Source organism: Molothrus ater, chromosome 1, assembly GCF_012460135.2.
Source record: "Molothrus ater isolate BHLD 08-10-18 breed brown headed cowbird chromosome 1, BPBGC_Mater_1.1, whole genome shotgun sequence".
NCBI classification, from domain to species: domain Eukaryota; kingdom Metazoa; phylum Chordata; class Aves; order Passeriformes; family Icteridae; genus Molothrus; species Molothrus ater.
Genome location: NC_050478.2, coordinates 78,854,549 through 79,330,416, shown reverse-complemented (window position 1 = coordinate 79,330,416; position 475,868 = coordinate 78,854,549). Strand labels below are relative to the sequence as shown.

Below are 475,868 nucleotides of genomic sequence, written 5' to 3'. Positions count from 1 at the left end.
ACAGCCTGAGTGGTGCTAACACATCATGAGAAAGAACAAGACTTTGTTGGATAAGGAAGACCAGGCTGGTGATGGAGCAGCACTTTTCCCTGGGAAGGAGCCACAACACACTACAGCATAAGTGCAGGAATGAGTGGCAGGAAGTGAGCATGAACTATAACATGGGATAGTGTGACCCCCAAAGCCTTCCAATGCCTCTCCAGAAAGGCCTGCACATGATAACTAACTTACATAGAAAGAGAAACCTGTCCATAAAAAAAGGTACTTTTCCAAGCCGGGGCAGTGCCCCCCGGGACCCCTGGATGTCTCACTGGCAGACTGACACAGCTAGATCAATTCTTATCTGCTGGATTGATGCTAGAACCAGAAGTGATGATCATTTTCTCTCTTTTTCTCTGTTGCTTTCTTTCTTTCTTTAATACATCTCCCGCTCTTGAATTTTTCTTGCTTTTCCTCTTTCTTTTCCTTTACCTTGTCTTTTTTTTTCTTCAATTAATCTCTCCCTCCTTAAATTTTTCTGTCCCTTCTGCCACACTCTTTCATCCAAACCCCTGTTGGGTGTTAATATAGTAGGTCAGAGACTTACACACCAAATTCCATCCAAGTGTGTAATGCACCAATAAAATTTTCTAATTGTTTGCAGACGCTCTTATATTTTTTTGTACCTGTTGACCAAAGAGCATTTGTAAATCTTAGGTGCTTCCTTCCCCTTAAGGATGGATCATCACAACAGCACTAGTAAGAGCTTTAGAAAAACCAATGCATCTTCAAACTGGGGAGCCAGTAAAAGTAAGATAGAAATAACCAGTCAAAATAATTAAATCTTTCCAGACAATATGTAAACTATTTAAGACACCATACTGAAAACAGAGTGCAATTGCACAGCTTCTACCATGGAAAAACTTGAAAAAAAGCATAAGCCAGTCAGCATAGCTAAAAAGTAGAGCAAAAGCCAGCAGGTATCCTCCAAAAAGCTGGAACAACAAAGACATGGGAAAAATCCAGATAAATTAAAACCTGACAGCTTAGACAAAGATGCAATAAGGCAAGACAAAGGAGACTGAATAATAGCTGATAAGAAATACAAAGTGGTGATAATGAGGTCCCTGCCATGGCTCACCACAATAATAGGAAACTTCCCACAATGTCTTCAAAAAAACCATGAAATTGCAAGACTTGGGAGGGCTGGTGGGTGAGAGGCTGGACATGACCCAGCAGTGTGCTCTTGCAGCCCAGAAAGCCAAATGTATCCCTAGCTGCATCAAAAGCAGCGTGGGCAGCAGGAGAGGGAGGGAATTCTGCCCCCGAACTCTTCTCTGGTGAGATCCCACCTGCAGCGCTGCAACCAGCCCAGGAAAGACATGGACCTGTTGGAGTGACTCCAGAGGAGAGCCAGCAAGATTATTAGAGGGATGGAGCACTTTTCCTAAGGTGAAAGGCTGAGAAAATTGTGTTTGGTCAGCCTGGAAGAGAAAATACTTTGGGGAGACTTAATTGTGGCCTTCCAGCACTGTTATCATCTTACTGCAAAAGTTCCATACCTTCTCAGTTATTTCTCATGGGCATCTCCTCACAGCACTGACTCCTCTTCTGCACAGCACAGCCAACAAACTCAAACTCTCTCCTCACCCAGCTAACCCACTCTTTTGTAGCACTTTCTTCTTACTGGACACAGCTGTGGCCTATTAAGGGCAGGCCTGTTCCTGATCTTTGGTGATTCATACAGCTGCAGCTCCTCAGGTGTGAGACTACCTTCTGCACTATCTTTATTTTCTTACATTCTATCCCTCCACACAGCACCTGAAGGGAGTTCACAAGACAAAGAGGGAAATTTTATAAGAGCATATAGTGACCAAACAAGGGGAAATCGAGTCAAACTGAAAGAGGTTAGATTTATATTAGATATTAGGAAGAAAATCTTTACTGTGAGGAAGGTGAGACAACAGAACAGATTGCCCAGAGAGGCTGTGGGTTCCCCATCCCTGGAGGTGTTCAAGGCCAGGCTGGATGGGGCTTTGAGTGATCTAGTCTACTGGAGGGTGTCCCTGCCCATGGCAGGGAGGGTGGAACTACATGTTGTTTAAGATCCCTTCTAAGTCAAACCATTCTATGATTCTATAAGAAAACAATAGGAGAGTACTAAATTTGTATATATTTTTGCTGTAGAATTCAGTATTTTCTTCACAGAAACCTCCCATTAAGGAGGCAATATATTGGGGCCAGGTGATGAGTTTACAAGCTAAAAAGGGATGAATAAAAGTAATGCCTCAGATGGGTAGATGCCCAAAAATTGCAAAGGAACTCAAAGACAAAAGAGTAAGACTTCTTAACATGACCTGTACTCTGCATCGGTATCAGAGGACTGGGCACTGGCTAATAAAATAAATGCACACCTTCAGGGCTAGTTGAATGAGAAACACCTGATGAGGAAACCTTGGTAGGTAAAGGGCATTATAATAAAGCATATCATTAAGAGGTAGCTCAAATTATTTAATTTCCAAAGGAAAACCCAAAAAGAATTTTGTGAAAGAGAGGAACACTCCTCATGAACTGCTGAGGTTCACAAAAGAGGTTAATAAGCATTAATGTAAAGAAGATTGAGCTAAATTATGGATTTGCAAATAAAGCTTTCAAAAAGATCAATTGTCAAGTGCTTCTAGGAGAGGCATAAGGGAAATGACCTTCAAAGATAGAGACTTGATTAAATGTTGGAATGGAGAGGATAGGGAGAAAATGAATAGTTAGATCTTACAGCAATAGTTTTAAGGTATAAGTGGAGCACTCCAGGCATCTGCGCAGTCAGGTGAAAAAAGGAAAAGCTACAAGAGTGACATCTGCAGACAGAAGTATGTTATTCAAAGTAATAAGGACAAGCACAATGAATTACAGAAACTTCCAAGACTGAGCAACTATGGTGTGTTTGAATGACAAATGAAAATTCAGTGTAAGCAAATGGGAAAATAACAAATCTAAACCAAAATTCAAGCCAAAATTATAGTCTCTGAACTGATCATTACTACAATGAAGCCCATTTCTACCCTTGTAAGCAACTGGCTAACATACAGAAATTAGTAATTATCCTAACTTAAGATATCATGATCACTACTAGTTAAAATTTCCCTTTTTCATTAAGCCTAAGACAAATGCACAGTCAAAAAACCACAAAAGATTACTGGAGACAATTTTTTAACACTTCCATTTTAGGCATATTAGATGATGAAATAGAAATTTGCGCAAAATGGAACTTCTTCTATCACTGTAAAGGTCAAAAAATTTATTTGTACTTTTTCTAGATCATTATGGGAGGCTGGGCAAACTCATTATTTATGTCATTTATCACTTTTTAAGGTGGTAAATACTTTCCTAGATATTAACTACTTTCTAAGAGCTGTTTTGTTATCCTTTTAAGTGAAGGTAGAGATGTTTGTAGTTGTTTGTATTTTCTGTTCCACTGCCCTTGATTTCCTTTAGTTGGAAGGGGATTCAGGAGCACAAGCCTTAAAGACACATGCCTCATTTTTTTTCTGCTATGCATACCACATAAGTAAATCAATAACTAAAAGCTTGGTTGTACCTGAGATGTTTCTGAGTAGCTTAGCAATAATAAGCAAATGTCCATTTGGATAATTTGTTTTCCATGGAATAGCAAAAAAAAAAAATTGTCAATTAAAAGCTCACATTTTTTTCTGGTTAGATATCAGACAAGTCCTTTGAGTCAGGTCCTGCAAGTTGTTCCATGTCTCAAAACTATCCTAACCTTAGTTGCCAGCACCAAAAGAACATCTGGATCCACACAGAAGCAACTAAACAGATATGGAATCTCTTTTCCCTTTAGTATAGTAACATTTGAAGGGGTCTATTGCTGTGCTGAATTGAAGCTTTTTCACCACACTCATTTACAGTCTTTTAGACTTTTTCAGATACAGCTGAACTAAACTGGCCTACAGCTTTTTAAATCTCCATTCACAGGTGCACTGAGCTCACAGGAGTAACTCTTCTGACCTACAGGTCATGAGAAAAGCACTTCCTATCCTCCAGAGACAGAAGCCAGCTCTGCAGCTGAGACATGATGTACTCATACTAAGTGATAGAATCATTTAGGGTGAAAAAAAACTTTAAGATACGGTCCAATCATAAAAGTTTGACCATTTAGCGAACAGGATCTAAGTAACTTGTGCACTACATATCTATGGCATTAAAGATTTTAATAAAAAGCTATTTCCATTGTACTTACTCTTATACACAATATATTCATTAAAACAGTTCAGTAGCTATGCTGAGCTTGCTGGGTTTTTTTTTCTTTTTCCAGTCACTTAGAAGTTATTTAAACCTCCAGCTGTCCTTTGGACCACTCCTACCAGTCTTAGTTTGAGGTGTGCCTACCAGACCATCTTTGAAAAGAGCTAGATGCATTAAGTAAAAATAGTAGTTGCATGGCACTTCTTCCACAGTAACACAGGAAGAGCTATTTGTCCAGCTCTGTTACTTGATCATACAAGAAGTCTTCAGTTTGAAAACATTGAAAGTAAAATGTCTTTTGTTTTCTTTCTCTCCTCTAATTTACTAATATATGCACAACTAAAGGAAATTAAATTCTTCCACACATAGATTTGTAAATGTAGAAAATTATGGAGGAAGTGTTTTTATTTTGTAAGGTTATGACATTTTAAATTAATATTTACTTCCAAGTGGTCTTTAAGAATGCCTTACTCATTTTTCAGTCTATTGGGCTTAATTACCACCAAACAAGATTCCATTTAATGAATTTTTACTTACTCATTTCCTTAAAATTTAAGTTTGATAAAAATTTAATTAAACAGAGCTGCAGCACTCAATTTAATTCGTGATACCAAATTCTTTCAGTAATAACAAAAAGCACCCACTTGGCAATTTTTAATAGTAGCATGAAAAACATACTGCTTGCCAACCAGCCAATGTAGTGGTGTTGGCTTTCATACCAGTTCTTTTTCTCTTGAGAAATAAAAAGGTAATAAACAAAGCCATAGATTTCTATTTTTTTTTCCACACTGTATTTTTTTTTCTCCTCTCTTCTTAATCTTTCATCCTTTCTCAAACCAGTCATCCTCTAACAAGGCACTTCCCTATGCTCTAAGCATTTAGAGACTTTTTTAATTGATTGATTAACCTAAGATTTCGATTACTACCTTTAATTGACCTCTGGAGGCTCTCCCCTAACAAACCATTGTATCGAGACTTCTCTTTCACTTAGTACTTCCAGTGCCTTTGTCCCCAACCATGATCCCATGACTGCAATGGAGCAAGCTGGTGCAGGGGGAAGGTAATATCCAAACCCCTTTATTCACATTTTTCTTAAGATTTAAGATTATTTGTAATTGAATACTGTTGTAACAGTGCTCCTGAGAAAAAGTAAGATTTCAAAAGCTTTTCCCCAAAGTTACTGCATTGTCTGCATGTGGCTAAACCAACACTCTTGGAAAGTGTCCTTCTCAGCTTTTAGCAGGAATTCCCTCTTCACTACAGTTAAATAATTGTCCAGAGGCCTGTTCATATCATCTGGGAGGGATATAAAGTAACTCCACCACAAGTGAAGGTTAAACTCACTGTTTTGTTGACACTGTTACAGTCCCTTCATGTATTTCAGTAGATTTAAACTTCAGCTTTTACATTCCAACAAATTTGAAAACAGCCTATGACATGGTACTTTCAGGTGCTTTCACCTCCATAACACCAAAGGCTTATAGTTCTCTAGTCTTGCACCCAAGCTGTTTTCCAGAGCCTCTGTGGGTAGAATTTTTCCCTTTGCTGTTCCAGTACTAATATTCTTGTGTTGTTATTCCCTATGGCTTGCATCTGCAAACCCCTAAAGTGTTGTTGCTATGGTTCATAGGAGGTCATTCCCTCCAGCAAAAGGATCACCCTTCCTCACTTCCTCCTTTCTTTGCTTTTTGTCTTTGAAGATTTTAGTTTACATTAGATAAAAACAAACATAATTCATAATAGAGTAGAAAAGAGTCATAGAGATGCTTGATAACTATTACTGGATAACATGGGTGCAAAGAGATTTAAAAACCAGTAAGCAACATGTACATTTGATTGGCATACTCCAATGAGATGTAATCATAGGGAGTTGGACAAGTCCCGAGGAAAAGACAGTGCCTAGTATCCTTCCTAATCTTTATTGCTGCCACATGTGCACTGGAGGCATAGACAGACCAGTCTAAGAGGATGCCAGCAGGCACCCATCACCTGGCCACACTGGGGGAGAGCACTCTCACCCTCTCCCCCACCATTCTGCTGGTTTTTTACATTTCCCTCAAAAAAAAATCTTCCATCTTTACAGCCAATGAATGCCATCAGCTAAAAATCCTGCTAATAAATTCTTACAGAAAGATCTTCTTACTTATACATCCTTTGTATACGCACAACATTTCATAGAAAACCTAGAGTAAAAGAAACTATTTCATACAAAGGAGTTCTGTGCTTGATTTATATCGATCCATCGACCTGATTTATATTAACAAACAGCTCACAACATAAAATAAGCATTTTTCTTGAAGAGGTCAAAAACTTTGAAAAAAGAAAACAATTCAGAGCAGGAAGAAGGGAAGTTTTAATTCGTTATTATACTAAAGATCATTAGAAATAGATTTGAGAAATCTCAATTTCCACATTTTACATTTTTGCACCTTAAAACATGCCAAATGAAGTTCATGAGAGGCAGAATGCAGTTATTTTCTCCTAGTGCTCAACATTTAAAATGCTTCTGGTATATAGATTTTTAGGAATAAAATGGTAAAGCAGGAGAAACTACTGACTCAAACTTCTGGCATCTGATCATACATCCAAATTATGATCTCATAATCCCTTAGCAATTGGAGCTTGAATACTCCACCCTCTATCTGCTAAACAAAGCACTTCTTTTCCATAGTAAAAATCTGATTTTTCTTTAAATTTTTAGTGTTCATGGAACACTATGTGTTCCGTGCTGTGGGAAAACCTGGTATATTTTCTTTTGAAAACTATTATCTAAAATACAAAGGCTTGAGTCACATATTTCAGTCAAAAAATCCCAGCTTCTTCTTCATTCTGATAATAGAAGTGAAGTCATTATAGTTAGTCTAGAATTTGAAATTTCAACCATTCTTCAACCAGCTGTAATGACAATTTCATTCATAGGTGCCAGTCACAACAACAATATAGGAATCACAAATGGAATAAGAAAATATGATTTGGTGCACAGATTAGAAGACATGGTTCCAAAATCAGCAACATGAAGGATTTATTGCTCCAAGAACCTAAAGTTTCTAATACTTTTCATACTACATACACACATTTCTCCTTTTTTGTCATAATACTTGAGCAGTGTCTTCAGCTTTTCTAGGAGCTCTGAATGCTTCCAACATCCTCCTTTCTGTTCCCTCAGCCAAGCAGGAAAGACACCTGATTTGAGTACAAATAGAATAGATACTTGAGGGCAAACTGTACTCAAAATAGTAAATTAAGAGGGTTGAGGTTTTTTGTCCTGCAATAGTCTCCAAAAAGTCTTCTGTAACTCAGCCTGCCTTTCCTTAATCTTAATATAAGGAATGTCAAGTGCCTCTCTCTGCACTTAGCCTTTTTGTTCACTTTTAATCCGGTTCCCCTAGTACCCTGTGTGCTGGGTTTGGATGAGGTAAATTTCTCCCTAGTAACTGGTACAAGGCCATGTTTTGGATCTGTGCAGGAAGCAGTGATGATAATTCAGGGATGTTTCAGTCACTGCTGAGCAGTGCTTAGCCAGCACCAAGGCTTTCTTACCCCACCAACAAAAGGCTCGGGGAAGCACAAGAAGTTGTGAGGGAGCACGGCCACAACAGCTGACCCAAGGGGTATTCCAGACTACGTGGCATCATCCTCAGTTTGTAAAGCAGAGGGAGAAGGAGAAAGGGGGGACATTCAGAGAAATGGTGCTTGCCTTCCCAAGTCACATTACATGTAATGGAGCTTATAGGAAGTGGCAAATGCACTCCTTAACCTGCTTTGCTTGCATGCAGGACTTCATTTTCCTTATTAAACTGTTTTTATCTCAACCCATCTTCACTTTTAGTCTAACACTCTTCCCCCATCCCAGTGCAAGGAGAGATGTAAGTGAACTGTTGTATGGGCCTTATTTGCCAGCTGGGCTAAACCACGACACCCTGCAATCTACTGGGTACCACAGGAACACGGCAACACAGGAGGCACGCTGTTATTTCCCTGAGCTTTTGGTGTTCAGTCCCTGTTGTGCAGTTAAACTGGATCAGCTGCAGCCTTTCATCATGAGCAGTTCCACTGCACAGAGGCAGAAGGTGTTCATTGTTATCTCCTTCACTGTGGTTCTGGTTCAACCCCAGGTCCCCATCCCAACACCCCCTTCAGGTATTTTAAATATCTACTCAGAAACCTAAAAGCAAAACCAGCTATTTGCCAATAACCAAGCATTTCTCTTTACATAACTTTAGCAATAGAGGAAGTATAGATTGCATATTTCCACATTACATAAACAAATGCCCAAACCTATTGAATTCCACTGAAGTGGCAATAATGCAAAGTTATACAGTTGTCCTGTGTCACAGACATATTTTATGAAAAATCCTTTTGCTAGGATTTTTTCTCCTGAGACGCTGAGAGGCCTCAGAAACAAAATGTAAGCAATGGTTATCTACTGCTGTGGAATGCAACAGGTGCATCTTTGATCTCACATGGTTGTTTTTAATTAATGGCCAATCACAGTCCAGCTGTCTTGGACTCTCTGGTCAGTCACAAGATTTTATTATCATTCCATTCCTGTCTATTGCTTGCTAGCCTTCTGATGAAATCCTTTCTTCTATTCTTTTAGTATAGTTTTAATATATCATTTTTATTTTAATGCAATATATATCATAAAATAATAAATCAGCCTTCTGAAACATGGAGTCAAGATTCTCATCTCTTCCCTCATCCTGGGACCCCTGCAAACACCACCACAATCCTGGGCTATACATGAGCAGCCTATGCCTTCCAACCATGTCAGAGAGGAATTGGCTCCTTGGTGCTAAATCAATCCTTTCTGGAAAAAGCACGACTGCTAGTGCCTGCTCAACACATGCTCACAGTAAAAAGCTGCAATTGTTGCTGGGCAACCAGAGCTGTGCTACTGCTGAGTCCCCAGCTTACCATCTCTCCCTGTACATCAGACTGGAGGGGGCTGGACACAAGGCCCTGTAGCTGCTGGCTGTTAAACCTCTTTCTGCTTCTGTGGCACACAATTGTTATTTGTCATGAAGTGTCATCATTCTTGATGTGTTTGGAGTATGACACATTGTCTGATCTAGGTTAAGTGACAAAGGTCTTTCTTATTTGTAAATCTTCTGAATATTAATTGTAATGGTGAAATATTCCCTCATTACCAGTCACAGTTCCTTGGAAATGTTCCTTGTGTCTATCAAGCAGTTTGAAATATTATTTGGCTACTGAAAACTGAAACCAGTAAGGACCCACGACGTTCTTTTAACCAGTCACAGCCTGATTGTGCCTAAGAAAAATCCTTCTTTCCCATTTAAACATATGATGTCACATTTTATCCAGATATATTTGGTAAATGGAATCCAAATCAATTTATTGCTCATTCATCCCTGTATTCCAAACAAAACAACATTATTAGGCTTCTGTTTTCTTTTCATTAGAAAGGCTGCTAGACAATTCATTAACTCTACACATAGTTCTCATGCTACTACATCAATTCCTCCCTCCATTGCTGCATATTCTTTAATTTCTGGTAGCATCCTACTGGTGATGAAAACAAAAGACAGCTGTTTTTCCATCTTTCAGCAGGTTAGCCATCAGCCTTTGCTAAGCTTACTTCAGCCACCTTACAGTACAGTAATAGCCTGTTTCATGCAATTCACTGCATGCTGTGACATTCAGAATCAGTATTCAGTGGTTTCTGCCAGCAGCAAGCAAGTGGATACTTTTAAATCTGATTAAATATGGCCAATCATTGCTTAAAAAATTGCAGGCCCAAAAATCAGAAAATGTATCTCTCACTGGACATCAAAGAAGCAGTTCCATCTTTTCACCCACTTTTTCTTTCCAGTTCCCACACCTTAACCATCTCTCCTTGCAACTTGCATCCATCCTCAGAAAAATACACACTGTGTAGCTTCCAGCTCCTGTTCATTCTGATGTATGCTGCTGAGTGCAGGATTTTTCTTAGCAATGACTTTCAGGGTTATAACTGCTGCAGTGTGTGTACATGAATTCAGCAACCTATAACAACCTGCCATTGGCAGAAGCTGAAATCATGGCCTCTTCTATATATTGTTTCAGAAAAGAAACACTAATAAAATTGAAGAATTGTTTTCCATCAGGACAATACCAAAATCATGGCATATAGAATAAGGCTGAAGTTAAACCTTTTACTGACAAGGAAAGCATTTTATTTCTTTCAGTAAAGTTATTGCCAAACAGCTGTCACAGTCCTAAACCTTTTCACATATTTTCACTGACAAATCAAATGTTTTTCCCTGTCTGCACTTCTGGTATTGAGCAATTATTAGTGTCCTAATTTTGTTTCCCTGGGAAACGGCCAATACCCAGAGAGAGTTTGTTGCATACTTCCAATTATTATTTTAAAATTCCAATATATATCCACTGGGGAGGCAGTGGAAAGGGGATCTGCCTTTCCACATGGGCTACTGCACCTGAACATCCCAAGAATTAAGGCAGAATTTAAAAGGTTAACAATTATAACAGTCTATTTATTAAAAACTCTTATTAAGGCAAGTTACACTACCCAAGAGAAACACAGCTAGCTTTTCATCCTTAGTGGTTGAACTAAGTGAATTGCTCAAGTGTAGAACAGGTTCTCTTATCTCTGTCTTCCTCCATTCCCTGCAAAACATAGGCTGCTAAAATGTAGGAGGACATTTGGACACTTTTCATTATTGAAAAGGTACATCATCAAGCCACATTCTATAAAAGAGGAAAAAAAAACAAGGCACAGACTGCATACTAATATAGATTTCATAGCCAAGTTGCACAAAAGAAAGTTTCTAGCACAGGAAGGTGTAAAATAATAAATGTAATCAACCTACAATTTTTTTAAAAGTTCTAGATACATCATCTCATATCCACAAAAGCTAAAGGAAAAAGTAAGAGTCAAATTCTCAACTGAATAATACTATTATTACAATTCAAATTAATGTCAAGAAGAAAGGGTGTCTTCATTTTTATCCCTAGCTTCACATATCAAATACCTAATTAATTACATTTTAATTAAACTCTTGTAAACCAAATAATATCTTTTTATGAGAGTTTAATATGTACTCTGAGTTATGTTAACACAGCATTTCACTGACTCTCTTTGCTTGAAAATTTTAAGTTTTGGCAGGACAGCCCTCCAGGTAAACAAGTTATTCTTGTAAGAGATAAGCACAACTACTTTTAAGTATGCAATTGTACAGAAATAGCAGCTCAAATGCATCTGGTAACTATTGCAAAACTTAAGAATGAGGGGCGCTTGTATTGCTTTAGCATTATGGGAATCTATATGGAATCCCAACTATCCCTAGCATCTATGAACCCACACCCCCTCCAGGAAAAGGCAATCAAGTTAGCTCCCGTCAATAGTGAATGACCTTACTGGAAACTTGTCTGCTTGTAGATACATCGAGGACTCAGCCAAAACAAAGGGGAAACAAATAGTTACCAAGAAACAGTTTTATTAACTGTGTTAATCCTGGAAATGGTGTTGAAGCCTGTTTCGACTCAACAAAGCTAGTGATAAAGTAACTATCAGAATGGATCTGAAAGGACCAGACTTCCAACGTGATGCAGGAAACGGGAATTTGCACGTCGCCTCTTCTTAAGAAATCGTGCGACTTAAGTGTTCCTAAGTCTGGAGGACTTCAGAGCACCGTATGACGCTGGTACTCGTGAAAACACACCGCCTCACCGCTTTCATTCGTGAAGTCTTGTCACAAGACAAATAAGTGCCATTAGAAACACCTGCCCTCTTCAAGACACAGCAACGCGTACTTTGTTTATGAGCAGTAAAAGTCTGAATTTCAGCACAGATGAAAATACCGCCGAGGAGGAGTCAAACTACGCCTGCTTATCTCCAGTTCTGAGCGCACCCCTCAGCTGAGCAGAGGGAAAAGCGGCGACCCGCACAGCGCGGGTCCGCACCTTCGCGGGGCGCCTTCTCCTCGCACACCTTGGGAACAAAAGGTACCGGCGCAGCTGCTCCATAGAGATCCCTTTCCCATAGCGCCCTTTCCCACGCGGGCTGCGAACGCGGGACTTTCCGCACCCCCGCGGATCGCCTGCCCCGGGGCTCCGCGCTCCCTCCCTCTCCCCGTGCGCGCAGTTCCGCAGCCCCGGGCGCCCCCGCACCTGCAGCGAGTCCGCTCCGCGCTCCGCCGGCCCGGGGGGCTGTGCCCGGGCCCCCGGGCAGGCAGCAGCGGCCACGGCCGGGCCCCGCGGCTGCCCCGCCGCCGCCTCCATCGCCTGCCCTGGCTGCGTGGCGAGGGCTCCCGCCGCCGCTCCCCGCCGCCCGGTGGGCGCTTTCTGAACTTCCCCTGCCAGCCCGAGGTCAGTCCCGCTTCCCATGGAAACGGGCTGCCGGTGGCTGGGAGACTCCGCTCACAGCCGGACCGACGCCAGAGCCCGCAGCGGCGCAGAGTTCCCCGCTGCTAGCGGCAGCCGGCTCAGGGAGCCCCCGGCGAAAACACCCTCCGACTGTCCAGGGAGTCACACCTTATTACCGCCATAAAAGCTGAAAACTTGTGTCAGGTACAGCGTTAATACTTCAGACACAGCGAGATGATCTTACCTTTAACATCTCGTTCTCAGGAGTTCCTAAATGTTTGAGTTTATGCAGCTCTCACACCTGGTACATCTGAGGGAGGCAGCAGAATTAAAAGTTCCAAACGCCGCTATTTTAACTGCTTGCCAAAAGAGCAATGAAATTTAATACAGCTGGGTGCTACAGGTGCACATCTTTCTACTAATTGGATAATGCAGCGAGGGTTGCCCTCTTAAATGACCAGAGAAACTCCTGGTTATCAGGTTTCCTGCATTCCTTGCTCCCAGAAGGCAGCAGTGAAAATAAAGAGTTTGCTGATGCTCAGTTAGACGTGCTGATCATTCGTGCATAAATCAGATTCCAAAGGTGTTCATAAATGAATCTGTCCCCAAGAAAATCTCTTCCTCCTTAGCTTCTGCCAAAAGACAGATACAAATCAGGGTGGTAATTGCACTATAGGCAATGGTTACAATGCATCACGGAAGTACTGAGAGCTGTCCAAGATTAAATATACATGAAGGAGAGACTAAATATGTACAACCTGACACCGAGGCATCAGCAGCTTTTGTTCACCCACAACCTATGGCAACCCATCCTCGGGAATGTGAAAATGAAATACTAGGAATAAAACACAGATAATTCAGGAGCAGAAAAACTGAAATTCTTTACAGAATAGTGTAAGAAACCCAATGCCCACACTTGAGGCAGGTATTTCACCTTAGAATGTGTTTCTCTTCTGGTCCTTTTGATGTAATTTGAACTCTGGATGAGGGAGTCTCCTGCTCATCTTTTACGGAAACATACACAGCACTGCAAAAAACCTGCAGAAACCCCAGGTCTCAGCCCAAGAATTCCTCATCATCCCCTAACAGGATTTTCCACCTATTCTTTAAACTCTCTGGTAGGCAAAGCATACACAAACCTCCCAGGGGCATGGTCGAGTTCCCATTTGCCCATTTCATTATTTTTTTACTAGTTGCAATTATTACTTCAAACTACACTTTTTTTTTCTCATCTATCCTTCAGAGACTAAGCAGAAAAAGTGACTTTTCTAATAATAGTTTTAATCTGTTTGTTGTGGATTAACTATAGTAGACAGCTAAAGCTCACACAGCCTCTTGCTCACTGCCTCCCAGGGGGAAATGTTTTCTTAGTCAATTTTTTCTCTCCTAGAAATAAGATCATTGTTTCAGATAAAAGCTATTTATTTCACATTCCCTTGGAACTTATAGGTTCTGTTCTTTATGATTTTCCAGTTTGTGTGTACTGCTGCCAAATTCGGCATGCAAAACTGGACATAAAACTCTTTCAGTGGCCTTAGAAGGCACAGAGCAGAAAAAGAAGTTTTCTACTAACGGTTCCAACAGAATTTTTTTAATTTTCCACTGTTTAAACACCCTCAAGATAATTCTATTTTCCACATGCTTTAGTGGGATTTCCTGTGTTTCAGTTTAAGTCCAACCTGTCAAGCTGGTTAAGCACAACTTCCACTTCTTAAATCCACGCTGAAACATGACAAAGACATGAAATTTTTAGATTTTCAGAACTGATAGTCATGCCATGAGGTAACCCTTTCTCAGCAATGCAATCCATGCATATTTTTGGTGTGTACAGAGGGTTATATAGGTATGTCCAAAGATAAAAAGCCTCAGTTTGCATCACACCTGAGTCACTACAGTCACCTTGGTCCCTCAATTCTCCTGTGTCACTTTTGACTTCAACCACATTGGTTATTGATTTGACACTAATTTGACACTACTCACCTCAGTCACTCACCCAAGCCTGCCTGTCACTCCATCAGCTCCTCTCAGCTCATTTTATCAGCCACTTCACTCCTGACAACTCCCAAGTTAGTCAGCTCCTTCAGGTGGACCTGCTGGGCAGTCACCTGCTGCCCCCAGCATCTCCCTCAGCTCCACTAATGGCAAAGTGTATGACAGAACAGTTGTCCAAAGGGATTTGTACAAAAGCTTCTTTTGAATTTCAGATTGTTAAAAAAAAAATTGATACTTAAAAAATAGAAAGACATTTCACTGAAATAGTCACAAATACAAGTTTCTGTAACTGCAGGTTAAAGAACATTTTTACAGGTGATTGCTCTATGATGGTTTAAGCATAGAAGTGTTCTCTGTTTGCAACTTAAGTCACAGCAAAAACAACATTCCTGATTCCAGCTGTTGCTTGACTAATTCAGCGTGGAACAAAAGGATTATTCACATGTCATGCTCTTATTTGTGTGTCTAAATAAATTTAGGAGAATGCTTTTGGGAATACTTCCAGAGTTTGAAATTCTGGTTCCAAAAGCAGTGACAAGACACCTTGGGGGAGAAAAGAGCAAGCTTACGTGATATTTTTGCATAATATTTTCCCAGGCTCTGACCATCTTTACTTTAGGCAATTTTTAGAGCCTATTGTCATGGTGCCACCATGACACATCAGCCAGGGCACCGGGGGCCCTGTGGGTGGGTGGGTGATAGCAGCTCCTGGCAGCCAGACCCTATCCTGCTGCTTCAGCCAGGAGCTTGGCAGCCAAGGAGCCCTGAGGCAGCCCCAGTCCTGGCACTGGGCACCTCTCTGGGGACAGGGATGGGCCAAGACCAGGTTTTGTCTGCTCAGGACATCACAGTGGAAGCCCTTTCAGATCCTTCTCTAGGCTCCCACTAACCCCATGCAAAGTTGTTGAATCCACAGCATTGTTCAGCAAAGGGATCCACAGTTTTTCTGCCTGTTGCATGAAGACTATCTTTCAGCTCTTTGTTTTGAACCTGCTCTGTGTCATTCCCTATAAGCATTTGAAAAACGCAGTGAACATTCTATCTCTATCCATTTTCTCCATGCCACTCTTATTTTTGTAGTCTCCTGACATATCTTCCCCTGCAGGAACACTTCTTCCCCAGCCAGTTCAACCATCCTCCTTATGGAAGTCATTCTAATCCTTTAGTCACCCTGCTGCCCTACTCTTCCTTTTCCTAGCTCTTGCATATCCTTGTTGAGATGGAAGAACTGCAACTGTGCAGGATATTCAAGGTGTCGGCAAACAATTTATACAGGGGTGTAATTACATTTTCCATTTGCTCTCTATTTCCTTCCTGAAAATTTGTAGTGTGTTCTTTGTTTTGCTTACTGCCACTGATTACTAAGTGGAGATTTCTGTGTAGTTGTTTATTATAACTGCAGGGTCAGTGATAATGTTTTAGCTCAGTTTTAAATATTTTTACAAACTGATGTTGGAGAGCAGATAAGACTTCTGACATGATAATATTGTAATAATATTGCCTCCCTTGGCAGTATTGAAATGCATTCAGCTTCCCCTTAGCAATGCCAACAGCAGTAATAATTGTTCACCCAGCACAGATAAAACCCACAACACCTACCATGAAATTGTAAAACATTGAGGACAAATTTTGAGCAGCACCAAATAGAAAAAGTAAAAAATCACAGTGAGACAAAAGAAATACATTATTGTACACATCCAAACCCAAATTTTCATATTTTTATGGGTTGGCCTGTGATGTATTTAATGCAAAGGTTGGATTCAGTGGTCTCAGTGCTATTTTTCAACCTAATCAATTCTGTGATTCCATGATATCCAAATCACTGTTGAGGTTTTAAAAAAATCATGAATTTCAAATCCTATTCTGGTTTGTACTGGCACCCTTTCACTCAAATCCAGTGCAGTAAAAATAATCAATCCACTTTGGTCACTTCTATCTGACCTAAAATTTCTATGAACCCTCCAAACATTATAGTGTATCTAAGATAATCGCAGTGTTCACAGTTTTGCATAAAACAGCCACTAGAGGGGGAGATAATCCCAAACACTTGAGAATTTCTAATCCTAGATGGCAGAATTTAAACATTTGAATCTATTTTCTTTTACCATGACTGCAGTATCTTTTTTTTTTTTTACAGTACAAGTATTCAGCTACAATAAATCATATTGAATTATTTGTTAGGTTATTATTTTTTCTTAGGCCCAGCAGATGAATCAGAAGTACCTTGCCAGAGCTAAAGCCTTTTCTTAGAAGGCTCACTCCATTTATTTAGTAATTAACAGGTAATTTTTAAATTACAATTTCTCAATCAGGGTGATTTCATTTTGGGATGCTAAGGTTCAGGAATTTTCCTTTAAGGAACCTTAAATTCATAGTAACTTCAGTAATCTTTGACTCACTAATTCTAACAGGTCACAAAACTCTGGCATGCTGTGCTCAACAACAAGTACCCTTACTGAGACAATAAGAATATATGTTACATATTCAAGCAGTTAGGTTATGACACTTTCAGCAAATGTCAATTTATAAACCAAACAGAAAATCAATCTGTACTATCTATTAGAGCATAAAAAAAAAAAATCCCAGTGATTTGTTAAGGTCATAGTGACAGTCCTGACTGCTCCACCTCCACTCAGATCAATGTCTCTACAGCTGTTAGGAGCCCATGAGTCAAGGTAAGGAAGACCTAAACTGTGCTGTATCACAAAGCAATCAAGACCTATGGTTCTCCATAGGAGAGGAACACAGTAATTATCCACATCTATGATGTAATAAACATTGTTAAACATTGTCACACACAATACAGCTATGATAAAATCTTCATCTGTGGCAGCCACGGTCACACTTGATTGTGGGGGGAATTGCTTTGTATTTTATTGTGACTTATTAGGCAAATTTGTGAGGCTGATGTGAGACAGTGTGTTATTATAGTTCTGAAAAGGTAATCTGTCAGGCAAAACCAAGGAAGATGTGTCCCAGCACAGGCCTGTACATCCATGTAGCAGCTCCAGGAATTCCCTGATCACACTTGCTTCTCCCATCAGTCACAGAGGGGAAGCAGAGGGGCAGGCCTGCAAAGACTGATTATCCACCACAACAGCAATTATAACAAATGTGAAGAAATAAAAGAATGTTTAATTTCTTTTAGCATCCCACATGAGGGGTCAGGCAGAATCACATACTGAGCTGTAATTGGTTTTCTGTGACTTTTGCCTGAGTGATGTAAGCAGCTGAAACTACTCTATGTTCTACCTGGTTATAAACCAGTATTTTACAGAAGGCTTAATATTATTAAATAATACATACATATAGATATAAATGTGCATTATAAAAAGATATCCCCTCAGGTGTGCATTCATTTCTCAGAAGAGGAAAAATCAATATTGAGAAAAATTATACACCCAGACAGGAGGTCTAAACAGTAATAAAAAAGAAATGTTATAACTGTGATATGGATCAAAAGGTCAAGAATTGGCAACTGGAAATAGAAGGTGTAATGGTCAACCACAAAAATAGGAATTTTTCCATGGATGAAGTTTGTCTCACAGGGAGATAAGTAACTCATGGAACATACTTTAGAGAAGAAAAAGAGAAACTAAGCTGTTGTTGTAGTTATCAATCTGACCTTTTTTTAAAAAGTAACAAATGAAAACTTTATCCAGTTTTCTGAAGGCAGGAGATCAAGTGTCTGGTTTTCCCATGCTCTTTGGTGGTGGTGTGGGCTATGCTGAGTAAATGTGATGTTGTAGGAGTGAAAAGCATTCATAAAAATTTAGAGAGGCAGCAGTGCTGTGAGAACACATTCTCCTGTCCCTTCTCATGGGTTCTCTGCAAAGAAGGTACAAACAGCTGAGGAGAGGAGAGGCAGTAGAGCAGTGGCAACACCAGAGGAGGACTGATCCAGAATTGTCCATGCTGAGAAAGATGAGAGGAAGCCCTGAAATCAAACAGTATTGTTCATGAGGGGTGGAGATCCTTTTAATTGGGAAAACTGGTAGCTGGAATGACTAAGGTTATATTATATAAGTGTTTGCCTGCAATTGCTTTCCAGCTGCTAAAGGAAACCTTTAAAAAATGAAACATATCAACTTTTAACAGAGAAAAAGTAGTATTTATGCATTTACATGGCTGTGGCCATGCAAACAAAACCCTAAAACATCATTAAAATCTCAGTTCTTTTTTGCTAAGGAAGGTCATATGAGAACAAAGAGGACAAAGTACCAGTTAGAGTGAAACTCAAGAAGCCCCCAGGAAGTTAGACTTTAAATGGAGATAATTCACAGAAAGTCACAGAAAGGAGTTCATCTTTGATACATCAGACTGCTTTTGAAAAATATAGCTGAGCAACTATGCTCCTTTTCAACTGTGCTCCTTTTTTGCCTGGTCTTTTGGAGGCCTTTTGCCTTACAACCCCTTTAAAAAGCTTGTTAAAGATCTTTTTACAAAGTAGGTAATTAAATATTGTAAGGACATATTAATTGCACAGATAAAGGACTAGCTTGGAAAGCAAAGGCAGAGAGCACTAGTGTAAAATAAGAATTTGGGCTAGAGAAACATGAAGAGCTGTGTGCCACAGAGACCAGTAATGGCTGGGAGTGACTTCATTCCCTATATGCCGATCTCTGGCCAGGGGGAGGAAATGTGGCTGGAAGGGAGCAGAGGCTGTTCATGACACATAACTGGGCAGAGCTTCAGCACAAGGGAAAAGAGTCATAAACATCAGAAGGTCCTGGACAGAGCAAGAGGGACAGGATATGAGTTAACATGCTTGAATTGGGAGAAATGCTGTTATTAGAGACCAGCCAAATGAAAACGCTACAGCACTGCCCTGACACTGTGCTTCTCACTGACTTTTTACTGACCAAGTACAGCGAGAGAGGAGAACTGCTGGTGCTGAAGCAGGGAGTTTACAAGTGCTTAGCACTAGACAGAACTCAGGGCAGATACAGTCATCTTCAGCAGCACTTCTAACTTTTTGAACAATATTACAGATGTAAGCCTGATTTTTTATTTCAGTAGCAAAGGCCAGACTGAAGGAGAACATTATGTAGGATTAAGTGGATGCTTTGCGATAATATTTATTTTTCATATATCTAATACATTACACAGATGAGGCCACACCAAAACTGAGCAAGATGTTAAACTAAAGCTAAAAACTTATTATTAAGGATGCTACATTCAGGCTGAAGATTCCATAGCTTTTGCTATTTAAAACAAATTTTATTTAGCAATTTAACTTCACAACCTAACAACTGTATGTAGAACATGTGCCACAGACTTTTGAAGGTTCGTTGTTTGCCACAGAGACATCTTTGTTCATATTTTTAGATCTTTCAAATATTTGTTTACACATTTCCTGGGGAGGACATACCTTCTGTAATACAGCTTGTGCATCAACCCACTCCCGATTTATTTTAGTATCCCCCAGCTGATGGGGGACAGATGGGTGAGGGCTGGGAGCAGAGGAATGCTGCCCTGCCTCTGATGGCCCTGGGAGGTATGCAGCTCGCCTCCCCCAGACAGCTTCCAGGAACCTTTGGGAAAGGAGCTAGCGTGACTTTTGGTCACCACAAACATTAGAAATCTACAAAAGATTCAAGAGGAATCAGCTTTCTGTCTTGCTCAGCAGGATAGAGGTCACCAAGATGCTGTTGCTGAAGATTCCTATCCCAGAGAGACTCTGTAATATCGAGGGAACCAGGACACTAAACTACAAAGTAGGCAGCATTAATTTGAATAGTGATGTGTAGTTTGCGATCATAAACTTTTCCTACAGTTCCCAACTTCACTGTCTAGCTATGGAATTGGAATTCAATTCTTGTCTCAGCAGACTGGGAATTACAGTTTGGATTAACATATTTTAGATTAACACATTGTAAAATTAATAGAGTCTAATCTGCACCAGTGTCTGCAATGTTTTTTGTGTGCAATGCAAGCCAGTTTGTACTATGCTCCTTTTTTCTGACCACGATGACACAAAATCCCTTCTGCTAAGAAATGCTCTCTAAACCTCCTGATTCAGAAGCCACATCCTCACTGGTCCCTCAGGAGGCTGCAGCCACCATCAGAGAGTGCCAGCCACAGAGACCATGATGTGCAGATGGCACTGGCTGGACATCAAAAGTGTCCATCAAAGTCACACCATCACTCCTCTCCTCAGCTGGACAGGGGAGGAAAAATAACAACCAAAGGCCCATTGGTCAAGATAAAGACAGTGAGATATCATTCACAAGTTGCCATCACAGGAAAAATGGACTTGACTGGAGGGAATTAGTTTGTTAGCAATAAAATAATAAAAAATAAAACCAAATTAAAAGCACCTTCGCTCCTTCTTCCCAGGCTTTACTTTGCTCCTCATTTCTTTGCCTCCTTTCATCATTGGCACAAGGGGACAGGGAATAGGGCTGAGGTCATTCATCACACATTGTCTCTGCTGCTCCTTTCTCCTCAGAGCTAGGAGTCCTCACACTCCTGCACTGCTCCAGAATGGGTCCCTGGCACAGGAGACAGTCCTCCACGAACTTCTCCAATGTGCTTTCTTTCCATGGGCTGCAGTTCCTCAGGAACAGCTCCAGCACAGAGTCCATTCCACAGGGTACAGTCCTTCAGGAATAGGCTGCTCCAGTGTGGGTCCCCCAGAGGGTCACAAGTCCTGTCAACAAACCACCTCCAGTGTGGGCTCCTTTCTCCCAGGGTCTACAGGTCCCACTAGGAGCCAGGTCCAGCATGGGCTTCTCATGGACTCACACCCTCCCTCAGGCACCCACTTGTTCTAGTGTGGGGTCCTCCATTGGCTGCAGGTTGGTCACTGCTCCCCCATGGACCTCCAAGGGCTACAGGAGCACAGCTGCCTCACCATGGTCTGCCCCACAAGATACAAAGGATTCTCTGCTCCAGTGCCTGGAACACCTCTTCCCCTCCTTCTGCACTGACCTCGGTGTCTGCAGGACTGTTTCTCTCACATATTCTCACTTCTCTCTCCAGCTGCTGCAGCACAGGAGTTTTTCTCCCTTTTCAGGTATATTATCCCAGAGGTGCTTCCACCATCACTGGTGCGCTCAGCCTTGGCCAGTGGCAGGTGCATCCTGGCATAGGCTCTGTAAGACATGGGGGAAGTCTGTGGCAACTTCTCAAGGAAGGCACCCCTGTAGCCCTCCCCAGCTACCAAAACCCTGCACACAAATCGAATACAATGACATAGGCAGGGCAGTGAGCAAAAGAGACACTTCTGAAAGCTTCACTCCATACAGATTGTTTAAATGCAGGCCACTAAATTCCCTCAGTGTAACAGAGTCAACACAAAGGGAAAAGACTCCAATCCCACAGTTTTCTTGGAGAAATGTAGATAATCTCAAAGATGAAGTTGTGGGTTTAGAATACAATGTTTTAATGTAGAAATTTTTTTGTAACATTGTTTGCAAATTTGTTTTATATTCAGTGATGCATACACTGTATTATGCTTACCAGCAAATTTTTCACCTATAATGAGTATAACATATTACTGTCTTTTTGAACAGATGGATGGGATAATCCTCTAGGGAAGAACCCTAATATGAATGCAGGCAGCTGTTAGTTCCCAGTATGCAGGATGCACATCATGCCTGCCTCTGTTGCAGGTATGGTAATTGGTATAAACCCAGGCTACAATTAGTCCAGGTCCTCTGGGAGTGTCTCATAATTCTGAACTTTCTCACCCATCAATAAATATGTTTAGGACTTGGACAAATTCCTGGTTGATACCTTCCCTGTTTCTGCTGTACCCTCTGGAAAGCCAGCCAAAGGCAGCTATTTCCCCTGCTACGGTGGCTTTGTCCCGCAACAAATGACTCAAGTTTCTTGCTGTCTTCTCCCCTTGGCTACAAAATTTTGGGGCTCAAACAGGAACTCCTTCTGGCTGGTTGTGCTGTTGTCCATGTGTTGTTCTGTCTCCTTCAGGACTATGCAGGGAGTGAAAAATCCCCATTTTCCCTCACAGCTTCTCCCTTTAGTTAGTGTGTAGAGACAGCAGTGGAATGACCTGGGGACAGGAGACTGCGAAGTCCAGCAGAAAGAAAAAGCTGATGAGCTAATGACAGCAGATTCTCTGCCACATGTCTAGTGGGAAAGGATATTTATAGAAAATGTTTTTGTGAGAAACAGGAGGAAGTAATTTGGGAAGGACATAAAGCACTCAAAACCAGAAACAAAAATGGAGAAGGAAAGATTTCCTTCCTCACATCTTTCATGCTTTCCACTGAGAAGAAAACATCATAGATGCTCCATACCACCAAACTGGAAACCCACTGGAAATCAAGCACTGGCTGATAAGTGATTCTAATACTAGTAAGACCTTTTTTTCCTAAAACAAGAACATAAAAAACTGCCTCAAAAGCTAAAATTGTGTATAAATCTCTTTACAGTTTGTATTTCTAAGAGAATTTATACCAGAAAGCTGGGTAAGTCTGAAACCCTACTGTTAATTGTACATTTCACCAGCCTTTAGTACTCAGGATTGCTGATACAAAGTACATAACCATAACAAAACAAAGCTTACAAGAATATGTGATTCTCTCTGCTATTTTGTCTGTTTCTGTTAATTTGTTCCTTCAATTTGTCTTATAGTTGCTACTATTAACATCACTTCTGTTTTTCTACTTGAATAATTTGTTATTCCCTAGACTAAGACAGCTTTGAAAATAAAAATTGAGTCTTGGTGAGTTTAATATTAATTCCTTATTATTAACCAACTAAGATCTTTATATGTCTGGAATAAAAATGCATATTAATAATGCCAGCATACCTTTAGGAAATTACTATCATCATTATAAAACACTCCACTAAGTATAACAGTATATTTGCAGGGTAGTACCAGGGTAAAAAGTGTAGATATTTGATTATATTAACATTTAATATAAAATGTTTAGAGGCCATAATTTATTGTATAAATGTTCTTGAATATTAATGAAGCATTGAAGGATTGACAAACAACTCACATGAAACCCTAATGCAGAAATGAAATCCGTGAGCAATTCCTTTTCGTAATTCTCTTTGATTTTCCAGGAGTAGACGTGTGAAGCTATTCACTGAACAGCAATATTTCAGACTGAGGGCAACACAGGCTTTGAATACAAAAACACTTAGGGTTAACCTGTATGAAAAAATAATCCATAGTATATTTATAAAGCTGACAATGTATGTATTGACCATACAGTTAAAAATCTGATTCTATTGTTTGGGACTGACAGAAATATAGTGAAAACCAGAAGCCTGTCTTGAAGCCTGACATCTGGCCTATGGGCTCTGTGTGTTGGTCTGACCAGAAGCATTGTCCTAGAAATCCCATCACTATGTGAAGCTCCACCCTGTGATCTCAAGTGTTCTGAGAATATGTAACGTGCAAGAAAGGAAAAGGAAAGCAGTGTAAGGAAAGCAGGTCAGTGACTAATAACGTTATTTTGACTGAGTCGATGTAAGTTATACTATGCTAACATTTTTGTTTCACAGCAGCAGAAGGATAAAGCAGCCCAAAATTTGCTAGGTTTCTGTTAAGCTTTCCTTATTGTTCTTGGCTGGGACAGGAAACAAAAACTAGTAAGTTATCGTCTCAAATTGCGCAAGCAATTGCATTCTTTGAAAACCATTATCTGCATGAAATCTCTTATGGCAGGAAATCACAAACAGAAAGAAATTCTTTCACAATGAGAGAGAAGTCCAGACTACTTTAAATACTTGTTTTAAAGTACAAAAGTTGCCACAAAAATTGATTCACTAATCGCTGTGATTCCAGATACCTGTCTTGACAGTAGACTGATTCCTTTAGAAAGAGCCTAAGGATATGAGGTAAGGAAAACGAGAATTGTCTGAAATGCTAACAATTAAATTTTTATCAGACAGTCTGTAATTTGTCACAACTGATCACTGAAGAGAAATACAGAGAACACAGAACAGGTGATCATAGATGCATTTCAAGTTCATACTTTAAAACAGTGTTGTGATATAGTGAGAAAAAATGCCTGGCCATTCATAACAGCATTTATGATGTAGCAGAAGCACCTGAGAGGAGCGATACAGGAAAGAAATCACTGGCAGCTTACATGCTGAGCCAAGCCATTTAGAGCCTGTTCACACTAACTGGCAGGATGATAAAAAGTCACATCTTTTTCTTTTTTTTTTTTTTTGCTTTTCCTTACAGTATTCACATGTAATCACACCAGTTCTGGAAGCTGCTGAAATCCCTCAATAACTCCTCATTTTATAACAGGATTGTATGTTAAATGTCTATAGCATACTTATCTCAGTGAATTAACTGAAAGGTAACAAAAACACCAAAAAAAAAAAAAGCAAAGTAACAGTTTGTGTCTCTAGATGAGCCCTCCCCAAAATACATCCTTTTTAGCTCTATTCAAAATGAGTAGAGAAGATTGAAGGGAGAGGAGAGGTGAAGAGCTCAGACTGCTGCAGCTAGTCAGAGGCTGGCTGACCTCCTTGAGCTCCAGTTGGATATCCCAAGCAACTCCACATTCCTGAAGAAAAGAAGCTTGGTGATTTTCAGAACTGGGTGGCATCCTCCTCTGCCATGCTGCAGAGACAGCTACTCAAATGATACTTTTAAAATAATAACAACAGATATTAAGAATGCCACATATATAAAAATACCTTATATATCAGCTTTCTAGCATTTTCTCCGAAGCTGAAACAGTCCTTGCTGTATCAAAGAAACCTGCATCTTTTAGCCTTTTTTCTTTAATTTGACTCTCTATAGATGATAAAATGAGGAAGGCATCTCAGTTTGCATTTTTCCTTGATATGCTGCTTTTGCATAGCAACCTCCCTTCCTGACTGTGATAATCTCACCCTACCCTTTCTAACCCTGTCTGCTAGTACCAGCTATTACCTTTTTTAATAGTACTGCACATTACTAGTAATCATAAACTGCAAGTTTGACATTTAATCATTACTTCTTTAATTCATTTCTGTCAATGTCATAATTTAGATCACCCTTTTTACCAGCACAAGTGTCGTCTCAATGTATAAGGAACAGATATTTTGCCAGACTTATTTCTTATCCAATTATAAAGCTAGGATAAAAATGAGAAAACAGAGATTTTCTCTGCCACCTTTTTTCTGCTGGCTTTGAGGAACCTTCATGCTTGTTGCACTGCATAGCAATTCTTCGTAATCATTTATTTTGTGAAAATTCAAAGTGTGTCAACAATTTGTAGGAAGGTGACAAAGCTAATTCTGGAGGAATGCATTCAATCTACTTGGCCAGGCTCTGCCAGCAAGAAATGCCTCTGACACACCTGTGTCAATGATAGTTTAGACATGTGTGTTCTGCCCTCATACATCAACAGAAGCTCACCTCATCATGGATGTAATTAACTTAGCCTTGCCCGTGGCAAAGAACACAGCAGGTATGTCAATCTCTGCATGACTGAGCTGGCTAATTCTTGTCTTGTCATGATGCTGCTGGACTTGGGAGTGCACACCCAGAAAATGTATTTTCATGTTGTGCTTCTGGCCTTTCTTGAAGACAATGACCTCTGAATTGACACCAAGGCAGTGCAGACGACAGCATTTAAAGGCTAGGAGTGCTTGTGTTCTGAATGGATAAGTTATGAGTTAAATTTCTTGTCTCATGCAAGCTTTCAGGAACATATTGAATTAGAAGTTTGTTCTCATTTTACATTTAGAACCATTTTGCATAAACACAAAATTACCTTACCATTTGAGAGATAAGGCAGTAAATAAAGTACTGAACTTTAAGATACACAGATATGCATGTTATTAGATTGTCTTCTAGAAGTGGTGCCCACAGTCTACGTCTATACTGTTCTCCTTGCTCACTCCCAAGAACCGCACCAGTGTAGACATGGCAATGTGAAACATAAAGACTATCATTCATTCATTCAGTCATTCTTTCATCCGTCCATCCATCCATCCATCCATCCATCCATCCATCCATCCATCCATCCATTTATTCAGTGCAATGTGTGGCTCCAGACAGCTGGAACAGCCCAGGGAACTCAGAGGGGAAGAAAAGTTAGTGGTTACAGAGTGGGAACTGGCACTATTTGGTGCCAGCTTTTTTGGGACAAAACCCCCAAAACAAATGCTATCACTACAAAGGCATAAAGAAAATATCGCATTCAGCCCAGTAGCAAATACATCTTACTGTGATCAATGTCGGTACTCAGCTGATATGGGAAAACTTTAAAAAGTTGTCTTACTTAAAAAAAAAAGTTTTAATAATTAAGGGCTTAAATTTATTCAGGGCTCAAAATACAGACATTTCTCTTAAAGGGGAGAGTGAGAGATTTTCAGAAGGACATAACTCAGTTCTCTGGCTCTGTCATTTGAAAGGCTGCAGAGAAATGCAGATTTTTAAGAGGAACAACTCTGTACTGAGATGCTGACACATCAGTGAGGACACAGGTACAAAGACACTTCTTATCCCATCTTTTCTGTACCTTAGCAAGGCTAAAGTGGTTATTTAATTTGCATATTTAGGAAATTATTATGTCCTTCTACAACTACAAATATTTCATTTATATACAAGAAGACCGTTATTTTAACATCCAGAGAAAAATTCCTATGGGACAGTAATTCCACAGACTGTGGAATATTGGTAGCAGGGATAAGCACAACTTAGAAATCCTGCTTATTTCTTTAAGCTGTTAAATTAGATGGACAAATATCATATAACATGCGCCATGTAATATAATAAAAAAAAAAAACTGGACAAAGTGCTAGGCATTTGATACACATTTTTATTTCAGAAAGGTTTCCTTGGCCAAAGGGTAATATGAAAATTAAAAAAAAAATAAGTACAGCAGTGCTCATTTATTTAAACTGGCACATCAGTTTGTAACTATACTTCAGGTCATAAGTAATTTGTTTAATATATTTATTATCCAGAGAATCACATATCAAATATTATGATCACATGTTATACAGCAAATATCACTCTTATTCTCTGCTTGCAAAAAAATGAAACAATATAAAACTAAAACTGGGATAGACAATAGATAGATAGATAGATATTTACATAAATACATACATAGTGTTTGAGATCTATCAAACAACAGGTCCTTTCTAAAAGAGGCACACACAACTTCCTTTGTAAAGATGTGGTTGTTTTGTAAATCATGAATTTCGGAAAAAGAAAGAGGAAGCTATGTAATTCTGATGGTTCATGCATGGATTATGCCAATAAATATAGAGCTGGGCCAATTTGCAATCTCTTTTTTCTGGGTTAAGAGAGACCCAGTTGATCACCCAGCCAGTAAGGGCTTCACTAATCCCTAACTCCTGGGGAGTAAAGGAATGCTCCAGAGCCCTGCATGGTTAGGAGGGAGGATGAGGACATTTTGGCATCAGCTCAGCTGAGGATGAACATTTTTGCCCCAGACCTGTAGCAAATGGATTGACTACACAGCAAATGCATTGCTTAGGTTGAAGATGGAGCTGAGAACTTTTGTATGGCAGCTGTAGCAGCCTGGGCCTTGCAAAACCCCTAGATTCTCTAGATCACTAGAGTTGCGAGTACAAGTGGAAACCCAAAGGATTGTGATCAAATTTGCAACCTGCCAAATCAATACCATACTAATTGTTACTCTTATCCTTTGGCTATAGGTAGAGTTGATGTTGTTGAATGCAGTATCTACTGAAGTTTTATGCTGAATGCTTGCTCTTCCTTGTTTTCTTAATTGTCTGTGTTCATTTCCTTTGGACTGCTAGCCCTCTCATGGCATGAATCAGCAAAACACTCAAACACCAGCCCTGACTGAATTCACAGAGATTTAACACTTGTTTGATGTCAGCCCCATCAGAACAGTTCTGTCCAACAGTAAGCTCTGAGCAGAAGCCCACTGACGATGTCAAAGAGTACTCAATGCCCCTGTGGTGTGAAACACCGAATTTTATATTTCCACTTTCTGCCACACTAGACCCACAAAGAACTTCATTTGGCAGTGTTTTTATAACAAAGAACTGTGCCAGTCTCTTACTAGAACCAGAACTTGTAATGATCTGGCCTCAGAACTAAATGTGTCTTTTCAAATGTACTTAATTCAAAAAGTTTGTTCATGAATTTAAAAAGTCTGTCTCTTTGGTACTGCATTCCAATACAGATTGTAAGCAAATAGACAAATTAAAGTGAATTGTAGCTTTCAGTTCCTTCTCCTGTGTAGCTGTCCCTGGTGAATTTAACTGAATCCATGAATAAACCTCTTCTTTTAAATGAATGTTGGAAAAGAGAAAAATTTTAAAATAGTACCAGCGACCAACTGCCATTCTCCCCTATTCAGAAGCAGCCCCTACTGAACCCTGAAAGTATAAATGGACCTCTATGTGTTTCAAAAAGGACTCTTTAAAACAATAAGGAATTCACACAATACTATGAGGTCTAACCACGAATACAAAGAAAGATATATGGGATGTATTTTCATTTATTCTGTTGCTCTTTTACATTTTCCAACATTTAATAGTGCTTGGGCAACTGTGTACATCCATTATATGTGGTGGTGTACAGATCCCTTTACCTACCCAGATTGTAGCAAAGGGAATCTAGAGTGATAATGAATAATAAAAAAAAAATTGACCACATGCCAGAGGCACACTGTGTTTCGGGGTTGTAGGTGTTGTGGCAGATCTTCAACTATGACACCCAGATAATTGCTGATGACAAACTGTATATTCTGAAGCTGCTGCACTCCCACAAAGGGACCTTTGTTTGGCTCAGTGGATGTGTGCAAGACCTCCTGCTGTTCTGCCGCCAGCACACTGCCATCACTGAGCCCACATTTCCAGCAAACACTAACCCACCCTCCCACAGAGCAAGAAGTCAGAGGACCTCACACTGAGAGTGCACAGAGAGCAGCTGTACACAAAACTCTGAAGAGAAAGTTTGCTGAAGCCTCACAGTCCATTATTTGAAAAAGACAGCGTGAATCAGCCTGTGTGCTCCTGAAGTGATGCTCCAGAAGCAATTCTGCAGCAGCAAATGCCACCTCCCCATAGGCACTGGTGCACTGCCTGCCTGCACTCAGGAGACTGAGCCTGTTTCTTCAAACTCTCACTTCCATATGGAAGTCTTATCCAGAGCAGTACCAGAAATAACCAACAAAAGCATGAGGCTAAAGGAGAGGCTCTTGCTAAAAAAACCTCCACTATTCTGGATGTCTCTCAAATACATATTTGCAACTGGTTTGATTTTTAGAAGGTATGAGTGTGTGTCAGTTTTCATCCAAGAGACTGACTGCAGGGCATTCTGCTTTTTGCAAAACAAGACAACACACATATATGTGTATATATATGTCTCTACACAGACATACATACATAGGTGTCTAATTTTATGCTTCCAGGTGCAAATATTTTGGCTTATGTCTTTTTGTATCCACATATCCCATGACACGTATCTACATAACACACATAGGCTACATAAACATATGGTGCTGCTAAGAGCCCAAAGGTGTTATTTCCCATATAATAGGTGTTATTTGCCACTCCATATAGAATGCCTGCCCTAAACCCAGTGTTTGCTTTGTGTCTGTGCTGCAGCAAATCTATCTCACAAGGCTGAGGACGGGCAGCATGCCATCCTGACAGATGGGTCTGATGGCCAGGAGACCATGAATGTGCATCCAGTGTGGGTGAGACTGAGGAGAGCCTTTGCCAGGGAGATTTAAACAGCTTTCTGCTGTTTCAGCTACCTACTGCAAGGAGAAGGGTGTAGGCTTACATTACACGAGGTCTATGCAAGTGCAGAGAGTGGAGAGGGAGCACCACGTGTATAAAGAAAATCCCTTCAAATAGCTACAAATCAAAGACATCCACTGAGAAAAAGTGAGGTGCTGTTGTGGAATCCACACCCCTCTAGCTCCTCTTGGGAAGACCAAGCACAACTCGTCACAACAAGTTAATTTGTCTGAACATGCCGGCAAGGGTGCCGAAACCTGTTGCACAGGCTTTCTTCCTGTCCCAGAGGCACATAATATTTGGTAAAGCAAAGGCCTAGCTTTCAAGTAACAAGAAGATACTGCTCTTCCATATGGTATAAAAATCTTCTCAATAAAAGAACAAGTCCTTTTGGTACAAAGAATGTGAATTTAGTTTGTATCTTAAAAAAAAAAAACAAACCAGCATTAAATGCCCTGTGAACAAGTTGGCAATTGCATGAGTAGAAGTTAAAATACTGCTTTCGAAAATGATCCCCTTATAGAATTTGCATCCTCAGGTCAGGTCTGTGTGTTTGTACAGACCTGAAGAGAAACACTATACAAGTTCTGTTATTCAGTGCTCTGAAAACTTGAAGCACAATCAGCGTCATTTTCTTCACAGTCATGCATTTTATTCATACCCATACCCAGAAAAATCTACATAAAAATAAAGTCTGCCATCTAAAAACAATTAAGTAGTTCTTCAACTGTTGTCTTGAACTACTTTTCAATTAAAATTTAGGCAATGATCAAAGATTTCGTGCAGTATATTGACTGACAAGTGAAATAAGCTTATGGAAAAAACATACTTCAGTATAACACACACCTTTTAAAAAACATTTTATCTGTTTAGCAAACCAAGTTGACAGTACATAGCAAAAATTGCATACAGAAAAAAAAAAAGAGGGAAAGCATAGCCATATTAAGATGAGTAAGATATATGAGGAATTCCTATACACAAGCTTAAGTGCCAGGTAGGGCAAGGCAACTAGGAATCACCAAAAAAAATTGGTATAAGGTGCTGGCAGTTTTGAAAACATCCACTGGGCATTCTTTTCAATTAAAAAGTCAGATTCCTGTCCTTACAGACATTAAAGGCAAATTTGTTATCATGCTTCCTAGGATGGGTGTTTTCCTCCACCCCCAGTGATCACCCAAAAAGATGATACTTTCAAAGGAGAATCCTCCCACAATGAGTGGATCAGCAATGAAACTCTTCTGACCCCCTCCTTCTCCCACTAGAAGGGCTCATGCTTTTAGGACTGATGTGCTAAATCTTAATTACTTAGTAATGGTAATAATTTTTAAAATATCAAAAGAAAGTTAAATTCTAAGCCAGCTGCAGCCACTGTGTTGAAAATGGCAATTTCTTACACTGGCAGCATGGGAAACCAAGGAGCAGTAAGTCAGCTTCCTTCCTGCTCCAGACTTTCCAGTAGTTTTTATTGTGTTTTGTTTATTGAATTAACCCTTGAGAACAGTGAAAAGAGGGGTGTTTTTGGAATGCACTCAGTATTAAAGAACTCAGCCACAATGCAAACACGTTGCAGCAACAAATTTGGGCTTGTGCTTAGCCTGAAGGTGTAAGAAAAGGGCAAAGGTGATGTAGAGAATCTTCATGCCTCCCTGTTTGGTGTATCGATGTAGCCACAAACACAAGCTACCCTATGCCTCAAGGGCTGTTCTGGCATCTGTGGACAGCTGAGATGTTTACACATATTTTGCATTGTTGCTTCCTGCATTGTGAAGTATGGAGCTACCATGGGAATACTCCAGACCCACTTACTCCTTGTAGAGCAAATTCTGTCAGAAGAGAGTTGATCCTTGTGGATGTATTCTGCAGCTTCATCAGGGTGCAGCAGTCACATGTGTGTGTGTGTCCATATCATCTCTTTCTAAGTACACCTTTTAAAATCTAAATGTCCTTCATAACTTTTTGATACCTGAAAAACATATTCATTTTAGTTCTCAGAGTTTCTGAAGACTCTAAGCTCAGGAACACACTGTATTATTATCCAGATGGTATCAATACATTAATATCCTGCCTTCTGCCATCTCAGATATTTTTCATTTGGTCTTTGGAGCCATTTTGTAATAAACTCAATTCATCAAGTAAAAAAGTGATCCTCTCCATGTACCCTTCCAAATTCTTAGTGTTCTTTTAAAGGAAGGAAAAGCACAATCTAAAAAGTGTTGCATTTTAAAGTATATTAAGTGTACTGCCTTATGGTAATTAGAGAACTTGCTGTCTAATATAGACATTGCATATATGTAAAAATTACTTGAAATATTAATGTTTAGCTACATATTATCACTCAAATTATAAATCAATGGTTACTTTGGGAGAAGGAAATGAGAATGTATTTTCAATCAAAATCAACCACACAGGCTAACTGGTTGTATCATTTAGAGATTCATGTAAATTGCTTTTCTCTGGACTTGAACATGTTTTAGAGATTACAAAGCACACATGTTAAGAACAAGCCAGTGGTGTAATTCTTTGATGTTTAATTTAGGCTTTCATATGTAATTCCTAGAATACATTGCATTATTCAATAAATTCTACTTTAAGGTGCTGCTTTTTATAATGGAATTCAAAAAAGGAAAAAAACTCAGATTTTATTTTTTTTTAATTTCAGTGTGAGTCCAGTACATTCTTTCTATCAAGAAGAACCTCATTACTAAAGTGCATTCTTGGACTTTTGCAGGCCTCAAGATACTCTGATTTAAAGGATTGGCAAATTGGCAACCTGTGAAATAAAAAGTTACAAAAATTACCTGGTGGAATAAAAATAATTTGCAAGCTGCAGAGGGGTCTACAACATTATCTTTGGCAGTCTTTCTTGCTCCTCCTAAAAATGCAACCTTGCAGTTCCTTGATGCTGTTCTCCAGAATCTTTGTTTTAATTCTTGCTTTTATCTGTAGGCAAATAAGCCCTTTCTTATGGCAAGTGTTTTTAATAGGCTGCATATTGAACAAGTGATGCTTTCATTGCTAGGGGAATTGCATGGAAACCTCCAAAATGTAACCAGAATTAGACCTTGATCATGGGTGTGTCAGCACCTTCCCTCTCTCCTGTCCCAGGGATGTGCATGGGGGAACTTTGTAAATCCGATTAGAAAAGCTCTGAAGATTGTTTTTTTGTTTTGAGAAACAAAGTAGACTTCATCTCCTGAACTGCTTGTAATAGATAAAAAATTTAATAATTATTTAAAGGAATTCTTTCATATGTTTGCAAATATGGATTTTTTTAATCTTTCTCACTGTGCTGCCTGAAAACAAAGTTGAAAAAAATACCAGAAGATAAGAGAAAAAAAAAGTGTCAGAAACTGGGAACTGAATGATGTCATATTGTAGTATAACATGAAATGCACACAGTTACTATTCTTATTTACCTTATAAATTAAGGTAAATAAGAATAGTAACTGTGTGCATTTCATGTTTAACTGAGTTTCAAAAAACTTAATTTATTTTCTGGACAAAAACTGGTTCTTCTTCACATTCAAAACACATCTTTATTCTTCTTGTTTGCCCAGCAAAGTGTGAGTCCAGTACATTCAGAATAACAGAAATTATTTTTTTTAGATATTCTGTTATATAAAAGAAAGAGAGGAAGAAAAAGTTAGAATAAAAGTGAACATTATAACTTAGAGGAGAATTTATAAAAACAGATGTATTTATTTTCATGTTTTGTTTTGTAAATATCCCATATGTTCATATTAATAAAAGGCAAACTCATCAATTGAACTTGTTCATAATTTTTATTCTGCTACTCATTTAATCATCTCCAGTTGCCATTTCCTGAAAAGACATCGCTATGTCAATTAAGAATGGTAGTAATTTCTGATGGAGTGGAGTAATTAGTAACAGGAGCAAAATTTAAAATACCACACTAAAACTATCAAAATTCATAAGGTACCAGATGTTCATCAGTAGGCTCCCTGTGTAGTAAAGCAGAACCTTACTATAAAATCAGAAAGTGCATAAATAATCCTGAAATAGTGAAAAATTTAATAAAGATATCTCATCAGCAGACTGATAAGAGTGGGAGTAATGTTATGCAAATTAAGCTCACAGTTCTTCTACATCAAAGGAACTATCAAAGCCAAATGAGAGAGGAAGGAACCACTACCATCTGCAATTCAGATCACCACTTCTGGTCCCATCATTAAACTTAAGAAACATTGGGAGCATCATACTATTAATTCTTAACATTATTACCTATTCTGGCTCTCATGCTAGAAGTTACTGAGAGCTTCTTCAGACTAGGGTCTACATTTTAAAATGGCAAGACTATCCCTTTCTGGGACTGCAAAGGAGAATCGCTGCTGGCAGCTCACTTTCCTTTCTCCTTTTCCCTTGCCAGGTAAGAACAGATAATTCTTACAGTCTCTTTTAAGTTCATGTCCAAGCACAGCAGCACCTATGCAGCCACATCCTCTGCCATGAATTCCAGCTGCCCAGAAGTGCTGCCACATAGCAGAGCCGTCCTGCAAACCATAAACTTGTAGAAAACAAGAGCTTAGTCCACATCATGGAGGTAAAGTGTCCTATGCCTCGTAAAACATCTGAAGAAGATCAGCTGCAGAAAGATAGGAACCTAGCTGGGAAATTAATACTTGTTCAAGTCCACATAATTAAGATGCTTGGAGAGTTTGACAGTGGCTTCCAAGTTTTGCCCCCCTACATTTTATTTCCATATGGGCAGTGCTGTGCTTCACAAGAACTGTGAGAAGGAGACAGGTTTTAGTTCTGGAAGGATCTCTCATGTTAGCTGGCTAGGTAGCTGTGTTGAGGAAGCAGTTCTTTGCTACAAGAGGAGTAAGGATCTGCTTTTCAGAGTGTTTCCATTTCAAAATGAGACTCTCTCAGCTTTTCCCTGTTGCCATTAATTGCTTAGTGATATTGCACCCACTCGAGACTAATGTAAGGAAGCCCTTATTCTGAATTCTTATGTTAATAGTGGCTCTCCTGTGGCCATGAAAGAAAGTATTGATTTATGTGTTCTGCAGCAAGGTCTCAGTGGTGTCAATAAAAAGGTAACTAAAAGTGCAAGATCCATCACTGGTATCTTCAGCTATCTAGTAGAAATTGCCTCTGCCTGAAATTTTTATGTGCCCATTTGATCTATACCTTATCAGATGTCATCTACCTCTATTACGATTCAGATATCATTAATTAAAAGCTAAGCAAGGAGCATATTCTGACAGCTGCTAACTCAGCAATGTTCAAATATTGATAGTAATCAGTGAACAAGGCTAACTCTTATATGGTGCTCTTGTGAACTACAGAAGAGGCAGCAAAGGAAGACCCTTTCATATATATTGGTACTTAGATTATTTTTGGACCTCTTTAGACATCCTTTTGTAAACTGCCCTTGAATATGGCAGCTTACTAGAGAAAGACAAAAGTGTCCATGCAGCCACTATGATGGCTTCTAACCCACTGTCCCCTCAGTGCCTCAAGAGCAGACAACCCACAGACCCTTCTTCAGCCTCTCTTCTCCGTAGATGACAAGAGGCATTGAAGATTAGTGACTTTCAGATTCTTCAGGATCACAAATCATCAAAAGGTAGTCTGGGGAAAAAACCAAGTTGAATAATAAAAAATCTGAATATACTATGCCTGGATTCCCACGCAATCAGATGAAAAAAGGGGATAAAAATTGGAGTTTTAAGTGACATATAAATTTTAAACTAATTTAATTTGGTTGTAAGTGAAGGCAGTGTAATATCTTCATAACTTTGTCCCTGGCTTAAAAAAAAACAAAACAAGACAAAACAAAACATGATCCTTCACTTTACAAAGGTCCAGGAGCCATGGGCTAGAGGACATGGATACACAACCCACACAGATGGATTTTTGGCTGTGAAGTTTATATGTAGCTTAGAAGGTTTCTTCCTTCCTAGGATTTAGGCAGAGGGTCTGGTAGCACATGCACAGTTGAAGGAAAACAGCTCCCCCCCAATTACTCAACAGTTAAGAAAAAAAAATAAACAGGAAAGCTCACTGTGAAACTGATCTAGAAGAGCATTAAAATTAGAAATGGACTTTGACAGCACCCAAGCGTACACTATCTGAATTTACCTATAGCCAAAGTTTGTTGTGTCAAAGCTTCATTTTGATCTCCTGTAAGAGTATAAATGATTCTCATAAGCTATCTCAATACTTAAATACTTTGCTGTTGTTGTTGTTGAAGACAAATACACCCACAAATGTCTACTGAAATATTTATTTATTTAACATTAACGTAAATAGATTCAGTCATATAGTGGTTCTAAGGTATGACTAGCTTTCTAGAGCTAGCTGGTCCAAAAACTTCTATAACAGAGAAAGGTTCTGTCTCTGTTGAAGTATTTGACTGTTTCTGCAGGAATAGTTATATCACTGTATATTTTATAGTGGCATTGTTAAATCAATATACAGCCATTAAAATGTCATTCATCTTTCCATAGCCATGATTGTTCTAGATTAAAAGAAGTCCTTTTACTGTAGTTAAAAGTCCTTACAAAGCAATGTAGTATAAAGCAAAGAAAATTTTCTACAAAAGGAATGATGCTGATATGAAAATTACTGTATAAATGGACATGTTAGCACATGCAGTATTATTTTCCATGCAAAAAAATTTCTCAGATAAATTCCTGTAAAGGAGAGAAGAAGCACATCACAGAGTAAAGGGCAATTAGAAAAGATAAAAGGAGGAAGAGAGAGAAAGAGCAAGAGGAGTCATTGTTCTACTTCTGTTGCATTCTGATTTGAAGGAGGAAAGGCTACTAAGATCACTGCCATGTACTCAACTTCTTTGCAATTTGGAATGAAAGTGAAGTGAATTGTAAATATTCATAAGCTACTTAGACTAATGCATGTGCAGGGAGGTCTAAACATTTTAATGATGCATTTCATTCTGTAAGATTACAGGCCTGGAAGGTACCTTCAGAGGTCATCCAATTTAGGACACACTCCCAAGGAACTAAAATCTGTATTATTGCTTATGCATACTTGTTCAACCTTTTCCAAAACTTTTTATGCTTATATAAGTACAGATTTGTGTCCATACTTCTAATTAAATTAGTTCTTTTTATTGTTTTATTTATTTATATGGTCTCTGACTTTGTTGGTATTACCATATCAGAACTAAAAAAAAAAAAATCACCAAAACCTGAACATATGAAAATTTAAAACTTAGTTCTTCACTAAGCTGAATGTAATAAATCCCGATTTTTGTGCAACTGTAAGATAAGGATATTATAAATTGACAATAAGTGTATTTCTGTTACATCAACATTTTAAATAGATTGACCACAAATCACAGTTTAATACTGTACATATGGGAATGCATGTAAAATTTTAAGACCATTTACTATACAGAGAATGATAACTGCAATTATGGTCAAAGTTTATTGCGGTAAATGGCATGGGGAGAATAAGAAGGACTCATACCTCTACAATTTTCTCTAAGGCAAAAGGGGAGAAAAATAACCTATTTAATTAAAAGCAGTATGTTCAAAGCAATCACGAGAAAGAACTTATGGACTACATAATATTTTGTAGCCATGATTTTCTAAATATGTAGGAGAAACTCAAGGTCGAATGAGAACAAAGTCTTTTTAAGCCAACTACTCTTGCTAGCAAAAAACAACTTCATCTGCTTTGAGGAATGTGTGTGTCTGAAACCTTGCCTGGCTTTTCCAGTTGTACCAGCTCATCTGATCAAAGATACAACCTTTTCCTACTTAGTTTTTCAATTAACTTTTATCACATGCAGACACAATAGTCACAATATATATGTTAAAGGATAGCAATATTTGTGGTTTAGGGTATATGGTAGCAGTATGAGAATGCAACTTCAGTAAAGGTAAAAGTACTATTTTGTTTCTGTGTAGCATTTGGCCTCTCCTGCACTCTGAAACAAGATGGGACTACACTTCAGGTCAGCATTTTCTTTCTAAGGCGTGTGTCTTGTGTTTGACGAACAGAAAACAAACCTTCCATTGTAAATATACTGCTCACAATTTCACATGAAGGTCATCAGCCATGGACAAAGCACAGACAATTTTGTCATTTATAACATTCATTCTATAGAAAACATGGATATCAGTTGATTGCATATTCATCCCAGCACTGCAAGCTACCCTTTCTCCCTACTTGTTTTCCCATCCACTTCATAAATTGTCTCAGAAAGTGTGTTACGAAAAGCCTTCCAACAGCTTTCTGAGGCAGTTCTGCATCTTTGCTGATGGTCCTTAGTTTTAGCTGCCAACAAAGTCGTCTACTGGCAACATCTTTGTGAGCAGTTTTGTTTTGTCTATTCATAGTGCTCTGACTGGCCTTGTTCACAAAGCCTCAGTATTAAGAAAAGCAAAATTTCCTTCTTTGAGATGTTTGCAATATTCATTTTTATCACAAGATAGTTTATTATGTGATCTAATATAATGCAAAAAGCTTATGAAAAGTAAAGATATTAGTCTCTGATGCACTGAAATATTAATATTCTTAGATACATGAAAACATTAATATTTAGGATATAAATATTTTCAGAACATCATTTAGAAACAAAAAAACTGCTGATGAATCAATGCAAAAAACAACATTTCTAAATGTACTACAATGAACAGATATGCCTCATGAATGGATGATGAAAGAGTCAATTCATTTAATCATATATGAAAAGACAGAAAACTAGATTTTAGTCCTGCCAAAGCAATCGCAGTTGGAGAGAACTGATGGCTCAAAGCTAGTACCGAAAAATTGATACAAAAGGAACAAAGGCTTGATTGCTCTTACTTTACTATAAAACTAAGGAATGAGCTTTTTAAAAACCCCCTGTATACAAATCTTCATTAACAAAGATAGGAAATTATTTTGAATGCTTCATTGCTAGCCTTGATATCATAATTAGGGGAAGCCCCTAAAAAAGCTCAGCAGATATTTTGAGGTGTTGCTATAAGTATTTCCATCTTTATATGTAACATATAACTTCAAAAACAGAATAGCTCTCTAATAGCAGTTACTTTTATGAAATACAACACAAGATATCACAGTGAAAAATGCATGATGAAGCACAGAAATTGGCAGATGAGAGAAATTATAATCCATGTAGTAGATGTTAGTATAGAGTGAGATGAGTTGACATACATTTTTTTCACCTCAAAAGAATAAAGCCACAGGCTTACTTCCTTGCATGCTATGAAATATGACAAAAGTTAAGCCATTGACTTATAAATAAAGGAATTAATGAGTACACTGCACTGTGATTTTATCATAAAAGTTCATCTGGGTTCTAGTTAGTCCCCAAGTGACACTTGCTGGTCAAAGTATGATCGCAGTAGATCTTCCTGTAAAGGTCTTGCACCTTACAGCCTAACATTATCTTCATTCATAAGAAAGAATTTATTTTTATGGCATGATAGATTTGTCAGACCTGTGCACTATCTTTTGATATTCAACCAACTGAAAAGGGCAGTTTACTCAGAAATTATTAGTCCTCTGTGAACTAAAACTTTAATGAAACTAATTCCACCTACAAGACAGCTGACTGGATTGGCTTCTCTCTTGTACCATAATAATTGTTTTTATACCACATTGCTGTTAGGCCTAATATTTAATTATTACAGAAGCTAGATGTCAGTCCTAGTAAACAGCAGTAGAAATAGACAATAATTCAAAGTAATCAAATTCTGACAACAGACACAAATGGAATACAAGAAAAGTGACTAAATGCAGTATGTATTTCGGCAAGCTCAAAAAGAATGATTTTTTTTGTAACAAAATGTAAGGGCAGGTTGAGATAGCAGTGGTATTCATTCATGGCTCAGCACAGCCACCAGAGTTTATTATAAATGTTCAAAATGAGCAGAGAGAGCTTGAAGCAACATGTAGCTGAAATAGACCCAGGCAAAGGAAAAATGCTTTTGTAATGAAGTTGTTGTTTGTCATGCAATCTCCACAATGTGATGAAGATATTGAAACTTCATATTTGGCTAGAGAACAAAATTTGGTCCTAATCTTCACTGTATGCTGCAAAGACAAGGCATCACATGAGCGTTGGTACTGCTGTAGTTCCTATGGAAGTCCCTTCTGTAAAACCCTTGCAGCCATTACAAACCAAATCCTTAAAAGTTGTGCAAATTTCCAAATCTATTGGGCAATAGTTTAAGTCTAGGAGAACACCTGAGAAAATAGAATTGGTGAGTGTCATGCAAGAAATACTTCTGTTAGGTGAAAGCAGTAAATAGGAGAGAAAATTAGGCACATAATTAGAAAAGAAAAATTTCAAGTCAGTATTTCCTGATACCTAATATGAAATCTTTCACTAAGAAGTATTGATAATTTAAATTTTAGCACTTAAATAAAAACTTTAAACATCTCAATTGGGTTTCCATGACATCCCACATGCTTCTTATCTGACTGCACTATTGCGATAGATTTACTGTCAAAAAGTCATTGCCCACCTTTGATTGACATGAATGAGACCATTGGTGAAACTTCAAGTCTATACACTAATAACAATGGCAGCAGGAATGACTGGATGTAGTTTTTTACTTGGAAAAGTATTATTTTTGGGTTATTAATTGGAACAAAAGGGGCAGAATCATTTTAGAAAAATGCAAAAATAGCTTGTTTCCTACAGTTATGCTAAGATCCAGAAGTTTGTAGGCATTTCCTGGGAGTCCTGCCAACTGAATACAGCTTCTATCCCACATTATCTGCTCCTCCTCTGTGAGGATTGAGAGGTAAGGATACAACATAAGCCATGCTGAGCACATGATCTGTAAACTTGCTTCATGTACAAACTGAACAACCCTTTATCCCAGAATGAAAGCGTGCACAGATGATGTGTTCAGTCTTGTGTACAAGTATTGGCAAAGGGGCTACAAACCAGAAAGGCTTGGAAGCTGAAGTCCTTCTGCATTTCTGTCTTTAGAAACAGCAGCTGAGACCCTGGTGGGAATGTGGAACACCAAGTGACTCTGTGAGTCCTGAATGGTTTCCCAATGGCTGAACATCTGAGGAAGCAGCTGGCTCCAGCTGGGGTTAACATGCCAATAACAGTATGTGCAGGATACCTTTCAGGGTCAGTATCAAAAACTTACCACTGTTATGCCCAAAGCTTCCACTCCAAGTAGTCTATTCAATTAAATAATTCGACTGCCTGTGAAATCAGCTGCTAAATAGAAAAGAGGAGAAAGGAAGCACATGGAGTGAAATGCAGGCAACAGTTGCTTTTTGCTCAATTAGCTTACCAGTATGACGGGAATAAGTAGGATGAAGGCAAATAAAAGAGGGCTTGTCTTACAATTGAAAAATTGAAGAGTATAGAAAAAAATAAAGCCAGTTTATTTACTGCCCCATATCCATAGAGCAATGCTGCAGCTGCTGCTCTTTTGCCGCTGAAAGCCAAGCGGCTTCCTAGGCGTGGCAAGGAATTTAACTTCCTGATTATAAGCAAAGGAAACACTAGGAAACTTTGTTCCACATTGTTCAGTTCTTTCCCATAGCAGCAACTCCTGGAAGAAGGCAAGGCTGGCAATTCATGATTGTGCACCATCACAAAATTCATTCTAGGACTGAGATATGTCAGGAGTAACACACGCTACTGTCTAGCTAATAGCATAATTGACTAGGATGACAATGTTGGACAATCGGTGCTAAGGAGTGACAAATGCTCACCTAGGATCTGACCTCCCTAAGCAGAGCATCTGACTCACTGATCAGAATAAGTCACGTATAATGTCTAGAGACCACAGGCAGTAGTGAAATATCTACAGAAAGGATATGATAAAAAGACCGAATTGGAGACAGTGCCTTGACAAAACCAAGGTACAGGAGAAATCATTATAAATGTTTATCCCTAGAGATAAATAAACATGTTTGTAAAATGTGGCTTTGATTACTGAGATCATCTCTTGCAGCAGGAGGTGGTGATGGGGGAACCATGCCATGGGTTCCAAATTCCTTGGTAATTTGGAAAGCCTTTTTCTGAGCAAATCTGTTCTTTCCAAGTGAAAAAAAATCCACGGGATCTGTGACCATGGTCACAAGGGTTTTCACGATGAAGAAGAGACGAGAATGTTGACTCCATGATCAGAAGGCTTGATTTATTTTATGATATATGTTACATTAAGACTATACTAAAAAGAAATAGAAAGGAAAAGGTTTCTTCAGAAGCTAGCTAAGCTAAGAATAGAAAAGAATGAATAACAAAGATCTGTATCTCAGACATAGAGCAAGAGCCAGCTCTGCCATGAGTGGTCAGTAAATCCAAACACCCACATGGGTCTACCTGTTGCATTCCACAGCAGCAGATAACCATTGTTTACTTTTGGTTGCTGAAACTGCAGCTTCTCACAAGGAAAAATCCTAAGAAAGGATTTTTCATGAAAGATGTCTGCGACAGGGATCCATTTGGGAACTCATGCAGTTTAGATCCACTGCAGCAGAACAGACTTTACTAGTACCCTGGCTGAAAATTCTGTATCTTTTGGAAGTGTCTCTTTAGTGAGCTCTCACGTGAACCTGGAAAACTCAAGATTCAATTGTAAAAAACACTTGGTTAAAAAACTTACACTCCTCTTTCAAAGCAAAAAGTCAGCATGGATTGAACATATTCTTAGGGAATCACCAACCTATGAAGACTTAAGTCCTATAAAAACAACAAACTTATGAATTGCGTGGATTGCTATAAAGCTAGCTCCCTAGCACTGGATGCAAAAGTATTGTAAATATTTTTTTAAATTGTCATTTTTAAATGACTCAAATTAAAATTCAGTTTTATGTATTGAAAAGAAACTATGCATTTCTGGTTTGTTTGTTGCATAAGCAATTACTCAGATTTCTTCAATCCCTGTTACAAGATATTGATTGACAGAAGTGATACAGACATAGGCATCCAAGATGCTTTCCAAACTGTGCAACTCTAAACCAGCATACAGATGAAGTTATATGCATAACAAAAAAAAAAAAGCTACACAAGCACAGTGGAACTGATTTAAATGCCCTCTTCTGGGAGATAAGTCTTCAAACAGGGTGCTATTTGTTTTAAGCTTCACTTTTGATTGACTTTTCACTTTGTTTAGGCTCATAAATTAAAATATTCTAATTTACATATGGCTCTTTGTGTTGCCTTATGCCAATTCTTGAACACTATTTTGACATATAATTGTAGGCAAGCCAGTACAATTAACAGATGATTACTGTTAAGGCAGAAGGGTAATTGTCAACTGGACTTAACACTGATTTGATACTGAGTGAAGAGTTTTCTCATAAATCAAAGGCTTGGTAAAAGCAAGCAACATAATGTAAGGCTGTCTGCTGATCTATTGGCAATCACTGGTGTAATAGCTTAGCTTAATTGGTGACCTATTTTTCTGAGTTTCCATCATGATGATACAAGACAGTGGTCTTTGTTTAAAGATACATATGGTACATTTTTTCTGTACATATTTTCTTTCCTGTGGACATGCTATTGCTTTTTTGATATGAAGGGCAGAGACTGTTCTGGCACAAGCTGTCTGTATGTCATGATCAAATAAGGTCCCACTAATGCCTCCAATGCACAAAATGTCCTCAAGCTTGAATACTCTCCAGTAGTAATTATACACACACACATATTGTTGATAGCATAAGTGTGATACGGGCCCACCTTGCTGTTGGCAACCTTTTATTCTATTGCATCCCCTGAACAGGAGCAAGAAACAGGCAGATCCATAGAGAATGCCAGGCATGATATAGAAGCTTTCTTTTGAGGCTTAACATCGTTTGTACACAGAGGGATTTGGCTGTATGGTACATGCAGAACAATGAGAATAATGGGACATGGCACAAGCCACTGAGTAGGTTGTACCATTCAGGTGCTTAGCTTAAAGAGCTGAAACTAGGGAAGCAAGAATCTTGAAGGCTAGGAAGGAAATATGTACAACATTAAGCTTTTTACACTTTCTGTAGTGTAAGCAAAAACTTTGTCACAGCTTTTGCTTTAAATCTAGTCATGCTGTCTTCATTTTTTCAGTTGATCTGGATTATTGGAGCCCAATTTAGCTTAAACGGAAAAAGACTTCAAACTGGATTAACACGTGAGACAGTAAAAGGTGAAATTTAGCAATAAAAAGAAAATGCTGAATTTTTCTCTTGAGTTTTTTCCTGAAATGCTCTTAAAGCTAAAGAAAGATGGAGAAGATGTATTCAACGAGTCATCAATTACACTGAAGTCAACTCTTGTCATCAGTCTCCTTACCCAGGGAAAATAAAATCACATCCCTCTTCTTTATTTATCTGGAACCATACCTTATCAAAATCTTGTCTTCAAAAATTCAGGGATGACAAAGTAAAATGATCAAGAATATGTAATCTGATCTGTTGTGGAGTGAGGACCCCACTGCAGAATGTCTAAAGGAAAGTCATGCCACCTGGTGAATAACTGATTGAAAATAAGAGGAATTAATCACTCATACAGGCTTTAGCATGCATTGTCCTACTGTTATGATTTCTGGATTTGTTCCTTCCAGGATGAGATCTTGTAATGCATGTGCACCTTGCTTTCAGTCAGGCACACTAAGTTCAATTCTTTCAGAAAGCCTCTGAAGGACTGCACTCATTTCTGCCTGGAAAATTTTGGACAAAAAGGAAAGTATTCTTTGAAAGTCCAGTACAACTGACAATGTTAATGATAGCAATAGAAAATCTGAAATTGGGGTGTGCATGTGTGTGTGCATTTACATGTTTGCATACTTCCTGGTGGAGAGAACAAGCGTGTCTGAAAACCTGAGTAGAAGAGGCAATGGGATGACCTTTCTGAGATTCAGTTGAGTGGTTCAGCCACCATCAATTGCACAATGATGTGGAATTATGTGTGTCTAAGCATAAACATTAAAACCAACACTTCCTCAGGGTGAAGGTAGTGAACAGATGGTGTATAGACCACCAATAGTCTATAGAACATCAGGTGTCTGGTATAATTTCTACATGTAAGTGTCCTTGACATTGACAAGTCAGTACATGCCACATAGCAGAACTGGGAAGTGGATTTTTATAGCGATAGCACATCATCGAAATGGTGAGAATTTTAAAAAACAGTTTGGTTATAAATAAAATCAGGATGGTTAGTATTTTTGGTAAGCAATATGCAAAAACACACATCTTGGTCTGTAAGCTATTAAAAACCTGCTCAATTCTTTGCTAAGATTTGACAGTCATGACCACATAAGTAGTAAAACTTTATTTGTAGTTACCATCAAATACTGTCCCTTTACATTGTTTTGACTTAGGTGTACTAAGCCTCTCCTTACAGGTGCTCAGAGTGTTTGTGAAATGTTGTCCTAGGGAGGACTGGCAGTGCTGCTTTAAGATTATAAGGACATGTCAGAATCACAGAATCATAGAATGGTTTGGTTTTAAAGGGACCCTAAAGTTCCAATCCCCTCCCATGCGCAGGGACACCTTCCATCAGACCATGTTGCTCAGAGCTCCACCAAGCTGACCCTAAACACTTCCAGGGATGGGGTATCAGAAACTTCCATGGGCAGCCTGTTTCAGTGTCTCACCATCCTTACAGTAAAGAATTCCTTCCTCATATCTAATCTAAATCTATTCTTGTTGAAGTTTGAAACCATTCCCCTTTGTCCTGTCACTCCGTGCTCCTGTAAAAAGTTTCTCTCCGTCTTTCTTGTGGGTATCTTTCAGGTATTGGAAGGCCCCATTTAGGTTATGTGAAGCCTATTCTTTTCCAGGCTGAACAAACACAACTCTCTCAGTCTTTTCTCATAGGAGAGGTGATCCATCCATCCATCTAATAATCTTCGTGTCCCTCCTCTGGACTCACTCCAACAGGCCATGTCCTTCTTGTGCTGGGACCTCAGATCTGGATGCAGCACTGCAGGTGGGGTCTCAGCAGAGCAGAGCAGAGGGGCAGAATCCCCTCCCTGGTCCTGCTGCCCACGCTGCTTTGGATGCAGCCCAGGACACAGCTGGATTTCTGGGCTGTGAGTGCCCATGGCTGGGTCATGTCCAGCCATTCCAGCACCCCCAAGTCCTTCTGGGCAGGGATGCTCTGGATCTGTTCATCCTCCAGCCTGGGTTGATACTGACCAGCAGCACCTTGTACTTGGTCTTGCTAAAACTCATGAGATTACCATGGGCTCACTTCTCAAACTTGTACGTGTTAGGTTGTACCAAGGAAAGTATGGAGAAAATATTTTCAATTAGACTGACAATACTTTACACAGGTGATAGGTACATCATCTGCTAAAAAAAAACAACAAAACAGTTTTGCAAAAAAATAGAAAAAATTATGAATAAACAAAGATCCAAAAGCTGCCAGAACTCATACAATGAAATGAGAACTTAATTTTGTAGGATAAGGAAGTAGAACACATAAGCTTAGTACTGTTCAAGAAAACTTTCTAAAAAGACTTGGATGCTTCTGTGGAAAAAAGGGCAATAATAATGATAACGGTTGGAAAATGCCTCAATGCCTGTCTACAGATAGAAGAGATACACCATGTGCTCTGAGAACAATTTGAAATTGACGAATGTTGCTATAACGCAAACGCCATTTAGATGAGAAACCAGATAGCGACTCCAAGGTGGTGCACATTAATAACTCTTGATTGCTTTCCTTAACTGCTGCAAACTTGAAAGAAGCCTTATCATCTTAAAAGCACAGTAGCACCTGATATGGCCTTCTCTATTACTTACTGTGTTTATAACTTGTTTTATAGATTCAAGTCCCCCAAAACCCTGCTGCAGAAAAATAAGGGTTGCAAGAAACAGTTCTTAGAGACTGGCTGGGCTGAAGTCCATGTGCATTTTCCCTTACAGTGTTTTCCATGTGGAAGCCTTGTCCCCACACTACCCCCTATGTTCTGTGTTTTTGTTTACAAAATGAATAGTGAAGCTTGTAAAACAGCTACAAGAAGAGAACTCCATTGTAAAAATCTAGTTGCTGGCTGGGTTTTGTAGTTGCTTTGCATTTTTGATTTTTTCATAATTGAAGTCTCTTTTTCCATGACTCTTTTTCTAAGTAAGACAACTCCGATTGATGGCCCCAAGTCAATACCATGTTCTGTGTCCTAGTTTGTCCAAACTAGTGAGTTTCTAGTTTATTTCTCAAAAGCTTGTAAACATTAGTGATTTTTAAATCAAGCTTGCCCTGCTTTCATTAATGTCTTATAGAAATGGGGGAATCTTTGTTGTTTTCTTGATCGAGTGGGCAGCAAATACTGCAGGAAAAGAACTCAAGAAATATCAAGTCTGCAAATTCCTTTAGGGATGAAATATGAAGTGACATGTGACACTTCTCAGCCTGGATACACAAGGCTGGGCTCTGGGCAAGCTTCTTCCCTCATAAGACACCTCTTTGACAGGAATAAAGTTTTTGTGTTTGGCATTCTGATTTTGGAGTGACCATTCAACCACAGTTAAGACACAACACAAGTAAAAATAAAGGGCATTCAAATTCTCTTTAGGCATTTATTTTATTGGGGTATAAATACTTTTTAACAATATGCTTACATAAAATTAAATGCTTTATATACATATATAAAAATACAGAAATTAAGCACAGAACTTGAACATCATTAATATTTAAAACTCTTAGTGTACAATCTAAAACTCTAACTTGAACCTGTGCCTTAACACTACTGGTATTTCACAGGTCATATTTACTGCTAAAGTATGTTTTACACCACAAATATTTTTTCCATTTCTGCAATTTCCATTGCAATTGGTGCAAAAACACTTGCAGGCTGACAAAAACTGAGACAAGCAATGCAGGAGTTGAGGAGAATATGGCTATTCCCTAATGACAGGCTTTCAAATTCGCACAAATTTCTAATGTGGGACATTCTCCATATAGACAATTCATACCTGGTTTGTTTTTGTTTGAAGCCTAAAATGACCAAGAAGAACCAGACACAGAAACTTAATTTCCTAATGTCAAAATATTAAATCTGGTATTTGATACTTAAGGTGCATAACTGTGAATTAAATCCTTGTTTTATTAGAGTGTTAAGTAACTTTGTCATAATGTAATTTTCCTGTATTTGCCTCTTTGCTTTCACTTACCCTTCAATAAATATTGCATCCTGAACATTAGCATGAACCCTATTTATTACTATAATCTTACGAAATCGTGCAAAGGATATGGGCATTTTTGGCTCTTGAAGGATTTTCTGTAAGGGCCACCTTCGTTGCTGATTACAACTTCTCAACCACTTGCACAGTGATGAAAGGCTCCGTACTGGGGGACATCTATCAGGGCATCCATGTCCCAAGAAAAAAGCAAACCCAGCATCTCTTGCAATTCAGCAGATGGAGGGGACAAAAGAAGGGACAAACTTGAGTCATATATCCTTCAAAAGTGTTCAAGCTAACCTTGCCTTTTTAGTGCCCACTTAGAATTTGTACAGTGTGCTGGAAGAGCACCTAACTGGAAATGGAAAGTCAGAGTGTTCAACAACTGATGAAAAGCCTTCTAAAGCTTTTTCCAGAGTTGCACAGCATATTGATGTCTTTTTTCAAATTTGGAAAACAAGTAATCTCAAGCACTTCTTGCTCTCTACTCACTGAAAGCTGGAATGATGGATTCCTATTTTTTTCTTTACTAATTACATTAACACTTTCCATGCACTTACCCAATTTTCTCATGTTCTTATGCAGTTTTGTTTTTTTTTTCTGGGCAGATATACAATATCCTATTCCCACCCCTAGGTCAACTCACTGCTTGCTAGGGAACAGCAGCATTTGTTCCATTCATACTTTTTGCTAAGTGGATGGTGTCAGTTAGAAAGAAATTAATGTTGAAACCATTTCTGCCAGTGGGATGCTAATTTGGAAGTCCTTCCTGTGTCTGCTGACTGAAAGAAAAACATTAAAAAAATCTTTTCAGTCAAACAAATCTCTTCTCTCTAAGAGAAATTAGGGCAGGCATGGCTGCACAAAAGCTTTTCATCAAGCTATACAACTTCAGATAAATACAAACCTTGGAAACCATGCAGATGACTTCCTCATCATCTGACTGATAAACTAACAGAACCTGTCAGGATTCCCATAGGACTCAGGGGAAGGACATGAAGCTGTGCCAAGGGAGGTTTAGGTTGGGCATTAGGAAAAGGTTCCCAGAGGCTGGTTGGGCACCGGAACTTCCCCAGGGAAGTGTTCATAACCCACAGCCTGCTGGAGTTGAAGAAGTGTTTGGAAATGTTCTCAGGCACATGTGGGATTCTCGGGGTGGTCCTGTGCAGGATCCTAGCATGATCCTTGTGACTCACTTCCAACTCAGGATATTCTATGATTCTACAAACCACACTTCTCTTGAATTTACCTTCTTTTTAACACTTACCAAAGGCTCAGGAGTTTAATTCTTGAAGCTGTACTTCTGCATTTCAAGTGTGCTAACGATTTACTATTTACCACAAGCATTTCAGATATGTTACTCAAATTCATCAATCTGTACAACCTCTATGATTCCTGCTCTGACACCCTCTCCTCAACGTTACTTGGACACAAACTTATACTGCCTTAACATGAGGAGCAGGATGGTGGTGGGGCACATCATAACCTCCCTATCGTGAGCTGTTTGCTTATTTGATATTAATTGAACCAGTTCACAGCATCAAATCTTTTGAAGCGTCCCCGTGATAACAGAAGAAAAAATATCCACAATACAGACAGCAACGTAACGGGTGCCCTTTAAAGGCACCTTTTTAAAGAAATCTAGCACCCCTTTTCCCCTGTGCCTTCCAGAGGCAAGCCAGGCTTCTTCCGACCTCGGGCAGGGGTCTCTTCCCGAGCACGGTCCCTCGGAGGCCGGCGGCCCCTGGCGCCCGGGGAGCGGCAGGCAGGAGCACGGGGCACACGCCGCTTCCCACGCTCCCGCCACTCGCCCCCGCTCCCGGGGCGGACTGGATTTGCTTAGGTTTTTGGGGTTTTTTTCGGACCTCCACTCCGACCTCCGCACACCGGCGAGCTGGCAGTAGGGCGAAGGCCAGCAGGAGCGCCTAAAAAAAATCCCCAACCAAACAAAAAGAAACCCAAACTCGAACAACAAACGCGCAGCTCCCGCCGCCGGGAAGCCCCGGCCGCCGCGGCCCAGCCACGGGGCGCGGGCCCGGCGGGAGCGCTGACGTGCTGCGCCGCCCGGCCCCGCCCCATCCCGACCGGTGCCGGACGCAGCCGGAGACTCCCGAGCTCCCCCCACTCCCGGCTCCACCGCCCTTGTTCCTCGGGCGGGGACTCGCTTCCTTTCCCGACTCCCCCTTCCTACCCTCCTCCCCTCCTCCTCCCAGTCAAGATGGAGGACGGTGGTTGCTGCGGCCACTGGCACCGTGGTGGCTAGGGCAGCTGCTGCTCCTCCGGATCGCTCCTCGCTCCTTCTTAAAAAAAAAAAAAAAAAAAAAAAAAGAGAGAAAAGGAAAAAAAAAAAGGTTGGAAACGTTCCTTTTTTTTCTCCGCCCACTGGCTGCTCACTGCGCGGACCGCTGGTCCTTCCCATGCCGTCGTCGTCGTCGTCGCCCTCCTCCTCCTCCTTCTCCTCCTCCTCCTCCCGCGATTGTCTGCGCTCCGGCTGCCGCCCGCCCGCCCGCCCGGACGCCCTGCATGCACACGCCGCCTCCTAGGTGGCTGCGGGGGGTGGGCGCTCCCGGAGCTGCCATTCCGCACATACCTTCATGTCCCTGCGCTCGCTGCGGCCGCCCGCCGCCGCCCCGCATCGCTCGCCCGCTCCGGCTGCCGCCCTGACGGCCGCTCCCGCCCGGAGGTGAAGCCGGGATCCGCGGAGGGGGCGGCGGGGTCGGCGGCAGGTCTCGCCCGGTGGAGTCACCGCCGCCGGCACACGCAGCAGCAGCAGCAGCAGCCATGAGCAGCGCCGCTACCGCCACCTCCGCCGCCACCACGGCCGGCAGCGGCGCGGGGGAAGGGGCCGAGGAGGCGGCCAAGGACTCGGCGGACATCGCGGCGTTCTTCCGATCCGGTGAGTGCGCTCTCGTCCTGGGGGAACGGGGAAGAGGGGCCGGCGGCGAGACCGCGGCTGGAGGTAGAGGCGAAAGGTGGCCCTGGGGAGGCGACGTCTTCCCCCTGGAGCCGGGAAAGGAGGAGAGGGCAGCCGGCTTTGTCAGGTGGCCTCGGGGAAGGCTCGCCTGCCTCTCGCCGCCGGGGCTGCCTCGGCACTGCCCGTCTGTTCCTCGGGGAGGCGGCGGGGAAGAGAGCCGAGCCGCCCCGTCCTGTGCCGGGGACAGCGGGGCTTAGGCACAGCAACTCGCGGGCGGGACGCCACCCTTGCCGGCAGAACCGAGGCGTGAAAACGGGGGCGGCGGCGGCGCGGCTCGGCCGGGAGGGTGCGGGGCTGCTGCCGCCCCGGGGCGGTGTCGCCGGTGACAGGTGCGATTCTGCCTCCCGTGCCGGCCTGGCAGCAGGCGCGTCACTGGGGCCGGGCGGCACCACCCAGCGCCAGGTGGACCCGAGCCCCCCGAAAATGTCCCGTCGGGGGTTGCGGTGCGGGAGGGGGGTGGAGGAGCCGCTCCGATCCGGGAAGCCCAGGGTGTCGGAGGGGTGGAAAGGGTGAGCGGGGCTGCGGGGAGCCGGTTGCGCCCGCTGGGCCCCCCGGGGAGGCCAGTGAGCAGGCAAGGATGACACCGCTATAAAAGGCAGCGCTCCTCCGGTGCTGTGCTGCTGGGTGGCGGCACAGGGCAGGGATGGAAGAAGCGGCGTGGAAAGTGGATGTTCTAAGGAGAACCGAAAGAGGCAGACAAAAAGCGAAGCCCATGTTAAGGGGGTGTCCCTGCCTCGGCTGAGGCGGGGAAGCAGCGGCTCTCGGGCGCTGCCGGGCTGGGAAGCCGGGCTCGGCGCGGAGGATCGGCAGGGGAAGGGGGGGAGCCTGTTGACAGGCTGCCGGGATGAAAAAAAATGGTGGCTGCCTTCTCCCTCGGTGTTTACTCTCGGCACGCAACCGGGCGGGGAGGACGGCTGCGCCCGCCGCCGAGACACTGTGCCCCGGGGGATAGCGGCGGGGAGGGCAGGACTGCCCGGGCCGCACGGACCGCCGGCGGCGGGGACGGAGCCCTGCCGGCAGCCTGGGCGGTGGCGGGGACGGAGCCTCCCCCCGGTGCCGGCTGCCCTCCCCCGGGCGGCGGCGGCTCCTCCCCTCCGTCCGCTTCGCCGGCGGCTCCGCGCCCCCCGGGGCACCCCCGGCCATCGCTCCGGGCGGAGCGGCCGGGCCGGGCCGGGCTGGGCTGGGCTGGGCTGGGCACTTACTCCTTTTGGATGCCTAAAAAGGAGCGGCGAGCAAGGGAAATGCAGACTCACCGCAGGAAAGATGAGGGGGTTGGCCGATTTCGTGTGTAAAAAATAATGATGGCAGTAGTAATAATAGTAGTAAAAGCTGTGTTCACTGGGTTTTTAAGGAAAGTCCGCGAGGGAAGTGGGAAACGGCGTAATCAGTGCTACTTGTGGTCGGTGGTGCTGCTCAGTGTGCTTGGTTTCATGAGGATGAAGAAGGAGGTGTGATTTGTGGCAGGCATCCTTGAAGCAGGGCTGGGAGCTGCGTTTGCATAGATGGATAGAGGGTCCGAACAGGGGGCTATGACCCCTCTGGAAGGCTTGATGCTCCCGGGGCAACCTGCTTCACAAGAGAGCCATTGAGTATGAAACTCCATGTCAGGATGCTGGCCTTGGTGGGCTTTATCGTGGAAAAAGGACTGACTTTTACCGTTCCCAGGAAAAAATCCCAATTATAGCAAAATGAGAAATTATAACAGTAGGCTTACACACAGTAATCAGCCTAGTGTAGTTACAAATGGGTGCTTGCGTAGTAATCTTGCAGTTTTGGAAGACCCTGCCAGCTGTATTAATAATCAACTTCCACATTTATGTGTGGGTTGAGGGATGCTACAGCTGGTAAGCTCGTAAGTGGTGCAGTGATGACTTCTGATGCTGATAACTTCGGATAATAGGGAAGTTGCACTGAGCTCAGTCTTGCAGCATCTGAAAATCTTAAAGCAATAGAAGGACGTGCTTATCAAAAAACTCTTAGAGCAGATTTAACGACTGGCATTCTCATTTCCATATTTACATGTGAAGGTTATTTGGTTCAGCCTGGGCTCTAACATACACTGGAAAATGTTCTGGCATCTCCTGTGGGTGTTTGGCATTGAGAAGAGCTCTTTGAATTACGCCTCTGTGCATGATCCACTCTTCTATAAGGAGAGGGTCTATTAAGAGATCTCCGGTGCTTCCCTTTGTTTGAACAACAGGCACTTTTTTTTCAGTGGAGCACAAAGGCACAGAGATCAATGAAGAAGGAAAAAACTTTGTTTGGTGCACTTAGGAGCAGACAAAATATTTTTCTCTTTACAGAATTTACAATGACAAATGCTTCCTCTTTCCTGTCACATGCAGAGAATATTAGCAAAGCTCTAGCTGTTACTTAAAAAGAAAATGAGTAAAAATGTTGCAGTGTTTTCCAGGAGGAAAAAAAAAAATAACCCCAACAACAAAAAGCCTGCCTAAACAATCAGTTCTAATCTTGGGTTGGTTAAATTGGTCAGTTGAGCTGCCAAGTGGGGTTATTGGCTTTCCTCCTGTCCTTTTGTAAGACTAAGCTTGAAGTAGAATTAAAGTAGCCTGAAGAATGGAGTTTCATTATTTGGAAGATTTTGTTAGGATATTGAACAGCAGCTAGGTTCACATCACTTGAAATGTGCACATTTCCAGTTTTCACTTTGGTTATGTAAATGTAAACTCACTCTTGAGTTGTTGGGGAAATAAAGTTGCAGTTGAAATGTGAGGAAAGCAGCTGAACTGGAAGTGAGGTGGTGGTAGTAGGAGCATATAAAGACTGTGTGTCTTGGATGTAAATGAGGAATCCCTTTATTGGAATAGGAAGAAATTCAAGCAGCTTACTTTCTGTTACATATTTGGTATATAAATATCATTATTTGGAGTTGAAAAGGAAAGAGTACTTTGTTAGGTCTGTCCCCTTTATGGCAGGATTAATAGTAAAAGAAGCAGAGTTGAGGCATAGCAATTACATTTTGAAGGAGAAAACACAGTGGTTGTAGGAGGTGCCTTTCTGTCCTATATATAAGTTAGAGATTAGAAATGACTGTGTAAACTGACAGAAGGATACGTTTTGAACTATAAATGTATAGACAATTATCCCTTTTTTGAATTAAAAAAGTGCACTGTTGTGACCTGAAAGAACTGGTAAAATATCTTGGAATTATGAAAAAAGACTGTTACCATACAAAACCCCAGCAGCACAGAGTCTAAGTGGCTGTGTAGAGTGGTGTTAGTACATGTGTTAAGTATACAAGATCTATTTTTTATGAAAAGTTATTAAGATAAAACTTTTCAAAATATGTTCTAAGTTAACCTAAAATTCTGTGTATCTGAAAGGTCTGAAAACAGCTGACATGTGCAAAGTTGAATTTGAGGGAGTGCCATCAAGTCATGGTTTACAGGGCAGTAACCATACAGAGGTTTTGTTTGGTTGTTGTTGGTTTAATCTTCATCTTTGCAGCTGTGAGTCCTCAATACTTTGGTAAGGGGACTCAACTTACATCTTCAGGATGCAAGAATGAGGGCTGTCTGTTAAGTTTAATGTTATTGTAAGAGTGTTTTTACAAACTAAAGTATTTTTGCTAGTTGAAGTTCGTGACTTTAGTTTTTAGGCATAAAGAACAAAACATTTTTCATCCAAGTAAAAGACAAATGTTGATGTTGGTCAAACTTTTAGTAATTAAATTTACCCTTCTGGTATGATGGACATGAATACAAAAGGTTGCAGAGAAAAAGGCTTGTAAGCACTTCAGTCAGCCCTTGGCTAGACAGTGTAGGGAGTGCCTTTGTAAATTACTCTGATAAGTCTTCATGGAAAAAAAAAAACAACGGACTGATAATTCTTCACAGTTATGAGATGAAAGTGGATGCAGTTATTTCCTGCATGATACATTTTTTATGAGTGGCCTCTACAAACTGCAGTAACTTCATTCATATATGGACAAACAATACAGTTTTCAAAGCCGTTGAGGAGATTAGTGTTGTCACCACCTGTTTATGTGAACACCTGCCACATGCCTGGAAGGAACACAGTTTGCATACTGAGCAATGGGAAGGGTTGGGGGAACAGAAGTGTTTGAAAAACAAAGGAAAAACAAGGAGCTCCAAAAGTCTTGTCATTAAGGTGAATAACTGTCCAGGCTTTGTCAGGTCAAATCTGAACATAATTGTTAATTGTACTTCATCCCTTGATACGGGAAACAAAAAAGTGGAGGATTCTCCATCTAAAACCTAATCTACACAGGCAGCAGCAGTCCTCTCTCAGGAGAAGGACTAAGTCTGAGATGAATGTGGGTCTGGAGGAAGTGGTTGTTCCAAGTAGAGAGTTCAGTGTGCCACCTCTCTCAAGGTGAAGTTAGAGAACAGGCTGGTAGCCAGAAGAGCTTTAAATAGCACCTAGTTCTAATGTTATACACTTAGTGTATCCTGCTTGTGCATGTGTTTCTTAACGTAAGCTTAATGATAAGAGAATTTAAAACTTTGGTTTAAGATATGTGTGTTTAGCTACCAAAATGAACATGTGAGTATTTTAGGAAAACAGAATGCTGAGATTTGTTGTGGTTGTGGACATTTGAAGACTTCTGCAAGTGCCAGTAACTTGAGACTTCAATCAGTCTGGGTTCCACTAAGTCTGCCTATAGCAATCTTTGCTGATAGCTGCTTGTATAGTTGAGACCTTAGAAGAAGTATTAATGAGTGTCATGAAAATATGGTTGATTTTCTTATTTTTCGTTTAAATAGTGATCTTGTTGTTTGCTTAGTTTTCATGAAAATCACTTAATACTGTAAAGATAAAAGCCAGCATTTAGGAATGTGTTGTTTCAAGTTTACAAGGAGGACTTATGTTTTATTTCTTCCTGATTATATTGCTTTATATACTGTTGCCTTGCTTGCTTTATATTGTGTCCTGTGTGATAGTGGCCAAGATACTTGACTGCATGTAGTAGACAGCATTAAAAATGCCATCATAGTAGGGAAAGGAGGGAGGGTTGGAAAGGTTACATGGTAAAGAAAAGGCAAGCATATTATTAAAAAGAGCAGGTTTTTTCAAGAATACTACTAATAAAAACAGACTATCATTTAGATCATGGGCAAACTAGCTTTCAAGGTAGGCATCAAATGTGAAAAACAAGCCAAGTTTCTGTCTGAAAACCATGAAGTAGAGCACACCATCTATAAAGTTAGGATAGGTGAGTCTTCTTAGGAAGGCACTATCTCCTGGTGATGTGTACTAGCTGACTTACAGAGAAGGTAGTCAGAGTTGTTGCTGCTTACTTGGCATTCCAGTTGGAGCAGCTACAGAGTTGTTACGAGTGTCCAACAGAAATAATCTACTAGTGAAGCCAAAAGTGAAGTTTTGCCAGGCAGCACTGGTGGTAGCTCACATGGCAGCTCCCTGCTGTCCTCTGCAAGTACTGGTTCTTGGCCCTGTGGCTGTCAGGAGCTGAGGCGCGTTTTAAGAATTGGTGGGCATGCAGAGGATGTAAAGTATGAACCAAGTTGTCCATTCTTTCATGTGACCTAGTGTGATGACAGCATTTGTATTGAATAAATCAACGCAACAAAAGTTCACAGTGCTGTGTAAACTTTTCAAGAATCTGTTACCTTGTGCTTTGAGTTGCATTAGTAAATGAGAAGGTTGCAGCAGTATTGCTGTCATTAGTGCTGGTTGACCTGAGCTGAAGAAGTGGGCTCTTTTATGGAATTCTGATCCAGTTCTAGAAGTATCCATTTTAGTAAGATGGTTGAAGCAGAGTGGTGTGTGTGTAAATGATATTTTGAAAAATGCCACAACTTGATAGTTTCTGATGAGCATATGCAGAGCAAAAATAACTACAGAAACAGTGAAGTTACAATGGAGAAGTTAGGCTGGGAAATAGCATTGTTGAATTGACATTCCCTGGAACAATGAAGATGAGGATAGAGAGCTTCAGTGTGAAATGCAGCAGCTGTTGTGCAATTTGGCCTACTGTGAAACAGCCAAGCTTCTCTTCGGATAGACAAGGATAGATCAAGTTAGAGGTTAGGTTGTGTTTGAAACAGCTGGAGGCAGAAGTCATGAATATTTCTAAGAGAGGACAGAGGACAATTACTGGTAACATCTTTGATAGCTGCCAGTTGATAAACTAAATGCACATTTGGAATGGAAGGTGAATGGGAGTTAGAGAAAAGCCAGGTCCATTCTTGGGAGGAGTACATTTGAGCTGGCATCAAGTGCTCATGTGCCCAGAAAGGAGCTGACAGAAATAGGAAGACTTGGTAGAGCTGAGGCTTTCATCAGTTGCAGAGCTCAGTCACTGTGTAGAAGATGGGTAGTAATGTTTCTTATACAGGTGGTGTGTCCCACAGCAACCTGACAGAAACAGGTGTGAATTTCAACCTAAAATATCACATGACTTCCAAAAGCTTTTGCATGTAAAATCACTATCTAGGTAAGTAAAATCTAGAGAAAGACGGGAAAGACTTTCCTTACCCAAAATATACAGAGAAAATATTAATGTTTCTCTACTCCTTTTCAATTGAAAATAAAAACTTAAGTAATTCTAGTGTCAAAAATGCTTAGGTGCAGACTGCTAGGTCAGTTTAATAGGGTGAAACTGCGTAGTGATTTTTGGTCTGCATCTTGAAGAAGGAGGTAAAATTACTGAAATAGCTATTCATGGTCAGCAAAAGTGTTAAAATAGTAAAGACATATTGAAATTTTGGAAATGCAGTGGTGATTGAAGGAAAGTGGGTAATAATTTTAAAGAGAACAGGGGAAACAATTTTTTTCTGCTTGATATTGGTAATAATCAAATTTGATCTTAAAAAAAATGAGGTAAAAAACCCCATGAAAGTCACAGCAGGCTATTTTAATTTAATGACTAAGATGGTTACATCTATTTGTTGTTTTCATGAGGAAATTTGCCTGATTTGGAGAAGGATCTTTGTTTAACTTAACATTTTCATTTTTCTTGGTGCGGTAAAATCAAAAAGTAGACTACTGGTGAAGTAATACTGATGATCTGCAAAGCTGAGTCATATTCCTTCAGGAAGGATACTGCTGTTTTGAGAAAACAGATCACTTACCCAGTAGTGAGGAGGAGGAATTGAAATGACAGGGAACAACTCAAGTGCTTTTAGCAGTAGACACTACAGTACATTAAAGCATCTGATTTTCAGCCTCTAGAGTAGGTTGTTGTATGGATACACAAAGAGGGGGGTCATAAATGGGTTGTGTCCACAAAGTTTCACAAAACAGTCTGAGTGACAAGACTGTGCTTTAAAGATACAAAGCCTGTTCTAGTGGTTTCTCTGCCAAATAGCTGCTCTAAGTCATCTGAAATAGCCTAATTGTGCATTTGTTTAAAAAATAGGGTTGTTTTTCAAGGCTGTTGAGTGGAGTCTTCTGAAATCATTTAGTCAAATTTGTTTAATCTCCTCTGCTACTGCCTTGCATAAGTGGCAGTAGCACTGTTTAATATACACAACTGCAAATATGTTACAGGTTTTCCTACTGAGCAGTACTGAACCTGTGTCTCTTGCTGGTATTCTGAATATGGTGTTTTGTAATCTGGACCTTACTGAAGAACTGAAATAGGCATTGGTGTTTTATAATTATAGTGAGAAGATAAAGCAATCTTTACAGGGAGATGAGAAATTTTTTTAATTTTTTTTTCCTCTCAGGGCCCAAGATGTTGAAGAAGCAAGATGGCAAGTATAGGGAGAAAAGTGTGGACTTCCAGCATTCAAAATATGTCAGGGGTTTGCTTCATGTTTTATACTATAGGTGTAGTACAGTGTGCTTGGATAATTCCCACAAATCTGTGCAAGAGTCAGGACAATGTTATTGGTGTGTGTAATAGTCTGACACGAGTCTGAGATTCAGGAAGGTTTGTTTTGCTAGTGTGCATGAGGATACATGTGTGCGTGTAAATACTGTCAAACTAAATAGTCCATGGGGCTTCAAAAACTTGAGTTTGCATGACAAATCTCTTTGTTAAAAAGTTGCAGAAAGTATTCTGGGCAGCAGGCACTGAACAGGGGTATTGTGAGTAATCCCAATGCGTTCTAGTCATCTGTGAAACTACCCAGAGCTTAATTACTCATGTTTTCTTGTAGTCTTAGTGTGTGTATGAGCAGTAATAGTTATTCCTGAGGTGTCTGCAGACTGTGTAAACAACCAGTAGTGATTTTTGTGGTTAGATTTGTACATGACTGCTTAGCAATTAGAGTCTGAGGATCCAGGGTTATAGTGAAGTGAGATTTCCTAAGTGCTAAAAATGAACAGGAAAATATACTACAGAAAGATAGGGCTCACAGGGACCTATAAGGTAAATACCTACTTATTTTTGTCTAGTCTGTACCTCACTTATTGCATAAAAGAGTAATTCAAAATCCAAAGCTTTTAGGCTTTACACAGAATTTCTGCATTTTTGTGGGTAATTTTGTGGAAACGTTCAGCCTTATGACATTCTTTATCAAGGCATTTGGTCAAAGGCTATTCACTAAGGTCTGTGATGGTCACATAGCTGGTTAATAATTTTGAAGCCACCAAACAATGAAAAATGTTATTGGTGAAATTTAATGAAAGCAGAAGTGTTGGAAGTCTTGGGGACTGCTTGTTTTCCAGAGCCCAAACAGATGTTAAATATTGGGAAGAAATCGGGTAACATTTCTTTAAGCGTGTCCTAGATAATAAAGGGAGGATACATCAGGAACATCCCAAGAAGTGAATTAGACTAAATGGAGTGTTTAAATACCAATATTTCTTGGCTAACCTTCTATGCTACGTGGTGGACTTCACCATATCCATTGTGTAGTCTTGGCTGTACAGTGTTGGTTGGATATAATTTTCTACTGGCCTTAAGGTAGTAAGTTCTTCAGTTTCTAAGTGTTTATCATGCCACTGACTTCTGGGCATGTTGGGTTAAGCAGCATTGAGTACAAAGATGATACCATTTTCTAAGATCATAAAAATACTCCATCCTCTTTTAAAAACTTTAGGCCAAGGTCAAAGTGTCTTTGCCCTTTGTAATGCTCCTACTCCTTGAATTCCAGATATATGCAGCTGAAAGCACAGGAAAAAAAATGTAGAAAGCTGTCAGCAAATCAAGGTGATTTGAAATATAAATTGCGTGGATTGTCCTGTACTATGTAGAAGTTGATAGCACATAGTATGTTGAATATCAGACTTAAGAAGATGCCAAACCCCATCTTTAGAGTCCTCTGTTGTCTTTTACTATAGAGTAATAAAATAGGTTATGATTTCTCTGCTAAAGAAACTGAATAGCCATTGTTGTTGTTTATTTTTTTAATAACGTGTTAGTCTCAAAGATTTTTTGCCTGTCTTTATTATTTGCTTTATTAATGTTAGTCAGCAACTTCATTTTGGTAGATACTGTGCATAGGGTTGGTCCTAAATGATTGGAAATGGAACAGCTACAGCAGTAGCTTATGGTCTTTACACATCTTAGTCACATTTCCTGTGCTTGAAGTACTTGTTTTCTGCACTTAAAGATAGTTGTTAGGCTTGAATTTGCCATAGTTTGTAAAGTTCAAAGAAGAAATCAGTGCTATGCATTGCTTAATTCACAGGGATCATGTGAGCCAGGCTTCTGTAAGGACAGCCAGGCTTCTGTAAGCCAAACTAAAATTTATTAGAACAGTCGCACCTTTTCAGATGGAAAGATGATTATGACTTATCTAATGGCTTGTTGATTGGCTGTCGTGGTGTAGGAATGGTGTTCCCTCACTCCACTTACTCACTCCTGCTCTGTATTCCCTATTGCAGGATGGAGAGGAGAATTGGAGGCACAAAAGGTAAAGATTATGGGTCAAGATAAGAGCAATTTACGGGGAGCAGTAATGGGATAAGAAAACAGACAGTAATTATACGAATGACAGCATGTTCAAGAAAAGAAGTGTTATTGCTCACCCCTTCTGGAACGTTGTCCTTGTGGACATTATCTGACCGCTCCCTCTGCCACACTGCCCTGACACGGGAGTGAGTCCTTCCCTTTGTTCCCAGAAAATTACATGAGGTGGTACTCCAGGTCCTCATCATGCCCCGTCCAGGCCAGAACCAGGACACTGGCTTGTTAATGCTTTACATTAAATGAAAAAATAAATAAAAACTAAGATACTAGTTTCTCCACAGATAGTGCAAGGCTGTCTTCGGAAGAAAAACAAGGAATTGTACTTGACTGAATTTCTTGCCTTGGCAGCTGAGCAGAAAGTTAAAAAACTGAACTTCATTTCTGCCCCCATTTTGGGAAAATTCTACTGTTTGTCTGTTGAATTACCAAGGCAGGAGAGTCAAGTCAAGCCTGCTTATAGAAGGTGATAAAATACGATTTATCCTGTTGTGATCCTTGTAGAGTTTAACCATGGCATGCTTTAACCCATCAGTGCAGAAGGAACAATATCTTTTCTCGTACAGTGTGGGGATTGCAGTCAAATTTGCCTATGCTTAACTCAGAGCAAGGGTGTAATTCTGCCAACAATAACCACTCGGCGTGTGTGTGTGTGTTAGCTTTTTTTTTTAAGCTTGGAATCAGATGCATCCTACCCTAGCCAAAGGGAAACATTTTAGAAGCTCTGACGCATTTACACAGATGAAGGAAGGAAATGTCCAAAAGAGTCAAAAGCTAAAAATAGATCAGTTTACTGAGTTGAACTCTGGGTGGGAATTGATGAACTAAATATAAATCTAAATTTGAACCTTTGTGACTTACATAACTGAGTGGTGTAACCCCTTTCGAATATTGCTGCTTTTTCTTGCATTCAACTTTATAGTAGACAGCTTCAGAGGAAAACTTGTGTCAAGCTGTGTGAGTTTGTTTTGCAGTGCTTTTAATAGACAGCACGGAGAAGTCTGATTCTCTGTTGACCATTATTGTTACAGCCTAGTTTAACTCCCTGGAAAAGTGGATTGTGGGTTGTGTTGGTTTTTTTTTGTTTGTTTTGAAGAACTTCTCGGTGGAAATGGTATCTCCTGACTCTACTGAACAGAAGTTTTAAACCAGTAGCAATTAGAACCAGTGTCTGTGAGGGGGTGTAATTTTTTTCCCAACTTCCTCAAGAAGCAGTAAATTTGCCTGTCGTATCTGTACATAGAAAGGAATGATAACCCGAACATTTAAGAATGGATGTTTGACTGTCTAAAAGCATTTGCTCTCTGCCTTGACTCAAATCAAAGTTAGAAGCTATCAGCTTTCCCTTGAGGTAAAGTTAGCTTGTTTGAGTGTGTAAAATTTTTGTAATGAGAAAAAATATAGGAAAAACTGTTAATATGTGAGTGTTGTAGATTACTGTTTTTAGATGACTGTGGTAGTGCCATGAAAATGGAGATAAGCAAATTTTCCTTCTTCTTTAAGTAACAGTATACATTTTTTGTATAACTGATAGCAACCAACACAATACTGCTAACTAAAAACTGGCCTTTTCCAGTGTGTTGAAGCAGGGACAGTGCAGTTGAATCCCTGTGGTTTAGCATTTGCCAACTGCTAGTGAAGAGCGGTTCTTTCATAATGTTCCACTAATTCTAAAGCTTTGCATTGGAGAGGTGAAATACATGTATTAATTCATTGACTTTGTCGGAAAAACAAATGTTACCATTTACAAATATAGTAAATGTAATAGAATATTAGGGGTAAAAATGGTAGCATTGATTAGATTGAGTTCAAGCAGTAACTCTCCACCCATCATTCCCACAAGAACTGAGGGTTGGTTTTTTTACTCAGTACCTTTCCTTTTTTTACTATATCATTTGCTGTAGAATATTTGCTTGGCAGATGTATAAATAGTTGTGCTCTTATTTGCTTTATGTTTTTGTTTGGTTTTCCAGCAGAGCCTGGGAATGTTTGTTTTTGCAAGGTTGTTTTGAAAAAATTTGGAGTCTTTGCTTACTAAAAATAGTATTTGTTCCAAGCAGCAGTTTATCTGTTAAAGCAATGGGCAGTTGGTAGCAAAAGGACCTGACTACCTACTGTCATGCTTATATACCAACATGGCAATTTAAACTTTGTATTTATGGAAGATCTTGTTACATAGCAAAGTATGAGAACTACTCTGTTTAAAATCTCATATTTTTCTAGAATATGCTTTTAGAATGGATTTGTCCATGTTGCTGTCTCCATTGTGTTAACCCACTGTTGGGAAGTTAAAGCTGTAAAAGCCTTTTACAAGAGCACTTAATTAACTTGGGTGGCTGTGCAACCTGTGGTGTTTCTGCTTGTAGGCAAGTTCATGAGCAGGAGGTGACTTGCAGTTCATGTCCACTGAGGCAGCATGAGTGGCTTCAGAGAGCAAGAAGGTGCTGCTCTCCATAATGCTGTTATATGTCCTCTAGGCAGTGAAAAGAAGTGGCAGAGCCCTGTCCTTGAGTGTGGTAAGCAAGGATGGATATACCTTGATACTTAGGTGGAACACTTACAGTGCTGTCTGTAAATTGTCTGGGCTGCCAGAGCTCAATTCCATCTGTGCATATGCTGAAGCTTTGTTACGTGTTGATACAGCAGCAAATGAGAACAGGGATTTTTGTGGTCTTGAGCAGCCAAAATAGTATCTTAAGCTTTAATTTATTTCTTTTTGAAGTGATTTTACTACTTGGGGTAGAAATCTCACTCCAACTTGTCTTCTTTGCTGATACTTTAGGCTCTGGCTTCTGTTCTGACTTGAGAGGTGGGATACAAAATCTTCAGATTTGAGATCTGGTAGTTTACTGTTTAACTACAGGAAAGAGGAATGTTAGAGGAGGGATAGGCATCTTTTTCCAGACTGGCTTTTCACTGTCTTAATTGTCACAGCTTCCGTGATCCCTTCTTTTGTTCCTTTTCTTCAATAAAAAAGACAGAGGTCCAGCAGACAATAAGCTCAATCACGAGGCATCAGTGTTCATCTCTACAGGAGGTCCATTATGTGCACATGTATAAGTAGGGGGTTCTGTGGAAATGCCCTGCAGAGTTTGAGAAATACAGCATGTGTGCTGTGCTGACAAATAAGGGTTGCACGGGCAGCCTTAATGCTGCATTACCTGGTTTTTGAATCCTCTTTGTGGCAATTTCAATCACACCTGGTCCTATCTCACTGTTGAGATGAGTCATTGTTTAGAGTTTATGTAAAGTTTTCATTAAATGCCTTAGTGGATGATAGTAGATGGCATTGGTTTTATCTGGGTGCAGTGTGAGGTATTTGGGGAGTAGAAACGCATTAATTCACTGTGTAATATTAAAGAAGGCAGATGTGTAAGCTGCTTTGTTAGATAGATATATTGAGGACAAATTAGATACTTTAGTACTTCTTTTTTTAACTTTTCTTTTTTTTAGTAGACCCAAATACACTCTAGTGTTCAATTTCTTAGGGATTGATTTTTGTCACTTGATCATCATGTTAATTCTGCCAGGGTAATAAAAGTTAAATGAAGCAAGGTGTAAAAATTATCAAATATCAAGGAGGAAAAAGGAACCAAATGATATATTTTCCTTTCACAAGCAATAGATAATTAAGATTGAAAAGAAAAAATATGTTCTCAGGTGAGGAAAGCGTACCAGAGCATAATAGGTTACGATTTACATGCAGAACACCCATGGAAGAATATATGACACTGAAGGACTTAATTGGAAGTTCATAGTGATAAGTGACCTAAATTTTTGCACTCTTTATTTTGCCATTTATGTGGTCTAAAATTGCTGCTTTAATTAGAGGCTTTCTGAACTGAACTGTTGTGTAACCTCCAAGAAAGGACCCAAAAGGAGATAAAGGGATGCGTCTTCACAAGGTATGAGAGTTGTAATGGTGCTGTGTACAAGCTGCATTCCTCCTGTTTTGTGGAATAGAAATTGACTGAATATATGAAATAACTTTTCCATGTCAAGCTAAATATCATAATGGAATGAAATGTATTCCTTATTAAAAGGTGACTGGTAGAGAGCTAATTGTCAGAAACAAAATAACCCATATCTCCCTAGTGGAGTTGAAAGTCAAAGGTGACAAACATCTGAAAATGTTGGAGTTATGTTTGAAATGTCAATATTTATTGGTTTACAAGTCCTGCATTAGGGGTTGGTTAGCTTTTGAACAGCACACAGTGTAAGGGCAGTATTACCAGCCACATTTAAGTCAAGAATGAATTAATATATATAAGTGGTGCATTTCTCATCCAGGCATCAATTTCTTTTGCAGAAAATTTGGGAATAAAGCCAGGATTCAAGTCAATGTCTGTTTATGTTGCACTGTTGATATGCAGGGGAAAGGGAGGGAGAAATGAGTAAGACGGTTGCTTGTTCTGGAGACAGTCAAGCAGTCTCTAACAGTGAGGTGGGACATCTCTGTGAATTGCTGAGCTTGTAGTAGTTGAAGTACAGTTCTGGAGAATAAGCTCTGCTGTCCTTGTCGTGGTTCTGCCCAAATATATTCAAGTTTGGCACTGGTACGAGATGTAATCTTTGAGAAAGCAGCAATCGCTGGCTTGGGGCAAGCAGGAGTATATCTGAGACAGTGAAGTATGAAAGAGAAAATCAAGGAAGAAAGTAACTGACAAAATTAAGGGTGAGGGTCACTTTGTTTACAGAAATACTGGAAATTACCACACTACCTACCTACTACAAAAGATGCTGTTTCTGTTGTGGTTAGCGTCTTATACTGAAACAGAGCTAACAGTTCTATTAATGTACACAGGCAGCTTAATAGATGCAAGGAGGCCTGAATTTTCACAGGCCATTTGACAGAAAATGTACTGTTTCCCTGAAGCAACCACCAGTTTCAAGGCCAAAAGGAAGCCTTTCATGTTTTAAAGCACAGCACAAGAGGGACAATCCTAGGCAGAAGAATGGAAGGGAGATAATGGAAATATGATGCAGAAGACTTGGGATTGGAAGTGCAGTGAGGTCACGAAGGGAACTGACCCTTGAAAGAAATGTAAAGGTGGGTTGTGTTTTTATGTACCATGCTGCTCAGATGTTTGCTTTACAGGGATAATGTCCTCAAATCAGAAAGACAAGCTGTTAATAGTCCCTGCCCTAGATATGTCTGGTTTTTTATTCCCTGAAGAGAAGAGCAAGAAAGAGGAAAGGAACTTGGATAGAATTCCTTAATTTTGTAATTCAAAGCCCAACCATGATGATACAACTCAAGAAAAAGTCACTGTTAACTATTTTGACCTTAAAATTTCCTTTTTTTCTTACACTCTTCCTCAAATTCCTGCCATTCTCAGTTCAAATGTACTTACTTGTGTTTCTGTGGAAAGAACAGCTTAGTTGTGTGAGGTGGTCACTGACAGTCTTAGCTCCACAAGGACCCCAGCAAATAAACACATTTGTGGTTAGTCCCCTTGCTGTAGCCTCTGATCTGCCAGGTCTGCTGCAGAAGATACAGTGTACAAGGCCAACTGATCTCAGGAGATTTGTTGAACTTTATCTCTAGGTAATCGTCTTGTTGTGTTCGGATAAGATTACTAATCACACTCTTTAATTAAAGAAATGTCACAGCTGTAGGAAAATAAAGCTATTTGGAAATGGTGGTTATTTTGCTGAGAGTTTTCTCTGCTTCAGGAGGCTCAATCAAAACTTCCTGCACTGGCAAATGTATGCTATCTAATTAAAATGAATTGTGACTAATTTGAGGGGCTGACTTCTTTTCTTCCCAGGTACTTTTTCTTCTTTGTGGTCAAAAGTTGTTCTTAGTGAAGTAGTTAGAGATGTGAAGCATAAATTTTGTATTAAACCTTTAAAGAGAGCCAAATCACCTAAATTTTGGTTGTTCCCTCCTACTAAAGTATGTTGAAGGAAAAGCTGGCATTATTAATGTAAAGATAGGTTTTCAAAAAGGGCAGTTCATATAGCTAAAAAACTGAAGCAGAGTTAAGAAAGAGCTAACTTGAGTTTACTCCTTGGGCTAACAGTAATTTCAAAGTTAACATATTCTGAAATGTTGCTTTGACAGCAACATTGGATTTAATTCTGCAGTATGCAATTACAATTATCATTCCCTGTGATATTTAAAATGCTGCCTTGGGTTTGGCATAGAAAGTGAGCATGGTTGAGTGTTTTTTTTCAAATGACATCTACTTCAGTAGTTGCTAGTGTGCAGTTTATCTAGTGTTAACAGCATTCAAGTGTCTAAAATTAGGAATATATATTGCCGTAAGAAATAAGCAAACCACAACCTATATGCTTTGCTTATTGCCTTTAATTTAAGCATGGTGTTACTACTGGGTGCCTTGCTTTTGTGGTTGGTTTGGTTAAAGTTCTGAGTCCATTGGAAGTATTTTGGCCCACGTTCTAGAGTTAAAATAAAAATTGGTACTGTGACATTTCAAGCTGGTGGAAATGTCACCAAATGTTATCCAAGTGTATGAAACTGGTAACTGGCCCATAGCTTGAAAATGGTTCTGAATTAACGGGAATAAGTTTATAAGGATAGCTGTGTAGTAATGAGGTAATTTTGTATTTTCCTTTAAAATTTGCCTTGCTAAAGGGAGGCTTTATGATGGCATCTGATAAAGGTAGGAGTGGAAAAAAATGGTTAGTGGAATGGAGGGACAAGTAAAAAGAGGCTTGTGTTTATGTAGTTGAAAAAATTAGACTTAAAAATGATGTGATAGAACAGCCACACTGATTGGGCTGAAGGAACAGAAGGAACTGAAGAATGAGGTTAGTAATTTGCTGCAGATAGGCAAAGTTCGAAACAGGATCAAAGAAGTCCTTAAGAGTAGGCTCTTAGACTTAGACAGAAAACATGGAAATAAATACTCTTGCACCCTTGCTGTTCCCAGTGCTTCTCCCTGTCAACATGTTCTGATCTGACTTCTAAGTTGTAGCTGTTTCTAAGGTTAGAAATGGTTAGTTAAGTTGTGCAGAGGCTTGCTGTCAGATAATATTCACTTTCTCTGTCTCTGGATATCTGTAGTTATTTTCCTATTGACTGACTTTTTAGAGCTGGTGTGAAAGTTTTTCGTGATGTAGCAGCTGTATGATGGAATTTACTGTGCTCAGAACAGGGAACCTGTGGTGTGACTGGCTCCTGTGTGTTGAAGAGAGTTAAATGTAGGCTACACAACTTGAATTCCTCAGAAAGAGGTCGTACTTGTGTTCTTTAAAACATTTTTAGTTACTACGTATCTGCCTTACCCTCTAGCTTTCAGAGACATACCTGAATATAGACTCAATTAATTTCCTGTCCTTTAATGAAGTCCTTTGCTTAATGCGTAGCTGATATGCTTGGAACATCGGGGCATCGGTCAGGATCCAAAATTAATTGCCTCTTGGGGATGGATAGTGCAAAGTGGGCACCTGAAAGAACGGTGTCTCTTTCAAAAGCCTTCTGAAATGGTCAGCTTTGAAAATGAGGCACATCTTTATTATGTTAAGGAATATATTTGAGTCTTGAATCCTGCTTAACATTTTCACTTTGTAACAACAAAGGCAAATAAATATTTTGTCTATGGAAGATGGCACAAGTTGAAAGAGGAGAGCCATAACTTCCTTACTTCCTGCCTTCTAGTAGTCACCCTCCCCTCCACCAGCCCCCAAATGTAGGAGGGAAAAGCCCAAACCTGGCATAAAGGGAAGAGGGCATCTCGTTCCCAAACCAGTCACTAATGCGTCAGTCTGCAGTAAAACAGTATTGTTTTAACGTGGCTAAGGCCCTGTTCTTTCCTTTGTATTGAATTCCTTCCTGTTTAAGAGCATTGTCTTTAAAGTACACTTATATCAGCTTGAATGGTAGGAACTTTGTGCTTATTGCTACAGTACCTGTATTAATTAGTTACTGCAGCTGTTTCAAGTAAAAAAAAAAGAGTTATGAGGCTTTGGCTGTGGGATAGCAAGTGTGTTTGTTAGCAGAGCTGCTAAAACATGCTAGCTGCATGTGGAGGTGAAAGAAGGCAGAAGTGAGGAGGAGCTGAAACTCCACTTGGCTTTGCAGGCTCAGCAGGAGAGGAAGATCCAGCGACTGGGCAAAACCATGCTAGATGACATGGATCCAAACATACAGCTGTCAGTTAAATAGCCCAGAGTCTCAAAGAAGTAACTGATGGGTGTTAAGTAACCTGATGCACCTTTCATATTCAATAGAGAATATTACGCTCCATTTGCTCAATTAAAGGAAACATGTAATTTTCAGTACTGCTTGAGCTAATATCCATTTATTTCTGTGACTCGTACAAAATAGCTACCTCCACTTTTGGTTTTGAAGTTCATTCTTTCTGACTAATTCCTGTGACTTGTATTGGACTGGTTGTGGGCAAGCAGGGAAGGGAGAATGCTGTGTTTTTTTCAATAATTGTGTAATTAAATTCATTGATGGTAGGCCAAGAATACTGATCACAAGGGTTGGTGCTGAATCAGAAGGAATACTTTAAATGGCGCTCTGTTGAACAGAGACATAATTGCCCTCTCTTTCCCCTTCTTGGCTTATTGGATGGCTGAATTGCTCATTTCATACATGACTTTGAGTGTGACTGGAGCTGTGAATCAGTGTTTGTTGGAGTTTTGCATCTGGCTTATGGTCTGACTTCCCTTTTATGAGCTGGAGAGGCTGCCTCTGTTATTACTGTGTAGTGAAAATCCTCTTAAACTCTCCTTCTCGTGAGTGGGTGAAAATGTTTGCCAAACACATGAATCAATAATTGCTTATTTGCCTCAGTGCTCCTTTTCAAAAGCTTCACTGTCCTTTTCTGTGTTTGCACAGATAATCGATGTCTGTCCCCACATGATAATTAACAGGGATAGATAACTTAGGGGCCTTTCCTTTACAAAGTCATCTTAAAACTGTGCCTCTCTGAAACCTCTTATTCCATTTTTGACCTTTTGTCAAGGCTTTTATTGAAATGGCAATAGCTTATATGCAGTGAGAATGACTTGATGATTATTTTAGTTAAAGGTGTTTGCTAGTTATCGTGCTGCTGAAATGCCTGGAGCTCTGTGTGAGACAAAAAGAATAAGTAAACTGTCTGAAGGCTATTAAAAACGAGATAAACACTTGTCTCAGTATGAGGAAGAACACTTCATGTAGCTTGACCTGGTAAGTTTTCATAAACTAGAGACTGGCTTTTTAATGGCCTTGTCTAACATGTCCATTTTGTTCTGCAGTTACTGACTGAAATTGAAAATTAAAATGAGGGAAAAATAACCTTCATGATTACAGTTTTCCCTTGGGAACTATTTCAATTGTGGCTTTCTCATGAGAGAGATTGTGGCTTCCTTTCTATTTCTGTGGCATGAAAATTCAGATTTTTGTAGCCTGTTTCTAAAGTTGAGAATATTCTAGATGCCAGTTTCAGAAGATACAAATAACTTCCAGGTGCCTGCAATTTGAGGAAGTCTCTAGCTGATTCAGATTGCCATCTTGACGTGACCTTTGTCAAAAATAAGCACAGTTAAGTACTACAAGCACAAACTGTCTATGCAGTAAAGTAAGGAAAAGACAAACTAATCTGTTTTAATGGATGAGATTTGTTTGCTGTTTTAGATTTGCATTCTGTAGTGGGAAGGCAAGCTTTTAAAACTGTCTGTTTTACTTTGTTTGCTATTCAGGTCAGTGGCTTCTTAGTCCACTGGAGGACTGCAAGATAGACTTGAGCTGTTTGCACGCTTCCAAATCAGTTGGGCTCCCTGTCACTGGGTGACTTGTTTTGTTCCAGTGCTTGACTTTGTCATCCAGTGAAAAACCACTCTTGGTGCCTTAGCTTATGCCACTGAAAACCTGCTTTTTGGTACCACAATTAGCATTAGCTGGATGATAGCACAAAGCTTTAAACTGTATTGCTCCATAGCTCGACATAGATGCTATGCCTGTACCTGCCTAAACCTTAAAGTCAGTTCAGATTATTTCTATTTCAGTGATGTGATCTAATGGTAACAAACTTTCTTCAGTGGACAAAAAGTAGGGGGAAAAGAGGACTCCATCCCTCATTCTGGGGCCTGAAACTATGCAGAATCTCTTTGGTTATCTAGAGCTTCTTAATGGTTGTTCCCATTAGCAATTTAGTTCAGATCAAAGTGTTCTTTTGGAGTGCATCTCTTGATTGTCCCATTTCACAGTTCTTTGTTCGATGTGAAGCATCTCAGGCACACAAATAGAATTCCTTTCAGATGAAATTGAAAGGAATTACATACACCAGTTACAAATAAATATTAAGTCCATAGAACCAGACAACAGCCAGTCAAAAGTAAAACTTCCTGTAAAACTTCATTCAAAATGCATAGTTTGGCCATTGAAGTTTCTGCAGCAGGATTTTGCTGTGTTGACCCTCTTCTGTTGCGCTGTGCATGAGCTCAAGTGTAGACTTAACCAAAGAGGTTTAGCAGCTAGGTCCTGAAACTCAGGAAATGCTCTAATGAAGTAACACAGACCCTACAGTGACAGAGAGTTAGTTTACTGTATGAAATGAATGATCACTCTAAAAAAGTGGATCATGTTTCAGAAACCTTTCTCAGCATCGAAATAGTCCTGAGACTGTGAGGACTTGGAGAGCTGAAGGAAGGGAGGAGATGGCTGCTTTAGTTACAGGTGTGAGATGAGGGGCTGGTGTTGCATGTGGCACAGCAGCTGTTGCATTTGTGTTTTCTCCTGTGGCAAGGCACTTAGATTACCTGTCAGCACCACCCTAATGCAGGTCACATTTTTGCCTTGGACCTGTGTGTCAACTTTTGAAGAATTCTGTGCGTCTAAAAAGCACAAGTTCATCACTAATGCTCTAGAGAGAAACACATATTCAAGGTTCCTCTCTACCAAATGCAACTGGATGGACAGTGTTTTCTTCCTCCACCCATTCATTCCTAGAAAAAACATGGTTGAGGTGTGAATGGGATGATAACCATATATGTCCCGCTTCTTTGTTGGAAACTACAAGTTCTTTTGATGTAGAGCTTCCTAGAGCCAAGAAACAGCCTCTGCTGTAGGAAGAGGACAGTCAGAAAGTAGGCATGTAAACTGACTCTATGATGCAGATAGGCTGGAGAAATCCTTCTCGTGCAAAAGCTGCTCCAAAGTTATTTATTCAGAAAGGAATTCAGAAACAAAATCATCAATAATTGAGCACTGGTAATATGTCTTAAAAAAATTGAAATGTTGTAGTAGAATTCATCATTAGTTGAAGTATTTTGCAACAGAGAAGTATAACTTCCAGTGGGTAATGTTATCCTTTCACTGTCCCTCTTCTGATGAGCATAAATTGTTAACTCCCAATTCTTAGATAAATTTTTGCGTGCTATTAATTGGCCTACTGTAAGACTCATCAGTGTCAGGCTTAGGGCTCAAGTAGCCTTCTTGTGATAGCTAGAGTTTACTTATTTGACCATCTCCCAAAATTTTCATCTCTATCATAAGAGTTATCTGGAAGAATGTTTTCTGAGGTTCCAACTGCTTGTTTGCAGCATCATTGCAGCTGGGTCCAAATGTTGTTTATGGGTCTGAGAGGTTTTGGTGGAGGTGTTAGCACATCTTTTCTGTGGGTGGCATCTGGAGCACAAATATGTCAGGATAACTCCAGGAGAGAATGTTGGAAACTGAATGGAATATGAAATTGTAGGCAACATTGATCAATTTTGATTAAAAATGCTGCTGTGGAGCTCTTGTACTTAGTGAAGATGTGCTGAAGGGCTTAGTGAAGGTCACTGCTAGCCGTAAGGATTCGTTGAGATCCTGTCTCTTTAAGGGCTGCTGCCAACTTAAAGAAAACCTTCCAAGCCCTCCCTTCTTTTGTTCTTTTGGCTACTGAGAGTGTTTGCATTGCCCAGGAGCAGGGACAGGAGACTAAGACAAAAATTTGGATTTCCAAATACCTACTGCAAGTGAGTTCATTTGCTTTTGCAGGCTTGTCTGGAGAGATGGTGAGCTCTGGTAGATGAGCAAGACAATTTATTTTTAAATCTGTCGTGAGTTGTAAGTTGATATTATCACACAAAACCAGAAAAACTCTTTTTTAAAAGAGTTTATCTAATATCTAAGGCTTGAATTGATGACTTTAAACAAGTCTTCCAGTCCCTCCAAACTCCAGGTGTAGGCTTCATGTTTAGTTCTGGTGTAGGAAGACTTAACACCGAATTTAAAAAGTTACCAAAGTCTTTGGTACTGTCAGTAAGGTTGCCCGTCTACTCAGAATTAAATATCTGCTTGGCAATACATTCGCATCTTTCAAATTTGTGTGTAATGCATCTCTTGCTGCCTTGTGTTCAGTGCCTTAATGGTGACATCCTTTTGCTAGAGGATGGTGTAAATCTTGATCCTCTAGTGACTCTTTAGGTGTTTGTACATTGATGCATCAACAACCAGCAGCCATCTGCTTCCTGCTGGACTTTAAGCCTAACCTGTCAGCTCTAAGGAGATCTGGTTATACAGCTTCATTTCTTGAGAGGGAGGATAAAGTCATGATGATAGTGGGTATGTGAGAAATACTTGCATTAGTAAATTAGTTTGAATTTTATATAAGTACCACTAAATAGCATTTGTGAAAAGAATCTTTATTATGTTTAAGATGACAGTATTATCAATGATTTGGTGGAATATAAACTAAGTGGCGTACGTTTGTCATCCCAGAATCAGAGATGTTAAGGAACGTGTACAAAGGAAGGTAGCAAATCTTGTTTTAGGGAGGGGTTTCAATTTTACTTTGCTTTCCTTAGCTGCATTTACAGGTTGACTGCTGCTTTCATAAAGCTGTTTGTAGGATTCAACCTGGCCTTCGTGTATGTTGTCTGACAGCAATTTGAGGTGACAGAAAAATCCAGGCACATCTTTGCCTCTTCCCTTCCCAGGGAGAGGAAAAGGTTGTGGCTGACAGGCTGTGACCTCTTGAGGCAAGTGGCTTATATGGGCAAACATGCCTGGATCTCCTTCAGAAGAGAACATTCTCAACCAGTCTGTTACTGCACCTCTTTGTTTAGAGAAAGTTAAATAGTATTTCTAAGGTGAAAGAAATCTGTGGCTTAAAAAGGGTACCTCAGCCTGCAATGTATTCTGGCTTCTTTGTATGGCTCCATACATTACTGTATGGCAGTGCCCTGAACTTTGGTGCATTTTTCTCTCCTCTAATGGATACTTGTAAGGAGTTGTAGTCATTTGCGTGACTCTGATAATAGACCACTTGTAAAATCAAAATTGTCAGGCGTGATTGAAAACACTCCCTGCAGAGTCAGAATTGCTATATTTGGAGTTGTTGTGGGGTAATTTTCCTCTCTCTTTGTACAGCCTCTTTCCCACACTACCACTCCATTTTGCAGTCAGTACTGTGGGGGCAGTGTCCCTTGGTGACAGAGCTACTGAATTTTACAGACATGTATGTCAATGTCAAGAAGGAGATCTCAGAAGAGGTATTGCTGGAATATACAGAGCTCCTATGGGAATGTTGACTTAGGCTCAATTCTGATTCTCCCAGGTGTAATTCCAGTTAGAGATTTTCAAGTATTCAGTGTTGTCCCTTTCAAAAGTAGCCCTTATCCCCAGTTGCATATTTGACTAGCAAGTTCACATGTGTAAAAGGACACACATTGCTTTCATTGCTTTTGTCTAAATTATGAGCAATCAAATGAGAGGGGCAGTTGTTCCTCTAACTAGAATACTATAGTACTGTTTCCCAGGTAATAGCAAAATTACTAAAGCAATCTTTTGGTCAGCTTTCATTTTAGATGATAAACTGTGGACGTGAGTTATCACAGAATACTAGTTATTTCATGGTATGGTGTTTGGCTGGTGTTCTGACAGTGCTGCTAACTATGAAACTTGTTATTAGCACCTGAAATTCCTGTCTGGAAACCTCTTTGAAATGTCTTCAGGTACGGAAACATGAAGAGCGGTTGTCCCTCCAGGCCAAACCAAATGTTTATCTGTCCCACTATCCTACCTCTACCAGTGACCAAACCAAATCCCCAGGAAACACCCCACAAGGCTGGGATAAATATCAGTGAAGCTTCTCCACTCTCATGCCTCAGCGTGTAACTGGGTCTTCCATAGCTAAATGATAGTTCTATAATTTCTGTGACCTGTGGAGTTCTACTTTTCTACCAACTTGTTCAGTGTCCCATTGGGCTTTTATATCCCCTATATGCTTTTATATCTGGAAAATCCAGTGGTACCCTGTTGAATCACTTTAACCATCTCTTTGTGTAGTTTTGAGCCTGCTGCTCTAGTTTTCTTTGAGAGAAATGAAAACTCTTGTGTTGAAAGAGTTTGCAAACAAAAAGTTAGCCCTGACCAAGCCACTCATGATTTTATAAACCTTTGTCATGTTCGTACAATTTTCTTTGCTAAAGAGTCTTATTCTGGTTAGCCACTTGTCATGCAGCTGGATTAAAATTATCCCTCTCATCGTCTTCTTGGCCCTTGTCTGGACTCGCTGCAACTGGTCATGTCCTTCCTGTGCTGTGGGGTTTCAGAGCTGCAGGCAGCATTCCAGGTGGGGTCTCAGCAGAGCAGAGGGGAAGAATTCCCTCCCTCCCTCCCCTGCTGGCTACACTGCTTTGGCTGCAGCCCAGGACACAGGTTGGATTTCTGGGCTGTGAGTGCTCATGGCTGGGTCATGTCCAGCCTCACCAGCGCCCTCAAGTCCTTCTGGGCAGGGCTGCTCTGGATCTGTTCGTCCTCCAGCCTGGCTTGATACCAGGATTTACCCTGATCCAGGAGCAGCACCTTGCACTTGGTCTTGTTAAACATCATGAGATTCCCATGGGACTACTTCTTGAGTTTGTCCAGGTCGCTCTAGATCCCATCCCCTCTTTGCAGTGAGTCAACTGCACCACTCAGCTTGGTGTAATCTGGAAATTTGCTGAGTGTGCACTTGCTCTCTTTGATTAATTTTATTTATCCCTGTTGCTCTTTGTTGAACTTTCTGAAGTTTTTTTACCTTATATTCAAGAAGGTGGAATTAGATTATGTTGAAAATTTAAGCATATTGCAACTTTACACAGTTGTGTCATTCTCTCTTAATGTGCAGTTAATTCTGAGCATTTAATCTTTTTTTTTTTTATGTTCTTTTCTCCCTATGTGGATGCTTTTGTTTTTGTCTTTATTGAGCATATCCTTGAAGGTAGGGTTACCAGAATACTTAGTTGGCTTATAAATCATGCTGATGCCACTACCACATCAGAGCCAATGTAGTTTAGGAATTAGATGCAGAGTTAAATAACATCCCCTTGTAAGGAAAGTTCAGTATTGACAGGCCAGTTGTCCTGAAAGTGAAGGTGTTCATGACCTTGAATTACCTGATAATGGGTAATGAGCCTCAGGTCTAGGACTGTCTTGAAATAAGTTTTAAATCTTTAAATGTAAGATGGTTTATTTCTAGTCTCTACAAATACTCTCATTAACTTCAGTTCTAAATTATTGACCCTGAGAAACTTTTGGGAGTCGCCTATGAGATTTTATTTGCAGAGGGGTAGTGTGAGTCCTCATCCCTTTTGCATAATAGCTCTAACATAGATTGATTGCCTTGTTTAGCATGCCTTTTATGGGATGCAAGATATTGTATCTGTTGGTGGAGTCAATTAACAAGATGATGATGGTGTTAGTGATTGTAGAAATGTAAGGTGTTGTTTCATTCTAAAATAAGCTTATTCATTCATTGTAACAACTGAAGGAAAATACAAAATCTTACATACAAAGACAGCTGTTGTTGTTTAATTTGGTATTGACCAATGCTGTCATAATTTTCTCTTTGTATTTGAGTGAGCCTCTGTGCCTGGTGACACGTGCATGTGACAGCGTGATTAATATTGACATTCAAATAGGTCTTGGAAGTGGACATTGTATTTAAGCTCTGATACCAGTACACAGTGTTGAAATTGTTGTGGATGGCCTGAGCTTCCAGAAAGATGTACTGTGAAATCTGTGTATACTCATGGTATCGCAGGTCATTTGATTGCTGAGACTGAATGGAGCTTTTGTGAGTACTGGCTGGCATTTATGCATGTAAATACATGTAAATATGTGGACATATTTGAGGAATGATTATGCGTGGAAGAAAGCGGTAGTTTGGTCCAGTCCATTTCAATTTGGAAGATTTTTCCATTCTATTTAATTTTTTTCCCATTGATGCAACTCCTTGCAAGGAGTTTGAATGCCAGAACTTTTTGGTGAAACACATGAAACCAGTATCCATGAATAGTTAGGAATATGCTTCATGCGTGTGGGATGGTGCAGAGGAGAGGAGCGCACAGAGGCTTGGAGCTGTGCTGGCCGTTCTTTGGTAGCAGGAGCCAGTTCTAAGAGAGCTTACCATTTGTTTTGTTGGAAGAACCAAGAGCTGATGTTGCACACAAATTCCACTTGTAGATAATGCTTTATACTGCAGAGGTGTGAAAATAGAGTTCTTTCCAAGGGATAATAAAATGAGACAATCCTATAATCATGTTAGAGCTTATGCTATGTGTATTATTTGTCTTAGCCAAATAAAGCTTTCTCTGCAACAGTTGAATTAACTGGTTATTATCTGAGGAACTTGGTATTTACAACAATGAATAATGATAAATATACATTATCACTATTTCATAATTTTATAATTTTTGTAGTAGTTTATGATAGTGTAATTGTACTGATATCAGTAAATATATAAATTGTCAATTTAAGATAAATTGTACTCTAAATGCCTTAAAATACTAGTTATAAGACAGAAGCAAAGGCACCTATAATCTTCCAGACTTTTCCAATTACTTCAGCCTCTAGGCAGTGCAACCTATATTCACTTTAGTCCTTCAAAGTTATTTGTGCAGCCTAATGATGACTTAAAATACCAACAAATTGAGTTTTAATAATCTTTATAGTAGTGTTCTTACATAGAAGAGAAACCAAGAAATCTCTTAAAAATTCTCATCCAAATCCAAGTTTTTTTATCCATACCACCTGCATTTGGTGGTGAAATGACAGTGCTTAATTAGCTGCTTAGATACTTAAAATTTGAAGCTGAGTTTTCGGTCTCTTTTTTTAGTCAAAATGTCACTAGCTTTAGAAAATGCTGCATCTTTAACTGTACAATGCAAAGCCAGTAAGTGCCTTGTAAACTGGAAGGATTTAAATTGGATTGTGGATTTATCTTGGGAGGGAGAGTGGTCTTTTTCACAGTAAACTAAGTGTACAGGTTATATAGAATTCTAGGATTGTAATACTGTAAAATAATTCGGAATGCATGCGTGAAACTACTACATTGTTTCATACTTTTATCCTGAGTGTAGGATAATGTGACTTTGTTTTATGAGGAAGATGCAAATAACTAGCTGTTTCTATTTTTAAATACTTGTTCACAAAGAACTTTAAAAAATTCCGTTATTATCCTTAATCATACTGTGGTCCTCATAAAATAAGCTTAATACCAAAGCTACGGTTCTGTTTGCAGAAGAGTATTTTTAGATTAAGATTGAGTGTGAATGCACATAATTACAGAAAGGGAAATGCCATCTCTTTTCTTCTGTGCATGTTTGGAAAGCTACTGGTTCTGTAAATGAGAGTTGTCAAGACATAGGTTGGATTAGCACTTACCAGGGTTGTGACTTAATGTGCCCACGGCTGCTTTTCTTAGGAGATATTTGGTGCTGATACCAGTTGGATTTCCATGTTCCTCCAAGTAATAAATCTAGGAAAACTTCTGTATACCCGTGCTGAAATGTGAATCTACCCAAAGAGATTTTAAGTTTGATTAAAAAGCGCTTGAATCCTGAATTTAAAATAGACAGGTGTCATTAGCTGTACAGTTACAAAGGATTGTATTTATTATAAATACTGTTGTATTTATTCATTGGTTGTGTGCGCTTTTCTTAAATATTTACTTCAAGCTTATAATTATATCTGTAACTGAGATGGATTTAGCAAAGGTAAACAGTGTTATTTTATTTCAAATTCCCTTTGTTGAAGTTGTTATAGGAAGGGGTTTGGATAATTAGATATGCCAAATAGCTCAAAAAGTGCAGGAAATGTCCAGTTAGAATCAATGGTAACAAGCATTCTTTTTAAGTGCCTTCAAACTGAGTTGTTCCTGGAGCTTCCAGAGCAGAGGTGCTTTTTTAAGCAGTACAGGAATTGTTCATACAAGTCATACATAAAGGTTGGTTTGTTTGGAGGAGCCACACACCACCCTCAGTCCCCAGTTTCCAGTACTGAGGGAGGGTGGTGGGTGTGTGTTTATGTGATTTTATTTTTTAAATTATTCAGAAACAAGCATGTAGCTTCTCAGAGAAGGTTGAATAAAAACTTGGTATATGTGGATAACATAAACAGTTATTTTGGATGTTATTTCAATATCAAAACTACTGATTAAATCTTTATTCTCACAGCACACTGACATCCTCTCAGTCAGGCTTTAGCTGTTATTTGAACTTCTTAGTTGCCTCTAACTGCACTTCGTGAAAATTTAAGCAGCTTTGTTTAAATTAAATATTAAATTTTAAATACCAAATGAAGTTAGTCATTAGTTGACATGCTTGAGTCTTCTCCAGAGGCAATAGGCAGTGTTGTAATAATGAATTTGTTAGTTCTAATTGGTGAAAAGTAGTCAAGTAACTAAAAGGCTGTTATTGATCAAGTGCAATGTATATAGACCCATTTGAATGCTATTTAATTAGAATAATGTCTATACTGTTTATAAAGCACAGTCTGTTACTGGGAAGTGTCTTAAACATGGGTCTGCCATGTGTCATGACAGACACTTCTCTGTGGCTTGGAGGAAAGACCATCACTTTTGAATTTCTCAGTCAGGGGAGAATGGGAACACAGCAGAGGTCTCAGAACAAGTCCAGAGGTTGGATGGTTTAGTGGACTAAATGCTCAGTTTGTAAGTGTTGTCAGCCTTAATATTCGGATCTGAAGGAACAAATGCATATTGAAAATGTATATCCTCAAAGAGGAGAGGAGCAAAACCCACTAGCATGAAGACGCAGAACTGTGGAGTTGGATGTCCTGCTTAGTTATGTAAAAGGAATTTTAGCTTGAATATTCCATGGGCATACCAAAAGCTTGTAAAAGTTATGATTAGATAAGAATGTATCTTTATTTTTACTAACAAGTAAAGGCCTGAACATTCTTTGAATCAAGGAGGAGTGTTATTTTTATGATCTGTTACTAGGTGTTCCATGTTACAGGGTGAGACCCCTGAATTTGCTCTATGGATTTTAATTTTGGTTTAATCATATAAAATAAATCAAAGCACTAATATTATTTAATAATTTTTATATTAGTTTACCTCTTCTGACATAAGTTCATGGCAGTATTGTCACATTAAACAAACCAAAATGAATAAACAGAAACAAAGCTGTGTTGTGTGTCTTGGAGTTATTAACTTACCTTTTTTCATGTTCCCAGATGTGAAAAAATTAGGACATCCTAAGTATTTGTCCTTGATCTCACTGCCTGGGATGTTAGCAGTGGATGTAACATTTGATTGCATTAATAGCACAGTGGCTTAGTGCAGTCTGTCTGGTAATAGCACTGCTGTAGCCAGCACACAAATAACACTGCTGAGTGGATAAGATCTCATTTAATGGAAGTGACTTAATCCCCCAAGTTTGCCCTAGGGTTTGGATTTATAGCAAAAATGTTGGTTTCTTAGAGCTGTTGAAGTTGGAACAAGAACTGCTCTCACTAAAAACTCAAACCTTAAAAAAAAAGTGGTTTGTAATGAAGTTTTTAAGGCATTTGATAACTTCAGTGTTTAAAATGTTACAAACAATTTCTGTTGCTTTTCAGATAATTTTATCTTTATGTACAGCAATAAAATTATTGTTGTACATAAAGATAAACATGAAGATCCAAACCAGAAATTACTTAGAAGTACATGAGAGAAATTGCATCCCGGTCCAAAGAAGAAATTTACTTTCTAATTATTTCCTCTTGTTGGCTTAGCTAAAATATGTGTTCTACTAAGAAGCATGTGTATATACTTAACATAAATAAAAGCAAACGGTCCATAACTAAGAACTTTAGTAAATTGAGTATGAATAAGTGTGAGTTTCAATTGCTTTTCCAAATACTCAGTTTTAAGACAGACTGCATGAAGAAATGAAAATTATTTAAATATCCACCAAGATGTTTTGGATTGCTGAGTTAATTAATCTTCCGTGATTCCATGTGTATTGGGAAAAACATTAAACCTCAGCAATTGGTATTTAACCACTGTGTGATTTGACTGACAAGTAGTTAGCAGGTAAAAATTAGTGTTCACTATTGTTAGAGGGTTTGTTGTTCTTTTGGGGCACTTGAAGGTTGAGGCAAAATCCAGGATACACTTAGAAGATACTGCAGAAGATACTTTTCTCTTTAAACAGTCAGTACTTTTGAAACAAATTGAGGGTTATTTACTGCACCAGGAATGCCTGTTTGTGATGTTCCATGGTAAATGACTTAGGTAAATTAAAATTAAAAATTCTATTCAGGAATCAAAATACTTACTGAAAAGAAGTAATTCCTTTAAAGCAGAGAATGAGGGTTTCCTTACATTGCTGAAAATTCTGCAGATTTTTAATGTCTTACCTGTATTTTTCATTGACAGACTTAAATGTTCACAATGCTGACATGCTGCTGGGTAAAGTTTTAAAACATGTTTGCAAGTGCTTGAATATTACAGCTCTGAAAAAAATAAGAAGTGTGCAGAATTTTTGTAAAATCTAGTCCATACTTTTAGAGGAGATGAGTACAACGTTAGATTCTGAAGTGACTTTTGTTCTTGTTTTGGGTTGTTGTGGTTTTTTTGTTTGGTATTGTTTTATTGGGGGGTTTTTGTTTGTTTTTTTTTTTGGGGGGGGGGGTTGGTTTGGGGTGTTTTTTCTTTGTTTTTTATATATAGATTCACAAACATGTGAATTGAGATCAGTGCAGCCACAATATTGAAATAACATGTAACTGAAAGCGAGGGTGATGATTACTATTTAAGGAAGAATACTAGCATGTTAAATGTCAATTTGAACAGCTCCAGATGACAGGGGGAAGAAGAGCCAAACTTGTGTGTGAGAGCTTTTGGTCAATCTTTGAGCAAAGAATAAGAAACATATTAGAAGGATTTTTGTTAGCAATTAGTACATGAGATTTTATAGGTAAAATGGGGGCATTTTGATGAGTACTTAAAAACCCCCAACTTTTCTCAAACTGAACCATTTGGACTTCCTGGTACTAGAGTGAGGAATGCCTGTCATTGACTTGTCAAACATTGGCAGCTTTTTGGGTGGCGGTTGGAAGGATAAGGAAATAAGTACAAATTTGTAGCAGTCTTTGGTGGTTCATAGCCAGAGAAAAATAATGATGTACTTAAAAAAAAAAAAAAGTGTTACTGCAGTTCATTAATGATATCTTTGAATTGCTCAGTCCTGGCCTGTGATCACAGTATTAGCTGTGAAATAAAAGGACTGGGAATCTCAGAGTTGCTAAGCTGCTCAAGTTGAGCTGAGTCAGTCACCTGCTATTTTATGGGCTATAGAAAGTAGGTGATGAGGTGCTTCAGAGAGAATAGTTACTAGTGCTTGTAGGGATTTTTTGGTAGCTCCTTTTTCTGCGTAGTAACTCTGTGGTCAGATAAAATGGCACGTTGAAGCTGTAGGCAACGATACACTGTTTCTAAGCATGCAAAAGCTCTTTTCCATCCAATATCACCTGGGGAAAGTACTCATCTATGTCCAGGCATTCCTTGCCAAGGTGCTGTTCTTTGTCTTGTGCTAGTAAAGTAAGAGCATGGGATCCATGCTTGGTAGTGGTTTTCTTGGTTTGTTTTTTATAGTCTGTTTTAAAGTCCAGTAATTTCTACGAGACATAGAAGCTGCTCAGTTGTTCAGAAAATTATAGGCCAGATGTTGTTGAGCTAGCAAGGACATGGGTAAGAGAAAAATGGGTAGAGGAAGAAGGTTAAATTCTGCAAGAGAAATTTGGACATACAAATGAACACATTCCTTGCTGCTCACAGGTATAAGGTATACTGCCTTATATTGCCTGGATTTTCAATTTGTAGCTTAAATGTGCAGTTTTGTGGCAGTGTGAATATGAAAATATTGATGAGGTTGACTCAGTTCAAATCACCTGTCTTACTTCCTTAGGATTTAAAATCTAATTTTGTGATTGCCATAGTACGCAGAGTACAGATTGTGGAGAGTAATATACACAGATGACCTGCTGGTTGCTCAGACACTTGAGGAAGAGCTTTGTGTTAATGTTACTGTTATGAGATACTCTCCATGTGAAGGCTTGACCAATGCTGTGGAGAAGAGAGGTGTTTTGACTGGAGGAGTGGAGAGATAGCTGTACATTCTCAGGAGTTTAAGAAGAAATGGAACCTTGCAGGCTTTTGTTTCTGATAATTTGATTAAAATTTTAACTGACTTAAACTAATAATGAGTTCTTATTGTTTAATAAGCTGTTCCTTGTCTCTTTGGTTAAATAAAAAATAAAGGAGGGAAATTTAAGCACAAATAATTGTTGGTTTGGCACACGGAATAATGAAAGTGTAGCTCTGATAAGAGGATGTTAACGATTTTTTAAACAATTTGTTAATCAAAAAGCAAGGAACATAATTTAGCTTGGTGTGTGCAACTTAATTTAAGCCCTGTGCTTTCTTCCTCATCTTATACAGAAATTCATAATGCTTGGTACAAAACACATGAGGTTGCTTGGTATAGAGGGAGTGAGTTTTGCTAAGGATGCTTTTTGGAATGATTTTGAATACTAATAACACAGAGTTTTTAGTCTCTTGATTTGAACATTAACTCATTCAGGCTGAACATAGTAGTTGCTTTTGGAATTGTTACCAAGTACCCACTGGAGCCACAGAAGCAATGCAGACACAGGGCTTGTGAGGTGAGGATACAAATGATCCAGGTTGTCATTGGAGATACAAATATAATTTGACTGTCAGTATATAGGTATTAAGATAAGCAGTGGAAAGGAAGTAGCAAGTTTTTTAGAACCAGGAAAAAAAGTAAGAGATTGTTGGTAAGGAGCTATATTTTTATTTGTAGCCAAATAGCTACCATTTTGGTTTAAAAATTATGAGTCCTGCATCCTTGTGAGGCAGTCTTCTGCCCACCTCTGAATTCTGTTGCTTTTGATTGTGTCAGCAGAAGATTGAAGATTATTGCTGGGAGCTACTAGACCTCTCTCTAGTTGTAAACTTGCTCATAGTTCAAATCTGCTTTTGAAATAATAAAAGTTGCTGGTATTGGTGGTAATCTGCACTCAAGAGCAGTCAGTAGTATTATCAAGGCACTTATGAATGCTTTCCAAGGGGATTTGGTATGACTGGGAGAGTTCTTATCTTGTGGAGTGTTGTTAAGCATGTGCAAATTGCAGTATGGCCCAAGCTGCTGAGAGTAGTGATGGTACACCCAGGTTCTGTCCGATGGAAGCACACTGGAGCTGAAGATGCCGAGTGCTGTAGTCATAGCTAGCGGCTTCATAGGAAGGGAGGAGAAATGTGTGGATTGTGTTGTGAAATACACAGTCAGCTCATTGCTTTACTATGTTACATGGTCAAATGCCTGTAGAATCAAATGGTATCAGGTAGCCAGTTTTGATTAATGATATTCAACCTTGATTTTTTTTTTTCACCTACATCTTCCCATTGTAGTAGTCCGGTCATGAAACAGAAGTGTATGCCAGAGTAACCCTCTAGAAGGGCTTGGCAGGGGATGAAGTAACCCCTATAAAATTAAGATTTGGGTGGGAGTGGTATGGTGCTTACACAACACAGCGGCTATTTTACATCTAGCAGAATTTTATTTGTTCTTGTTTATAAAATTTCTCAGCAACCGCAGACTTGGGGCTACTGTGGCGCTTTGAAACTCATGGAGATCTCAGTGGAGGTGAGGCTGAGCCTGTACTAATTAGCATGGTTTGTTTCCAGGTGTGTGGTGTCCTCACACAAGGTACTTGGTCTGAGACCACAGGGTTCACAGCAAAGCTGGGTTTTGAATGGAACCTGCTGGTGTCTGTAAGCTGTCATCAGATAGGCATTGCATGACTTAAAAAGGCTGCTATTTCTGGATCTAGCTGACCCTTGAAATAATTGAGCACCATTTCTGTGATAATGTGTTTATTTCGTCCATTCTTCACCAGAACTTGATCCTGCTGGTTCAGAGCTGGTTGTTTTACCTGTGACACCATTGACCTGCAATCCCCAGTAACTCATACACAGTAATGTGGATTACTGCTGTTTGGAAACTGATGGTTGGCACAAAAAGTGTTTAGTGCAAGAATGAGTAAGACAGCTGTCTTCCTCTTTCTTTAAGATTGTTTGCTGTTATCAAAACCTATGAAGGTCTTCTAGAAGGATATTGAAGAGAACTCTGACCAAGTGACAAGCTGGGAAGCATTTGTAGGTAGAAATTGCATGTAGTTCAGAAGACAAAAACCAGAAAATGCTCAGTGACTTAGTCTGTGGAAGGAAATTTAAATTTCAGTCTTATATCTTAAAATTGCTGTGATTTATAACGTGAAGATACAGTGCAAATCAGAAGTGACTTGGAAAAAATACTAAATTTGAGTGGCTGAGTAGAGTTGAGGCATATGGCTTGTTGTGGAAGCGTTGGCTCATCGAACTTTAGTTTTGTGTTTGGTGACAGTACATAGAGATACATCAGGTCTGAGTTACTGGCAAACAGCATGTTAGAACTGAATAAAATATTTTCTACAATCCAAAGAGCAGGCAGTATTCAGCAGCAGCAGGTTTACTGAATTTTGTTGACAATGGAAACCCAAGTTTGGTGTTGGGGCAGGGAGGAAGCTATGCATTTCTTAGCTACAGTAGAGTCCTCCATCTGAGATCCTTATGTCAGCAGTAGGCACAGTCCAGACACAGCTGTTGGTGTTCTGGCTGCAGATAGCATCTCCTGCCTCCTAATGCATGGTATCCTTAAACCTGGAAACCAGCCGAGCACTTAAACAGCTAAAGGGGAGTATTTGAGTAAAAAATGCAGCTGGGCTGTTACCTGTTTAGAAACTATTGCAGTACCAGTGTGTGGGGAGCAGTTTTCAGTGGCCCAGTGACAATTAGTAAGTCAGCTTTTCTAATCTTGCAGTTGAAATTTTAACAGAGCAGAAAGACTGCAAGCAAATGGGTAAAATGGTTTAAATTTTTAACATCTATTCTTTTAAAAGGGTGGCAGATCCTTGGAAGAGGAAAAAGGGTTTCATCTTTTAGTTGTAAAGGTGGGTGGGAAGCAGGTGCATTGTCTTCTTGTAGATGGTTTGGCTAATTGGAGGTGCTTTAGATTGACTAGCAGCCTTCCTTGTTCAAGTGGAGCTAAGGATTTGGCACTGTGATTGAGAGAACTTTTTATACTTTGGGACTTTGAGAAGCTTTCCCCTCTTAAATGACTTGATTACAGACAACTGTAAAAAGTAGTTAGCCATGTATCAGTTCTTCATTGCTAGGATAAGGTGACTTTATATTACCCTTTTAGTTGTTTGGAGCATACAACAGAGTGATTTGCTTGGTTTACTTGTTGAGTACCCTTAGAACAGACTCCTCAAGGCCTGCTTCCTGAAATGAGCTGCCTCAGTTTGTCATTTCAATGCATTACTGTTCAGCTTGCAGGGTTTCAGCTGAAGATGTTTGTAGGAGTACTTCCTCCTTACCCCGTGCTGTTTGGATTTGTTTTAAACTTTCTGTTCTTGGTGTTCTCATTGAATTGGGATAGTGATTTTTACTATGACAGATTGGGTGGTTTTGGGTTGGGTTTCTTTTTTTCCTTCTTTTTTTTTTTTTTTCTTCTTTTTTTTTTTTTTTTTTTTGTGTTGTACAGGGCAGGACACTGAAGTTCTTACAAAGAAAGATTTTGTTTAAATAGATACACTTGCAAGGACAAAATGAGAGTCATTGAATTGTAGTATAGAGTTGTCTCATTCCTTGTAGAATGATGAAACAGCAGCAGAAATAAGCACAAGATAAGTTTTATATTTCTCATTTATGAAACCACAAACAAACAACTATTGTCACTTGAATTTCTGGCTTTACATTATGTTCTTAGAATACACAACTGAAATGGAAATTTATGAATTAAATTAAGACCAGAACTATAATTTATTGTAATGGAAGGGAAATCTGAATATGTTATACAAAGAGTATTTTTAGAATTGGTTGATTCTAAAAAGCTGATAGCTTTTTCTACATTAAGATTATTTTAGTCTGAAGAAGAAAGTAGTGCTTTATTAGTAGAACAAACCTGGTATGCAACTCATATTGTTGCCCTTAAAAGTATTTTTACTGTTGCACCAAGATATTTCTTTTCCTCCAGTGGGGAGGTCTTCTCACAGACTTATTATAAGGTATGTAAGGAATTTTAGTTTTGATGTAAATAAGAAGATATTCTGAAATGTTTCTACTCAGCCCTTCTGAAATAAGAAATTGTACATGTGAAGAAGAAGAATGTAAATCTGAGGTCAAGTATTATCTTGCACAGTAACTTGTAAATACAGGAAAACAGGAGAAATATTGTAGTGCCTGTCAAATAGTGAAAATACTAGTTTGTGAGCCTAAGGCTAGCTTAAAATATGTGGCAGAAACAAACCACAATCAGAAATACCCCAAACGATTGCCACTTTACAACCTAGCTCTCTCTGGCATCACACAAGATATTGCTGAGCAGCAATTCTGTCAAGGCCTGGCTCAACACTTGCCATCTGCTCTCACCCCAGCACCTTCAGTTTCTGTGTACCCCCTTCATGCTTGACCTCTTCTGCCTCTCCTTAGGTGTTTCACCTGCCCTGCCCCACACATCCACTGCTTCCATTGCACTTTGTCCTCTTGCCTGGATGGAGGCTGGATGGACCTGCAGCCCTTGCCCTGGCTGCTGCTGATTGTCTTCTGGTGCTGCCCAGGTCACAGAGGGGAGCCATCATCCAGCGCTGCATTCTTCTCCCTTCACTTCTTCCTGGCTCTTTTTCCATCCTGAGGGGGACAGCTTCTGCTGTGCCTCTGCTCTCAGTGTGACAAAACATTCAGCGCTGGGTGGCCTCATTGTGGCCCAGGGGATGTTGTGTAGGTAAAAGCACTGTAAGGATCTGCTAATGGCGCTGGTGTGAGGGCTCTGAGGCACTCCAGGGGGATTGCGCAGGATATGGCCTTGTGATGTGCAGCCTTGGTGTAATTCTGGAAAGAAATAGGGAAAGCATGTGGCCCTAGATTTTGTGCCTTTTCTGCTCTTTCCATAGGTTTTGAAAGATTCTTCATTACACTTCGTTGTTTTAAGTTTCTTAAAATGCATTGAAAACTTATTCTCAAATGTTCCCGATACTTCCTGGTATTAATTGTGGTGTTCTGAAGTTGTGTGCTGCTCAGCTCTTGGGTGGACTGCATTTAGATAGTGTTTCTGTGATCAGTTTCCCCAGCCTCTGTTCATCTACTCTTACATTTCATAGCACTTTTTTCAGTCTTGCAGGAATAAAAAGAATCTTTGCATTTTTTCATGTCTACTTGAGGACTAAATGGCTTAAATAAAAATTATAAAGGTTTCTGCTGATTAGTAATTATTATATCTTTTTACCACCAATACATAGTTCCAAAAATTAAGCTATAACTATCATAAGTTGAATACTTGCAGTCATACGTAGGGAGAGCTGTAAGTGAATTTTAAGCATTGTTTTTGGATTATTGTTAAGCATCCTAGCTGAAGTCACCTGCAGGGAAAAGCATTCCAAAAGCCTTCTTTTGTGACACTGGCAAGAAAGCTGTTGGAAGGATTTGGTTAACATCGGAGACAAGAGTGTAGCCCCAACTAAACTAGCTCTCCTAATTTAGGGTAGCAAGAAGTCTTAAAGCTGATTTGGCACTCAGCAGAAAAAGCCTGCTGAGAAAGAGGATAGAAAGGATCTTCACCTTAGGCTGTAATTCAGTTTGCAATTCAGAAACAGTGCCAGATTGAGCTTCCTGGCCACTCATGCTGGTTCCTATGCATGCTGGATTTGAACAAACTGAGTCAGTATAAGACCTTCCCCCCACACCCCCATCTTTTCAGCAGATTACTCTTTGGCTGGATCAGTTCCCTGCTGCTTTTCATCATGCAGCTGCACAAATGCTTCTGTTGGCACAACAGTGGGAGCAGTGTAGGGGCAGGAATGAGCCACTGGGAACATGGGCCCTTTGGGTCATTTTAGGGATCCATCAGCCACAGTCTGCATCTTCACTGTGTTTAAGCAGAGGAAAAGTCTCATGGTGAGGCTCGTGTGAAAGCTTGGCTTCCAGGTCTAGAGGGCTATGTGAGCAGCCAAAGATTTTACCTTGCACAGGCCTTTAAGACATCCATGTATTTCAGTTGAATCTCATTTTAGGTGGAGATGGCTGGACATCTGAAAATGCCAGCCATTACTGTGACTTGATAATAGCTGAGACGCCCTCTGTAAGCATTGCTACAGCCCTTGAATAAAACTATCTGTGGCATGCAGAAGGTATTTTGGATTCAGTCTTGACTGACTGCTGCAAAATGTCCACAGATGCTCTTAGTTCCTCTGCAGATAGAAGAGCTGAAGATTGAAAGCACCCAAACTAAGCCTATGTTCTTTCTGCTTATGTAGTGAAAACACAATTGTTTAATTGTATGGAGAGCTTAGTTTGTCTGAGCATTGAGGGGAGTAGAAACTGCTGGACTAGAGCACCGTTGAGTAGGACAGATTTCTTCTTGCTGTAAGAGTCCTTGTAAGCTGTGCTTGTTAGGGTGAGATCCTTCAGAATAAGTTCAGCTAAGCACGCAATCCATTACTCAATCAAATGATGCATTTAGATAAGATTCCTTGATAATTGATGTCTCCGATGGCTTTAACAGTGACAACTGGCTTTAATTTGTTTCTGCACTGTTGGTGTCCAAGTGTGTTCCCATTTTGTTCCTTCAACAGTGGTAGTGCTTTTATTATGGGTTTTACTCTTTCTCTTTTAGCATATTCTTTCTTTTTTCAGTAACTGATGAGTGGAGATACTTAAAGGGATGAAGCAACATCAGAACACATGGGTTTGCCAGTGGGCTGAATATGGTGAAAGTAACATGAGAGGACAAGACTGAGACATGGAAAGTAACACTAGGGCATCTGACAGTTCAGTATCATCAAGTTGAGTGGAAGTAATATGTAACATGCAATTGGCAGGAACGTGGCTGGTCAGGTAGCCAGTGAAGAGGCATCTTGCAAAAAAATGTTTCCAAAAAGTCACTTGTGATGTTCAAAATGGCATGTTTAATTGCTCGTTGATGACTGGATTGTTGCACCTCTTTAGCTGGTGCTTAGGAGCTCCTTGGGAGCCAGTAGTTGTGACACTTCTACTTGCTCTGCTCTCAAAGGGCATTAACTTTCTGGAAATAGATTTTAGAAAGAATGTTCCATGTAAATTTTAAGTGGACTCTTGAACGGTATCCCTACAGTGATGCAAGATGTATTTTAAGAGACTGACTCACTTTTGAAATTCTGCCAACATTCTGCAAAGAAGAAGATCTGAGTAATATTATGAGTTAGAAAATATGTCTACAGGGACAGGTAATAACAGAGAAATTTTTTCCCTATACAGTGTATCTCAAATAAGTTGGGTGTTGTCTGAGGCTGAGGCTCCATTTCTTCTTAAAGGAGAAAACCGAAGTTTTTGTCTAGGAAGTTGTTTTGTTGGTTTTTTTTGTTTTTTTTTTTTTTTTTTTTCCCAAAGAGATTTCGGTGTTTTTTGAAATTAGGTTGTTATTCAAAAAGTATGGAAAAGTAAGAAAAACATTTCTCTTTTACTTAAGAAACCCCACTTGAAAATGCAGTCTAAGCAGACTAAAGAGTTCATCTATCAGATGAAAATTGATATGGAAGCTACTCAAGCCAGTGAAACAAAAAAGTAAAGTGATGTCAGTTTAGCTTAATTTGAAATTTAGAATTTTGTGTTTCTGCCAGGCTGAAGTGGAAGTGGAAAACAGTTTTGTTTTTCATGTTTTGTATTAAAGGAGAAGCATAACTAATACTACCACTGCCAGCTGCTACCAGCATAAATACCCCTGTGTGCAGTTTTGGATGTGCATCCTGTCCAAGTACTCGCCTTCTTTTTCTTGTGCTCTAGGCTGATGCAGTTTGTAGCTTCCATGTTGCTGAATGCTATGGGAGAGAAATACACAAAGTTTTGGCTCTGTGACCTATCCAGTGTATGGTTCATAGACAGTTCTTTTGGCTGTGAAGCCTTATTTTCAATTCAGAATTAGAAAAGGAGAAGACTTTGGTGCTGTACTTCGTGACCCAGAACTGTACCCCAGTTCTTATTAATAAAAAGAAGAGCTGGGACAGCCTTATTCCCTCTGATATTTTCACGTCTTCCCTCATTTCATTTTATGCTGAAACTAGTTTAAACATCACTTTAAAGGATTAAACTTTCTTAGGCTGTATATCAAAGAAAAATTGTTAGTAGCTTTTTATAATAATCACACTGGTTAGACAGAAGATGATTCCTGCTGATAATTAGATATTTATTACTCAAGACAATGGAAATTTGGCTGTGGGGAGAGGTGAGGAGGGGGGCTAAGAAGTATTTCTTGTTTTCCCTACCCATTTGTTATACCTCCATTCATGGCCTCTAAGTTCCTCAAAATGAGAATAGTCTTCATGGAATTGTTGACATTTTGGCTTTGAACTTCTTGAACTCTTATGCAGTGGTATGGAAAACTGAAAAATCGTAGTCTGTATGTCAAGATTTGCTCCATGTACACAAAATGTGTGGGTAGGGAGGGAAGACAAAAAGTTGAACTAATACGTGGCTTGTGGTGTTTAGCTTCTGCACCAAGATATGCTAGGTTGGCAATTTCAGGTGTTCTTTATCAGGTGGCATATGTGTATCAGCTGCCTAAATAAAATTTTCCAGAATTCTGTTTGTGTTTGGAAGCTTATGTTAACATTAGGTTTGAGCCTATTACTGTGAAGGGAACTCTGATTCTGTTAAGAGTAACTCAACTTTCTTTAACACATTACATGATCTAGGAGCGCTGTGAGAACTTGGTGAAAGCCACAGGAACCAATGTTGTGAGTGCTTTAAATTGTCTGGCAGTAGTAGAAATTTGTCTCTTCAGAGACAAATAGTAGAAATGTCTCTCTCTAGGCAGTTGTAGAAGCCTAGAAGGGTAAGTATCTAGTGTGTATTAGTACAAATCAACATGAGCAGCCAGGTAGCTGTGGAGCCACTCAAGGATTGTTGAGAAAGAACAGGGTGTGGTTGGAGAAGGGGGCCACACGGAGGTAGGACAGCACTTTTCCAGGACAAATGTCCTTGTTCTAGCTTCAGGAGATAAGCATGACACACAGTACAGTACAAGCATAGGAATGAGATTGAGAAGGGGGCATGGACTGTAAGGAGGGATCAAGATTACCCAAGACCATCCCCAAAGCCCTTCAACCCATTTCCAGAAAGATTTAGAGGAGTGTACTGTGATGATAACTAATTTGTGTAGAAATCTCCAGGGTGGGGAAAACCTAACTATAAAAAGAGTCAAATCTGTGCACATGTGCTCCTCAGGACCCTAGACACCTGGCTAGATTAGCACTGAAGCCAGGACTGGTGATCCCTTTTTTTCTTTTTCTTCCTTCTTTTCTGTGTCCCTCCTTCCCTCCCTCTAATTCATCTTTCTTCCCTTTCACCCAGTCTCTTTATTCAATACCTACTGCCATGAGCTTATGTGGGAAATCAGGGACTTACATACCAATTTCCATGACAAGTGTGTAATTGCTAATAAAACTTGTAAAGTTTTTGTGGCCCTTCTGACTCTTGCCTTTCTTTCAACCACAAATATCTATGAATCTTAGATGCTCCCATCCCCTGAAGGGTGCTATGTCACAGTGGGTTGACAATAAGGAAGGCTTCAGAGGAAACCAGATCTAAATTGTTTGGGTGCTTCCTTGGTCACTTCAGTGCCTGTGTACAGTTTGTAGGGCAGGCCTTGTTTTACTTTTTCCAGCCTAGCTTTAGCAGATTGAATCTCTGTATGTCTAGATAGGTTAGTTTGGCAAACTCTTGTTTGACTGTATCATGAGTGGAACAATAAAAAGAAGTTCTTATGATCTTTTAAGTCTAAACAAAAATGTTTTAAACTGAAATAAAATGAACTGAACAGCAGCTACTGCTATTATACAGTTGCTGTATAAGCTAAAACCGTAGAAGATGCTAACAGTTCAGAATGTATTCAAGTGTGAAAGACATATCAAACCTTAACAGGGGGAAAGGACTGAAGTCTCTGATTGGGCTTCACTGTGTCCAATGGGTTTGTATTTGCAAGATTAAGCTTGCTGCTGGTCTTGCTGGCTCATGGGTGCGCATATGTGACAAAGCTGCTGTTGAGATGTTGGAACTCTGGAATAGTCAGTAGTAACATTATCAAGTAGATAAGTGGCCAGTTCTGGAAAAATGAAGTCCTTTCCTATGCTTTTTGGCTTGTGTTATAGACTCTTTTGAATAAAGAGAAGATAAATATCCAAACCCCACCTCTTTCCCTGGCAGAAATCTGGGTGGTTTATATTTATTTGTTTTTAATTTTACTGTTTTTTACTGGAGTTCTCTGGACTATCTCACTGCTGTGTTTGTGGGCTCTAAGGGTCTCTCACACAAACAGAAAAGGTATGCACCCTCTTCCTCTATGCTGTATGTGTGCTGTTAATGGTAAACAGAATTCTTAGTCGGTTTTTAATAGAATAGTTTAGAATGAAGTTTGTAAAGCAATGCTGTTTATCAATTGAGTGTAAGAATGTATAAGAAGGAATGATAGATACAGGCAAGAGGTGCAAAATCCTAAGTTTATAAGTGTGCTTTCCACCTGTTCATAATGTGTAAGTTCATCTTAATGGATTTAGGTTTCAAACGGGTTTTAATGTGTCCTGTAACCAGGCACCTTTTCATTTTTGCAAACATCAGTGAATTTTGTGTGAAATCCATTGTCTTAAAAGGAATTGTTAGCTATTTAATTCAGCTGGGAGTTTATGTAGGTTATCTAATGGTTATCTTGATGACTTACAGCAGTCTGGAAAGGTGCATTCTGGCTATAGGTGGATAAAAATGCAGATTCACTATTGCATTTGTTTTACAAATCTTCTAGACTTGATAAATTAATATTCCTGTAGGTCTAGTATAGTATGATTTTTTTATTTTCAGTGGAATTTCAGAAGCTTTTCAGTTGCAATACAGTGGTTGGTAAGCCAAGGAAGAAAAATTGCTAATAATTAAAATAGAAACTATTGGGGGTGGATTATATTTGGGTGCAGCTCAAAGGTAGGTGTTTGGTTTCTCCTTGTGTCCTGTTTCTCATGTGAACCATTTGAAATGGAGTTTGTTTTTACTCAGATGTCTCTTTGTGTAAGAATTTGTCATGTTGAAATTGCTTTGTGGATTTCTTTTGTTCAGGTCTGAGCCTCTCAGTTGACTGGTGAAAGCTGGGATATGGAGTTCATTTCTCTCTTCCAGGAGTTAAATTTGTTTTTCAAACCTCTGTTTGCCTTAAGCAGTCTTGGTTCCACAAAGTGTGGGTATGGGCTAAAAATCCTCCAATTTATTAATTGACAAGTAGGCATTAAGAACAAAATCAACCAGTCCAATCAGTGACAGTTTTTTTGGAGAACTGTGAAGTCCTTTTTAAGTGGATAACCTTTTCCATTGATGCAGTGGCATGAGTTGGGTGCTCTAACATATCAGAAAAAAATGAAAGCATCTTTTGGCTCTTGTCAGTCTGATTGCATTGCTGTTAGCCTGTCTAAAAAGATTTGTTCTCCTTAGGCTTGCTTACAGTACATGCATAATTTAATAAAATGGTGCAACTGGCACAGCTGAGAGCTGAGCTGCACATAGAGGCTGACCTGACCTCTTGCCTTTTGATGTGCCTGATATCACCAGAACTGCATTTACATTATAGGCTGTATTTGGTGCTTAATTGGTGAGTGTGGAATGAGTCTATGTAGTTGTCAAATCAACCCTGTTGTGGATGACTTTTAAAAGTCCCTTAAAGTAGATAGTTCAGAGAATGGTGTGTGCTTGGAAATCGGGGATCCCTTTGTAAAGGTTAGGAAATTATTCCAAGAGTACATGAAAGTTCAGTATTTTACTGCCATAAAAACATAGGAAAATACTATAGATTCTTGTTCTCTGCTTAAATCTCACATCCCCTCCCCCCACAAGCCAAACAAATAAACAAAAACCAAAAACAATATCAGATATTTACGCTGTGAATATTAGGTCTTGAACATCAGCTAATATTTGATCAGGCGGAGGATACCAAAGGCATTTTATCTTAGAAGTTTTTTAATTTAACCTGAGATTTGGTTAAGTGTAGTGTGCCATTTCTAGGTATGTTTGCAGAGAATTTTACGTGTTTGAGACATTTTCTTTGAAAAACTGGAAAAGAATTATGTAGAACTTTTTAAGTCTACACAGAATTGTTAATCATTAGTGATACATACTGATCAGGCACGCAGAGCTGAATCTTAGATTGTATGTTGTGGTTGGCATTTCACACTCCAAAATTAGTCTCTCAAAGTTCATTTTAAGTGTTCTGCATGGTATGTTTTTCAAGGCTTTAAAGAATTTGGTTAATGTAATTTTTACCTCTAGTCATAAATTCATTTCTCTGAGTAGGAGTTTCACACAGAAATTGATGTTTAACGTCATCTCTGTTACAAAGCATACCTTTTGCCAAGAGGGTTTTTTTTGGATGCAGGGTGGGGAAGAGAAGTCATAAATAGTTGTTATACTACACCTCTGTTCCTGCAACTTTAAGACATTCCTGTTAGTTTATCTCCTTATCTGTTTAAAACAAACAAACAAATCTTTGCTAATTTCCCTGAAACACATCCAGAGACAATCTGTCATTGCAGTTTAATCTGAAATTTACAATAAAAATAGTTCAAACATTAAACAAAGGAAGCTTTAAAGGCAGAGAGATCATTGAGAGATTCAACTGCTGTATTACAAAAAGCGGTGCCATTATCCCTTGGCATGTTTTAATTCTACCGTATTACTTTAAAGCATGTTCTGGAGGCTGATGTTAATTTTCAATGTTAAATATATGTCACCTTAGTGGGATAGAAATGAAATGGTTATTTCAGCCCAATTAAAATATTTGTGATGGCTAAATAATGTGTGTATTTAGAGAATCGTATAATATCTAAATGCAATTAACCAAAGCTTAAGCTTCAGGGTGCTAGAAACATTTAATGTGAGGAACAAAGTCAGCATTTATAGCATTCTTAGAATTGACAAACCAGTTTTAGAAAATGAGTTATTATCAACACATTTTTAAGTCAGGTCTGATTTTGCTGTTTGAAAAGATTTTAGCTGGACAGAAATCATATTTCCAGTTATATAACTTCTGCAGAGAGAGATGCATTTCAGTGGCAGATGAAATTGATTTTTTTAAAAAATAAATCAAATAAATGTTTGTGGCTGACTTGGTGGACTGACCTTCTTAATGCGAACCATTGTCATTTTAATGGAAAGGAAATGAAATGAGGTTAGTTGCAAGTGGATGAAGAGGAAAGCTAGATAGTGGAAACTTTTCTGCTGAAATAAAAGGTTTCAAGTATACAGAAGTTGGAGGTGCTTAACCAGAAAGTTAATCATTAAACAAGGATACTGTTTTTTACAGGCAGGATTGTTGTGCAGAGCTGACCTGGTAGTCAGCTGTCAGTTCTCAAGGAATACAACTAAACTGCTAAGTCCCCCATCACCTGAGCATTATAGGTGAGGATAGTGTAATCTGTTGGTTTGTCATTACACTTCTGTAGACTTGAAATGGATCAGTTTGTCAAATCAGGTAAGCAGAATGCAGATACCGGTGACTACCTCTGTTTAACTGGCAGGTTAAAAACCCCTGGCAGTGTAAAAACCCCTGGCAGTGTAAAAACCCCTCCAACAGAGCCACTGGAGTAAGGGAGATGAGATCCCTTCCTTTGCTTTGGGCCAGAGCCTACAGTTACTGCATTGTAGGGATTGCCCCATGAAGGGAAAAGCTTCCTTTAAAAAACTGTACTGAGAAGTTTTACACTAAGATGATCTCTTGAGAGGATAAAAAAGTTGAGTAGTGAAAGGAAACATTACATTAAAACATAATGCGAAACATGACTTTTTTGTAATGTTCAGAACTGTAGTAGTATCACTTAACTGACTTCCAAAGATTGATAAAAATAATATTTAATGGCTGGTGTTTTGAAGAGTTTTGCCACATAAAGTCTGCTACCATGTGTTCTCTGTGATAATAAAGCCTGCCAGGTATAAATTAGATTGGGTATTTGCTCACCTGCAATATGGAAGGATTTTCCCAACACTGAATTGCAGTAGTTGGAAGACTGAAGTTTCTCTCCTGTGTTAGCAAGTCAAGCCATTTGAATCAAGTGCAGCTAAACCTATCACAATCATAATAGCTAAAAATACTATAAGAGTATTATAATGCAGAAGCATTTGTGAAATTATGTTTTCTGTGATACCTGCACTGATTAATGCCATGTGATTCATTAGGAATGGCAGTATCACAACTGATCCCTCTTGGGCTACTATTGCTTTTTTACATATAGGAGTAGTAGAAGTCACTGTGGTCAGAACCAAAACAAATGCTTGGGTTCAGCACCTGACTTCAGTTGTCTTTATTTGAAGAAGAAAGTAGTTTCACCTATTTGGAAAAATCCCTTTTAGAAGCTGTTTTACTTAGCTTCCAGTCAGGGAAGATAGATGTGTTCCTGGAAGGATGATTTATTGTGGGCTGTAGTTTGCAAGCATAGCACTTTTCATCTAACCATCCATTATGCTTATTGTATTTCTCAGCCTCCCAAGTAGAATGCCTTATTTGTCTGAAAATTCACTACAATTCCCCTAACAGGCTGTGACTGTATCTGTTAGATTTTTGGCTTGTTATACTGAAATATGTAAAAAAGGCACAAACAACATTTCATACATTCACCTTCTGGATTGGCCAGTTTTCTTGGATAGAGTGTTTAAAATTACAGAGAGCTGCCATTCTCTGTTGACCTTTGGCAGAAAATTACTAAAGGGAAGTGAATGCAAGTGGCTAAACTGCTGGCTTTCCATTGACAGGAGTAAATAACCCCAGAGTAGTTTTTAATGTTTTACTACAGCCTTACAGTTTTGAACTAGATGACTGGTTAGCTCAAAATGTAATTATTGAAAGCATTGCTATGATTTAATGGTCAATAAAAGAATGTTTAGATCTTCTTTATATGTTTACAATGCTAGTGTTTCCTCTGTCACTTTTTTTCAGAGATCGATTTATAGGCCTGTGATACTGTTGGCATTTAACTATGCCAGTCTATTGCCAGTATTGCTAATTTATGTATCTACATTTGTTTAACAACGTGCTGCAATCACCTGGATTTCTGACAGGAAGGTTAATAGGGTGATAAATACATGGGGTTTTCTGGGATGATTCACCATTTCCTCTAATTGTTCCCTGTTTTAAGCATAAGCTTGTTTCTGGGTGAGCAAATAAGAATATAACAATGAGAAATACATTTAGGAAATGTATTTCTAGGTGCTCAGTGTAACTGTAGAAAGCTGGTCTGTAGACTTGGACTGTTGGAACAGGTTGTGGGAACTGAGCAGCAACAAATATCTCCCTGCACAATGAAATGGTCATGTTGTACTTTCCTTTCCACATCCAAAGATAAAATAGACTTTAGGAGCAATCAGTTCAAGGGGAAAGCTCTTGAGACAGTGAATTAGGGGATGTCCAAGAAAGTTTAAGAGTTTATCTGCAGAAAAAATGCCAGGTAGTAATGCAAAGGAAAGCAAATGTCCAGCTAGACTTGAAATAAGAGGTGGACATTGAGGGCCACAAGTAGTGCTGCTGCAACATTAACAAAAGGAGATTAAAGAAGTAAAAAGTACTGCTGCTGAGTGGAATGGGTGGTTTCATTTCCACTGATGCAGAGGTTGAGTTCCTCAAAGCCTTCTTTTCTACCACCAAGATCTACCAGCTGTTTGTACCTACCAAGAGGATTCAGGGAGGAGAGGATCAACCAGTAGTGGATTGTTACAGTGTGGGGACTGGGTGGTTGATAGCAGCTCTCTCTAGAAATTGCTGGCTGTCCTGTTGGACAGTAGGCTGAAGATGAGCCAGCAGTGTGCTCTAGCAGTCAGGAGGGGTACCAGTGTCCGGGCTGTGTCCACAGGAAGGTAGCTAGTAGATTGAGACTATCAGTTTTCACATGGTATTCACTATCTGGAATATTGTGTTAAATCCAGCTGGTGAGCCACCAGCATTGTTGGATTGAACACATTGCCATGTGAGGAGAGGCTGAAGTTCAATTTGGAGACCAGGCAGCTTCAGGGATACCTAATCATAACTTTCTAACCAAGAAAGAGGGAACTGAGAAATCAGGTTCTTTATACTTGTGGTGGGAAGAACAAGAAAACTTCATGAGCTGAAACATGGCAGGTTTTCACTACAAGGGTAATTGAGCTCTGGAAGAAGTCACCCAGAGAGGCTGTGGAATATGGTTCTGAGAGATTTCCAAGACTCAACTGCATAAAACCCTGAGCAACCTAATCTGACCTCAGAGCTGATCCTGCTTTGAGCAGGAGACTGAGCTGTGAGCCTCCGAAGGTTCCTTCCTGTCTGAGCCATTCTGTGTTTAGATCCATGTTATGCAGAGCCAATGGGACCTGCTTTGGCTTTCAGGGTCCTAAAATGTTCTGGGTACCCTTGTAACTGGAGAATTTTTGGACTATTTGTTTAAAGTCACAAGCTTCCCTTCACTTAAATGATGAATTCACTTCACTTCACTTAAATGATGAAGGAATTTGGATATTCACTGACATTTAATGTTTTTAAGCAAGAACAATTCACAGTACAACAGCAGTTCACAGTACTGAGAATTAAATTCAAATAAGATTTAATATTAAAAAAAAGATTTGCAGAATGAGAATTGTTTCTTTGACTAGTAAAAAGTGTACCTGTTATCCCCAAATCCAGTTCTCTCTAACCTGCTCATGTAAACTAAAAAGAATGATTTAGAAATTTTATTTGGAAAAATGGAGTAAATTCTAACTTGATGATTTAATACTGCAATGATGCTTCAAAAAAAAAAAAATAGAAAACTAGTATGGGGATGAGACTCGATGAAGGGATACAGAAAATGAGGACAGTGGTCAGTTTATAGCTTCAGCACGTGTGTTGCTGCTTTCGTTAGGTATGCAGGCTGTTGCAACAGGATGTGGGTTTGTGCCTTGGGGACTTGTCTGTGTGTGCTGAGGGGTGAGTGCATGGCTGCTGGTGGTCTCTCAGGGTTCCAGGCAGACACAGCTGGGCTCCTTCCTCCCAGTCCCCATGGTGTGAGCACCAGGCTGTGCCAGGCAGTTGCTGGGTAGAAGTGAATAGCTGCAGGCCTGGCCCAAATGTGCCTGCCACTGCAAATGAAAGAGTTTGCTATGTGATCCGTGTTTAGCTTGGAGTTAGGTAGGGTGTATTAGACTCTCTTTCCAATTCTTTGGGGCAAAATAGTTTCTTTGATAGGTTTGCCCACATGATGTTGGCAAGGCCAGCTGTAGTACTACACAGATACTTACTGGCCTCTCACAGTGAGCTGCATTCATGTTTAGCATTAAACCCTGGCACCCTGTTCTAAGTTGAATTGCTTACATAGTTGGCATAATCTTACTGAAGTAATTGCTGATGTATGGAGCAGTGTTTCATGGTAAAACACTCTTTCAAGTGCCTGAGTCACGTTAGAGGCATGTTGTCTGGAAACTGCTGAAAGAGATTCCTTGTTGGTTTCCTTTGTACTCTCATTTCCTGAAGAAGAATGAGGGGTTTATTAATTTTCCTTTTGTGTAGACTGACATGGAATTGTGGTGGCCCTCAGTAGGACAGGCTGTGTCCTAGGTTAGCTGGGAAAGGTATTAGTGCTGTGGATTGACACGCTGACTGTGACACAGATCAAATGCTTTCCTCTTTGTGTAGCTGACTGCCAGTGACACACTTTCTGGTCTGTGCATCAGGAAGCATTCTGCTACATGATGAGCACAGGAAAATAGTAGAAGGAGATTCTGTCTTGATTTGCTTAAAAAAGGCTTTTCTTAGATCAATTTTCTTTTTTATGAGCTAATATGCTGTTAACTGTTTTAACAAAATCATGCTGCTTTGTTTGGAAGTCCTGGAAACCAAAGGCAGGATTTGCAAAGTATTGGCAAATGTATGCAGGAATTATCTGGCTTGTTCTTAATTTTGCTGTATAAGTTGTCAAACAAGTCTGCAGAAGACCAGTGCTGACAGGAGGCTGGAGTATTTGTCTGCCAAAATACTTCTGTACAGTACAGCAGTAGTATTCCACAGAGCAGTGTGAGAGAAAGGACTGTTTTAATTTGAGGTCATCATCTTAAATGTCTTTGAGTTCTATAAGAACTGAAGTGGCAGTGCCTAATTTAAAGCAAATCAGCATATTACTTTTTTCCGTGGTGTAAACTGGGTAACTTAGGTAATGCAGAGGCCAAATCAGAATTCTGCTTTTCCTGAAGCATTCAGACAGCAGCCTGTGAATAGGGCTTAAACTATAGCCTGATAAGATGTGGCACTTCACAAGAGCTGTCCTGGAGTAGAGAAGTGGAGTAGAGACATTGAGTCAGTTTGCCTGAAATGCTTCAGTTATGGCCTGGATTTCTTGTGCTAGCACGCGTGTTGCTCTTGGGAAATGACTGAAATTTTTACATTGTTTTTCATGTTTTGTCCTTGTCAACCTACCCAAATGAGCCAGTTTCTTTTGTCTGAGTGCAATAATCCCTCATTCTCCTACATGGCATTAAGAAGTTTAAATCCATAGGTTATATTATTCAGGTATGTTGAATTTTGATTAGAGATGTTGAAAGAATAAACCATTATCTTTAAGGTGAAGTCAGACAGCATATTTTGTTCTTCACTGTACTTTATCTTATGTTTTATCATCTGGTGCTGTAAGCACGAGTTGTTACTCACCCTACTAATGCTTAGTTTGTTCTTAATTAAATTGTTGATGGAGAGTGTTATCTAAATCTTAGGTATGTCTTACGTTGAAATGATGAATTTATCAGCCAGTTAATAATTGTGCAGGTTATTGGTTTATAACTTAGAGTAGTAACTAGACTGAATACTGGGGTGTTGGTAGGGGTTTTTTAGTTTTCCTTTGGAAAGGAATTTTTTCTTTTAGAGATCATGATAAACGTAAAATATTTAATTTCAGTTTTCATTTTCTAAGGCAGTGTGTATGTTGACCTTAGATCATGGCAGCATCTTTTTCAGGAGGATAAGCATTTCAAAAACTGGGGTAAGAATGTTCAGGGATAATTGAAGGAATCTATTTCAAGTAAATTTAAGCAGAGATGAAATGATTAAGGAAATAATTTTAGATTTAGTTATATACTTACGCAGGATCTCCTTGCTAGCAAGTTCTTGTGTACACTGAGGTATTTTGAGTAACAAATCTAGATCATATAATGCATAAAAACAAATCATTTTACAATCAATTTACAGTTGATCCAAGTATAAAAAAACCTGCAGATCTTGAAGTTGACAGCTGTAAAGGTGACAGTAGTAACTGAGAATTGTTAGTGGACATCCGGCTAGTGTACAGATTCTACAGCTGAAATAGTAGGCTTGTGTGTGATGAGTGGGTTGACTGTTGAGTTTGAATTACATGGCATGCTTTGCTGTTAGTGGTGGGTGGCTTAAGTCCAGACACTCAGGTGGTGAACTCTGGTATTCAGTTTTATTGGAGTGTCATTGCCTGAAGAAAAGCATTAGAAAGTTCAGTTTATTAAACTGAAATTTTAGATAAGGAGTAAGGAAATGTATAGCAATAATAATAATATTTTTCTTGCCACAGATAAATACACAAAAGATTAACAGCTGTTTTTTACAAGAGTGATCCTTTCTATTACTGAGTTTTGCAGTTACAAGATTTCTAGCACATCTCCAGGCTTGTATGTAGCCAGGAAGGAGACTGTGTTTTTAAACTGTCCTCTGATCTGGGAACAGTTGCATCTGGGTATTACATAGGATTAAATAGCAATCATTGTCAAAGCCTATTTGGTAGTAAATCCAGGCAAAGCAACTGTTAAGCAAACTGACAGTCAAGCAAAGGGTACAGGCAGAAGATACTCATTGACAAAGATGACTTGGATTTGGAACATGTACTGTACCTTTTTTCATCTGACTGCTCAAAAAGATGGAAAAATGTTTTGACTTGGAAATAGAAACCTAGCATTTATGGAAACTGCATCAGATTTACTGGGGTCTTGAACTCAAATCTGAGCGTTTTGAAATAGGGATTCAATTTTCCTGATAAGGCATAAGGATTTAAATTGCTGCTGTTCCCAAGCACTGTTTAGCTTATCCATTCTGTTGGCTGCAGACGTATGGAGTCTCTGGGGGTATGAACAATGTGTTCTTATAAATGGGATGCAAAACAAAAAAACTGGTGTACTGATACTTCTGAATGGTAAGTCACTTGAGTATTTCTTGAACTTTGTGTTGTACTAGCATATTATTGTATAATACCCAAAATGAAATTGAATGTGTAGCTATAATGTGGTGAAATCATCTCTAGTTCTTAGTTAATGACCTTGTAAGATGGAGAAACAGAAAACATAGCTATGGTGGGTGAATCTTGACAGTGCTTGACAATGTGTCAAAGCAATTCTGTATTCTTTTACTCTCCAAATAGATGTGGGTAACACTTCATGTTTTAGTATGATGTAAGTGATAATGGCAGCTATGGTATTAGGTGTCAATCAAAATAGTGTGCTTGTAATATTAGTCATCCACTGAAGGGAGCATAACTGCAGATACTGAACTCATTATGAAGAAGGAATGCCTGTGGTGTGTTCAGGGCGAATACCACTTCCAAGTAAAGGAAGAAGACTCTAGAGATAAAGGATGTTCACAGATAAGCAAATAGCTGCCTGTGTCAAAATAGCATTGCTCACCTGACAACTATTTGCTTAAAGATGATCTTTGAGCCAGTTGTTTTCTTGCTCTAATGCAATTCTTCTTCTAGAGAGTGAAGAATTCAGAGGATGGCATTGTAGCTGGCTGGTGTTATGCAGTAATTCTGGCCTTTGTAATTCGATCCGTGGCTTTCCGACAAGTGCTCCTGTCTGCTATAGGTTAATATTATTGTAATGCAGGGTTTCCATGATGCTTCCCTTAAAAAGAAAGAAGCATATCTTGGAAACAAAGAGAGCCACTGAAGATCTTTGCCATCTGAAGACTCTAGCTGGCATATGACATACAGTTAGCTTTACAGGTAAGATACTGGGCATGCCACAGTATGTTGAAGTCCAAACTCAATTGAGCTACTAATGTGTGGTACCCCTGAATAGAAATACATGGGTGCAGTTGGTTTATGTAAGTAATTTCCTGTGTGTTTAATGGGCTGGAATTTCAGAACTGGTTTAGCTCAATGGTCAATTACTAGAACCAGCTCTTCACTAATGCAGTGCTGTCCTACTGTATTTTATCAGTGTGCAGAGATACCAGGCATGTATTGAATAAATAGACCATATTTTCTCTTAGTTTTTTTTGATTGTCAGTTTACGCATAAGAGACTTTTTTTTTTTAAATCCATATTATATTTATCTTTTGCTGTGTGATAAGGCATATGTGTTAATTATAGGCAGTCACTTTGTTGATATCCCTGTGCCTTCCTGCTAGAGCTGCACATATCCATGTGGATGGAGTGCCCTGATGTTGACCAGTAACTGTCAGTCTGTCCCTTAAGGAAGACAAAGATGAGTAATTCAGCCTACATTTTTTTAAACAATATAATATGTAAAGTGAGTTACAGATATTTGACTTAACATGGTAATAGTAGACTACTAACATGGTACTGATTAATCAAATTAAGAATCCCAAACCTGCTTTTGGTAATTACTGTAAAACTCTGGCTTAAGCTGGCACTGCCACCAAAAGGGAATGTTTGCTGTATTATGCTTGTGACAGTGCAGTGCATGGAACTTGATGGAGCCCATTCCTTGGCTTTTGGTGCATACATTTGCCCCCACAACCATTTCATGAGCTATCTATAACTGTTTGCACAGATGTTTGTACCAGAAAATATAAAATATTTTAGTTTCATAGTGGACTTCTGAGTTAGCTTTTAATGGTTAAATCTTAATGCTAATAATTAACTACCTCATTTTTAGAAAACTACAAGTAACTTTCCTCTAAATTTTTGTCCACTAGCTGCTAATATTTGCTTCCTGCCTGCCCTATCTGTATCATATTGCATTAATATGTTTGCTAGAAGTTGTTACAGTGTCTGGTATAATGAAGCCTTCAATTCAGTTGTAATCTATCTAATAAACTACCAGGTAGCAACACTGGGCTGAACTGGTGAAATTGAAGCGCACTAGAAAGTTTTACTTCCTACCTAGAGGCTCTGTAGCAATTCTTTCTTGCTATAACTCTAATCTAAGAGTGATTCAGTTATTTGGGTATAGCAAAGCAAATATTCAGTGGAGATAAGGGGCTATTGTTCAGAATCATAAGCCATTTCAAACAGTTCAAGAGCATCAAAAACCAGGAAACCACAATAAACTTGACTGTCACATTTAATTGGAAGTCTTTATGAGAAATCAAATTTTTAAATACCAATGCCTTTTAATGTGGAATAGTATGATCTTAATTGGAAAGGTAAAAAAAAATCTGATAAGGTCAGGGAGCTTATATCCACAGAAAGTCATTGAGCCAAAAGCCTGATGGATGACACTTAAAAAAATCTGGATGCAAGAACAGACATTTGAAAAGTGATTTTAATGGCAGTCAATTACCCAAAGAGGTCAAAAGGAGGCCTTCTGTAAGGATGGGATTATCTCACATCTGCCATCAACCCTCACATTTGGTAGGCAACTTAAGCTTCTGTTATTGGCCCTGTTTCAGAACTCTTCTGGACTCATTCAAGGTATTTTCTCATAAATCCAAATAAACTTCAGCTTTGTTGATTTTTGAATCGTAAGTGAACTTCCTTTACAAAACAAAGCTCTCAAGAAGGCAAGCAGAGATGCTGAATTGTGGTGCTGTAATTTAGGTTCTTAATGTTATCATGCATATCATTATTTCAAGCATGAATGACAGAGTAAGTCCTGTTAGTTCAAAGTTTTGCTTCTTACAAGTCTCAAGTACTTCTTCATTGCTTTCCACAGACGTTGAGATGACAGTACCATTTTAGGTCTGCTTTGAAACCAGGGCATTTTTGTTGCTGCTGATAGTATTAGTGTTCTGACTAACATATCCTGCTAGCTTGCTTGCTGCTCCTTCTTTCAAGGGTTAGAAGCCACGGAGTTTGTGCTTGATGCTCAGTTACTAAATTCAGAACTCAGTTGACGCTGGAAATGTACTGATTGGATAAATTGGGATAAATTTGTATACAACTCGGTTGTGTGTGCTACTGGACTAAGTCTTGTTTCTGGTTCTTGTAAGAATGGAAGCACACCAAATCAGAGCATCTGCTGGAGGAAAGGGTCTCCAGACATCTCGTACTGCTGTACATATACTTCAGGTTCTGTTTAGTAACTTCTGGACTACTCCTCCTGATACCTGTAAATGGAGAGTAGATAAAATGCTCCATCTGCTTTTATTACCCCTACGGTCAGGTACTGCCAATGAACTGACCTGTTGTCAGCGTGAGCAAGGTTGATGTGGTGGTAATGAGGATAAAGTATATCAGGAGAACTGCATGTAGAAAGGACTTGGGAAGAAACGTTTTTGAATATCAAGTGTATTATGTGATGCTGGTTTTATACACTTGTGCTGAGTTAGGGAAGCATAAAAAGGAGGCTGTTAGATGTATCAGCTATGAAAACTTTTGGGGGAGTCTCTCCTGGAGAAGTTGCAGTCCAGGTCTTGCAGTCTAACTGTGCTCCGGGTACACTTCCCCCTGTGTTGAGTCCAGAATATATTCATTATCTGTCTACACCAAAATGGTTTGTGCTGAAAAATGATGTGATGCTACTTCCTATTCAAGCTTACAATAGCTGCCAGGCAAAAAAAAAGACTCAATAAACCTCTGACATGAGTTAATATCACAGGATTTTTCTTTTAAATAATAGTAGATATGAGAGTTGGCAATTTGAATTGCATGTCAGGGTGCTGGAGCTCAAAAGCAAGTAAGAATGACTTGTGTACAACAAAAGTGGCTCTGTACCAAAAGCACTTTAGTAAAGAATGCTTCTTATTTAATAATGTGCAAAATTTTTTTTTTTGCCAAACTAAACAATACAGCAACTGTTGCTGTACTGATGCCACAAACTTGTGTTTTGATGGGATGAGGAGGGTTGGGTATGTAAATAATAAAGATGAAAACAGCTTTAGAGAAATTCAACTAATTCCCCTTTTGTTACTGTTCTACTCTACAGAAGTTAATATTTCTAATTAAGCTTGCTAGGTCACTTAGAAATACACCTATGGACTGCTAATTGGTTTTAGAGTTTAAAATCTTCAGAGACAACTTTGTGAATCTATAATGATGTCAGGAACTGAAGACATGAAGGCAGAGGCATTGTTAAAATCTTACCTAGTGCTTTTAAAATACATTGTAGACTTCTGAAGTAATGGATTCATACACATGCCAAAGTACTTTGCTGCTTTTTAATGCAATTAAAATGTTAGCTCCTATTGTTGTCTCAAAGAGCTTTTCCAGGAAATCATATGCATTTAGAATTTTTTCTAGAGTGAGTCAGTGTAGTAGAAGACCAACAAACCCATTTTAATTGAGCTTAAATTAGGCCAGTTTTGTGAACTTAATTAAAATACTGTAACTTTCAGTGGTTGAATCATTGTCATTATCCTGATTTGCAGATGGTATCACATGGTATCTATAGGATACTGTGTAATGCCTGGTAAGTCTCAGCATGTTGTTTAAAGGCATGGACCAGAGGAGCTTGAACATGCCCCTCCGAGGAATGCCCTCTCTTGAAATAAAATAATACAGAAAACATTTGCTAGTGTTGATATTTAGCAGGTAGTTTATGGAGGTGAATGGCTGGATAGTTTGGGCATGTAGCATCTTTGTGTTACCCATGCTCTCGAAAACTGAAGGCTAAAGCTGATGGATGAAATCTTGTTGTCTGTGCTAGCAGAAAATAAACTATATTTGTTACTTCAATGGGAGCAACCAGATCAGCGTCCATAGTTATGGTGTTAAAAATTTGAGCATGCAGTAGTGAATGCTCACAACTCTTAGGCTGCATTTATTGTGTCGGCAAGTAGCTGGAAGTAGTAAATTGCAGTCAAGTTTGAATAGCTTTTTACTAGTTTGGTCTATAAATTGAGCAATATTTCATACATGAGAGTTGAGAATTTGATACATACATGAGTTGAATGAGAATTTGATTAGTGTGCTTGGGAGTACAATGCAGTGTGTTCCTACTTTCAAATAACTGTTGTTCCCAAAGAAATATTAATGTAATTCATTGTAAGAAACATTATTGTAATAGATTCCAATTGCTTCACGATGCATGTGAATATTAAAGCTGTAGAAACAGTTATCTGAATGTCTTTGGAGCATTATATGTGCAGACTTCTGTCCTAAATAATACTGGGAGCTGCTTGCTTTGTTTTGTCTGTCTTGGTATTGCACATGCTACATATCCTTAATAAAAATGAGATTGAAGCTTATTTACTCATGACATGAGGACAGATGAGCTGCTGAGAACTACTGGATTTGGGTGCTGAGTCTGGGACTGTGCTTCTGACCAGAGTCGTGAAAGTGCATTTATAGTAACATGTAGCTGTTTGCAGAAATGGAAGAAAGTGAAGGCAGGATGTTAATCTTTTCATTGCAGTAACGTGGGCGCTGAGTAAGTTGGAGTTCACGAAGAAAACCCAGCCTTGATTTAGCTTAAATTTGTGTACTTCGGTAGCTGTGTTAAATAGAGCTCTAATGAGATTCAGGCTGCTTGCCTTTGTCATCTGAAGGAGATAATCTGCTAGAACAAATTTGATAAATGAAGAATGAAATCTCCCTTTCTTAGTCGTGACAATCTGCAAAATCCTTTCTGTTTATTCTTGTCTGGAGTCCGTTCATAAAGCTAAACGTGCTATGGGTCTTTTTCTTCCTAATGAAATTTCCCAAAGGGATCAGGAGGGGAGGATTTTCGGCAGTGCGGGGAGAGGAAGGTTGACGTGACTCCAGATCGCTTCTTTTTCTGCCTCCGTGCGGTTAGGGGGATGGATGCGGGGATGGATGCAGCTCTGGCAGCGCTCCCCCGAGCTGCGCGGTGGCTCAGCCCTGCACAAAGGCGGTGATGTAATGCGTGCTGTAATGCGCTGCCGGCTGCGGTGCAGGGGAGCCGCGCTGCCGCCCCCGCCGCTGCCCCGCGTCCCTCCCGGGGCGGCCATCGCTTCCTCGCCTGCTGCTCTGCCTTCTATTGTCTTAAACGCATTTTTCTTTTTTTCTTTTTTTCTTTTTTTTTTTTTAATTAATTAACGCGGCATGTATGGTGAGAACACACACCTGCTCCGAGTAATTCAGGCTAGAATTTCTAACGTAATCCTTGAGCAAGCGAGACGTGTGTTGGACATCCCTTTTGGCGTTCCGTGCTAATCTTGCTCTCCCTTAAAGGCAGGGAGGGAGGGAGACAGGTTGCTCTTAGCAACCGCTCACGTACTGAAAGTGAAATACCCAAGCTTTAATTCCCCTGCGGACTCCTCATTGCTACTCTCTTTTTTTACAAATTGGTTCCTTCTAACGAGTAGCATATGTTAATCAGTGTTTTAAGTAAAATCAGTTCAGTAAAGAGATATATCAGAGCATCTCCCTGTTCTAAAAGTTATTTGCCCCCTTCTAAATGCTTCTAACAGCCACACATTTGAAGTTTAAGGGCGGTATAAAACAAGCTGGGGACAATGCTTTTTCTCTGTCGTTTGGCTGAATAGGAACTTGACTGTTTTTGAATGCAGGATGAAGAAAAGCATCTCCCCCTTCTTACTCACATAGATCTCATGTATGTGCATTGTAATGTGTTAGAGAAGCTGGGATTCATCCTACATTTCCTGTGTCTCAAGGCATTTGGAGCTCAAGCTACTTACAGCTGCAAACTAATAAAATGGGAATTTGAAGGAGTGAAAGCTCTGCACAAATCACATTATTTGGCATACATCTTGTTGCAAATGGCTAGTTTTTCCACAGAAGGAATATGAAATATCCTGCAGAAAGAAAGGGAGGGAGGAGGAATATTTAACAAAAATAGTCGTTTAAGTACTAATGTCTCAAAATATGAATTTAACTGAGTATAATTTTTGCATATGTATTTCCATAAGGTGATGAAAATGTTGTAAAAGTGTGTGCATATTTAAAAAGAAAAAAGGGTGGAGAACAGGAAAAATACCATAACCAATAAATGCCTATTCTTGGATCTGTGAATGATAGAAAGCTCAAAAGGAGTACTTTATGGCATAAAAAGGTATTTTTACTGAAGAATATGCAATCTGGTTTTGGGTATTTTGATTGATTTCAGGGCTGATGGAAATAGTTCTTCCTATTGTTGCTCGGGATGAAACAATACAGGATGATTTTCAAGCTGTTTTAAGTTGCTTATTTTTACTGCCCTTGCTGTAGTCTTCATCAATTTCACTGTGGAAAGAGATTTCTCCAGATGGTGGTTTGGAACAAGAGCCAAAGGACATGATCTAAAGTGTTATGTTCCAGCTGTTGCTGCACAGAATTTAGAAGCTACTGCCTTCCACTTGATCTGTGTTTTGAACAGCAGAATAAGTAAGATTGCTTACAGATCTTGTTGTTTAAACAACTGTGTGTTAAACCCATTTTTTATAGGAGGCTGGGTACCCTCCTGATAGCCCTGAGAGTGTAGCATGACCCCTAAGCCATGAGTGTCTGTAGCAGCAGTGAGCAGGGTAAGTGTCTGACTGCAGTGAGAGCTGTGGGCTACTGATGGACACCCTGACAAAAAGGTTTGCTACCTCAGCAGGGCAATGAACTGAAGTATCACAGCACTTAGAGATGGATGAGCAGTTCCCACCAAAACAAATGAACTTCCAACAATGTCAGCAGGACAGCAAGAACAAATTGAACATGGCTAAGGGACAGAAAAATTTAGGAACACAGCTCTTCTCATTTAGAAGGGAAAAACTGGTCAGATTTTGATTGTCACACCTTAAGTTGCAGTTGGAAAATGGACTCTTGTACTTCTGTCTTGCACGTTTCATAGGATCGATGGGTAATTCAGGTTGGAAAGGACCTCGCTACATGGATAACTCTAAGCTTCTTGTTGCACACTTAAAAGGAAATCACAGATTTTTAGCAATGATTTAGCATTTGGAATTTTCCTTAACTTAGATTCTTAAGACAGCTCTTCAACGGGTTTTTCAGCATACACCTGAAGTCACTAATTTCCTGGTAATTGCTCCTAACTGAGGAATAGCTGAGTATGCCAGCTTCCAAGAGAAGCAAGGTTATTCAGTCTGTGAAGTTGATCTTGTCTGAGTATTTGCTGTCACTATACTAGCAGTCTTCTCTTGGCCCACATCTCTCTACATGACATTGTGCTTCTCCCATAATTTGTGGAGATGGGAGGTGTGTCCTCCTGTCAGGACAAAGCAGAGAGCTGTTGAAAATGGTAAGAGAGAACCTCTTAACGCTTAGCAAATATGCCAAAACCTGAAAGTGACTTAGAGCTAGTGTAACCTTCTAATGAATCTCATTTTCTTATTTCAAGACAATTTCTTAGCTGTCTGCTTCTGTAAGGTCCTGGTTGCCACTGCATACCGACTGGGTACAGATGTGGTGCAGTTCCCCACAGCACGTATAGAGAGTGCATAGAATGCAAAACAAAATGGGAATAGGAGGGACATTTCTGTGAGCTGTTGTGATTGAAGTCAGAGTTTGAAGGTACAATGTTTTTTAATGAGTGGGTCTTTAGCCTGATCAGAGGTGGAGGGAGTCAAAGGTGTACTGCTGGAGTTGCTTTGAATTCAGTACCAGGATCTTAACATTAAATGACTACATTGAATACTTTGTGTAAGCTCATGACTAAGGCTGCTGGCGCAACTCTGAAATCATGCCACTTCGATGGTATGCCCCTAAATTGTATCCTTGTTAAGTCCCCCAGTTTAGAATCTGGACTGAGAAAAATGAATGAATAAATGATGAATGACAAGGTTACTAATGTTGCCCAGTGATGTGTATGCCATGAAAAAACCTTCTGATAGTTCCTTGTTAGCTCTAGGAAGAAAGATCTGCAGTTTTAAAGATGCCATAACAGGTTTACCTAAAAGTTAGTGTTCCTGAGATGATTTTGAAACTGGTCATCTGCAAACTCATGGAGCTTGAGAAAAGATAGGAGAATTGCAGGATTTGCCATAATTTTCCTGAATTCTCTTGCTTTGTTGCAATGTGAAAGATGGTGTGAGATTTCTGAGCAGCACTGCATGTAGGCAATGTCTATAATGGGAAGCGGTAACAGTGCAGTTGGTGAATTGACAGCTCTGATTTTCTCTGAATCCTTTACTTGCATCCAGAAGTTAAGCCTACCATAAAACTGAAATTGGCACTTCAAATACTTGAGTTAAAATCAAAGAAAGCTATCAGTAATCACATAAGTGAAGTAACTTGAGTTACCTTTTGCTTGCCTTTGCCACTCCTTTGGGGTACATTCTCACAGATGGGTTTTTGCCATTTGCTGCTTATGAAAGTTCAGTTTTCTTTATCACCCTTGTCTTAGTAGTCTGATTTCATTTATAAATCCAAAGACTTAGGGAGTTCAGCAATCATTTTTTCTGAATGTGATTGAAAAAAAAAGAATCTAATGGTTCTGCTGACTTAATTATACTGGTTTCTCTGTGGTAACTTCAGAATAAGAATATTAAAGTTTTCATAATGGCTGCTTGTTGAATCTCCTCATGTCTTCTTTAAAATTATTTCTCACTGATTAATACCTTATTTAGAAATCTACTCACTGGTTGATTTTTAAAGCCTCTCCATATTAAAATGGAGAATAGGAAACTGCTTTGTGCTTTCTTTCTAGATACTTGAAAAATGTGGGACATAGTATGTAAGTTATTTACATCTGAGGTTTATCATAAACAGTTAACTGATAAACAAAGTTGAATAAACCTGTAGGATTCTGGGATTTAAGATCATCTTTAAAATTTCTGGGATGTCATCATCTTGTGATATGGCGAATGAATAAGGGCAAATGATGAAACCCTAATCAGTCTGTAATGCACTAATATAATTATGTTTGAGCTTCTCTGTGCCTCTTTTTTTTTCCCCTCCTCTTCTTGCTTGATTAACTAAGAAGCAATTTGTCTTGAAATGTAGTTAAGATAGTTGTACAAATAAAGGGAGAATAGCTCAAAATTCAGTGTCATGCCACTGATGTAAGTCATGCTGTGAAACAGAAAAAATGCTAAAGACATCAACATATTGGATTCTTTTTGCTTAAATGTTGATTAGCTACACTTTAGAGATTTTCTTTTCCGAGATAAGGCTTAACACAAAGGGACTGACCAGTGGATGCAAGGAGTTGTGGAGAATGGTTTGCAGTTATGACTGCCTTGCCTGGATGAAGGACATTGGTGCTTTGGTTGGGAAACAGTGTCCTTCCCACTCATAGAAGTTGTTCTATCTCTTGATTTTTAGCAGATATTTCTTTTCACTTAAGACTAACCTAGATCAGTCCAGTTGTTTCCTAGTAATAGGTAATTAGCAGTTCTGAGTGCAATTTCTATGTGGGTTTTCTTTTTTCCTTCCTGTAGATCTTAGCATAGCATGTGGATTTTTTAGCAGAAAATCTATTGGATTAGGTCCATTGTAGTGAATAGAGTACTCTGTTGGAAAATAACTCACTGAAAGATGTTTCTTCGATTCAGCATGGGATTTCAATCAAGGAAGAGGTGGGGATTGAAGTCTGGTGCTAGAGTTAGCAGCCTGGCAGATGAGGCACTTGCTTTCTGCAGATGACACGACAGGGAGTCATCCTGAAGTCCAAAGAGAGCCTAAAGCATCAAAGTAATCTAGGTTGAGTCTGGCTTTTTTTGTTGGAGCCTGTTCAAAGGTACTGTTTTTATTTGCAAGGTGAAAAGCAGTTGTGTTATTAGGGGTGTGAATTTTTAGGATGAGAGCATTCCCTTTTGGCATTTGTGTTTTTCTTCAGCAAAATTTCAAGCCAGTTTCAGAAAAATTTCAAGTCAGTTGTGTGTGACAGCGATGGACGAGTGCTTGGTCAGCATTTTGGCTAAGAGATGCTGCTCTTAGCCTCAATTTCTGAGTCTTTTTGTTGTCCTAATTTCTGTTCCCATATTTTATGTTTCTTGCCATAACTGAACGATGCACATCACTGAAGCTACCTGAAGTAAACACTTGAGTGTTCTTGGGGAAGCTGTTTTCAACGTTGGTTTGTATCACAGTTCTGTAATCAAGTTGTTACCTTAAAAGATGGGCATATGATAATTTATCTGCTCCCCTGAATTGTGTGGCTGACTAGTTACTGATCTTTGCAGTGCAAGATGATTAGCACAGTTACCTCGTTTCCTTCAGCCTCGCCATTAGGCTAATCCTGCATTTGTCTGGGTTGTGTGAATTGCCACACTGAGTGCCTATTTCCTGTTACCCCTCTAAAGGTGACTTTCTCGATGTATTTCAGTGCCTCTGGGAAGTTTCAGCAAGCTGGGTATCTGGGGAGCAGCTGAGTTCCCGGTATGCTGTCATTTCTAGGCAAAAGGGGGCCATGTTACACAGGGTTACTCTCTGTCCTCCAGGACAGATGGACGGGCTGCTCTGCAGCCAGGTTGTCACCATGGGATTTGGGAACGCTTGCAGTCCAAATGAGAAGGGGCTGTCCTGGCCGTTCATAAGGGTTTCTCTGAAACCTCGTAGGGTGATATCTCTATCCCAAAATGTTGTCTTTTCATGGATCTTTTAACTTGGATAAAATTATATATTGCAGCAAAATATCTTAGCTTCATACAGCATGAGAAAAAAGGTTAATATAGACAAGTCTGCTGAATCTGGCTAATTGATGGTGTCTTCAGGCTCTGAAGTTGTGGGGGCAAAGAGAAAATGGTGTGCTTGTGGGGTAGACTTCTTAATTTTCCAATGTATAAAATGTTTAGGTGACTGTTTCTTGATTCCATGTTGTAAAGATCTCTTTAGTTGTGTGATACAGCATTTAAATAGCTGTTTTTTGATAAGATTCTGTTTAGTAGGAAACTGTATATGATAACTCAAGGGATTGTGTAATTGTGTAATTCTTCATGAGGACTGGGGGGAACCTCCTATATTGAAATGGAATACATAATTGTGTGTTACTTATTCTTCTGAATATACACAAGTAAATAATTAATTAGCATAATTTGAGCTTCTTTCCTCTTTGCTGGTAGTTAGGCAAAAACACGTGTAGGGTGTATGTTACAACAGAAGGGCATCTACTACCTATTAAAAATGCAAAACTGTAAAATGAGTATTCCTTTAATAGGTATTGAAAATATGACGGACGGTTTTCCAGTTTAAGACTGAAACGGTCTTTAAAAGATGTAGGACTTAACATTGAAAACAACACTTTTAAAATCAGAGTGCCTCATTTTGGGCGGAAGAGCATAAGTACCATAGGCGCGCATTGTGCTTCCAAAGGAGAAGCGTGTGTCGTGGGAGCGGTACCCGCCGCGGCGGGGGTTGATGGGGGCCGGGGCTTGGCCGCGGGCATCGGGGCTGGCCGCGGTGCCCGCCCGTGCGCGCGCGGGGCGGGAGCTGCGGGCACTGCGGCGGCACCGCGGCGGCGGGAGCTGCACCGCCGGCCCGGCAGGGGTGACGTCACCCCAGGAACATGTGATGCAGCCGGCTGGCGCGGAGGATGCTGAGCTGTGGAGGGAGAGATTGGTGCAGATATTTATGGCATTTCATTTGAGTGTGGTAAATGCCTTTTAATTTTTTTTTTTTAATTAAATCCTCAAATCCTCACATCCACGAATGTTTTGTGGAGAAGAGGCTTTGAGAAGGGGGAGGGAGGACCCACCCCAAGCCCTTAAGACCTGCTTATATTGCTGGTTTTTATTTTATTTTTGCTTCGTTGGAGATAAAAACGATACTTTCCTGCCGTATTCACCCTCTTTGCTCCCCAGCATTCTTTCATCTGTTGTAATCCCTACAGTCTTTTCAGTTAAGCTTTAACACTGCAGAACTGGAATAAAAATAGACTGTTTAGAGCAGCAGGAATATGATAATCCAAGGCAGTCAGCCTTAAGGATATGCAGATGCAGAACATGAGCCAAGCACTAACATATTTGCTAGGGTGTTTACCTTGAGCGGCCCCTTAATAGTCAGAGAAATGTTAGCTAAATGTTTCTCGATTCTTACATGCCACAGGCAAAGTAAAACGTGCAGCTACTGCGCATCATCATCCGAGGTGAAGTAGTTTAAGGGCTTAGAAATCTGAGCAAGCAATTGCGGTAACATCAGTGTCTTGGGTAATTTTGAGCTAAGAGAGACAGCAAAGTACAGCGCTAGTTTCTGCATGCTTTTTAGGTGAGGAGAAAGTGTTTTCTACCTCTGAATTTACTGTAAAGAAAAAGAATTGCCATGGTTGATTTGAAAGCTGAGCGTGCTAAATTGGTATTAAGCTTATGGTGGGTAGCTCAAAGCACATTAAAAAAACATTACCTCTGGAAGTGTGCCTGTATGCCTTAGCAGTCAACTGAAGCCCAAATATATCAAGGTGGGAAAGGGTATTTGCTGTCTTTTTAGGTGATTTATTTAAGCCCAGGCTTTTTCTTAAAGCTATTTAGAATTTTAGTCTATAACAAACAGAAATGTAGTAGGAACAAAACTGTAGGCAGTTTCAGTAAAGGGCTAATAACCATAGCCAGTTCTCTGGAAGAGTAATAATGCATGAGGTTCTTTTTGCTGTGTTTTAGAATCTTGAGAGCCTAGGTGCAAACATGAAAGTAAACCCCGCATGCTTTGCCAGTCTGGAGTTGCTGTGTAGTTGCAAAATACTGTCCATCATGTAGAAACCCTCATGCTACATGGTTACCCAAGGAACCAGTTTTCCCAGTCTAGCCTTTCTTAGAAAGTGTACTGAATTTTGGGATTATTTTTGGTCTGTGGTGTCCATGGAAAAAACAAAGAACTAGCCAGGGAACATCTGGCTGGAAGTTGATTTGTTTTGTTTTCTTTTGTTTGCATTCTGTGAGTGCTGAGACAATGCCCTGGTTGAACACTTCAGTTATGCTGAACTTGAGGCACCCGTTGCTGACATTTGTCTGAACACGTTTTAAAAATCCCCAGTCATGGATAGGCCATAGTCTTCCACAGGCAATCCCATGACCTGTTCACAGTTCTTTCCTTTACAAAATTTCCTGCCGTCTAGTAAACCTCTTGCTGTAATTCTAAGCTTTTAAATTCTGTGGGTTTTTGTCACCAGTAGGCTTTATGTGTTCTGAGGACTGCCACCACATGTTCCTGAAGTTCTTCATGCAAAACAGATGCATAGATGATGACATGCAAATACCTGACCATCTTTGTCCCTTGGGTGTTGTGCTTGGGTCTGTTTTGAAGGGTAGTGCCCACAACTAGATACTGTACTGGCACAGGAGTCTCAGTGCTGGTGCTGCTCTCTGGAGTAGAAAACCTCTGATGTAATTTACGTATGGGATGCCCTGAAGTATAGGTCTTATATTACTTGATGACACTAGTTTGATGCCTTCAAGTTTTAGTTTAGAAATGCACAGCTTTTTCATTTAAGCTCAGAACCTGAGACCAAAGGGTATGAAGCATTTGGATATTTTTGAGGAAGATTCTTAACAGCACTTTTGTGCTTCATTAGTTATAGAGAAGCAATGAGCTTCCCCCTTACCCCAGCAGAGGTACTTTCTTTGGATATAGGATTATTTTAAACAACACATGAATCCAAACAGACCAGGAAGGATTGTACACATAAGTTAGTTGAAGATTTGTCACCCAGTTCTTCTTGTAAGATGAAAAAAATCAGCTTAAATATGACCAATTCTGTATTGTACAGGTGAAAAATAATGGAAAAATATGCTTCCCAAATCTTCCTTGTCAAAGAAGGAAGAACTTCTGAATTTGGCCACAGAATTAGAGTAGTAGAAATAGGAAGCAGAGAGGGAGGGACAAGCTGGTGATGTGCTGCTTTGCAACACTGACTGTAATCACTCACCTTGGGCACTGTATCATACTCCATGTGTGTACAGAGTTTGTATGATAAAATGTCCTCTCAGTTGTGAAATGCTGCTCCTGTCAGGCAGCAGAAAAAATTTCTGCTTACAGAAGTGATTTAAAAAGAAACATTTCATGTAAATAGTGTTGGGGATTTTTGATGGGTTTTTTGTGTTTTTTGAGTGGGTTGGGGTTTTTTGATGGGGTTTTTTGTTTGGGTGTTTTTGTTTGTTTGTCTTTGTTGTTGTGGGATTTTGGGTGGGGTTTTTGGTTTGGGATTTGGGGTTTTTTAAATGGTAATTGCTCTAAGCATACCTACTTCTTATAGCTTGATACTCTTCATCCCTACTGGGAAGAAAAAAAAAAAAAGAAAAAAAAAAGAAAGTGGGATTTGGAATGCATAAAAGCCACGGGATCAATATGATAGTTTTTATTAACTGATGAAGAAGGCTAATTCTGGAATCTTGTTTTCTACTGAGGTTTGCTAACAAGCCATGTTATTTGTGTTAAGCTGGTCAAAGTGATGACTTGTCCATTAATACATCTTTAAAATTTAGTTTATTTTTTGACAGACTTTTATTGTAAGGTTATCTTAATTCTTGTAATCATAACATTCAGAATATATTCAAAAGATAAATGTTTTTCAGTGCATTCATTAAATTTAGAAGTTGGGCTTGTCTGTATTTTTGACTAATCATCTTCTCTTCTTTTTTCAGGGTTTCGCAAAAATGATGAAATGAAGGCTATGGAAGTATTGCCAATTTTAAAGGAAAAAGTTGCATACCTTTCAGGTACAGTTATTTTCTCTTTTAGAATGCCCAGCTGTGTTGTTAGTAGCATGTAAAATGATATTTTAAATAGCTTAAATATCATTACAAAATTCATGGAACGCTATGGCAGCACTGATTCCTGTTGGATATCTGAAGCACAACATAAGCATTTTGAAAGGCATAATAAAGGAGGTATTTGTTTTCTTGAATGTGGAACATTGCTAGTTTTTGTCTTGGTCATGTTAAGTCCTGCATTCCCCCTAGCCACTCATCATTATTTACAGCAACTTAGAACCTGCTGTACCAATGTCATACTCCTTTTCTTCTGGTTCTTCTGATGGGGAATTTTACAGACATGCCTTTGTTATTGACCCATCTGCAGCATATTCTGGAGAAATATCTGTTGCGGAAGTGAATTACAGTTGCCTGTCTTTTGAAGTACACTTAGTATTTTCTTTGTGAACTGACTTAGCATGTAATTTTAGGAAATTCCAGCATGCACATTGAACTGGTTGGTTACTGAAGAAGTTATAGCAGGAGGATTGAAAAGTGGGATTTATATGAGTTAGTATCATAACATAGTCTATAACTTTATAAGTAACTTTACTTGGTGGAATGATGGGCTGAGGTGCTTATTTTTTTAAACTGCATTTTGGTGTGACTTTCTATTGGGATTAAACACCATCATTCTCTCAGCCATAATCTTAGTGTCAAATGATTTAGAGGGAGTCTCATATTTGCAAGTGGTTTTTTGGACAATTTTTCAAGAATGACAAAAGTAAAGCTTTTGTCTTAAATATTAAAACACATAAAATTATTCCTGCAGTTGTAGTCTTTAAGAGATTTGCTGGGCATGGATGCTGATGCTTGCAAATACAGCCTATAGTACATGTTACTTTATCCCGTCCACTCTGCCAAGTTAAGTAGAGGTACAACGCAAAAAGGTGTGTGGATGAAGGTTTTTGTTTGTTTGTTTTCTTCTTTTTTTGTTTGTTTTTTTTTTTTTTTCTTAAAAGTTCCTGGCAATTGTAATGAGCAAGACTAGTTTTCCTGGCAGCATAGTAACTTGGGAATTGTAGTGCTGGTGAAGACTTGCTTAGAACTCTTATTTTTAGTAGGAAAGAGGAGAAAAGGGGGTTAAGCACAGTTTTTCAATCCCTCATTACTTTTTGGACCTAGTCTTATGTCGTTGAACAAAAATGAAGTCAGTTTTTACTCCAAAACCTCTGAATTTTTAAGTTGTCTGGTACTTAGTTTAGACCCCTTAAAAGGGATCTGAAAAATGATGGGTTTTTCTAATGTTAATTTGTAAGCAGATGGCATTCTGAAAGGCATTAATTCAGTGAAAGTGAAATGGGCCAAATGAAACATGAAGATAAATTTAAGGAGAGATGATAAATTGTGAACCAGAATAGCGGAGGTGTTGGCAGAAATAAATGGTTGCCAACTTGCTTGTGTGAAGGTAGCAACTCCTAATGGAAAAATGGAGCAAACAGCTGTGGGCAACAAGACTGGCTGGAACTGGTCTGCCAGAATCCATAGTTTGACATTTCCATTGCAAGTGAAGCTCAAATGGAATGAGATACATTAGTCGTGCAAATGAGTTAAGAAGCCCTGAAGTACAACAACCTGCAACTATACTCTTCAGTGTGTTCTCCCCCTTCCCCCAAAAAAGTACCACCACCACTAGGACCTAACCACTGTGCAACTGTCAAGCTTTATACCTGGGAACACAAAGATATTTGTTCATTTGGTTTCATTCATTGGTTTACTGAACAGATTTTCACCTAACTGAGAAGTAAACTGCTTGAGTATTGGATGTCTTACCACCTGAAACAGTTACATCTCTAGGTTTTTCTATGAAGTCCAAATACAGTCTTGGAATAATAATAATAATAATAATAATAATAATAATAATAATAATAATAATAATAATAATAATAATAATAATAATATAATTTTTTGTGTTAAGTTTAAACTGAAACATGTCAAAGTACAAATATTATAATTCATATCTCTACACATACCTCAGCAAGGAGAGCATTTTCTTACAAGGTGCAGTTATCTTGGTTTCATGTAAGGACGTAGCCCTTGGTAACTTGTCTTGCCATAAAAGGCAACTGTTTAGCTTTTTTTACTGGAGTACTTTATAACTAGGTTAAAAGGCATTTCTTTAAAAAGCTGCACTACTCAGCCTGTTGGACTTTAGTGCCATTTGGAGGCCATTGAGAATACTGCTGTTAGTGATGTGCACTAGACAGAAATGATGTGTGTTAGGTGACTCACGTGAGTTATCGGATAGGTGTTTGTGTGACACACTTTGGCATAAACAGAATATCTCAATAGTGGGGTGGGGCAGTATATCAAAGGAAATGGATTAAAATGGAAGTGTTACTGATGAAAGCAGTAGTAGTGTAGTATGTTTTTGTTAAACATTAATAGGTGGTTTAGTTGGACAACAACTATTGCAAGACAGGAAATTCCCACTGATGCCTCATGCATTGTTGCTTTTAACTTTCCCGTTTGTGTATGACACAGGAGCATCAGGAACAAAGGAAATGAGAGTTAGTTATTGTAAGAGGCCTAAGAAAGCTGTCATTAGAGCTGATGAAAAAACCCCAAGTATTAGGGACTTTTTAAAATATTATTATTTGCAATTTTGCCACCTGTTTTAAGATGGATAGTCAAGTTCTTTTCATCTAAAATCAAGGCTGTATTAATTTATTACTCATCTAGGCCTGGAGTTTGTAGAACAAAGTTTGTCTCTGATGTACAAAAGTTTCAGGATATGATATATCAGAAATTCAACCACCATTTCAAAAAATGGTCTTCTTCTGTGACATACATGGAGCTGGAGCCAACTGAAGTGGCATCCAGAATGACTTAAAAGTGCTGTATTGAAAAACTGCATGATAGAGGAGTTGCAATGTGGGAAAGGCCTGGAGGACTGGTCTGAGGTGGCTGCATGTAACAAAGCATTTGCTTAAAAAGCTTAGAGTGTTAAAGACAATTCAGCTTACGCTTTCACCTGCTAGCTGCTGCTTTTTAAAGAATATCCACCCTAAGCAATTGAGTTACTTTTTCTGGGAGGCTGGAGTTGGTAGCGCTTACCAGTTGAAACTGGTAGATCTAAAGGTAGTGGCCTGTGGTGCAATGAGGAGAGAGAGCATTAAGGGCTGTAGCAGACTATCAACTACTCTTGGTGGCCTTGGAGCCCAGTGATGGCTCTGGAGCTCAGCAGGGGCCTTGGCTTTTGGACTCTGTCTTGTCATTCATCATTCCTTTCTCTTACGGCTGCTGTCTTGGTTTTTTTTTCCTTCTTTTGCTGTGTAACAATCCTCAAAACTCTCTGTTTGGCAAGTGAGTCAGGATGGTCAATACTTGCCTTTCTCCATTAGAATGAAACAATTCTGTTTTTCATCTTATGTCTCACTTAAGAGGGTCATGGAAGATAAAAATATGAATTTCCTTTTAAATTTTGCTTTCTGGCATTGTAGCTTGATGGAATTCAAAGATGCTTTTGCCTCTTTTGACTTTCATTTAGTGTCTGACAGGGAGCATGTAGACAATCTCTAGAGACTTTTACAGCCAGGTTTGGTGTCTTTGGCAAACTCACGCTATCTGTGTTGGAGAGGATAGTGATGAATTTTTGAGTAACTGGTATCATTTATTGTTTTTGTATTTATTTTTGTCTTCTCTTGGCATTCCTTTCTAAGTGATTTTTGAAAAACTCCGTTTAGCAACATGGAATTACAATGAGAAGCTGATTTGAAATGAGAAATTCTGGGCTGAAGATAGTGTTTTTCTGTGTTTCCATGGGACAGGAGAAAACAGTCCACACATCTGTGGTTGAAAACATACATGTGAAATTTAGCTTGCAAGAATCTGTCTGTGCTATTATAGATGTGTTGATAAAGACATCCTACTGGGCTTGAATTTGGTGTTTAGCAATAGTAACATTTTGTTGTCACTAGCAAGGGGTTGGATATAAAATTATATTTTACTATTTGACTACAGCAAGCCTGTGTATTTTTATGGCTGAGATGAATGCATTTAAGTGGAACCATTTACGTCAGATTTTTTGCCTTATATATTAAGTGGATTCAGAATTTCCTGTGTTGCTTACAAAATTAAAAACTATAAACTGACAATTGGGAATCTGAAAATCAGAACAGGATAAAAATACAAACTAAATGCTTAAATAGTTTCCATCCACTCAATCTACATATTGAGTGTGAAGTATTATACATGTAAATTCTCCTACTAATTAATTTAATCATTGAATTACAAGATCATTGAAGTTGGAAAAGACCTTTAAAAGGTCTCAAAGGTCTTTGATTCCAGCCCTTTACCTGGCACTGCCAACTCCACCACTAACCATGTCCCCAAGTGCTGCATCTACACAGCTTTTAAATGCTACCAGGGGTCACAACTCAACTACTTCCCCAGGCAATCAGTTGTCTAATGCTTGACAACTCTTTCGGTAAATAAATTTTTCCTGATATTTAAACAATTCCTGGTGCAACTTGAAGTAATTTCTCTCATCTTGTCACTTGTTACCTTGTAGAGGAGACCAACACTCACCCCATTGCTGCGTCCTGTCAGGGCATTGCAGAGAGCAATAAGGTGTCCCCTGAGCCTCCTTTTCTCCAGGCTAAACAATCCCAGCTCCCTCAGAGGCTCCTCATAAGCCTTGTTTTCCAAAGCCTTCACCAGCTCTACTTCCCTTCCCTGGACACACTCCAGCACCTCAATGTCCTCCTTGTACTAACTGGGCCAAGAACTGAACACAGGATTTGAGGTGCGCCCTTACCAATGCCAAATACAGGGGGACAGTCACTGCCCTGGTTCTGCTGGCCACACTATTGATACAGGCCAGGGTGCCATTGGCCTTCTTGGCCACCTGGGCACACTTCTGGATGCTGTTCAGGTGCTGTCAGTCAGCACCTCCAGGTCCTTTTCCACTAGGCAGATTTCCAACCTCTGTTTCCCCAGCCTGTATCACTGCCTTGGGTTGTTGTGACCCAAGTGCAGGTCCCAGCACTTGGCCTTGTTCAACCTCATAGTACTGAGCTTGGCCCATCAATCCACTCATGCCCAACCTGGCATCACCTGCAAACTTCCTCTTTATTCTTACCCAAACAGTCTTGTCACTGTCATTAAGCTCTAGACAATCATGACACTCCTAACGTTCAGGGCTACCTTGCCAACTCTCCTTCCTTGCCTATCCCTTCTGAAGGGTTTACAGCCATCCATTGCAGCACCCCAGTTGTGCAAATCAACCCACCATGTTTCCATGATGACAGCTATGTCACAGTTTTCCTGCTGCCTAAAGGCTTCCAGCTCCTCCTCTTTGTTGCCCAAGCCATGTTCATTGGTGTCAATGCACTTCAATCGGGCTATTAATTCTGTCACCTTTTTTGGGGCAGAAGCCCTAATTCCTACATGACCATTCTCAGGTGCTTCTATGCTTTCTGACACATCTGTATCTCTTACATTTTGGCTGCTGCATGGATCTCTGTTCCTACCTCCTGTGAGATGGCAGACTGAAAGACCTTCCTAGTTCACCATTCCTCAGACACTGGTGTTCTGCCTCCATGCTGATCCCTAGTGAGCATGGCTTTATCAAGTCTAGTCTAAAGGTCTTTCAGTGAGCCCTGATAGTTCCTGTGCAAAAATCCTTTTCCTTGTTTGAGGCCGGTGTACCTCGTCTGTCACCAGCAGGCTCAATGTCATGAAACCAACCCAGGATCAGAATACCCAAAAATGTCCCAGTGACACCAGGCTCAGAGCCAGGTATTGATCTGATGGCTCTTCCCATTTCTTCCTTTATCATTCCCTGCAACAAGAAGCACAGAGAAAGCACTCCTGCTCCTCCAACCAGTCATCCCAAGCCTTTCAGGGAGAGACTTCAATCATAATCTCTCTTGATTGTCCTTGGGCTTCTTACTGCAATTTCTTGCTTTTTCCCTGAAGTATGGGGTTAATAATAATGGTTTTTCCCAAGGGCCATACCAGGGTAGGAAGCTTTCTCATCACATCTTTAACCTTGGGTGCAGGGAGGCAGCAGGCTTCCTGAAGAAGTTGGCACACTGTGAAGTTTGTTCACTTCAGAAAGGAGTCTCCTATGACAATGATCCATCTGTCTTCAACTACTCACCTCCTCCCTGAGCTCTGTCACTGAGCAGAGGAGCTCTTCTACCTGGGCACACCTCCCACAGCTGTGCTCTCTGCTGCCATATCACCTAAATACTTGCCTACAAAGTAGCATAATTCTGTATTTAAATTAAATCGTACAATTGCTGAGTCAAAAGTTAAATACATAACAGAGTGCCATTGCTGGAGATGTCACACTACCAGTCAAACTTGAAGGTGACTGTAATGTCTCAAGTGTAATGCTCTGGTTATTCTTAGTTTCATTTTTTTTTGGCATTTGCTTTCTCACTGTAGGAATTGTGGCAATATGCTGATCAATATCCCCAAAATTCAATCTTAAGTTGGTCTCAAAATGGCAATGTTGGCATTTAAGTTGAAATCACTTTTTTAAAAGTAGATACTGAGGACTAGTTCTGCAAAAAGGAATTTTATGTTATGCTGTGAGGTCTTCTAACATTTTTAATTTTTCAGGTGGCAGAGATAAGCGTGGAGGTCCCATTCTAACATTTCCAGCTCGCAGTAATCATGACAGAATACGGCAAGAAGACCTTAGAAGACTAATTTCGTATCTAGCATGTATTCCTAGGTAAGCAATCACCTGTTAACCTCTAAGGCTGCATAACAAAATAAATGGATTATGTTGCAGTACTCCCACAAGAAAGCAGGCTGAGCGAGTTAATAACATGAGCAAATCAATGCCAAGTTTTGTCATTTGCTGTTTTCAAATGGCTTTCTGGAAGAGAAATAATTACTCTGCCTTGTAAAAGGAAGGCAGCTGGCAGAAGGGCTGGTGTGCTTTAGCTAAAAGTAGTTTGTGTCTCGGAAATGGCACTGCCACGCCACATTGGTGTCGCTGTGTTGAAGACTGCAAATACAACTCAAAGGCTTTCAGTACATCAACAACTAGAAGCGTGCTGGTCATCCTTCACCATGTGCCTTGTGTGGAGTGCAGTCAGCACAGGACTCCTAACTGTTATTTGTATTTGATAAGTCATAGTGTCCTGATATCGCATGGAAATAATGAGGAGAAAGGTATGAGAAATTGCTTGTAAAGGTCTCAGATAAACTGTGGAGTCACCTGTGAAAGTACTGATATCATTGCATTATCAGCAATTCAGCCTATGAATTGAGCTGTTTAAACAAATTGGCAGAAGTCAAATCCTGTGCTATTGTGTGTGTGCATATATACACTCCCATATGTGTATATATGTATATATATACAGTTGTGTATATATATGAGATACTTCAAACAAAGTTATGTATTTTGTGTCTATCTAAAAAAAGTTCCTCCATACAGAACTTTGCTTTCTGTAGTAATCAAGTTGGGAACAAAAAGGATCCTAAGACTCTGACTTTAGGTCCATCTTGGAACCTTCCTGCATTTGTTTCAGGCTGGAGCAATGCTGACTGTGCTTGACTCTGTTTGTCTATAACCACAAGCAGCAGTTTTCATTACAGTTGAAAAAAATTCCTTGGATAACATCCCTGAGTTATCCCCACAATATCTTCCATGTTTGTGTAATGGGCTAATTTACTGAGAGTCTTTGCACTTGATATAATCCAATATCAGTTTTTGACTGAGAAAGATGGTTTCATAAAAGTAACTTCAAGGCATCTGTCTGAGAGATTAGATGGCCTCCTTTTTGTAAAGTTAACTGGGGGACTCAGGGGACTTAGAGAAAGGAGAACAGGAAGAAGGCTTGAAATTTTTACTCTCAGATTTGAATGGTTGTGCAAATCATCCCACATCATCTAGATGTATTCTCGCCATCTAGAGCTTCAAGTTGCTAGATAAGTTAATAGATAAATATGCATCAAAACGTATCCAAGAATTTTTTTAGAGATAATCAGGGCAAGAAACAGTCTTTCTCTGGCAAAAGGTGTATGTTAGTTAGCTTAGATCAATAGATATAAAATTAAAAGAAAGTTAGTGCATGTTTTGTACTCTTTAAGCATGGCAAACTTTTGAGAATAAAGGGAGTTTTATCAAAAGTAAGACTTCATACAAGTCATGTTTTCATACAAGTCATGTTTAAGGGACTGATTATGCAACTCTAGCTTATTACAAGTCCCAGTTGGTACAAATATCCCTGAACTTTTGGGTTATCTACTATTTGTTGCACTACTGTTACTTGATGTAGCTCAAGAATCACAGGTATCAGTTGTTTGGCAAGAGATCTAAAAACTTAAGTTGACTCAATCTCACAATTTTACTGATTTTACAATTTATCTGATTTAAAAACACGGCTGAACTTATGTCATCACCACAGAGTGGTGGACAGATATTTTAGTGTAGTTCAGGCCTACCAACACATGACCTGGCTCCCGAGAACAAATCTTGTGATCCTTGACCAAAAGACATTGGGCTTGTGTGAGGTGATGTGGCTCCACGATGGAGCACACAGCCGCACTGTCACACGATGAGGAACCACTTTGGACACCCCAGTAGATGCATGCCTTGTGAATTAGTGGCAAGCACTCCCTGTCCAATCCTCAGTTTGGTAGGATAGGGATGGGCTGAGCAGCACTCCTGCTACCATTTGGCCTTTCAGTGAAGGATCTATTGTTAAGACAGTAGTTGTTTTTTTCCTTGAATTCTGTGACAATTTTAGAAAACATTTTCACCATGGTCAGAAAATTGTAAATTGTAGCCTACATGCATGCCAAGCTAGTTACTACTAATATATTTTGCTTCTGCTATTGCCATTTTTGGCATTCCTATGGGCAGGTGGGAGAGCCAGCATTTATCATGATAAACTAATTTTTTGAAATATTGTGGGATGTTTATTCTCTCTTCGTTTCCATAGCTTTAAACTTTTCAAACTTAAAAAAACCTTCCCCTTCTGAGGAGCCCATGTTACCACTTTTTCCAGATCTCCTATAGCAGTCATAATCTATCTTTCTGCACTGTGGCCAATAAGACTGAGTAAAATATGCCAGTGAAGCTTCCCTGCCTCTTGGACACTCCAAAAACCTCACCACATGAACTCTAGAATGGCATTTGAATTAGTCACATCCCTGAAAGTGACTCATACTCAAACAATGGACATTTGGTCCTTTTTTGATAGTCTGCTGGGTATGATGCATTAGTTTTGAAATGTTTTCCTTCCTATGGTCATACTACAAGGTCACGTAGCAAATTCTGCTGGAAGAAAAGCAGAGTTTCTGGTGGTGGTGATTGTCAGTTTTGATCAGTAGCAAGAACTAAATGTACGGAAGATATTGATGAAAAGAAATTAAATTTTCCATTCTCAGAGGGAGTGCTGGAGAATTTGAGTGTAAGGTCTGTCAACTTTTGGACAACAAAATTGAGCTCAAATTTTGTAGAAACAGATTGATGTGGTTTTCTTCCCAACCATAAAATACTGTGTTGTCCTTTAACTATTCACAAATCAATCCTGTTACAAAAGAAATTGTCAATAAATGGGTGTCTTTCCTCTACAGACTCTTAACTCTCAGATAAAATGGTTCTAAATCTGAGACAGTTTGAAAAAGTTGTGAAGTGGTAGGTAAGAACAATTTGCCATCTTCTGTCTTTTTAGAGGATCCTCTCAATCATTAGAAAGACATGAATATTATCATCAGTCAAATAAGTGTATGTGTGTTCTGAAGAGTAAAATTTAAAGGTACTATATATTGCTGCTTTAGGAAATGGTAGGTTTACTGTGTCTAAGGTGAAGGAGAAACAAGACTGGATGATGAATCATCATGAATATAAGCAGGGAAAATGAAAGTGAAGATAATGGCAGAATATCAACTTAGCAACAGATATAAAGCTATTCCCCACAAGGAGTTTGGCATGGGGGTGAAACAAATGTCTTGAGAGGTTTGTGAGATTTGCTGTATATGGTCAGCAGTGAGACCCTGAGGAGACCACATTCATTAGACAGTGTGGTGCAGCTGAGGGTTGTGTTGGAAATTGAAACACTTGCTTGATAACCTTTCCTTCTGTTTTCTGCAGTGAGGAAGTATGTAAACGAGGATTCACCGTCATTGTAGATATGCGTGGGTCAAAATGGGACTCCATAAAGCCTCTGCTGAAGATTTTACAGGAATCCTTTCCATGTTGTATTCATGTTGCACTGATAATCAAGCCAGACAATTTCTGGCAGAAACAGAGGACTAACTTTGGCAGCTCTAAGTTTGAGTTTGAGGTAATTTCCCCTATGGTATACAAATTTATATTTATTTTGTGGTTTTAAATGTTCTCACTAATGATCAGCACCTTGAAAACTCTCAAATAAATTATATTCTGGCTGAAAGGAGAGGAACTTTAGACCAGTGCTAGAAGAAATGTGGTTTTCTTCATGTATTTAGGCTAGGTAATTGTGTATGTTGTTGTTTATATTCTTTTGGTAAGCTCAAGAAAGATTGAATTAGGTTTTCTCCCCTAATGATAAAAACTTAGGTTTTGTCTCTTTGTTATCTTAGTTTGCATTGTGGTCATATTGCAATCTCCAGAATCCAGAGGAAATCAACTGAATGAACCTTGCTGTTATCCTCCTGCAGCTTTGCAATATACAAAGTCAAAACTTAAAACAGTAATCAGAAGAGTGGTTGCTGTTTTGTTCTTATATGTAGTGAGGTAAGAAAGAAATGTGGGAAAATAGCTGCAAGACCTCCTGTCTTCTGCTGATCTGAATTGATACTTGAAATGTGTGAGAAAAGTTGTCATATGGAATTCATGAGCAAAATTATTAACTCTTACGAAAAGAAAAGCAAAAACTTGAAATTTGAAATTCATTTCAGTAACAGCATTTTTTTCTTTCCATTTTTATTTTTTTAGACAAATATGGTGTCTCTGGAAGGCCTTACCAAAGTAGTTGATCCTTCTCAGCTAACCCCAGAATTTGATGGCTGTTTGGAGTACAACCATGAGGAGTGGATAGAAATCAGAGTTGCCTTTGAGGACTACATTAGCAATGCAACCCATATGCTGTCCAGACTGGAGGAACTGCAAGATATATTGTCAAAAAAGGAAATGCCTCAGGACCTGGAAGGTGCTCGCAATATGATAGAGGAGCATTCACAATTAAAAAAGAAAGTCATTAAGGCCCCTATCGAGGACCTTGATGTGGAAGGACAAAAGCTGCTCCAGAGGATACAGAGCAGTGATAGCTTTCCCAAAAAGAACTCTGGGTCAGGGAATGCAGACTTACAGAATCTTTTACCCAAAGTGTCCACCATGCTGGACAGGCTGCACTCAACACGGCAGCATCTGCATCAGATGTGGCATGTGCGGAAATTGAAATTGGACCAATGCTTTCAGCTCAGGCTGTTTGAGCAGGATGCTGAAAAGGTAAGGATTGGGCAAGGAGACTGTAAATGGCTGATACTTGACGGGCTTGAAAGAAGTACCAAGGGTAACTGAAAATAGTAATTTTTGTCTTTGGAGTTAATCACTAGCCTTTTAATGAGAAATAAGGGACTTGTTGATTGAGAGGCTCTCAGGGTCTTCTGGAGTAAGGGGCATGGGATAGTACTTCTAAGCTGTAAGGAAGCTCTTACCAAAGAAAATTGTAACTGCTAATGACTTCAAAGTGCTTATTTTGTTAAACATTTTTTCCAGGCAGATGCTTTTGTATGCAGCAAGTAAAGAAGAATGCTGTATACTTTATAAATACAGCTGATTACAGACTACATTGGTCTTCTTTTGAGTGAGCTTTGGGAAGTGAGTGACAGGCAGTCAACAAAGCCTGAAGAGGCTGACATGGGGAACTGCTTCATTGATGCAGGGTTTGAAGTCCCAGGCTAAAAACTGATGTATCTCTTCTGACAGTGCATATGTCATTAACAGGGAACTGAGTGATTTCAGAATGTTTCGGGCTAACCAGTCCCTTCAGATGAGAAAGCCCTTGATTGTCATGGAATTTGAAGAGGAAGTATGGCAGGCAGATCACTTTTAGATGAACTCAAATTAGATCTATTTTCATGTAGAATGGTTTTGCAATCTCTTATTATTGACTTGTTACCATGGAACAAATAGCTTTAAGGAAGGGTGGGGATTTTTTCTCTGGGAGTAGTAGTAACTAGACTATGCAGTCAAGTGATAAGTATGTTTTTTCTCAGAGCTTGAAGTACTCAGATTTCTTGAAGTATTTTACATAAGATTGCCTGAACTGTGTGAGACCAACAGTCCATGTTAAACCAGTGTTCTGCTCTCCAGCAGCTGTCACTAGCAGATGCATAGAGAAGAGTAAAAGCAGAACAAACATATAAAAACTTAACTTCTTCTTGCTTCTTTATTTGTGTTCTTCACCCATACTTTCCCTTACCCTCATCATTGCAACTCAGGGACTTTGTTTACACTACTATAATGCTTTCCACTGTGTTTAAAAAATAAATAATTTTTTTAAAGTACCATTTAAAAGAAATGTTTTCTGGATAGTATAGCTGAAAATAGTAGGGACATGTAGAGAGTAGGAAAAAAGATGAAATTATTATCTATTTCTAAAATTATTTAGAAAATAATGCAAGCTGTTGCTCTAGTGTTGCTCTTTCAGACCCAAATGCATTTTATCAACCTTGCAGTCACTTCATTACAGCATTAATTTTTCTGCATTATAGCACATCTTTCAGTACCATGTGAGCACCATCAAAATACATTTTGTTAATTTTCTCATATTTTATCAAATTGATTACATAACCTGGGTTTTAACACACTTCTTGTGAAACACTTGAGCCTGTAGGATTGACCTCTGTCCTGCCATGTGGTTGCATAAGCTCCTATCAGTGTTTTCTATGTTTCTGATTCTATATTAAAGTCTATATTGAATGAACATATCTTTCTTTTAAAACCAAATATTAGGCACCTCAAAATGAGGTTGACAGCAGCTATTATACCTGGGACAGGTTTTCTCTCATTAGCCAGTAAAAAAGATTAAAAAGAAGGTTTGTGTAGTATCACAACTCACTTTTGGATTTAGACCCTGGCCTTAATCTACTTGCAGCCTGTATTTTTACTGCTTGTGTCAGATTAGATTTCACAGCTCATGACGTTTTTATCAGTGTAGGCCTGTATTTTACTGAAATGTGGGAAAGGATGGGATCTTTGTTGGAAAGAAAAAGGGTATTGCATGGGGAGAAATAAACATGTTCTTTTTGGAGGACTTGCTCAATTCAGTACAAGAATTTTGGACTGGTTCAGAAGAAGAGAATGCAAAAAAGGGACAAGGTGGGAGGGAATCTGATTGAAATTGCCCCTTTAAGCATCTGAAGGCAGCAAATTCAAGTGACCTAGAGGAGGATGGTCACAAGCAGTACCAGTGTATGTTTTGAATAATGTTCTAACACATTTTCACTGAGTTCTAGGTAAGAAGCTTCAAATTTTAGGAGTGTATCATCAACTGTCTCAGTTACCTAAACTTCAAAAGTTTGGTTTACAGTTCTTACCATATTGTGGTCTGCTTATAATTTGGTTTGTCATGGACTTGGGACAAATACTGGATTTGATAATGTTGTTCTCTTAGCCAGCATATTTGGAAAGCTCTTTAAATGGGTACTTCCTGCTTACTGCTGCTGTTTTTTCCTGGAAAATCTATTTCAGCTTATCCAGAGAGCAGGTGGTGTGTCTCTTTTGCTCAGATATAGCAAAGATTTCAAGACCATTATGAGCAGGTGGGGTGTTAAACAGCTCTTTGCTGCGTTACCTGGTCTTTGAAAATTTTGTCTTCCAGTGCCACTGTTAACATACCTGTGTGCCTTTATTGATGGCTGTGGTCATATAAGGTTCCTCCTAAAATTTTTTTGAATATTAAAATATTCCTTTTTTTCTTTTTAAAAACAAGCATATTTAAAGATTTTTCTTAAATTTCTCTGGAGGAAGGTAACTCTGTGCTCACATATACTTTTAATAATTCATCTAGAAATAGAATATTTGTTTTCAAATCTGCTGTAAACTTATGAACTAAAAATATTAAACTAGCTGCTGAAGTACTTGATCAGCATGAAAGAATTTATATTTAATTTCCATGAGTTGCCATTTTCATTCTAAACTGCTAAGCTGCTGATGTCAATAAGTGCTGACACTAGAGAATGTATAAGCTTGGCAACTCAGGGCTGTGCTCCAAGTCTGTTTGTTTACTATGACTTCTTTGTAATAATGAAGTTTGTGATTATGGCATTACAGTAGCTTGTTGAGATAAACACCTATAGTAAAGATAACAGTTACAGCCTCATCTGTTTGATCCAAAAAGACAGGTTTCAGCAATGATTGAGTTAAAATATACAGTAACTTACAATGGAAAGAGCATCAGTGTTAATTTTCATGGCCTTAGACTCTATATTCTGTGTTCATAGGTATCTTGCATTACTTGTCTATGATTTCTGCCATTACAAATTATTGAACTTTCTTCTTTCCTTAATATTTTTGTGTAGATGTTTGACTGGATCACACACAACAAAGGTCTGTTTCTGAACAGCTACACAGAGATTGGAACCAGTCACCCCCACGCGATGGAACTTCAGACACAGCACAATCACTTTGCCATGAACTGCATGGTAAGGACAGGCCTCCCTGCACAGATGTGCTGGCTGTTTTTTCTCTGTTAAGGTAGAATTTGTAAGTTCATAAACACAGATCATCCCTTCTTTACAAGTAGTGAGAATTTGGTTTTGAGCAGTGAGGTTATAAAACACAATGGAGGAAAATAAAAGGTACAGAGGAAGTGTAATAAAGCAACAAAATTGTTTTGACAAATGGCAGTGTTCAGCATGACCACAGCACCTCTCAAATATAAGTGTCCAAGCTTCTTGAACCTGGGATGTGTGTCTTTGAGTACTACCTTGGGTCTTGTACAGAATTTCAGAGAATCATGTGTAATACACATTTTAGCTTTCCATTCTGAAAGAAATAGCTCTAAGGATCTTCTGAAGAGATATCAACTCAAGCAAAAAGTTCTGAGAAGAAACTGAGCCTGGTATAATAATTCTCTATGGTTTCAAGAAGATATTTCTCATTTTTGGCACAGCAGAATGGATCTAAGATAATTTTTTTTGTCAAATATGATCAGTAGGCTATAAAAAATTTGGATTTTAACTGGCAATGAGAGAAAGTTGTTTACTTTCAGTTTAATGAATTGCTGTTTGAACATGAGAACAAAATTCTGAAGTACATTTTAGATCCTTAACACATTGTAGGTGTTTAAATAACCTTGGGAGTCTGGGCCTAAGTCCAGTTCCTGTTTGTTAGATCAATGAAGGAAGAACACTACCAGTTCTGTTACAAATTAACATTCTTGGCAGTCCAAGGATGGGAATTGAATTAAAATATGGCTGAAATAATGAACTCTTGCAAGGGGATTTTTTGGTAGAACAGGAAAGTGGCAAAATAAACTTACCCAGGTTATGTGTCTTGCAGAAATTTTGGAAAAACTAGTAAGGTAGCTCTTGTGTATCGTGTAGCTGGAGGTAAGACAATAGGAGACACTGTTAAAGCAGACACTATTTCTTCTTTTGCAACTCAGATCTGTTTCCAAAAGTTTAAAAGAATTAAAATCAATACGAACTGTCTAAAAAGAGTAAAGCAAATGCCACTGAACTTGGCAATTAAGTTATGTAACATCATATATGGTTTTGACCATTAGGTTTGGTTCACAGCATGGGGAATTGCTGCCTTGTGGAGCACCTTGTTGTTGTTGTTGTTCTTCACTGCTCTGCATATGAAGTAGAGCAGAAAGAAACAAAGGATGACAGTAGGTGTCATTGACATGAGATGACTTTTGGAACATAGTAATTTTGAGTGGCCTTCCACACAATTCTTGGGGTTGCATTCTAAAGGTTAAATTCTTCTGTAAGCCTGTCCTCATATTAGTCACTTTTCTTCAAACTGGGTGACTTTTTTATTATTTTTCCTTCTTTTAGACTGTTCAGATGCTATCAACAGTAGGAAGCACTTGAGCAATGCAGCATAATCCTTCCTGCTCTGTGTTTGCTATTAGTCTTTTCCTGTTAATCTCTCCTTTGCCTTCAGTTGTCAAATGCATTAATTATAGGGGATTTTTTTCTCAGCCTGCAAAATGTTTTCTTAAAACTTAAAAGGCACAGCTTAAATTTGGGGTAAATTAACCTATCCAAACATTCAAAAGGGTAAAAACAAGCTGCATTTTTTTCTGTAGCATAGCCCCCCCAGCAGGGGTTTTCTGCCATGGAATAGGAAAATGTAAATTCAGTGTGATTGGTCCCTGATTTTGATTTAAGCAGCACTCGGATTATCTGGGTTTTATTTGGTTAAATGGCAAAAGCCTTTCATATAGATTAAGGGCAAAGATTAAACTGAATGTGACATAAAAAATGACGTGAACTGATTGAATTTTGGCAGGCCTTATTTTTCATTAGCTTTCAACTGGAAAAATGTGGGGCAGTCTTAACTCCTGCAACCATGTTCAGTTTCACCCTGACCACTCTGCAATATGCTGTGTACTTAACAAGTTGCTGTTTGTTCACTCTTCCTGTCAGTGTAACTCGTCAGTAATCAAAGTGCATTTAAGGTGTCTTGTGTGAGTGCTCTAACATCAGAAGTGAAATTTAACTTTTAACCTGTCTGCAACCATGTGAAGTGATTCACTGGGATGGAATAGAGGGAGGGAGAGAGACAACTATGTATAAGCTTTATTTATTGCAGGAGATTTTCGAGACTTTTCATTGTTTCCCTAATTGGACCTTAATAGATCTTGCCTTCTAGTCAATTTTCTTATGCTCACTTGAGATAGGGAAGAACTATTTGAAGGATAAATGCTCCCCAAGCAACTAAATGCAACTGCTTGCACATGCTCATGGCTTAACTCTGATAATTGATGTTGCAGCTGCTTTTCCCAACATATTGTTGTTGTTGCAGGGCACATGCTCCCCTCCACAGCAGGTGCTACCCTCTGTCAATAGCTGGGTCTCTCATGTCCCCTTCCTCCCCAAGCAGCAGTTTGTTTCCAAGAGGTGGAGGGCAACTTCTACAGCTGCTTATGCCAAACTTGGCTGAGAAAGAGTGATGACCTTTGGGTGAAAAGCCAAAATTTTGATCTGGTCTTCCAGTCTGAAGCAGGCCACCTGGATGTAAACCATTGTGAAAGCTACTTATTTCCTGTCATGAACAAGAGTTAGTTACATCCAGGACAAAGAGGATTTGCTGAGTTTTTAAAAAAAAAAATTCTTGTAATGGCTTTGTGCCATTTTTAGAATGTTGGTTTTCAGTAAGAAGAAAAAATAGTTGGAAGTGTTAAACTAAATGCTATAAAACAAAAAGGTAAAGAATACATCTGGGGAGGAGATTTAACTATACTTTCACCAGTTTCATTAGCAAATGGTATATCTAGGAATCTTTTGTGTTTCGTGTTGTTGCACTTTACAAGGTAGCAAGAATAAGTTCATGCAAGTCTTAAGCTAATACACAGACTGGGTTCTCACTGCAATAAATCTGTCCAGAGAAAATCTGGATAGGTGTAGTGCTGTGCATTAAAGAGGGACATATATATGGTTGCCATGGATTAACACACAGGTTGATGTGGCTAAAGGAACTAATGACTGAAGGATAATTCCCATGTAGGAAGGATAGATACGTGACTTCCTGTTATTGAATTTGAGAAGCTGTGCACTGACAGAAGTCAAGGCTGTCTCTTTATAAGGCAAGTAGATTCCATAACTGTAGGGAAAAACAAAATTTCAGTGATTCTGCTCTCTGAAAATGAGGATGGATTTTCAGTACAATTTTAAAGGTCTGCTTTCAGCAACAGTAAATTGCTGTTGTCAAGTCCTGAGATTTATTTGAGTTAAGCAATACTCAGTTTCAGCTTGACGTTCCTATTTGGGTGACTAAACCAATGCTTCACTTCTCAAAACAAGTTTTTAGCACCTTGTAAGGGAGAAACTTTCAAATAAGGCATCATAGGAGTTACAAGTACAAAAATTATACATTGAGTTTTTAAACAGCAAGAATAAAGTACCCATGATTATATGATTAGTCTGTCTTGTATGGAAAAGTGGAAAAGACTGATTTTGTGTCTGTCCATTCTTTTTCCTGCCATTTTCTATACATCTGCTGAGACACAAGGAAGACAAGAAGTCATGTGAAATATGGGTAAGGAGGAGGATGTTGTCTGCTTGAACATTTTCTGCTCTTTTTGCTAGATCAGATGGCCTTGCTTTCATTACAGTTTAACTGTGCCTCTCCTTGCACTGAGGAGGGTTAAAATGCTTGAAGAGTGATGCAGGCTAAATGAAACTTTGTTTGGAGAAAGCTGACACATGCTACTATTAAAGGATGTGCTATGACTGCTTCTTGTCTCAGTGTTGATAGGACCATGAGTAAAAGTTACATTTGTTAACTATAATCCAAAAACTCCTATCTCAATTGTAGGCATATTGCTAAGTTGATTAATGTTCTCAGAACAGGCTGTTTGCATACACCAGAACATCTTATCAAGGTAGTAATCAAATCCTGAATGATATCCAAAAAGAGAGTGTCAGAGATGAACACTGGTGAGAGCTTTGGGATGTTAAAATAAAAGTATGAGCACAACAATTGAATATCCCCAGGTTTGCAGAGTTAAAAAGATGTCTTGCTCAAATCCAGCCACAGGGACTGGTACAAATGAAAACATGAAGAAAGTCAGGTGATGTAAACTCACCTTTAGCTTAGAGGTAGTGTAATTATTTCCTCCTCCTTTGTACTGCTCACATATTTCACCCCTGAGATTCTTTTTACTTTAAATATGTGTTTTTGTAACTATACAGATTTGTCTCTTGTGATAGACTAGAGCACCATGTGAATTCTAGACTGCCCTTGGTTCTCAGGATTTGGGCAAATGAGAGCAAGACCACAGGTGTACATCCCTAAGAGAATCTTTATGGTGCCTGAACAGTTAATGCTTCGACACAATGTCTGGATGCCACCAGCCTGAGAATAGACTGAAAAGGTAAAATGAGTTCAGGCTATTTTCAGCTTCTGAGGAGCACTCCAAAGTCAGCAAGACTAAATAGAACAGGCTAACTGTGCAATCCTTAAGAGGGAAGAAGCAAGTAAACAGATTTTAAAAAGCAGTCAGTTACTGAGGTGTTAATACAGCAATAAGTATGTTCATGTTAATGAATCACAAACTAAGGGAACAGACAGTGGTGTTACTGAAACGAAGCAAATCTTATTTCACTCTTGGTACTTATTAGGGTAGCTGAACTTGAGATTTTTAAAGAAAATGCTCTGATTCAGTTGGTCCTACTAGAGAACTAGGTCCAGTTTAGAGCCCCATGCTTAGTGCTGTAATGGGAAACATACATGAAAGCGATGTGGCTGTAGGGAGAGTTTGGAGGCATGGGCATTTACTATGATTAAGTAAAGGTGAGAGAAAAGTAAAGAAGGAAGGAAAGTAATGCTGGTGTTGGACTATATAGTCTTGCAGTAAGATTCCTCAGGTCCACTGCGAAAAATGTTGGAAAGAAATTAGATATTTGAAGAAAGTTGGAGTGAAATTATGTTGCACATGTTCCAGTGCTGATAGCAGTGTTTAAATGGTTACCTGTGAATATTTAGAGGATCCTTGTAGTTGAAGAACATGTTAAACACTTTCCTTAATTGCCGCTTGGATGTTGCCAAGTTTATATTTTTTCAAGGGTCAGGTTTTACCTTAGTTGTCCCACATCCCTTGTTGTTGAAGTTTGTATTCCCAAACTGACAGTTTTACTCTTGCTCCAAAAATACGACCAGAAGAAATGTTAAGAGAACGTGTAAATCATTAAAGCAGGTGTTAATTCATACATTAATACTACACCAAGTTTTGGTGGTCATTTATTTGTGTGTGAGGTGGCAGATGGTTTGAAAATGCCATTGCCTAATTGATGGTATCACAGTAAAATAGATCAAGCTCACTACAGTCTATATAGAGGTGCCAGTTATGATGCTTATGGACCATGTCAGTGAGTTTGATTGCATTTAAAACTGAATGCCTTATAGTCTCTGTGTCAGAAAACTGAAAACTGCTGTTGGAAATCTTGGAGCTAAACAAACATTTTCTCAACGGATCTGGGAAAATCAGGAAATAAAGTGGAACTTTCAGGTCACCTGCCTGCTTTATTTTGTGTGTGCGTGGCATAAGTTCAGGTAGCTGATAGGCTGTCACCTTTATTTTTCCTGTGTGTTTGCCTTTCAGGCACACGCCAAAGAATAACACAGCTCAGTTAGGCAACTAATCTGTATTGCTTTGCTGAGCAATGCCTTTTTTTTTATTTGTATACTCTCTTAAGAGGAGAAATCTGCAATGAGGAGCTTTCCAGATATCGTAAGGTGTCCTTTCCGCTTCTGGCTAAAAAGCATTTTAGAGAAGACAATCACGCTAAGTACGCTTGTATCGTAACTAAACACTTTATAATGCAGTGACTGAAATTGTTACCTTTTAAGTCTTGTTACAATAATTGTGTGTTACACAATTAAAGAAATGCAATCTTGCATTACCCTTTCACCTTTGAGGCAGTTGATACACATGTAGAAGCTGCAGGTGGTGTAAATGAGGTCACTGAAGAACACTATATCAGTTATTGCGTCCTAGCTGTTGCTTCCTTAACTAAAGCCAGGTTGTAAATGCATACAATAAATAAGATACCGGTCTCTGGTAAATGAGCAACAGCTCACTTGTAACAGTGTTTCTTATCTCTCAAGCAGTGTGCAAAATATGCAGTTGTCTTATAATAATGACACTGGAATTGCCTGTCCTTGTAGGAAATGGAACAAAATTTTTTGACCTTCAAAGGTGAATTAAAGACAGTTTGATTGTAGTGAGTTGCTATTAGAGATTCTTTTCCTCCTTAACTAAATCTATTTCATTTGAGTCATTTCATTCTAAAATGAATGAAATGACTCAAATGAAATAGATTTAGTTAAAACTTCGGTAGATATATCACACTTAAAACTTTGGTAGATATATCATGTAGTGAGGTAAAAGGTTCAGATTATTGTAAGTTGTTTTTTGGGTTTTTTTGTTTGTTTGTTTTGAGGCAAGGAATGTGGTGTACATAGCTTGGAAAGCGTTCAACTGTCAGCATTTTAATTCATATTCATACTGCTATAGGCTGTATTCGTCCAGACGCGTGAAGCCTGATTGCCATGGGAAAATGAATGCATGTTAACCACAGCTCAGTATCAATTTGTTTTTCTTCATGTTTATAGTGCTGTGTTCATTTTTAACTGCTGTTTCAGAATTTCCAAAATTGCTTTATTATGCTACAGAAAGAGTTCAAATGGCAGTCTACTATAGCCTTTATTCTTTTCTCTTTTGGCACTTTTTTCTTCTCACAACTGTAAAGACCATCTAAGGGCTTTCTGTATTCATTTAGCAGTCTTGCATTTATGCTACATACACTTTTAGTAGGCCTAAATGCTCTCCAGTCTTTTAAAATTTATTGGAAATAGCAGATTTGTAGTCTGTACGGTTGTTTGGCTGTGCTTAAAAAGTAGAGCATAGATGTGTGGGATAATGTAAAAAAGCAAGAGGTAGTATTGTGCAGAAAGGAAAGACAATCAACTGTTGTGCTAATTTAGTGAGCAGAGCAGCCTGAGCTGTAAGCTGTGTCACGTGTGCTCCTGCTTGCATACATGCATACTGTTTACAGTCAATAGGGATCTGTCCTAATTGCCACTCAGATGGGTCTGGACAGTGAAGCTTGGAGGAGCTGTAACACTTGCTCCAGCCAGTCAGTGTCAAGCTCTGGGCAATGGCTGGATGCCAGCAGGTCATGGTTCCACCTGACTTGCTCAATGTCTGGTGGTTGGACTAGGTAATCTCCAACCTCAACAATCCTGTGATTCTAGGAACTTCATTCTAGATGTATGGGAGTCTGCCCAATTTGAAGAAAGTATCAACTCCATATTACACGTATGTAGCTCTGAAAGAATTACTCAAAAAGTTTTTGGTGGTAAAAACTTTCATTCTTGTTTTACTTCATGGGAATCAGAAACTCTTGATTGAAAATTAGATTGCCTAAGAGCCATCAATGACTTATGCCAGTATGCTAGAGAATACTTCTGATCTTGGTCTTTGTCTAATTTTGAACGCTAGTTCTAAGGCAGCATAGCAGCAAGAAAATAAAATGTAAAACTGTTAAACTTCTTGTAGCTCAGAATTCTTTATTTTGTTTCTTTAAAAGTTACTTTTGAAGTTGATATAAAGGTTCACAGATGTTGCACACTTGCATATTGTGGATGGATCAAGAACTTAGTAATGATACTTCAATTTTCCTATATTGTGTGTGTCTGACTATCTTGTTGACTTGAATGTCTGTAAACATTTTTATTCAGGTTGTTGTAAAATATGATTATTTCTTGCTCTTTATTGTAATAATGTGTCTTCATATAATATAAATTGGCTTAAGCTGATTGTTAACATGAGTTTTAGCCTGATTATTTAAAGTCATCATTCTCACTTGTCAATTATGGATAGGCTGCTACATTATACACCTAGATGCCAAAGTTTGGCATGCATAAGCTTACCGAATGAAACGACTACTGATCAGTACTGTAATAAAGTAGAACTTTTTAGGAATATGCTTCTGTATTTAATTGGTCTGCTGACTAGAACTAATTTTCCCCTCCTTCTCCACAGAATGTGTATGTAAACATAAGCCGCATCATGTCAGTAGCAAGCCGCCTGATCGAGTCTGGTCATTACGCTTCACAGCAAATCAAACAGATTGCCAGTCAGCTGGAACAGGAATGGAAGGCATTTGCTGCAGCCTTGGAAGAACGTAGCACATTACTGGACATGTCCTCCATCTTCCATCAAAAAGCCGAACAGGTTAGTAAATGGGGAGAGCATCAACAAAAGTTTATGTCCTGGAATGGGAGTTGTGCAGTTTGTTTTTGCTTTGGACAAAAGTGCAAAAAGTGATTGAAAAGGTTGGCAAGAAAGCCAGAATATTTATTTCTGCCAATTTCAATACTCAAACAAAACTTTGTTCTCCTCACTCTAGCCCATTGGCCTTAAATTTTCCATGGCTTTGCCTACATCAGTGCAAGATGAAACAACCAAATTAGCTATATGAATAAAATGAAGTGGACTGAAATGCTTAAGTATATAAGGCTTTTAAGTATCTATATAAGGCCTTTTCTACATCTAGAAGCTTTCACTTCTTCTACTGTCCTCACCATTCAACTCCCATCAGTCCTTGAGTGTCAAGATTTAACTCATGATAATTGCTTTTAGAAAGCATAAGTTGAAGTGGCCTGAAAGTTGAGAAGTTAATTAACTGCCTTCTGAATCTGAAATTGTGGTGGGAGAAGTTTACTTAGTATTCCATAGGAGATTCCTGCTATGCTAAAAAAATATTTTAGCTTTAGGCCTATACCAATTATTTTAATTAAGTCATTAACCATGTGTAACTGCCAGAGAAGAGGTATATGCAGGGGAAATAGGAATAAATATCCCCAAGTTAATAATCTTAATGGCAAAAGCATGTTTTGTCCTCAAGGGAGTTCAGTTCTGAAGGAGTTGCTGTGTGTGCGCAGTTGAGTCACCCACTGATCTTGCAGAGTGTCTGCTCTGGGCATCCCTGGTGTGTTCGGAGAGCAGAGGTTCTTGGATGGGTATAGGTGATGTACTGTATGTAGATACTTTTCTTTCATTTTGCCTTGCTAAATTATATCCAAGGAAAGGTCTCATGTCAGATATAACTTTAATTTGGAATGAATGAAGGAAGCATTTGGGCACTGGAAACTTCAGAAACAGAGAGAGGCAGTACAGTTCATATTAAGATATTTTTTCACTGATTTCTACTTCATGGATATTTAACTTGATAAATGTCTAGACATTAGAAATGGGAGTGTATTAAGATGCAAACTTTCATTATGTTAGTGGTGGCATTGGCTTCATGTCCTTAGACAGACTAATATAATAAAATGATGTCACTGCAACAGGTCCTTTCAGCTGGTTTTACAGAAAAGCTACATAAAAATGAGAATGAAGAATTGTCTTCTGATAGAAAAGTTGGCAGTCAGCTTGCAGCTTTTGATAGACACAGTTCAGTACCTTGTCAATGTTGATGCTTTTCTAATTATTTGGGTCATTTGGGTTTGCATTTAAGCCTTTGAGCTGTACTTGTAGAAGAGAGATGAATGAAATTTGAACAGGTAGGTATACCTTGACTCAAATGTGGTTAATAAATTATGCTCATCAGAAGTCAAGGGATTTAATTTTTTGTGTGATTGTGTGCTGGGCAACTATTGCAAGGGTCAGTGTTACCTTCTTTACTACTAAATATAAGTGTAAACAGACGTAAAGATTAAAATGAGAGAAAATAGTGCAACATCTGCTGGGATTAATGTACTTTTATTTGCTCCTCCTTGCAGTTTTCATTTTATGATGAGCTGCGATGGATTGCCCTAGTTGATTTGTAAGATACCTGCCTGTGATATATTAGCTGTTCCATTAACAGTGGAGAGCAAGTTCAAGGATAGAGGGTTTGGAATGTGAGGAATGACCCCTTTAGAGACTGGTGACGCTTGACCTACATAAAAAAGATTAAAATGTAGGCAGCCCAAGGAAAAAACTCACCCTTCTTGAATGCATGTTTTCTCTTGCAAGTGACAGATAAGTGTCACTGCCTCCTGTCAGGCACAGTGAAGGCTGTACCAGCTATCAGGGCCTGCTCACTGGTGCACATGGAGCTTCTGTTAACGTTCAGTGCTTAACCTTAGAGATTTTTTAAACTGGCCCTTAGTGAGAATTAAAGAAGTATTTTAGAGCTACGTACTCCACCACCCTTCTGCCCAGCTGTCAAGCAATAGAAGAGTACCAGAAGTGATCTATTAATTAGTTTTTCCTCAAAGACTACTTGTGCTCCAAGAATTAAGATATGTATGATGAAATAAAAGGCTTGGTCTCATAACTTTTGAGTCTCAAACTTGATATGAATAGAGGAAATTTACTTTACAGAGCTCACATGTGTTTGGCTGTACTAGGTTCAACACTATGAAAACTCCTAGAAAAACAGATTGTTTTTCCTATTTCCCTTCCTAGCATAACAGGGGTATAAAATTCATGCCCCCTAGCTGCGAAAAAGTAAGTTGGCAGAACTTCTGCTGTGCATATAGCTGTGATGGCAGTTTCTTGTTTATCAAGACAGCTTTGCTTCAGAGATAAGTTAAATTGTCTGCAGAAGAGATTTCTTTTGCAGTATCCTTAATTTCCCCTGAAGGGCTTGACTCAAGCAGCTATGCTGATATAGCTGTGTGCTCAAAGTTCAATGCTAGTCCTAAGAGACCTCCGCTTAAGTTGTAAATCCCTTACATGCTTGCTGCTGTAGTAGCTTGCCAAATGGATTTAGTGCTTCTCTGCACATAGAAGTTAGTTCTTTGGGGACTGAGGTGTGAATTCACTGTGCCCTGACACTGCTTTTCTTCCTTGATAACCTCTTTCCAGAAAAAGACAACTATGGAGTGTTTCAGTGAATAATTCACCAATTCTTTGTGTGCATGTGCAAAGTTAACATGGTTTTCTCTGAAGATTAAAAAAAGGTGAGGTGATAAACCTCATGATACCATGAGTATCTGCACAGGGAGCTGATGGGTAAAAACCAAGGGTCTGGACTTGAAAGCTGTAGCATGTTTTACTTCCTTGTGTAAACAAGACCTTAGTTGGCTTTTGTGTTTTTGAAGTGCTAGGTGCAGGATGAAGGAAACTTCTTAGCTGCAAAGTCAAGAAAAGGAGCAAGAGTAAACTTGAAGCATCAATGTTGCCAACAGTTAAATTGGTTCTGAAGACTGCCAACATCTGGCTAAGCCTGCCTGTCTCCTAACAGCTCAATGAGTTTGATACCTAAAAGCACAATTTTCAGATACCTAAAAGCACAAGTATAATCAGACTTGAATATTTCTTTCTATTCTGATAAAAATTTCTGGTTCTTTCAGAGAGAAATACTGTAAAGGCTTTTTGCTTAAAAGAAGCCTTTTCAGTGTGTGTCATGCAGATGAATGTCCTTTTGGATGTTACCATCATGTGTGTACTTAATGGTAGTACCCGAAATCAAAGCCGAATGTTTCTTTGTTGCAGTACATGAGCAATATGGACTCATGGTGTAAAGCCTGTGGTGAGGTGGAGCTTCCCTCAGAGCTGCAAGATTTAGAAGATGCTATCCATCATCATCAAGGGATATATGAGCACATTACTTTGGCTTACTCTGAGGTCAGTGTTTTGTTTGTTTCCTTAGATAAAATTGTGTCGTGTTAAGTTTGGATCATGATTCAGTAGCACTTGTTGCATTAGGAGTTAGTTGGAAACTCAAGTGGTGAACTTCTTTTTAAATTTTATATACTGGATTTTGCTATTGTTGTTCAAAAGTGAAGTGTTAAAGTCCTCCCTATGACCTTCGGAAAGAAATTAAAAGGATAGATTTAACCATGTGTGGTACAAGCAACCCTTGGAGCGCTAAAGTACGAAATATGTTTTAATTTGCGTTTCCATGTTACTGCCTTTTAATAGCAGTGGGATACTATTGTTTAGGCATTTACTTGAAGGGAAGTTAGCTGGGCATTCTTTGGGAAGGTATTCTGTTGGCATGGATTTCTCTAAGTGTATTTTGAAAATCCATTTCTGAAATTGCCTCACCAAAAAACCTTAACTACCAAAGGATGTTACTTGAGAAGCCAGAAGGTAATGCATTTAGTCTCATCAACCTCACAGACACTTAAATGAGCTAAGGATGCCTATGTAGTCAGCATTTGTAAGATTAGCATATCCTATGCTGGTGCTCTAATCTTGGACTCAGCACACACTATTGTCACTATTTCTAGTAGTTGTATTTACAGCTTAAGATAAAAGATAAGATAAATTTATTCTGAAGGTGATCTATAAAATGATGACTCAACTATCCTTTTGTTTTCTTTCAAATTTGGAGTTTTTTGTTGTGTGTTACTTAGCGGAAATCAAATTGGTATTCACTATTATTAGCTAACAGGTATTTTCTGCATTTCCTGTTTTACTTGTCTTTCCTTCTTCTGTCAGGGTTGTTCTCATTGTTGGGTAAAACTGTTTTTGCTATTCAATTGGACTGATGTTTTTCTGGATTAAATACAGTAGTTTTGTACTGAAATTCTGTGTTTGGTTAAATCGTGGTAAAAATGATCAGGTGACACAGGATAGCTTAGGCCACAGCTTGCACCTGTCTTTAAAAGGAGGTCATGTGGGTTTGAATTAATGGTTGTGATTTATACGTTACATTAAAGTTAAAACTACTTTCTGATGAACCAGCTTTATTATAGGAAACTGAATCCTCAATCAGGTCACATTTCATTTGGCAGTAAGGGAGGGTAAGTTTAGTGCTGATCATCCGTCCTATTGGTGGTGTATCAAAACCAGGTTTTTTTAATACCTGCCAACTTAGGGCCTGCATAAACTTTGTGACCTTGAGTTAGATGGCCAGAGTTCATGAATTCTTGTTCTTCTGTGTAAAACACACATTGATATCCCTATTTTTGCTCTATGCCACACTGCTGTGTCAATGATCTAATGACATACTATCACACCTGATAATATTGCAGTTTTACCTACATGTAACTCTTTTAACTCATTCTTGAAAGCATGTTTTGTAGTAACGTTTCTTGTCTTCATTATAAACTTCATCATTAGGAGAGACAGAGAAATAACATGATTGTAACAGATTTATGTGGAGAGGCAGTCTGGGATGCATGCTTCATGAGAGTGCAGCAAGGAGGAGGAAAGCTAGATTTCTCAAGAATAGTGATTATAAAGGGCTCAGGTTGAATTTTTTCTAGCTGGTTCTGTTTGGTTTGAGTTGGTTTTGTGTGGGTTCTTTGCTTTTTGTCAGGGATGTGACTGGATGAGCCTGCTGTTAAGTGTAAATAAGTACTGTGGATTAGCATGTTAAATAATGTTTGCTTGCTGCTGATGCATAAAGAAAATAAATTAGACTGGTAGATTATAGGATTGCTTTGGGACGTACCTTGGAAGTTTATTTAGGATTTCAAAGCTGTAGCTTTTGACTTTGGGCTAGCTAGATATTTTAACAAAATCTTCACTGGTACTGCTCAAAGGAAAAAAAGAGTACTTAGTGCCTTTCTACTGATTTCTGGTCATTACTTTTCCCCATCTGGTAAAAAACCAGTTTTGTCTTTAGCAACCAGAATTGGTGCAGAAGGAATAACTGTATTTGTATGTACAACTTGTGTTCCTCCTCTGGGCAGAAGGTTTTATTTTGCATTTTTCAAATGTGCATTCGTTTTTGAAGATTGATGGAGGCGTCTTTCTGTGTCAGGATATTACAGCACTATTGCTTATCATTACTAGATGTATGACTTCATTTCTATTACAGTATGGAGCTCCTTTTATTTTGTGATGAATGAACAGTGGGGGAAGAGAGAGCAACACTTTAGGAATCACAACACTGTCATTCACTTTAGATTGCAATGTCTTGACAACACGGCTTAGTTGTAAGGTAGAAGACAGTAATTTTAAGAAAGTAAATGCTTTTAAGACTAGACAGTCTGATTTTACTGAGGGTAATTACTGTATATTACTAGTAAAGCAATTTACTAGCTTACAAGATGAGACAACTGGTATGCCTGAAAATCTGACAGTTGTGCCTTAAATGAAGTTATATAAATAAAGTTATACATCTCACTGAAATCTTAAGGCAGTCATGCACTAGGAAGGAAGAAAATTTTAGTGTATTAACTCCAAAGGAAAATCTGTGCAGTCATTTGTTTTGTAAAGCTAATAAACTAATAGGATCAAGGGGCTGTCACAGTTACTTTTTTTCACCTAGATTTTATGGACTCTGAATGAATAATTGAAGTCCATTATCTTGAAATACTTGAAGGACTTACTAGATAATTCTTCTGGATACAAAAAAGAAAAAAGATATCATTGTAACTATGCTATGGACTATGCATTTTTTTCTGCTGACCCGACTTTACTAGAGCTAATTTCAGAAGTGAGCATCATTTTCTGTGTTGATACTCATTGCTAAAATGAAAGAGCTTGAACTGAAACTGAGAAATAAACTCCCTTGTAACCTAATGATCAGAAAAGAATTTTCATTTGGATTTGTTTGACTACTGAATAACAAATTTAAAATGTGTCTAGACTTCATAAAAATTGTTGAAAAGAGCCACTGAGGGAAGGCCTTGGCAAGTTTGGTGTTTCTGACATGGTGTGAATTTGATGGATTCAGGCTATTGTTTATACTTGTCTTGTGGTTTCAGATGATTTTTGTTCCTGCCTCCTGGATGAGCTGTTAGGAAAGTTCTTTGCAGGTAGCACAATGATAGTGGATTGTAACAACTCTCTGAGCTTCATGCTAAAAGTGACAGGGTAAACACCAATGAAAAGTGTTTTTATTTTTAACACTAGATGTTGATAGTGATCAGATAAGAGAGGATTTTTGCTTTTTAATTAGCATGCAAGGTAAATCTGGATATTTCTGCTGTGATATAAATCAGAGAAGACAACAGTTAGAAATGACAAATGCTTCCTGTCAGTATCAGTAGTTAAAGACATTTTGGAAACCAGTATCTTTCTGTGCTACATGGAAAGGGTTTAAGTGATTTAATCAGAATTAAGTCTGCCATAACAGCAGTTTTCCCTTGGCTTACCAGTAGCAGTAATAATTTAAAAGTTGTAAATTGTGTCAGATTGAATCATGTACTAAGTTTTATATCTGCTGGTTTAAATGTATTTGTCAAATACTAACCTACAGAAAGTAACCTCCCTGTTCACCTTTACATCAAATGAAAAGGGAGATTGTTTTGGAAGGCTAATTCTGGACAAATGCTTAATTTTAGGTGTTTCGTTGACTAGGGAAAGAGATGAAGAATATTTATTCAAAGTTAGATTCAACTAGTTTTTTCAAAAAAGCTCACAACAACAACAAAAAACTCAAACCAAACAAAAAAATCCCAAAACTGAAGGAACGTCATTCTTAAAGTAATGAAGAAATGGAAAGACAGGCTGTTATTTAGAAGAGTGATACTTGTTAAAATTATTTTAAAGAGAAGGAGAATATAATTTTTTTTTCTTTCCTATAACAGCTGCATGTAGGTATTAATTTCTGCAATATAACAAGTCTTCATCATTGCTCCCTGAGTTCTTGAAGACATTTAGAACTGGGAGAAGGGTTGGGATACCAAGTAGTAGCCCAACAAGCTTTTGGCAAGACATGTAATTCTTCATCCTTTCTGGTGGTCAGGTGAGCCAAGATGGGAAGTCACTCCTTGATAAACTTCAGAGACCTTTGACTCCTGGGAGCTCTGATTCCCTCACTGCATCTGCCAACTACTCCAAAGCAGTTCATCATGTCCTGGATGTCATCCATGAAGTGTTGCATCACCAGCGCCAACTGGAAAACATCTGGCAGCATCGAAAGGTCCGCTTGCACCAGCGGCTTCAGCTCTGTGTTTTTCAGCAGGATGTTCAACAGGTAGGTTTTGTTTCACTTGGTCTAAATGCCTTTGTATTCTGTCAGCCTGATTGCACTGGCAGGTGAGTTTTGACTGCTAATTCCCATGTTTTTTTGTACAACAAGTGAATAGTTGCATGGGGTTGACTGAATGATACCAAGTTCTGTGTATTATCAGAACTTGGCTATTGGCTATTATGGATAAAAATTGTAGTTGAAAGTTAGTTCTACTTTGTATTGTTCTGATTTTAAAGTAATTTATTTACTTTAAGTTATATATGATGAAAAAGATTTTTAATATAGGCAGCTGTTCTCAGTTTATGCTGGAAGCTGACATTCACATTGTAGGTAAAATTCTGGACTTGAAGTGTCAAAAAGGCTTCTTGTTGTAACATGCAAAAAATTAATAGTGTTATTCTGTAAAATTTTGGTTTTAAATCCTCACTGATAATTAATTGACTTAATAGTGTTTCTTTAAAACCTGAGAGTAGTTATTATAAAAATTACAAAAATTATAATTTAAAAAAAATTAATTATTATAATTATAAAAATTACAGATGAGATTACTTTCTGATAATAACACTGTTCTTGAATTAATTGTTATTACCTGCTATTTTTTTATTATCATGACAATATCTGTAAAAGTTAGTAGTTACCTACAGGCATTAGTATCTCTGACACACCTTTGAGTTTTGAAAGTAAAACAACATAAAATTCCTTGGTTGATGGGTTTTTAATAAGCATAAAATGTTGGCTTTGAACTTCAATTAACAGAGACATGAGTAATTTATCCTTTACGAGCTCATCTTCATAAAAAAGTAAAGATGGTCAGTATTTGCTGATCACGGTCTTTCATTTCAGTGTAATAGTATCCACAAATCACAACTTGTGAATGGAGTTTTTTAGATAGATAGCCATAGTTCTGGTTAAACTAATCTTTTTTCATCAGAATTAGTTGCACTTTAAGCTAAATTTCTTGTACTTTTCTGTTTCAAGAAGATACTGGATGTGAGCAGTTGGGAGTGAAATAACTGATTTTCATCATTTACAGTAGTTGAAAAAGGTAATTTAGGCAGATGGTGGGGAGACTGAGCAATCCTGATAACTGAACTTTCTTTGACATCTGGTGACTATCTCTTCAAATACTTAAAGAAAATAACTTAAATACTTAGCAGTAAATTTTGTAAAATCTTCAAAACTTTATTACTTTTTTTTTAATCTAAAAAGAAGCATACATTGAAGGACAGACTGTTATCCAGATTGTCAATGCTGAGATGTGACAAAGGATGTAGAAAGGCCTGAAAGTATTAGCTGACAAAAAAGTAAAAGAAAGCAGAGGGAATGTTATGAATGGTCAGTAAGGGCACAGAGAACAGAAGATTCCATTCATTATGCCATTGTCTAAGTCCTTGAGGCTCTCCATGAGGATTACAGCATAAGTAGTGGCAAGTAAGGAGGGTCCAGTGCTGGTACTTGCATGAGTCATCAGTGAAGGGCCAACCCAGAATATGCTGTGATTCTGTGATGAGGCACAGCCCACAAATGAATCACATCCTAAATTGAAAAGGCTTTGTAAGGAATCTTCAGAAACTGAAATTAACACAGTAGTTTGATTTTCAGGGGAAAATGTAGGTCCTCTCAGCAGTCTGGTGCCAACAAGTATGGATTGGATGGTGGAACTTCCTCCTCTAGTTTGAATTGAGTTCAAGTAGGACCTACTTAGGCAATCTAGGCCAAGGGATCTCCTGAGGTAATTTGCCAGGTGCATAATTCAAGTTTCAGGCCTGTAGGCCAGGCTTTAGGCAATTTAATTCCTGGGGGAAGGTGTTCATTAAATGCTGCAGAGAGTCTTACTGTACTGCTCCTACTCTTTACTTTTAATATCTTGGGAGCCCTAAAATGCTTGTAGGAAATTTTCCTTTTCTGCTCCATCCTAAATCATGGCTCTCGGTGTGGAGGAGTGAGCTCTCAGACTGCTTTGTTCTTTGAAGATGGCAAATAACCCATCATTAGTCACCACCAGGTTCTTCAGCAAGATGCTGGATTTTCCTTCTCTGTATTGGACTCATCAGCCTTTGGAACTGCTGCATTTAAGATGAAGTAGTTGCAGATTTGAAAAAAACAAAGTGGACAACAACATATTTTTATAACTAGTATCAGGAATGTGCTATCCAAATAATGGATGTGGATTGTGAGTACACCAGAAGTTCTCATTGTGAACCAGTTGACTCGAGAATGTTGCTCCACATTGACTTATTATTCAGCACTTCATGCCTTACCTACTGGTTGGAGAAATTTCTTTCATCCTGTTTATGCCTGTGGTTTCTTTATATGCTTTGCAAGACAGACATTGAATTAAGGTAGCAAGAGATTCTCTTGGCACTTTGAAGCTGCAGCCTTGTGCTTAATGCACATCTTTATCAACCATATGCAATTTCAAGCTAGATCTGTACAGAGATGCAGCCCTTGCTTGCTGTCTTCCTAAGCCCTTCCCTTAGTATGCAGTAATTACCACTGTCAGAGATTTAGTCCTTTGGTTTATCTCTGTAATGGCTGTTAATTACTGAAATGTTGCATGTGGAAGTATAGCTCCTTATGTTGCTTTAACTTAACTTGACAGATATGGAGTATTTTTGGCACTGCATTATGAATTACGGTGTGAATTTTGGTCACTGTTCCCTTTCATAATTCAGCTTTTCATACTGGGATTTCAGTGCAGGTCAATCTGTAGGACAATGACCATTCGACATCCATACCAGACAGACTACTTTAATAGCCACAGCAGATGTCTTTAAAGATTTTAACTCCCTCAGCTTTGAAAATTTATCTGGGGGAAAAAAGTGACCTCAAATAAAAAGATTATTTTTTCTTGCCAAAAAAAAAGGCAAAACAACTTTATCAGATCATCCTAATTTATCTGAGCAATGTCAGTTTTTCATTTGAATACTCAATAACACCATTCAATGCATGACATTACTTTGGTTTGAGGTATTAGTTTTAATTTATATCCAAGACAGTTCTGGAATGGTTTATGTAGAGCTCCAAAGCAACTTTCTTTCTAAAATACTTGAATTTTTGTTTGCTTGTTCTCTCTTTGTTCAAATGTTAAAAAAACTCACTTAAGATTGATTGAGAAGATAACATGAAAGCATAACTATTGCATTTAACTAACTATTACTAACTATTGTATTTAACTAACTAACATACTAACTATTGTCAGTAAAGTTAAATGTGGTGGGTTTTTTTTTTCCATTTCAGAATAAGCTAAGTGTGGCCCTCTTCCACTGTTTATAGTTAGTTTGCACATAATGGCAAGCAACCAAGAGTATTGTAAGTGAATCTGTAACTGTCCTTTAGCATGAGTCTGTGATTTCCTCCTCCTCCCTCTGCTGGATTAATGAAATAACTCAGTTGATGGAAGTGTTAAGTGAGTGACAGAGTGGACTTGGAGGAGGGAATTGGCCATGTTGAGCTGGTACTTCACTTTATGTTACTTCCACCTTAGAAAGCTCATTGGGTTTTTTCTTCTGTCTTGCATGTTCTTGTATACTGGGAAGCTGCTTCTAGTGGAGCTTTCCAAATCAACAGAAACATTGTGGTGGTATCTTGAGTACACCAAGAATCATCTGCTGATCTTTTGAAGCAACTAGTAAGGAAAGTAGTGCATGAAATAATGAAAATAGTAGATAAGAAGTGAATTACAGAAAATCTGAAATTTGAAATGTAAAAATGTATGACAGTCTTAAACTGAATGGAATTCTGAGTTTGACTTTAGGCAGCAGAAACATGCTAGGAGATCTAGTTCCCAGTTAGTTTGTATATTAGCATCTGAAAAATGGGGTTTTATTTTAATTTTTTAAAAAAGTCTGGCCACTGCCACTCAGTTGTCTTTGTAGCCCTTCTACATGCTAGTAGAAGTATGATTTTATGTTTAAGAGTTAATAAGCTTACAAGTAAATAATAGTCAGCCTTTCACCTAAGGAACGGAGCTTACTGATTCTGATATGAAGCAATAAAGCAGACTTGGAAAACAGCAACATGTTCTGCTTTCTAGGCCATGAAATGTCAAAATTGTGCATAAAGATAATGCTTGTGGTAGATGATACTGCTGACATTTGTATGATCAGAGTTTTGGTGCCTGAAAAACTCTCCTGATAGCTTGCAAGCCAGAAATTAGTAAAACATGCTGGCAGGACGTGTTTTGAGGGTTTTGGTTTTGTTTTTTGTTTTTTTGGGGGGGGTTGGGGGTGGGGGTGGTATGGGGATTAGTTAATTTTGTTGCTATTGTTTGGGGGGGGGTGTTTTGATTTGGTTTGGCTTGGGTTTTTTTTCCCCAAAAATACATTTATTTGATCATAGTGAGTGTCTTCTCTGTCCCTTCTGGATAAATGTGTGCTTCCTGCTTCATCTGCCTGCCTCAAGACAGGTTACAGTCACTGATTTCAGCCTTGAGTAATGAAGGGCGGGCCATGAATGCTTGCTACTTGCTAGCATCAACATGATTTCACTGTATGATTCCCATGTGGCTTTTGAAGGCGGTTCCAGTGTAAAATGGGACTTTTTTTGAGAGAGTATTTCCACATTTTAACTGTCCGAAGATCAGAAATGCAGATATTTCCATCTTCCCTTTCCGAATGCTATGTCAGCTGCAAGTAAGTGGAGATCAGAAAAGTGAATGTATGCAAAGTAGGTAAAGGGGTGGGGGGGTGAGGAATGGACAATATTGTGGGAAAGACTGGTGCAAATGAGCACAATGAATCTGCAAAAGATCAGGTTTACTTCTACAAGCAGCATATACCACATATTTTACAGCCATGAGCAATGATTTTTTTTAAATGAAGCTGTCTTTCCATAGTAGTTTCTTCTGTCATATATTCTTTTGGGAGTTAGAAAAGTAAGCATTTTTCTAGATCCTGGGCATAAGGATGGTTTTGCTGAGACTGCAGTAGAACCTTAATTGCATCATTAAAGCAACTTGCTGCAGTGGAGGATGATACTATTCACCCTTTGACTGAAAAGTGTTGAGCCTCTTAGACTTTTATGGATTACTTAAGTACCAGACTGAATTCAATTTGCTTTCAGTATTGGTAGAAGAGTCCTGAGTCTCTCAGTGTGATGATTTCTGTAACTCTTACACATTTTCTTCCCCTTCTTGGGAGAAGTAAGTTGCTAAAAGGCTAATATCAGTGCCAACTAATGGTATTGTCCTTTGAGGGGTATGTAAAGCACTTACTGATGAGAAGAGCCTAACTTTACTCTGCCTCTACATGCTGTAAAATTCCCAAGAGTACTTCCTCAGTTTTTTTAAGAATCAAGGTGTGAAGATTGAACACTAATGAAATGTATTTTCATACTGATTTCACTTAGAGACAGTAATTTTTTTCTAGTTGAGTGGTTTATGTCATGATCTGTGTACTGGATTTCTATGACAATTTCTTCCCTTGAGAAGTTATTCAGCATTATTCGGAGCAAAAATCATTCTCCCTGGGCTGCTTTCTGCATTTCATCCCATGCTTTCTGGGACTGATTTTACTGTTGATTTCATTTGTTAGCTTGTAGCTGTTAGTAGTCTCCAGAGTCCAGTCTAATTATTTCATCCAAACATATATCTTTTCAGCTCTTTTTATAATGGGAAAAGTAGTCTCCTGAAACTAATCAAAAGTACTGGTAATAATAACTGAAGCTATGTTTATCTCCTCACTCTCCTTTGTCTGATCAATATTTTACCTTGAAAGTAGAAAATGAAAACTTGCATTGACCTAAAACACAATAATATTCTTTTGCCAATACTGACTGGGAAAACAAGTATTGCAGAAGTTAAGTATGGAGATTTAATGAAGTGTTGGTGATTTGAAGTGGCTGTATTTTGGGGTATTAGGAAATTGTTTGTTGTTTTGAAGATGTTCAGTAGGAGAGAGCTTGCAAATGGAAAAATACTTGCATGGTCAAGATAAATGAGAAAACCATGTTTTCATTCTCTTTCTAAAGAAAGCATGGATGTTTTTCATGGGAATGGTGTGTGGGATTACATGTGTCTTGAATGTGATCAGGAGTGGTGTTGCAGGAATGGCTCTCAAATCTGTGTGGAAGAAGAAGAAAGTCTTTCTTTAGTTATACTCAGTTATACTTTCAGTAAAAGAAAACTGAGGAAAAACGTCACCCAACTTTAGGAATCAGAGTAAAGGACACTAGTAGGTAAGAGGCACAGTACAGGCTTTTGCAAGTTACTTTCAAAACCAACTAAAATACTCATGTTTTAAAGAAAAAAGAACGCTGAAGGTGAATGTTAGGTGTAAGGTATTCTGCACCACTGCATAGGTGCTGTGTAGATATGTTTAGCTGACTTCAGAAAATTGCTTATGTGCTTATGTGTTGTTTTTAATTCTGAATGTCATTCTTAAGCCTTTTGAGTGTCTTCCAAAAAACTAAATATTATATGCATACTGAAGTAATGGATTAAGTTATGGCTAGGAAGTAGTAGTTTGAAGAGAGGTTAGATGTTTTTGTTCATTCACTCATCAGAACTTTGGTATGTGTGCAGGAATCTTTTGTGTTAACTGACAGGAGCTAATTACATGTACAGTTTTTACTATTTATAAAGCTGTCAGGCCAGTCATTGTGGTAGAAGCATCAAGGTCCTTAAAATGTATTTTGTTCGCCACGTTTTCAGCTATAAAATTTACAATAAACAGTTATGTCTGATGTTTTGAGGTGATAGATGCTTCTTAAGAACTGGAGCATATTTCTTCATATGCTCTGAATACAGACATTTATCTCATAATGATTTCAGCTAATTTTTCTTGTGTTAATTGAAGTCAGTTACTACTGAATCTTACTTCTTGGCTTAATTATATGTAGAAGGTTAAGTGATTTCTCATCTAAAGTAGAACTTCACTGTGTGATTCACCAGCAATATGCAAGCTTCATTAGTGTTACCTTGCAGAAAAATGTCAGCTGAAGGTGTAAACAGATTAGAGAGACCCTCACAAGGGGTCTTGCCACTTGGATCAGATTAGTGTCAAACTGATAAATGTGGAGAAATGGGGATGTCCTTGGTAGGCTTCAAAATGCAGATATAATCTTGAATCATACTATTTTGCTAGTTTGAGCTAATTACTGCCTTGAGAAAAGTTAAATTAGATGTAATTAATGTCCTTCAGTGGCAACATTGTGTTTTAATCCAGCAGTTCAGTTCTTTTTAAGCAGTGCCTTTGCAGCTTCTCAATTACTTGAATAATTGTCTTTTTGTTGTAACATTCAATACAGCCACTCAGGGTTTCTGTGTGTCTCTCTTCTGTACCACAGGTGTTGGATTGGATTGAAAACCATGGAGAAGCTTTTCTTAGCAAACACACTGGAGTGGGGAAATCCCTGCATCGGGCCAGAGCTTTGCAGAAACGCCATGAAGACTTCGAGGAGGTTGCGCAGGTAAAAGCAATCACATGAAGCAATCACATGTACACTTGTCATGGAAATAAATGAAAAATTCCTGCTTTTGCACTTAAGGGCTGTGCAGAGGGAGCCCCACTACAAAACATTCCATTCCAGGAAGAGACTGTTTTGTTTTTGTTGCAAGTTTTTATTGCATTTCTCCTTTATGCTCCAGCTTTGAGATGAAAAAGACAAACTTCCATAGTCCTAGAGGGTGTGAGCCTTAAAGTAAAATAGAACTGCTTTGGCATCATCACTATTATTTTTTTTTCAAAAGCATTCTTTCCAATATTGATATAAAGAAGAATGAAAATTCTCCTTTTAAAAGTAGCTTAGTTCCATGGGATTCTAGGATTTTAACTTTCATGCAGCCTTTAAGAGAGGATGGAGATGAATTGAAAGTCCTGCTTTCTGACCTTAAGCTTGGGGAGCTCCCACATTATCAGTGCAGTCTCATGGAGAGGAAGGGGGACTCCTAAGAAACCAGGTGAGCCAGCAAACTGGCCAACCTGGCTTGAGTCTTTTTTTCTTTAAATACGATTGAGTTTGTAAATGTCCTCCTTTTCTGAATAACCCTTAGTTTAGCCTTAACTGCTAATACAACTTCAGAACACATTTTTCTGTGAAAAAAATCAAAACAAATAGAGATACAAAGAAATGCAGGGAAGTTAACAAAGAGCTGGTGTAGCTGTTAGCCTCTAAAAGGCGGGATGTGAGGTGAAGAACAACCCTGTGTTGGGAGCTGAAGGCTAGATTCCTCCCCATTAGGAACATGCACTGTCTGTCCACTCTTAATGATTGGTAAGAGAAAACATTATTTCTAAGATTAATGAAGAAAAATCTCCAAAGGGGGAGGTTGATATAGGGGTGCTTCAGTCAAACAGAAGACAACATTATTAGGTAATTGTGGCATTGTATGCAGGAGCTTGGCAGTGGCACCTGCTATGGGGAATGCATCACAAGTGTTGTTTGCAGTTTGCCTGTCTAGTAGAAGATTAAACTCTTGATAAAATTTTATTGTAAATACAGTCTTAGAGCGCTCCAGTGGCTGAGGACTTGAAATAGCATCAGAAAATTTCCTCAGTATTGATTTCCTGTAAGATTTTCAAAAAGAATAGGTTTTGTTACTTTTGTATACATACATGCTGGATTTTCTATATGCATGTCTGTTACTTAATTTTTAGTAAAAAGTAATATTTTCCATGTGGAAATACTTATTCTTCTGGGTCAGACAAGCAGGAGTCTATTTCTGTAAGATACTTAGAAAGCCTGAATGATCTCATACTTAATACTGCATTATTTGGGCAAAGAAGAAGAAAATGTTTGAATAGCTGAAAGTGGGTGAAGTGCATAGTAATGTTACTTGGATGTTAAAAAAAGTATCTTGTTAATCTGCATTAGACTTTAAAGCAGAAAATTTTAAAGCAAATGTTTACTAAAAACTTCCTAAAACTGAATGTTACTGGAGTTTGAAATTATCTCTTCAGGGAATGGGTGTAAGTTCTATTTTTGGAGGTCCTGAAAACTTAGATTAGTCAAAGAACTTAAATATACTACAGGGGACTATCTTCCACTGACAGAAGGATGGACAAAATTATCTAATGAGTATTTTTTTCATCTCTAACTCTTGAATGTGAAGTGAGTTACTGCCAAGAGAGGCACACCCTCTGAGTTGTTCCTCTTACTTGCTGTAAAAATGAATATAAGCAGCCCAAAAGGCATTCCTGTTGTTGCTGTTACAAGGAAGATTATGTTCAAGTATAAAACAGCACTCTGCAGTCCTTGTTAAAGCGTCAGTAACTTTTGGCTGACTTATTTTCTGCCTACATTTCTGGTTGGTCCAGGTCTTTGTTGTGTTTTCGATTTTGGGCTTTTATTGTTGTTGTTGTTGCTCTTTCTGTTGTGATTTTGGTTTTGTTTGTTTTTAATAGCACTCTGAGCATTATTAGGGGTTTTCAGTCAGTTCCAGCCAGAAGTTGAAAGTAATGTTAAATGAAGTGTCACTGGCATGGCAATGTTCTGGCAAGTCCAGGGAGCCAGCAGTTATGTTGACATGTTTCTGGTCAAAGGCTAACTCCTGATTTTGAGGGGAGTGAAAATTATTTTTTTCTTTTTTCTTCCTTTCTGCTTTTTCCCACATTCTTTTTTTAATGTGAATGAGGTGCCATTTCCTCAACAGCATTCAAAGAGATGTTAAAATAAGCTGTGTGTCAAATAAAATAGACGTTCCAGTCAATGGGCTGTAGTCTCACAAACTATTCACTTCTAAATTAATGTGAAATGAAGGTTTGTTTCTCTTTATTTAACACTTTTTATTACCACTACAAAAGCTAGGTAGTCAAAACTCAGCTAATAATCCTCCTTAAATTCTGATTACAAATTATTTTTGTAATCACACATACATACTTTGACTTGCACCCACTATTGTAAAATCGTGTTTTTCTTTTCATGTGAAGCCTGTCCAGTTCAATTTCTACTTACCCATCTTTTCTTTCTTTTTTGACTCTCTCTCCATATTCATCTTTGTGTCCATAAGACCATTCAGTGAAAGTGTCAAGTGTCCAAATTTTGACATAATTGAGTCACTTATTGGCATGAATTTTCAGCTTACAAGCACTGGATACAGGTCAATATTGTAGTTGTACTTCTCTGCGCATTTTTGTCTGAAAATCTAAATCAGCTTTTTGTGTTTCAAATGTGATCTGTGTCCCCTTTTTGACAGTAGTCTATGCTCAAAAACCACAAAAGGTGTATGGCAACAATCAGTTAGTGGGTTTTCCACAGGTAAGTCTTCTTGGTGCAAGAGATGCACAAGAAAGCTTATTGCAGACCTTGTCTGAATACACCGTTCATTTCCCTACCAACACCTGTTCCCATCTCCTTTAAGGTTATAAAAATGGGTTATGAATTTGGACTGGTTGTGAACTTTACTGATGAAATGGTTGCAATACATCAAATTAAAGGTCCATGTCTTACACTCGTTTGTGGCTATCGCCAGATGCATAAAGAAAAGGGACTGTATGCTTAAAAAGTTACCTTTACCCTCCCAGTTATCTGAGCCTGTTTGATGTTGGAACTGAGGGATGCATCTGAACCAGTCACTGATGGATTTTTCTTTCCTTAATTAGGCTACTTTTTCAACCCCTTTACGATCTTGGAATGTATTCCAGACCCTGTGGCAATGAGTTATGCAATTTAATTGCTCCTTAGATGAAAAGTACTTTGCTTTTTCATTTTAAGTGTATTGTCTGATGCTTAAATGTGATAGTGTCCGCTGTACTTAATGAGTCATCTATCTTATTTTCTATACCTTTAATGATTTGTACACCTCTGCTGGTCTCCAGCCATCCATGTGTCGCTCTTCCCTTTCCAGACCACAGTAAACTCCAGGTTGTTTGAAGTGCAGTCCCTATCTCCACTTACTTCTATTTCTGTGTTTATTGTCAGTAGTAGTCATTTCTGCACTAGCGTCTGAAATTTAATCTTTGGGTTTTCTTTGATGTGTCACTTCATATGCTTTCTAAAAATATGGTGTTGTTCTTTGTGAATAATATTGAGAAAACATTATTTAACGGAAAGATGGGAAAAATTATGGATTTTGTAGTTGGGGAAGGTGGTAAATTCCATTATGGAGAATTTTTCATAATTTTGGAGAAGAATGCCTATTGAAGACTTGCACAGAAGGATGGGACTACAGGTCGTCTTGAAGTTCTTACAGGGCTCCTTCTTCTCCCCTGGGATCTGAGGAGAATGTGCTAGTGAAGAGATCCTGAGGAAGTTTGTCACCCTGAAGGCTCCTTTCCTTTCCTTCAATTTAGGAAATTGGCATAAGCACCATTAAGGAAGAACTCTTGCTCTCTTTGCCTAACTTTCAACTGGAGGCTGCCCCTTGGGACAAGTATTTTCAAAATTTTTGCATGACTGCTTTTTTCCCTTTGAGCATTGTTTAGAAGTGAGCAGAGAGCTGAGAGAGACAGTAGGTAGTAGTGAACACCTAGTTGATGTGATTTCTATCCAAAGAGCAGTATATATTATACTCCAGCTCTACTTGGAATTGAAATTGAGCAACAAGGCATGTGCCTGCTGCTAGGTTTGAGAATTGTAGGTTTGAGAATTGCAGCCCCTTTTGAAGCAGCATCCAGGCTGTGATCTTTTCTAAATACAGGCAGCTCACCATCCCCTTTACAGAAAGAGAAGTCAGATGTGCCTGGGCCTGTGTAATGCGGAAGATACTCCTGGAATTCATAAACAATGCTTCACATGTGAGATAAAGTTTTCATTAAAATGGGAAACTTCTGTTTCAGCCATCTGCAGCTGGGTGTGGTGCTCTGGACTGGTGAAGTAGTTGTTGTTTGAGGAGTGCCTTGAGGCTCTCTGGCCTTGCCCCCTGAACACATGTGAGCTGCAGCCATGGAAGGCAGAACACCCAGGCACTGCTCAGAGTGTGTTCAGGGTCAGCCTGGCCTGAGACAGTGCTCTGGGGCTTGGAGCAGCCTGCTCCCCACTGAATCGGATAAGCTCGTGTTTGTCTCTGCAGGCATTCCCAGGGAAACCAGGAAAGAGTTCTCTATCTCTCCCTGCAACTAAAAAGCTGAGAGTTAAGGAAGGGCTGAGAGTTACATAGTCAAAGTCAAGGAACAGCGTGGATTTAATTCCTTGCATAAATAGATCATAATAAATTAAGAGGGAGCTCCCCCCAAATATGTGAAAGCTTCACTGAGTCATCTAATCTGTCCTGGGCTTGTCTGGTAATTTACCTTGATACCCTGGGGGAGAGCTCTTATTTCCTGCCCTTTAGTTCAGTTTTAGGGCTGGACTTGGATTTAATTTTTGTGGATATTATAATGTTAATTAGAGGTGTGATACTATATTTATGGCAAAGAAAAGCACATTTGCATAGGCTTAATTTATCTTAGCAAGGATTGTTTTTACCTGATGTAATTGAGGTTGGGAGGACATGGAAGGGCAGAAAGGAGAAGGAAAAGATGTAGTTTATATTGTCAAGAATGCTTTCTTCCTTTTTTAGTCTGTAGTGCAAACCTATCAGAAGACCTAATGGTGTGACATGAGCAAAGGTTCTTTAATCTAGACTTGACTTCAGTTTTTTCCTTCAGTGGTTAACATCCTTTTAACCTTCTTTGACGAGAGTTTTGAGAACCATTCTAAAACATGAAAACCCAAGTTAGGCTCAAAAAGAGCGCCCAAAGTATAACAAAAGTTTGGACTCAGTCCTGTTCTAAATAACAAGATATTAAGGTAGGCTGCAAATGCAGAGCTTTAAGAGTTGTTAGACACCTGTCTCTTCTCTGCACCATGGGACTCCTAGCACATCAGAGACCAGACTTCTTCTGTTGTTTTCTGCTTAGTCTCAAGTTTCTTACAGGCCTTCTGCTCTGCATTTGTTAATCCTAGGATGTATTGGGACACTATTCCACTACGACACTTGGCCATAGCTCACTTCTAAATCTTCCTATGCTGTTGCTTTTTCACAAATGATGATACACACTTGATGCATGAATTTTGGATGCCTGACTTCTTTAAGAATGGAGAGAAATGTTCTTTTTCTGTGCTTGGTCGCTTTCCACCTTCCTGCTGGATGTGTGGACTTGATGTTAAGTGTCTCTACCAGCAGTTAGAATTTCTTCAGCTCTAGTAGTACACATTTGAAAAGTCTTCTGTCCTTGACTGTAGTGATTTTTCCAGTATTGAAGTAGACCAGTTGGCATGTGGTGGATTAGGCATTTAGGCTGATCTTTATTCTAGATGTGTATATAAAATACAAATTCTAAGTTTCGTGTCCAGGAGACATTTGAATAGACATAAATAAGGAGCTAAGGAATTTATTCACGGTTAAGTGGAAAATTATATAGAAATGTAACAAAATCTTTAGTAAGATTATATTGTGCTGCCTTTAAGAAAATAAGAAAGACAAGTACATCCCAGGGGCCTTTTTGTAATTTTGTTTTTATTAGTGGAGTGGCTTTAAAATGTAGTGACTGACTTTTCTTTCATTTAATCCTGTGAAACTAACTTATTTCTCCCCAGAACACATATACGAATGCAGATAAGCTCCTAGAAGCAGCAGAGCAGCTTGCTCAGACTGGGGAGTGTGACCCAGAGGAAATCTATCAAGCTGCCCATCAGCTCGAAGACCGGATACAGGATTTCGTCAGGCGTGTGGAGCAGCGCAAGATCCTGCTGGACATGTCTGTGTCCTTTCACACTCACGTTAAAGAGGTAAAACTTCCACTAATTGTGATGATAACTTCAAGTCCTAAACCCAGTATTATCCAGTGTTGCTTTCATTGTTAGAACCTTGCCATAGGACACCATGAAAACCTGTGTTGTATGATGAGTTTTGGTTTGTAATTCACTGTGGATTGTGGGCTGGGGTAGTGTGTGGTTCTGCTTAAGGATTTGTAAAATTTGAGTTTATTTTGATTTTTTTACTTTCAGAAGCAGCTTTTACCTCCTTTGCTGCACAGGTACACATGCTTGTTCAGTCACAGGGGAGGGAGAAAGGTTGTATCAGGGAAGTGGTACAGGTAAAAGTCAGGATTATGGAGGGAGATACTGTGCTCTTTTGGTTTTTTTATCCAACCAGCTTTCCTGCTGGACTTGCCAGACCCATGGTTGGACAGACATGGTTCAGGAGACCAAAATGTGTCACAGAAGTACAAGGCTACTTAAGGCAACCTTGTTGCCCCAAGAGACTTGGTTTATTTCTGTGTTTTGCACATCACACTTTCATCTGGTATATTGACAGTTCTTTGCAACCTAAAGGTCTTGATAATGACAAGATCATTAGGTCATGATAATGACAAAGGTTTGCCTCATGTTTGCAATTTTTAGTCTTCTTCCAAGGTCACCAGGAAAAAGAAGATTCTGCCACACTAATTTTTTCAGTAAGATTAGTTTTTTGCTCCAATTCAAAATACAGAACGTGAATTTATAAGCTCATGGGAGAAGGTGGAACAGGCTTCAGCAAGGTGTTTTGGTTTTTGACAATCTTAGGTTTCTTGGTTTTGAGTTCATGTTAAATCTCCTCACTGTTCAAACTCAGTGAAAATATGAAAAGCTTCTGGATCACAGCATGTTCCAGTGTGCCTTCCTTCCTCACACTGTACATTGTGAAATGGTCTGTTTAGTGGCAAAGTATAGTATTCAAAGTAGCTTCTTCAGCAAAACCTCCTAGAGGATAAGAGTGGGAGTTTTTTGTAAGTGAAACATCTGCTTTGCACTTGAAACAAAAGCACAAGGCAATTGGTCTTTGAAGAAGATCAGGACTGAATTACTTTTTAGCTTTAGACATGAGTACATAGCTCCCCCATCAGTTTTCTGCGAGATGGTTCTTTGCCAATACTCTCACAGGACACTGCTTGTTCAAACAAAATACAAATACTGTTTCTTAAACTATTCTTAGGGAGCAGCTTTTTTGTTTCACTTTCTCAAGCAAATAGTACTAGTCCTTATCTGTTAGGAAGCACAGGAGCAGTCAGCTGCTGAAATATGTTCTTTTTTTCCCATATCTATCTCTTCGTTACCTGTTTCTCTTAGCATTAAAAACAACAGCTGGAATGGTATTTAAATAAAATACAGTTGGTTGTAGTGGTGAAAGACCAAGAGTGTAAAAGGATTTGCTTTCAAAAATGAAAAAAGCCATGAAAGTCAGACTGATATGTGAGTCACTGTTGAATAATTCTGGGAGGCTGATCCAGATGTGCTGGCATATTGCCACTGCTCCCCTAGATAATAATGTTTTATTGAAAAGAAAAAAAAAAGATATTTGGTATTTTGATTTATTTCTTTGGGAAAAAGGCTATTACTTTGAGTCTGTAAGCACACACAGCTGTTACTATGGAAGCCTCTTTGCAGTCCAGACTTTGGGGGAAAAGTACTATAGTGGCTAATGTTGATTTTTTTTTTGTTTTGGTTTTTTTTGGGGTTTTTATTTGTTTTTTTTGTTTTGTGATATGAATGACCTTTATACCTAGCAATGCGAAGAAAAATTGGAATACTACCTAGTTGTGAAGGATGTATTTTTATATGTTTGCAGTCCACTTAAAAATACAGATGAGGGAATGAGGCAGGGGGCTCATATTTAGTAGACTAGTCCTTGGTTCAGGTGCAAAGAAACAGCAAGCTCAAAGCTCTCCTGTGCTTTCTGTATTCTGATCTATTTTGAAGAGCATGTTGTTTGTTATCAAACATGCGTATGGAGTGCTGAGAAGGCATCACAAAGCAGATGGAAGATAAAAATGCCCTAACCTGAAAGCCATCCGTGCTTATTGGCAGGAGAATTGTGTTCCTCCTGCGGGATGTGGGAAGTCGCTGAATAAATTAGTGCATACCTGTAAGCAGCATAACCTTTCTGCTGTATTGTGAAGACATTAATGTGCACTTGTAGCTAGTGAAGAGAGGAGTTCTAGCAGTAGGATAATAGGTTAGTTGTTGAACCAGAAGGAGGTGCCTTAGTTGTTAAATAAAAAAATACCTTAAAAAGAGCACCAAAAAGCCCAACCACCAACCAGTCAACTCCCAAAACACAAAAAAACCCAAACAAAGGAAAACACCACCAATGTATTTTGCCCTTGAAATACTCAGGGTAAATTCTGTCTCTAGTATCTTTTCTTCGTATTTTTTCTGGTAAAAAACGAAGACATGAACAGTTAAATTCCTGTTTCTGTGTGACAGTTTGGAGGGAGCTGCAGAGCTTAGAAAAGCTGATTGTCTGAGTTATTGGCTGTTTGAGATTTTGAAATCTGGCTCCATATCCTTCTAGTCCCTCGATTTCTTTGAAGTAGGATGTTTCAGTATGTTTTATTCTTTTCCCCAGAAATACTTCACGTTGAATGAATGCTTTTCATTTGGATGAGAGTATTCCATTACCACTTCTCCCCTGTAGATTTACATAACCTTTATACCTGATGCAGAATTTGCCTGCAATTTTTCTCCGCTTCTCTAGGAAGCAGCAGCCCTTCAGTGACTGCCCAGTACTCCCACTCTGTTCATGCTGAGTAAATCAGCACAGTTTCTGCTTTCAACAGTGTGCTTGCCATAAAAAGCTCTTCCTGAAAGTAACAGACTTTTGCTGTCCTTATGCACAGAGCAGCTGTGTGCTATGTGTGCAGCAGCCTGTTGTGATGCACATGGAAAATACTGTCTGTCTTTAGCCTTTCCAGAAGTTTTGTAGTGAGGTAGTTACAAGCTGGTAGAGCTCCCTGTGGCTTGCAAATATCAAAAACCCAACATACAAGTTCTCAAACTCCTCACAGACTAGTTTCAACAGACAACATTTTTCACTGGGGAGAAAAAGGAGCTATTCAAAAGTAACACAAATACAGTGTTATGTAATGGTATCACTCATTTTGCTTAGTGATGGTCTAAGAAAATAAGTTGCTTGCTATTTGTAAATTGTGATCACATGCTGCTGTCTTATTATTAGTTTTAAAATTGTAAAGCTTGAATATTGATTTTTGGCTCCCGTGCATACAGTGAGAAATTTCAATCTATAAGCCAGACTCTTCAGGGAAGTGATGTGCTGAAGTTAAGCTGTGCACCAACAAGCTTTAAAAGTGTTTGGGATCATAAATATCCCTGTCAGGATCTTCGCATTGGAAGTACTATGTCTTGACAGATGCCTGGCCTGAGGATGGGTAAGATGCAACTGAACACCTGAAACAGACCATTGAAAGACAGTGGAACCCTTATGGCATCTGTGCCTTTGGGCATTTTTTAGGATGGCAAGGGATGAGGTGAGAAAAAAATTGCAGAGGTAAAAGATAACACTTAAAGATAGCATTAACAAATAAGCAGTTATCAAAAAAGGTTGTGTGCATAGCATAGGAGCAGGAGTCTCAATAGTCTCTGCTGTGAAGTGTGGCACAGACTAGAGATGAACAGCATTTTGGTGTGAGTTCAAATTCTTCCATACACGGACATACACATGTGCACACACACTCTCTCCAAAATGGCTCCCTCAGCATCTGTGAGTGGGAAGACTGAAATCCTTTCCAAGCCAGGTGTTTGTTGTAGTGCCAAAGTAGAGCAACAGTTATTTTCCTAACTGAAGTCAAGTGTGGGAATGCAGTTCAGGCTGACTGTATGTGGAAGAGAATGATCTCTTAAGAGCCTGTTGGTTTTTTGCATATAACCTTTTGTGTGTATTCTGACAAGTTGATTATAAAATAGCTCAGAGCGCTTTTTATGTAAACACAGTATGCTTAATGGTGTTACTAGAAGACATGAGTCTACTTTTTTCATTCTTACTCCAACTAAACTTTGCTCCAGAATAGACTGAGGTTGAAACAAGGAGAAGGGAAGTGGAATTGGCTAGGTTTTCAGATACAAAGCCATCATTACCAAAGTAATGAAACAATGGTCTATGCCAGCTTTGGAAGGAAGGTGGCGTCATTTTGAGGGTGCCAGTGCAAGGGAGGGCAGAGGAGGCCTGGCTCTGGCCACAGTGCTGCCCATTCATTCACATCTACCTATGAGGCATGTGCCTTTGATTCAAAAAAGCTTGTTGATAATAGTCTCACTTTGTCTCACAATTCACTGCTGGAAATACACTCTGCTCTGCATTGCCCAGTATGGGAGGTTGTCCATAGCACAGCCTTGCGTTAATTTTATCTTGAGGTAGACCCTGAGATGGCAGCCCTGCTCCTTTGGTTGCATGTCCCTCCTGGGTATTTGATCTTTTTGTGCTGGTGGTCTACAGGTTAAATTTGGATGTCACAAAAAAGGCTGCTTTCTCCTCTGCAGGCTGTTTCCAGCAGCAGAGCATCTCTTGGATGTCCCCATCTAAGTGTAAAGGCTTTATGTATTTGGCTCATGCATCTCTAATACTTTTATTGTGTCATTATAGCACAGCAGTGATCAATGTAACAGGTCTGGTAAAAGATATGAAGTGCATTCTGATCAGTATTTTGATACGCTGCTCATCTTGTGAGAGTTGTGGAGACACTTTTAAATCAATAATGAGAAACATTCTCAGTGGCTGCACACTCAAATGTGTAGTGGCTTACTGCTGGTAGGACTGGAATTCAGTTTGCCAGCACAGCTTTTCTTCTCTCTTGAGTTTTTTAATACTGGTAGCTTCTTTGCTTGGAAAAAGGATGAAATGTAAGTCCCAGTGTTACTGAAATAGCACAGAGTGCTTGACAAAAGTGAGGCAGAAGTCAGCCTTGATGCTTTATTAAGCTATGTATAGACATTTTTCTCTTGTTCAGTTAAGAAATAGGGCAAATGTTAACAGGGTAGTAGTAGTTGATGTAATTTTATGAACATGTGGGAAACTTGGTTTTGCTGCAAGGATGAATTTATTCGAAATCAGAAATTAATTCCTTTATAACCATAGGATAGATAGGGGTATTTGAAGCTTTTAAAGATAATTATATCTAATGAAAAAAAGCAGACATTTAACATCTTAAATGCCACTGAAAGGCCCTGGAGGATAAACCCCTGTGGTGTTTAACATCTTAAGGTTTTTGTTTTTAAAAAGGCACATTTTTTGTACATATCCTCAAAGCCAAAGCTTTCAGGCAGACATACACACACTAGCCACTTCCTATGCCCAGACATACTTGTTAGGGAGCACCATTGCAACATTTGGGCCTGTACAAATAATAGATCCTTCAACAACTGTGCCTGTGGTAATGCACATACTGCAGTACTGTGCTGGGGGACGGGGACAGAAAGAGGAATTTGCAGTTTTTACATGCAGAAACCACGTGCATTTCTTTGCCTGAGCCTGCTGAAAAGGCAGACTGCATATCCAAAAACCAGTATTATAAAAATGAAAAAATAACTTGTGAAAGAGTGTGATGGATGTTTTATCCTAATAAATAACTCTGTGCTCTTGGTTGAAGTATTTACTCAAAAACAATTGTTCTCTGTTTATATTCTGCAAAATACAGTAGGGTCTAATTTAACTGCAGTCTTTGAGGAGATTGCAGAGATGGGACTTAAATGGATAGAGGCCCATGATGGAAACACTGAAACTTCAGGATGTTGCAGACAATTGAAATAATACCATCTCAGTGACTAATGGCATGCTCCCAAGAACTTAGGAAAGAGGTACTACAGGATGCAGGCTCACTCAAGCAGATGTTTCTCAGTCTGTGCTATATTTAGATCAAGAAAAAAAATCTGCTGAGTGAAACATTTGCCTGTCAGGGATTCAGAATTTTATTTCCCTCTCTAATTTTAATTCTGATAAGATGCAAAGAGCAGATGAAAAGAAAAGAACCTCTTTCTGTGACTGGATTGAGTTTTGTATGCAGTTTTTCTCACCGTATGTTAGAGCTGTCTTGCCGCTGGATAAAGTTCTTGCTGAGATCAGAGGATTTGATGGTTTGTTTAGGGAACTTCACGCTAGTTCTTTTACAAAGAATAGAAAAAACATGACTGGAAGTTGCTCAAAAATTCACACCAAGAGAAAGTTAATAGTTTTTTAATGATGAGTTTGTGGGTTTTTTCCCCCACTGGATTTTTGTTGCCAAGCTCTCTTTTATGGAATAACGTGTTACTTCAGAAAGTCATTGCACTGTAAAATCTGTAATTCTGCACTGCTGAACATGTATGGGTAAGCTCTAGTCTCTGTTCACCCCCTGCTGTAAACTGTTTGCTTTCTTTTTGCTTTGCTGTGCAACCTTGTACAGTTTTCAACCTTAATTTTGTATCTGAAAACAAGGTAATTTATGTAATTTCCAGGGTTCATTCTGGTTTGAAAGCTGCAGAGAAGCCAGCTGGCTACTGCCACCCATTAAGAATTAAGCTTCTCTCAGTACACTGGATGAATTTCTATCCAGCTTTAGTAACATGACAGTTTTATTCATCTATGGTGGCTTTATCATAACTTTTGTTTATAAACACATAGATTATTTTGAGGGGAAGATTTTTGTCAGAAACTTACTTGGTGCATAAATGTAAAACGTTCATTTGGCAATGTATTAGAGTAAATTCTGCTATGGAAGTGTCACAGAGCTATTTATTCACTTCAATGGCTTAACTTGTTCCACTTTCAACAGCGTATGAATCACAGCTAGGCAAGTAATGCATACTAATTACTCTCCTTCTCTTTCTGCACTTTTCATAAAATGTTTTTGCTTCCCAAGCAGTGCGCAATTCAGCTCATGGGCTAGGCAAACACAACGTATTTTTGAGCCCTTTGGTACCTTGGGGGCCAGATACACGTTTATAGTGATGCCGTGCTGACCAGGCACTAAGCCAGTCAGCGTCACACTTGGTTGTGCTGGTGCCCATGTCCTTCTGCTCAAGTCAGGTGGTGTTGCCTTGAGCTGGCTGTGCAGAGAGAAAGGTCTGCATGTCTGTCCTCTGTTGGCTTGGTCTCCAGCATCCAGGGTGAGCTCTGAGGGAATTATTCACATGCACAGTACCTCACCAGTCCAGCGCTTGTAGGTTCTGTTGCTTCTGCCAGATCTCCATCCAGTTACAGAAGTGGCTGAAGTGTACGTGAAGAATAAGAAATGAAGAGGTGGGGTGTGTTCCTTGTAGAGGTCTGACACAGCCCAGCAGCAGAAGGCATGTTGTTAAAAATTGAAGTGGCTCTCAGACCTGTCTCGAGCTGCAGTACAGATACTTCTGAGGGACCCAGGGGGCAAATTTGATACAGTCTGAGAAACTCAAAATTATTAATTCCCAGTTTCTCTGTAGTAAATATCTGTGTAAATTTGGCCTTTTTGTAGGCAGCACAGTAAGCATGGAGTGTATGTAAGCATGTAGAGCCAGCAATGTCTTCCAGCCAGCACCAAGCACATCGCAGAAAACAACAAAGTGTTGCTCTCAAATGTCTGTATTTGCACGGTTACAAGCTGTACTGTACATACAGCTCCTTTGGAAGGTCTCTGACTCGATGCCCTATTTTTATGGCTCAGGCATAAACTTCACAAGCTAAGAGAGGAATAAATGCATGTCCCCTGGGCCCTGAGTAAAATTTTCAGGCTGTATTTTTCGGCTTCTTGCTCTTAAGTTTCATTAATTTCCCAGTTAAAGTTGCATTCCGAAGTACACATTGGAAAAAAAAAAATTGGATTCTGCGTTGGGTTATGCTGGAATGAATGTTGACGAGTGCTTCTGACCCACTTGTAAAATGCTATTGATTTGTGGTCCTTTTAATAAGAAAGACTGCTGTGCTGTGGTGTTTACAACCGTGGAGTTGCATTCAGGTTTGTGACAAGCATTGTCTTTGAAGCATATGAGTAGTCAGAATAACAGTGTGTATGAACACACAGAGCTGGTTTGAGGAGGAGGGGTAGTAGATTCGTAGAAAAGAGTCTGGTTAAATCTCTTTAGTTCATCCCAGTTGTGAAAACTTAGCCTATAGCTTGGTTTACTCAAAACCTGCAGGAGGCATATAAAGCTATGAGGTGCCAAACCTGGCATTTGATTTTAAAACAAACTTTCAAAGGAGCTAATTAATCAAGACCTGGAATCATTCACTGAGTTTTCTATTTTAATGTTTTAGTTAGGAAACCTTTATGATCAAAATATACATATACAAACAGCAGCATGAAGTGGCTATTTCTCTAGAAAATGTTTAGCAAAGAAATAAAGAAAACATTCAAGTTTCTCTCTTTTGAATTTAAGCCAGTTTTGATTGCTTAGTTATGTATTTTAGCAATGTTAACCTTTTAATTAGGTTCAAATGTCTCTGAAATTTTCAAAGGCAGAGATTAAAATGTTGTCAAAAGACCTTAATACTTTTGATTGGATCAGAGTTACTCTTTTGGGATAAAAACCAGAGTCTTGTTCTTGGAATAGCAGCATTCGGGATGGGTTGGTAAAATAGACAGGAGGGACCGGGTTTGAGTGCTTCCTGTAAGAGCAGCTGTTCCAGTCTGATGTTGTTGCTGCTCATGGGAGTGTTGCAGGACACAGCCGTGCTCCTGCTGCTTTTTTCAGTTCCACAGTAGATGGCTAATGGTTTGCTGATGAGTGACTTTCACAAAGAGCTTAGAATGCAACAGCTTCCATCATGATATTGTGGAAAAGAATACTGTAGGATTCTTCACGTGACCAGCAGTGATACCTGTCCAGCAAATACCTAGGGATTTTTGTGTAAGCCATGGTGCATGGGCATTTTTGAGCAGGGATATGTGCACATGGCAAGCAGGGAGGAAGAATGTAGAATTAACTGGTAGAATTGCTTATGATGATTTTTGTTGTAATACTGTGAAACTGAAGCTGGGAGGGCAAACACCATCATGATAGAACGATAACTTCTCACATCTGATTTGTCTCTGTATTTTGTTTTCTGAAATGCCCTTTCTTTTTCCTTTTTTTGAAGGCCACTGAAAAGTGTTATGTTGTCTGTGTGCAGTGTCAGCCTGGCAGTGCAAATTTGATGGTGGCTACAATACATCTCCCTTCCTTCCTTCCTTCCTTCCTCCCTTCTCTCGGAGAGTGTTACCATAGCATTTCTCTCCCAGGGACTCTCGCGCAGAACTGCAGATGGGATTCTCACTATGAACTCTGTGCTGCTCAGTCAGATACTCTCAGTTCTGTAGAAGCAAAATGGGGAAGAAAGGGTGACTTAGCAACACGGATAAAGCTTTCCTGGTATTTCCAAGAAGCGAAAACCTTTTTTGAAACAAAGGCTTGTCTTCATTAATATGAGGATGGGATTTTTCTATGAAGAAAAACAAATCCTCTTTCTTCCTGCCACCTCAGTCTGTTTCTCTTGTCCACGGAGATGGATTCAGAATAGTTGACTGCCTGATCCTCGGGCTTATGTTTCTTGCTTTTTTTCCCTTTCCTTTAGCTGTGGACGTGGCTTGAAGAGCTGCAGAAAGAACTGCTTGATGATGTCTATGCTGAGTCTGTGGAGGCTGTCCAAGACCTGATTAAACGTTTTGGTCAACAGCAACAGACCACTCTGCAGGTTACAGTCAATGTCATAAAAGAAGGTGAAGATCTCATCCAGCAACTAAGGTAAGACAGATTTTTATTTAAATCTCCTCTGGTGTTTATCTGATATTCTGTGAGGTTCTTTCTGTTTTGAGGGTAGAGATGATGAGTACAAGATATGATATAAATAAAACTTGTAAATATTAGGACTACAGGGATCTCTCATGCTGTACTGATGGTCTCTAAACCTCTGTTTACAGGAAGCTCAGCTTATAAACACTGCTGCCACAAGAAGGAGATTTTGTTGACATAAGCTACCTTTTTGATAGAAGCAGTTGTGTGTTTTTGTAGTCTGACATGCAGGGCTCCCACTGCATTTTGAGTTCTGAGCAGCAGCCTTTTTATAAAGAGACACTTGAATTTGTTTTGCATACTGACAAGTAACTTCATTGTAGTAAAAGCCAAGTTTATGGTCCATTTCATTCCAAAATGATCTGAATAAATAAACTTGGTTCCCAGCTGCTCTGGTACATGTCTCCTCTCCTACAGGAGATTAACAAATCTGAATTTGCAGGTTTTATACTCAGGTAAAATATTAAGTAATTTTTTTAAATGAACTAATTTTGATTTTCTTTCCTTGCCAGGAAGATTCAGGAAAGTAAATAGTTATCATATGCTACTTCCTTTCCACAGTGGCAGCATTGTCTCTGGTTTTAAATTTTATCCTTCCTGTAAATAGAATGTCTTTAAGTGTTGAATTGGGGAAAAAAAATGAAGGTAATTAATTTCCTAATGTTTTTTTTTGAGTACTAGAACATAGTTTGACTTTTTATTTACAAAGATGTACTGACTTAACTTTCATGCATTATGGTTTGCAACAACTTCATCTGAAGCAGGCTTATATCTTGTGCTCATATATATATAGTGTCCAAATTGTATGGGGTTTTTTTTTCAATAATGCTCTTTTTTCTTCCCCCTCCCCTCTCTCTGCTTTGAGTAGGGATTCTGCCATTTCTAGTAACAAGACCCCCCATAACAGCTCGATCAACCACATAGAGACAGTCCTGCAGCAGCTGGATGAGGCCCAGTCTCAGATGGAGGAGCTTTTCCAAGAACGCAAGATCAAACTGGAGCTGTTCCTGCAGCTCCGCATATTTGAAAGAGATGCAATAGATGTGAGTCTTTGCTCTCAGACTTCACTGCATGCATTTCTCCTCTTGTCTAGGAATGTTTGTGCTGACATTGTGTAGTTGCATTGGCATGTGGCTCAAATGGCTGATAGACTTAATTCTTACCTGAACTGAGGCTTTTGTCCTGTGTGTGAAAGTGTCAGAAGACCTCAGTGCTCAGCAGAGCTGAGCTTTTGGATTTGCTCTTGGTGCATCTTTAAGGAAATGTTAGGTAAAATCATAAAGCATCAGTTACTTCATCTGCTAAGTTTAGCTTGAATATCAAACTACCTTGATATAGCTAGTATGCCTGCAGTTAATAAGAATAGGACTTGCAAGATGGTTTTGTACAAACCCTCTAAACTGATGCTTTGTAGTAACAACCCTCTTCTCTTCCTTTACCAATCAGCAATTTTCAGTTAGCAGCTGCAAGTGGTATTTGAAATTCTGTCTTAATTACTGAGAATGTTCTATGGGCTGTCATTTAAAAAAAATAAATTCTTTTCCACCTCTAAAAATAATTCAATAGCACTTGTAGTGCTTCACCCCTGCAAAACTTCAAGAGGTTTTGAGCCTGTCCAAACTTCGAAGGGGAGTTACAGCTTATCAGTTGAAAAGTTTCTGCTTGTGTGTAGGAACATGTACACAAACAGACATGAAACTCCACAGGGAACTTAGGTTAGCAGAGTTGCTAACCTAAAAAAAAACAAACCAAACTTCAGCTAAGTTCATTTGACTTAATAAAATTACTAGTGCTGTACACAGTGACTGAAAAAAGTTGGTGCCTTATAAGGTTCAGGGTTATTCAGTGGTAAATGATCTTGTTTGAGTGTATAATGACTTACCTCAAAATTCTGAAAACCAGGAGTTAAATGATAAGTTTGTCCCTTTGCTTGTGTGTAGTAAAAGCTGCCACTGTTGGTTATGAATGTCAAGGTAAAAGAGGCAGTCAGCAGAAAGCTTCTCAGGTTTTTGGTGATAGTGTCCCGGGTTTTTAGTGTTTTGATTTGGGTGTTTCTTCCCTTCTGAAAATCAGGATTTGATGTCATGGCTGAAGTCTGGTTTAGCTAAGCACACTGTTAGGGGCAGTGCAGAAATAGGCAGACACAGTTCCTTGATCCTTACCCACGGAGGAAGTGAGAGTGTGTGCTCACAGTAATAACAACTTTGCTGTAGAGGAAGACTAAGAAGGGTTTTTTTTTTCAATTTTTCAATTCACACTAGTCTGCATAGAGTTTTCTACTTTGTCTATGTGGAAGTAGCTTTTCTTCTTTGATCATAAGAGACTAGCTATCTCACATATGCTCACAATCTTTGCAGGAGTGATGAACAGTGCTTGATGTCTGAGGTGTTCTTAGAACACCTTTTTGAAGGAATGGGGCAGTGCATACCAAGAAAATTAATGGAAGAATTAGAATAAAGGTTTGAGTGAAGTTCACTATTAAGTTGATTGCTCTCTGTTGTAGGTTGCATAAGCCTGGGATTCTACAGCAGCAAAAGGCTGTTTGCAGGAGCCCTGCTTTGCAGATGTGTTCTAGTTTTCAGTTCAGGACAGCATCTGTATAGGTTGGAGTACTTCTGGTACTGCTACTTGGTGATGCCCATAGGATTTTGCATCAGAAAACTGCAAACCCTAACTTCATAGAATCATAGAATAGAATATACTGAGTTGGAAGGGACCCACAAAGGTCGTCAAGTCCAACTCCTGACCCTTCATAGGACATCCCAAGAGTCACACCATGTGCCTGGAAGTGTTGCCCAAACACTTCTTGAACTCTGTCAGGCTGCTGCTGTGACCACTTCCCTGGAGAGCATGTTCTAGTGCCCAACCACCCTCTGAGTGAAGAAGCTTTTCCTGATATCCTACATTAACCTTCTCTAGCTCTGCTTCATGTTGTTTCCTTGAGTCCTATCACTGGTCACGAGAGTGAAGATGTTGGTACCTGCCCTTCCCCTCATGAGGATGTTGAAGACTGCCATGAGGTCTCCCCTCAGTCTCCTCTTCTCCAGGCTGAGCAGACCAAGTGACCTCAGCTGCTCCTCATACAGCTTCCCCTCCAAAGCCTTCACCATCTTAGTAGCCCTCCTTAGGGTTCTCTCTTATAGATTAGTGTCTTTTTTATATGGTAGTGCCCAAAACTGCACACACTTGACAGGTCTTGCTTTTTCTAAACCTGATGATGCTTGGCGTGCTTCACACTTTGCCATGTACAACATAAAGCAAAGCACCAGTTAGCTTGTTGAAGGAGTTGGTATAGTTTGTCTGTATAGCTTGGAAATAGAAATCACGCCTATTTTTGATTGATGGACAGTCCTTCAAAGAAGAAAATGGCCCTGGCTGCAGAGTGATTTCAGCAAAATGTTGATTGTTTTGCTGTCTCTGTACCATGTCCTCTCTGCTTCTCAGCAGAACACGCATCTCTTTTCCCTCTCCCTGAAGGCAGATGTCTGTTCAGAAACTTCCAGGAAGAAAATGTGGGGACTAGTTCCAGGTCAGTTGTTTTAAAGCTGAAGCTCAGCTGAAGTAACTTGATAATGAGGAGGAGCCAGATGCCAGCTAGGAATTTGCAGACCTTGTTTTGACCTTTTCCTTCCTCCAGGATTTTGTGTGATTGGTCCAGTCAATTAAGACTTGGCTGTAGGGACAGTTAATTCAGGGGAGCATCCTGTGAGGACAGCTTTTCTCAAAGGCAAGTAGTGGTTCTAGCTTCTCTTACTGCCTGCAAAATTACACAGGCTAAAATGGGACAAAGGGCTCCCCTAGCGCTGCAGGGTTATAGCCATGCAGCTGTTCTTCTGGGGACAGTGGTAAGATTTGCAGGCAGGGTTAATTACTTCTTCTCCTTACTCTTCCCTTATAATTTGCTGATAAAATACTTTGTTTCTTTACTGGTAAAATACTTTGCTTCTTTTGTCCTACAACTTTTCAGATACTCATGCTCTTCTGAAATGGGTATAACTGCAGTACTGCCTCTGTTTTGCCCCTTGGCTCTTGGCATATAAACTTGACCTTCTCTATCTTCAGCATGATTTTTAGTGCCATTATTGGTGAGCTATTTGAAGGACTCCTTTGTAAATGCCTGTATTAACTGAAGGCAAGAATGAGCAAAATAATATAGGTGAATATTCCCTTGCTAGTGTGATTAGAAGCATGAGGAAGGTGTGTGTGAACCCAGTGGGAGGGTAACACTGGTGGCAAAGTACGCAGTCTGAAATGTGTTTGTCTCATCTGTGTCTGAGCATTTTTGCCTGTCTGTAACTTACATACCAGGGCTCTACACAGAGCATACCGCACACTTTTCAGCTCACAGCTTTATCTCAACTCTATTTTTGGACCATATTTACAAGATGCCTGTTAAATCACATTGCTGAAAAGATGAGGATGTAAAATGCTGGGGTATCATGTATCATGGAGACCTAGGAGACCTAGCTCCTCTCCCTTTCCCATATTCCTTTTTTTTTTTTTCTCCTAAACACCCAGTATTTACTGGGTCTTGATAAGCACTCAGTTGGTACCATGAATGGTAGACACTTCTGAGAAGAGACCTGTGGTTCTTTATTTCTTTCCCACTCAGTGTGAAAGCATCCCTTCCATATTATACCCTGCTTTGTTTCCTGTCAGCGTTTCCTTTACATTTAATAGAATGTAGTGATGTCAGGCAGCTCAGAATCTGCACCAGGAACTTCTTGAACACATGCTATGGTAAATTGTTAGCCTGTGTTTATGTTGGGTTGTCCATTTCCTGAGAGCAGTATGAATTTGTGATTCAGTTATTTTAGAATTCTATTAGTCATTTGTTCTGTTTGTTTAGTGCTGATTGCCTTGACAAAACTTTACAAGCAAAATAGGAGCCTACTTGCTTCGAATGTGTTGTCTGTAAAGCAAAACTTTAGAGGAAGCACTGAAGAGTGTGGGCAGAGAGGGCTTAGTCAATGCTATTTCTGTATTAACTCTGCCTTCAGATTTGCACAGTGGGTGCAGTGGCTGAAATAGACCACCTTGCACCACCTAATTACTCCTGATAAAACATGAGAATTACTGCCCTTGTTAGGAAACTTCTCTTTGATGGTCATTGACTACTTACCTTTTGAATCTGTGTGGAAACATGCTGACATTATTTATTTGAATCGTGGCTGGCCATCCTGATCGTTTGAAGGGGAAAGGAAATATATTGGTCTTGTTCAGAGTGTTTCAAACTGCTTTAAACAGTATGTGTGCCATGATCCTAAATATGGGGTTGGTTGTATGAAATAGCATGGGAAAACCTATAGTTCTTCCGGGCTGTTTGTGGCTGTTCTTTGGAGGCATTATCAGTGAAACCTGTTGGTTGAGGCAACACACAGTTTTGACCCTCCTGAAACTAGTTGTTTTTCCTATCAAGTAAAGGGAATCTTAGGAGCTAGTGGCTACAATCTATTTCATGATTATAACAATACTGACACAGCCACAGCAGTGCCATATTGTGAGCTTGCTGTGTTTTTTACTTTATTCCCACTTAAATTCCCAGTAAAAGAGAAAAGGTTTATCATCTATTCTGAAGGGAGATGGACTAGCTTTCCTTTTAAAACAGTGTTATAAATGTGCCGTGTTGAATCTTAATCCTTTGTATGATGGTGTTTGGAAAGATGGTGTTTTAATAGTGGAGTTTTGCAATCTTTTTTAATGCTCAGATTTCTGTTTGACTGAGTCCAACTACAGATACTTCTTCAGGGTAACTTTTGAATGTTGATAACTGACCTGGATAAAAATAAGATGGTAAATCTGTTTTCTTAGAACTTCCCTAGTGCAGTGGATGAAGAAATAAACATTAGATGACCTCCATTGCTTTTAATAATAAATGAACATGGAGTTTCAGAGAGAAGCTGGGAAGAGCAGAGCTGAGATGCACAAGAGCAGAAAAGAGAGGTAGCTGAAAGTAAGCAATTTCTCTGGCTGGACTGTCAGGAAAACCTGAAGTTTCTTTAAAATTTCAGATCACTTAAAGGAAAGTGAAGAGCAGAGGAAGGTGATGAGACATGTTGGGCATGGACCAAATAAAAAGGAAATGAAGGGAACTTGTTAACAGTTTTTTGTGACGGGAAGCCTGGGTTTGTGGGTTCAGAGACAATGCTTAGAGACTGTGTGATGTTTAGAGCACGTGGAAGATGAAAGGAGCTTCAAGCAGTGGCTAAAAGCCTTGTCCTGTCTATCTTCCTGAATACTTTGGTCATCGACTTTTCTGTTTTCAGTGTTACCCAGGGCACTTGAGTTTCTGCATGTTTTCACTTCAGCAGAGGTAGCTGAGTAGGTTTAGGGATTGCAAATAGCTACTTTAATTGTTTGGTATTTCCCATCATGACATGATGTAAAACTCAAATACTTAGTGATTCAAGTGGAATTTTTTTGCAGAACACCTTTAAAACAGGAAGTAACTCACTGGTGCCACAATTTAATATTTATTGCTTCATGTGTCCATTTTTTTATGGCATCATGTGAGTGGAATGGAAAAAAACCTTCACAAGAGATTGTAGCAAACTACAGAAACTTTATACAAATGATTTAACTTTTGTAATTTCCCCAGTTCTGCTTTTTTTTTTTCTAGAAGGCCTGTTTTCCTGGAATTTCTCTTGTCATTTAACTGTCTCTAACTTTGGAGCTATTTCAGCTGCTTGAAAAGGGGTAGGGGCATCTTTCTTTTGCTGACAACAAATGACTTTGGTTAAATATTTATGCACTTAGATACTTGATTGCTAATGCCCATTAAGTCAGGTCCTCTTTTTGTTAAGTCTTGCTGCATAAATAGATACTTTCTTCTCATTTAGCACCATTCACATAAATTTGCCCTACTCCTGAAATTGTAGAACATTGGAACTAAGCCATACTTGTTTTTTGATACCTATAATTTTGCTTTCCCAATGAACTGCACTAGTTGATGCTAAAACTGTGCTGAAAATTTTTGAAAAAATTTGATTATTGGCTTGAGGGATTAATGTGTTAGACTTTTCAGAAGTAACTGATGCATCAAATCTGTACGAACTCAGCCCACTTTGATAATGAGGATTGCAAGTACTACATGTTAGCCTTAAAACCAGTTTTGTACCCTAATTAAAAGGTATATTTTATATTTCAGATAGGCTTTGCAGTATAATTTGGGAAATACACTTATGTGGACAGACAAGGAGAATTTACTGTTGTGATACATGTGTTGAAAAACCCAAGAACTTTTTTAGCTACATTTCTTGGGAAATCCTGCAGTGAAGAATAAAATCCAGAATTAAAATGTGAAAACTGAAGTGTAGCTGAAGAATATCAGCAAGCAAATTTAGTTCTGTCATTGCAGTAATGTTGTAATAAAGTATGCTTTTTTGTTTTGCTGGATTCACTGAGTACCCAGGCTTTTGTAGTAAGTGCTTCTCAATTGTCTGGCAGAACTCAAAGGTGCACGTGGCCTGATGCTTCCTGCCCACAGAAGGGTAAAGCTGGCTTTCTTGGAAAAGGGCTCAAGATTGGTATAATTGTAAGATCAGCTGGCTGTTGATGTGTGAATTATTATTGATGCACTCTGAAGAATTAAAAAGGTCCAGATCCACATTTTCCTTTAAAAGGGGTATTATTGATGCACTCTGAAGAATTAAAAAGGTCCAGATCCACATTTTCCTTTAAAAGGGGAGATAAAAAGATGTTAACTTATTCTGTTTCACAAGTAAGTGTTGATGGAGTACCTTGAATAAGGCAGAGGCACATACCCATACTGTTGCATGCACTGGTTGAAGTACTGTAGCGGTTCTCAAAGAGCTTCTTTTGGATTATTTGCCAAAATCTAAAATCCATGCTTAGATAGCCTGTGTCCTAACCATGTCTGATTTGATCAGTGATGTCAATCAACAACGAACAACTTGAGTTTCCTACCTCAATCATCAGTGCAACATTGGAAATAAACTGTTTTCTGTTGTGTAATGGGTAATTGAACATGGTCTCCTTCCTTTTTCCCCCAGATTATTTCAGACCTTGAGTCTTGGAATGATGAGCTCTCTCAGCAGATGAATGACTTTGACACTGAAGATCTTACAATAGCAGAACAGAGGCTCAGCATCATGCAGACAAAGCCCTGACCATGAATAACTTGACCTTTGATGTCATCCACCAAGGGCAGGATCTGCTGCAGTATGTCAATGAAGTGCAGGCGTCTGGTAAGATGGCTCCTTTGTGCTATTCCAGGCTTTCTAAGAATTATCCAGTTGTCGCTCCATGGGATGTGTGAAAATAACAGGGATGCTGGTTAACTGTAAACTGGGGACATGTGAACTCCTTTATACTCAAATTATTCAATGGTGTTCATAAGAACATACTGGCACATAAATGTCATCCGAGTTGGTAGCACATGAAGGTGTTTAGTTTTTAGAGAAAGGGATTTCACTCAGGATGTCTGTAAAATTAGACTAAATAAGGGAACGTTAGTTTTTTAGGTGGTCAGATCAATGCAGTCGAGCAAAGATTGTCAGCTTTCAAGTAATGCCTTCCTTTTTTGTTCCTTATGCCCCTGCCCCTTCATTTGATATTTTTCACTGTATATGATTGCTTAGGGTAAGTATCATACTTTAAAAACATCCCCCTGTTGCACTTCTTAAGAGTGCAAACCCCTATACTCATGTAGGCAAATCCTCCAAGAACTTGAGGATTGAATTTGGAGAAGGAACTAGGAAATTAGGTGTAGAGCAGTGGAAGCGGGCAGTTTGTCTCAGAAGCTTTGCGAGTCATTCCTGTCTGACCGTCCCGACTGCAGGTGTGGAGCTGCTGTGCGACAGAGACGTGGACATGGCCACTCGCGTGCAGGACCTGCTGGAGTTCCTGCACGAGAAGCAGCAGGAGCTGGACGTGGCGGCCGAGCAGCACCGCAAGCACCTGGAGCAGTGCGTGCAGCTGCGGCACCTGCAGGCAGAGGTCAAACAGGTACGGCCACCCTGGCAGCCGCGCCCTCCTGGAGAGCTCTGCTCCCAAAAACACGCGCGGGAAAGCCCTCCTGCTGCATAAAGTCTTCGTTGGGAGCACGGGAGGACTTTGGTCACTTGAGAAACCTCAGCTTCTCTTAACATTAAGTGAATTCTTTTAACTTGCATCACCGCTCGATCTTGCTGCGTGGATCTAGAGCAGAAGTCCTATGGAGAGAGAGCTGGGGATGTTTAGCCTGGAATAAAGGAATCTCAGGGGGGACCTTATCACTCCTGCAACTACCTGATAGGAGGGTGTATCAAAGTAGGAGTTGGATTCTTTACCCAGGTAACAAGTGATAAGACAAAGAAGGGAAGTCCTCAAGTTGTGCCAGAGGAGGTTTAGATTAGATATTAGGAAAAATTTCTTCACTGAAGAGATTTTTAAGCACTGGAACAGGATTGATGGAGGTACCATTCCTGAAGATATTTAAAAGACCATGTAGATGAGACACTGAGACACATGCTTTAGTGGTGGGTAGTGCTAGGTTAACGGATTTGATGGTTGTAGAGGTTTTTTCCAACCCAAGTTATTCTGATATTCTGTATATACAAGTAAAGTATTTGAAGTATAGAGTGATTTGAGCTATTGTTAAAGCCTTGCATTTACCACCTGTATGGTGATGAACAGCAATGCTCAAAGGCCCTGCACACTGACCTAATACTTCTGGGTCTGTTGTTCAAAACATCTGCAAAAAGTAATAAAATAATATAGAAGAAAAACAGTTTTGCTTCTCCTGGCAATAAAGTAGCAAGTTTTCAGGTGTTTATCTGATACACACCTAAACCTTTGATGATTTGAGATGTGGGCTAAGCCACTGAAGTTGGTAGAAGTTTAAAAAAGAAAAAAGGCAATAGAAAAGGTAAGAGTTTATCTTGCTCACACTTGGCAGCATCACAGAAGTTTGCTATAGTCTGTTGTATTACTGTGTCCCATAATGAGACTGAATGACAACTCCCAGATTGCAAAGTAATATGAAAGGGGTCCCGCTAGGACTAGGAGAAGTGAATAGAAGGTTCCCAAAGTATTTTCAGGCAGTGGTTGGTTGCTCTACAGTAGCAGATGAAAAGTTTCTGTGTGGTCTTGAATTAAAGGAATGCAAAAAACTGATAGTTGTCTCCTGTCAGTGCAATATAGACATCAATCAAATACTTGATGTTCTATTTCAAGGCTTTGCATACTCTACTGAACTGTGCTCTATCTGCCTTAGCACTAACTCATCTTAGTAAGTGCAGATTGCAAATTCCTCCTTCCATCTGAGTAATGGTTGAGATAAAGTTGTTGCAGATCAGGATAGCTTCTGTACACAGTTGCACTTTATCTTGAAGATGAAGGAAAAAAATGCACATCTGCAAAGGAAGGAAAAAATAAAAGAAATAATGCCAGCTGAGGCACTCTCATCCCTTTATGGTATGTCAGTGAGTTTGGGTAGGATGGGTTAGTAAGAAAAAAATTTGTTAGTATCCATAATACTGAAATAGTACTCAGTAAAAGAACAGAATATAGCAGTTTGGTAATATTTCAAAGAGACACTAAATAGTTATTTATATTGCATACTCTCACAATAAAGTGAGTGCTTTGGTCCACTAGCTTTTTTGTATGCAAGTTAAATGTTACAAAAAAGACACGTGTTTTAAACCTGTGTTTGAAACAAATGTTCTGTATTTTGGCAGAAACAGGCAGATGATGAACATCATGGATTTTAGAGGGATACCTCTATTGCACATAGTGATTACAAATCACTATGTGATTTGTAGATCATTCTTTAAGAAGTTTCTAACTTTTTTGAACCACTGCTAGCCCTGACTGAAACTGAAGCTAAAATTTAGATTCTTAAGAAAGTACTGGAAAAGTTTATCTTATAATAAAGGTATAGGTAGTACATAAACATAGGCAGCTGCCTTTTCTTGGTAGACTGGGATTTGGAAGAAAAAAGCATATTCTATTTTGTATTTCTAGAGCACACCTCTATCAAGTGGGATTTTATATTGAATTAAATGCCATAATATGTGTGAACTTTCAGACAATCATACATGAACATGTAGCTGACAGAAGGTGGTTTTGTGTATTACTTTTCCAGATTTTACTGTACAGATTCATCTGCAATACTTGCCCAGCCTGAGGCCTGAAAATTGAATGGAGCTCAATCTGAGTGTTAATACATTGTCTCATAGGATTTCTTTTGAGCCCTTTGGAATGCTTTGAGGATAATAACTCTTAGTTTTGAGATTACAGTTGCCTTTTCATAAAACCACATCTGATTTATTTTTATTTTTATTAAACATGATTAAGGAAGCATGATCTTCTCCTGTCTCTTCTGCACTAGGAAAACTTTATAGGTCAGCAGGTCACAGTAGGTGCTTTACCTGAGTGTAAAATGAAGTGGTAAACCTCCTCTTCAGTCTGCTTTATTTGTGTTTTGTTGCCTGAAGCAGTCAACACATGGTTTTCTCGTTCAGTTACTGTGATTTTCTCTTAGATTTATTGTTGATGAACTGGGTGTAAGCATGTTTATTATGTAGATGGGATACTGTCTCCATAGCAAGAATTCTAACAGTATTTCCATTTAAATTCTTCCTGCCAAAGCAACATTACTGCTCTTGTATTTTCACACACACGCACGCACGCGCGCACATGCGCACACACACATACATTTATATAAAATACATAAAAATATGTAGCTTGTCATGTGAAGAGGTTAGACTGGAACACTGCAGGAATTTAGACAAATACTTGTAAAGATTCTCTTCCATACTAGGTAGTAAAACCTTATGCTTAATGAATTTTTATCAAATAAGCACAGAGAGTAGATGAAAACATTCAGTATTGCTTCTTCCTTAACTCTTGTGCCAGTTCTACTTTGTGGCATTGAAGTTTTGTTTATCAAGCCTCAGGACTAGGAGGAAGCAGAAGAGCCAGAAGACAAACAGAGGTGTAAAGAAAACCTGCAAAGAATTTGCTTGTCAACTTGAAGTGTAATAGGTGCAGAAAGGGCAAAAGCAGCAAATTACAGTGTAGAAAAACCATGGAAAACAGGGGGAAGAGAATGCTGACTGAAATAAAAGAGACAGCTGTATGTGGGGAAAGCAACATGGAAAGGAAAATGTGAGCACTTTTTTACAGGTCAGGGACATATGAGTAGGTGGAGGCAGAGTAATATTTATGAGAATGTCTGTCTCATGCAGAACTCCAGCTGCATGTTTGCCAGACAAGCCTTCTTTATTAATCACCTAACATACAGCTGTTGGATTACTTACTGCTGCAATCACTCCCACCTACTCACTGTATAGAGTGAATGCTTTGCTGTGCTTAAGGTCAAAATCCCTACCAAGCTTCAAACCCAGTCCAGTTGGTTTCAGTGTGCTCGTTAAGCCTTTTCAGTGCAGTGTTTTCTGCTGTTCTGATCATGGTGTATGTTCTTGGATATATAACTATGTATCCATATATGTACCATGGTGTACAGATACTTCAGCCCTCAGGAGTACCTTAAGCTGCTTTGTGTTGTCACTGGCAAATCTTTTAGCTTGGTGCTTGAGCTCTGACTATCCCAAAATACTACTCAGGAAGGGTATCCTGGCACTCCATGTAGTGCCATATGGATATGAAAACATAGCTAAGACAGCAGACTGAAGCAGGTTGTCTTGTGATCATGTTTAGTTACAGTCAAAAATCTGTCCAAGAAACTAGTTCTAAATCAAGCATTTATCTCACGATCTACCTATCTGACCTTTTCAAGTGCCCCAAGTGACCCAAATTTTGTCTCTTTTCCACACCTTTGCTGATGTTTTTCTAGCCTGTTGAAGGCTGTGAGGGGAAAGATGGGGGTTGTGATCCACTCAGACAGGGAGGTGGTGGGAACATGAACATGCCAGCAAACCCTGAAGGCAGCACCCCTGGAAGGAGAACAGACTCTCTATTTCCTAATGCTTATACTTTCCCTTGAGTCAGAGCAGAAGGAAGGGGAGAGTACTGCTGGCAGATTTCCTCCTGTGAGTTTCACCAGCCTGTGTACTTGCACCCTGGCCTGCACCAAGCAGGAGGACAAGTCTTTGTGTTTGAAACGGCATGTTCTGTTCTAGCTGTTGCTGCTGTAAATAATGGGATGCCAAGTCAAGAGGAGCTTTCAATTGGTGCTCCCTAAGCATTCTCCTTCATTAAAATTCTCTGAAGAAGGCTACATGTATAAGAACCCTAAAAAGGTGTGTTTTGTTACACCATACCTGGAAGAATTACTTTTTAAGGTAGAGAAGGAACCTAGAATAACTTTCTTAAGACAAAATAAAAATAAAAAAGGAATTTGAAAAAAAAAAATCATCTCCCTCTGTGTTCTTGCAATTTATTTGTCCATGTATAGTTTCTATCTGCAGTCTGTTGGACCCATCTGCTTCCCTCAGAAGCTGCTGTTTTTCCTGCTCCTGAGGCTTAACCAGGCCTTCTCCTTGAGTGTTAAAAATCTGCTGGTGTCTTAGCAATTTAGGAACTCCCAGTTTCTTTCGTACTCCCTTTTGTGTGCCCCCAAACTGTGATCTGCAGGTGTCACCTTTGCAGTAGGAGAGGTTGTTCCAAAGCTGAAGCCATCTTCCCCTTGCTTGCAAGGCTGCACCTGACCCAGTGCTTTCTCCCCAGAAGAGCAGAATGTGCCCCCAGTTACACATCTGGCATGCCCTCCCTTCTACATTGTAGACTTACTCTTTTCTACAGACTTGCAGAATTTATATAGGAGAATTCAAATACATGCTATCAGGGTGGAAAAAATACTGTTAGCTATTCATTGTGCAGACAGAAATGGCAAAACCTGCTGCATTAATAATACAACAATGTCACAATCTGGATAAGTGTAAGGGTGAGGTTGTGGTGCAGATTTGAGGGAACAGATGTTGTGTCAGGATGGTTAGACCTCAGTTGCTTCAAGCTGTCAGACACATTAGAGTGTACTTTGGATGTAGACCCACATGTGGCTTTCAGGTTGTGAGGAACTGTGTTTTAATAGGTCATTTTCTTGGGTTCTGCCCAGGTTCCCAGTCTGCAAGTGCAGTCATATCACCCTGATAACTTAGTGCATTAATGCTATAATTGATAGTTAAGTTAATAGATAAGATAGATAGTTAATCAGATAGTTAAGAACTAACTGATTTGGTAGTTAATATATTTATTATCAGTGGTTAAAGGCCTAAAATCAATTAGTAGGAAAAAGTTAGAAAAGCTGGAGAAGTTCAGATCAACTGGGCCTGAAGAAATTCACTCTAGAATACTTGAAAAGCTGCTGTTGTTTCCAAACATCAGGAGATCGGATGAGATTCTGGAGGCCTGAAACTCAACATCTGCTTCTCAAAAGTGGAAAAGGACTAGCTGAGGGAGGATTATAGGTCAGCTAGTTTAACACAGTTCCCAGGAAAAATATTGAAACAAGTAGATCAATAAACTTGAACAGTGTCAAAAGGAGAAAAGGCTAACACAGGTCAATTAATCATAGCTTTCCATTGATAAACCCCCCTTTTTATCTGGGGGGGTGGGAAAGCAGTGTCAAAGCTTTTAAAATAGTGCAGCTCAGTCTGTCTGGCCGTAACTTACTATGAGAATGTCACATGAGACTAAATTACCAGGAGTGATAACTTGCTGAAAAAACATATTGAGTAACAAAAGTTATTAACAGACTCAGTGGATTGGAAAAGATATTTAAAAATGAAAAAAAATTGTATTTGTCTGTATTTGGATACTACTGGTTCATGTTCTCAGTCAGAAAATCTACGTGTTAGCAACTATGCTATTAAATTTGAAGTTGAAAGCAGGAGCAGCTGGAAAAGGGGTTTGAGTTCATCAGAAGATGCTGGATTACAGTTCAGAATTATCTTGATGGGAGAATGGAAGAACTGTGCTTTAAGAAGGATATGAGTTTGAATAGTGAAAAATACAGAGCATGATGTACTGGAAAGAATAATCAGCTGAATAAATACAGAGGTAATTACTGGCTGGGCAGCAGTTCCATAGAAGAGTTGTACAATGACAGTGAATAACCTGAATTATGTCCCATTTTACTCAGTATTTGAAAAATTATGACCAAGTCATGGTTATCAACTGGAGAGAGCTCATAAAAGAGCAGTGTTCTAAAAAAATAAGGTGACTGACTTCACATGGGAGAGATTGAAGAGACTGTGGTCAAGAAGATAAGAGGAGTCTAAAGGAGGGAATCAGATAATGTTCCTGATAGAGAGAGGTGAGGGAAAAACAAAGCTGATGCAAAGAGGGAGAAAATGTCTTTTTCCTTCTTCTTGTTTTTTTTTTGGGAGAGGTCTAAAAAGTTGCATGTTCCTGCTGTTGATAAGGAACGTGTAAAGTGGACTCCTGAGGCTTCTGCCCAGCCATGGATTCTTCTGATTTCACTGGACACATCAAAGAAGGCGCATTCTGAAAAATTAACGTCTTCAAGCAGTTAGAAGGGCACCCAATGATCACATTTTTCTCAACATTACTGTTCCAAATTATATGCATACTTTTTACTAAGCTATAGATCCTCAGTTTGCAGTACTGACACTGGCATTCAGGCAACTACTACTTGTAACTTGTTCCAGCTTTTCAGGTGACAGAAGCAGTATTCAGAAGCACAACCTTCTTCAGAGTATGAACTGAAGCCATAAGCATGTAGTAGTTGACTGCAAGCTGTGAGTTGATAGCTCAGTGAAATTGTACTGAATGTCACTAACTGTGCTTACTCAATATAAAATTCACTCTAGTATGTAATTAACAAATTATTTAGTTATCGATTCCAGTGCTAATGTGACCCTAAATGTTTTTGCCCCTACAGTGGTGCTTTTTTGCTGGTTGGCAGTGGAATTGCATATTTCATGGTCTTCTCTTTTGTTACAGGTTTTGGGCTGGATTCGAAATGGAGAGTCAATGTTAAATGCTGGGCTCATCACTGCTAGCTCTTTGCAGGAGGCAGAGCAGTTACAGAGGGAGCATGAGCAGTTTCAACATGCAATAGAGGTAAAAGCACCATTTTAGTGACCATGGCCTTGTATTTACAGTCCTCTGTAAATAGTACTCTTGGATTTGTTCTACAGTATTTGCAGTTTAGGAAAACCTGTTGAATTCATGGCAAAGAGACAAAAACACTTACTGAGAAGCTGGTATTTGTTCTTATTTATTTTGAAGCTGCAGTTCCAGGTGAACATCTTCTCAGTGCCTTTTTGCATCTTTATAAAGTGGTAGCTGTTCAGAGCAATTTTGCTGATAGTATTTTCATTTGTTATTGCTTTCCTAGAACATAACTTGTAATTCTAAATGTAAAATAAATTAAGAATAAGTGGACCAGAAGCTGCAGTTTTGTGTATTCTGAGATCATCCTTTAATATTTCCATTTTTGTTTGAGAGTAGGTTTCAGTGAAACTTGTATGAGGTGGCGTGTCAATCCCCCTGCCATGGCTTCAAGCTAAACTTATCTGATTGGTCATATTGCTGCTAAAAAAATAGACAGGGTTCTTAAGATTGATTGAAGTGCAGTATTATTTGCTTACATGCCCTACTGAGTAACTTAGTGATAATATTAGCAATGTTATGATTGTTTGGGTAGACTATTTTCAGAAGTACTCTGCCTTGCAGTAGCTCTTTGATATTCTGTTCCTGTTTGGTAGAACTTTATGCTTCTCCTCTCTTGATTTTTTTTTTTTCTTTTAATTAAAGTTTGCACTATATGCCCCATCATTTTGAGGAGCTTTGGTAACTCTGAAGTATAAAAATTATGAGACCTCTAGGTGTTTGTCAGTTTAAGAAGAAATTATGAGGAAGCTTAAAAATCTGTGTTTCCTTGGCCATTCTTTACTCAGATATAATAATACTTAGTAGTATTAACCCCCTAATACTTTTATATTATTTGGTTTTAGGCATGTATTTCTCTGCACAGAGAAATACAGTTTAAAAAATTTGCTTACAGTCAATAGACAGTTGTCTTTTTTACTGGTCTGCATGCCTGCACCTTTCTTTGCTCAGTACTGATGTGCAAAAGACTGAAGTTAAAGCTGTAAAGATTGCCCGAATAGATTTCTGGCATCATAGAGATAGATTTTTGTCATCATCTTTTTTTCCTCACTGTGAAGGGAAAGAAAATCAAACTGAAATTCATAATTGCAACATCATGTAATGCAGCATAGATATATCACGTGTAGCTTAATGCCAGACAGTTACTATTTGTTGAGAACTGCTATTTAATGTTGATTTGATGATAAATCTCTACAGGATTTATTTCCTTTGTATTTGCATAGAGAAGTCACACAGTATCAGACAGTCATTTTTAGTTAATGGGTGTTTGTGCGCAGATAGAAATGTCATTGACACAGTGGAAATGTGAGCCTCTGAGGTTTTCAAGTAAATGAACTGAAGTGCTCCACTGAACTCGTGACTTTTCACCTCTTGTCAGAAAACACATCAAAGTGCCCTGCAGGTTCAGCAGAAGGCAGAGGCAATGCTGCAGGCTAATCACTACGACATGGACATGATCCGGGAGTGTGCAGAGAAGGTCGCTTCCCACTGGCAGCAGCTGATGCTGAAGATGGAGGATCGTCTCAAGCTTGTGAATGCCTCTGTTGCCTTCTATAAAACTTCTGAGCAGGTACAGAAATGCAGAAGGTCTGTCTTGGTTAATTCCTCAGTGTGGCATTAAACAGCATTACTTCAAAAAAACGGTTGATGAGGTTTGGTTATCTTTATTCATTTGATGGCTAGTTCTGGTTTTTGTGTGGGAGTCAGAGAAAAATCAGTTTCATCTACTTGTCCACAGAAAAGTTTGGGGGGGAGTTGGCAAGGTTGCCTCCTCTGCCGCCATTACTTAAGCCCATCCAGAACTATGCAGTCACAGAGGCAGAGAAAGATGAACAATTTTAGGAACTGCCTCTGAGCAGTTCCACATAAGCAGGCCAGTGCTTGTAAACCTGCAGCCAAAGTTCGTTGCCTTAAGTCCCAGTCAAAACGTGTCAGAAGCTAGGGGGTATATATAAGGGGTAGATGAGTTTTCTTTCATCGAGGCCTGAATTTTGATTTTTTTGCCTTACTGAATTGGACTTCTTTTTCCTGAAAGGTGTGCAGTGTGCTGGAAAGCCTGGAGCAAGAATATAAGCGAGAAGAAGATTGGTGTGGGGGAGCAGACAAACTGGGCCCCAACTCTGAAACAGATCATGTTACTCCCATGATAAGCAAACACCTGGAGCAGAAGGAAGCGTTTCTGAAGGTAAGGTTGGGGATTTTTTGCGGTCTCCTGTGTCTTGGGAAGCATGCAGGCAAACAGCTCTTACAGTGCTGACATGGCTGTGGAAAGCAAAAGTGCCCCTTCAAAACTACAGGTATGTCCCCAACTGCAAAGATGTGGGAAGTGGTGTGTTAACTGCTTCTGACAGTGATTAAGAGAATACTGCCAAGTGCATACAATTGTAGCCAGTTTTATAAATACATTTCCTGTTGAACTTGAGTAGATGTCAGATCTCCCAGTGTGACTGAAGAGGAATTGGAAGTCGCTGCTTTGAGCAACTGTCACTCTAGAGAATGCTTAAAGGCTGCTGCTTTGAAAAAGGAGTGAAAGTCACACAGTGCCATTGCTGCCTGTGCATCAGAGCAGCTCTCAGATGTACTGGGACAACAGAAGAATACGGAAGGAGGAAACGGGTAGACAGGCATCTGGGATTATTGGGTTTTGTGTATAGTCTTCAGATAAATGAAAGATTTTTGTTCCAACTACTGTCCTAGTGAAAAAGATTATTGATCATACTGAATGAAATGTGCAGCATGTGCTTGCAGAGCAGTATAACTAACTTTGTGGTCAAAGGCATTTTCCAGCATCACCATGAAAGACTACTAAGAGAATAAAACTTTTTTGTTAGAAACCTTCTTGTTCTCATTATGCAGATTACAACACTCCAAAACATATTAACGGAACTCAAAGTATACAACCTAGTAGATCCTTCTGCAGCTGGCATGAATTACTAATCTTTGTTTTAAAATGGTATGAGAAATTACTTAGTATCTTTGTTACTGTATCAAACCATTCTACCTTCATCTAACCTTTTAAAGTGGCATGCTATAATTTGCATGTTAAAAATGAAGCAGACAGCCCATATGTAGTATTTGATATTTGTTAAGATGAAGATGACAACTGAGCTGAGTGCTTGCAATATAGTGGCGAGGACTGAAAGCTCTCAAGGCTTTGCCTTCGTACTTTAAGAGCAGATATTACTATTTTAGCACTTCTGGTTTCACTTCAGCAAAACATTCACTTTTTGTTAAAAGTACTGATGGATGTAATATGGAATATGCAGGTAGCTACACAACCATGTGCACTGTTTACACAGTAAGGAGCTTCAGGTGGCACATGGCACATACACTAAACAAACTTTGTGAACTCTGAGTCATGCTGAAAGCCCTAGAGCAGATAATTGCTTTTCAGGTTCTTCAGAAAAGAGGAATAGCATTTTATTAATTTATTTTATTTATTTTATTTGTATTTGTTTATCTGCTTTGTTTTTTCTCTGCCAGGTAAGTTGTAACTGCTATTTGGCAGAATATCTGTTCTAATAGTTGGCTTGGCTTGGCTTGTTTGTAGAAGAGATTTAACATGCAATGTTTTCCAAAATTGAAGAGGGTAACAAAATGAGAGTTAGGAAGATCTTTAATTTCTCCTGTATGTTTATTTGTGCATCTTCAAATAAACTTGTACCTCTGACTCTCTAGGCCTGCACACTGGCTCGGAGGAATGCTGATGTCTTCCTGAAATACCTGCACAGGAACAGTGTCAACATGCCAGGGATGGTGACACACATCAAAGCACCTGAACAGCAAGTGAAAAGTAAGGGGCTTCTTGTTCTCTTTCTTCTCACAAGAATGTGATCATCATGTGCTGTGGTGTGTGTGGGGATAGGGTTGTGAAGCCTGCCCAAGTGGAAAGAGTTCTGTCAGGCTTAACAGGAAACAAATTGCTTGCACACTTTGAAAGTGCTGACAGTCTTCAAAGTCTCTTATACTCAAATGAAGTTGCTTGGAATTCTTTTATCTGCTACTTACACCTAGTCTTCTTTCTATTTGAAACTCAAATGTGTTGCTTTTATTGAGACAATGAGGTAGTAAACTTCCACATGATAATGTTTGGTCTGAAGCCAAATGAGAGCTGATCAGTGTAAGCTTATTCAATGTGTTGGTGTCAGACATTCTGCAAGTTCCCTGGGAGTGCCAGAGTGATACGAGGTTATTGCTTGTATGATGCCCTTGAGCTCTTCAGATAGTTTGAATCAGTGTTGAGGAGCTTCATGAAGTATGGGGTAATTTACAACATGTTTAAACTGGATGTGTGGAGAGGTAGTAGCTGAGGTGAAGCTGGAAGGAGCTACTACGTGAGGCTTGGGTTTTGCTAAGATTAATAATACATAGTACAGCTTTAAGGGGTAATAAGCACTCCAGGAAATGGAGAGAGAGAGAGAGAGACCTGTGGGGCTTTGAGGGACAAAAGTGCAAAAATTAATAGGGTATGCATAACTGCTGGGTGTGGTAGCAGAACAGAGATCAGTGAGATTCAGAAGTAAATACTGCATTTTAATAATTTAATTGCCAGTCATATTCTGCTCTATGCATTTTGAAACTGAGACTGAACACTCTGGCCACACTACAGTCTCAAAACCAGAGAAGTCTAATTTTTAATTAAATGCTGTTTGCACCTACCCAAAGGGGAGTTATGCATATGATGTAGCCAGACTCAAGAGGAGCATGGCAATAAGTCCAGAGAAAAAGTTGCAGCAAGAAAAATTCTGAATGGGAGAGTGTTAGAGCAAGATGGATTAGAGCAGATAGCCCAGAGAGGTAGGAGGATCTGTACCCCTAAGAATTTTTAAAACTTAGTTGAACAAGCCCCTGGAAAACTTTAAAGTTATTGGTGCTTTGAAGAGGAGATTAAAACAGATGGCCTGCAGAGGTCACTTCCACACCAATTTACTTGATGACTCTATTAGAAAAGGACATGTTCACTTTAAATACAAGGGGTAAACAGCTCGTTGTTTTTCCTCTGTCCCCAAAATTTCTAGAGCTGTACAAAACAAAATCTCAACACAAATGCCAGCAGTATCAATAACTGAGGCTGACATTTGTCACTTAGTTCTTCTTTCAGTAAGAGACAAAGAAAACAGAGCAGAAGAAAGCAGGAAGTTGTAGCTACCACACTTACTGAATATTAGACAATTTTTTTTTAAATTCAGTTTTGAAATCTGTAAAGGAACAGTCATTCTGAGAAAGGCAAATGTGCTAATATGAGGAAAGAATAGAAAGATCTCTACTAATGTCCTTAAGAGTAATAATTACATATCAGAACCATAGTGTTATGCATGTTCTGTATACATTTAAAATTCTGGATGAGTGATGCATGTTTAGGAAGCAACAAAAAACCAATAAAAAATCCCCAAGTAGAAAAAAAATAAGCTGTTTCTTCCATAAACCATGTAATTTATGCTTCTGAGAATTAAACATGAGTTAAGATAGAGCTAGTGGGGACTCCTTCCTGTTAGGTCTCAATGGTATGGTGGTAACTGACCAAATGATAAAAATGTTCACTCTGTCCTTCCTGCTCAAATATGCGTGTCAAGAAAAAAAGAGATCTCCTTTCACCTCTTTCCTAAATTGAGAAAAAAAAAGAGTGTTTATTTTAGTGAAAGAAAGGTTACCTATGTTCTAATAGAGCATTACAACTCAGATGTATGCTTGAGACTAGCAGACTGCAATCAGTATATAGTTTATAAATTAATGCCTTAAAAACTTGAGTAAGCTTTGAGTTCCTGCAGAACTGCTGAACATTTTTCAAAAACTTCATTCAGTGGCATACTTGATCCTTATTCCCAGATGCAGATTAAGTTACCTGGAAAAGTGATGTCCTAATCTAGGCAAAGTTTAGCTAAGCATATGCTTCATGGGGAACAGGAATTGCAGTGGTACTGAACTCTGAGAGGTGTCCTTATGTCCCTGCACACCAGCGTAAATAGTTTCTGTGATATGCAGTTAAGGGTGCCCAATCATTGTCTCACTTAGGAAGGAACTGTGGCCTAAAACTGTGCTGTGGCAGGTGGGTTGAGTTGGTGACAATTCCTGTAAGCTCAGAGATGAGAGCATCTTCATCTTTGTTTCTGCTGCTAAGGTTGTGTGCATCTGCTTTACCTGTCTCTGCTGTGCAGGCTGCAACTGAGCGTGGTTCAGGAACTTGTCCAATGGCGCTTATATTTTTAGATAGGTTGCTAGAAGGATGCATAGAGACAGCTGAGAGCTCTTTGAGCCTGGAGAAGAAGCTGAAAATTTAGGGAACAATACTAACAAATGTTGGAATCAAAGTAAATAACAGCAACGGGGACTGTAGTTCAGGTGGCTTGAGATACAGAGATGCTTTTCCAAACCTAGCATTAAATATTGATGTTTTGTAACTTCCTTAGAGTAGTTTATAGAATATTTTTTCTTCTATTTGCCAGTCCAAGAAATTAATGGCACTAACACTAACAGTGCCCAGCCAAATATCTCTCACTGCCTTGCCATCTGTATCATGTCCTCACAGAACAAATGCTGTTCCAATTTGCTAAATTCACCTCACTTGCTCTTTGTCAGAACTACTTTGCTTGCGTCACTATCAAGATGTCTCTTTTTATATGGCGTGTCCAGTTGGGTGTGTTGCATTGTATAATGATAATTGTGTCCCACCCACTCCACCTCCCTGCCTCCTGAAATCTGGCATGTACTCTGAGCAAGTGTTTTGGAGGTGACATAAGGCAGAAATTAAACTGAGAAAGCAGGGGAGGCTCACAGCAGATCAGCTCATAGCTTGGCATATGAGGGGAGCCTGACCAGCAAAAAATAAAACCTTGGCCACAGTGATCACATTCCAACCAAAAGCAAATTCTGGGTGATCTCAGCACCCTGTGGCAAGTGGGAATATGGTGCTTGTAAGCAGAAGGATGTTGGCAGTGATGCAGACAGGTTTCATAATCCTCAGGGAGGCTGTGACAAGTGGTTGTGTTTGATCCCAGATCTCTGATGAGGTAGACAAAGATGCATTTCCCCTCAGGCTTCCTGTTATTTGAGCTTCTCTTGTCAAACTGTTTCTTGGAGTTGTTAGCTTTTGGGATGCAAAGCATGGTGGACTTGCACAGTGGGAGAGCAGAATGCAGAGACCATAAGACACCTAGCCCCTGATAGCCTTCACTTGTAATTATGGATCATGGAAAATAGTCAGCTCTGGGTATAAGTAGAAAAGCAAGTAGTGTTGGTGTAAAAAGACTTTTTTGTGGTCTCTTCTGCTTCTGCTGGACCTCTCTTTTGGCTCTGTGCAATTGCAACAGAATCACCTGGTAGAGACATTGAGTGTCCCCATTCCCCTCTGCTCAGCTTGCCCTCCCAGGTTTGCAGTAACTACAAAGTCAAGTAGGGCTGCTGCTCTGGAAACAGCTCTGGGTAGAGCGAGCTTCACAGGAAACTGCTAGTATTTCTTTTTTCTTTTTTTGATGGAAAAACCATAAGCATTAAAGAAACAGAATTCAGGTAAGGTCTTCTGCATATCGTAAGCACAAGGTCTTTGCTAGGAAGAATTAAGAAGGTTGGACATGTGGGATTTGGATGTGAGTTTTCTGATACTCAGGAATAACAAACTGTGGAGTTAATTATTTGATTATCTGGAAGTTCTGTCAAGGTTCAGTGAACATTCATATTTAACAAGTCAGCTTACTTATGCTGCATTTGATCTTGTGGTGACCTGAGGTTGTGCATTTGTTCATCTGTATTTAATCATTAAAATACTTTATAGGAGACTAATTAAATTTATAGGAGACTAATATTTAAAATTCCCTTTTTTTACTTCAATATAATATGGTAAGCATGTTGTGATTACTTTTGTGTGCTTATTCTTTCTGAGGAAACCCCATCAAGTGCCATCTTTATCAGCCTACATTTTCAATCCTGCTATAAGCAGTAGCAGTCCCCTTGTCAAAAATATTTGAGAAGAAAAAAATATGTCAGTAGTAAGTTTTAATTGCATCTCTAGTTTCTTTAACCAGTAGTTCTGTAAGTAATGAAAAAGGGACATTCCGTGTTTCATTAGTATCAGGAAAAAAAGCAAAACAAAGACTAACAGAGCAAGTGTATAGTAAATTCTACAATGTAAAGTACTTTATTCTCCTGATTTTAGTGTGATATTTTAAATTTGATTGTCATAAGTTCTGTTTTCATTTCTTCAGATATCTTGAATGAACTCTTCCAGAGGGAGAATCGTGTGCTGCATTATTGGACCATGCGTAAAAGGCGTCTTGATCAATGCCAGCAGTATGTGGTGTTTGAAAGAAGTGCCAAGCAGGTGAGGGTTTCATATAAAAATCCTCTTTGGCATGATCAGGGGTTCACTGTCTTCTCACAGTAACAAATTTGTCATTCACTTCAATATTTCAAATGGTTAAAACATGAGAAGGATTGAAGTAGCAAATTGAATTCTTTGCCTCCCCTTTAATACAGAACACCTAAATGTGGTGAGGCAGTGTGTCTGTAGCTTTTGTAGCTTAGAGGTGATGTTTTGCTTCTGCCAGCTTCATCTGGTACTGGCAAATCTAATTTCTGCAAGCTTGTGTTTGACAAATTGTTATGCTTGTTAACTTTTACACACACACCTAATTTGTCTGGGGAAATTACAGGCAGCAGCATTTTTCTCAGATGTTGGAGGAAAAATATCTAATTAAGTTGATTGGCAGTTCTAGAAATCTGACAAGTTGGATAACTCATTAAACAATAATAACTGAATTACTTCGGTTTTTCAATTCTTTGTATTTGGTTTCATGGTTTCCTGCATGATAGATCCACCTCTTGGTATTTTGTTGAATTTATCAGTCTGAAAAGAACTATTAAGTAACTACCTCACACGCAAAAAAAATTTCCTTCACTAATCAAAACACATGCCTTAAAAATAAGTAGGGGGTTCAAGGCAGAAGTGGTAAGTAGATTGATCTGTGATGGTTTTTTTAGTTGTTGGGTTTTTTTTAAACTGGTTATAAGACAAAGAAAGGAAGCTATCTGTTCCTGTTCTGTGGAAAATGACACAATGCCCATAGTGCATTGTGCATAGTAAAATATAGTCAGATCCTCTTGAAAGGGCTCAAAAACCTAATCTCTTATTTCTTTCTGACAGCTAATTTAGACAAAAGTTTGGTCTGGTTTGCTCTCTTGAAGGAATTCTCAAGTCTTCTTTTCGTGCTTTCACAAAGAAATTAATGCAAGATGCATCTTGGAGTGAATTTGAAGTCTGATACTTCTTTAAAACAACACCACCATCTCTTCCCTGCCCCCCTGTCCTTGCCTCCCTGCCCTACTTTTGAATAACCTTAATTTAAACCTCTGACAAGCACATGATCTACTTGTTTTTGTATAGAGATTACTAACCAACAGTCAAACACTGGAGATAAAGATCTGTCAGCATTTTCATTGTAAATCCCATTTTTCAGCAATCACCAGTTCAGTCATCAAAAAGCAAAGTGAACCAAACCATATATGGGACTCCACAGTGATTAGCAAAAAAATGGAAGTGTTGCTGTCTTCATTTAGATGTCTTTCTGGAATTTGGAAGAACCTGTTCTTTGTCCTTACAGAACTTGATGCTCTTGTGATGGAAAAGATACCATACCAGTTTGCAAGAACAGTGTTAGATTCTCAAATCCTGTCAGAGTTAAGGGCTTACCTGATCCCTAAACTGATTCCTCCAGTTCTTGTAGTGATACCTCAGGTGAAATAAAAGCTGATCTAAACTGTAGGAATTAAGATCAAGTTGAACTTTCTGTCATACTGTGCCTCTAAAGAGCTGCCAGCAAGTTATGAAAAAACAGCATTTTCATTCTCATGGCGGGGGGATTGGAACTACATGATCTTTGAGTTCTCTCCCCATCAAAACCATTCTGTGATTTGGGGAAGGGCAGCTTTTTGTTTATCATTCATTCCAGCGTTAGGTAATAAACCCACTAAAAAAAGGCAGAGAAGTATTAAATGTTGTTGGTAATATGGTAGCCATGCTGTGCCTGTCCATATCAATCTTCACTTGCAAAGATTGACATTAGAATGACAACATGTGTCATAGAGGTGGTTGATTGCAATGTTGCTTTTTTGACAGAAGTCCAACAGTTGTTCCATCAGCAACTTTTAAAAGTACAGGCCCCTCTCCTCAGGCTTGCACCTGCATCAGTATGTGACTAAGAAAATGGCACCCTGGCATTCACATTCATTGTTGAATTTTGAAGGCTTTCTACTCATTTCAGGTTTTGCACCAAGAAGGAAAAACATTTGAAGGGGAAGTAAGGGAATCAATGTTGTTTCATCACAGCTTTGATGAGTTTAAATCATTGGTGAAATTATAGTAGAGACAGTGCCTTTTCTGATTCAGTGTAAGGATATGTGTGAAACATACATATCTACTCTCCACCAGGATAAATCTTTTCCTGTTCTTGCTACTGTGGATAGGTAATGCTCATAATTTCAGGTTATCCTTTCAGGGGAAGAGTGAACACCCACCAGCATTCTACTACTTTTTCTCTTGGGTTATTAAATTTTTGCCTCGTGTTCAGAAGCTACACATGCATTTAGTAATAAGGTGGTTCTAAGCAAGCTGTGTAAAACTCTTTGAACATCTGCTATTGGCTTTTTCAGAGACGAGAAGTTTCTAAGCTCCCATCCCTCTGCCTGCTGCTGTAGGAAGCCTGTATTGAGAGCTGCAGAACAGTTGTCAGTTAGATTTTCACTGTTATGCAGCAGTTGGAGACAGCTCTTGCTTTTTTCAGGAGCCAGAGATTCCTCACGACCACTGAGTTATGCTTTAAAGGGCAGCAGGTAATGTGGGTAAATCATAGATAATTACCAAGATCAGCATTTTTCATAATAGTGAGCAAATGAAGTGTCAGGATGTGGAAGGGAAACAATCTTCGTTTGCAGTTCTTTGTTCTTGTTTTTTTCTACTTATACATGCATAAATTGATTTAACTGAGACATCTCACTGTTCCTTCTCTGCTGCAGGTTTTATTTCCAGGAGCACAGACCACACTTTGTGAGGTTGGAATACATGTCAGCAAAAGAGTGAAGTGATAGTTAAATCTTACATGCTTGGAAAGTTTAGTCTGTACACTTATGCACATTTTTACATGTTGGAACTTGTATATTTCTGAGCATGGCTGTCCCATGTGGCACAAAAAAGTGATGTTTTTCTTTTTCCTCAGCTGAGGAAAGTATACTATCAAACTGTGAACACAATTAAAAACCTTTCAATAGTGGACTGCTGTAGTCCTGCAGTAGTGGACTTCCCTGAAGTGTTTGGATTCATACATCATTTTTAATTCTCTAAGCATTGCTTCATAGTCTTTGTGAATTATTTCAGAGTTATGAACTATTTGGTATGGTAGAGGTATTAGATGATTGCCACAAGTGACAAAGAGTAAAATTCACCTGTGGCCAAATTGTGTGTGTGAAATATTGATTACAGATGGTTTTTGTTGGCAAAAATATATTGTCTTTTCTCTTACTTTTCTTCATTAATGCTTTATTTAGGCTCTGGAATGGATTCATGACAATGGAGAGTTTTATTTATCCACGCATACTTCCACTGGTTCCAGTATCCAGCACACTCAAGAGTTGTTAAAAGAACATGAGGAGTTTCAGATCACAGCAAAGGTAAAATACATTTTAAAAATTATCACAAAATACTTAGAGTTGGAAGGAACGCCTGGAGATAAGTTAGTCCAATCATCCTGCCATGACAGGGTCTCCAAGAGCAAGTTACACAAGAATGTGTCCAGGTGGGTTTTGAATGTCTTCCCAGAGGGAGAGACTCCATGGCATCCCTGGGCAGCCTGTTCAGTGCCTTGCCACCCTCAGTGCAAAGAAGTTCTTGCTCATGTTGAGATGGAACTTCTTGTGTTCTAGTTCATGGCTTTTAGTCCTTGTCCTGTCACTTGGGCATCACTGAAGAGTCTGGCACCATCCCCCTGATAGCTTCCTTTGAGATATTTTATATTTTGGTGAGATCCTCTCTCACTCTTCTCCAGACTAAACTGGCCCAGCTCCCTCAGTCTCTCCTCGTTAGAGAGGTACTCCAGACCCCAAACTATCTTTGTGTTGCTCTGCTGGACCCTCTCCATTGGCTCCTTGTCTTTCCTGAACTGTGGAAACCAGAATTGAACACAATACTCCAGATGTGGCCTCATTAGGGGCATGTAGAGTGTCAGGATCACATCTCTCAACCTGTGGCCACATCTTCCTGATGCACCCCAGGATACTGTTGGCCCTCCTGGCCACAAGGGCTCTTCTGGCTCATCCACCAAGGCTCCCAACTCCTTCTCCACAGAGCCGTTACCTAGTAGATCAGCCAACAACCTCTGCTGGTACTGGGGTTATTTCCCAGCTGGTACTGGGGTAATTTCCCCCAGGTTGCAGGACCCTGCCTTAGTCCTTGTTGAACTTCAGTAGATTCCTCTGCCCAACTCCCCAGCCTATTGAGCTCCCACTGAGGCAGCACAGCTGGTCCCGCCAGTTTCATATCATCAGCAAACTTGCTGAGGGTGCATCATGTTCCTTCTCCAGCTTGTCGATAACCAAGTTGAGTAGAAGTTGAATTATGAAAGATTTGAAACACAACAACTGAATTCCCCTTGCCCATCAGAAATTCCCCCAAGGATGTGTCCATCAAGATCTGTTTACTTGCAGTGGCTTTCTGTCTGTATTTCTGCTGAGAATAGAATAAACCAGAAGATAATGAGCAGATATTCATTGTTACTGGAGCTCCATGAGCCCCATGTGCTGTTGATTTCTCATGACAAAATCGTGGTGAGCTAGCTTAAAAATGTTTTCAGTACCTACAAACATTTCAGGGCCTTTGATTTCCACTTCCATATCTTCATGATTGTGGATTACTGAATGTTCATTTAGAATATAAAATACAACAAGCTGTATTATTATTCTGATTATTACTTAGAAGATATTAGAGAAACTAAAGCTTTATTTGTTAGGTAACTGATTTTATTAAAATATTCTGTGCTTCTCCTGTAAAACTTTTTGAGTCAGGCAGCAGAATGTTATTCTGCATCTCTGGAGGCCTTTACAGGCCTGAGGCCATAAAGTTGTCACTCCTGAGGCTTTCCAGTTTTCACATGTGAAAGACAGACAACCATTGCATGACTGAACTACCTGAGTTTGTAGCCTTGTCTGTCTCTGGATTTTTTTGCCACCTGTTCAAACTGTCACCCATTTCTCCCTCTGGTTCTCCAACCTTCATAGAGAAATAATCAAGCCCAGGAAAGTAAGCAAGTGTTCATTTGTCTGAAGGATCACCTCAGAAGAGACTTGGAGATGGAGATGGTCAAGGGACATGTGGGAAGGGAGAAAAGAAAATCCAGAAAGAACAGAGATCACTTTTGTTGTTCAAACCTGGATTTTCTCCTGTTTGATCTTTGCTTCAGACTTTGATTTCCTGGATCCCTTCCAGTTGCAGAGCACCACTACTCCTCCTTATTCCCTCTTTCGGCCTGCAGATGACATTGGTGCCCTTTTGAAAGGATGTTGTTTGTGTCACTCCCTTGGCATTTTGCTACCTGTTGGGAGGATATGTTAGCCCTTGCTAATTCCATACTGAAAAGAAATGCTTGGATGAGGGACCATTAGGGAACAGAAAGAATTAAGAGAGTACAAACTTGATTTTTTCAATATTGTAAGAGTCAAATTTTTATTGACTATTTTGCTTAACTCCCTGCTAGTAAGGGCCCTGACTGTACAATCCACTCATGACAGAGAGGTCGATGTGTAAACTCATCCATTGTGGATGATTTATGATTTACATTAAAGAAACTGCATAATCTTAAGCAGACTGTCATTTGGGAAAAGCATTTAGAGATTTTGTGATAACTACTTGTTTCTCTTAGTTTCTCTCAAACAGTTCTGTGCCAACAAAGCATAACATAGAAAAGATTTAAAGAATTCAGTCTTCATCTGTTAAAGACTAAAGCATATAACAAGACTTACTTCCATCTCAGCATTTCTGTGGTGCCTAAAGGAGGTAGATTCTTGGGACTGTGGACCAGGTCTAATATCAGTGCTTCAGTGGTAATAAAAAAGTACCCTCTTTGGCATCAAAATGCCTTTGTATTGATGCAAGAGTACTCATGCTGAAAGGCTTGCCTAGCAGAATTTAATCTCTGAGTCAGATATGAAGGACATATTTCAAAGAAAAATAAACAATCTGCTTCTAGTCATGTAATAATAAAGCCTAAGGAAACCTACATTAATCTTGTGCTATTTTTAATAAGTAAAAGGTATCTGTTTAAAGGAGTTCTGGGAAGAGAGGGGAAGAAGGTAGCTTCTTCAATTCCTTCTCTAATTGCACTTAGTAGCAGTTAAGCAAAATGACCCCCTGCATGACAGGTAGAGCTTGTAACTGTTCAATATTTTCCTGTTTTCATAGCAAACCAAAGAGAGGGTGAAGTTGTTGATACAGCTGGCTGATGGCTTTTGTGAAAAAGGGCATGCTCATGCAACAGAGATTAAAAAATGTGTCACAGCAGTGGATAAGAGGTACAGAGACTTTTCCCTGCGCATGGAGAAATACAGGACCTCTTTAGAGAAAGCTCTGGGTATTTCCTCAGATTCCAATAAATCGGTAAGAGAAATTTGAGTGTGATGACAGACAAACAGACTTTACTTGCATTTGATTTAGCTACCTTTTTCTCCTATCTCCTTCCTTAATCAATTCTTCCTTTCTTTAATAAAGAGCAAAAGCTTGCAGCTGGATATAATCCCAGCCAGTGTCCCTGGGTCAGAGGTGAAACTGCGCGATGCTGCTCATGAGCTTAACGAAGAAAAACGAAAGTCTGCCCGCAGGAAAGAGTAATACATTTATTTATTTTTAATCAATGAGAATGCATAAATCAATCCTGATAATAAAACAACTGTCATGGCTTGTCTGGCAGCTTAGAAATTGTATAAATGGTAAAAAGAGAGTGGTAGTACTCAGTATCTCTTATTGCCATTTAGTCACATGCTTGTTCTCCTAGATAATTCTAGTATGACGGAATCTTAAACTTTCAAAACTGTTAGACTTCTTTTAACATGCTTTTTTCCTTTTTAGAAATAATGTGAAATAAATGTGTAAGGGGAGGAAGCAACACAAAAGTTAAATGACTGTAGCAGTGAAAAGTGTTAGAGAAAAAATTGCATCTCCTTCCCCATTTCTTCTTGTTCTGGTTAGTAATGGAGGGTTGTTACCTTGTAGGTTTCCTTCCTCTGTTGTCTCTCTTCACATTTCACTTCTCAGATTTTTCTTGCTGCAGTGGAAAAGCAAAAGCTGATGAGGAGAACGATGTGTTCTGGTTATTATGTGTTCACAATGGTCTAACAGACTGAGATTTGATTATTCTTTCTGTTGTCACCTAAGGTTCATTATGGCTGAGCTGATTCAGACAGAAAAGGCTTACGTAAGAGACCTCCGGGAATGCATGGATGTGAGTTTTCTTTTTTTCGCTAATCTTTGAAGGCAGGACTCAATCCGTTGCTCTGTATTTTTTTTCTGGTTTTAACAGCTGAGCATGATTGTTTTGGAATCATAGGATCAACTTAAGTAATCTTACTGCCATTAAGAAGAAACTTAGAATTACATCTGATAACAGGCATTTCAGAATTCACCCTATATGTTTTGGTTTTGTTGGTATGAATTTCAGTATTTGTTCCGTTCCCAATTCATAATCGTATGTGGGGTTTTTGTTTTAGAGAGAGGAGGGAAAAAGGAGGGGTTTACTTTATTTGCTTTGCTAGCAATAGGGGAGAGCTTGTGCTAATTCTCTTATTATCTGTATCACATGTTCTGCTACTAGCTGACTTTTTGAATAGAAATGCAGTGAGATTCCATGGAAAAGTGCCCAGTAATTGTTATGCTGAAGCAACTAATGTTCAGTGGTAGCTGTTGCACAAAGCATGAACTTCTAGACTGCAGACATGACCTTGATAAGGAATATCCTGAAGCATTAGAGGTTGTCAAGAACACTATGCATTTTAAATTATGAAGTCTCAGGGACTATGTTAAATTGTCAGTTTTAGAACTTGTATTTCACTGTCAAAATCACAAGGTATATTTGACACAACAGGCACTGTCACAATTGGAGATGATGCTGCTGTATGATCTTTGCCTAGTTTCTAGTTTAATGCATACTTGCAAATACCTGGCTGTGTCTGTTGGGAGTTTATCATCACTTTTCACACATCTTTTTTTTTTTTTTTTTTCTGGGCAGACATATCTATGGGAAATGACAAGTGGAGTTGAGGAGATCCCACCTGGTATTGTAAACAAAGAACACATTATCTTTGGAAACATGCAGGAAATTTATGAGTTCCACAATAAGTGAGTGACTTATCTTCCATTTCCATACTACTGCTAAATCCAATGATGACCTGAGGGATTTCCTAGTGAAAATACTGTGTATTTCAATAATAAATGCTTTCCCATCAAAAAAATTGAAAGATTTTCCTCTTGCATTGCTAAATTATTTCTGCTGTTGCTTTTTGCTGAGAGATAGGTACACCATTAGAAATTATATTTTTCAATCTCGGGTATCTTTCAGCATATAAGAGATTTTTTGGATACACCAACATTTTGTTGTAGGTTTATCAGTTGTTCTAAAGAGATGAAAACCATTGAACTCAATAAAATACAAACATAGCACAAACATTAGGGCTCTGTCATTGTTTCAGAACCCTCATTCCCAATATCCAAGGGCAGCTGTTAGTGGGAAAGAGTAGGGCTCCAGCTCTTCTTGGCTCTTCTTAGCTTCTGTGGAGATGCTCCAGCATCATTACATTTACTGGAGTACAGAGCATAAAAGAGACTTGTCCACTCCATTTCTTCTAAATTGAGTGGTTCTTAGGGGGATCTGTGTACAGAAGTCTTGCTCTGAATCTTCCTTCTTTGTTATTTCCTGGTTATGTACACATTTGTATTGGGTTATGATTCTTAGTAATAAAATATACCTAGTGTATTCCAGACCCTGATTTTACAGTTCTTTGTATGCTTTGTGTTAACTTGAGAACTTGAGTATCCAAAAAGCAAGGTTTGGGGTTTTTTTTAATTTGAGATGAAGGTTTTTCTTGAAACTGAAAACAGTAGGAAACCTTGGTGGAGAACAACAGCAATTACTAAATTTTCGTGTATTCTTATGTATTAACTGCATGTCCACTGGTTCAATTTCTGATCTTCTCATCAGAATTTTTACTGAATTATATTTTATATTACTACTTTTATTGCACATTTTTATGTATTCGTTATCTTTATTTCCTTAGCTCATACATTTGGTATTACAGAAAGTTTTCTAATGGCCTTTGTCCACAGACAATAGATCCAAACAAGCTGCTGTAATAAACATGTTTCATATGCCTTGTACTACTTGTTTCTTTTTTACCCACAGTATATTTCTCAAGGAGTTGGAAAAATATGAACAGTTACCAGAAGATGTTGGACATTGCTTCGTGACTTGGGTAATGAAATCAGACTTACATTTAGAAGTAGAGGAGGGGGTAGGATGCATGACAGGCCAAATGCTTGCTCTCCAATCCCTTTTTGATTTGTTAAAGTACCTCTTCCTGCAAATTAAAGTAAAATGTGTGTATCTTTAACTGAGAAAACAATAATTAGGGCACTCCTGTCAGATGCCAGTCCTTAGCTGCTCTTGAAGTGTATGCAAGTGTATGCCTAAAGCTGTGTGCAGATTTGGTTTGTCTTAGTTTGAATAACCTATTTTTATATACATTGCTGCTGTTTTCAGTCTTACTTGCCTGATGTGTATTTTTACACTGCCAGTTTGAGTGGAAATGTAATTCTGTACAGCTTGGTTTCTTGGTAGGGAAGATTAGCTCTCTGATAATGACATAAAAACTTTGAGAGAGGAATGATCTCTCTGATAACCTTTGTAAATTTGCATTTTGTTCTGCAGGCAGACAAATTCCAGATGTACGTTACCTACTGTAAAAATAAGCCGGATTCCACTCAGCTGATATTAGAACATGCAGGAGCATACTTTGATGTAAGTACATCGTGTCCATCTTAAAAGCTAAAACACCTTGGCTGCTGGACTCATATTTGTGGTTCTGCTGAGTGCCTAATTTGTTAAGAAAATGCACGTTTCCTGTTAATAATGCTGCAATTTATTAAGCTGTCAGCTCAAGAAAATCAATCCTGTGTCTCACATGGTTACTTCCATTGCTCAGTTGGTGTTACAGAGCTGTCAAATCAGATGTGAAAAGCTGCTGTCAAATACCAGAGCGGTTCAGAACTGGAAGCAGGTTCTGGCAACAACAACCGAGACATGAATCTTCAGCTCACACAGGCACATCCTGCAAATCTTAGCATTTTGATGTGCTTAGTTTGCATTGTATGTAATAGAGATAGAAATGTTGTTTGAGTTTTTGCAGTGCTTTTAAACTGTAATTGCATGTAGTGGTAATTCAGTTCACTGCTGTTATTCAGAAGGGCTGAACCTCCTTATTCAGTCCCACGGTTCCATGGCCTATATGTGTAATATTCTGCATAGAAAAGCAACAAAAATTTAGGTGTGTTAGAAGTTATAGGGAGGAATTTTGGCCATGGTGACTGAGTTTTGGTTGGACATGTATTAATAGATTATTCAATTAGAGTGCTGTCTTTTTCCTCTTTTTCTATTTTTTCCCCACTAGCTGTATGATGACACCACAAATTTTTTATGATGACACCACAATTTTTTTTAGAATTGTTTGTACAAGTAGAGGGAAATAGAGGAAATCCCTGAAGCCCTTGAGGTTAATCTCAAAAGTCTAATCACTGAGGAAATGAGGTTTCTAACCATTGTAAGGCAAAGCCTTTCTGTGAAACCTCTGTTAAGTTTTCAGTGTTTGAAGAAGAGCCAGGTGAGTTACAGAAAATCAGGTAGATACGACCAAAAAAATTCCAAGAAAAATTTAGTAAATACCATTAAAACAATAACACAGGGCTCTAATAAAATTACTAGAAATAAATTCTTGCCACCACCTCCTTTGATAGATCCAGAGCTCTCCATCCCCTAATTCACCTAAAGTATATTAGGAGTGTGAAGACTTAATTCTGTGCACAGAGACCTTGAGCGCTTCCACTGATGACACCACTGGTCCGTGTGAAAATATCGTGTGTATCCCATTTTGGGAATTTCTGATACTGTAACCATGGTTTGATGGCACATAGCTGTGGGGCATAACTTGCTGTTTGAAATTGGTTGGTTGAAATAGATACAATTCTATGATAAATGGCAGACCCGATCAGTGGAGTTCAGCCTCAGTCAGTACCTGAAATCTGTAATCATCCTAGTTAGCTATCCGATAATTCTGGTTTCCACCTTTAGCTTCGTGGATGTAATTTCTTTTTCTATTTGTAAGTGGCTGCTTTCTTTTCAAGTGCTTGGTAACCTCAGAAACTGTTACTCGGTGCTCCCTCTGGTGGGGGATGAGGCCGTCTGTGACTGTTGACACTGAAATAGCAGGGGATGCTGAGAAACCTCTACCTCAGCCTTCCCGGCACTCCTGCCTCTTCCCTGCAACACTGGAATGTCAGGGTTTTTCCTCTCTTGCAAGTAGCAAAAGAAGTACAGATCTTAATGTTTTTTTTAAAAAAGGTGTTGCCACACATTTTGTGTCTCTAATTGTTGCTCTTTGTATTTAGGTTTGTTTAAATGTTTCACAGGTACTCTTGGAGTCTTGGAGGTAATCATCTTCTGTTTGTACCAAGTGAGCAGGCAGATGCACAGCATTACACATATTCATTGTGCCTGGAATATCTGGTTATCCTGTTTTTTTGGGTTTTTTTCCTGCTAAAATAGAATTGGTAGTTAATGTATATTATTTCATAATCCCTCAAAACAGTTTATATCTGAGTGTTGGTGCTTACAGTCCTCAAATGTTTGCTTTTTCCATGTAGGAGATACAACAACGACATGGACTGGCCAACTCTATCTCCTCTTACCTTATCAAACCTGTCCAAAGGATAACAAAATACCAGCTTCTTTTAAAGGTCAGTATTTATTCAGTTCTTCATCTGATTTTGCTGGTCATAAGAAGGCAAAGCTCTTGCTAAAAGCACGAGGGTTGTTCTACTCTACTCTCTGAGACTCCGGCATCCTGGGCAGCCACAAATGCTGCTGCAAAATTTCAACTGAAAATGGTAAAGAAGGCATAAACAAGCAGCTTTTTGTCCAGATTTCTGTAAACCAAAAAAAAGATTCCTGAATACTGATGTTTACTTAGAAAATATAATTTGCATGTGCAGGGTAAAAAAGTAATTCATGGCTATAGGACTATAAAACCATTTTTGTAATGGTTTCTACACCAGATTTTGGCAAGACATTAGCTATGCTGATGGTATTAAATACTGTAAAATAGATATTTATATATAAAACTGTAATACAGATATCTATGAGGCATTTAAATATCTGTGTGTATTGGTAAATATTTACACATAGTGACTGTTACCTGTAGAGCACAAAGAGTTTATTTGTAATGTTGCCTGGAAAGTCAAGTAAATAGTAGCTGCCAAATAAGCACAACTTTTGGAACCCTGTAGTTAGAACCTCGACTCAGTGGACAGATGTCTTCTCAAGTGGGCAGCAGTGTTCTTGGACTGTGCTGATTCACTGTTAGGTGGCAATGCTTGTTTTGTTGTAGCAGCCTACAAAAGCACTGTAACTGATCTGTGTCTCCCCTTTTTACTTGAGAACAGCCATGTGTAATTGCTTTTGACATTTCTGAAAAACATTAGAGGCTATTTCAGGTCACTTTGGGTGGAAACAAATCTGTCATTTTTGACTGAAGTTTAGTGTCTGTTTTCCACTTGCAAGGAGTTGCAACTTAGTCAAGTTATTATTACAGAAATACTCTGGGCTGTGCTGTTTCAGAAATTCTGAGGAACTAATTCCAACAATTATTATTATTTTTAATATTAAAATGCTTTTGCCTGCAACTTTATGGAAGTGGTGGGATACGTTGGTTTCACCAGTGTTTGCAGAGCCAGATGTCTTTGCTGTGTAGTAGAATGGATTTTGTCTGGTGGTTCCTGGGTTGTCTTTCCTTTTTTTTTTTTTTTTTTCTGTAATAGGAGGGAGACATATAGCATAGTAGGATTAAGAGCCTAAAACTTGAATGATAAATGAAACATACTATAGTTCTAGAAGTTTCACTTGTTTTTCCAAATGTTATTGAAGCTGCTCCTCTTCTGTGCCTCTGAGAGATACTTAGTTACTCTCACTGTTCTGTGGAGTTGTCATGCAAAATTTAGGTGGAATCATGTAGAGTTTTGCTGTGATAGTGGTATTGGCAGTTGAATAAAAATACTGTAATGATTATAATACTAGAAATCACATGGCTTTCTCTTTAAAAAGGGGAAAAGGAATTTAACCTGAGGGAATGAATTAAGTGGGCTTTTTGAATAACAGAACTAACATAATATGCCCTTTTGGTTATGTAACCTACATTTTATCTTGATACTGTTCAAATGCTTGAAAGCTGCCAGGAAATTTGAATACCAGCTGAGACACTGTTACATTAAATCTCTGGGATGTTGAATGGCCAGAGAACTGTATGCCCTAAATTCTGCTACAGCACTTCAGCATGTTAAATTCTCTAACTTCTGTCCATTAGTTAATGCTGGTTTGTATTGAAAAGTTTTGCCTGTAGGTTGCTTTTAACTGTATGAACACAGAATAGTCATTCATGGAATACTTAGAATAAAACAGTGTAATCTTTATCAGCAGTTGTACAGAGCAGGTGTTTGGTGCAGTGAAGCAATGGCTGACATGGGAGGTGGGAAGGGTCCTTTTGTGCTGTCCTGCTTTCCTCCATCTTCATGACTTGGCAGCTGCATTGTTCTGGGCCTTGATGTAGAGCAGCATCTGATAACTGTGTCAAGAAGTTCAAAAATATTTTACGTGTCAAGAATGATTTTTGGTTTGTTAGAACTACTCTTTGGTTGTCTGTCATATTAGTGTAAAAACAAATGATAGAGAGTTGTTTTGCCTGCTTGTCTTTTGCAGGAGCTGCTCACGTGCTGTGAAGAAGGTAAAGGTGAGATTAAGGATGGCCTGGAGGTGATGCTTAGTGTGCCAAAGCGAGCCAATGATGCCATGCACCTCAGCATGCTGGAAGGTAGGATTCAAGCTGCCTTTCCAATTCTGTGTGCTGCAGATGAACTTGGTTTTGTGAACGTGTTCTTTTCTCAGGGTTTGTATTTTTCATACCATTTTGGCAGGGCTATATGAGATGAAAATTTATTTAGGAAAATAATTTGTTACAGTCAGCTGCTAGAGTTTTAGTAATTCTTGAAGTGTTCTTTCACCTTGATCTATAGTTGTGCCACTGCAGATTTGAAAAACCTGTAGGCCAATGAAGTAGTCCACTACTCACCCAAAATGCAATAGGTGACTGGTCAGATAGGCTGGCTTTGGCTGCATTCTCCAATCTTAGCTTCTTTGTATGAGGCTCATAAGTGTGTTACTGGTGATTTTGCTGATTTATGTATCAAATAATTGTCTCCAAGAAGTTTGTCTTTTCCACATCTGTTTGCTGCCTGTTCCATAACAGACTTCTGGTTGAAATCTATCTTCTGGCAGTAAAATGTCAGCATAAGCCAATTTAGCTCAAGCCTAAGCCAGCATAATCATGTTCATGGCAGACAGTGGAGGTTGGATGTAATGCATCTATGTGCTTAGAACAACTTCGTGCTGAAATCTGTTTTGCAATTGGCACGTTATCATTTATAATGGTGCAATCATACATTTAGTAATAAAAATGTTTTTCTTGGGTGTTTAAAGTTTCTGAGAAAAAAAAAGCAGGGCCCTCTTACCCTACAGTTGCTGAATAAATACTTTTAAGTGCTTCTAATCAATATGCCTTTTCTTCCCTTCTGCCTTCTGGGAGTAGCATGTTGCTTGTTGTGGAATTTCCAGTATTGTGCTAGATACTGTAAAATGTGCCTTGGTTTGACATGTGATCCTTGATCGTATAAATGTTCCAAATCACCTCTGTTCCTTGATTTTAAGCAGTAAGGATGTCCGGCAGTTTACAGGATCACTTCCAAATGCTTGTTCAGGAGGTGGTCTTAGTATAAAGGCTGACCAGCTTTGGTAATAATCTTTTGACACTGGGAATGTGACTCTGGAGAATATCCTAATCTTTCACATAAGTTGGTTTTACAACAAATCGTGCGTGCATTGTTGAGTCATCCCATGCTGGACAAATATAGTGAGTGAGCACATTTCCTCTTTATGTCTCTGGAGGATTTTGAATGAACATCCTGGCGGAACTTGCCTCTGATCCTCTCCATACTCTTGCCTTGTTCAGAACATGAGAACTGGCAAGCAGCATCTATTTAAAATACATTTTGATACCACTCAGAAGAGTATGGTAGACAATTTTTGTTATCCTCCAACTCTAAAACTTGTATTAAACTGGGCGAACATGATACCATTATAATGGAAGTAAAATTGTTGGTATTCTCAGTCTTCATCTTTTTTTCATTATGTCTCAATACAAATGATCCAGCTGGTAATTACTGTAATGTGGATCAATTCTGGCAGGACCAATGGTAGGCTGATTGTATGCCAACAGCTCCAAGCTGCCATGTTTCTCCCTCCCCAGTTGGAACACAGTTCTCTGCTCATTGCCCACATGGTAGAGAAGGTATACCTCCAGAAAAAAGTAGCACTTGGGAGCTTGCCACTCTCAGAAGAACCTGATTTGCTTGCTGTCTTTGCAAGTTGCTTACTTTGTACAGTGGCAGAAAGCTCATAAGAGAAAAAATTTTCATCACGAAGAGGTTACTTGAAGCTGACAAATTTGTCATTTGTTGGTAAAATACTGCCAGAAGAGTTGATTAAGTTAACAGTTAACAGTTGAATGTCTAAATTTAGAAGTACATTTGAGCTGCAGTTACATTTAGTATATTGCAGTGTTGTCAAGTCTTGTTTTTAGTATTGTTTTCTTGGAATCTCATCTTTTGGAAGCTGTGTCAGGGAGAAAAAAGTCCTATAGTTTAATGAACAGAAGCTGTGCTTCTTATGTTACTTGTATTACCAACTTTTCATGGTGAATCTTTCCTTTCACTCTGTTTTTAGGCTTTGATGAAAATATAGAATCTCAGGGAGAGCTCATCCTTCAAGAATCCTTCCAAGTGTGGGACCCAAAAACTCTGATTCGAAAGGGAAGAGAGAGGCACCTTTTCCTTTTTGAGATGTCCTTGGTTTTCAGTAAAGAAGTGAAGGACTCGAGCGGAAGGAGCAAGTACATTTACAAGAGCAAATTGTTTGTAAGTATGGGAGAACAACTGATCATATCTACAAAACTGTCTAGATTAGGCTTCAGCTAAGCTCAGGTGATTGAAGTGTGTCTGAAAAACTTGAACTGTTACTGAGCACTGCAAGAACAGCCTTGGAATGTATAGACTGAAGCTTTGAAGTTTGGTGCTTTGTCTTGCTCTTGAGGAGGAAGGATAGGCTCAAAGCAACTACTGAAGGGTCCATGTCAGTCTTAGTGTGTCAGGTCAAATGAAAATCAATATTGAGCTAGACTGGTTTTGTCTTAATTATGCGTTGGTTGCAGATTCTTTAACACTTATTTGTATAAAGCAGAAGGATGGAAGGAGTTGATGAGCTGCCTTCAACTTCCTTGTTTGCTATTGCTGTTAAGGATTCGTTTTAGTCGATATTCTACAACTACTGATCGGGGAAGGCAAGGACTTTGTTTTGGAAAAGTTCATTCCAGAATGTTTGCATAGACCAGTAGTCTTACAATAAAGTTCTGCGTATAGAATTACAGTATTTATGATCTACTGAGAGGATATAAAAGTGGAAATGTTTTTATTCCCATCTAAAAAAAAAAAAAGCAAAAGGAAAAAGCAACCCCAAAACCTCCACTCTTACTTTCCTTATCTCTAGAATGCATGCTTTACAAAATGTGACTCTGGAATTCACATCCTTACCTTCCCATCTTGTTGGATGACTGGGATGAGAGCAGTATTCACACTCCATAAATTTAGGTAGCCAAGTGGCAAGACAGTCTCCCATGGCTTGCTCTGCACCTATCAAAGGCAAGATTAGCTTTTATGTAGCTAAAATAGTTCAGAGCAAGTACAAAAAATTACTTCCTTTCTCAGAACTACCCTCTAGAAAACATTATTCTCGTATTGATCCTATTGGGATATGTAAGTCTAGATGGTATAAATACTAAGTCTTTTCCTTGTGCTTCTATTCCTTTTCCTTCATTCATTCCCACTTCCCACTTCTGTGTCTAAACTGGTAAAACAGGTTGGTGAAAAAAAACCTCTTTTTTTCCCTATCTTCCTTTGCATATTCTGCTTTCCTTCCTGATTCTAAATATCTAGCAGGTAACACAGCTGCAGCTGTTTGTTGATCACACCATTCTTTGCTGCTCTTAAAAACCCAACATTAAAAAAAAAAAAAAGCTGGTGTATTGGAGAATATTAATAGCTGCTAAGGGATTATGTGGGAGAGGTGACAAAACTGAAAAATCAGTCCTGTTAAATTGTCATGTCAGTTCCTCCAGCAGGAATTTAGTAGTAGCCTTAGCTCTTAGAGAAGCTGATGGAAATCTTTAAGACTCTCATTGTACTAATCTTTTAAAATACAAGAATTCTTCTTGTTGTCATATTTTATCTGGCAAAATATCCTGTAGTGCATTTTACTATTATAGCAGCTCTTACAGTTTGGTCTTTAGAAAAGGCATGTTGATTTGAGCTAAAGATCCTTTCTGTATGCTATCCTGTGACTTCTATAAGGTAGCTTTACAAAAATGAGGTCCTTCTCTTTGCTTTGGGCATGATGACTTCAGGGTTTCCCCAGCACAGGATACTCAATGGCATGATCTAGAGATATAGATATATATATGTATATATAAATATATATAGATAGAATGTGTTAATGAGCTCCTTTGGCAAGAGATTAAGTGTCCAGGAGCCTGAGGAGGGCTGTGGGAGAGAAGGCAAGCAGGTGTTACTTGGACAGAACAGTCTCCCAGTCACCAGGAACTGGTTGTTTGGGAGCTTCCTTACCTCAGTGTGGTTTCCATGCATCCAGTATCCCACAATGGTTTCTGTTCTGTGAGCCTGTCCTGGAGAGCCACATGCAGACTTAGCATCCTTTGCAGAGAGCTGTGTTGCTCAACTGCCCATTGGGCAAAGACAGTTGTGTGTGGAAGGGTAGATGTTGGGACGGGATTATTTTAGAAGAAAAAAATAACTAAAAAGCTTTCACCCACCAACACCAAAAAAAAACAAAAGCCAAGTTAGCATCCAAGTGAGACAAGAAAAAAAAGTACTTTTACTCAGGTATTGAGTATCCAGCATCTCATGTGTTGAGGTGTGTATGTGCTAATGATGACGTGTATGAGGGGAAAAATACAGCTTCTAATCATGTGAGAATACTTAGCAGCTGTTGGGGAGTGAGGGTTCTTTTAGTTTGAGCTGTATTTCTTAGTTGGTAATTTTTTTTGGAATAGAGCCTTTATGAATTGTTTAAAGTGGAAGCCAATTCATATGAGTGAGATGTTCCAGTCAGAAAGTGAAAACATTTTGGATGATAATTAGCTTTTAAGGTCTGACATTAGAACATTCCCAAAGACTGATTGTTCATGTAGTTGTCTCACAAAATTCTCCAGGGAAACTGCGTTTCTGAATTATTTCATCTGTTTCAGAGGGAAGGAAACACTAGGAAAGGCTCATTTGACAGGAAAGAATCCAGCGTTTTACAAGACAGCAAGAGAATTCTTAAGCATATCTTATCTGAGAGGGAGCATAAAAATGAGTAAATAAGGGAGTGTTCTCCAATGGAAATGAACAGGGAGAGAAGCCAAAACTTATTTTTTGCCAAGCATTACCTTTAGAATTATAAGGGTTTTCATGTCAAGTCCAAAAACTAAAATCAGTAATTCGTTTTTGGGATTGTGTTATTGTTTATTGTCACTTTATAGAAAAGATTGTTAAGCTTGCAGTTCTTACTTTTTTGAAGAGACCTCACACTGCCACCAGAATAAAGGATTCTTTCTAGCCATATGAGGTAGCCTTAAGCTTCTGAAAATCTCTTTAAATAGCAGTGCTCAATTTTGTAGATTATTAGCATGCCTTTGTTGGCTTCTGAGAAGAAAATTCTGTGTGGTCCTAACAATTTTTTCTTATTCCAGACTTCTGAACTGGGTGTCACAGAACATGTAGAAGGAGACCCCTGCAAGTTTGCTTTGTGGGTTGGAAGGACACCAACTTCAGACAACAAAATTGTTCTCAAGGTAATTTTAGCAGATGTGCTTTTAGTCTATAGCAAGTCTTGTAGTTGTTGTTATTTGTTGGGAAAGCAGGGAGTGATTTCCTGCTTTGAGAGGGACAGCTGCTGACAAATAATTTTCTTTAGGTTTGCGGCAGTGGTGGTGTGTATATATCTAACTCATGTGGCCTGAGAGCAGAGAGGAATCTTTGCAGCCTACTGAAGGATTAGACAAACATGCTTTTACAAATTGTGGTGGGGAGAGGTTTGATCCCATGGACTTCCATAAGCTTGAAGACTTCAGCAAACAGCTGACAGGGTGCTGGTGTCACAAAGAAATGATGGCATCAGTGTTACCTTCCACACTCAAGTCATTGCTGCTTGTTGGCCATGCCGTTTTTCATGACCTGTATTTTTATGCAGAAAACAAACACTGCAAAAGATTTTATGTCTTTCTGTGGGCTACAAGTTTTTCTGAAGCTACTTGCCTTTGGATGAAAGTGCATGTAATTCCTATAAGCTTTGTGTCTGTGCAAGTTATAGGTGTCAGTAGTGCTGTTTGCCTAGCTAGAAGAATGACTAAATCAATATTTTCTATGATTATGGTATGTAACCTGGGACTCCTTCTCAACTGAAGAACCAGTTTTGTAATAGCATAAGCAGCTAAAGGGTAATCTGTCATGTTTTGAGGAGCTCTGTTGAGCTGAAACAAGGTTCATTATTCCCATTTATAGATTAATACACCTACTATTAAACTTGTTTGTGATTTCACATATATTCATAGCAAATAATCAATAATGTCACTTAAAAATGGCCTTTCCAATTCACATTCTTCTTCACATCCAAGTCACATTCTTCCTTGTGAATTACAGACTAACAAAAGCTTACATTAGCTTTCTGGCAGCAGTGAAGGAATGCAAGGAAATTAAGTGTAACATGAATGCATACTAGATTTTCTTTCAGTTTTTAATGTTCCCATAATTTCACAGACAATGCTTTGCAGCCTGACATGATCCTCCCAGGGCAGAACAGAATAAAAGGTTTTAATTAAGGCTTCTCTACATAAGATGACTTTAAGGTGTTTCTGTTCTGTGCTTTACTTAGTGCATATGATATTTAGAAAACTTCTGTGATGCATCAAGCTCTTCATCAAAATTTTGTGGACTTTGTTTGCTTGTTCAGTTTTTGAAGGCTGGAAACAAACACTTCCTTACCTCATTAATATTAGAAGTAAATTCCTTGAAAAACTAAATAAAAGATTTTTTAGAAGGCCATGTTTACATTCTTTTCCTAAATGTTTTTGTTTGTAAAAGAAAACAAAATTCTTTTTCCTACCTGTCCATCTGTTCCTACAATTTTCTTCATTCCTTTAGAATTCCTGGTTATTATATATTTATAATATATTACATATTTATAATATATTTGAAGCCAGTTATTTCAGGAGACAGCAATTAAGAGAAGTAATATATAATTAAGGAAACTATATATAATAATTTCTTTAGATCTGCAATAATATTTATATTTAATAGCATTTCAGGTGCAGGGTTAAATTGGGCTAAGCAATCAGATTACAAGTTGGGCAGGATATCAAGTAATTTCTGGAGTATTTAAAATAATAGATATGTTGCAGGTAGTAATTAGAATACAATCCCTAAATTAGCTTTCTGCCTCAAGATATGTATCAAAAAGTGGGAAGAGTAATACGTGAAATGCGTTGCAGTAAAAGTTAACTTCTTTTGCCAGTAATAGTTGGTTATTATTCTTTCAAGTTAGAATTGACCTAAAATGTAGGACGAAATTAAAATATCAGTATTCAAGGTGTTATTATTGGAATTCATCTCATTCTCATGAGATGCATACAGGGCTTTAGTCATCAAGTTAAAAAAGTAAACTCTGAATTAAGGTTAAAATGGTTTTAAGTTACCGATATTAATAATGTTGAGAAGTGTAAAGTAGTGTTGGGGATTCAAAATAAGACTGCTAGAATTTCCTTTTCTCTGTTTAGGTTTTCAGAAATTTTTCACAAAGTCATTCTTTATGTGATCCTCTTTGTGTTTATTAGCTGACTGTATGTGTGGATCTACTCAGCCATAATGGTCCTTTGTGGGGGTTTTGTTTCTTTTGCATATCAAAGGCATCCAGTATAGAGAATAAACAGGACTGGATCAAACACATCCGGGAAGTGATACAAGAAAGGACTATTCATCTGAAAGGAGCATTGAAAGAGCCCATCCACATTCCCAAAACTGCACCAACAACAAAACAGAAAGGAAGAAGGTAAGTAGTATTTCAAATAATCAGAGATCTCTAAGTATACAACAGTGCTCTTTCCTCTGTACTGTTGAATTTTGAATGCTTTTAAGTGAATTGGACAAAAGCAAGAGTCATTTGGTCCACCTTTATCTTATCATTAATTTACAGTTTCCTGCAGTGCTGAATTTGTTGAGATTTCTGCTCTGAACAGTCCCTGGCTTGTGTAAATGAGCCATTACAGAAGGGATTTGAAACTACAGTACAGAATAGCTGTACATTTTAGATTTTTGCAATTCTGCATGTGTTACTCAGGTCCTTCGTTTTTCTTTTATGAAGCTTGAAATGTGTCACCAAGTGTCCTCCTTGCTAGCTTTGCCTAAGTGACTGGGCAAGTTTGTTGCCATATTTCTGGCTCACTGGTTGTTGCCTTAATTCCACACGATGTATACCTTGCAAATTAATCTCTTCTCTTACAGCAGAGAACAGAGTATTAAGTACTGAGTATTTGGTTCTTGCATCAGTGAATTTGGTGTCTGTTGCCACACTGGGAGTGTCTCACTTCCTTAACTAGCATGTTACAAACACAGTACCACTCTTGTAATGAGAACTGAATTCTTTGCAGAGATGGCGAGGACCTGGACAGTCAGGGAGATGGCAGCAGCCAGCCTGATACTATTTCAATTGCCTCACGAACCTCCCAGAACACACTAGACAGTGATAAGGTAAGTTTCCTGGACATTGCTCTGTGCTGAGAGCAGGTGATTGTCCCTTAGTGTGAATTAGCACCCAAGATTAGTCCTTAGTACCTTCAGAGAAGAGGCATGGAAATACCCAGTCTCTTAAAAATAGCTGTCTGCAGTAGAGAAAATACCTTGATACCATGGGAGAGCAGGAATGATTGTTTAAATATAATAGGTCATGAAGAGATTGTTTGTGCCAATTTGAAACCATTTTGGTCCCCTCTGTTCCGCAGTTTGCTCAAAGATTTGACCCAGTTTAAAATGAAAGTTTTATTTTCCATAATATTGGATAGCAATGGGCAGAATTTTTCTTCATGTTAATCTCAGCCTTCCTGAAAGCATGCCATCTGCTTTTCATGTTGGCTTGAGGCTGGTGATCACCACAGAGTTACTGTTGTAAAGGAAAAGTACTCTCCAGTGTTTATGGGTTAGGGAGTAGGTTTTCACTTTCTGCATGAAAGCTGATGGAATTGTCCAGAGGTAACGCACCAAACTGTCATTTCGTACTAGTGCTGGTGTTTCCTTTCCTCCCTCTCTGCCCGTAGATTCTGGCTGGGTTGTACCATAAGGATGCACAGCCAGAGTTTCCCCTGGGTGGAAGAAAGATAAGTGTCAAAAGAATAAAAAAGTTTCCAAAATGTGTGTGTTACTTGGAATTGGAACAAGTTTTTTTGGCAAGTGAGAAGTGTTAGGACCCGGGAGGGAGGTAGAGATGGATAATAAAAGTTTGTCAAACAGAAGAATGAATTAAAACACTGACGATGCCTACCAAACTACTTTAAAGTTTGGCTAGGGATTTCTAGTCAGTTACCTCCTTGGGTAAAATTGTTCTGATGAGCCATTCAGAATATGCAGATAAATAACCAGTATTCTTCAGGGTAGCTAAATTAATATGTTCTCAGAATAATATTTACACCATTTCCATCATCACCTAAACTCAGTGAGTTTTCTCTATTTTCACATGTTGCTCAAACTCTATAGTTTGATTTTTCCATGTAGAGAAGCAGACAGGAGGAGGGAAATACTAAGTGCTTAGATTGCTCTTGTATTTGTCAAGAACAGCCTATGTTTTGACTTTGTGCTATTTGTAGTGAGTTTGGTCTGTAGTTTGGTAGTGGCTTCTTCTAAAGATACCTGTGAGAAGAACAGTTGGTTAGAGGAAGAACTCTTTTGGTGACTTTTATTCTGCTGTCTTATTCTTAGCATTCTTACTTAACTATTTAGGGATTTAAAAACATTGAGTTTTGTATGCTAGCAAACAGTTCTTAAGAGAAGAGTTTAGGTAACCTGTGACCCTAGAACAAGACTGTGATTTCCCTGGTTGTTGGCTGAGACACCAGGCTGTGTTCACACAGGGTGGATGTGATGCAGTCCATCCCTGCCATGCAGAGCCAACACCCTTCTGCTTGTGATGCACTGTTCACTAGGATGCATAGCATCGTCTCCTGATGCCCCTCACAGGAATATTTCATGCGTAGTCTGAGAATTGCTGAGAAAGGTGGCCAAGCAGAATGCCCTCAGGATTGTTTTCCGGTCTGACATGAGGAGGAGTCTTACCAACAACCTGTTCAACAGGAGTTAAAAGTTAAAAGGAGGAGGAATGGAAGGAAGGAGAAATGGAGAACACTTTTCAGTATTTTCCTGACAGGTTTTAGGTGTGATTAGTGACTGTAGTGTTGCATTTAAAGTATTTTTGAGATCTTGCATTTGTGCATAAAATTTTTGTTAGACTTTTCTTTGCCAAGAAAAACAAGCTGATGACTCCCTGGAAGTTACTTGGGCTGTGTTTTATGTCCAAGGAAGGAATTTACTATTGTGCACTTCTAAAAAGTGTGTGAATTAGCAGGGTAGCTTTGTTTGATGTTTCTGTTGTATGCTTTGGTTTGCTAAATACATGGAGAAAATCTTTAATCTGTTTAAAAATACAAAATAAAAATTATTAAGGAACAGTAACAAGAAAGTGGCCAGAGAAATCTGCAGGGTGTCTTAACACCATTGCTGAGTCTGAGGTAATCTCTCATGTTGGATGTTGAAAATTCATTAGCTGCAGTCCACTTGGGGTTTAAAATCGACTCTGCCCTCTTAGCCTAGAAGCTTCAAGTGTGTGTGAATATCTTACAGAAATGGAGTAAAACAGTTGTACAGATTTAAAGTGCTGTTGATGTGGTTAGCCAGAGGAAGCAGTGGAACTCCTTGGTCAAATTTGGAGCAGGTAGCTAACTGAGATGGGATTCCAAACCAAGAAACATTTAAAAATATCAAGCAATTAAAACCAGTAATAATTAAGTATTAGAAGTGTTTAGTGCTATATTACTTATTAAGCTCTTGCTGAACAGTTTTCTGTTCATGTGTATCTGTTATTGAGGTTGAGAAAAAGACAAAAAATATCAAACATGTTATATTAATCACCAGCCAACTAAAACCATTCTTTACTTCCTCCAATTATATGTTCAGACAGTTCATTCTTTTAAAACAAATGTTTTGATTAGAAGTGCTAAACTGCTATACAGGGAGTATATCAAGAATGAAGTCCTTTATCCAAATGTCAATATTCTTTCTCACCTCCTCAGAGATATACTTTGAAAGAGCTGAAAATCCTTAACCATGATAATAAGTGGTTGAATATTGTCCAGATGAACCTCTTTCCTTGCATCCTGTTTTCTGACATAATTGTAATTGCCATAACAATAGAGAATAACTTTATGATTAGCATTTTTCTTCTCCACCCTTGCTTTTTAGGCTAGAATTTTAACTTTTGATTGCTGGCTCCACTGTTGCAATGCTGCTTTTCAGTAATGACTGGGATGATGCAATAGACCATATGCTTATAAAGCTGACATTGATATCCTTCCCAGCCTCATGTCATCTGAAAACAGTGTTGGAAGGCAGAATTAGAATTCAGAATAATCTTGGCAGTGGGGAAAATTAACTGCTAAAATTCTATGCAATTTAATAGGAACACATTTGAGTTTATATTAATAGGTAGAAATAGTTAACTAATGAAAACTGAGAATTTGAAACAGTTTTCGAGAGGATGATTTAGAAGCTACAGAGGCTCACAAGATGTTTATTATTTTGCTGTGTGATGCATCTGGGAGGGCAAGGAAAGCAGCAATATATTGGCTTATAGAAATGGGATGTTGAGGACACTAAGTCCTCATTCTTTACTCAGAACTCATAAAGCTTACATTAGACACTGTAACAATTGAGTTACAGTTTAGAGTACAGAATTTTGGAAAGTCAGTGGTCCATTGAAAGAATTCTGAGGGAAAGAAGAGAAAGATTGATTAGAAGTCTACTAAGCCTAACTTACAGGGCAAGGAAAAAAATGGGGGCTAACAAGTCTAAAGGGGAAAAAAAGGCAGGAGGAAGAACTTTAGGTCTTCAGGTGGGGAAAAAGACTACTGCACAGAGTTACTAAACATAGGTCTTTTACCTATGTTTTAAGTGGATGGGATGAAATTGAATGACTTATTTTTAAAAAAGATTGTAATAATACTTTTTATGGGTATGAAGATGTGAAAACCTAGAGCAGAGTAATTCTGAAGGCTGGGGAATCTCCATAACTGGAGTTCTGTGAGAACAGTTAGGATGAATGTTAAGGATTCACACAGTTGTGGTTGATCATGCTCTAGAGGATGGAATGAAGTGGACTAGGTCATTTAAGATCCCTTTCTGGACTTTTTTATTATTATGGGGTGTATCTTCATATTGCAAGACATGCTAAATATTTACATCAATAGTGCTGACCCATCCTGAAGCATTGGAAGCTATAATGGAATCCAGTGTGAAATACATAAGTTTTGAGAGAGGGATTTCTAGTCCATCAAAGCATCTCAGTTTTCTGCATGAGTGCTCTCTCATTGTACCCTTCTCAGTAAATATTTTGCCCTTCACCTTTCACAGCATTCCTTCCATTCACATTCTGTAGATGTGTAGCCAGCATTTTAGGTGGCTAACAGATAAAAGAGATTCTTGGACCATTCATTTGGTCTTTCATCAGCCTCATCTCATTTTTAACATTGTCTTTTGAACTTGATCCAGTGCATAGGAAATTAAATAGGGAGGCTGAGGAAACAGTGGAGGTCTGATAGGTTTTTTTCATGCTTTATTCAGTGATCTGGTAGAAACATGAAATAATCTAAACTAATATCTGAGAACATGAGAGGCTTTCAGAAGAACTGTCATAGATTGCTATCCTAAATAGTAGGAATCATGCTAGCTGCTGTGGGTGGTCAGTAGAGCAATACTTAATTTTTAAGAAATTGTCTTTTGTTCCCAGCTGGTAACACTTTGTATTACTGTCTTTGTGAAGTTGTATTTCATTTTCATGCTTCTTTAAGCTTGTGTGTAGTTCTTTGAAAGACAGAAAAAGGACTGAAGCAGCAGGAGACGACCAAGTATTTAGTTCTGCCAGCTGAGTCTCCGAAGAGAAAAGGCTCCAATCAGTAGAAAAAAATGTCAACAAAAAAAGCAGACATGGCTCTGAGCATACACCTCTTTTCAGAGTCGGAAACCAAGTCTGGACAGCTACCTGGTCAAAGCAAATTGCTCTTTATTTGAGGCAGAACTTTTGTGCTGTCCCATTTATTTTCTGCCAGACTGCATTTGTTTCCATTTTAAACAGGGATTAAAGATTTTTTTTTTTTGCTTGAAATAATTGAGAAATCTTGTTAGCTTCTCTTTTCTTTCCCTTCTTCTTAATGTAAAATTACCATGGAAAATTAAATTTCATTTGCAGTCCTGAGAGGATGTTGTATGGCCTGATGTAAAGGCTCTGGAATATCTAGTCAGCCGTGGTGCTTGCAGGTAGTGGTGGTAGATGGACTTAGTGTGGTGTCCCTGACTTCAGCAAACCTATGCTAAGAATGTACTCAGTCAGTGCTCACGTGTTTGTGTCATTTGGTTTTTTCTTTCTCTCTACCAGCGACAGTGACTAAAAGGCCCCAGAGACGTGAATGTAGATGGTTAACATTAATTTCAGCAACTGCAAGGCACTATGTCCCATGATAAGCTGTTTAATTAAACCTTGTGCCTTTTTGTAATCTTCAGTTTCTGTCTGGCTTTTGTGTCTCATCTCGTCTCTGCCTCTCCAGTTTCCATGTTTCAGACATAGCATCATTTATTTTTATCATACATGATTAATTCAGTTTACATAAAAGGTTTCTAGAGACGGATGGATAAAGTATATAAAGCCTTTGTTCAGCCTAAATTTGGATTTTGATGGTTTGCAACTCTTTTCCCTTCAGTGCAAGTCAGTCTCCCAGTTTCTGCTGTGCCTCTCACTCTTCCCTGCAGCTAGCCTGGAGAGCCTTGCCAAAGCTGTCCAACAACAGCTGTTGAGCAACGCTCTCAATCACAGACACTCCCTGCCGTCCAACTGCATTTAATCAGTGTGAAAGATGAAACTGCTTTCACAAAGTGTGCTATGGAGAGAAATTGAGCAAGGAAACAAAGAGGAAAGAAGTGTTTCCTAACCACTACTGTAGTAGGCAGAAAGAAGGGAAGTTAACCCAAAGGAAGGGAAAATTGGTAAATGCTTTTTTTGCTCAGCTCTCCCAAGTGCCATATGTGTGTGCTGGGTACAGTAATCATTGGTTTTAGTGTCTTAGCAATAGTGGAAAAGTTCTGCACTAAGTTGCATGTAACAGCATAGGTGCATGTTTGAGGATGGTGTGGACCTAACAACCCTGAGCAAGAAGTGTCTTAAATACTATACTGAAGTGGGAATGAGTATTGAATTTCAGTGGAACACTGGCCAGCTAGGATATCTGATTATAACATTATCTGAAAAAACTAGGCATTTTGTGTACTTTGGCCATCTGACATGGCCACTGACAACCTTCATTTGCTTTTTCCTTTAACTTAATATTGTATAAAATACTTATAAAATCTGAGATCCTACTTCTTTTGTTTTATTAGGGGAAAGAGAAGAAAGAACAACTATATTACCAAAACATGTGGCCATTGCAACAGTCACAAAAAACAGACCTTAATCTCTATTTGTAGGAAGTGAGGGGTCAGGAAAGCAAACAGATCACCAAGGATATGCTCCTGTAGGTATTTAGGAGGAAATATAAGGATGAGATGATGTTTCTGGAAAGTGTCAGCTTGTTACTCTGCTTTCACTGGATGGGATATGGACTCCTGAGAAAAATTTGGTCTGCCCTATACACCTTGTGAAGTCATACTTCATCAGCTTTTTTGTTAGTCCCCATCAGGCATACAGATGGTTTCAATTGTTTCTGAGTTGGTCTGACAAAGGCTGTAACATAAATCAATACCAGAAAACAAGGGAAAGCTCTTTACTTTTTCCCCTTTGCATAGCTTTGCATGGACTGAAAAAGGGAGTGTAAGGGAACAGGAAACATGTTTTAATGAGGGAGGAGGTTACATGTTTTGAAGGTGTACCCCCCCTGTAATTTGTGTATTGGGGCTGTCTGAAGAGACAGGGTAGATGCAATTTTTAGCCTGTATCTAAACAGGTACAACCTGATTCATCTTCCTTAAACACTAGATGTATGAGGGTTTTCTGCCCTTCTTGGCCCCAGCATTCCCTCAAGAAAACTTCTGCTCCTCTGTAAGCGCACACAAGCAATGCTAGCCAGTGAAATTAGCAGGCAGACACCATGGGAAAGCTATGGAGTTACTGCAGCCCATCTGCTAGGAATTATGTCCTGTCATTCATTGCAGACTTGAGGAAGAGAAGGTTGAATTCTTACTGGGTTTTGCTGGTTTTGTCATTTGCTCTGAAATTCTTGCTTGATAACAAATAGCATTTTCCCCAAAAAGTTTGTCCAGTACTGTTTCCATTCCAAGCTTGTAATGAAAACTAATAAATAAGAAACAATGCAGTCTCTTATCTCCTATTTCTGAAGCTCATGGGATATAGCTGGCAGCCATGAAACAGTCAAAAGCAACGTGGCAGGGTCTGTTCAGTGTGTTGGTGTGGCACTTGCTTCTAGATGTGATGCAGCTGGAATTCTCACAGGGTATTGGTCCTCCTTTGTCAGTGTAGAGCGTTGCAAGATTACCTCACTGAGCTGAAGGAGTTTACTGGCTTGGTTCAAAATTACTGAATTCACAGAAGTTGAATACCAGCTGAGATCTGGTATGAATGTTGCCCTGAAGCAGCCAGAGCTATAGAAATGGTCACACATGAAAAACTGAAGTAGCCTGGAATGCTGTTGCCATAAGGAAGAAGGAATACTAGGACTGCTTGCTTAAGTTGGATGGGTGCTTTGGCACTGAGCAATCTTGGGAACTTTGCAAAGTTCTGATAATAATTTTCATTTCACATCAAAGCAGATGTAACAATCAAAGAGAGAAAACTAAAGCTTAGGCAAAGTTATTCTAATGAAGTGTTTTGAAGAGGGGGAGGAAAACCCTAAGCTCGCATGATTTTAATTCAAGTTTGTGCAGTTTTATTTGGGGAAACCAACAAAAATGTGAAAGTTGTAAGCCTGTGTGAATTTTCTGTTAAACAGTTAAGTATTTGGGAATGTTTTCTGAAGAACTTTATGATGACTTCTACAATTGTGTATGATGTGTCCTGGACAATTCTGTGACCTGTGTGTGTAAACTGTGAGTAGGGTAGGAATAAGGCAGTAAGCTCATTTGAAAAAACTACCTCTTTCTCTCTTGAATTTGAAAGATAACAAAGCTCATGGGTGACTGCATTTAGTAATATCTGACCTTTTTTTTTGCTAATTATCACCCATAAAATATATTCAGAAGCGACTGCTACTTCAGCTTTTGGGATACGGAGCAGTCTAGCAAGAAAAGCTGCTTAAATCCTCCGCCCAGCACTGTCACAACCAGTGTGCTTTGAACAATAGGCAGAGACAAGCAGAGTTAGAAATCTGTTCTAAAACACCAGAACTGCCTGATTTTGAAACGCTCTCTTCTTGATGTGGAAAGTTCCAGAAGCCTGCTATCTCATCCAAAATACAAATCCTGCCAGGAGTCCTAAATAGGTACCGGTGCGTGACGGATGGTTTGATAACGAGCGTTCATCTGGCTTCTCCTTGTTCTCTCCCCTGGCAGTTGTCTGGTGGGTGCGAGCTGACAGTGGTGATCCACGACTTCACCGCCTGCAACAGCAACGAGCTGACCATCCGCCGTGGGCAGACCGTGGAGGTCCTGGAGAGGCCCCATGACAAGCCCGACTGGTGCCTGGTGCGAACCACAGATCGCTCCCCAGCTGCGGAAGGCCTGGTCCCCTGTGGCTCCCTCTGCATCGCCCACTCTCGCAGCAGCATGGAGATGGAGGGCATTTTTAACCACAAAGGTAAGGAGTGATGGGCACAAAGCCTAGACATCAGCAGCGTGGTGTGACGGTGTTCACAGGGGCCTTAGGATGAGGGAAGAGATGAGGATCTGACTCCATGTTTCAGAAGGCTTGATTTATTATTTTGTGATATATATTATATTAAAACTATACTAAAAGAATAGAAGAAAGGATTTCATCAGAAGGCTAGCTAAGAATAGAAAAGGAAGGAGTGATAACAAAAGTTTGTGTCTCAGACAGAGAGTCCGAGCCAGCTGACTGTGATTGGCCATTAATTATAAACAACCACATGAGACCAATCACAGATCCACCTGTTGCATTCCACAGCAGCAGATAACCATTGTTTGCATGTTGTTCCTGAGGCCTCTCAGCTTCTCAGGAGAAAAAATCTGAAGGGAAGGATTCTTCAGAAAATATCATGGCTGCAGCGTGGGGTTTGGGTCATGGACAGTGCCGTGCATATTGCAGCTTCGGTGTTCTGCACTGCCTCCTTTTCAGCAACCCCTCTGTCTTTTCCAAGAATAAGCAGTTGGCAGTTCTCAGCATTAAGGGAAAATGTGGCTGAAGATAGAGAAGAGGTTTAAGCAAATTATATCTTGGTGAAGAGTTATATATCATATTAGATCAAGCTGCAGCTGATAGGAAAATCTATACCTGAGAAGTGCTGAAAGTGGGGAGGGAAGAAAATCTCTGGAATGGATTATCAATGTTTCCTGAGAAGTCCTGCAGTAAGAGGTCATGAAGGTTCAGCAATGGAAAAGGTAAATACACTCCTCCATATGCCCTGGCACACAAATTGTTCTTTTCAGAGTAGCACTGGCACACTTTTTCCCATAGCATCTCTGAAATCTTACTTTGGTTTTTTTTCAGATGCATGAAAGAATATTCCCCTGAAGGGTGCAAGAAAAATCTGATGCTTTTTGAAAGGTTTTAGGGTTTTAGTGTGCTCTAATCTTTTGCCTCTGTAAACTATCCAGGCTCAAAAAGTAGATTATTATTAGAGAAAATGCTTGCTTGCCTCATTTGCAGCTACTTGAGTTTGCAGGCTGTGAACAGAAAAAAAAAATGTAAGCTTACAAAAAGAGAGGAGGGGGAAAAAAACAGAAAAATAGTTAATTAGAAGACATTTCATCACATGGGAAAAGATGCATTTCAAAGAGTTTCTTATTGCAGGTAATAAGGTTAGTAGACAAGTGATGTTGGGGAAAACTTGTCCTCCAAAACACAAAATTCTTGGTTTTGGAAAGTTTTTCATAAATGTAACTACAATTTTTTGAATTATTCAGTCCATTCCAGCTATTACAATTTTTTCCCCATTTTTTAAGTCACTGTATAAATATGCTTGACTAAAACAGGGGTGAGTCTGTGTTTCTTACATTAGGGGCAGGCACAGCAGGAGCTTCCTGAATGCAGGGTGACTGGGGGCTTGGGGGGGGCAGTTTGAAGGATTGAGCTGTATAGTTGGAGTAGTCTTTTGTCATTTTGTGTCCTACAATAATTTGGATAGGGAAAGCTTGCAGATGTTCTGATGATAAAATCGGAAAATACAGTTGAGTAACACTAAAACTTTTTTCTTCTTGGACTAGGGGGTGAAATCTGGATTTTTTTTTTAACAACACAAGAACAGATAAATCAAATTTCCTTTGGAGTTTAGGGACTTCACCTTTGAATGCAATTTTATTAGGAGAGGCAGATTGTATTGGACTATATGTATATATGTGTACATAATATGAAATACCTTGAGCCTTTCAGAATCCCAATGGACAGACAGAGCTGGTTTTGTGTTTGAGAAGTTACAAAAGTAACTTCTTTAATCAAATCAGTGGACATGACCTGTATTGCTTCTTTTTCTTCAGAGTTTGTTTAGGGAAAGATGGGGCAGAGCATTTCAAGGATACTTTGTTTAACATGGTGCTTTGAAGTAAAGAGCATTAATTAATTAGATTAATCACTGACACTGAAGAAGAAGAGAAAGCCATTGCTAGAATGAGCATAATTTGCAGGGTTGAATGCAGCCTCAGAAGTGCCTTCTGTCCCTGCCACAGGCTTCCTGAGGGATGTTTTGGTATGCCATCCTAATCCCAACTGATAAAAAGCAGCTGCTAATTGTTTATTCCCACATTGCTGGGTGTCAGGCTTTAGGAGATGGATGTTTCATTTGTAAAGCTTCCCCTGCGTGTGACTGAAGGGAGTGTGAACTGCCTTGAACATGCAAGCTGTTACATAATGTTAAGTAGATTGGAGGGGGGGGGGAAGGGTAGACAAGGCACTTGAAACCACTGGATTTGTTTCACTTTGGTCCCTACTTCATATTTCTATTGCTTGAAAGAGATTGATAGTCTTCATTTCACTGAAGGATTATAAAAATTAAGCAAAACCAGTGGAATGCTTTGATTTTCTTTTTCCCCCCATAGTGAGAAGTACCTCAGACAATCCCACAAACCAATTATTCATTCTTAAGTGCTGCATTTCATTAAATAAAGCATCAGGGAATATGCTAATCAGAAGAATGGAAAAACAATTAGATGATCTTCTCAGAATTGTTCATTGTGGGTATTGATTGAGGTATGAATTCCTAAAAAACACTACTAATCCTCTAACAAAGAACAAATGAGCGACTTACATAATTTTAAGTTAGTCCATGTTCTTGGATGGATAATTTTTCATGTCCTCCCTAGATTTCTAGTACTTTATTAGGTACCTTCAGTCTTTACAGTAGAGATTTTCTTTTCCTTTTTTGACAATAATTCAGTAAAACTTCAGAGTTTTTGAGAGATTAAACAAATTAGGATTTTTTTGGTCTGAAAATACATGTCCTCTGTGAGGCTTACAGTGTGAGCACCAAGCCTGAGTAATTCTGTACAGTTCGTGGACTGTGAGTCTGGAATTTTTGCATGTCTGACATGACAAGCTCTTAGGAGAGGCTGAGGCAAAGAGAGGCTTTATGTATTGCAGGGGAAAGGAGGAGGTGATCACCATCAGAAGTGGTGGGGTTGGCTACTTGGGTGTAGAGTGCTTAGGTTATACAGATAGCGTGCTAAAGAGTTTTGTACTCCTTTCTGTATCTATGGACCCTACAGTTTTGATCTTCTCAACAGTGTTTATCAGTAGCACCACTTGGCAACAAAACAGGAAAAAAAAGGAAAAAAAAAGGAAAGCTGCAGCATATCAGAGGTGAAATGAACTTCAAAGTTTTGAAATGGCAAACTTCTCCTAATTGACAGCTAGTTCTTATGGTGTGTCAAACCACATTTCATCCCTGAGTACAGAAATGTTGGGTGATACTGAATACCTTAAATAATCTCAAATTATTATCCAAAGTAGGAAAACATGCATGATTATTAAAGAAGCAAATATGTTCAGTGAAGCCTATTTTCTAACAGTTGGTTTGGCCATTCCTTGTCTGTCCACACATTATCTGTCAACCATGAAAGGTAATGTTGTTTTATTCTCAGCCTCAAAAATGACCCTCATTACTTGCCTAGAAGTGTAGTTATTGCTTCTCCTTTAAGAATGTGTATTAGTGAAGCCATGTAATCATTTAATGTCTGGATTAAAAAAATACATTTATAATATCTTCCATCTTTAAAATTTTATTGTCGTTAAGGTAATAAACACTTTGTTAAGAATATGAGGAAAGCATTGCCCAGAAAAGATATTCACTACATGAATAGTAACTTAGGGGGAGAGTTGATTGCAAGTTCCTGACCTCTTGCTCCGATGGACATCAAATCTATTTTTGCAAGTTATTTGGGTCATTCAGTCAATTTGATGTGCAGTTCACAGATGAATATAATTTTTTAAAAAATCTAAATCCCTTTTATAATAGGGGGAAAAGAGAAACAAGGGAGTAGTGAAGAGGCTGAGTAACAGTTGGTGCACTCTACAAAAATAAATCACTAGCTCTGGAAGAACATGTTTTTCACAAGTAATGCATAAGGCAACATTTTTTTTGTAATGATTTCCCACATGTTTTTGGGTGTGGGGGAGAAAGATCATTCCTGTTGTTTTATTTGGTGCTTCTCTGTTTTTTAACATGGGTTTCTTTTCCTTCTAGGGTACATGCTATTTAATGAGTGCAGTCCTCTTCTTTCTTTTCAGGGCATTTACATTGCCACAGAGCTTTGGGTAAAGGGCAGGGGACAGGATTCAGTGTAATGAAAATGAACATGCAAGATCAGAAAAACTGGCAGCTATTTAAAATTGTTTGTGAATTCTTGCCTGTTTAGATCACAAGTTTACTGTCTTTTCTGAGTCTGTGATGACTTCTGAAGAATTTGTGATAGTCCATCATACCCATTCTGTTGGAGCTACTATTTGGAGAGATACAAAGGCTGCAACAAGCCTCATTGATTATGAGGCTTAAATTAACGTCTCCTTTAAGTTACAAGATTTTGGGGGGACCATGTCTAGTTACCAATTCACATTACTATCTGTTTGTTTCAAAACTTGACCACAGAAGTCTTTTGTTTACTTGAAGGTACAGTGTTTGCCTGTTTTACACCATCACAGAATCCAGAAATCTGTATAGGTTGGTTCAAATCTGAGAGGTAGATGATGTCTCAGTAACATGGTGCCAAACCACACACAGTTCCTGTACTGAATACTGGCTTTTGATTTTGCTCTGAGGATGCCATCCTGACTGCAGCCATAAACACAGAAATGAAGTCTCTCTCAAATAATCTTAAAATAATAAGGCAGATCAAATGCCTTTGCAAGACAAAGGTTGATAAATTTGTTCAAATTACTGTGGAGTGAGCCATTTTCTATATCTGCAAGATGGGAAGGACTGATGTAGGGCAGGTGTCAGGGCTCTTCTTGAATTGCTCTAGGGACCCTCTATTCAAGAATTAAGGAAGACAGAAATAGTGTGGGTGACCTAGAGATATTTCCCAAGAAGAAAGAGAGATTTTATAACTGAGGCCACTGAATGGGCTTAAATAATTTTGAATTTGTTACATTAAGTAAGTTTGCTGTCACACAGCTGCATCCTATTCAGAATACCAGTTCTCAGTGAAAGAAGGGACAGAGTAAAGGTAAAAGTCTCATGTGTGATTGAGATCTTTGAAAACTATGCTTGAGAAAGGGAGTGTTTCATGTTGAGTCTAAATACTGTTCAATACAGGAAGAGGAAAGCTCTATGTATCAGGAGGAGAATTTGATCCAGCAAAATGAGCATCCAGTTCGAATAACTGAAGAAGGACTCCTGGTTTGTAGTGGAAGAAAAGAAGGATGACTTGGGCAGCAGCAATTGTTTGCTTAGGAGCAGAGGGAGGCTGTGGAAGGGGAGGATTTGCTGTTTTGAGACTGCAAGCAAGTGAAGCATAGGCCATGTGCAAGGAAAAAGGATCCCCACCCGTGGCTCAGAGCCAAAGCTCAGCCTGTGAGACTGCCTGACAGCGTTTGCAGCTGCAGGAAATGAGTTACAGCCCAGGCCAGAGGGGAAAGTAACTCCTAACAATGAGCTGCTGGGGGACGTGCTCTGCTGTGCTGCCTGGGGGCCAGGTGGCAGAAGGTGGGGACTGGAGTTTCCAGGGCACCAAAGCAAGAGGGATCTGCTGCTGCTGCTACACAGACGGGTGTGATTGCATGCAGAAAGTGATATAGAGGAATATGCTGGAGTTCTACAAGACACCAAACCTTAATCTAAAAATTCTGTTGCTTGATGAATCAATTACTTCCTCATAAAAACTTCCAAGTAACAGGCTGCCCATCCAGATAGCCAGCTGATAGAAAGCCTTTCAAGGAGCCCATGAGAGGCTAAGCTGAGCAGTCAGTCTAATTTGACAGTCCACATGTTTTGATTAAGAAAAAGATTGTAAAGGCTGTGCTGCAGTGTCAGTTCAGCTTATTTATTAGCCAGACTTGAGCTTGAGCAGAGATACATGCATTTTAATAGCTGAAGTTCAACTTCACAATTACCATTTGTTTTGAAAGTGTAATAAATCATAAATTTTCATTTAGTCACAAATATTTTTCTCAAAAGCACTGCTAGTTTAATAGTGACAGGGATGGTTTGAATTTAGGTTGTACGTGTGTGATTTTTCAAACATGTTCTCATGCCTTAGTCCAGGTAAATAAAGTAGCTGAAGTATAAAGTAAAACAAGAATTCTCTGTCCTGACTTTCCCACCTTGTGGTTTTAGTTGAGTTTGCAGTTAAAAACATCATCTGAGCATAAGTAAACTTAAGTAAAATGTCATCAATTGACATGGTCCATTAGATAATAATCTTTGCATTGAGTTTTATAGCCAAACTGTGTCAGATAGAGTTAATAGCCAAATTCCAACTGAGCCTTGATAAATAGTAAAGTCTCTATGAATTGCTTCCTTGGCATTGTGCAATCTTAAACTAGACAAGGAGGTTTGGTGAATCTCACAATTTGAATTTCTACTTCAGTTCTCTCTACCAAGTTCACATGTACTCTGAAACATCATAGGATTGATTTCTGCATAAACCTGCCTCTAACTCCTGCATTATTCTTTTATCATAATGCAGCCCAGGAAGACTTGTGAGATATTTCCCATGCTGACTTCTATGTGTGAGCATAAGTACGTGGTTAATTTGTCTCCAGAGTTTTCGTACATAGCTAATGAAAGGATTTTGCCCTGTTTGGGAGCTCAGTATTACAGTTGAGAAAAAGAAATTTTTATAATACTGACTTGAATCTACTTTTGGTCCCAGAGAGCTGCCAAATATATTTCTCTTATATATTGTAGTTGGAAAGGAAATCGGTGCATAAAAAGTATCTGCTTAGAACAGATGTATTTGCACAGCTGATCTTTGGGAGGTAGAGGGTGGATATAAACCAGCAATTCTGATGGCTTTAGGTTTCCCAGGAGAGTTGTTACTTTGCTTGCAATTAGCCTTCCTTTGACAGCAGTTTCTTTTTCTAACCAAGGTTAGAATATAGTACAAACTCAAATCATATCCTGCAAATGTTGTTTTTATCTTGCAATTGAAGAAAACCATCCTGAAGTGTTGTTTGCTTTCTTAACTTGTCCCTCTTCAGTTCTAACAAACTTTGAAAAAAATTGCTGAAGCCTTGAGAATTACTTTGTTAGGGTGCCTCTGTTACCCATATTTTGCTTGCTGCTTCTTTTTCCTTAAGGAGCAGGCTAAAGCTTGTGCACCTTTTGGGACATCCTCACATTACATTACATCACATCATCTGTCATCATCAGTGCCTGCAGGTGGAACCAGCAGGATTTAGGGTTCTACTGACTTCCTCCAATTCTGTTTTTTTGAGGAGGCTGCTGAATGTGTTCCATTGACTTCATTTCACTTTTCCTGCAAACAGTAAAATAGCCTGCTAAACTAGAAATGTTGCATCACTTTTAATATAACTATCAGTCACTTTTTTACAGAGGCCCTTGATATCTCTTAAATTGATGGCATTATTATGCAATGTTTCACTTCTATTTTGAATGCATATTCACTGACATTGGTATAATTACAATTCAGGACCTGCTTGTGTTTTCTTCTAGTTTTGAGTTGAGTCCAAATAGTAATATGTTTTTCTCTAACTGAAACAACTAGTGAACATAAATTCATTATTGTCCAACAAGGAAGCAAAAAAGCAATGGAATTCTTGGAGCAAACTGTGTAAAAGAGACTGTTGTGATAAGTTAATAAAACAATTTAATGATTCCAGGAAAACATACTGATAATGCTTTTCAGAAATTTGCAGTCTGCATTTTCTAGGATGCATATATAATGTTTAACCCCTATAGCAACAGAAGGCATTTGCATAACTGACATGCAGGCATAAATAGTAAATATCATCTTAGGTAAACCTGATATCAAATTATCCTTGATAACCAAAATCTTGTAATTTTTCCCTGTGATTGTAAGCCCGCTGTGGCCAACCTCTACTGTCTGTTAACCATTTACAGTGCAGCAGAAATAGTCTCCGTTACAAGAGGAGCTTAAAAGTGTGTCAGGTTTTCAAGAGCAGACTGGACAACACCCCAGGTGTGCTGGTCTGATCTCATAACTGACCCATCCTTTAGAGCAGAAGATTGGACTGCGCGGGGTTTTGAGGCCACTTGGAACTTGAGTTACCCTGTTATCCTATCCTAAAAGTTAGAATTGCTAGCAGAGACTTAGTATGTTTTAAGTAATTCCTGGAGTCTTGGACTCCTCTTAGTGCCTTTGAGGCTATCAGAAATGCTGAAGATTTTTGCCCCCAGATATATTTATTCCATGTAAGAAATGGCATGGAATCAAAGAAAGTATTTCTCCTTGTGAAAAACTCCAGTTCTGCTTGTTGCACCATGCTGGGTGTGGTCATAACCTAATTCGGTGTGCATTCATTCTTTAATATAAGCTTCAAAGTCTCAGTGATAGGGAGAGGCTTTAAACATGGGGTCCAGGGAAATCCAGCTGCATGTAAGAACCTACAGATATGCTGGAGGTAGGAAAGCTGCTAGGGTTTAAGATCATCAAGCCTACCTGTTAACCCAGCACTGCCAAGTGCACCACTAACCATGTCCCTTGAAGGAAGAATCACCTCCCCATTGCTGAGTTGAACCCTGGTCTCCAGCATGACAGGTGGGCACTGATTGACTAGATTGAGGTATTCTTTAGGTGGTATTAAACAGGAAGAACTTGACTGGTGAAAACCACCAAATTGCTAACATATACCTTAAATTTTTTATATCAGTTGCCAGTCTGTTTTAGAGAGTTTGTCATAGCCTAACTTAGTTCTTGGCTGGTTCTAGTGCATTTTGTGCTGACTTCTCTCATTGTCTCAGGAGTAACAAAATACATGTATTTTAAATGCTGGTTGATACGGTAGAACAGGCTTAGGTGTGTTTATCCTTTCATCCTAAAGATGTGGCAGGACTACATATAGTCATGCCAGAATCAGTCTGGAAAGCACTGGCTCAGAGCTGTGTTTACAGTCTCAGAGTAACATCTAAAGAGCTGGTGTTTACAGCAGGTGGTACCCTGGAGCTGTGTGATGTGTTCTCTTTGTGTCCTGGTTGCTTGCTTGAGTAAAAGCCCAGGCAATGGGATCCAGTGCCCATTCACATCACCTCTGTAAGACCATGTGAAGTTACAGTCTTCAGAACTGGAGTAAATTAAAAGTAGCAGCATTTGACTGTCTTTTGCTGTTTGTGGAATAACATAGCTTTGCTCTGTTATTGTTAACATTATTAGCAATCTAAAACTTCTACCACAATGGCATGCTTTATTCAAGAGAAACTAACTGGAAAAAGAGAATGTGGAAAAAATTTTGTGTCAATTAAAACAATCTTCTGGCAGCTGAATTTTAGTTGCTGTCCTAAAGAAGTATTGTTGTCTTAACTGAGTGTAGTAACTTACTGAAATATCAAAAGTACAGATTCAGAGTGGCTATTTCATAACTACATTTTCACAGTTCTGCTAAGGGGTGGTGATGTAATTTGAAGGATGTTTGCACTTTTCAATTTTGTCAATGGTGTGATCACATTAATTTCTTTGGCTCAGAGGTAATTTTCTTTCAAATAGGTGTAGAACACATTCTGTGTAACCCAAACAGAAATGTCTTACCTTTTTCAGGACTGAGTTATTCTAATTCAGAGTAGATATAAAAAACTTGTTAATTACAACACAGAAACTCTCACATTTGTGGAATTGTTTGACACTATACAATCTCAAGTGTTTCTCTGTTTAATCATCTGTATAAGACAAAGTATAAGAAGTCCCCTTTTTTTTCTCCTGCTATCTGTTGTGCCTATGGTAAAGCTAGCCTCTGAATGTACTTAAACATACTTAGTAACAAATCTGTGGTCATGATTTACAAAAACAGGGCATCTGAAATCCAGGCTTAGAGTGAGAGAGAAAATGCCCATTTCTGGTTTTGCTCTCCTGTTAGCTGCAGTGCAGAGGAATTGAGGAGGCTGCTTAATTTTGCTCAGGTATCTTTCAATATAATAAAGGAAGCTGTGAAAGTATTCAAGTTTTTTTTTTTTTTTTTTGTGTTAAATGCTTCTCTTTGAAATCCACTTAGGTGCTTTCAGAGCCCACGTGCTTTTCTTGCTTTCTGGAGCAGCAGAGTGTTGGATTGTGGCTGTGCTCCATCTGCCACACCTAGAAGGGCCATGTGACATAAGCTGATCTCTCTCAGGGGCGGGTGGTAAACAGCACTGAGCAGAGGCAAAAGGAGGAGACACAGCAGTGAGGTAAACCTTTGTAACTAACCAAATAGCATTTTTACAATTTAGGAACTTAGGAGAAGTAGAATAAGAAAAGTGTTTTGGTAATACCAAGCAGCAGAAAGAAGTAATTTGTCCAGATGCATTTGCATGGAACTTCAGCATCAGAACTTCTTACGAGGAGTATGCGTCCCATTTTAAAAGCTTTGCTTTTCTTGTTTTGGGTTTTTAATGACCTGGTTTGATCTGGTAGAACTCCTTTCATTCTCCTTTCAAGTGCCTTAAAAGAGATTAATTTTAAGTCAAGAGCAATTCAGTATTCTGAGCATTCTGATGAATATATTCTTTTGTCTTTGACTGCATGCATTTTTAGTTAAGATAATTACATAAGAAATTTATGCTAAAAAGAATCCAAACCCACTGTATGTGCAGCTAAAACTGGTTTGGAAAATTAAACCTTGTTTTGACCAGATTTCCTTTTCACACCAAGCGGCTGTTTCCCCTTGTGGAAACAAAGAAAAAAATGAATGATGAAGGGTGACTTGTATAATAAAATTAATATAAAAAACTGAGTGTTTCTTCAGTATGTCTCATTAGGACAGCAAATATTTCTTGCTTGGAACACTTTCTGTATTTTTTCCAAAGTTCAGATGATACATGGCCTATTCCTTCTCCCCCTCCCACCCCTTGCTAAGTACTGAATGTATGTGAAACAAAATTCCTTACACTCATCCAAAAGATTTTGTTTGAATTATCTAAAGCTGGTTTGTTGTGGTTTTACTGACAGTGGCTGGGATTTTTCAAGCTGGTTTGGCATGCTGCAGTGGTGACTGTGTTATGGAGTCAGAATTTTCCCAAAGCTTTTCCAGATAAACAGAAGACCAGGGACACTGAACATCTAACCATTTATTTGAAAGGCTTCTTCACTCTTGCAAGTGGTATTAAGCTCCAATCCCTTGGCTACAGCACAGAACAGAGTTAAAAATTCAAGTAAATAATAGCCAAATGATTAAGATGGATAGAGAATTTACTGTGTCATGTGCTTTTTGATATTCCTTCTTACTGTAGGCATGAGCAGCAGCTAGGGCATGTTCTGCAAAGCTGGAGACAGGAAGGACTTGTTTAGATACTAGCCTGGATGACTGAATAGTTGGATACATGATTCATTTCCCAATATTTTTAATTAAAGCCCGAGCACTTCAGTGTCCTGCTATCAGTTACTCTTAACAAATGTTTTACCCAAGATGTAGAATGGAATGCTGTAAATCACCCAGATAAAAGTATCTCTTCACCCTCAGTCAGAAAATACTTCTCTCAGGTTGGCCAGGTGGTGGAATAGCCAGTGTGTTTAGTTGGAGATGGCTATTGGTTGCAAGATTTTGTTTCTTTTGGGTTTTTTTTTTTGGTTTTTTGTTTTTTGGCGTGTTTTTTGTTTTGTTTGTTTGGGGGTTTTTTTTGTTGTTGAAAAATACCAGTATTTTGAAGGGAGCTCTTGGAAATCTCAAATTAAGAATGTTCACACAATTCATTGCACAATACAATTTCTGACTGATTGAGTTTCAAGTGTCTCTGGCAGCTGGCAGCAGGGGTAGTAAAGAACAGGAAACAACACTCTGAATGTTAAGTCCAAAGAGCTGCTGTGGTAATGATTCCACTCCTTGCAGACTGGCAGTGTTATTTATCTGAGGAGCAGCGAGGCTGTTTTTTGGGAACAGGATGATCTTTGTGTGTGGAGCTAAAGAAACCAGATCCTAGTGGTGCAGCTGTACCCCAAGCAGTTAAACTGTGCACACATTGTACACTGAGGAAAAGGCAAAGTTAGGCTCCTTTCAGAATTTTCATGGTCGTGTGGGAGCTCACCTTTGAAGCTTCAACCTCAGGTTTATTTATTGATGTGGTTTTGCTGTCTACAACTTCTCGATTGTGTTAGAGTATTCTAGTGTGGGGCAGAGTGCCTAAGCTGCCAAAGATAGGATTTGTATGGAAAGTCAGCCTGATTTATTTTTTTTAAATGCAAAATGCATATTGTAAATAAAATTCCTATTGATTTGTGCAATGTTATTTAGTTCAAGAATTTTAATAGTTATGGATTTATGTCTGACTTTGACTCCTAGGTCTGGGTGGTCTTTGGTCTAGCACAGTTTTAGAAATCTGAATCTTTTCTCTACCACATGCAGAAACATGACTCAAAATTGTAAGAACTATGCAATACTAAATCGTGGAAGTATTCGTCTCATAGATCACTTCAAAAATTGTTTGGGACATTTAGATCCTGGCCGAACTGAATAAAGAATTCACTTCTATTAATTTCAGTTATCTAGTATTAGTTTCTCCCCTCCTAAGATGAACAAGAATTTTTTATGTAACTTTGTAGTATTGTTCCAAAATCTATTAATTACTTTTTTAAATGGAATGTCGGGAATATGAGGGGCAAGATTCTGGAGAGGACAGATTTAGTTTTGCTTAAAAATTATATTGTAGCTGTGTTTTCTCATGCTATAATCTTTCAGACACAGACACCTCCCCACCCTGCCAAGATAGATATTAAGGAAGAAAGGTTGGCTCTTTAGCTTCTTGCTCTCAGGCAACTCAGAATAGGTATTTAAATCTGGAATTTTTGTATTTTATTAGCTTCCCTGTCTTGTTCTGCTTGTTTTCACTAAGATGGTGCAAAATGCAATGGGGCCTTACAAAGATTAAGTTGGAATGCTGTTTATCTGTGTTTTAATATAATTCTATTATATATTTCTATTGCCATGCAAGTATCTTAGGAGTATGAGAAATGCAGTCAGCTTAACTCCAGTTGTCCTGTTAAATGAAAGAAGGGGATGAATGTTTCCATTCTTACATGCAAGACTATTAATAGAAGCCTCACACAAGGTAGCATTTCCATGAGGAAGTTAATACAGCAGCAAATGGTGGGTGCAGATGCTGCAGTTAAGAGCTGGTACCTGTGAGAAGCTGAAGCTGTAATGAGCTAATTTGTTGACTGTCAATGGCAGAGAGTGGTGAGCTGTTACATCTGTGCTGGGGTGAGCTGGCACAAGGTTAATACCTTAAAATGGTTTTGGGGGGCTGACGTTGTCCATCAGTGATCCCTGAGATTAATTGCAGAAAGCTGATCCCGTCCCTTCACTGTGGTAATAGATACAGGCATCTGATGCTTCATTTGCGTCTATCATAAAAAGTATGTGCTACCTGATCTACTTGGGATGTGCACTGAGTGCTTTACTAGCTGGGCTTTTTCCTCTTTAGTTTCTTTGTTTAATCACTGGGATGCAGTCTTTCTTACAAAATGCTGTCTTAAAAATGAGTGGGCTTTTTTGGCCAGGAAATTTAAAATCTTCAATAGACAACATATTCACCTGGACATTTATTTTGTCCCAGTTCTAAGTAACTGAGAAATATCTTACATTGCTAAGGGCCTACTTTTCTTTCAGAAATGAAGATAACTATTGATTTCTTTAAAAGAATATTATATAAAGTGTATAACCAAGAAAACTTAATTTCAGATTTACACAGGTAAGGTAAAAAATGAAACATTATGAAAATTAAAAGTTAATTTTACTTGGAAAAAAAAAAAGAGCCACAACTATTCCAACTTTAGTCAGCTGGCACAGATCAATATATGAGTTTTTTTCATTAGTAATTTCATCACAGTTTGTTTTCCTGATGGCCTGTGTTCTCAAGTACTGAGCAGCAGATGAAGCAGGGGCAGCTCACTGCTGCTGTGCAACACCCTGTGCCGTCCAATCTCTTGTGCACTGAGCCTGTGCTCTGTACCCAGCTGGGTTTTTTCCTAAAGATGTTTTCAATGTGGACATATTCCTGCCTGCAGAATTAAGATTACCTGACTGGTTTGTTGTTACCAAGGATGGGTTCCTACAAAAAACTGCTGATGCAAGGGATTGCAGGAAGAGCTGTCTAGCAGACAGGGGTAGCTAATGCAGGATATGGCACTGGAATACAGAAAACCGGATGGAGCTAAAAGACAAAGAGAGCTCTGTGGTAGAGCCTGAAGTAAACCATGGAAAGACATTAATAGGCTGCCTGTTTGGGCATAAAATTACATGTATTGATACAGGTCCCTGTCTCAGAAACTGAGATTTCTGATACATCTTGAGGTGTTTTAAGTGGGATCTGAGGTGACAGTGGTACTGCATAATGGTCTCTGCCTTTTAAATTAAGAAATGTTGGATTTGTGATATAGAAGCCACCTGCCTTTTGCTTACATTCAGAAGAATTTACAAGTCAGAGCTCTCCCCCTTGGATCATAAGGAAGTTGTAGCTATTGTTTCAGCATATGTATTTGAGATGTTTTTCAACCAAATTCTTACCTAATGTGCCCAGTGACTCTGCACCACATTCATGTGGGGTTTGTTGTCTCCAGTGTTGCTGTGAAGCAATTGCTTCACAGCAATTGTTGTTTTACAAAAACTAGGTCATCCAAGACAAATGTGTATCCATGATACTTTCTTCTTAACCATGTAACCTGTGAAATACGACTCTGAGATAATCCATGTGGTCATTCCCTCCTTCACCACCTTGATTTGCTTGTCAGATTTTTCTCTGAGAAGGGGTCAAAGCAAAACCTAAAAATAACAGTGTTTGCTTTCAGTAGGAACGGAAGAATTTTTTGCAATAGCAAGCTGCAAATGATGCGGTTCCCAGAGCATTTATAATATCTTCCTGCATATATTATCAGTTTTATAAGGGCAGTATTTATGCAGTTAAAAAGCAAAAGAAAACCAATCTAAAAACAGTTTTCTGTATAAATTTTGCTGTCTTTTGGTCAGAAGTTTTCTTACATATGGAAAGCATTACTTCAAAGCTGTATTGATAACCTATCTAACTAGATGTTGGTTAAAGCTGTGAGACTTTTACCGCAACAAGAATTGCTGGATATTCTTGATAATGCTCAATGTGCATGGGAATGGTTGCAGAGTAATAGAAATGGATTGTTTAATTTATTATATTTTTTCTTACTCAAGTAGAAACTAGAATGATTTTCAGATATTCCACAATTTCACGACAAGTAAACTAGCCTTAGTGGAAGTCTCACTGTAGGTGGTAAACCAAAAAGATCACTTACCCTGGAGAAAGAGAGGGTTTTTTCCTCTGCCTTGCCTGCCCCCCTCACAACAGCCCCACCCTTAGGAATTCAGTGTCATTTGAAAGTTGCTTTGGGTCAAAAGAAAATTGATCAAGAATGAGAATTAATGGTTTCAGTGCAGGAGACTATGAAGGAAAAACTGATTCAGAATTTAGATTAGCTGTTCTTAAAAAGCACAAGATTATTCTCAGATGCAGGGTGACTACGACTCTTCAACACTGCAGACAGGATAAGGTGTGTGTACCCAACTTGTGTTACATGCCAGTGGTAAGCTTGCTCTGACTCTGGGACCCTATAGACTCCCAGTTCCACATAAAATTCCTATTTATCCTTGCATTACATGCATTTGTTTGTGCTAGTGTCATTGGCAACCCCTTCACTGCTTTATTGTCTTCTTACCCTCTCTACACGTTGGTGTACTGTACAGTATTGTTCGTTCAATCTCATTTTTGGGCTTTTTTTCCCAATGATCATAGAGTATTAGAAATAATTTCCTTTTTGCTTTTACAAAATGTAAATTCTTGCTTTGGCTGTTTATCTATCTAGTAGAATGTAGCTTTATGTAGCTCCTTTAAAATTAGCTGATAATGTGTTCAGGGGAAGAAACCAAACTTCTTCTCTAGGTTTGCATAGCAAAAAAAAAATTAAAAATGCAATTTAATATTTATAGACAAATGCTTTTGTGGCATGCTAGGTGAAGAATGCACGTACAAAACCTAAAATACGTGCCATCTCAGTTTACTGAACAGGAAGACAGCTTAATGAACTAGAAATACATCTTGCAGAATATGAGCTCAGAGGTGAAATAGATCTGCAATGTAGTTTAAAGCAGGGCAAGATCTTAAATTTTCAAATGGTATGGATTTCCTAGTATTGTGGGGTTTGTTTGATTGATTGATTATCACAAACAAGGCTCAGGAAAAGGTGAAGATGAGGACAGAATCTGTTGTTTGTCAAGGAAAATTAGAAATTCCAGAGAAAGCACTGCATGGTTTAGCTGACCGGAAAATGTCGGTCGTTTTTCTGTTTATGCCTTTAGCTAAAGCATTTAAAACTAACTATGCAGTGTAAAATAAAAAGAGATGTTAAAGGTCCATTTAGTGCATTCGGGTTACTATAGAGCTTTGTAGGGTACTAGACTGCATCTTTTCTGAAGGCTGAGAGGGAGAATTGCTGGCTTGTTGTATTTTTTAAGATCACCCTGAGCCTCAATTAGGGTAGTTACGGTAGAGTGTAATCTGCTGCATCTGGCTATTCCCACATGTGAATTTAAAGACTGGAATTGTGTTCAGTGAGTCAGAGGAGAGCATCCCTGCTCTGAGGAGAGAGGAGCTGCTCTGAAGGCAGGCAGGGGTCTAAACCAGCCTGAGAAGATAAGAGTGACTTCCTCATTCTGATGGCATTGCCTGTAACGTTATCTGGGTGACACTTCAGGAGAAGCTGTAACCCATCCCAGGCTGCAGGCGAGTGGGTTCCTTGGAAGCCGTGGGGATCGGAGCAGCTGACTGCTCACCATGCCGAACAGGATTAAACAGATTGACACTCTGGGATCTCTGCACTCAGTAAATCCTACCTGCTGCAGCAACGGGCAGCCCAGTGGCTGTAAATACTGGATCCTGGATTTAGGTACAAATATGCACAGAGCAGATACAATGGGAAGGGGGAGGCAGGTTGGTTGGTTGGTTGTGGTATGTTTTCAAATCACGGGAGTTTAGTAGGATGCTTTTCTTTTTCCTTCATCTCTCTCTGCTCTCCCCTCCTTCTGATCTGACCCCAGCCAGAAAACGCAGAGTATTACAGAAAGGACCTCTGTGGGAAAGGGAGCAGTGTTGGAATTAATCTTCTCTGTAAACTACTGAGATACAGTAAACTCTTTCAGAAAAAGCTTTTAAGGGGCATGTGCTACTTTATGGGGGTTTTTTAATTGATCTAGGGAAATGAGAAATGGTAACTCTTGCTCTGTGAAATATTATTAATGGTAGTATTTTAAGAGATTAGCAGAAATTTTCTTAGAATGTTGCTGCTAAACCAAAGAAATCATAGATTATTCAGTGTGTGTCACTTCTGTTAAATTGTTGTTGAGAAGTAATGCTTTTGGGGAAATAGAGCTTGAAAAGAAAGGGCAGTTGGGAAATAAATCAGTCTGTGCAAGTTATTTAGAGGCAGCATTGATTCTGAAATGGAGGTAACATGGAGGTAAGCCATGCTCTTTCAGTCTCGACTGGAGGAGCACAGAGGTAAGGGTAAGGATGTTCATGTTAAACTTATTCTTGTTGGGTTTTCTCCCATTCCTCCTTTGTAATTTTTAACAGGAAACAATATTTGTGTTTGGTATTTGCTCTATTGCAAATGAACGAGTTTGTATGATACACATTAAAATGTTGGAAATATCTCCAGGACAAAACAGTGATAACCTTTAGTGTCTGGAGCTGGTGCACCTGTTGGGATGCCTTCTTACATACCTCCTGCTGTATGCTGTGTGCATATACTCAAAAAAAGCAGCAAAAGGCAAGGTACAATCAGTGTTATTTGATAATATCCAAACTACAGTCACAGATGGTTGAGAGGAGAAGGAGGGTGGTAGAAGGCTTGCAAACATGAAATCAAGGAGGTAATGGGAATTGATCTTATCAGAGACCCCTGAAATAGGGTCGTGTGTCAGTGGATGGTTGTACCTCTGAGCAGATCCTCAAAAGATAACGGGGTGTTGGAGTTCCAGCCAGTGGGAGTGAATGTTAGCAGGCTGTCATCTCTGCTCCAGCAATAGAGCTGTGTTCTCAGAAGGCTGCTCTGTAGCCCCCAAGCGCTGCACAGTCGCTTCCTTAAACAGCAATTATTACAGTTTTTAGAAGTAAGCAAGTACAGGTTTACAGTACTTCTTGCAGGAAGGTGGGAGTGAAAGGAGTCGATTTTAAATAGTAGTTGATAGGCAGAATGTTCTGCAGCAAAATATTTTTGAGCAAGTGCTCCCCCAGAGCTGTGACTACCCAGTCTGCTGGAGGTCTGTCCATGGCACAGCATCAGTCTTCTCCCCTTCATATTGCTTTGCATTCTCCTCTTTGCTGTAGCTCCCTTGCTTCACTTTTAAACTCTTGGTGTTGCAGTGGTTAGTTTACTTCCAAATAATTTTTACAAAACATTTTATAAAGTGCTGGGTGTAGTCTGTTCCTATCAGTGAGATGCTTTCCTTTATTACCATAAATTAAGATCATAGACACATATGAAGTCTTGCTTGGCAAACATGCATGGTTTCACAAACACTCTTCATTGTTCCCTTTCTCTGTCTTAAAAACAGATGTCCATGCACACAGACCATGCTCTAAGGAGGCTCAATAGTCTTTCATAATAGGGGAACAAAGCTTACTTGCATAACCCAACATAACTGTAGCTATGCCATCTCTTGAACTGGAACAAATAAAAATTGTATCTGTAGTATCACTGGCTACTGAAAAGTTAAAACTGGTAATGTGGGATTCAGGCTTAGTATTCAGAGTGTACTCTAGTGCATGATTTTATTCGTAGAAGACTTCAACATTGCTTAAAGATTTTTTTAAGGAATTACAAAGTTTGGTACATTTTTCATTAAAATGTTAGAATACATGTACAATTAATAATTATGTATTCCTGCATAATTAAATGATCTGAGGTTTTGCCCCACTTATGCATCAAGTCTGAATGAAGAAAAACTTGTTCAGATATAGGGAGAAAGAAAATAGGGCTTTGAGTAATGGATTGGCAAGAAACTACTAAAACTAATATGTAAGTATTGTATTTTTGCCTTTATCTGACATCAGTTGGAGAAAGCAGTGGTGTTGGTTGGAGGAAACCAATTCTCATGGTAATTCCACCCATTTCTGTAACTCAAAAATGCTTTGCATATGAGACAAGAGAGACAAGATAAATACTAAAGTTGTTTATAGTTATCTAGCTGGAGAGATTGTTTCAATCTGGAACTGAATATTGAAAATAACATATTTTTTCAGTTACCTTATGAGCTGGAAGAAACAATAGCATGTATGTGTTTTAGTCCCTAAGTGGATCATGTGAGTCTATATTTCACTTGGGAAATTTAAGAGGCAAATCTCATGGATAAAATCCAGGGAATAAATGTGCAACCCCCAAATTTATCCTGAAGTTATTAACCATCTGGGAGCTGGGTTTTGAAGGAGGAAAGGTGGTTGTAGGAGTAGAGAAAGAATAGACAATTAGCTTTGAGAAATACTTTTATTATATGTGAAGTAGATTGCTTAAAAGAAGGTATGTGAGTCAAACTATCTTTCTTTTTTCCTCTTTCATAACATTTTATGATATATCAAGCCTCAGAAATAATTCATCCATAAAACAGGATGCTTTTACTGTAAAGTAATTGCTAGCAAATGGTGTCCAAGAGAGGATAAGAATCTCTGAGGACTGAACTCAGAGGATGCAGTGGGAGAGTCCAGTTATTACTAATGGGTTGGTGTAATTCTTGGCATAGATTCACATATACACTTTGAAAGTCTATTCTTTTAGAATACAGATGGAAGCTGTTAAGTATGTGCTGTGTGTGCCTTTCTATCTCCACAAAGAGCATGCAACAAAAATCCTCCTTAAACTGAGCTCATGTAGCAGCTATAAAGTTACACATGCAAAGGTGCTGCTTCCCTGACTTCTGTGTCCTTACTCACTTGTTCTTGGCTTTTCCAAATCATTAAGCTGCAGGACTTGCCACAGTTAGCTGGAGGTGCTGTTTCATGGTTAGTAAAAAATGAGCTACATGTCAGGTACTGCTAGTTTATTTACCCTGTGCTTGTACATATGATCCAGCTGCTTCTTGTGCATCGGCACCAGCAGTCACACAGACAGCCAGACCAGGAGTAGATCCTGTGGAAAATGCTACACCTTTCTCTCCTCCCACACCCCAAGATCCCCCTTAAAAAACCACCACCAACAAAAACAATAACAACAACAGCAAAATGTTACGAGGTACAGGAGTTTATGCAAGAAAAATACTGATGTCCTTTCATAATTGCCACCCTGCTTGTGAACCTAAAGATTTGAGATTTGGGTTTTTTGCTCTGAGGGGGTGGACAAGATCCACAGCTATCCCCATTTTTGTCTCAACTACTCCTGACTTTTTTCTCCTTTAATTTAGATATATTGCACTGGACTTTTCAGTCCGTTGGAAAGGTTATTTTTGTAGCTCTTAGGTGGGTTACTTGCTTTTTGAAATAAGCCAAGACTGAGCAGCAGTGTGGATTAGAAGTGTGTATGGAGTTAACCCCAGGCAGCCTTCTGCCTCTAATTCTTAAAAGTCTGCTCCCTCCACTGCAGCACTTTCCACGCAGACTTTGTATAAGTAGTGCATGAAAACAGAGTAATTTAAAATGGTTCTTTTAGCCCCAGCTCATTCTCAAACCAGCTACTCAGTTCTGAGTTTTAACTTTATTTTAAAGATCTAAAAGAAATATGTATGCTTTAGGTTTATAATACAATCTTCATGTAATAAGGACTTGTAACTCCATTTTTATATTAAGAAGAAAATGTTTATATATAAGCATTTTTTGATTTTGCTATGATGTCTCTATTCCTGTGTATTGCTAGTGAAGCATAATCAAAATACTTAGTGAAGAATTTCTAGATTTTTCTTCAAAAGTATGATGGAACATCATATGAGCAGTCAATACCAAGAGATTTAGTATTTCCCAGAGAAAGACCAGAAGGAATATTAATAAAACTTTGGAAAGAAATATTTTTGCATCTTTTCATACCAGAAATATATTTGCATCTTTACCTCCTTGTGAGCTGTCTTAGAGAATATCTGTATCTAAGCATCTGATGCATAGGGTTTTGTATCATGGTCAAAAGTCTGTGTTGCATTGATGGGCTTAAGCTGAGCAAAGAAGAAATGTTCTGACTTGCAGTTCAACTTAATTTCCCTCTTGCTGTGTTACAGCTCTCTTTCCAACAAATACTTCAGTGAAGCAGCGGCATAAGAATGGTCTGTCACTTACTTAATGAAAGTTTCCTCTAGGTGCTCATTGCAAGACTAGTAATGAGCATTTTGTTCATTATCTGCTTTTGAGCAGAGCTACAAGCAGCTGTGACAATCAATTGCATTTCCTCATCTAGGCTTGTGCTGACTCTCCTTTAGGGGAGGTAATGAGAGGAACAGAATTTGGGTGATAAAAGTACATCCATCCTGCTTTGGAAAGACAACATCAGTAACATTAACTATCCTCCCCTGTGAAGGTTGGTTTTCCTCACAGAGAATAGTTAAGTATGCTTGCTAAACCAATTAACCTAATTTTTTGTTTCCTTGCATTTGAACATGGGACTGGACACCTCCAGTCAATCTTCTTGAGTAAGTGGTTACAAAAAGACACCAACTTACACATTATGTGGAGTAGTTTGCCCTAAGAAGACTTTCATAGAGATCAGCTATCTAGAGGCACTGTAGGAAATGCTGGGGACTTGATGAAAAGAAGAAATGTTTTTTTCAATAGAAAAATTATTAGATGCTGGTTAAATTTATTAATTTCCACCAGATAAGTTATTTGCCCCTAAATTTAGGCTTACAGTTGAGTCTATAACTTAAAAAAGCAGTAATTATTGTTTTGTAGAAATTATTACAGATTTCCTTCCCTTCCTCTGCTTCATGTCTAATTAAAGCAAGTAATTAAGAATTCTGGTTTATTGCCTTTTAATTGCCTTTCAAAAGAAGTTTACTTTTTTTTTTAACCCTTTTTTTCCTTTTGTTTCCTACATCCAAACCAATTTTGGACAGCTCTCCCATGATCTTATCATATCATTTTACTGTGGCAACCTAAGTAATATTAGATGGATGGGAGCTGGCGAATGACATGAGGAATTGGAATTTAGATGACTTGGTAAACAAGGCAGTTCACAGCATCACCTTCCTCCTGAGACTTTATTGGGAAAATTCAAGGAAACAAAAACAATGGAAAATTTGCATGACAAAATGTAGCTTTTTGTATGTGTATGATAGGGGCTTGATCATGCCAAAAAAAAATTCAGCAGCGCATGTTATTCCTGAAGAGACTGTAATCAAGTTAGCAAACATGGCCATGATTCTGTTTTTAGTACTCAGTGTTTTACTCCATATTCAGTGTATTTGAATTGCACATTGAGATAAAATGTAACATCTTCCATTAATTTATAGTTTTAAAATACTTTATTATGAACTCTATACTATATATAATATATTTTTATATACTTTATAACTATATATATAGTTTAAAAATACTCTATATCAAGGAGTTATCTTTCCCCTTTTAACTCAGTCTGTATTCAAAATTAATAGATTTGTCAAGCAGTATCTTCCCCTTTCCTAATCCCTTAAAATGTTTCATCCTGAAAAGGCATCTCTGCAGCAGATAGGCATTATGACTTCCAATAGCTCTCTGCTAGTCAACCTTGATGGTGAGTCTGTTTAAAAAAACCCCTTGTATTTCCAGTGTGACTGACCTTTATTAAAATCACATGTGCTCTCATTGTATTGCTCAGGTTACATTCCCATCTGAAGAGAAAAAATATAAAACCAGTTCAGTTTCTAATCACAGTCATCTAAGTCTGCTCTTGGTAATGTCGGTATTGAGGTGGGATTGCACTGGGAGGAAGTTGTCTGTCATCACCTACAGTCATCTCATTACACAGTGGGGAGGCTGACAGCAGTGGCATGGCCACAAGGCCTCCAGTGTGTGCACCAAAAAGGTCAACGTTTTACGATGCAAAGTAATGTTTGTACAATGAGTTTCTATCACTAATATAAATTAATTGGGAAAGGAGCAAACATCATTGTATAATGAATCTCTATCACCAATATAATTAATTGGATAAGGAGGAAATACCATTTTTTATCTATAGGAATTTTAGAGGACTCATTTTTATCACTATTTTAGCAATTCCCTCTTGGCTCCCAATTCCCTAAATGTCTTTCTCAATGTGTTTTTTGAGGGCTACAACAGTATAACATTTGGAAAGAAAAAATGACCAAAGTTACTGTAATAGCCCCAAAGCTAAACAGTGTGAGTATATTATTATTATTGAGCTTATGGCAGAGTTCCTAACTTGAGATTGATGTGTTTGTACAGCTGTTGCTAAAGCTGTGGCTCCAAACAATTGCTAGTTGTTCTAATGAGCTCTTCTGCTTTGAATCAAGAGGATGGGCGGAAAAGAAAAAAAGGCTGTTAAAATTGCTGTTGGATTATTATGTGTATTTAGGTTAATGTGTAACTGCAGTAGGTGAACAGGAAACAAGTATTTTTTTAGTACAAGTAGTCTAATAACTTAGGGGTTTAAAACAAATGAAATTTGATAAAGACATGATTTCTTTAAGTTCATTTGTTTTTGTAACTTAATACTAACACTGTGTACCGTCTCTTTATGAACTTTACTGGTACACTTGAAGGTATGCTTAGCAATTGTTAATAGTATCTACCCTTTGTGTTTTAAAGTGTTTTTAAAGTTTTAAAGTGTTTAAAAGTGGCTCATCATATATTCTGTCAGTTTTACTAGAGAATTTTTGGAGGTTTTCTCATGTGTTGGAATTTTTTAAGGCATTTCAAGAGAGAATAAAATGTATCTACTTCCATTTTTAGAGGTCACGCATTTGTAAATACATTGCAGAGTACATTACTTGTTTGAATTTTTTTTAAACTTCTGGACAGAAGGAAAAAATACTTCTGGCTCAGCATTTATACAGTTTTTGTGTGGAATTAGTTTTTGCCTTTGTAGTTGTGGGACTTGTTTATACTGACTACGTAAAGTGGTGGAAGCTAATTTCCTCCCTATCTCTGTGTGCATTCTCAATTTCAGTAGTACAGCAGAATTGTGTCTCGCTATTTCCTTTGGAGATCAGACTTGCTGAAACTTGCTTTTGCAATATCTTAGCAATATACAACCTTTTTCTTGATGTAGTGGGGGCTGTTTTAAAATCTGTGTAGGATAAATTCCTTCCATTGGGATGCCCTGCATTGCTGAGCTTTTGCACAGGAAAGCATGCCATGTGTTGCTTTAAATAACATCTGAGATCATGATTCTTCCTCATGCAATTTCTGCAGACTTACTTCTCTCCCTCCCTTCCTCTAAAGCTTTCCCTGCTTTCAGCAGAGCTGAGGGTTTGCTCAATGCATCCTTCTCCACTCCCTTTTGGTTGGCTATTCTGTTATCTGTATTGACACGGACATTTTTGTTTCATGTCTGTTCATAATCTTCCTCTTCTGGACTGATGCACAAGGCATATCAGATGAGCTGCTCTGCTGCTTCAGAGCAGTATTTCTGGGACTGGAGTTTATTTTTATCCATTTCTGAGCAAAAATTTACTTTCCAGCAAAAATTAGAGTAGCAGATGATAAAACCCCTACAGCTCAGTAACAGATGAGCAGAATTAATTGTGCAGTTGCCCCAATTAAGATCTGAAACTGCTCATCACGAATCTTGTCAGGAGGGGTTCCCATTCGTAGTGTGTGGCATAAAGCTCTCTGCCACGAGCAGAGCTGCAGCTTTGCTGCTGGCATCCCTTGGCATGGCTCCTGGGGGGTGGGTTCCACGTGGCAAGCACGAGGCTGATGGATTGTCAGCAGCCAGCTAAACTCTGTCTATTGTCTTAAGCACCAATGCTGCCTAAGAGGCCCAGGCCCAAAGTTTCTGTTTCCCTTTTTTCCATTCTTTGTCTCAGATGTCATTTCTCTGTGCTGGGTGTTGTTTCTGTCAAAGGCAGGGAGTGCTGTGCCATGGAGCAGTTGGAAGGGAGCGAGTGCTTCCAGCTCCCGCTGCTTCAGTAGCTGCCTTGTGCCCTCCACAGCTCCCTGAGATCTTCAGCTCTCCAGCAGCAGCAGCAGTGCTGGGGAGCAGGGGGAGCAGCTGTACACAGCTCCTTCAGCTCAGGGTGCTGAGGAGGCAGCAGCCCTGGGCCTGGAATAGTCATTCCTGTGCATCCATTCTTCTGGAGAGAAGAGTGGTTGGGCCTTGCCTTCATCAGTTCTTCTACTTTGGTCATCCTGTAATAGCTGGATGTATACCTGATACTGGCATCTAGCTCAAATGGCATATACAGACAGTTTAAAATATTTGTATCTCCGTAGTAAAGCTCAAAAATGCTATGCTTTGGAAAAGAGTAATATAGTAGAGTCTTTGTGAAACTTTGATGAATTTGATCTTACAAGGTACCGTATTTAAAGCAAAACAGGGAAAATACGTTGGTACTGTGGGAAACCTGCTTGCTAATATAGAAAAGCAGGATTTCTCTCATTTTCTTTCACTGTTTACTCTGAAGAACTTTCTCAGCTGTTTAATGAAAGAAGGGTGTCACCTTAATTTTCTTATATTGCATGATATATGTCATCCCCTATGAGGGAGTTGTTAATATGCAACTTAAATCTGTCACTGAAAATCTTGCCTATTGTAGGTCTGCAGAGCAAATAATCTTCTGTGCTCCTTCACACTGATGTAAAATGATGTCTTATAAGGGGAGGCAGAGGTGAAGTGCAACAGATGAGTAACTGGATGATGGCCCCAGATGGCCTGAGGGAACTTGCTGGAGGTTGTGCACGAAAAGGAGAAACCTTTGCCTGAAAATTAGAACATGTTTCTGTTCATTAGCTCTTATATAAAAGCATGCAAGTGCCTGTGCAGTTAGTGTTTAAGGGAAATGCACCCTTCCTTCCATTGGGAGACAATCATATTTAAAATAACCAAGGCACTTGCTTTGATCTCTAAAGAGGATGGCTCAGTACACAGACATAGAGGGAGAACTTGACTGAGAAACACTGCTAAGTTACATAAATCTGTCCTTGGCGTGTCCTGCCAGGCACATGGATGTAGCTGTCTTTAAATCTGAAGAAACAGGTGGCAAAAGAATAGAGTTGAAATCCAGACAGTGCCTATTAAAATATAAGCTGCATAGAGGGGAAGCTGAGATTTAATCTATTAAAAGCTTGTGGTTTTCACAAACTGTGAAACTAAACTTCAGCAGTCTGTCTTAATACTTCCTACTTGTGACACAAAATGTATTTCTCTCCAGAAATAGGAGAGAATAGCAACTTACTGCAAAGAATGAAATGCCCCACAAATTCCACTCCCCCTTTCTGTAGTGCTGCCTTGTGCTTGTAGCAGTATACAAGATTTAGATTTGAGGTTTTATTTCCCTCTAGTCCAAATTCCAGGAAGCACAAACAGAACTACTTTTGTTAACCTGGGAGAGTTTTTTCTGCCACACTCTCATGCCTTCTTCCTGCTTTAAAACCCCAAAAAACAACTACACAAGTATGGGATGCAAAGTTGTCCAGCAGTTCTAAGAGGAGGTTTTTCCCCATCTGAATTTTGATGGTGTTTAGCTCACAGATAGGAGTTGTAATTGCACCGCTCTCTGTGTACACTCTGTGATGCATGTGAAACTAGTTAAAAGCTTGAATGGAAAACCCTGGTTTGTTTTAAATTTATAGGGTAGGAAGGCAGGAGAAGGTATTAAGAAAAAATAAGAACATGACAGTAGTATAAGTGTGTTAAACCTTTGAGGCATACGCCACTAATTTTTTAATTCAAATGAACAGTGTATTCTTTTTGCTTTTACTCAGAGGTTTTTGTGATTCTTTTCTATAGAGCAGTTGCAAGTATGTCTGTTGAATAACTTTTCCCAATATTAGAAAGACCTTTGGAAGTCATTAAGATGACAGTCTTAGGGGCAGGGTTGGGGTTTTTTTTTTTTTTTTGATTGCTTGCTGGGCAGTTTAGTATCTCATTAAGAGAAGCTGAAGACTCTCTAGCCTCAAGCTTAGAATTCCAGTCTATTTGATGTCAAGATAATCAGCTTTTGATGATGTGGAAGACTTAATTATTGCATACATGTAAATCATAGTGCTCTGGATAGTGCCTGTATCAGTCAAAATTAATATAGATAATTTATTAATCAGGGAACATATGCTAAGGAGTTGAACTCTATTCACATACTTAAAAGATTACTAACGGGTATTTCAGCATAATTCATAACTTGAAATAAATGACAAGAAGGGTTTACTGACCAGAAGTGAAGGCTCTGTTTGTTCCACTCCAGACACAAATATGATTGAGGGATTGTCTTCCATGTATTGAGTACTAGCTTTCTGCATTTTGTGATTTTTTTAAAAATTATTTTTTTAAGAAACTAGCTTTATGCAAGTTATATCAGTCTACCTTGCAAGTGAAATCGGTGCTTCCCAAAGGGCATGGTGGAAATGCCCTATTTGCAAGGCTGATAATACTTAAGCTGCATTGTCTTTAAATGGTAACTGCTGTTATGAGGGCTTTTTAAAAAGCTGAAACACATCTAATGCCTTTTGATGTACATTCCAGTACTGGTTTGCAAAAAATAGGCAGCAAGGATATTTTTAAGAGGATTCCCAGCAAGGAGAGAAGTGAAATTCCTGACCCTTACAAAATTATCTGAATGGTCTTGTACATGGCAGATTGGTAACCTCACTCAAAAGCAGTTCCCAGGCAGAAACTGCACTTGTGTCCATGACTAAAATAATCCTTGCACTCTTTTTTTTCCATGCCTTCCTTGTCTTATCTAACAACAAGTGATCACTGTGTATGCAGGCAGGTTTTTATGAAGTTTTGTCATTAGATGCTTGTCAACTCTACCTTGCATATTAAACTTTAAAGTGCATCACCGTAGATTTGTGTTCTCTGTGCTTTGTACCAACAAACAGCCCTTTTCCCCAAACACTCATAATGTACCTGCAGCAGATCTTGATCAGGTGGTTGGTTGGTTGGTTGGATGAGATTTTGTTCCCTAAAGTCCATGGTGTATGGCAAATCTGCAGTGGCGGAAAGTATGACCCTGACATGCCAGTCAGGGTTACTAAGTTTGCTTTGCTCCACTTTTCAGTCTTTGCCCATCACTGTTTCAGAGTCCAGAGACTGTGAAATGTTCTTATTTTTGATTTTGGAACATTTTGTGTTTAGAGGTGCAGAGCATCAAGCAGATTTAGTTTGATTCTGTAGGTAAAGGAGCCATGGGTTCTGTAGCCCCTTGCAGTAAAACTCAAAAAACAGCAATATGGAAATAGTTAATATGAAGCAGAGTCTTTCAAGTCATCAACTAGCTTAACATGGCTGATTTATTTTTTAGGGAAAAAAGCAGTTTATTAATCACAGATGTGCATGTTTCTAGTGTTAAGAAAGCTGGGACTAGAATGAGAATTCCCATTTCCCTTCCCATTTCAAAACTTTGCCTGTTTGTTGGAGGTAACTTTATCTTCTAGTTTGAGGGGGTCAGAACCCATGCTGCCTGCCCTTTAGCTTCAAAAATATATTTATGGACTCTGAGTGAACCCTCTGACCTCACTACCAGAGCAACATATGTGGTTTTTACTTTCAGGGAAATGGCAGTTAAATGCCTTCTTTTCTTATTGTGGCTATGAATTATAAAACAAAGCCCATCCATTAGGGCTTCACTTTATTGAACTTTATTGAATTGCGAAACTTTCTCTACTTGAACAAGGAGTGGTTTTATTAAATTCAATGGTTTCTTGTTGGGTTGGTGTTGCTGTGTGTGATCTCTATATGTGCATTGGGTTTTTCTTCTCTCCAAGATGTCCATCTGTTTCATTTATCTTTTTCTAAAAGGGAGTCTGATTCTCACTAGAAACTTTACTGTACTTGAAACACATTTGGGGTTAGCATACCCCAAATTTATTCCATCTGTTTTGGTTTTAAAATTCCATATTGTTCTCAGTTCAATTTTGAATACTCCTTTTTTCCTCTTAGCATGTCTTAGAGATAAAATATTCTTGAGCAAGGCTAGAAAAACAATTTTCTATGTAGTCATAAAGGAAACAAAGCTGATTTAGTGTAAACAATCCCAAGCATGGTAATCAATCAAACCAAGTCTGTATCCCTAATTATATAGATAGAGTAGTTTATAGTGATGGGACAGGGAGAAATGAGACACTCCTGTGGGGCCCTTCTCACAGTGAAGGTGAAAGGTCTTTCTGTGCTTTTGAAAATGCTTGTACTGGATATTGATATTCCCTAATGCTTCGATCTGGCAATGCCTCTACATGAATACATCAGCATGGGCACCCAGGTTTTGTACATGACTGTGCTTTAGTATTGTTAACTGGGGTCCTGAAGAAACAGATGGGAGTGAGTAAGTGGAAAATCTGGATGCCTGTTGGCTGGGATGGGATGGGAAAATAGATGGTATAGGGTCTCACTGGGAAAACGTTGACATGGAATATTTCTAGCGAGTGTTAACTCAGCTATGAGGTTTTAGAGATGTTTTCTGCAAATTTAAGGAAGGGCAAAAAGTCATATCTTATCTCTTAAGAGACCTAGTGGGCTGGTATTCTTTTCAGGTTAACACTAATGATTTTAAATCTCCATTTTTAATGCCCTATTTAATAAAATTTGATCTTTGGGCTGGTGCTTTTATAGCAATGAAGTATTTTTATTTATTTTAAGAAGAGATGTTATCAATGCATACAAGTATCTTAAGGATGGATTTCAGGAAGATGGGTCCAGGCTCTTTTTGGTGTCCAGTGACAGGACAGGGGGCAATGGGCTTAAACATAGAAAGGTCCATCTGAATATGACAAAGAGCTGCTTTACTTTGGGGCTGGCAGAGCACGGAAACAGTTTGCTCTGAAAGGTTGTGGAGTCTCCTTCTCAGGAGATACTTAAAACCAGCCTGGATGCAACCCTGTAAACCCTGCAGTGGGCAGGGATTTTCCTTCTCTGAGAGATTTCAGGCTTTAAAGAGCAAAGTGCTATCATTTCAGTGTACTACTTACATGATGTCCACTTTTGTGATTCCCTGAAGCCCTAATAATACATCAGTAAGGATTTCTTATTAAGTCATGCAGAAGGGAAGATAAGAAGCAGTTACATGCTGCACGCCAAATGAAAACTAATGTTGTGTGGGAGGATATGGCTGAAGTATGTGCTGCAGAACATGTCTGGTTTACATTGTTTTGTCTCTTACATCCTCTCTGCTTGTGAGCACAGTCTACTTATTTCTCTGTGCTCTTTTCCCCTCTGCTGCCCACAAACTCTTGGCTGACTTGGGTTAAGAGATAGGAGTGGTACAGCAGAAGTACAGTCAGACAAAAATACTTGCCTTCCCCAGTTTCAGGGCCTCTGTCCTGCACTGCTTGGTTTTACAAGAAATTGAGTAGTTGCTAAGTGTAGCTTGTCAAAAGGATGTGTGAAAATCTGTGGAGGTGGAACACACTTTATAAAAAGAAGGGGTTTATTAACTGGAAGCATGTTACGTGCTTAGGAATAGGCACATTTATGTAAAAGTCAATTGTATGCAATCAGTTACTGCACCACCATGCTGCCTTTTTGTTAAAAAGAAATAATTGCAAAGAAAAGAAATGCAACAGATATACAAAACAGTACATGGTGGACTTCTGCAAAGGCTTAATTTTTTCTTCTTATGTAAACGAGTGAATGTTCTCTATTTTATTTGCGTGGAAGGAACCTTGTATGAACTGTTATTGAGAGGAAAACTATATACAAATGAAAGAAAAATTTGGCTGAGTAGTTATAACATCTTCAAGCTTGGTGTTTTGGAAACAAGGCATTTAGTTTGTTAGCTTTAAGAAACTTACAAGTACACCACCACTGTTTTCCCATCTTCTGTAGTCCGCTAGCAGAGTAGCAGAAGGTTATTTATTGAAATACCCATCAGCTGATGTTTGCTGTGATTTCTGAAACAAGGCATCTGATAATAATTAAAGATGCATGATGCAGTAAAGGTAAAGATAAGTTTGGTGAAAGAGCAGTCAAACTAAATTCTTACAGAGGTTTTATAGGAGATTGTTTGGATTCCTGTGGAGAGATTGCAGATGGTTGCAAGTTTTGTTTGGAATTTTTTTAATAGCAGATCAGGGTTTTTTTAATAAAGTCAAAAATCTCTCATGATGTGGATGCTGATGGCTAGTAGGCTTGCTTTTCTTGCATGTGTGCTGAGAACCCTTAAGCAGTAATCCCAGTGCCTTGAGGGATACTCAGATTGAAAGTTGAAAACCATTGTTATAGTTAATTAATTTCTTCCTTATGCTTTCCACTTCAGCAAGAAAATAATGTAGCAGTTCTTAGCACTGCTCTCCCAAGATTTAGAGACAAAGACATCTAGTGTTGCTCTGCATCTGCTTTTTTGCTGACACCCATCACTTAAAGCCTTGAAGCCAGGTTAATGGCACCATGTGAACTCTCCTTACCTATGTGCACAGCAGCTACAGCTGTTAGTGGAGGATAATTCTGCAGGTGTGACTTGGTTTAAAGAGTTAGCAGCTAGCTTGTTAGACTGAAATTATGCCTTATAAAGTTTGTTTATCTTCAGCTTTGTGGAAACATGATGAAAGTGGTGGTTAACAGCAATTAGTATGTGTGTGCTCATACACTATAAGCTACAAATGTTCTTGGCATCCAAGCTGATGTATCTTAATGGTGACATGCCATGGGTTTTACTGGAACAGAGAAGCATTTTCATAAACAGCATGATAGATCACATTTTGGATTCCTAGGAAAGGGTGTCCTTTGTGAAACAGCTTGAACATGAAGGAAAAATAAAAAGTCCTATCTTTTTATATCCACATTTTATGTGTCTTTCCCCATCTGCATTTGAAACCATCATTTATACTTAGTGCTCCTTGGAAATGGAACAGCCTCACATATTTGTGTGTGGATCCAAGCATTTGGATGTTTATGATTAAGTGCATTACTACATCAATGTGACCATATTATTCCAGAAAATTCAAACTATCTCTGGTCAGACTGGCAATACACCTCTTAGGGAAAAGCAGCCAGAAGAGGTGACCTGAACATCTGTGTCAAGCTTCAAGAAGGAGCACAAGCACTGCATTGAACTCCCAGCAGAAACTCCCAGTAGAAACATTCAACAAAACATTTTTATGTCATCCTTATGTAAACTATCTGCCTGCAAAAGTGCATGCACAGGGAGGGAAAAACTCCCATATTTAACAACCTAGTATAGCTTTGCCAATACACAAGTGGTAGACAATATTTATAAGAGTGGTGCTACAAGAATGTTTCCAGGCCCCCACTTCACCCCCCCCCAGAAAAGTGTATTTTTAGGAAAAGAGAGTTGCTGTGGGGAGCAACATTGTGCTGCATGGGGAAGAAAAGAAATCTAGTCTCACAATAGCTAAGCAGTGGGTGTTCATCATAAGTATACAGTCCTGGTCAAGTGACAGGAACCTTGGTGGGAAAGTGTTTTTGACCTCATGCACATTAAACTATGGCTTGAGAAAAGTGTATCCTTTGTTTCATTACAGAACTTCCAAGTGTGTCATGCTGAGAACTACTGCTGATCTTGATATTTCAGCAAGTGGGCTTTTAAACATTGCTTTGTGCCTTTTTAAGAAACAAACAAAATAAAGCCAAAACTCAGAGAGAATTTAAGCAAAAGACAAGCATTTAACTGTCTTCTGGTTTCTTCTTCCCTCTATCGCAGGGGTAGGGGAAATACATAAGTAATGGAAGTAATTGGAGCATTTGTAATTAAATTTGGTGTTTGAAAAATGATTTGCTTATCTCATTGAGGCAATTATTGTTACCCTTCATCTTTGCTCAAAGCAATAAACATTAAAAGATAAGCATATCCTTCCATAAAGTTACATCACATATGGAAAGTATAATTCACTATCAAATAAGTATCAGCAGTGGGAAGTAGGAATTATAGTTGAGGCAGGAACAACTTAATGAAGCTTGACTGTTCTAAACACATCAGTGGTGCTTAGGCATGGATGGCCACGTGCAGCATGAGCACTGATAGCTGCGGTGTCATTAAAGGCCAGGTTACCTCAAAAAAATCTCACTGATTTGTCCATAAATTCAATTCCATATCCATTATTACATACATCCGTTTGTCTTGTTTCTCACTTGCTTCAGCTTTAAAGTGCTCCCCTTGTTCTTTTTTCCAGACTCCCTTTCAGTCTCCAGCAATGACGCCAGTCCTCCCGCTTCCGTAACGTCGCTTCAGCCCCACATGATCGGTGCTCAGAGCTCCCCAGGCCCCAAGCGCCCTGGCAACACCTTGAGGAAGTGGCTCACCAGTCCTGTGAGGCGCCTGAGCAGTGGGAAAGCAGATGGGCACGTCAAAAAACTGGCCCACAAGCATAAGAAAAGCAGAGAGGTGCGGAAGAGCGCCGATGCAGGCTCTCAGAAGGACTCCGACGACAGCGCCGCGACCCCGCAAGATGAAACTGTTGAAGAGGTGAGTGCTCGAGGCAGCTTCCCAAGACTTGTGTGTATGTTTTCCAGGGAAATAAATGTTGGCTGGTGCAGGTTGTCTCCTCACCTGACTGTCCAGCAGTCAGGAGCAAAGTGTTAGGTGCCCTATGCTCATCCTGGATCCCTGTACTCTGTGCCAGGGACAGTCTGTGCCCTGTGAGACTGTTAGTGAAGCTCTGTGAAGCACCTATAATTTAAAAAGAGAAACTGGAGAATAAAAAGTTGTCCTTTGGCTTTACTCTCCTACACTAAATAGTACTCACCTTTACATGTGAGTAAAGGTGCTTCAAGGTCTGGGAATAACCAGGTAATTTTGTATTTCCTTTGCTTTTCTTGTTGATGGATCAGGGAAAGTGTAGGGAGAGCTGCTTAACTGCTTAAAGCTCTAACTGCACCTTGCATAAGGGTCAGATCACAGAAAAATTACTGGCTCTATGATGCAGGCCAGTTACCACTAGTCAAATAATATGCATGGCAGTTTTCATTGGAGAGAAGGAAATTGTAAACTGTTCCAAATTTTGCCACCAAGGATGTCTACTGAGGGCTTCCCTTCTTCCCACAAACATCTGCCTCTCCTTCCAAATCTGGGGTTCTTGTATGAACAAAGCTGGCCTCCAGTTAGGTGCAGACAAGAGCCAAATTCTCTGTTGCAAACCTATGGTTCAGGCTGAAATGAATGTGATGTTATTGTTCCAAGGGCACAGCTGGGTGCATGTTATTCCCTTTTATTAGATTGACTCTGACTATTGGTTTTGGTACTTAACCATCCAGAAAAGTGGTCTCAGTTGCCCAATTTTTTATTTATTGCTGCCTTTTTTTTTTTTCTTCCTCCCAACATATTTTGGTACACAGTTGGAACACTAGTGAAGATCCACAGTAAGTGTAGGGAAAGGGAAGACAGAAGACTTGGCAGCATGATGAATTGAGAGATGTTGGTTAGGAATGAATACTGGCCTCTGACCTTGAATGTCAAGCTGTAGAAAGAGACCCTCTGTGCTGCAGCTGTAATATTGTTTTGGCAGTATCTGTTGTTCTGCAGTTCTGTGAGTGAAGGGGAAAATTTAAGGCCAGTGCCTTAAAGTCAGGAATAAAAAGTAACCATCTATGCTGTCTGCCTGTAAAGGCAGATAAATTATTCTGTAAGACCAGTACATTATACTTTGGGTACTTGAAATCAGAGTTCCTTGTGAAGGACAGAAAGGATAATTGATTAAATACTTCATGTTGTAATAGGTTTTTTTATGTCCTCCAAAAGTCTTGCTGTGATACAGAGCAGAGCAAGATACATATTTCAGAGAAATACAGATTTCTCTTTGCAGAACTGAACTTGGAAAACAAATACGGCTTTCATAACACTTTCCTGTAGTAAATTTCAGCTGAATGTCTTTTTCTTAGTATTTGAATTCTTTTGCTTTTACCAGACATTGAAAACTGTCTTTGGCATCTGCATTTTCCCCCTCTGTTAAGGAGTGTTTGAAGGAGCATCTTGACTTGTTGGGAGAGGGCTGAAACTACAGAATAATCTTAAAACGAGCATGTGATAACAAGCTTCACACTGGTGAGATAACAGAGCTTGAACATCTTGATGTTGTTTACAGAGGGGTCGGAATGAGGGGCTGAGCAGTGGCACTCTCTCCAAGTCATCCTCTTCAGGCATGCAGAGCTGCGGGGAGGAGGAAGGCGAAGAGGGAGCAGATGCTGTGCCGCTGCCTCCTCCCATGGCAATCCAGCAGCACAGTCTGCTCCAGCCCGACTCGCAGGATGACAAGGTAGGAGCAGGACCTGGGGGAGGCTTCACGTGATGAGATAACCTCTGTTTGCACAAATTTTTCTTCTCTTCCAAAGGTCTCAAAAATGTACATAACACAGCTTCATGGTAGACAGAAGAAATCACTTGTGCCCTCTAGACAACTTTAAAAGGGTGTTCTATGATGAGAGCATGAATTAAATCCTTCTCTATTTTAAAAGCACAAGTGTAGAAATTTTTCTGCTAGCACTTTAAATGTGGAAATGAGCTGCTTTGTGTGCTCACAGGATGATTTACATCACTTTGGCTGATGCCATATTTACTGATTAGAGTCTAATTGTTTTATAATCGTACCTTTTCTTTTTCTTGGTTTTTGTTGTTTTTTTTTTGGCAGGGGTGGGGGACAGAGGGAGGGAAGGGGGGGATGCCCAAGAGAAAGGAATTACCAAATAAGAATAATAATTGTCATGGTTTAACCCCAGCCAGCAGCTAAGCCCCACACGGTCACCGTTCCACGGTCTCTGGGAGAATCAAAAGGGAAAGAGTGAAAAAACTCTTGGGCTGAAATAAAGATAGTTTAATAGGTAGAGCAAAAGCCATGCACACAAGTAAGGCAAAACAAGGAGTTCATTCACCAGTTCCCATAGACAAGCAGGTGTTCAGCCATCCCCTGGCGAGCAGGGCTCCATCACGTGTAGCGGTGACTTGGGAAGATAAATACCATTGTTCCAAATGTCCCTCCCTTCCTTTTTCTTCCCACCAGCTTTATATGCTGAGGATGATGCCATATGGTCTGGAATATCCCTGTGGTCAGTTGGGGTCAGCTGTCCTGACTGTGTCCCCTCCCAACTCTTTGTGCCCCCCCCATTCTCATCACTGCTGGGGTGGGAAATAAAAAAGGCCTTGGTGCTGTGTGAGCTCTGCTCGGCAATAGCTAAAACAACCCTGAGATATCAGCACTGCTGCCAGCACAAATCCAAAACGTGGCCCCATGCCAGCTACCGTAAAGAAATTTAACTCTGTTCCAGCCAAAACCAGCACATAATCCATCTGTTTTTCACAAACAAAGGCACATTAAAATTGACGCTAAAAATTTTGCACCGGTAATAAAACTTTGGATGTAGGTAGTAACTACATGAAGCAAATCTTACTTGCATATGATCTGATTTTCTTTCATGTTATGATGATCATACATTGAGAGAGTTTATTTCAATTTTGAACTGGGATCAGACATTTAAGGGATAAGTATCAGATCTGGAAATAGAGGGGGTTAAAATGGAAATAATCCAGACTTGTGCAGTAAATCTGCACATTGTTTTCTTGCCATTTTGCTCCTTAAAATTTTTAATTTTGTAAAATTGTAATCTACAGCACTGAATATTGTTAGTGAATTTTGTGATTGCTTGCTGTCGGTTCTCAGTGGTGCTGATGTTATTCATAACTTTAGTGGATCTTATTTATTTTTTCTTTCATTTTTTTTTCTTTTAAAAACACTGCCTTTCAGTGGGAATCTCACTCCTTCCTGAGGCTGTTTGTAGGGCCAAAATGGCTGGTTCTTATACTCTGTGTGTATTCAATTCCTACGCGTCTTTTGATTTGACAAAGTGTAACATAGGAGTTGAGGAGTTAGTATATTGGGAAATATTCCTGAAACAAAACAAGCAAAAATAGGCCAGCCTTCAGAGCTTGAGAGAATGTTTTCTTGCTAGAGCAATCTCAGTTTTAGATTTAGAAAGAAAATGAAAATAATGTTGGTGAAAATATGTTTAAGCTCTTGCTGATGAGCTGCCATATTTGCATGTTCCTTCAGTGACAGAAAACAACTGTTATACAAATATTATAACAAGTTTTCCACAGAAAAATTAACTTGGTTATAGATTTCTTCACAAAGCAGGAACACTGACATGAAGGGATATGCTTGTAAGCTACTGTCTGCTTACTTGTGTATTTCTGGTGCAAAGTGAGACCCGTACTACAGTAGAGAAAGACTCCTTAAGTACCGTCCCATCTCCAGTTTTATTTTAACTGCTGCTGTAGTGGTTTAAACACAGCCAGCCACCAAGTACCACCCAGCTGCTTGCATACTCCCCTGCCAGTGGGATCAGGGAGAGAATGGGTCAAGTAAAAGACAGAAAACATGTGGATTGAGGTTAAGCAAAAGCCATGCACACAAGCAAAGCAAAACAAGGAATTAATTTACTGCTTCCCATGGTCAGGCAGGTGTTCAGCTATCCACAGGGGAGCAGGCCCCCATCAGGTGTAACAGTGACTTGGGAAGTCAAATGCCATCACTCCAAATGTCTCCTCCTTCCTTCCACTTTGTACACTGAGCATGATGTCACATAGTCTGGAATATCCCTTTGCTCAATTTGGGTCTCCTGTCCTGGTGAGACCCCTTGGTGTCTCCTCCCAAGCAGCCCCAGCTTCCTCACCAGCAGGGCAGTACAAAAAAACAGAAGAGGACTTGGCTCTCTGTGAGCCCTGCTCAGCAATAACAAAAACATCTCCACTTATCAACACTTTTTTAGCACAAATCCAAAATGCTGCCCCATACCAGCCACTGTTAAGAAAATTAGGTCTACCCCAGCCAAAACCAGCACAACTTGTTAAAAGGTTAACATGCAGCCACATCAGTAAGTGCATGTTGGGACAGTTTTTAAAGAAGGTGAAACTACATTTAGAGAAGACTTCAGAGAAGTTAAAACTTGATAAAGTTAAAATTATACCATAATTATTAATATAAAATTATACAAAAAAGTATTAACATATTTTTTCAAAGCATGTAAATAGGGATTCTTCTGCAATGTGTTGTTATTATGCAATATTTATCCTTCATGGTGGGAGGCAAAAGGTCCCCTCATGGGGCATCCTGGGAGGTTGCGTGCCTCTCTGAAGTGCACACACCACCAACTTCTAGCACCTAAAGTAAATGCTTTGTTGGAACACAGAAGTGAGAAGCCAGAGCAAAGTTTTACCCAGGAGAAGGTAGTTGGCTCTCTTGATAGAGTTACTGATTAATAAAAGGCTTGCAAACAAGTTCCCAGTTGTCTGTCTTCTGGGTGGAGTCCTTCTTCACATTCCTGCCATGCTGGGTGGTTTCTTGGGCTGCTCAGCTACTCCGGATCTCAAGGAATGTCTCCTGCTTTCTGTGACCTCAGAGACTTGGCGTTCCTCTCTGCCTCCCTGCCAGCATTTCTTCCTCTCCAGAGCTCCTGCTCAGTGCTGAAAACTCCCTGTTTGCTGGGGTTTCTCCTTCCCTTCCCAGCCTGCTGTGGGCTCCTAGCAGCATCTCATACCTGCATGAGCTCAGTTGCTCCCTCCAGCTTTTCCTTCTTTTCTGGGCAAGGGATGTGTTCTGTTCCCAGAGTACATCATCAGGAAAGTCACCAAGTAGTTGTATCTATGCAGCTCCTTCTTTTTCAGATTATATGTGATATAACCACAGGCACTGGAAATCACAGTTCTGAAGTTTTACTTCACATCCCACATACCCCAACAGAGCAATAAAAGAGACCATAACCAGAAACTGATTTCAACACTGACAGTTGTTTTATGAGACTAAGCTGAGCTCTACACCCAAAGTGGAAACCCACATGCAGGCACAGTTGTGGAAAACCTGGTCAACAGTCAGATGTCAGGAGCATGTAAATTGCCTAAAAGACAGGCCAGCTTGTGGGATTGCTCAGTTTTTGGTGTGCATGCAAACATCATGTGTTAGGCCATGCTGGTTTGTCTAACAGCACTAAATAACACAACCATTTTCTCCCCTAAGAGCTCATCTGCACACTATATCCATTCTTTCATTCAGCAGAATCATTGCGCACGTCATGGATTTGCAATTGGTGGCAGTTTAAAAGTTGTTTGCATTTAATTTTTGGATAAGCAGTATTAAAAGTTTCAAGATCAGCTGTGTTAATATGAAACTAATTATTTTCGCTTTTTGTTTTCTCTTTTTGTAAATTCTGATGCAGCATTATGTTGACTTGTGTTCTGTCTCTGCTTTGGCTCAGTTCCCGTATCTTTCCGTTTAAAGTTATCTGTATTTCCTTTGCTTACCCAGCCCCTGTTTTCCTTTCCAAATAAGGCAAATACAAGGCAAACTACCTAAAATCTGTGGTTTTTTCTTTTTTTTTTTGTGTTTACTTATGGGGAGTCTTGCTACACCCATGCTTGATTTGAACAGAACCTCTTGTCTTGAGTCATTATTTGTGCCGTTTCTTTGTCTGGTTTGTTGGAAACGTTTGCAGGACAGCTTGCCCTGTGCTGCATGATGCTCACTGTGCTGTTCGTAATATGAAGTACAGTTCATATTACACCCTGTTTCCACTTTCCAGTTACTAAATGATAAATGTAATATGCAAACAACTCTGTTTGCAAATTACTGAGGCTGAATTTAATGGCCTTCCCCCAGAATCCTTTACTGTGAACACCTTTTACCTTCAGTTGTATCTATAAACTGGCATTTTATAGCTTATGAGGCCAGAGATCTTCTGTGCTCTACACATACCATTGGGAAAAATGGATGGCACAAGGAATGGTGAGCTCAATTTCCCATCTGAATCTGGGCAATATACTCCAGCTCTTTTAGAAAAGTAAATGCCCCTGAGTTATTGGTGTATATTTTCTTAATATAATAATGCTTACTCCTTTATCTCAAGTCTTCTTGATTTCTCTTAGTGTTCTTCAGTTGTTGCTTTGTTTAAGCAGCAACAAAATAGGTTAACAAACTGTTGTCCATTGGGTCAGCTCAGGCAATTTTCATAGGTATTTGCCAGGAATTATCAGCAATTCTATTGCCTGTAGGAACAGGAATTTTTATCCCAGCATTTAACTTCTGTGGGGTTTACTTGAAACTTACAACTCCAGCTGCTCAGGTTGGAAGGGAGGATCTTAGTGTTGTATGACACTGACAGTACATATCAGGTACCTTTGTCTGACAGAGAAGTGAAGGAAGTCTCTTGATCACTGAGCATGAACCAGGCTAACTCTGGGATTCTTCTTCCTTTGTGTCCTTGCACAGACATCTTCTCGATTGCTGGTGCGGCCAACAAGCTCCGAGACGCCCAGTGCTGCAGAACTCGTCAGTGCCATTGAAGAGCTCGTCAAAAGTAAAATGGTGAGACTGACCAGCAGGTGCACAGGTCTAAAGAACTTGTGTCTTCAAGTCTCAGCTTGCTATTCAAAGAAAATCTGCATGTTTTACATTGACTTAAAAAATTTGCTGTCTGTTTCAGAAGTCACTTTGTGCACACTCAAGAAGTCATTTTGTACACACTCTCTTTTGTAAAAAAACATTTCCTGAATAGGTAAATGGCAATGTAGAGGAGCAAAAGGTAATAAATAAGAGGAAGAGAGGAAATGGTGCAAAATCTACTAAGTACGTCCTGTTTGTCAGGAAAATGTCCTATTAGTAGAATGAATGCAAAGACCCAAGGTCTTAAATTAAAAGACCTTTATGAGAAGAACCCCTGAAACTAAATTTATTGCAAATTTTATGAAGTTAGCAGTAAAGCAGGTAACTTTAATAGCAGAAATATTTATGTTACCTGGTTGTTCTTTCGGCAATATACTAATGAAGAAATAAGTAAGAGAGTGAAGGGATCATTTTGCATGTCAGTGCCTCCATCCTTGCTAACAAATTAAGTAGGAGGAATTTGTGTCAGCTTTTTTTAGTTTTCTATGTTTTAATTTTTCCATGTTTCTCAAGATTATCATTGACATGTTTTAAAGTTTTCATGTTTCTGAAGATTCTCATTATATGCATAATTCCAGGAAGGTCCTTTATAATCAAAATCCAGCTTGACCCAGTCTGGAAAAAACTTCCCTGGCTAGCCCTATTTGAGATTGGACTATATAGTCTCAAGAGGTCCCTCAACAATTCTGAATTTCCTCAAAACATTTGAATACAGCTTTTGCAGCATAGCCCCTCTTGGGCTCAATAGGAATTGCCTTTGTGAAAACTGTAAAGAATTGCAGCATGGCAGCCCCATGTTATCAGAGACTGATATTTTCCAGGTTCATTCTAAATTGAAGCAGCTTTAACTTTCAGACCTAGAAATCTTATTTTCTGTTCTCTCATTCAGAGAAAATTACATTATTGCATAAAATAATTACTGTACTCTCTTGGGTATTAACTTTGCTTTTTACTTCTCTTACACCAGGAGAACGAATACAAAGTAATCTATGGGAAAATTCAACAGTCTTTTGTAAATGGGAAGTTAGGTAGTCCATACAATGCCATGTGTCTTTCAGGCTGCCTAGCAATGGTTATAACTTAATGATCCATGCATAAAGTCCTTGCGGGAGTTGTTCTCATTGCACAGTTTTAGCCAAGGTTCAGCTTCCCCTGGGTTTTGGGTTAGTCGTATCATTATTGATTTTTACTTTTTGTGAGGAAAGAAAATAGATTATAGCTGCACCCCACCCTGGTGAAGTAAATGTGCCTGCAGTAAGGCTCTGTCACATGCAAGGAAAATGTGATACATAGCTGTAGCCTGATCCAAGATGAAGGGCTTGAATTAAAGAAATCCAATGAATTCTTCATAGAAGATGTTCATATTATTTCCTCCTATGGCTTTTTCATCTTTTATACAAACAGAAGCCTGTGGAGTCCATGCAAGGAGATAGTGTATCTAGAAAAGGATGCAGGGACTTTTTTCCTAGGATCTGAACAAGCTCATAAACAACACTGACAGCCTAGAAGTCATTATTTTCTTCACTGAGATGCTATTTTGGTTTTTATTAAGATAACCAAAACATCTGACAGAGAACACCACTTCTCTTGAGTTAAAATTGTAACATCATAAAAATCTCCTTTAAAGTTGTCCTATTTATTGTTGAAAGTAACTTGTACATGCCAGAAGTCAAATATGACAAATACAATTTAATCCCTGGCCATGAGGACACATTTGTGCCACTCCCACCATAGAAGTACTTGCATCCTGAGCAAGAGAGTCTGACTTTTAGCCATTGCTGCTCAAACCAGTGCAGCTCCTTTATTTTCCTGTGAAGGGAAGACTGTCATCTCAAATGTGCTTCAAAGGCTCAGTTGTCATGGAATGCCATGTTGTTGCTTGGTTTCCTGGAGGCTTGTGACTTGTTTTCCCAAGATAAATAAAAGTAATTGATCTCCTATAGATTGCTATACAGCAGCTTGTAATGTCTCCTGTGAATAAAGGAGAAATAAATCATTATTGCTGACTCTGGAATACCTTCCCAGGCTCTGGAGGACCGTCCAAGTTCCTTGTTGGTAGATCAAGGTGACAGCAGCAGTCCGTCCTTCAACCCTTCAGATAACTCCCTTCTATCCTCCTCGTCACCCATAGATGAGATGGAGGAAAGGAAATCCAGCTCCTTAAAAAGACGACAGTAAGACCAGTTTTTTACAGTTTTCCTTTTTTTTTTAATTAGTTTTTTTTTTCAATGCTTATTTTGAACTGGTAGCAGAAGCTGTTAGTCTGAAAATGGGTGGACTTGTATTAGATGTCATGCATGTGGTCACATTTCTCTGTGACATTCAATCTGTGATTTTGAATTCTAGTCATACCTGTGTTTGACTTCTGCTGCTTGTCACTTTCATTTATTTGGGAAGATGCTGATCTTTAAATGTCCAAAGGTCTATTAGGCTTGAAAAAAAATGGTCATTCCCCTCATTCTATTCCAATCCATGCTTAATTTCTTTATGCAGTAGTAAACTGTTACCATGGTAGAATAAAAAAATGTCTGATTTCAAATTTCTTAAACTTGTGTGTGGAAATAACCATCCGTATAGCTAAGAGTCTCCAGATCAGAGACATAATAGCATTTTATTTTAAACAATAGTTAAATGTTTAATTTTAATGTCATGTTTAAGAAAACATCTGACTTTAGATAAACAGAAGCCAGCCTTGTCCAGTTTCAAAGTCAAAGCAGTATCTTAGTAAGAACCAATGTACATTAATTCTTCCCTTTCAGTTCTGTCTATCAAACATATGTGACTGCAAATGTTGTAAAAGTTGTATGCCATTAATCCTCTTGAAAAATTAGTTTCATTTTTTAATATTTGTTCACCTTTTTCCTTCCACTGTAGCTATGTCTTACAGGAATTAGTGGAGACAGAGAGAGATTATGTGCGAGATCTGGGCTATGTAGTTGAGGTATGATGTTTTTAATTCTCTTGATTTCTTCTTTTTTTTAAATGTCTTACTAACCAGCTATGCAGCTTGAACCTCACTATGTTTTTCAAAAAGATACACAGGAAGAGACTAAAACTGTGAAAGCTTGCATTCTGAGTTTTCCGTCCTGTAAGCTTTTAATGTATAAAAATGCTACATCACATTTTACTCCTTTTTCCTGTTACTGTGTTCACCTTGTTCTTTTGAGGAGTGTAGTTCTTTGTCTTATTTTTTTTTTCCAATTCCTACCGCTGGCCTAATGTTATCCTAGTAGATAGTAGGTTTATTTAGCACATCTAAATTATAAAAAAAGAAAAAATTGTACCTCAGCATACAGAGCAGCTATCCAAGATTTGAAAGTCCTCCTTCCTCTCCTACTGCTAGGATTCTCTTAGACTTCCTAGCTTTCCCTGCTGTAAAATGACATAACATCACATATCTCCCCTCACTTTGCAGCTACCAACAAAAAACATTTGGAAGAGTAGGAAGAATGAGCATGACAGTAAATTTTAGCCTAATAAAGTTTAATTCTTAAACTCTGTTTTGGAGGCAGGGAGGGACAGAAAGATCAGCATTGTGATAGTGTTTTTACAGTATTTAAATGGTGCATTAGGAGTTCGAATAGATGTGGTTTTGTAAATAATAACATAATTTCTTATGAAAATGCTGGACATCAAAACATACACTTGGTAAACCAAAACCAGGCCTGGCTATTTAGGAATAGAACTACCTGGGGGGGAAAAAGAAGGAATAGTATTACATGAACATTGCAAAATGTAAAACACTCCCAGTCTAACTATATGGTAGAATTGCTCAGTGAGACAGCTGTGTAGACATCAAAACTAAGACAGGACTATGGGAAAATGTAAGAGGAACTTTACTGCAGCGAGAATTCTAGCTAAAGGAATTGATTTTTATTTTTTTTGTCTTTGGTTTGCTCATACTGCAAGCATTAGTCCATGGAGTGCAGTCCCATGGGCAGTTTCCTCCTCAGTGCACTTTGGTGTGGGGTTAGTGTAAGTGAAATAAGAGACACAGAGCAAATCAGCACAGAAGGCACTTCAGTGGCTCTGACATTTCAGGCAGTAAGGAGAAGGGCTGTGGAAGTTTCCTTTGTGCTCCGAGCCTGTTCACGCAGGCTAAATTAGACAGAGTGAATTAATTTTTCTAGCACTGTTGTGTAGACAGCCTCACCTCAATTTGTGATACTTTGTGTCTGTGCTTTATGTTATGCTGTGTTATAGAACAGTTTTCTGGTTTGGCTTTGTGTCCCAAGCAGTTGTTGCCATTGGACATCTTCTGGGAAAAGGGGGATTAGAAGACAATTCGTTTTTTTAAAGTAAGAATGTTTACAGTGGATTCACTTGGACTGTTGCAGGGTTATATGGCACTTATGAAGGAAGATGGTGTACCTGATGATATGAAAGGCAAAGACAAGATTGTATTTGGAAACATTCACCAGATTTATGACTGGCACAGAGAGTACGTATTGTACCTAAAAAGTATTAGATTGACTTTAGGAATTATTTCCTCAGATATTCAGATACAAGGTAAATGAAATTGGTTTTGTGCTTTGAGTTGTAGGAAATGTATCTTCAGCTTACAGATGTTATTGTGAAGATTCGCTTTAAAGAAGGATGCATGTGTATATATAGATTTAGATATATATATATATAAAAATATATATATAGCAAACACTTCAACTGAGGATCTCTTATATTGACATAACTTTGTACATTGCTTTCTCTCTAACAATACAGTCTTAAGAATTTGTTGGGGTGGTTAGCAAGTCAGTATTAGCATCTCAAGCATTCAGTTTAGGAAGGGGAAAGCTTTCAATCAATATATATGAAATTTAATAACTTTAATAGTGAATGCCAGATGTTTTTTTCATCTTGGCATGGATTCAGCATGTCCTTTTAAAAAGCTTTGTTGAAATATTACACTGTTACCATTGTCAGTTTGGACATACCTTAATATCCAATGCTGCTGACAGGGGACACAAAAGTGTCTTGCCTTGCAGTAAGACCACTTTGCCTTGCAATTACCTGTTGCTATAATGTGTGATGTCAGAAAAAAAGTATTTATTCTGTTTATTTTCAGCTTCTTTTTAGGAGAGTTGGAGAAGTGCCTTGAAGATCCAGAAAAGCTGGGATCCCTGTTTGTTAAACATGTAAGTACAAGCGTCTTTTTTGGCAAACTCTATCGCGGCTGCTGGCCAACATGATTGACTGTTAAGTACAACACAGTTAAGAAAGTGCTATACAATGTTCTTCACCTGTAAGAGGTGGAGAGGTAGCTTTTAAGAGCTTATAAATAGAAGAAGTAAATGTTGTAGTCTTTGTCCCCAGTACCTTCTTACAGAGAGGGAATGTGAATGTGGGCCCCATTTCTCTATTCAGTTACACTTTGGTGCAAGGGAAGCCTTCTAATCCCAGATATTCATGCAATAGCATGGAATATAGGAAATAAAAATAGGAAAGAGGCTCATTCTTCTTCAGTTTGAGTGTGTTCTAGTTCTGTATTCTTTCCCCTTATGGGAATTTGTTGCTGGCAAAGTGGGAAACCTGTAGGAAGTAGCTCTCCCTGTTTCTGATTGCTACTTTACTTTCTCCTGGTATTATTTGTAATTGAATTGTCTTTGAAAGGCACCTTTACCACTCCAGATGGAAAGGCAAGCTGTGATGCTATTACAGCATCCTCTAGCAAAACCCTATCGGCTAGAGCACAATGATTCAGTTCCTGTTCTTAATCTGTGTCCTGTGTCCTTTCCAATCTCCCTCTTATTTTTTCATTTCTTTCTTACTCTTTATCTTCACTGGTCAGTACTCTGTAAGTCTCTGGGAAGCAAAGCCTCTAACCCCAAACAAATCCTAGCAAAGTGATAGGAAAGATTTTGGAGGAGGTATGTCTGTATTTCTTAACCTGCAATGTCAATAATCAAGAATAAATCTTAAAGGCAGAAGTTATTTCCTCTCTCTTTTTCTGTTGCTTTGGTGTTAAAAGCGCATTCACAAGATAAAGGATCAGAGATAAAAATATGCTAGTGCCTCCATTTCCAGGCTTCATCACCTACGTCCCCATCCAAGCTCCAGTAGGACAGCCAATATTAAATAAAAGACATGAAAGTTTTCTCCTAACTGTTTTATACATGTAAACAGGAGAAGGTAATTATTCTAATAAATTTCAATAATAATCACATTATTAAAATAGAATAAAAAGTACTATCTTTCAAAGGCTCCATTACAGAATCACAGAATGGGTAAGGTTGGAATGGATCACTGTGGGGTCATCTTGTCAAACCTTCCATGGCTCTTGGTGAAAGAAAAATAGAACCATTTTCATGCTTAACTTTATTGTGGGACCTGCTGAGTTATCATCTCTGAACACCTGTCCTTCAGGAGGATTTATAGCTGTGGGAATTTTTTTCACTTGCATTGCCTTTCTGAAATCATAATAATGTTCCCAAATAAATGTGTTTTCAGGTCTGTAATTTCTGCATATGTAACTGTTTCTTTTCCTTTAAGGAGTCTTTTTAAGTTCATACATATAAACTGCCATACTTCTGAAAATAATACTCCATTTTAATCTTTCATGTGTTTTTCTTGATAATGATGTATCATTTTGTGTCTTTGTTCCTCTAGGAGAGAAGGTTGCACATGTACATAGTTTACTGCCAAAACAAACCAAAGTCTGAGCACATTGTCTCGGAATACATTGATACGTTTTTTGAGGTAAGTTCATGAGAGGCGATATGTGAGGTGAAGGATTATCAAATCTGTTAATCAAACCAGAAAAAAACCAAAAAACAAATGCAGCAGATATTGTTGTTAATGTTTGAAATGGCAATTTCTTGCCATTTCTGTTCTGATTTCTCAAATCTGATAAAGACTCCTAGAGATGTAAACTAAAGGTTAGGTCTAAGATATTAATTAATCAGTAGAGTCTTATCCTTAGTAGCCTTAGCCCAGGCAGTTACCAGTGCATTTTATATAGCAATAAATAGCAATTCTGGATAAGCAGAAATCACTGTTGCAAATAGGCTGTATGTGACTGAAAAATTATATTTCACTCTGAAGCCTTGTCAAGAAAGTGGTGAAAGATGCTTGCAGAAGGGAATACCTTGGGAGCAACAGTGATTAGGGGAAGGACTCCAGCTTTTGCTAACTAAAGATTATATTTGTTTTACTTTTGCCAATTTCTGATGTGATAACAATTAATACTGATATATCCTTGTTTTTATATATATATATATATATATGTATTTATCTCCATATACTGATACATATACTGTTTCTAACTCAACAAAACAAGGGTCTTTCTAACTGAACAAACAAAAATGTTTGTTTTACAACTCTCAGGATCTAAAGCAACGCCTGGGCCACAGACTTCAGCTCACAGATTTGCTAATAAAACCTGTGCAGAGAATTATGAAATACCAGCTGTTACTAAAGGTAAAGGGATGTTGAGATGAATGAGTTGTGTTAATAGATATGTTATAGATGTGTTAACAGATAGGTTTTCTTTTTTAAGAAAATTTTTAATGCTGATGTTTTCCCACCCCTTTCCCTAACAGAACCCAGATTTGTAAGCAATGCCCTTATGATTCTTTTCTGAGCACATTCAGATACAAAAATTACAGTAGATGGCTTGGGCAGAAATTTGTTTTTAATTTGAACAGTTAAAGACAAAATGTTTAGGCCATGGAGATGTTTAAAATTTGTACCAGTGTCATAGGAATGGGAGACGGAGCTCTCAACTGTTTCCAGATGTAAACATGATAGAAGTTGTTGGGACTCATCACAGCTTTTCCAACTACACCTGCAATCATTTTAATATCACATAGGTGTTTACTGAAGAGCAACCCCGTGTAGCACGGCGGTCAATGCCTTAGCATATATTTTTGTATGAGTTAAATCCAAATGGTTGTCTTCTGCAGTCTGTCATATTCTGATAGAGACTATCAAATTCAGATTTTCTAAGATTTCTTGTTGATGATTAATGAGAAAAGAAATATTACTTGATATTTTTTTATTTTTCAGGACTTCCTCAAGTATTCTAAAAAAGCTAATCTTGACACAACAGAACTAGAGGTACTTGAGACATTTTCTCTTAGTGATATGAATTCTTTTAACTCAGAACTTTTGTTTGGGCAGAGTCACTTTCCTTTTCTGATTTTCCTGAGAAAGCAATTATAAGTGTTTACTTCTTGCATTTCTGTTCTAAAGCAACCATATAAAATTAAACAAAATTTTATGCTGCTAACTCATTTGGAAAATAAAGCTTTGACTTTTTTTTTGTTTTGAACAGAAAGCTGTAGAGGTCATGTGTATAGTACCAAAACGGTGTAATGACATGATGAATGTTGGCCGCCTGCAAGGATTTGATGTAAGTTGACTGGAGTTTTGCTTAGAGATTTTGTCAGGTTCTCTAGAAATTAATCATTAATACTGTGGGGAGAAATGTGTGCAGTGCTTCTTCACTATCTGGTTAGCTGGTGCAAAAAGCAGTAAGTGAAAAATCGAGTCTTAGCCCTGCCAAGGACTTTTTTCCTGGGAAACATTACCTGCTGTATCAGTCTCACAAGTTAAAGCCCTTGTGCAAAATCAAAAAAAGGGCCAGTCTTACTACAGTTCCATTATTGGCTAAAGGCTTGCAAAACAGTGAAATAATCAGTGATCAGCAGGTGAGCAGACCTGACTTCAGTAGTGTAGACAAAGGAGGAGTCACTAATGTCCATCATGTACTTGAGGCAACTCTAGCCCTCCTTGTTTTGCTAAGTCTAGAAGAGATGGAAATTGGCTACTGAAGCAAGATGCATCAGGCAGGCCACAGTCACATGTTTTACTTGCAAAGCTCTTTATATTGCGTGATGCAGACATGAACTTGAGATCTGCCCCTACTCAGCACCCTGGAAGATTATATGAGTAACTGCTGGAGTTATTCAGAATAGAGAAACTAAAGCCTTAGTGTTCCAAACCTCAAAATGAAGGATGAATTGAAAAGGGTGGAGTGGATTTTTGGAGTTTGGTCTGGGTTTTTTTTTGTTTTGTCTGGTTTGGGATTGGTTGGTTGGTTGGTTTTGGGTTTTTTGGGGTTTTTTTGGTTTTTTTTTTTTTTGTGTGTGTGGTTCTTTTTCTTTTTGACGTTTGGTATTTTTGAGAAAGAGCACAAGAATATCTTGTGTATAGGAGGAGAAATGAATATAGAGTGGTCAATAACAGTTGGAAGGTGGGAAATACACAAAGCTATTTGTCATGAACTTGTGCTCAAAAAGGTTGAGTGGGGAAAGAAACAAAGAGCTTCACTAAATGTGTTTTTTCTTGCCTCTGTGTGTAGGGTAAAATTGTAGCCCAGGGTAAGCTCCTGCTCCAGGACACATTCTTGGTTACAGACCAGGATGCAGGACTTCTGCCACGCTGCAAGGAAAGACGGGTCTTCCTGTTTGAGCAGATTGTCATTTTCAGTGAGCTGCTAGATAAAAAGAAAGGTTTCTCCATGCCCGGATTCTTGTTTAAAAACAGTATCAAGGTAACTGTTGTGTGTGAGTCTTTTGTGTCCCCTGCACAAACTCTGCTAAGGTAACAGTTTCTCATTCTGTGGGCAGTCAAGAGTGACAGCTAGGTGTGCAACCCTAGAGCACAATGAGGTGCCAGTCATTTCCTGAAATTACTTCCTACTGAATTTGTTCTCACTCCAATGTTAGGTGGAGATCTTTGGATCCCAGTACTCTGATGCCTCCTGTGTGAAGCCTATCAAAGCAGGTCTTCTGGCACAAAGTGCTGGACAAGTATTCACGAAGTTTAGTTTTCAGCTCTGTGCTGTGTGTATACCACATTGCAAAGTCATTGCAAGTAGAGATAATAACTCTTTTTGTATCCTTTCCAATACCCAAATATGTAGATAACATTTGTAAGTAGTGCGACCTTCTTAGATATTCCTCAAACAAAGTAAGTGTTTCCCCACTTCAAGATTTTCCTGAACAAACCTGATCATATTAGAACTCAGCAGCCCTCATGAAGTGTTTTGGGTGGACCCTGCTTCCCCTAATTTGCCTTGGTGCTCTGCCTGCCACCTGAACCTGTTCATAGCTCTGGCTGAACAGCCAGGTACAAGGCATTGCTCTATCTGCAGCTGAAGCCTTTAGCAGGGGCTGGTGGTAGAGAGAGCTCCATAGCAGGCTCAGCATTTTAACTAATCTGAAAGGAAAGTGAGGGGTGGAGAACATTGGGCCATGCTGACCTGCTGGAGATTGTTCAGGCACAGCGTGTCAGTAAGCTGTACACTAATTCTTAGTTTACTGGAATTAAGTAACTTCATTTCATGCTATTATTTTACTACAGGAATGAGTGGTTATCATTTAAAGATCTGACTCTACACTCCTGAGAAAGAGATTTTAAAGGTATGTTTCCCATAATATACATGTTATTTTCTTTTCATGAAGGTGAGTTGCCTTTCTCTGGAGGAAAATGTGGACAGCGATCCATGTAAATTTGCACTAACATCAAGAACGGGCGATGTCACGGAGACCTTTATTTTGCATTCTGCCAGTCCAGGAGTCCGCCAGTTATGGATCCATGAAATTAACCAAATTTTGGAAAACCAGCGCAACTTTTTAAATGGTAAATTATTTTCTTTTACTGAAAGTTCATAATTGGATGACTTTTCGCTCATCTCTTTTTTCTTGGCTTTGAAATGTTTTGCAAGTTGCCTTTTTCCTGAGCTAATACAGAACAGTTGGGGGATATGTGCCTCATTTCTGCTTCAGAACAGATGCTTGCATTTATTATAAGAGTGGTAGTCTGAATTTACATGGTGTTCTCTTGGTGAAATTTTCCAAATGTTTTGTAGGAGTGAATCAAGATAGGTGCCATCCGTTGAGAGCTTGTGTACCCCTTTTAAGCAACTGCAAGCCTTTAAAGGCTAAACCCAAGTAGAATTTTAGGCATCTATCCAGAATATGTTTTGCTTCTATTATTTTGGTGGCCATTGTTGTTGCATCTTAGTGTGGCAGCAACATTCAGATTCTGCAGGAGAAAAGTAGAAGGTGGTATTGTCCTCTGTGACACTAAAAGGTTTTTGCTCTATTTTTATATCTATTGGTTGTTGTTCCAACCTAGATTTTTTTAAACGGTTATAATGAGTAACAACAAGCAGAGGATGTGGAGTGACACCTGTTTTTTTCCAACTTGGCTGCTGGCTGACAGTGTGATCCTAGAGGAAGAGATCTTCTTAGTTTTAGATTTTTAATCTTTAGTATAGGTAGATGCAGCAGGTCATGAAGATAGATGCAGAAAAGTGACTTGAGGTCTGTGGCGTCTTTCCACTGCTAAGGAAATTTATTTGAACAGCACTCCCCCTTTTGCCAGTAGACATGTCTGTTTTAAACTGTTCCTGTTCCCTCTCCTGCCCCCTTTCCCCTGACCGCCTCCCCCCTCGCCCCCACTGCAGCCTTGACATCCCCGATCGAGTACCAGAGGAACCACAGCAGTGGCGGAGGCGGCGGCAGCGGCGGGAGCGGCAGCGCTAACAGCGGCGGCCCCAGCAGCTGTACTGGCATCCCCAGCTCCAGCCGTAGCCGGCCATCCCGGATCCCCCAGCCTGTCAGACACCATTCCCCAGTCCTGGTCTCCTCTGCAGCCTCGGCCCAAGCAGAGGCAGACAAGATGTCAGGTATGTCCATTCACAATCACTCCCTGCCACACTACAACACTTCTTTAGAAACTGGCCTGAGCCAGCCAGACAGGCACCCTCCCAGTGCAGAGCCGGATGGTCCTCAGAGAGAAGCTGAACAGATTCCCAAGATGAAAGTTATTGAAAGTCCCAGGAAGACAGCAGGAAACATTTCTGGCTCAGCTGATGGAGCCCAGAAAGACTCACGTGGAATCTCAGAGGACAGTCGAACAAGAAACAGCATAGGATCACTGACGCTTGGGAAGCCAAGGCCAGGAGCCATCTCTCCAATGAACTCTCCTCTGTCCACGACTTTCCCTTCTCCTTTTGGCAAGGAAAGCTTTCCACCCAGCAGCCCCCTGCAGAAGGGCTCCTTTTGGAGCTCCATCCCAGCATCCCCTGCCAGCCGCCCTGGCTCCTTCACTTTCCCTGGGGACAATGACTCCCTCCAGCGGCAGGTCCACCGCCACTCTTCACACAGCAAGGACACAGACCGCATGAGCACATGCTCCTCGACCAGCGAGCAGTCAGTTCACTCCACCCAGAGTAATGGGGTAAGAGCGGAGCACCTCTGTCCTGCGAGCTCTTCTAAAACCTTCCATGCTCCCTTTCTGTGCGTTGCCATCATTCTCCGTACTAACTTCTGGCTCTCCGGTGCTGTTCTGCTCTGAAATAATCAACTGTTCCGGTATCTTCTGCGCACTAAAAAGCCAAGAGTGTCTACCTGTGTGTGTGTATACATGCCAACATGGCTATGCATACAGACACAAAAGCAACTGCTAACATTAGATGCAGTTTCTGCCTCTGCTGAAAATATAGATCACTAGGCTGATACCTACTAACTTGCTGTCCTTGCTTTTTTCGTCTCTAATTTGAAGGCACATAATTAACATGCTGAAGCGTGGCAGCCAGAGCACCTTGGGGTATGCATTGTGCCAGCACTTAAATCTGACTTCAGGATTTTGGCAGATTGCCTTGGGGCTTTTTTCCCTTTCACGCACAAATTTGCCACCATTGTCCTGTTGAGTTTTAACTTCGTGGAGACATCTACGTTCCCTGGCCTGCTTGAGTTTTATTTTTTTCTTAATTTATTTTTTCCCCCTCTCCTTTCAGCCTTAGTTGTTATACATCAATCTCTTTTTAAATCCTGTGTTTGATCAAGGAAGCTTTCTGCAATCCACTCAAAATAGGCCAACAAAACCTAGCGACAATAATCCTACTTCTACTACAACCAAAACGATTACCCGCTCCACTTGTCTTTTCTCCTTTGTAAGAAGAACTGGTTTCGGTTTTCTGGAGACTCAGCCTCTTAGTGTGCACCTGGTTTGTTTGTGTAGAAATCCAGGCTGTCAACAGAATCTACGTTATTCCTAATAACATCCACCAGGAAAGCAACGCAGCCAGCACTGGGGCATGTGCAAATATAAAGCAAAAATGTTGAGGCATTTGCCATGGAGGCGGGTTATGGTGCCTTTCTTTTATAACTCACATATGATTTTTTTCTCACTAAGCATTGTGTTCATGAATGTTTGTTTTTCTACTCTCTCACAAATGGTATGCAATACCAGTTCTGCAAATCACCTAACTTGCTGGACCTTTTTTAAATGCATGTGTTTCTTTATAGAACTGTTTAACACACAAAGCTTTCTTGACTTCTTAGTTCTTACACTTAATTTTACAATAGCTTCAGAAGAAAAAAAATTATGCTTTGCATGTTTTGTAATTTTATCCTGATCTTCCTTCAGCTTTTTATTTGATTTAGCTCTGTCTTGTGTTTATCTTCAGTCTAGCAAAATGTGATGTAATGTAATGCAAAATCTGGGGTAATTTGAGTATTTTGCATTTACTGCATAATAGGTGAATTAAGATGGTGGTACTTGCATAATACTAATTCAGGTTGCTGCATTCAAAAAGGAGAAGGAGAAAGATGGGATGGCACCGAATTTTCAAAACATTTGGATTTCGATACTATCTCAGCAAAGACACCATTGCTTGTTTTTATCTCACTATAAAACGTAATGTTGGAATGCGTGCATTCTGCTTCACAGCTCTATGTTTACAGCTCTGTAACTCTTTTATTTGGTAATTGAGATGAGCCATAAATCCTCATTTATAACCTCATTTCTAGACCAATCATTAGGATTCTACACCACATTGAACAAGCTGGAGAAAATGGGTTGTGAAGGTTTATTTTAATTTAACTATTTTGTATGTATATACCCATGCACATATGGCTATAGTATTTAGTATATAGATTATTTAAGGACAAATTACTTCTAAGAAGAAAAAAGATTAGGTTTTGCTAGTTGAGGAATATGGGAGGAACTTTTTATATTTTGTTTGTAGATCCTCTAATCCCATAGTTGAGGTCAGTGATGACCAGAAGTACTTTCAGTAAGAAAACATTACTATGCAAGAATAACTACTTCCTTGGAAGGCAAAAGGAAAGGCTGTCTCTCTGTGGTGAGAATGAATTCTGGTATAAACACATTCTCAGGAACATTTGTCACTTAGTAGTTACCAGACAGTTGTTTATTTAACAGATTTAACTGTCCCCATTGAACATAAGAAATATTCAGAGTTTATTATGATCCTACAAGACTTAAATGTCAGAAAGAATTGTTATGTTATAGAAAGGTCAGTCTTGCAGTTAGAGAAATTCTGCTGCATCCTAAGAAACAGTATGTTCAGGAATAATGTGTGGGGCAAGGTTTGAGGCTTAGGTTGATACTGCAACTTTCCTTCATTTTTCCCTGAAAGTCTTAACAGGAGGAGTCAACAAAAGCTGCTTTTTTGAATAGAGTTGTTTTTCATCTAGGTCAAAGAGTGTAGCAAGTTGTCATCCTAATTTAAATAATGACTGAAAATGAGACTTAATTTCTTGGGTTCAGCTGTTTTCAGTTTGCCTGAATCATGGAAAGGACTTACTAATACAAAAGGCCATGCAGGCCATCTTCTAAATAGAGAAAAAAATTAGTTCTCCCACTGGAAATACAGCATCTGAAATTAATGTCAATATCCTTTAGTAGAGTTAAAATCCACAGTGAGATCTTTCTCACTTAGGTAGCATATGCTTCATCATTCTAATATGGCAAAAAAGAAGCTTTGAGTCACTGATTTGAATATAACAGTCCAGCTAGAATAAAATGTACAGAGTCACTGGCACTCCAAGCATCAGGGTGTTAAACATGCTATGAAATTAGTAATCTGAGGCTGTTCCACTCCAAATGTCTTGGTTTCTCAGCCAGAGTCCTTAGGGAAGCACAGGCACAGAGGGATGGAGTGACTTATTCAAGGCCTTTAGCAGATTGCAAGAGAACGCAGTGTTCAGGGCTCCCAGTGCACCAGGCTGTTAACTGAACCCCTCTGTATCTCCTCAATATTTGAGAAATATTTGACAGTTTTGAGAAAAAAAAAAAGATGCTGTTTTAATCCTGTGTACCAAGCTTTCCAGTGGCTACTAGCACATGAGTGGCACTAGTGTGGTTCTGCTCTATAAGCAATAGGGGTACCCAGGACATGGGTACTCATTTCCTTCTTCAGCTCAGCTTCTACTGAGCAATAGTGAGCCCTCTCTGGCACTGAGTGACCTGAAACAGTCTGAAGTAAGAACAGAGACAAAAGGCAGACACACACACACACACACACACACACACACATTTCATGCCACATCATTAATAGGCCATTCACCTTGGTTTAAACTTGTTTCAAGAAAGAAATAATTATTGCGGGAGTAGGTTGTAATCTGATAATAGTTTTCACATTTCCATTTATTAAACCTTGTATAAGGAATAGATGCAAATGGACAAAGTAAGTCTTACTTTTAAAAAAATAATAATTTCCAGTAGGTTTGTTGTCAGCAGTAGGCTTTTTGTTCTTCAAGTAATATGATTTTGAATGTACACCTTCTCAGCCATAATTAGCTTTCCACAAATGCTTGCTGGGGAAATGAACAAAATCATGAACAGTAGTTGAAAGTGTATGATAAACAGGTAACAACGCTCAGCTATCTTAGTTACTAATCCATTAGAAGGGATTCTTACAGTTTAGTGGGTCTATTTTGACTGTCAAATTAATAATTTCTTATTTCAGTAATTTACTTCATTCTTTGCATTTAAAAGAATAAATCTGATCATACAGATGCAAGCAGAGATAAATCTTGTGGTTTTTGAGAGATGCTGTCAAAACCCTGTTTTGTTCTTTTGTAGCTTGTCATGTTTTGTGTGCACAAGGGCAGTGTCTGAGATCTGACAGTAGTGCTAGGAAAGACTACATGTATTTTTCATTGTTGGAGTTTCCAGTGATTATGAGCTAATGACTATGATTTGGAAACTGAACTTACAAGATCATGAAAAACTGTCTTACATGCTTGTACTGTAGTTTTGATGCCTGATGAAGATGCAAGGTTCAGTGTCGGAGCCTGAAAGGAAGACAAGTTGAGATTTATGAATAAAGTGACTCCTAGTTAATGGAAATTATATTGAGTAACTGTATTGGGAATAAATTTGTTGAGCAGCACTACAAAAAGATGTTCAAATATCAGACTAATGCACAAAGATAAACAGACACAGGCAGCTGTACAAGAGAAAACATTGCTCATTTCTTTGACTACAGTTTAAACCAATTGGATTAGGTAGGTAATGTAGCAGTCCAAGAACAGCCTGTCTTCTTCATGAGTTTTAAACTTGATTCTCTTTTTTTCCCTCCTGCTCTCTCTGCTTCTGACTGATGCTTGCAGAGTGAAAGTAGCAGCAGTAGCAATATCTCCACCATGCTGGTGACACACGATTACACGGCAGTGAAGGAGGATGAGATAAATGTCTACCAAGGAGAGGTCGTGCAGATTCTAGCCAGCAACCAACAGAACATGTTTTTGGTGTTCAGAGCCGCCACCGATCAGTGCCCCGCAGCCGAGGGCTGGATTCCCGGCTATGTCTTGGGGCATACCAGTGCAATCATCATTGACAACCCTGATGGAACCATCAAGTGAGTGCCTGGGTGTGAGTAGAAGGGGGAGGAAGGAAGAAAACATCCAATTTAGAGAAGACTTTAAACCTTTAAGGCCAAAAATTCATGTGATCATGGAGAAATAAATGAGCAACAAGCAGAACAAGTACTGGAGAGGTCCTTTAGCAACCATCAAAATAAAGCTAGTGAAAAAGATCCCAGAAGCACATATTCTTTATTAAAGTGTTTCAATAGCCTAGTCTTCTGGGAAAAGAATGCCTTATCTAAGAGCAGAAATCATTTATTTTAACTTGTTTATTTGATAGAATGAGTTGCCAGTCTAGACACTTTTGTCTGGGAAAACAGGGAATGTTTGTTCAAATAAAACAAGATTTCAGAGTTCCTAGATATCTGCTTTAAGCCACAAACCTGTTGAAAATTACTGTATGCTAGGAACAACTCTCTCATCTCTGCAATGGAAGAAATTGTATCCAAAATTCAAGTTCAGTTTGAATTTTGTGTAAAGCTTTTGTGGGGCTGCATTTGGTATGGGCTTCATACTGTTAGTCGCTCCGTTGGATTGCCAGTTTGCATTTTCATATAGAAAGTTTACCATTCGAGCAATGATTTCAAGGAATACTGAACTTCAGACTACATTACTAGCTTGTTCACAGTTTTAGCCAAGGTGGCATTCCTTATGGAATACCTAATGTATTTCATTTTACACTTTAATACATAGAAATAACATTTTGACATACTTTTCCAATGGCACGTGAAAGTAGATAGTATAGGTCATAACAGGGAGTTGAAAAGAATTGATCAGAGTTTCGTGTTCTGTGTTCAGGAAGTCAACGTCTTGGCACACAGCACTCCGATTAAGGAAGAAATCTGAGAAAAAAGATAAAGACGGCAAAAGGGAAGGCAAGCTAGAAAATGGTTATCGGAAATCCCGAGAAGGACTTGCCAACAAGGTTTCTGTAAAAGTAAGTCTTCAAAGGTGTCACTTCCAAAAGAAGTTGGGTTGGGATTTCTTTAAAAGTAGCTTCTGTCAGAATTTCACAGGAAGGAATTAAAGGCAGCAGTGGCTTTAGTGGACAGTTTCTGCCAAATCTGGAAACAGAAAATCTGGAAATTAGAACTTTCGAACCTGAAAGCATCATACAAAAAAAAGATACCTGAAAAAGAATAGAGTGGTGCAGAAATTGAGGTATTTAGATGTTTCTTGGATTCTGTAGGTACAGCTAACTTTAATCCATCTCTGTGCTTGGTTTTCTACCATTCTTTAAGTTATTATAAGATTATCAGGACATTAATTCTTTAATTTCTCCTTTCCAGCTTCTCAACCCCAATTACATTTATGATGGTAAGTTGCTTTAATTTTTAAAATTTTCAGTCAATAAATTTGATTAAAACATTATTTACTTGATATGAATTATGTCAGGAATTGTGTGCTTTCTACAAAAATATATATGGGCTCTTTTTAGATAAGGTAAAATGAAATAAGTCATATTTCTTTTTTAAGATGCAGGAAATACTTTTTTGTTCACAAGTTCAAAACAACATAAAACACAAAGACCATATGATGTGTTCTGCATGGAAGTGGGGCCTTGCTGAATTTGCAAAGTAACAAGGCCAGGAGTTGGAGCTGCTTTATTTTCAATCTTGCACCCTAGGGAACCTTCAGGACCTCTCCACTGCAGAAGCAGATCAGGACAAAGATGGTGGCCCACTGGGGTCAGAGCCAAACTGGGCTTTTAGTTTAATAGACAGAAACAAAGTTTTTGAGTTTCACCTGTGGAAAAGGGAAAGCACTACAGTGCTTCAGAGGATGAAGTGTTTTTTGCAAATTTGCCTGGATATAAAGATAGCCTAACTGAGCACATCCTTAAATACTTTTCAGTGTAAACTTTCCTCACTTAGCATAAACTGGGTGTTTGGTTCACCATGGTAGGCTTCAGAGTTATCTGTGGCACAGCAGTAGTGTTGTGTCCAAGTTCACGTAGAGAAAAATTTACTGGCTCTCTAGAGCCCCAGCAAGGGGCCTAACCATGGGTGTGCTCCAAGGGCAGGGGATAAATACACCTTGGGAATCTAAAGTACTGCTTCATCTAATAGAAAACAGTGCAAGGAATAGAAATTAAATGTATTTACTTAAGTTTACCTAATGCCATTACTTCTCTTTTTCCAGTTCCCCCAGAGTTTATAATTCCATTGAGTGAGGTAACATGTGAGACAGGAGAGACCATCGTGCTTAGGTGTAAAGTCTGTGGTCGCCCCAAGGCTTCAGTTACTTGGAAAGGTCCTGATCACAATACACTGAGCAATGACGGTCATCACAGCATTTCCTACAGGTAATTTGTGCCATGGTCAACAGGAACTGCTCAAACTGTGACTTTCTTAATTTGCACCCCTGGTGTGGGACAGCGTTTGGCTTTGAGGCATGAGGATAGGGTTGCTCTCAGACAGAAACGTATCATCACTGAGATTTTCCAGAAATGTTGTGTAACTTCTGCATATGGCTAAGGTAACAAAATGTTATAATCAGTTGATTTTTAAAAACAAAATAAAATTAATCTGCTCTTTCTCATTAGCTATTGCAGAAACCATTGTGGTCTGTCACACTGACCTGGTCATTGAAACAGACCAGTGTGTTGTGACATGCCAGTACTGTGACAGACCCTGCCAGTCCCTTCTTTCCATCAGTGACTTTCAGATCACACTACTGTGTTTTGCAAAGAAGCCTCTGCTTCCTGTTGATGTGACAACATCACACTTGATTGTTGAAGCGTGGATATTAACACTTTTCTCTGGTTTTAGCTTTGCTATGATAGAACATAACAGAATAACTGGTAACTCAAACATCAGGAGAAATTTTTCAGGAGACTTTGTTATTTTGGAATAGGAAGCTGCAGGTTAATTTTTTTTTCTGAAAAAGCATCTTTTACACACAGAAAATGTAGTTTAATGAGTAACTTCAGTGTGAAGAAATGTCACATTTATGAATTATACTCTTAATTCAGAATGAAGGGCTCTTTTGTGAAAACTTAATGACATGTTATACTGTTCTTTACTTCTGGTGCTCCTGCTTTTTCTTTTCATTGGGTTTTTTGTTTCTTTTTAATGGAAAGACAAAGGCAATGTGGCAGCTTTACTACTGCATCCAGGGCTGTTGTGAGATGTGTAAGAGTTAAATTTGCTAGGTTTAATTCACTGTTACTCATTACAGTATTATATCCAGTGAATAATCTTGGCTGTGGCTGACAGATCTTTAGAAATAATCCTGAAATGTTCTTTGAGTCTGGGAAGGGTGTCATCTTCCTATGTTTCCTAAAATTTACCTTTTTTTTTTTCCCTGAAATTGTGTGGTGAAGACATTGCAAATAGGTTTGGGTCAGTCAGTAAAATGACTTGCAGCAGCTGAGATGAACCCAAAGGAAAGTCTGATAAAAGATCTTGAAAATATGCATTATTGTGAAAAAACAACACACTAGTTGTTAGTATTGGTTTGAGCCTAGAGGTGAAAACTGTAGGGAGGACTTGCCAAGTATTCACATTTGTAAGAGACTTGCAAATTAAATTATCTGTTGTTCATATCCATGGCAGATAGTCAAAAGACTACTAGAAATTTACTGCATAGAGGAAAATTTAAGCAGACATTTAAAGGCAAAGCATCAAACAAAAAGGGTGGTTGACCTGTGAGAAAGATTAAGGAAGAGCCTGCAGAGTTTTCTGCTCTGGTATTACCTAGCTTAATGCTGTCTCTGCCCTGGAGCAGAGTGTAAACTTAAGTCCTTTCTAGTTTCCTTCCATCCTCATTCTCCCAGATTCTGAGATCTCTAGAGCTGTGGTGAAGTGTGCCTTTTATGTTGAAGGGCTCTTACAAGGGCTGAATGCTCTGAAAGCACAAATGACAGATCAGCTGACACCCCCTGGAAGTCATGGATGGAAACGAAGCTTTCAGAAAGAACAAGGATGGATATTTGTCTCAATATGGCCTCTGAAAACTTGAAGTAGGTAAAGGAAGCAGGAAGAAACAGGGGAAGCACTTGATTTTTTCAACAGTAGAGCCTGAGACATGGTGAGACAGAGTGTCAGTTAGGATGTTTTTCTAGTGTTTTGTAGGACTTGCAAGATACTGGATGAACACAAAGTGCTCAGGTTCTGGTGGATGCTTCTGAGATGTGTTTTACTATGTTCAGAGAGAGCTAAGAGCTGGAGAATAAGAAGTATGAAGAATATCAACCTAACTTTGTCTGATTTTCACAGCCTAAGGTCTGTGCAGTTACTGTAAAGTTAACAGCTGCCGTTGTGTTTGCAGTGACCTGGGAGAGGCGTCGCTGAAAATCGTAGGCGTCACTGCGGAAGACGATGGTATCTACACATGCATAGCTGCAAACGACATGGGTTCAGTTTCATCCTCCGCCAGTCTACGAGTTTTAGGTAGGCCTGGCTCTGCCTTCTTCTAAAGCCTAGACACAGCTGATGTGCCTGGTACCCATAGAACAGTAAAAAGAAAAGCTCAGCTCCTGGGCACCCCTTTGTTAAAGGAGTATTGATAACGAGCCTTTTTATCTGTCATATAGTGCCTGTTTCAGCAGGAATAGATGCAGTTTTAGGATGTAACGGATTAGAGGTTCATACACACATTCCACAGTACTGTCAACGTGCATTCGAACACACTGATAAAATCATATTTTATCATCAGCATTCTTAGCTTAGTCTCAGTGAATGCTGCCATGCTAACATAATTTCTTAAGTGTATACAGATAAGAAAAGAGTAGCATTACTTTGTAATTTATTTTTCTCCTTTGCTTGAACTGTTAAGCCACAATTTTTACAAGAACATACAACTAGTTCTTGTCTTTGCATCACTGATCTACAGTTGAGCTATTTCAGTACCTGAAGCAAGGTAACCTGAATGTTTGTGAGGAATAAAAAGGAAACATGCAAAGATAAAAAAATGCCTGTGTTTTGGGGGCAGACAGCAAAGGGAAAAAAAGATTTTTACTTGATGTGTTTGATGACATAGGGATACATTTTGGAGTGTGTTCATACATTCACTTATTCTTCTCCTAAGCATTCATAATTCTCCATTTTAGAAACAGGGTAAATATAGACAGCAGGATCAAAAATTTTCTTACAAAACAGCTCATAACAATTGATGCCATCTGGGTCCTTTAGTCTATTGTGAGGCCCATATATTTTTCCACTGGTGAGAATTAGTTAATAGATTTTAGCAGAATGTCTATCTCAAACTGACTCACATAAAAAACCCCAAGACATGAAGTTTCTCAGCTGATACGGGGATTTGTCCCAAACCTCTTCAAAATACAGTCTTTCTTCCCTTTTTTTCAAAGACCTTTGCTGCTTTCTTGGAATTTTAAACCCTCCAAATCTCATCTGAAATTTTTGGGTGTTTATGTTTAGTGGTGCCACTTTGAGCTCTGCCTGTGGGTAGCCGCAGTAAGTGCCTTACTGACAATGTATTGAGGTGATGATTATTTCAGGCACTTCCTGCTCACTGACCCAAGACAGACAGCAGCTAAGCCCTTGGATCAGTGTGTTGCAATATATATAGAAAAGGCTGAAAGGGAAATTTTGGTCTTTATACTAGTGTTTCCTGAAAAATAAGAGTTGCTCTCTAAGGTAGCTGCTACACAGCCTGGCCACTTCTTTTTCCAGTGGCAGGTGTATTATTGATTATGAGGTATAATGTAAGATGTCTTTTCTTTTCACTGTTTCCCTCAGCTTGCTAAGGTTACTCATTCCTGTACAGACAGTTCCCACTGTAACCTAAATTGTTTCCACTATAGAATTGGTTCTACTGCATTGGCTAGGCTGCCCTGGTGTATAATCCAGTTTGTCCTCCTGCCACCTTGTGTGTCATACGGGGATTAATAAGATGGGGTGATTCCCCTTATAGCCAAGAGATCTGAGTGTATTAAATCTTGGACATCCTGTCCTTCTCTTTTTTGTTTGTTTGTTTAGGTCCTGGAAGTGATGGGATCATGGTAATCTGGAAAGACAACTTTGATTCCCACTATAGTGAAGTGGCTGAGCTTGGCAGGTGCGTTCTGTATGCTGATCTTCAAAGCTGTCTGTGTCAAAATACTCACTTCTCTTTCAAAAATTAAATTCTCCTTGATAAATACTTAATGTATGAGCCTAAAAGTCCAGAATTTTGTTGGATTTAATAGAAGTGAGGAAGTAAAACTTTTACCAGCACTAGATGGCACTAGGCACTACAGAAACAGAATTCAATTAGGCTGAAGGGGTATTGTTGATGAAGAGATTTATTTTTTAAGCATCCCTTACAGTGACTGACAGTGCTTCTGTAGTGAAGTTCTCCTCAACCTCCTTATTTAGGGAATGAAAACTACAGACAGAAGGAGTCTGAAAATGGGCAAAATAACTCATGTAGAATATGCAGTTTGCCAACTTTATAATGACCTTTGAAAGCTGGTTATTACTCTGACAGGTTGTCTGCAAGTGTGATATGACAGATATCTGTCTAGTTTCTACAGTCACAATTTGTATTAGACGCATGCACTGAAAATTCTCATGCCCAGAACCTTCTCTGTAAGGGCAACTTATTCAAGATTAAAATTAGATCTTTTGGAGTATATCTTTCAAGTAAAAGTATGTCCTTATTGCATCTCTTGGTTAAATCTTTCCTTTCATTGTTGTGTTCCAGGGGCAGATTTTCTGTCGTTAAGAAGTGTGACCAGAAGGGAACCAAGCGAGCAGTAGCCACTAAGTTTGTGAATAAGAAGTTGATGAAGCGAGACCAGGTTACCCATGAACTTGGAGTCATGCAGAATCTCCAGCATCCCCAGCTCATTGGCCTTCTTGATACCTTTGAGACCTCCACCAACTACATACTAGTGTTAGAAATGTGTGTGCATTTTAAATTACCTGTAAAATGCAACTTTACAGCTGACTTTCTGGGGCATTTATGGTGGTTAATGAATAAGGTGCTCTAAAATTTTGTAGCAGTTTGAAAGTACCTAAGTAAAATACTGCAGTTGTCTAATGGCATTACTAAAATGTTGAGCTTAATATTCAGAAGGGAGCAAATAGAGATATTAAATATACATGTGGATGATTATCTTAGTCTGAAGAGTCAACAGTATTTTTGTATCAAATGGCCACAAAAGTGAATTAGGAATGTTGTGATCTGGTAGCTAGATATGATATCTCCTCTTCATATCCCATGTGTTGTAAGTTTTGCAGACTATAGTTACTGCTGTAGTGTGTAGCCTCTTGAGGTTTTTTCAGTTCTGATGCATGGATTAATCCAAAATACAACCCTTGTAATTCCAACAGGGCTGACCAGGGTCGCCTTCTGGACTATGTCGTGCGATGGGGAAACCTCACAGAAGGGAAGATCAGACTCTACCTGGGAGAGATTCTGGAAGCTGTGCAGTATCTTCATAACTGCAGAATAGCACATTTGGACCTAAAGGTGAGGTGCTAATGGGATTCTGGGCATAAAAATCTCCCTCTCCTAGAAAACTTGCATCTGAGAGAACTGTGAAATGCTTTGAGGGTCATAAAAGACTCCCCAATGGCTTGGGGCTCCATTCCTAAATGCTTTAGGTCACTCAAGCAGCAAAGCAGAAACTCTCAATTCCCTAATCTTTCTCCTTACAGCTCGCTTGCCCATTGTGGCCCTTTGTGCTGGAAACAATTGCTAACAGGAAATTTTGCTTGGTTATTTATTTATTCATGTATTTATTTAATTTCTGATAAACTTGCACCAGAAATCCATTTCTTTCCCAAGAAGCATCGAGTTTATTGTGAAAGAGACTGCTTTTTTTCTTTTGTTGCAAAAATGTTTCTCATCTTTGCACTTTGAGGGCTGTAATACCTAAATGAATGGTGCTTCTTTGGGCCTTTGTTCTTCCCTTTGTGTGTTACTTGAGCCACAAGGGTTTAATGCATTGTAGTTAAAAAAACTATGTGAGAAGGTCTCAATGTAAATATTAATTAAAAACTTACTCCTTACACTTTTTTTTTTCCGCCTGTATATGAATAATAATTTTAGCATTGACAAGTCATCTTTGTAAGCAGGGTCTTTTTAGCCAGATGGGGTCATGGTGAGAAAAGGCAAAAAGCCCGAGTCTCTTCCCTCCATGTACTTCTGTTTTCCAAGCAGAACCAGTTTGGGTCTTCATACCATTAAATTTTTTCTAGTGTGCTATAAAGAGTTCACCAGTACTTTTTCTGGTCTCACATACAGATGAATTAATTAAAAACTAGTTGTAGGTAAGTTGCTCTTACTTAGCAGAGATTAGAGCTACAGCAGCAGTAGCTTTAGAAATAGAACTGTAGAAATCAGTCCACTTTCAGCTCACCAGTAATGGGGCAGCTCTCTTGAAGTCATATGCATCCAACAGGATCTTCTGCTGCCATAGTCTCCTAACAGGGTTTGTCTTCCATCTGTACAGCTGCATTACATGAAAGAGTTTCCAAATAAAGCTGGATTCTGTTGAAAGCATCATGCAAATATTTACAGTCTTCCAGTCTAAATGCAAGGGTTTTGTTGTCTCCGATGTAAAACAAATGGAACAGTTGCTTCATTCACCCTCTATTCATAATTGTTGTTCCTTAAGCTTAAGTTTTGAAACACAGTTCCTGTGAAGCTTTGCAAAGCTGCTGTCATGAATAACTGAAGTATTAACTGGCAGAGCTATATTTCCTGCAAAAAATGTAGTGCCAGCAGCTACAACAGCTAAAGCAGATGCATTGCATGTTACAATAGGCAAGAACCCACCTGCTGGTTGGTCAGGGGAAGCCTTGTTAAGACTGCCTCAGAGCTTTGCAGAGCTGGCCTTTTGCAGTGATCCTTATAGCGGGCAGCTATTTATGTTCTAGGGCTGACCACACTTGCTAGGAAGCAGTTAAGTTGGAGCATTAAATGTGTCTTAGACTGACTTGAAAAAAGACATTTTAACTTTTGCTTTTATGTTTTCTAGCCTGAAAATATTTTGGTGGACCAGAGTTCCACTAAGCCAACAATAAAACTGGCTGACTTTGGAGATGCAGTCCAGCTCAATACCACGTATTATATCCACCAGTTACTTGGAAACCCAGAGTTTGCAGCTCCTGAAATTATTCTTGGAAATCCTGTTTCACTCACTTCAGATGTTTGGAGCATTGGAGTGCTCACTTATGTCCTTCTTAGTGGCGTCTCTCCTTTCCTGGATGAAAGCGTAGAGGAAACTTGCCTGAATATTTGCCGCTTAGACTTTAGTTTCCCAGATGACTACTTCAAAGGAGTTAGCCAGAAGGCCAAAGATTTTGTATGCTTCCTACTTCAGGATGACCCAGCTAAGCGTCCCTCGGCTGCACTGGCCCTCCAGGAGCAATGGCTGCAGCTGGGGAATGGCAAAAGTGCTGAGAGCATTGATATATCCAGACTGACTTCGTTCATTGAGCGGCGAAAACACCAGAATGATGTTCGACCCATCCGTAGCATTAAAAACTTCTTACAGAGCAGGCTCTTGCCAAGAGTTGGACTTGCTTGAAGTTCTCTCTCATTCTCTTTCACCTGCCAATCAATCAGACTGGAGATGGACTCCTCCTGCCAATCAATCAGACTGGAGATAGACTCCTCCTGCCAATCAGCTGTTGACTTGAATTTTGAGGAAAGCAAACCCCAAGCCAACCAGCTGCTAGTGAATGTTCGTGTGCAAATGCATTCCACAGGGACCCGCGCGGGGCGGCGCGGGGGACTGGAGATGCAGACTTCACGGGGGTGGAGGACAATAGCACTGTACTCTGCAAAAAGCAGTCACAAGCGATACAGCAACAGTATTTTATTCAGGTTTCTGCAAAAAAAAAATAGTTTTTTTAATAAACAAGAGTTGAATTTTGCAAGTGAACTTAGCTACCGTTTTCAAGATTTATTCAAGGAAGAAATGCCTATGTTTAAAGCACTGGTGTTAAACAAAAATCAGATCATGCCTGGAGAAGACTCACCAAAATGGCTGCCCATTGGTACAGCCTCCATTTATAACATCTGGTTTTCACTTGGTCCTAGAGCTTTCCAGTTGCCTCGCCTGTATGTATCTCACGTAGCAGTGCACTGAGATCAGACTCTGCTTTTAAGTGCATCCAACCTCAAAAGATTTTGCATACAAATAGAATGAATCGTTTTGCTCTGATAAAATGTAGGCCTTACTTGTATATAGACTGTTACCTGCCTTCAGTCTGTAATTTTTTTCCCTCTCCTCTCATCCTTTTTTCCCCCCTCCTTCCTAAATGGTGGTATACCACTGTGCGGGTCTTCAGTTTGGGGCAGTAGTCACTGTCCCCCCAGAAAAGAACTTTGGGTTGGTGCCCAGCTTGCTGACCCAATTGTCAAGCAGTATACAGCAGGATGAAATACTGTAAATGCACTCATTTGGGATTTTGTTTTCTTTCATATCATGTGCAATGTTGTGGCTTTAACATTTTATGCAACTATTTATGAGGACCTCTGTTGTAACTGTAATAAATATATAGAAAAAGCACATAGTACGGCGAGCTTTATGGTTTTGTTTGTGTGATTGGGGGTTCTGGGTGGGCATGGGCGGGTGTGTTGTACCACACTGTCATTATTAGTTTAAGATGAGGATTAGCATGGAATTTAGTCAAGACTAGTCAGTTTTAAGGATTGTTAAAAAGAAAAAAATGAAGAGAGAGAGAGAGAGAGATTAGTATCCCAAATGTCAAACTGGTTAAGAAGTAGAGTGACACTTTTTAAAATTATTATCATTATTATTATATTTAAAATGCCAAAGTTTGACTTTCCCCAGATCAGTCTCAACACTTCACTACTTTTTAGAATTTTCAAATCTGTTTTTTTACTTCTTTCTGTGAAATGAACAAATTAATCTTGTGGTCTTTGGTGAAGAATACATTCAGCAAGTAGCAGTCAGATGAGGAGAATTGGACATGTAATGTAATTGTCATAGTAACTGTTTTTAAGGTTGAAGTAATATTAGTGTGAGATATTTAAAAAGACAGAGATGGTTTTCTGTGCATCACTGAGTTCATGTGGGTGTGTTGTCATCTATGTTTGTGTGAAATGCCATGTTTAAGGAAACAAAGCTGACATCCCACAAGAGTTAGATATATGGGTGTTAAGCCATAACCTAGCTTGGGTTAGTTTTGAGATTTTGAGCTTTGTGGCTTCCACTGTATCCTATTTATTCTTTTTTTTTTCTTTTTGTTTTTTCTTTTTTTTTTTTTTTTGTTTGTTTGTTTTTTGGGTTTTTTTGTAAAGTTGTACAGAAACTTTTTAAAAGAAAACAACTGACTTCGAAACTGGATGTGTATTCGTACCAACCTCATATCATTGTTTGTGTATTATTTTCCTTTATTGTTTTAGTTAAATTTTTTGCTTTATTTTGCATGTATATTTCTTTGTACAGTGATGTTACATGTTTACACGGTATGACATGATGTAAATATTTTATTTTGCCATCAGTTATTTTGAAAAAAATTAAACATATTTGACATAATTGTCTGATCTCTTGCTTTAAGAAGTTTGACAGATTAGGTTTGGCTATACTTTAATTTGGCTCTGTATTTTAAAAAAGTATGTTACTTTATTGCCATAAAAACCATTTTAAATTGCAATGATGTATCTTTCCTTCATGCCTTACAAAATAATATTTGCCTTTGCTTTAAGTGTTGACTGCTTTGTAGTTTCATGAATGCTTTTATATAAAACATGCGTAACTCCCTAACTGTGGAAATGTATTCTGGTCTTTATTAGCTGGTAAATTTTGACCAGTAGAGTGTTCTACCAGATGTTCCCAGTTAAAGACCACAGGATTGTATTTCAATATTTCAGAAGAACAGATTTCCCACAACTTTTAGGCATTTCAGATTCATTATGAAGAAAAGTTACTTTCAAGCATAAAGATTTGGGATTTGCAACTATACTCATAAAGCAGAAAAGTTTCTTATGGTGTATATTTATCTTCCTCCCTTTTCTGCCATCAGTAACTGTTTACAATTCAAAATTAAGTGAAAGGTCAGGGAAGAATACAGAGTGTTTATGTTTGTTGCTGCATTGTGTACAGAATTATTTTTTTCCCTGCTCTTTTCTGCTATTCCCTGTCAGGTGATAAAAGCAGTCCCTTTTTTACTTAGTGGAAGAGACAACAGAGAGAGATGTTTTATGTATAGAAAGGCAGGTAGGGCCTGTTCACAAGGATGAGCCACTGGAAGCTTTTTCCATCACAGGGAAGTAGATGGCTTTGTGGAATGGTTCTTGCCTGCAGATGTACTAAGTTAGGGGTAAGTTACCCAAGTGCTTTACAGACAAATAATGCACTTGTAGGTGTTTCAAGTAGCAGAGATGGATTCTTTGGCTCTCATGCAAACCAGGAGTGTGCCTTTCTGGTCTTCTCCATCAGCCCCTTACTTGGGACAGCCAACGCATTTCACAACAGAGTGAAGTTTTGCACAAAAACCTGCAGTTTGGTGCAAGAGCTTCCAGCTGCACAAAGCTTGAATTATGATCTTGAGCTTCAGATCTTCTACTTGTTAATCAATTGAAATGCTTTGAAGAGATAATACAAGGTCCTTCTGTTTTGCCAGATTGTGCAGTTGAGGCTGCAAATGCCGCGTGGACTTGTTTGGGCACAGTTGTTGCTGACTGTCCTGCACACCACAAAGCAGCACTGCAGGCTGATAGAAAGTGGAGACCAAAAACATGGGTCAGAGCAGCTGGTGTGAGGCCCTGATGTGGGAATATTGTAGAGCATAGGGAATGGCAGTCAATGTCACAGCTGAAAGGGGGGGAAATAGCCAGGGAGATTGAAGAGAAGACTCTTCAGTGTTTCTTCTTGATAACATACCCCAATCACTTCTTACTGATAGTTTAGGAAGAGAAGAGGTTGCCAGACTATCTCAGTGCATGAGATAGTACTTTTAAAGTTGAGTTTGGGAGCCCCATTCTTGCATGTGTAATGAGCACTGATTAACTTGAAGGCCATTGTGTAACTGCTAAGCATAAAGCCTGACTAGATATTTCCATGATCAGGGAAGCAACCTACATTGTCTTCCTAATGGGCAGAGCCCTATCACATACCTGCCTATGCTCCTGTTGTCATTCTCAGATGGGACTATTTATGTGTTGATGAATAGAAGAAAAAATGATTTTTTCTTACTCCAAAAGTATGGTCAGGCCAGGGTGCAACAGAGATCCTTCAGAATGACACAGCAAAAACATCTGGCTTCTTGAAAATGTTTCAGTAACCATGCAAACCTGACCGGTTGTGGAAGATGCCTGAAAACATAATGGGATGTTCTTTGCATGTAGCACACTGCATTACACTGCCAGGAAGCTTTAAAACCCCACCACAGAGGGTGTCAGTGTGGGACTCCATTTCAAATGGGGCTGGTGAGTAAGAAATTAATGTTACCAAGGATGCCTGACTTGAGGTTAAGCTCCATGGTTCCCAAAGATATTAAGAGAAATGAAGACAGGAATATACTGAACTGCCAGCTGTGGGTAGTGAAATCTCAGAGCAGTTGGTATTTGGTGAAGTATTTGTTCAGGCAACCTTTGCTGCTACAGCAGTGTATCCATGTGCTAGGGATTAGTGTAGGGAGTGTTACCATGTCAGCTCCAGTCCAGAAAATGAGTTAAACTTTATATACATTTTCCATGCATGAATAGAGTCACTGTGGAGGTGTTACTAATGTCTCTGCTATAGGCATTCAGGTGCATGGGGAGGTAGGAAGAACCAAAGACCAAGTTTCTGTATTTGTTTAGATGAGCTCCAGGTATTGTGGTGCTTTTGTCAGAACCACTGCTCTATCCCTCAGACAAACTTCTGAATTTCTTCCTTTCCTAAAATTAAATCTTGATGAAGGTTATATTGGAGAGCAACAGACAGGTTTTCCATCTGTAGAATTTCTGCTTCCAGTATTTTTTGCACATTCATATCACCTCATGCTGGCAAAAGACAAAAGGCTCTTTCATTGTGCATTATAATGCAGGAGCATGATGATCTCTGTGTTCTCTCTCCTTCTTGGCAAGTAGATACCCAACCCTGCTTCACATGCCTGGTGGTCACCTCAGCATTTCCCAGGTAACTGCACTCAGTGGTCCTCAGTGCCACACCATAACACTGAGCATCAGCACAGGAATGGCATCTCCCATTTCACTGACCTGCCACAGGGACTAGGAGCCTGTAGTGCAGGAGCAGGAGAATATACTTCTCTCATTATGTTGTCCTCAAAACAGGAACGCTTCTCATCTCCTCTAAGTCACTGCCCTTAGCCCTATCCAGAATTCTGGGGGAATGGGTCTGGAGGGGCTGTTTGGGATATTGAGTAGAGCAGTCTGCTCTCCCCCCAGGTAATGTCAGGAGAGCCGGCACCAGGCCTACTGATCATAAATTCCCACCAGCCAGTCTGTGCCTTCCCATAAAAGACAAAGCCATTATCAACCAACCCTCGTATGAGAAGGGAGCACAAGCTTCCAGTTTTCTTCACTGGTTGTAGGTTAAAGTGATGAAACAGGCTAGAGATACATTTGAGGTTTAATACAGAGATTCTTTGAGCTCTGTACTGGAAAGATCCTTTCATTGTCTAATTGTCATGAGCAGTAATCTGAATGCTCCTTTTAAAATGAATTTTAATATATGCATTTTCTTGACTGCTGGCGGGACATTTTGTCTTTGTTGCTCAAGGAAATGTGAAGATGAGGTACTTGAGACTGCATCAGTTGCTGCTGCTGAAGCTTCAGTTTCCATCATTATGCCTGTGGTAATATATTGGTTCTCAAGGTTCACATTTTCTGAAGGAAAATATCTTCTATCCAAAGAGGACACATAGCTATAGAAAGGATGAAATCTTAACACCAAAACAACACTTCAATCTCTGCAGGCTGAATTTTCAGCTCCCAAAAGACATTCTGTTCATTAACCACCCCAGTGTATCCTCATCTGTCATACTCAATGGTCTTCCTACAAAATCATGACTTTGTATCTCATGGAAGAAAAGTCCATTGATATTTACTTAACACATAATTGTTGGTTTAGAATAGAAGTAAACCAGTGGTAGCCACAACTTTGTGTAACAGCAGGTTATGAAGTTGAGCTGTATATTGTGCCAAGAACCCACTGGCATCTTTCTTTGATATCTCTGAAGCTTTTAATGGTCAGTTCATCCCCCCAACTTTTGTGTTCTACCTTTGCTTTTATGTCTGCTACTTACTTTTCATTTGGTCATCTGTTTATCAAGCTGAAGAGTACCAGTCTGTTTGCTCCTCATGGGAAGGTGTTTCTCATCTTAATTGCCCTTTTCTGAACTTTCCTAGTTCCAAGTTGTATATTTTCTGTGATGGGAGGAGGCAAATTTCATACAATAGTTATGATACAGGTGCATCTTTACTTACACAGCTGGAAAATGGCATTTTGTTCTCCATTCCTTTTCTAAAAATTCCAAGTGTTTGACTTCTTTTGAGCTGATGCTTTGTAGATTAATAAATCCTGAGATTATGTTGCCAAGTTGAGCTTCAATGGTTCATTTAGAGTCCATGACCATTTGTGTAAGTCTTGAATTACCCCTTCAGCACATCCCTCATGACTAGTAATTTTCTTTTGTTGAGCCACTTTATTTCCTAGACAAAGCTGAGGTATTACAGTTGCCTTGGGGAGCAGTTGTTCGGATGGAACTGAGTATAGAAATCTCTTATATTAAACAAATAGAAGCTGACTACTGCCAGCTTTCTTTTTACTACTCAGATAACCAGCCTAGCTCCCCTGACTTTTTTCAAGTACTCCTTTTGCAGAACTTTTCTTGCCAGCTCCTGGAGCCATTTTTTCTTGTCCTGAGAGAGGGAAATGTAACCTGCCTTGGACTTGATTAGTCTGAAACTCTGCCCCTTTCCCACTAAATGTCAGACATTGATTTTAGTGACACTAGCACCTCAATTCAACAGAAGTATTCATTTGGGTCTCAAGCAGGAGGCTTATTTCTCCAGTGAACTCACTCATCAGGAGTATCTACAAATATTACTTGCAGAAATTTCACATTAAGTTTCCTGAAGACTCCACTGGCAGTAGTCAGCACCAGGAATTCACTTGGCACACCCTGGACTCAGTCTCTGTGCGGGCTTGCAATCCCAAGGGTTATTCCCAAGGCTGAGGAAGAGCTGGCAGCAGATGAAAGCTTGCCTTGTACCACTGGGAATCTGTCTAATCACTTTTGGACAATTTACATCACGTATCCTGTCTGTTTTCACACATCCTGCCTGTGTGTCTCTGAAGACCCTGTGATCCCTTGAGATGGATGGTTCCTCAAGCTCTCAGACTTTCCCTTCAGTGATGCCAAGATCCACTGAGTATTTGCAGAATGATGTCATTTAATTTGCCATCTCTCAAGACTGATGGTGAAAGAGTGCTTCCTTCTTTGGTGATGGAGTGTTCTCCTGGGCCTGGCAGGGTTCTGGAGTCTTTGCTTGCCAGGAAAACTCAAATCTGGGAATCTGTGCTCGTCCCAGTTAGTGCAGTTAATGCAGCCATTGTTGTGTTCTGATTTTGTTGCTGTTGTTGGGATTTTTAGATGCTAGTGGACAGCCCGGGCTGATTCACACATGGAAAAAAACATCATGATATATCATGAAACATTAAGGGGAGTGTTTAGGATGGGGCATCCTGAAGGTAACTTGATCACCACCAAAAACTGCCTGAATGTCAAAACTTCTCATTGCTCATGGAGTTTCTTGGAGGCCTAAACTCATTTCTCCCAAGGATCCTTCACAAGGCAAGGCAGGGTATAATTCTGGTGGTGAGTGCTGCCTTTACCCTGGCTGCTGATTGTGACAGCTCAAAATTGTACATTGCTTTTCAGACCTCCTTGCAAAGAACACGAAGCTTGTTACTGCACTTCTTCTCACAGCTCAGGTGGGTAATTGTTCTCCAGTCTAAAGTGAGTCTAATTGTTATTTGTGTTTTTGGATTAAGTACTGATTTTTGTAAGGAGACCTGATTTTTCATTTAATATTCAGCCATCCATTTCCTTTTCAAGACCTTTACCTGTTTAATAGTCTATTATTTTTTAAAATATAAATATGATATTCTCTATGTAATGAAGTCTGGGTATAGTATAAGTAATTTGATATGTGATACAGTACAAAGTTGCAGAATAGGGGTCAGCATCTCTACTGGGGAAGTCATCTTCTTGTGGTAAGAGGCTCTGTTTTCTCTCATCCCACTCTGGGGAATTTTTAAGTATGAAAATCCTAGCTGAATTCCTATTACACTGGTAGTCATGATATGGATGAGGCCATCATCTGTAACAGCTTTACCTTTTCTCAAACATTTTTTCTTCCAGGAGCATGAGAGAGATTCCAGTCTATTAACTGTTTCTTCTAATGTTTTCTTCCAGTTAATTTATCGGGGAGTTTTAAGAGCTTATGTTGGGACAATGCTGTGTATTCTGTCTGCCAAGACTCAAGAAATTACTGTAATTGTTTTAGCACATTTCTGTGGCCGAGGGCTTGCTTCATAACTCACACAAAATGTTATTATGCTGAAAATCAAACCTTTCAGGACAGTCTTGATACATGGTGATTGCCAAAACTAAATGATCTGATAGTGTGACCCTGAGGAAGTAGTCTCACTGGTTATCTGGCAGTTCCATGGCTTGCAGCAAGATTGTCAAGGCAGATCCACAACCTTTGCTGAGAGGTTGTCTTTTTCTCTGCACTGACACAGTGCTGTTTGCTACTTCTTTGTACTGGTTGTAAGTTATTTGTCACTAGGTCACCACTGGTTTTAGAGAGTGCACTACTGTCCAGCAGTTCAGCCATGAGCAATGCACTGCAGACAACTTTCAGCATCTTTGGAGCAGCATGGGAGAAATGCTGAAGAGGATGGTAATCCCTGGAGATAGGAATAGGAAAGAGGAGAACTGACTTGGAAACCTGCTCAAATATGCAAAATAGTAATCAATATTTTTACTCTAAAAAGTATTTCCAGTTATTTCTGATAAGCTAATGGGTCCAGTGGAGGAGAGATAAGAGTTTACTGAAAATACATGGCATCCCTTCAAAATATGCTGCAAGTTAAAAGTATTTCCCTAGAAGCATCTGCCGCTTGACTTGGAAGTTACTATCCCAAAGAGACTGTAGAGATAAAGTTCAGAGAGAGGAAAATATCTTTATTTGGCATTTAATAGAGATACTATATTTGAGTAAGAATGTTTTGGGATAGGCAGTACATGGCTGATAATCCATCCTCAGAAGGATTTATGCCTGGGTAAGGATGGCATTTGTTTGTGGAAGCCAACATCTGTTTCTGTTTGCATGCTGTCACTTTCCCAGCCAGCCATTCGTGGTTAGGTGAGTAGTGCAAGTGCTTGATCAACGTTGAATCTTCCTCTGTGTTTGCAACGTTTGGTTTGACAAATAATCAAGAAGTGTACTTTTCTCTGTTAGTCAGTTGCAAGGGTTGAGAAGAGTAACATTTTACAAGGGCTAAACTCCATCTGCTGGTTTGAAAAAAAAAAATTATGAGGCAATGCTCTTTTCCATTAGTTCAGATGTCAACTGTTTCTGTACTCAAGTGCTCCATACAAGCTCCTCATCTGCTTCACAAATCTATTCCCAAATATAACCTGAGTATTTTTTTTCTAACAATCTCACTCGTCTAGTTTATAATTTCTATCCCACATCAGTCCCTATATTAGCAAGTAACCATTTTGATGTTAAAAAAAAGGCATTGAAACTACATGTATATACTGTGGAGTCTAACAGTGTGGAAGCTGCAGCTAAAGCTGTAAAGTTTTTCAGAGCCTTGGTATTACTGTCCTGTATAAAGCAGGGTTTTATTTTCTATAGTTAAATTTGCTTGGTGTCAAACATTGACTTTATGCCCAAGTCAGAGAAATACCAACTTTTACCGTGTTACTTGAGCCTCCCCCTCTGTTGTGTTTTAGAGGTGTAAGGGAAAAGCTTTCCCATTGGATAAAAGGGCATTAGATGAAGAATACCTCTCTGTGTAAATATTGGAGGTCTTCTACAACAAAGTAGTAAAAGGGGCGACTGTCTTAAATATCAACAAGTGTTGTACTTCTCTTTTATGCTGTAGTGAGGCATCTGCCATCCTGCGTTATTGCAGCTATTTCTTGTCAACAAGGTGGTTTGGGTTTTTCCCCCCGTACATTTCTGCATTTCTCCAGCCACTGGAAGTGAAAATGATGTTATTTCATTGTAGAGAAGTGTTACTCTGAAAGATGTTACCTTTATCAGGAACTGCTGTTCTGATGTTTCTGCAGGAGAACACAATTCCCAGAACTTTGTATCACTCTAGGGAGCTCTGCTCAAGCTGCTCTCCGAAATTGTCTTGTATTCAACTTCTTCCCTTCTGTCCATACTTATGATTTCTTAAATCCAGCAATTTGGGAGAGGAAGGTGAAAGGGCTCTTTGCTAATTATGGAACAGTTAAAAATGTCTTTCTGAGCTGCTCTTGGCAGAAGGGGTGTAGAAATACTTGTGTCGGGGGGAAAAATGAAGAGTTACAAATGGCAAATCATGACAGCTGTGTGGGAATTCCTGCTCTTCTGCTGACTTGTTATCCACATTTATGGTCGTGAACATCCAGTAATGCCCAGGGGACACATGGAAACACATGCCAGGGGGACACAGCTTTATGCCCCAAGTACCCTGTCCTAGAAACAAAGAGCTCAGCTGTAAAACAATTTTGTTGGGAAGAGTCTATGCAGATATATATGAGAGATCAAGCACTTAAGTTATCTATAAAAATTTGTGTGTACCAAAGTTGTTGCCTTGCAGTGTTTTGATGCAGACTGTATGTCCTGGGCTCCCTTTGAGGAGCAGGAGTTACATCCTAAATCTGTCACTGTGACGGGCACACCTCAGCTTCCTGTTTCCAGCAAGACAGCTGACCCACACCATGGAACTCCTATGTAAAACTCAAAACTGCTTTAGCTGTTTGTGACAGTGGTGCCTGGCAGAGCAAATCTATCACAGCAGTCAGGCAATTGAGGGAGGGTGATAGCAGAGACCTTTGCTTGGGCTACACTGTGAAGTCCCATCTTTGATTCTGATGAGGAAAATACAAGGTATGGCACCTGTCTAGCATTTGCCATTCCCTCAGCCACATTTAGGCTGCTTTTTAAAAATGTTTTGATTTATTCCCTAAATAGGGCAAATCTAATGTTATATTTAGGCATGGGGAGGGGGAGGAGGGCGGAAAGCTCTCAGAAGCTATAGGTAGGTACATGCATGGAGACTCAGCATGTTCAGTTTACAAAACCTACTACCATCTGCAGCCTTAACTTTGGCATTTTAGGCTCCTGCTAGTTTGGCTATACAAATGTTTTGGCTCCTCTCATATTGCTCATTTGCAGCTGACATATTGCCACTTAAAAGTAGTGGCTCAGCTCTGGCTGAGCTCCATGTTGGACTTTATAACATCTCTGTATTTGTTTATTCAGCACAAATTATTTTACTACTGGGTGTAGCTCTTTATGAAGCCTGTCTCCTGGAGATATTGCCAGAGGAAGGAAGTATAACTATATGGTATTTACCTTACCATGATGCTGTTGTAGTCATACTGTTTGACTCATGCTAATACATTCTGTGTTAGAGTAATACCTGAAGGTCAGTGGAGGAAGGACTGTTCCTACGCTCACTTGGAAAAAACCAAATGGAGCAAAACACAAAGAATCATCTGCTTGGGGGTTTTTCACTTGTAATACACAATTGATGGCAGAAGGGAGCCATTTCAGAGTTACATTAGACCAAATAAAAAAAAAAAAAACTTTAAAAAAATCCAGCAACATTATTATGCTTGTATCACCTGTAGAAAACTGCTCCAACACCTTCTGGAACAACTTACAGAAGATTAAAAAAAAGGCAGAATACCCTCATCTGATTCAATTTGTGTCCTGAATATGAGGTGTTTTGAGGACATGAGACACCTGTTAGTTGCAAAGACCCCAAGAGCAAGGCTCTGCACTGCCTCAGAACTCAGGATCTATAATTACAGCAGTGATGGCTGTACATTCTGTTCCTCACTGGTTTCCTGCTATGCCCCCAACATGTCAGATTCCTTCCCCCACAAAAATGAAAGTTTAGATGGTCTCCTTTTCATTTCTCCTCCAAGGCAATTTGTCACACATTTGTGCTCTCAGTGCTAAAATAAGTTTATTAACATACGTAGACACCATTTGAGCTTTCAAACAAAACCTGTAACATAAGGATCCAATTATGGGATCGTATAGTTAATGATCCTTTTAAATGTAAAACTCCCTATAAAATTTACTGCCACTTCGAAAGTCTTCAAACTGTCATCCTGAATTGCCACAGAAAATACCATTTTTCTGCTGTAATGAAAATCCAGATTGTTCACAGGAGATGATTAAATCTAGAAGTAATTTTGAGGAAATGAAAGCAGAATCCAAGACACACTTCTCCTAATCATAGGAGAAAAACCTCTGCTTTGTTCTCCTATAACTACTCAAAACCCCCACCTTATGTGAATGGATGCCAGAAGCTGAAATGAAGCACCAACTCCTGACTCCCCTCACCTGTATGGATCACGCTTGGACTCCAACATGCCAAGCATGGACCCAACCTCCTGAACTATGCTGTGCTGTCTGCTCAGTGCACACCCATGGGTGGCATCTGGGATCTCTGCATGCCTGACATGATGAGGGAGCAATTCCTGCAGGGGCCTGGGCTCTACAGAAATCCTATAAGCATGGAGAGGCAAACTTCACTGAGACAAAATTTCTGTGGTGGATGGTGGGTCCAGGGAAATTTGCATGTACATATACATTTGAAAAGAACCCATATGGAAGCAGCCAGGAAATTCCATTCTTACATTCTCAACACTGGGAGTTTTTAAAAGAAAATATATGTCATTTATTTGCCAGAAAAATAGAAATCCTAATAGTCACTGTCTAAATAGCAAAATGTCAGAAAGGGTAAGATCCATAAAAAAATTACAGAAAGAGAAATCTTTGAATCCTTTGTCAGGAAGGTACTGACATCCCTTGCAAGTAGAATTCTGTCTTTATTGTCACAGACTGCAGAGGGAGATGAGAGTGCTGCTTGTTATCACAGCGGGGGCTGTATATTCAGCTGAAGAGTCTCCATCACCATGGTATTTCCAGCAGCTCTCAATTTTAATCATCAAGCTCCACTTTACAGATGGAGAAAGCTTTTTAGTTCCCTTCCCCCTTTTTAACAGGTGGTAAAAGGATTTGCTGAAGATACGTAAGATTCTGGAAACTGCAAAAATAGATGTTCATCCTCTGAATTCCCATCCCCTATCCTAATTAAAAGCAATTGATGTCATCCTTCCTTCTGTGTTGTGAAATACATAGTTAAGTATAGCCTATATTAGTGTAGCAGCAGGTTGTTTTTCTGATAAATGAAGAAGTACATCTCTTAATTTCAGCTGTCACCATGGATGGGGATTGCTGGGGGATGGGGGAAAGAAAATGGCCAATAGAACCAGGATGTTTATCTTTGAAATTCTGAATAAGCAACCAGCTGCACAAAGTGTCTTTCAGAAAGGAACATCTTCTGTTGCTATTTCTGCTAATCAAAAAGACATTTAGATCAATAAGCTGCATTATAAAGGGGGACATGTGTATGCTCAAGCCCTTTTCTCTCCATGACTTTTCCATTGTTGTTCCTATGTGTACAGGCTACTACTTTGCCTTAGTTTTTACATGGTTTTTATGTGTATTTTATTTTCCTGCTTGTTACTAAGTCTCCATCTGAAGAAAGTTTGTTCTTTTCACTGTTGGCATTTGATGTTTTTGGTTGGATTGACTCCTTCCTCTGAAAAGAATGAGCTCCTTTCTTCCCCTCAGTGACCCCTTTTTGCTGTTCCACTACAAAACAAGCCATCGCTGGTCACTGCTGTGGCTCTTAGGGAGGGGCAGAAAGCAGCTCCTCCTCCTACTTCAGAGGAGAACCCCAGGGGAGGGGGTGCTCACATCTTTAGTCCCAGTGAGTCACTCATAGCACACAAGTCTTAAAACGCTAGCTTTGGTTTGCTGCTATGCACTTTTGGCAGTGAAACATAAATATTTAGTCACTGTTGCAAAGCCAAGGATTGACGCTTGACACACACACAAAAAAAAAAAAAGAGGAAAGTGCCCACGAATAGGCTGTTTGTTGTTTCTTCTGGCAGTAACATCTTTCAGCATGAAGGAGAAACAGCTGAGCCTTTGCATGTTGACTTCTGAATAAAAATAAATCATAATATGGACTCTTATTCCAAGTAAAAATACTTGATTTTAAAAGAATTGTTAACAAGCAAGGTCCATCACAGATTTTGTAATAGGAATTCGTCCTCTCCAGGAAGCTGATTTTCTCTGCCCAAGCCCAGGCACTAGGAGGCAATTCTGCACTCACAGTGCATTTCATGCTTCCAAAATCCAGAAAGTAGATTGTATTGATGCCTCTCCCCTTACTAGTCTTCAGAAAGTAAAGGCTACCTGTTGAACCACTAAGTAACCAAAGAGCACCTGCCTAGGACAGCACCTCTCCTGCCCCCACCTATCCAGCTGCAGCAGAAAGTTGTCAGCAACAAGAATATATTGCCAACGATAATAATAATTATTCTGAAAAGGGTGATTTTTCTTCCAGGTAGCAGATGAGATGGTAGGACAACCTGTTACAGCAGAACAAAAGTGACTTCATGCATCTGGAGATTGGGGATATTTGTGTCTGTAACCTAAATCTGCTTCCATAGAAAGAGAGAAAGCAGGAAGAAAGTGAGAAGTTGGCTCTAGGGCTCAGCAATGTAGATGGAAATGGCTGCAACTCCAGGACAAACTCAGGTGGCCATCTTGTGTTTACAACTCCTAGAGAGCTGCGTGATGTTGTGCCGTGTCATGTTTGGGTTTCCCAGCTGCTGCTGCAAACCAAGAGCTCTCCTATCAGTGGTGGGCAGGGGACCAACCCCACTGAGCTGTGGTGAAGTCAAGTGCAGAGCTCTTTTGCTGCATCTCACAGAAACACAAGGGAATGCCGCGGGGAGGAGAGGCCGTCTGATAACACCCACCGCAGAAGTGTGGGGGTGGACAAAGGAAATTTCCTTGTCAGCTTGTGAATGTGATAAAGAGTGCAAATAGGCAGGCATGCAAACAAACACCAACTATTTAGTAAAGCACAGCTATTCTTAGTTTGTGGATTCTATCAGCCCAGGTGCCTCCAGCATACCAAACTCATCATCTCTGCTTCAGGTTTGTCTTTCTCTTTTCCCCATAACCTTGCACAGACCTCTTAGCTGTTCCTAATTTAGGAAAAAAGATTCATGGTATATATGGGGAATTCATCTTGTATTTCTTGTAACTTAATGCAATTCCAAAGTTCAGCTGGGGCTTTCCTGCAAGGAAGGGGTGCAGAAGGTCCTGGTTTTTTCCTCTTGTCCCTTCTGGAGCCTTTATTTGCCTGTCACCTAATCCTGTTGGAGCAAAAACATGATCACTTTCCCAAACTCCCTCAAGTTCCCTGACACACAGAGTGTTCAGATGTCCCAGCATTTTCACCATGCCCTAAAGATGCTCACTGGGGTATGGAAGAAATTCAGATCTTGGGCAAATATTTATACCCCAGCACAGCAGGAAAGGGAGGTAATCCACCCTTTTCCTGCTTGGATAAAGCGTAAGGAGATATTAAAGAGTTATCCAGGTGAACCAGTTATGCCTTAGTAGGGAATTAGGGTATATGGGTTAAAGAATGTGGAAACTGTAAGAGACAAAGAGTAGGAAGTGTTAAATATCCAAAACTGTGGCCAGAGCAAACCAAACTACCCAACTAAAATTAAGTAAAAAGTACAATAGAGGAATTTAGGATGACTAAAGGGAATTCAATGCAGAAAAGAAGGTTAATTTTCACTGTAAAGTTAAAACTAAACAGCTTCCCTTTTTTAGCTTTATTAAAAAAGCCAAAACAAAACAAAACCAAAAAAACCCCAGAACAGCAACCAAAAAAACCAAACAAAAATAAAAACACAAAAAAACCAATGAACCAAATACCCAGTGCTGAGCAAGGAAGGCAAAAGAGGGCATGTGCAGCATTTCTTTCTTCTGTCCTACTAATTTTCTTTCCAGATCTTACCTTGGAGATGCACTGGTCCTGTAGCCAGTCCACAGTTTTTCTGCTCTTGGAACGATCTTGTTCTGTTAATGGGAATGGAACACAGACCAAAAAAAAAAAAGCCTATATACATATAAACATGTGCCTCTGTGTGTGTGTATGTATATACACACATTTAAACACTGTTTTTAAGAGTTCACTTGCTGCCTTTGGATGCTCATGGCATGGAGCATGAATATCATGAGAGCATTCAAATGTAGCTAGTGAATATTTTAGGAAAGAAAATTCTTTTTTCTTCTCCTTCCTCCACAGTAAATGGTGAAATAAGAAGTGTTAGTGGGCCTGAAGTCATGGGGCCCAAGGCTTGGATTGGAGCAGGGAGAGCAGATTGCACCTTCAGCTCCTGAGGTGCCAACAAACAAAAATAATAATGTAATATAGAAAACAGTTATATCGCCAACACCACCTTTCTTTTTTTTTTTAATAAACACTCCTGATCCGAGGTGATTATGGAAAAATAGCATTTTAGAACTAAATTGACAAAAATACTGCAATAAAAGGGGTAGAAAGGGAAGCTGACATTCTAGTGAAAGGGCAAATGTGAGTCAGTAATTGTACTTTTTTTTTAAATGCATGTGAAATATGAAGCAACTGTTAACAGAGTGGAAATCTCTGGGAGACAATGGCAAGTGGATTCTCCCTCTGAAACAAGAACTTGTGGGTATTTTCAGACTGGGACACTAGATTTAATGAGGTTGTAAGCTGTGGTATTATGATATATCTTCCAAGAGCATCATTAAGAATGAATTAATAGACTGTAAGAAAACATTTTTCTCATTTAACTTAAAACAGTAAGTTAGGAGGGAAAAGGAAAGACTGTTTCGAAGGACCCTTTGCTTACTCCAGTTAAAAAGCCCATACCTATGAAGTGATTTAACCATATCTGTGTGAACTTTGCTTTTACATAGCATGGTCCAAAACCATAGGAAGGGATGTTTGTGTGGACCACCTGTTTCCTCTTCATGGTCCCACTGTTTCTACAGGAGGCATGTTGATTGCATGATAAGTAATGTTGAGCTTAGCAATGAAACGTGACATTGGAGCTGAAAAGAAGAAGCTGTGACTCTGTGTACTGCCACTGAGATAGTGCCATGTACGGGTGCTACACCACAGTCTGAAAAGCACCCTGCAATCTCCATCCCTCCAACAGCTTGGGAGATGCAGGGGGAGATAGCAATGTGACCTTTATAAATAGCTGAGTTATGCTCAATTTTTTTCTTGTGGTTTGGATATGGAGAAGCATAGACAGCCTGTGTGACTCTGAAGACTTTAACGGAAATGAAACAGGAAGCCAGATCCTTTCACAGCTTGTTGGTCTGTGAAGACAAGCTGAGTCTGTAGAGACTCCTTTTCTAACCCCAGAAAAAAGCAACCAGGGGAGAGAAATCCAACCGGGGGTGATACTCTGGAGAGGAGATGCAGAGGCAACATGACAGACGGACTAGCAAGAACAGAAACCACTTCATTGAACACAAAAACCGAAGCAGAATTAGCTCAGAGAGAAGAGTTGGTAAGTTCATTCTGCTGTGCTATAAATTTTGGCATGTCAACAAACTGGTGATCAGCTAGAGAAAATCCTGTGTTGCTGATTGCAGCTGCATGGGTGCTACTTTTACCTATGTGTCGGACTACCTGACCTTGATAGTAGTAATAAGTTATGATAAACAAGGAAATGGTTCTTGACTGTTAAAAAAGGGCTTGAAAAACCAAAGGAGGAAGCTGTCACCAGTTCTGCACCTCAGCTTCCTACTTTTACTGGGTTGGATGCTGTTGCCTTTGTCTCAGCACTCGTTTGGAATTGCTTACATTTTTTGTGCCATGATTAAAATGCTGCTGCTCACCTGCAGATGAGCACAGCAGTTGCTTTGGCTACTGATTTGTGGGTTTAAACAGACCCAGTCAAAATGTCTTCACACTTGTTTAGCAATGGCTTTCAGTATAAGCTTTTGCAGTAATTGCTGTGCACTTCTCACATGGATACAAGCAGAGGGAGGTTGGAAATGTCATGAGGCTGGCTGCAGCTTGGAAATGCCATGACCTGCAAAAGAACCTGGAGGTTCATATTGTGGGAAAGTTCATAATACTCTCCTAAAGGAAGAAAATGCCATAAATATCCCTAAGCAGTATAACTTTTCCATCAGCACATAGCCCTGTTTGAGTATCAGAAGCATATGCAAAATGCCATGACCAGGAAGTCTGGAGGAAGATAATCCAGTTTAGGCTGCCTCCAGTCTGAGCTCCCTGGAACTGTCCCCTTGTCCCTGCAGAGCTGCTGCCTACTCAGAGGCAAAGCAGAGAATGCATTATTTCTGCTGAAACCTACTGAATGCATGGGCTGTGTAAGGCCTTCTCTGTCTCCCTACATTGTTCTGTGGGAGCAGGTCCAGAGAAGGACCATGAAGTTGATATGAGCACTGGAGCACCTCCAGGAAGACAGACTGAGAAAGTTGGGGTTGTTCAGCCTGGAGAAGAGGAGACTGTGTGCAGACCTCTTAGCAACCTTCCTGTGTCTGAAGGGAGCTTGCAGAGAAGCTGGAGAGGGACTCTTTGTCAGGAGCTACAGTGATAGGACAAGGAGTAATGGGTTCAAACTGAAAGCGGGGAAATTTAGGTTAGACATTAGGAAAAAATTCTTTACTGTGAGGGTGGTGAGATGCTGGAACAGGTTGCTGAGGAAGGCTGTGGATGCCCCATCCCTGGCAGGGGGAGTGGGACTAGATGATTTTTCAAGGCCCCTTCCAGCCCTAAACATTCTATGATTCTCTGAAATATTTTAGAGAAGTTGACATTTTCTGAAGCTTCCTGAACCTTTGTAGCAGCATGTTTCCAATTCTGCAGAGTCTGTGAAAGAAACTGCCTTCCAGTTAGCTGCTATTTCCATTTCTGCTGTTGATCCCAGCTCAGATCTGGATCTTGCTTGTCCTCTCCAGGATTATCCTAACCCACATTAATCTAACAGGAACAGCACACACAGACCAGCCCAAAAGTGCAGGAGGGTTGTGTGTTACCTGGCTCAGTCTTACAGTGGTGTATGTATCCAACACCAAGGAGGGAGGCAGGTAGAAGCTGTCCCATCTCACTCATAAGGAGGAGAGACAACATTTTCCTGCCAAAGCCTGCAAAGGTTCTAGAAACCTCTTCTTGACTCAGGGAAGAGGTCCAGAAAGAGCTTAAGAAAAGGCACTATGGACAGTGTTAGTTTAAAAAAGTCTCTCAAGAGGTTTCAGGTAAGTGATCTCTGATTGACTGACTGACTGACTGACTGATTGATTGATTGATTGATTGTCCCAGGGCTTACTCCCATGCATAGAGGCCCAAGGCCTTGCTCCAGACTGCAAATGCATGGAGGAGAGAGCAGAGAGCTGTGAAGTGGGAAGGACTCACTGATACAGGGCTTGATCTGTAGACATTGTACCATACATTTCATCTCCTCTGATGAGTCAGCAGCCAGATAAACATTCACTTTCAAGCCTGCCTGCACAGATAAATCAATTAAATCCTAAGATCTTAACACAGGTTAAGAGAAGGTAGAAAGATGCAAACCTGAATTTAGCTGTAATGCTAAACCATCTTCTGCCACCAACACTGGCCTGGCCAAGGCAAGAAAAGAGGTGGAAAGGGAAGTTGAAGGATGCAATAACTGCAGACAAGATGTGGAAATAAAACAAATAAATTCCAGCCACCTTCAAGCCTTTGCAGGTAGATGCCATGTGAGCTGTACCCTGGCACCATGTCTCTCAGCTGCAGCTCCTGAGACACAGCTACACTAAACACAATCTGCAAGTACAGACAGAAAGCACCAGGTAACTGGTGCTGTGGAGAGGCACAGAGGTGGAACTTAGGAAATTTTTTTCAAATGGATTTTTTGATGGAGCAGCACACAGTGCTACTTACACAACGGACAGCTTTAGGCCTCTTAAATCAACTGTTTACTTTTGCTATTTTTAGCTGGGTTTTAAGCCTAGTTTTTCTTTTACTTGGATAAATGTGGCTATGACATTCTGCAAGTGCAACTAAGTGAATGCTTGGCACACCAATATTTAGCAGGTTTTGCCTATTTTGTTCCTTGCCCAGATTGTTTCTCTCTCCATCTCAGTTAATCTGATATACATGCCAGGCAATATAAATCTCTTCAGTGTTTCATGAAAAGTCTTGATCTTCAACCATACCATCTTGTGGTATTTTAGGGGGAAAAAACCAAACAAAATCCAATAACAGAAGACTGTGTAAGTTTGTCTTGGCTCTGTAGGGGAGTAAACTGTTTGTAACTCTGTAAAAGATTTAAGTCTTTGTTGGGACCATCACAATTCCTTTCTGTTTATCCTGCAAAGTCCTTAACGAGATGGAAGAATACTATTCTTTAATGTGTAACCAGAAAAGAAAGTATACCAGTCTATGCAAATTCTCTACATACCTCTGTGAGAAATGACACATAAAAGTCTATTATAAGGGAAGGTACTTGGCAAAGGGGAATTTCTTTTTGGATGAATGCACACTGTCTTGTTAAAGAGTGAGTTGGTGAGGAAATCAACATTTAATGGCAGGGAAAAACCAAAAAACAACCAATAATTTCAAAGTTATTAAGTTGTGGTTACATTTAATGGCTATATTTCAAAGAGATGATGATGGTGTTGGTCTCCATTCAGGGAGCTGGAATCCCTAGCACCGTTTCAGGCAACCCCATCCCTGGAAGAGTTCAGTGCCAGGCTGCATGGGGCTTTCAGCAACCGGGTCTAGTGGGAATCGTCCCTGCCCATGGCAGAGGGTTGGAACTAGATGATCTTTAGGGCCCCTTCCAGGCCAAACCATGGCATGATCCCATGCTGCTACAAAATGTAAAAGAGCATGGTGTGACACCCGAGCACAAACTGTACCTCACTGCCGGAGGAGCGGCAAGAGTTGCTGTGGAAATGGAGAACTCCGCTGGGAGGCGGGCCGAGAGACGGTGACAGGGGTTATCCCTCCTTCCCGGCTCCCGGGCACGGCCGGGTGGGATCGGGAGCGGGGCGTCCCCGCGGGATCCCCGCCCCGGGCGGTGCCGGCGCTGCCTTTGTTGCCGGCTGGGATCCCGGGAAGACGGGAGGTGCCGGCGCTGCCTTTGTAGCCGGCTGGGATCCCGGGGAGGCAGGACGAGAGCGGCCGAGCGGGTGAGGCGCGGCGGGGCTGGTGGGCGGGCTCGGGGGGCCCCCGGAGTCGCGACGAGGGTTTGCCTTTATTTGCCGTTTCTTTATTTTTTCCCCCGCTTTATTTTCCACTTGACTCTTTGGGGGCCGTTTTCTAGGAGGGGCGGTAGCCGGAAAGCTGCTCCTAGGACCATCCCGGCAGGACCGCCCGGCTGTGCCCCCGCCCGTGTGTGGCCGGGGGCTGCGGGCGTGAGGGGAAATGCCGGCAGCGCCACGGGGCTGAGCTGCCCTGGGAACTGCTGCGTCCTGAGGGCGGAATTAGCGCCGGCATGCGTGGGGATCGGGCTTGTAAAACAGCAGCCCGCTTTCAGCTCGGGCGTTCGGCCGGGCTTTGGGTCTTTGCTTCGGGGGCGGTAATTTTTTTTTTTTGTTTTTTTCTTTTCCTTACTATGTGCAGTGTGAATCTACGCGTTGCAGACTGGTTTGTATTCCCGTCAGAAAGGTGAAGGTCTAGGAAAAAGGGGCTCATAAATGCAGGTGTGTGTGATTCAGGAGGACCCAGGACGGGGCCGGCTGCAGGTGGTTCTCGGTGTCAGGAATCCTGAACATGATCCAGGTGTGCCCAGGTGGCCAAGAAAGCCAAGGGCATCCCGATCTGTATCAGCAACAGTGCGGCCAGCAGGAGCAGGGCAGTGATTGTCCAACTGTGCTCAGCACTGCTGAGGGCACAGCTCAAATCCAGTTCTGGGTCCTTCTCCACAGTAAAGACACTGAGGGGCTGGAGCATGTCCAGAGAAGGAAGGGCAGCTGTGGTTGTGAAGGGTCTGCAGCGCAAGTCCCGTGGGGAGCAGCAGGGGGAACTGGAGCCTGGAGAAAAGAAGGGTCAGGGTTGACATTTTTGCTCTCTACAACTACCTAAAGGAGGTTGTAGCCAGGTTAGGGGTCAGTCTATTCTCTCAAGTAACAAGTCATACCAGGAGAGATTTAGATTAGATACCAGGGAAATTTCTTTGCTGAAATGGCGTTCAGGCATGAGAATAGGCTGCCCAGGGAAGTGGTTGAGTCACCGTCCCTGGAGATATTTATTAGACATGTGGATGTGGCACTTGGGGACATGGTTAGTGATGGGCTTGGTAGTGCGGGATTAACAATTAGACTTGATTTTTAAAAATTTTTTTCAACCTAAATGATCCTGTGATCTATTATGTCACTGAGAAGTGATTGTTCAGACTGAGGATCCTGTGCCCTACCAACTTGCTTTTCTGCTGAACATTCTGTGGTACGTTTCTGCTTTGATGGTTACTCATCCCGTTCTCATTTTGCACTGCCTTTCTTACTAAACCAGCTTGTTTTCTCTTTGGAGGAGCTGTACAAATTGCATGCAGCTCATACTTTCATTTTTGCAGTGGAGAAAGAGCCAGATTTCTGTGGTATTTAGTGGGTGAGTTGAAGCTAGCGCGGTGCTACCTGCTCCATTGCTAATTCGTGCAAGTACCGTTATTCCCACTTCCGTCCTCTGGCCCACTCCAGTTTCAGCAAGTGGTGAAACAAAGAGGCAAAATATGTGAAACAGGAAGTAATGAAAGGCTAAGAAAGCTTTTGTAGTCACTGAAACGTGCTTCTTTAAGAATTTCATTTCTTTGCTAGTGGACAGATAATTTGATTAGAAACTGAGGGGGGGGTCTCCTGGTGGTAGGAAGAAAAGATGCCATTTTCCTATCTCTATAAAACACTACCAGGTGAAGGGTGTTAGAATTGATTTTGGAGGGGAGAAGCAGCATGAAAATGCTTGTCAGCACTTAAATCTAAGTGCTTTTATGGATAAGTATCTGCATTTGGGAGTTTAAAAAAAAATTTGTAGTTCTGAGATTTTTTGCCATTTCTGGATATAAGAGTTTTTTGACTTTAACTGTTTGGAATGTGTTAAAGTGAAAAAAACACCACCACCTGCCTAGGTGGTATTCATTTCCCATTCAGCATCAAGACTTTCTGTCCACCTGTTTCTTAGATACAGTTTCCAGTTGAATCTTCACATTTTATCTACCAAGGATCAGACAACAAACGTGAAAGGGTTTTCCAGAAATGTATGCAGTTTTTCTTCAGCTTAATGTATGAAACTGTTTGATCTTGCATGACTACCCAGGCAAATGAGTTTGAGATTGCAGAAATACTTCTGCTGAACCTCCTGACCCCACACAGCTGAACTGTGGGAGTCACGGTGCCAGACTGTCCTAGGAGAGATGATTATGGTTATAATTTACTTGCTTTAAAAACACAGGGAATAACCAGTGCTCAGGAGTCATAAGGTAATATAATTACACTGCTTTCATTACACTTGCATAACTAAATTTGGGTGTGATTAGAATGGCATAAGGTTTACCTTAAGGAACTTCTTAATCTCCTCTTGTTTTAGGCTGTGAAATTATTTTTTTAAATTACCTTTGGGCTGCCTAAGTCAGACTGCCATCAAGTGCCATTAGAATATGACTTCTAAAAGAGTTGTAGTACTCTTAAAGTGAAACACTAATCTGAGTTGCTGTCTGACATCTGGCCCTGAGTCACTTCAGGATCTGCTTTGATGGAATTTGGGGAGGCCTGGTGAGCACAGGGCATCCTTTCCTCACTCCTGGGCTGATGCAGCTGGCCTGGTGCCAGCGTGTAGCAGCAAAAGGGAGCTCTGCCCATGTGCTCCACTGCTGGCATTCCCAGCATAGCAGATGCCAGTTCCTCAGTGCATGGTTGCAGTGCTCTGGATCAGACAACAATGCTGTACCTTTCAGAAAGACAGAGAAACAGCTACTTGTTAATGAAAAGGTCAGAGTTTCATGGTAGAAAACAGGAGTTCCATTTCTTCAGCCACAGCAATGTAAAAGCAGTCACTGGCTGTTTTAAGAGGGCTGTTTGTTGCTAGGAATCTTGCACCAATTCTGAGGTGTTTGAGTTTGGTTTGTATATTACAAAATTTGGTTTGATGAAAAGTTTGATTTTTTTTCCCATGAACAATGTAACTCATGATTGGACTATCTGTTGCTTGATAACATAAAAGCATAACAAAAAAACCATAAGAGTTGTGTCCCTGCATAAATGAGGACATAAAGGGAATAAGGGGACTACTGTCCACTTCTTGAGAGGGCTCCAGTGAAGGCAAACATTGTAAAATACTTCAAAACTTCTACAGCTTTCTTCATTAATTTTCTGAGAAATTTTGAAGTCAGCATCTTTTGGTTTCTTTTCAGCTTTACGCTGTGCTTGTACCTTCTTCCTGTTTTTTCACTGCTCTGCACACTATGCATTTTTGGCATCTTCCAGATCTGAGTGCTTGGGATTTCTCTGTAACCTATGGGGACATGCTGGAAGCTCCTGACAGAGAGAGGAAGTGTGTGTCTCTGGCTCCAGTCCCCATGTCACCAGTGAGGACAGATGTCACTATGTACCTGTGCAGAGGGATGTGTCGAGCAGGGCAGCTTGTACTGCCCACACTTATCTTTCAACAGACATTTTTCTGAGGAGAATGCTGCAGGCTGAGCAGTAGACATGTGATGTCTTACTTGAGCCCTCTTCTGTGATGGTGGAGGGTTAAAGGTGTGGCAAGATGTGGCTGTATATGCTCTGATCCTTTTGCTAGTTCTTCTTCAGCAGGACCCCATCTCAGGTGCCTTGTCCATACATAATACATTGCTGAGGTTTTCCACATATTTGAAGTGTTCAGCATTCATGTTTCCAGGGTAGTCACATTGGGTAAATGATGCTATGAATGTGAGAAATGTGTACCTTAGCATAAAACTAGTGCCTTGATACGATGTGGTGTCCCTGAGGCTTTGACCATCATCAAGTCTGCCCTTGTATCTGTGCAGCAAAGCAGCATCAAGGCAAGGTGCTTGGCACTGCCTGAAGGTCAGATGCCACCAGGAAACCACAGAATGGTTTGGGCTGGAATGGACCTTGCAGTCCATCTGGTTCCATCCCCCTGCCATGCACAGGGACACCTTTCACTAGACCAGGTTGCTCAGAACTCCATCCAACCTGGCCTTAAACGCTTTACGGTGTGGGACATCCACAGCTTCTTTGGGCAGCCTGTCCCAGTGCCTCACCAGCCTCAGAGTGAAGAGTCTACCTAATATCTAAGCTAAGCACACCCTCTTTCAATCTAAAGCCGTTGCCCCTTGCTATGTTACTAAACTGCTTTGTAAAAAGTCCATCTCCCTCTTTCCTGTCGGCCCCTTTACGTACTGGAAGGTGCTATAAGGTCTTCTAGGAGCCTTCCAGGCTGAACAACCTCAGCTCTTTTAGTCTGTTCCCATAAGAGAGGTGCTTCATCCCCCTGATCATCTTCACGGCCTCCTCCATGGACCTCGCACCATTAGGTTCACATCCTTCCAATTCCAGGGGTCCCAGAGCTGGATGCAGTACTCCAGGTGTGGTCTCAACACAGTGGAGGGCAGAATCACCTCCCTTGAATGGTCAGCAAGGTTTTAATTGCCAAGTTTGTGCAAAATCAGGCTTTTGCAAACCTAAATACTTGTTTCAGGTCTATCTGTATGACAAAAGAGAAGCCCTACCTGCTTTTCCCAGTTTTGCTTTGAGCACAGCACCACACCAGGGGCTTGTCTGTGAGCAGCTTGGAGATATGTTTATTATCCTTCAATTGAGGTTTCATTTTGGGTCATTTCCTGCACATGAATTTCAGCTGTGACCTTCTTGCCAGAGGCCAAGGCCTTAAAAATAGAGGTTTTCATATAAATGAAGAACTTTAAAAATTATACTGGTGGGCTCCATGACAGAAACTATCCAGGACCCTGTATTTCATTTTCTTACTTTACAAGTGAAAGTAAGTCATGCCTCTGCCAAGGGCCAGCCCCTCAAAAAGAGCTCAATATCCAAGGTCACACTTAACTGTATTTTACAGGAGTGCATGATTAGTATTTTATTTAGTCCTTGCCACGTAGCTGTCTGGCTTTTAGGCAGTTTGAGCAAGTGCAGAGGTGTCACGGAGCTGTGGTCTATTGATCCCTGTGACTGGTGTCTGCGTGCTTCACTTGAAAGTTCTCTTGCATCCAAATGTCTGTAAAAATACCAACTGTGCATTAGCAGTGACAATAATGACAGTGATATTATTATGCATGATAATACTAATAATAATGTGCTTTTACAAGTAGAAAGCTCTTGCACAGAGAGCTTTCTGAGCTCTTGGATCACATTTTTATGAAATATTTCTGTTAGCTATGACTTTGGTATTACACTGAGCAATAACTTAAATTTCAGTGACTATCTTGATGCAGTCAATTTTACCTTTCAGTATGCTTTTTTTGTGTAATATTTTGGGCCAGAAGTGCCTGGTAATGCACTCTCCCAAAAAGTCAGAGAACTCCTGTGTGGTCAGCTAATTAAAATATGCCAGTTTGGCAGTGCTGCCCTTGAGATGATGAAGAGAGAGCAGGCTTTAAACACTCCAGCTACTTCCATACAAGTACCATGAGCTCTGCAGAATAAAGCTGAAGTTTTGGCTTTTGTCAGACTGGATACTGAGAGGCAGAGGGGAAGAGATGCAAGACCAATTTCTGCCATTTGCATTCAGAGTGATGGCTTTGATATTTTGCTTTCTTTGGCCTTGCTTTGTGCTTCTAATTGATCTTGAAAAGAGGGAAGACACAAGTAAAACACTGCTGGAATAACCTCTGCACATACCTGCTGAGGAAGCACAGGCTTTGTGATCCGGTGCACCACCAGGAGATAGGAATAATTTGTGATTATTAATCATAAATTATATGTAATTACTAATCCACGTGAAAAATGCACAGCTCTGCACCGTCTGCACACAGAATTGGGTACACTCAGGAGAGGGCCATGCTCTGAAGACAGACACAAAATCTTTGTGGGTGCAGCAGTCAGACCCAGTACAGAGATGGGAATGCTGAGCAACATGGATGTAGTTTGGTGAGATGGGGCTGGCTTTCTCCTTGGACAGTAAACAAGCTCAGAAGAGTTGATTTTTTTGTTTGTCATGGGTTACTTGATCCTGCTGTTTTCCTGGATATCAGCTGGGATAACTTTTTATCAACAGATAAATTAAAATTCCTTGGAGTGCCCTGCATTGTGTGCTTACAAAGCATCCAGGCAGAGCCAGGGGCACTTCCTGCACTGGGAAACCCCAGGAGTGGGGCAGCTGCCACTGGACCTCTGCCTGGAGAGACCAGGAGGAATGCTGGCTGTGGTATCCCCAGCCACCTAAGGATTGTGCATCCTTGGAGGGTGGGGTGGTTGGTGCAAGTCTTGTGCTGTCTAGCAAACAAGATTTAAAAATCAGGAGAAAAATGACTGTTATTGATAAGAAAGACTTCTTTTTTCCCCCTAACAAGGTTTCAGTTTTCTAGGCATATTAACATTAAAAAATATGCATTTGTACTTAGGATGCTCAGGAGGAAAGTATTTCCTTTATTCTGATATTCCTTCATTCTATTGCCTTGATAGTTTGGATTCAGCATGGCAAAAAAAAAAAAAAAAAAGAAAAGAAAAGTATTTTGAGAATTGTGAAACAACCATGAGTGGCATTAGGGGTGACTCAACATGCAACTCTGCAGCAGGCAGAATAGGAATTCTTAGAGTGGGCTTCTTTCAAATAATAGATTTAGTGCATTTATGTAAGTTCTGTTTGAAGTGTACAGGCATTAAATAGCAATTCTGAATGGGAACAGATTTTTTTCCACATTAAGAAAAAAACAGCAGATATTTCATAGGCTCCTTCTTTAAAAGGAGGTTATTTTATTTTTTATTTTTTTAATAGGAATAAGAGTTTTAGAGAGATACATGTTTTTGTAATGGCATGAAATGCTTTTCATGTGTTTCTCATCCAGTATTCTGGACTGCAAATTCTCAGAAGGCTTCTGTCATGCTTTTTCTTACTTAAATGGAAGTGGGGCTAAGCATTATTCATCTTGGATGAAGCACCCTGTGCCTTAAAAAGGAAGCTGAATTGTACAGGAAATGAAGAACTGAACTTTCCTTTTGTTCTCATAGGCATTTGTAGAGAGAAAATGGTATGTGCAGGCTAAGGCATGCATTAATATCTTGATTATATAGCTGAAATTGGTTTTGTAATTCTAGTTGGGTATATTTTAGGTGATCACCCAGTAGGTAAGAACACATTATGGCTGTTGCTGCACAGTAGCAATAAGTTGTGTCACAACTGGATAGATACATTAACTCCAGCAGTTCCTGTTGATGATCAGGGTGTCTGAAGAAGGCTGCCAGCTCTATATTCTCTATATTTTTCTGAAAAAAAAAAAAAAAAGACTGAGGGAGCTAAGAGGGCTCTTGGGAAAGCCCTATGCAGAAGATTTGTGTAAATAAAACCTTTCTTGCAACTGATGGGCCTCAGTGTTACCAAAACTATTCTCTTTTCTAGATAATTGTGTGATTCTACTTGTGGTTTGGGGCTGGCATTCTCATTTGTTTTTTGGTTTTTTTGATTAGAAGGTATCTGATCAGCAGACATGGTTGAACTTGTGATAAGTCATTGACGATTACAATCTTTGTCTGTAAATTATTTTCTTTTCCTTATTATATCAAGGAGAGATCCTCATCTTTCATGTTTGTTAGAGCACGTGAATGTTGCTTAACAAGATGACATTGCTTTATTCTGTAAAGGAAGGGGTTTGTAATGGAATAGTTACTGAATTAAGCAGTGCTTCTCACATATCTTGGTATGTGTTTGATCTGTTTTCAGTATTTTTTATTTTTTTTGTGTGGTGCTGATAATAAACTGGGAAATCAAAGAATTTGTAATCCCTTGGCACCACTTAAAAAGGCATATTTCTCTCTTCTAAACTCTAATGTGATGTAATCTTTTGTAGGTTTTGAATTTGTATAATTAATAACTTTTCTGTGTCTCCCTCTTGGTTCATTCAGTTGAGGTCTATGTACACATGTGTCTCATGCTTGAGCCTGCTCTATGAGGGTAAGTTTCTTTGTTTTCCCTTAAAAGAGGGACTTAGCCTTTTCTGTAACATACTTTGGTGCTGATGGTGTAAAATCTGAAAATCAGCAATGTGCAGCAACGTGAGAGAACTGCATGCACACCTTGAACACAGGCAGACTTGGGCCTCCCTGCCAAGCCTTACATGTCTCAGTTGAGGGTCTCCCTTCCTAGCTCTGCATCCATAGAGGAGGGAGAAGGAGTGGCTCAGGTGGGGCAGCAGAAGGGCTGGCACAGAGGCATCCCACATTCTGCCTCCCTCTTTGAATGAGGGTATACCTGCTTTTTGGGAACTGGGAACATAATTTTGTGTGATGGGAGTATGAAACCTGGCCACTTCATGGTGACAAGTGCTATGTCCTGCTTTCAGTACCAAAAAGAAATCATTCTGTCAGGTTTTAATTTGGGAAGATGCTCTGCTATCTTTTTGATGGCCTTGTTAATGGTCTGGAGAAAAAGAGTAAAGGGTGATTGCACCATCAGCCATGCTGGGATATTCAGTAATGCATACAGTGCTGCCTGCTTGTTCCCAAGCTGATCTCTGACATTTTGCATTTCATCAATTATGCATAATTAAGGAGGCCACCTCCAAAACAGTTGTGAGGGAGTCACATGTGAAGCAAATCCTATAGAGACTCTTCCTGAGTTACTTGAGAATGAAACAGATGCTTCTTACTCATCTTTTTTTCTTTGGCCTTTTTTGTTGTTTTTTTCCTTCTGCTTGTCTCTACTGCTGACTTTGCAGGGGGTAAAAGCTTAAGGCTTGGCACTAGCAGGAAGCTGATGTGGCACGAAAAGAAAACATGGTGAACTACTTGCTCTGTAAGATAAACACTGCTATCAGCTCCTGATCAACTCCAGCACTGTTCAGCCTCTGTTCTTCCAAATTTCTGCATGGCAGAAGAGTCAGGCCTCCCTGTCATGCTGACACTCGCAGTCAGTCTTCAAGAAGATGAAAGCCCAGCAGCTGGTCACAGCACCAACTGCTCCTGTCACTGCCTCCTGAGGAGCAGGATGAATTGTTCCCGTATCCCAGGGAATGGATTTCATTTAAAAATCTGTGGGTTTATTTTACTCCCCCCACTAATGTGTTATTAATTTAATTGCTCATTGGTTTCTGAAGACTTCTGAAAGGTGCAGGGAGGGGGGTGGCAAGATCTATTTTAAGCTGCTGCCTTCTTTAATTTATGCTTATGATGTATTTTTACCAGCAGCACTTTGTGATCCAACTGCTACTTCTAAATGTCATTTGCTTGAATAAAAAATGTAATTAATTTCTAAGTGTGACATAAGCACTGAAAGTATTAACTGAATCACAGAGTGCTGTTTAAACAGCAGCTTTCCCATGACAGGAGGGAAAGTTCATGAAGTCCAAGGTACGCTGCAATACAAGTGTAGCAAAAATACTCAAAATCACTTGTTTGCAGGTTTTTCCATTGTCCATTAGGCTTTCTTCTAGGGAAATACCCATGTTGAATAAAAATGGGCGAGCGTTATTTGGTTATCTCGTGTTCTCTGACACTGATTTGTGTTTCTGATGGAAACCAGTAACCCTGTGCTTCCCAGCACTCCTTGAAGAGCAGTTGCTCCATAGGCATTGAAAGAGAGATTGTTGAACTCCAGTAGCCTGAGGTTTTTTCAGGATTATTACCATCAAAAACTTTTTCAAAAGATTGCTTGATTCAGTTTAAAAACTGATGTGGAGCTGTCATCTTTCTGCCTGTTAAAAGGGATAAGGGAAGAAATTTTGCATTCACATGTATTACTTTGTTCTCCATAATGCAAAGTATGTAATTTTAACAGATGGAACAGCTCATGATTTTTTTATAGAGCCAGTTTGTTCAAAATCAAATGTGGGAGTGGACCGTACAGTCCTTTTACGTAATGAAATTAAAGTCTGCTGCAACTTTCCTTTGATACTGTATATTTAAACTGGTGTTAATTTCAATCATCATTGGTTTACATACAACAGTGTAAATCCAGAATACCCTGGGCTGATACTGATCCATGGGCTGAACAACTGCGAGCCATCAGGTTCCATTCTAGTGGGCAGAAGATTCAGTTATTCAAAGTCCACTGAGTTTTTTTTCCAATGCTGATGCCTTAATCTTAAAGAGGAGAGAGAAAAAATTGCAGTTGCTTGATTCTGCTGGGATTGTCATTTCTCTAGGTAGAAGTTTGTGTGCTTATTGAGAATGTGCCTACCAGTGTCCCTCAGGAGGAAGTGGGAGTGTGTTTATCTGTGCGTGTGAGCTGTAAGTGGGTGTGTCTGGTTTTTCTACGAAGTTTTCCATTTCCAAACCTTACAGCTGATCTTTTGTTGTCTGTTACTTGGCATCAGTAATAAACTGGAGTTTTCTGGAGCTTCAGAACTAGCACCCCAACCCCACCTCTGATTACTTAAAATTTATGGACAGCTTTTCATTTACAGCTCTTAACCTGCCTTTAGTTCACAGGAGAGAGACAACGTCTGTGTCTCACCACCAGATGACTGGCATACAAAATCTTGTAATAAAACTTCTTCAAACAACAGAATATTGGGAAAGGCCAAGTATCAGCGCTGCTCTGTGTATATATGTAACAGTGCTTGTAAAAATGAGTGCATCACTGTTTATCTTGTTGCTAAGGTTAGAATTGATACGTAACTCTTTGACTGGATTGTTGTCCACAGTGCATGGGCTTAATTTACTTGGAAAACTTAAGCCCGTCTTAAATTTCCTGTTAAAGCCAGGAGGGGCAGAAGTTCAGCTGACATAAAACTATGTGGAATGAGTAATCCCCTCTGTAGACTCCCTGGAGAAGGATCTTTTCAGCCTTCTCTGTGGATGCCTCTATAAAAAGTAGAATTCTTTTAAGGTTTTGTACTAAATCAATAAATAAGTTAATAGCAGAGCAGCTGTTCATCATGAGTTCTGGGAATTTCCTATATTCAAATTTCTTCCAGGGGACAAATTTCTTACTTAGGGAGCAGCTGCTGCCTTTGTCAACTGTTTGGTCTCCAGGCCCTCTTTCACTTGTAGGTCTTCTTATCAACAGTAGACAACCATAACCTTCCCTAACCTTGTCTGTAATGCCAGGGGAGCAACAGAATCTTGTCCTTGTTCATGTCTGTGAAGTAAGCATGAAGCCTCTCTGTGATGATCTCCTGAGCTTTCTACCAAATCCCTGGGGAGGATCTTTCTCTGGAGTTTTAAATTGACTTTAAACTTACCCAAATTGAGGCAGGAACATTCCTTTAATTCCCCAAGCAGTCATATGATGCTTAGTCAGCTAATATTGCCTTATATGGCCCATTTGTTGACTACAAGTAAGTCCTATGAACCTTTAAAGTCATGTATTTAAAGCCAAGACTGAGAGACAAAATAATGACAGTACAGGTCTCTAGATCAGCACATCCTGAAGTAAAAAAAAATAACAGTTTTGGGTTTTTTTTGTTATTGAGTAGTGTGTTTGATACCAGTCTTCCTGTGATTCCATTGTAACTATATATGTAGCCTTCACTGTGTGCAGGATATTGTGGAAATGTGAACTATGTGCCCCCAAGCCCTTAGAAACTTGAAAAACTTAAGTATTAAGTAAAATATATAAATCTTTTGCATGTCATGTTTTGTGTTTCATTTGAAGTGATGTCATGTTTGGATGATCTTTCTTTTTGCAAGAAAACAAACAGAAACAAGTACTTAAAAATAGTGATTTTTCCCTCTCTCTTTTCATCCCTGTTTTAGGAAGGCATGAGGTGTGGTCCTGGAAAACAGCCAGCAAGGAATCCCTGTGTCTCATGTGGCAAAAAGTGAAAGTGCAGCTAATGTTAAGCATGTCCTTCCTCACTGCTCTTTTTTGGTATTGTAGAAGGCTCTACAGCTTTTTAGCACAGCTGCTGAAACGGTAGGTTTTTATTATGCAGACTTTAATCTTCCACACTGTTGCTTATTTCAGTAAATACTGACCTTCAACACCTCCTCGTTGACGCCTGTTCCATCATTTGTGTTTCAGGTGGAGCAACTACCTTCAGAGGCAACTCATAAGTAAGCTTTTTGTTGTCACTCCACATTCATTAATGACCCTCACAACTTCCCTTTAGATGCAGAACAGCAGAACATAACTAATCTGTGAATCAATCTCAATTTAGGGAATCTCAGTGTGCTGCCAGAAGTTGATCTACTTGGTTATAGTGCAAGAGAATGGAAAGGAGAAACAAAGCAGGCCAAACAGATGAGGGAGGTAAGAATTAAATTTTAATCTCTGCACGAGGACAGGGGAGAACCAGCACCTGGGAAAGGAGTAGCACTCTCAGCACAAACAGCTGCAGCAGCCATGAATGCCTGCTGCACTGGCTAGTGAAATGAAAAGCAAAAGGGACAGCACAAACATAGGTCTAAATAAGGAATGCAGCAGTGCAGGTCAAAATGTAGATCAGGTTTTAGTCTTGTATTTATTCTAAATTCCCTCTTCTAGCACCAGCAACCTTGACAGGAAAAATCATCCCCAGTGCTAAAGCCCAAATAATGTGATCTTAGGCGCTGTTACTTGGCCAACCTTTGATTTAAGGTAAAAACTCTTACTCCAGGGAGGAAGGAAGCACCACATCCATTTCTCTTCCAAGCTCTGACGGTCCATGCTTGGCAGCCTTCCCCTCTCCAGCATCATCAGCTGCAGCTGGTGGCAGGCAGGGCAGGAGCTGGCATCTAACCTGTGCCAGCTTGGGTGCTGCCCAGCAGGCAGGGGGCTGGGGTGCTGGATGGTGGCTATCCCATGCCTTTGGGTACAGTCCCTCTGCTCCAGCTCTGCACCCCAGCCCAGGTGCTTCTGTGCCGGTGTCTTCTCTTCCCCTGCTCAGGGCGCTGCTGGCAAGACAGGCAGTTCAACTGCACTGGTGTATTTGCCAATAATACTCATGTATTGGCTTTTGGTCATGGTATCGGAATCTCAGAGCAAATGCATACCAAGAAGGACTCAAAGGGTGAAAAGAAGCTGGTAAGGATAAACAGTAGCATAAAGGCATTGTAGAAAAAAAAAAGACAGTTTTCAGAAATTGGAATTGCATTTAAGTGATGAACAGAGAAAAGATACAGTTTTGCCACAGTAAATGCAGGAACACAGCAGTGCCAAGAGTTCACAGAACAACACACAAGGGCAAAAACTATTTGGAGGAGCAAGTAACAAAAGATAGCAAAACTTCTAATAAATTTGCAAGCCCATACTGGGCAAAAAGCCTTTTAGAAAATCTATCAGCCTTCTGGATGACCAGGCCTGAAAAGGAGACTCCTGTGTATGGAGCAGTCAGTGGTTGCATCATGTAGAAGTTGCCATGGTAAGGAGCACGTTTTAGGATTAGGTCTTGTGAGATCCAGCATATCATGCTTGCTTGTTCCCAAAAGGAACAATCCCATGTTTGTCTTGTCTCTCCCCCTTTCTCTCCTTGTCCTAGCTAAGCAGTCCTTCTCCTCTTTTTAGCTGGCTCCTGTCCTCTTTTGGATGTGGTACACCTAGATGGTGAGCTGATAAGGGAGGTCATCTAGAAAGAGGCTTCTCTGAGGCCCTCAAGCTTGCTGAAGCAGCAGGAAACTCCCTCAGCAGAAAGAGTTTAATAGGCTTACTATCTCAGTAAGGGTAAGGGGAGAGAGTGCAGCTGAGAAGTGGTGGTGGGATGGAGTGAGGGAGTAACCAAGATAAACCAAGGATGAGGAATTGAGACCGTCCTGCTGCCCCCTTCAGGAGGCAAACTGGAAGTGATGGAGCAGCCTGTGGGACTTGTACAGTCCTCTCCCTCCAATTCTCTGCAAGTCTGTTGCTCAGAATTGTCTCAGCAAGGGCTCAGATGGCAGCCAGTGGTAATGCAGAGTGTGTAGCTGGACCAAGGGCCATCCACTTCAGCACAGAGCTGCCAGATCTGCCTCAGGTCAGTGTTGCATGATGGATTCAGGTCAATGTAAGGAGATGGTTTTTGCCAAAAGGAGTTTTCTCCATATACTCGTTCCTGTCCTGTTGCTGCTACATCTCACATGTCAGTGCAAATTGTTAAAATGGTTGAGGTTAAATCTGTGCTGATCTGCTCTAATTTGGTTGACCATGTGAGTGTTTACAGTAGCAACAGCGCAGAGATTTGAACGAGTTGCTGTGTTTGGAAGGAATGCAGAATCGCTCCTAATGGGCAGCAACATTCTAAGGTGTTTACAAAAACATGGTGTTTAACATTTCTGTGTATATAAATCTTAAAAATATACTCTCTTGTTCCCCTAGCTCCCTCTTATGAGTGGTTTGGAATTGGACTTCAAATAACATGGGTTTTTTTCCAAGGTTTAATATTTTTTATTGCTAATTTTTCTTGGTCTGTTTCTAGGCATATGAAGAATTGTTTAGGAGCTGTCATATCAAATACCTGAGACAAGTCAGGAGGGACAACTACAGTGTAATAAGAGCGGTGCTTTTTCAGATATTCAGCCAAGGCGTTCCTTTTCCTTCGTGGATGAAGGAAAGAGATATATTGAAGGTAAAATACATTTCCTAAATTAACACATTTTAGCTATCCATGCACAGCAGAAGGAAGCTGTGTTCAATGTGAAAAGTGGTATGCTGGCTGTCAAAGTGGAGAATCATTACCAGAATTCAAAGAGAAGTTTTTCAAACCCATTGAACTACATTTAATTGCAAAAACTCCCTGATCTAAATATACCAATGTGAACATGAGTCTAAATGATGTTAAAAAAAAAAAAAAGTAAAAGTGGATGGATGAATGTTACTGCTACCCTGCTACATGTCACTCCCTTAACACAAGTTATTTGCATCCTCCCCATCCACATCCATGCAAAGTTCAGTGGCTCACTTGGGAGCTGCTGTGTTGCTGGAGTAGCAGGTAGGTATCCTGCCCTGAGCTCCAGGAGCTTTATCAGGAGATAGTAACAGGGAGGTGAGATCTATAGCTTTTGCCTGTAGAGATGTGTGCGCAGATTGGAAGATGTCTGTATTCCTAAATGCCTCACTGAATTTGGAAGTATCCAGCTTTTCCAGAGTGTGGGTTATATATTTTGCTCAAAGCATATTTTCATCTTTTTTTTTTTTTTGGCTGGCCCTGTTTTAAAAGTTTCTTAAGGACTTGGCAGTTAAGTGGATCTTCTTTTGTAGCATTTGAATTGTAAAGTCCATTTATTTTGTTGTTTGAATTGAACAAACAGCTGATAGAACCACATCGTAAATTGTATGTAGACAAGTTTATATAACCTTATACTCTGCTTCTTGTTATGGTTATGAGTAGCTTGCCTTTTGTTTTTTTCCCAGCTCCCTGAAAAGCTTTTGTATTCTCAAGGTTGTAACTGGATTCAGCAATACAGTTTTGGGCCAGAAAGATACACAGGTCCCAATGCCTTTGGGAAGCTGCGCAAATGTATGGAGGCCTTAAAGACAAACGTGAGTATCTAGGAAATGGTTGGGAGGGATAAAAGCCTTGAGAAATGGGTCCAGACAGAATTAAGGAACTTCTCCTGGTTACATATTTGTGGAGTAGCCAGCCTCCCTCCCAGGTTCACACTGCTGAGTTGCTGGGAAGGCCATCACCTCTCCTGCAGGGGAATCCAGGTTTTGGTGATTCACTAGGCCAGGTACTCAGGAGTTCTCTGCAAGTTAGGGAGGCCACCATCCCCACAGCTAGTCCTTGCCATCAAGTGGTCCTGAAGTATCTCATCATTTTGATTAAAAGTAAACATGGTATATGAGATGCTTCTAGATTCCCTCTCCAGCTGGAAAGGAGCAAACAAACAGTGCATTTTCTCCTAAAATGATTGTATTTTCTTTGCTTCTATCCCCATTAAATGTTTTAATTATCCATTTTTGCTATAACTTCTCTCTGTAAGCTTGCACTTGATTGCAAAGACCTGTCAGCCTCACTGCCCCGTCTGCTTAGCATTGCCAGATTGCCATCATCCCCAACCCAGGACTATAATTTTTATTTAATGTAAGAATTATAATATAGTGTTCTTATTTAATATAATTAATATTTAAAATGTGGGGAGATTTAGTAGCCCCAAAGCTTTCTGAAAGAGAGATAAAGAGTTGGCCTGTGAAGACCTTGCACATTTCTTGAGTTTCTCTGGGTTTTCTGAGCATCTGCAGTGATAGTAGTTGTTAATTTAAAGAAAAAAAAAAAACAAAACAAAACCCCAAACAGACTCATTTAAGCTCTAGAAACAAAGCATGAGAAAGAAAAAGAGGGGATTAAGATAGATTATTTGGTCCCTTGCCTGCACCCTTGCTGTGCCAAATGACAGCTGCATCTTCTTGAGATGGGCCTGGTAGTTGTTATGTGCAGTTTCCATTTTGTTCTGGTTGCTCTTTGCATTTCCCAGTGTTGGGTTATTTGGCTTTCATTTTTAGCTTGTTGTAGTTCTTTTAGCTGATGTTAGTGCATGAAGCATTTAATCTGCATTTTTAAGAAAAAAGTTTCAAGTTAAAAGAATGAATAAATCCCTTACAATTAACAAATTGTTTCAAAGCAACTCTGTGATGACTTATGCTATTACTGGCCATGAGGTATAGCTCCCAGCTTCGTTTTTTTTTTTTCAGTAAAGATGGTGTTTGGCCAGTGAGATGGATTTTTGCCTATTTTTACTAACATGGGTCTTTGCTGTCTTTCCCACCTCCATCATCATAGAATCATTTAGTTTGGAAAAGACCTTTAAGATCATTAAGTCCAACCATTAACCCAGCACTGAACCGTGTCTACAAGTGCTACATTTATACTTTTGAATACCTCCAGGGACAGTGACTCAACCACTTCCCTGGACTGCCTGTTCCAATGCTTGACAACACTTTTGATGAAGAATTTTCTCCTAATGTCCAATCAAAATCTCCCCTGGCAAAACTTCAAGTCTTTTCCTCTTGTTCTATGACATGTTAGCTGGGAGAAAAGACCAACCCCTCACCTGGCTACACCTTCCTTTTAGGTAGTTGTAGAGTGTGATAAGATTTCCCCTTCAGCCTTGTTTTCTCCAGGCTAAACACCCCCAGCTCCCTCAGCTGCTCCTCATCAGACTTGTGCTCCAGACCCTTCACCAGCTCCACTGCCCTTCTCTGGACATACTCCAGCACCTCAATGTCCTTCTCATAGAGAGGGACAAAAAGTGAGCACAGGATTTGAGGTGTGCCCTCACCCCCCTCCCCTGAGTGTGGGGGGACAATCACTGCCCTGCTCCTGCTGGCCACACTATTGCTGGTACAGACAAGGATGCCCGTGGCCTTCTTGGGCACCTGGCACTCCCACTTTTCCACTCTTTTCCTCTGAGCCACTTTCCAGCCACTCTGCCCCCAGCCTGTAGCACAGCCTGGGGTTGTTGTCACCCAGGCAGGGCCCAGCACTTGGCCTTGTTGTACCTCAAACCATTGGCCTTGATCAGACTGGGGGCTGCTGCCTGCAAATGCTGTTGTGCCTGGGCTCTGTCAATTAATAGCTGCTTTACTCTTAGACCAGCTTTTGTTCCTGTTTTGCAATCTTTTGTGTTAAATAGAATTCTTAATAATTTTGCTAATATTCTTCTTCTGTGTGCTTTCCAGTGGGCTGAAATAAGTGCTACAAGAGATCATGAAGAAAGAGGAAGCATGTGTAATACACTATTTTCTGATGAAAGCAAGGAATACAAACTTTATGAGGCCATAAAATTCATCATGCTCTATGAAGTTGTCGAAGCCTATGAGCAGATAAAGAGCAGGGACAAACCCGTACACAACCTTTTTAGCCTTCTCTTTGCTCGTGACTCTTCGTCTGACCCTCTGAGTTTCATGATGAATCATCTGAACTCCATAGGTGACTCTATTTGCTTAGACCAGGTGAGGATATAGATGAAAAATCACAAAACTTACTCCATCTTTGTAGTGATTAGGTGATTATATTCTACATCATCCCTGATAGCTGGCCCATTTTTTTTCTTTGATATGTGGGGAAGTGGACTGAGGATAACCATTTATCTTCCAGGAAAAAAAAAAACCTGCAGTAAGAGTGCACCAAAAATAAATGCTACTGGTTATCAATAGGACATAGTTTAGAACAATAATAACTTTGATATGTAAAATAGTTTTAGATGATGCTGTTTTGACCAGTTGTTTTGCTTTTCCTATCTGTTCCACTATGCCAAATCCTGTAGCATCACTCTTTTCTTCCCACCCTTTGGTTCTCATGAGATCTAATGTCTATTGAGAGTAGGTAATAAGACCTCTGCTAATCACCTCTATATGTTAATGTTTTTGTTTCCTGTTTTATAATTAATGAGAAGTTCAGTGCTGACATATAAACTCTGCACTGCCACTCTGCAAATGGTTTCACTTTCCGATGGCTGAAATTATTTTTTACAATCAGTTTCAGTTATCAAGTCAATTGTTACGTGATGCAGTCAGATTTAGGAGCAGTTTGATTATAACTGGACAAAGTTCTGCTCTTTCTGGCTATGCCCAAGGATATGAACTTTTCCCAAACCTTTTTTTTTCCTGATTAGGCAATCCATTGCAAGAAGTATCAATGAAGATGCCAGTTCTCCAGTTTCAGATATGTGAAGTACCAAGAAACTTTTTGCTTTCACAGTAATGTTTTCCATATGTAGCAAGTGATCACAAGGTGGCAGGCTTCCCATTTTTTCAGGGTGTATCAGTGTTGGTAACAGCTATTCCCTTCTTGCTCTCCAGTCAGCTGTGTGAGCTGGCTTGGGAACAGGTTTTGTATGGTGTCAGGCAGAGGACGAATGTTTCTACATGCAAAAGAGAAGTGGAAGGGCTGTTGGGAATGCCCTCAAGCTTTTAATGTTTTGACTCCACTAGGAAAAGGGCCCTTTTTATTCCTTGTCTACTGTTTTGATGCTAAATGACTTGCCTTAACTTGCATTATCTTCAGCTTAGTTTTTGAAGCCTAGAAATAAATGTCTTACAGATTTCTTTCATTTTTAGGTTGACCTGTTTCTTCTTGGATACTTACTTGAAGTAAAGATACGAGTTTACAGACTGCATAGGTTTAATACAGAGGAATTTCAAGTAAAGTATCCAGATGAATACCGAAGGGAATGGAATGAGATTTCTCTTCTGACTGAGGATGACCACTACTATCACATCCCCCTTTTCAGAACGTGAAGGACCAGTGAAGTTGTTTTTTTTCCTTTGTATAGTATAGTGAATGACCAGTTCCAGTGAATTAGGTTTCTAATCAGCAGCAGTAAAATCTTAAGAATGCTCATTAATGATTACAAAATGGTTTATGGGTTTATTGTGTAAACATTTTGCTTTCCCATTGCAGCTCAGTTCACCATCAGTCAGCCATAAAAACCATAAAATATATATATTGCTATATTGTCTGGGGCAAAAAAATGTGATGTTTGAGGACTGTCAGACAAAAAAAATTGGACTGCCTGACAACAAAGGCAAAGGTTATGCTGGGTTTTCCATTGCTAGCCTAAGGGTTTACTCTGACATCCATGGATGGGTTAAACTCAAGTGCCTAAAGCAGTGACTGCCTTTCCCTACTCCTGACTGTCTCTAGCTGGGTAGGATGACTCACAGAGGAGGGAAATCCCAGGATCCCACAGTTTATATTCCATGCTATTTAGCTTGCATTGGATGGGAGGAGATAAACTGGGGTCTCTGCATGGCTGCTTGAAATCCACTTGGCTTCCCTTGTTGCTGGAGCACCTCTCTCCAGGGATGGGCACAGCAAGCAGCAGCAGGTTGCTCTTAAGTTCAGACATGGGAAACAGAGCTGTCTGCACCCAGTGGTGCTCCCTGAAGGGGAAGAAGTGTTACACAAGGGGAAGAATCAGCACCTAGGAATACTGTGCCAGATGAATGGAAGATGTTCTGTGTAAGTGAGTAAAGTACATTGCTTTCTCCAAGGTAAAAAGGGCAGCGTTAATAGGTAACACCCTACAGAGCCACAGCCAGTGGCTCTGTATGGCTTTGGTCAACTTGTAAATCCTTTAGGGGCTGATTTCTATCAGCCCCTAAGACATTACCTGCCACAATTTCCTTTGCAATTCATCTGAGAAAGCTGTGCATGGAATACAAGTCAAAACACTGCGTTTTCAGAAAATATTATTTTTTAATGCATTATATGAATTCAGCAGTGTTGCATATATGTTTTATCCGCTGATTATGTATTAATCTCCTTGCCTAAGATTGATATATTTAATTTAGACCTCTGTGTTTGAAGAAGTCTGTCCAGGACGAGTAAATGAGATTTAACCTCCTACATGGAACATTTTGCTCAGTTCTGTTTTCTAAAAGAATCAATGTGTTTTGATTATTTCAAAATAAGGGTCTTTAACTTGAAGAAGTATTAGATCTCACAAAATATTTGTGAAAAGCTTACAATGCCACAGGCTAATGGTTATATTGAAGAGGGTGGGATTTATTAAGAAACAAAGCCTCTCCTTTCCTTATCCTAGAGATATAGAGGGACAGGAAGATTTGTTTTATTAAATCTGCAGGATAAAATGCAAGCCCATAGCAGAAATGGGAACAGGGCCTGCAGGAGCCAAAGCAGCTGCATGAAGTATCTTCATGGTAATGCTTGGAGTCAGTGGAGTGTGCTCAGTTCCTTTGTGTAAAGAAAAGCTATTATGCTCCTTTTATTTGTGTGTATGTGTATATATTTATATTTATAAATACAAACACCTGAGTTCTCTATTGTAGCTATTTTGTTTTCTGAAAGTTTGAGTTCAGTTTTGTTAAATGATTTGTAGATTTTAATTAAGAAGGCTTTATAGCTGTAATAACTTCATCTCATCAAAACCTGCATAGCAAGTACTTTTATTTATTAAAAGAAAGTTTTCTCACTGAATGAAATAATTTTCTTATTTTAGATTTTGTTCTGCTCTGCATGGGGAAAAGTTATAATACTTAAGTGTAGAGTATTATTATCTATTTTGCATCAACAGTAACATTGACAGTTATCAATAAACTTGTCTATGTTTTATTCTTGTTTTGGAACAAACAGACATACCATAAATAAGTATGTATTTTTGTAGTGGGCTTTTTAATGATTTGCATATTATTTGTGTTTAGGAATACAAAAGTGCTCCGTCTGAAAGTGCTAACTTGTGAAAATGTACATTTTTGTGATCTTGAGCATATTAATAGCAGGGAATTAATAAAAATCTAAAACAGACAGTGGAATTTACCTCTCCAGTTTGGATGTTTGCATCTGAACCAGGTCACCTGAGCCGGGGCTCTCTGCCTTGTCAGTGGAAGTTAGGGGCACATGGACAGCCAGAGGGGTGGGTCTCTAGAAGGGACTGGTTCTCTTCACTGACTGTAGTGGGAGCTGGCAGTGATCAGCATAAATCTCTCTGCTCTAGATATCTGAAGTTAGGTGAGATTAATGTTGTCCCAAGAATCCGGAAAGGACATACAGAAGTAGATCTGCTGGCTTATCAGGTGTCAGAGGTGCCAGCCAAATCATGCCAGGAACAGAAATGGGAGGTGAAAATAGAGGAGCTTCAGGTGAGGATAATCACAAATCTTAGAGATAAATGCAGAGAGGCTCATAAGAAACACTGAGACAGGTTTGGGGCTGCACTGAGTTTTAACCATATATATATATATACACACACACACATATATATTTGTATATAAGAAAAATCCATAAGAAAAAAAATCATCGTCAGTACAGTGCATCTGAAACAAACTGGTACCTATGTAAGTGACAGGTGCTGCAGGATATTTTCCAGTCAGTGGCAGAGACAAATTTTCTGTTCAAATCCAGAAGTAGACAGTCATTACGAATATTTTTAAGAACAGTGTTGTAGACAGCTAAAGTCAGGATGCACTTCTTATTTACTATTTTTAGTTTAGCAAGAAGAAGAAACCATACTGAAGCCTCAGCACTGCATTTGGATTTTCCCCCAAATTTGAAAATGTGTGTTAAGAGTTAAACAGAGCAGCTGAAGAGAAGTGTATCTTTTATTGTATTGGGATAAAAAAGTCTTGCAGTTTGAATGTCATCTTTTTAAAAAACTTCATCTCAAAAAATGTATGAACCACATCCAATATTTCATTTTAACTCCAAAAGAAAGACTGTCAGTCCTCATTCTTCAGCTCTAACACTGAAATTGCTTCTTGTCTAGTTTGTGGCCACTAAGTTGAAGCTAATTAAAAATTGCTCAGTGTGGTTTTTTTGCTGCCAACTTCACCTGCTTAGGCTCAGGATGTTGAACTCAATGTCTAGGAAATAGTTTTCAAAATAGTTTTAAACTTGTGTAAAGCACAGATTTAAGGCATATGTATGTTTTCAAAATAGTCCAATTGACCAGAAGAAAAATTTGTCCAGTCAAAGCATAGAAAAGACATAGCTTTCCTTTTTTTTTTCCCTGGGATTTGGACATCACTGTTTCTTTACATTTCATCAGTACAGTACAATACAATAGTCCCACCTCTGCCCCTTTTATGTTAGTGCTATTACAGCACAAAGGTTTTTTGGGGGCTTCATTTTTATGAAAAGCTCCTGATTTTGAAGAAAACGTAAAGCTGGAATTTTGGTGCCACAGAAGACCTGGTCTCTCCCTCTTTTGTGAGGGTTTCAGGGTGCTTGAAGGCATCCCTGGCAGGAGAGGAACTTTCATTTTGGGCCTGGTTTTGTCAGAGGGCAGGATATAACTCTGTGGTGGTCCTTTGAAATTATTTTGTAGAGGAGCCCGGCATGGTCACTGGGCTGCTCCTGCCTCACTGAGTGACGTTTGTATTCACAGCATCCTTTGTGGTGCTAGTGCATCCCTGATTTTGGCCAAGGATGGAGCAGGGAGCCTTGCAGAGGCTTTTTGAAAGATTTGTCAGAAAATATCCAAGGAGACCCACATGCCTCAGAGGCAGGATGCGATATACCTGGAGGGACAGGAGATAAATGCAGAAAACTTCTTTCCTTGGGGCTTGGCTGATTTGCATGTCTCTTGATGAACCACAAAGCTTTGGGTCAGCTCTGTGTCAGCCATGGCCAGGGAGTGAGGAGGATGGCTGGAACATTGCTGGAAGCTGTATGTGCTGAACAGTGCTGCTGGGAGGGAAAAATGAAAAGCATGAAAGAAATAGAATGGGTCCCAGATGCTTTCATCTTCTGACATAACCCAGTTTGGCATAATTCTGAGGTTAAATGCCTTGGGAGGCCAATTAACCAAAACATTTTCCTCTCTTAGTGAAGCATTTGGCCATAGTTCAAGGCTTTACTGAAATGGGGAGGCAACTAAGTTCACTAAACTTGTGCAACCCAAGCTATTCTGTGATCTTAAAAATATTGAGAATTGCCATTTTTAGAGTTTCAGATAACAAATACAGCATTTAGTTATGAAGGAATTTTTTAGCTATCATTTAGATGGCCTCCAAGCATTAGAAAACACAGTTCAATAAGCTCTGTTCTCCTGGCAATTCTTTGGTTGTCACACTTGCCTGCAGTGGTGGATTCCACCCAGCCAACAGCTAAGTAACTCACTCACTCACTCAGTTACTCCCACAGCAGCAAGATGGGGGCAAAACCAGGAAGAAGAGGAGCAAGAAAATTTTAGGCTATGATAAAGACAGGGAAATCACTTCTCATGCACTGTCATGGGCAAAAGAGACTCAAGTAGGGGAATTTAACTTAATTTATTGGCAATTAGCATTAGTATTTAATTACAAATTTAGATATTGGGAAACGTAAAAAACAACAAACATTAGAATGCTTAGGGAAAAAACACCCCCTCCCCTTTTCAAGGTTCAACTTCACTCCAGACTCCTCTCCCTTGTTATCACCACAGGTCATGCTCAGTGCCATCAGTGAGGCAATGAGCAGAGTGAGGGGTTGTGAAGTCAGAATCTGGTGATTTCTCTGCCTTTCAATGTGTCAGTGTGAATCCTTCTATGGCTGCAGTCCTCCTTTTCTAGGGTGTACCAGCTCCAATGCTGGCTTGAGATAAAGAAGTTCTAAACCACTTGTTATGTTACATGTTAATTACCAATTTTATAAACATCTGTTCAGCTCCATATAGTTTCTATCCATGCTACTGGAAGGGGGAAAAAAAGGGAAAAATTAAAGTAAAATCTATATTTTGTTGTCTTCCCTCTTGGGTGTTTTAATGTGCTGTCATACATGCCTGTATTTCTGCAGGACATGGATTAGAACAGAGCAAAAGTGTCTGAAGGAAGCAGCCCAGAAGGTAAGATATTAAAATCAATCCTGTAGGGATTCTGGACCTCACACAGGAGTTTCATGGGAGCTCAGGCAATGACCTAAGGGCAACAGGAGGTATGGAAAAGACATGCCTAGGAGAAGTAAGCAAATTCATGGAGGAAGACTTACCAAGTCCATGGATACTTTTTATTCTGAACTGCCAGTCAATGATTGGAGATGTGAACATTTCCCTGGGTAATAGACACAGAAAGTGTACTTGCAGCTCTTCTTCCCTGCAGCCTGTAACATGACACATGAATAGACCATGACTACTCTAACTGAAGCTGCTCTCAGCTGCTCCTTCAAAACAGAGGACTTCACCACTGTGAGGTTTCTCCAGGAGAGAAGAGGTGTTCCTTGCCTTTCCTGTATTGATGGCTTCCCCTTGTTTGTTGGTTGGGTCCCCATGTTTGACATTTTCAGTGCTTCTGTTGCTGCTGGAGCAGGGATGATACAGCCAAGAAACACTTCAGCCACCTTCTGTTGAAGTTCTGAACGAGACATAAGTGAAGCCACATGCTTTTGTTTCACAGGCTGTGAAAAGCCCATCACCATCAAATCTGACCACATCTCTGTGTTCAGGGTCCCCAGCGGTCTACTCAGGGAAATATTTCACCCCCTCATTAGCCTTTGCAGGTTAGCTTTGAGCATGGGAATTTGAGTCCTCAATGACAGACATCCAAACCTCAACACATTTTCAAAGTAAGGAGAAAAGTGGGAATCAAACTTACAGGCTGAGCAAACTCAACAAGGTGAATTTCTTCACATCTCAACAAGTGGTGTGAGCATAACTCAGGAAAGCTGCAGGTAGAGATATCTGGAACTGAGATGTTCCCAGAGTCATGGGAACATGAGCAAAACTGTTCAGTAGCCAGCAGGTGCTCTACCTGGTTTAGTAGCACAAGGCATCCATGAGTGCTGGACAAAAGATGTGGCCACATCATGTTTGGTTTGGTTTTTTTCAAGAGCCCATGCAAACTACACAAGATATTAGTTCTGTTCTGGGCAGCTCCAGAGGTCCTGCCTTTCTATATAGAACTGCTCTTTGAATTATTCAAAGGCAGGAAGAAAAAGTGTGATAGTTCAAACTAGAAATGTTATTACAGGCATATCTGTAAAAGGAATGAAAGACATTTTTTCAGACTGTAAGAGAGGCCTAATAAATGCAATTCTCAGCAGTGCTAGTCAGGAAAGATAGTTTTAACATTTGGTCCAGCAAGTGTAACTCATCTAGAGCTCCAGAGCATACTGCACAGAATAAGAATGATACATTTAAGATCAAATTAGGGCTGTTAGAGTTACAGCTGGTAGGAGCCCAGCAATTTGGGAATGCAAGAAGAGGGGAAGGAAGTAAGATATATGATTTAAATAAAAAGAAAAGAGAATACAATTTGTGTGGAAAGCCACCAGGCTATTAATCATATTGTCCTTTTTAAAGCAAGACATAAACCTGAACAAAATTCCAGTACAATTAGGTCCATAAAATACTGGTTTTGATGAAGAGTTTATTACATAAATGAATATCAGTATGTTGACTGTACCTTTGTGAGTCACAAATGCAAACTATTAATAGAAAAATGCATGGATATTAACAGAGTGGCTTCATGACAGCTATATTTTTGAAGCTGTTAAAAAAAAGGAATTATAGTTGTAGATAATTTTGGTGCCCTAGATGCATGCAATTTAGTAACAAAGCAAATGTTTCCTCTGAAATGCTGCCAGCAATTAGAAATTCCCAGTTTCTTGCCAAGCATTAAAATCTGCAGCCTTTGAGTGGAGTCCCTTCTCCTCCTGCACTTCTAATTTCAGTCAAGACTATAGAGTTGACCCTTTAATTTTTTTTTCTTTAACAGTTTTTGGGGAAACTGAGGGGGAAAATTTTAGGTTATTACCTATATCTATACTTTTAGAAGCATATGCCTTTTTTTAGCTGTCTGGCTACTTCTACCTGTCAGTGAATCCTGATACACCTTTTTCTGTTTGACTAAAAGGCCAGATAGCATGTATTGATTTTCCGAACCAAACGTGATCAAATCACCCTTAACTTTTCCCTGGGTAAATGGAACAGATACTGCTCATTAATTTTAAGGTTCATCTTCAGTCTTCTAATTTCTCCCATAGTGTGATTATCAATTCCTCTTTGTTTTACAAATATTAGCACAGGGCTTAGCTTTTCATCAGTCTTGCAAGAGCACTTTGTATAGGGAAAATTATAAAATAACTCCATTTCTGTCTGGCATTCCTCTGTCTCTACACCCAACAAATGCAACAAGATCTATGTGTTTATTCTCAAAAGTCCCGGGTTTTAGCTGAAATGTAAATAAGCATTTTCCACACTCCCAGGCAAAATCTATCCCTAGGTGCAAGGTTGGCCTGAGATGCTGAAGACAGATTTGACAGGCAGTGTTGTCAGACAGTAAGATGGATAGGGGAGCACCAAAAACTGACAGTACTTTAGGTCTGGGATACCCCAAAGCCTATGGCCACTTCTCTACACACATCTGGCTACAAACCATTAGGCACTATGGCTGTTCTTAAGCTTGAGAGCAGCAGCCACCTTATGTATTTGGTGTGTTTTGTATCTCCAGATGATTTGTGTTACCATAGGACCTTCCATGTAAATACCTGCAGAAACTTGGACTGGGTAAATTGATCAGCTAATGAAAACCACATTTGCATGTCCTTGATGTGATAGCACAAATCAGGGCAATAGGTGTTGTTTAGCTTATTCTATGATCTGAGTAGGGAGATCACAGATTAGGTTTGGACCTGGGTTTTTATGATTGATTGATTCCAATAAAGATAAGCCTTGGATAGAAAAATTATCTGACACTGGCAGTCAAAAAAGAAATACCTGAAAATTCAGAGAGAAAAGAAGAAGAATCCAGAGGGAAAAAAAACCATCAAAAGCAAACACACAAACACAAAAGCACCCCCAAAACCACAGCAAAAAAACCCCAAAACAAATAAACATCAGAAGAATAAGGCAAAAAACAACAACAGGTTAGTTACTTGTTGCCAGAATAGAGAATCACTACAGATGACTAGTTTTCCCAAGGGCAAAGAGAAACTGAAGCCCACTATTACTGTACCACTCATCCTAGGCATAAAAAATGTACCATGACAAAGGATGGAAAGGATTTACTCCAATGTTATGGAATTACCAGTGTTTTTTATGTCTTTGCACTCCCTACATTTCAAATACTGTAAGCTCCTGGACCACCACACTGTTTAGGCTCAGTCTGGTGAATCATTCTCAAGTTACAAGTAGACTCCTTACCCAGAAGATTTAAGAAAATAATAAAAAATCTTTTAATTGGAAAAGCTTCTCAGGAAGCGTAGAGATCAAAAAGTTTTCCAAGTCTTTCTACAAGACCCTGCAAGCCTTGTTCCAGAGCAATTTGTCAGTACTGAACACTGTAGATGTGAGGTGAGGATAGCCCTGTGACCAGACTGAACTCCTTGTTGTGAGCTGGTGTTCAGCAAGAAGCAGGTGGTTAAGACCTAGGGACAGAGGATCAGATAAGAGTATCTGAGTCTGCCAGCTCCAAATGTTTGCAGATGATGACAGTAAAAAAATGGCAGAAACATCCTGAAGTTTCTTCCTTTCATAAAAATATCCTACCTGAACAGGCTTTGGACATTTGTTTCAGAAGGTTCTAGAAATATCAGCTGCCTTTGGATTTTGTCTTTAGACAATGTTTAAATTGTCTTTAGACAATTTTGTCTTCAGCAATGAGGATTTTGTCTTTAGAAATTGTCACACATTTATTCATGTATTATACAACACCCAAAGTAAAGACCTCCTGGAAAAGTTCCTGTGGAATCATAATACTTTTATTATTTGAATTATTTTTATTATTTTGACAGAATTTCTTTTGTTTGATGTGGCTCATACCAATAATCCATCAGCTTTTAAATAAAGCCTGTCTCATAGGGAATGTTTCTTTATTGTTTGGGCAAGGTAGCTGCCTCTCTTCTATCCATAAAAATTTGCAGCAACTTCTAAACCTAAAGTGAGAGATGGGACAGGGTACAGTAACTATGTGCTAGGTAAATATATATGCTCATTATCTTTTAGATGACAATGATAACCCCAGAAATCTGTAACTGTAAAACGGAAAAAAAAAAAAAAAAAAAAAGCAAAAAAAAAAAAGCAGAAGAAGCATTAATGTTTGAGACAGAATTAAGGAAAATTAGGAACAAGTGAGTTTCACTGCCCACAGCAAATTGTGTCTGTAAATAAAATCTTTGTTCAGACACCATGTGGATCCCCTGGAGCGCAACAATATACTTCATGTAAAGGATCTCAAGGTATTTCCTGGGCTATCTTTGCCTTTATTCTTGCTCCTTTGGCAGTTTGATGAAAGGATTGGATGAAAATTTCCCCTAAAGACAACGGCAAGATTAATATACCCCCTTCCTCAGTACAGGATGAAGAGCTCTAGAAAAGGAAAGCATTAATATTATGTCTTGTCTTCCACTGTGTTGAGTTTCCAGAAGACCTCTTAGATAAACTCCCCCTTCAGAGATAGAGAAGACTTAAGAACTTTTCCCATCACAAAAGTTCCAAAATCAAGCAGGCCATTACGCTTCAGATCCAGACACTAAGTGGATCAGAATTGGGTAAGGCCATAGCGTTTCCAGTACTGCTATGTGCCTTTTCATACTCAGTAATGTGAGCTATATGTACTTTAATTTTGTTGTTGTTGTTGTTTAAGGAAGTAAGCTGCTGCCCAGAGACTAAATCCTAGTGCTACAGCCTCCAAAGGATCTCTGCTTTAGGGATCTCTCTGCTCTATTTGAGTTCAATATATCTTATGGATCAGTTCAGCCTTCCTATTGATACTTTTTTCAAGCTGAAAATTTTCTGTATGTTTTGAGAAGTTTAAGAACAGTACCATGGTAAAGAGTTTATGCTGTGGCTGAGGCTGAAGGTCTCCTTTGTGGTGGAAGCCAGCGGATGTTGCCAGCTGCACTGAGAAGGCAGCGGCTTATACCATCCCCAAAACCAGTTCAAGAGCCAAGCTGGCAGAGGGGTAATGGGTGAGAGCTTCAGTAGCCTGGTCTTGCCTCTTGAGGAAGGCTGGTGCAAGGTCAAACTGGAAATGGAGATCTGCTTCTCATCAGGGAACAAGGACCAAAGGCAGCTGACAGGAACTACCATCAACAAGTGGGAGTCTGAGGAGCTGGTCAGCTGGAGAGTAGCTGCACAGCAGGCATAAACACATTCCTTGTTCCAAGGGCAGCCACATCCAAGCAACTCCAAAGGCTTATTCATTAGGTAGACTTATGAACATCAGCTGAGACGGATTTGTTCCAAATGAGTGGATTGAGTCCACTTGATTAATGAACTGAAAAGGACCATGAGGCTGATCTGTTGACTTATTAGAGCAAAATACCAGTTCTATTCTCTTTTAAAAAACAGTAACATAGACAAATGAATTTGAGCATTGTAATAAAAAATCCTTAGCTTCTTGATTTTTGATACGAAAATACAATTTTACCATGGTGCTGGTGTACTCTGAGATGTTCTTTGGGATGTTTCATTAGTTCAGTAACCTAATGTAACGTTGCTTCTCTTGATGTCTTGACCTTCATGGCACACTACCTCACAAAGTACATCTGACTGCAAAAGACACCTCTCATTAGATTTTCAGCCAGGCTTTCCACCTGTATAACTGATGAGAGTGGTCTCTCTGTGCTCCTTGGTAAGTGTGCAGATGAGCTTTTATCACATGACCTGGCAAATGTGTTGGATGCAGACATGTCAGAGTCCCTGGGCAAAATGTGACAACTCACCACTTGACTTCACCTTGATCTCTTCTCCAGTCAGGCCATACGGTGGGCTTGCTTCTTACAGTTCATCTTTCGTCTTCTTTGGTACTAGATTAGATTAGGGTAGATTCATGACCATAAAAATGCAAGCAACTTTCTCAGACTTAATGTAAAAAATGGAACAGTAACTCTAATTCTAAAATTTCTCTTTAAACTTAAAGAAGAATGAATATTCAATCAATCAATAAAGGAAATACATGCTTCATACTATGGGTGGAGAAGATGAGCCAATCCATATTTGTATGTTTCTTAAGTTTCTGTCTCATAAAGCCTGCTAGAATTTTGCATGTAGTATCACTATTTGCCTTCTGTAGAGTATATATCCTCTCTTTTAATTTTTTTTTTTTTTTTTTTTTTTTTTTTTTTTTTTTTTTTTTTTTTTACTGCAGAAACTGGAAAGGAAAAAATATGTAAAATACACAAAATGTATTTAGCTTTAGGCTTAGTTAATTGATTGAACCACTAAGCTTGTCTGTGGTCTGGGCAACAGTCAGGACATACTGCTTGCATAATAACTATTACTCTGACATAATAATTTCTGAGAATGTTGGTTTACTGACAGCACTCTAGAAAAACCTTTCTGTAATTATTTTCCAATTAGAGCACATGAGGTACTCTTAGTTTAATAATAATAAAAATAGTTACATCATACTGTAACATATTTTAATAAATATTTTTATCAAATTCATAGGCAATTTTCCCATTTTAAGAATGGTTTTTTAAATGGACAAACTGAGCTTGTTAAAAAGAAGTGAAGCAGGTTTTTAAATGTGCCTTTGTTTTTTCTTTTTGTGAAAGCTTGTAACTTTAATTGTTTAGACTCGTGCATGTGAAAAAATAATGACAGGCTTTTTACTTGCAAACAGCCATAATTTTTAGCAGTGATGTATAGTTTATACTGATATGACTCACACAGTCTCCATTTTCTGTTTGAGGGACTGAAAAACCCCCACTCACTGCACCAAAGCCACAACCTACATATTTTTCTCAGTCATTTAGAAAAGGAACATAGGGTGCTAGAAACACACTTCTGCTTGATGGACAGCAGCATGCCAGTTTAGAGCTCACTCTAGGGACAAATAAAATTAGAAACTATAAAAGTGGAAAACAGCATCTCTATATACCTGTCTTTATGTACCAGGGAGGAGATGTATGTTCTTAGGAATACATGTCCAAAACCTCTAATAAATTCAGGGATGCTAAAGGAAAGAAAACATCATGGGTAATGTGTAATTACACAAGTATATGGTGGATATTGTATTGCCCATTTGACTCTTACTGGTGGGTTTTCCCCATCTATTTTTCCATCTATTTTTCTGTCACAAGAACTGATCACCCAAAGGTTTCTAATCATAATCCTGAAAAATGTGCAACACTTTTCAAATTGTGCAATGCAATTAACTTAGCAAAGAAGGTAACAGCTGCTGGTAAGCACTAAGATACATTAAATAAGGTAAAAAATATACTTTCTCATGGTGTTTGATAGGTTCTTTTTTTATCAAAATCTGAGCTGCTAGTGTCCTTCACCAGAAAGTACCAAGTACAGAAATATTTCAGACTTACAAAATATGATCTCCTGTATTGCACTGCATGTCTTTGTTGTGTATTTTCACGAACTTTGTTAGTTAGCTTAGTGGCTGTACCTTACACTTAGTAAAAGATGCAGGGAACTTACAGTAGGAATGATCAGACAAAACATCTCTGCCCTAAAGCAGTTGAGAGAACAGCAAAGGTGAGTAAATAACAAACAAACAAAGTACCTAGTTTTTAAAAAGTGGCAACTGTAATGGCTCTTAAATGCTACTAAATCTGAATTATTTAAATGATGGGAACTCAGGAAACAGGTGTTTATATTTCAAGTGTACTAGCTGTTTGATAGTGAGTAATTCTGGAATGGCCAGTGAGAAACAAGAATGCATATTAAGACAAACCTGTCAGGCAAACAGCTGATCAAACAAAGAGATTTTTCAAAGGAGATGTCATTGTCAAGAGCAATCCAACATGAAGTTGATCCATGAGAAGAGCAGTGATTAAGGGACCCAAAGTAATGGATTTTTTTTTAATTTTTCTTCAAACATTCATGATACTTCCACACGTCTCAAGGATAAAAGAAACAGAAAAGGTTTGTTTACAAAACATCTATCAGTTTTATATTAAGTTTCATGATGTTGCAAATTACTTATCATTGCCATTTTAACCTTTTAGACATTCTACTACCTGACCTCCACCTTTAAAATATTCTCCCAATAATGTTTGATACTCTAAATACACGTTAAAACTATTTTTACTTTGCTGAAGTTGAAATAGTCTGAACAGTTGGGGCTGTTCAGATTGTATATTTGTAGTAATTTGCCTCCAGTCTCAGTATCACTTGTCATACTCAGAGAAAACATTCTTATGACAGAAATTGCAGAAAGAAGACAAATATTTCATTTTCAGGCCCAATTTCAATGTGAGGACCACCTCAAATGCCTAAACTGCAGTGGACTTTCCTATCACGGTACAGATTATACTATTCTGACTTTTGGGGGCGTTTCTTGTTTTGTTGTTGTATTTTGTTTATTTGGGTTTTGTTGTTTTGGTTTCTGTTTGTTTTGGCTGGGTTTTTTTGGTTGTTCTTGTTGTGGTGGTGGGTGTTTTTTTAAAATAATGGGTATGTTTCAGAAGCACATAATGTTTAAAGGCTTCTCATCTACTCTCCGTGCGCGCTTCTCTTCTGCCTGGAGTTTCATAAGGATGTATCATCAGAACGTGGTGATATCTCTTTGCCCCCAGAAGAGAGACTTCCAGCCTCTCGCAAGCTCCAGACGAGCTGCAAACACACACAAACACAAACATACACACACACAGACATACACGCAAACACACAAACAGAGATGCAAACACAAACGCACACAAACACACGCACACAAACACAAACAGACGCTTTGCATTCTTAGAGCACTTCCTTTTACACGGGCCGTCTGTCAGCGGGAAAACAACTCTTATTTCCACCGTATTTTCTGTTAACGAGAACTTATTGTTGCCTTCCACCTTGGGGCGGGGGGTGCGGGATCACTCTCCCCGTTTCCATTCCCCGGGCAGTGGCTGAGGGCTGAGGGCCCGGCGGGGCCGCCCTTTCCGGGGGGCGGGGCGCGGCCGGTGCCGGTTCCGGCGGGGCGGGAGCGGCTGCGGGGCCGCGCAGGAGCCGGGCGGGTGCCCGGGCAGTGCTGGGTTCGGCACTGGCGCTGCCGGCCGTGCCCGGAGCCCCGCCGGCATGAGCGGCGAGCGGCGGCGGCCGGGCCGAGCCCCGCGCCCACCCCTCGGGCCGGGCTCGGCGGCCCCCGCCGGGGCTCGGCGGGGCGGGCCGGCTTCGCGGTGCCGGGCGGGACGGAGCGCGGCGGAAAGGTGAGGCCTCCCCGGGCTGCGCACGGGTGGCCGTGCCCTGCGCCGAGCCTGGGCCGGCCTTCCCCGAGGAGCGGGGACGGGAGAAATCGAGACGTGGAGTGCGACTGTGCTTCCAAAGCAGCGCGGTCAGCGGTGTCTGAGGAGGGGATTCTGCCCCTCTGGTGCGCTCTGGTGAGACCCCAGCTGCAGTGCTGTATCCAGCTCTGGAGCCACAGCATGGGAAGGACAGGGAGCTGTAGGAACGAGTCCCCAGTAGGGCCAAGTTGTTGAGGAGGGATGGAGCTCCTCTTCTATGAGGAAATGCTGAGACAATTGGGGCTGTTCAGATTGGAAAAATGAAGGGTTTGGAGTGATCTAGTTTTGGCCTTCCAGTACCTGAAGGGAGCTTCCAAGAAAAATGAGGAGGAACTTTTTACAAGGGCAGGTAGTGACAGGACAAGGGGGAAGGATTCCAGCTGAAAAAGAGTAGGTTTGGATCAGATATTAGGAAGAAATTCTGTACTGTGAGAGTGGTGAGGCGCTGGAACAAGGTTGCCGGAGAAGTTGTGAATTCCCATCCTGGGAAGTGTTCAAGGCCAGGCTGGATGGGGTTCTGAGCAGCCTGGTCTAGTGGAAGGTATCCATGCCCACAGCAGGGGGCTTGGAATTCGGTGGCCTTTCAAGTCCCTTTCAGCCGCCTCTGTGGTTCTGTGAACTCTGGTCTGAGCTCCGTGCTATGGGACAGCTTGGTACGTGTCAGGGCTCAGGTGCCAAGGGGCTGTAATGCTAGTAAGTAAAGATATTTTTCAGGTGGGAGGCTTTAACCTAGACATAGAAATGGGTTGTGCAGCTTTAAGGTTTATAGAGTGGATATTAAGTTTGTGAGCTCTGAGGTGACCAGCCTGGGTAGCCACCAATTGTCCAGAACATTAATGTGACAACTGCCAAGCAACCCATAACTTTTGGGCAGGATTATCTGTCAATTTAAGATAAATATCCCTGAAAATTTACTATATGGGCACATCCTAAACTTTTGGGGAGCTTGTTAGAATGAGTTGTAGGCATCCTGCCTTGATACCTTGATCATATTGGAATATACAAATATTGGAAATTTTTGTACTAAGCAATGATCCTGGTGTAGTGGATGTTTCAGAGAGCACCAGGTGAGTTTGTACAAACTGTTTTCTTGCAAGACTGAAACTTGTTTCCTTAAAATTTCTGTTAATTCTCGGGGTTTTAGGTGATAATGCACACCAAGGATAGCAGGTGTTTATTCAGGATACTAATTCTTGTGCAGGTTGTGTTTGAGGAACTGGCACAGCTCAGCCTTCGTAAAAAATGATGGTTATGAGAGTGAGTTAGAAAATAGCTTGGATGCTGTCTTATTTTACCAAACTGTTCTGGATTTTATTCCTGGTTTTGAATAATTTATATACCCCCTGAATTCTCAAAATATAATGTAACTCTTAAAATATTGTAACTTTCCTGAAACACATGATTTTTTTCTGGGAGAGAAACTCTTCATATATCTTTTCATTCTTCAAAGTCAGGATAATCTTCAAGGGTGGATGACAGAACCAACTGGCCTTTCTGCAGGTGCAGAAGAGAAAAAAGAGAGTGTTCCCACACAGCTGATGAAGCATAAAAATGAAGTTGGTGTTGCTTCTGAGGAACTTGGCTCAGCAAATGCACCTGCAGACCAGACAGAGCAAACTACGTCAGAAATAAGACAAGACTGTGTATACAGAAGTAGTGGGAGACCTGAGAAGACAGATATGATTAAATCTCTTGTGATGGATCAGGATGCATCCAGAAACTGTGACCTGTATGTACCTTGGTCTAGTAATCGTTCAGTAGTGGAGTCATCTGAGGAGAGGTAAGGATTAATTTTTTAAAATATACTAACAATTTTCCTATAGAAAGGGAGGGTACTTTCAGTTCATGAAGGTAAATTTATGATTTTTTTCCTTGGTATCTTTGGTTCAGGAAAATCCCATTAACTAGTTCAATAATTTAAGTATTTGCATGAAACTTCTTGCTCTATCATTTTCTTTTGTGCATGCATGTTTTCATTTAATCATTCTTTTCCACTCTTACTTTATTTTCACTATATTTTCCAAATATTTATCTAGACATTAATGGAGAAAGGCATGAGTTCCCACATTATTGTTTCCACAGATTTATTTAACAATTGCTATACTACAACAGTGTTATGAAACACTTTCATCTCTGGAATGAGAGTGCCTGTGCGGATGGATTGCACCTCTTGCCTACCTGGGTTTCAAAACAACTCTCTTGAAATGCAGTATCTTGTTTACTCTGGATGTTAATCTGTCATGTTCTCAGTCTGTGCTGCCTCTGTTTTGTCAACTCCCAGAAAGAAGGTGGTTTCATAAAATCTGCAGAAGGGACATGACAGTGCTTCCTTTACACCAAACTTCCTCTTTCTTGAGTAATCTCACTGCTTTGGTCAGTTAAACACTTCTTTCTGCATCTTATGCTGAGTTTATTCAAGGCTGTATGGCAAAAGAACAATTTCCCTGTCCTGACACAATTTCTCTCCCCATGGGATCCCTTGTAGCAGCAGGTTTCTTCATGGTCAGAGGGGGAGGTTGGTGCTTTATATTTTAGATACATGGCTTATACAGAAGATAAGCTAGAGATTGCTGCTGTCACATACCAGGCTGTGTGTTTTTTTAAATAATGTTTTCAAGGTTATTAAGTATTCGTTCAAGTCTTCAGAAACCTTAATGGACTTTAAACTCTGCTGAGAAATTAGGCTTTGTCCAGCATCATAGTGTAACATGAATATGGACTTGAAACAAATATTTCTATGATGTTTCTTCTCACCAGATAGTACTGTGTTTGATACCTACTATATCTACTGTTTCTCTTTTAATTAATGATTATTTAGTGTTGCTAAAAATGAGATTTCGTGCAGCTACTTGAGCACTTGAGTAAAAACATAACTAGTTTTATATAGCAGCCCAGTAGATGAGTTTCCTGGTATTAACCTAGCTCTTTATACTATAGATTTTTTGTTCTCAAGGGAGATATACACAGATGGTTTGAGTAAGCTGGTTTGGACATAAAGAAAAAGAAATACAGAGCCATCATTTAGTGGTTTGTCCTTTCAAGTTTAATGAAAGTAATCCAGTTACCATCTGGCTACATTAAACTCTTTCTCACAGTCTTCCTAATTGCTTGTCCTGTCTTAGTGATGTAAGATGTGCCTTGATTTCCTCCTAGTCTTTTGGAGGCAGGCTGAGATTTGGGGTGTTCTTGAGGAGTAGATTAGAAGCTACTGATAGTAGTGGGCAGTAAGCAATAACCTTGCAGCCTTTTTCTGTTTATGTACTTTCTTTGTAAAACAGACTTCTAATGTAAACCTCTTTAGTGCTATGCCTAAATGATACTAATATGGCTGGTAACACTTTTTTTTTAAAGTATTTTAATTGTGAAGCTGTGATTATTTTTTAGAAGTTTACTTGCTAGATGTAATTATATGACAAATGCCTCTCAGGAATGGAATGTGAAATTTGCAGTCAGATTTTTGAACATTGTATGGACCTTCATTTTCAGCAGTAATGTTCCCATCCAAGCTGCAGATGCTGGTCTATGCACTATTCTTGTAGGGCATCATTTCCCCTCTCATGGTCATAACTTGACTTCAGAATGTTGTATGTATGCTCAGGTGCAGGTTCTTGACAGTGTACCTTGGCCAAAAAGCCCACATTATTTGAGGAAGAAATGTTTCTCTGGTTTTCAGCTGGTCTGTAAGCTGCAGTTTGGATCATGGTGGAACTTCTCCTTAGATTTAGTAACATTCAAACTAAATGCAGGTAGTTTGCCACTTGTCATTGTATTCTGTCATGTGTTCTGCTTAGCACGAGGCAGGTTGGTCAGTCCCAGTGGTGTGTAGATACAAAGCCCCCTTGGGCAGAGTGTTCTTAGCTACATTATTCATATGTGCAGCAAATAGACATGTTGGCTTCTTTCTTTTGCAGATTTAAACTGTAAAATGTAGAAGTACTGTAGAAGGGACTGTAGTATTCATTCAACCACAGAAGAGAAATTCAGGCAATAATTTATCACCAGCCTGGTGACAGATACTGGAGGGGAGCAGTTGAGAGGGTTTTCTAAACTTTTCTCTCTTTTTGAGAGCTAATGTTGCTATGAAAATGGGTAAGATGGAACGCAAATTGAGTTGAAAATAAAGGTAGAAAGACTTAAATACTTTCCTGAGTTGTAAAAAGGGGAAAAGGTTGAAAAAGAGAGTAGGATTTGTGCTGTTACTTGAGGTATGTGTTGATTTTTATTGCAGTGAGGAGGACATGTATCGTGATGAAGAAGAAATAGAGAGAGAGAAGATACTACTTAGTGAAACAAACTCATCAGGTACAATCAAACTTTGTGTGAAGTTTCAAATACAGTATTGCAACTCACTGTAGCACTGATGTGTGATGTCCTAATACTCTTTCTTCCAGGGACTCCTATGCACAGATGTCCGTGTTCAATAGCAGTTACTTGTGACTGAGTACATTGTACAGTTTGATTCAAAAAAAGATCAATTCTCTGGAAAATTAATTGCTCTCAATATATCATTCCCTTTGTTTCTGTAGTTACTTTGAGTGAATGAGAATTCTTTGGAAAGCAGTCACATAGTCTATGTTATGAGTGTTGTGCTTGAAAATTGCTCGTCATAGTCATCATAGCAGCATCTGTTGCTGGCATGCCTTGATACCCTCAGTACTACCTGGTTTTGGGATGAAGGCTGTTGAGATTCTGAGGCAAAACTGCATCTCTTCCTTCTGGTATTGTTACTGACTTACTGAGAAAGATCTTTCTCCCTTATAGTCTAGCTTCTATATGAAGAAGAGAAACTTGTCAGTGTTTTTCTGCTTGCTAAGAAAATGAGAGTACTTGAGTAATTTCTCCTCTTTGCCAATTAATTTTTGCAGAAGAGAGGAGCAGAGTGTTCCCTGTCTTGTTGAACTACATCGTAACTTCAGGTGTAATTTTCAGAACAAGCTGATTTTATCCCCTCCCACAGCAATAATTACTTAGTAGCTACAGGTTGTACTGCCAGTTTCATTTGGCGCTGAAGTTAATTTAAAGTGATAGTGTATTTAGAAATTTGATGTGCTTTGTACCTTTTGTTTTCTTTATAATGTTCTGTTGCATGTAACATGTTGCACGTTCTGTTTTGACAGATTATAAATTAAGTGTTTCACCTGAAATGGACATCATGGAGTATTGCAGGAAGGAATGGAGAGGAAATACACCAGCAGCAAAAAGGATGAGAAAGGTAGCAGTTCTATTTTTGTTGAATTTCATTAGGTTCTTGGTTTTTGTCTGCTTCATTATTTCCTATGCAGTCAGTCTTTTAAGACAGGAAATGCAGTAGCAGTGTTTTACATTGTGAGGTCTTATGAGTGGTTTACAACTGGCAGATGCTTTTCTTTGTTCTCATTGCAAATGTGTTTTTAGCAAAGCTACTTGCTGATAATTTAGGGGTTTGATTAATACTGTCCTTTGTTATTGTTTTCAATTGAAGTTTTATATTTTGTTTATGGACATAAATTGCTAATTTTGTGGACTGTTGAAGTGAAGAGAAGATTACCACATTTTTGGCTGGAAGGCAGGTAACCTAAAGTGGCAAATTGCATGGGTTTTTAAACATTTTTCCTGAGGTTTTTACCAGTTTTTGGACTAATTTTTTTAATATTAATCTTGACCTAGAATGGTAGAAAATAAAGTTGTTTTGTTGCTTGAGAAATTTACTGCTATGTGTGTGTAAACATAAAGATACCTTACAAAAGTCAAAACCTCCCCATGCCTCCCTGTGGAGAGATTACTGTGAGAAGTATGGACACACAGGACATGGGCCCTTGCCAGGGTAGCTGAGCTGCAGAAGCTGCATTTCAACATCGAGGCTTCTGCTACAACTGCGAGTGTGGGAACAGCAGGGAGGGAACAAATGTGCTGAGGCAAGTGTCAGGATATTTCAGTGTAAACACAAACTTGCCCTGAGGCAGAAGCAAACTACATGTGCCATGTTTTGGGTAAGTATCATCAAATAGTGTTCAAATTTCTTTTAAGCATGATGTGTAGTCTTGTATGTTGGATATTTTTGGAAATCTAGGTGAGTTAGCTACCCGTGTTTCAATGATGTTTATGTTCTTCAGTTTCTTATTTGTTTTTCAGCAGAATTAAGTTTTTTGGGTTTATTTTTCAGAGTATAATTTGTGACCTAAAAGTATTTGAACTTCCAAAAGGGGTAGTGGGTCAAGCTTTTTTTTTTTTAAATAGCATTAGTATTTGGGTGATAATATTCCAATACCTCTTATGTTAACAGTGTGTGACCTTAAAAGGTTTTATTAGTGATTTCATGTCCTTTGGATTTTGTGTTTTTCTAGGGATATGAAGCAGTTGCTCAGAAGTTTGCATCTATAAGGAGAATACGAGGTGATAACTATTGTGCTTTTAGAGCAACTCTTTTCCAGGCATTAAGCCAAGCTACCCAGTTACCAAGGTGGCTGCAGAGTGAGGATTTTCCTATGGTATGTGTCACACTGATCTGAGAATAGACTAATATTGGGTCTAACCTATTTGATCATTTTATGATCTCATTTCTCTGTTATATAGTGTATATGCTCACTTGTCAATATCCCCTGAACTGAGAAGTTGTAATGTTCAAGATGATTGTTTGTGCACAGTGATTCTTTCAACTTGGAATTGAGTCCAGGTGCCCTTGGTTTCCAGTTTATAATGGATATAAATTTGACTGTAGTGCTTAATGGAATGTCACTTGTCTGTCTTAATTCTGCTCTCTTGGTTTCTTCTTACTGCCTATAATGTGGCAGAAAGAGATTTTCCACAAGACATTTGGTAATAACAAAAAATACAGACAATTTATTCTAACATTTGCAAAACCCCCAGCTTTTCAAAATTATATCTATTCTTGTGTGCCATATATGGTTTCTCTAGAAAGTGGAATAGCAAATTGGATGCTGTAGGCTTTGCAGAATGTAATTACCTGTGTCTTAAATGTTGCTTAAAATAAGTGTAAGAGCAACTCCAACCTGACATGACAAACAGTTTTTCTGGAGCACTGATGTATGAGAAGAGCAAGGTATTCCCCTACAAGCAGAAGAAGAATATTCCAGAAATTTTCTTGTGTCAACAAAGTCCATTTGGTGGTATTGGTGAATATGGAAAAACATATTAAGTAAGAAGCTGCCTATACAAAAGTGAGCCATTTGAAAGAGTAAGGTTCCAGTTGTCAGGGTGCTGCTGGAAATGTAAATGGTGAATGTCTGATGCACACCCTGTCTGTAGGGTAGCAGTCCAAGTAGAATCACACTGCCCTTACTACCTTTTTGCATCACTTTAGAGGACAACTGAAAAGTTCTTATTCTGGCCACTGTAATTTTTAAGCAAACATCTTGTGATTATATTTTTGTAATTACTGATGAAAACAGTTCTGTGAGGTGTTTTACAGCAAGTACATTGCTAAATGGTGTCCTTTTTGTAATAAAACACATTCTTTCAGCTCTCAACCATTTCCACATTATCAGACTAAAGAACATAGTTTCCCAATCATCCTTTAAAGAGGAAACTTTTTAAAAATTATGTACTTCGAAGTTTTTAATAATGTTCATCTCTCTTTTTTTTTTTTTGCTGATTCATAGAGGAAAATGTCATATGATAATGAACATTTTTTTGAAAAGGGTGTAAAACTACAAAACAAACTGAAATGATAAATTGTTAGGCATCAAAGCAGAAGACATGTAAGAGAAATGCGTATACTGACAGCTGGCAGTACAAATATAACATTTTTTTTCTTGTTTTTAATCTAAAATGGTGATTACATGCACATTTGTAGTTGTAGAAGTTACTGGCATATAATCTTTGATTGTTTAGCTCGGCCAGGCTGGGGTGGGAGAAGATCTGTGCCTCTCTGAACACAGACTTGGTTGCCACTAAGGAGAACACATTACTAATTTGGAGTCCTAATAAAGTGAAAATGGGCTGGTGGTGGCTGATGGCATAAGTGCTGCTCTAGCCAAGATTTACTCCATTGTAAGACCCAAGTTGCTCTTCCAGTTTTAGCAGTAAAATGGATTAATAGATGAAGGTACAAAACTGGACATGCAACTGCCAGAGTGTCCTTCAAGGGAGGTGTAAAAGCTCAGAACTGAACAGGTGTAGCACATGAGCAGTAAAAGAGGCAGTTCTGAGGCTAAAACATGACCTGATGCATCAGCAAATTCCCAAGTTGTTTTTTTCTTTAATAAAAAAACTGTCCTAGAGTGTTTGGATTGTGGTCCTTGAAACAGATTTTTTTGGTGTGTTCTGGACAAAGTAGTTTGCAGTCCACCAAGACTTCAGGATTATATGATGAATGTAATTTTCTCTTCTGTTGGTTCAGGAACACTTTCAAACAAAGTCACTGTCATATATCTGCTGTTGGAGGAGTGTTTTAATTAAAAAAAACCAAAAACCTCAAAACAAAATAACAAACAAAAAAGAAGCATGAGTAACTTGGTGGATAATTTTTTTCAGTGCTTATGTGTTAGATCTGGAAATAGTAATAGACCAGTATTCTTACTGTTACCCAGCAAATATAAATAGCCACTTGTGCTTGGTATGGTCCTCTTACTATGATATCTGTTCAGAAGGATATATGAGGTATTGTTTTAAGGTGAAAACTGTTAATAAAAATAAAATATGCAGGTTGGTGGCTTTTCCTTTCCAGACTTTTAGCTTAAGCTGCCTTTTCTTCTCTCAACTTCCAGCTTCCTGAAAACTTGCTGAGCAAGTATGACTGGATCAAGCAGTGGCAGCTCAGAAAGAAACCTGGCAAGAGGATGGGAGAAATAAGGGATGAAATAAAAGAGTATTTAGTACTTCTAAGGCAAAAGGTTGGAAAAGTATTTGTATATTCTTTTGTCACTTGCAAATAAGAAAAGTGAAAAAGATTTTTGAATGTGGAGAATTTAACATAAGGATGCTTTCAGTAGTGAAAGTCACTTTTCTGTATGTATATTGCAAAAAAGTCAAGTAAAGAATGTCTGTTCAGATACATGAGAAGCATCTGGTCTTTTACTACTTGCAGTAGCCTGATGCTGGAATTAACTTGCAAGCAGCTCTGCAGAAAACTATTAATTAGACAGATTTCAATGTAAAAATTAATATAACAGAGTAGCTTTCTGCCTCTGTGTTTTCTTGTATTTTATTTGAAGGAATGATGTAAACTGCAGACAAATCCTTTTGCTATCTGGACAAGATTAAGGAAAGAAAAACACAACAGCTCTGAAGTAATTTCAAAGGAGTAGTTTTTGTTCCTTTTTTATACATTTATTTCAGGTCATAGGAACAGGATTGTGCCCTTAAATATTCATACTATATTACCTGGCCCCGTGCTTTCTCCCTCTTGGAATTCTGGAACCTATTAAAAAACACTTAAGTTGTTCCTGTCTTACTGTGACTGCAAATTCTCTTTATAAAGGCTTTAAAGATGTATTTGGAATACTGCATTTTTGCAGTTTGGGGGCTGGAATGAAATATGCATTTTGAGTAACAGAAATGTAAAGAATATGATGTATCTAGGCTTTATGTCACAGCAAACAAAAAAGTTATTTATTACCTTAATGTGTATTGTCCCACCACAATATTTCTTCTGCTACCTTGCAGCAATTTTTAGCATCCCTTCCTTTTGCTTTGCTTATGGATCAATTTAAGCAAAATCAGGCTAAATCAGCCTGACCTTGACGGGTACAGTTGTGGAAATATTCTTCATTGTTTTTAAAAAGGCACAAAGCCCTTCATAAGTTAAATTCTGAGTGCCTGTCTGAGCATCTGACAACTCACAAGTGATTTTTGCAGCTCTGGCAGGGAGATGGCTGTTGATTTGTGTTGTGTCTAATGGTTTGTTTGTTGTTTTTTTTAGTGGAAGAATATAAGTGAAATAAAGGGTCCTCTTGAGAAACAAGAAGCTTGTGATAAATTGTTTAAGAATGAAGAGGAGGAGTACAGTCTTTATGAAGCGCTCAAATTTTTGATGCTTAACACTGCCATTGAATTATACAATGCTGATAAAAGTGGAAAGAGAGTGCCTGTCTTCTCCTGGCTCCTGTTTGCACGGGATACATCCAGCAACCCTTGTCAGTTAATGCAGAATCACTTGAATCATATTGGACACAGTGGAGGCCTTGAACAAGTAAGGAGAGGCTGTTCTTTAAAGTGTTACTTTCCTGTTTTGGAGTTTTCAGTTTCAAATGGTTTAAGAGATTTCTCAGCTTTTGTTGGGCTGACTGAAGCATCTGGTCTTTTGTTAGGAGGAATATGTTAGAACTGCTTGCTTATAATGAGAGTCTGTAAAGGCCCTTCTCTGAAACACCACGTTTTGTCTGGTGGCTGGCAGGTAGCATTCTTTGGAAATAGGGTTTGCTATTAATAGAACACTTGTATGGATCTCTTTAGTTGTTAGCTTTCTAAAAAATACCACAATAAAAGCTAATACGCAAACTATGAAGACCATGTGTAGCACATACACAGGTGAATTCTGATAAGCTAATGGAAGTTACTGTTTTATACATGGCATAAATGGTATACATATTACAAAAAAAGCCCCAAACCAAAATGAGGAGTAGTTAATGAGCTGAATAGACTGAAAGATTTTGGAAACATCCATTAAAAAAAACCCATTGAATACATTACAAGTAGAACACTGCAATGAAGTTCACAACTTAATTGTAGATATTAGAAACATGGAAGTATTATGTTTTGGTTTTGTTTCTTATCTTAAAAATCTGACAACTGCAGTATAGATAAGACAGTTTGCTGTTTCTATGAAAATAGGTGATTAATTGGTGACTTTTTTGCTGCTCAGTTTATGTCAAGAAGTTATGTTGCCAGTTTTTTGTGCTGACTATATTTTTATTTCAGTAAGATTCTTTGTAAATTGTAATGTAGAACAGGATGCGCTTGTCACTGTAGCAGATGAAGTAGAAGCTTTTCACAGCTTCTTTTTCTGAATTTCTTCTCCCGTCAACAGGCTCTGTAAGGGCTTTCCATTTACTTTTATTTGGCTGGAAAGTTCAGAGTACCCTGTAAGAGTGAAAGGATCATTGTCTGAAACCTGCACTTGTATGGTTTTAAGTGACTTAACAGGATGAACACTGATGCAAGAGAATGTCTTTCCTACTTGCTTGCAGCAATAGGACACTCTGTGTAAAGCAGTTTTTCTTTAGGGTTATTTTACTAGTATGCCATTGTGGATTTGAGGACTTAGTTGTTAAATGCATGGTGTCATAGAGGGGGGATGATGGAGATGAGAGAATGAATGAGAGATGCTCATGTATAGGACTTCTCATGTCACAATTTTTGTCTTTGAAAAACGACATCTGATAGGTATTAGTTTAATATTTTTATGAGGAAAATCTTGTAGAAGGCATGTTGAATTTTACACCAGTATTTGCTGTTTCCAATGTAGGTGGAGATGTTTCTCCTTGCTTATGCTCTGCAGTACACCATCCAAGTGTACAGACTCTATAAGCACAGCACTGATGAGTTCATCACACTTTACCCCAATGACCCGGAGGAGGACTGGCCTGTGGTGACTCTCATAACTGAAGATGACAGACACTATAATATTCCAGTCAGAATGTGCCAAGAGACAGTGCTGTGAACAAGTGATTGTTTGGCAGACAAACTTGTGCTGCTTATGGAGGTTTCCCATGCTGTTTTGAAACAGGACAAAATCCATGTGATTAAATCAACAATTTGAAATCTGTGTTTTGGAAGTTGACATCTGAAATAAAGTGTCAAATAGGTACTATCTTAAATAGTAAAGGTTTGGCAAGCATGGCTTTCTTTTCCATCAAAAGAAATGGATGCTTCTGCAGTCCTTTTTTTTTGAAGGACTTACTCTGGATAGAATTGCCAAAATGATAGATTTATTAATTTTATTTCTTTTAGTGAGGCTCTGTGGTAAGACATGAGCTAACTTTTTGCTCCCCAAAGTAATGACAATTGAAATATCTGGGAAAGTAAGGTGGCAGTGTCTTGGCAGATCTTTTTAAAAGTGCTTAGAAGCCATTTATACAAAATTGGGTCTTGGGAAGTAATACAATTCTTTTGCAGTTGGAATTTAATGCCTGCCATGATTTATGCTGTAAGAGAGATGTTACTTAAGTTTTCTAATGCTTTGGGTTGTTTCTCCTACATACATGTCTCTTATTTAGAAGCCAGTTGTCTGTTACACTGAAAATGAGCTGCTCTTCGCCTTTCAACTCATGGAGAGGAACATGGCAAATGTGATAAGGGAGTATACGACTTGTTTGATAGTCAGTCATGAAGTCAAAGAGTACACAGAATTCCCACTTCAATTATGACAGGTGATAGAGGGTAGCCACATGCCAGTTCACTTCCATGTCTTTTCATGTTATTGTTCCTGTACTGTCAATCCTCTCAGGCAGCTGCTCTAGACAACATGAGGATTTTAATTTGTCCAGGGAGTTCAGTAGTTGGAAATAAACTTTTGGTGCAGCTTACTCCTCCCAAGAGTGGAGATATCAGAGGTTCTGTTTCTGCTTAGTTATTCATTATGCTTTAAAACTGAAAGAATACAGAATGTATCAGATGCTGGAAGTGCTGACAAATCTTTTAAAAATAATTAAATAATGAAGCATTCAGCTTTTAAGTTCATGTAGAATTTTGTCCTACAGGTGACTTTGGAACAAGAGAGTGAAAGCTGATTTAACCAAAATCAGCTGGTCATACACAGGTCACTTTGAAGGCCTTCATTTGTAAATGGGGTAAGGTTATAAAAACTTTTTATTTGAATATGTTGGAGAAAGTGGCGTGCAAAATTCTTCTCTTCTAGTTGACATTTGTTAACTATTATTGTGGAAGGTAATATATACAATGAACATGTGTTCTAAAAGTTCTGTTCTCTTCTAAGATGTGTTTTAAACACATTAATAAGGCCTATCATGTACTGTGTTATATATGTCATGTTTTCGTTGCCTTCTAAATCAATTAGTTTGTTACTGAAAATTTCTGGGAGCTACAAGGGAATAAAAAACTTTTCAAATTCATCTGGCAGCATTTTGTTTCTTGTTTTATGGCCTATACTTTAAATTTTTAATGTTTCAGTTTTTGTAATCCACTTTGTTGAAGTCAGTTTGTTCAGGAATGCTGTGAAGTACAGTAACCTGTGTAAAAGAAGTAATTATTGTCTGCTTGCACACAGGCAGCAAAACCAAGTAATTCCCTGAATTGATGTTATCCAAGAAAAGCTAAAGAGGAGGAAAAATAAATTAACTTCTGCAATTCATAACTCTGATAGAAAAGTTGTAGTTATGATTTAATTAACTGAAATTATTGAATTGTCATATATTCTTGAGATTCAACACCTCTTCAAAAAGATATTTTCACACATGTAGAGCATGGTTATGAATGTATGACAAAAACCTCTAAAGCAGAGGCTTTTTAGGGGCTGAGTTCGTAGCCATTATTAGGGCTGGAAACAATTCACATAATTGGCTTGTATCTTGAACTGGAAAGGTGGGACTGGGCACAAGGTGCTTAAGTCATATGTGGTTTTTGCTAAAAATTTCTCCTGTCTACACCAAGCTTTTATTTTGCCTTTATTCTGTTTCCTAGTAAGTTATAAAGTGTGCCTGATGCTGCAGCAGGCAGTCTCTCCAAGCTGAGGCTGGGTGAGGCTCGGAGAAGCCTCAGGATGGTGTCCTGTGGGAGCTCCCCAAGACCTGGTGTGTTTGGTTCAGGACTGTGCCTTTATTCAGACTGCTGAGGCCAAGCTCGGCCATCTCTTGCAAAGTGCGTTTCTGTGTGACAGTGACAGCCCTCTCATCCAGAACTAGTGAAGGAGGCTGGAGAGCAGTGTGGGAGCTCCTGTCTCGCCTGGATGGCAGATGTGGTCAGGGAACCGTGTAGATGTGAAGGAAGTGGGGAGAGGGAGCTCTTGCACTGTGTATAGAGTGCAGGGCTCAACTTGGCATCTTGGTCCCTGGTGTATAAATAGTGTTGGTTGTGCAGCTCCTGCATCTTGTTTTCTTCTGGACAGAATTGCCATTTGTTTTCCCACTATGCTAGCTGGCAGGACAGGACCAAGAATGTCTGAAGGTGGCCAAATGTTCTTCATGAATGCTCCCTTTTTTGCTTAATGCTGGAAGATGACAGGAGCCGTGTTCTCAAGCTGGCTGCAATGAATATTTGTGCTATGACATTGACTAATGTGCTCCAAGCCAGACACATTCAAAGAATATGTCCATTTATGAATTTTTTGAGGAGAACTTCAGCCTCTCAGAAATGGAAATGTTATTAATTCCACAGAGCTGAAAGTGAAGCAGGAAGTTCAGCATGGTAGAAGCCTCCTAAAGAAGGCATCTCTCTAGTCCCCTTTTCCCAGAGCACTCATTTCTGCCTGGGTGCTGATGAAATTCTCTTATTGCTATTCATAATGCCAGTGTAAGTCATTGGGATGGCAAAACAGCCACCCTGAAATGTACTGAGCCATTGAAGAACTGGTCAGTACTGACTAAAGATTGGTTTATCAGGGATGTTGCAGGATAATTTGGCATGCTGAGGAAGGAGGGGCACACTGAATGTGATCACCAGGTGTCTCCTCTAGGGGGCAGTTTGCCCAATTTGCCCCTTTTTGGAATTGTGGGGTTTGGGGTGGTGTTTTTAGACACCTGCCTGCAAGGTCTTTGACAGGATCCATTCCCTTTGGGCTGTTGCAGCAGTCAGTGCTGCAGGGGCTGTAGTAGGTGGCCTCTACATGTGCTCTTCAGTGTCAGGCTTTCAGTCTGAAGAACCCCAAACCTTTATTTTATTGAAATTATGTTTTTATATAGGCTGAACACAGTGGGTACTTTCCTCCCCTCCCATCTCTCTTACTTTTCTAGAATCAGATATTCTGCAACCGCTTGTGGCTTCCTGGGGTGGGACAGAATTCAGACACTGCCCTTGTTACGTAATCGAAGATGTATGGTGCCCTTCTGCCTCATACATCTTAGATTAAAAAAAAAAAAAAAAGACAAAGAAAAGGGGAAAAAATAAGAAAAATGAAACAAGTGCCCTCCTTCTGAAACAGTCTTACGGTGTTTCACAGACCTTTCACTGGAGATGCTCACCTCCGGCCCGCAGCTGCCCCCGGCTCGCAGTGCTTTTGCAGGGGAGCCCAGGAGCGCCTCAGCCGGTCCCGCACCACCGCACGGCGAGCCTACCCTCCCTTCCCGGTCTGTCACCAGGTGCCCCTGCAGGCCAGGGGACAGCCCAGCTGGTGGCACCCGCAGCCCTTCCTTGCTTTCCTTGCCGAGACACAGCCAGGGCTTCTGCTGGCTTGTCACTTCACCGTGGTGCTCCCGCAAATGCAGAGCGCGGTGCCGATACACCAACACCGACCGTGCTGAGGAAATACGGTATGGCCAAAATGCTTTGCCTTGTGACCTAGTGATCTACTGATCTTTGCCTTGTGATCCAGTGATCTCAAAAGACCCGGGTTTAGCAGCATCAGCCTGAGAGACTTGCATGGCAGGATATATAAGTCGAAGTTCTTAGTGCATAGATAGGTGAAAGACATTTTGAAGACGTGGAAGACTGTGAAATGAAGTGATAAGAAACTTGAGATTTTTCATGCCTTTACATTTTTAGCTTTTTGAATATCAAGTAGTTAATCTGTTTTACACCTAGAATAAGAATCTGCTAGTAGGAGTTGAAATTTGTAGCAAGCCCTCTCTTTGGCTGCTGAGTATCTGGCTTTTTTTAATGCATTCATCCAAACCTTCATGTGATGTTTTGAGGCATGTGAGTCTTCACAGTCAGAATCACTCTGTGACAGTGAATCCTGAGCAGTGGTTCTGGGATAACCTATTCCTGCTTCACGAACATGAGGCTTCATAGTGTCAAAAATGATGTATGGTGAGAAGTGGTGGGTTGGATTCTCACATTATCCAAGAGTGAATCAAATAACTTTTAAGATGTAGAAACCTGTTAGTTTCCAACTGCAGTTGAAGGTGCACAAAGCATAATTTATTTTTACTGTCCTTATTATAAAGGGAAAAAAAATTAGTTGTAGCTGAGATACAAAGATTTAAAGTACCTTGAATAACAGAATATTATTGCCTGTACTTCTGTTAATGAAATGATAATTATTCCTAGGTAAAAGACATACTCAGTGTAAAACTGAATAGGCTATATATTTAGAGATGGACCACTTGCTGAACTATTACTGTTGTCATTACTGTTTATGAGTGTCTTCTGCATCATAAGAATTTTTTTGGTTTTGTGTAAAGGGTAAGAGAAATAATAAATTACATTGAGCAAGGAGGATGTACAGGATGGGACATAACCTTGCAAAATGTGTCCATTTCACTTAAACTCTTTCCAGGCCCTTGCAAAATGTGTCCATTTCACTTAAACTCTTTCCAGGCCCTCTACTTTAATTTTTTTTTCAGTATTACATAACATTTTGGCCTTTGTTTTGTACAGGAGACCTGGTATTTTGCTCAAGGAGTGGTTCTGCAGAGCTGAAGTAAGAGCTTGGCTGAGACACTGCTTCTTGCCCCTCCTAGGCAGGTTCATCTCTTGCTGCCAAACTTCAGCTTCTGTGCCAGTGAACTGCATCATGAATGCACTTGCATTCTGGAGGATTGTGTTACTTTCAGGAAGCCAGCAAGCAGCAGTTTAGAGCAATTTCTGTTCTCTCACCTGAGCATGTTTTTTGAGTTCATATTCAAAAGGGAGACAGAAGAGCCAATAAAATTTCTTCTCAGGGGTCATTGTCGAGCTGCTTAGCTAATAGGGTTGAAAACATAGAGGAAACGGAGGGTTTACAACTAAACCAAATTTCAGTGAGTTCATAGTTTATTTCCCTTGTTTAAATAACATTTGCACAGTGGCAGGACAAGCTGTCTCCTGTGAGCCTCAGATTCTCATCTTCCATTCAGGCTCCCTAAGATCCTCCCCAGCAAACACCCACTTAGAGCATCACTGGCCTCCTGCACCTCCTGCAGATACTACCCCAGGGTAATATCACATGACTGTTGTGTACTAGCTTTTAGTACCTAATATTAACATTGCTTTTAGACAGCCAAGTTCTTCCTCAGAGTTCATTTATAGAGGAGCCCTCTTTAGAGCTCCCTTTGCTCAGATGTTCTGGATTTTGTCTCATCAAACATATATTGCAAACATAAAACCTCTTTTAATTACACAAAATAGTGCATTCTAGAAGGTATTAAAAAAAAAAAGGAAAATGAAAAATTAACTGGAGCAGTGCTTAGGGATGTTTAAAGCAAATCTGTGATAGCTTCAACAATCACCTTGTTTGTAAGGCATGAGGTATGAAAGGTCCAGGTATCAATATAATCCCAACACCCCATCCCATGGAAGCTCATTTGGGTGTGTCTGCCTTCCCAGAAATATGTAAAACAACAGCATGGAAAATTCAAAGGAAATAATGGTGTGAAGTTTCCTTTGAGGAGCTAGGAGAGAAGGTGTAAGATCTGCAGTTGGGAAGGCATCCTATTTCACTGCGGGGACTGTTATCATGGGTGGGGCTTGCCACCAAATCTCCATGTACTTTAAAGAAATGCTGCACTGGAGGGATTTACCACCTGTGTATGGCAGGTGGGCTCAGCACAGAGCAATCTATTCTGGCTGTAAGTTTGGGAGCACTGGTTCCAGCTGCCAGGAAAATGTCTGCTCACGAGACACAGCTTTTATGTCACCTAGAGGAAGGAGGCCCATTTCTCACAGCTGCAGAACAGCCAGTGTAGAGGCTGCTTGGCTTTCTCCTGGGTTGTCAAGCAGCACTCAGGCTTCGGTTTTCCTCCCTGTGGCTCTCCATGCACGTTGCAGGGACTGGAACGTGCAGGGAGAGTGTTTGCTGTGGTCATCCAACACATCCTCATTCAGAAGTGTCACTTTCAGGCAATGGTGAGGTTTCTGCTCCCTTCTGCTCTCATACTGCATGTCTTACTTTTTCCCTGCTTCAGATCAGGCCCTAACTTTCTTCGGAAGAGTGAAATAAAGCCTACAAAGTCCCTGAAAGAGAAAGCTTCGTTTGAGAAAGGTCAAACTGGCCACCATGTGACTCTGTGTGTGCTGTTTGGCCTTGCTCAGTCTGCTCAAGAGGAAGCAGTGTGGCAGCAATTCTCAAACCTGTTCCAAACAGGCTCTGGCCTCCCGAGCCATGGGATGTTTTCTCCCTTGGTCTGGCCTCATGAACAGCACAAGGGCAGTATCTTTTTCTGACCCCTATCCAAGCTCCCTTTTCTTTTCCTATTTTATTTTATTTTTTACTTTTATTTTTAGCATGGCCTCCTACAGGGGCAGTGCTCTGGGCAGGGAGAGCTCGGGAAGGTCAGGGACCGCTCTGTGCATGGGACAGCTGTGCCAGCAGCCAGTGAGCCCGTGCCTGGGAGTGGGGCAGAGACAGATCATTTGCTGGTGTAGGTACCCTGAATGTGTCCTCTGCTCTGCTCAGCCCTCCTGCTCTCAGACAGGAACATGACTAGACATAAACAATCCTCTCTGCAGCCATGGCTGGAGAGCGGGAAGGGGGAGCTGGGCATGGTGAGAGCCAGCTCAGGGCTCTCTGAATGTCCCCTGGACAGCCCTGCACCAAGGTCCAGGAGAAAGAGAGCTGTTTCCCAGCCCTTCACAGATGCCAGGGACATGAGAGGGTGGTCATGGAGTCCCTAAGGGAGGAGACAAGGAGAAACAGGCAGGAACTGAGGGGCCGACAAGGGCAGGAAACCCGAAGGCTGGATTCTCTGCTGTGGGCCAGTGTGAGGAGAGCTGAGGCACCAGGATCTCAAGGGGTCATGGGCAAAGTCTTACCATGGAACCTCTCCAAGACCATTTTAAAACCAGTGGCTGCTCAAGTGTCAAAACACTAAAAGCCAGTCTTCTCACTGGCTCTGAGTGGCTCACATTTGGTCATTTAGGAATACTTAAGGAATGTGATCAAAATTAAAAAAAATATTTTTGATTAAGAATGCTTTTGCAGCTTCATAAGGACAGCTTTGGTGACCAGCCAGATGGATGAATCTTCTCCTGACACCTGAGTTTGCCTTGGCCTGATGAGAATAATGCTCTCCCTTTAAATACTAAGTGTCTGTTTTAACAGGAATGACAAAAGTATTTGATTTGGTATGGAAAAAATATTCTGGCCTTGGTATTTCCATATCAACGACACTTGGAGGCTTTGTAGAAATAAAGAGCTTTTCTTGCATCATTTTATGGATACCTTTGGATTTCATTAACTTCAAGTTAAGACCTTGTGGTTGGCAGCATCATGCTTGTAATTCAAAAACAGTTTGAGTGTTGGATTAATTTCTCACCAGGAGGTATATTTTGCTTGTTCCAAATGAGAAGAGCATTTTAGACCATGTCAGGTTATCAGATTTAATAAAACAGAAGAAATCAGAATCATGAATCATATGCAAACTGTTAGAACTTTAATTAAAGTAATTAGAATATGAAAGCTATCAGACAATATTGGAGCACAGATCCCCCTCAAAGAAAGCATGGAATCATTCTTTTTAACAATGCAAAAACGTACATCTATGTTAAATACATAAACAGCACTCGATTTTAATGCAACATATACTTTTATACTTCTGACCTTAGCAGTCATTTTAAAAATGTACAAAGTTTTAACCTTCATTTTTGTTTAAAGAAAACCCACATGTTTAAAGCAGAGCAGAACAGTCATTAAAAAAACATACCAGCAGCTTTAGCATGTGTACAAATTACAGAAAGCAACATTTATTTTGAGATAAACTACCTGGAATTCTACAAGTATGATAGAAAATGATGCATGAGGTAACATTTAATTTAAAATCTAGGATCCCTGTACTGTAGTTCCAAACAGTGCTCTGGCTTGACAGCTACAGTCCTTGCAAAATTGACTTGTTTAAGTAGTCGAGGATGGCTATTAGGCACACTGCTTTCATAAAGACAGCTTTATCCTAAGAAAGAATCTGATGTTGATGCTGAAAGATATTCTAAAAGAAATTAAAACCCACTGATACCTCTTAGGTGAAATATGTATTTGCCTAGTTCTCAGATTTACCTTCAAATTATAGGAACAAACTGAAAAATGAGGCCTTTTCTCTGCAGAAGTGTGTTGATAGAGAATTTACCCTAATCTCAGGGCAACTTTGGCCAAGTGTGGCTAGCTACTGCTTTTGCCTCTTTCAGCAGTTTGCCTGCTGAGAACAGAACAAGATGTTGTCCTGCAGAATAATCCATGGTCAGAGGGCCAGGCTGGGAAGAAATGAGGCTCCCAAACTTCCTTTCCCCTCTTTCCTGAGCAAGAGTCTTTAGATTTTGGGTTGCCTTTGTTTAGGATACTGCTTCCAGACACTACTTCTCACTCTCAATTCCAAAAGTATTTCTATAAAACTAAAAACAAGTCAATTTTAGAGAACCCAAAGGCACAATTAGAACATGCAAAGATGAATTCAGTATTTTTAGGCATTTCTGTGACACTGTTCCCTGTAGTATCCAAGCATATTTCACCAGCATTAGTGACTGTTATCCTTATAGCACCCCTTTGAGATTGGAAAACCCTCTGTGCTTGTAGTATCATCTTACAAGTGGTGCAGTCTGACCTCGCATGATGTGGCCAAAGCTATCTTTGCTCAGAAACTGCCTCAGAACTGAGACTTCCTGGGAGTTATGCAGGGAGCTACATGGTTTGGTTCTTCTCCATGATGACTTCCTGCTGGGAAGAGAAAACAGTTCTTGGCTCCTACTTTAGGTTCTGCTCAACATTGGTAGTTTCCTTCTAGACTGACCTTGTGGCTGGCCTGCTCAAGGGTGCAAAGCTGGAGAGAGAGGGCTGTGTGGCACTGGCTTCTGCACTGCAAAAGGTGCAGCAAAGTTTGCTCTCTGCTGTGCTCCTAGCACTACAAAATTTGTGTTTCTCTAGTAACTGGGATCTACTAAGATGCCCAGTAACCTTTAAATGCCAGAGAAGCTTTCACTAAAGATGACAGATGAAGGGCTTCTTGCTCTCTTTGCCCTCCAGTATGGTCCTTGCAGGGTAACACAGTGCAGGGTGCTTGCAAAAGACACTTCAGCTCTTTCATTTGCAGCCACCTGTCTGTCTGTCCACATGCACACACTCAGTCCTCTGCACTCACATGTGCTCCTCCTCAGGCACTCTCAGAAGCTTTCTGTCCCATGGAGGGGAAACAAGTCTTTCTCAAAGGGAATGCTGCTGGGCTGTGCTGCCCAAGCCCCATGAAATGCATTTCAGCCATTCCACCAGAGAGAGTCAAGTCCACTTTGAATTTCTGTGGTGTGTGGTGGTAAAATCCCTGTCAAACAGCACAGGCATTGCAGGGGGCTTTGACATTGCTTGCAATCCCAACTTCAAGTCTCTTATCACAAACCCTCCATAGGTGTTTGGCTTCACAAAACTAAGGCAGAGGCAGTAACACCACAAAATAACCTAAATTATCTAAAATAAGGGAGCAGACAGAGCAATGTTCTGAAAGATCAAAACCTGACATGATCTGAGCTTGATTGCCTCTATGATAGTGGGGGCTGTTTCTGCCATTTGAAACACAAGCCTTGCATCCTGTGCATTTGCTTTTTAAAAATATACAAAGATATTGCAAATAATTTTATTAAACCAAGTGAAAAAGTTGCTGATGGTAATAAGCAAGGAAATGTCATCTACAAAAATAGGTATCTTTAACTTTTTTCGAGATTTTGCTTTTGCAGTTTTGTGGTGCCTGCAAAGTTGGTGGATAAAATCAGTTGATCTAAGTAACCAGTTAATTTATTGCCTGTAGCCTTCCAATTGTTTCATTACAGCTTAGGAGGGATTTTTTGTTCATCATAATAGGCACAAAAGCAGAGTTACATTTGCTTTGGAGAGCAAACTACAAAGTTAAGTAATGAATGTTAGTTCCAGGCTCTGTTTTCTGCATGTGCACATACACCTTACTTGCCACCCAGGCAATAGTTTCCTTAAAAGTTAATGAAATTTTTTTCCAGTTCTGCAATTTTTTCTTTGCATTTTTGTTGTGGGTTTTTTAATGAATTATGGATAAAGCTGCTGTTCCAATTTTTACAGCCATTCCTAAGAGGGGATTTATATGCTCTCATTTACAGGCAGGCCAAGCCATTCTATTACATAAATGTAAGTATTTACTTTGCATTACCTTGATTACAAAGGGGAGTTATGGGAAAGGGTAGCTTTTTTTTAAATGCTGAGTAATGCACATGAAGAGAGGTGGGAGGAGCAGGTAATAAGTGCAATTGCTTTCTGTTTCCAGGCAGTTTTGCTTAGAGAGTTAATGGGAGAAGTGCAGTACAGTACTCAAAGACTTTGTCTGCAGATACAATGTTGTCTGTTTTTGTTTTGTTTGTTTTTGCTTTGCTCTCATTGTGGGCTTCCAGAGGGTGGGAGGGCACTGTAAAGCTGGCTCTGCAATACCAGAGTTTTTTCATCGGCAAAAGAATCTGTGCAGCTCAACATTTTTGCTTACATATCTACATTGAAGGCCCCTGTTAGGCACTGTCTCTCAATCCTGAACTAAAAGCCTAAAAAAAGGCAAGCAATCTTAAGTCCTTTAAGATGAAGGGACCTCTCTAGGTTCCTGGTTGAATCAGAGAACAATTTAGGTTGTAAGTGGATTGCAGGCAGTTTTCTTGCTAAGTCCCCCTCCATTCAAAGCAGGGCTGCCTTTGATACTGGACCAGGCTGCTCATGTCCAGATGAATTTTAAACATAATGGATTACCCCTGTTAATCAGACTTTTCAATTCATTATACATTCAGTTGTGAAATACACAAAACCTGCATGTCTCAAACTATTCTGTGCTGTTCCTGGATGCACTGCTAACTTTGCTGGAATAGTCTGGATAAAGGTTTTCACTAGGAAGTCACAAGGTGGCTGGAGTTAAGAAATTAACTTGAACTAACTCATTTAATTCTTGATTTTAGCAAAAGATTTCCCCCAATTCCTTCTACTTTTTGACTCTCCTTTCCAGCTTAGCAAATGTGAAGTAAAAAACAGTCCATCAAAGAAGACTTTTGTTGTAAGCTACTTTTTAATCACAGCATTAGTTGACATTCAGTCAGCATGACGATTACATTTTTCTTCTCAAAATGCCAACACACAAAATAAGCCTAGCAGGAACCTTCAGAAGAAAATGAGGAAATATCTGAAGACACTGGACTTGGAATGACAGAAAATAATGAGGTAAAACTAATAAATTGATTTGTGCAGTGACAAGGTCTGGTAAAACTAACGAAAAGTTTCCCCTTGGGATTACAGACAAAAGAGCACCTAGAAATAGAGGGCCATCCTTCTGTTTTACTGAGATGGATTGGATGTCATGGTTATGAAATGTGGAGACTGAAGCTCATTCTCTAACCCTACAATTAATTTGCAGGAACTGCAGCCAAAATGCCGTTCTGTGCAAGTCTGTGCTCCAAGCCGAGCCTAAAGCTCAATCTCTCTGACCTCGTACTTTGTCTTTGGCCTTTTTGTTCAGAAGGTGCCAATTACTGAGAGGTCTGGCACTGGTTTTGCTGAGGATTGCATCTATGCACTGACAATTGAACTTGGCTCTCCAAAGCAAATCCACACAAGCTGCTTGAGCTTGGAGCCAGGGCTGCCCTGCATCCCATGCCCTCCTGCTGCTCTGCAGGGCTGCTGTAGCTTGTGACCATGCTTGGACCCAGTTTGCTGCTAAGCTGACAATTCTGCCTGGTTTCACGATGCTGCCAGGCTCCTATACAGTGTGTTGCAGAACAAATTCAGAGCTCCTCTTCCTACCTGGGACTCTACCACAAGTCCCCACAGCCTGTTCTGCACTGCAACACCTCCACAGGACCTTACTCCCTTCAAAATAGATGGTTTGCTGTACTCAGTAGAAAGCCAAACATGAACTAGGGAAGGGAATCCTATCATTTTATGGTTAAGCTGGTATTTGGGACATGCCAATTTGCTACCAAAATTGCGATCATTTTCTCATGTTTAATTAATACTTAAGTAACATTTCCCCAGTGCAGCCCTGTCAGTTACTCAGAAACTGGAAGACACCTCCCTACTGCACATTATAAAACCTGTATGCAGGTTTATTTCTGCTTGAATCATCTTCAAAGGTGTTTCACACTCCTGTCTCTGAAGGCTCCTCTACTGGGAAGGAGGAAGTGGTGTTACACAGACACACTGCTCCTCATACTCAGTCCTCTCCAGGGCAGCTGAAAGGGAAATGGTGTTTTCTGCCCTTTGATTCCCTCCTCTCCACACCATGCTGCTGTCTTTGGGAGGGATATGCAATATCTGTACAATTTTCAACGTGTCCTCTTTCTCTCCCATTCCAGCTCACTAACTAAATCATGTTTTAGCTTAATGGTAAAACATGATGGTCTGCTGTTTCGTTTACTCTTTTGTGTAGCTTAAATTGCAAATTTAAAAAATGGCATAGTATTAGTCCCACATCATGTTTAGACTTGAACTCTTGTTCCAAGGAACTACTCAAAGGTCATAACAAACTTGCCTGGGCAGCACTCTCCTATACACACCACACCCATACACAAATCCCAAGGCTTTCCAAGGGTTACTGCCACTGTCCCCAGGAAGCAACCAGCTGCACTCGAGCCTCTGCCAACCCTGCACAACCACAGGCCCTGGCTGAGAGGCGGAGCCCATCCTGCCCTGCAGTGTCCTGCACTTCTCCAGCAGGGGGCTGGGATGCCGAAAGTGCGGGATGCTCCCTTCCCCTTGCCAGCCTGCAGCCCAGCACAAAGCCGTGCCCGACGCCTCTGGCTGCCCTGACTGAAAGCATCCATCCTTTCTGCCTTTTTCTAAGCACGAGGCGCCATCCCATAAAAGAAGGCGCTCCTGCCTTCAAAGGGTTTCTGTTCGTGGGCCGTGGCCTGCCCTGAATCAGCTGTATTCATCAGCCAAGCCTCCGTCTGGGGCTGCTCCTCCCTGGCTGCAGAATCGGTGGAACACCGAGCAGGAGCCAGATATAAATCTCCTGCTCAAAGGAAATATTTAGCAGTAAAATGAGTGGAAAACAAAAAGACTTCTCTGTTACTTACCCAATGCTCTCACTTAGGGCGGCTCTATCTAAAGAAGCAGGGATCTGAGCCCTCCTGTGTAGAGGGGCTGTGCCAGGGGGATGGGGAGCAGGATGTCCCAGGCCTGGGAATGCGCTGCTGCACCCACACGGCTTCGGGCACCGGCCCAGAGATGCAGAGCTTTGTCCATCAAGTCTGTGCATGGTGAGCATGAGAGCTTGCTTAGGGCAGGGAGGGGGAAAAACCTGCAATGTTTTCTCTTAATTCTGAAAAAGGAAAGCTCAAGACACATTAACACAATTTTATGTACTTATTAAAAGCTGAGGAACATTAATCCACAGCTTATCTGTGTTCTGCCCTTATTTCCCTCTGTGCGAGCTGCTCTGCAATACAAGATGTAAGATGCAGATCAACTTTTTTTTCTCTTTTTATTGTAACTTTGATTGTGTAATGCAGTCTGGAAAGGCCAAGTCTCCACATGAATTCACTGAGATGACGGTGCTCCAGCTCTCTGACACAGAAACAGGACAGGTTTCTATTGCAAAATAATTACCACAGAGATAGATAACCATTTCATAAGCAACAGCACAAGAGAGACACAGCTAAGCCATTGCACTAGAACTCAAGGAAGTACATTTGGAAAGGAGGAAGTGCAGGACAGGGCATGTGCCAGCATCTCCTGACAGAGACACTGTCAGTGATGCTCTGACGGGGGCTTTGGCCACAGAGGATGTCTGCCCACTCCCAACCTGCAGCCCATCACACTGGCTGCTTCACCAGCCCAGCTCAATTTGCCACTAACAGGCAGCAGGAGGTTTCAGCAGCTTGCTGAAGCTCCTGCCAACAGTCCCAGAAGCAAGTCCAGTGTCTGCCAGGGACAGAGGGAGAAATCCCTCCTCGCTGACACCCTGCCTGCCCACCAGCGGGACCAGCACGAGGGGCTGGCTGGGACTCGCTCCCTGCAGAAATGTCATCACATTTTGTTAATCCAGCAGAGAAATGTAAAGAAATACATGACCTGCAGGAAGCAGAAAGAGATGCAATGCACATGTCCTTATGTCTCTGCTTCAATTCTTGCCCAAATTTCACCACTCCTGTGCTCACTCAGTATCTTGCAAAGTAAAGGACAAGTAAGTATTACACACACAATTGAAAATTTATCTTTTATAGTGCCATTAGTTTAGCTCTGTATGACCAAAAATTAATTTTTAAAAATCTGGTTATTTTTTATCTAAAGTACAAGCCTCAGTGTTATCCTTTGTTTTCAGATTTTTACTTTATGGTGCAATCATGACCTTGAAACCTACACTGGTAAGGCTCAAAATTCTTCAAAAGTACTGCTGTTTGAATTTTAGTCATGTACCAAAAGAAACTCACACATTACACAAAAATATTTTCCTGCTTCATCTCTACAGTTCCTGAAAAACTGCATCTTGTGGACTTGGAGACAAATGTACTGGAGAAACCAAAACTACATGAATAGAGGAGACCTCAAATGGTCACTGTGATCTGTGACTGTCTATATACACCTTATATACATATGAGAACCTGTCTGAGAACCTGTATTCATGACTGTGTACAGTTTACATCCTGCACACATTAATTTGTCTGAGGGTTTTTTAAAAAAAATTGTTTTACTCTAGTGTCAAAAAGTATTTACCCTGTGGTGACACAGCAAACATGGTTACTGATTTTAGTCTTACCCTCCCAGCACCACTGCTCATTAACCATAAACTGATTTAGCAAATCTGTCAGTTAACACAGTAATTTCTGAATTTTTTTCTTATTGTATTTGCATATGTAACAAATTGGTACAAATCTTTCCAATAAAATGTAAAGTTCATTGATACAATGTCTTTCATGACGGCCATAACTGGTTACTAGTCAACTCAGTAGTTTTGTAGAGACATTTTTAGCTGAACCTGGAAAAATAGGAAACGTATTGTAGTTTAAAATAAATGTACATAATATACAATATATATATATATATTTATACACATGTGTATGTCTACATACACATATACTGATAAAACATTTAAAGTAATGTTTAGTTTTGATCAGTTCTCTGACTGCTGGGACTACCTGGCAAATAAATCTAGAAACAGAATTTGTCCACAATTAAATAATAATTTCCACAACTTAGAAAAATATAATTTTACTAAATAAGGTTAAATTAATTGATTTATGGATATAGGATGGAGGATCATGGTTTCCAGACTCTGACATGATTAAATCTGAAAGGACTCAAGCTACTACAGACCAGTAACAAGTGCTGCCCCGCAGCCAAACACAGAAGAGCACAGAAACACAAACTGCTGCCACAGCAGCATTGGTGGCTCCCAAAACCTCCCTGCTTCCCTCACCTCTTACAGCCTTGATTTCCACCCAACCTGAGTCTCCCTCCTGACCTCATGCTGTATTTAAGGCGCACTCCAGCCACAAGCACAGCTCCGCAGGGCTCGCGTGGATGGCTCCTGGCCCCCACACAACGCTGCCTTGAGAGCCAACAGATCATCAAAGCCCCTAATTTTCAGCTTGGAGGACCATCAGTACTTGAGCTTCACCACATGGATTTTGACCTACTGCATAGGTAAATACATTATAGCAAAACATACATTTCTCTGTGCGTGTGCGTGCATGTGTATAGAAGTATATATACACATGCACACACATGTGAGTACGTGTACAATCTCATGGAACTATGTCTAGTAATGTTATCTAGCACGGTATCCTGCATATGTTATCTGATCTTACTCTTTTTTAATATAGAGGCACCAGAAATAATTATAGAGAACAAATCAACCTTTAAAAATTAAAGTTAGGTCAGTGGACAAGAACTTTGGTAAAGCTTGTCAATATTTATTTTTGTTTTATTCAAATACAGTCAAAGTCTATCAGTTGCCATCACCCTCTTCACAAGAGGAAAGTGCATGTTTTTTTCCTAAAGAAAATTATATGTAAGGTGGGACTTAATGATTCAAGAAAATTCTGAATTAAATGTTTATATTTTTCAAAAGATTACTATCTTTCTGATGGAATGAAAGCTAAATAGAGTTCTTGTCCTGTGATTTTATTTAACATATGCATATATATATATATAAAAATATATATATATGTCTCTGTTCATGTACCTGTGTGTGTATATACACATCCACACACTTTCAATATGAGAGAGGAACCTGTTTTTCTCCACTATTTATGTGGAGACTCCCACGTTCCTCCCTGTCTTGTACCCTGTCCAGTATAAGCTCTAGTGATGAGGCCAAACAAAAAGATATAGTTCACCATAGTATATTAGTTTATGTAGCAAAGTCATTTTCAAGCGAGTAAAATAAAGCTCTGTATTCCAAACTTCTTTTCCATTTCTCATCAAGAAAAGGAAGGAGAAGGAGAGAGGGGAGGGAGTGGGGTTATGGCAGTAGCATTGAGCCAGTGGCATGTGGCAGTGCGCGTGTGCGAGCGCAGGTCCGCACACACACAGGCGCACAGGAGCAGGGCTTTGGTTGACAAATGCAGATTGTCCAGAGAAGGTGGATGCATAAGTAAGGAAGACTCTACAGTGATGCAATTGTATCTTTTACGCTTGCATGGAGTGAGAAAAAAAAAAAATCAATTGGAAAAAAAAAAAGAAAAAAAAGAAGCAAAGACCTCTTTTTAGGTCCCTCATCAGTGAGAGCATACTCAGTATGCTAGAGAATTTATCTGAAACCTTTTAAATCAAGGCCTCTTTATTACAAAAATAAAAACGAACAAACAAAAAAGTATGAGAGACGACAAGATGCTGAAGCGTCACTCCAATCGTCCCTGCAGAGAACAATTGCATCCCATTTATTATTCATTCTCTTCTCTCATTTCTACGATGTCTGTCATTTCCTCCGTGTGAGGCATGTCGGTCATTGCAGAGTCTTCACCTTCTGCAGCTGTCTCATTCTCATTCCTCTTCTTTTTCTAGATTGAAACAAGCATCCAGAAACCTATCAGTAAATTGTGCATGAACGCACTCCCATCAGCTTTGGACACTGGGAGAAGTGAGGTGAGAATATGGTTTGTTAGAGTATGTTATTAAAAACTAGAATATTTGTGTCATATTTGTGGCTTGCCACTAACGACTTGGCTTAACTTAGAAGATTTCTGTAGCCTTTCTGGGGCTCAGTTTTCTCCTTTCTAACATAAATGCAATCAGGCATTTCTTATGCTAAGCGACATCCAAAACAGGCTTCAGCAAGACTGGAGGGAAGAGAGCATCTGGAATCTTTTACATCACAGACTTCTTATTTAAAAAAAGGAAGGAAAACAAAATGTGAGAGAAGAAAAGCTTCTCTCGGGAGGGAGGTGAGGTGGCAACCTAATTTCTCAAATGTCAAACTTCAGGAATTTTACAAGATCTGAGCATTCCGGCTTTTCTTAGTGTTGCTGATCCACTGTGATCTCTTGCCTCAGCAAAGCAAAGTAATATTAGAATATTTTTGGCCAGCAGGAGCAGGAGGTCATTCAAGAGTCCTATGATTCATCCAGGATGTCCTGGATTAGTAAAGCTAAGAAGAGTTCAGGCCCCTAAAAAACAAGTTGAAGCATCTGTTCCTTATTACCCATTTCTCAGCAGCCTGACTAGTTTTACTGAAAACAATTGTACAGCTGACAAAATATTCCCACAGGTATTATTGATTCAGCTGAGATGGGTGTATCAGAGTTCCAAAATTTCAGAGGTGTCTACATAACATTTGATCTGCAGCTCTCCAACCGCAGGTCAGAATAACCTGGTGTAATAGAGCTACTGGTTGGCTCTGCCACTGTCACACTGAATAAAGAATAAATTAGGCTGGCACAGTTATTGCTCCTACTACCTGCACTCACCACTGAGAAAAATGAAGCACAATCTCCCTGGCCAGAAAGACTCTGTGAGCTACTATGGTAACAAACTAGCAACGAAGATGTTGTGAAACCAAAGGTCAAGACAAGCCATTTCAGTGTCTTAAAGTTTTACTCTTTGGTCCTCAAGGCAAACATGATAAATTAATCATGACAGATATTATGATTCTTCTGTTGTCTTACGAACCTTGTACATCTTGAACTCTAGCCATGGCCTGCACTGTCAACACATATCAAAACTGATTTTAGGTTGTTCCAATAAAGGCTTTTAGATATTCCATCTTCTGTAGTTTGGTTTTTTGTTTTAAATAGAAGTGGTAGGTATTTCCACTTGGCACTTTCTAAGAAGTCTAATTTTAAAAAAGTCACTGCATAGATTATATTTTCTGTTTCCATCCACAGAGTCCTCCTGTACTACAGAATGACATACACACCTTGCTGGTTCTGCTTGGAGCTGGACCTAGTGCCCTACACGGTGCCTTTGAACGCATAACTGAAAGGGAACAACATGCAGGTACTGCAATGTACCCAGACACCCAGTCAATATTTACCCTGTGTTTGACCTAATTTAGTAGAATCGTCTTCAAAATCCATATTTCACTGCTACTCCACACATGCAGGATTGTAGTGCTTAAAGTACGTAAAAAGCACCTGTTTAATTATTTGTAAGCTCTTATTGTCAACTGCTGCAGAGTATGTTTTGTTTTAAGCCACTCCTCTGGATAGCAAAAAAACATAAGCATCTGTACTTCTTGTTGATTTTCAGCAGAGCTGGTTTTATAAAGAAATAAAAGTTTATATACAGAGATATATGTACTACATAGTGTACACCTACAGATGTAAATGTATACACTATGTAACACTACATAACACCTTCCATGGGAAAGAACTTGGAACTTCTTGGAACTTTAAGGTTTCTTCCAATCCAAACCATTCTGTGATTCTATGATTCTATATACATATAGATACACATATTGTAAGCTTGGATGAGTAGTTCCTGTGCCTACATAAAGATGCTGAGTTGTACTGCAGCAGCAAATATACAGCACAAAACTGCTGGTGGTAAGGACAGGATATCCATGATACACGTGTTTTCAGGAGCAAGAGGCTCTCTGACTTCAGACCAGCATGTCCCATGGCCTAGATGCCCATTAACAGTTGGAGGGCACGTTTTGGTTTTATTTCAACCCAAAGACTTTCCAAGCTGCACACTTCTGAGACTTGACAGGGAAGCAAACCAAAGTGAGGATTCTGGGGAGTTTCGTTGCTAAAGTGTAACTTAATCTGAACTAAAACCCACTCTATTCACCACCTGCTTTCATAAGATGCCACAGAGACTAATTCTTACCTGTTTCCTATAGACATAACAGGCTGCTATTGCAACCATGGTGGATTCTCCTACAAAACCAGCGAGAAGGGATCCTACTCCGAGAGTGGCTCCATGAACTCTGTTGGAGGCATAGAAAGAAAGCAGTCATTGTTGTGTGAGAATGCATGATTCATAATTACATTTTCACTGGCATATATAACCAATCTGATGATAGAAATATTTTCTTCAAAGACACAATATACTGCCTAAGAGAATAACTGGTATTTTAAAGGACTCGTTTGTTTTTAATGGCTACACTGTTTAGTAAAAGAAGCACACTGAATCAAATTATGGACTAAGAATTTAAAGTCTTGTACAGAGTGCTGTAGAATAGATTATTAAGCTTATAAAGAAGATATCGTTCCATTAGCTTTCTTAACAGTGAGTTTAATAACATGGAAATAAATTCCCCTTAGGACACGTTTTGCCTCTTTGACATTTGTGTATTTTTTCCAAAGGGACATCACAATTGTGCCTGTCTAGAGCAGTCATGCTTGTAAATTTGTAAATGTTTCTTTTCCAGATAGTGACACTCTTTAGGCCTTGTATCGTGGTTAGTATTTGGAGAAAATGTTCCCAGCTATGCAAATTCAGCTATCAAGTGACAGGGAAGAGGAATGAAGAGGAAAGCAAATCCAGGGGTTCTGTGAGGAATAACGATTTACCCTAAGTAAGGCAGCACGATGAGACTGGTGATGAGGACGATAATCCGCAGCACTGAGCTGGGTGCCAACACAAATGTCTTCTTCAGAGTCATCAGCCAACCAGTCAAGTGTGCTCTGACAGTCACTGTTCATAAACAGGGGAGAAAAAGAAGCAAGAATAGTAAAAAAATAAAGTCAGTAATTTCATATGCAGCTTTGCCATGCAGAGAGCACTGTTCAGAAATAACCAATGCAAAACTTACTGCTGGTAACTTTGCACCCTACTAGTAAGCAAGTAGATCTTATGTTCAAATTGCCCTAATATACTGATTTGGGAAAATGAAGGAACAAAAAAAAAATCAGTTATGGACAGCACTTGGTCCTAAGAGCTGTTCTCTTAAAACCAATTTATTAGTCAGTCCATTCTGTTTTCTTCATTAAAAAACCCCAGACTATCCCCTTCCTTAAAGAGAAGTTCTACCAAGGAAAAATTTCCATCTGGCTCCTGTGTGGCACATGGTGTAACAGGCACAAAAAGGGTATCTACAGGTACTTATTACTGTATTTGTAGTTTACCTTTATTATGAAACTGTCTTGTCATATAAGCAGAAAAGACTAAAAGATGTTGCATTTAATTACAGAGCTAGAAATCTAAAACCTTTTGATTATTGTTGTCCAGCTTGTCTTGCTCTTTGATAGAAGTATTAACTTTTATTATATGATGCTTATGCTCTGAGGAGCCACCAAGGTTACAGAACTTTTATTTTCTTTATATTTTTTTACCTGGAAGTGGAAAAAAGGAGAAGATGCGCAAAGGAACGACACACAGCTCTGCGAAAGCGAAGTCTACTCCAATTATGTCAACTAAAATCTTCTCTGACACGTTTGGTGTCCAAAACATCACAAAACAGAGCTAGAAAGAACAAAATTAAAAAATCTTTATATTTCAGAAGGGAAGCACATGAAAAGGTAGGCCCTCCTGGACTAAAATATTTCTTTACTTATGAGTAGATAACTCTACTAATGGTAAGTATACATAGTATATATTTATATTTAGCTTTCATTCGAACACATGTGTACATAAGAGAGATACCTTAACTTCAGAAGCAATTCCTACTCTTAATTTTCCTCACATACTAAGAGTGATGCATAGAGAAAGAATTTTTATGCTTTCTGCAAGTGGTTGTACTTGAATGGTCTATTGTTATTCAAACAGTAAACTCCCAGATTTTTACAGCACTTGATCTGGTTAAAACACTTGTACTCCTAAACAGATTATCAAATTTTTCAGTAACTGAAGATTTGAAGTCCTCCAAGACCCAGAGATCTGACCTGAATCTAAGACTAGGGGTTTAAATTTGCTGCTGGAAAGAGTACTGTTGGTATGCAGTAAGTCTGATAGCAAGGCAAAGGTGTTCAGCACAGTCCTGCAGATATGGTGCTCTCAGGCTACAAATCCACTAAGTCTTCCTGTTTTCATTAAAGAGTGTGCTGTTTACTCCATACAGGAAAGGAAGATTTTAATGAAAAACCCATGGCAATTGGTACAGTGGTAGTACATGCTGTTTAATTTTTTGGAAAGTCCTGAGGTTTCCATCTGAGCTGAAGGGGCTGTTGGCAGCTGCAGGTCTGGCTTCAGTTCAAGGCACTCACTGAAGAACAGTCCTGACAGTCCTTACAGGACTTTCCCTATAAGAAAGCATACCTTCAGGTATAAATACTTTGTTATTTAATTTGATTTTGTGATCTTAAAAACTACTTCTTAATGTTATTCTTGTAACAATATTCTTGTAATATTCTTGTTATTCTTGTTATTCTTATAGTGTTATTTATTGTTAAGTGAATATTAAGGAAGTAAGCTGACTGAATGGTGCAAAACTGGGGATCTTAAATGCTCTGGCATTTAACCTGACTCCTCTTGTCAGGTTACAAATCTGTGTACCCTGTAAATTATGCACATTGGCTGTACAATAGAGTCTGTAAGACTCTATAACCACTCTGCTATACTTTAGCCTACCACCTAGTATCATAGCAGCTAGCTCTTTTCTTTTTATCCAGTCACACCCCTACATGTTCAGATGACTTTTCAAACTAGTCTCTGAAGTCCTACCACCTCTAAGACAGCTGGGATTTCATTCTCATTCTTTGGTAGGGTGTCAGAAATCGCCCTTCCTGCTCCGCCTCCAAGCACCCAGACTGCAGGAGCTTCCCAAGGCTTGTCACTGAGTGGCCTGTGGGAGGTCCCCATGTTCTGACCCTCTGTGTGGTGAACAAAACATTTCACGTTCCTACCTAAAAGTCCATCTTCGTTTTTTTTCTCCATTTCTTAGGGTAAGAACTACTATTTTTTTTTTTTTGTTGTTACAATTGCATGTTTTACTTGACTAATTTGATGCTGTCTTGCAGTGTATCTCCAGCACCTCTACAGAGAACAGTAAGTGGAGGAAAGTAAGAGCAGAAGACAAAAGAACTGAGCATTTCTTGTGCCAATCTACTTGTAGAGGGTATGACTGAAGCAGAGGGGACAATCTAGAGCAGAAGGGGTTGTGTGGTTGAGAATTCAGTTATTAGAAACTAACTGTACAACGACAGAATGAATTCTTTTATTGCTGGAGACACCCTTAGGCAGACTGCAGTCACTTGCACTCTCACTGCAAATGACCTGTAAAGCAGTCATACAGGGAATATTTTGTCAAATCTTTCTTCAAAGCCCAGAAAATAAAGATACAAACATGCCCACTCTTCATTTATAATTTGCTGTTCTCATGAAAGCAAGGACCTTTACACTGTTTTCACTGCACAATGCCATTTAGTGTCCTAATGAGCAGTATAGTTGCTGCTGCTGCCACATTCCATGCGTGTATGCTAACAGCAGTGCCTGCCCACTGCCAGCAAAAGGCAAACAGAGCAGTCTTTCCCTCCTCAACAGCCACTTGAAAGTGTTGAATATGGTTAGAGAGGCAAGCAAATGAGTGACCAAAGGTACTGTACTCAATTCTGCTCTCTCAAGGTTTCCTTCTGGCCCTAATAGGAACAGAGTCAATCTCCACCCGGCTCCCACCAGAGTAAGGTCAGTTTGCCAGTCAGGGAGAATGACTCACACCCAGGTGGTGTGTGGTCATTCCCCCTCAGCTGTTGCAAACTGCAGTCTTCCCCACCCCTGATCAGCAGAGAGTTGTGCTGGTAAATGGCTTCAAAGAGTACTTACACAGCAGCTGGTGGGTAAATATTGCTAAGCTCAAGAATAAGCAGTTTGAGGAGGTGAGGCATGGCAGCAGAAGGACCTTCTATTTTTGTCTCAGCATGCTTCCATCTTTTTGGTTGCAGTACTGATAACTAATTTCATTTTGCTAAGAGAGCCCTCTCTATCATCTTATGGGATGATATTCTCAATGCCCAGAGGGAACAAAGCATCAGGAAAATAAATTATTGCTTTGCATCATTCAAGCCCTCTGCAATTCAAATCCTAGAGTGCTTGCAACCTTGCTGTTTCAAAGACAAAATGTAGTGGAAAAAACCCAGGCTCCACTTCAGGCAAAGAATAACACTAAACATGCAAAGCAGGAAGGTATTTCAGTTGCTAATTTTGTTACAGATGTCATGTTCTGAAAATAGGATGAAGTCAGCTTTTTTGTGATTCTGAATTGTCTTTAGGATGTTTGCCATTATCTCAGTAAAAGGTGATGCCTGACAGAAGACTGGAGAAGATGGTAACAGTAGTCCAGGAAAACGTGGCACAGACAATTAGAGATTGGCTCTACTGGAATACACAGTGCTAACTTCTGTGACTCAGATCAGGAAAGATTTTAGGAAGTAGATTTACCAATAGGATGTTTCCTATCTTTCTCCTAATTTAACCCTGTTTTCTCCCCCTACTTGCATTTCTATGCATGTCTACAAGGTTAAATATAGAATAAATGGCTTGGTTAGGGTTACAGCTATACCTTCATTTAATCTAATCAAGAGATGAAGGCTAAACAGCGAAAGCTTCTGCAGAGGCAAGCAATGTGCATGCAGAGTGGCACTGCAGCTTCAGGCTGCAGTTGCAGTTGGCTTTTGAGTGCAGTACCTGGCAACTCTGCTGAGGCCAAAGCATTTCAGGGTTTTGAGAGTAAGGATTTTTCTTGTAGAATTCTAGCAACAGAGCTTATTTGATTTTCTGATGCCTTATGGTATGAGTACAGCATGATATTAAAGGATAGTTTTGTTAAAGACTGTGATTATTTAACTGGAACTTCAACTGACCAGTGATGAGTGCTTTAAAAATACAGGAAGAAACAAAGGTGCAAACAGCAGAGTGGAATGCTACAGAGAATAAGCAGTTCTGCATAAAGACAGTTGTACGTATTATCAATTATAGTATCAACAACAGTTACCTAAGCATTTCTGAAGATGTTTTAGTAATTTCAATTGATCTGAAGGGTTTTGAGTTTTGTTATTTTGCCCTCAATTGTTCTACACTAGTAAGATTTGAAAAAACTTTACTAAATATGTCAACAACTCACAGCACCATAAGGGAACTAGTGCAGCTGTACTAGCTCACATCAAAGCTCCAGCTAGATTAGTACTATCATCTCCCTGCTAAAGGTCACTGGGAGATGCCGAGGGGAAGGGCATAAAAAGCAGGGCAAGTGCAGTGTAAGAGATCCCTTTCCCAGTCTGCATGGGAGTTATGGCTTCAGAAATTCAGTAATCCTGGTGCACCTTCATCCCATGCAGGTTTTATGCTCTGTTATCTAATATTAGTGATTTTTTTCAATACAGTTGTGCATTGAAGTAGAAAATGCTCTCACTTGTGACTTAGACACCCTCTTCAAAGAGTTATGCCTGTTTTTATGTGGAACCTGGCTATCTTCAGCTAACAAATTCCATGTCTAAGCATATTCCAAAGTCAAAATTAAAAACTTCTGCTGCCACCAAGCCTAAGAGAATGCACCAAATCTTTTTTTTCCAATAGGGAAAGTACAGAACTGCTAGTGTTCAGTTCAACTTCTCTTTATTCTCTTAAGTACAATTATAGCAGTTGACTTTCACAAATGATTGTGATGAAAGATTGTTCATGAGATTTTGTTTCAAAGGCTGCATGTGTGAGTCTGAATGCTTCTAGTTCTTGAAAAATAACAGTCTTTTCATAGGCCTTGCATCTCCTGGAAGCTATTTCCATTTATTCTGGTTGCTGACAGGGATTACTAAACCTCAGAGACCCACTACATAATGCATTATAATACATTATGCTAACAAAGGCTATTGTCATGTGTATAGCAATCTGCAGGGTGCCAGACTGATTTTTTTTTGGCACTTGTAGAAAACTGCCTATTTTTTGAGACATCCATTGATAAATATAAAGCAAAAAATAGTATCCCAGTGAGCTATGAACAACAGTACAACTTTTCTAGACTTCGTGCAGTCTTCGGTAAGAAGAAACACTGGCAGATGACAGAGACATGGTGTGGCTCCATGTTCCTCAGAAAGAAATTAAGGAATCCAAAATGGATGTTTTTAAAAATAGGTTAGACATATGCCAACCTGGAATGAGTCTGGAATAGCAGATTTTATTGTGGAAGATGGTTAACCTGGTAAAGGTTATTCTGTGATGAAATCCAGTTCCTATTTTTCTCCTGCAAAAAACCTCTCAGCAGATGGTTAACCTGGTAAAGGTTATTCTGTGATGAAATCCAGTTCCTATTTTTCTCCTGCAAAAAACCTCTCAGCAGATGTTTCATATAATTTGTTGAACCTGATATATTTGCAGAAGTATGGCTGTCCAAGCCACGTGATTTACCCTAAAGATATTGTTCTATGTGTGTATTGACGATTGCAGCTTAATTTAACCCATGTTTTGTTCATTTCCTATTACCATTTATGCTACATGGTGCCCAGTGAGGGCAGAGGAAACCTACTTTGAAAATTATTACACATCTCAGCTTTGAATTGCACCTCGGGTCTTTGGGATAGTATCAGCTAAGTTTAGAACTTTTACTACTATGGAGGAATATAAATCAGATGATTTAGCCTTTTGAACTGTGCAATAAACAAATGAAAAAGTAGCCTGAGTCTTATGTGGTTGGATCTCCTGATTTGCCAAATGTCTCCATGGTCTCCCTCTTTCTGACATAAACAGAACTTCTATAATTCTGTCTCCTTTCAGAGCTTGTATTGCACAAGATGAGCTGATTTCACAGATACATTTTTGAAGTCAAGATAATATCTTGTTCTAACTAGCATCCGTGTCAAATGCTGGATTTCTCTTCTCTGTTCAATAATCTATTTTGTAAGATGGGAAAAAAGTTGTTTAATTGTAAGTTGGGAAAAAAGTTGTTTAATTCGTTAATGCTAAATAGCGTTTTTACGGCTACTTCAAATCCGTACCTTCATCGACATTGAAAATTTAGTTCTCTAAATGACTACCTAGTACTGGAGCTTTTCACTCAAAATCTTACTGTAGCATCTTACTGTCAAAAGAAACTGCACTTCTGTATTTTTATGAAGAGTAAAAGTAACAACAGTTTGTAACTGTTAACTGCTTACAAGTACTGAAGCAACAGTAAAGTTAATAGTTACCCCCTTTTCAGATTCCCCTTGAGGTGTGCTTCCGTGTTGCACAGAGGTGTGGCACAGAATACAAAGTTCTAATACCTCCTGAAGCAACCATGCACCTCTCAGGTAGTTGAAAAATACAGGTGGAATTCAACAGGGTTCTTATGAAGGAAGGCTATGCAGCTGCTCATTGATTTACAGAATGAAGAGCTTTTGTGTTTTATTGTGAACCAAGAAATCATGAAGTCTAGGTTTTATCACAAAGGCATGATGGCCTCTTGATGGGAAACTGTATCTAATTTACCATGAAAATAATCAAGTAAAAATCTTGCTGTCTTTAAAGACTTAAGGTTTTTTGTTTCAGTTTCGTTGGTAGCTGTTTTCTTTTTTTGAAGCACAGTTCCATAAACAATCATAAAGTTCTTTGGAATCTGTGGAGGAATTACTGGGTTTCACACAACACCAGAGGCCAGCATCACTGCCTGGCTACAGAGGCTTGCTGCATACCATAACCTGGTCCTTGCCAGAGTGAGCCTGCAGACTCGTGCTATCTTTGCTGTATTTCCTGTAAGACAGCAGTCTTTGCAGAGACACACCTGCAGTTTTGAGGAAATTTTGATACACAGCAAACAACCTAAATGCATCATCCCAAATTGTTGGAGTCTCTGAGGCGTTAAGTCACGGACCACAGAATATTCTGAGCTGTAAGGGACCCACAAGGATTATCAAGTCCAACTCTAGAGTGAATGGCCCACACAGGGATTTATCATTATTTAACAACCTTAGTGTTATCAGCAGCATGCTCTGAGCAACAGAGCAAATCTCAGGGCCAAGGCTGCTGCAGTCTGATGCTCTGTTGAGACACATTATGATGTGTGTTCATGGGCCATGTAACTCAGATGTCAGAAATTGGGTCCTTGTGTGGGAAATGTAAAGTTTTCAGGAACAGACTGTCCAAAGCCCCAGGGAACTTGTTCTGACTTCAGAGTAGACACTGCTCTGCACAAAGGCTGGACCTGAGGCCTTCCCAACCTGAAAAATTGTGGGGTCCCATGAAACAAAAAGCCCTGGATCTGTGAGCAGTAAAAATGTCTGACTGCAGTCACATCTGAAACTGATTTATGATAATGACTTGAATCAAAGGACATTCTCTGACAATGATGATCCCTCAGGCACATGCAAGTCAGTATAGATTTCTGTGCACTTTCTGTTCTGTGCAGGGGGTGTAAAGCTGCAATCAGCCTTCATAAAATTTGTCAAGTGGCAGGGGAACCAGAGCCTGTTGTGGGAACATCCCCTAACTTTATATCTCCTCCTGAAATAATTGGTTTATACATATCTAAATCTCCCCCCACCTCCCCCAGCTTTCCAGAGTGACAGAGCACTACATTCTTTAGAAATAAAGGCATGTCCAGCAGCTGCACAATTCACTGATGCTCTGATAGCATTAACACAATGCCACATCTGCTTTCTCCCCAGCTGCTGCTGAAAGTACTTAGGTGGTATTTTCCAGGCTGGGTTGGGTCACTAAATTGTTTACGGTAGTCATTATATCTTCCCAATGAATTATGCTGCCTAATTTTTTTACAGAAAGAAGAATATTTTACTTCACTTCTAAAAAGCCTCAATAAACCAAAGATGTCAGATTTCTGGTCTCCTTTTGATAACTGTCCATATCCCATCGTAGTAACCTTCTTCTGTCCCAAGTTTTCTGCACCCCTTGCTGCTCTTCCTACTGTGAACATGGAGTCTGAGCAGAAACATTGCTGCAGGCACAATTTTTGATGCTTCCTTTTCTGCCTGCTCCAGCCACTCCTGCAAAACAGACCCTTTGTGTGAAACCTGAACAATCATGAAGGAGACATTAATCTCCACCTCACTGGGGCAAACAAGAAACCTTTGTTCTAGGACAAAGGCTCAATGCAGTACCATGGATAGGACAAGGCCTTTGGGAGGATTTCATAAAGTCTGCCTCTGGTGGTTCAGCATCTTCCTGTGCAGGCAGGAATGCTTCCATTCGTGTCTGAAACAATTTTTACTGAAACGGGAACTAAACCTGACCTTGAAAAGGTGAAAAGCTTCTTGAGCAACTATCTGCCAATATGCCCTTTTCCAAATGTTATTCTTTGCCAATATGCCATTTTCCAATTGTTATTTTTTTGTGCCAGCAGCCTGAAGATTAAAAAAACAGTCTTGGAGTTAAGGGATGGGCAAAATCAAAGAAGTCAAAACAAATTGCTCCACTGGATGAGTAGATGAGTTTTTATCACTCTAAAAGCTGTCCTTGACCTTGGTCTACAACAGTGTGGTCTACAACAGTAAAGTCAAAATAAAACACATTAAGTCTTAAAAGTTAATGCTGATTTTCAAAAGTATGGATATTCTTGATAAGACTTGTGAGATCTTTTTAATACAATAAGGCTATAATGAGACCATTGGTGAAGTAAGATTTGAGAGAGTTGGGGAAGTTTAGAGAGTTGTCTGTGTTTTTCATGCTCTTTCTTTGTATACTCACAAGAGATAAGGACACTGAACTCTGTCACCTAGGGGATTTCAAATACTGGTGTGGTCAGCAGCTGGGGTTGTGTCCGCTGAGAATGACCAGATTCTTGTTGTGACATTTATTCCTGTGGATTTTACTGTCTCTCAGTCCAAATTTGCCATGACTTTAGTAAAGCCAGGTTGTAACCTTTGATAAGCAATGCAGAGAAGCAAAACAAAGACAGCCAACAAAAGATAAGAAAAAATCAACACAAATCCAGTGGCCTCTGCAATGGCTTCAACTTCTGACACAGAATGTCACAGGTAGATATGGTGGCAGCAAAATATAGTTCCTAAATACATTTCATAGAATAACACAATATTCTTAGTTGGCAGGGGCCCACAAGGATCATGGAGTCCAGCACTGAAGTGAATGACCCACACAGGGATTGATCCCACAACCTTGGCATTGTTAGCACTCTGACCAGCTCAGCTAGTCTCATCTTCTTACATTTATCTTTAAACTCAGGAGGAAGCACTACAGAGAAGACTAAATTAAGCTATACAGGACTTCAGTTCTGAGAAAAAGACAGTTTGTACTGTTCCTTAAAGAGTTGCTAGCCATGACTAAGCTCTTCTGTGTTATAAAAAGGTATTCCTGAAAGTAAGCAACAAATACCAGGAATGGAGATACATAGCTACTCTGAGATCTTCAGGGGTAATTGCTTATTCTCACAAGCAGAAAAGGAGATATTCAGGAAAAATTCCAGTTCAGGAGAGCTGTAATGCATGTAATGCATAACCTTAGACAGGGGAGGATCCACCACTGCTTCAACCTGGATGAACTGGACAATATAATATCAAATTTGACTGCTGTAAACTATGTAGAAGGGGAATGAGGATTGGCAGTATTAATCTGCAATTTGACATTGTGGGATGCATCGAAAAAAAATCAATTATAGCTAAAACTCTAAAATTCTGCAGTCAGAATTCCTAAAAAAAACCTTCCCCCCCGCCCCAATCATATAACCTTGGTCAACCTTAAAAGACAGCAAAGGCTCGCCCTAGTTAATGCAGTAACACAAGCCACTTTAAGAAATTTGGCCCTAACATAACCTTCCATTTATAAATTCTAGTGCAGTGGTTGGTAACTGACCTTCTGGAACTACAACACCGCAAAACATAGTGCCAAAAACATTCGTGCTTTGTCAAAACACAAGCATTTCAAAAACTGAAAAGCATTATTGCCATCAGAAACTTTCTGCTCCAGAATTGAAATCTGTGATTTCTACAAAGTAACTTAGTTTGTGCACATGAAAATGTTTTAGTTTGAGCACATGAAAACTGATAAATCCACAGATTTCCTTGTTCACATGAAAGAAATCATCGTGATCCTTTTTTTCATGGTGTGCACAGCTGTTTCTTCTGGTAAGGCAGAAATGCTTACAGCCGCCAAATCCTCAAGACAGAACAGATCAATGAGGTTCCTAACTGGACATCACAGATGCATTCCCCATTTGCAGGGAAGATGTTCAGTATCTGAAATGCAAGCAACTTAAACGTATGGCTTGTCATCTTCAGACCATGATCCTATTCCCTAGGTCATGAGTCAAAAATTTGTGAAAAAATGAGGCTTTGTGAATTTCAGTTCCTTTTGTATCTACTTGTTAGCTGGTCTTCTGCACCATCAATGCACAAAGACTTCCTATTTAGCTCTCTCTTTAGTATTAAATATGTTCATATTTCACCACTTCTCCAGTACTGTCCCTTTTCTGAATTCAGACTTTGGTCCTTGTGGGCCATCTTCAGAATGCCTGCTATCTGTCATTTCCATAGAGTTGAGATGGGGAAGTGAGGAGGTTTTAGCATTGCATGCAGGTGAGATGTAAAGCACAGAGAAGAAGGGCTAAATTAAGGATCTCAGAAATCCCCACTTTGTTCAAGATTTCAGCTTGTGAACTAAGAACCAGTATTAGCAGCCTGGAATGTTTATAGCTACCAGAGCTATCCAAGTTGCAATTACTGGGTGATTTTTTTCTGCTAGCAATCCTCTCTATACACTGAGGGAAATACATGGCATCAGTCACAAGGAAACAGTTGTTTTTTGTTTTTTTTTTCTTGCTTCCTTTTTCAGCATCTGAATCACTTGAAAGCATGGGGATGGGGCAGCAGGTACTTGGCTAAAGGGCTTGTGAGAATGTAAGAGGAATAATGGAGTAAAAGCCCCAACAGTTTCTTGCATAGGTCAGAATTGCAAATCACTTTGCTCCTCTCTAGGAGCAAAGATTGTGTGTGCTCATTTGATTAATGAGCCTTACTAAACTTAATCAAATGAGCATACACAATCCTTCTCCCCTGTTTGCTCAAATGCATGAAGGTGAGGGGATAAATTCAAGTATTTCTTCATTTTCTTGCTACCTGACAGTCTAATAGTAGTAATGCTAACTGACCTTATTTTCTTTTGGAAAGGAGAAAAACGATCCACTTTTTTGTGAAAACATGTTCACATGTACTGCTTGTGGCAAATTCTATTTTAAAACACTCCTTTGCATACCCCCTGGCTACAGTGAAGCTGTCTAAGGCATCTAAAAATTAATCTCAGGTCAGGCCCTGAATGCAATTTTCTGTCTCTTGGCCTTCCAGGTATTTCATCTCCAAAGTTGGAAAGAAAGTGGAGAGCATGATACTCCTCTAGCAACTGCAGCTCAGGAAGTGCATTCAGGGTGGCCAAATGCCATGGGACTCCTGGGTGGAAGTGCAACAGGGCGGCTAAATGCCATTGGACCTCCTCTCCTCCTGGGACCCAGTGGGAGCTGTGCACTGCAGGGATCTGCCATGCAGTTGTTTCATGCTATGGATACTCCCACCTTCAAAAGATTTCAGTGAAATGGGAACATGTTCCTTGGCATTTTTCAACATGCAAGCCTAAATCATGTTATCCTGAGTGCAAACTAAGGGTACCTACTAGGCCAGCAGTCAGGCTTGCTGCAGAGATGCAATGAATTCTTTAACTTTTCTCCTTTACTTCTGTCAAGAGTTGCTTTATGTCTCATTATTTAGCAGACAGCATAGTTGAAACCATCAAATACATCACTCTAATGCATGCAACAGGATAGTTTATCAAGTGGAAAATGAACTTATTTGTAAGTGCAGAAAGGGATATGAAATGGCATATTTATTACACTACAGACTGAATATTTGAGAGCAAATGGGTCTATGAAAACTGTACGGTCTTTGGTGTCCCTCATGGGAAAAATCAGCTGCCAGACTTAAGGCTGGGACATATGATTTGCTGACTTCAACTGGAAATTGAACAACTATTGAGTATGGAGTGCTTTCACAGCATCAGGGAATAAATCAATAAGGCAATGCTGTTGCAATAATACACTGAGTTGGTATGAATAGTCTCCCTTTATTCATTCTGACTCCAGTATTATCTGCCAGTGCTACATTTCACTGGCTGGTGGAGCCTTGCTGATAAACTGGACGGAAGAGTCAGCAGTCAGTACCTACTTGGCAGCTCCTAGTCTGGCAGAACCAAATCCAAAGCAGAGAGCAAAAGCTCAGGCATCTCAAGTTGTCTTTTAATCAGACAAGGTTTTCCAGCCTGGATGAAACACAGCTGCTACTCTTCCACAGCGTTTGACTCTTGCTCTAACAGAACTAAGCAGAAGCAGCAACTACTGAGTCTTGTCTTCTGTGCTTCTCATTTTTTCATATAGGGAATTTTCCCTGTTACACTGGCTTCCTGGTTCTTGATCAGGGTTTTCTTATCTCCTAGGTGCTTGATGATTAATATCAGAACATAACCAAGTAGATGATGACTGAGAATTAGGAAAATTATGGGATGGCTTGCAGTAAACTCTTGTCAAACAGAACAAAGACTTTCCTCCTCCCCTCTTCAGGCTGAAACTGATCCCATCACAGGGATCCAGCAAGAGAAACCTGTGACTCTGGACCTCACCCTGCTGTTTTCAGATGGAGATGGGGTCCCTCTATTGAATCTTTCAAGTCCACGGTTCCCAGCATCTGTCCCTCTTTTTTGCCCATGGTTGGGGGGAAATAAAAGATACACAAGCAAACAGGTTAAATGCTGCAGCTTAAAACTTCTGATGGTTATGATATAATAAGATATAAAACCCCTCACTTAGAATGGTACTGAGTATGATGACATGCTTATCAGGTACATACATTATACATTAATCTATGAGATGAATATAAGTGCCAAGTGATGGCAGTTTATGCTGCTGTGCTACAAGTTATAATCACTGGGCAGCTGACAAAATGTCTGTGTGCTTCTCTTCCTAAGGGACTGATAACTACCAGCAAATGAAAGAAACAACACTTGCCAGTAGTAACTCCTCAAACTAGAGTTGCTCATCAGCAGGAGTCCTTAGAAATCAGTACTTTTTAATCCTCCGTCAAAAGAACAAGTTATGAATCTAAATACTGCACTCTATTTACAAAAAAGAAAAAATCTAGCTTTTTATTTATAGAATCTAAGAGATCACCTAACAAGTAAAATAGAAAATAATTTTACTTGTATTAGAAACATTTTAAAGTTATCATTAGACTCCTCAGTTATGAGCAACATAATTGAGGAGTCAATAAACCAACCCTGACTGTAAAGTAGCTGACATTTTAACATGTATTGACACACACACACTCAGCTCTCAGGGTTAAGCATATAAGCCAGTAAACTGACCAGCTGTCTGCTCCTACGTACATTGCATTTAAACTTTCACTGAGATTTAAATCTAATGCAGGTGATCTGGAATTTGAATTTGATTACTGCAACACAATGCACATTAATCTGTTCAGCTTAAGTGCCTGAACCTTCAATTTCATTGAAACTTCATGGTGATGGTTCTTTTTATGTATTTTTAAAGAGATTTAAGGTTTTCATTAGTATGTTTGGAACAAGTAAATATGAAATTTATAAATCTTGCATAAATCACACACATATGAGTGTAAATGTGAACACTTTCTCTCCACTCTCTTTTATCTTTATTCTTTTGGAATAGAAAGGAATGAAAAATCACAGGGCAAAACTGAACATCAAAAAACCATGGATTTTGTTTCTTAAGCAGTGTTTAAATTAAATATAAAACAGTATTCTATACAATTAGCTTCTCCCCTTAATCAGTCTGTTTATTCATGAAAACTGCTACCTTCCCCAATTGTCCATAACCATATGTTCATTAAAAAAAAAGCAAAGCAGGATTGGAATTCCTTTTAAATAGCTGGAAAGAGCTTCGAACTGTTTCTAATAGAACACATGTTAAAACTTAGAGGTACTGTGCAGCTCTCCTGCTGTACATGAGCTTGGTGACAGATGGATGAACATGGTGTGGTGTACACAGTGTGTCACCCTGGCACCTTGAGCCTGTCCTGTTGGGAAGGGAAAACCTGTTGCAATCCACAGAACACTAGAGAATATGAAGATAAGTGGCCACGTGTCTTGCTAACACTTCAGCTGATGTGAACCATGCAGCAACAGGAGCTGGTGTTTGGAACTGTATCCCAAAAACCACTGTGGCCTGTCCCAGCTGAGGCTGCTGGGAGACAAAGCTGAACCAAATTGCACAGTTCTTGAACTACTGCTGTAAGAACTGATTGCTCCTTCCCTGCTGTAAATGAACAAGTAAGTGCAGACTATTCAGGGTCACTTTCAGTGCTGGTGGGCTGGGGAGCTTCCACAGTGCTCTCTGAGAAGCTGCTTTCTCTCACCAGCACCCTGTATGTTCCCCATGCAGTGACCTGCTGCCAGCCACGCTGAGCTGGTGCTGGCCATGCTTTTACCCCAGTGGCAGCTACTAAACGAGGGTGCTCAGACCTCGTGTTAACTAAGACATGACCTGCCTTCCAGCATGATTCTAAGATGTGAATGCTACTGCTGCCAGTCCCCTGGGAGAGCTGACTGTCCCATTTCCCAGTGTGCACAATCGATGGCTGCCTCTCAGCTCAGGGCACACGGCCTCACACGCAGACATGGGTGAGGGCACGGCTGTGGCCACACAGATGAGGCTGCAGTGGCTGCAGGAAAGCAGCCTGAGCCCTCTCAAAAGAGGCCTCTCTTACTTTTGTACAGCAGCACTGATGACTGATGTTAAATCAGCCTGCAAAGCCTTGCAGTTCAGAGGCAGATGACCAAACACTAATCACGTGGCTGATTAGTGTTTGATGACCAAACACTAATCAGCAGCTAACATTAGCTAGGGAAAAGGATTTTAACTGACTGCAACTTCTGTGTTATCACAGAAGGCTTAAAAAAGAGCTCAGCTGGGAAATGGGGAGAAAATTGGGAAAAAAAAAAAAAAAGAAAGAAAAAGAGAAAAAGAGAGAGAAAGGTAATTTGGCAGTATCTGTGCCCCATCACAGGCTGCCTTGGAAAAATCCCTGAATTTTGCACTCTGGTGTCCAAGCTCAGAGACACTACCAGTATTCTAAGAAATAGAATTTCTTAGAATTCTAAGAAATAGAATTTTGCTAAAGCACAGCCTGTTTGCTATTACTCCCCTGTGTATGGCAAGGTTCCTTTGAGAAGCTTGCTCCTCACAGAGCCTGCCCCTCTATGCACAGCTCATATGTGAAGGAGTGCTCTCCCCTGACAGAGCAAACCTTTGCTGCAGTGGAGAAATGCAGTAGATTAGCACCCAGACAAATTATTTTGGCACTTCTGCAGTGTACTGAGGCTGACAACCCACAACCAAAGGGATATGGGCTACAGATGTACCACTTCTCTCTTGAGTCTGTGTCTTCCCTTAGCTTACCACTGTGCAGCAACCTCAGGGCTGATCTGCAGAGCCATCTAAACAGCACTGAACTAAAATGTTTAGTTCTTCAACAGCCGGATCTGCAATGGCAGCAGCATTGGCATTTGGAGCAGTATCTCTGCTTATATATGGAAAGAAGCATTTTTCCTGAAGTGCCTAATGGCCGTGAAGTAACAGATAATGGCAAACAGCATTATGGACACCCTTTAAACTGCATGCAAATTACCAAGCATGACTTACTTTTTAAAATCAGAATGGTCCTTTATTTGTATGGAAAAAATTCTACAGCTGAGTCCCTTCCCTCTGCTACACAAATTTCACATTCAGTTGCACAGTCACAAAACACGGCTTTGGAAGGAATCCCCACTTACAACAAAAACCACATCAATGTGACTAATCACAGCAGCTGTCTTACCTATCAGGAGTTTAATGTCTTTTACTTAAAGCCTTTAAATAAAACAGCTTGTCTACACATTTTTCACTGAGCAATACAACTAATTCCCATTTTTTGAAGAAGCAGCTTTAATACCCTAGCATTAATAGCAGCTTCAAAGACATGAGACAGTACTTATGATCATCCTTGACAGAGCACATGTGCATGTTGCAAAGTTAGCCTGGAAAGGCTCAGGTGTAGCCTTTCAGATCCCATGAGGATTTAAACAACCCATGAAGTTATGTTTCTTAACAAAACTATGCCTTTTTTTTCTACTCTGACCTAATACTGTCACTACCAACAACAGTGACAAGGTGCTTCTGTTGCATTAGTAGGATTGCAGTACTTCTTGTGCAGGCATGACTGGTCTGTGGAAGGAGGTAGGACATTTTCCTCCCAGTTCTATTGGAATAGCACGTCTTTGATGATTGAAAGCTTCCCAAGGTTTTACATTGCTTGTACTTAAAGCTTCACTGTTATTTTTTCGAGTGGTTAATGGACTTTCTTTATCTTTACATCTTCTGGAATCCTTCTACAGATTATCCACTGGAAAATGCCTTTACATTACATGTTAAAGTACTGGATTTGTTTTGTCTTATCAGCCTGGGAGCCCTTCCCTCTGACCTGAAAGAACAAGATGGTACCGATGGTGATGCCACTACTCTGACTGCCATTTGTTGAAGTAGAGTCCCTGGATAAAAACACAGCTATCACCAATGGCCATGGGAGCTCACCTGGCCACAACAGAGGCAAATTTGAAGTCTACTTCCTTAGAGCCTGTGGCACACATTAACACAAGTCATCCCAACATCTGCTGAGTTTGTGTGCTGAAGCATTTGCAGGCTCATGCCTTTGAATACAGCCTAATCTTTAGAGCTCGTGTCTATTTTTCTGCTCTGTCTGTTGACAAGCAATCCTAAGAATCTGTCACTAGCTGGCAAAAATAGAAATGGGACAGGAAAAGCTATGGACCTCAAAAGTGTTTCTGGAATTTCATTGTGGGCAGATCTCTCATGATGATCTCATGAAAGAACTGCCCTTGAAAGTAAAACGAGAACTTTTGGATACAAAATCCCAGGAAGTCACAAAACAAAAGCTAATTGAGGTGATTAAAAATTACTCTGAAGAGGATAGTGATGGTAATGTGAAAAGCTTGTAATCTATCAGAATCACAGTAACCTGATAAATATCATGGGGGATTAATAATACAGTCAGTTCAGAGAAAACTCTTGAGATTGAAATAGTATTCTCAGAACGATTTAGAACAAGGAAAGCTTTCCCCTTTGTGGATCTGTAACAACACACAGACTTTGAGGGAGGCTCCAACTCTAGAGAACATAACTTTGGTCTGGAACAGGACACAAAAGAAAACCTCAAGGCATGTGATGGTAGATAACGAGAGCCAGGGTCTCATGGAAAGTCTCCAGACAATGGCCAATTCAGTGGAGGCATACGTCTGTTTCTTGCTCTAGGAAATACAAGTAAGAGCAAGAGCTGCTGGTCTCTAAGCCACATGAAAAAACGTCAAGCTTAAGGAAACTAAAAGACAGAGGAGATGACACATTGGTTCATACAATTCTGCCTTCGATGGTGGCCAGTTGTAGCTGTTTAGGGAAAAAGTATAGGAAACAAAGAACAGAAGAAACGTAATTCAGCTATGGATGGATTGAACTGCTTCATTTTCAACTGTGAAATAACACAGAGTTCTGTATACTGCATTCTCAGGTGGGGTGGAGATGGTTACAAATACTTCTGGCTTGTGTGCTGTAACATTTCCTTTGACATAAGTTAGTTTCTCTTCATGCATAAGCTGTTTCCAACCCAGACATAAAGGTTCTACACTAAAATGAAGGGGAGAGAAATTCTGTCAGCGCTCCCATACTCAATAATAAATTTGTGAATGTAGGGAGAAGAGAGTTCCAAAGCAGCCAGGTACTCCATGAAAAGTATGCAATGCTGAGGGTAAACAGCGAACCTGTCTGGGGTATGAGTAGTTTTAATTGTAGGACTTTGAGCATTGTATCCTAAAACAATTGCCAGATTTCCCAAGTACTTTTCTAGCCTAATGAAGGACTTCTATGAAAAACTTATTTTCTAGGTTCTCCTTTTCTTTTGTCCTTCTAGTGCAGGTACTGTGTTGAGACCATGTCCTGGCCCTAAGCACTAATATAAATTCATCCTTTATAGAAACAGACATTGGATTTACCCTGGTCATCTGCTCCATTATTTGCTATGATTCCCACCAGCTGCAGTTTTCTTCCACAACTGCCTGTATGTTGCTAAGAAGACTGCAGAAACAGTGTTCTTGGGGAAAATGCACAGTATTTATATGTGCAAATTGATCATTTTGAAACATGGCAGGCTCAGCAAAATTTCTCCCTGAAAATCATCCCCATGAAATGACACAGATTTAGATCCTTTAGTCAGTGTCAGTACCATCTCTGAGATTGCCCTTTTTAGTTAATTTTGAGAGCAAACAGAACAAATGTGCATCAAAGTACCCCCACATGAAAACCCAGTGCCAGGAGAGGCAGCAGGGAGCAGCTACTGCAGGGTCAATCCATGCTGCCTTTCTCACCATTCACAGTACATGAAAAATGCTCAGGGACAGGCTGCCATCCCACTGCATGTGACACAAATGCATTCTTTTGTCTTCCTGACACACTGGTTACATGAAGTTTTGTTCATTTTAAAAAAGAAACAAAAAGAGATGAAAAGAAAAGCAGGTCTCTGATATCTTTTTGCACAGGAGGCTGATTTGAAATGAAAAGTAGTGAAAATAAAGTGGAGTACCTCCAACCTTTTTGATATCTAGCCTGAGCTAATGACAGCTGATTTTCTTGTTACTCCAATACTATGATCACACTCCCTTCTCCAGATAAAAGCAACACAGCTTCCCAAGACAAGACAACTCACCTTTCTTAAACTGCTAGTGCCTTTAGCATTTGGTAGAGGAGACAATTTTCTGGTTGAGACGAAAACCACTGAGCTGAACAAAGGTTTCTTACCGTTAAGGACAACGCCATGCAGACAAAAGTGAACTTCTTGATATGTGTGGCTGTGACGGTGCTGTTGGTGTTCACCAGTTTATTGCTGGGGTTATTCTAGGGCAAGAGAGAGAGAGAGAGATAGAGAACATTAGCCTGGCTCCAGACTACCAGGAGCTGCTGGCACCAGGGTCATGTGCTGGACCTGACTGTCTGTGCCTGTCCGTGTCTGACTTGGCTTGTTTGCTTTATAACCTAGAGCTTTCTGAGCACTTGGTACCACTACAGAACATTTTCTGCTTAAACTGACAGCAACTGCTGCTATGGTCACTGAGGGCTGAGTAATCTCCCTACTTTTCCAAATAATAAGTCCTATTTAACAAATTCAGCTTTGAAAAAGGTTGGTAGCTCTTTCTAAGAAAACACCACATGATTTTTTTAAAACCTTATTTTACTGTTTGTAGCATGTTTTCACAGGAAAAACTGGATTTGATTCCCTTTTACCACAAATTGGTACCAAATCAAGAATGCAAGCATCCTTACTGATCCAATTAGACAAGCAGGTAATATAAACAAAGCTTCTGGAACAGCTGGCTCCATTAATGCAGTTTAATGAACAGAACATAATTAGGACTATTAAATGTTCCACCTTGAACATGGGCTCTGTACTCACATGGCAGCAAAGTTTTATTTAAAACAACAAAAGCCTTCTTCCAAATGTCTAATATAGCAAATGAAGCTGAAGATTTAAAATTGCCCTTGGGGAACGCATAAAACCAAACTAAATGGTCTGTGAAAGGAGAGGATGGGATATCAAAGCAGGTTACCATTAGGAGCCCTTAAGGAAGAGGCTGTTAGGTCATATATTGCATTTACCCTGGGACTGTTTGATACACAAGTTTGTGCACCTGCTGATAAAACCTGTACCATGAGATGTACATTTATACACCCTAGATGTAACTGGGGTAGAGCAGCAGTACCTGTCACAGAGTCAGCCTTCTCTACTGGAGGCACTTGTAAGAGAAATAGAACTATTGCAGACACATTTGGGGAGTGGAGCACTGTAAACAGTACCTTATTTCACACACATTCAGGTGCTTGATGGAATTTTGCAATTTAAGGCTTTTGTTCTGATCAGTGCAGCAACTGCACCTAGAGAGCCCCATGTTTCTGTCTAAATACCTGCTTGGAAGTTTGCTTGAAGATGTAGGCAACCAGACCCTAAAGCAGGAAGTCACTCCATCTGACCTTTATGGGAACAGGTTATGAAAACACCCTGTAAACATTTTTTCATGCATCTACTACTATTAATTGTGTTTCTGAAGAAATACTTTGCTTTGCTGTTAGTTTTCACAGATGTGAGGATAAGCTTGGCTTACATCACTCACCCCTGTTTAAATGAACTTTTTGCTGCACAGCTCAACTTTCTAACAAGCCTAAAATAACAAAGGAGAAATAAAGCACACCCAAAACAAGCCATCCAAAAGGGCTGTTAAGAAAAAGCTTTCTCATCTGTTTGTATCTCTCTGCTGTTATCCCTGCCTTGCCATACTCTGCCCTTTGCCCCAACTCTTGACCACATACTCTTTGGTCATAACTCTTCCACACTATTTAGTTCTCAGAACAAAACACTATGGAGCAATAAGAATTCCCATCTAGTCATCAGATAAATAGCATTCACAAATCTCAAAATTGGTGTTGTACTGAGCCAGGTGGCAGGGTCCATTAGCAGCAATGGCATTATCACCATATAAAACAGCATAGAGAGCACAGAACTAGCATACACCTGCTCTCTTCCATAATGTCAGTAGTAACCCTCAGCCTGAATCTAACTGCTAGGCCATGGGGCTGCTTTGGACACAAAGTCTCATTAAAGACTGAAGTAGGACCCTGCATCTCTCTCACAAATGTGAAGAGAGATAATGATTTCCCTTGTGAAGACAATAATCTGGCTTCAGCAGTAGAACCCCTGAAGAGGGGCATCTCAAATCCCATCAGTCAGTGCGCTTCTGATGGCCATCAGCATTGCCAGCCTCCTGAATAACTAACAAAAGAAAATGGGAGTTTGAATGCAACACACTGTTTTGGCTTCTGAAAATCACAATGGACACCTTACAGGGTCCAGAAATAAAAAAGTGTTTCTATTTGGGCTCTTCTGAGAAAATCTTATGATAAGGAAACAAAGCTTTTGGAAGGCACAGTGACACAAGGTGATGCATGACCAAGGGAAAAGCAATTCTCACAGCAATCTTCAAAAACCCACTGTGGGTTTCAGGTTTGGTATTTATTGTCTGAAAAGTACAGCGAAGGCAATTACACATATGGTTGCCAGGATGAAATACCCTTTATACTGCTGCTACCTAATTTTGTACATTTTATTATATATTGCTCTTCAAACATGGAACTAAAATTCCCATGAGTACTTTTCCAGCAGGTGGATAAACTGTACCCATCTGTGCCTTATCTTAGCATTTTCTTCCTTACAGTGTCCCACAAGAGCCCTGTAAGAAGCCATTTAACTGAAATAAACAAATGGACAAATCCTGGTCTAATCCTGTCACCTCTGCAGTTGTCAGTGTATCTTTAACCAGCTAAATCAGACCTGAATTTAGGAGTCTTAATTGCTGTTACTACTGCTTGACAATAGTGCATTTGATTGTGGCTTGCATCAAATGAGGTTAGCAGCTCCTGAGTTTCCTGTCCCAAACTATTTTTATCTTGCAGTTCACTGGGTTTGCATCTGCAGCTCCTTTTGAGCAGCATGGCCCCTGAGAAAACCTACCTGTGCTATTTTATCTGACAGGTCAATTTAGTTGTACACAGGCAGGTTAGGAAGCTGTGATTGATTTGATTTCGTGTTGGTTTTAAATTCTCCTTGTAAATATGGTGGATGATATTAAACAGGGCTTGCTCCAGTTAGATACATTCCAGAGAAAACATATTTTTCATGAGTATTTGGAACCAGAAAGTTCAGTTACTAATTGGTAAATAAAGGGAAGGAGATTTTCTGGCATTTGAATTCTAGAGTCACAGGACAGAATTGTTCTTTGCATAATATAAGGGGACTAGAAAGTATACCTGTCATAAATCAGAGCAAAAAAAGAGACTAAACAAAATTAATTTCTGCTCTGTGCCCAGTTCCAGGAGCAGTCCTTGCATTCTTACATAATTACATGATTTGCAAACAAAAATCTTCATAGCCTTGGTCATTTAAGTCAGTACTACTAAAAGAATGTCTGTTATCTCTGTTAGTGTCAGTCTATGAAACACCCTTTGCTAAATATTAACATAAGCAAATGAACCCAAAGCCACTTGGGAGATAGCACAAAATCCAGAGCGGAGACGTGAGCTTGCTCATTCAGTGATGACACTTTGTGAGAAATCACTTCATTACCTGAGTAGCTACCTCATTGTGAGGACTTTTTTTAATCCCTAAAATTACAGCACCTATCTATCCAAAAGGCAGCTTAATACCTTGTAACACAGAGCTAAGGTTAAAATCATAAATCAGACAACAGCTTGAAGCCACTGAAAGCCAATTAATTTTAACTAGATTTTAAGGAAACCTATCAGTGGAACAACAAACAGAGAGAACTAGGAGAACCACACATGCAAAACCCCACAAGAGGTATTTATGACAGCACTAACAGGGACACTCACCTTGTCAAAAGCAGGGTACACAGCTCTGATCTCTGTCAGCCAGCCATAGGGCATGTGTCCCACTGGATATGTAGCTGTCAAAATTGCCACTGCCTATGAACAGAGACAGAGAAACATGAACCTTAAATCTTCAAACACAACAGTGAAACTAACACAGGGTGCTACTGCCCACCAGTATCACCACATTGACCTTGGCACAATGCAAAACCAGACCAGGGACTGGAAGCTTCTTGTTTCAGGAAGACCATCAAAATGACTGTCATTTGGCCTGGCATTTTAAGCTTATGAATTTTTTTTTTGTGCCATGAAGTTACCAAAATCAACTTTGTCATTTCACCATCACTCTGATACTCTGAGATAAGAGTTAACTTGAGCTGTGGTGCACCCCTTACCAGGCCAACACCTTCCTCCCAAATTGCCCCTGAGTTTTTTTACCTCCAGATAGCTGAGCACCAGAATGCCTTGCAGCTCACAGTAGTTTTGGATCATACCACATAATTTCAATTTATATACCTTTTACTTGGTTATCCATAAATAAGATAGCTTCAAGTAAAACAGACTATATATGTTGGATTGGATATATATAAAACAGACTATATATATTTGATTGGATCTCAGTGGCTGACTGAGTTTGGACATCAAAATGACTGCTTGGAGGCAGGAGGCACTTAACGAGACCAAAAAAATCTACCTCTGCCCACTTTGGTGCTCATCAATGAACACCAGACAAAAATAATCCCAGGTGAACATTTTTATTATAAGAAACAATTTACTGCCTGAAATTTTACCAATTCACTGCCCTTTTACTCTCTCATAAGTACAGTCCAAGAGGTTTATCAAAGACATAAACTCCCCCCCATAATAATGTATGAAATATTTTGGTGATTTTTCTGGCTGCTGAAGAAAAAGTCCAAATACATGTCCTTCATGTAGGAAGAGTGTTTAGGAGCTCTTCCTGTGGCTACTTGTAAATCTACTGTCACTCCAAATTTTCTAGTCCTCAGAGCTGAAGTATGCATCTGAACTGAGAACTGCCTGACTCTCTTAACTCTAGAAATCAAAGTACTTGGGTGCCTTTTGTCTGCAGGTTCAGATCTGTTACAATCCACATATTTCTGATTCATTTTACATCTGGCAATGGTAGTGTTAAGAAAGACCTTTTTTAACTACTGCTATTTCTGTTTCACTCTCAAACTTTCAAAATACATTTTCCTGATTATCTGACCCCATTTTCCCATTATAAATGTAACTGCTGCCTTTGCTTGGTTAAAAGATCTATACAAACACAGGACCATGTAGCAAGCTAATTTGTTCCCTGTGCTGTTTAAAAAGGGAGTGGAATGTGATGATATCCACAGAGAGGAAGAGAGTGGTATAGATCCTTCCCTGCTAATAATAGCACTAATAATGTTTAATGTACCTTGAAAAAGTAATTGGTTCAAATAAAATAAATTGGAATTTTAAGATAGTACCCTTTTTAATTGCACACCCTCCCATTATTGTATTTTCATCAGAATTTCCATCTATATGAAACCTAACTAGGTTAAATCAAGTAAGGAATATAAAAGCTGTTTTGCTTATTTTCATTGTTAAATCCAAAAAGACTACAAAGACACAGTACCTGTTAAGGGAAAAAGTATTTCCCTACCATATTGTGTATGCTAGATTCTGATTGGATGAAAGTATTAAGTTTTTAGTGTTGATTTTTTCCCAGTGTTTTTCCTCAATTAGTGTTATTCCAACATACATGCGTGAAAGTTTTCCTAAATGTCTAGCACCTGTGTTTGACAGATGAGAAAGGCCCCTATGAAAGCCACCACCAAAGGGATAGCCCAATCACCACAACTGTACTGGCAGTCCAAACAAAGCAGAGGGAGCTGGACAGTGCAAGTGGATTTGTGGTCCTCATGAACACGTTACAGCCCAGTCCTTCACAGGGACTCCCTGCCCACAGTGAAAGCTGCTGCTATTATTGAATAGGGGACCTGTAAAAAGTCCTGTGGATACAGATGCTCCAGACACTGATGTTATCTGTATTGTCAGCACCTCCCTTTGCAAAGGCAATTATTTCAGAAATCAGAGAAAGCTGGGATGTGACCATTACTGTAAAACTGCCAGTAAATCCCAGATATGACATGTATTTGGAGTCATCTTAATAGCAACAAAATGGAACTGGCTAGCCATGAAATGTGATGCATCTAAAATTGAAAGTCACCAAGAAATGTAAAACTGATCTTTGCTAATTTTTGGCTCCCCTTGTACAAAGGCCACTGTTAACACAGACTGATCCCTGAATCACATATGTAAAAGTGTTAAGCTTCCTAAGTTCTTTTCTCACAGCTGTTTATTTGCAGTGCCTGGCACCTCCTGAGTGAGTGAAATACACCATATCATGTATGACAAATTTACAGCAGTTCTTTGAACTTCTCTTTTAATTTAGTATCTTACAGCTTTGCTTATCCTATGGCTATATGCATCTAGACATCCTTGCATGAAACTGGCAGCAGAAATTCCCCAGACTTCTTAGGAGAATGGGTCAGCTTGTGGTGAGCTTTGTTAAAGGCTCTGCATCACAATCAGAAATCTGTCTCCCAACAGCTGTAGGAGACTTACTGGACTATTCTGAAATTCCTCAAGAGAAACACGGTGCATTTCATATCCCAACCAGGAGTCAATTTTTTTTATATGTACTTTTTAATGTCTCTGTTCTGTGTGATGCACTGACTGTTAACAGTAGTTTCACTTCAATTTGCACAGCCATAAAATATGCATGACAGGAAAGAGTAGGACATGGGACTACTGTCAACTGTCCTAAAATTTCTGGGATCTAAATGCTCCAGACTATATGTTCTTACGTGTAGAGCATGAAAACTTGGGATGCAGGCACTGTTCAGCAAAAAAATTTTACTAGTCTTGTTGAGGGTGAGGTCCCAGTAGAGCTGGCAGAAGGGCTCATGCTGAGAGTCCAATCAATCTTCTTTTCAAGCATAAAAAGGCACTAAAGAGAAATGTACTTAAAACAAATTTTTCTTGTCAGCTTGGCTGAAGAGAGAGGCGCAGAGGTAATGCCATGGAAATGATCATTTGCAGTAAAGGAGAGCACTGCCTTTCTTACCTCTGTGGCTGCAGAACTGCCACCTAGGTCCCGGGAGACAAAAAGGTTGACAATGGGCCTACTTATTCGCTGAGTTGCCAAAATTAATGCCAAAGGCCACCAGAAACTCAACATCTTCCTTATTGTAGCTTCTCCCTGCAACACAGGATAAAAAAAAATGAAGTGAGTTTGGAAAAAACCTGCAGCACACGAAGGAGTGGAGAAAGGTTTTCTGCTTTTCCCATCCATTGTCAGTTTGGTACATTAATTTCAATAATTTTCAGTATGAGGAGCCTAAAATATTTTCACTCATGGTAGCAATACTGATTCAGAAGAAGATGTGTCATGGATCTCAATAAATAATGCATAGGGTACCTATCTGCATAATTTTTTCTGACTACTAGACAAAGCTACATGAAAAACAATATGACATTTGAAGAAAAAGAGAAATTTTGGTATCTTCTTCCATATGAACTAAGGTGTTCCCTTAGTTCATGCTGTGCTGTCTTACAGCTCAGTACAGAGGTCCTCAGCAGACACATCCAAACTAGGGAAGGCATTGTGTCACATGTGCTGTTGTTGGAATAATTTCCACCATGCCTCTTTAACTGAAAATGCTTTTTCCTGCAGGACAAAGAGAAGGCCCTACATGCACAGTGGTTTAATGCAGTCTTACAACACAAAAAAAAAACCCCACATAAAATTATTGCGTTCAAAAAACCACAAGCATGAAGACATACCCCCATTTCAGGCCCACTTCTGTCAGGAATAACATCATGTATGTTCCTGTAGTAGCCCAGGCAGAGCGTGGTACACCGGACAAGTGCTCCCATGTACAGGGACAAGATTGGGATCAAGAGAGGCTCCCTGCACTCCAAGTGACTGTGAAGCAAAATGGCTACAAAAACAACCTGCAGAGAAAACAAACAGATGATTAACAATTTGTCTGGGTGCTTCTCCCGGGCCAATACACCTTCTGTCTGGCTCCTCCCAAGTCGATCTGACACAACAACTTGCATGGCTACAGTTCTACAGAAACTTTAGTCAGGATCACCCAGTATTTGGTCATGTACATGAGGAGAACAGGAGTTAACTTCATACTCTATGACACAAGATTTGAAGTTTGGGCAGGTGACAGACTAGAACCCATAAATAGGAGAAGGCTGGCATGAAAGTCTGGCAGGGTCTGGCAGCAGGCATGTGGCTGAGAGTCACCCTTCCCAGGAGAATGTGCTATTCTGATACATGGCCCTGCTGTTGTGGGGGTTTTTTGGGCAGTAGGGAGAATAGTGACAATTAAAAAGCCAGATTTTTTAAATATTCACTTCAACATTTAGGAGCAGGAAGTCTTATGTCAACCTAATTTTCAGCTTTTTCAAGTGAAATTTCACTATTTCATTATTTGCTTTTCAGCTGAGTGCCACATTAATGTAAATTAAATGGAAACTTTCAGACTAATGAACAGTTCATAATTCAGCCTTTTAAGACTAAATGCTTAATCCATAAAATGTAAAGGAACTGATTAATATGATATTATTCTCTTTGTTAAGTACAGAGTGGATGAAATGCCTGTTAAATTCCAAATGATTCAGGATGGGGGGCACAACTGGAAAGCCAACTGTGTTTGGTGAAGAGCAGAACCAGGACAATCCTGCCAGGATGTGCTGACATTTCAAGTGAGTTACAAGAAATAAAATACACATTGTTCAGAAGCAGGTTCTCTCCTTCATTGCTAGAGCTGTAGAAATAGTTAAGAAAAACCACACTCTGCAAATGTTCCTGAGGCAGGCCACAGTGCTTATGAGGGTTTTCAAACCTACAAAAACATTGCTTTTCAGTAAATAGAAGCAAAGTCAGTCACAAAGAGTGTGCACATGAAGCTACCCAAGAAAAAGTGGCTACTGCCTGTGCCCCTACTCCCTGTTGTGGGGTGCATATGTAGGTGCAGAGTTCTGAGCTATGACAGCCACAACTTTTTGTGTTCTGGATTTGCTCTTGCTCTGTGTAGTATTTTGTTGAGAGAAGATGACAGGTGTCTTATTCTTCACAACCCTGGCACCCCCCTCACCAACCGCTCTGGAAAGGGCACGGCCAAAATAAGAATCTGTTTCTGTATTTAGCTCACATGGCCTGACAGCCAGGGTCAGGAAACTTTGTGGGTCACATCAGAACAAGAGCAGGCCCTGAGGGTTAAGGTCATTTGCAGTAATTGGTATTATCTCTGGGGATTTAGTGCACTACTGTAGAGGGGCAGACCTGACAAATACAGAGTAGCAACTGACTGAACAGCTCAACCTGGTTTATGGTTTCCTCATGTTTAGTGGAAGAAAAATGCTACGGAAAATTGAACTGAGTGCCATTGACTTCATATTTCCTTTGATGTTGTACTGTTCTATCCTCTTATCCAGTCATTACACCATACAGCTGGTAATGGGGCACTACAGCAACTGTTTACAGTTGCTGGGACTCTTCATTTCCAAATATTTTAATATGTTTTCAAATGAGGGCTGTATATTAGTTCTTAAATGCTACAACACAGTGTGTATGAATGTTGTTTTTTCAGTGTGCCTAATACAAAACAACAGGATAGTTAACAGCTCCCTTTTGAAAGTTCAAAAAAGATTTTGTCTTCTCTGAATCACCCAGGGGTTATCACCACAGACCCCTTCTGGAGCACTTCTGAGCCTTCACCTTTTGGAACAGTAACAAGTACTCAAAGGTGGCTTACACTGCATTTCCTTGGGTTAGACACCACCTGCAAAACTGACAGGTCAGCTGGAGAATCATGCCTTCACCTCCAGCTCAGGATTTCACTGGAACTGTGCAAAGTGCTGGGGAGAATGTACAGAGAGAGAAAGATCTATTTCAAAGCACTCTCTCAGCCTCAGGATTGGTAGCAGCCCGTGGTCTCCTTGCCTGACCTTTCTTTCCCCCAAATGTACATGTGTACATACAGAACTTGTTTCTCAGCCATTATGAACAGGGCTGTGGAAGGACATGACCCTAAGGCAAACAGCCCTGGGAACTGACTTGATCCAGTCAAATGAGACTGTCCTAAACCACAGCTGCCAGCAAATAGCCTTCACATGATGAACAGTCAGAGGGCAGCACACAAGATTGCCTCCTCTGGTGTCTTGCTTATGGAAGAGAGAGAAGGCACCAGAGATACTCTGTACTAGAGAGTTCCTGTTTAGGAAAGCATTTGCTCCATAACACAATCGGAACAATGACTTCTATGAGGAGCCTTTACCTGAGCTATGACATCTGAGATGGAGGCACATCCCACTAGGAAACTGTACTTGTGTTTCAGCAGAATCCCTGCATGGGTCCATGCCTGAAAAGAAGACAGAAAAAAGTTTGGGAAGTGATTATGATATTGTGAATGATTTCAGGTCCAAGAATGCTGTTTTCTGGTTGCTACAGTGTACACAAACAACCTGCAGCAGTAGCTGGTGTGAACCTGGGCAAACATTAGGCCATTAATGCAGAGAAAGTACTGCTGCATTGAGTTCCTCAATGTTGTCAGGCTGGCAGGGAGAATAGGGATAAATTTACAGACTGTATAGACATTTCTGAGCACATCTAGTAAGAAAGCAGCCCTTCACAAATCAGATGCTGCACAGGATGAATTATCATAGTAAATCTAATAAATTTGATAAATCTAATAAATGATAAATCTAATAAATGCACCTGCTGGATGCACCTCTGAAGTGTAATATTCATTGTCCCACTGAGTTACACTGCATCCTGTCTGGAAAAGAAATCCAACTTCTTTTAAATGATTCCACTTCTTTTTATTGTCAGCGACTGTTTCAAGCAGACAGAGTGGTGAGAAAGTGGTGGAGGCATTGGCATGAGAAGGTTCTCCTTTACCAGTTTTACACACAGGTAGAGGCATTAAAGGGAGCTGCCACATTTTCATGTTGTGCAGGCCACAAGCAATGAGTCTGCTGATCTGGGAAGCAGCAGCTCTCCCCAGGTATGGCTCCCTTGCTCAAGCATTTGAGATATAACTGGAGTTAGCTGTGCTTGCAAAAACTGATGGTAAGAAACATATTTTTGAAAAATTTGCTTTAAGAAATTCTCGATTTTATTCCCTGTGAGCTCTGTAGGTCTGGGAATGCATGGCAAATCCAAATCTTTCACTACAAATCAGAATGAGGTCACATACAGACAACCAGTACAGCTCATCACAAGACTACCAGTGCTTTCCAACAGGCACATACTGTTACTCTGACAAGGCAGCTGAGGTTTGTGACATTTGTCATGATCTCTGGATGTTTAAAGTCCACTCAGATGCTTTCTCCATGTAGCAGGAGATGAGTCAAGGTATGTAGAGAATTACTGCTTGCCAAGGACACACCTTACTTCTGCATACTTCAATTTCCCATCTGGTAACAAAGTTTGTGAACTAAGGTCATGAAAACATAGCATTAACATTAAATTTCAGTTCTGAATCGGGCACTCACCATGGCATCCATAAAAGGGAAGGCAGCAAGATAAAGGAAGGCCCTCCGAGTTTTACTTCCCACTGATTCATCCACATGGTGCAGCTTATTGATTATGTAATACCCCAAATCACTATATGCTGTAAAGAAACAAGATAAGAATGAAAAACAAAGCTTGCATATGGACTCTTGGGTGAGACATTCAGAAGTACCTGAAAGGCTGTAATGCCTTGGAGCTCAGTCACACATCCACTTAGCAAGCAGCTGCAATGGCTCCAGATATTGCAGCCTCACCAGCTGCTGTTTATGACTAAGAAGTGCTCTCATGGTTCTTTTTAAAGTAACCTTTGGCAGAGGCGTGATAACAAATGGTTGGATTGGGAGATGAGTATAGTAAGTGCCACATCTGTTTGCTAAATGAACACGCTGGTACTCCAGAAAATCTACTGCTCCTTCATTAAATCAAGGCTCTTTGTTAGAAAAGCTTTTTCACCAGGCATTGTGTATTTCATGGGATATAGTGCCTTATAAATGCTGAAACCATCTATTATCACTGCGTTCTCATGACATTACCTGTAAACCTGCCCAAAGCTGTAAAATGATACTGTGATTTGTGATGGCATGCAACAAATCACACTCATTATGTCTCTCCCTTACTCTGCCTTATGACCACCTCTGCCAGGACTGTCAGGACACTGTGCTTTGCTGTGCAGTCCCTGGGCAGCCTTGACCTGCCTGAGGTTCTTTCCTTATCTAGAGCCAGCACCTCCAGAGCCACAGGTCAGAACAGGGCACCTCTGGAATTCAGGGGGCTCCCACTCCTGATTGCCAGCGTGTTCTTCACTGTCCTGTTTGAACCCAAGACAACTTTTAGTGTTGGACAACTCTCTCTTTCCAGGCCTCTCTTCTCAAAGCCTTGGGTTGAAGGCTGCACAGACATGGGAAGTCCCCACACAGCTCGCTGCAGAAGTGCTTACAGTTCTGTTTGTACCCATGTTATCCAGCTGTTTTAAAAATCCCAGAGTCCTCCCAATACCCAGGAATAACAAAGGCTAGCTCAGACTGGAGTCTGAACTATGGAGACAAATACAATATGCATAGGTAAATAATCCAAATCAGTTTTAACTTTTTATAAACTATGTTCTAGATCTGCCCATCATTACTCGATTTCCTCTATACACTTGCAATAGCTGTTACAAGAATTATTAGGCCAATCTCCCCTAAGGCAAGGAATGGTAGAATTATTTGTGTCTGGGGAACCTTATTTCAGTTCTCTCCTACCTGTGTATTTTCTAAGTTAACTATTTCAAATGTGAACATCTATCTAATTTTCCATTTATAACAACCCTACTATCTTTGTACAAACCTTAACACAGGGTATTTCAGGAGAGATCCTTTTCATGCATGCATCATAACTGGATTGACAAATGCTAACATTAGTCATCAAATTCAGTCCTCTTAGCCTAAAACTGCCTTTCATAACTTGTAAACAATACTTGGAAGCAATTAAAGAGGAGTTTAAGTTGTCATTGTTTTGTGATGGCTTAGAGACACAGCAGTTAAATGGTTAACAGAACTGAAAAGACTATTTGAGTCCAAATAAGACAGTGTAAACAAGATAGTAAAATAAAAGAAGGTGGTATGACAGCACTGTGAGCAAGCACAAGCCACATTCCAGATAACCAGGACTGCCCAAAAGATGCTAGAATTGTTAAAAACTTCTTCTTTCCCTATGCTGGTCCCTATCTATGTCTTTCACCTGCACTGTAACTGTTAGACTCACAGTCTCCAAATTCACTCAGTAAATCCCAAGTTGCTTAGCCATCTTCCTGAGGCACTCCCAGCCTTGTTTCCTTTGAAGAGGGTTGGGGAAGAATTTTAAACCAGGACTCCACCTTTTCTTCAGTTCTAAGAAGGCAGTTTAGTCCCTTAAGTGCTCAGGTGCTTGTTGCAGTTCAATCAAACATCAAGCACAGCCTCCTTATATTTTTGCACGAATAGCCATGTGCCAATCTTCACTTGGTGTTTTGAAAACTCTCAGCTACGAAGGATTTTTTGCATGGTAAGTCCTTGTGGAAAGCTGCTTTTATGGCAGGGCAGTACATGGATGTTCTTGAATCAACTTATTTCAATGAAGGAAAGAAGTCTGGAAGGTTTGTGAGGCAAGCCATGTGGGAAGGTCAGATTCACTGAACTTTCTCTTAGGTTCCAATGAGTGTGCTTTACACTTCTGCACAAAAACTTAAAAACCAATGCAGGTGACACACCACCTATCCTCCACATAGGGACTGGGAATTGTAGTCCACGTGCTGAGGAACCTGCTTCTGTGGAGGGGTCACCTCCAGCAGAGCAGTGCCAGAAGCACAGCACGCTGCAGAAGTTACCCTTCCCTGATCTCCCTGTCCTTCATCTGTTTTAAATGAGACTTTTAAAGTGTTTAGAATGTGAGTAATAAGTAACCTTTTTGTCTCTAAAGGCCATTGTGGGTTTTTTGGTTGTTTTTTTTTTAACCTAAAATTTGCTATTACAGAAATATTCACAGAGTCAAAGGGTCAGAGGCTGAACTACTCTCACTTTTAAGAAAAGAGTCATAGTTTATTGGCAGGGTACTCTCTAGGCACTTATACCATTACAACTCATAGCACCACATTTTTAAGGTTTCTAGGGATATCAGCACTGAGCTCTGTACTCATGAAAGATTTTCTTTTTCCTCTCCCCATCACAAAAAAGTTTAACTGCACTTTTTAATGTGATTTTGGTTTTAAATATGTAATGGTTGTACTTAAAACATTTTCAAATGTTATTTTCAAAATAGTCAACTATTTCATATGTCAGTGAAAGCATACAATCACTTTCACTGATGTCCATGAATGTTTCTGTCCTCACAAAGAAGGATTTAGCAAGCTGAGATTCATTGACAAACATACAGGCACGTGTCACTGAGCCATGAATCAAGCAATTGCTGATGCAATTAGAACTTAACCTTGGCCAACCTTACAAACTTATTATGAAGAATGGTACAAAATTAATAACACAGACAACAGAGCTAGAGAGTATTACATAAATCTAAAGCAGATGGCACTTCCCACTTCTTGCATCATTTCAACTAAAACAGAAAAGTCAAGACAAGCTGCTTGTTTGCTCTTCTCTAGTACCTCATTTGTTTTGCTATGTCTAAGGATCAGATTTGCTCCAGAAGCTAAGCAGGAATTCTTGCTTAGCAAGAATTAGCTTTTGGTTTTTCCAGCTGAGTTTTAAGACCCAGAAGGTCAAGAATTGACACTGAAAACTGTACACCTAATTGGATCTCCTGGTCCCTACACGGATTTCTCTAGCAGGCCAATTACTACCACACAAACTTCAGACACCCTTAAAACAACACACTCGTAATGCTGCCAGCAATCTCAGACAAATACCTGTACTGTAGTTATTTTGGAGCTGACTGCTACTGAGCATGTCATACTTCAATCACAAAGAAAAAACTCTCAGAGGAAGTGACACCATTTACTTCCAGACACGGAGCTACATATGTCAAAAATAGCTTTACCGGAAGAAAAAAATCCAAAACATGATTTTGGGTAAAGTGTGTTCTTTCTAGACACATTCCATTTACATACTTTGCTGCCAGTTTTAAAAATGAACTTGGAACCTTGAGAAGTAACAAATCTATTCTGCTGCTTGTCAGAAAGATGGTTCACATGGCCAAAATGGATGCTCATGAGTTTCTCAACCACAGAATGTTCTGAGTTGAAACAGACACACAAGGACAAAAAGTCCAGCTCTTAAGTGAATGGCCTGTACAGGGACCAAACCCACAACCTTTCTGTTATTAGCACCATGCTTAATGCACTGAGCTAATTTGTTCAACTAAGGGATTTGGGCAGATAGGAAAATACCAATGTGAAAAAACAATAGCAAAACTTCATTTGGAGATGCCACAGGGTATATAGATTTCCTTATGTCTTTGGTTAGCTTGAATTTAAAACAGAGGAGAAAGCCTCTGTTTTCCCATGTGAAAGCTCAGATGAGTGTTTAAGGTGTTGAGATTTTTCTTCTGTGCTTATTATAGTAATACATAAATTAAAGAAAACCGAAACAGCTTAGGAGCATCTCAGTGAAGACTGATTACTGCAACCATATTTTTCTGTGCTTGGATCTAGCTCCAAAATTGCATTACATAGATTTTCCCAAATCTATGAATGACTTTTAGTATCTGAAATATCTTTATATAAGACAACATTTTGTAAGTCTCAAAATTATCCTGTTGTAACTGAGACACAATCACTGCTATCCAGAAGTGCTTTGGTCATAGGCTTTCTTCTTTTGTCCTGAGTAGCTTGTTGAAAAGCAACTGCCCCTGTTGTGGGAAAAGGGTGGGGGCAGCCAGGGAAGCATGTTATTGCTTTTACAATGATCATGCTGAAGTAGGACAAATTTTCAATGAATAACATTTTATTTTTATTTAGAGAGGAGGAGGATGGAGAAAGCAGCAAGCCCAGATAATTCTGATTTGTGTTCCTGTGCTGTCCCTTTTTTCCAGGGCAAAATGTTTAGTACACCCCAGTAGAGTAATCTTGTCAGAACAAGACTGACTAAAAGAAATACCTCAGCTTGTTGTAACCCACTCTGTAATTCCTAGTCTCTGGAAAATTCCAGTAGTGTTACACTGGAATTGGTGGGATTACACCCATGATTCAAGTCCCATGGAGATTTTTAACGTACATGCAGTGATCATGCATGTGGAAGTTCAAAAGTATCAGTGGAATTGCCAGGAACTGCTGAAGTGTTGCCCTGTGCAATCTATGGCCCATGCTCAGCAGCCTGACAGCAATAAATGGGCACAAAACAAATCACTCATGTGTCTTGGCCATCCAATCCACCATAGATTACTGCAAAAGTTAACCTACAGGTTTACTGGTTACTAAAGTTCCAACCTTTTTCTCCTGGTGATGACAATGATCCATCATGTTGTTTTTAATCAGGGATAGCAAAAAAGCACAGAGGATATTTCCTCAAAGTAACTGCTGTCCTGTCGTTTCTGGAACTACTGAGAATTATTCAAAAGGAAATAAACTTTCTCAGTAAACTAGTGAAAAGTTGAACAATGCTGTTTTATTGCCAAAGAAGATGTGCATATTCTTCAAGACACTGATGTTAAAAGGTTCACTTAGTATGGAGGGCTTACCAGCAACACTAAGAAATGCATTATGTTAGCATATGTTATATAAATGACTTTTCTCCTCTGTCAAGCTGGCAATTTAGTAAGATGTCAAAAATATGCAGAGACAGGTTTAGCATCTTGAATTCCTTCTCTTACAGCCACCAAAAAGCCAGTCTGAAATAACAGGACACTTTAGACCCTGGCTCCATAGTGACCTTCCCACCAGGAGACTAATTGGTGGCAGTAGCTGCCCTCAAAGTAGCCCAGGGCAAGGAAGGCAGAATACTGTATTCCAGATCACATCTGAAACAGCCAGTCCAGGAACACTGTACTGACAAGGTCTACAGCAGTTTTGGAAGTAGGATGAGAAGATGGCTCTGAATCTCTTTGGCCAACTTGGTTCTCAGTTGTTACTGCTACCAGTACAAGGGAGTGACAGGAGCTGTTGGTGAGGACTTTGCAGACCTTCATAAGGATGTGGCTGGGTGATGACTGAGGGACCCAGAGCTTGCAGCTGTGAGTTCAAGGGGTTTAGCTCAGCCAGTCACTGGCACAGAGGATTGTGTGAGCCCCAGGGGGGAAGCAGCAGTGGGAGGCTGGTGCTGAAGCAATGAAGCATGAGTCAGGTGAGTGAAACTGTCTGGTTTGATATTTTCCATGAGTAGAGGCCACTGTTTGTGAGGAGCTTTGTATGTAGACTGCAAATAGTCCCTATCACAGTTGGAATTGTGGTGATTCATTGTGGTCACTGTGTTTCTACCACCACTTGTTTTCTTCCTTTTGGTACTCCTTATTTCATTGGGCTTTTTGTTTTCTGTTTCTTCCTGGGCTTTGACAGTCTATGGCAGATAGACATGTCATCTTCCTTAGCCCTATATTTATGGCATGTGGAAAAAAATTAGTCCCCTAAGTGTTATTGTTTCTCTTTTTCATCCACCAAGCACCAGGGACCTGTATTTGTGCCTCTTGTAGACAGCCTGTGATAGGCTTGCAGCTGCTGGGGAGCACTTGCAGGTCCTAGGAGGGTGCCTGTCACTGGACTCCTTCTCTTCTTCCTGCTAGGCAGGCTGTGTATCTGTGGGTCAGAGCAAAATAATCAGGACTTGAAACAGGTTCAAAGGAAACTTGGAACATAACATTTGGCAACATCACCCAGGCAATTGGTGCTAGAATCTGACTAACTCCATTCCCTCAGGCGCTCTGCCAGTCTCTGCTGTGGCCTTTGCATATTTTCAGGCATAGACAAGTTAAAATACCAAAAAATATTTTGCAGTCTGTCACCATAAAAAGCTGAAAGATTGTGTGCAGTCCTTTAATTCAGGACTTTAAAGCATGGTAAGCACAGCCTCTTTTTTTTCCCAGTGTCTGCCGAGTGCATTTCAGGGGTTCTGAACCCAGCAGGGCTCTACTTCCAGGCAAAGGCAAGAAACTTAGCTGACAGGTTTTCCAGCCTTTGTTCCAAACACCTCCTTTCAATAAGATGTCCCACATGGAAAATCCAGTTATGTCTTTCACCTGGAAATTTGATAGTTACACTTAAAACTTTCTTAAAATCTATTCTAGCTTAAAATAAAATACTGTATGACTAGAAAATAACTTTTTATCCAGCTGGCAAAGGCAAAAACTTTGACCAGCACTGGCAGAAAAGCAAGTGAGCAATTAGAAGAGCAGCTCTGGGGGATGAAGAAATATTCCAGGCAAAGAAATATGAGAGCCAAATGTACAAATGGGCCAAAATCTATAACACTGACTCAATAAAACAGCTTCAAATGTAAACACGTTTAAGAAGTGACCAATTGAAATCAGTGAATTATATTAACTGGAATGCATGGATTCAGTTTATAAAATTAGCAATATCTAATCCCTGGCACACGTTAGCAATATCTAATCCCTGGCTAGTGAGCCGTAACTGTAAGCATTTTTTATGACTGTAACATGGAGCAAAGCTAAATAGCACAGGGCTTGCATACCAGTGGTGGAATAAGAGATACGATGGTCAAAACAAACTGTAGTGCTTGGGAGGCACATAGAGCTGAAGTAAGAGCTGGGGGCATTTGTGTTTACCAGATGGATCTTGAACCTACTCAGGCAGGAACTGAAATAGTTCTATTCTATTCTATTCTATTCTATTCTATTCTATTCTATTCTATTCTATTCTATTCTATTCCATTCATTCCATTCCATTCCATATGATGAACTGCAGCACATGAGATAATAACAGCCTGATAATGAATGCTCCCTTCGAGGCCACTCTGAGATTTCACAGCAGTTCAGGATATTGCCTTTACACTCGCATTTCCCAGTTTTCTGTGACGGAATGCCACCCTACTGGTGCTGATCCAATCCAATGCCTGTCAACCAACACATGGCTCCATAGACTGTTACAATTACCTCCTCCCTCCCACCCCTTACAACTCTCAGCTTTTTAGGATTTTACCTGCTCAATGCAGTGCACTCTCTGCTTCTTCCTCCAGAATCTCCTGTTCCTCGTTGCTATGGTCCAGAGGTTTCAGCTCTGTAGAATGAGCTAGAAGGTGCAGAGAATCTCGTGGAGTTCTTGGAGAGGATGAAGTTAAAATCTTCCAAGTTAAATGGCTTTTATTGCTGTGGCTGATGCTTGAGCTGATATCCCATTTTTGTAGGCTCTCAAAAACTTGCAAATCCTGTGGCTGCCTTTTTTAATGTTCAGTTTGTGTCTGCTTGTGTATTTTCTTTGTTTCAGAGTACACTCAGGGAGTTGGTCTCAGTTTGGTATAAATTGCTCTTACTAACCTCTTCCTCACAGATTAATTATTCAACAGAAGTGGATGATGCCTAGCAGCAGTAGAGAGTACTACCTGATAGTTTAATGAGGATGCTGGCTCCTGCCTGCTGAGAGTTTTGTACTGTGAGATAAATAGCAAAAGAATAGATACAGAAGGAGTACACCAACAATGCCATCAAGAATGACAAACAGCCCTACCAAGCACACCTTGAAGTCCTGCCAAACCAACCCAGCAGGTACTGCTGGCTGATCATTACTACCTCACAGTAACACTGAGCTATCAGCTTCAGGCAACCTGTCAACCTCGTCAACGTTTTGCTCACACACCTGACTGAAAGAGATCAGCAGCATGCTTTGTTTCCAGGCAGGAGAGCCCTGTGCTTGGAATCTGCTCCTTAATAGCCTGTTTAAAAAGCAATAAAAATTATGTGGATAGGCAAGATACCAGCCCAAGAGAGCTCATCTCTTCTGCATCTCCTGTTGTACTTACAAATGAAATATTAAGCCTAAAGCTTAAGCAGTGTGAAGAATGGGCAAGGAAAACAAATTAAAAGTCATATTAACTAGACATGAAGTGACCTTACCTATTAAAGTATGAAATACAGCAGCTACAGCGCCAGCCACAACCATGCACAAAACTGCTTTGGTCCTGTCTCTCTTGCTGTTCACAAACACCAGACCTACATTTTTGAAGTCACTCATGGGACCCGTGAAGAACTTCATCAGGGAGTATGCCAGCCCATAGCTGGCCAACATTTCCACAGCATCTTCCTTGACAGCAGCAATGCCCCTGTTCAATGCCTGTTGAAACACAGAAAGAGCAAATGATGTAGCACATGTGGAAGGATACCAAACACAATCTCCTGCATCTGGTTTCGGAAGGAACAAGCAAGTTTAGCTGTCATTGTTTTCACCCCAAGCTGGACTTTATTTCTTTGGATTCAGCAGCAGTAACTTGTGACCTGTGACACAGGCAAAATAATTCAATATAGACTAAATTCAAGTCAGGTAGACTCAAGGATAAAATAAGTATCTATTTCTGAAGTATATAATGGAACTTCTGCCATACCAGAAGTCAGTCTCTTTCCTTTTTAGAGTAATTTTATGACCTGATAATAATCATGGATAATAAAAAACACTGGCTCTGAGATTTCAGCCATGATTTCAACAGAGCATAGTCCTTGCAGCTCATCTTTACAGGCAAAAGCTCTAACAAACACTCAAAGTTGAGGAGCTAAAAAAATTTTTCCACGTAACAAGCTTTTCACAATATCCCATATAATTGCTGCAAATAGCTGATATTAATCTATTACTTTCATTTTTTAATGAGGCCAAATATGCACATGATTAAACATAACTGATCTCCTTTCATGTAGTTGACATATACATATTTGTGTATAAACAAATTTGTGTGTTTGTATTTGATACCATATTAATTTATATCCCCTTGTAGGAAATTTAAAAATATCTTTCAAGACATATTCAGGAACAACTAACTTACCAATTTATTCTAGGTCTGTGTTTAGGAAATGTCTGCCAATTAATCACGAAGAATTAGATGGATTATTTTTATAACTAAGGTGAGCTGTAAAAAAGATGTGTAACATTCCTTCAGATTCCAGCTTGAACCAAAATGCTTCTAAAGTATTGAATAAAAATGACAGAATGACAAATTTTATCTGCAGTGTGACAGCATCAATCATCTAGTACACCCAGCAAACTGTTGAAACAGTATTAGATTCAAAAAGCATGAAGGATGAAATATGATTCTGTTTTAACAAGTATTTAGTTCCTATGGGTTACAGCTGATGTGTGTTGACAGGGCCATGGCAGTGAGGCCAACCAGGAACATCTCTCCAAGCCACCACCCAAACCTCACTGACACTTACACAGTTCAAATACCACTTTATCTGAATGAACAAACCAGCTAGAGTATCATCAGGTAATTGTGGCAAAGTCCTTCCATTTCAAAGCATAAGATTTTTATTGCAGTTACTTGACTTTATTTGCCCTTCCAAAAATCATACAAGCAAGCAACCCTTATTGACTTGAAAAGAACCCATATCCCTAAAGTAGAAATGAGCCTTTTTCCTACTGTTCTTTTCCACTCTTTTTGTAAGACATTCATAATTTTTGAAACTAAAGCTGCACTGTCAACAGAGCAAAAAGCTGTAGAAAATACAAACTTCTCCACCTTTGATGTCTGCCAAATCTCTCTCTTTTAATGTGCTCTGACCTGAATGCCTGAAGCTCCAAATATTTTCATCTCTCTTGCTTCAGTTTGTTCCTTCCTGAAAGCACCACGTGTTAGATATGGAATAGCTGCCACTGCTGTATGTAACTTTTCCTGGGATATAGATAATTTCATCTATTGCCTTGATATCAGTTCAAATTATATTACATCTGCTGATGCCAAAAGCACTAGTGTGTGCACAAAAGTGTATTCAAGCAATTTGTGAAAGACTGTGGCCTCTGAAATGAATAGTCAGTTGTAGTTGTCTTTTGTGATGATACTTGTGCATGGTGAAGTAATCAGTTTCAAGGTGTATGCAGAGTTACAGTCTTCTAATTTAAACTTGCTAAAAAGATGCCTAATCTCCCAATTGCTATTGCTAGTAATAGACAAACTGCCTTAAATTATGGCAAAAAGGGTTCCTTGATCATGGCTCTTCCCCTCTTTTTTCTTCTGTCAAGAATGAAATATTTCTGGCAGCTTCAATTTAAAGAGAAACAGCTAACCAATATCAGGCAGGCTAGTTTAAAAACTTCTCATCACATGTAAACAGCTGAATTATTTTCAGCAGTTTCATGAGCACAAGTGCTTTCTTCCTGCCTTGTACAACTACAGAATACCAGAGTCTATGGAGGATGGTAATCCACTTCTGACAAGGTCATGGAATAAACATGGCTTTAAGAAATAACTTTTTGTCAAAAGGCATGGCACTATGATCCCTCTGCATAGAGAAACCTTTGCTTAGCACGGACCTCATGCCAGTGAAAACAGCTCCATATGACTCTGGCCCCGGGGTAACTAAGTTTTTCCATCTAAGTAGGACAGACAGAAAGACTTGAGCACTTCTCTTTCTCTCACTTTCTGGTTTTACTGATCTCTTTTGAATAAACAAATGACAGCCCAGTTGATAGCTTCTGAGTAATCTCCCCTGGAGACACCCTGTGTACCAGGTAAGGTAAACTGGCAAAATCCAAAAGGGACTTCTATAAGAGATATGTTGCCATTAATTTTACTCCTGTGGAATGTGTGGCTGACATGATGAAATACTCTAGAGGCTAGCCCTGAAAAAGCAATCCTTCTAAACACTTCTTTGGAAAGATCCTTAGGAAATGAACAGTCAATAGGGCTGTGTTTAGGGATGGTTTAGCTTCTGTAGCCTTTTCCTTTTTCACTTTAAGATGTCAATATAGAACTCTTCATCCTCAATTTTCAAACTCCCTATGAAAACTTGCATAGCTTTTCTATCATATGTACTTCCAAATATTTTTGCTGCTGAAGCTGTTGATGCCATATTTGATATCCTAAAATTCACAAGAAATCCCAGATAACTGATAAAGCTGCTTTGGTGTGCAGTATGAAAGACACAGATACTTGATCTTTCATGGCATGCCAGCCATGCAGTTGGCAATCTTCCAGTCTAATATCCTGTTAGATTTCCAATTAAATCTGTCATAAAGGAAGGCAATATAAACCAGGGCAAGGCCTCCATTTTTTAATCTGACTCTATTTTGAAGCCTTTTTGTGTGAATAGAAATCAATAAGGAAACTTCATCAGTAGCATCTGTGTCTGTACAAGAAAGCATCCCTCTACAAAGATTTGTGTACCTTGTCGGTGAAGTCACACAGAACTAGGTAGCAATAATACTAATGACAATATTTAACACAGCATGTTAGCTTGAGTACACATTTCAGGTATCATTCTCCTTTGAACTGGCTTATTCATACCGTACTTGATGGGATAAGTAGGCAATCCAGATGCTGGAAGACAGACAGATGTTGGTGACATCACCTTTGCCTGAGTTCTTAATGAACCACTAATCTAATACAGTAGTAAGTGAAAATGTCACAGTAAAGTGCAATTGATCAAATGTGATTAAAACAAAGCCATAGATATTGCTGACCCTTCTTCTAGAAATAGAAAAAACCCCACAGAACAATTCCAGGCAGAGCACAGTCTGGTAGACACACGGACATGTTAGCTGAAGTAAGTCATGGTCCTAAAACACTTCTCAAAAAGGCAGCATGAAGATACACAGTTACTTCTATGCAATGTCTTCTGTAACACATTTGTTACCACTAGGAAGATGAAATCTTTACTAGAGGACCTTGTAACAACACTTTAAACCTTTTTTTTTTAATGAATAATTGTGTGCTGTCATTAATGTTCACTAAAATCAGAGAGGACCAGCATTTTTAAATTCCCATCCAGAAGATTCAGGTCAGAGGAATATCAAATACACTTAACAACATTGCAAGCCAGTAACCATGTCTTTACAATTGGATACTGCAGCTGGCTTTAGCCTTTTAGAAGGAACCTATGAGACCTTTATCAAATTTCTAGGACATGCATAATGGATGAATCCAACAAATGTTTGCATGCAAAGGCAGCGATTTGAAAAGCAACAGTTGTGAGAAAAATGTCAAAGGTCTAACTTGTCCTACTTTGCACGAACTTTTAGCACTATTCACTAATGTTGGCACAAAAGGTTTGGTTCCAATCTAGGGCTACACACCTCTGTTGCCAAAAATTCAAAGGCTGTCTCTTAAGCTGGCTCGATAGTTTGACCATTATTCACATGATCCTCCCTTCCCAGAGACTACTGGATAATTTACTTAGTATTGATTCAAAAGTATAAAATGTTTTTTAAAATCCACCAGGAAAGCAACATCTATTGTACAAGTTTTATTCTGCTCTTAAAACTGATTATTACCTACACACTACCTACACTTCACTAGTCTGTATCTAACTATACAATACTTTTTACTTCATTTGAAGCTAAATACTGATTGTGCAGTCAATACTTGATCCCTGCGCAAATGTTTTAAACAGGAGGATGTAAAATCCAAGAAATGTAGTTTTTATCAATGCTCAATTTTGCTTATCCCAGAAAAGCAGAATGTGACATAGTGGAAGCTGGCATGTTCCTATGGCTTGTTTGAAACTGGGACTCTGCCTGAGATGTTTTCAAGTCTGTCCAGGCTAGTTATCTACTTACAGGTGACATCAAAAACCTGCTCAATTTGGCAGGATCTTGGCCAAATGTACATTTGGTTCAGCAAACATTTGTAATGTGTTACCCTTCCCTGCACAAATCTTTCTTCCTACATGATATTCCCCAAGAGAACCAAAGTATCCAGTTAAAGAGCAAGCTGATGTAGGGGACAGTCTATCTCCTGTGTCAAATAATCTCTCTCCTGATGACTCTTGGCTGAGTTTTCCTTTACTAAATCCTGTCAAATTGAAATCTTCTGCATCAAATGTACCAGCTGGCTCTGGCTGTTCTGCCTCCCGCTGTCACCACTGCAGGAGCTGTGCTGCCAGAAGGACAGACACCTGACAGATCTGATACTCTGAAAGCATGGCATAATTGGGATCGCTGTGCAGGTGTAACCTGAGCACTACTGCAGCTGCATCTCTGCTTCTGGATGGGTCTTTCACAAACACAGGAGCCTCCATGGGCAATCTCAAATAAACAGGTAGTTTTTTACCTCTGACACAGGTCTGTGTAAGACTTCTATGGACACAGGTATAGAGGCTGAGAGAAAACTGGGGAAAAATAACACACACACATTTATTCGGGCTCAAGAAGATTGCCCATACTGTATGAAGAGAGCCCTGCCAGGGTAGAGGGAGTCAGACCTTGTACATTGAGGATTATGATTGAAGAGTGTTTATTCTTTTGGGTCTCTTTGGGGGGAGTTGATGTTTGTTTTGTTCTGTGATGCTTTTACCCTAATTCAGTATCTCTAATTTTGGGTCAGCATCTGTTGTAGCTCATGTGTCAGATGTCTAAAATGCCATCTGAGGTCAATTCCTACTAGCCCACTATTAAAATACTTCACTTTCCCCCTGCTCTTCCGACTAAAGCTGGCTGTGGGAGAACAGCCAGTCACCCCTGTCCACAGTGCTCTAAGTGCTGACATTGGTTCCATCCAGAGAAATGATCCCAGTCCTCAGCAAGAGGCTAGAGCTCTGAATACCACATGAAGGAAGACAAAACGCCTCTCCTGAGAGAGGAACACCTCAACATCCCTGTGGTATGTGGCCTGTCTCTGGAGAGGATGTCCTTGGAAAAGCTTTAGGACTGACCTGAAAATCAGAGCTGAAATTCTTCTGTTGCTTGCTGCTTTTTAATTCACAATGCAGGGCAAGTGTCACATTTTATCTTTTAAAAAAAGTTAGTGTACAAAAAAAGTCTATCCAATTTACTCTGCCTGCTTAAGCAATGAGAATATGCCCTAGAAGAAGAAAGCTCACATACCATGTGAAACAAAAATCAAGCCATGAAAATTAGAATGCCATTGGTTGCAGTGGAAACTAGAATGCCATTGGTTGAAACTTTTTTCCCCATTCACCTTCCTGAGCAGCAAAGAAAAGCAAGAATGAACATTTCTGCAAGGTTCTTACTCTAACAGAAATGCCTGAGACCATGATCAGGATCTCAGTTTTACTTGTTGACAGTAGCCATTTGCTGCCCAATGCCCATGCTGTGTGTCCTGGGAGAAGTTTAAATAAATACCCTAAATCCAAAATAACATAGTTCTAGAGCACTTGCAGCTCTCACTTGACCTGGGATGCATCAGGGATCTGCACCTTTAAATAGGCACAGCCAAGAGATGCAGGAATAACTACAGCAGTAGTGGCAACAGTCACCTCAGTGAAAATGAAAAATCGTTCCCAGTGCAAAAATTAAGGCAGAGGAGGACATGTCTGGGAGCTGGAGGAGCAGCTATGGCACACTGCCCCAGGGCACCTACTGCTTGTGTACAGGTTCATGAAAAACAGGTTAGAACACAATGAGGCAGAGAATAATACAGAAACCACAGATGATAGTGGTGCAGGACCACAGGAAAGAAACCAGACTCAGTGAAGCCAAAAAGTGGCTTATGTCAAATAACATTTGACAAAGTTCCAGAATATTTATGACAGGGAGCAATCCTGGAGAGGTGAATCAGCTGCTGCAGATGGCTGCCTCCCTATGGATGTGGAGAACACTGATCCCGCAGCCAAGAGAGCTATGAGCCATGACTGTGGGAAGCCCTTCAGGACACACATCCTTCTGTGGAACAGGGATGCCTGACACCAGCATGAAGGAGACCTAAACCACTGCTATTTCCATTGATGTCTGCAAAGAAACATGACTCCTGAGGTGAGACTATAAGCTTTAACTTATCCTGGCCTTTTTTAGGCAAGCAGTGCTTCTAGGGGAACAGGACAAAATCAACATCAGAGATATTCCTCTGCATTGTGACTTTCCTGGTATCCTCCGACTGATGCTAATCAATCGTCAAAAATGTATTCAAGGGGAAACATGCAAGGGAATGCTTTGTTTCCAAAGCAGCGTGCAAGCTTTTTATTCAGGTTTCCCCGGAGCTAATCCACAAAGGTGAGAAGCATTTGGGATTATGTTGCATAAGCATGGCAAAGTCTGGGCTGAGGTTATTTGTCTTCAGATCTCCTTCATGCCAAAGACTCATTCTCCTCTCAAAAGCTGTTTCTAAGTCTAGGAGTACAGACAAATAAAATAGAGACATAAATTAAGACATAGAAAACTAAGAGGAGGTTGGTTCCCTTCTCTTCAGAATGCCCAGTGGAATAGCTATCATTTCTTCACCAAATTCCATTTTGATTACTTTTAAGTGCTAGAAAACACTGGGGAGGATACAAATGCATATCATATGGATCTACACACAAAGAGTATTTGCTCTAATAACAAGCGATACAGTATCTACAGCAGTGATCCTTCTTTTTTTAATTTCCCACAGAAATAGGCTCTGTTCTCTTCCACATATTATATCCCCAAAGTAAAAAGTAAGCTGATTTACTATCAGTTACACATTTCATAAAATCTTTTTTTCTCATGTTTACAAATTAAATCTCTTCAAGGATTGTTATAAGACTTGTTCGTATGCACACGGCAAATCTAATCCTCGCAGGTCCCGCACCTGTCAGTCTCTCAACTCTGGCATATTGCCTTTTTATTGGCACTGACTCAGTCTTTGCTGAAGGACTGCTCATGGCTCTCTCATCCTGAAATGCAGAGTGCCACTTTCTCCATGATTACACCTCACTAGGCTCCAAAGTGTATGGACAGGTTCAGGTTGGAAGGCGCCCTGGGGGCCAGCTTAGAGCGCTGCCCCAGGCTGAACATCTGGGAGATGTTGTGGAGACCCCACACCTTCCCTAGACACCCACCTCAGAGGCCACTCTCATCCTGAACTTTACCATGTCACCAAAACTGGCATCTGAAGGTCCACATCTGCCTCCCTCGCACATTAAAGTTTGCTAGCATCAGCCTAACTCCACTTGCCATGTGTTCCTTTCTCTCCCTGAAAGATCTTTTGTTTCATCATTCAGCACCACTTCTCCTCACTTTCACCAAAGATCTTGTCCTCCACATTAAACCACCTATGTTTTTACCTCAAGGCAAGAATATATTTAGTTCTACCTGTCTTCTAATTTTCACCCCTCCTGTTCAGTTTTATTCAGCAATTTAGATGTTGTGTTTGTTTCTTTTGTATTTCTATGTTCAAGCCTTGCATGTGAAGCCAGGCCTCTGCTTTTACATGTTTTCACATAAGCAGCTTTCTTAAGCCATATTTTTTCACATAAGGTCACCTGACACACATAATTACAAGATCCTATATGTAGTGTAAATCCATTTTTTTCTCCATGAAAAAAAAATACTCCAATAGGGAAAAAAAATCCAAGCAAACACTTCAACATATCTGCAAAAGTACTTTTTCCAGCTGAATGATCATGGAAAATTAATGGGGTTTGTCCCTGGCTTTGTAGATTTTATGAAAAATTAATGGGGTTTGTCCCTGGCTTTGTAGATTTTTTAAAACATTTTCCTTAAATTTTTCAAATTATAAAAAGTCTTGATGCATTTGGTGAAAATTTCTGAAATTTGGCAGAAGCTATCAAAAATGCCTTTAAGCCAGAGCAAAACTCAGCCAAGAACCTGCAAAATATGAGTTGCACAGGTTCAATAAAACTTGTTAAACTACTTTAACTGCACAGAAATCTTGCCTATATTTCAGCTGTGCTGTGTGCTCCTGGGCATCAAGCTTAGAGCAGTGAAGGTCAAGCATCAACACAGCAGAAACCACACAGGTTCAAGTCCTTAAGGAACCAGGAGACAAGAACACTACCCCTGTTTGCTCAAAGCAAAGGGCAAAGTATTTCTCTTTCCACAGACTGAAGCTGTGGTACCCTACCATGAATTCTTTCTCTCAGGAATTGTGAGGTGACTGATTCTCTTATTTTGCCTCTTCTGAAAAGGACCCTAGAGGCAAGATCAGTAAAATTTACTTTTATTGTTTATTTTTTTCTTATTTCTATACACTTTCCACTCTTTATTAATGATTCAGAGCCCATGTCCTCTTACGTGGAAGACAAATAATTGACATATCCTCTCAATTCCCTTTCTGTCTGGATTTTAAGGGATGTATTAATTACACCCAGTAAACTGTGTGAAAGCCAACAAACAATTTCAAGGCCATCAATACTACAGCAAAACCTTTTATTATCACCACGTGTAATATCCTACCAATTCATGGCTGCTCTAGAGATTACCCTACTGCTGCTGTTGTTTCAAATTACTGATTTTGCCAGAGCTGGTAGTCAGCTGGGAGAGGTGGGTTGCTTCACTGGAGTATGGTCATGCAAACGTGTATTTTGGGGTTTCATGTAAAGAAGAACTAATTTGTTACTCAGAAGTCAAAAGTGTGATAATTAGGGAGAGCTAACTTTTGCTATCTGCTCTTTGTTCCTTCTCTCCCCTAATGTGCTTCAAATTCATCAGTAGCCAGCAGCAGACCCAAGTGTACCTCACAAACTGCAACTTCTCTGCTGTCAGTGGAGATAGAAAAAATATGTAAAGCAACTGAGTTTCTGCTATTTAATTAACATTTCTTGCACATGGTGAAAGGCTAAAGCAAACCAAAGCAAGACTGCAGGTTTTGTTCATTCAGCATGAGTAAACATTCTCTCTCACTGCAGACAGGAGAGGTAAGGAGCCTGCTGAGCAAATGCATAAAATTCTTGACTTGTCCAAGACTGGGCTTAGGAAGAAGCCTAAGTACTGCAGTATGTCAGAAACCCCTGAACAATCTACAAAGTACAAAGCTACTGCGATTACAAAAAATACACATAACCATCAAACAAGGCTTCTGTGCCTGACTTTGGAAGTTGGAGCTTGACCAGCTGTCCTCAAACATGCAGTACAGCCCCACCTTTACATGTACTTAGTGCACCATGCAATTACCTGCTGTCCATTAGCTTACCCTGGAAGCATTTATCTGCCCATGTGGCCCAGCAGGGACTTGTTACTTATGTTCCAGGGCTTTGCCCATCCTCAGCCGCGCAGAACATATTTGAGGTCTGCTATTTTCCTCAGCTGTTGTGTCGGGAGCAGGGAGCATGGCTGGTTAAGGGCTGTCATTAAGTAGCTGCTCCCTCCAGCACGCAGGCGGCTGGGCAAAGCACAGTTTCAGCTACACAAAGCTGAGTTTGTTAGGTGTGAGTGCCTGTGACTGCAAGGGGAGAGCTGCCAGAATAGCTCATGTCTTAATTGCTTAGAAGCAACAAATAGAGGGCACCCAGATCACCAGCCTAAATACAAACTTGGTGTTTCCTCTGCTGGAAACACCCATCATAAATAAAGTCCACAACAACAGTAGGAAAACCTTTCATTTGTATCTGTTTTATTTTTCTCTTCCATTCTTATTCTTTGTAGCAGCTTTATTAGGATGAGATTAAAGTTACTCAGTGGACTTGAAAACAAATTGTGGATAGTGGCTGTGGTTTCATTTCTCTAAAGCTAGTGCAAAACACACTTTAAAGTATTTCCAGTTCTTACAGAACTCTGCAATACTTCAGTATCTGCAGAAAGTGCAAGTCCCACTAAATCAGTAATTTGGTCTCTAGAATTTAACCTAATGTATCCATTGAAAATAAATGGAAAGTGGGTGGTAAAGCCACAGGGTAGAGGAAGACAGAAAGGAGAAGACATAGTCTTTCCCCAAAGTAAAATTTTCTCTCAGAAAATCTAGCCTTCTCTGTCCTCATCCTAAGTTTTGAGAACCTTGGACTCCTTGCCTGGTTCCTGCAGGTGTTGTTGACAGGACTGGCTAACATTTCCTTTTAAAAATAGCTCGGCTGGTTCTCTCAGTATCCAATGACACAAAGTCAACAAGTCAACCCACAATGAAATTATTGCACATGGGTTTTTCCAAACGGCGGCTATATGCAGCACAAGTAACAAACAAGTTTCTCTAGAAATCATGTACTCTTTTTGAAACACCCTGTATTTCACACGGGGAAGCACAGTAATATTTCTACACAAGCAAGGCTGAAATACCCTTCTGACCTAGAAGAATGGGATGCCATGGGAGAACCTGATTACTGCTGCTTATGTTATCGCATGGCAGCTGGGAGCCAAATTGCTGCTCTTATAATAAATGGCTTTCTGTGACAATGGAAATAAGGTGAAATACCCAGTTCATCTGAAATGCAATCAAGCTAGATATGCTCTGTCCTTACTGGAGTCAATGAAAAAGGGGAAATGTGGAAAATGTATCATGTTAACCTCTTGGTAACACATAAGTTTATATAGGGAGTCATAAACCTGTTCTTTCTGAATATACTGGGACACACAGGCTGCAGAGACAGGGGTCCACTGGAGCAATCTTTAAATGCCTGGCAATAATTACTTGCCTAATACCTTCAGCAAATCCCTGGCTACTGCTTCTAGTCAGAATTCTTTAAGCATTACCTAGGCAGTCTTCTGCATGGAGAAAAAGCCTTGGAAGCACCCATGGAGTTGTAGCAAGTCTTGTGATTTTGATTTCTATGTCTCCAGAAAGGGTGACTCTTAATCAGAAGTGCAGACACAAGTCAATTTGTGAGTGTTCTTGATAACATGACAAATATGTATTATAGTTTGATGCTTAATCTAATTTCAAAGGTGTCTACTCCTGGGTTCAAAAGACATAAATTAAAAAAAAACCAAAAACCACAAACCAAAAAAACAAACAAACAAAAAACGATCTTCCAGCTAAAAAGGTGACCAGACATACTATGGATGGTTTCCTCCACTGAGAAACTGCTTATGTTGCCACAATAATTCTTAAATTGGGTTTTGCTAACAGCATTTCTACAGACTCCTTTGGCAGCAGAATATTTCCTACCATGACACCCCTGACAAACTCAATGCTCTGTTAGCCACCCAACTTAACTCCAAGCTTAAAACTGTCTTTACTGACATCCTTTCTCATTCTTGTATTCCTGATGCAGTGATCTCTCCTTGCTAAAGGTGATTCTTTCAGTTGCAATGAACATTTTTCCCACCACCCTGCTCCCTTTAACTCCTCAACTTGAATTGCACAGGTAAAACTTACTAACTCATTTTCATTTGTTTTATACAGGTACGAGAGGCCAACTTTTTAAGTTCAGGAAAAACACTGAGGAATTCTTAAAGCTTAAGTAAAACTGATCCTGGTACACCATAGTGCAACAGACAATTTTGCCTAATAGGTTCTTTATCTGAGTCACTGATTTTAAATAATGGGTGTCTTTACTCAGGGATTTCAAAAGTGGTAAGAAATGCGGTGAAGATAGACTATCTACCACTCTTTTACAGCACTACTCTACATTGTGCTGAGGTTTCATCAGGAGAACAGCCTCCCATTACAGACTCCCTAGCCCCCAGACCAGCCTTGTTCTCCTTTCTTGAGTCATTTATCCCTCTATTTCCACAAAGTCAAATGAGATGCAATCTCTTTTCTATCTTCTCCATACGTGAGGTTTTTTGTTCTCTTGCTGATGAGCAGGGAAGTACAGAGGATGTAAAACATTAATTCAGAGCAGCTATAATTTATCTCTGAGTTGCTCCAATGCAAAATACAAAATTGGCTTCAGATGGGCATCCTGCCAAGATTCTTAGGCAGGGAGAGAGCTGTCTCACTATTGCCATTATGGGGGTTGAAAAATTGAGCTGGCTGGCTTTCTTAGCACAGCACAGCCTGTAACCTGAGTGAATATTTCACTACCTTTCTCTGTCTATAAGAAAAACAGGATACAATTTATCCTTTGCTGAATCTTGAATACTGAAGGACAAAATATGGCTGCTGGGCTTGCTTAGTCAAGGCCTGCAGGGCAGTTGGGCAAAAGCATTAAGTGCTCCCAAAACAGCCTCTGAAATGCGATGACGCTAAGGTCACCAACTTGCACTGCAGTGGCATACACCCTAGGAGTAAATAGAATGCTGAAGCTCTTGTAGGGGTGGTGCATAGTATCAGAATGCAAACACTGCAGCCATGTGAATGAAGCCAACGGTACACAGCAATCCTGACAGAACTCTGCTTTTCTACTTGCAGGGTAGAAAAATTGAAATTAGGATGTGCACAGCCACTGGTGGAGCACTTCTGGGACGTAAGTGCCAGGAAAGCACTAAGACTACTGTATTTTCAGGTGCAGGTTGGGAACAAATCAGCCCATGATGATCTTGACAAATAAAATTTTTTAACATCAGGGAAATGAGGTCCTCAAACAGATCTTGCAGAGTCATACTGGGAAGCAAGCATCTGAAATACTTTGAAGCACCCAATGCTGGTTGTGTCTTACAATAAAAACTAGAAGGTATGCTTGCAAAGAAAATTCAAATTTCTTTGAGATAATGCCACATGATGGTTTTGATTGCTACTCCCTTTGGTCATGTTCTTGCTGATAATCTATTATGTTTGTTCTGAGCAGCCTAGAAGAAACTTGCTCATACTTGTCACAGGTCTCAAAAGAAAATTTATAACTGCAGCTTAAACAAGGTTATAGTCTGCTGGAATTCAAGAAATGATCTAGCTTAGGAACTGCAGTTTAAGAGCTGTAGAAGTATTGTGGGATGATCCTCCAAAGGACTGTAATCTGGCAACTGTGATCCTTAAGGGGTGGATCTTCAAAATGAGCCTACTACAACTGTAAAAGCATATTTTTCTATGCTAGGTATTTATAGACTTCAGTGGTGCTGCACAGCATATGTAATTTCTAAACTCTCTATTTGGAACTCTTTGGTCCAAAGAGTCAAAACCATAACTGTGACAAGAATAAAGTGAATGCAGGTGTCATGACACCTCTCTTGAATAGTCTTACTTGGGGGGTCAGATGAACCAAAAAAGAGCCTTTGTCTTGGATCACCCCAGATTTACTGCAGGCAGTGAATCCTCTGCAAGTGGTGACTCTACTGTGATGACAAAGTAGGACAGGACTCCTAACCCCAGTGAGCTCTGGGGCCCAATCCCCAGGAACATGTATGTCTCTGCCTGTTGCTGGTGGGTAACTTACAAACCCCCATGGGTTTATCCCTGGTGGGTTGATATAACAGCAGCTTCAGCCTTCTTTAGGTCACCATGCACTTTATAAAGAGCAGTAAATGGCATCACAGAACATAGCTTCTCACTGCTGCCCACTGTCAGATGCTTTAGACTTTAACACTTTCCTCCTCTTGCCTCCTCCATCCTTGGACGCATCCCTGGCAGCTCTCTCTCAGGCACGGGGCAGGTCTGTACACAGTCCCTTCTGCCATCTCAGCCAGAACCTGGTGGGCTCCAGTTATCCTCACATGTTGGGTCTCATCACACATAGCTGAGCTGGCTTTAAAAGCCCAGCAAATTGCCTCCCACTCTGCTGTGGGGTAAGACCAAATTGCCTTAAACATAAGGACTGTATTTTCATAAACTTAGATGTAGAGGCAATTATTGTATCTCTTTGTGTATATTTCCCTGTCTCTGAGGCAACTCCCTTACTACTACTGTGGTCTCTTTTTAGAAGTTCTGACTTTATGTTTCAACTTCCTTTTTTAAGGGTTTGATATTGGAGAAAATCCTTTGTTGAGGTTATACTGGAGGAGAACTGTTGCCATCACTGCAAATTTAAGCAACAGTGTGACTGATTTCTCAACTCCAGGGAAGAGTGCCAAAAACCTTATTTTATAGTAGGAACTGAGATGCAATAATTCTGGAACTCAACAATCTCTTCAACAAATACAGTTCAAATCTGGGTGAAGAATTTAATTTATTATGTTAGCTATATGACTTATTTCACTTTGAACAGAAGACCGGCCCACTCAACTACATAATCAAATTCTATGCTTTCTTTTTTTGCAGTCTGTAATACATCTGTGGCTGTTGATCAGAAGACTTTAAGGAAAACAAGAGATATTTCTTTCTATTACAGAGCTTTCGTGATGTCTTGCCCACAGGAGACTATCTTGATTCATTTTAATAAAGACGCCTTTGAGGAAGCAGATGCTTGTCACAGTGGTATCTAGTGGATTAAGCCTTTTCTCCTTGAAACTGGTGGGATTTATAACCAAAGAGCCTTGAACTATAGGCATTGTAAAATTAAAAGGCAATTCCACTCTGAAGCTCTGTTGCACGCTTATCTTGAAACCCAAACAACATAGGACAAAGAAGACTTGCTTGAAACTCTCCTGGTCATGCCATTTATTTCACCCCCAATTTGGGGATCAACTCTTGAGCCCCAGTTTAGGCCAGCACAACTGTGTTCCCCCTTGGCTCTCAGACTCTGGACAAAGATTTACAGCACTGATGGATGTACTGTCAGCAGCAGTAAAACCCAACATTTTCTGCTACAGCCCAGGCAGCTGTGGCAGGATGAAGTGGCGCATTCCTCACGCCTGTGTCACAGTGCAAACACTCAGCCCAGCCCTGCACAGGGCACCTCAGGGACACACAGCCCCTCCAAACCAGGGACTGGTGGAGGGACAGCCTTTAATCCAAACTGGCAGGGCAGTGAGGGGGCAGGAGGGCACACTCCAGCCCGCTGACTGACTGCAGCAGTCAGCATTCATTCCTTGGGAAAGGGAAGCAGGAGGGCAGTTACTCAGCCAGGCCCATCCCTACTGCCTGCACTGGGAAAGCACTCTTGCAGCCAGCATTGGAACAGCTGCCAACATCTCTGGGAAAGAAACAAGGGCTGTAAAGTACAAAATAAAGAGAAAAGACTCTGAAAAAGGCCATTGTATTGTATTTTTTTGTTAGAATTTTTAAGAGCCACAGGCCCTTTTAAGATGGGGCTTCAACCAGTACTGTGATAATAAAGCTGTTTCAAAACTCATGTTTCACAAATGGTAAGTAAATGTATTTAAAGTGCTATTATATGCAGGTGGTAAAACCTGATCCAGTGGATCGGGACTCTGAAATCAGTGAAAATCAGAAAGTGCTTTTTCCTTGAGGAATAGCTTTCTCTGAGTGCTTCTGCTCTTCCAGGTATATTACCAGAAGACATGGAAGGATGCAGCAACTGTCAAGACTCCTCCTCTCTTTTTTTCCACCGTCACAAAATGAAACAGATCAAATTATACCAGCAATGGAAAGAAGGAATGGTACATTTCTACATGAAGTGGTGCAACTAAGCTTGGTTTTGTTGAATTTGTTATTGCTTTTACTATTCCAAAGATAGCATCTTTTAAAGGGTGTTAACAACCCTCAACCCTGCTACCTGTGGTCATGACAGAAGTCACAAGTCTTCTTTTGTACAATTTGGACATGTTTCTCATACAGCTGTCAGGTGAAACAGTCGTGAAGTTTCAGTCAAGTAATACTCTTTGCTTTCTGTCCTATGTTGGATATTTGAGGGCACAAATGTTCTGTAACCTTCCATGCAAGTTTACCTTCCAGGGCAATGTTTATTTGCAGTATTTCACAGTTTACATTGTGCTATGATGGAAGAACTGTAGAAATTACATTTATTTATCTCCTTGTTTATTTAATTTTTAAAATATTGGTTCAGACAAAGATTACTGTTCTTCTCTAGAGACTGGGAGAACTGAAGTACCTTAAAGCACCCATGAGTTCAAAAAGGTTTGGTACTGTGTGACTGTGCAACAAATGAAGCAAGCCAAAGTGCCACAGCTACAGTGAGGGGCTGCACAGGGCTGCTGAGTGACCCACTGTCCCTGTGACCCCGAAAGCCCTGACCCAGGGCCCTTCCAGCTTTCTGATTTCAGGCTGGCTTGTCTGCCTACAGCAAACTAATAAACTGCAAAGCAAGCCTACAGTGGACCTTGACCAAAATACCAAAACCTCTGCTCCTAAATAACCTGATGTTATTATCACACACTTATTGGTTGTTTCAGTGCCAGCATTCCATCATGCCACAGATCGAGGTTTTCTATCAGGACAAAGTAGTTGGGAATAAATAGATTTGGAAAGAGGAAAGTGAAATCCAGGTCAGAGCAAGAAGAAATACTCTGTTTTGAAGCATTTTGTAAAGTCCAAATTCTTATGCTTCACAACATTTAAAATATTTTTGAACACTAAGGTATGTTGGTGATAAATCAGTGAATTCTTTGGAATGCTCAGCACTTTGAATTTGGCATGCTTACCAAACTTGCCTGTGACAGAGAGGAGCAATTTGCTGGTAGCAGGAAGGCAGCAAACCGTGCAGAAACATACAGGCAATTGTGCCTGTGGTGGCAGATGTGGAACAATAGGACAGGCCAGGTTTGGAAGATGCTATGAGAAAAGACTCATCAGGCTTAGACAGAAAGCAATTTGAAGATGTCAGACCAAAAAAGAGTTGCAAGGAATGGCTCAGAGACTCATCATCTTTCTCTTTTCCTTTAGGACACACTACTTGTGCATCTCCTCCAAGAGTATTAACCACAGAGGAGATTGTGAAGTCACCTGAGAGAAACAAAGCTGCAAGCCTATTGCAAATGTTCTTTAGATAAGCCTATTTGGCCATACACACACATTTTATTTTCAAGGAGATGGTGGATCTCATGGTGGAATGCTACCAAGGCAGTGGGAAGCAGGACTGTTGGTTTCAGCTCACAAAAAATCCCAGTCTGCTGCAGACGCCTTTGCACGGGTCTGTGGGAGTACTGCTGGCACTGCTACTCCAGTGCATTCTGGCCACATTACGTACTTTGCCCTCATCCAGTAAACAACCAAAGTTGCATACTGCAGCAGCACAAACAAAACAAAAAACAAAAAAAAAAAGAAGAGAGAAAATCTTCAAGCAGTTCTTACGTAGGAGAGAAAGTAATGATGAACACCTCAGAAAACAGCCAATGAAGTAGGATATTGTCCTCCTTCTGTTATTTCTTGAAATGGTTCAAACTGGAATAAACATTATCCCAAAATCAAAAGAATACTTCCCACTGTATTTTCAGCAAATGCAACAACAGTGAACACAAGCAAAGCTGAGGACTGAAGCCATACTCAGTAAGCTCAGTCCAGTAAGCTCAGTATGCAGGGTCCAGACAACAACAGCTAGACAGCCTACACTGCAAACCCTTGAAAGAAGCAGTGCATGAAATTGCAGGGGGTATAATTAATTTCTCATGCTGGTGTTTGTACAATCTGATTAGGTAACAGCATCTGATATGGTATCACATAGGAGAGGATTCATCAGACTGAATAATTACATGGGTTAGAAGAGGACCTCTGAAATGCTTACAGGGCTGGCTCAAAGAGAAATGCAATCAGCAATCCTGAAAGGAGATGCACAGGCCTCAAAGGAATTTATTGGTGGGGCGCTGAAGATCAAGCTGATATTCTTTAGCATTTTCATTAATTTTCATTCACCACATCACAACCACTGAGAATATGCAGATAACATATGCTAAGGATGCAAATCTAGTAAGCACCACAGGCACAGATAGCTTTGAGAGTTGCATAATAAAAAGTTGAAAATGCCAAGCCAAATATTGGAGACTAATAACAAGAATTTCTGGCACGAGCCAGGAACTTGTCAGTTGGACTAGGTGCACAAACACACTGCCAAATGACTGACCGGCAGGGTGATGCAGACATGGAAAAAGGCAAATGCATTTGGAGAACTGGTAAGGCATTTCTGGTAGACGCTGAGAAATATTTCCTCCTCCACAGCATCAAGGAGACTTTCAGAGCATCCCCAATTCAGTGGAAGGTTACTAAGTTGATCCAGGGGTACAGAGAAACCTGATCAAGTGAGTGGAAACCAGAAGCGGTTGTTTTCCATAGCAAAGGGAAGGCTGAGAAGCTGCTCTGTTTCAACATAACCATGATGGAAAAAACAGGGAAGAAGTGTCACTTAATTCAGAAGATAGTGCTTGCTTTAGAACAAATAGGTATAAACAGGGCTTGCATACAATCTGGCTGAAGTTTAGAAGATGGGTCTCTAACAACTGAAACAGAAAACCACTTTCCTTCCAAAGGTAACGAGGGCAAAAAGATATGTGGCATGATCCCTTTCAGCAATATGTGCATTTTTAGGTAGGGAAACAGCCTGGAAAACAAAGGAGAGACTACACTTTATTTTTAAATTATTATTACAGGTACTAATGTTGCTTGGATTGTTTGTCCCATTTCACCCCCTATATCAGTAGAACATCAGATTTCAAACAAGGAGGCTTCACCTCCTTTTGCAGGGGATGCTCCAAATGACAACCACAGCAGAGGGCTTTGGCTTAAGTCCTCCAGGTCACATCTCAGAGGTGTTTTCCCTTAGCTCTCCAGCTGTTTTCTAACACCAAACAGCTGGGCCAGTCTCTGAAGCAGTATGCTTCAGTGCTGCTGAAAGCCTGGTACATGTGTGCAACAGCTCTGTTATATAAGGGCAGGTTTTGGACTTGGTTGTTGGGAAATCCCAACAATTTTGTAATCCTGTTTTTTTCACCCCACACTATGGTTACAGCTTCCTCTTTGCCTCCCCATGTCCCCTTTCTCTAACAAGTAACAGGGCAAATGTACAAGGGAGGCAGTGGTCACAACCATATTACCCCTACTTTCCTGTGCCCTCAAGCACCACAGCGCCCAGCTCTTCTCTCTGTACACTGCACTTACATTGCACCAGCCAGAGCCATTCAATATTGTTATGCTTACCGATCTTTTTTTTTTCCTCCTTTTAATCATGCTGCCTTCACCTTTTATTAGCCATGCCCAAGGTATCTCCTTTAGCATCAGTTAAACCAATATTTTATCAGTATCACTGTCTTACTTGACTACATGTGCAAAGAGAACAGATGAATATATATTAAAAGATACAATGAAGATACATGTATGTGCACTGCAAGTCCAGATAATGAAAAATTGGATTAAGGATCTTTTGGTTTTTTTGTTGGGTTGTTTGTTTTTTTTTTTTTTTTTTTTAACGTGTGCTATCTGGAGAGCTTTGCATTTAATAAGGTGCTTAGGCTTGTAAGGGTGCAGAGTCTGAAGATTGCTTTGGTAAGAGTGTGTGACAGGATCTGTGTTCTTCTTCACCTGCTTAAACCTCAGAAAGACAGGGAAAGGCACGAGACCTCCTACACCAGCTAGGCGTAGGAGCCAGTGCTGTGCCTCCACATGGTTTGAGCCTTGCTCAAAATATAGGCTAGGAATTAAAAAGACCCTAATTGGCTTGTTACCTCAGTCCACTGGAAAGAAAGTCCTCTTTTATCTAACACCACCCCCTTTGTGTTTTCATTACTCAGATTTTCTTGACTTTCTTTTGTTTGCATTACATTTTGATCTTCCAGGGCTACAGAGCCTCACCACGTTAGACCACAGTCCCTTCCAATGCATTTACCTGCTCTAAAGTGTTACTTTTAGAAAATGTATTTACTGGAACAAACTTAGCCAAAGTGCCTGATCATAAAAGTGGCTGCATTTGTTTTCCACAGCAGCTGCAGATGCTTCAGAGGTGAATCCCAAGCATCCTCTCTGACTCTAGAAATTTTTTCCAACAAGCTTCTGTGTGAAAAATGCAGCAGGAAGAAGCTTCAAGAAGAATTCTTAACTGCCTTCTACTTTCTATAGGTATTCGCATCTGGATTATCTGAAAAGAAGGAAGCTCTCCTCATGAGGTTATAAGATGGAGGAAAATTGAAATGGAAAATGGAATAAATCTTCCTGTTTTGACTTGTGAGTAATAACTGCTGAAGCCAACATTTCCATACAAAATGCTCCACTGGTTTCTGTGGCCAGGATGTTTTGCCACCAAAATCTAGGTGGAGTCAACTGAAATCTGTCCTGTGGGTTTTGCGGTACACTAATATGTTTTCTAAATTTAATATACTTCAGGGTAGGAAGGTTTGAATTCCTGAAGATAGCAACTCATGTATTTTTTCCTTTTTCTTTCTTGCCAAATAGACCTAAGTGGAAAGGTTTCTTACAGTTTTCTCCTCTTCCTACCACAGACCAGTCAATGAACCAAAGTTTATTCACTTTGCCCCTCTGGGAGTGGTGCTCATCTGCATGTCTGAGAGTGAATGACTGCTAAAGTGAGGATAAACATCCTGTAAATGTCTGGAGGAAGGAGAAGTAAATTGGACCTCTTCGGAGTAATTAAAAACTGAGTCTACCTTCTTCATTTTTTAGTCCTTTGAAGAAGTATATGTGGTGGGCAGTTCACTGAGGAATCATGAACTTTATTCCCCTGAATTTTCTGCTGAAAAACTCATCAGCACATGAATAGTTCAAAGAATGGTACTAAAAAGTGACAACAGGAAAGGCAGAGCTATGATTTGTCTGGCAGTGAATTTCCTGATGACTAAGTACTCACAGCACACGAGTGGAAAAATCTGATACTACACTTGAAGGCCAGAGGCCATAGTCCAAAAAAACAATCTCTTCTAACAAGGAAAAGGTCATCAAGGCTAAGATTTCTTTTAATCTATCAAAGTGTCCTCCGTTTTTCATGGGCATGAGGGCAGTCACAACTTCAAATGCCAGACCTGAAATTCTGATACAGCCAATTTGGCAGATGATGAATGAAAACCTACCATTCTCCTCCTCAGAGACATAAAGCATAAACAGCTTTAGAAGGTATCTGATAGAGAGAAAGGAGTATTCACTCTTCTGAGTGAAGACAGTAGAATGTTCTAAGCAGTCACATGGGTTCCACAGAGGGAAATTGCTTTCGCCTTTGGCTAGAGAAGTTTAGTGCTTCTTGTCTTCTGTTCAGAGGTGGCACTGTAATGTACTAGAGGCCAAGAGATAAAGGATGGCATTAATTTAAAAAAATAAAATCCATCCACATGTAAGAAAACACTACAAATCACTCATGGATTTTAACAGCACTTTTGAATTTGGGAGCCAAAACCAGACAGTGGTGATTAAAACCACTACTCTGAAGTTCTATTTAACTAAGGCTGAAATTCAACTAAACAATTTGAGCTGATCTGAAATGGAAAATGAGGTGGTTTGCCTCCTTCCATAGTGAACAGTCCTACCTTTACAAACCTTTCTGCTAGAGGTTAACCTCTGAAACCTCTTTCGCTTATTTGCCAAAGAGTGAGGATACAAGCAAATCCCTAGAAAGCCAGTAACTTTTTTCCAGATGGTGAACAGAAAATAATGCACAATACACCATGTAACTCCAAGGAACTGGAAGTCAGACCACACTTATTGGCAAATACTGTGGAAATGTTTTCTTCTAATCTCCTTGTTACACAAGGACCAGACCTTTCAGCATAGAGAGTGCCTCCTCTATATTTGCTGGGCAGTGCTGCACCTATTTAGTTTTAATTAAGACATTATGATAACAAAAAAGACTGTTTCCAGTCTTTTCTGATAATAGAAAGAGAGAAAATAAACTAAGGGCTGTAATGCACTACTGAAATTTGATTGCATACCAGTGACGATCCTATAACCAGAGACAGATCTTTATAGTTCTATGTGCATCAGAAGTTCTTTTCAAGTTCTACATTTAAAGTAGGTTCAACCCAAATCATGGCTATTTCAGTATATATTAGTTCCCTCATCTTGAAATAGGAACAAAAAGCCCTCATGTAAAAGAAACCCAAACAAAGTGGGACATTATAGCTTTGAAAGGTATCACCATGAACTTTTACAAAAGAGCTTACCTATCACTTGATTACTATCCTCTTCTACAGTGACGTGCAACAGATAACCTGATGCTTCCTTAAGACAGCAGTGAATGACTGAGGTAATTTTACTTCTCCACTGCTTCATGGTTAAAACAAAGCACAAATAGTTGCTGTGTTTAAAGTTTGCACACTGTGAGGGAGTAGTGCTCGTGGATTGACACCAGACCATCAGCTGGGTCAAGCCCACACAGCCCCTGGATCACTCCATCCCCTCACTGTGATAGGGGAGAGAATGAGAAGGGTAAAGGGAGAGAGCTCAGGGGCTGAGATAACAACAATTTATTCACGACAGCAAAAGACATGCACACAAGGAAAGCAGAACAAGCAATTCATTCACCTCTTTCAGGGAGCAGGGAGGTGCTCAGCCATCCTCAGGAAATCAAGGCTCCATCATGCATAAAGGTAACTTGTGAAGACAGATGACATCACTCCAAATATCCCCTCTTCTTTCCTCAGACCTTTTTATGCCGAGCATGATGGCATTTGGTCTGGAATATCCCTTGTGTCAGCTGGGGTCAGCTGTCCTGACTGTATCTCCTCCCAACTTCTTGTGCACCCCTAGACTCCTGGCTGGTGGAGTAAGGAGTAGAACAGGCCTTAACTCTGGGCAAGCACTGGTCAGCAATAACTAAATCTTCTTTGAATTATCAACACTGTTTTCAGCACAAATCCAAAACATGGCCCTATACCAGTTACTATGAAGGAATTTAGCACTATCTCAGCCAAAACCAGCACATGCAGGTATCAAAATCTTCCATGTAAAGTACTTTAATTGAATTATCAGGCACTCTGTGTCCAACGAAGGAAAGAAAGTACTTGCCAATGAAACTACCCATTGATTCACTCATCATTGTTTCCCTGCACAGCTCTGAAAAAAACACTGGAGGCAGAGAAAGGAGAAATGAGGACTTTATTGACAATGTCAGCCATACATAGAAGAAAGGTTTTTGGCCAAGTTTTCTCTAGCCTTATCTTTCAAATCCTTCAATGAGGATTGAAAACCTTGCCACGCGCCAATTATAGAAAAAAAGGCAACACAGCAGCCCTAGTTTCTTAGAATTCCTGGAGCAATAAGGAAAAGATCTATATCTGATTTTAAAAGATCTGTTTATTAGCTTAAAAAAATAAAGGTTTGTATTTTTTTAAACCTTTGAAGCACATGTTTTGAATATCTGAATCTGGAGGTTTGTCACCTCTGAAAAACCTGAACTAATATTCAAGAATTAGCACGACAAATATAATAAAATTTTATTACACTGGATGCCCTAGAAATTTTTTAATATTTACTTCATTGTCAACAAGCCTAAGTATGGCATATGTCTGTATTTATTAAATTAATCAAATAACTCCAATATATTACTTCTCTGAAGGGCTTAAGTCCACAGCTAGAATAATTTTAGACCTTCTTACTGTGCAAAGGCAGTTCACTTCTGTATTCGTATTTAACTAAACTGGCTCACGTGTTCTAAGCCAAGTCCTCTCTTTCAATCTGCACATCAAAGGGAAAAGAAAGCCTGTGCCCTGATGCTGTTATTAATTCAGCAACTGGACACAGACCTGGAAGGGCACTTTTCTTCTTCACAGCCTTCTCATTCAGATGGCTTCTTACAGTGGTTCTCAGACATTTTAGCTGTCTAGCAGAGTTTAGGAAATCTGACTTAGTGTGTTTTAAGCCAACCCTTTTGATGTATTTCTTGGCAATATGATCAGCTTGGATTTCCTAGTAAGAAAATAATTACTTTTTCTCCCCCTGCTTATAGCTTAGATGCTTGTTAGAGGCAGATCATTAGTAACTAACTTGGCAGTATCATTACTTTCAGCTGCTGGCTCACTAGGTGATTCACCTACCTTACTAGAAGCAGCTAAACCCAAAGATATAATGACGTGATGTTAATTCCCTTCAGCAAGACAGGTAAAATGCAGAGGTTGAAGGCAAGCAGCTTTGGAGAGTGGCAGCTATCCAAACAGCTACCACTGCTGCCTTTTTCAGACTTCTTTAAAATGACTGCCTTGGCAGAAGGCAATGCCCTAAGCAATCCTTCCAAAGCTATTGTACACGCTCCACGAGGTATTGTGCAGCCTACGTCTGTATGGTGGATATAAATTTTCCTCCTGAAAGGAATAAATCTTTCACAAGTAAGGGAAAGAGAAGATATGGTTTCTAAATGAATGATTCATTGTTTGAGGGTGCAGCCTTGATTTGTTGGAGTTGCTACGATACTGCAGCAGCAATGCCAACTTATCATAGCCCTTAACGCTCTCTGGAAGCTCAGCAAACTGAAAAGGCATTGCTGAGAGAAATTACTTATTTTTAAACAGGACATCTGTATTTGCCACAAAACTACTTTCAATCTCACATATTTCTCCATAGGCTGGCTTCAAATTATGCATAATTTCCCCCCCCACCCACCACCGGTGGTTCTGGGGGAGTGAAGGGCATAAACAGGAAGGCAGCGTACACTGAGAAAGATGGCAGGGTGCCCCAAAATGGTGATTTAAACAACTCTCTTGCTGAGCCTGCCAAAACTTGGGTTGGGGCCCTTTTTTGATTAAAAGAAAATAAATACTCTCAACAACTTTCTGCTGTACTGAAAGCATATGTGGCTTTGCTGATTCATGTTTATCCAGTAAAAGTCTAAAAGCATATAGTGCATATTCCTTGGGAAAAAGCAAAACAGGGCTAAATAAGAATAAAGTGATAATTTCTTGGGAATTCTCATGTTTAAAGCTATAACTGTAGCAACAACAAATCCCTCTTTCGGCAGCATAAAAACTGCACCATATTAAGCTGATACCCTAAACCAGGTGTCTGCAGCAGGTTAATAGTACAAAACAGGGAACTGGCACCAACTAAATACCAGAGCCTCTTAGACACTGCCAAAAGTGATGAGTGAAGATGGGAGTGAGGTTAAAACCAGGGAGAAAGAAACCTCAGCATGCAAATTTGTGATGGAGAAAACTGAGGGGAAAATGTGGAACTGAAATGCTACTGTTGCTGAAGGAAACTTGGCTCCTACTGCAGAAGAGCCTGTGCCTGTTTTAGGAAGAGGAAACACTTATGTCATGACCTTCCTATGGGCTGCAGGCTTTCAGAGAATGCGAAACAACAAAAATAATTTAATAAATAAATAAATAATGCCAGATAGTCATTGCAAAAGGATCGTAATGATAAAAACATGGCAGCCTCTAGGTAAAGATTACCTAAGCACACACATCTCTTCTGTTGCAAAACCAACTCAATTTTCTGCAAAGAACTCTAGCACATGTTGCCACCTCTTTTCTTCCGATGTTCTCATTAGTCCTCCTAAACTCAGAAAACAGAGAGTACTACAAAAATAGGAAGTCAGAGAGGACTGCTGATTGCTATTAAAAAGTTTCCTGCTCCTATACTTTGTCCCTGACAAGGCACAAAGTGCAAATAAAACAAGCAGGATGGAAAACAAAGTAGGAACATTGCTTGTAAAGAAGATACTAGATGGGGAAATGGATGCCCAGCCTCTAATAACAAAAGGAACTCATGATTTTTAGCTTACCTTTTTTTTTTTAGTTTGTAATCCTGAAGTTTTTATTTTATTTTTAAAAATTTCTTCCCAATTTCATAACTGAACTGGCATGAGAATTATCTTTGGGTGGCTCTTGACCAAACTGAGTACATGGTGCTTAGACACTTAGGAGCATCACTCTTTCCTAATATACTTTGGTAAGTGGTGTTTGCTTTCAAAGTGGTTGTGCTCCCTGACTGACAAGTCCATCGTTTTTTGCTTTTGGTGCATGCTGAGAAATGACCCAGATTGGTTTTGTGGGACAAAGCTCCATTTTAGTATGCTCTTTCTTAAATAAAACCTTATTCAAAATTGCCATTAAATCTTTCTTCTTCATATCACAATTAAAAAGTCTCACTAAGTTAGAGTACTGGCACAAGAATGACATATGTCAGCATATATATCAGATGATATTTATCTGAAGTGTGATTTGAGATGACTTCTATGCACAAAAAATATTTGCAAAATAACTCTGTGGACAATTTCGTAGCTCTAATCTCACTGACCCAACTTTAACATACCACTGGCATTATGCTGAACACATACGCTTCAAAAGATACAGCTTTAATATAAATATATGGAACCTGAGGGTAATTTGGCTTGTCATTTTGCAGTTTGCTTAAAAGGCTGAATAATCAGATGCTTCATCCTTGGACTGAAGAAGGATATTCCTTCTAAGTCCTATTACTTTTCCGCTTTTCTCCCTCGGTACTGCGATATGTGAAGAAACTGCTGAGACTTCCTATTCCTTCGCTCCTTGATAGTAGCAGGAAAACAAGGAGGTTAAAAGAGCAATAAGGGAATTAAAAGGATTCTTAAAAGAACTTGAAAGGAAGTACAAGCAGTGTCAGGAGGAAAGCACACTCTCTGAATGAACACACTGCTTCCTGACAGTATCTCCAGCCTTTGATTAGGCTCAGCCCCTGGAGACTCCTGGAAGAATCCTAAGGGCTAATTAGAAAAATGACATGAAGTGATGAGAGTCTCCCCAGCTGGTTTTTATTCTTTGCTTTCCTTGTGAGGGGAGGGAAGAAAGCAAAAGGAGCAGATACACAGCACACAGTAATGTCAGAAATTGAGCCACATTCATTATGGCGGTTATTCTATTGGATTTGTGTTGCAGTTGCAGGGATTGAGCTGCATGAAAGGAGGCCACAGGATTAAAAAAAGGTCATTCCTAAGAAGCCATCCCTTGAAGTGTCTGTGAAAGGCTGTAGGAATAAAATGACTCTCAGGCGAGGCTGTGCTGTTGCTACACCTTTTTAAATACAGCTAGGGGTGGAAACAGCATGAATAATTCACCCAAGAGACCTGCTAGATTGAAGTGGAAGAAAAAGTGAATCTCCTTCCTTTGCTACCAGTGTTTACAAACTGTATCATGCTTTAATCTTTCTTGTTGGTAATTCTTACTGCTCTCCTGACACTGGATTAATTTCTAGTTTGGCACATTGTCTGAAAAACTGACGGCAGTGATGTAGCAGAAAGAAAGAAGAAGATAAAAGAAAATCAGGAGCCAGAATTGATTTGCCTGCACCAGTAGCACAAATACAAATTATAATGGAAAAAAACAACCTTCCATGCAAGCTTCTCAGACTGTAGCTTACATGTAAAGGTAGCTCTACCTAGAAATAGCTACTGATGTAATTGATTATGTTATATCTTAGCTTAGCAGGAACATCCTTTGACAACTGTGGGGATAAGAATTCATTCTCCTTGGTCTGGCATTTCTGTGCAGACAGATCAGGGCTGTTGGGTAACTAAGCCTCATTACTGGGTATGTGACAAAAGAGAAAAAAAAAAATAAAATCACAATAACCGTGACACAGCTGTCCTGGAGGACAGAGCTGCACCTTTCAGCCAGGCTGAACCCCTTCTGAGTACACCACAAAAGCTTAGAAGCATCATTATGCTTTCTTATATGAAAGGCAGTGAGATGCTAGTGGTGGCTGTCACAACTAAAACCTTTAGCATGATGTGGCCCTGGGGGGGAGGGGGGAGGGAGGTGATGCAAATATTGCAGGGGTAACCCTCATACAAACCAATTAGGTCCCATGTGCAAAAGAAGAGCTCTGTATTTAAGGGCTGATCTCCACCAGAAAGTGACATTTGCTTCCCTTTAATTTAAATACTGTTTTAATAGGGTAAGGGCTCTGTGGCTCTTTCACTGCTGAGAAAAACCCAAGTCTCAATTAGACGCCACAGCCAATATGGATGTAATAGACAGAGACATGGAGGGATGCCCACATTCTGTTGTCAGTGGTAAGAAGCAAAGACTATTTTAAAAAATGACAGTACCTTGCCAAAGGATGTTTAACAGAGACAAAACATGGCCTGGAGTTCTTAAGGATGTGGTGTGAAGTAAAGGAAGTGGGTCCTGTTTCTTGCCTGGCTGTGGACTTAAGTGACCTCCATTGTATCGGCATCTTTGCAATGTGCATTGAGAATTTAAGTATGTAGAAACCACATCATGGGAAATGCAGTAGTAGCATAATAAAATATGAAATAAAGAACACCCCATGCTGACCTTCACTGTGTGGATTTAGATATCCAATTTCTATATATATTTTCAGAGAATGACTGGAGGCTTTTCACCCTGGCTGGACGAATATGGCACCATCATGAGGAAAGACAATTGAGTGCAGTCAACCATAAAAAGAGATCTGTGCAGGCCTCTGCATAATACAGGTTTAGCAAAACTGTAGTCCATCAAATCTAAATCTTGATTTTTTTTTTTTTTATTTTACTGAAGAAAAGGAAACGTTTGCTAGGCAGTATAAGAGCTTTTAAACAAAGAGGATGATCCTCCTGGCCAATATGGGAGCATATGACCTGCCATGTCCACTGCAGTTTCCCTGCTGAAGACAAACAAAACCTCCACAGTGGACAAGCCTTCCACAAAGTCCCTCAGCAACAGCTATTCAAAGGAGTTGCTAGACTAGACAGACATCCAAGTGGACACTGATGGACAACTAGCAGGGCACTGGATGACCTGGTGTTGGTAACAAAAATTTACTCCTTACTCAGACCAACTGAAATACTACTACTCTACCTCAGGAAATAGAGAATTTATATCTGAGGTGTGCTTTGAGATAATAGTCCTATGCACAAAACATGAACCTAAATTTATGGGAATCTGTTTTCTGTAAAGGTATTTAAAAGAAGAAAACTATATCTGGAACTATATCTGCTTGAATACAATGCTGACAAGGAAAATAACAAGCCTGTATCATTCAGCATCTGCAGGGTTAATTTATTTTGCTAAAAATGCCATTGAATCACACTGTTATATCTGTAAGCTTTCAGATACCTCCTGAGCGGGCAAACCAAAGAATTTCTACCAAATAATAAAATGCTATAGAAATTAATAAATTGACATCAAACAAATCAAACAAATTTTATAGTGCCTAGTCAGGCTGACACTCCAGTTACTGGTTTTCCCCAGCACAATTAGGAGAGAGATATTTTTCCAAAAACTCTCCCAAGGATGACACCCAGCTGCAATGGACTCTCAGCAGTAGCAGCAGGCAGCCAAAATCCCTCAGATGATGCCGGATCAAGGTATTTATTACTTTCCAAACTTCTCCTTCTCCTTGCACTGCTGAACCCAGGCATGGTGGGTTGTTCTCAATCAGCAGGCAGGAGCTGCAAGCTTGTTCTGGTTTCTCCTACAGAGTTTGCTACTCAACTCAGGTGTGTTTTGTCATTCAACAGCAGGAACCATCCCATCAAGGTGTTCATCACTACTTCTGCTCACCTCTCCCCTCAGCTCACATTGTAAAACCTTGAGCAATTTCCTGCAGGAAGGACAACAGGCACACATACTAAAAATACTGCATGGACAAATAGTTCAGAAAGTTCAGGGCAAGGAACTACCTGATAGAAGTATGCTTAAAAACAACCCAGGTCCTGAGGGAAGAAGAGACATCACACAGTGCCTCTGTCCCAAAAGAGAGGCCCTTACCAGTGGATTATGTTTTGATGTGCACCCTATTAATACAGAGTGTGACAAGAAATCTCACAGTAAAATAAATGCCATGTCTTGCACAATAGTTCTGTTTTTGCAAATTGCAATATTGCACATGAACAACCACTGCTCTTTCCTTAAAAATGCAGATGGACAACCCCAGCAGTGGTAGTGGAGATGCTGGAAGCTGCCCAGCAGAAGCTGGCCTGGCTGGCTGCAGGCACAGCAGCTGCCTATCAGCCTCTCTGGCACACCTCCTCCTCCTCACATCCAGCCTCCTCTTAGGTAAATGGAAACATTTCTTTGGCTTCAATTGACACTGCACCAGGTCCTCTATCACTGAGTGAACTTGTTTGGTTTCTTCTGGAGTGGCTTCCACATTTGCAGAAAAAGCAATCGCGATAAGCCTAAATTGAGGTGGAAAAAGTAAGAAGCTGCATGCACGGCACTCATGCCCCCATGGTGTTGTGGCGACAGGGAGCTGCCTTCCCCAGCACCACAGGCATGGAACTGGGGGGAGATACTGGCCCTCTGAGCCTCTCAAGCCCCTGCAAGAGGCAGCCAAGCTCAACAACTCCGCCTGTGCGGAGGAGGGAAGGAAGCAGGCTGGGACAGAACACCAGAAACATGGACATTGTATTCAGTTTTCATCCAAACCGAGTCACTTGTATGGGGGTTAAAGAGCAAGACTGGAAAAACACATTGCAGAGCAATGCTGTAAAGAATTTGTACTAAATCAAGAACTAATCTTAAGCACTCCTTAAAAATAGTAACTCAAGAGAGCTTATTTTGACCTGAGAAGCCCTGCATAAACACATATAACTCTCAATGAAGAAAGAAAAAATGCTCTCAGAAGCATCCCAATAAGCTTTTTTTATTTTAAGGTTGCTAATCTTTTCCTAAATTGAGTGGGCATGTAGCTGCCTATTAACATGGTTGCATGTTCCTATGGCTCTTAATGAAAACTTTAAAAAAAAAACCTTTTTGAAACATTTTCATTAATAGAAATGTCAGAATATTTCAGGTCCTCAGGGAGAACGTATGACTTGTTAATATGCAGCTTTAATAATTTAAATACCAATGTAACAATCCAGGAATGGAAACAGTATGTTCCAGGAATGCTGCAGTGAATTAGTAATTGTGATCTGCTTGTAATTGCTGATTATCCCCATGAATTCTACCCAGATGCAGCAAAGTGGATGTTTTTCTTACTGATGAAAAAAAACTTGGGAACAGCATTAATTTAAAATAATTCAAATCAGCAGCGGCCTACTCTGTTTTCAACAAGGTTTCAACTCTTTGTATCTTTCATCTAAATAACTGCAGAGGTTCAGTGTATGGAGCAAGAGACCCTACTGGGAGAGCAGGGCCAGAGCAGGAGTCATGTCCTGCAGTACGCATAAATAGCGGATCCTGTTACCAGGCACTGCCACTGTCAACACAAACACTGTCACTAGGGCAAGCAGAGCAGCCAGCAGGCTTCAGAGGCAGGCAGCTGGGCAGAAGGCAAGGCAACAGAGCCCTGTGTCCTGGGCAGTTTTTACATGTGCCAAGAGGTATTTGAATGAGATATGGTATACACTGCAAAATAATGTATGTCCATTTGGATGTGTTGTTTCTACCAACTGTCCCACTTACTCTCATTTCTCTTTTGACAATATTTATTTCGATGAAAAATTCTGTGGTTTGGAGGGAGTAATAAACACAGCACTAGCACAGATTTGCATGAGCAGATGCTGGGTTTCTTCTGTAGCAGGCTGAGAGATCAGAAGCACAGTCATCAGGCAGTGTGAATAAGAAAGCCTGTGCAACAGGTATGATTACAAAGGAAAATGTTAAAAGAGGAGTCCAAGATAACAGATGGTTATGATAAAGCAGAAAATGAATAAACAAAAGTTGTGAAGGAGACTATCAAGGGACAGGGTATGCAGTAAAGAGTAGTGAAGTGCAATACAGACTCAAGGAAAAAAGAATGCAAGAGGAGAGTCAAGACTAAGCTTTGCCAGGCAGTATTCACTGTAGATGAAATTATTTGCACTGAAAGGAAACTGATGTCAGTAGAGAGATTATTAATGAATTGAAGACATTAGACAAATCAGCTCTTGCAAATGAGCAGTTCAGAGCACTGTCAGGCCAGCAGCTTGTTAAATAGTTGATATACAGTGGTCATCAGGAAAACAGGAAAGAGGTGAAGGTACTGAAGGAAAGAACAGAGAAGCACAGATGAATAGGAAGTACTGTGGAAAGGGCTGCACAAAAAATAGAAGAAAGATGGTTTCAGTAAAACTCATGCCAGATCATGCTAGAAAAAATATGCATTTTGGCTTCCCAGGCTGTGACACAAGAAAGTGCTCACCTGAGACTGGATCCCTACACTATGCTCAGTGCTTTTTGCTATTTTACCTCTGAGCCACATTCAACACTTGATTGCTACCAAGTTTTTTTCAAGCCTGACCATGAAATAATTTCTTGAGGCATACACAAAGCTGCTTTGAAGTCAGTAGAGCCCTACAAGGATCTGCCCATATGCATCATACCAGGACCACACTGACACTGACCATGATTACTTTGCAGACTACTTGTAAGACACAACTCAAGCACATAGAAAGTCTTTCTGCTTTCTATTTTTAAATTAGTAGAAGACAAACCTAAAGTATTTCTGAGGTTTATGGTTCTTGCATGGTGTGGAAAAAGTCATGGACTTGATGGATTTAGTTATCCCGTTAGAATTATTTATGATACCTGGGATTAAAGGTAGAAATTTCAAGTAATTTATGCTTCATTGGCAAAGGTTGGAGCTTAATATTGTTATATTTCTAAGATTTCAAGTGTTTTTCTTCACTTGAATGGAGATGCCTAGTGGTATCAAACATGCTGGTGGCTCTGAGGCGGGAATCAAAACACTTATCAAGTGAGAAAGCCTCCAGATTCTTGGAGCTGCAACTCTTCAGTTTATGCTGAGAGACGGAGTTTTCAGAGTCCTAAGGCAATATGTAACATCACAAAACCTTGCCTGACAGACACTAATTTAGCTGTAGGTTGTCCAAACAGTCAAATACAAACCCGGGTCTTATGAAAATCAGGTTAAGCCAAGACAGAAAAATGAAAGAAATACTCAGACAATGTCTCTACCTCTTGAAACAAAACTCACAAGAGGGAGTACAGCACATCTTCCTTAAGTGATGTTAACATTGCACAAATCACAACATGCTAGTAATAAGTTAACTGTTGAGAATGACCTGTTTGAACACACAGGTTTAAATATTAATAAATTCTAACCTAAAGTCTGAGTCTGAAGTCATCGCTGATAACATTAACATGTGAAAGAGAAAAAAATGAATAAACGGCCTTTCAAATTTGGATCTGCTTGCTGCTACCCCAGAGTTCCAGTGTGCCCAGTCAAACTTTTGTGTATCATTTTTTTATTAGATGATGATAGACTAATAAAGTTTTCAGGGTTTTATGCCTGCCAAAACACTGAGTTTCTATATGGACCTCTAGTTCTTTATTTTCCCTTGGCCTGAGGTAGATTTAGGGATGCACCTTTTTCCTTCCCTCCAGCAGCCCCGAGATGTATTTCTTTCACACAAAAATTCAGTCTGTTGACACGTAAGGAAGCAGATCCTTGTGGTCCAAGTGTCTAGTCAGAGCAATTCCTATCCCTGTCCAATCCTAGGTGCCTGCCTTTACCTACACACACATACACAACCATCCTCATTTGTTCGATCACTATACTTTCCATTTTGTGTGCATTTGGTGGTGTGTGAATGCAGGAGCAGATATGACTCAGATACAGTGCAGAGATTCTACAGAAGTTTCTGTTACAGTTGCACAAGAAATGAACAAAATTCGGCAAAACAAAAAATGCTGTTTGCCTTTCCCAGCATTGGAAATTTTTCCTTTTGATCACTGTTTGCCAAGGAATTTGAGGGCCTTTGAAGTATTCAGGGACCTTCACTGACCTAGCTTTGCCTTCTGCATCTCTTCTCTTGAAAACAGCTGGCAAGATAAGTTCTTCCAGATAACCAAGGGTCATCAAGGTTTAGTAACCTTCTATGGAAACCCTTGCAACATCACTGCTTGCAACTGCAGCCAAATGTGGAATGTGGAGGCAATTCAGATAGCAGAAGGAGAGACTGGGCTTACAAACAAAATGGGAGCCTGGTGGACATTAAAGGTGCTTACACAGAGCCCATAACCTCTCGGTGCAGCTCACAAGTTGCACTGTCCCCAGCCAGCAGCAGGTGAGACACGCCTCTGCAGCCCACAGCAGCTGGCACCCGCACTGGCCGTGAGGAAAGCACAGAAACAGCAATGGTGCAGCACCAGCCACAGCCGGCCACAGGCCGGGCAAACCCTGCTTTCCTTTTGGTGTGCAGGGGAAAAGAGGGATTTTAACTGCATGCATTACTTGAGTTTTTCTTTCTAATCTGAATGAGCCCCTCAGCAGTATGAGCAGGTGCAGGATGACAGCTTCAGAGCAAGCTTACCTCCCTGTACCGGGTCTGGTGCAACACATCTGCAGGATCTCCAGAGCTCAGTCATGCAGGAGCCTCCACTACCCCTGACACCACAGGGCGCTCAGGATCAAGTCCCTGCTACTGAACTGCTGCAGTCACAGCAGGATATCTGTTTTCAAGGTGGCACATTTTCTCACTTGCTTTGTTTCTTCAGTTCAAAAACACTAACTGAATTTTGGCAAATTTTCAGTGAAAAGCGGGACTCACTGTTGTTGCAAAAAGGAAGATGCGAGACTCGTCTCCCTGGGCACATTCCAAATATTTATATTTTGCCTTTTAAAGTCCACTTCTGTTGTCAGATACAGCCTCATTGTTCTAGCAGCAGCCAGAAATACAAGACGGCTTAGAGTTCAAAGCAGGGGAAAAATCAATGCACAGATTTCATTTTATCACACATACACAATGGTTGGCTGAATTTGCTTCTACCTAACAGCCTGAAGCCCAAACATAGTATTTACAGACTAATTCACATTTATTTTTATACTGGCTAACTATTCATTGAACAGGGAGGAAATAACTGAGCAAAGGAGCAAGTGACTTGCATCACAGAACTGCACCTATTAGATAGGGCGGGTGAAATGTTGACAGTCACTAACAGTGAAGAAAAATCTGAACACAGAGTTCTTAACTGGGACAAACATTCAGCAGTGAATTATAATTATCATATTACTTGTTTACAGCATTTCTGTCCCTAACTTTTACTTCTTCAGCTGATGACCTCAAAAGTATATCAATTACTTAAGCAAAATTTAGCTTTAACACTAATGAGCTTTTTTCTAAAAGGAAGTAGCTGCAGGGACCATGGTGTTACTATGTCCTCTTGTTTGTCACTGCCCCCAGTTCAGCAGCACAGTTCTGCCAAGCTTAGCTGCACTCTTATGCTGAGGTTGCCAGAGGTAGCTTTGGGACCCACGTGAGAGCAAGGGTGTCAGCACTGTAAATAATCCCCAGTGGATCCTGGCTGTGAAGGGAAGAAACTAGGTGCTGATTGAGTAAGAAGGGCTGAGACCTGGGAAGAGGATGGGGAGGCGTTTTGGTGGAAGAAAAAGAACTTCTTTAAGATTGTGAGGCTTTCTGAAAAACGTAATTTTATCAATTTTTATCTTGCATGCTATTACCCACGAGGCTATGAAAAACCCCACTGCTGACAACCAAGCTGAGAACACAGCAGCATTGCTGCCATCAGCTGTACCCCAGCACAGGAAGCAGCAAATAAGTGGCCATTCGTACATCAGGTCGGCTCGGTATTTGGAGAATTCATTGCCTATATTTCCAGAAGAAACATGATTCAGATACACGTGATCAAGAGCATCTGCATAGAAATTGGAGGTGGATGTTTGCTAGCAGGCAAAGCACACACTTTAGAAGCAATGAGCTCCACTGAAAAGGTGGGTCTTTGGGTTTCTGGAAAAAACAATCTTTTTTGACTACTGCTGTAACTGCAAATATGGAATGACAAGGGCAGTGTCATGTAAACTAGAAAAAACATTAGAAGAAAACAGTACTTTTTTTCTGATCTTTTAAAACTGAATACATTGGGTGTTCAGAATATTAAGGTGCAGGTGATCTAGAATGAAATATGGTGTTAAAACACAGAATGCTGTAACCAAACTTCTTTGTTTTTTGCTTGCTTGAAACACAAAAACTCTTCTTTCTTCGAGTCTAAATTCTCTGGTCACAGACACAGTAAGGCAGCCAAGATATTATAATGAAAAATTCCCTTTCACTGTATAAGCACACCTAATTTTTATCTTAAGCTTTGCTCTGGTATCCCTAACTCTGCATGTACGCTATCTATGAGATACTGAAATTCTATATTAAAAGGCAGAAGTAAAAAACTACTGAAATGTAGATAAATCAAGTAAACCATTTGTGGGTTTGTTTGGTTTTGTTTTTGTTTTTTTTTTATAATTGTAACTGTGGATTTGTGTGGGATTATATCATCTTTTAACCTGCAACTTTTTTGTTTAATTTTTTTCCAAAACATAATACTACAAATGATGCTGCTTGCTCTCTACAGCTCTTGTATAGCCTCCACAATTTTGAGCTATCTGAGGCTTGCTCACTACCTGTTAATGGATTTGGCTAGACTAATTTTTTTTTCTATTCCTGCTATTAGTTTAATAAATACGACTGAGACAATACAATATTGAAACATTGGTTCTTTATGTATTTTTAAAATAGGAAGATAAAATGTAGCTGTAGCTTCAGGGCAGCCTGTTTCATGGCCTTAACTAGCCCTCCTCCTTTAACTGTGTTAAGAATGGGTATAGTCAGCCATATGTATTGTTATTCTTCTGGAGGTAACATAAACATTTGTCACCAGAGAAAACTGTGGAAAATAGAACTATTCACGGACAGTAGTTCTCAATTTAGTTTCAAACAGAAACTTGCCTGAATCACTGCCTTAAATTTCATTTTCATGGGATTAATGTTATGAGGGATCAGCTTGATCTGAGCTTTATTCCCAGAAAGCATCTCACACTGCCATATAGTGAAAATCCTCTTTTCGCTTGTTCAGGTCTGAGCTTGTTCTTCCCAGCAGTAGCCAGCTGTCAGTGGGCAAAAGTTATGTCCAATGGAGGCATCAAAGACAGCACTCCTTGGGTATCCAGTGAAGGCAAATGCAGTGGCTTCCTTATCTCTCCTGGGAGCTCTGCATCTTAACAATACCAAGGATTTCTTCACAGAAGTACCCCTCAGTTACAAAAAAAGACCAGGCTGTTGGACCATTAAAAGAAAAGAACATTCCTTGCATTATTCTGTTAAGTTTCCTGAAAATCTATGAGATTTGGCTGCTGCTTTCTACAATTGACATCCTGCAGCTTCTTTAGAATTATCTGGTATAAGTTTGTAAGTAAAAATACTTCTTTCACACACTCTCTCCTCTTCTGTCAATGATGAGTGCCAGCTGCCTTCTCCTTCATTGCTGACTTCTCCGTCTATGGCAAACAAGTGATACAGAAATATTGCTGAAGCAGTAATACAATAATAAGTATTTAAACTACTAACTTCTCTCTTCTTTTCTTCTTCTTCTGAAACATCACTACTACTATGGAACAAGCACTCAGCAGTGATTGCAACATTACTGGAAGCAAAAGAAGCTGAATCATGTTATATGAATAAGCAGATACCCTCACTTTTACAAAAGCAGTACCTTCTGATGGAAGTTGCATAATCTTTGGCTTTGATGTCACAAGAGAAACTCCAAAGGGCACAGATGGTGTCATTTCCTGTTGGTGAAAAACTGGTAGATCTTCATCTCAAACCCACATTGCTCTGATGGGTTAACAGGCTGTTGTTTTACTGTCTGAGTAAAGGAAGGTTTGCTTATTGGCATATCCCAGGCTCTTGAGTTTTATTGTGCTTTTTACATAATAAGTTCTTTGTCCAGAAAGCAAAGAAATGTGATGACTATAGCTTTTGTTCCAATGTCTGGGCTGAGTTTTGGGCCATTAAGACTCTTTCCAATTGTAAGATTTTGTTCCCTCAGGCTTTTTTATGTAATGGGTGATAAAGGAGTTGGAAAGCAAATTTATTGCCTCTTTTTCTTAAAGGTTTTCCTTTTCATCCTTGACAGTGCTTACGGGGCCTTTACTGCTGAAGCTATTGCATTTCTCTTGAGTGTCTTATTCCTTGGTGTCATTAACAAGATAAGTTATCCTTTCCTAAATCTCCTCCTCCTGTTCACTTTCAAGGGTCATGTTTTTGCATGGCTTCAATGTTAATGTGGACTGAGTTCCCACTAAGCAGAGGGAAAGTCTACAGGCCATCTTGGATGAAGAGTGCATTTATTGGTCATGGATCTTCATGTATCTTTTCTGTGATACAGTATCAGACATTACAGACAGCCAAAAACTTCCAGTGAGCCAAAAAGAACTGGAGCCGCCTTTATGTCATGTGATAGTCCTTTTTCCTTACCCAGGTTTCTGTCTCTCTATTTTCAGTTTGGAAACCCAGCATTGTGCCCAATATTCACATTCCCTGTGGGGACTATTTCTGATGACTTCACAGTTTCATAATGACATTGAGCAACAGCTGACATCTATCTGCACATGCTGCACCCATTTCTATTTCCAGACTGTCTTTATTCCTCTTAGTTAACAATGATACAGCAAATTCCTAATTCACTACCAAGGGTGAATGAAAAAGACCAGTTTTTTAAAAAGACTAGGGAAGAAAGAAAATCAGTTTTCTACTTTCTAAGGGCATTGTTACCTTCTATGTTTGCAGGGATCATTGTGATTATTCAAGGAGTGAAGATATTTAGGGAAGTACCAAATCTGCACCCAATTTCCCATGCATTAGTCTAGCAGTAAGGACTGATCATAGAGATGAAAAGGGAACAGCTATGCTGCAGTGAAATTTCAACCTTCCATAGGATGGGATGTGAGTATAAAGCAAACAGATCTGCCACTTTATTTGTGGAAAAATGAACATTGCCCTGATTAAAAAAAAAAAAAAAAAAAAGGCAACAGCTTTTATAAAGACAGGAGGATTCACCTCTTTGCACATACAGCAGTGACAGAGTGAGACAAACCTTTTGCCTACCCCTCTCCCTGGCTACCCCTCCTGATGGGCACAGGCCAGAGCAGGGAGGACACACCTCCTGGCTGGGCCTTTTGCTTCTATTTGCTGTCAGCAGAGTAACGGGGCTGTGCTTCATCAGTGCCCAAACAGTCACGTGTATATGGTGAAACTAAAAAGAGTCCCAAAGTCCCCAAACAAAATGAAAGTCCCTCTTCCCTCAGCCTCAACCCACTCAAATGAAAATGCAGAATCTCTCAGACACTGAATTAAGACTCTCGTGTTTCAGCATTTGCTCTTCTTATGTCATGTATTGTTCTAGTGACAGTACAAAAACATTTTAAAATCACATTTTTAACTTACTAGAACAACACCAATACAGCTTCTTAGCAGCCCAATCATGCAGAGGCCAAGAATTTTAATGCCCACACTTCTAAAATACCACATTTTTGAAAGTACTGTAGTAGATTGTAATAGATTTTTTGTAATTTTTTTTTTCATTACTGTAATAATAATTGCTTTGCTTTCAGAAGGACCAAAGCAACATAATTCAAATGTATGGAAATATACAGAGACTTCCAAAGTGGCCAACAGAAGACAAACATGTCTCTTCCAGTGCTCTCAGGACAGTCTGGATGCTTCAGTCTTTAAAATTATTTTCATATCACAACAGCAGCTTGCTATTTGGAATGCTGGGAGAAGATATAAGCAATGAGAAAAAACAGAAGGTATTTTATGTTTTTAGATTTTCCTAAATCAGGGTGAATGGCAATGACAAGATGATCAGCTTTGATTTATCATTAGCATGCAAAACAGAAAAAATGAACAGATAAGCTGTCCCATGAACAACAATAAAAGGGCATTAGCAAACCCTTCCAAATTTTGTTTAACATGTATAATTGAATGAATTTCTTTATGAAACAGAAAATACATTGTCTTCTCTCATTATGTTTTTCTCATTCTATTGAGCAACCACCATCCTGGAGCTCATCCTTCTTCTGTCCCATTCCCCACCCCCTGCTCGTTCTGCTGGAGCACAAAATGAACAGAGCTCTGTTTGTTCACCACCAGCAGCAGCAGCAGAGGCAGCAACGTCAGCCCTGCAGAAGCAACCCCCTGCCTCTGTGTCCCTGGCTGAGGGGACACCTTCCATTTTTGGGAATCATTCCTATGAAAGAACAGGATTTGTGAAGGTCTTAAGTGAGCAATGACCTGTTTTAAAGAAGGTAGAAATATTGAGAAACAAGTATTTTAGAACCAAAACATATTCAGATTAAGAAGTTTTTACTACTTTCCCTTCACAAAGGGAAGGGAAACTACTTGCAGGGGTGTAGTGAATCCTTTGTGGTGCTCCAGGCACACCTGCAACAGCATGACTTTCATTAATGCAATCTTAAAAACAAGCTGGTCAGCTTTCCTGACCCTGCTCTTTCCAGAGTCTCATTCTTCTGCTAGATGGGAGCCTTTCTCATTTCCAGTTTAAAAGCACTCATTGTCTGTTCACAGTCATATGTTGCTACTCAATTTCCTCTTGTTTGCAGGTAGCCTACCATCTTCCCATCAGAAAACATGATCCCATCTCCCTCACAAACACCTTAATCATGCTCTACCTTTCTTTGCTGGGCTACAGAAACCAAAACCTTTCAGTTTCACCTTTACAGACAAGATGATGGAAAAAAAAAAAAAGAGAAATTAATAGCTGGGGTTTCTTTTGCCTAATCTTTTGAACAAGTTTGAACTGACCTGCCTTAAGTATGTATGGCCATAACTGTGCAAAGTATCCCAGGTAAAATCTCACTTAGAGCATGTATTATCTCTACTGGGGGACAGGTCATCAGATAAATCCTCCAAGACCTCCTATCTTCTGATCTTTATGTTACCCTCATAACTCCTCTTCCTCCCCACCCCCCAGAAAACAGGAGCCCTTTGTGGTTATACTTCAAGCAGCTTGCAATGCCTAGGTAGGAAAACATCCATCTCTAGTCATTAGGAGACAACTCTGCTTCATCAACATTGGAGGCTTACAATTTGAACTTTTAAGAGTGCTAGGCAAGCCAAAACCTATATACTGCTGAAGCTGTTATTTCACTAACTTTTTTATTCAGAATACTTTCTCCTAGTTGCATGTTTTGAGTCCTTCCATCATACAGTTTTCCTCCATGCTTCTGCTTTATATTTTTCTTCATTATCAACCTCTGTAGAAACAATATCAGCAATATCTGTAAGGTAGAGACATTTTCAGAAAGAGTCTTAAGATCAATGTTGGCTCAGCACAAGTCTAATTTGGAACATGTGATGGGTCTGACTCACACTGTGCTATTCATGCCATCCATCCCTAATTTGGAACAAGCCTAGTAGTTTAGTTATGACCTGAAAGTGTCTGAAGACAAATTATATATAGCATTTAAAAATATTTATAATGTTAAAAATGGTCATGAACATCAAAGTCCCTCAAGGAATGCACAGGTTCACAATGGGGACATTTCTCTCTGAAGCCTACAGCAATCACCTTCACAACACCCGCACCTCTCTGCACCTTATATCCATGCCCATGTACAACTGACTGAGCTTGGCATGCTTCTCTCAGATTTCCTCAAAGGATTCTCTTTGAAAGAATACACCAAAGAGCAGAAGTGCTCTCTGATCCAAAAGGGGCTTTGTTGAGATTAGATAGTCTCAGCACTCCAACAGCTTTATCTCTGGCCATGCAGGTAAGAAAACATTCCTGTTTTCAGGAGCAATGAGACCTAACCACAGCCATGAGTTCCAACAGCAGGATGAACAGGCATGTGGGGAATGCAGGCAATGTTATTCTTGTCTGTGATCCAGAAATTGGCTTTAAGACTTAGTGAGAATAATCACTCTGACCTTGGTTTGTAGGTTCTTTGAAAAAAGCCACCAATGAGGACACCAGGCATTTACCATGTGCCATCAGACATCAGCATGCAGGGACAAAAATTTCACTGCTTCTCTTACATGGCATCATGCTGAGCAGGAATTCAAAACAGGCCACCTGGGTGAGGATGAGAGGGAGGCAGGCACGGGTCAAGTGGTGAAGTAGTCACAGCCATGTGACTGCTGTGTGACAGCACTGTGCCATGCCAGTCCTAGAGAAAAAGTACCTGAACCAGACTGACCTGGACCTGGCTCTGACACGGTGGGGTGTGAAAGCAGGAACACACACAGCTGGGGAATGTGCTGCCTGGTACCACAACTGCATGTCTGAAGGAAGGAGCGGCAAGCACGGACACTTTGCTAGATAGAAGTCTTGCAGCTTTCTTACAAAGCTCACATTCTTCATTTGAAGTCTGGCTGTCTCATATGACATAAATCCCTGCACATCAGCTGAAGTGAAGCCTACATTTAAAGGCCACAAACACAAAGAAGATTTCTAACTAAGCATTTCTTTAGCTGAACCAGGCCTCTTGCAAGGAAGGAATCTGTTGGGCGCAGGCAGTGGGCACCTTGCTGCCATACTTACTGTGGGATGCTTGTCTGCAAACAGCAATGGGATGTGCCTTGGAGGCAGCCTGTGGACAGGCACAGAAAAGGAAAAGCAGAGGAGACAGAAGAAGAGCAGGTACTTGAAGCTTACAGACTACTGTGGATTAAAAAAAGGCCAGTAAATAGGAGGCAGGATTGACAAGATGAAGGGACAGGAGCTGTCCAGGGCTGCCAAATAGAGCAGTGCACAGGAGGCTCCAGCCAAGGGCTGAAACCAAAATCTCCCCTGTCTTATATATATGTACAATCAAAGTGCCAAAAACAGACAGTAAAATATGAGATTGATGATGCTTGATCCTTCAGGGTTCAGCTTGGCAGGCTGCAGATGCCAGACTATTGGTTATGGTGCTGCATCACTGCACTGCCACGCAGGGATTCAGTGGAAGACAAAAAAAAATTGAATTGAGGGCAGCTCCCTATTTTTATAGGAGTTTCTCTCTTTCTCAATGGTTGTTTTCTTTCTTTCACAAAGGAATTGCAAAACAAAGGGATGTACACAGAAGATTTGAGGTTATAGAATCTTATCTGGCCGAAACAGAAAAAAGGAAAGCATAGAGGTATTTGATTTTAAATGTCAAGAGACTATAGAGGCACTATTCTTCAAGGAAAGCAAACAAGAGACACTCATGCTTGCAGTTGCCTTTGAAACCAACTCCCAAAAGTTGCAATACTCATCTCTTGCAAATAAGCTACTAATAATCCTTTCCTGTAATTGTTCCAACCTTGCTGTGCATCCCTCACCCTATGCTGTGTTAACAAAAAACAGAACAGTGCTTAGGGTTCCCTAATGCTATAAGTGTGTTAAGAGTGAAAAAACCCAAAACAACAAACTCAAGTATGCTTTGTTCTTTTGGCTGCAGACAGAATCACTTCGCTGTCCTGCCAATTTGCTTATTTCTTGCACTCCACACTCAGAGTTCTCTCGAGACTGTATTCATATCTAATGGTTTCATGTGCCACTACTATTCTCTGTTCTTGAAAAAAGGTCATATTTTAGCGAGTCATATTTTTTCCTCTATTTATTTCTACAGTTAAGTGCAGGTTATCCTTTATCACCAGCTGGACATGTATTGATTTAACATTCTTCTCAATGCTGGTCTCAACACAGAACCTGACGGCTTTCTCATTAAGCTAAACTTGCACTGGCATGCCTCCTTTGTCTACTTTACACTTTCAGCAGAATGACAGAGGAAAAAGTTTCTAGTTTGTTATTCAGCAAGATATTAGTGATGAAATTATGGCCCTGCAGTCACTTTGACTGGAGCATTTCAGCACTTCTAGTGCAGTGAAAAGCTTTCATGACCCAGGACTTCTGGGATGTGGTGGTATTTCTAAAGCCAAGGATGTCAGGCCTTTTCCTTTCAGACAGCTTGATCTAAACCCCTCTTTCTTACCACTCATTTTCCCTTTCAAATCTCTGGATGCACACAGAATACAGCAGACCCCACATCTGTAGATTACTGCTAGCATGACCAAACCCTTGGAGCTCAAAGTCACAAATATGTAACTTCACATGAGGTTTCCTTGGCAAAGTCCCGAGGCAATGATTGTGCCTTCGTTAGCTATTTTCTCCTCAGTGATGCAACCACCCACAACGTGGTAGGAGCTTGCAGCTGACAAGAACTGCATGCTGTAATTTGGAAAAGCTAGCCCACAACGACACTGGCCTTTTCTGGACAGCGACTCAAAGCTCTCTGACAGGTCAAGCCTGGAATAAGAAAATGCCAAGAAAGATACCTGCTGTGATTTATTGTGAATTTACTTAAAGAGAGAAACACTGGCCTCTGCACAGTATTAACAGAAAAAGCCCACACTACTTACATATTAGATCCAGAAGGCACTGCTGACGAAAGCTCTTCCCAAGAGTGTTACAATGCTGGAGCATGTCCTAACCAGCAGACCGTTGACTGCATCTCAGAAAGCTCATATAAGAACAAGACTCTGAATGCTGAAAGGTCGTCATGCTTTCATGCTTTGAAATAAAACACTCTGAAGCAAAATGACTGCCCACTAGTATATAAAGAACAGTGGTGCAGTGATCAGGACTGCTCTCAAGATCACATTTTGAAAAGCTAAAATCCATGTACAAAACCATGGATTCAAAAACAAAACAGCATTTGCACATGCAACATGCAACCAGAGATGGCTCAAACTATAAGCAACAAATCAGGTACATGAGAAGTTACAGCCCATCTCCTTATTTCCCTGACCATTTATTTAGTCTTGCATATAAGTCAGTAGTAATCAAGACAGTACTTTAGCACCACTCAGCGTATAATTCTCCTATAAGGGCAGTCTCCTGCTCACAACACACCGCATGTGTGTCTTAAAGAAGCATGTGAAAAATGTGTTTACCTGTGTCAAAAAAAAGCTTTCAGCGGATGACTGCCTTTGGTGTTTTGATGTGCTGAAAAATGTTGTGTGGTTTGGATTTTCCTCCTCTTTTAAAGTGAATGCTTAAGATTCCAAAATCGTTATGACCCAACATAACTACAGGGGAATCTGACAGTGCTGTCACACTAAATTTGGAGGCCCACATTACCAGTTGTTATGTGCTAGTAAGTGCAGAGAAAAATAACCAGAGATGTCAAGCACATCACCTAGCATTTTCACTTCTGTTGGGGAGAGTTTGAACTCATCTTGTTAGCTGGCCTCTTGGGCTGAGTGGGTTGGAAACAATTCTAATGTTCAAAGTCATCTCCAAAATGCCACAGTGGAGGAGGAAGGAGAATGGACTGACAGAATAAATTACCCAAGCCAGTAGCAGGGTGAGGGCAAAATGGATGGGCTCCCTGGTAGCAATCAGGAAGAGGTGCTGCACTGCAGCTCCAGTCTGGCAACAAAGCCACAGAGATGTCTGTGTGACTGATACACTGCAGCACCCATGGGACAGCCAAGCAAAGGACCCAAAGAACTGGACTGGAAGGGCAGTAAGAAAGGGTAAGTAAGGAAGGTCAAGAAAGGGTACAGAGCTGTGGGCATACACCATATGGGACCACAGGACTGAAACTTCCCCTGTGCTTGCCAAGATCTGTCTCACAACAGCTTATGCCTTTAAAAATCTCAGCAAGCCTCCAGCTAAAAAGCAGAGTTAAGATCTCCCTTACTTCCACACTGAGGACATTTCAACACTCTACTTCTCTCACACTGGAAAGGTTCCTGCATTTTGGTAAGCTCATTTTGTTTGGATTTTTTTTTCCCTCAGCTGGGCCAGGGAGATCCTAACACAGTGTATTGCTCACTCCGGTGGCAAAGGGCATGCTGCCTCCAGTGAATGCTTCTAAAATGAACGAGACAAGGATTCACAGTCAATACTTCTACTAGCTAGGTAGCTCTGTTTCTCCTCCCAGCAAGTGCTCTCTGTATGCTGAATGTGGGAGGCAGCATGTGAAAAACAGGGTGCTGTGAGAAAACTGTATCATGACCACCGATTATTAATAAAAGAAATTCCTCACCTCTGAGTTGCAGGTTTTTTACAGGTTTTTTTTTCACCGTAGTAAGAGCCCATAATTACAGTGCCCTTCTAGAGTGTACTGAATGCCTTTGAGGAGGATGTGGTTCTCAAGCTCTGAAAATGTGGTCTTTGGGTTTTCGGGTTTGATCCATCATGTGATCACTTTACAGTGATCACAACACTCTTTTTTTTTTGGTAACCCACTGAATTTGAGCCTATGTAAAACACAGCCACCACCACCACCAAATCCTGTCTGAAGGTCAGCACTCTTTGTGCCACATTTTAGAAGGAAGTAAAGTTTTTAGGAGGAAGTAAAGTGTGAGTGGGAAAATCTTTTGCTTTTAATTGGAAAATAATCTGGAAATCTTTTCAGTTTAAACTGTGCTTACCATCCCAGTCTTTCTCACCACTCCTGCCCACATTCTTCTCCACAGCACTGACCTAGCTCACCTTGTTTCCCCTTTCCTCTTCTTCATGACCACACCACAGTTCATACAACTGCAGATGGTTATCAAACTCCCTTTTCCATCCAAGCTATAAATGCTTCACTTCTATAATCTTTCCTCTTGTGTAACTGACATTTTTTCCCCTCTCAACAGAACCAAAAATGTGAAGTGTCTTCCCACTCCAAGATGATGCTAACAATTCATTTTCTTTTCAAATGGCCTAAAGGTTTTTTAATTGGTAAGATGCTGACAGAGGAAATGGCAATGATGGACTTGCTCAAGTGTCTGTCTTCCATCTTGAGGACAGCAGATGTGAGATCAAAGGCTGCCAAATTCTAGGAGCACATTGGTATGTTGTGGCAAGGAAAGCCTTTGTCTTGAGAAGTGAAGATGCCTGAGGTGGATCAGAGACTACCTCACCTTAACTATCCATAGCTACAGGAACAGCAGTGACTGTATACTAACACAGAGGTTACAAAAATAAGATATTGGTCACTGGTATGCAGCAGAAGGAAGGAGGGGTGAGTAGGGAGTGAACAGGAAAAAGAGCCCAATAAAATCTAGACATAAACCCTGCATTTTGAGGAAAGTAGATGTCAAACATCATCTTTAAAAAAACAAGGGAAGAACACTGGGTGATGTGGTTGCCCCCCTTATAACTACACAAGCTGCACATCAGACTTAATGAAGGAAAAAAAATCAGTCCTGGCTGACAGGCACCACTGCATTCTTCAGCCAGTACAGGCGATAATCATGCCAGCACATTAAAGTTCAGGGGCACCCGGCATCTGACTTTGTTCACTAATTTAAGTGCAAAACACAGGTAAGAAGGCCAGAAGACAGACCATCTCCCAGCCAAAGGCCTTTCAAATGTATTTGTCAGCAAACAGACTGGCACATGTTTTGGTTCAGTGAGCTTTCAGCCTACAGAACCTGGTACCTTAGGGAATGTTAACAAAGAGTTGCAAACAGGTAATGAAGAAATATAAAACCATGTATGCTCTCCAGCTCCTATGCTTGTGAATTTTCTCTGCACTCCACTGAAAATTTTCTGGGCTGTAAAAATTTAAAAAGGGTTGAAAAAAACTGCCTTAACAATGCAGAAATACTATGTGAAGCAAAGTATTTGATAATAAGTAGTGTCTTGCAGCTTATTCACTTCCCACACTAAAAAGCTGAACTCTTGCTGAACCACTACATCAGTAAAGCAAACTGGATGTGTTGGGCAATAGTGACCACCCTTTCTCCAACAGTAACACGCCAGCCAAAACAGGAACACTGAATTTTTTGCATCATCTTTGGGAAAATAATTAAAATGGCACTTGAGATTTCACACCCTTGTGGCACTTATTTTTCAGCAAATGCCTCCTTTCTCCCTAGTATTTTTCCTTTGTCCTTTCTTAGAATGCTTTTACAAAGGCTGTGGAAATCAACCGTGCTATTGCCAGTACCAATGCTCTACTTCAGCCCTCTTTGGAAGAAAATGCATATTTACACCTGGAATTACTCTTAGGTAATGTTTCAAGCAGGCTCTTTTATTCTGCATTACACTGGGAGGGAACTCATCAAGAAAAAGTGCACACGTAGAAAAACTCTATAGCAAGGTAGTGACATCCTGTGGAAAATCTGAAAGAGAGGTGATACCATAAAGAAGGCAGAACATAGGAAAACTGCAGAGCTTTGATGTTTCAGACACCAAAGTGCACAGGCCATTTATATCTGTTATAGTGGTTCTTTTTTAATTCTCTATCTAATGGTAATCTGAAAAGACAGTGGTAGTGTCTAAAGCCATAGCTACAGCAATATCATGTCAGTAGAAAATCAAGCAAGCAGAAAGAAGTGCAATCTGATGATCTAATTGCATATTAACATTCCTGTTTCCCTCACCCAAAAATCCATAGGTTTCCAAGTACAAAGAGCATGAGGTAGCAACAGCTGATTAAATTAGCTGGCTAAAATATAAGATAGTTACAAATTACCCATACTTTTTAAAGAAATGCATGTTCTGATATGTCATTTAAACTGGAATTTGAGCTCAGCAGTAATATCTGTTATTTAAAAACATCACAGATTTCTCAAAGTAGCTGCAAAGCAAAATCTGTTTGAAATTGCTCAGTTTTATGCATGGAGTTTTCTGCATGAGCTGGCAGATATATTTAAATTTTCTATTTATACAACAACTTACATCCATGTTTTACAAATATGAAGGAATATACTTTGTAACTGCCTAGTGAAACACATCACAATTTTAGAACTGACGAAACTCACACAAGGAGAAATGTCTTGTCTAGGATCAAGTTAGGAACAGATAAAATCTGCACTTTTAGAGCTAGAGCCTTGAGTGTATGCCTTCTTTGAATATAAAAAGACACTTTATCTTTAGTCATAAGATTGGCCTTGTCATATAAGCCTTTGTACACAACCAACTTCTTCAGGCAGCAGCAAAATGAGCAATGATTAAAAAGAAATCAGTTCAGACCAAAGCAAATGTAAAGAGAAATCAGCTTTCTTGTCTTTGAAAGAAGGCAGTAAAAAGAAATAAACAAGAAAAGCCTCGAAACAAAGCAAATGGTCAGTCCACTTCACACTCAAATGTTTTACTTCAGGGATTTCTCAACACGATGTAGAATACAGTGTTTCAAACCCATTTCAAAATTTCAGTTTTGAACCCATGTTTTAAAATTAGACTTGGGGTATTTTCAACTCCTGATTTCAATTCCTGATGCCAGCTTTCTAGCATAGTCTTCCAGATTTTCACTGGCACAGGGAGGAGAAGCCAATTTCCCTATCTCTGAAATAAGCATGAGAAGTATTTGGTTACCCCATGCACCTTTTTCAGTGGCTATCAAATGATATTATGACTGCAGTACCTCCAGTGAGGGCCCTCCAGCCTAGAGACTGGGAACTGGGACTGCTTGGCAAAGTTGTAAATGTTCCTTGTCTCCCACTGCATGAGCTACACTTCTTGGTAGAGAGAATAATTTCCACCCCCAGACCTCAAAGTTTTATTTTCCAGCAACCTGGTGGGCAAATATCATCTGAACTTACAGTTTTGGGATTAATTAAATTACTTCATTAAAAAGTGGCTGGTTGGTGCTGCATGGAGTTGTTGTCCTCCACCCCTCCTGCCCGCCCCCTCCTTCCAACCTGTCCTGGAAATAAGCTCTCTCTACAGCTCTATAGATAGCAAATGCCTTCAGACATGCTTAATCGCTACCATCAAGTACAAAACCTGCCTGCTCTTAACAGTGAAGCATAAGAAAGTCCAGAGAAGTCCTTAGAGCTGACACAGCCACGGGAGGTGGGAGGCAGGGAACTGGATGGTTTTGTGAAGGAAGGAGAAGGCAGGATAAAAAAGGGGAAGGTACTGGCAAATTAGGCAAAATAGGTCCTCGCTCAAGATTATGTATTTTACAGTATAGCAACATGGAGCACTGCAGGGAATGTACACCTCATTAGTGGTGCAGGTTCATTCTCATAATTTCTAGTACCATGTGAAATCTCCAGTGGTGATAGCCCCAGTGCTATCACCAGGTTCATAACCTGTTTATTTTGTACCTTGCATGCTATAAAATGCAAATAGATATTGGTTTAGCTACCAGGAGTAAGTCTTTGTCACCTTTAAGAACATCAGCGCTCTGTTGAGATTTGGCTTTTATCTGCAAATGTTTTATGAGATCTCTCACTTCTTCCCAGATCTCAGCATGCACTGCTTGCTGTGAAATGCCCGCAAACGCTCTGTGTGAGCAGTGAGTGCAATGTCTGGTGTGCAACGCCTGCTGCACTAACACTGACATATAAGCCTAATTAATCTCTTGGGCAGTCTCAAGAGCCAGCCACGTGGTCTAAAGCCCATCTAACACTGGTGTGAAAACCCCCAGAGCCTGGCAGATGACCATTTAGGAGCCAGGGCTGGAAGGCTCAGGCTCGCATGCATAGAGAAGTAAAGCTGCATTGCTTACAAAAAGTCTGGAGACGGCACTGAGGTATAGATTCCTGAAGTTACTACCTCAGGTGTGTGTGGTTTGGTTTTTAATCCTTCATAGACAATCTCACTTGGATCTACTCACTCTAAACAGGAAAGTTAGAGATACTTCAGTGGTCATTCCTAGCTATTTCCCTGACCATTTGGCTTATGAATTCTGCAAGATAAACTACTTCAAAATAATGCCATGGAAAATAATAACAACAAAAAAAATCTGTTGATAGTGCACTCTGTATATGTTTCCTTCTTCAACATAATTTAATCTAAATTTAATTTAAAAAGCTGTGTAGTTCACATTCATTTAAAATAAATAGGACATTTCCGTCAGCCTACCCTATTAGTAATGTGGTTGTGGTAATAACATACAGCCACGTTGTACACCAATTACAGGATGCTGTTAGCTTTCTTGTTTATATGGTACTAAAGTCCTACACAATTGAAACAAGTCCCTGACCTCTTACAACATCAATAACAGGGGTACTTTGCACTCATACAGCACCTTTCATCTCAGAGTGCTTCTGACACATGAATTTTCATTACATCTACATACAGGTAGGTGTCTAGGCACACTTCAAAGGCAGGGAAACTGTGCCATGGAAAGGTTACACAACTTGGCACAAAGCCCTGGTGAACAGCTGGGAATGTGAACTCTCCCATTACTTGTTTTGAACGTCCAGACAATAATGCTTACCCCAAAACCAAGCTTCATAAGGCATTAATCAAAATGTTTAACCCCCTACCAAGTTTGCAAATGGCATGGGCAGACAATAAGCTCACTAATTCTTTTTGATACATTATTCATGACTTGTTCTCCTTTTCTGGCAACTTTCTTTTTTTAAGTAAAAAAAAAAAACAAAACAAAAAAAAAAAAAAAAAAACAACAACAAAACCAGTCCAAAAAAAACCCCAATCAAATACAAGAAAAAACAGCAATTACTGCAAAATAATTTGGAATCCAAAACACTTAGCATTTCCTTTATGGCTCATCTGTTGGATCTCAAACATTACAACATGGGCAATGCATGGCAAGTTCTCTGCAGGGACCAGAGCACCTGAGTGCCCTCTGGAGAAAGAGGCAGCAGGGCTGTGCTTGCTCAGTTTTAGTTTCCAGGGGCCCACAAGCCACTGAACACCACGGATGCATACATAAGTTATGTTGGCACGCTAAACTGGCCAACAGCTACCGACAGTGACACAAACTAATGATCCATGGGCTGGCTACATGATAGCTACAAAGTTAAAAAAAAAACCCAAACAAAAAACCCGTACTAGTGTTCCTTCCCATTGATAATTACTGCACTACTGGACTACTGCAAACAGACCTTGAGATTGAAACACTGCTCTCTGCCTGGCTTTTGCCACCCCATGAGCATCAGAGAGAGCTCCCAGCCACGCCTGCAAACTGTATTTAGCGCTGCCTAGGGCTGAGTCCGGGCTTCTGACAAAGTTAGTGAATTCATGCTCACCTCAGCTTTCTCCCTTTGTAAAAATGCTGATGCAAATGCACATTTATGTTACAAGTCAGGCCACCAGAATATATGTCAGGAGCTCTGGAACTGTGTTAAAAAGAAAAACTGATGTGGGTGGTGACGGATTTTTGAGCCCACGGAAGTAGCAACGCTGTTATTTGTTGTTTGAGTTGTTTGAGGTTGTGTTGCTCTCCATCACACAGGAGGCATTTATTTATTTATTTATTTCTAAGCAAGTACATCCAACATTTTTCAAGGGAGCCAGAACTTTTAATGTAAACTTCGTTCTCCAATGACTGAGCTCTAAATACAACAGTAATTATTGTGAATCTCAGGGTAAGATGTTGAGAGTTGAAAGCTCCTCTCAATGGCAAAATAAAAGAGACTATCTCTCTTCTGGTGGTGTTAAACTCTTAGGATGAAAATGCTCTGTTGTGTATACTTGTATATATACATATATTTGTATATTGTGAGAGCAATATAGATGTATTTGTATATTTGTGAGGGCACCTGGAGAAAAAAAAATATATAGATGCTTGCACATGAACACACACATTACAGACACACAGAGACACAGATCTGAGTGGAGAAGGAACATTTAGCCAAAATATTTGGGACTATTTTCCTGAAGGCCGTACTTTTAAGAAAGGTATGTAGTATTTAATTTTATAAAAGCCATGTAGCTCATGTAGTCAATAAACTAGAAATGGGTTGCAGAAGGAAATCAAGAAAGTAAGTTAGAAATGGTTTATCTCTCTAATATTCTGGTAATTTACCTGGGCCTGCATCAGGACTACTTTTTTAAGTAAAGGAAAAAAATCAGGTATTTGTCTGAGAGAATTTATGAGGTAAAGAAATGAGGTCAGCTCACTAGATTGGAGTAACTCCGTAATATAGTCTTGTCCTAAGGCATTGTTGGATTAGAGTCCAGGGTCAACAGGAGGCTCTTCACTGGCTGTAGCAGTTCTGAAAGTGACTTCAGGAGCTGAGCTTATTAGTTCTTAAGCACTGTGCCAGCATTTTTTACTTCCTGTAAACTAAACAGTCTTGCCATGCCAAGCATCTTATTTGGGGCAATGGTGACAGCCTTAACCTATGTTCTGCAAACAATCTTTAGCCTTACTGTAAATTTCCCTTAACCTAGCAAGAAACCTAGAGGAAGCTGCATGCCAGGGATCTGGTAAATTTCTAGTGATGTTTGCTATTGACTACAACTACTGAACACCCAGAAAAGCCTCTCAAGGCAATAGAAAAAAAAAGAAAAAAAAAGGTGATTATCTTTGTTTCTCACTTTTCAATCTGAGGTATCTAATAATATAAGGTTTTGCTAAGAAGGCTCTGCTTTGAATGCTCTAATTCCAAATACTCTCCTCACCTGAGGGAGCGAGGTGTGAATACCATACATCAAAAGGGGTTTATGACTTATAGCATTTCTTACACATCTCTTCTTCCCTGGTCAGGCAAGGTCCATTTTCTCCCTAATTTTTTTACAGTCATCTCTTACTTCTGACCTGCAGTTCTCCTGTCTCTTTTACAGTATTGCCCAGAGCAAGTAATATGCCTTCATACAAATTTTCCTTCCCTTATCATTCTTAGAAATCTGTGTTATCTGCAGTATACATTCAAAGGAAGGGGTACTGCAGCCTTTGCAGAGCTATCTGTTGGCACACCCATTCTTCTATGTTGCTTCCATTCATCCCTCACGTTAAAATTATTGCATTTTTTGAAAATGTAAAGCAGAAAGGTGACTGGCTCAGCAATGTACTTTCAGTCTCTCAAGTCCAACAGTAACGTTGTACAAGTGCAAAAAGTAACTTCTTCATGTATTACATAGAGGAAAATAAAATCACTGTCCTTTTGTCTGTATGAGGAACCCTTCAGACATGGAGTAGCTTTGTCCTTGCTTCAGTTTCCTGATTTCCATGTAGGTAAGGCTGGTAAAAAACTATCTTTCCAGCTTCTGGTCCTGAAATAAGCTGGAGTTCTAGCAGGCTGGATTTCTCCCTTTTCAATTAAATATCTCCCCACGCAGCCATCTGAGACGAGGGATAAACCCAACTCTCCTGAAAACCCAATCCTATGACTTGGCTATCAAACAAAACACATTTTCTAAGATATTTTTGTCCCTAACACTGTCAAAGTCGTTAAAGTGTTTACATGTATCATTCACAGATTCACATCCCTCCTGTGTCACTGGTACCCAGCCAGACAGAAGGACCCTTGCTTATAAAATCACTTACAAATTTTGAAATCTTGGTTCAGAGCACACTGAAGCCATGGGGATGTTTTTTTATAGGCTGACATTTACCTTGAATTGAGCTGACCTTGTACGAAGCAAACTGTATGAATGCACCTGTCATATTCAGTTTGCTGAGTGCACGGCTTTCAATTTAACTTCTACTATATGCTATTAACATGGCATAATTATCAGCATTTAAATCTCCTTTTCCTTTGTCATTTCTATATTTAGATTTGCCTTCCCTCTCCCCCCCCTCAGTATGCTTAAAGAAGACTGACTTAGTAGGAAAGCATATAGTTGTTAGACAAGGATGGAATTGTATTTTTTAGTATTACAGTTTATTTAAAGGACTAGGAATCAAAATGCGATTGACACAGCCATGACAAACATATGATTAATGTTAGCTATTTTTTCCCACTGTAGTATTTTTCCTTTCACTTTCTGCTTTACAAGTGCTTGAAAGTACCCAATTTTCTGATATTTTTGCTCAAGAAGCACAGGAGCAAGTGTCTGTTCTTAGCCAAACTGAGTGACTTAGGACAAGGATAAAGCTATATGGGGCGCAATACTTAGTGTGGCTGCCCAGCTTAACACTTGCAAGTAAGTAGTAGTGTATGCCATCCTACTAAAAATGTAATGACAGGTCCCATATAGTGCAGCCTAACACAAGACAGGGCCTGGATTGTCATAAATACCAAAACGCGAGAGCAGAGATTCCCCCACGCCCCAGTGCAGGGGCAAACGAGCACTAGCTGAGGCAGGGGAGTGGGTACATCAAGCCTTGAACATGTTCTCGGTGCAAACGCAGCAAGCCGGGATTGGGAGGACGAAATGGGGTGGCTGCATGTCAGGGGGATAGGCTGACAGCGGGCTCGGATACACCGGGCTATCTTCTCGGTGCCTGTGCCAGGGGACAGCCTTAGGTCACCAACACCGCTGGAGAACTGCAGCAGTGCCGAGGCGCACAGAGCACCGGCGGGGGCAGGGGTGCAGCCGGAGGTTCACCTGCCCGGAGGGTGCGGAGCGGCTCCCCGGGGGATGCCGCGCTCCTCCCGCCCGGCCGCGGCGGGGGCTCTCGGCGGCGGGGCCGAACCGCTGCGGCAGCGGCAGCGCCGCGGGGCGGGGGGGCCGCGGCTCCGCTCCGGCAGCGGGCGGCGGCAGCCGGGCCGCCCGCCCCGCTCCAGCCGCCGAGCCGCGCTGCACTGCGCTAGGGGCTGCTGCACCTGAGCGCCCGTGTCAGCGCGGGGATAAAGCACTGCCAGCCCCCGGCCAACGCATTATGTAATTTCAGATTATATAATGCTGAAATGAGAGGGGGAAAGATTCCTCAAAACAAACCAAACCCTGCCATCCTTCCCCGGGCATCTCCTGGGACGCGGCGGGGGGCAGCCCGTGGTCTCGGGCGGCCGCCGGGGCAGGCACGCCGGCATAGGGGCCGCAGTCCCCGCCCGGCGCGATGAGTCGGGGCAGGACGGCTCGGCACGGCTCGGCACGGCTCGGCTCGGCTCTCCGTCCCTTGCCTTCCCGGCAGAGGCACCGACAGCGCCAGCCCGGCGCTGCGGGAGGGCGGGCGGGAGAGAGAGGGTAGCTTCCCGGAGAGGCGCTGCCTTACCTGCTCCCCGAAGTCGATGGCGATGTTGGTGATGCCGAGAGGGACCAGGAACCGGATCAGGGGCCAGTAGTTAGTGAGCGCTGGAAATTTCACCATAGTCCCAGCTGCGCGGTGACCCGCGGCGCATCTGCCGCGGCAGGAGACGGCGCGGGAGGACGGCGGGGGGAAGGATGAAAGGGCACCGGAGGAGGGTGCGTGCGTGTCCCTGTGCGTGTGTGCGGGCGGGGAGGGGGTGGGGGGGAGATAAGGGAGAGGGAGAGGAGCAGTAGAGCCCCCTAAAAATAAAGAGCCGGGGAGCGGGCGGGGGGCCGGTCCGGTCCCTCCCTGCCCGGCGCGGCGCTGGCTGGGCGGCGGGGCGCGCTGTGCTGCCGCCTTAGCAGGAGACCCGAGAGATCAAGTCCATCCCCGCCGCCCTCCTCCCACACAACAATGATCCGCCGCCGCTGCCGCCGCCGCCGCCGCTGCCGGAAAAAAAAAGAGGAGGGACACCGCCGCCAGCCACTCGTGCGGGCAGCGCTGCCATCCTCGGGGCGCGGGGGCCAGGGGAAGGGCCGGGCCGGGCCCCCCCCCGCCTGACGCTCGCCGGCGGCGGGGCGACGGCCGCGGCGCCGCGCAGGAAAACACCGCCCTCCTTCTCGTCCTCCTCCTCCTCCTCCTCCTCCTCCTCCTCCTCCTCCCCGCCGCCGCTGCGGGGACGGCGCAGGCCGCGGTGCGGCGCGGCAGCCGGCGGCGGTGCCCGTGCGGAGCGGCGCGGGGCCGGCGGCGGTGCGGGCCGTGCGGGGCCGGCGGCGGGGCCCGGCCGCGGGGCGCCGCTCCGGGCTGCGCGGGCTGGCGGAGCACGTGGGTTTGACA

The 475,868-nt window shown here is 39.8% G+C and overlaps 4 protein-coding genes and 2 long non-coding RNA genes across 15 annotated transcripts; 4 read left to right on the top strand and 2 right to left on the bottom strand.

Annotated features, from left to right (window-relative positions):
* Nucleotides 1-51,008: 51,008 nt before the first annotated feature.
* Nucleotides 51,009-295,223, top strand: TRIO (trio Rho guanine nucleotide exchange factor). Its single transcript, XM_036378951.2, is given in 58 exon segments — nucleotides 51,009-51,226; nucleotides 119,058-119,132; nucleotides 125,739-125,853; nucleotides 129,229-129,421; nucleotides 130,054-130,566; nucleotides 133,644-133,766; nucleotides 141,845-142,036; nucleotides 145,289-145,420; nucleotides 149,442-149,672; nucleotides 156,957-157,079; nucleotides 163,128-163,319; nucleotides 172,867-173,036; nucleotides 173,953-174,127; nucleotides 181,097-181,184; nucleotides 181,187-181,291; nucleotides 181,885-182,051; nucleotides 188,955-189,074; nucleotides 190,504-190,695; nucleotides 191,161-191,310; nucleotides 192,804-192,918; nucleotides 197,324-197,439; nucleotides 200,658-200,780; nucleotides 203,563-203,757; nucleotides 203,869-203,984; nucleotides 204,532-204,598; nucleotides 205,382-205,491; nucleotides 206,552-206,621; nucleotides 207,077-207,166; nucleotides 209,065-209,157; nucleotides 211,172-211,283; nucleotides 213,251-213,441; nucleotides 216,330-216,431; nucleotides 218,541-218,683; nucleotides 219,282-219,381; nucleotides 227,446-227,689; nucleotides 260,877-261,169; nucleotides 262,785-262,955; nucleotides 267,954-268,049; nucleotides 270,153-270,301; nucleotides 271,002-271,068; nucleotides 272,465-272,568; nucleotides 273,190-273,259; nucleotides 274,731-274,820; nucleotides 275,448-275,540; nucleotides 276,129-276,179; nucleotides 276,397-276,474; nucleotides 277,426-277,617; nucleotides 278,531-278,708; nucleotides 279,538-280,313; nucleotides 284,498-284,745; nucleotides 285,551-285,689; nucleotides 286,042-286,069; nucleotides 286,895-287,057; nucleotides 289,025-289,146; nucleotides 290,695-290,773; nucleotides 291,401-291,601; nucleotides 292,033-292,171; nucleotides 293,685-295,223. Coding segments are annotated over 58 exon segments (9,237 nt in total). The 5' UTR covers nucleotides 51,009-51,111; the 3' UTR covers nucleotides 294,237-295,223.
* A 19,648-nt stretch (nucleotides 295,224-314,871) lies between these two features.
* Nucleotides 314,872-336,101, top strand: OTULINL (OTU deubiquitinase with linear linkage specificity like). Of its 9 annotated transcripts, XM_036406457.2 has the most exons (10): nucleotides 314,872-315,013; nucleotides 322,895-322,943; nucleotides 325,411-325,512; nucleotides 326,687-326,846; nucleotides 326,955-326,986; nucleotides 327,091-327,182; nucleotides 329,302-329,451; nucleotides 330,237-330,365; nucleotides 332,505-332,777; nucleotides 333,885-336,101. In XM_036406457.2, exons 2-10 carry the CDS (start codon nucleotides 322,904-322,906, stop codon nucleotides 334,062-334,064), a joined length of 1,158 nt encoding a protein of 385 aa, XP_036262350.1. In that variant the 5' UTR covers nucleotides 314,872-315,013; nucleotides 322,895-322,903; the 3' UTR covers nucleotides 334,065-336,101. The 9 variants fall into 9 exon arrangements, with proteins under 9 accessions (XP_036262350.1, XP_036262353.1, XP_036262352.1 ...); XM_036406460.2 differs by lacking the exon at nucleotides 322,895-322,943 and having other exon boundaries at nucleotides 325,418-325,512; XM_036406459.2 differs by lacking the exon at nucleotides 322,895-322,943.
* A 12,074-nt stretch (nucleotides 336,102-348,175) lies between these two features.
* OTULIN (OTU deubiquitinase with linear linkage specificity) lies at nucleotides 348,176-361,433 on the top strand. Of its 2 annotated transcripts, none has more exons than XM_036406880.2 (8): nucleotides 348,176-348,348; nucleotides 349,874-350,203; nucleotides 352,652-352,725; nucleotides 353,541-353,635; nucleotides 354,747-354,890; nucleotides 357,129-357,254; nucleotides 358,283-358,552; nucleotides 359,828-361,433. In XM_036406880.2, the coding sequence occupies exons 1-8, from the start codon at nucleotides 348,218-348,220 to the stop codon at nucleotides 360,020-360,022; spliced, it is 1,365 nt and encodes a 454-aa protein (XP_036262773.1). In that variant the 5' UTR covers nucleotides 348,176-348,217; the 3' UTR covers nucleotides 360,023-361,433. The 2 variants fall into 2 exon arrangements, with proteins under 2 accessions (XP_036262773.1, XP_036262775.1); XM_036406882.2 differs by having other exon boundaries at nucleotides 348,272-348,348; nucleotides 349,924-350,203.
* A 6,371-nt stretch (nucleotides 361,434-367,804) lies between these two features.
* Nucleotides 367,805-475,595, bottom strand: ANKH (ANKH inorganic pyrophosphate transport regulator). Its single transcript, XM_036406490.2, has 12 exons — nucleotides 475,017-475,595; nucleotides 419,230-419,446; nucleotides 410,742-410,860; nucleotides 409,523-409,606; nucleotides 407,013-407,183; nucleotides 406,294-406,428; nucleotides 403,179-403,271; nucleotides 399,540-399,635; nucleotides 381,088-381,217; nucleotides 380,326-380,449; nucleotides 379,640-379,739; nucleotides 367,805-377,370 (listed from the first exon to the last, which is right to left on the bottom strand). The coding sequence occupies exons 1-12, from the start codon at nucleotides 475,110-475,112 to the stop codon at nucleotides 377,254-377,256; spliced, it is 1,482 nt and encodes a 493-aa protein (XP_036262383.1). The 5' UTR covers nucleotides 475,113-475,595; the 3' UTR covers nucleotides 367,805-377,253.
* On the top strand, nucleotides 375,899-379,153 carry LOC118701704 (uncharacterized). The gene is made up of 3 exons (XR_004982572.2): nucleotides 375,899-376,012; nucleotides 377,375-377,455; nucleotides 378,694-379,153. It is a non-coding gene; the product is annotated as an uncharacterized LOC118701704 (long non-coding RNA).
* LOC118701706 (uncharacterized) lies at nucleotides 415,813-419,223 on the bottom strand. The gene is made up of 2 exons (XR_004982573.1): nucleotides 418,319-419,223; nucleotides 415,813-416,956 (listed from the first exon to the last, which is right to left on the bottom strand). It is a non-coding gene; the product is annotated as an uncharacterized LOC118701706 (long non-coding RNA).
* Nucleotides 475,596-475,868: the final 273 nt, after the last annotated feature.

Excerpts from the sequence above, each read along its gene's own strand:
- OTULIN (XM_036406880.2), top strand. The coding sequence starts at position 348,218 with ATGAGCGGCGAGCGGCGGCGGCCGGGCCGAGCCCCGCGCCCACCCCTC. Across the intron at positions 357,255-358,282 it reads TAGTACTTCTAAGGCAAAAG|TGGAAGAATATAAGTGAAAT; the intron begins GTTGGAAAAGTA and ends TGTTTTTTTTAG. Across the intron at positions 358,553-359,827 it reads ACAGTGGAGGCCTTGAACAA|GTGGAGATGTTTCTCCTTGC; the intron begins GTAAGGAGAGGC and ends TTTCCAATGTAG.
- OTULINL (XM_036406457.2), top strand. The coding sequence starts at position 322,904 with ATGTACACATGTGTCTCATGCTTGAGCCTGCTCTATGAGG. Across the intron at positions 329,452-330,236 it reads AGGAAAGAGATATATTGAAG|CTCCCTGAAAAGCTTTTGTA; the intron begins GTAAAATACATT and ends TTTTTTTCCCAG. Across the intron at positions 332,778-333,884 it reads ACTCTATTTGCTTAGACCAG|GTTGACCTGTTTCTTCTTGG; the intron begins GTGAGGATATAG and ends TTTCATTTTTAG.
- ANKH (XM_036406490.2), bottom strand. The coding sequence starts at position 475,112 with ATGGTGAAATTTCCAGCGCTCACTAACTACTGGCCCCTGATCCGGTTC. Across the intron at positions 399,636-403,178 it reads TGTACCCTGCTTTTGACAAG|AATAACCCCAGCAATAAACT; the intron begins GTGAGTGTCCCT and ends CTCTTGCCCTAG. Across the intron at positions 380,450-381,087 it reads CTCCTTTTTTCCACTTCCAG|TGACTGTCAGAGCACACTTG; the intron begins GTAAAAAAATAT and ends GTTTATGAACAG.